Consider the following 492,457-nt stretch of genomic DNA (forward strand, 5'->3'; position numbering starts at 1 on the left):
TATTTTCCTCTTGAACCCATCTTCTTCATAGATTTCATTTTTCCTCTCCTTAAAAAAAATCACACAGTTTAGAATAGATAATCCCGGAATATTGAGGTTCCCCACAATGACTTTTGATTATTGTTAAAATACCTTTGCTGGTATAATGAGTTGAGAACTGGATAATGTACACAATCCTTAACTAACACTGGAAGAATTCATTGAGTATGGTTCTGTTGGACTATGATTTGGAACCAGAGAGACATGTGTTCTAATCCAAGAGCTACTATGCAGTATCACTGTACCACTGTCCTCCTGTTGTTCATCGATTTGTTCGAGCGGGCACCAATAACATCTTCACTGTGAGACTTGTTCTTACTGTTTTTGACATACATATCGAATATGCCTCGGGGAGCTTGCCAGGCTCTGCTGTGTGGGTGAGATACTCTCCGTAGCTTGCTGGGCTCTCCAAGAGGGATGGAGGAATCAAACCCGGGTCGGTCATGTGCAAGGCAAACACCCTACCCGCTGTGCTCCAGCCCAAGTATGCAGTATCTTGTTAATTTTAGACAACTTACTACAGTTCTCTAGGTTCAGACACATCGGCAAAATGGACTTACCTCACTGACCCATTTAATTTATTTTCCCAATAATGTAAAATAGAATTGATTGGACATAATTTAGAATTCTTTCTTCCAATCCCCAACCTGAGTTTCTGGATTTAAGGGATAGCAATTATCACAATGGGAAATTCCCTGAGAATTTAGCCAAGACAGCAAGTCAAAAACATTATAAAATTCAGGGAAATGCCAAGTTTTATTGACATTCTCCTTCCCTAAAAGATCTCCTAATGATCCCCATTGATGTCACTGATCTGATCTCTATCAAAGCCAAATAGACCCTAAAGAACAGCAGAGTGCCTTGGCTTCCCTCAGTCATAGCCTGAATCTAAGTGTAAACTGCTGTGTCTGCTTTGAGATTGTTTTGAGAGAAAATTAACATGGCCTCAGGCACAGGTATTTGACCATGATGCTTACAGATGTGTCTATATTCATCTTTTTTCAGAAAGAGGCTTGCTTGGAATAATTAAAAGTGAACATTTCTTCCCAGGGCTATGCTCTCTGCCGTCTGTTGTGTTATGTCACAAAGAGAACTGGAAAATGGGTATTTAAGACATCTTTCTAATTCATTATTTTGTGATGTAATTTGAATAAGGATATTAAAAGAAGACTTTTAAAATTGTTTGGTAGGAGAGGGAGGGACTCTACTAAGACCTTGACACTGAAGGAAATAGAGGTGCATTTTATGACCTAAATTTAGGATCCTATTGTATCAGGGGAAGTTTTCTACCAATGGTCTGGGCCCTACTCAGCTATGATTTCAGAGTGAAGGATCACTGTCACTGTCACTGTCCTCCCATTGTTTATCAATTTGCTCGAGCGGGCCCAGTAACATTGTGAGACTTGTTACTGTGTTTGCCTTATCAAATATGTCATGGGGGAGCTTGCCAGGCTTAGCAGTGAGGGCAAGATACTCTTGGTAGCTTGCCGGGCTCTCTGAGAGGGGCAGAGGAATCGAACTCGGGTCGGCCATGTTGGCTGCATGCAAGGCAAACGCCCCACCCACTGTGCTATCGCTCCAGCCCAGAGTGAAAGATAAAACTTTGCATTTGAACCACTTTACTAAAAGGAAGGAAACACAACAAATGCTAGATCTCCATTTTTAGAGGTAGCATATCTCTCACCTGGGAATAATTCTCAATCTATACCTCAAATGTAACAGAAAATTTATGAGCTCTGAGTAGACTATAGAGCTGGAAAAAGTTTCTCAAAGAATCAAAATTGTCTGCAAGTTACTCAGCCACTTTGATTTTTATGCCCCAGCAGATTCAATAGAACAGGAGATAAATGTTGTGAAAAAAGATATATGTACTGTCTGGAAGTCTGAGTCTCCTCTTTAAACAAAGTGACCTGCTTTGGAAGCTGAAACTTCCTATGCCCAAACTCTGGTGTTTGGGTATACAGGTCCTAGTTTCCTCTTGGGAATAAATGCTCCAGCAAACACAGAAGTCTTATTGAATATTAGGTTGCTGCCCGAGCACTTAGGGTCCTTATGCCAGGAAAACATAGCTGGGAATAAGTTCATTGTAGGAGCAGTTGACCATCAGGAAGGATTAGAATTCTGGTACACAGAAGGGATTTTATTGCCACAGATGATTCACCTGAATGTCTACAATGAATTCAGTTCAATTTATGTTGTTTATGGACATATATAGGATGTGGCCTGAAAGGTGCATGATGATTAAGGCATCAGATCCTTGAGGTGAAGGACAGTGCCAAAATCACCTAAAATCAAAATCTCCCAACAAGTGAAACCAGCAAGAATGGAAAAGTCACACTGCCACAGAGAAGAAGGGCCATGTGGAGGGCTGGCTCCACAGCTCCCGGAGAAGACACCAGGTTCCAAAAAGAGCCGAGACCAACGGGAAGTCCCAGATGGGGTAGGTGCTGCATCCCGCCTCCCCCAGATGGAACCCCGGTGACCAGAAGCCTCTACAAGCATAGCTCGAGTATGCGGGAACTAGGACTTTTCCTCCAAACCACGAGGCCGCGTGACATCTCCATATATACAAAGTGATCAATGGGAAGTAAATCACACAAAGTTTCTCCCTGAAAATCAGAGTTAAGCTTGGAGCTGAAAAGTGAACGGACTATGCGTTAATCCAGGCCATCATGTCTGCTCGGAGGGGAAAGGGTGTTGCTCCCTTCTGCCCTCCTCCCTCTGGAAAGAAAGATGGCGGCCGCATGGGAGCCTTGTGGACAGCAGGTATGAGCTGGGGATGTGGGGGCCTCTAAAACCTCATGGGAGGGGGGGCGTTCCGGTCCGTCCTTCACGCCCTACCAAGGTCACCAGTTGTCCCCAACAAGCGGCTCTCCGGCAAGGCCACGACTCCAGAGAACAGAAACCAATCTCTTAATTATCTGACTTTCAGTAGAAATACTTCCAGGGTTAATAAGTAAAATAGCGGAAATCTAAAACCAACATTTAATTCTTGAACCCAGCTGTAGAAAGCAAATCATTTCACAATGCTTTTTCAGCATGTCTCATTTGGGGGGGTAAACTCTAAATAATAGTGGTGCATTTTTTATTGAAACAATGAATCTAATCAAAGCAGATAGAGTGTTAACTAGAATTCATCTGCCTCGCAGGCATTGGGAGGGGTCGGGGGTGGGGTTTTATTGGGGTTCTTCGTGGTAAAAAATAAGTATTGGTAAAGGAAAATGTGTTTGATATTTGCATGACTGAGACCTAAACCTGAAAGCTTTGTAACTTTCCCCTCAGTGATTCAATAAATAAATAAATTATTAAAAAAAAATGGCAAAGCAAGAAGTGGATGGTTACGGCTGACAGACCAGTGTGGTAATTGAAGGATTGCAGCTTATATGTATGGGTTATTTACACTCTACCATTCAGATCAACCTTCTGTGAGGTAGGATAGAATCCTCTAGTTTCTTGGAATCCCTCTGAGAGATCCCAGCTGTCAGCTTCTGTAGGAACTGCACTTATCTGGAGGTGAATCTTGCTGAGGTCACATATCTCATACTCTCCTTCCAACAAGTGCTTAATGATATAAAGGCTAGTTGCTTCTCACACTGGAATAACACTGAAAGACAGCTTTAGAACTTTTTTTTTCAAGTTTAGGGTCACATACAGTGATGTTCAGGGTCTACTCCAGGGTCTACTCCTGTTCAGGAGTAGTCCTTGTGGGACCATATGGGATGCCGGGGATAGAACCAGGGCTGGACGTGTGCAAGACAAAAGCCCTACCCGCTATACTATTGATCCGGTCCCAGCTTTAGAGCTCTTTACAGGTTTTTGTTCTGGAGTTACTTCTGGTGGTGTTCAGACACTACTCTGGGCTCTGTCTTCAGGAGTTTCTCCTTGTGGCGTTCAGGGGACCATAGGTAGTGCAAGAGATTAAAGTCTGGGTGGAGGGAATTTGCCTCTTGCCTGCAAAGCCTGAGCTCAACTGATTGAGCTATCTCTCCAGTCCTCTCCACAGGGTTAATGAAAAATTTGGAGAAGAATGAAAGAAAACCGAATTTGTCCTTTTATTTGAAGCATGAGTGTAAAAGTCATTCACAAATCACAAGTGTTCACATATAATGCTCCTGAACTTATGGCTAAAAGGAAATTAGAAATTAGAACAAAAGCATAGAATATGGAATCTTTCTATAAAGAACATACTATATATTCATAAATGCACAGACAATAAGACAATACATAAAGTTATAGTAAATATTGAAAATGAGACTAATTCATTTAACATTTTCAGACGTTCTATGTGTGAGAGTCTCAACCATATCAGCAGCATTTATGTCCACGGGCATTAGAGAGGACCTTGGTAATACTAAGTTGAGAGTTTGATTATGCACAATTGGTAGCTAATTGCATACCAAAGTAGCAAGAGAAAAACTTATTATATGTTTTGCTGAAAAGATAAGAACAGACATGCAATCATCTTAATGGAGTCTGAAGTTGTACCTAGCTATTTATGATGGCATGGGTTAGTGTGACTATTTTATAGGAAAAATATTCAAAGCTCATCTGGACACTTATACTCTCACATGCTTAGAGAAAATAATCTCATTCAGACTACTTTATCAGTTAAAAAGAAAAGGTAAAACTGATATTTAATTTTGCATTTACTGGCTCCATAATTGGTTTAAACGCTTGATAATGAGGAGGTGGGAATGGTAACTATTGAATCCTCAATCCAGCCATTGGCTGTTGATAAAGTGGTCCAACTACTGCATTATAGGTGAAGAGGACACGTTCACCTTTCTATTACATGTGGGAGAACATTATTCTCCATGTAGGTTTTCTATTTCCAAAAGAGATTTAGTCTATAGAATATTTGTTTTCTTCAAATTTTAAGTTTAGTCCTAGGAAAATTACATTATTTTTGAAATAAATATTTAGATCCAGCAATAATCTTGAGGGTCTATTTTCTATTTTCTGTATTTTATTAGACGATTTCTATCTTTTTGTATTTTCACAAACCACACTCCAAACAGAACTTGGGCTAGTTTGTGTACATACAGAATGTTTATTTACACATTCATTAATTATAAACTTGTTTCTTTAGATGTTGCTGCATTTTTTAAAATATAAAGAAGACCTTACAGTGTTTTGAGAATTGTGATTCTATTAAAATACTAAGAAACAAGCCTTAATAAGAACTGCAAAAATATGCAACAGAAGCAAAACAACAAAAATTATCTCCTGCTCGGGTCAGTGTAAACTTGTCAACCTTGTAAACTTAGAAGTCCTTACTTAAAACAATGATCAATATAAATTAAACATGATTCATAATAATGATATGTATATTGTAATTTTCCTAAGCGGAGACCATTCCAAATTATATCTTTAGTTACTACAGTTTGGATTTAATTCAGAAAACAAATCCAATTATGTATGATATGAAAAAATATATTTTTAAGGGGCTAGACCCTACATGAATGTTGGAATTGCATGCAACTGTCTATGGAGAGCTATTTCTGAGACGCAGGGTATGATCATACAGCTGTTGTAGGTGATAAGGATCAGAAACCAGGAGAAAATGCTTGTGTGAAGTATAGGAACAACTGGACTCCACGAGGAAGAAGTGGAACTGTGTCTGATCATCTAAGTTCTTAGTGACACAGTGACCTGCAGAAGAAGCTAGAATCAGGCCCCTGAATATGCATCTATATCTAGTCCCCAAAGAAGTGACCCAGTGGTAATGGGAAGAGTCAAAGACCTGCTATGTTTGTGCCAAAGGGAACCCACAGGCTGATGACACCATGGGAATCCCTGGCCTCAAATATATCCCCCTTCAATGTGCAATGGCTGCTACCTAAGGTCAACTGTAGAAGATTTATAAAAACATAACTGATGTCTAATCCTGGTCTAGAGTCATAGAGAGATCGACATTCTCAAAACTATATTTACAGAACCAGAGCAATAATGTAGCAGTCAAGTGTTTGCCTTGCATGCAGCCAATTCGGGTTAGGTCCCTGACACCCCATATGTTCCTTCAAACTTGCTAGGAGTGATCCTGAAGGGCAGAACATAAAGGAAGCCCTAAGCACCACCAGTTGTGCTCCAAAACAAAGACACATATTATATATCTATATTTACCTATCTTTCTATCTACCATCTATCTGTCTGTATATTCTCCGAATATGGTTAAGTTATGAGTGAACATGAGTCCCCCACGCCTTACCAACTCGGTACCCCTACATGCCTCTTTTATGCATGTTTAAATCCTAAAGTTGATCTGGTAATGCAGCAATCATTTGTACAATAAGAAACACATGCTTTATTTATAATAGTTCCAGACATTACTTTACTAATCATTGGTTTATGTTCATTCTTCTTCCTATTGAACGAGACTATTCCTTTGTTATTCTGAAACCTATAAATTGAATTATGAGGTTAATCATTGTTAACATGACATATTAGATGGATGGAAAGTGGGGAGACAAAAAATTAATGGATATACAATACATAAATACATATGAATTTAGGAAGAAATATTCATGAGTACTACAGTCCTCATTTCTACTCTTGACATTATGTTCATAAATTATATTTATAACTTCTGTCCTCGAGCACTATTTTATCTTGTCTCAGTATGAATCTCACCTTGCAGTGTTTCCAGACACAGTGACTACAATATTCATTCCTGAAGTGACTGAGTAATCAGAACTTTCTTAATCGGGTTATTATAGCTCTTTATTCACCTTGACCAGAAGATAAGGAATCATTAAGTGGTGTCTTAGGCCATCTCCTCAGTTGCAAACATATATACTCCTTGTGCCTATTGTATGAAGGAATCTTTATTTCACCTCATAATTAGTATCAAGCACACCATCAGTTCAATAACTCCCATCCTTCCCCCTTTGCCCATCTATGGGTTGACTAGTATCAGTGTCAAAGGGGAAACCTTAATTTCTGGATGGAAAGGAATAAGGAGTGTGTCTTCTGCTTATATACCATTCTCTTCTTGGAAGGTGAGATGCCCACAGAAGCAAAGCCCAGTGTTTCAGGACCAATGTTTAGAAACAAAAACTCTTTAAGTGGAACCCAAAAGGTGCTGACTGTGGTTGAGTTAGAACTAATTCTAATATTGACAGCTTTGTAAACCAAAGTTCCTAAATATTTCTTAAATATCCAAATAGGAACCAGTCATCGTCCCATGGCTTGATTGTAATATGAGTGAAATAGAACCAAAATTTTGATGATATTACACCTTAGCACTGCACTGTAGCACACTGTCCTCCCATTGTTCATCAATTTGCTCGAGCGGGCACCAGTAACGTCTCACAACAAATTGTGAGACTTGCTGTTACTGGTTTTTGGCATATCGAATATGTCATGGGGAGCTTTCCAGGCTCTGCCGTGCAGGCAAGATACTCTCGGTAGCTTGCGGGGCTCTCTGAGAGGAGTGGAGGAATTGAACTTGGGTCGGTCATGTGGGCTGCTTGCAAGGCAAACGCCTTACCCACTGTGCTATCACTCCAGCAGATATTACACCTTATGGTGGGGAATGTAGCTCAGCATCAGAGTAGCTGCTTTACATCCCAGCAGGGATTACATTGAAGCCCTGAGCTTGATAATCTGCATTTCATTCCCCCTGTGCCCTACCGAGTGTGGCAGGTCACTTGCCTTGCACACAGCCAACCCAAGTTTAATCTCCAGCACCTTATATGAACTCCTGAGCCCCATCATGAATAAATCCTGAGCACAAAGTTAGGAGTAAACCCTGAGCACTGCAGACTGTGCCCCATCCAACAAAACTAAACAAAAGCAATAAAACAAAAGATATGGTCACTGTTCTGGGGTCAAAACAAAAATGTTCAGTTTCTTCCTTTCCCACAGTTTATTTGTTATTAAATAGAGCCTTGGTCAGCAATAATTATTGTCCTGTACTCTGGCCAGCTTTCTCACAAACCTTATCTCCTCTTTCTCCTGGCAGTATCCACTGCCTTATTCTGTTGTTGTTAGTTTTCTTTTTTGGCGATATCGAGCTGTGCTCAGGGATTACTCCTGGATCTGCACTCAAAGATCACTCCTGGTGGGGCTCGGGACACCATACTGTATGCAGGAATCAAACTTATATGCACTGCATGCAAAGCAAGCTCCTTACCTACTGTATTATCTCTCTGGCCCCAAGTGTCATTTTTCCTTTCATTTTGCCCTTTTATCAATGTTATATCCTTGCATAGCACATGAAGGAAAAATAACACAGTATCTGTCTGGCTTGTTTATACTTGTATAATTCTCTTGAGTGCTTTCCTTTTTGCTAAAAACGCAAGGTTCCATTCCATTTTTATAGTAAAATAGTATTTTATATATATATATATATATATTATTTCTCAATTTTTTTTCTTAAAAGGGCAATTGGTGTCTGCAGACTGTGGTATAGCTTTATTTCAAAAATTCTAGCAATCTGACCTGGACTTCACTCCATTGAAGAGACTCCAGGTTTATAAATTAACTTCATGCTGAGAAGTGCACAAGTGGCATGACCATTACAATAATTACCATTGGACTTTCATGCGCCAGAAGGGAACTTTACCATTTACACACATAAAGTAATACCTAAAAAATCTATCAACCTATTTCTGTTCTCGGGACAGGTTATTGGCCAACTGAAAGGTCTCTGTGGATCTCACTATCTTGTCTCTAGACACTATGTGGCACAACTCTATCTGTATAATTGATTTATGTTCATTCAATAATCTAAGTCAGTGATTATCGTTCTGTCCCAATATCCCTGTGGATCCAGAGATCCTAGTTTGACTGAGAAGCTTGAAGTAGTATTGCCAGACTTTTTAAAAGAGCTTCCTTAGAATTACTTCACAAGTATAAATTGCAAAGCTTCAGTGAAGAGGTTGTCCTCCACATACAGTGTATAAATGGTGAGAAAGTTCTGTTCATCTGTCTAACATTGGTTAGGTTCTGTTATCTCCAGGACACACTTAAGATAGACATCTAATTTAGATGACTGCTAGAACCACTCCCAATTATTCAATCTAACATGCTGGATCTAGAACTTTTATTTTAGTACAATAACATGAAAATTTTAGTCAAAATATATCTACTCTTTTTTTACACAATTTAGGATCTATTTTCATACACCTTCCAGGTATGTCAATATAACTTAGAAAAATAATTCATTTATTTTGTTTGTTTTGTGAGATGATGGGCTGCAGTGATAGCACAACGGTAGGGCGCTTGCCTTGCACGCAGCCAGCCAGTTGCGATTCCTACGTCCCTCTCAGAGAGCCCGACAAGCTACTGAGAGTATCTCGCCCACACGGCAAAGCCTGGCAAGCTACCTGTGACATATTCAAAATGCCAAACCCAGTAACAACAAGTCTCAAAATGGAGATGTTACTGGGCCCTCTCAAGCAAATCAATGAACAACAGGAGGACAGTGACAGACAGTGTGGGGTGATAATTTTGCCTACTTTTATAAATAGCTATGAAGTCTTCCAAGACTGGATTCTGCTTTGAAGTCTGGAGCCAAAGGGAGATAGTGGAGATAGATTCTTCAGAGTACCATGGCCCATATAATTAAATATAATGGAAAGTATAATAAGGTTTTTCATGAAGGGGTGTGGATTTCCTTAGAGAACTTTGATAGTGCAGGGACCTCCCTTGGCACAAACTATATATGGCACTTGTTCTAGAACTTGGAGAATATTACAAGAAAATCTAACAGGCGTTTCTTCTCCGTGCCAGTATGGTGAGTTGGGCTCTCAGTAAAAATATGAGTGATCAACAAGTGTTCTTGGGGAATTCACACAGCATTCAATACATAACATAAGATGGTTTCCTCCACCTTTCAAATATTATTCAAATATTTCTTGGGGTCAATCTAAATGAATTCACACGATCACGATCATCCTGTTGTTCATCGATTGCCCCAAGCATGCACCAGTAACGTCTCCTTCGTCCTAGTCCTGAGATTTGAAAAAGTGCCATATTCAAGGCTCTTTCAGGGTTAGGAGAATGAGCCTCATCATTGTTACTGGTATTTATCACTGTGGGTATGCCACAGTGAGTTTGCCAGACTCTGCCGTGTGGGCAGGTTACATTTGGTAGCCTGCTAGGTTGTCCAAAGCAAGAATGAGATAATAAAATGCGGCTGCACACTTCCAGGAGCTGTGGTTTTTTTTTTTTTTTTTTTTTTTTTTTTTTAGTGAGACATCATGAGGTACAGTTGTATACTTACAAATTTTTATGCTTGGGTTTCAATTATACAATGATCAAATACCCATCTCTCCACCAGTGCCCATTTCCCACCACCACGGATCCCAGTATCCCTGCCACCCCCCCTCCCCCTCATCCAATCCTGCCTCTGTGGCAGGGCATTCCCTTTTGTTCTTTCTCTCTTATTGGGTGTTGTGGTTTGCAAAAGAGGCAATGGATGAAAATCATGTTTGGTCTATAGTCTACTTTCAGCATGCTTCTCCCATCCTGGGAGGATCCTCACAACATCTTTATTTGGTGTTCCCTTCTCTATCTGAGCTCCCTTTTCTCCTAGCATGTGTGGTTGGCCTCCAAGCCATGGAGTAAAATTCTTGGTACTAATCTCGGCCATTCTTGGGTGTTAGTCTACTATTTTGTTACTTTATGTTCCCCAGATGAATGCAATCTTTCTATGTCTATCCCTTTCTTTCTGAGTCATTTTGCTTAACATGATACTTTCCATGTAGTACCACTTGTATGTAAATTTCATGACTTCTTCTTTTCGAACAGCTACATAGTACTCCATTGTGTAAATGTACCAAAGTTTCTTTAACCAGTCATCTGTTCTCAGGCGCTCAGGTTTTTTCCAGATTCTGGCTATTGTAAAGAGTGTTGTAATGAACAAACAATTGCAGATATCACTTCGACTATACTTTTTTGCCTCTCTGGGATATATTCCCAGGAGTGGTACTGCTGGGTCAAATGGGAGAGGAGCTGGGTTTTATAGTCTCTTACAGGAGCTGAGTTTCTCTCTCTACCCCGAGCAGAGCCCTGGCAGCCAAAGACCTCCAGATCCAGCCACAACCATGCTGAGACCACTCTCCACATGCATAAAGGTACCGGCAGAGGAACAAAGGCATGTGGGTCCCGGAGCTGAGATCTCCAAGCTGCTCGGATTGGGGCTGAGCATCCTTCACCCCGATCCTCCATTTTCCAGTAGGCAGAGGTCACACCTACCAACTGCCTTCCCCCTCCACCCCCCGCGCCCATGTAATGAATTCACAAAAGTAGAGAATTCAGGAAAACATGTTTCCTAAAACTAAATGTATACATGAAGGGATCATCATAGTATCATTCAGATTACTATGGATTCGGTGGCACTTAGAATGTTTTTTCGTTTGTTTGTTTTCTGTTTGATTTTGAACTTAATTCAAACGAAGAGTCAAATTCTGGCTTCTATTTTCTAAGTGTCATGCTAAATCACGACTGAATCCCTTCATTTTTTTGCATGGTTATTGGTCAAGGCTTTTGTATGGTTTCAGAATAAATAATTTGGTTTTGGGGCTTTATGTTGGCAAAAGAAGTCCTTAACTATGGCCGGAGTTTCCCAGATTAATATGTGTCTTCAGTCTTTAGAATTCTCATTAATCTGCATCGTGATCATTTTTGCATGTCGATTTTCAAAGCACACTTATGTGCTGACATAGCCTGCTGAGGAGAAAAAAAAATGTCTAAAATATACAATGCATATTTTAACACCCGTAACACAATCCCTTGCTGCATCCTTAAACATAGCTGATAAATTATTGAAAGTTTTATTTATTCAATTTAAACAAAACTTCAATTTGTGCCTAATAGTATTATCCAAAATCTCAGTAGATGAGAAAGTTCTAAATCTATTGTCAAGTCTAATATTTTTATGCAACAAAAAGCTGATTGGAAAGGGAAGCTGGAATTTCCTGAGATAGTGATTTACATAATATTGGGAGGGGAATGAAAGCCAAGAAAAAGGAAATTACAGAGGAAATATGTTCCTCGTTCTGCCATTAAGCCATACCCACTATACTGCTACTTGTTTCACTGTTGGCTTGCCACCATCCTTGAGGTGACTTTTAACTTTCCACATGTTAAGACACAATAAGTTGTTCCTGATGAAATTCCAATTACAAAAGAAAGAAAGAAAAGAAAATTCACACCTTTTATTTCCTCCCCTATTCCTGTGTTGTTGTTGTTTTTTTTTTTTTTCAGGAGGAAAGGGGAGATAACAGAAAAAAAAAGTTGGTCTGTAGTTGTGACTTCTTAATTCACCAGATGCCTGGCTTTCCAATAGTTTGGGTTATATTTTTCTAGAAAGTCTTTAACACAGTAAATAGTCAACAAAGTTTTGTTAAAGACATGGAGGTGATCTTCCTAAAGGAGGTATTTTATTTTTAGAATTTTATATTTTCTTTTGGTTTCATATTTGATTTTTGGGTTTTTTTTGTTTTGTTTTGTTTTGGGAACACAGCCAGCTATGCTCAGTGCTTACTCTAGCTCTCTGTACAGGACTCACTCTTGCTAGAGCTCAGGGAATTTTATGCAGTACTGGCGTCTGAACTCAAGTCAGCCACAGGTAAGACAAATGCTGTAAGCCCTGTATTGTCTTTCCAGTCCTGATATCAGATTTGAACTTTGATCACATTTGATAGAAAATATGAAAATGGCTACTAGATGCATATTTTTGCAAGTTAGATGCAAAAAAACTATAGATGAGGGAAAGAATGTTTTATATTGACATTTGAAACAAACTTTCTTCTGTCTTTTTTAGTCTATTTACATATGGAATTTTGTCTAGCTATACGATTGAGAAAAACAAGTCACTAATTCTTGACAATTATGTTTCATCAGAACACCAAATACAAAGTCTCCTCTATTTAAAGACGTTCTAAATTCAGATAAATGATAATTAATATATACCCTTAACTCTACACTTAGTCTAATTGGCTCCTTAAATGAAAGTTTTCATAAGTGATATAACCTCATCAGATTTTTCACATAAATAAAAATATATGTGATTAGAGGTTATGTTGTATAAGGGGTTGTATGAATTATTCAAATTAGTGAGTATTCAATATCAACTCTCACATATGTATGAATTTTGATGGTTCCGCAAAAGAGCAGATGGAAATCATTTGCAGAAATGTCTTATGAAGTCACTCCCTGATTCATTTCCTCATATATATTGCTCTTTACATTTTGAATTTCAGGATTTTTGACTCAAAGGATGGCTAAAGTTTATTTTAAATGAGGGATTGTTTGAAATATTTAGATGCTTCCACTGGAAGTCAAAATATCACTAAAATTCTGCATTGTAGTAAGAGAAAATCCATATCATTTCTTTGTATCAGCCATTTGGGTAAATGTATCTTTTTCTAAACAGAGGGTCCTTTGAAAAACATAATGACATCTGACTTATATCTAAGAGAGCACATCAACTATTGTGGCTATTAATTCATTGAGATGGTGAATTAATTAAGGTTAAAAAATTTGCTAAACTAATAGTCTCACTTAATGGACAAACGGCATTTCATTATATCTTACTTTGATATTATTTGAATTGCGCTGAGCACATATTTTGGGAAAAATAATTTGGTGGATAATAACATGAGTTCTGTGAAGAAGAGTCTTCCAGATAGCAAATGTCCCTTTCCAAAATAGATATATTTTTCCCTTGGTGATTGTGGGTTCTACAGTTTGACGTATTTGACAAAGACTGACACTCTAAATCTATGGGCAGAACCAAGTCCCGTGACATCCTTAAGCTGCTCACAGAGCTAGTGAGGGACAGCCTCACCCCTGCTGAATTCAGATACCCACACAACTGTCCTGTCTAAACCCACATGCAGAAAAGGAACTGCTGAATCAATTGGAGTTAAGTGACATCTAACAGGAACTGGGGGAATAAAGTGGATACTATAAACCATAATAATTTGTGCATCTGGATTAGTTCTTCAGAGAATATTCTTTTTTTTAAGTTCTGAAGGCGGATTCCTTCAAGGGTAACAAATGTTCACAAGATCTATTTTTTTTAATAATTTCTTTGCCCATAAGAGACCTAAGAGAATTGCCTGCCTGTCTCTGCTTGGCGTCACTGCCACCTCATGGATTAATGAATTCTGTGTCCTCCGATCCCCTCATTATGTACCTCTGTTTCAGATGAGTAGCCAAATGTATCAGAATTCACTTTAATGAATGTGAGTCATTCTTCATTTTTTATTACTTAGATTCATTGGTTTGTAAGTAAGCCATTTACAGGGCTAAAAATAATAGATAATACCTGCTGGAAAACCTGTGTAGCAAATGGACTCCTGGCCAAGAACATGGGAGGAAGAAGGGACATCACAAAGATTTCCAGAGGTTAAGAAGAAATATTGGCCACCAATATTTTTAAGGTCTTTTTTAAGGATGGAATGGGTGGGTGTTTTACCAAAAGCTTACTTTTTATAAGTGCTGTAGAGCTAACAAGCTTGTGACCATATTCAGAACTACAGTCTGGTTTGGAGTAAAGCATTCCAAATATCTTTTTGTTTTCTCATTCAAATAAAATAAGTCTGTTTTTCTGGTTGTGCAGCTTCTCCCAAAGTCTGTAGCAAAGCATCCTTGGGAGGACTCAACCAGATTCTGTGGTTCTGCTAAGTGATTGTTTTTAGTCTTTGACATTAAACCTCACATTCTTAAAATGAATTCCATTACAGGGAGTCTTTGTCTCTTGTTTATTATCTTTCATTTATCACATTTATTACTCACTCTACCCTTTTAGAATATACTCTCCATAAGAATAGGGTTTTCTTAAACCCCCAGAGCACATAACATGGAGAGGTAAGTACCTAATAATAACCAATAAATATTTTTTAAATAGTTGACTGTATTCATGGGTTGAACTGTAAAAATAATTTTATTTAAACTTAATCCAAGACACCGAAGATTTCCCTCACTCTCTCACTGGACTCCCAGAGATAATTATTAAATATAGTCTGCCAGTGAAAGACAATGAAATTAATTACATGATTTTCATTGAAAAGTATCATTTAAATGGGCTTCTGAAATCAGATAGACTTTAAGATAGGATGTCATGAGTTCCATCTCATTATATTGATTAGCTTTTTTTGCCTAACTTGTCTCTGAATTGGTATGAGTCAAATGAATTAGGAGTCTCATTCATTCAACAAATTAATACTAGAATCCTGTGAAGGGCTCTTGCTAACTATTAGGCATACAACGTTGAAAAAGATTTGCTCTTGTCCCCAGAGAAGCCTGGGGTCTAAAAGAGCTACCATAAATCAAGAGTACAGCAGCAGGTGATTACTATGATAAATACTCAGGGGGATGCTATATGAGCTGGGAAAGGTGCATGCCAAATATTGTGTAGCATCCAGAGAAAGCTTCTTTGAGGACAGGAAGCTAGACCTGTGTCTTTTAGGAAACAAAATTTGGTAAGATGAAGAAATGAAGAAAGACATTCGAGGGAGAATAGATTCTATATTTAAAGCAAGTAACCTGAAGCATCACACAGTTTGGGACCTCTATGAAATTTCCTATGACTGAAAAAAAAATCTTCAAATACATAGGGATATTATCACCATCTTCGCGGGTCTCCAGTAGTTATCATTCAGTGCCAGCTAGGGAGGTAGGAATTTTACAAAATACATAGCTGAAGCCTATTGTTATTGATATGACATTGCTTGTTTGATTTGACTTACTGTTTGTTTAAACAATAAGGAAGAGACATGTGGATTTCATTCTTTTTTTATTTTTGCGATGACTTTGTGTCTGAGGCATTTTATCTGTGTCATTTGTGAAAGAGTCATTTCTAGGTATTTACTTAGAGCAAATAAGTCTCATTATGATTGCATGGCGCCTAACAGGATTTCAGCACCAGTTATTATAAAATTTTGAAAAAGTGAAGATTTATTACTCAAAACTACTAGAAATTTTGCAGCATTTCTAGATAGGGTCATGCAATAAATGTGTAAGTAGGGGTTAGAGAGATAATACAGGTGGTAGGGCACTTGCTTTATATGCAGCGAACAGGAAGTCTGGTCCTCAGCATCCCTTATGGTCCCTGAGCATCACCAGGAGAAGTACTTGAGCATGGCTAGGCATGGCCCCAAACAAAACAACAAAAAACAGTGCACCTATCTTCCTGGGATCTGATTTTATTGGGGCTGAGGGTGGGAGTCTAGAGTTTGCTAAGTTGACTATTAGTGAATTTAAAATTGGCATTTTAAGCACAGAAAAAAGAAGGAAGAAAGTAAGGAAGGAAAGAAAGAAGGGAGGGAGGGAGAGGGGGACGGGTGAGGAAAGGAGGAAGGAGGGAAGGGAAGAGGGAAGGCAGGGATAAGGGAAAGGAGGAGGGAGGGAAGGAAGGAAGGAAAGAGGGATGGAGGGAGGGAGGGACAGAGGGAGGGAGGGAGTTGGAAGAGAGGAGTGAAGGAAGATGGAAGAGAGGAGTGAAGGAAGATCGAAGAGAGGGGAAGGAAAGGAAAATGAAGTGAGAGAGTAAGCAAGACAGACAGAAAAAAAGAGAAAGTAAATGAAAGAGCACAAAAGGATAAGAGAGAGTAAGGGGAAGGAATAGATAATGAGGGAAGAAGGAAGAAAAGAAAGAGAGGAGAAGTTTCAAATGACAATTATAAAATCAACCAGGATATGTGAAAGTGAAGAAACTTAAGTGGGGGTTGCTAACCTGTCTTTGTAATCTAGTCTAATAGCTAAGAATGTGTTTATTCTATCCTATAGCTGGTGATGTGTTTATTCCAGGTGGGTCTCTTTGAAGTAGGTGCCTCTGCATGGAAACTTAAGTCAGACACTTGCACTGCAAAAAGGAAAACCAACTGTCACCATTTACAAATCACTTACTGTACTTTCAGAATGGGCTTCATTAAAAAGACATCTAGCCAATCTTTCCACACAGGAATTCTTCTAATTCAATTTCACAGTATCCTAAACTGGGAACAAGCTCCAGCTTCTGGACCCTCCCATTAAATCCAACACCGTCATTTTAAAGTTTCAGTCATATTTGTAAGTATTCAGTTATAATTGCAATAAAAATCAGTTTTTAAAGAAGATAATTTTTAGCTATATGAAAGTTTCAAACGTTTAAGGTTACATTGAAGAAGTTTCTTAAGCAAAAAGAGTCTGACAAATAGAATTTGAATCAGACTTTAACACTGCCGCCAACACCCCCCCCCCGCATGAAAGAATGAAAAGAAAAGAAGAGAAAAGGAAAAGAAAAGAAAAGAAAAGAAAAGAAAGAAAAGAAAAAAGAAACGTAGAGGGCTGATGATAGAACACAATCTGTATCTTGGAGCCTGACACAAAGGACATGTATGTATATCATGGGAGTGTACTGGAGTGTGAAGCAGAAGAGACCATACAGAATTTTGAATCTAAAAATCATCCAAAACACCTTGGGTAAATAAAAATATCCTTATTTATTTATTTATGTTTGGGGACCACACCCGGTTGTGCACAGGGCTTACTCCTTCACATGACTTTAAATTATTTTAGAGTTATGTTTAACTTTTGGTTTCAGATTTAAATATTGAAATATTGATATGCAATCTTAGCAGCAAAGCATAAATATCTATACACAAAATCAATAATTTTTCATATTTCTTTCACTAATTCTTATAATTCTTAGATAACACTATTCGAAAATAGTTTTTTCTTTATATTCAATATTATTATTCTTGCTATAGTTTTATGCTCATATAATGAAATTAAACCTTTGTATAATATATTACTAGGTTACTATTTCTTTACTATTTCACAAAATTCCTAAATATCTAAGAGTATCCTGTTTTTCTATTGTCAGAAACAATAGAAAGCTTCCCGATGCACACATATATACATATATTACATATATATAATGTGGATAAATAAATACTCAGGCAGTTTCACCGATTGTTTATGTTTTCCTTAAATGCAGGAGGATTTGGAAGGAAACATGTTCCTTCTTTTAGCCATATAGATGCTTTTGTACTAAAGACATTTGCTGAAGCATCTGTAAAGTCTTATGTTTAATTAAGCACATTTTTGTTACAATGAATAAACCAGCAGAGGCACGGTTTCTCAACCTAAGAAAAAATAAGAAAATAATAAATAAAAACAGCAGCATAAAAGCTGGTCTTGTATCCACCCACCTAGGCAGAGAACTAAAACAAACAATGACGACTAATTAGTATTGGCCCTGGTACTGTTCTAAGGAGCCAAAAACTGAACACCCACCAAAAAAAGAGTTCCTTGTTCACTGCATCTAATTTGTTTTCACTTTGAATAATGAATAAATAAGATTCAAAAGATAATGCTGAAAATATGAAAGTGAAGCAAGATTATAAAACAAGATTGTTTAAACTTGTCCTTTGTCCACAACCACGGCTTTTAATTTAATTTAATTTAATTTTTATTTTTTACATCCAGTGATGCTTGGGGCTTACTCCTGGCTCTGGACTCAGAATCTATTCCTGGTGGTGCTTGAGGGACCATCTGGGATACCAGGGATCAAACCTGGGTCAGTCATGTGTGAGCCAAGCACCCTACCAACTGTACTATTGTTCCAATCCCCTAGTCTGTCCATTTTTAACTAAAACATTTTCAACTTTCTTCTAAGATTTCACAGTAAATTGTACACTTACTTTGTAAAGTGCTTTGGAAGAATTAGTGGATTTTTAAAGAGATGAAAAAACAAAATCATATCTAACTCTTATTCTGCATTTTGCACAAAACTGAGGAATATTGCCTTGAGGGCAGAGCTCAGCTACCAAAGACATGTCCCTGACTCTCCTCACAGAATACTTTATTTTCCTGATCCCTTCCCAACTGATATAGGATTGGTGGCACACAAGGGTTCTCTGAAAAGTACTCTGTTTGAAGTCTTGGGTAAATGTGTCACAATTGTTGCTTTCACTTCCATTTGAAGCTATGTTCATTGTCATCCGCTGATGCATTTTGTTCCCATTTGGTATGACATTTTTTCTTGTTCATAAGTCAACTGAGGCATCCACAAATGAAGGTGGAGGTGAGTTCTGAAACTATTAGGGAGCAGACAAAAGGATGTGAAAATTATTTAGTCCACAATCCTAGTCAATGTGTCAGTTATTTCAGGAGATTAAATCTAAGGTCACGTATTTAAGGTGGATGATTGGGAGTCGGTGTCAAAAATGTTTTAAGAAGATCTGACTACTTTCCTGACTCAAAGTGAGATGATAAAAAAATGTGCATACATTTGGTCTAATGACAACAGTAATAGCAGCCTTTCATTTTAAGAAAAATGAAATAAGTCATAAAAAAATCTTACAAATAAAATGGCTTTTCAAAATTCCAAGTACTGAGTCTGTGCTCAATAAATATTGATCATTGTTACTAATCATTAGAAAAACGTGCTTACAACAAATTACAGAGCACTTGGGGGAAATCATGCTACCTTGTGAGTCAGATGCAGACTTGGCCACTCTTTTATGCCATGGTAGTATAAAATAGTAATAGTGCTGGGAGAAGTGAACCTGAGAATTGGATTTCTATTGAAATCCAATCACAGTCATCCTTAAAACACAACTTCCAAACTGTCCAATATCTTTAAATGATGGTGGCTCAAAACCTATTCTCAATTCAGATCGAGAGTCTAACTAAAAAGGATCCTATTTGCGTTTATATTTATTCTGTCCCATCATTTCCCCCAAGTGGCCGATCAACTACTTCCTCCCCAGTATAAAATATTGGTTCTCCAGGATACCAACTAATTACCTGCTACAGGGACTTGATGTGAAAAACAAGAACTAACCAGTGTATCTCCTTCTCAACATTTCTCCTTATTTGGGCTCTTAAAATAAATGGCTCTTACTCTTGACACAAAGCAGTAACAAATGTGTTATTCTTAAAATCATCAGCAAGCTTTTGCCTATTTGAATAGCAGATTTAGGTTGCACTCAGCTGCAGGAAGCAAAAAGAAATGGAAGACTTGAATCTGAGCATAAGCTGCACCTCAAAACCACTTCCTATAGAAAGGGCCCACTCCTAAGAAATAAGTTGTGTTATGAATCTTACTGCCTTCTCAGGTAAGAAAAGGAGAAGTAAGAATCAGCCAGGGATCTAGCATGAACTATGACTCTAACTCAAAAAATGAATTCATCTAGACTATATCTTTGAAGAACCTATTTGTTTCTCATGTTATATTTCATAGCATAATCATTTCACCCTGAATTTTTTTAGTCCAAAATGGGTTTATAACCTTCACTGTGTAATCAGGCACAACGCATAATTCTGTTTGTCACGCCACTTCGAAGGTAAACAGAGAAGCCATGTATTTGCCAGTGGCATATGGATGTACATTTGTCTTGTACACTCAATGAGTGCAACATACTCAGCATATGCACATTGTCAGAACGTGTAAACAAGCCTGTAAAGACCACTTGGACGACTTCTACATTCAGTGGTTGAGGAGTGGATATCACCAATAGGTGGCCATGGAAATAGAGTCTTCAAAAACGTTATGCCTGTGCATTAATGATCACACCACACAAAATAGGAAATCAAAATATTTTAAAAGACTGAATTTCAAATGCACTAGATGGATCAAAACACAGTGCTCTGTGGCAGAGTAAACACACATCTGAGAGCACTGGGGACAGAGTATCAGATCACAAAGCCAATGGTAGCAGTGCAGAATCTTTGGGAAAAGAAGATTAAATTTTATAAGTTCATACTTCACAACATCACGTGTAATATATCAACTCTAATGTACATATCAGTAACAACAAATGTGTTAACTTTTCTTTCCAGACCAGAAATAATGTTCACTGGATTTTCATGAATAAATCATATGTATCTATTTGGACTGCAGGTAGGGTGTTTGCCATGCAAGTGGCCAACATGGCCGACCCGAGTTCGATTCCTCCGCCCCTCTTCGAGAGCCCGGCAAGCTACCTAGATTATCTTGCCCACATGGTAAAGCCTTGCAAGCTACCCGTGATGTATTCGATATGCCAAACACAGTAACAATCATCACAATGGAGACGTTACTGGGCCCGCTCAAGCAAATCGATGAACAATGGGAGGACAGTGACAGTGACATCTATTTGGACTATGCCATTTTAAGATAGATTGACTATTATTCCATGTGTCCTAATTTTGCATTGAAGACAGATTAGTAAAGTGATATTTAAGCAATACTAGCACATTTTTTTAAAGCTTCAGAGAGAGGCAGGACCACAATGGCTATGGTTCACACTGGGTGGAAAACAGAACGACGCATAAGTGATCAAAGGATTCTGTGGATGGTCAGAGGTAGAGCATAGCAGCAGTGTCCAGGAAACAGCTCTGAGTTTCCACATGAGTAGCAGCAGACAGAACAACAAGCCAAACAATGAAGTTATAGAGTTGAGGGAGGGAAGATTAGCACCAACAGATATGGCATGCATAGCGAAACTATAGGCTGTAAAGGCTATAAATTCATCCATAGCGTTTTTTGAGAGGACTCCCCATTGGTGTTCAGGGGTCCTGAGGCCACTCCCAACAGCGCTTGGCCAATTGGGATGGCAGTTCATTGCTTCATGGCATGGGTAGTGCCATGTATGCTGAATTCTTTGCTCTCTCCCTAGTCTTCGGAATCCCCAAGGCCTTGGCAGGAGGCTGGTCCAGGATCCAGTGTCTCAGATGGGTAAGGGCAGCAGAACATGCAGTTTTGCCAAGATGGGAAAGTCATCCACCTCTCTTCCATGCTGAGGTGGCCACTAAAAAAAGCCACTAGTGACCCAAGGCAATAGCAGATAGTGTGCTTCACTCCCTCACCGAAGCCTGTCTCAGTACAAGCACCAACTTAGTTTTAGAATGAGCTTATTTATTCAGAGGAAGAAGCATAGGAAGTTCTTTTTTTGACTGCTCAAATCTAAGACTGAAGCAACGGAGACAGCGGTGAGACACAGGGAATCGTGGAGGCAGGGAACCAGGACTGATTTGTATTGCAAAGTCTCAGCAGAGCCCAATGGATGCAACACAAATACAGCAGCATAGATTCTGGGTAGAAACAGACTCAACCCCAGCCTTCATTTTACTGTTGACAAAATGAATTAGCAGAGGTCCCCCGAAGATTAATGGGTGAAAGGTTAGAGCAATAGTACAGGAGGTAGGGTAGGACACTTACCGTGCAGGACGCCAGCCTGGGTTTGATCCCTGGAACCCCATATTGTCCTGTGAGCACCACCAAGAGTGATTTATGAATGCAGAGAATTTCTGGGCATGCCTGATCTTTCCCCAGAAGAAATTTAATACGTGAAGACATGAGTTCCTTAGTACAGTACCCAGGAGCCCTTTAACCTTTAACTTGATGCTTTAAGGCAACCAGAGTGACATTGTTTAATGAACTATGGGTAATTAATGGCCAAACACAGTAACAACAAAGTCTCCAATGGAGACGTTACTGGGCCCGCTCGAGCTCGAGCAACTAATGGCATGTACCAAATACTGCTAATATTTTTATGGGGAATTAAAACTACCCAGATAATCAAAGAATTCTAGGGGAAGATTGGAGTTTGGGGTCTTGCAATCTTAAATTATGCTATAAAGCTATAATGATGAAAGCTGTATAATAATGAAATAAATGTAGGTACTCAGAACAGAACAAATGGATGTAATTGAGACCCCAGCAACAGAACATGAGGTATATGGACAGAAAATCTTTGACAAAGGAATTAGGTGTATAGATTGGAGAAAGAAAGGTTTCTTCAACAGATGGTGCTTGAATAACTGATCAGGGACCTGCAAAAGAAAAAAGAGATCTAAATCTCTATCTCACACTGTATACAAAAGTTAATTCAAATTTTATTAAAGGCCTTGAGATTAGATCTCAACCTGTAAAACACATCTGGGGAAATGTAACCAGAACTCACCATTATATTGATTCGAGAAGCAACATCAATGACTAATATTTTAGCTGAGAAAAGAGGCTAAAATAAACAAATGAGACTATGTCAAACTAAGAACCTCACATACTGTGAAAGAAATTATGACTGGACTAAAAGTCTTGAAGAAATCATTTCCTCACCATTCACATTTCACAGAAAATCAATGTCCAAGACTTATAAGATTCCTACAAAATAACAACAAAACAACCAAAAATGGAGAGAAGAGCTGAATTGACATTTCCTCAAAAAAGAAGGTATAGAGATGGTCAATAGGTATATGGAAAAGCTCTCTTCATCACATATCACCAGGGAAATGAAAATCAAACCAACACATCACCTCACATCTGTGAGAATGACACTGAAAACAGTAGATACAACCTGTGCTGGTGGAATATAGGGCTCAAGAGATAGTAACAAAGATGAGTTGATTGCTTTACACACAGCCGAATCCATTCAATCCCCAAAACCACATACAGTCCTCTGAGCACCATCGGGATTAATCCATGAACACAGATCCAGGAGTAAGTCCTGGAACAGTTAGGTGTGACTCCACAACTTCTCTCTCCCCCTCAAACACACACACAAACACACACACTCACACAAACCAGCAAATAACTATTTGAATCTCTATACAATCCAGTTATTTCACTTCTTTGCATCACCCCAAGAGTTCCTGAAAATTAGAAATATTTGCATGCCTAAAAGTTCATTGCAGTATTATTCACAATAATAAACTCTGGAATAAACAACTTTGGAAACAACCCAAGTAATCAAGAGCAGAAGCAGATAAAAAAAATTGTGGTATACATACATAATGAAATACTATTCAGCTATAAGAAGAAATCTTGCAGTTTGTTGCTATGTGATAAAACTAGAGAGTATCATGCTGAGTGAAAAGGACCAGCAGTGAGTGACAAATGCAGAATAATCTCAATCATGTGTGGAGTATGAAGAAACATAGTAGCACTGCACTGTCATCAGGTTGCTCATGGATTTGCTAGAGTGGACCCTGTAACATTGTGAGACTTGTTGTTACTGTGTTTGGCATATTGAATACCTTTACCATGTGAACAAGATACTCTCGGTAGCTTGCTGGGCTCTCTGAGAGGGGTGAAGGAATTGAACTCAGGTAGACCAGGTCAGCCACATGCAAAGCAAACACCCTACCCACTGTGCTATTGCTCCAGCCATAGAAAGGACTGAAAATTAGCCACTGATACCAAAGCTGAGGATCAGCCTACAGTTTGCTATAAGTCAAGGGTAGAAAAGAACAGGAGATGTTGTGTTAAAGGTAAACTGATGTGGGGCTGGAGCGATAGCACAGCGGGTAGGGCGTTCGCCTTACAAGTGGCCAACATGGCCGACCCGAGTTCGATTCCTCTGCCCCTCTCAGAGAGCCCGGCAAGCTACCAAGAGTATTCGATATGCCAGACACAGTAACAACAAAGTCTCCAATGGAGACGTTACTGGGCCCGCTCGAGCAAATCGACGATCAACGGGAGGGCCTTGGGCCTTGATGTGTTAGACTTACATTATATGCCTGAAACATTGCAATCAACATTATTATAAATCAAAGTGCTTAAATAGATATTTAACTTTTTTTTTTAAAAAAATATGGGGTTGCACTCCATACTTTTTAAAAACAATGGCATCATGTCTGTGCCGATTACATGGTGAAATATGATATATCCAGTTTTCATTGAAGTTAGAATCACCATGTAGTCTGTGGTTGTATCATAGCTTAAGGTCAAGAATCCATAGTAGAATAAGCTTTAGAAAATGTTAACTTGTCTCACTGCAATTGAATAAAAAAAATAAATTTAATAAAAAGAGAAAATGTAGCATTTCTTACTAAATGATCAGTAGGTCAGTCGTGTAATCAACTACCTCATTTTCAAGTTCAATGTAGGGTTTTATTATTTAAATCTGTGTTGGAATGTTGACTTTGGTACAATATAGATTTGGAACAAATGATAAAGGATTTTCTTTATCATTTACAGATTTCTTTTTTAAATGCACATGTTGCTGGGAAGTGTTTTCAATTTTGAGAGACAATCAGGTGCCAAAAAAAAGGCAATGTGGCTTGAGGCTTACAAAAAAAAGTAAAATTAGAGTCTAAAAGCAAAAATGAAAACTGAAAATGACTGTAGAGATCCAGCAGGTAGGAAGGAAGGTATGACAGCTCTCTGTGAGTAGTGTGGTCCACTGTCCACTGAGAACCAGATTATCTACACACAGGCCACTGCAGTGGCTGCCTCTCTAACCAGTTACCATTATGTGAAATGTAGATGTAGAGATGATAGAAAAAAGAAAAACAAACCTTCTGGTATTTCACTATTATGTATTATCGTTCTGTGTAATAAATCACCACAAACTGTATATTCATTTCTTAGGGGTTCCATTACAAATTCTTAGACATTTGGAGGCTGATTTATTTTATTTTTGGTTTGGAAGATCTTTCTGGAGAGTGCTCAAGGGCTCCTCCTCCTTCAGTGCTTGGGGGCCAGACCTGAGGCTGCTCACTGGACCATATAGTGCCAGAAATTTAAACAGGGATGCTTGTATGCAAAGTATGAGTAATAGCCCTTTGGCTATTCCCTGGGGCCGTATTTGGATAATCAGCCACAGGTTCAAATTTGAAACAACAAAAACCTGTTCTCTAGCATTTCTGAAGGGCAGAAATCCAAAGTGAAACTTTCATCAGTAAGGGTGACTGTGAGGGTGAGATCAAGTCATTCCATGACTTTCTCTTGGCTTTAGGTGACTCCCAGCAACCTCCAGTGCTCCTAGAAATCGACCACTGGGTTCTAATCTCTGCCTGCATGCAGACTCCCTCTTCCTGTCTGTCTATGCCTTCACCTCTCCTGCCCAGCCTGATAACAAAGATGCCATTTGAAGAGCATGACCTCAGTTATATCTACAAGGTTTTATTTACAAATAATTAACACTCTGCAGTCTCCATGGACCTATCTTTTGGTTACAATAGGACACAGTAAATCTGCTTATAATTTTACTCTCTCATAGTTTCCGTGGATCAGGTATTCTCCATGGGCTAGTTGCATCTCCTTTGAAGTACACAAGTTGATATCAAGGTTTGTAAGGTAAGTCTTTGGCGCCATTTCTTGCTTCACTGATGACTAACAAAATTTGTTTCCTGAAGAGTACAGGACTGAAGTCTCTGCATTCTGCTGACTGTCACAAGGAGTTGGTCTCAGTCCCCAAGGCCGTGTGACATTCCCTGTCATTTGGTTCTTTCTGCTACGTAGAACTTTGTTAATTCCAGGTCAAGAGAACATTTGATATAACTTTGGGTATGGAAACCTATTCTGTCCCTTGTTTCTAGACTGTGATTTTGAAGACTTTTCTTGATTAGGTATGTCTTATGATGATCACCCTCTGGGTATATTCATTGTCAACTGAGAGGAGGCCTTAATAATTTCTTTGAAACTTAATATAATTTAATTCTAAGATTGATATCCGTCATAATCACAAGCATCTTCATAGTCAAGGTAAGAGGATACACAGGCTAATATAGAAGTCTGTCCCCTTATAATGAGCACCAACACAAAGATCATAGTAACTAATCTTAAAGTTGAACAAAAACAAAATCTGAACAACCATTTTTAAGTGGCAATATACTGGAAAGAATGTACCTAGATTTTCAAAGGGATTACTATAAAAGAAATAGTAATTATGGATTTTGACTAGCTTTTAACATATATATCAGTCTTCTCTAAATGCTTTTTCATATCATCTAATATGAAACTATTAGACTCACTGACATGCACTGTCTGTGAAAACTATTGGTGAGAAAAGCATGCTGGAGTCTCTGAAATCTATGATTCCATTTTTATAAAACACTAATTCCACCCCCAACAACATGCTCACTCATGTGTCACATGGCATGTATGCCATGTGCAAGCACAAGAGTGTTTATGGATGTCCACAGTAAAGAGTCTAGAAAGAGAAATTTTAGCCCAATAATAGACATCAGCTCTTGTCTGACCCAGAAGAGCAAAGTGTTCCACTGTGATGAAGATATGATATTTATCTTGCCATGACTTCAAATGTTTATAATGGAAAGATGTGGTTTTGCAAGTTGTAAATGTGCAAAATAGCTTCCTTAATTTCTGAAGTTCTTGGCTGCAAGGCAAGAAGGCTAAGATGGCCAAGAAGACCAATTACTGCAGGTAGTTGTTCCAGCCTCTATCTTTCCTTCGCTCTGCACAGGACATACTTCTTTTGGACTGAGACTGAACCGAATTTGAATACATCTACTTGTGTCTGTGCGAAATGGGGAGAAATAGATTTAAAAAATTCTAAATATTTGAGGAGATGCAAGCCAAATAGCTAACGTTCATGGATATACTCATCCCTCCCAGCTGAAAACTCTGGGGCACCCTTGGGAAGAGAAGCGGGTAAGATGAGTCCCTGCCCTGCTAAAGCCCCAGCAACTGCCACCACACAACAACCTACAGACTAAATTCATGGCTTTACTAAAGAACTCCACAGAGATTTACTAAGAAACTCCACAAATCTGCATAAACCCCAGCCCTGCAGAAGCTCTTCCCCTCAGAGGCTGAACCTACATTCCAAGGCTGCCATCACACCAATGGCCTACAACTTAACATCGTGGCCTCACTAAGAAACACTTCGAACTCCTCACTCCAGTTCTACAGATCCTGGAATTTCTGATCATGCACCTCCAAATTCCACAGTACTGAAATTACAGAATGAACACACCAAATTAGATGAGAAAATAATGTAGAAGCCAACTAAACTCAACAAACAAAAACAATGACAGAAGCCTCAACTGAAGGTAAACATCTTAGTAAATCCAGAGACAAAGACTGAATCACCCAATGGTGAGATACAACAATTTTCACAGATTTTATTTTACTAAAGTATTTTTGATAATTCTTTTGCTATTTAAGTTGTAACGAGTAATATTAAACAAATTATTGCCTGCCTGCTAAAAGGGCAGACTTGGGTGGTGGTTGGGAACACGGGGACCATGATGGAAGGAAAGTCACTCAGGTGGTGGGATTGAGGTTGGAATATTGAAAGCCCTTAACAACTGCATTATGAACAACTTTATAAATAATGGTGTTTAAATGAAGTAAAGAAATAAAGAAAATAAAATGGAAGGAAGGAAAGAAGGAAGGGAGGAAAGGAGGTAAGAAGAAATGGGAAAAGGATGGAGGGAGAAGGGAAGGATGGAAATAAGGGAAGGAAACTGTTATACACTCTAAGTGTGAGATTCCCAAAAGCCAATATATGTAAGAGTTCTTTAGTCCTCTAGAGAAACACCTCTCATTATTGAAAATAAAACCTGCTTGGCCATTTAGCTCAACCCCCACCTTTGGAGTATCTCATAATCCTCTGAACTCAAAGGATTATCTATATAGTAAAACTCTGAAGTCCTCAAGAAATCTGATGGGTCATTGAACATCTGAAAAATAAGGGCCTTTAAGTTACAACTCTATATTAAGACTTAATAACTAACTGCAACTTCACTAATCACGATGATTTTATCGAGCAAACTCTTAAGCAGAAAATCAATTTTCTTGTTCAAGGTGGAGAGTTTGTTTAATTAGAATCAGCATTTAATAAGGGATAAACATTAACATCTTATACAGGACCATCATTTTTTAAGAGCCAAGCCAAATGAGCTGATTGTATGAACTTTTTTCTTTCCAAAGGGAAAAACATCCAAAAGAGACCCATCTTTGTCATGAGGCCCGTCCAACAGGAGGACCTGGTCTTTTCCCCGGGAGAGTTTATGGGCAGCTCAGAATGACAGTCTGTGTGCCCTAGGCCCATTTTCTGCATCTTTTCTTGGCCAAGCTCACTCTACGGCCTCCACAGCTCAGCATTCCTCCACTGCCCCAACTTGCTCCATCCCGGGAACACAGAGGCAAATAATGTGGCAGAGGAGATGGCTCCAGAGTTCATATTTGCCCTTTGAATATAAATGAGACTGGCAAATATTTTAAGAGGAATAAATTCTTAACTTCGGTGCCAGAAAGAAAAGGCAAACCAGATCCTGTGAAGGTATTTACAAATGAGCACGCTGGCTTAAAGCACTGTGTCAAACCCCAAGAATGCAGTAGAAAGACCTTTCCCTTGTGTGCTGCAGAAAGTGAGGGAGCTCAGAAAGTCACAGATGCCATTTTGATGTTATTCTGGAGAATTCCCTGCAGAGGGACCCATTTGTCACTGCAGCAGTGGTACCTTGGCTATTGTATCCTGAACTCAAGAAAGTTCTCAGAAATTCTGAAATAAAGATACTCAAATAGCCACTTTATAAAGAAGCCTTTGCTACTATAAATTCAGGCAACCACATTGCAAAGAAAAGGCCAAGGTCATGTAGGCACGAGCTAGAATTAGCCATAAGCACAAAGAATGAAGGTCTTGTTTACAGAACACAAAGTGGAACAACAATTCTTCATTTTTGTGACTGATATAACGTACGTTAATGTATGCATGTCTCCAAGAACCAAATCAACCATACATTTTCCAGTTCCTTCTATTATTTTTCCCTGTGCAGCCCAAGTCTGAAAGACAGCACGCTAATTTATATATCCTTTGCTAGCCAAGTGTGATTAATTGATGCAATATGTCAATTCCCTTTATGCAAATGTTTAAAATGCATCTTCACTTATATCAATATATATTGCAGATAACTGCTTTTAGAAGAGATGAGCTCACTGGTCCAGTCGTGGGCAGTAGTTTCCTTGTAGTTCAATTTAGGAAATATTTATTGCCCTTATTACTCAAAAGGCCTTGTGCTTTAGTACAATGGAAGAAAGAGGTCAAACTCTACTCTGCTCCAATCTCAAAGAGCTTAAAATCTGTGAGAAAATTTGTTTTGTCCCTATCATCTAAAATGCCGTCTCAAACCTCATGTGTTTTCAATGTTCAGAAATGGAGTTTTCCTTTCACTCTAACAAAGCCAACTACTTAGACATCATCTTTCTTCGTTGCTCCCTACATCCACTTTATGAGCAAATTTTAGTTTCTATTTTCAAAATGTAAACCTTCCTATTTCTCACCCATTGGTATGACCACCCATTTCTTTTCCCTATTGCTATAAACAAATCACTCCAAAATTTAACTTTCCGAAAACAAGTATATTTTGAATGCCCACAATCTGTGAATCAGAAGTTGGCTGAGGCACAGGAGATCAGGCCGGAAGCTAGAACTTTCTGAAGAACGTTCACTCACTCACTCACTCACTCACTCACTCACTCACTCACATATTGGGAGCTTGATTCTGCTGAAGGGGGCAGTTCCTCTTAATATGGCTCTATCCATGTGTTTTCTCCACACAAGGACCTTTGGGTTTCCTTCCAGCAGGGTGGCTGGCTTTCCCAGAGTGACCGATAGAGCAAGAGCAAGGAGGAAGTTGTATCCTTTCTGTTTCAAATTTCTGAACTCATAGTCTCACACATTCATAAGCTTTCTTTAGTCAATTCAAGTTGAGAGAAAATTGATCCAAGTGCTCTACAGGAAGAGGATCAAAACATGTGAGATATGAGCGATGTCCTATACAATTTGCCACACCGGATAACTGCAACATACTTCTAACTCATCTTCCCACTATCCGTTATCTCCCTCAATGCATTTTCCTCACCAAATACAAAGTGATCATCTCTTTACATTGCAACATTTAAAACAGGGACTCAATCCTCCTATGGCGTCTCCATGTAGTTTTTTTGATTGCGAATAAAATCCAAGCCTCTTTCCTTGTTCCACAAAGTCCTGAATGTTCCCTACTTATCTTGTGAATAAAAAGTCTTTTATTTCCTTGGACTCTGCCATGCTCTTTCCCCTCCTCAAAGCTTTTTGCTTGTCTTTGGATTTTTTTTGTTGTTCTCTTTTACCAGAAGCCATACCTAGGAGTGCTCTCTTACTTTTTGGGCAGGGATCATTCCTGACAGGACTCAGTACTAGAAACTGAATTCTGGGTCATCTTTGTTCAAGGCAAAGCATATTGCCCTCCTACAAGTGAGTTAGACCTCATCAAATTTGTTGAGAGCCCAGATAGAATGAACAACAGAAGGAGAGTTGATCATGTATCTGACAGACTGAGTTGGGGCAAAGCTCTTTCTACACTAACATTTAGATTTCTATCAGTTATCCAACAAGGTCATAGCACTATATCTTTCCTGCCTAATATATCTCAGACCCTGTCACAGTTTTAGTATTAGGTCTTTGGTTCCATAACATTTATTACACATACAATTTCTTTATTTGTGTTTGTTTTCTTCATTTTATCTCACTTTCTCTTTTCTGTCTCTCATGTCCTATTTTTTTTACTCTAAGTTTCTTAATAGAATATAAAGGCCATGAAATTGTTCTCTGTTGTATCTTAATAACTGTTCCTGACATTTAGTAGAAACTCAAGAAATATCTTTGAAATGAGAAAATATAAATATGTTTTCTAAAAATGATAAAGGAATTACTAATTTAGATAATATGATAAAAAGTTCTAAAGAAAAGCATTAAGTTCTAAGTGTTATATACTCTATCTAGGCAGATTAATCAAATCAAAATTGACGATGGAAATTTTAAGATAGGTTTTGAACAAGTGTGTGAGAAAAGAAAAAAATTTATGGTGGGGAAAGAGAATTCCCTGATGGGAAAGCAATTGAGGAAAATACCAAGAGGAAAGTGTAGACAGAAAATGGGATGCTTAAGAAGTTATCACACAAAAGGCATAGAGAGAAAATACAGAGTCAAATACGTGATCTTTTATGCCATTTTTTAAAGAATTTTTAGATTATTCTACCATAAGTAAGGCTCTGTTTCAAGGTTTTCAGCAGGAGTTGAAGCACAAATCATCTTATAACAAAAGGCTATCCTGGTACAAAAAAATTCCTGCAGACAGATGAAAATGATTGAATGTTGAGGTTTTTTTTTTTTTATCCTAGCTCTAGCTACCAAAGACCTAAATTATCCTAGAGTACTAAAAACTAAAGTCCAATCCAGAAACCTGATACAATCATTCCACTGTATTGATTTGAAATATAATACCCTTTCTACTTCTTGCAATCAGAGAGACCAGAGATAATCCTGAGTAGAACCTATTCATCATCTACTTACACTACAAAAAGTGGATAGGATTGTGTTCTTGAGGTTGATAATATTATTTTTCAGCTTTCTTCTTTAAAATCATAGCATTATTTAACTAAACAAAACATGGGTTCTACACAATGGAAAACTACACTGCTGTAAGGAATGATGGAATCATGCAATATGCTGCAACGTGGATGGAAGACATCATGTTAAATGAAGTAAGGCAGAAGAAGTATAAACACAGGATGGTATCACTTCTGTGTGCTATTTAAAGTCACTAGATGACTCTAAAGTCAATGGTTTTAAGGGGAGTTGTCTAGAGTTGTCCTTGTTCCCCAAGCATAGGGATGAGAAGGGAAGTGAGCTAATAGAGGAGGTTTGAGAGAGAGACAGATGAGAAATGAAAAGGCACCAGGGTCAGTATACATCAGTGATGTTAAGGAATGATTGAGCTATTTTTTTAAACCATAGTCAACAACACTAAAACCATGAGATTGCCTTTGAAAACCGGAATTTGAAAGCTGTCTGTCCAGATGTCAGGCTGGCAGGAGGGAGCTGGGTAGGACAGAGAATTTGGGAATGCTGGTGGAAGGAAGTTAACCCTGATGGTGGGGTTGGTGATCAAGCATGGTACTTCTGATACCCAACTATGAATAACTTAGTAAGCAATATTACTTTGGTAACTTTGGGGGGGGGGGTGAATTCTAGAAAATTATTTAACTTAAATGTTTTAGAACCTCAGAAGAAAACATGGTGGATCAAAGAAGAGGGGAGTTGATCACAATACTAAAGGTAAAGGTAAAGGCCCTCCCGTTGATCGTCGATTTGCTCGAGCGGGCCCAGTAACGTCTCCATTGGAGACTTTGTTGTTACTGTGTCTGGCATATCGAATACTCTCGGTAGCTTGCCGGGCTCTCTGAGAGGGGCGGAGGAATCGAACTCGGGTCGGCCATGTTGGCCGCTTGTAAGGCGAATGCCCTACCTGCTGTGCTATCGCTCCAGCCCTTATTTATTAATTTAGAGGAACAAATCTCTGACTAAAGAAACCATTCATTGACCAGTCTCCAAGTTTATGGAATAGTTTTGTTACTCCCTTTTTGATTAGGCTAAACTAAAACATACAAATGCCATTCTTTCCCTTTTTATTTTTATTTTTGTCATTTTCCAAACTAAAAACCATCTCACCTTGGTCATTTGTTTATCTGACTGGCAAGAAACTGGAAAGCTCAGAGTGAAAATGGCTCTAGGAAAGTTACAGACTATCTCAACCCAGAGGATGTTGCCCCATAATGTTTTACTTTTTTTTTCTAAAGATAGTTATAGATCCGAGAAGAATTAGCTACTCAAATAGAGAGTATTGCATTTGTGAATAGCAGTGCATGAACAAAATTCTGTTATTGAGTTTTTAACATTCAGGCCATTTCTGCTTCTTACGACTTTATGGATGGGTATTTTTAGATTTCTCCTCCTATTGACCCTCATTAGAACTGTTGCTGCTATGACTTTTACTCACAACTAGACTCATAGCATCATAATAAGAAGCTGGCTAATATCTAAAAAATTGGTTTTTGGTTGAGAGAATCAGTTTAGTTCTTCCCCAGGGGAGAGGTTTTCCTCCATATCTCTCATGGCTAGATTATTTCTAGGGTAAAATGGCTTCTGAATATCCCATATTCTGATCAACAAGGTCCTCACTTGCAGTCTGTTGGTTTGATAAGGATCTTTTATAAGCAGAGGGGAAAACCTGATTAAGTTAGCCACATGGCACTTAAACTGGAGTATAAAATCTTCCTAAGAACGTGTTGAGTTTAACAAATGCCTTATTATTTAAAAAAAAAATCACAAAACCTGGAGTATAATAAATTCTAGTGGGAGGCCTTGGATTTGGCAGTTAGGACTAATAATTATGGTAGATTTTGGAACCTAGTTGCTGACAGCATGGCTCTGGGAAAAGTTTCTCTGTGAGCACAGATCTCTATTGACATATGGGAAGCTCATTCTCACAGCTCTCTGCCCCCAAGGCACCCCACGCGTCGCTATTATGGCACTATTATAGCACATTGTTTTATAACTGTTTATTTGTCCATCTTCCCCACTAGACTGTGAACTCTTTGAAGCCAGATTTCGCACCCCCCCCACCCCGTCTTCATTTTATTCATCTCTGTAGGCCTAGTAAGTGGAATAAATCTAACCCATAGGGAGGAAAAAATCATCAGTATTTGTTTTATAGCTAGATGTTTGCGCGTGTGTGTGGTGTGTGTGTTTTAAAAATATCAGGGATAACTATCTGTAAATCCATAATGCAAAACTGTATTTTAAAGGTAAAATCAATAACATTTATAGTTCTTACACATTGTACTAGCCTTCAGATAAAATAAGAATTCAGTCAAAACACTTCTGGTGTCAAAGTTATCTAAATTTGGGTTGGTTTTAATCTTTGCCAATCATGGCTGAACGATTTTTATTTGATTTTGGTTTTTGGAGTGGAGGTGGGCACACCTGGAGATACTCCCTGACTTTGAACTCTGGAATTGTTTCTGGCAGTGCTTTGGGGGAACAGATGGGATGCCAGGGATCAAACATGGGTTGGTCACGTGGAAAGAAAGTGCCCTACTCACTGTACTATTGCCCATCATCATATTTTTGGATATAATAAACTTTATATTGACTTACAAACTTTATATTCTCCGCACAATCACGGAGGTGCTGAACCAGTGGATCATATTTCTCGTCAATGGTGTCAACGCGGCATCTTCGCATGTTGCTGCAATAATGGCAAAGAGCTCCTAGTTGGTGGTCATTCTGGGAGTTCTCTTCTTAAAATTTGCAGCCATTTCTCCCCACTCCATAAAGTAGAATTTTGCATGAAGGAGACGGTGGTCCCATCCCATTTGGAATTTTGGAATAATAGTGACATCGGTCAGAAAAGACCATCGATTGAATATGATGTGGTTAATTTCATTGAAGAACCGTCCACTGGTGAAATTCCCAAGTCCAATATTTATATTCAGCCTTCTAGAACTGTGAGTTACAATGGATGGTCTTGGTTGACATGATGAACTCAGACAGTCTCTCACCCTATTCGTCCTCTAGGCCATGGGTCCCGATGTGGAGTTCTTCTGCTGATCTTCTCGGTCCTATCTTGGCATTAAAATCACCAACAATGATCTTGTAGAAGGTGTGGTCTTCTTTATAGAACTTCTCCAGCTCCATATAGAACTTCTCAATATCTCCTTCATCATATTTGGATGTTGGTGCATAGACAATGAAGATAGAAATTGCCGGCAGTGAGCCACATCTATTCAAGTGTAATCGTCTGATTTGGGTTATTAGACATTTGAATGAATCAGTGCTTATGGCCAAGTTTGTGTTGACAAGGACACCGACACCACGGACGCCACTTTTGTCGCATGTTCCAAGGAACAGTTCTTCTCCTGTGTCGAAAACGGCATGATGTGATTGATGCCTTCTGATCTCGGTCAGACCAATTACATTGTACTTGATCTTTCATGCTTGTACCACCAGGTCCTCGATGGATGCTTCCGATGCCAGTGTACATGCACTGAAAGTACAGACAGTCAGTTTTGTCTTTCTTCTTTTTGGCAGCCTAGATCGGCCTTGAGATTTTATCAGCCTCTCCTTTCTCATCCTTCTTAATGCTGTTGTATTTGTAGCTCTTTAAGGGTCAGAGGAATGAGACCCACTGTAATTACTGGTTTTGGCATATTGAATACGCCATGGGTAGCTTGCCAGGCTCTGCTGTGCATGCAGGATACTCTCCGTAGCTTGCCATGCTCTCCGAGAAGGATAGAGGCAGTCATCGAAGCCCTAGCCAAACAGGGTGTTTCAAAGTCAATACATCAGGATCCTCCATGATCTGTATTACAAATTCACTACCAGATCTCACCATTCTACAGGGAAGTGATCATTGACGTCAAGAGAGAGGTTCGGCAAGGCGATACCATTTCAACAAAACTCTTCAGTGCCACCCTTGAGAAAGTCATGGGACAACTAGAATGGGAAGGAATGGGAGTGAAGATAGACAGTTGGCAACTACACCACCTCTTCTTTGCTGATGACATTGTTCTAATAACACCAAACAGTAGCCAAGCAGCACAAATGCGGCCAACTTCGACCATGAGTGTGGAAAGGTCGGACTACAGCTGAATCTCACAAAGACAAAGTTTATGAGAAACCATCTTGTTCCTGACGTTCCATTTGCTCTCAATGAAAAGAACATCTCCGAATGCAACAGTTATGTTTATCTAGGTCGAGAAGTCAACATGACGAATGACCTGGCACCTGAGTTGCGCAGGAGGAAGAGAGTGGCTTGGAACGTCTTCATGATCATCGAAGAAATAGCTAAAAGGACGAAGAACTTCTGGTTCTGGGCACATCTCTTTGATTCCACTGTTCTTCCTGCATTAACATATGCCTTAGAGATCTAGGTCCTATGAAAACAGGATGAGAATGCTATCCGGGTGTCCCAAAGAGGAATTCTAAGAGCTATGCTTCGAGTAACCCACTTCACTCAAATGAGAGAAAGAATCCTGAGCTCTCCCCTTCGTCGACAATCAAGAATTAGGCACGCTGTCTTGTTTGCCAAGTTGTCAAAAATCAGATGGGCCGGACACATAATGAGATTTGGAGATGACCGCTGAACTAGAGCTGTTAGTAACTGGATTCCACAGGATGTCAAAAAATGGTGTGGCTGCCCACCTATGAGATGGTCAGACTTCTTCGTCAAGACCCTGAATAATCAGTTTGAGACTCTTCTTGTTCCTAGAATGAGCAGACTCCACTGGGCTACATTAGCATGCGACATGGACGAATGGAGACATTACTGGTGCCTGCTCGAGCAAATCCATGAGTAACAGGATGTCTAGTGATCAAGTGATAAAGTGATCAAACTTTAGATTGACTTTAGTCAATAGATTCTTCTTAGGTATATATTTGATGCATATTCAAGGCGTTTGCCTTGCGCGCAGCCAGCCCAGCTGAGCTGGGTTCGATTCCTCCGCCCCTCTTGGAGAGCCCAGCAAGCTACTGAGAGTATCTCGCCCATATGCCAAAGCCTGGCAAGCTCCCTGTGACATATTCAATATGCCAAACACAGTAACAAGTCTCAAAATGGAGACATTACTGGGCCCACTCGAGCAAAATAGATGAACAACAGGAGGACAGTGTTTGTTCTTTGTTATTCTTTTAGAGATCAATCTATTCCTCTTCCTAAAAAAAATAAAATATTTTAAATGCATCAGGCGAAGTCAAAATGAGTAAAACACCAGTGTATCCAGGATCCAGTTTTATCGAATCTTATCATTATTATACTTATTCCTCATATCTTTTTCTCAAACATCATATTTATACTGGAGCATCTTCATGTAGCCTTTCCATGAGACATGCCAATAGCTATATATGTTATATTTTTCTATTATTTTGATTCATAAACATTATATATTCCATCTTTCTCAGAATTACATCTTTACATAAATGTATGTTAATAAAGAGCTGGAGTGATAGCACAGAGGTAGGGCGTTTGCCTTGCAGGCAGCCAACATGGCCGACCCGAGTTCGATTCCTCCGCCCCTCTCAGAGAGCCTGGCAAGCTACTGAGAGTATCTCGCCCGCACGGCAGAGCCTGGCAAGCTCCTCATGACATATTCGATATGCCAAACACAGTAACAACAAAGTCTCCAATGGAGACGTTACTGGGCCCGCTCGAGCATATATGTGTTATTAATCATTTATTTAACATTTTTATCAAGCTAACATTTTTATCGAATCTTATCATTATTTGGTAGGCTACCAAATGTAACATGCCCACACGGCAGAGTCTGGCAAACTCCCCGTGGTATAGCCAATATGCCAAATACCAGTAACAATGATGGGTCTCATTCTCCTAACCCTGAAAAAGCCTTGAATATGGCACTTTAAAAAAAAAAAATCTCAGGGCTAGGATGAAGAAGACGTTACTGGCACCTGCTCGAGGCAATCGACGAACAACAGGGTGGTCGTGATCGTCGTGATCAAGCTAACATCTGTTGATTTTCTAGGTAAGGTGCTAAAATAGAGAAGAAAACACCAATAAAGTTCAGCTCTGGGGCATAAGAATGATGAGAATGACAGAAAATGAATGACTAAAATATCTAATAGTAGTACATAAAGTAGAGAAAAATAAAGCTGGGAAAAAGATGTACAGCATGTGGACTGTGAGTTCATCCAATTGTTATTTTTTGTGAGTTTTCAAGAAAAACCTTAATGACAAAAGACCATGTAATTTAATAACAAATTTTAATTGATAAATGCAATATGTTATTAATAAAACTACCTGTGGTACTTTCAAGAATGAGCAAAACATACAGTATATGATGGGGAAGCATTTATACCTCTTGGGAGAAGTTTTAGTTGGCAGAGTGGCTGAAAAACTTTGATAACACCTATCAGAATGAAATAAATTTTTGCTTTAACATAGGGATTTAAGTTCTAGAAAACCATCCACATTGCCTATATTGATGAAATACAGCAAAACATCCCAGGCCCTTTTATTATGGTCTGTAAATGCAAAAATGTGGAAACTAAATGTCCATTAAGTGGGAGGTGGCAAGATGACTTATGTGGCACCTTCACTCAATCAAATAGCAAACATAAAAATAAGTGAAAACTGCTATGCGTTAGTATAAAAAGGACTCTAAGATATAATGTTAGGTAAAAATATTAGCCGCAAAGTCAGTAAAACATTCTACTTTTATATCAAAAGAGAAAATACATATGCATTATTCTGCATTTTGTGCACAATTATGCTGAATAATGCACAAGAAATTACAGTTCAAAAAAGATAATATAAATGGGCTAGGAAAAGAAGGCAGTAGAGTTTTCACTGTAAGTACACATACATTATTTCTGAAATATGATAATATCTACTGAAAATATAAAATTGACTAAAAAAGCAAAACAAAAGTTTGCGGATAATATTTGAGGCATCTACTGTTGAATTAAGAAAATTTAGAAAAAATTTAAAAATTTTTCTGTAAGGGAGCTTTAAACAGTATGACAGTAGATGTAAAATAAAATGGAATAAAGCATAGCAAGCTGTGTGTTTGTTACATTAATACAGCAGAAATAAAAATTTTTCTCATGAAAGAAAAAAATTCTTGAGTATTTGAGCATAAGAAGTGATAGCCTAGTTATTATTTGACATTACTTTAATATTCATCATTGTTGATGAATTTAACTCTTGTTTATTCATTGCGACTTAGTGGCATTTTGTATGAACATAACAAAATATTATTTATTTGTCCTTAAATGGAAAGACACATATTTAATTTAATTGTTAAAAATAGTCTTGCACTTGTCTTTTGGAGCATTAAATTTTCCTTGTTTATATTTTACAAGAGCAGTTGTTGGACTAAGTAGCATGAGCATTACTTATGTTCCTTGATGATGCCCAGACTACTCTTCAGCTTGGATGTAGGAATTTCCAGTTTTATCAGCAGTTTTGGGAGATTCTATTGCTCTAGAGTCCTATACTTAAAATTTTGCCAATATAATCACTATGGAAAATAATTCATAATAATTTTCTGTGTTTTCCTGATTACTAATGAGACTGGTCTTTTCTAATAATGTCGTCCATTCACTTATCCATGTTGAAATATTTGTATTTACTCATTTTTCTGTTAGATTGTATTTTTCATACAACTTTTAGCTTCTCTATATATATTTCAATACTAATATTTTAAAATAGCCCTGCACAATCCTGTAGCACTGTCCTCAAGTTGTTCATCGATTTTCTCAAGGGGGCACCAGTAACATCTTCATTGTGAGACTTGTTACTGTTTTTGGCTATTGGATACCTCACAGGAAGCTTGCCAGACTTTGCTGGGCAGGCAGAATGGTCTCGGTAGCTGGCTGGGCTCTCCAAGAAGGGTAGAAGAATCGAACCCAGGTCGGCTGCGTGCAAGGAAATCGTCCCACCCGCTATGCTATTGCTCCAGCCCAATATTTTAAAATAGTTTCTAGAATTTATTGAATTAATATTGATTTGCTTTGAACCGCATAGAACATTTTACTTATATTTGGTGGGTATAGGGCTTGGTCTATAAATAGCCAGTGGTGCTCAGGTAATATTTCTGGACCTTGAATCAGGAGTGACTTCAGCACTGATTGGGGAGATATATGTGAGTTGGGGATTGAGTTGGGGTTAACTGTAAGCAAGACAAATACCTTACCTCCTGTGCTATCTCTCTGGTCTAGAGCATACTATATTTTTAATTCATTTGTTTTTCTTTGAATATTTCAATTAGAATGTTCCCCTAAGAAAAACCTGTTCCCCTTGAATATGCTCTGATCTAAGTTTTTCTCATCATTGTCATCATTATGATTATTATGATCACTATTATATAACATGTGAGTTTTTCCTCCATCACCATTTATTTGCTAGCCCACTAATTAATTTTGTCATCGCAGCAATACATTGGGTTTCCATATACTCTGATTCTTTCTAGCTGTCAGTCCTGTTCTTTCATGCCATTTAGTTTTCTGATTCTCATATAAGCTCTCTTCATTCCCATAGCATCCATCTTACAGAACCTTTCCTTTACTATTTTTTTAGAGTGTAGAAGTACTGGTATTTATTCAGCCATTGATCAAGTTGATTGAATTGAGCATGAAATCCACATTACTTTTTAAAAAACTTTTAATTGACTATCCATGACATAGACCATTACAAAGCTGTTCATAGCTGGGTGTCAGTCATACAATGATCCAGCACCCATCCCTCCACCAGTGCACATTTCCCACCACCTATGTTCTTCGTTTCTCCACCACTATTCTCCAACTCCTCACCCCCTAACCCCAGCCTCCCTCTATGGGAGGTACTTTCCTTCTTGCTCTCTCTCTCCTTTTATGCATTATGGTTTGCAATATAGGTGCGAAGTGGTCATGGTGTTTGTTTATTGCATTCGATATTTTTATTGGAACCATAAGGCTGGAGTAGCTTTTCAACTGGGTGGAAGCTTTGGAGTGTGGATGTAACTGCCGATGCTTCCAGAAGTACAGGGAGGTGGGGGAAGGTAGTCCAACCCATCCATGAAAAAGCCTGGAGATTTCAATCACAAAACCTACATACCAAAATTTTCAGCAGACCTTGGTGATGTCCATCCTGAGACGGTGAGGTTAGGCCAGGGTATGGCAGTGATTTTGGACTGTGGAAGCAAGTGACTGCTGGGGCTCTGCTTGGGTGGGACACCAGGCTAACCTGTCCCCCTCCAAATTACCCCAGTCTGTTCAACCAATGTGGGTCAGAGATTAACTATGGCTTTTGATCTCTTTTGAGATTTATCAATAGGTCTCTGAAATAAGGTCAATAAAAGAGCTTGCATAGCTGAGCCTGAGGTGGTTTGTAGGTTTGTCTCTCAAATACCTAATTTTTGGCCTTTTAATTTCTTGGTAAACTTGGTCCCAAGTTGTTGGGATCTGGCCAAAGGCACAGCAGAATTTGGGGATGTCAGGAAGCCTGAAGTGATGCACTCACCCGCAGGTACAGGTTGATCTTTTGGTGGCACCATACCCCTCCTTTAGTATTTAATTTTCAAATATTCTTAACATTCTTTTGCCCTTTTACTATTCTAAAATGTTACTTAGATGAAGCTTCTCTAGTTCCATGAAATATTATACTTAAATGTTGTTGAAATATATTGACTACTCTGGATAAAATTTATTTGTTTATGTTTTATCTTGGGGCCACACACAGCTATGCTTAGGGCTTACTCCTGGCTCTGCACTCAAAAATTACTCCTTGCAGTGCTCAGGGGGCCTTTTGGAAAAGTGGGGATCAGACCCAGACCAGCCTGGTGAAATACAAGCACCCTACCCGCTGTACTATCACTCCAGCCCTCTGCGTGAAATTCGCATGTTGCAATAAAAAGTCTATATTTAAATTAATACTTCATATTGTGACACTGCTTACTTTCTTCTTCCATTCTTTATAGTTTCTGCATAAATTTGTGGCAGCTTTGTTACATTTATTTTTATCTACATTTTGTATTTTGAAGCTAAAATGGGATTTAAGTTATAATTTATACACATGCTTGATAGGGAGAGGTTGGGGTCACAAACAGGTGTGCTCAGGGCTTAATCCTGGCTCGTGGTCAAGGATCACACCTAGAAGTGCTCATGGGATGCTGGGGATAAAACTGGGGTTGACTATACAAGAGAAGCATCTTAATACCTGTAGTCTCTGCAGTTCACACACGTATTTTATAGATGTATATGTTTAGAATATTATGCCTCATATCTAAATGATTACCATTGCATGAGTTAATCATTAATTTAGATATACTGGTATAAAATATATGTTATATGTGTGAATCTATATTATAATTTCAAAAGATTCAGAAAAAGCATATTGTTAAATTTAAAATATTAGTATAATTGAAGTGTTCAATAATGAATTCAAAGAAATTTATAAAATTTCTTAAATTTATTTTCTGACAAAAAGCATTCACAAATAAAATATGTATTTCATAAAATTTCAAGAAATGTCATACTTAATGTTAAAATTCTTGAAGCATTCCCTAATAGTAAAGGGCAAATGATAATTCCTGCATTCAGCATTTCTTTTTCAGTATTTTCCAGAGTCCCTATATATATAATATATAATATATATATAATATATATAATATATATAACATATATAATATATATATTCGAGCTATTGCTCTAATAGTTTTTATATTACGTATTAAATTATAATTATATTATCTCATAAAATAAATATTCTATCTTTTTCTTTCCAGTTCTTATTTCTTTGACTTTTGTTCTGTTATAATAACTAGGTACTCTGGAACATACTGAAAAAGAAATGCTGAATGCAGGAATTATCATTTTCCCTTTACTATTAGGGAATGCTTCTAGAATTTTAACATTAAGTATGACATTTTTTTGAAATTTTATGAAATATATATTTTATTTGTGAATGCTTTTTGTCAGAAAATAAATTTAAGAAATTTTATAAAGTTTCTTTGAATTCATTATTGAACACTTCAATTATACTAATATTTTAAATTTAACAATATGCTTTTTCTGAATCTGTTGAAATTATAATATAGATTCACACATATAACATATATTTTATACATAAAGTATAATGCATACATATCTGTGATATTAAGAATATTCTGATTATCTGCATTTCATTTTTGAAATAGATTTTTTATTATTTTGGTATTTGCGTTGGACCCAGTGATGCTCAGGACTTACTCGTGGCTTTACACTAATGAATTACTTCTGGGAATGCCAGGGACCAAACACAGGTCAGTCACATGCAAGGCAACCCATTGTATTATTTCTCCAGACCCCCAAAATATTGTTTTAATTCTTAATTTATTCACTATAACTTGCAAAGCTCTTGATAACAAACAGAGTTTGAGGCATTCAATGTTCAACCTCCAAACTCACCATCAGTGCCAGCATCTCTCCACCTGAGGTTCCGTTCAAATCTCTATTTTTCCTCATTAGTTAACTATTTTAATATTTATTTCACTGGATAGAATTTAGATTGCATGCTTACCCTGATGTTGATTCTTACAATTTTGATATTCATAGGTGCCTTACCTCTATATCTTTGAAATATCTAAGACTTTTGATCTATGCCCTTATGTTATCATAATGTACTTCAATATAATGCTGAATTCAATTTACCAAGTGAATTATCTCTGCAATAATTTTGCAATTATTACAGAAGACCTACTTACACTTATTATTCTATTTTGTTTGGGTTCCCTTTTTAGTTTGTGGACCATACCTGGTGAAACTTGACATATAGTCAGGAAATACTCCTGGCAACCTATGTGGTGTGAGGATTGAACCCTGATTGGTCATGTGAAAAGTAAGCACCTTAGCAGCTGCAATTATCTCTCTGGTCTCTCCGTTATTGTTTCTTGCCTTTACTTTTTTGGGGGGTTTATTCTGATGTTCTCATTTTAGCTTCTTAAAATTTAAGCTTATTTTAAAAAATGGGCTGGAGCGATAGCACAGCAGTAGGGCGTTTGCCTTGCACGCAGCCAACATGGCCTACCCGAGTTCGATTCCTCCGCCCCTCTTGGAGAACCTGGCAAGCTACCGAGAGTATCTCGCCCTCATGGCAGAGCCTGGCAAGCTACCCATGTTGTATTCAATACGCCTAACACAGTAACAACAAAATCTCCAATGGAGACATTACTGGGCCCACTCGAGCAAATCGACGAACAATGGGAGGGCCTTTACTTTACTTTACTTTTTAAAAAATAAATTCATTTAATGGTCATCAATAAATTCACTTAATGCAAGCCAAACCTATTATTATCACTTAAACAGCATTTCTGCAGTTTTAATATAGAGTAGTTTTAGTTATAGCTTATAAATAATTTCTGGTTTCATTATATTTACTTTTTTAACCCATGAGTGAATGTTTCAGCTACCAAATAGATGTGAGTTGAGGGAGACTTTTTTTTTCTACTATTTGGTAGTTTTCAGAGAATGTTATCTATATATTCTTATGATTGTGATAGGAATAGTAATTTTATCTAGTAATGGTCAATTTTGTTAAATTCTCCTTTTATACTTTAAAAATCAGATAATCAGATGTTCCCCTTTACAAAACATACAGCTCCATCAAAAAATGGGGAGAAGAGATGTCTCAAAGAAGAAGTACAAATGACAAAAAAATCCCCACATGAAATAGGGCTTTACATCACTAATCTTCAGGGAGATGCAAATCAAAACAACAGTGAGATATCATCTCTCACTAAAGAGACTGTCAAAAAGACCAATTAGTGCTGGCAAGGATGTGGAGAGAAAGGGATTTTCATTATCTGCTGGTGGAAATGCTGAGTGGTCCAGCCTTTCTGGAAAACAATTTGGACATTCCTAAAAAACAACTAGTTTTTAAGTTACCCAGGAATACCACTCCTGGAAATCCTGGAGGCCCAAAATTATAATGCAGAATAGACATCTGTACATCTACGTTCATTGCAGCTCTATTCACAATGTCTAGAATATTGAAATAATACAAGTGCTTAAGAACAGATTAGTGGATAAAGAAGCTATGGAATGTCTACACAATGGAATACTACACAGCCATTAGGAAAAATTAAGTAATGAAAGACTGATATACACAGAATCAGAATCAGGCTGAGTCAAAGGGAGAGGGACAAATATAGAATGACTGCACTCATTTGAGAGATATAAAAAACATAGTATGAGAATAATACCCAAGGACAATAGAATCAAGGCCCAAGAAGATACATCCATAGTAGGAAGCTTGCCACAAAGAAGGAGGAGAGTACAGTTAAGACAGAGAAGGTACCACTGTGACAATGTAATTGGAAATGAGAACTCTGTACAAAAACTGAGTGTTGAAGGGAGGTAAAAGGATATGATTGAAACCCAGTTATAAACAACTTTGAAAATGTTTATCTAAAGGTAATTCATTTTTTTTTAAAAAAAAAGCATTGCAAAGACATATATTCCCTGTTCTTATAAATCTTTTAAAATATACATGTTATATTTTAATTAATTATATATTCTTATACAAGTCTTTTTGTGTTAAAGTGTTTCTATATCCCTTGGCTATATACCCCAGTAGAACTGCTGTGTCATACATTGAATATAGGTACACTTAACTTTGTAAGAAACCTCCTCATTTTTCCCCCCAATGTGACTAACATTTTGTATAAAATTTCCCACTGTTCCATAGCCTCACCAACATTTCATATCTCATTTAAAAATTTTTAATCACTTGTACTTCATCTAGATTTTCATTTTATGTTCCTTGACCGTTTTCTCAGATCCTCAATAAGTATTTGAATTTATTTTTCAAAACATGTTTAAGTTGCTTGTCTTTTTAAATTGAATTTTCTGCACTAGAGTTAAGAGTTCTTTATAAATTCAGATTTTAAATGGTACTTTTTTCCTTGTTTGTGTCACATCTTGATTTTCTAAACAAAGTAAAGCTTTTTATTTTTTTAACGTTTAATTTGTAACTTATTGATAAATATACCCCTGGGTCAGAGGGAGTCTCTACCTTGCTTTATATATGATTTATAGAATTTTAATTTCAATTTCGCATGTATGTAAATGACCTATTTGGATTGATTTTGAGATGGGACAGTTACAAGGGAATATCTACCCCTACCAGGTAGAGCATAAAGATTTTAAATTTTGAACTGTCTTGCACACAAAACAAATTTAGAAAATTACTTACTTGCTATGCAGATTTACAAATATTTAAGAAAATCAAAATGGATTGTGAGCTAATGCAGTGGCCACCATTGTCACATTTTTTTCATGACATATCATACCCAGATCTTGATACCTCTTGAGCCCAGTACAAATGCTTTCTCTGCCATAACTTTTCCTTTGATCTGCAGATTCGACAAGGAATGCCACCTTCCTTGAAACTCTAAAGCACAATTAACCTCTCTGCTTCTTTGAACACTGAACTTTTTCTATTTTAAATGGGGTTATTTGATATTTGTCCTCTTTCCTGTTCAAAAGTAAATGTCCTTGAGGATTGGACCTTAGGTTGTTTACTTTGTATTTATTTATATTTTGATGGATTCCTGTATACAGCATACTCTAAAAGTGGCAAAAGGTGATATTCTTCTTGGGGTAAGCAAATCCGCATTTCATTCTAGATTTCACCATTACACCAATATTTTACAAAAGTACATCACTGTATCATCCATAGAGATGATATTTCAATATTTGGAGCAAGTTGCTCATAGGAAATATTTACAAATGAAAGGAAAATTGCTTTATAGCAATGTAAACAAAGAGTTTCATACCACATATAGCTTTTACCCTTACACCCTTGGAAATCATAGGAGTCCATCTCTACAGGTGAATGAATATTTACTATGTTCTAAGTATTCTGTGCATATTGGACTTCATAACCCCCAGTTCACTCCTGAGAAAACTGATCTTAAAGGGCTTAGAGAAGTATTACAGCAGGTAGGACAATTGTCTTGCATGTGTCTGACCCAGGTTTGATCCCTAGAACTCTGGATGTCCCCCTGAACCTGCCATGAGTGATCCTTGAGTACAGAGCCAGGGGTACACCTCGAGCACTGCTGCTTGTGCCTCGCCCATCCCCACCCCACCACCCCCTATTACCCCAAATGCAAAAAAAAACCTCTGGTCTTAGATTATTAAAAATGTATATATATACATATATAGAGCCCGGCAAGCTACCAAGAGTATCTCGCTCACACAGCAGAGCCTGGCAAGCTACCCGTGATATATTCGATATGCCAAACACAGTAACAACAAAAGTCTCCAATGGAGACGTTACTGGGCCCGCTCGAGCAAATCGATGAACAATGGGAAGACAGACAGACAGATATATATATATATATATATATATATATATATATATATATATATGTCATTCAACTTGGTGGTAGAACCTGAATTTGAAATCATCCCATTTAACTCCAGTCTTATTCTTAAATATTAACCCAGAGGACATCCTGCCATAGCCATGAGCCCATTTGTCCACACACTAAAATGAATCCTGTCGAGAAATCCTTCTATTATTTTTAATTTGGTCCTATGGGATTTTAAATATTTGGTATATCTATTTGGTCTCGCAGGCATGGTTTCTTTCTCCTCCTCATCTTGTTCTTTTAATTTTAGCATTAGAAACTGTTTAAGCAACCTGACATTGTCATGAAATCTGAGTACATAATTTCATATTTTACAAAGATATCAGTTACAGCTTCTTCTTAATGGAAATTAAGTGTAATTATTAAGTTCTACTTAAGGTGTGTTATTTTGTCAAAAATTGTATCATTTTTATTTAATGAAACGAATCCTATTATAGGACATTTGGGGATGTCCAGTTGTAATCTTTACTTCTCCCTGAACAATTCTGTCACTTTCATTATATAAATTTCTCTTCAAGTTTGCCTTATCATGTCCTACTCAGAGTTAAAGACATTTTTTTTCTTGTGACTGTCAGACATAAGGTATAACTCAGAGTTCAGAAGATGAGGTTGCTCCAAAAGTGAACCATCAAATGTGTGTTTATTAGAAAAACTCATCACTGTCTTAATCCTCAGATCTGAAGATTTAAGGCATTGTCATAGGAGAAGCAGAGTTTCAAGTAAGAAATGTTGAGCTTGATACCGCATTTGTTTCTTAATAAAAACAGGGGCGGGGGAGAGCTCATTCTTTTGATTCTAAAGGAATTTGAATAATTTGATAAATAATGTACATCTATCAGCCAATAAAAATCTACTTGTATCTGCCACATAGAAAGGGCCCCTGGAGGAAACTGTCGGCTGTGTGTTCCTAAGGAGTTCCTTGCTGTAGGCTGTTCCGCTGCAATGCTCACTCCCTGCGAAAGCATGGGCTGGCTGCTGAGCATTGATTCTGATAGCATTTGTCTCGCTCAGAGCATTCCCAGATGCAATAACTGATCTCAAGATGAAAAATGTTGAGCCATGCTAATATTACGTTTGCAGCTGATTCTAAGGGGTGCTATGAGAACAGTTAAAAAACCAAATGTATTTCAAAAGACTTAATAGACGCTACAAGACACAACCACTTTGTCCTTAAATCTCGGTAGGACTTTTCACCGTGAGGCTGATGGAGCATATGGCATATGACTGCACAGCAGCCTAAGGGGGTAGATGAAGAAAATTGTTCCTGAAGTTTATTAAGTTAAATTTAATCAGAGTAGATGGTGTTATCATGGAAAAATCAGGGGTCTTCTTTTATATCTGAGTATGCTATGGAAAAGTTGAATGTTTGCTTTTACTGCCATGAGAATGACTAGACTGAAGTTACTGTAATTGGTGTCTAACTTGGGCCCAGTTAAACAAATAAAAATTATACATAGATAATTTTTGTAATTAAATGACAGATATTCTATCTGAAGATTTAAGAATATCACTGACAGTGGAGAACATATTACTTATACTCTTTGCAGGAGGAACAGGTGGGGAGCTGTTTGTTCACATTCTATAGTGCTGAAGGCTTACTCCTGACTCTGTGCTCAAGAATCACTCTTGGCAGGGCTTGGGGGATTATGTGTTTCTGGGGATCAAATGCAAATTGGCCATGTGCCCAGCAAGCACCTTACCTGCTACACTATTTCACCAACCACTTCTTACCAATTTTTCCTTATCAAGTAGTTAGTTTGAGTTCTTTTATAATTAATCCTTCATTCAGCCCAGCTCATTAATTGTGTTTGGGTTCATGCTGACCACACTAACAAAACCACTGTGAGTAAATCATGAAAAACAAACAAACAAAAAAATTAGACTCAAAGACCAGAATTCCTAACCCTTTAAAATAAATTTAATTTTAAGTTGTAATTGTAATTGGGACTCCGTACCAGGCTGTTTTCACTTAGGGCGCCCCAGAGGGGGCGGGTGAGAGCCCTCCCCACCCCAAGGGACCCAGCCCCAGCAGCTGACCTCCTCTACCCAACTGACGTTACACTCCAGGCCACTTTCCAAATGTTCAGACCGAACCTCACACATGAATGAAATCACACAGAACCCAGGTAATGCAGAACTTTGTAACTTTAGACTCTGGGCTCAACGGGATCCAGGAGCAGAGATCCTCTGCCTGCTTCCCCCAGCCTCCAGCGACCCACGGGTCACAACCATAAGCCACTCCCTGCCGGTGCCAGATAATCTCCTCATTCATCAGCCACCCTCCAGAATTCATTGGCTTCTTCTCCTGGAAGGGAGCATAAAAATGAGGCTTCCATAACTATGACTCTGGACTCCACACCAGGCCATGTGACACATCATAAGACACTTCCCACCCATTTTCCATGATTACCACACCATATTTGATGGGGTTCAGACATTATTAGGCAACAAATCATAGAAAAAAAATATATATCAGAGAGCCCGACAAGCTACCAAGAGTCAAGAGTATCCCGCCCACACGAGCATAGCCTGGCAAGCTCCCCGTGGCATATTCAATATGCTAAAAACAGTAACAATAACAGGTCTCATTTCCCTTGACCCTGAAAGAGCCTCCAATCATTGGGAAAGATGGGTAAGGTGAGTCTGCTAAAATCTCAGGGCTGGGAGAAATAGAAATGTTATTTGTGCTTGCTTGAGGCAATCAATGAACAATGGGATGACAGTGATACAGTTAATTGTAACATATAGCTGTTATATACAAACTTAACACATAAAATGTTTAAAATAAAATAAATAAAATAAAATAAAAATAACAAAACAGCCACTCACATAGATGATTTTTATATATTATAATATTCCCTTCTATTAATTTTAACGTTTTTACAGTAAAATAATATTATTTATTCAGTGCTATGCCATTAAAAGTAGTGAAATATAAATTTAAAAAATTATGCATACAATTTAAATTTATCAGCTATTGTTACAGCAGTAGAGCGCTTGCCTTACAAGCGACCAACATGGCCAACCAGAGTTTGATTCCTCCACCCCTCTCAAAGAGCCCTGCAAGCTACCGAGAGAATCTCCCCTGCACGGCAGAGCCTGGCAAGCTACCTGTGACGTATTCGATATGCCAAACACAGTAACAACAAGTCTCATGATGGAGGCGTTACTGGGCCCGCTCGAGCAAATCCATGAACAACGGGAGGCCCATTACCGTGATACTACAATTTGTTTAGTCATTTTCTTTTCATGGGACATTGATTTTTTTTTAATTTTTATTAGTGAGACATCATGAGGCACAGTTGTAGACTTACAAATTTTTTTGCTTGGGTTTCAATTATACAATGATCAAATACCCATCCCTCCACCAGTGCCCATTTCCCACCACCACGGATCCCAGTATCCCTCCCACCCCCCATCACCCCCATCCCACCCTGCCTCTGTGGCAGGGCATTCCCTTTTGTTCTCTCTCTCTTATTGGGTGTTGTGGTTTGCAAAAGAGGCAATGGGTGACTATCATATTTGGTCTATAGCATGCTTTTCCCATCCTTGGAGGATCCTCCTAGCACCCTTTATTTGGTGTTCCCTTCTCTATCTGAGCTCCCTTTTCCCCTAGCGTGTGTGGCTGGCCTCCAAGCCATGAAGTAAAATTCCTGGTACTAATCTCGGCCATTCTTGGGTGTTAGTCTCCTATTTTGTTACTTTATGTTCCCCAGATGAATGCAATCTTTCTATGTCTATCCCTTTCTTTCTGAGTCATTTTGCTTAACATGATGCTTTGATGGGACATTGATTTTTAAAAATTATTTCCAGTCTTACCAGTTTATAAGGACAAAGATAAAGGATGAGGGAAGAGAAAGAGGGGAAGGGAAAGGATAAAGAGAAAAAAGAGAAGACAAAGGTGATTTTTTTCCATGAATTTGCTTGAAGGAGTAAGAACAGAACCCGACTTCTACAAAAGATTCCTTTAGTGTTTGACTAAAGCATTTAATATTCCCTTAGATTTAAAAGTTAAGATATGTACTAAATAAAGATTAGGATGGGGTTGTCAAAATTAAGAAGTCCAAACTGATAGACAAAATTAAGAAAAAAATATTTCTGCTGATAGAAACCATTTTATATAAAGCTATAGAAATATAGGGAATATAGGGTATCGGAGTATAGGGATATAGATATAGGAAATATCACTTGGCTGTTCATCAAAAGGAGAGGAGGTTGAGGCTGGTGGGGAAAAGGAGGGCTGAGGTGGCTATGACCCATGAAAATCAAGAAATGAGAAAACTTTGAAAGTAGAATCTAGTACCCTTTGACAGAATGATACTGGAGCCCAACATCCTCTCAATGAGGGAGGGACACTGTGGAATATTCAACTAGCATAGCAACAAATGTGACTCTGATCCTCGAAATGATTTCCTTATATGTGTTAAAAATCCTTTCCACCATTCCTCAACATTTACTTATCTTAGTGGTGTTGGGGAAAGTGATCAAGGTGGCAGGAAACAGATCAACAAGACAGATAGGATATGAAAATACAAGGATAAGATGCCACAGGGATGCAGCTCTGAAGTTTGGAGCAAATCATAACTAACAATTAAGATGATATATTTTTTGTTTCATCTCAGCTTCTTATTCATGGACATTCTGAAAATTCATTGTATTTCCTTCCATTAATGTGAGAGATTTATTTTATAGATATCAAAACCAATATATCATACCATGTAGTGATATCTAGAGATCCTTTGGTTACACACAAAAAAAATCAATAAACTTCAGATTTTATATTTAAAAAATGAACAAATTAATCAGTGCACTCTACAATCAGTATTTTTCTGATTTTTTTCTAAGAGAAATGACCTTAAAGGTTAGCATTAAAAATTTTTTTGGGGGGTGTTTGAGACACACACAGTGGTGCTCATAGTTTACTTCTGGCTCTGTGCTCTGGTATCACTCCTGCTGGTGCTCAGGAGGCCACATATGTTATTGAGGGTCAAAAGAGAGTTAGTTACACTCAAGAGCAGGGCCTTAAAACCCATGTTATCTCTCTGGGCCCATGATTTAAAATTCTAGGTTCATATTGTAAAACTAGTTTTGAATGCTTGCAACAATTTATAATCCTAACATCACTGAACTGATCATAGTAAGTAAAATATGAAAGAATGGTGCTATCAGCAATGATAACAACATTGGCCTCGAGAGTTTCGAGGTCTTTATATTCATTATCTAAGTCTGATAAAATGCTAAATCAGGTATTAGTGAAACATAATCATTTCACAACCAAGGTCTCAGCCAATATCTCACAGAATAACTAAATTTAACACTGGGGAGAAAAAGAATTTTCTTTAACCACAATGTTTCATGTTTTAGTCTATCGCATTTCATACTTTCTGATTTCACCTTAGAAGCAAGTATGAGAATATAAATCATAATTTGTTCCTTTTCAATTCACTGCTGTCCTCTCTGAGACTATAATCTGAGAGCTAAACATGGCAAATAAATCACATGATTTAAAAAGGCAAAGACGATACTTTCCTATGAACCACAGATTTACCCAGAAGCAAATGTTTTGTAAAATAACGCATTGGCTTTCTAATTTATCCAGGAATTCAAGCATCCATGAGATTCTGTTAAACACTAAGAAAAGACATAAATGGCAAAAGTAAAGTAAAATTGGTCGAGGCTTGCAAGCAACACTAGTCTTTTCACCCAGACCGAATCCTTACAGTCTATATCAGTGCCTACGGTTTTCCACAGTATCTAAGAAGGTTTTGTAGTTGATTTGGTCAATCCAGTGACAGAAGGCAGGTTGCAGCTGACGGACAGTGATTTTACTAACACTGCATTAAGAAGGTTCTGTTCTCCCAGATGCTCTCACTGCGAAAAGCTTTTCAAAGAAAAGAACCCAGCAAGCCATTGAAACACTCAATGTCTAAATAGAAGGGAAATAAATAACAAGAAAACAATATTTTTTTTAGGAAACAAATATTTGGGGGGTGGGGTAAAAAAATCTGTATGGAAATACAAGATAATGGAGACAGTTTTGTTTTAGCAAGAACAATTGTCAAAAGTTTAGCAACTTTGAACGTTCATAAATCATTTCAATTCCCGAGGCTTTTATAAGTTTTGATTGTTCAAAGATAAGAAAGATCTGGCCCAACTCTAGAGACATTTGGTGTTTTGTATTTTGTTTTGTGTCTGAATGATAGATGTGTGAACATGATTGGTTACTACAAGTCCCTAATCATGCATTTGGACACATGAATGGGATTTAACAAATCGTCTCACACAGGATGGGCAAATTCTCATGAAGCAAATCCAGTAATGAAGTTTCCCAGGATGCCAGCTCACAGCTGCCTTCCACCCACATAATCAGAACTTTGACATAACCGATAGAAAACGGGATACCCTAGTCTATACCCTTCTAAGGCTCTTTTGCGTCAAGGATTTGGCAAGTGATCCAATACTTTCATGTGTGTGTATATATATATGAATATACATATATATATGAATTTTTAATTTTTAATTGACCTTCTCCTTTCACCTCTCACTTCCAGCCACTCTGCAACCTCAAATTTTCTTTGATATTTAGATCCCTCAAATGTCATTGAGATAGGCAAAATCTTCCTTTTTTTAATTTAAAAACAAATGTTCTTAACCTGTTTAAGGTCAGAGAAGAAAGAGAAAGTTCTCCAGGTTATGCTGCCTTACGAGCTAGCATTTTCTCTATGCTTTTGCAGTATTAATCAGGGAACATATGCCCCAAATTTGTCTGCACGGATCTTTTTTATGTTATAAATGTTCAGTGTCCTCTTGATATAAAATTCAATAAAAAGGGTGGTTGACACTCACACAGTTTTTCACCCAGCACACCAGAGTTCCTCTTACGACTTTCTTATACCACTGCATCCATATTTACATCACTGTCATGTAGGTCCAGCTTTATGTATAATTCTGAAGAAGATGAGGATGAATCTGCATCCTCAAAAATAGGAAAATAGTGCATAGGAGAGCAAGAGTTGGTAGAATTATAACCTTATGGTACATGTTTTGTTTTGTATTGTGTTGGGTTTTTTTTTTTAGAGTACCTCAAACAGAAAATGTCTCAAGCTATTTGCATATGGTCCGTTTTAAATAATTCAATGTTTTCTCTCTGGTGTGTCTGCTCTTGTTGAAAGCCTTCATTGAGATATTCCATCTGATAAAAATGAATATTAAGTTTGTTGCAGTCGTTCCTTAAGTTCCTCTGACATTCTTGCTTCGGATGGCCAGAACAGGAGGCAATTTGGGGTTAAAGTAATGTGCTATTAACTCAAAAGATAGTCTATTTAGATAAAGCCTGTCAACTTTATAAATGTGTGGTACATGTGCCAGGATAGCAAATAAACTTGGATCCAACTTCCTCACATCACCCATTATTTAGTCTCAATCTCATAATCTTCAACACAATAGTAGAGGTGCCAAGGAAATAATAAAAAAAATAGAGGGGAAAACCCCAACCCTTAGGAATAACATCACTGCCTACCAGTAAAGGAAGCCTGTTTGAGTAGTCTGTACTGAGTGCTTGTCCGGGCACCACATGTCCATCTGGAAGTCTTAGCACAGTCATTCACAAACACCACTGCTCTCTCTCCCTCTCATCCTCTGGATACAAATGGAAAGAATGGGAGAAATCACAGATGTAAATGCCAAATGCACAAAAGGAAAAAGTGGCAGTCTGTGCCACCTTCAGAAACTGCACCTAATCTCTATCCCAGGAGAGTTACTGAAATATCTATGGATCTCGTTGGCTGAAGATAGTGAAAGACATCTGAGAACAATTCATCTGGAGAAGAGAAAGGCCTTGTTGGACAGACCATACTGACTACCAAACCCACAAAGATGAACAGGACTCAAGCTGTACTTGATAGTTCTTCCTTTTCTTCTGGGGATGGAAGTTCTCACATAGTTAGAGGGCTTTCCAAGGTCAGTGTACTGATTAATACCGAGAGAACTTGAGTGAGATACCTCCTCCTTTCTCCTGTGTATGTGACTCGTTTGTATATGACTCCCTTTCCGTGTATATGTGACAGGACACATATAACACATATGTGTCAACAAGTATATTGTCTTCACTCTTATACTTTTCTATAAATATTGGTGAGAAAATTATTTTTATCAATTTTTAATATGCAGAAATGGCCAAAGTCATTGAAAGTTGAGGTGTTTGATGGTTGCTGTTTTATGCATATGTACATCAATAAGGGCTGGGGTGATAGTACAGTGGGTAGGGTGTTTGCCTTGCACGGGGCCAACCCAGTCGGCGCGGGTTCAATTCCTCCCCCATTCTCGGAGAGCCAGGCAAGCTACTGAGAGTATTTTGCCCACACGACAAAGCCTGGCAAGCTACCCATGAAGTATTCAATATGCCAAACACTGAATCAACAAGTCTCACAATGGAGACGTTACTGGGCTCGCTCAAGCAAATCAATGAACAACGGGAGGACAGGACAGGACATCAACAAGAGTCAAACCATTTCTTTGCGGTGAGAATTGTGATATGCACTAGCTCATGTTTAGAATCTCTCCTAGCATTTCTATTTTAATATTGCTTGGAATCATTAGGCCAGGGTCTTCTGAGAGCCAAGAGCTTACTTCTAGCCTGTAATTCATTTTCATTTCCTTTCATTTTAGTTAAATGTGTTTAAACCATTGAATAAAACAGACTAATAGTTGTAAAAAAATCTAAGGACCTTTGATGCAGAGTCTCTTAATTTATTTTTCCTTACCACTAGGAAGAAAATGGAAATACTAAAATCAAACAATATTGTTATACAAGCTCAAGCAAGCTTATTCTGGCTTTTATTTGTTTGTTTAAAGATGAGAGTCATGAACAGAAAATCTCAACGTGCTCCCTAAATTAGATCTAATATCTGCAACCATTCCAAAAACAGGTCTAACAGGCTAGAGAGATGGAATAATATGGCCTGGCACCAGAAAGTGGATTCAACCTTCATATTTGAGGGCGTGGGGAAACCCTAAGAAGTATAATCTTGTTATGTTTGAGCTTTCCAAAAAGTCATAAGCCAACAAGTTTAGTTTTCATGATAATGAAAAAAGTGGCATGCAGAAAAAAACCAAGTAACTATTTATAGAGGACTACATATCTTTCCATTACTGAAAGGAATTGAACTCACTCACTGACGTTCAGTGTTCTTGAAACCAGAATTGTGTTCATACAAAGATGAATGGGAAACATAAAATGCAAAGCTGAAATAAAACTCAGGGGCTAGTTTTATTTCACCAGCTAAAGAGTTCCTCTATAGCTGGTGAGCAGTGATTGCTTGCATTGGACTTCAAATCCACAGGTTCTTCAGCAATGTTCATCACTGTGGTGTCTTTCTATTGCTTACTTATGCTTGTTTGTATTATTTTGTTTCTGAATAGTTGTGTTCTTTCTTTGGATCCTGGACTTAACCTCCAAGTTTTAATATCTTGTATCTTTAGTTATATGGAATTAGCATGGTTATGCTTAAGTCTTTATATAAAACCAGAAAAACAACAAGTCTCTGATATCCTTAGGAAATAAGAGCATAGTTCTAGATTGGTTCATTCACAATAAATCTGGGTGCAAGCTTTGATTGATTGTGTCTTCACTCCCTGGGTATGGGTACAAGGAACATTTTGGTCAAATCAGTAAGATTCTAGGACAGGAAGTATAAATTCTGACCTCTGAGTTGATTGCCTTCTTTGAGTGATGCTTTGAGGTCTTAGTTTTCTTATCTCTCCTGAGAATATATAATATCTGCACCTAAATAACTCCCTCACCCAACCCTTGCCCACGCGGCACTCGGGACATAGAGGTTTAATCTTCATCAACTCCTGTTATTGACAAAGGTTCATTGGACATGATAATTCAGGATATACAAGACACTAGTAGAACTGTACAAGAAAAAAAAGCCCAACCCCATCGAAAAGTGGGGAGAAGAAGTGAAAAGACATTTTCTCAAAAAAGAAATACAAATGGCCAAAAGGCACATGAAAAACTGCTCCACATCGCTAGTCATCAGGGAGATGCAAATCAAAACAACAATGAGATGTCATCTCACAACATAGACACTGGCACACATTTAAAAGAACAAAAGCAACCAGTGCTGGCTTGGATATGGGGGAAAAGGGACACTCTTTCACTGTTGGTGGGAATGCCCACTACTCCAGCCTTTCTGGAAAACAATATGGACAGTCCTTCAAAAACTAGAAATTAAGCTTCCATATGATCCCACAATACCACTTCTGGTAATATATCCCAAGGATACAAAAAAGCACAGTAGAAATGATATCTGTACCTATATGTCCATTGCAGCGGTGTTCACAATAGCCAAAATCTGGAACCAACCCAAGTGCCTTAGAACAGATGACTGGTTAAAGAAACTTTGGTGCATCTACACAATGGAATACTATGCAGCTGTCAGGAGAGATGAAGTCATAAACTTTGCTTATAAATGAATAGACATGGAGAGTATCATGCTAAGTGAAATGAGTCAGAAAGAGAGGGACAGACATAGAAGGACTGCACTCATTGGTGGAGTATAAAACAACATAATATGAGGCTGATACCTAAGGACAATAGACACACGGTATAGATAGATTGCTCCATAGCTGGAAGCCTGCTTCATAGGCAAAGGGGAGAAGACAGCTGGCATAGAGAAGGGATGGCAAAGAAAAAGATGGTTGGAGGAATCATTCAGTATGGGAGATGTGTGCAGAAAGTAGATAAAGGACCAAACATGATAACCTCTCAGTGTCTGTATAGCAAACCATAATGCCTAAAAGTAGAGATAGATTATGGGGAATCATATCTGCCATAGAGGCAGAAAGGGGGTGGGAAAGGGGGTATTGGTGGTGGGGAATGTGCACTGGTGGATGGATGGGTGTTTGATCATTGTGTGATTGTAGCCCAAACATGGAAGCTTGTAACTATCTCATGGTGATTTAATAAAATCAATAAAAAAAGCAAAGTCCTGAAAACTGTCAATGACAAGCAAGTTACTATTAAAAGAATATTTTTTCAGCTAACCAAAATGCTTAGTTTCTAAAATTAAATTTTCAACATCTACTATCCAAGAGATGAAATTTAGCACAATAAAGAAAAAGGAGTACCAAAGAACCAGTATTAATTTATAGTGCATAAATTATATATTTGCTGTACGAAAAAGTTGCTTGTGGAAACTGTGCTATCTCTGATTCTCTCTTTGATATTCAAAACAGTTTCTCTATTGTGCTCTCTGAGTAAAATTGTTCAGGTCAGGATTCCTAGACCCACTCCAGACAAGCTGACACAATAGTTGAATCTTAAATATCTGCTTCCATGAGGGTGACATTGTGAACTCTTAGTAGGAACCAGGAAATCTTTCCATAGGCTCTTTTCATTTAACTCATTTTCTCCTGGTGTTGTTTTTGTGGACTGGTTGGAATTTTAGCTTTTGAAATCTGTGGCATGAAGGATCAAAAGGGGTCTTCACTCAGTTGCATATCCCATCCTTTTCCATCCCTATTTTATCTTTCCAATCCAAAGTCAGTTGCCATGAGAGAGAGTTCCTATTCCTGCCCCCAAAGAGAGAGATGCACATGTTTCTTTACAATCAAGTTTTCTTTAACTTTTCTGCAGGAGCACCTCTTACTCTAACCCATTACAGAACATTCTGGAAAGTGTTTTGCTCTCCCAAATATAAATGGAACATTTATGTAACCCTTTATCCTGGGCAGTCTAAGAATCTTAAACTCCCCCAACCCACATTTCTTTAGCTACTATCATTCAGTGCCCATGGTAGCCTGTTCTTTTTAAGGAAAAGCTATGAATAAAGAAAGGAGGAAGAATTTGGACTCTGCCCAGGAACGGAATGAAGACACTACTTAGAATTTCTTAATAAGGATAAATTAATGAAAGCAATTTACTGAGTGTTTTTTGTATGTCACCACTGATGAGGTTTTATGGGTGTGATATCATAATTTGGCTGTCTTTGACCTGCCCCTCCTGGCCATTCTAAATTCTGCAGACTTTATACAGTTATCTTGCCAGCTAAGAGAGTTGAATGCCAAAGGCCTGTTTTATTTGGGTAGAAATCAAAGGCCCTCTGGGTTGAAGTGAAGGCAGGCACAGTTACTTTCCTTAGCTCCACATTGCTAGGTTGTGGCTAAATTCTGTAAATATACCTGGAACTGAGCTAACCTTCCCCCAAAGACAAATTAATGTCTAAGTATTTTTGTATTTGAAATGCATACTGTTATACACTTCATGCTGTCATAATCCTTATTAATTTAATCTGAAATCATGTCAGGCCAACCTTCCATAGTCAAATGGATTAGACAAGCCAATTGATCAAATATGGGAAAAGACCAAGAGCTCTTCCTGCCGGGAAACCCTACGTATAAAGCATCATTTTCCCACCAATGTTTGTTATTTTCCATCGTTTTGGGTTTTAGCACATTAACAAATGCAACAGGCCCTTGGGAATGATGACTTAATAGCTAAGGCAGAGTCTGAAATGTATTTCTTAAATACATAGAAGAAAAATGAAAAAGACTACAGACTGCTTTACTGGGTTTTAAACTGCTGATATCTCATAAAAAAAAATTTAAAAAAAAAAGAAAAACATTCAACTTAAAACAATTTGGCACCTACCCCTTTATTTTCTTTCCTTCTTATTATGCAGGACAATGGAAATCTACAGAAATTTGGCAAGATTGGTGGTAAATGAATCCAAATAACGCAATATTTTTACAGTAGTTCCTTTACGTTTTGGGTTAGCCTTGAGTATTTTTCTATATGTTAATGCCAGCACTAAAAGGACATATCAGAATTGATTAATGAGTTTCAAAGACAAATAGTATTGCCAAAGCTGGAAGGCATGTTACAGAAATGGGGGCCTCACTGAATTTTAAGGCAAATATTTACTGGGCACTTGTTTATAAGACTATTTTACTCATCCCTGTCTCTTAGAAGCTCTCATCTCCTGTCACACTTTAATGACCCTGCAACCTCTAGGCTCTCTGTCATTCAGCCCATTCAATCTACTCAGCAAATATTGAAGTGTTTGAACACCATCCCCCCCCCCAGTCTACATATAAGAAATCTATTGTATTTTATGGTTTAATGAATTAAAATCAAATTTTGTGGATGACTGTATATATCCCATATTAAATAATTTTACCTGCTCCCTCCCTTTCTTAAATCAATCTTCCTACACCTATTCCAAAGGAGTTTCTGGTCATTTTTTTGTATTTTCTAGATTATAGATCTTTGTTATGAATGAATGATACCAAGATATATAGACATTCAAATTCATTTGTGAAGGGGAAAGCATTAATAGTCAACATTTTAGAGTAGCACTGTAGTACGGTCCTCCTGTTGTTCATTGATTTGCTTGAGCATGCACAAAAATTATTATTTTAAATATTGCAAAATTCACAGGTCCTATGCCTCTCCTTCCCCCCCCCCCCACACACACACACAAAAATGAATTCATGGAATGGTTAGAAGGTAAATCCCAAGGGAGACTAGTAGTGACTGAACTGTCTTGCTGCTAACAAAGAAGTCTTTGAAGAGGAGAGTCTCGGAGGTACCCGGAGGATAGTGGTATTCTACAGTGGTATTATTGGTGAAGGAAGCCAATGCTGAGGTGGCACTCAGCACAGAAGTTTTATTCTCTTTGCAAAAAAAAAAAGGCGAGAAGATATTTGAAATCACTCCCATTACATCTTTCTAAAGACCTAGAAGATATTCCCAGGCAGGCTTGCCAGACATATTTGGCAGGACAGATTCTGGAGGAAGACTGCCCTCTCCACTCTCAGCATTTGTGCATTTGTTCAGTAGTAGAAATAGCTCCAGCAGGAGAGCTTTTGCTGATGAAAACACTGTGCTTTAGAGCCTCCTCGTCGAGCCATTGTTGACAGATACTTAGACTTAAGCGATGGATCTCTCAAACTGGAAACCCAGAAAGTATGAGGGTAGACATGGTTGACACATATTTGTCCAAAGCTCCAGAGAAAATTGAGTGAATAGTAGGGCAGAAGCAAAACCAGTCTGTTCCAGAAACTAAGAGATACACCTTTCTTTGCCATTTGTATTACTTCATTCATAAAGCCTCGGTAAAGACAAATGAATACAATCATATATTCATTTTTTTTATTATTTGAACTTGTAATATCATTTGATTGGGGGCAACACTGATTTACAAGAGTCTAAATGATAATAGCACTGTAGCACTATTCTCCCATTGTTCATCAATTTGCTCAAGTGGGAACCAGTAACATCTCACAACAAATTGTGAGACTTGTTATGGTTTTTGGCATATTGAATATGTCAGGGGTAGTTTGTGAGGCTTTGCTGTGTGGGCGAGATACTCTCGGTAGCTTGCCAGACTCTCCAAGAGGGACAGAGTAATTAAATCCAGGTCAGCAGTGTGCAAGGCAAACACCCTACCCACTGTGCTATCACTCCAGTCCAAGTGATAATAAGTTTTAGTAATAATAAATTGCCAAACTTATTACTAAAGTGCAATATCTTTCCACAGCTGTCCAATGAACCATTCTGTTCCCTCCTCCATCTCCTTGGTAACTTCAGTTTTGTTGTCATAGTCTAAAGGGTTGTTTTAGAAATGAACTTTTGTTTTTATTTTTTATGTTGGGACACACCCAGCTATATTCAGGGGTTACTCCTGGCTCTGATCTCAGGAATTACTCCTGGTGGTGATTGGAAGACCATCTGGGATGTTGGGGATAGAACCCGGGTCTACCATGTACAAGCGAAGTGCTTCGCACATTGTACAAACTCTCCAGTCCCAGAAATAAACTTTTTAAAAGAGGTTATATATTTTTCATTTTTAAATGATTTTTAAATTCTGGTTCAGATTTTAACTCTCTGTTCTCATAATTCTTTTCACATAAAGTTTTAAATAATCTCCCTTACTGTATTCAAAGAGAAACACTAAACTGCCAGCTTCTATATGTGTAAATGAACTGAGTTAATATCAATAATTTAACCTTTGTATTAGCCAGATTCTATAAAACTTAGAGAATAATGAAACCTGCCTCAAATGATTGCTTGAAGATTAAATGAGATAAAAATTATGAAGTACCAAACATTACTGGAAAAGTCTAATGCTCATTTGTCAATCTTACAAATATTTGTTGAGTCTCGTCTACCTGGCAGGTCTTGGGTTAGAAGTTGATAATATCATGGTGAGAGAGACATGCTCTCTGATTTTATAAAGTACACTCAGAAAAGGAAATAGGTTTTATTTTAATCAAAATTATATTATGACATATATCACAAACTTCTGTAAATATATGCAGGTCAATGTACAATGTCATTCTATAATAGAGATAATTAGGCCCAGATAATTATTTATAGTGGAGTTTAGTGGTGTAACTGAGATTTAAAAAAATAAAAAAGGATAATATTTTAATATATACACTGGAGGGAAGAATAGTCCAAGGCAAGAAGAAAACATGCTTATAAATCTTGAACGTTGGGCTAGGGAACTGTGAATAATTAACAATATTTTAAATGTTGATTCGCAGAGATAGAATATTGTGTTGTGACAGGAAGTGGCATTAGAAGCGGAAACCCTGCAGGAGTAATTAGGTAAGAAAAATCACTACTAGAAGTTATCCCCAGCACAGAGCAAGGAGTAGCCCCTGAACGCTGCTGTGTGTGACCCCCCAAACCACATACAAACAGTAGGAAACTTAAAACATCCCACCAAAGAAGTAAGAGCAATAAACCTATACAATCAAAAACAAACAAACAAAACCAACTATACAGATTTGTGATGGGTTACAAAATCAATAAGCAAAATTCTACTGCATCTTTTGGTGAAAATAATGGTAAAGAAGAGAAAGAAAAAGATTTAATGCCATTTACAACTGTGTCTAGAAAATCAAGAAGAAATTTACTTAATAGATGATATGGATAACATTTATTAAAAACTACAAATCACCACTTAAAAAGAGAAGATATAAAAAATAGCAAGATATTTTGTTTGTGGATTGGAAAAAAATTAACAGTGCTAAAACGATTATCTTCCCCAAACAAGGCAATTTTTATCAAAATTCCTCTGACATCTTTAAGCACAGAGAAAAGATACAACAGAAATTTGTATAGAAACATAAAACTCTCTAGAGAGCAAAGTAATTCTGAGAAATACAAAAGATGGGAGGCATTGTACTCTCTGACATTATACCTATTATAAAGCTATTGTGGTCAAAGCAATATGGTACTGGAATAAACAGAATCTCAAACCTATGAAATTTACACAAAGAAGCCAAGAGCATAAATGGAGGGAAAAATTATTTTCAATCAATAGTTTTTGAAAAACTGGTTAGCCACATGCAAAAACCACAAACAAACAAACAAACAAACAAACAAAAATCTACATTACAAAAATCTACATTAAACTGGACCAGCACCTCACTCCAGGTAGCACTGTAGTACTGTCACACTCTCGTCCCATTGTTCATAGATTTACTCGAGCAGGCACCAGTAACGTCTCCACTGTGAGACATTACAGTTTTTGGGATATCAAGTATGCCAGAGGGAGCTTGCCAGGCTCTGCTGTAGGGGCGGGATACTCTTAATAGCTTTCAGGCTCTTCGAGAGGGATGGAGGAACGAAACCTGGGTTGGCCACGTGCAAGGCAAACACGCTACCCGCTGTGCCCCAGGTATAAAAGATATTTAAAAAACTTTATGTTGGCTTTGGATACATAAAATACAATGAAAGAAAAAGGCAGAACTCACTGCAATGTTGATTGAAGAGATAGTTTTTATGATTTGACTTTTTTGTCAAAGAGAGGAAAAGGAAAAATGAATAAAAATGAGATTACACAAAAACTAAAAGCCTCTGTACCGAGAAATAAACTATGACTGAATAGGAAAACACAATTGTACATCATGTATTTGAGAAACTGCTCTTATTGATACATAAATAGTCACAAAACTCAAAAGCAAAAACAAAGTGATCCTGCAAAACCCGGGAAGAAGATCTTTAAGAAACTGCTTCAGAGAAGACAATCAGAAGGCCAATGGTCATATGCAAACATGTTTATCATCACTCATTTTTAGGGAAATGAAAGCAAAAATTACAAGATATCATTTTGTATTATTGAGAAAGACCTATAAAAAGACTGAAAACAATCAGTACTGTCAGGATTGTGGTGAAAAAAGGAGCCATCTTTCTTAACTAAATGTAGGATGTAATCTTGTTCAGCCTCTTCGAAGAGTATCAAGACTTCAAACATTTGAAAATAGATCTACCAAAGGATCCAGTCATTCTGATCCTTGGCATCTAATATCCTAGTTAGTTATTCGGCTTCAAATAGTTTAACATTCTCAACCCAGTATACGATCCATCTATTTGAAATCTTTGCTATTTCTAGCAGAGTAAATTCCAAGGTAATGACCCTCTCTGACCTATGTCACCTCATCTCTGCTCCGTTGTTCACTCTAGTAAGTCATACCATCTTCAGGCGCCAAACATTGGCCTTGGTTACTCCTATGCTTCCTTCAGACTGTTGCTCAAGGATCATATATTCAGTAAGATCCACTCTTTCCCACTAACTCAAAGTTACAGCACTCTGTGCTCAGGTTACTCTCTGATTTTTCTCATTTGTGCTGATAATCTTATATATCTCATGTTTTTCTTGCTTCTTGCCTTGGCCCACTGGCCCACTAGAATTCATACTCCAGGAAATTAGAGCTTTGTGTCTGTTGAGTCATGGCTTTACCTCAGAATCTTGGGCAGTGTGGTTAGCAGTACATAAATTTTTAAAAGATAAAACAGTTAAAAATGTTTGGTGAATAAAAGAATGAATTCACCAATAGGTATTAATTGAAACACTGTATACTCTTTCTCCCCCATCAGATATCAGCATCTTGTCTCTATTTTATTTTATTTTATTTTATTTTATTTTATTTTATTTTATTGAAGGGGAGGCAGGATAGGTAGGCATTTGCCTTGCATGACTTGACCTGGGTTGGACCCTAGCATCCCATATGGTCTCCAGGAGTAATTCAAAGTGCAGAGCCAGGAGTTACCCCTGAGCACTGCTGTGTGTGGTTCAAAAATCAAAACAAAAATTAATCAAAACCAAACCAAAACTCCTGAGCTTGGGGTTGGACACATGCAAGGTAAGAGTCTTTACTTTTTGTACTATACCTATATCTCTCTCTCCAGATTTTCAGTATTTTGAGAAAAGGGTGGAAGCACTTCATCTCTTAATATTTCCTAGAATTGTAGTTTTCTATTGATGACAATTAGAATAGTGGTGATGCTAAAATATAGTAATAATGAACTAATTATTTTAAAAAATCAAGATTGTTGGTAGAAAGTTCATACTTAAATAATATGCACATGATAACATAAATAGGAATATTTCATAGAGTTGAGAAACTTTGCATTCAACCTTTTAAATTGGAAGTAAAGTAGATAATGTTTTCTCTCTCTCTCTCAAAGCCAAAGAAAATGTACTTGACTTCTAAGTATTAAGCAGAAACCACTAAAGAAAATACCTTGTATGAATCACTTGATTCCCAATTTACAGGAGTGTTTCAAAGAATATAGTCACTGGGGCTTATGTCTCAATAAATTTCTGGCTCTCTAGTATCTCATCAGTTCTTTTAGCTTGATGGCAAATACTAGTTCCCATCATTTCTTAATGAGTTGCTACAATGGATGATGGCATTAGAAATAACAACTTTTCTGAATAATATTTTTCCTGAAAAATTAGAGCGATAATAAGTACCTAAAATTTTTAACCTGAAAGGAAGATTACAATTTTGTTAAGTATAAAACAGTATATTTTGGTTATTTATCTTGATATACATAAAAATCATGGAAAGAAAACCCACACATTACAAATAATTTAATGTTATGATAATGTGGCAAGAAAATAATTAGAAAAGGGAGAATGATAATTTTTTTACTTCTCTATCCCAGATTTTGTGCCCAAACAAGAAAACAAACAAAAACATCTTTTCACATCTGCTTCTATATGTCCAAACTGTTTAATATTTTAATGAGGAGTGTGTGTTGCCTTTGTAATTGGATATAAAATAAAATTTTGAAATGTTATTTCAAATAGGCCAGTCATTCAAATAGCTGTAAAACTAAATATTTAGTTAGGGGGCCAGAAAAGTATCTCAGTGTTTCAATAAGCTAAGTGCAAGTTGTGTACCCCATGGTTCTTGGGTCACTGCCAGGAGACATGTCAAATACCAAAAACAAAAAAAAAAAAAGTCCAGAATGAGTAAGGAATGTGGCCCAGCAGGTTGGAGTACCTTGATGCCAGGTGGTCAAAGGAAGGTAAAGATGTCCCATTCTTAGAATTCAGTGTTTTGTAGTCATATGCCTTCAGTGGACCGTGATCCTGGCAAAGGAAATTAACAACAGCAAGGTTTTCTGAATCCAAAGTTGCCACAGCCAGGGATGGTAGGGGATGAAGACTCTTCCAGCAGTTCTCTGGGAAATACTGCCCTTTTCTCCTCTGTGTCTTAGCTGATGCCTCTGAATCTGAACCTTCACACAAGCTTGCTGAGGCACCATATGAGATCCATTGCCAGGAGCACCTTCTCCAGCAGTCTGGTGATATTGGAGGTTTCCCCACATCTAAGTATATGCCTGTACTCCAAATCCTAATGTCTGGAACTTGTGAAGATTACCTCCTTCTGACAAAATATGCTATTTTGGGTCTAAGAATGTTGGAGTGGAGGTGGAGGGTGGGGGGGAGGTACTTTCAAGTATCATTTGAGGCTATGGACAGTGCTAGGTGATGGGGATCAAATCCAGGTCTGGTGTATTCCAGGCACGCAGTTTAACCACTGTATTAGCTTCTGGCCCTTTGAGTAAGGTTCTCGAGAGATGGAATTCATCCACAATTATTTTGGTGAGTCATAAAGACAATCATATTTAACCTTATAAGAAATAAACTGGGATTTAGGAACCAGCACACAGAGCAGGTAAAAATACCGAGTGTATCTTGCCTGCACGGCAAAGCCTGGCGAGCTATCTGTGATGTATTCAATATGTCAAACACAGTAACAAGTCTCAAAATGTAGACGTTACTGGGCCCGCTTGAGCAAATCAATGAACAACGGGAGGACAGTGATAGTGAATAAGAAAATGGAAGCAGAAGGCAAGAGAGATAGTTCAGCAAGTAGGACACTCGCCTTGTACATGCCCATATATGGTCCCTGAGACCCTCCAGGAGAGATCCTTAAGCACAGAGCCAGGAGTAAGCCCTGACCACCACTGTATGTGGCCCAAAGTAAAAAAAAAAAAGAAAGAAAAATAAAGAAGTAAATTAAAAAGCAATCTCCTCCCCCCACCAAAAAAAAAAATAAATAAATAAAAGAAAGAAAAAAAAAAAGAAATGGAAACAAATTGTAAAACTGCCCCAACAAGCCAAGAAAGTCAAATCAAATTTATCACTCTTTTTCCTGAGATTCTGTGTCGGGAGTGAATAGGAGGCTCATTTCTACCTGGAATGATGCTTTGTTTCAAGTTGGGGCCTTCGCAATGCCTATAAAGTAAGAATTAAATAAGATCATAGTGGATTAAGGAAGACCCTGAATACAGCGACAATGTCTTCATAGAAAATAGGAATGGATGCCCAGAATCAGAGAAAGAGGGGGATGGGGTGAGCATCTCAGTCACCAGCATGGGGAAATCTGGCCCTTCAAGAAGCTGAAAGGGGCAAGGAGGTTTTTTCCAAGTGGTTCTCTGTTTGAACCTAGGTCTCATCCTTTCAACTTCCAGCACTGTGAGAGTCTGTTTCAAGTCAGCAAGTTGGTCATCATTTGTTACAGCCATCACAGGAAAGTGGTGCGCCCAGATGGGAGAATTAATCAAAAACGGTGTCCTCAGCCGCAGGTCAAGGAAATAAATGACAGAAATAAATATTCATTGAGCATTGTCAAAACCACAGACATTTGAGTAGCCAGCGTCTCAAATTCTTTTATATTCATACCAAATCTCTCATTAAATACTACCATCTCCCCACTTTCCGGATGAAAAAACTGACACATAGTTGAGGTCAGTAATTTGTTCAAAATCACACCAGTTACATCTGAGATTGGATTTAAATCACTGGCCATTGAACTTACCTTCTAGTCCCTTACCCCTTTTGAGAGATAAGGTTGGTGAGTCTGGAAGTTGCAATCCTTAAATCATAGGATTAGTTTCCCTGCCATCCAGCCCCCATCCTTAGCTGCTGCTCCTGAAGTCATTAACCTGACAAACCAACACAAAGAAAACCCCAATGCTTCTGCGTTGTGAGGAACTGTGGAAGAAGAGCAATATACATCAAAAATAATTTTTCTCATATGAATGGACAAATATATTCCATTATATCACAATCTCTGAAAGATAAAAACACAACTAAATGTTAATATCAAATGGGATTGTACTTTAGCAAATAGTACTGTGGCCATCATTACATAGAAACATCAAAAATCCAATATTCATAAATTCTCAATGGGAATCTATTGCATTTATAAATTCATTTGGAACAAACCAACATCTTTATGGTGGTAAGATTTTCTATCAAAAATAAACGTACATCTTTGCACTTAATCCACTTTTCTAGTATATTTTATATTTCTCACGCTTTCCATTAATTTTTTAAATAATTTCAATATATCTGAGGCTTTTAATTTTTAAATTGTTTTAATAAATTTTTCAGTTGCTTATTAGCAGTATTTTCATGTTTCAGAGTCTTTACCAGATTCTTCCAGTGTCCTATTTCTATGCTGGCATCAACTGATTGTCTTTTCTCATTCAGGGTGTGATTTCCTACTCTTTGGTCTGATGGGAGATTTTTCAATTGCCTGCTTGACATTTCCATAAAGATGTTTGGAATTTCTGAGCCTTTTAAAAATCTTTTTAAAGGTAGTCAGTCACCTTCTTTAGATTCAACATGCAGACTCAAGTTACTTTTGCAGGCTGTGGGGTTTAAATATCACTTTAGTTTTAACTCTCCACTATTTCATTGTAGCCTATTTTATTTGGGGGCCACTCCCAACAATACTCAGTGCTTACGCCTGGCCCTGTGCCTGGGGATAACTTGATTGAACTTGGGAGACTATATAGGTTGCTGGGGACTGAATCACGTTGATCACCTGTACAGCTAGCATGTTGCCCACTGCATTATGCATCCAGTCTCAATGCTGTTCTATTTTTTTTTAATAGATAGTACAAATTTATCTGGGTTAGAAAAATTAGTAGTTAGATCATTACTCTCGCTTTGGCGTTTGGAGATCCCTTTGGTAGCTCAAATGTCCATGTTCTGCCATTGACTTAACTTCGGTGACTTAACTTCGGGCTCCTATAGGCAGAGTAAATAATTCGACCCATTAGACGGTTTTAAGGTAAAGGTAAAGGCCCTCCCATTGATCGTCGATTTGCTTGAGTGGGCCCAGTAACGTCTCCATTGGAGACTTTGTTGTTACTGTGTTTGGCATATCGAATACTCTCGGTAGCTTGCCGGGCTCTCCGAGAGGGGCGGAGGAATCGAACTCGGGTTGGCCATGTTGGCCGCTTGTAAGGCAAACGCCCTACCGCTGTGCTATCGCTCCGCTTTATTTAGTCCTAATTTTTTTTAATTAAATCTATTTTTGTTAGTTGTAGGGAGTATAGTTTGTAGTACATAGGGTCCACCAAAGCTATCCTATGATATTTTGGGGTGCATATGTGATGTTAGTCATAGAAACTTCACAAATGTAATATATATGTTTCACTACCTAAGACACACCCTTAGTATGATTTTTAGTGAAATAAGACAGCATTATAGCATTGTGCAGGTTTCAGTTGTGTGACATTATAAATCAGTATTTGTATATGCTACATACAGTTTACTACTAAAAGTCCAGTACTATCTTTCACCATATAGTTCATGCACTTTACTCTGAACACTCTTCTCCTTCCTCTTTCCTTAGGTAAGAAGTAGTTACAGTTTAAAAGTTTATTTTGGGTTGCTGAAGAGATATAGAAGGTAAGGTGGAAACCAGTAATCTTATGGTGCAGCGTAGTAGCCTGGAAATCCATTTTGGGAAAGTGGGTGTCAGAGCAGTTAGTCCTTGTTGAGAACTCCTGGTCTGCTAATCTCTCTCAGCGGGAGGGTAATCATACATTTGGCAGAATAGCTTTTAAACTAGCTTCTAGATTTCCCCTATGATAATTCGTGATGTTCTATTTCAAAGGAGGTCCATGTTTGAAATTTATGTTTTCCAAGAAGAAACAAATGTATTCTCTGCTTCAGGAATTACCTTTTTCCTGTAATGGCTATGATGAAAAATGTTATGACTTCACGAACCATAAGGTCTGTGTCACAAATACTCTGCCATTTTAGCAAAGCAGTTATATACAGTCTTTAAAGAATGAGTTTGTTCCAATAAATTTTACTTACAGGAAAAGAGTAGCTATAATTTTACTTCTGAAAACAGTTGGCTGGGTTTGGCTCACAGCTGACAGTTAACAAAACTCTGTTCAAAGTTTTAAAATTTAAAGTAATGAAAAGGACTTTTTATAATTCTTATTTAAATTTTTTTCCTGCCATGTCCATGACTGTCTTGTCATTTTAGGTTTGTGTGTTTGTATTTCTTTTTCTTTGTTCAAAAGTTGAAAATGGTTTGCTTATTTTATTGAACTTTGCTTTCAAGACCTAACAGTTTCATTTTATAATTTCAAGTTATTTAATAATAATAGTTGCATTTCGTTACAATTAGTTCTTTTACTTCATTCATTTTGTCCTTAGATTCACTAATTTCCACTTCAGTTTTCATTTTTTTTCTTTTTGCTTTTCTAAGATTTTGAGGTAGGACTTAAAATATCTGTTTATATTGACAGTTAGATAAAAAAAAAGTCTATAGCATTTCTTTGGTGAATTCTTTATCTATTTCCCACAGATTCAGATGTTATTTTTTTATTATAATATTAAAAAATTGTAATTTTATTTTTATTTCCACTTAATTTCAATTAGCTAACTAATAGACTTTTTTTCCTCCAAGTCTGAATGGTGGGGTAGGACAGAAAGTCCCTTAAGTAGTAGAGCACATTTCTAACAGTTGGAAGGTCTTTATCTTGTTTTATGACACCATGTACCTAACATAATACTGCCAGCTGTGGTCTGGTAGCCCCCAAACCATGCAGGCACAGAATACTAAGGTTTTCACATTTGATGGAAAATTACCACAATTGCCAAAACTAACCTATCACCGATCAGTTTTTCTATAGAAAAAATAAAAGATACCCTTTAAAAATTCTAAATGGACGGAACCGGACCAATAGAACAGTGGCTAAGGCATTTGTCTTTCATAAGGTTGACCCAGGCTCAATCCCTGATATTCCACTGGTTCCTTGAGTGCTCTCAGGAGCAATTACTGAGTGCAGAGCCAGGGAGCAATCCTGTGTTTGGCCCCAAAACAACAATAACCAAAAATTCTAAATAGGAGCATCTTTTTGGTTTTTAATTATTTTTATGTTTTATTTACATTCTATACTGTCAATTGTATATTTTTAGTCTTTCAAACATAATGAGTTTTTCTCTGTACATAGAAAATACAGTCCACATTAAAAAATATTCCATGTGGAAGTGGGCACTGGTGGAGGGATGGTATTTGATCATTGTATTATTGAAACCCAAGCACAAAAATGTGTAAGTCTGCAGCTGTACCTCATGATGTCTCACTATTAAAAATTTTTTAATAAAAATAAATAAATAAATAAAATATTCCATGTGTACTTGATAAAAAGCACTTTCAACAGAAGTAGGACGAATTTTTATATATTCTTTGAGATCTACTTTATTGAATGTATCATAATTTTGCCTTATCAATGTTTTCTGTCCTTAGTTTGAATTGTGCTTAGAAAGAGGTACGAAAGTTTTCTCATTGTTCCTTTCTTTAAAAAAAAAAAAACACATTAGTATCTTATTGGGTGAACTATAGCTTTTAGTAGTATGAACTAATAATTTCATCTTTTAATACATTTAGTGTTGTCACCTTTTTTTAATTTATAGAGTTTTCGATAGTGCTTAGTCCTCTTTCTCTCTTTCCGTTACTATGAAAGCAAAAGATTAATGACAAACACTTCATTTAGGCCAGTCTATCTGGTCTAATTTTCCACCCCTCCCAAGCCCCCAATATGGCAGCCTTTTAGCCCAACTCATAGGTTGGATTGATTCATCAATCTGTTTCTTTATTCATGTTCTTATAATGTGCCTCCTATGTGTTGGGTTCACTCCAAGATGAAAAGATGACTGAAATTTAAACCCCATTGTCCAGTGTCTTGGGTATTGTAGAGAGAATAAAATGATTCTACAAAGAACTATAATAGAAATGCTACAGTAATATATCCTCAGAGAGAAGTCTAATTACTCAGAAAAGGCCCAGTAGACATAAAAAAATAAATGTTACAGTCTTCCTCATTTCCACTGAATCTTCTCAAAAGTTCCAGGACATACTTGAAACAGAGAAGCTATCTTGGGTTTCCCACTTCAGAGGAGGGGAGTGGATAGCCTTCCTGTCTTGTAGGGATGTTCCTAAGGAGATAGTGTCCCTCAAGCAGTGTCTGTTTAACAGCCATGACCATGTGATTAAGTTCCAATTCTGGCTAGAAATAAAAACCAAAAATGTGCATCATGAAGCTGCTCAGTTTTAGAAAAAAACTGTGATAAAATATGAGCTTTTCTTAGGGGGAAAAAACCTGAAAGAAATAGTTTTGAAAGTAAATAAGCATGAAGAAGCCTGGAGACTACTTAAGAACAGCTTATTGGAAATTTGGAAAAAATGTTTGACTCAGCCCAAAAAGAACAGGCATTTAAAAATAAATATTAGATGCCAAAAGGCAAAGAAAAGAAGACTGTTTTTTTATTTCTTCTCTTTTTTTTTTTAAAGGGGAGGCAAGTAAAAGAGAAAAAAAAAAACGGATGTAGGGGCAATGAATCTTTTAGAGAAGAAAAGAATTTTTCCAGGGAGACTGGGCATCATAAATTTTACTGGTCAAATTTAAACAAAATTAAACACATCACAACTACTTAATTGCCAGGGAATCTAACAAGGGAACCCCAAATCAAACACTATAAAATCTTTAAACAAAGAAAGGAAAGTAAGTCGAATATTAACAAAGCTACTTGAGATTCAAGATGAAGGGGCTGTACTCACATACTTCAAGCAGTCTTTCAAAAACAAAAAAGGAAATTATTATAGTACTTAATGAAAACAATAAATTCATGATCTCCTTTAAATTTATTATAAATTTAAAATTTAAATTTATTACAAATTTATTTGTCATAATCCATTTCAATTAGCTTCTACTGCCTAACAAACTCAAAACCTTAGCCACTTTTCAAAACAATGGCAACAAATCATAATGGGGTCATGGGCAATCCAACCCAGACTTACTTGGGAAGTTATAGGGTTATGTGGGGGGCTATAGTCAGTTGGTCATCTGTAAGAACCGGATGTTTGAGACACTCTCACTGCCAACTCTGTCAATTGTGGGCTGATTCTCTTCTACCACCTGTCCTCTCTAGTGGACTAGTTTAGGTCTGCCTCATCTTTTAAGAATGACATGCATACAGAAAGAGTAAAGCTTCCTGTTTTGAGGCACTAGGGGACCTTAATTTGTGTCGTAGTTCCTTATATCCTGCAGGCCAAAACAGCTGACTTGACTATGCTTATATCCAAAGAAGTGAGAATCAGGTTGCACCTCTCATTGGAGAAAAAGATAAAGTCATAAAACAAAGAGATATGCATATCAGATAGCAAGGGTTCTATGGCAGCTGCAAACAATCCATCAGTGTGCCCTCTGGCCACAAAATAAATCTTCCCACATGCAAAATACATTCTCTCTCTTTTCCAAGGGGCATATACCATAATGATGTTAGGCTTAAACTACAGGATCTTCATTTGAATCAGTCACAAATACAGAGGAAAAGCTTAAAAGAAAGAAGGAAGTCTTTTAGCATGGCTCCTCTTTTCCCCCACTTACCTATTTCCATCAATTACACACACACACACACACACACACACACACACAGCATATAATAATGAACATGGAAGAGTAATAAGAGATACTCTTACTCAAAATGAACGGAAGAAAAGTATAGAGCAGTCACACAGTTTATAGCCAATGTGAAATTTGGGCATGCAAATATTAATAAGGGTTTCTACTCTTAGAACAGAGCATGTTACTGAACTGGTCCTCAATTCTAACCACCAGGAATGATTCCTAGGTCCATTGTTCTGCACTACTCATCACTAGGTCCTCTTAATTCTGATGTCTGAGTTCTATACATAAAATGTGGGACCCAGAGGCATCCTTTCTTCTTGAACAGTCTTTCTTTTTAGAAAATTGTAGTGTTGGGGCTAGAGCGATAGCCCAGCGGGTAGGGCATTTGCCTAGCATGCCACTGACCCGGGCTCAATTCCCAGCATCCCATATGGTCCCCCAAGCACCGCCAGGAGTAATTCCTGAGTGCAGAGCCAGGAGTAAACCCCATGCATTGCCAGGTCACGGTCACAGTCCTCCCGTTGTTCATCGATTTGCTCTAGCGGGCCCAGTAACATCATGAGACTTGTTATTACTGTGTTTGGCATATTGAGTAAGTCACTGGCAGCTTGCCAGGCTCTGCCGTGCTGGCAAGATACTCTCAGTAGCTTGCTGGGCTCTCCGAGAGGGGCAGAGGAATCGAACTCAAGTTGGCCGTGTTGGCTGCATGCAAGGCAAACACCCTACCGCTGTGCTATCACTCCAGCATCGCCAGGTGTGACCCCCCCCAAAAAAAAATTGTAGTGTTTTTGCTATTGATATGAGTGCTTAGGGAAATCTGATCTGGGAAATTTTACTCCAGTTCCCACAAAGGCTGGACACAAAAGTCTCACCAGTCTGATGAAAGAAACCATCCAGATGCACATGACACTCACTTGATCACATGACTTAGGACTTGATCCCTGACTCCTAAATCTTCATGGAACCATGGGTTTCAAGCTAATGCAAAGATGCACTCTTTGCAGCAAAAGAAATGAAGTTCTAACTTCCACTTTGGGTCCATGTTCTTTGTCCTTCATTGCAGAAAAGAATTCAGAGAATCAAAGAGAAAAGTTTTCTTAAGGAAAAATGAGACACGTCTGACAACAAATGTAGATTTGCCAAAGAAAAGAATGCCTAAAGAATGGAGTTATTCACCCCCTTCCCCCACACCCCGCACCCCAAAAAGAACGCAGACAACTCCTGAATAAAATTCCCTTTGTTACATTGGGAACTTCCCAATAAAGGGATTTCTTCTAAATTGATTTACTTTGGGTTTTAGTTCTAGATAAGAGGCAAGCTCAATGCTAGGGCTTTATCAAGACTAAACCTATAAACTCTGGTGTTCTCTCTCTTTATTTTTATTCTCAGGGACATTCTGAATTATTTTGTGAATTATCTTGAGGAATGAGGTAAAGTCTTTTTTTTTAAACTATATTCTTGAATCTTGAGTTGGTTTCTTGAGACTGGTGACAAAATAATTAGTTTTAAGGGTATACCTTGTCTCTCCAAACATTGCCTGGTTTTATGTTTTTCTGAAACTCACAGCTAAGCACCCACGAACTACTTACTTCACTTCCACAAAGCTTCAAAAATTTCTCCCCTGAAACTAAATCACATCTATTCCATTCCCAAGAGCTACATGTGCAATTTCCTTAGAGATGAGATTTCTTTCATTTCAACAGCATGTCAGACTGCATGGGAAAGTACCCTTAAGATTTTTAAATCACCATTTGTCTGAAAGAAAATGTCTCCTAGGCACCATTTTAAACCTTTTAAAGAACTTTTAAGATGGTTTATAATAATATCTTCCATCTATCTTTATTATGAAACTATTTTTTGGAGATTATTTTTGTTTTAGTTTTTTTTTGGGGGGGCGGGGAGAGGTTCTGGAGAGATTGGAGATGGGAAACAACTTCATTTTACAAGCAGGAAGCTTGGAATCCTTGCATATCTCTGAATTTTGCTCACCGAATCTTTCTTTAGCTCATCATCCTCTTACAGTACCATCTCAGGTACAACTAGTGATAGCCAAGCACACTTTTCCACTTGGTCATGAAATTATCTTCCTAATACCTATTAGTTTATCTGATACATTAAAAAAAATAGTTCTAGAGTAGCTTTGTCATGTTCATTGCAACTGTTCAACATCCTTTGTCTAGTTAAAATTGTCTCCTTACCACTTTCCTAGCCCATTCTAGTGGCTGATTTGCATTTTTTTCCAGGCTTCTGCAGCAATTTTCTCCATGCTTTTATAGCCTCCCCTGTTGTCTGATCTCAAAGTCATTGCTACATGTTCTGAGCTTTGTTACAGCAGTCTGCCATTTCTGGTACCAATTTCTACATCAGTGAAATTTTACTGCATGATAAATGACTCCCATAAGAAACTGGATGGAAGAAAACAAGTATTTATTTGTTGACCATGATTCTGTGGGTTGACCGGGAAGTTATTCTGGTCTGAAATAGCCCACTGGGGAATGGATGATCTAAGATAGATTCCTATAGTTGATTGAGGCTTAGCTGGCTTGGGAGAGTTGTGTCTCTTTCCATGTTATCTCTCATTGTCAAAGAACTAATGCCAAAATATTCACAACAGCTTTCCCAATGTAGACCAGCTCCAGTACATAGACATTTTTAAAGCCCATGTTCACAAAATGTTGCTACTATCCTATTGGACAAAGCAAGTTTTTTGACAAATCTATAGTCATAGAAGATAAAAAAAATCTTTATGCCTTGATGACAGAAAAGGATTCTCTTTATGCTCCAAACACCCCCACCTCCTGAACAAAATCTTTAAGAGGATTAAGAGAACTGTGGCTTTATAAACAATTGATTGCATAAAATAACCGTTATAGTTCAAATGTTAGAAAGTACACATAAACATGTCAGACTAGTTAATAAATTAGACAGCGAGAATTTAAAAGAATTTAAAAGACTTAAAAAAAGAACTCTAGGAATATTATCTACTGTAGCCACTCTATATAACTTGCTAGAGACAGCCACAGACCTGAATTCTGTTGTATAACAAATGACATATTCTCCAATGTCACTAGAGACATTACTAGAAACATTTTATGGATTTTAAATAATGACTATGAATTGATTAATTCATAAAATAATAGAATCAAGATGATAATCAGGCATACAGTATCATTAAAAACTAGATTCTATGAATTTCTACTATCCAACTATTTCCTTAAATATATTCAACTAAATAGTATGGAAAGTAATATCAAGGATATCCTTTGGAGGGAAAAGACAGTATTTCCTAAAATCTGAAACTAAAGGACTGAGTTATTGGGGGAGTCAAAGTGTTACCTCCCTTAACAAACTTGACACATTCGAATGACGACTGGTTTATGTAATCAAAGAAATGACCCGAGTAATTTTAAGCTTCATTTGTGATTACATAACTTCTCTTCCAGTAATTCCCGACAAGTTTCAGAATGTGTTCTTTAATGAGTTACGGAACTTCCCTGAGAACAATGTCTGGACTGATCATATAAATTGCTGTAAACCAGAAACAGCTTCAATTGTAAGTCATGATAATAGTTTAGAAGTCTAAAACGAACCAAACAGAGGTAACAGACCATTTGCACCAATATTAAAAGTATTATAATAAATATATGTGGGATATGATATGTAATGATATGACTTTACACATACCTATTTCTTTTACCTAATAGGTGGGGCTGGAGCGATAGCACAGCGGGTAGGGCGTTTGCCTTCCAAGTGGCCAACATGGCCGACCCGAGTTCGATTCCTCCGCCCCTCTCGGAGAGCCCGGCAAGCTACCGAGAGTATTTCGCCCGCACAGCAGAGCCTGGCAAGCTCCCCATGACGTATTCGATATGCCAAACACAGTAACAACAAAGTCTCCAATGGAGACGTTACTGGGCCCGCTCGAGCAAATCGACGATCAACGGGAGGGCAAAGAGGTACATGAGAAAACTTAAAGCTCATTCAGATAACATTAGTATTCTTTGTAATTTCTCTCAAATTTCATTTTTTCTTCATTTTTGATGTCTTATATATACATTCTTTATATAATATAAGCAAAGTGCAGATAAGTAACTAAAATATGAACTGATTTACTATTTCCCAAATTAGTTTAATTCAGATACTTTGTAATGAAGTCAAAATATAAAATATAAACATATGTATGTTTATATGTTTATATATATACACACATATACGTAATCTTGAGGTTATTCTTACTCAGTTTAATATAAATGCTACCAATTTTATTGATAACATAAGAAATCCTTCACCTTGGAATTTGTCTACGAAAACAAATTTTGTTAAGTATTTTTTCAAAATGATTAGGAAATGTAGTCAGGCACTTCTCAAGTATATAGATAGTTTTGGACAGTTTACTAATAAAAACAAATAAAAAGCCAAAGTGATATGAAGAATTTACAAAAAAAAAAGCCCATGTAATAATATAACATGGGCTCAAAAGTAACCTGTTTTTCAGAATGGACCAAAGGAAAACATGAGAGTATATATATAGAGCTCGCATGGTTACTGCCTTTGAAAGATTATAATCAACATAAAATAAGGCATGCATGGGGCTCTAATTACATTGAGGAGATACATTTGATCTTGCTAAACAAACGCATTAACTTACTTGGCAAAGACATATTTATAATATACAGATCTAAATTTAAACTTACTTAGCATTTTCTAGAAAGGTTTAACTTCGACATTAAGCAAAATCTTTTCATAAATCCCCAAATAAAATACACTTTCTTTTAACTTCTTCAAATTTAACTCATGATTTCAAAAAGATAGATTAAATGAGAAAAAATGGATCAATTATACTGTATATTGTTAATCTAATACACTTATTATTCTCCCATTCACAATTGTATTAGCATCCATTATAAAGTAAGGCAACTATTATATATTTTAGGTGTTGATGTGTGATAAATAGTATTTAAAAATTTCTCCAGATCCCCTCTGCCGGGCAACCAGAGGCCACTTTGGGGAACATCTGCCCAAGCGCTGCAGGACTCCCCATCCACCTCTTCAGGCCCCTCCACTCCAGGTGTGTAAGGGGAGCCCAGAGCGCTCCTCTTTCCCATGCCCACACCTCTCTTCCCGCAGCCCGGGACCCATCCAGCAGACTCCCTCAGCTGGGCAACCAGAGGCCACTTTGGGGGAGCCCTGCAGGACTTCCCATCCACCTCTTCGGGCTCTTCGATTCCAGGTTCCTGGGTGGGAGTGTCCCAGGGACCTGCTGGGGGAGTGACCACTATGCAGGGGGCGTGGACTCCCCAAAGTGGGCGTGGCCTTCTCAGGGATGGGCCACCGCTCATGTAGCTGCAGTTATAATTCCCATTCCCAGCACTCTGAACTTTTATCCCACCCTTTATCACCTAATACCGACGAAAAGTTTCTGAACACCTCTACTACAATACAACAATATTCCACTCGACTACTCCAGTTCTAACAAAAGACCAGTACGAAATAAGCTGTACAAGCCCAATCTTAAAGAGCACCTCCTCCAAAGCTTCACTCAATGCCTGTTATTCCAAGAATAATGCCAGACTGAGAGGAAGGTCAGACTCTAGAAAGGGAGAAGGGTTACTACCATCGACCAACCTTATCCAGAATCCTTTCCCATGATAAGAGGGAACAGTACTACTGAATTCCAGGGTTCTACCTCTAGACAACCAAAACAACATGGAGAAACAGCGAAAATCTCTACTACAAGGAGAATACAAAGAAAATAATCCTGAATCCTCAACCGGGGTTATCCACAATTATGCTCTCTCCGATAAAGAATTCCAAGACAAAATGCAGAGGATGTTCATGGATCTACTCAAAGAATCAATGGAGGATATATCCAGAAAACTAAAGGAAGAAATGAAAGAAACAATAGAAGAGATAGTCAAGAAAATACAGGAAGAAATGAGAGCAGAAATATAAAAGCTACAAAAAGTGTCACAAATAAAGGATTCGGTAGACGAAATTAAAAACTCAGTAAGTGCCCATAGCAGTACAATGAATACAGTTGAAGACAGAATCAGTGAGCTTGAAGATGAGCAGCAGAAATCCCATAGGGAACAACAAGCAATGAGAAAAGAACTCAAAATGGCTCTAAGGATCAGAGACCTAGGGGATGACACCAAGAGAAACAACATTAGAATCATTGGAGTACCAGTAGGACAGGGAGGCAACCCCAATGAAAAAGCCACAGTCAAAGAAATCATTGCTGAAAAGTTCCCAGAGTTAATGAATGCAGACATCCAGATCCAAGGAGCCAGAAGGGTGCCAGATAAAAGAGACCCTAATAAAAACACTCCAAGGCATATCATAGTCAGAACGATGGATGCTGTGGACAGAGACACAATACTACAAGCAGATAGGTCAAAGAAGGAAATCACACACAAAGGAGCACCCCTTAGATTCATAGTAGACCTATCAGAGGAATCCCTCCAAGCCCGAAGGCAATGGTGGGATATAGTGAAAAAACTAAATGAAATGAACACCGCACCAAGAATACTTTATACAGCTAAACTCTCACTCAAACTCCATGGAACAATATACCATTTTGTAGATAAACAACAGCACAGGAACTTCATACACTCAATACCAAATCTAAAAGAAGGATTATAGGGGATCCTGTAAGATAAGAAGGGAAACACTCATAAACACAACCAACCCCTACAGAAAGATGGCACAAAACCCCATGACAGTAATCTCTCTCAATATCAATGGTTTAAATGCACCAATCAAGAGACAAAGAGTTCCCAAATGGATCCAGTAACTGAAACCAACATTCTTCTGTCTACAAGAAACTCATCTGAACAATCAGAGCAAACACAGACTCAAAGTTAAAGGATAGAAAACAATCCTGCAAGCAAACAGCTCCCTCAAAAAAGCTGAAGTGGCCATACTAGTATCCGACAACATAAGTTTCAGGTTGAAAAAGATTAGAAGGGACAGCCAAGGCCATTTTCTATTTATCAAGGGATATGTGACACTACCTCCACTACCCAGTCATTGTCACACTTCAGGATGCTTTCCGGACCTGCATGGCCGCTTTACAGCCACGCGACACATCATAAGACACTAAATACCCATCTACAGGAATTGTCGTACCATATTTGATAGGGTTCAAATATGGTAACACCAACAAGGGTGATTAGAGGTCGCCCCAAAAGCCTCTATCCCTCTCGGAAAGACTGGCAAGCTACCAAGAGTATTCCGCCCGCACAGAAGAGCCTGGCAAGCTATCAGTTGTGTATTCAATATGCCAAAACCAGTAACTACAACTGGTCTCATTCACCTGACCCTGAAGGCTTCACTGACATGGTGGCACTGAGAAGGATGAGAAAGGAGAGGCTGACAAAATCTCAAGGCCGAACTAGGCTGCCACAATGAAGGAAGACAAAAATGATCGCCTGTACTTTCAATGCACGTACGCTAGCATCAGATGCATCCATCGAGGACCTGATGGTACAAGCGCGAATGATCAAGTACGACATCATTGGTCTGACTGAAACAAGAAGGCACGAATCTCACCATGCCCTTTTCGACACTGGAGAAGAATTGTTCCTCAGAACATGCGACAAAAGAGGTGTCGGAGGCGTCGGTGTCCTTGTCAACACAAACTTGGCCAAGAGCATTGATTCATTCGAATGCCTAACCCGAATCGGACGTTTACATTTGAATAGATGTGGCTCACTGCCTGTAGTTTCTATCTTCGTTGTCTACGCACCAACATCTCATTATGATGAAAGAGAAATCGAGAAGTTCTACATGGAGCTGGAGAAGTTCTATAAAGAAGACCACACCTTCTACAAGATCATTGTGGGTGATTTTAATGCCAAGATAGGAACGAGAAGATCAGCTGAAGAACTTCATATTGGGACCCATGGCTTAGAATGGAACGAACAGGGTGAGAGACTGTCTGAGTTCATCAAGTCGACCAAGACCATCCATGGTAACTCGCAGTTCCAGAAAGCAGAATCTAAACGTTGGACATGGGAGTCGCCCGGTGAACGATTCCACAACGAAATAGACCACATCATATTCAATCGATGGTTTTGCCTGACCGATGTCGCTGTTGTCCCAAAATTTCGAACGGGATCGGACCACCGTCTCCTTCGTGCAAAATTCTACTTCACAGAGTGGGGAAAAAGGGCTGCAAAGTTCAAAAAGAGAACTCCCAGAACAACCACCAACTGGGAACTCTTTGGCACTATTGCAGCAACATGGGAAGATGCCATTGTTGACAACATTGACGAGGAATACGATCGACTGGTTCAGCACCTCCATGAATGTGCGAGGAACGCCAAGAGAGAGATAGCCACAAAAAAATGCCTGTCTTCGAAAACTCTTGAGCTAATTCGCCAGCGTGGTTTGACACATGCCTCAGGCAACTGCAAGCTAACGTCCGAGCACGCAAAGCAGTGCAGAGATGCAATCAAGGAAGACCTCAGAGAGAGAAGAACAGAAGTACTGGTAGATGCAGCAGAAGCTGGGAAAAGGATTCGTTATGCCCGCCTGTCCTTCGCCAACTACAAAACCAAGATGACTGCCCTCCGACGTCCTGATGGATCCATCACATCCTCCAGAACGGCAATGGAGAAGATTATCCATGACTTCTACTCAAATCTCTTCAATAGCCATGTCCACTTGCCGACATACCAAATTCCACAGGATGGATATATTGTTCCCAACATTCTCCCTTCCGAAATCCGACATGCCATTTCATCGGTAAAGAAACAAACAGCACCCGGCCCAGACAAGGTCAGACCTGAACACCTGAAGAACCTGCCGTCAGTACTCATCAGTACACTGGCTCGGCTCTTCACTTGCTACCTGTCTGAATGCAAGGTTCCATCCCAATGGAAAACCAGCAGGACCGTACTACTGTTCAAGAAGGGAGACATCCATGACATTGGCAACTATCGCCCAATCTGCCTATTGTCTGTCATCTACAAGTTGTTCACTTGAGTCATCCTAAATAGGATTGGCAGAACACTAGATGAAGGACAACCATGCGAGCAAGCAGGTTTCCGCAAAGGATTCAGCACCATCGACCATATCCACACGATAACCAAGCTCATTGAGGTTTCTCGGGAGTTCAAGATGCCGCTCTGTTTAACGTTCATTGATTTAAAGAAGGCCTTTGATTCCGTTGAGACAGAAGCGGTCATTGAAGCTCTAGCCAATAAGGGCATTCAAGCCCAGTACATCAACATCCTCCGTGAGCTGTATTGCGGATTCACTACCAGGATCTCACCATTCTACAAAGAAGTGATCGTTGATGTCAGGAGAGGGGTTCAGCAGGGTGATACCATTTCACCGAAACTCTTCAGTGCCACCCTCGAGAACATCATGCGACGACTGGAATGGGAAGGAATGGGAGTGAAGATAGATGGTCGGCAATTACACTACCTCCGCTTTGCTGATGACATTGTTTTAATAACACCAAACATCAGCCAAGCGACACAAATGCTGGCCGACTTTGACCGTGAGTGTGGAAAGGTAGGACTACAGCTGAATCTTATGAAGACAATGTTTATGAGAAACAGCCTCGTTCCTGATGCCCCATTCACTCTCAATGGAACAACCATCTCCGAATGCAACAGCTATGTGTACCTAGGTCGAGAAGTCAACATGAAAAATGACCTGGCACCCGAGCTGCGCAGGAGGAAGAGAGCGACTTGGAACGCCTTCAAGAATGTCGAAGAAATAGCTAAGAGGATGAAAAACCTCCGGCTCTGGGCACACCTCTTTGATTCCACTGTTCTTCCTGCATTAAGATATGCCTCAGAGTCCTGGGCCCTACGCAAACAGGATGAGAATGCTATTCAGGTCTCCCAAAGAAGAATAGAAAGAGCTATGCTTGGAATATCACGTTTCACTCAAATGAGAGAAAAAATCCGGAGTTCTGACATCCGTCGACGATCAAGAATCAGGGACGCTGTCTCATTTGCCAAGGTGTCAAAAATCAGATGGGCTGGTCACGTAATGAGATTTAAAGACGACCACTGGACTAGAGCTGTTACTGACTGAATTCCATGGGATGTCAAAAGACCACGTGGCCGCCCACCTACCAGATCTCAGACTTCTTCGTGAAGATCATGAACGATCGGTTTGAGGCTCTTCATGATCCCAGAGCGAACAGATGCCATTGGACTACACTAACACGCGACAGGGACAAATGGAGATGTTACTGGCGCCCGCTCGAGCAAATCGATGACTAACGGGAAGTTAAGTGATTAAGTGAAGGAATATGTACAAAAGGACATGCACCTAATGAGGGACCAGCTAAGTACTTAAGACAACTGCTAAAAGATTTTAAGGAGGACATTGTTAGCAACACAATAGTAGTTGGAGACTTCAGCATCTCCTTATCACCTCTGGATAGATCAAGAAGAATAAAACTTAACAAGGAAACATTGGCTTTGAAGGAAGAACTGGAAGAGAGAGGGCTAATAGACCTATACAGGACTTTACACCCCAAAAAGAAAGAATACACATTCTTTTCCAGTGCACATGAAACATTCTCCAAAATAGACCACGTGCTAGGCTACAAAACATACCTCAATAGAATCAGGAAGATAGAAGTAGTATCAAAAATATTTTCAGACCACGATGCACTCAAAGTAGAAGCAAATCACCCAAAGACATCGAAAAACAAATCAAACACCTGGAAATTAAACAACTCAAAGTTTAACAATGAGTGGATCAGGAAGGAAATCAAAGATGAAATCAAAAGATACCTGAAACAAATGAGAATGAAGACACAAGCTACCAGCACCTGTGGGATGCAGCTAAAGCCGTGCTAAGAGGAAAATTTATAGTGTTGCAAGCATTCCTAAGAAAAGAAAAAAAGGGCATACAGAGCTGTGCCCTAACCACACAGCTCAAGATTTTAGAAAAAGACTTATAAAAAAAAAAAGTGGCAAAGGAAAGAAATAATAAAACTTAGAGCAGAAATTAACAACATGGAAACCAAAGAAACAATCCAAAAGATCAATGAAACCAAGAGCTGGTTCTTTGAGAAAATAAGTAAGATTGATAAACCACTAGCAAGACTCACAAAGAAAGAGAGAGAAACCTAATAAACCGAATCAGAAATGAAAAAGGGGACATTAAAACAGAAACCAATCAAATCCAAAAGATCATCAGAGACTTCTTTGAGAATCTATATGCCACAAAACAAGAGAACCTAGAAGAAATAGATAAATTCCTGGATTCCTATAATCTCCCAGGACTTAACCTGGAAGACTTGGGATACCTGAATAGACCCATTCATATCAAGGAAATTGAAGTGGTAATCAAAAGTCTTCTCAAAAACAAAAGCCCAGGCCCAGATGGGTTCACTAATTCTTCCAAGCATTCAAAGAAGACCTTTTGCCAGTTCTCCTCAAGCTTTTCCAGGAAATTGAAAAAACAGGACCCCTCCCAAACAGCTTCAATGAGGCACATATGTCCTTAATACCTAAAGCAAACAAAGACACTGCCAACAAAGGAAACCAAAAGCCTATATCCCTGATGAACACAGACGCAAAGATCCTGTACAAAATATTAGCAAATAGAATCCAACAACTCATCTAAAAGATCAAACACCACGACCAAGTGGGATTCATTTCAGGGATGCAAGGATGGTTTAACATTCATAAATCAATCAACATAATCCATCACATCAACAAAAGTAAAGATAAAAACCATATGATCATATCAATAGATGCAGAGAAAGCTTTTGACAAGATACAGCACCCGTTTATGATGAAAACTCTCACCAAAATGGGTTTTGAAGGAACTTTCCTCAAGATAGTCAAAGCCATCTATGACAAACCCATGGCAAGCATTATCCTCAATGGGGAATAACTAAGGGCCTTTCCTTTAAGATCAGGGACAAGGATGCCCACTATCACCACTTCTGTTTAACATAGTACTGGAAGTACTTGCAATAGTGATTAGTCAGGAAAAAGACATTAAAAGTATTTAGATAGGAAAGGAAGAAATCAAGCTCTCACTATTCGCAGATGATATGATACTATATCTCTAGAATCCTAAAGACTCTACCAAGAAACTCCTAGAAACAATAGCCTTGTACAGTAAAGTCGCAGGCTATAAAATCAATGCCCAAAAATCCATGGCCTTACTATATGCAAATAATGAGAGAGAGGAAAGTGACATGAAAAAAACCCCGTTCACAATTGTGCCCCAGAAAATCAAATACATCGGAATCAGCCTAACTAAAGAGGTAAAGAATCTCTACGATGAAAGCTACAAAACGTTACTCCATGAAATAAAAGAGGACACGAGGAAATGGAAACATATCCCCTGCTCATGGATAGGAAGAATCAACATCGTCAAAATGGCAATACTTCCGAAAGCATTAAACAGATTCAACATGATTTCTAAAAGGATACCCATGAAATTCTTCAAAGAAATAGATCAAGCACTCCTGAAATTCGTATGGAACAACAAATGCCCACAAATAGCTAAAGAAATTCTTGGGAAAAATACAAGGGGAGGCATTAACCTCCCCAACTGCAAACTCTACTACAAAGCAGTAATAATTATGACAGCATGGTACTGGAACAAAGCCAGAGCCGCAGACCAATGAAACAGGTTGGAATATCCGTACACACAACCCCAAATGTATGAATGTCTTATCTTTGATAAGGGAGCAAGAAATGTGAAGTGGAACAAGGAAAGCCTCTTTAACAAATGGTGCTGGCATTATTGGACAACCACGTGCAAAAAAATGGGCTTAGACCTCGACCTAACACCATGCACAAAAGTCAGAACAAAATGGATTAAAGATTGTAACATCAGGCCAAAATCCATAGGATACATTGGAGACAAGGTTGGCAAAACCCTCCAGGAAATTGAGGCTAACAGTATCTTCAAAGATGACACTCCACTGACCAATCAAGTGGAAACAGAGATAAACAAATGGGACTATCTTAAATTAAGAAGCTTCTTCACCACAAAAGATACAATAACCAGAATACAAAGACAATCTACAGAATGGGAAAGGATATTTACCCAATACCCATCTGATAAAGGTTTGATATCAAGGACATACAAAGCACTGGTTGAACTCTACAAGAAGAAAACATCTAACCCCTTCGAAAAATGGGGTGATGAAATGAACGGAAACTTTCCCAAAGAAGAAATCCAAATGGTTAAAAGGCACATAAGAAAATGCTCTACATCATTAATCATCATGGAGATGCAGATCACAACAACAATGAGATATCATCTCACACCACAGAGACTGGCCCACATCCAAAATAACAAAAGCAACCCGTGTTGGCATGGATGTGACGAGAAAGGGACTCTCCTTCACTGCTAGTGGGAATGCCGACTGGTTCAGACCTTTTGGAAAACAATATGTATGACTCTCAAAAAATTAGAAATTGATCTCCCATTTGAACCAGCAATACCACTACTGGGAATATATCCCGGAGAGGCAAAAAAGTACAGTTGAAATGACATTTGCACTTCTATGTTCATTGCTGCAGTATTCACAATAGCCAAAATCTGGAAAAAACCCGAGTGCCCGAGAACAAATGACTGGTTAAAGAAACTCTGGTATATCTACACAATGGAGTACTATGTAGCTGTTAGAAAGGATGAAGTCATGAAATTTACATACAAGTGGTACTACATGGAAAGTATCATGTTAAACAAAATGAGCCAGAAAGAGAGAGACAGACATAGAAAAATTTCATTCGTCTGGGGAATATAAAGTAAGGGAGAAGGCAGCTCAGATAGAGAGGGGAGCACCAAGTAAAGGATGATGGGAGGACCCTCCCAGTATGAGAGATGATGCAAGCTGAAAATAGACTATAGACTGAACATGATAGCCACTCAAAGTTTCATTTGCAAACCACAGCACCCCAAAGGAGAGAGAAAACAAAAGGGAATACCCTGCCACAGAGGCAGGGTGGGACGGGGGTGTTGGGGGGTGGGAGGAATACTGGGGTCCGTGGTGGTGGAAAATGGGCACTGGTGGAGGAATGGGTACTTGATCATTGTATAATTAAAACCCAGCACAAAATTTGTAAGTCTACAACTGTAACTTATGGTGTTTCACTAATAAATATTTTTAAAAAATTTTTACACCATCAAAAACACTAAGAATCATTTGATCTACATATAAGGGAAAGGGGTAGAGAGAGTTATTTTGTCACAAAACTAATCTGAAATATTAATAAACAGCATCAAGTAGTGTATAAACATGTAGAAATATATGTTCCATTTAAGGTTGACACTTCTCTATTTTGTTTGGGATATTTCTATATTCAGAGCCCTGAAAAAAAGTGATGACATGTAAGTAGTCATTTAACCAACAATTGAAACTAAATTAGTGAGTAAATTAAAAATGTTATTTGTATGTGAGCAACCCCCTGAATTCAAAGAATTAATTAGCTCTAGATACCCATGGTACCAATTATTGATTTACTTAGTAGAAATATATTTTTTGTCCGTTTTGTTTGTTTGTCTGGTTTATGGTGGGCACATCCAGCAGTACTTATTTGACTCCTGGCTCCCCTCTCAGATATCACTCCTAGTAGGGCTCAGGGGACTGTCTGGGGTGCTGAAGACTGAACCTTTGTTAACTGTGAGCAAGGCAAGTGCCCTACTTGCTGTATTATTACTCCAACTTCCTTAATTGGAGTACCTTATCTTGATTTTTGCGTCATTCAAACTTCACCATTCTTCAGAGCTCATACTGTGTTCTGTATCTTCTATTTTTTTATTTTCAGCAACAACCGGCAATAAGAGGGGGTTACTCCATTCTGGGCATGGGGGTGACCATGTGTGATGCCAGGGATCAAAACAGGCCTGGCTGCATGCAAGTCAAACACCAGAATGCCTGTACTCTCTCTCTCTCTAGTCAATGAGTAGCCTATAATCATTTCAAGCTATACATTCTCCCAAATTTATAGATATGAAGGCTTATCAGACACGACCTTTTACCTTTAGGGTGAGGAACACACAGACTGGTAGGAACTTGTGAAATAAGTGAGTTCAGCATATTGAGCACTGTACATGACGCAGTCCTCCTTATCACATTTCCACCCTCCTGTGTGGAATGATCCTACCATTCAGTATGTGCTTAAAGCTATTTTAATCAGGACTCCCCAGATGCAATTGGGTGATAGTTTTAAGTGGGTGTGTCCTAGTGGTAAACATCTTCCTACTGCTATTGACAAGCAAAGTCAAGTACAGTTGTTTTCATACAGATGTGTTTGTGTAACTGAATTGTACCTCTCTGTCTAGTCCCCATTTATATGAACCCTGGATAAAGAGTGATAGAAATTGCTATTTCAACCTCTGTGTGGCACCTGTGGTGGTCTGAGCTACAAATTGAGAGCTAACTTCTTTTCATCCAACCCTCTAAGTGTCTGATTCCCTGAATTTCTATTCTCTATCTTTTACGTAAACTTGACAGGATTAGTCCACATGATGTAGCACAAATATAAAGAGAATAAAGTGGAAGGAGGAAAGTAAGACACAATTCCAAAGGCGAAGAGCAGTTAGAAAGTATTCATGGAAAATAATTTTTTCAGCAAAGCCAGGCAGTTGAGGGATGGAATCATTTAGAAATCCATGGTGTCCCGTATGCATACCTCAGGAAACAAAGAAGAGTTACCCAGTCCCTTTATCCTAAAATAAGGGAAAAAATAAAAACAGTCAAAGAAGGAAAGGGACTTTACCTGAAAAATACAAAACCAAAAGTGAATTTGAGGGGTCACAGTCCCAGGGAAGATACATTGACTATTCGCTGTAAATGATTCTGTCATGTAAATTAATCAAAATTATTCAGAAATATATAGACATTTAACTTACTATTGGAAATAAGCACTGCCTATGTGGCTATGGATAGGATGTTAGAAGATATTTTTATTGATAACTTTTAAATAATTAACACAAGAATTAAAACTGAGCTTAAAATACTTGAGATAGTATACTGAATTGAGTAGTCAACATATAAGAATCAAAATTTTCTCATTAAATTGGTATTTATCTCTCTTCCCTAGTACTTTTTTCTAATGAACTTGCATGAATTATTTCTGAGCTATCTACTTCTCTCTCTTAGAATATTGGACTGGATTAGCATTGCTCACAATCAGACAACACAAAGTCCATGAAGGATGCATTTATATTTCTGTTCATTCTATAAAGTTCTTTCAAAGATATTCACTTATGAATCAACCACACAACTTTAGGAAAACATAATGCAGCTTAATGTTCTCTGTGATACTCTGTAGTCCCTGAATAAATGAATTTACTTGAAAATTCTCCTCCTATATTGGGATTTCAGCTTTCTCCTTTGAAAAGTCAATGGTATCTTCCTTCACAAGCATTTAACTTACTGGTAAACACAGAAATGATGCTTATTTCTTATAAATGAGAGAGATTTTGAAAGGTTTCCTGATCAGATACTAATTTAAATGAGTTTCAATCTTATAGTACTTTTGAGATTAAATTTGTGTCAAAAGGGAGCTAAAGAGATAGTACAGTTGGTAGGGTGCTTGCCTTACATGTAGCCTGTAAAGATAAGTCCATTCCTATATTTTATATGCATTCCATATCTTTTAGATTAGTTGAAGTATTTTCTGAGCTTCAGTCTGAGTCTGTGGGTTGAGGAAAATGCTGAAACCCTGGAATCCCTATATTGGAATCTCATTATTCCAATATCCAGAGACTATAGAATGACCTGTGTCTCTAATTCTGATTGTGGAATTTTCCCCAACGACAACAACAACAACAACAACAAAGCCTATGTGTAATAGTGACATTGCTCCCAAGTCTGTCTTAGGTAAGAGGTATCCAAAGAGGATTATTGTAGAGCAAGATGATTTGTATAAAATGACTCATGAAGATTCAAATGACTATATAAGAAAATTTTTAATATTTCAAAATTAATACTATTGGGTATTCTTTACAAACACAGTACACTCTTAAAGTTGTTTACATGATAATTAAATACTGAAAATTATATTAGAAGTACAGACTAAAAATATGTGTATTCAAAGAAAATTTAAAGACTACATGTTACTATCATAAACAGCAGCATTCTAGTTCTCCTGAAAGGTTAGATTTGGATGTTTCTAGATTATGTGATCTTCACTGTATGTAAATAAACAGAAACCTCATATCCTAGCACAGTGTCTGGCACATATAGGCTTTAAAGAAATATTTATTGAATAATGAATCAACGAGGATGTCATATATTAAAAATAGTTTATATTTTTAGATAGTATGCTAAAGTGTAATGTGATTGTGAATCTATACAAAATTTATACCTAACAAATATCCTAGATTAAGACTCTCTAGAAATAGAGAATTATAAATATGCTGAAGGCATAAATTGAAATGAGATCATACTAGATTAGGGTATGAACATTAACCCACTAAGAATGTCTTCAAATAAGAAACAGAAAAGGACACACAGAAGTGAGAAAGGTCCTGTGAAAGATAGGCAGAGTTGGAGGGATGCTATTAAGACATGAGGCAGGATATATTCAGGGGTATCAGTGAGTGGGAAAGGCAAGGAAGGATTCTTCCCTAGGATTTTCAGTTGGAGAACATTCTGTCAGACATCCTGATCTGGATTTATAATCTCTAGAAGTATGACAATAAACTCCTGTTGCTTTATTGCTTTTGTAGTACTTAATTATGACAACCTGAGAAAACAAATACAAATACTATGTTTCTGATACCAGAGCTCCTGTCCCAGCAAGTTTAGTCCTGCTTGATCTGACTCACATGCCTTTCCCCATTGGTTTATTGTCATGGATCCAACCTCCCCTCCAGTGGAAATGGCCAGTTCTAGAATCTAGTTCCTCTGACTCAGGATGACATTCTTTCCATGGAAACTTGCTATTTATAGCCAGAGAACCTACCTGACAAGAAAAAGTTCTCAGCATTCTAAGGTGTGGACATGCGTTGTGGCTGTGTACCTAAGAATTTATGATGTAACCTGAGACTCTTTGCTCTTAAAATTGCTTAGGAGGACAAGCTTCTGACCTCTGCTGATAGTGGTTGGTTCTAGCCAGCTAGCAACAATCACAAGACATGTTATCGTTTTATTTCAGGTCCCAATCCAGTCACGGCAAAAACCAGGAAATGAAATCTTATTTTTTAAACTCCCCATTATAACCATTTCATAGTACTAACCGCTCATCATCTATATGCATTTATATTCATCAAGCTGAAAAATCAAACATTTGAAATATTTAAAAGGAGAATCGAATTTTATTTGACTGTGGAAAGAACTTTTCACCAATCGTTCACTGCCCTAATTATTCTGCACAAATAATTTTCTTTCATGGAGATAATGTACATGAACTATCTGTGACTGCTTGGCAGAGAAGAGACACTCCAGAAGTGCTAGATAGAGCTCTTTTTCATTACTAAAAGAAAGGAAATCAGCATTCAAAAAAGCCCTGTAGGATTTAACCATGCAATGGTTTGTTATTAGTTACTGTGGATGTGATTGAAACTATCCTCCTGCAGATACAAAGATTATTTGCAGTTGTACTTGATATTTAGCATCCAGGAAGAAAACTATTGGTGATATGGAAGGGTCATGTCCTATGGACCTGATGTGGTCACATTGGGTTTGGCAATAACAAAGAAAAAAGGTATCAAGGCAGAGGAAATGAACTCCAGAGGGTACAAATGGATTCAGAAAACTTAGGACAACAATAAGATCATATGACATAGAGCTGTCCTAGAGGAATGTCCTTGTGTTCTATGAATTTGTCTTGTACATGACCTAGTTTGACATTCTTTATCAATTACTTGACCAAAAGTAAGGAATGTAACAACTACGAAAGGTATTGACGTTTGGATGTCTTCAGTGGAGAATGGAAACAATGAAAATTGCTAATATTTGGCTTCTTCAGTATGTATAAACTTACACAAAGAGTGACAGTTTTCATGTTGTGCTCAAAAATCAGTTACATTAATCTAACATGGGTGAATTTGTAGCTAGAAATTCATGTTGCTCTTTATTGTTTACTTGATCCCCAGTTTATATGTTTTAGATGCATGTTTATCTGCGCACTACCATCAGAATCTACAGGAAAGAAATTATCTTATCTAACCTAAATACTTTTGTATTCTGCACTAAATTTCATCTGGCCTTTTGTGTCCTGTTCTCAATTCATTGCAAAAGTCCCTGGAAGTATAAAGAAATAAGGAAATGAAAAGGTTTTACTCACTCAAGAGAACTTGGTTAAGGGAGTCTGCAGTGACGCCAAACAGCTGAAGGTATCGCATGGAGGAATGATTTGATTAACTGTATCATTACAGAAGGTAGAAGAAAGATGATAGGCAAAGGTGTAGGTCATGCTTCAGAGGTATATTATGAATAATATCCTGTCATTAGACTCATTCAACAATGAGCTACAAACCTTAGGAATACATGAGTTCTGTCCCCTAGAAGTACTTTATAAAGGGCTAGATAATCACTGACATTGAGTGGACAGTGGATTATGGACTATGTCCTTCACTATTCAAAGATGAATTAAATAGTCTAGGAAATAGAAAAATGTAGAATAAGAGTGTGTGTACCCATATAAATATAGTATCTCCTGTTAAATGGCTTTTTTAAACACCCATGAAGTAGTTAAACCTGTTTCACTTTTTGGGAGAAATTTAGATTAAATAACCTGTGCAAAGCAGACCTGTCACAGACTGGATATTAAAAAAAAAAGTCATGGAAAATATGTAATTATTATGATTGTAATTATACAGTTTCCACAGAATAAAGATAATAGACAATATATTTCATCTACCACAGGATAGGGGAAAAGTAAACCCAAGAAATCAGGTAATATTCTTGGTGCTTTCTGACCCCATTCTGTAATGCAAAGCTACAGGTTACCTTCGACAAATTAAACAAGTTATACTCCATCTGCAGAAAACACTTATCTGAATTAAAATATTCATAATTCACAGATGAGTCAGCTTGCTGGTAGAAATAAAAAGAAAAACCAATAAATTAATTAAGATTCAAAATTCATACCAGTACTTTAATTACAAGGATGTAAAAAAACACTGTTGAGAGTAGGGATTTTTTCTTAAAATTTTCCTCTAAATATGTGAAGAAGGAATCCTTTACAGAAAGAGAAACTATCAGCAATGAAATCACTTTTTAATGGCTAACCTTTAAAAATTGATTTTTCATCAGTAAATTTGGAAATTTCTCTATCTTTTAGCTCTTATATTGAAAAAAAGATAGTCTTTAGATAGTTTAGCTTATAGAGTAATTCTTAAATTTATTGAAATAGCTTTAAGTGTCAATGAATTAAAATTTGCATTTTTATGTTCAAGTGACACTAAGATGCTCTCACCATGAACTTATCCATGAATTAAAAAATAAAATATTTATGTTATTCAAGAGAGAACTTGCTTGAACACAAATTTAGTTTTAAAAATGGAAGGCCAGGGACTGGAGTGATAACACAGTGGGTAGGGCTTCACGAGGCCGACCCGGGTTCGATTCCCAGCATCCCATATGGTCCTCTGAGCACTGCCAGGAGTAATTCCTGAGTGCAGAGCCAGGAGTAACCCCTGTGTGTTTCCGGGTGTGACCTAAAAAAGCAAAAATAAATAAATAAATTAATTAATTAAATTAAATTAAAATGGAAGGCCAAAATAATTGCCGTATTGTAGAGAATATGATGCATGTATCTATAGAGAACTTTGCAAAAAAAAGCCAATAATTATGTCTAAAAATTATTTTGGAGGAACTTTACATAAACTTTGTTCCCCCGATTTTGAGAGCAGATGAAAGACATTTGCAGTACTGAAAACAGTAGATGTCACTTGATCTGTGAACTTATCCAGTTTCACGGGTCCAGGGAAAACGCATGTCATGGGTGGATTCCTGGACCACAGGAGAAACGAAACTATTCAAAGCTATAAGAAAGTTCATCCAAACAATGATTCCCCGAGACAGACAAATAGAAAGAAAATAAAGATGGAAGGTGCAGGAGGGAGGGGGCATGGGGGAAGGGGAAGAACAGTGACATTTGGTGATGAACCATATGTGCGTGGTTTGAAAGACATGACTGAATTGTTTTTGGTGCAGTATTATTCTGACATTTAGAATGAGGCAATTTTCCATTTCCATTAATGTACTGCCAAATACAAGGGGAACTGTCGCGAATTAAAGACTAAAGAAAGCTGTTCCTCAAAGTTGCATTAAATCACTGCTGATGAACTCATTAAGAACAAATTAATGAGGTAAACTGCATACTAGGATTAACCAGGAAGGAAACCCAAGTCAAATGATATAACTTCACTAGTTTGTAAATGGCCAACATTAAGCATGACTAGCACAGCACGCGACCAGGACAGAGAGCTGGACCCTCTCCAAATCTCAGACTTCTCAGAAAGGACTTGGGTTTTCCTCAGAGATGAGAGCAAGTTTGACACAGTATTCAAGTAGGCAATCTCCCATTTGCTGGAAGACCTTCAGTTGATGGTCCTCCAGTTGATGGGAGGTTAATCCATGGTTTTCTTCCATCCAAACCCACCCACTGCATTTGTCAAATAGAAAAGAAACTCAAAGTCTCCTGTTCGTGTGAAATAAGGGACCAGGTGAGATTATGTTCCAGTTCACACACTCAAGTCCTTTCAAATAATCAGCAGAGAGAAGGTTCTTATAACAATACAGACTAGCCTTTTTATTTGACTTGAAATCAGCAAGGCATATTTTAGGGTTCCTCATATGAGGGTAGAGAAGTTTTCTGTGCTCTTCAACCCCTCTAATTCCATAACGCAGATGGAACACCTGAACGTTTATCTTTTAAAGAAGTCCCAATATCAAGATTCTAGAATTTCCAAGTCTATATTCTCAGACTCTTACATGTTCCATGACAGAGTAACTCAGACTTGTCAATGCAGTTTTGTTCTCAGGAACTTAAGCTCTAGACTTGGTGGACCAGTGAAAAACCAAAGTAATGAAAAATGCCCATAGTGATAAACTCCCAACTCACCCAGTGACTGCAGTCTACATTTTATGTTGAGTTCTTATTCCAAAACTTAACTGTGGGGTTGGATGTACTTAGAGGATGACCCCGGCCCTCTCATCTCATAATCTTCACCAGTGTTTTGGTAACTTCTCTTTCTGTCAAAAAAAATGAGGGTTCGTTCAAGCCAGACCTCTATGAGAGCTAGAATCTAGGGCCTCATGTCTAAACTATTTCTTGTTTTCTCACCATAGTAGCCATAGTAGCCCTAATCACAAAAGATGAGACCAGAGAAACAGTAAAACAGGTAAGGCCTTTGCGGATAGATGACCTGGGTTCCATCGTCCTGAGCCCTAGTAGGAGTAATCCCTGAGGGTTATCACTCAGCAGGTTGTGCCCTCCCCACAAATAATCAATTACAAAAGGCATATAACAAATAATTTCAATGTACAAAAATTTGACAGGGGAACTAATAATAATGGATGTATTTAAATCATAGCCCATATACAGAATTTATCTCATGTTTTAAAAATAGCCATTTAAAACTCTTGGGAGTATAGTTTAATGGTGAGATCAAGATGTAACAAAGGCCTGTTTTACGTTTGTTTTTTTTTTTTTTTGCAGGGTGGGCATTCTTTGGGTCACACCCAGGGATGCTCAGAGGTTATTCCTGGCTCTGCATTCAGGAATTACTCCTGGCAGTGTTCAGGGGACCATATGGATGCTGGGGATCAAACCTGGACTGGCCACGTGCAAGGCAAATGCCCTACCCACTGTAATATTGCTCCAGCTCCTAGGGTTGTTTTAAATGTAAAATAATTTGTCACCTTTTGCTAGAGTTTTCACAATGTACTTCAATTTTTCATCAAAGTAAACTCAGGTTCCCCAAAGCAATTCTGTCAAAGTACATTGCTAGACAATTAAAAACCTTTTAAATGATTTTATTTACGTATAAAACATTACATGAAAGTACATTTTCAATTAACTTCATCTGAAATTAATTTAAATAGTTTACATTCATATTACATGTTATATGTTGCCCTCAAAATCCATCAAAACACTTACATGCTATACATTTCTAACATTAGGGCAGATGAAACTGTTGTTCCCATAATCCAGACATTGAAATAAGCACCTGTGATATATTGGTATTTAAAAAATCAACCAAACATGGGGCATTTGAAACTCATAATCAAATCTATCATTCCTCAAAAACTCATCATTTTTCTTTTCTTTTTATTAAAAATTGTTTTATATGTAGATTAGAATCCCTTGTGAAGTTTAATAATGTCTGCTTACTAAACTTCAAATAAAACATTTATCAATTTTTCTGCCTACTCCAAGCCAATTTTTATGATCATTGGATATTTGGATAGCAAATTGTTAATTGCTGTTATTCCATTTGTAAAATAAATTCACCAGGAAATGGAGATGTGCATTTAAAGATAAGTGTTTTGTATAAATGTGTGTGTTTCTAACTCAAGAGGTTGTACCCTCTTTAAAATAATTGAAAGAACCCCTGAAAGTTATCAACTTTGTACTGAATGCAACAAGGAAAAGATTTATGCCTGGACATGTTGCCTCAGCTTTGTTTATTAACTCTAAATTCAACATTTTATAATCAAAACATATAAAACTGAGATGAGTCCCCTTTGCCTCTTAAATCAGAAATTTTCATTTGCTTTTGCATGACTGCGTCTCACTAATGTGATAATTATACTCACAGAAAAAGTGACTTTAGCAAAGGAGAATTTTCTAGAAAATGAATCTTGAAAACACCTTTTGGTTTTTGTTTGTTTTTATTTTGTGAAGATTTTGAAAACCAATAATCTAATAGATAAACCAAAATCTATTCACAAATCAAATATATATATGTATATATATATATATATATTCAACCTATTTGAATTGTTCTGGCATAAGTTTCAATTTTTCCAGTTTTACTCCTTGCATGTACAAGGTCAAGCCTCCTACTGAATGGGGTTTTTTGAGACCAGTATGCTCCATTTTTAACCTACATAGAATCACCAAGGACCATAAATAGTCTCCTGAACTCACTGGGGATGAGCTCCATGCTCTGTTAGTTGGGTAAGCAGAGCATAGTGAAGTCCCGTCTAGTCCTGGATACATACATTTCCAATAATTACTATCTAGATTCTCACCTATGGGGAGTCTCAAGATTATGAAGGAGATCTTCTATACAGTCCACTGACTTTAGATGCACCAACTTTGTGGCTGGAATCCTACAATTAAAACCTGTTCTCATGACTCCTCTACATGTTTCTCCCTAATTTACAGTTGTTTAATAGAACACTGCACCATTTTACAATTTTAATTAAGATAATTATTTTTTGTTACTGTGTCTGGCATATCGAATACTCTCGGTAACTTACCGGGCTCTCCAAGAGGGGCGGAGGAATCGAACTCGGGTCAGCCATGTTGGCCGCGTGTAAGGGGAACGCCCTACCCGCTGTGCTATCAAATACAGGTATTGTGTTGCCTCTGAATTTTAAAAGAGGAACAGTTTCCTTTACACATGATCCTTTCCCTTTCTCATATTACAAATGCAGAAAAACATTCTCTGTAATACTGGGTTAGAATTCTATAAATTTAAGGGGGAAATAGTGACAAATCTTTTTGGTCGTCTAACAATGACACTCATCATAATAGAATATTTTAGTAGCAAATATCCAAGGCAAAATTTATGTCATCTCAATTTGCCCCTGACCAACAGCTGGTCAGACCAATCCTCCCTATATATAATTAATATACATTCTGTATAGGCTTTTCTACTTTGACATAATAAATCACTTCTATGTCTTTAAAATACTTTCCAGTATTCCTGCTAGCTACAAGATTTCCCCAAATACCTTTATATTCTTTCTATACTTTTCTTTTTCGAGTAGTAGCTATTTCTATTATATCTGGTTATTGCGTTTGATGGGGCTTATACTTGAGCTTCCTTACAGAAATATTAAATATATATGATTTCATTTGGGGGGGCTCTTGCTTTATTTTCACATATGTTGGTGTAAGTGGAAGCCAACATCTACTCCACCCCCCCCCCCCCCGCAAGTATCCAAGAACAAATATTGCTATGGAGAGGTATTCACTCTGATCAACTGCATCTCCACACCTCAGCATCTGAAAGAAGGGAATCTCCTTCCAGATATTTTGTTTACGCCTTTTGGCAAGCACCAATAAGTTTTTTTCCTTGAGACATGGCTCATCTTACACCTTCAAGACATTTTCAAACCCACTTCTCGAGCTGCAAACTCAACATCTTTTAAGTAAATATATATTATCTATACTCAAATGAACCTTATTTCAGACTTAACGTTCCCCTATTCAGAAATTCACAATAGCTTTTAGGAACTCTTCCCAATTGGCAATATTTATACTAGAGAGGTGATGCTTTTGTGTTTTGTAGGTGCTTCCCTTTAGCTTTTGAATTATTTCCCCCAAATCATTTGAGCACATGCATACTTCTCTGACGGCCATACTTTTCCCCATAACCATGGAGAGATAAAGGTAGTATCCTAAAACTAAGAGAGAACTCACTGGACTCATTGTTTTTATGTATTTATTTATTTATTTATTTGCTTTTTGGGTCACACCTGGCCATGCACAGAGGTTACTCCTGGCTCTGCACTCGGGAATCACCCCTGGCGGTGCTCAGGGAACCATATGGGATGCTGGGAATCGAATCCAGGTTGGCCGCGTGCAAGGCAAACGCCCTACCCGCTGTGCTATTGCTCCAGCCCGTTTTTTCATTGTTAAGCACAATAATAGCAAATTACTGCCCCTTTCTCTCTCCAAGTCTCTGAAATCCAAGACTTGGTCTCTCCATACAACAGTTTTCTCCTTTGTCTTATTTTAGACCTCTGTAGATGAGTAAAATGTTGAGAACCCAAGCCTTAATCAGCTATTTAATTTCCTCAACACACACTAGGAATGGACTTGGAGAATTCATCATGTTTCATGAAGGCAGGAAGGCAGGAAGGAAAAGTGAAAGACATGGCTTGGAGTTAGGGAAACCTACTTTAGTAATTAGGTGATAATGTGCAAGTAACATAAACTTTGCGAACATTGATACTTTATTCTTAAGTGAAGATAACAATAAATCTTTTACCACATACCCTGGTGCTTTGCATATGGAGCCATGAAGTTAGTGCAAATATGATATAGCAACAAAATTTCACATACTGCATTTGATCGTGAATCTAAAGCTATAATTGAGTAATAGAAAACACAACTGATAAATATGCCCAAGGGAGTATTTCAAAATGTATTAATAATTTCAATATGAGTAATTTCATAGTTGGAAGAGGTTCAAACTGATGAATTCTTTGTTCGAGGTTTTATAGTTGCTTTGCTATAAAGTCCTGGACAAGACATCAGACTGCCTGACTCCTGCTCAAGTGCTCACTTGCTATATAGAACTGGAAGAGATCAACTCTTCTTTGAAAAATATTTCTAGTTTTCAATTCAGAAAAGAAGCTTCTTTTGGAAACAGAGGTAACTTCGTATGCCTAACCTGGAAGTTCACCGAGTGAGTCTGAGAAGAAAAATGGTCAAATTTTAAGGTAAAATGCCAACAACTGCCAAAACAGCTCCAGCTCCAACAAATGTCCGTAGTCTGGAAAAAGCTTCACAGTCCCTCTGCCACTCAGCATAGACCTCTATCTCATAATAGTCATTTCTTCTTGTTGAACTTTTCCTTTGTTGTTATTACTGAGCACTGTAATTAAACATTCTCCCTGAATCTACTTGGCAGCTGCCACTGGGTTCTAAAGAACCATTCACAGCCCTGTGTATTATTATCCTAATCCTTTATTATAAAGAAACTACTTTATGCCAAAAAATCAGATACAGATACTGAAAAAGTTTTCCATTTTATTTTATTAGCATGAGTACTAATTGACATGTTGGGGTGGGGGTGTCTCATTCTTTAAGACAGTAGGACCTCTGTTCAGTTAAAATAAGCATGCAATTTTGAGTTCTCCTTGAGTTATATTCAGCTTATGTGTTAACTTCAACATAGCTTGGGTAGCATTCACTGCACTGAATATTCATATGGCGTTCATGATACAGACACTGAACCCAATTTAGTAAATGAATGCTTGTAATTTCACCAAATCCCTGCCGAGAGATTATTATGCAGATTTATGAAGGAATATCACTGAAGCAGTTCTTGGCTATATCTTCAGTCACCAAGGACTCAAAGTATGTAAACTTCACATAATTTCCGATGTATTTATTGCTATGGGTTTCATCTTCTGAACTTTTCTGACATTACTTCTCCCTCTCATTTTTATCTCTAATTTTCCCTTCGATATTCTTGCCCTTGAGCAAAAAGCCAGCATCATAACACCTACGAGCATTGCCAAGTTCCTCCTGACAATATCCTGGCTGCCATAATGCCAGCAATCTGTTCCAATCCTGTCACTGCAAAATCTCATTAAAGGCAAAAGATGCTCGGTCACAAGCATATAGGTGCACAGCGCAGAGCAGACTCACGTTTCCAGGAGTGGCGACACCCTGAGCTGGAGCCTCCTGATGTCTTCTAAGAAACCACACCTCGGCTAGGAGCTGAGGTCAGACCGCAGAGATTAGAATCAGTTGGGCAAGCTGCAAAATGGAGACCTAATCTGCCCATTCTTGGAGGATGATTAATAAGTCGGAGCAACACAGCCTGACTGAGGAGAATTCGAAGTGAATGTCACATAACTTCTTTTCTAGGTCAAGCTCTACACTACCGTGAGACCCCTTGGGAAAAGTCACTTAGACTCTCTACACACTGGTCTGCGGCCCCTGGGACACCTGTCTAGGCAATTCAGTGACAATGTTCTCCAATTTATTTAGTGAAAATAACCACAGAACTGGGGCTGGCTGTGATGCAGGTGGTAGGGTGGTAGATTACCATACCTAGTATGCACAAAGTCCTGAGATCAATCCCCCGAACCTCATGGCCTCCACATACTGCGGGGTGTAGCCTTGGTGACCCCCAAGGTCAGGAGAAGTGCTAGTACGCTGGGCAGCACTAGGTGTGACCCTATAAAATTCACAATTTTTTTTTTTTGGAATGGGGAGTGTTTGGAACACACGCAACTGTGTCAGTAATTATTCCTGGGGGTTATATGCAATGCAAGGGACCAAACCTGAGTCATCCCATATAGAACACACATCTAAACACTGTATTCTCTCTTCCCTTCCATCACGGGTTTATAGCTGACATTTGTACTCCCATTACAAGTTAGCAAGAGGAGAAGACATGTGTACTTCCAGGAATACCATCTCATTAATGACACTTAGTCTATGCAACAGTTCCAGCCTGAACATTCTCATCATCTTTCATCAAAAGTGCATTACAACTTTATAGAAAATTATCAATACTTTGGGAGCAATTACAACTTGCAGAATCATCTTATGAACATGCATTGCTCTATCCTTACATCTTCTTGCCAACTGGAATTATCTCTATTTTTCTAGGGTTAAAATCCAAAAGATATTTTTATCGCTATACAAACTATAACATAGAATTACAGTTGACAGCTTGGGTTTTAGAGTGAAGCAAACTATATGTCTAATTTCAGCTTCTTTCTTACTTCTCTGAATTTAAATTATACCAGTACCTATATCTTTGGATAGAAGTGAAAATCAACAAGATAATTTCAGGTAGAAACCTTCAACACTGGACCTTGGAGTTTGTAACTTAATATTTTCAGTTTTTATTATGCTATCACAAAAAAGAAATTCCATGACAGTGTTTATGAAAATTGGTTTAGGGTATGAGATCTAGTTTTACTAATAAGAACCCAGGAGGAAAGAAATTAGAAATAGCTTTGACACACTGGATTTTTTTTCTTGACTTTGATATAGATGCGATTATTTAAATTAACTATTTAACTTATTAAAGTCTGTTTCCTTATTGATAAAACAGAAAATAATATTAATGTTTTTGAGAAAATTGGGAAAAAAATGAGAGATATTTTGTGTTGATCTGAAATTGACAGTGGATGTAGACTAAAGCATACATAGTCCCAGAAAAATAATCAGTAATTTGGCCTCAAGACCCTCCAGAGTCTCTGAGAGAAGAAACAGCCTGACAATAATCAGTGATAATTTCTGTATCCTTCTTAATCAATGTGTGAGTCACAGTAGCATCAACATCATCTGTGAACCTGTTAGACATGCAGAACCTCAGGTCCCACATCAGACTCGCAACATTAAAGCCTTCATTTTATTAAGTTCCCCAAGTTGTCTGATGGATGTAATTAAGGTTTGGGAAAAAATTTTCCAGACCAGCTCTTCTGGGATTTGTTTTGACTAAGTGGAGGATTGGTAGGGAGATGGGAACTGAGGGACCTTGGAAGTTGCCCATTCAGATTCAGTCTCAGATTCAGTCTCCTACTTTTTCATATCTGGGAGCCCCATGAGACATCATTCCCTCTATCATCCTGAGAACAACTCTTCTGAATTTAAGTTTTAGTTTTTCACTAGAAAAATGCTTCAAAGAGGTTAATAATGATAAAAGATTAGGACATTTATTTAGATATTATCCACATGCAGCAAAGATATTCTGCACAACAAAGATTAAAGATGCAAAGTACCAAGGCTATGGGAAATGATTATAGAAAAACAAATTTCTTTCCTATCAGCACTCAGTGAGTTGAACAAGCTCAACACTTATTGCTTAATAAAGTGAATGAAAACTATGAAACATTCGATACCAGGTAGGTGTTATTACGAAAATAAAATTTCAAAACTATAGACATAGTTCTCAACAATAAAGTATCGGTGCATCCATATAACCTACCAATAAATGAAAAGTAGATCATGAATAAAAGTATAATATAAAAAAATGAATAGAAACAAAAAGTCAGAGAGTGGTACACTGTATTACTAAAGAAATGGTTCGGTATTTATGTTGCTAGAAATAACATATGAAAAGAGGGAGTAAAACCTGGCTGTACAGTAATAACTATGATAACCTTTAGATAACTGTCCTTTAATCAACTTGTGTCATATTGACCTCCCTCGGAAACAGCATCTCCAAGAGTAAGGCCGGAGGAGGAGTGGCATGAATCAGATACAACCCACACATCTCACTCTGCATGATTCCCTTTGTAAGCATTTCCAAGTCTGTGGAGCCATAGGAAATATAAACTTTATTTTTAATTATTGCATTTCTACTACTGCTCCTACCCCTTCCTACAGCAAACCACAACTTTCATATCCTGACTCACTTTGGTCATGGTCTCAAATAATAATTCCATAACAAAAAAAAATAGAATAGGTATTTTTGTATCTAGTTTGCTCCCCCTCTCCAGACTCAATTTTCTCTTTTTTTTCTCCAGTAATTCCAGAATATGTTCCTGATGATACTCATTCCTTCTCTGCATTTACTATGCTCTATGTGAAGATGCTTAATGAGGAAGGGGACTTGAAAAGTTCGTAGGAAAATGCTCCCAGTTCCTCTCAAAGCCACCTTCAACTAAGCATTAAAAAGAAATAGAAGTGCTCCACTTCCAAATGAGCACAGCCTACTTGTTTCACATTGCTCTTTCGGTCCCTACCACCCCTCTACGGCCAATTACAGAGGCCCCGCTAATGACTCTCCAACTTACAGAGCTCGTTTCCAAGAGCTCTCATAAGGCTTACACACTTCACTAAAAACCACATAGATGCATGTCCTTAGTGTCACTTCACTAACCAAATGCGAAGCAATCCTCCTCAATAGAACAGCATGTTAAGTCTCGTACAAAAGGGACATATAGAACAAGTTCAGAGGGAAGAGAGTATTTGACATAACTAGGGAAACTGGACACTCATACAATTTCTTAGAAATGTGCAAGATACTAACAAGGAGACAAAGGAAAACAATGGCACATTTTGTAAAGGGAGAGTTGTGAGATTTTTTTTTATTGTAACATGAGCATTTATATAAAATATTTTGAACTAAAAATATCTATATTGGGGAGAATAAAAAACAGGGAAAAGAAACAAGTGCCAATTTAAGACATTTGCCTGTGATTTTATTACTGACACTTTTTCACTTTTGAAATTCAAGCAGAATGAATTATCAGACAAGCCCAAATGAGCAGCCTACAAAAAAAAAGTCATGATCTTCAGAGGTGTCAAGATCACCAAAGTCAAAGCATAACTAAGAAACTTCCAGATTAGACTGACAAAATTACAAACTGACTTGGGAATGCACGGTATGATGATGTGAGTGGTTGTTTCTTTTTCTAGAAATGATCATATTGAAGCCATTGGAAATTGTCTAAATTGCCCAAATCTATTCAGATCTCTAGACCAGGTAATATTAAGATGCTCAATGTGTGAGTTTTCTATGGTTATAAAAGAAAATGTCCTGAATTTTCAGAAACCAGTTAAATACTTGAGAATAAAAGACACACTATCAGTCACATCATCTTGCAAATTTCAGAAACAAGACATATGCATGTTGGAGTGCATACATACACACATTTATGTGTATACATGTGCATCCTTGGAAAGTAAATCGTAGTAAAATGCTTACATGTGGTAAAACATATACTGGAGTTATATATGCTATTTGGGTGATTTTATTATATGTGAAATTAAATAAAAAGCTGAAAGTAAAAGTATAAGAGGACGTGAACATTTTGCATCCTCCTTTGCAATTTTTCAGAAATTGCTCTTGGAAGCTTCACTAATGACAGAGAAATTCATAGTTCTGTCTTGATTCTTCCTGAGCACCTGAACTATATAACCACTGCAGGGGATGAAATTTGATTGGCAGCGTGTGCAGAAACGTACAGAAATACAGTTTCCTTTAGTTGCTTCTGTTCTCCGCCACTGGGAAGAAGGACCAAAATTTCCACTCCTTTTTCACATTAGACTCCTCTGGACTGCTAGTTTAGTTTTTCCCAAGCTAATCTCTCCTTCCACAAAGAGGGGGAAATTAGCCTAATTTTGTACTAGGTGATTTCCATTTTAATTCCCCTGTTAAAAATCTACAAGTTTCACAGTGATGTATTCACTTAACATTTTCTCTGGATATGTGAGAAGGGATAAAGAATCCATGCTTTGTTTAAGAAATCTTAAAATTGCGTCTTTCTGTCTCATTTTTCCATTCATGTATAGTTTGGCTTTGGGCATGTGACTTGACTTTTTGAAAATGAATTGCATGTCTGAAAAATGGATGCATCTGTACTTTTGCAAAGAAAAAGTTAATGGATATGATGATGCATGTACAAGCCAATAAAAATGTACTTAGAGAACTTTATCAACTTTAATATGCTCTGAGTTATTATTTATTCATGTGAGCATACCAAAAAGAGAACCCGTCTTCTGATACATCTTCTTTCCTTATCGCTTTTTGCATATTGCTGAAGAAAATGACCATGTATACTCAACCACTGGCTTTGAATAATAATCCAAATTTTATTGATCTCTTTGTATCAGAAGAAAAAGAAACAAATTTCAGTTTAAAAAAAATAATTGAAAAGAAGTATGTTCCTTAGAGATCAGCTTTTTTTCTTTTCCTCTCCTAGGTCATTGCTGATTTACTCTTTAGGTAGACACTAGTGTGATGACTTACAACTCCCTGTCCCCACACTTTGGAGGGACTTCAACTGACCTCTACTATCTGAGATAAAGAAGTTTAAGTCCATTCATGACTGAAATTGACTAGGAAATCTGTCTTCAATGGAGAAGCCTATTGACCTGTGGGGATCCATTGTCATGCCACTGACATCATTGTCTGGTCTTCAGTTTGTCAACTTCTGTTTCCTCCAGACCCTTGGGAAAATGATTTCCTTGTCTTTGCCCGAGTTGTCATGCAAAAAAGTTGCAGTTTCCAGGCAAATAAATAAATAATAACCAATGCAGAGTGAACTGGAATTGGCACCATCCTGTGACCTCAAAGAGCCCAGACTTAGTAGCTTGGAGTGTCTCCTGCTTTTTTTCTGAGTGCATTTGCACTAGCCTAGTGGCTGTTGGTAAGACTTGGGGGTAGACCAAATCTTCCAGGTAGCGTTGCCTCTGGATCCCTGCCAGCCAGCCAGTCGGTCAGCAGACAATATCCAGGTCTTAAGACAAGGAGCTACGCTGGGATTTCAGTCCTGTGCAGAGTCACCTAAGGTGAAGCCAGATGATTCAGCTTCTGGCAAGGATTCTCAAAGCTATTTTCCGTAGACATGTGCCTCTGGCGGTGTTCTCCCTTCCAAGGGTTTAGGCAAGCAAACTGGAAGCCCACCCCTTCCTGACCTCTGGTATAGGCATACACATTTTTCCACCCTGTTCAGCTCTTTGATCCTGGAATTCTAACACAGTAGACTAAAGGAACTGTCTTTCTCCTCATAACACTCAGACTAGATATCTCTCTCTGCTTGACTAGAAATGCATGAATATTCCAAGCTTTAAGTATAGAAGAGAGTACAGTGGGTAGGGCACTTGCCCTATAAGCACTGGTTTCAGGTTCCATCCCTGGCACTCGATATGGTCCCCCAGCCCTGCCAGAAATGATCCATGATCACAAAACTAGGACTAAACCCTGAGCACTGCCAAGTGTTTAAAAAAAAGGACTCTCAAGCCTTAACACAATGACTTGTCAAGTGAGTCTAAGTTTCTATCTATTTAACTTTATATATTCTATTTGCATAGTCTCCCTTCTCCTCAGTGACCCCTCAAATGGAACACTGCTGAAGAGAGACCATCTGCCACCAATACCCATACCCAGCAATCAAAATATTTTTGTTTCTTTCCAAGCTTGGTGTCATGATGAAATATGTGAGGCTTGCAAACTGGCCTCACAGTATTTAAGCCTCTCTAAAGGCCAGGTGACACTGCCATGCAATTTGGCTCTGTCCACCACATCCAGAAGAGAGCACACTTTATGGCAAATCTGTCTTCATCAGACAAAAACTAAGTCTAAATATAAAAGGATTTGTGGAGAGGCACAGCTGTGGCCTTGTACTTTGCCATAATATCTCAGAAAGATGAAAACTAAACAAATGACAAATGATAGGGCTTGGGAACCCCCCCGAAGCCTGGAAACAGTTTGGATGCCATAGACAGCTCCAAACTTTAAGAGGACAACACCTGTTCTGGTGGCCACATGTGACACACAGACACATATCTGATTATGCTCAGAGACCCAAGAGCAAAGAAGTTGCACTCGTTGCTGACAAACTCAGGCATTAAAAAAAAAAAAAAGCTGTTTGGCTTTCTCAGTGGTTGATCAACTTTTGGACTCAACTTGATCTCTAGCTGACCTGCTCTTATCATTTCTGGTTTTGGGAAACCTTGGTCATTTTGAACTATGTGCCTCAGAACTAGTCATTCACAATAATGCAACAGGCTACACAGGGCCTGATAGAAGTGTACTGAATTCCACTTAGAAACATTAGTGGCTTCTTTAGAGCCTCCTCATTTAATCACAAGGACAGTACCACAGTTCACAGAGCTCAAAGCACATCACTTCTTGACTATGAAAAAACACACATGCAACAATGATTCAAAGTATTTTTACAAGGTGGCAACCGTACCAACCCCTACGAGGTACAGTGTCCAACACTCTCTGTTTGCTCTCCAGAGATGCTTCTGATGCATAAACCAGTGTTTATGCTGTCTTTGATCCTATTCCAATGGCCTTTCTTAGAGCACTAGCAGTACAACTCTCTCACTATTCAGTCTCCAGTAGCATTCGGGGACATGTCTCATAAGGTTGGTATTTCATATCAATCAATCACCTTATTATAAATCAAAGCAGTTTCAAATTGGAGTATGTGAGGGACAAAACAAAAATAATTTGAAAAGAAATACCTCAAGGACCAATTATCTCAAACTTTCTTATCTAAGTCTGGTAACTTTAACTTAATAGTTACATAGTATTAACAAGGATCTCAGACTCCCCAGGTCACTTATCATCTACCATGGGATAGAAATTGAGGAGTTACATGTCTAGCTATAGATATTGCTGAGATTAGAAAATAGAGTTCTCAAACGGGGTGCTGTCTGTATGGGCCAAAACTTACTATTTTGAGAAATGCGAGGTTTACCACACTTATAACAAACCCTTGGAGTTTGGGTTCAATAATAAATTACTACATTTCTCAACCTTCAACAATTCATGACATCCAACAGGTTACCATTTTCCCCAGGTTCACATTTGAGTCTATATTGCAAAGAAAGTAGCTCAATACCAAGTCACTTAACAGCAGCACCAATTTAGTATTTTCTATTCATCTTTGCTCCAGAGGCCTTAAGAAGGAAGGTAAAATGTCTTATGAGCTGGGGGAGAAGGTACCTGGAATATTAAAGGGATCATTAAGACAATGATGGTGGAGGAATAGTTCAGGATGGGAGATGTATGCTGAAAGTAGATAAAGGACCAAACATGATAACCTCTGAGTGTCTGTACTGCAAACCATAATTCTCCAAAAGTAGAGAGAGAGTATGGGGGAAATTTTCTGCCATGGAGGCAGGGGGATAGTTGAAAAGGGGGGATATACTGAGGACATTTGTGGTGGAAAATGTGCCCTGATGGTAGGTGTTTGATCATTATATGATTGAAACTCAAACATGAAAGCTTGTAACGATTCAATCATCATCATCATCATCATCATCATAAAGAAGGAAGGCAACTGAGAGCAATGGTTAAGAGGCTAGATTAAGAGCAAGACTGTGTTGAAAACCAGAGCTTCCACAAAATAACTTTAAGACATTGAAGACCTTGCATGGGTACAGGGTATTGTGTACTTCTTAGGATTTTTGTGAGAGTGAGTTAAGTTGATCTAGAGACCTAAGTTGTCTTCCTCTTAAAGAAGATTCAGAGGCAAATATTCTGCTGAGAGTTCATGTGGAAGCCACCAATCTAACTAGGTCAGCGAAAGGGAAATGAAATAAGAGAAAATGTGATGCAAGCTATGCTTACCACCTTGGTGACCTCTAAACAGCTAGAACTTGGCAGGTGTCCTTTCAGCACTGTGGAATCTACATGGAATTTTCACAAAGGATTGCAAAGAATATCTATACCTCTTAGCAAACTAGAAATGAGAAAAATCGACCTGTACGGCTGCTTTCTGTTACTTGAATTCTGCTGGTTCACACATTAGCGTTAACTCTCCTCTTCTACCGATACCATCATCTGGTGCATTGGATAGGCACTTTAGAAAACACATTCCACACCTAGTCCAATGAAATTGAACATGATCAAAACAAAGAGGTTGCCCGCTGCAAGACAAATGTTGAAATATACAATGGTTAAAGAATCTGAGAAAATACATGTGTTTTTATATCCCCACCAAGTAAAGTGTGGAAAACACATAAAACAGAACCTGGTACATAGGAAACTCAGTACGGGTGCTTTCTAAACTAGTTCCAGGATGCTTCTCCCATGAGCAAAGCCTTGGGAAATTAGAGTGAGGTGTCATTTAGAACACAAGTTCTGGAGAGAGAATCTGCAAATTGTGCTGGTAATAAAAGAGAGTACAAATTATGAACTTTTTAATTTTTTTTATTTTATTAAAAATTTTTTTGATAGTGAGACATCATGAAGTACAGTTGCAGACTTACACATTTTTGTGCTTGGGTTTCAATTATACAATGATCAAATACCCATCCCTCCACCGGTGCCCATTTCCCACCACCACGGATCCCAGTATCCCTCCCACCCCCCATCCCCCCATACCACCCTGCCTCTGTGACAGGGCAGTCTTGAAAACACCTGGGAGAGAAAAAGTAAAGAAAATCTGGATAAATGAAAGCTCCAAATTTAGAAGCTACTCAACAGTCTGACCAGAGTAGGTCCATCACATGCTTTATGTGGCAGTAAGAGGAAGCTATTCAAGAAATCTTATTAGTACGATGTCTGCATTTCAGGGATATGCTGCAGTAGACTTTCAGAGAACTCTGGCTCCAGGAAAAAGGTTAGGATGAACAAATTCAAGAAGACCAGAAGGAAGTAAGTAAGAGGTAGTACATGAAGAAGGAAGAACTCTGTATTCTTTGAAACAGTCACATGAGAAAAGATTTGAAAATCAAAAAGTTCAGAGAGAAAAACCTCCCAAGATTCCCAGTGTAGTATGAATTTATGGAAAATATTTTAGGTTGAATGGGATGAATCTTGTTTGAGGGATGAAGAAGGTGAATAAAATATTCACCCTTGGATCAATACAAGATTTTAGAACAATGCCTGGCATACACTGTTGCAGGAATACTAGCTACTGGCATAATTATCAATTTATCTTTCTTTATATAATTAAAAAAGAGATCTAAACAAAATACTACAAAGACATATGTTTTTAGATTCACACTATATTCAGAAATCGAACAGGTTCTGTATGGTGATCAGTTTTATTAGTTATTATTATTAGTTAACTAATAAGGTGGTCAGAATATTAGTTAACTAATATTTCTATGCATAGAAATTTAGAAAAATCTCTTAAAATTAATGCATTTTGTGCTTTGATCAGGCAGTTCAACTTTGAGAAACTTACTCAACTGAAATGCATTTTTCAGATGAGTAGAATAACCAACAGAGTATCTCTTTACAATAATTCATTTTTATTTTTGTAAAACAATTATTTAAATGCATAATTAAGTGCCCATTAATAAGATAATGGTTGAAAAATCATGGTATATCTACAAAATGAAATCCTCTAGAGATATCAAAGATTTTAAAATGATTTTACATACATGTAGGAATTCCAAGATATACTATAAAGTAGAAATGTGAGAAATGAAATTGTAAATAAAATGTGAAAAAATATGTGTAGGTGAGTTTGTGTTTATGTGTATATATAGAGATGCATACGGATATTTGCACATGTATTAAATAATTCTGAAGAATGCATAACAAATTACACCTGCCTGCAGAGAGGATTGTCTGACAAAAATAGAGAGGAGAGGTTTTCTCCTCTATATCCTCTCATTAACTTTAAAATGTTTTGAACCATGCAAATGTAGTACTTATTCATGGTAAATAAATTAAAACTAACTGAAACAAAAAGGAAGTTACTTAAATTATTATGTGTAAAGAATTAAAACAATGTGCTAACAGCTGTCTGTCCTCACACAAACATCAAAAATTCCAGGGAGCTTTGAGTGTGATCAAGAAAGCCCATGATGACTTTCTTTATGAAAACTGAACAGTGGACAAACATCCGAGACTTAGTGGGAGTAGGGCCAGCAAATGAGGAAGCACATACATCTTATGAGATGGGTAAAACGTTACTGCTCCAGAAACAGAACTTTGTGCAAGTTCTCCTGGGCCACCACTAAGTTTCAAACTGTGTAAGATATTAAACAATTTCATCAGAAGTGAAAATGGTTGAGTCATGTCCATGACTGAGGTCAAAGTAATTAGTGGACTATGATAATGATAAGTATTGTAGCACTTTAGCACTGTCCTCCTGATGTTCATCGATTTGCTCAAGTGGGCCCAGTAATGTCTCCATTGTGAGACTTGTTACTGTGTTTGGCATATCCAATACATCACCGGGAGCTTGCCAGGCTTTGCCATAAGTATTAAGCACAATGAAAACAATGCCACAGATGCCAATGTCTTCTTTCCTCTTCATAAACAGTCAAAGAATCCTAAATGGATCTTAAAGTCTCGAGACTGTACCAAAATCACTGAGTTCATCCACTCTCCTCCGTGTTCATTTAGACTGCAGAGGACACTCAGGATACTCAGGATCAAACGCACTGGCTTGTTCTTCCCATGGAACAAACTAGAAAGCCAAGATGCTCTCTTTTTGTCTAAGCCTGACTTGGAGGGTTTGAAGGGTAAGTTTTGTGAATCTTGAAGAAGCAGAATAATGCCAACTACCAGCATTATTCTGGTAGTGATGCCTTCGTTCTGACACCACCCCAAACTCATGGGAAACTCGCAGCAAGAGCAAGTCATTGCCTTGCTTTGCTCCCCAGTTCACTGTCTGTGATGTGAGGGAATCAGACTGCCTCAAGCTGCTTCTTTCTGAAAGGATATGTTTTTTTGACATATGTATGTGGGTATTCCTTCAACCAGAATTTAGTGAGACTCTATGTGTACAATGCTGTGACTTTGTGGAATTCAAATGAATATGGATTAAAAGGATATGAACAGAGGACAGGGTGATCATACAGCAGATAGGGCACTTGCCTTGCATGGGGCTGACCCAGGTTTGATCCCTGATGCATATAGTCCCTGCAGGGCTGCCAGGAGTGATTCCTGATAGCAGAGTCAGAAGCACAGTGGGCAAACTAAACAAACTAATCAATGAAGGAATATAAATAATATAAAATAGGAAGAATAAATGGCTTATTAATCAGTTGAAAGATACTGAGCACAAAACATAGTCAAGTTGAAACTTAAAGAAAAATAAAAGATAATTTCTTAACATAATAGATTGGTGGGTTACTCTTGGTAGTTTGCGGGGCTCTCCGAGAGGCATATATAGGAAAGACGAGTAAGGAGAGGCTGCTAAAATCTCAGGGCTCGGATGAATAGAGAGGTTATTGGTGCCCACTCGAGTAAATTGTTGATCAACGGGATGACAGTGATACAGTGATACTATAGATTGGTAAGATAATTTATTTGCTTTCAGGTTTGGGGCACATCTGGATATGCTCAGGTCTTATTTCTGTCTCTGTGCTCAGGGTTAACTCCTGTAGGGTTCTGGAAGACCATTGGGGTGCTGGGATCGAAAACATATCAGCCATGTAGAAGAAAGAGTCTTACCAGCTATGTTATCTTTCTGGCCCCGAGCAAAATACATTTTAAAAGTAATTAAATTTAGTAGTGATAAATTTAGTAGTGAAGCGACTCAAAATAAACCATGGATATGTGCAGTATTAGACATTAGAAATACCAATATTCTGAACTACTGTGTTTTTTCTAACGCAACGTCTATTTAATATAAATGACCTATTTTCATATACATTTCACATATTTAATGTATTTTATTAGTTATGGCTTGAGTACATTTAAGAGGTGCATAATATAATTTCAATACAACAAATACATATGCATATGCATGCTAATTACAGCACGATTTTTTTTCCAATGGTAAAAACTACAAATAGGCTTGGAAACAATCAGTAAACAATCTGTAGAACAAATCATTCTTGTCATGAGATAATATGAAGCTATTAATCATTAGAATACATCCTTTAAAAAAAAAAAACTTAGGCATTGTGATTTAGAATCCTGTTAATGATAGCCTTTCCGGATGCAACATTCCAATACCACACCTTCCTCCAGGTCCTACTCCTCAGTCTTTACCTCTATTCTCCTCCCTCCCGGCAATTCACACAGTTCTGTAGACCAGTTCTCAGAGCTGTTGCCTTTGTAGTAGGGAGACTGCCCATGATGATGTTTTAAGTGAAAACAAACAAAGAAACAAAAAACCCCACAGTGAATTGCTGAGTGATGTGGTTACTAATGCAAGGTCAATAAAAGCAAAACCCCTGCCAAATGTGCATATACATTGCCTGCTCGGACAGAAGTTGGGATGAGAAGTGTGCAAAACTGTATGGCTGCTGTGGACATCACTCCTGTCTAGAATGTGAGGGGTCGGAGCCCTCTGGCAGAGGGGTGCAGAAAGAAAGGGTAAGGGGAGTGAGGGTGATTTTTCTGCATATTTATATGGTTTCATGGATTGCAGGAAGTCATAGCTGTTCTTACAAAAATTAATTTTTTCAGGAAAGCTAGGAGAAAAACGGATTGTGTCAGAAGTCAGTAGAAAGGGCAGAGGAGTCAGATGCAGTGTGCTGAAGGTGGAGTTATGAAAGACTGAAGACAGAAGAAGCACAACTGACTATCTTGTGCATTGATTTCCTTCATACACGAAACGCTGACACTCGGGTCCTGAATATACTGGGTTACCGAGCAGAGATCCTTGTCTACTATATTTGTACATAGCATGGGCTTAATATGTTCAGATAAGCTCCAGAGAGACTGCATCTGATCTAATAAAGGACAGAATTCCTTTATCCTGCTGACAATTTCATATAAGTCCAGATCTCCAGCGATCTCTTATCATTGCTCCTTGCTTCATCTACGTTTCCAAGAGTATTAGTAAAAGCTTCGCAGCCACAAGTCACTTTCATCATAGCCCTGCCCCATCTAGGATGGGCCCTCTACTTCCCACTGTACAGAGGAAATCCAAGCTCTTTCTTTAACACACAACAATTGCTAATTGAGTAACAATAAACCTTGCTTCCACTCCACACCCTGCCCCCAACCCCTTCTTTCTCCCTAAGGCTGAAAACCAAATTTGGCATTTGAAGTCCCTCAGTATATTGCTTTTCTGGGCAACTTTCGGTGCAGAAGGAAAAACCTCACTGACGGAGAAGGGAACGAGGCATGAGTTCGAGACGGAAACAAATGGTTAGGCTTCTCTTCTCTTTTGACGTTTGAAAAACAGGAGAGGACCTTCTTTAAAACTCAAGGTACACTTACATTTAACTGGGTGACTTTGGGGTTTCATAACCTTGCAATAAACCTTGCTTCCACTCCACACCCTGCCCCCAACCCCTTCTTTCTCCCTAAGGCTGAAAACCAAATTTGGCATTTGAAGTCCCTCAGTATATTGCTTTTCTGACTACCCAAAATACATAGCAGGACCAACTAAAGGATGAAGGGGGAAGAAGAAAGGGTGAAACCTATCAGAAATCATCACTGCCTGAGCAAATTCAGATGAAAATTGGTCACAGATTCTTTATTACCAGGTAGCTATAATTTTTTTTACTTCCAATATTACCCACACAATTGCTTAATTCTCCACTTCATTTTGGGCTTGCAGACATGGCCTCAAAAACTCTGTAACAAAGATGGGAAGCGATCGTTTCAAGTTAATATATTATTTCTGAGCAATTTCCACCATGAACAGAGCATATTAATGCATTCATTCACCATCTGTGTCTGTTCATACCATGGCCAGTTACCCCAGAGAACTAAGACACCCTATTTTGTAACAGGCATTTGGACAATAACAGGGACTCCCAAATGAACAATGTGAAGTCTATATTATGTGCAGATGGAAGATTGATAAATTGGCAGACACTGCCAGTTCAGCACTTTGCTCAGAATCCTTGGTCCTGGAGGAATAAGATAGGCACAGAAATATGTGAAAGCAAGTCTCCATTCTCCTGATACACTGAACTGAAGCTTAGAGGATGTTTTTATGTTAGCACTTCATTTGTAACAACAAAGAAAATAGTCCATTTAAGATGTATCCTTTTCCGAGGAAAGCCTGCTGGCATATCCATTCACCATGTCCTTCAAACATTCTGTTTTCTCTACGGGCAACTTTCGGTGCAGAAGGAAAAACCTCACTGACGGAGAAGGGAACGAGGCATGAGTTCGAGACGGAAACAAATGGTTAGGCTTCTCTTCTCTTTTGACGTTTGAAAAACAGGAGAGGACCTTCTTTAAAACTCAAGGTACACTTACATTTAACTGGGTGACTTTGGGGTTTCATCTATCAGAAGAAACAAGAGGGAAATCATCGCCTCTGTATATTTTTTGGTTTCAAATGGTTAACTTCTCTAGAAACTAAATGTCAGTCTACATCGGTCTCACTGGCCTCATAATTGTGCATAGATAAGTGAAATCAAGGATCCCTCAGCATTTTGCTGTGGGCTAAACTATTCTTTAGTCAGTATACTCTGTATATATGTTGCACTATTTTATGAATTGTTCCAAGATTTTTTTGCTATTTAGTTGCAAATCTATGAATTTTATATAATGTGAACTCTTTTAGTAAAACTTAAGTATGCATTTGACATTAATACAAAGGAACTCCTTGATTCTTTTTTCAACATTAAATCTTTTTCAGGATTAAATGTTATGAAGTACATATTATTCCTCAATAAGGAATAATAATAATCCTTTCCTCCCTAAACATATATATATTTTAAATGACTTAGTTATTTATTTATATCTTATGTATTTATTGAGTACCTGTTATGTATAAGCATTATAAATATTGATGTGTTATGAGCATTATATTTATTATTTATTATAAATATTATTTATTAAATTATTTATTATTATAAATATATAAAATATAAAACCTGATATATTTTATAATATCAGGGAAAAGTTGATGAATGACTCAAGCCTTGCTTTGAAGTGCCTCATAGTTCAGAAGAAGACAAAGGAAACATACAAGATAAATTGCAAGGTAAGGTGATAAGACCCAAAATAGAGTATTTATCAAGTACTCTGAATGCGTGGATAAACATAATTTGCAACCATTCAAGAAGTCTGAAATTTTAAAGCTATGGTGGAACTTCACTGCAAATTCAAATATATAATGAAGTTGATATGCAATGGATTAATGAATTAATGAGACAATTATCAGTATCTGATTTTTTATAACAACATTTGGAAGGTTGGATGCAGGGAAAAAGCATTTGCAAATGCAAAATGCTCTAAAGAAATCTTCATAAACTTAAGGAACATTAAGATAGGTCAGTTGATAGGAAGTTTGCACAGAGACAAATGGGGAAAAAATGAGGTGCAAATTTAGCTGTTACCAAAATTTGAAAATCAGAATTCAAAGTGTCTTAGTGCTTGCTTTGGCAGCACACTGTCACTGTCCAAACACTGTCCTCCCATTGTTCATTGATTTGCTCGAGCGGGCCCAGTAACGTCTCCATTTTGAGACTTGCTGTTACTGTGTTTGGCATATTGAATATGTCACGGGTAGCTTGCGAGGCTTGCCCTGTGGGCGAGATACTATCTGTAGCTTGCCGGGCTCTCCAAGAGGGGAGGAGGAATAGAACCCGGGTCAGCCGGGCTGGCTGTGCGCAAGGCAAATGCCCTACCGCTGTGCTATTGCTCCAGCCTGTATACTAACTAAAATATCAAAGTGTGTTAAATAGAATGTCAAGAAATTTGTACTTTATCCTTGGATAAACAAAGTAGATAGATAGTTCAGCAGAGAATATCAAATATTCCAATGTGTTTATTTAGTGCCTAATATATGCCAGTCCTATATTAGACTCTATAATAAGAAAATAGAAAAGAATCCCTGGGCCAGAGAGACAGTTCAAATGGCTGATCCTCAGCATTGGACCGTACCCCAAGTACTGTGTGGCCCCCAAATCCGATCCTTCTCACAGACACTTACTTCAAGCAACTTACAATCAAATGGGAATGACAAACAATAAGGAAAGTAAGTTTATATATTGACTTATTTTTTTCTCTATATGAACTCAATTTGATTATTGCTTACCATTCTCTATTTGACTGTCAGTGCCATAAATGGTACATTTTACATATATATGTACATATACACACACACATATGTATGCACTATGCACTGTATGATAGCAAAATTATCATATAAATAAAACATAAAGAGAAATAAACAGTAGAGAATGAAAGTGGTTATGTTTGTGTTTCAAAACAAATCTTTGGGATCACTAAAACTTTGAGAGACTGAGACTAAGGTACAAGCTTAGATTTTATTTAAGCACTTGTGAAAGATGTTATGAGGCAGGAACTGAAATCATACACTGTGGATAAAAGCAATATATATTAAAAGGAATCAACAGTAGTGTAATTATAATATGTTATATATAAAATTGAAAAATAAAATTAATTATAATTAAAATTAATTATAAATTAATATAAATAATGAATTATTAGAATTCAAATTAATTATAAAGATTATATTTATTTTCATCTTAGAGCTTAAATCTAGGAATAAAAGTAGCCAAAATTATATTGTATTTTATTGTAGTCATATGTTGCTTAACTTCTCTTAGACCCTGTAGAGGATACTGTCTCTCCACGTTTATTGAAATTAGAAGGAAATGCTAAACTAGATTCAGTTGTGTGATATAATTCAAAATAGCCACCAAGACCATAGTGCATGGAATAGAGTTTATTGGGATGCATACAAATCATCCTCTATTAATGTTTGAGTGGTTCCCAAAGAAAACAGAATGCAATTCCAGTGATTAGTAACTTATAAGGCCCAGAAAACATTTGTCACCACCTCAAAAAACATAACGGATACATTTGGAAGCATTCATTTGGCCCAGAATTCCTTCTACCATTATGAGGCCTTTTAAGGCACCCCATAGTGCTGGTCCTCTACGAGTCTCCTTGGTTACTCTCAGTGCTCCCGACCACCTGTGTCGTCTAGCATCTGACGCCTGTTGCCACAGTCCTGGCTGCCGCATCAGCAGCAAGTTCATTCTCATGTGGGTGAGCCATGGGGACAGATGGCTTCTCAGTACAGGGTAGGAACTGTCAGTCACGGAGGGGAAGACTGACTAGGCCACTGCAGTATAGAGTGTGGATCAAAAGCGATGTTTGTGTGGGTCCACATCAAAAATTCAAATGAAACAACTCTCTCTTCAGTTTCAGAAAGTTCCTTAATCTAAAGACACTGTTGAATCTTTTATGTTTTTCCAATTTAAAAAAAAATTTCCAGGAGAAATAGACAACTAGATAGGAACTTTATTGTGCCCATTTCTGGTCATTATCCAGTTTGAATAGGCCTTTGAAGCCTGAAGAAATGTAATTTCTTTTTATTTTTGTTTTGTTTTGGGGCCACACTGGATGTTGCTCAGGACTTGATCCTGGATTGGTAATGTGCAAGGCAAGAAACCTACCTCCTGTACTATCTATCCAAACTCATAATGTTATTTCTGAGGTAAAAGTCCTCTCTAGATGCCAACCAAGGGTCTAGAGAGAGTGTACAGCAGATAAGATGCTTGCTTGACATGCGGCTGACCCAGATCTGATTCCAGTCACCATAGATGGTCCTTTGAGCACCACTAAGAGTGAATCCTGAGCACAGAGTCAGGGATGAGTCCTGGGAACAGGTGTGTTCCTCCCCAAAATATGTTGCATTTCTTCCAAGGCAGAAGAGACAAAACCACTCCTTGGAGGATAAACAGTCTAATACGGCCAGGGAGGCAGAGCAGAGGGTTGCCTCTGAGGTTGATCACAGCAGCTCTTGGAGAGAAATCTGGAAGTTATTTCTGATTCCAAACAGTAGTAATTCATCGTTTATTTATTCATTTGTTTTCACTTAAGAACAGAACTTTCTCCAAATTTTCTTTCATTGGTGTTACATATTTTTCACTTATTTTGCTCTACCATATTCATTCTTGGAATAAGAGAAAGAGAAGGACAAAGATTCAGAGCAATCTAAGGACACTTTCTTAAGTGGCAACACATCATTGCATTTTGAAAATACCATTCTTGGTGCTAAGTGTTCCTCTTGCAGCAGAATGAATGAATGACTGAAATTCATCCCTGTCTTATGGAGATAAATGGCAGTTTCTTCAGGATACTCTCTTTGTTCAAGGAGGATGCTTCATGCCAACTACTGGGTGTGGAGTTGGTGACGAAAATGATGTTTTTCCCAAAAGAATGTAGTTTTCCAGAGTGGGAGAGGGGATTAGGGGAGCAAACAATTATAAAAGCATCACGGTTTTGTCCTGAGCCCTCGGTTTTATTCTTTTAAACGTTTTATCAGCTGTCCATGTGTTTATGTACACAAAATTACCTGTGTACACATGAAAATGGGTTATAAAAGGAGAGCGTAAAAGTTGCACAGGACATGCACACAGCCTGTGGACTAATCCAGACTCAAGACTCTGTGCTAAGGCTAACCAAACTGGTTTAGGTGATGCCTAAAGCTCATACCTTTATGTCATTTTTTAATTAAAAGGAAATTACAAATGGTGAGCTTAGAGGCAATCGCATGAATTGGAGGCTTATGTTATCCAGCTTAAAAAGTATTGCTGATAAAACACTAAATTATAATCATTTGGTATTTAGGATTATTTTCTCCCAGAGACGGAGAGGAATGAAGGGAGAGCAAAAGAGAAAGAGAGAGACAGACAGACAGACAGCGAGAGATACAGAGGCAGAGACAGAGACTGAGAGACAGAGAGAAAGATAGAGACAGAGACTGAGAGACAGAAAGAGAGAGAGAGTGGGGGGGCTGGAGCAATACCACAGTGGGTAGGACGTTTGCCTTGCACGTGGTCAGCCCAGGTTCCATTCCCAGCATCCCATATGGTCCCCCAAGCACCACCAAGAATGATTCCTGAGTGCAGAGCCAGGAGTAACCCCTGAGCATCGGCTAGGTGTGACCCACCAAAAAGAAAAAAAAATAACAAGAGAGAAAGAGAGAGAGAGAGAGAGAGCCATAAAATGCTTATGCCCCTGACTCCAAAAACCAAGGCAACAAAAGGGAAAAAGCAAATTTGGGGCAGACAAAACTAGCAAGAGGTCGAAGGAAGGAAGCCAATGCTTTATTGATCTTGGGACTCCCCACAGTACTCTCCAAATCAAAAAAGCAATCTGAAGCTTCAGCAATTTACATTGCAAAAATCTTGCCAGGGCAAGCTTTTTGAATGTTATCAGTCTACATTAAATAGAAAATATAAAATAAAATATAAGACACCTGAACGTAGCTGAAAAGAACAGCCGAAAGACTCCTGGGAGTTTGGGGAGAGTCTCATCCTGGCGTTTCTTCCTGGCCGCTATGCCCTATTCCCCGCCCACCTTGGAAATTATCAAGCAACATAGAGCTTTAAGGACTCTGGGAAATTTCCAGGGATTCCTCAGTTCTAACCTTGGAAACTAGTGAGACTTCATTTATTTCAAGGTGACAGAAAGCTGTGCTGATGAGTGCTGATTTGGTTTGGGCATCCCTCTGCTTCAGAAGAATTTCTGTACCAACTAGATTAAAATATTACGTTACTAATTTCAGAAAATTACAGCCACACATCGGTTTTTCTGTGCCTCTGTGACTCTCTAGTTTCCCGGCATTTTGAGACCTTTAAAAGGCAGAGAGCTGCCTATCATCTGATCCTGAGATAACCTTTGCGAATCTATCTCACACACAAGCCTCGTCCTCACTAGTAGACAGATGCAACATGGAGAATTTGGCAAGGTTCAATCAATAACTGAAGTAATGCAAGTAATGACACCAGTGTGAATGCTGCTGGCTTTGATATTTCCTGTTTTTCAGAAGGAACAAGTACCCACTATTCCTGTCATTTTAAAGGAAAGAAACAAGGACCATTATTTCCTTGGCTTAATATTAATATTAAATGGATACCCACAGAATGTTGTCAATGAAAATCTGTGTTGAAATGATAATGTATTCTAGAATGCTTGGCCCAGCATTTTCTTAAGAAACAACTCTTAAAATAATGAAGTTTATGACAACATTTCTGAATATACTCAAGTCTTAGGATTTGGGGGAGGAGGAAGCCAACAGGTTACCCAGTGTGCATTGAATGTAGCTACTGATGAATGAATAAATCCATGAGATCAATTTCACATCTGCATTGTGCTCCTGGATAGACAAGAGCTTACAGACAGCTCACTGTTGAGTGGAAGTTGGGAAGAAAGAGAGTGTGTTATTACAAAATGCTTGTCCTGAGTGGGGCTGGTCTCAGGCAAATGCCAATGCTACTTTAATAGTTTCCAAAGACACACAGTGGTTTTTTTCCATGAGAGACTTTTTTTTTTTTGCTTTCTTTGTGGTTAGAAAATCAACCTGCATCATGGTTTAAAAAAAATAGCAAAGAAGGCAGTCATATAAAACTAGGTCATCGTTTTAAATTGACATGAAGTTGTGAGTTTGTTTTCATTTACTTATTTCTTTTAGAAGATAACTTTTCTGAGATAAATAGCTAAAAATTTCCAAGTTGGCAAGAGAGTTCTCTTGGGTCTGTTTGTGTTTCAGATCTGGCCGGTGTGGAATAAATAAATAGGCAAGAATAAACAAAGCCCTAAATTTACTTATTTTAACTGGATAGGCAAATGCGATGGTGGAGGAGCAATGTGGATGACTGACAAAATGCTCAAATGACAAAATGACCTAGAGTCTCGTTACCCAGACTTTAGCCTACAGGTAATCTACAAGGCCATGATCCTTGCTAAGAACTCAGAATCTGAGGCCCTCTACCAGATCTTCTGAATCCAAATTTGCATGTTACCCAGGTTGTCACGTATATCATCTGCACACTCTATCTGTAAGAATTTAATTCCAGAGTTAACATCTAAACATAAGAGCAAAATTTTCATGTTGTATATACAGAACCACTACTACCTGGAAAAAATATTTATTTCAAATTGAGTAAAAGTTAATTTCTAAGACCATTTATGTTTCAGAAGTGGAGGTTTCTAGTTCTAAAAAGGCATGTAATCACATCACACCCCTCACCAAAATAGCAGCATCTCTCTATTACCATACATTGCTCTCACTATGCTCTTTTGATCTCCTTCTGGTTGCCTCTGTTCTACAACCAGAATCCAAAGATATTTTTCTTTTGAATTTTTCATTCTCTCACTTTGATTCTTTAGATCCTACATGACTAAAAGTAATTCACCCTAATTTTGTCCTTCTTCCTCTGAGTTCTCTCTCTCTTAGTATGACTCCTCTAATTCCATACATGTATATGTAACATATGTTATACATATACTTATTATATATATTTTTTCTGAAAATGTTCTGATTATGGAGGAGGTAGTGAGAGAGAGTATGGGGAGAGTTAGAGATGAAAAGGGCAGTCCAATGAGGTAGAAGAAGGTGTTAAGGTGGGTGAGGCACACTGTACATTTTAGCACCAAAACTCAGAAAAAGATTAAGGAATGACTGTGGCGGAAATTCAATTTATAAGAAAGAGCCATTAAATCATAGAAAAATATGACAAAACAATGTGCCTTGGGCCGATTTTAGTTAACATGCCAAAAGTGTATAAATGCAGGGCATATAGACCAGCTATTAGAAATCACCCAAAATAAAAAGAATACAGGTTACCACCAGAACATGTGAGCTGGAATTTTGATGGTCCTATTGTGTGATGCCTTTTATGGAATGATAAGAAAGATTATAATAGTAAATATTTTCTGATGATTAATTATTGGTAAAATTGTGTAATTGAAAGAAAGCATGACTATTATATTTGCTTAAAATGACAAGGGACTAGAGCAATAGCACAGCATTAGGGCATTTGCCTTGCATGCAGCTGGCTTGGCCAAGCCGGGTTTGATTCCTTCGCCTCTCTTGGAGAGCCCAGCAAGCTACTGAGAGTATCACACCCTCACGGCAAAGCCTGACAAGCTACCTATGACGTATTCGATATGCCAAACACAATAACAAGTGTCACAATGGAGATGTTACTGGGCCCGCTCAAGCAAATCAATGAACAATGGGAGGACAGTGACAGTGACAGTGATTGACAAAGCTTCTGCAGAAGAGATATCTCAAACTGTTCTCTTGAGCCTGGAAAGATAGTATAAGGGTTAAACACTTGCTTTTTTATGAGGCTGACCTGGGCACCGCATTTAGTCCTTTCAACACCACCAGTAGTGATCCTTGAGCACAAAGTCAGAAGTAATCCCAAAGAATCTCCAAGTGTTGCCACACATGAACAATACCAACAAAAACTGAATTGTTCTTCAGCCATTACAGAGTGATTCAAAAGCTTTCCTAATAAGAATTATTTGTTGGATTGGCATAGCCTACTCTTAGTGTCAGCTAGCTCTGTCTCCTGTTGTGTCCTAACAAATGCAAACAGATAACTGTGATCTGTATCAGTATTGCATGGCCTCGGCAGCTCACTACATCTTTTGTGGAAGAAGTCTTCAGTGACCAACAAAGCTTACAGGAAAATGAAAAAACTTAAATGATGAATAACTGAAAGTTTGTTTCAAAGCTTGAGATGCCCTTTGTGGATAACACAAGCCCTTAAGTTATCTTGAAGGAGTTGGAAATGTTCTATAATATATTTTACATATGAAATAACAAGGTTTGTAAAATGAATAATTGAATATTCTTTCTCCAACATGAGTATCCCTCCTTCCCTCCCTCCCATCTTTCCTTACCTCCCTCCCATCTCCCTCTCTCCCTCCTTCCTTCCTTTATTCCCCCTCTTCCTCCTTCTCCTCCTCCTCATTTTTCTTCGTCTTTGTCATCATTGTCTTCTTCTTCTTCTTCTTCTTCTTCTTCTTCTTCTTCTTCTTCTTCTTCTTCTTCTGCTTCTGCTTCTGCTTCTGCTTCTGCTTCTGCTTCTGCTTCTGCTTCTGCTTCTGCTTCTGCTTCTGCTTCTGCTTCTGCTTCTGCTTCTTCTTCTTCTTCTTCTTCTTCTTCTTCTTCTTCTTCTTCTTCTTCTTCTTCTTCTTCTCCTTCTTCTCCTTCTCCTTCTCCTTCTTCTTCTCCTTCTCCTTCTTCTTCATCTCCCTCCCTTCCTTCCTCCTATCATGCTCAGGGCTTATTCCAGTCTCTGCACTCAGGAATCATTCTTGGCAGTGTTCAGGGGATCATATGTGGTGCATAGGATTGGGCTAGGTCAACTGTGTGCAAGGCAAGCACCATACCTGCTGTAATATCTCTCTGATTCACTGCAGCATGATTTTTAATCATAAAAAATAAAAAATATTTAGAAATACCTTAAATATAAGGAAGAAGAAGACAAACCATCTGCAGATTCTATGATTTATCTAATATATAGATCTATATTTGTTTAGGACATCAGCAATAATTTGCTTCCAATGGTCTTAAAAACGATGGGCTTCTTGCAGTATTACATATTTGCCTTTTTGAAAAGACAGAAGAATTTGTAAAAGTTACAAATAAGACACAGAAGAGGAATAGATCATTTGAGGAATGGTTTATTAAGAATAGAATGGAGCAAACTAGCATAATACTAAATTTAAATAAAAAATTTTCTTACTGAACATCAAGGCAAAGTCAAAGTAAAGTTTTTGAGTCAGTATGCAGTACATCCAAATTACTTCCATTGGGATGCTACTGAGATAGAAGTGTTTAGTTGCCCCTTAATTGGTTATGAACAAGTTAGATTCACAAGGCAAATATACATAATTTCAGTGTTTACTGGACACAAGAAATCACTCAGGTGTTCAAGCTTCTGTTACTCAAAATATCAAAACCAAGCTTATATGTCACGAAGGGGTTATATAACCTTAGATTTTTTTTTCCCTTACAAACATAGTCGTCTATTTCCTGGAGAGTATTGAAACAGGTCCCTTGAAAATGCTGGTAGAATAATAGCTTCATTAAGTATATTGAAGAGTTTGGATATCAAAGATAATAAAAATGACAAAATCAGACTTGATTATAACAGAAACCAAGAAGACTGAAAATAATTTCTTTAAGCTACCGTATACAAATTTATTTATTATTATTTTTTTATTGAATCACTCTGAGATATACCCTTACAAAGTTGTTCATGATTGGATTTCAGTCATACACTGTTCCAACACTCATCCCTCCACCAGTGTACATTTCCAAGCACCAGTGTCCCTAGGTTCCCTCCCATCACCACCCACCCCCTGCCGGTCTCTCTCTCTCTCTTTATTTCTCTCTCTCTCTCTCTCTCTCTCTCTCTCTCTCTCTCTCTCTCAATTTGGGTATTGTGGTTTGCAATATCTATATTGAAAGGTTATCAAGAATATCCCTTTACCTACTTTTAACCCTCAGCTCCTATCCAGCATGATACTGATTTAATACGTAAAAAATGATAAGTAGGGAAATAGCTGAGAAATACAGACGTTTAAAGATTTGTTCTCTAATGTTAAGTTCATAGGAGATTTCCTTATAAGCCTGCAGAAACACATCTTAAGAGCATTTACTCATCTCTTTTCCCATTTGATTTGAGAGTAGTGTAGCTTTATTAAGGCAAAAGTGGATTTATTTCTGAGCTCCTGAGTTCTTGAGAATTGTATGAAAGACTTGCATACAAAACTCAGATCCTTAAGAAGCTAGAGTTTATTATACAGTTTAAGTAGATGGATTTGGGTTCCAGCTTCTCCTTTTATCCATGTACAACATCTCTTGTCTAACCCTCAATGATCCATCCAGATCACAAAATCCTGGTTCTGTCCCTTGCCATCTGCCTACCTCTGATATATGATGGCCTGGTCTAGACTCTGTCCAATGTATGCTTTCCTAGTTTGAAAGTTGAAAATCTGTACTCTGTTTTCCTTTGCTACAGCTAGTTGCTCTCTAATCTGTCAGTGGCTTCGCTTGAAGTGTTCAATGGTGACTCTCTTTCCCTGTGCCTTCTCTTGATCTCTGGCCATGCCCTCTGTACATGGATAAGAACCTCTGATGTACTACCATTCTGTCTGACATAGATGAGGGTAAGAGAAGCGTGCCTTGCTGTGGGTTCTTTTTATCTTCTACTGTCTCCCTCTCATCCATCCCCTTACCTTTTTTGACTAGGTAGTTTTGAGATAGGAAGGTAGACAGGGAAAGGCCCTTGGCAATGAAACTTGGATTAACAGTTTCATGGAAGAAGAATTCCAGGACTGATCCACCTTGTGGATACAGAAAACAGATCTGGTAAGACCTTCAGCAGTCCCTGAGGAACTTGGACCTCTCCCCAAGAAGTTCCTCAAACCCTAGGACCTCTCCCTTAATCTGATTAACTTTAGTGATTCAGCCCAAAGAAGACCATCACCACTCCCAACCTCCCTGGTAACCTCCTTAGCAACGGGACTTTTACCTTGGAAGAAGCTTTACATGGGGGCAGGCTGGAGAAAACCTTTAAAGGCCACCTTGAACAAAGGAAGGGCATGCATATACTGCCTGAGCTCATGTGCTGGTTGCGCCCATGTGGCCGAGCACATGTGTGCTGAGCACATGTGTCACCCACATCTCCCCTCTTGAGATGTGTACTTTTTCATGCTTTTCTGTTTAATGCTAGGATGTATGTAAGGGCTCTCTCTGCCCTTGGAGAAGCCAGTGTTCTTTCTTGAGTACATTACTCTCTCTCTCTCTCTCTCTCTCTCTCTCTCTCTCTCTCTCTCTCTCTCTCTCTCTCACCCTCCACACCTAAAAATCCTCCAAATAAAATCTATTTGTTTCACTGCTTGTCTACTCCTGAAATTCCTTTCTGCAAGTCCCAGGTAGCAGAAGCGGTTGAGGAGAAAGTCACCATCTTTCTCATCCCCTCTTCCCATAAGTTGCCCATGGGGCCCAACGACATCAGTTTTTCATCAGGTGAGATTAAAAATGACCAAGCAAATTTACTAGTTTAACTAGTGCCCCATCATTCTACAACCACCAGAACAATTTGAGTAAAACTAACTGAAATTTTACAAAGTCTACTGCTGAAAACAGTATTGATACAAAATAAAAACTCCACTTCTCTAATAAAAACTAGCAAAATAGAATAATGAAAAGAGGGGTGTCAGAGGCTACATGAGCCAGAGTGTGCATTTCTTGGTGAATTTACCAGAATAGCAAAGTCTGTAAAGCACATGTTGAAAAGGCATCTACTTCCTCTTGCTTAAGTTTATGCAGAAGCTATTAGTTGCTGATAAAACTATAGGCATATAGTTAATGCAGACATTTACTTCTTTGTCTTGTATAATCATTTAGCCACTGATAATGGAAAATCTGATAAGCTCCATAAATTAGCATAAAGATTAGCAATCAGTTGGGATGATCAGTAATTGGAGGTAGAAAAAGAAAAGATAAGGAACGAAGCTCTGTCTATGTAATTTTAGTAAAACCTGGTCTCAAGTTTCTACAGTTATCTTGTTGAGGACTTTTGAAAGCGAACATTAATACTACATCACATTTCAATTTAATTAATAACCATTGGACACCCTACCATATAATGAGCCCAATGCTTGGTTCCAGGACAGATTTTGCTTTTCCTCTTAAATCTTAGAGTAGCCCGATTGAGGAATGAATTTTTACTTTTATTACATTAATGAGGAAAATGTGGCTTTGCCAGGGTGAAATAATTGTTACGATAATGAAACTAATAAGTGGAAAAACAGGAGTTTGAATTAATTTAGTCTGTTTGTCTCTCATCCATTCTCGTCTACTACCTATAGTCATCACATAAGTAAGCCAAATATTATCTTAGGAAGTAAAAGTATACATAATTATTATGCTGATGCTCTGATTTATAGTCACTTGATCACTTGACTTCCTGTTAATCATCGATTTGCATGAGTGGGCGCCAGTAACGTCTCCATTCATCCCTGTCACGTGCTAGTGTAGCCCAATGGCGGCTGTTCGTTCTAGGTACACGAAGAGCCTCAAATCAATCGTTCAGGGTCTTGACTGATTTACAGTAAACCTACTATCTGGTCTCATAATTATCTTGATAATAATTCTCTTGAATTGTGAACCTTCATGTAAGGCTAAAAATAGAAATCTGGGGATATAAGAAGATACTTATTTAAATGGTTTGGGGACCACACCAGGCAACATTCAGTGCTTATTACTAACTGTTACTCAGGGATCACTTCTGGAGGTGCTTGGGCAAGCATATGTCATACGGGGGATCTAATCAGGATCCCTAGAATGTCAGGCAACTTCTTTAATCACTGCACTATCTCTTTAGCTCCAGAAGATAATTAAATGGTTTCAAGCACTTTCCCAGCAAGCAGAAGGTTTTGAGTTCCAACCCCAGTGTTGCCATACGCACTGAGGTGATCCTGACAACTCTGCTAATAGGGATCCCTAGAAAAAAAAGGGCCCAGAGATGTTTTGGTGATTCAGAAAGTGCAGTCCTGAACTTAGTGCCTGAATCCAAGCTTATTATGGAGTCATTCTCCTCACCAATATGGTCTGGGTCCCTAAAGATGAAAGATAATTAAAAAAAATAGATATCTAATTTGGCTTACTCTCAAGTGATTTAGGTAAGAACTAGCACCCACATCAACAGAATAAGTAGATGATGTTAGTTTTGCATTTTGAATGAGTTAAATTGGTCTAAAGTTGAGTGTATCAACCTTTATTTTCCAAAGTGTGGTTTCTATCACAATTTCAAATGCTCCTAAATTGTCAAGAAAATTATCATGAGGAACTAAGAGATATAAGTCTAGAGGTTAATACCATGTGTATCCCATAGTGTTCACCCCACCTACCAAATAGCTAATGTTCAAAAGTTACTAAAAAAAAAAAAGGAAGAAAACCTTTAGCAATAGTGTATGTATTACTGCACAAGTATGCACAAATCCATGTACATGTGCTGAGTGAACAAACATAAAATAAAAAAAATAAAAAATAAAGAAAAAACAAAAATAAAGAAAAAATGATACATGAAAGGAGCTCTGGTGTTTCTATTTTGCCTACTCGCCTCATCTACAGAAAATGAATCACAGTATTAAGTAAACGAATTTCAAATGTGGTCCTAAACTTGATCCATGAACTTAATGCAATGACAAAGCTTATCTATACTGTACTTTCCCATCATTTTTCTCCATTCAGATCACAATAGGATCAAGAAGATGAGATATTAAAGGAGAAAGTATGAAATTTGACCACTACATTAGGTAACAAATTCTGAGTCACATGTTCATGTGAAATGTAATGACTCAATATGAATAGCGATTATTTTTATTATAATCTAACACATTAATGCCATATTTTTCTTCCTGCATTTCTGTCTTTTGGTCTTAAGAATGGAGAGAGATAAGTATAAAGAGAACTATTAGAGTTAGATAGTTGATAAAATATGGATTTGCTTCTTACAATTTATTTTCCTCTACGTTTATGATGATCAAACACTTTTGATTACCCTAAAATTGTTTTGGTGACTGGTTTAATTCTAATTGATCAATTTCCCTACATTTATCAGGATTACGTGTTTGGTCCATACGTTCGACAGTGGACAAAGAAAGAAAACAGAATGAAGAGAAGGATAATTGCAATCAATGGATGAGATTTAGAGAAGTGAGTGAAGACGAATTCTTCCTTTCATTAAAGATAACTTATGCTCAGTAACTAAGTCTCTGAGTTGGCTCTTTATGAAAAAGTATTCAAGGACAGTAGGCAGGGTTATTTCTCTCTCTCTTCTTCATCTTCATTGTATTAAATTGAATAACCATAAGATACAGAGTTACAAAGTTGTTCATGGTCATACAGTGTTCCAACACCCCAACATCCTTCTCTCCACCAGTGTACATTTCCCCACCACCAATGTCCCTAGTTGTTCTCTCCTACCCCACTCCCCCAAGCCTCTTGTCTGTGCTCTTTGACAGGCACTCTCTCTCTTTCTTTCTCTCTCTCTATCTCTCTCTCTCTCACACACACACACACACACACAAGCACTCTCCTCTTTGGTGCATTATGCTTTGCAATGCATATAATGAGAGGATATCATGTTTGTTCTTTTGCTTATTTTCAGCACACAGTTCTTATCCAGAGTGATCATTTCCAACTATCTTTGTCAAAGTGGTCCTTCTCTATCCCAACTGCTTTCTTCCCCAGTACTTGAGGCAGTTTCCAGCCATGGGCCAATCTTCCTGGCCCATGTATCTACCGTCCTTTGGTATTAGTCTCATATTATGTTCTTTATATCCCACAAGTGAGTCCAATTATTCTGTCTATCCCTCTCCTTCTGACAAGTTTCACACAGCATGATACTATCCGTGTCCATCCAAATTTCATAATTTCATTTTTCCTAATAGTTGCATAGTATTCCATTGTGTAGATGTACCATAGTTTCTTTAACCAGTCATCTGTTCTCAGGAACTAGGATTGCTTCCCAATTCTGGCGATTGTGACTAGTGTTGCAATGAACACAGAAGTTCAGATAACATTTCTGCTATGTGTTTATGAGCCTTCAGGATATTTCCCTATAGATGGTATTGCTGGGTCATATAGAAACTCAATTTCTAGCTTTTTGAGGACTGCCCATATTATTTTCCAAAAAGGCTGGAACTGGTCAGCATTCCCAACAACACTGAAGAAGGATTCTATTCTCCTTGTATCCACACCAGCTCTTTTTCTTTTTGATGTGTGCCAGTCACTGTGGTATGAGATGATATCTCATTGTTGTCTTGATTCCTATCTCCCTGATAATTAGCTATGTAGAGCATTTTTTCATGTGTCTTTTAGCCATTTGTATTTCTTCTTTGAGGAAGTTTCTGTTCCTTTCTTCTTCCCATTTTTAATGGGACTGGATGTTTTTTTCTCGTAAAGTTCTACCAGTGCCTTATATATCTTGTATATTAACCCTTTATCGGATGTTGCTTAAATAATTTTTCCCAATCTGTGAGCTATCTTTTTATCTAGGTCACCATTTCTTTTGAGGTGTAGAAGCTTCTTAATGTTACCCCATTTGTTTATCTTTGCTTGCTTGGCTAGTGGTGTTTCATCCTTGAAGATCCCTTTATCTTCAATATCATGGAAAGTTCTAAACAGCGCTATTTCAAAGAAGAAAATAGAGTATTAATGAAAATGTTGTCATTATTTTTTTTTTATCTTTCTCACATTGTCAATAGGAGGAAAGCTGTAAAAACTGTGAGATGCACAGGTAGGGGGAGGGTGTGGAATAGGGGTATACTGGGGTTTTTGGTGGTGGAAAATGGGCACTGGTGAAGGTATGGGTGTTTCATTGTATGACTGAAACTTAGACCCGAAAGCTTTGTAACTGCTCTCATGGTGATACAATAAATAAAATTATAAAAAATTTAAAAAAATGTGGGATGATGTAGAGATTTGGAATTCAATGTATTAGATACCAAAGCACTAATACACTAAGTTATTTGGAATTATATACATCTGACATCTGTCAGCAGCTCCATTGACCTATGTATTTTCTGTTAAAAATGTTTTTTCAAGAAGTTTCCTTTACTCTTTAGTAAACTAAAAAACCCTGTAATGCTTCAGGAAGGAATAACCTTTAACATCATCTAATCCTACTTCCTTATTATCACAGATAAGATAACTGAAACTCAGATAAATAAACCTGCCTGAAGTCATAACATATCAGTCTTTCAGTCTTCCAACTCCTCCAGTTCTTTTTCTACTTTCTATCTCTAAATTATAAAATGCTGGAAGAAATATTAGGTAATCTATTTTTAACCATTTTCTCCTCCCATTGAGTAGCTTTACAGGATTTCCTGAAACAACTCTATTAACAATAAGTTCACTATCAAAAGATGCCAAGACAGTTTTTACTAAAGCATTAATCTATAACTTTTCTTAAATGTAACTGTAACGACATTTAAAATTGATCTATTACCAATTTCCTTTAATCCTTTAACTAAGGTAAGAACAGAAGTGTTAAACATTACAAATAATTGCATAATTTTAAGAATCCAGTTCAACAGACCAGGTTTAAAAATCCATTAAAAATCTTTTATCAACTTTAAAAGAGTTCATTTACTTTTCTGAAGAATGATTTAGGTACTAAGGGAAAAAGGGCTATGGTAATAGGATTATTTAATTTCTCCAATTTTTCTTACTCTTATTTGATATTACCAGCCCTGTTTCTCTCCTAATTGAACTATGGAAGGAGCAACTGCCTTGGCAATAGATCAATATCTAATTTTTGAAACTTAATGTTTCTAAAGAAACTTGGGTTCTTTTAGGAAAAAAGGAATAATGATACATAATGAAAAGTACTGTAAGTATCCTGGCAAATTTACTATGTGAAATTTCAACAGAATCATCAATTATAGTAAATGACCAATAAAAATGTTCAATCAAAAACTCATTTTAAGATACACTGTTAATGAACTGTATATAATGATGCTTAATCAAAACTCCACATGATCACATGCAAGGAAAGTTCCATAGGACCTCAGGAGTACTATTGTTCTGAACCATGATAACAATAAAACTGTATAATTAATAGCTAGCGGTCATATGGTACTCTCTGGGGAGACTAGATTTTGTAATAAACTCTATTGTTTTTCAAAACGTGGGAATTGAGTTCCATAATAGCACTAATGCTATAAATAAAAAAGCATCATTTTTTTCTGGCTGTTTTTATTTGACATGGAGTATTTTATGGTTGTTCTTCCCCAAATCTAGAAATGCAAAATCAGTGAATAAAGCTGCTAGTGATACAGAGAAAAAAATTAGTCAGCTTCTATTTTACATCTTCACAGTCTAGAAATGGCACATTATTTGTGAAAAATTATCCTATAATGTATCTATAGCAAATAAATCTGCATGGGACATTTATCTTTTCCTGGGGTGATAGGGAAACAATGATAAATAACATAGATTAATTTAAAATCTTCAAACACAAGCATTAAGGTATAAGTCAAAAAAGTCATGAAAAAATCTAGAAAAAGAAGCAGAAGAGTCTGTGAACACTGCTTTGTTAAGACATTTATCTGATCTATTATGTTGAAATTAGAATTTGCCTTTGGATGACTGTCAAGCCTCAGATTTCTGAGTGCCTATTCCTAGCAACAATGTTTTTATTTAATACATTGCAGCTCATATAGAGATGTAGGCATATGGATCCTAAAAATGTAATTGAATGTCAATTTCATTGACTGGAGAGTAAATTAAGTAAAAAATCAGTGTTGCAATAAGTTGTGGCTCTAAATCTGAGTTAAAGTCATTGGTCCAAATGTTGATAGAGTTCATATTACATAATAGCAGACTAAGTAAGTCTGCAAACTAAAATGTGCCAGTGTTCCAATATTGTCACTGCATCAATACACAAAGTTAAGGATATGAAACATAAAGAAATTTGTTCTTGGGAAGAACTAAGAAAGGACTCTCAAAGATGCATCAGAGCAGAAGGAGATGTACATTCTCTGGGCAGTACTTTCGGAAACTTGAGTGAGAGTATCTGCACTCTAGGTAACTTGTTTACAGAATTCTTAACCCAACACTTTTAGGTTTATAATGGCTCCAATATAGACCTTTTCACACAGTTATGGACATTTATGTATTTGGGGTTTTCCTGGTTGCCTTAATTGCTAAAACAGAGAAATAAATCATCTCTGGATTTAGCAAAAGAGACAAAGAGACTGTCACAGTATGTGGTTAACACATTTGCCTTGTATGCAACCCTGGAAACCAGGTTTAATCCCTAGTATCACATATGGTCACATCTTCTGAATACAGAGCTAGGAGTAAGCCCTGGTACCACCAATTGTGCCCTCTCCACCCCCCAACCTCTAACTCCAGTTAATTAATGAAAGAATGAAAAAGCTAAGCTCTAGTCCTGAATTTAGAAACCCTTAAAATAGACAATGAGTCACATTAAAAGAAAACTGGACACTAGAAGTCAAAATAAGGCAGGTATTTTAGCAGTACAAAACAGTATTCAAGTATGTCAGTAAACTCATTGAAAAGATATGATAAGCATTGTTATTTGGACTCTAATTCTTAAAGAATTCTGGAGATGAGGAAAGTCATTAGTAAAAACTAACTTAATTAGAGCCAGTTCTGAATCTCAAAAGTTCCTAAGTGGAGAAGCACTTGATAAAGGATGTTTTCTTTGATTATAGAATTATTCTAGACTCAATTTCAAATTCAAGCAAGGAAACATCAAAAAGGACAGACACGGAGTGTCTGTTGAGCAACTCTTACAGACTTTAAGATCTAAAATAATCCTTCCATACCTGGAGAAAGAGGACAAGGTTTAAGGCACTTGCCTTGAACATTGCTGACCCCGGTTTGATCCTGAGCACTGTACATTCCCCAAGCACCACCAGGAGTGATCCCTCAGCAAAGAACCAGAAGTCAGCTAGGGGTTTCCCAATCTTCCCCCCAAAATAAATTCAGAATTCTCCCTCCCCTTGCCAGTTCTTTAAAAAAAATTATTCCGGTTCTTTAGGAGCATAATTGGAGTCCAATAAACTCAAACTTGAGGGAAAGAATAGTTGAAGGGGGCTGGGGGTGGTCATCTTTTTTTCTTGCCCTTCCGGTCAGATCATCTGTCTCTTGATTCATTTCCTTGGATTCCACCACATTTGAAGCTCTAATTTCTTCCAGGTGATTCAGTTATAGCAGCATCTTGTCACAGGATTGAGAAGAAGCATGTTCTAAAGCTGCACAGTTTTATAGGAACTTGAATAAAAACTGAGCCCAAACTGCCCTTATTCCTTTCCTATCGCAAACTACAGACATCTCTCTTACACTCATTTGTTTCACAATATTTTCAGGGATAAAAGGGAAAACAACATATATACAATATATATCAAATTAATATTAAGATCCTGCCCCCGAATCTCTGCAACTGACAATCTGTTTAAAATGTCTTCTGTCTGGCTTTGATTCCCCCAGAGTAGTATTTCAAACTGGTTTCCAGGACTAAATGTGCATTTGTAGGTAAGGAACTAACCTTCCTAAGCCTCATATCTAAACTAAGACTCACAATCTCTTTATTATAGAATTGCAAGATGTTAACAATAAAAGTGGGCTTAAAATGTTCAGCCTGGTTTAGGTAACTTAGGAAGCAATACAGAAAAGAATAAAGGAGAGAATGCCAAGTAAATTGGCTTTTGCTTAACAGTGTTTTACAGTCATTAATTATATTATCAATACAAATGTGGGCTACCTCCATGTCAAGCACTGTTCTATATTCTTTTATCCTCACAAACCCAAGAAGTGTTATTAGAATCATTTTAAAAGAAGAAAATGGAGGTATGGAAAAGTTAGTGAGTTGTTCAATATCAAAGTAAATGGAGCTAACTAAATTTAATTATTTATCATATATAATGTGCAATACTCCATGCAAGTAATTGTGATGTTGTCATTCTCTTAGATCTCACTATCCACCTATTGGAGCACACAGATTTGCTATTGTCTTCTTTTCCCCTTTAATTTGTCAACAATGAATCACAGCTGATTTAATATATGAAAAAATGGAAGGAAGGTATGAAGTTAATTAGAATGGAATTGAATGGAAAACCTTGAGCACACTACACATATCTAGGTCAATTCTCATTATAGAAGAAATTTGCTTCACACATCTCCATTTAAAATGCATTTAGCATTGGTCACAAGAAATAAATGTGAAAGATCTATCCTTAATAAACTGCACACTATGTTATCTTCCTGGCAATAGTCATGGCAATACTCTTTCCACAATTGGTATGTCCTCAACTTGTCTACTAGTCTTTAGTGCCTCAAACACACATTAAAAATGGCAAAAACAATGACAACTTCTTCCTTTCCGTGTTTATAAGTAGGTTTTTCCAGTTTCAAAATTTGAATAGTCATCAAAGCTATAGATTACTGACCAGATCAAAACCAAACAAAACACCTAGAAGCTTACCCTCTAAAACAGATTTTCATGCAGAATTTTAGCGGATGTTATCAGATTGCTCTAGTAGAGACACAGTGGGCCCTCTTTGCTGGTCTCTGTTCCTGTCCCGAGCTTGCTGGATATGGCTTGATTAATTGTGTGCATGAGTATTCATATGTCTTCCGTAGATTATGTGTTCCACAGTAAGAGCTGCAGGGAGCGGAAGCTCATTCCTGTAGCTTTAACAAGAGGCACATTGGTCACAGACATGGGTGTCATCCGTAGCTCATCATGAAGCCAGAATGTTTTTGTCACCACTGCTACTTTCGTCACATTCTACAGCCAGTTCTCCCCAGTGGTACTTGCTCTTATCCTGCCCTCAGTGCTTAGGAAGAGAAGGTACATGAGAGGTGCCTTTGTCCTGTCTATTTCTATCCATGACAGGCTACTGTTTTTCAGTCCCTTCCCTCCCCACCCCTGCCAGCCAGAGTTTTTACTGTGTATTATTTACCCACAGTAACTGAGGGGGATGATTATATTCAATTCCAGGATTCACCACTCCTGCTCCTCCATTTTTTTAAACCATTACTTTTTATTCTTTCTGTACCCTGCAGCATCTTATGAAATATAAAATATAATGAAACATTCAAACATTTGACATTCTCCTGATGGGTTTTCAGAGAAGCAACAGTGGTGCACACGCTTTGGCTTTCATTTCATTAGTTACCTCGGAGCTCAGGCAACGTTCTCAGAATAGCAAAGCAGATCCACCTGTACCGGCTGGTTGGCAGGAGCAACCTATTCTCATCATTGTCCTCCTTGTCATCATCATCATTCTGCTTCTTCTTCCCCAGGGGATTCTACAAAAGCCAGATTAGCTGTACTAACAACCATTCATTCTGAACCCAGCTTTGTTCCTGCACGAAATGTTCCAAGTGACCGGTCATCTTTACAGGGAGGAGGAGAGAGACAGGGTTTGGAGAGTCAGCTGTGGTTAGAGGCATAGTGGAGGTACCCAGCTTCCAGAAGCAGTTCAATAAGTGCTGGCAATTCACACTCCCAGTTCTCAGCACGCTTTGTAGGCAGGAGGCTAGAATTCTATTCCTGATCCTGTCTGCTTTCTCAAGCACCCCCAAGATCACCCTGAAGCACACAGCCCTGAATTATCACTGAGCACCACAGGGCCTGGCGCCCAAACCAAATACAGCAAAACTAATGAATATTAAAAAAATGAAAATGGAAGCTTCCTTGGGTGCCCTCACAGTGTGAATGAGCACCATGTGACATTTGTCCTCCTGAGAAGCAGGCCAGGATCCTTCCCTGATCACAAATGCCTCAGGAGTTATTCTGCTTCTCCTGAGAGGTAAGATAGTGTCTCAGGGGTCAGATGGTATATTGGAAGAAGAAATAGCCAAAGCTAGGAAACTCATGTTAGGAATCCTTTGTCGCTGGATTGCTATTTCACCTGGAAAATACTCAGTTCTCCATTATGTAGAGAAATGTAGCACTTGTTGTTGTTGTTGTTGCTGTTGTTGTTGTTGTTGAAGCAAAAGGATTTAATCTAGTCCTGTGAGTCTCAGGCAGCACCCTTTGGCTTCAGTCATCATGCAAATGTTTCCTCAGACAGAGTTGGTGTGTACCATTGCTCTTGTTTCTTGCCTTTCCGGTGTCTTCTTGGGAAAGAAAAGTCATTCTGGAATGAATTCCTGACCAATCTGTGGAAAGCAGAAAATTCTCTGTACCCCCCAATTGAGCCAAAACATTTTATTGACTGTTTCCAGATGACCTTCAAGCATTCACTTCAGGGTGACGAGGTGAACACGAAAAGTGCAGAGATTTTCCTTCAGAGATGACTCTTCCTATCCTTGAGGTAGACCTATGCTTGCTGATCTTCTTTATAATATTGAAATTACTTTAACCCGAGATCCCTTATTATCTCTAAAAACTCACTCATTAATGGCTCATGAAAATTTTGTTTCTCATATGGTTTTCTGGTCAGATTTGACTAGTAAAAAAGTCTTTCCCTAGGATTTTTCAACCAGCCCTCATAAAATTCAGAAGTAGTAAAAAATCTTTTTTTTTTAACCATCCTATAGTTTCATCAAGGAGAGGACCCCAAACAAGACAGTGAATGAAGCAAGAGGGAAAAGAGAAAGCCAGAAGAAAAAATGAAGAGAGAGAAAAAGAGAGGGGACAGCACTCTAGTTGAGTTTCATTGTTCAACCTTGACACTGTCATATGCAACAGTTCAGACATCCTTTCAATAAATTCCTCTTTTCCTAAGACAGTACTATTTGAGTCTATTACTTGCAACCAAAAGAATGCTAAACAAAACATGGAAAAACTCTAAAGTCATCTGGTCTAAAAGGCCATTCAATACTTAGATTTCCTTTGCCAAGTATTACAGTGAATGCCACTTATGACAAGGAATGAGCTACTCCCTAAGGCAACTTTTCAACTCGACCCATGATTAAATTATTATACCAAACTGGATCCTTTCCCATGGCACTTTCCTCTTATTAGCCATGCACTAGCCCTTAAATAAAAATAATGTACCTTCCAAATGGTGGTATTTTAAATATCCCAAGGTAGTTAAAATGACATATTTTACTCAAAATGTTAGCTTTTGTTTTGCTTATAGCAAAAACACATGATTACTTAAGTACCTGGTTATAATCTCCCTTTCTCAGTTAAATTCCCTTCCTCTTCTTGATAAAAGTATTCTCACTAGTCAATGGTGTGGATCCCATAACTGGGCACAATATTCCAACCAGGGCTTTATACAAATAGGAGGACACTCTCCTCCCTGGCTCCAATACAGCAATTCTAGTTAAGTTTGTATTTCCCATACTGTCTCGGAAAGGAAAATTCATTCTTGACTGAATAGTTATTCACAATGATGTATTTCATTGGAGGGGAAGTGAGGGTTTGGTAAAACCCAGTGATTCTCAGAGGCTATTCCTTGCTCTGTGCTCAGGAGGGAGCCTTGGAAGTGTTCAGGAAACAGTAAGCCACATAGCAGTACCTGGAATAAAACCAGGGTCTGTTGCATGTAATGCTAGTGCCTTGATTTCTGTACTATCTCTCCAGCCTTCAAGTTGAAGTATTGTATAGAATCCCTAGCTATTTTATCACTCACTCTCTCTCTCTCTCTCTCTCTCTCTATATATATATATATATATATATATATATATATATATTTCCATCTCTCAATCTCATGCTTATAAAATTTATTTCAGGTCCAAGTATAAGATTATACACATTGTGTCTATACATGTTCATCTCAAACTCAGGGACTCTACATTTGAAGATGACAAAAAAAGGTTCTAGATGATGGTAATTGCTACCCCAGAAGGCAAATGCTATGTCTGGCAGGAAGACTTCTTGGCCAATGGAAGTTACATGAGAGTCTAAAAATCTGAGAGCATTAGAAATTACAGCAGGAATGAGAGGTATGAACAGCCTCCAAGGAAACCTGCCTTCATTTCATAACCAACTCAAAAACTAACCAGCAACAGTCTTTGCATAAACATAGTTGAAAAGAGACAAAGTCTGCTACTATTTCCATCTAAACTCTTTTAGAGAATCTCCCTCCCCCTCCTCACCTCCTATTCACCAAATTGTATTTAGGATATGACCTTGTGTCCAGCCTAGAAAGTTCATCGGGGTCTTCTGTTCATTGACCTTTCAGACCCTCCCCATCTTCAGTCTTACCTCTCAGTTGATGGGGATGACCATGCAACAGCATGAACTTCTTGACGTGACTTTTGCACCTGCCTTTCCTGGGAAGCTGATTCCCTCAGTGGTCCCCTATAGAATAAATTCCACTGGTTCAAATCTTCCTCAATGTTAGTTTGTCTTGCTTGCATCATCAGAAATGCATGATAGTTTCTTTGAATGTTTGATTAAAGAAAGAAGCCAGAAAGCAGAGAAATCTCTCTCAAATCATGGAATATCAGATTATAGAAGTATTTTCTGTACTGCTGAAATTGTAATGGGTCACTTTTTGCTTCAAACTCCTCTAGTGACTCCTTTTGGAAAGGAGTTTCATTGTGTTTTCTGTGTTTTTATATGTGTTTACAAGTGTTTTCTGGATTTTACATTCGATGTGATTTACAAGGGCAGGGCAGGGAAGGAGAGAGGTCTAGAGAGGGGCAGACTAGTCCAAAGCTGTCAGTAATGGAGTAAGGCAGGGCTGAGGGAGTTGACACCATCCAAATTCTATAATCACATAGCATTTGAATCCCACCTGTCTACATTAATAACCAACATTGCCAATACTTGTTTTGATTAATCATGAAGCTCATGTTTTATTCCAATGCCAAAAATCTTACAATTTTATCAGTGATCAAGTTGATGTTTGGGTCACACTTTCCAATATCACTTCTATCAGTGATAGAGCAGATATTTTGGTCTTTTTCTCTTCATCAAATGCTTTTCTATTACTCTAAAAATAAAATCGAATTCTGGGTCATACCATGACCTACATGATCAAGCCAAGTCTTTCTTACTCTTTCTCGTTCCACTCTTCCCCCTCTTTTCACATTTTAATTCCTCTCCTTTCTAGTCGAGCGACTTCACTGAGTTCATTTCTGCTGTAGACCTTTGCATTGATTCCTTCTGCAGCCCCCTCCCTCAAAGCCCCAACTAACAAATTATCTTTCAGCATCAACTCAAATGTCACAGTTCAAGGAGTCTGTCATGCTTCCTGGAACCTCACTCCAGCTCCTGACTCTTGATCATGTTCTACTATTTTCACTCTTTGGATTGAGAGAAATTACTCTAGAGCAACCTAAGATTTAGCTTGTTTGCTTGTTTGTTTTTGCATACTCAGTCATCTTAGTTTCTACCCCTTGTTTGCCATCAAAGAAATGTCAATTTCTTGAGAACAGAAATTTTTTTATTCCCTTCTACTATCAAGCCAACACATAAAACTCTACCTTGGTCACACCTCCATCTCCTCTTCTTTTTTTTAAAGTCTTGCTGAAGTAATATCACAACAGGCAGGGAGTTTGCCTTGCATGCAGCCGACCTGGGTTCAATTCCTCTAACCCTCTCAGAGAGCCTGGCAAGCTACTGTCGCTCCGCAGAGCCTGGCAAGCTCCCCATGGTGTATTCGATATGCCAAAAACAGAAACAAGTCTTACACTGGAGACATTACTGGTGCCCTCTTGAGCAAATTGATGAACAAAGGGAGGACAGTGCATACATATGAACAAGAAAAATGCCCTCAGTTTCCATTTCTAATACACTTCTCTCTGAGTTTGGCATGCGTATGTGTTTTCTTTTGCTTATTAAAATGTCCCTCATTTGAGCTAGGCATCACGCTCTTTTGGCCAAGATTAGGATTCATCAATGCCATCACTGCTTTTTTATCCTTCCTTCCCCTCTGATGCCACATTACTCTGCTACATTATTAATATGAGCACAAACAGCCTTCTTCCTAGATGCTTTCTACTTCCATCCACTGTCAAACTTCTTTGCCCTCTACTTTCAACATCTTTCCTGCTTAAAGTCAGTTACTTCAATCCTTCCTCTTACCTAAAGAGTACTTAAGAATCTCTTTTTAATACAGCTTTTCTAGAACAATCAATATTATGCAATCAGTATTTTTTTCTTCACTGGCTTTCAAAAAAAAAGAATTCATGCCTTATATGGTCATCTGAGAAAACCGTTTTGTTACATACCACACGCATTCTATCATATTACCTCCTATACTCATCACTCTGACCTAAGCAATTTAAATTGTTCACTTAATTATATTCTTAATATAGATTTACTTTCTACTATTACCACTATATTCTCATACTAAATATTTTAGAAGACACTAAGGAAAGGAAAAATGCCTCATATAATTAATATTTACAATGTGTTAAGCATTTTATAAATTATTTAATTTGCACAATAGCCTTTCAAATGAAAAAAAACAATTAAAATGTTTTATAATATATAAATATATATATTTATAATATATTTATAATATATAATATATATATCAAACCTAAATAGAGAGAGAGAGGGAAAGAGAGAGAGAATAGAAGAAATAAAACGTTGTTCTTGTTGAAGTACAAATTGACAGTAGTCTTTATATTCTACTCCTGAGGAACATGCATGAATTCTTTGGCTATATTCACTATTATGTTTAGTATCTAGCATAGTTTTGTGAATATAATAAACATTTATTTCATTTCTGGTATATTCATGAATGTTTATATAATTGAAGAAAGGTGTCTGAAGTGGCATAAAAGTAAATTCCTAAATTCCAAAGTAATGCAACCCTTTCAAATATCAAAGTCAAAGTTTGGTATTATTTTTTTTTCTCTAGAAGTATACAAAGTTCTGGTTGTTTACAAGTTCACAGCCATTTCTGCCTTTGCCCTTCTACCCTACACCACCCTGACAAATCAATCCTCAGTGCCCAAGGAACACAGTTCATCGAAGGCGTGAGTGGACACTCAGCATGGGTGAACATCGAGGCTGAGTCCCATTCTGAATAAGGTTCAAATTGAGGAAATGAGCTTCTTTGGAGTTCAAGAGTCAGTACAGGTATAGAATAGGAAAAAGAAAAATCAGCTTCTACAAAGACCCAGAAGTGAGATGATGTCTCATATAAGAAGCCGGAAATAGTTAAGAATATCTGGATGGACCTAAGATATCCTCCAAACCTCCTATCCACAGCCCTTACTGCCTCTTCCAACAGAACTCTCTTTCTGCTGCCATAGCAATGTTTTATTTTATACAAAAGTGTGGCACTAGATTAATAAGAGCAAATCTTTCTCCTCACTAACACCATCCCAGTTATGGGTTGGGACGAAAAATAAGCGGGATCAGAGACTTTCGTTTCTTAAAATTTGAAACCAGAACACTAAGAACATAAGCAAGACATGAATGAGAATTAAAACAAAGATGTGTATGAAGCGACATAAGCGAGATAAAAAGTTATCAAAGAACAGGAGTTACTTAAATCCATCAGAGTGAAAAGGACTGTAACAGAGAAGCAGAGAGCAACAAAACATGATCCCAGAGCTTAATCACTTAATCACTTAACTTCCCATTAAGTCGTCGATTTGCTCGAGCGGCCGCCAGTAACGTCTCCATTTGTCCCTGTCGTGTGCTAGTGTAGCCCAATGGCATCTGTTCTCTCCGGGAACATGAAGGGCCTCAAACCGATTGTTCATGATCTTGACGAAGAAGTCTGACCATCTGGTAAGTGGGCGGCCACGGGGTCTTTTGACATCCCGTGGAATCCAGTCAGTAACAGCGCTAGTCCAGCGGTCATCTTTAAATCTCATTACGTGACCAGCCCATCTGATTTTCGACACCTTGGCAAATGAGACAGCGTCCCTGATTCTTGATCGTCGACGGATGTCAGAACTCCGGATTCTTTCTCTAATATGAGTGAAACGTGATATTCCAAGCATAGCTCTTTCTATTCTTCTTTGGGAGACCTGAATAGCATTCTCATCTTGTTTGCATAGGGCCCAGGTCTCTGAGGCATATGTTAATGCAGGAAGAACAGTGGAATCAAAGAGATGTGCCTGGAGCCGGAGGTTTTTCGTCCTCTTAGCTATTTCTTCGACGTACTTGAAGGCATTCCAAGCCGCTCTCTTCCTCCTGCGCAGCTTGGGTGCCAGGTCATTTGTCATGTTGACCTCTCGACCTAGGTGCACATAGCTGTTGCATTTGGAGATGGTTGTTCCGTTGAGAGTGAATGGGGCGTCAGGAACGAGGCTGTTTCTCATAAACATTGTCTTCGTAAGATTCAGCTGTAGTCCTACCTTTCCACACTCACGGTCAAAGTCGGCCAGCATTTGTGCCGCTTGGCTGATGTTTGGTGTTATTAAAACAATGTCATCAGCAAAGCAGAGGTGGTGTAGTTGCCAACCATCTATCTTCACTCCCATTCCTTCCCATTCCAGTCGTCGCATGATGTTCTCGAGGGTGGCACTGAAGAGTTTCGGTGAAATGGTATCACCCTGCCGCACCCCTCTCCTGACATCAACGATCACTTCTTCGTAGAATGGTGAGATCCTGGTAGTGAATCCGCAATACAGCTCACGGAGGATCCTGATGTATTGGGCTTGAATGCCCTGATTGGCTAGGGCTTCAATGACCGCTTCCATCTCAACGGAATCAAAGGCCTTCTTTAAATCAATGAACATTAAACAGAGCGGCATCTTGAACTCCCGAGAAACTTCAATGAGCTTGGTTATCGTGTGGATATGGTTGATGGTGCTGAATCCTTTGCAGAACCCTGCTTGCTCACATGGTTGTCCTTCATCTAGTGTTCTGCCAATCCTATTTAGGATGACTCGAGTGAACAACTTGTAGATGACAGACAATAGGCAGATCGGGCGATAGTTGCCAATGTCATGGATGTCTTCCTTCTTGAACGGTCCTGCTGGTTTTCCACTGGGATGGAACCTTGCATTCAGACAGGTAGCGAGTGAAGAGCCGAGCCAGTGTATTGATGAGTACTGACGGCAGGTTCTTCAGGTGTTCAGGTCTGACCTTGTCTGAGCCGGGTGCTGTTTGTTTCTTTACCAACGAAATGGCGTGTCGGATTTCGGAAGGGAGAATGTTGGGAACGACGTACCCATCCTGTGGAATTTGGTATGTCGGCAAGTGGACATGGCTATCGAAGAGATTTGAGTAGAAGTCATGGATAATCTTCTCCATTGCCGTTCTGGAGGATGTGATGGATCTATCAGGACGTCGGAGGGCAGTCATCTTAGTCTTGTAGTTGGCGAAGGACAGGCGGGTGTTATGAATACTTTTCCTGGCTTCTGCCGCATCTACCAGTACTTCTGCTCTTCTCTCTTTGAGGTCTTCCTTGATCGCATCTCTGCACTGCTTTGCGTGCTCGGACATTAGCTTGTGGTTGCCTGAGGCATGCGCCAAACCACGCTGGCGAATTAGCTCAAGAGTTTTCAAAGACAGGCGATTTTTTGTGGCTATCTCTCTCTTGGCGTTCCTCGCACATTCATGGAGGTGCTGAACCAGTCGATCGTATTCCTCGTCAATGTTGTCAACAATGGCATCTTCCCATGTTGCTGCAATAGTACCAAAGAGTTCCAAGTTGGTGGTCATTCTGGGAGTTCTCTTTTTGAACTTTGCAGCCCTTTCTCCCCGCTCTGTGAAGTAGAATTTTGCACGAAGGAGACGGTGGTCCGATCCCGTTCGAAATTTTGGGACAACAGCGACATCAGTCAGGCAAAACCGTCGATTGAATATGATGTGGTCTATTTCATTGTGGAATCGTCCACCGGGAGACTCCCATGTCCATCGTTTAGATTCTGCCTTCTGGAACTGTGAGTTACCATGAATGGTCTTGGTCGATATGATGAACTCAGACAGTCTCTCACCCTGTTCGTTCCATTCTAGGCCATGGGTCCTGATGTGAAGTTCTTCAGCTCATCTTCTCGGTCCTATCTTGGCATTAAAATCACCCACAATGATCTTGTAGAAGGTGTGGTCTTCTTTATAGAACTTCTCCAGCTCCATGTAGAACTTCTCGATTTCTCTTTCATCATAATGAGATGTTGGTGCGTAGACAACGAAGATAGAAACTGCAGGCATTGAGCCACATCTATTCAAATGTAAACGTCCGATTAGGGTTGTTAGGCATTCGAATGAATCAATGCTCTTGGCCAAGTTTGTGTTGACAAGGACGCTGACGCCTCCAACACCTCTTTTATCACATGTTCCGAGGAACAATTCTTCTCCAGTGTCGAAAACAGCATGGTGAGATTCGTGCCTTCTTGTCTCGGTCAGACCAATGATGTCGTACTTGATCATTCGCGCTTGTACCATCAGGTCCTCGATGGATGCATCTGATGCTAGCGTACGTGCATTGAAAGTACAGGCGATCATTTTTGTCTTCCTTCATTGTGGCAGCCTAGTTCGGCCTTGAGATTTTGTCGACCTCTCCTTTCTCATCCTTCTCAGTGCTGCCATGTCGGTGAAGCCTTCAGGGGCAGGTGAATGAGACCAGTTGTAGTTACTGGTTTTGGCATATGGAATACACAACGGATAGCTTGCCAGGCTCTTCCGTGAGGGCGGAATACTCTTGGTAGCTTGCCAGTCTTTCCGAGAGGGATAGAGGCTTTTGGGGCGACCTCTAATCACCCTTGTAGGTGTTACCATATTTGAACCCTATCAAATACGGTACGACAGTTCCGGAAGATGGGTTTTTAGTGTCTTATGATGTGTCGCGCGGCCACGAAAAGCGTCCTGGAGTGTGGCGACGGCTGGGTAGTGGAAGCAGTGAGATTAGATCTAATCATAAGATTAGATCTCAGAGCACTCTTTTAAAAATAAGATTTCCTTTTATAAACTCATTTCACAACATTCCCCCTTAAGTATGCATTGAGTTCTGGCATTAACTTTTGTTTTTCCAAATATTATTGGAGCAAATGAAAACAGCTTCTCTTTATATCTCTTTGCTTTTCTCCAAATAAGCCCATTTTACAGCTTGTATACTTGAGGCATTGAGAAGTGACTGAATCGAATGACTTCTTGGTGACCTTTCATTTAAAGCCTACGTATTTACCCACTTAACATTATTCATTTCAATGAATGACTCTCAGAACTGTGTATGAAGAGCTGTTAGATCTCACACATGTCTCGACAGAGATTCTTTTAGTCATACCTTGCTTCTCATCCAGTGTGTCACTTTCATACTATAATTTATTAATATGCCTAAAATAATCAAACAATATTTCTAATATTTGCTTAATGACTTTCTAGTGCATGCCATTATTCTGAGGTTGCCATTCCATCAAACTAGTGTAAATAACATTATAAGATTGTGCTGGCAACATAAAATTACATTCTTCAAATCATGTGATTCAAAATAGTTTATTGTAATCAAGTATGTTGTCACTGTCACTGTCCTCCCATTGTTCATTGATTTGCTCGAGTGGGCCCAATAACATCTCCATTTTTTTGAGACTTGTTGTTAACTGTGTTTGGTATATTGAATACATCGCGGGTAGCTTGCCAGGCTTTGCCGTGCGGGCAAGATACTCTCCATAGCTTGCCGGGCTCTCCGAGGGAGGCAGTGGAATCGAACCCGGCTCGGCTGGGCTGGCTGCACTCATGGCAAACACCCTACCATCTACTACTCATTTACCTTCCTCAGAAAACAAAAATATGTGTTTTAGGCTTTCAAATGAGTGCCAATTAAAAATCTAATCATAGTTGCTTCTAGCCACAACAGAAGCCACTTTGGGCTATTTTTTTTTTTATTTAATTCACTATCCTTTACTTATAAGCAAATGTCCTAAAAGTATGGTAGACAAGGAAGAATCTAAACATATGCATGTATTGGCAGATTTTGTAATGGCAAAGGGGTGGTTAAGATGAGTTGTTAATTTTTTAAAATTGTTCCATTTCCTCTCCAGCTGTTGCCATGGAAGTTCTTACATGAAGCATACGCATGTATGTACTCACATGCACAGTAACTCACACAGTACTTTTGTACTTTGATAGTTATCTGTAGGGTAACATTGGTTTGTCCTTTCTGCCTTGCCGCAGGGAGCTTAGGTTTATTGGATTACTCACATCACAGTGCTCCCATTCCTCTGTGTTTACTTGTAACTTCTTTCTTTGTGCTCTATTAACTTGTAAATATTGTTTTTCTCTTCTCCTTAAAGTTCTTTGTATAGTTCATTCAGAGCAATGTCCTTTTTGTATGAACACAAGAAGACAGTAAATACCATATTTTTGTAACATGGGAGTCAATCAACTCTGAATGATATTTACCTCCTGGACATGTTCTCTCAAACTAATCCTCAGGTGCCCTTACTTCCTAGCACCCCCAGAGCAGGGTCCCAACGAGGGACTGGATAGACCCAGGGCAAGAGGTGAGCTATGTGTTACCCTGGCATCGAAATGTACCTGGCCAAAGTGTCATAATGTTTAACTATAAGTTAAGAGCTTGGTCACGGACAAATGTTGTCATTTTCCAAAAAGTAATAACTAGCTTCAGTCCCTGCTAGGGTTAGGAATGGTTAATCTGGCCTGAGCACTGTAGTCTGAGTCTGTGGCAAGATGTTCCCAGGAGAGCTGCCCTACAAGCCTCAATGTATCTCTTACTGTGTCCATACAAAAATAACTAATATTAAGAAATAGAATTAAGATGTTAATTAAGATGTTAATTAAGTTGCTGGACTAAGGAGAAGAGGAACACCCCTAGGTAGTGTTTCTGCCCTTGAGCCTGAAGGGCAGTCAGGAAAGGCTTTCTTATGTTAATTTTGCTGCCTGACTGGGTGTAGCATCTACCCCCAGTGCAAGTGGGTGGAGAGTTGGAGGGAGAGGAGAGAGAGAACAGGGCAGCAAGATGGAGTGTGGAGAGACTAGCAAGGGGGATAGAGGGAGAAGAATGGAGGAGCAGGCAAATGGAGAGACAGAGTCCAGGCTGCGAGATGGAGCACAGAGAGATGAATGGGAGATACCACAGGAGATGGGAATGAGGGGCAGTGTGAGACTAGAATGGGGGCTCAGAGAGACTGGGGCAGGCACGCGGGGAGAATGGAATAAATGACAACTGATCAACCACCAGCTTGGCCCTCCTTTCCTCCTCCGTCTGCCCCATGGCACGGGCCATCCCAGCTGGGCAAGTGGCCGAAGACCACCCCCAACCGGGGCGAGTGGGAGAGCCGTTAGGGTCCCCCCCCTAGCCTCCCAGAGATTATACAGTTATCCACTTTTTATTATAGTTGATACCAAAGAAACCTTTCATTATACTCTTACTGCTTTTCCTGCGCATCAGTAAAAGTAAATAAAATAGCAGCCAGTGAGCCACAGTGTGACTCTGAAAAAAAAAAAGTAGCATATTCAATCAATCTCAGATTCCTTAAATAAGCACAACAGATTCCTTAAATAAGCACAACAACTTAAATAAGTACAACATAAATAAGTACAACCGGAGGTAATGGATAGTGTTGGATTCAGGACACCCAATCAGAGAGAATTCGTTCTAAGCTGGAAGGATTTAGGCCAGAGTCTCTTGGTGTTCCAGCAACATTCTTCCTGAACCTGAAGGTGAATAGGTTCCTATAGCATTATGGGTTTCTATGGCCAGTAGAAGATGCATTTAGCGTGACATGGAGGTTGCAGAATGTCAAGGATGATGTCCCTTACCTCCCAGATGTCACTGCATCTAATTCTCTGGCTGATGCTATGAAGGCAGACAACAGAAGGATAGCAGCACTTATTTTGTTGTTGTTGTTGTTGTTGTTTTGGGGTGTCACACCCAGCCTGATTCTGCACTCAGGCATCACTCGTGGTAGTGGTCCTTTTCGGTTGCTGGGAATCAAACTAGGGTTGAGCACATGCAACACAAGAGTCTTAGCCACTGTACTATCTCTCGGCCACTTAATATCGTGTGTTGTTTTAGATTTGCAAAAGCTCCTCACTCAGGAAGAATCCCAAAGGCAGGGAGCATGTATTGGAGAGTGACATCCATCCCTTTCGGATGTCCCTCTGGACTTTGAAAGAAGCATCTGGCAAAAGGGCTTCTGGGAGCCACATGTTCCACTCCTAGGAACCTGGGCCACGGAGCTATTGGGTTAGGACTATTCCAGGAAAACATACTCTGCAGGCCCACAACCCAAGACAGAGATTGGTTTCCCGATAGACTTGAAAACCTCAGTAATACTTTAACCACTAATTGTAGATAGCTGTATACACGTCCTTTAATTGGAAGGATCAGTAATGATTTTCAAGGGGAGATTTAATTTTTTAAACACTAATGTCTCTTAGCCCTGGGAGTATTGGGGAGGGAGGGCTGGAGCAAGTTTCGTCTGGTAAAGACCCTTAGCCATGCACACTATCTCTCTCTCTCTCTTCCTTCCTCTTTCCTTCCTTCTTGCATCAAATTTTCTTGAATCTAAGACATATTAAAATTTAATTTTCTTTTCTCAGACTTTACTCTATATTAAATATGCATGCTACCAAAATTGTCCCCCAGAAAGATTGCGTCAAGTGACACCCCCCACTCCCATTCATACCACCAGAGGGATCTGACGTAACACACCTCCAGCTTTGTAACCAGCTTTTCTTCATCTTCACTGGAATCACAAAGGATTCTATTCCTCTTGTTTGATTTGCACTCTTTTAGTCATTGCTTTAAATTATCACACTTTAAATCTAACCTTTCAAAGTGTTTATATTAGTGTGTTTCAGAATCATAAATCAACCTTGCATTCTTCGGGCAAAATCTCCAAGTAGAGGATGATGAATGCTTCTCCTATGCCAGCATTGGTTGGGTCTCCCTCATTTAAGATTTTCACATCGATATTAATTATGGAGACAGATCTTTGACACTGTCCAGTAGCTGTGAGCACTAGAACATAAACATGACTGCGATAGTCGGGGCGAAACATTGTGATCGCTATAGGTGTGGAAATAAAGGGAAGGGGTTTCATATGGCCAAATAAGTGAGGCAGTTATATGCATTTTTTTTGTTAGTAAATAGTATTAAAAAATTATAAATGCAAATGTATCTCAGATCAAAGTATTCAGTTAACAGTTGTTTTCCCCATAGTTTATTCAATTATTTAGCAGACATATAGAATGTTTTCTATATAAAATATTAATTGAGGATATTTAAGTAATTCATTTAACATTTTGAAACAGAAGTAGTTTTCTTTTTGTTCTATATATGGCAGAAATCTTACAAAATTAAATGAAGTTTTATTATTATCTAAAATGATTTAAATGAAAGCATATAAGGATTAAAATAAAAAGTTATAAATTTCCCCTTCAATGTTTGAAAGAATATTCATAAAATCCCCCAGTTCCACTGATTATTCCTTATGATTGTTTTATTTTTCTCTCCTTTTTATTGTTGTGGATAATTTGAGTTTTGTAATCTGCTTTGGCACTTTTAGAAATTATTGTTATCTAATAATAGCTTCACCATTAAAATTGAAAAATTAAAAATAAAATTTTAGGGGCCATAGCTATAATCCAGAGTGTAGGGCACTTGCCTTGCCCGTGACTAACCGTGGTTCGATCACTGGCACCTCATATGGTCCCCAAGCACTGGCTGGAATGAGCCCTGAACACAGACCCTGAAGAAACACTGGGAACTAGTGGGTGTGACCCTAAAACATGAAAATAAAATATTTTTTAATTAAAAATAAAATTTTATAAATATACTGATGCTTTTAAAAAATATTTTTGTCCATAAAAATATTTTTTAGTTCTTGCTATATTCATCTTGTTTACAATATTTTTTACAATATTCATCTTTAATTCAATATTTTGAATTTTCTCACCTTTAGTCCTTAGTTTCCAAAAGGACTATTTTATAAAATATATTTTATAAAAATACTTATAAAATATATATAAAAATTTATAAAATATTTTCTTGTATGTGATTTTATTATTTAATTGCTGTTATTTTATTTAAATTACACATTGTTCTTTGTAAAGGGCTGGAGCGATAGCACAGCGGTAGGGCGTTCGCCTTACAAGCGGCCAACATGGCCGACCCAAGTTCGATTCCTCTGCCCCTCTCAGAGAGCCCGGCAAGCTACCGAGAGTATTCGATATGCCAAACACAGTAACAACAAAGTCTCCAATGGAGACGTTACTGGGCCTGCTCGAGCAAATTGTTCTTTGTGAAAAGTGTAAGATTTATGTGTTCCCTCTATTGGTTAATTAATATAAAACTTCGAACCATGAGAGTTTGCTTTTGAGTAAGTCTAACAACATCTTATAAATTTTACTATATACTATTTTCCTATAATGTTATAAATTATTAACATATTAGGCTATTTATATGATTCAAGAATTGTACAGGAAAATGATCTATGATCTATAAATCTTCTATGTTTATTCAGTGTATATCAACAGCTAAACTTATTACATTTAGTCAAAGAATTCACCTGTACAATTTCTACTCTGAGATCTAACACGCTAATATTTCTAAAAGCACAATAAATGTGAAAAGAGCAGCAATGTTTACATATGTGTTCAGAATTCATATAGTCTAAGTAGTACCTTCTTTTTAAGAAAGCAAAAAGCCATTATTAATCTCTATCTGCTACTGAAATAAAAATTTATGATAATTTTTTCAAATACAATTGTAATGACCTTAATGTATCCCTATATTTACAGACTTAAAATACATTGAAAACTTGTTTGATATAATAAATATGTAGCTAAAAAGTGTTTTGCTAAAATATATAGCAAAAAGTTGTTTGCCATTATGAAAATACCCTTTTGACTCATTTAATCTATTTGATTTGATTTGAAATTTAATATTGTCACATGATTTTTGTTTGTATTTGCATTTTAGGTTAATGACCAGCAAATGTATTCTTGGGAGATCCTGAGACCCATTTAGATTGCCTATGAGGTTAATGGCTAGAGTGATAGCACAGAAGGTAGGACATTTGCCTTGAACTCAGCTGACCGGGGTTCGATTCCTTCATCCCTCTCTGAGAGCCCGGCAAGCTACCGAGAGTATCCCGCTTGCAAGGCAGAGCCTGGCAAGCTCCCTGTGTTGTATTTGATATGCCAAAAACAGTAACAACAAGGCTCACAATGGAAACGTTATTGGTGTCCACTTGAGCAAATCAATGAACAACGGGAAGACAGTGATACAGTACTACATGAGGTTAATATTTTCGAAACAATTATGGAAGGCCATTTGCCATCTCGGTTATTCGTGTACATCAAACCAGTCCACAAACCAGTAAAGTTGTTAGGCATTACTCTGCAGTATAATAGAATGTGTGCTTGTGTGGGTTTGTATTTTTAAAGTTTCCAATTTTATATAAAACTTCTAGTGTAAAGTAGGGGGAACGTTCTGATGATGGGTTAGGCAAAATTTTCTTAAGGTAGTATATAAAAGTAAGAAGCATAAAATAAAAAATTGATATCTTGGGCTTTATTAAAATTTAAATCAACTCTTTCAAAGACTGATAAAAAGTAAAGGAAGTCTTAGCGTGGAGGTAAAAATTGCAAAATAGCAAAATACAGCTGATAAAGGGACAGTATTAAGAAGCTACAAAATACTCAAGATTTACTTATAAGAAAACAAACAACCTAAATGAACAAAGGATTTGAGCTCATTCCAGTGAAAAGATGAGAAGACCAAAGAGATCATTTAAAGGGCCAGAGCTCGTGCTTTGCACTTGCAAGTCCCTGGGTTTGATCCACAGCATCACAGGCTCACCCCACCTCGTGCCCCAGAACCAGAATATAATCCCACGGCCACTGAGTACATCTTGGGACCATCTACCTCCTCCATGAAAGTGGAAAATATATCAGATATAAGTCTAGCAGATAAGCACCTGCAAATCTGCTCAACCTCATTAGTGTTTGAGGGAAAGTCAATTAAAACCACAAAGATAGCTCTGTACATGAGAACAAAATTAGTTTCTTTTTTTTAAAAAAAATCAAGTCTTAGTGAAAGTTGAGTGAATTGAACTCTAATGTATTATTAGTGGAAACATAAAATTGTTCAACTTCTTTGGTATATTTTACTATTTCTTTATTATAATTATAGGCATGTGGGACAGAAAGCTAACATCTGGTTCTTTAGCCAGAGAAATGAGATATATGTCTACACAAAATCCTGTATACAAATTTTTCTAAATAAATTTATTTGTAATAAACCCAAACCAAAAGTTCCCCAAATATTCGCTGACCAGTGAATGCTAAGAGCAATCATGGTGCAGTGACACAAAGGAACAACCCCCAACAATAAAAAGTGCCCAACTATTGATGCATGCGCAACACAGATGAATCTCAAAAATATTAGGTTCAAAGAACCCAGACTCCATAGGATCAATTTTATTTCTTGGTATTTGCAAACAGTAAGTATAATATAAGGCCATAAAACAGATAGTCCATGACAAAGGAGAGAGGCATTTAACCTCAAAGGGTCATGGAAATATCCTAGTTTATTATCATGGTGACAGCTATACAAGTGCATAGGTTTACTGATATTTACAGAATTACACATTAAATTGTGAATCCTATTACATATAGGCCAATCAGCCTAACAATTCAATTTTAATTTATACTACAATGCATACTCACAGTCACGGTCCTCCTGTTGTTCATCGATTTGCTCGAGTGGGCCCAGTAACATCTCCATCGTGGGATTTGTTGTTACTGTGTTTCACATATCAAATATGTCATGGGTAGCTTGCCAGGCTTTGACATGTGGGCAAGATACTCTCGGTAGCTTGCGTGGCTCTCCAAGAGGGGAGGAGGAATCAAAACCGGGTCGACCATGGGAGCCTTGTGCAAGGCAAATGCCTTACCCACTGTGAGATCACTCCAGACCATCACATCATCACTTATTGGTTGTTTCCAGGTTTTTTTTTGAGGGTGAAGTATTGGACTGTGCTCAGCAATGCTCAGGGGTCACTCCTTGACGTGCTGAAGGATCATTATGTGGTGATACTGGGGACTGAACTCAAGTAAGCCACGCAGAGACAAGTACCTTATCCATGATACTATTTTTATGGCCCTGGTTGTTATATTTTTAATCTTTAAATTTTCTATTTTATAAATTTTAACTACTTTAATGGATGACAAAATCATTAGATATAGGGCATCTTTACAGCATACAGCCGAAGAGAAGGGCCACATGGAGGGCGGGATCCACAGCTCCCGGAGGAAAAAAAAAAACAGGTTCCAAAAAAAGCCGAGATCATCGGGAAGTCCCAGATGGGGTAGGTACCGCATCCCGCCTCCCCCAGATGGAACCCCGGTGACCAGAAGCCTCTACAAGCACAGCTCGAGTATGCGGGCACTAGGACTTTTCCTCAAATCTGCCGGGACTACAGCTCCCAGGTAACCTCAGATTCCGGAAGTCACGCCCACAGCCCGCCCCCCAGCGCCATCTTTACAGCATACAGCCTAAGAGAAGGGCCACATGGAGGGCGGGATCCACAGCTCCCTGAGGAAAAAACAAAAAACAGGTTCCACAAAGAGCCGAGATCATCAGGAAGTCCCAGATGGGGTAGGTACCGCATCCCGCCTCCCCCAGATGGAACCCCGGTGACCAGAAGCCTCTACAAGCACAGCTCGAGTATGCGGGAACTAGGACTTTTCCTCAAAACCTTCTCTCTATATACAAAGTGATCAATGGGAAGTAAACCACCCAATGTTTCTCCCTGAAAATCAGCGTTAAGATTGGAGCACGGCCACAGCCCCAGAAACACAAGGACTTAATGCAGAACCCAGCAGCTTGGAGCAGAAAAGTGAATGGACTATGCGTTAATCCAGGCCATCATGTCTGCCCAGAGGGGAAAGGGTGTTGCTCCCTTCCGCCCTCCTTCCTCTGGAAAGAAAGATGGCGGCCACATGGGAGCCTTGTGGACAGCAGGTATGAGCCGGGGGTGTGGGGTCCTCTAAAACCTCATGGGAAGGGGGGCATTTCGGTCCGCCCTTCACGCCCTACCGAGGTCACCAGTTGCCCCCTGCGAGCGGCTTTCCAGCACAGCCATGGCCCCAGAAGCACAAGGACTTAATGCAGAACCTGGCAGCTTGGAGCAGAAAAGTGAACGGACTATGCGTTAATCCAGGCCACCATGTCTGTCTGGAGGGGAAAGGGTGTTGCCCCATTCGCCCTCTCTTCTCTGGAAAGAAGGATGGTGGCCGAATGGGAGCCTTGTGGACAGCAGGTATGAGCCGGGGGTGTGGGGGCGACTAAAACCTCATGGGATGGGGGCGTTCCAGTCCGTCCTTCACGCCCTACCGAGGTCACCATTTGCCCCCCGCGAGCGGCTCTCCAGCACAGCCACGGCCCCAGAAGCACAAGGACTTAATGCAGAACCCGGCAGCTTGGAGCAGAAAAGTGAACGGACTATGCGTTAATCCAGGCCACCATGTCTGTCCGGAGGGGAAAGGGTGTTGCCCCATTCGCCCTTTCCTCTCTGGAAAGAAAGATGGTGTCTGCATGGGAGCCTTGTGGACAACAGGTATGAGCCGGGAGTGTGGGGGCGACTAAAACCTCATGGGAAGGGGGGCGTTTCGGTCCGCCCTTCACGCCCTACCGAGGCCACCAGTTTCCCCCCACAAACGGCTGTCCAGCATGGCCACGACTCCAGAGCACAGAAACCAATTTCTTAACTATCTGACTTTCAGTAGAAATACTTCCAGGGTCAATAAGTAAAATAGCAGAAATCCAAAACCAACATTTATTTCTGGAACCCAGCTGTAGAAAGCAAATCACTTCACAATGCTTCTTCAGCATGTCTGATTTGGGGGGGGGGGGGGGGTAAACTCTAAATAATAGTGGTGAATCTTTTATTGAAACAATGAATCTAATCAAAGCAGATAGAGTGTTAACTAGAATTCATCTGCCTAACAGGAACTGGGAGGGGTGGGGGATGGGGTTTTATTGGGGTTCTTCATGGTAAAAAATAAGTATTGGTAAAGGCAAATGTGTTTGATATTTGCATGACTGAGACCTAAACCTGAAAGCTTTGTAACCTTTCCCACAGTGATTCAATAAATAAATAAATAAATGAATAAATAATTAGATATAAAATATTTACTTATTTAAAATAAGAATTTACCATGACAAAAGTTTAAATAATCTAAAAATGAAAATCATGGGGCTGGAACGATAGCACAGCGGATAGGGCGTTTGCCTTGCACGTAGCCGACCCAGGTTCAATTTCCAGCAACCCATATGGTCCCCCGAGCACCACCAGGAGTGATTCCTGAGTGCAGAGCCAGAAGTAACCCCTGAGCATCTTTGGGTGTGACCAAAAAAGCAATAAATAAATAAATAAAAATGAAAATCATGAGATATAAAAATTTAGACAAAACAGTATTTTTTAAGTAAATTACTTAGTTAAATAATTTTTATTATACTATTTTTGGCTTCATTCTTTCTCTTCACTATTTTATTAGATAGTGGTTTTAAAATGAAATTTTTTTGAAGGCTTTGCCGTGCAGGTCAGATTAAGAATTCGGTATTCCCTCCTACCATGTTCATTGTGAGTTTTCTCAACAACACGAGAAAGAAAATAAAGGGTGAAAGGTTGGATGATTCAACAGTTGATCAACAACTTTTATATTGAATGACAGTTTTGATCATTTCCACTGTGCACATTTTTGCACTCTTATGGATAGAATCCTGTATCAAGTTTCTTTTTTATATTCACTACAGCCAAAATGAAAACATTTCTCGGATGTTCAGTACCCTGAGTGAGTTTATTTCAAGCTTGGCTTCTCTGCTGCACTTCTGGAAAGGACGCACCGCCAGAGGACACGTTGAAATCCTGACCAGCTATTCCTCTGGGCCACGCAGCTGGGGAGTCAGCAGAGAAGACAGTCACTGACTCTGAAAGGCACTTCTATACCAGACAGCGAACAGATCATAAATATTCATGGCCGTTACAGTGAATTACATAAATAAATACCATCCACTAAACCCAAACTAAATGTATCCATTTTGTTGATGAACGTATCTTCCCAGATTTCAGATTTTTACAGGTAGAAATGTCTCCTTATGCCAAGAAGCTAGGAGCCTGGCTGAGTGAGATTATTTAATAGCTCAGGCTTTCTGAAAGTATTTGAAAAAATGTTTCTTTCTTTCTTTTAGAGTGGAAGGGTTTCTTCTCATTGTAACTTCACATCTTTATCTGAGCATCCAGTCTTTGATGATGCTTTTGCTAAGTCATATGGATCAACTGAATTCTGTGACAGTCTTTTATGATAGTCTTTGTAAACTACTTGTGGCCTGGCTAATTACTTCACATAAGTAGCATACAATATTGTGGCTGTTTCTCATAGCTACTTCTCTAGTTTTTATATAGTATCTCTGTTTTCCTTGTTAGAGTAGCCTATGACAATTTTTGGCAATGGAAGGACATTGTAAACTTCCCATGGAAGGAAAGCTCACTCCCATGTAGAATCTATAGCACTGATCTACAATTCACTTCCTGATGCCACCAGTGAGCCTCATTCTAGAGATAGCAATTGTTGTCTTACATTTATGCTAAATAAACACCTTGTTCTATGTCATATGTGGCTATCTGGGCACAAAACTGAAAGAAAACTGTTTATTTGTGAAGTTTAACAAGCATGACAAAATAGTATAAAGATCAACAGAGAGATGGATAAGGATGGAAATCTATGAGGGCTACCATAAATTTTCAGTATTCAGAATCTCCTAGTAATTCTTTGTGTATCTCAGAGAAGGGAAATTCTCCTATTAGCTCAACACTGAACATAGAAAGCTCCTAGATGCAGATGTAATTAGCTATTGTCTTTAAGAAATGTCCAATTATGTTAATCAAACTGAATTCAGATTTCTCCAAATCAAAGTCTTTTCATTTTCTTGTCATTTCTGATCCAACATTAGATAAAAGATTTCATCTTATGTCGATACTATTTGATTTCAGCATTTTCTGTTCCTCAGGTTAAAATCTTGAGGGGAGAGAGAGGTAGAACAGAAACTTGATAGCTTACCAGACCTAGGTTTAGAATAGATCTAGATTCAGATTTCAAGTCTGACATTTTCTAGCAGTGCATTAGAAAATCACCTATACTCCATGGTTTTCATATATAAATTAGGGATAGTAATAAGTCTTTCTCAGAAATTTGTAAAAATGAAATACAATGTTGTCATGGAACAGTACAGGTACATAACTCTTTTCTCCTTCTATAAGTCTTTCATCCAATGTTGCTCAAATCTTTGTATCATATGAACTTGCTAGCAACTAATAAAGTCTGCCATCTTAATAGCAAAATAAAACAAATGAACAAATATCTCAACCCCTGCCTAATTCTAAAATTGTTTCACTGCAGCTTTTCTAGCAAAAAAAAAAAATGGTACAGAAATGCAGGGATTAAGAATCACAAAATGAAGAGATGCGGTACTTGCAATGATTAACGGTCCCTTGAGATCAGGGGGGCCCAGCTCAGATTCCCCTAAAGTATTTTTTGAAAATTGAACACAGTTTACTCATGATAAAATTACCCATTATCCTAGGAAGCCAGTCAACTTTTCTATGTTTCTTTCCGTTGTTATTCAAAATACCAGCTATCAGGTTTATAATAATGCTTCCATATCTCTAATTCCATAGTATACACACAATGTATTTTGTTTCGAAACATGCCTTCACATCACCTCTTTTTTTTAGATTAAAATACTCTATGGATTTCTAATTGAATCTTATATCTGCCATGAAACCTCAGGGACTGCTATTAAGTGAAATGAGCAGGAGAGACACAAAACTGTCTCCTATGAATTAGGGCAAGGTGATTTTCAATTTTCTGTTGGGTTTCTATAAAAGATGTCAAGACTTTTCTCTAGTTAGAAAAATAAAAGTTGGAAATCAACTTTTAAATGTTAGTCAGATTCTTCCCACTTGTGTGTATATGTTTTTAATCTTAGCCACAATGCTGACTTCTAAAAGATAAATTCTTAGTGGCAATAATTATTCAACATGTAGATCCCTAACCTACTGAACAGAACACCCAGAACCATGTGCTATATAATTTGCACATGCAACAAAGCTTTATCAAGGTATACATAAGAATTTGTGCTTATTATGGAATAACTATGTCACTAAGAATATCAATGTAGGAATATTAAGCTAGGAGACACTTGCTATCAAAAACAAAATATCAATGTGGAGAAACTCTCAGCTTCAGTACCTTAGGAAGTCAGCTTAGTTGAGAAACATTATTAGAAATATAATCAGTGAAGAGGTCAGATGAATGCCATGAACCCACACCAATATGCCTGGAATATTTATTAAAAAGGAGGAATTTGGACACAGTCAAGCTCACAGTAAGTCCAGTGGATGAAAATGAAGGCAGGGATTGGAGTGATGTAGCACAAACCGAGGACACCACAGAGGACCAGCAAAACACAGAAACAAGCAGAGGGGTCCTCAAGTGGACGCTCTCTCACATCCCCCAGAAGGACCAGCTCCTGCTGATACCTTGATCTCAAACTTTAATCCCTAGAATTGTGCCACAATAAATTTCAATCACTTAAACAAGTGGCTTTCAACTTCTGGTCTCTGATGAGGGTCTACAAGTACAGAAACAATGGAAACTAACAAGTTTAAAGCATTCTAATGTAGTTCCTTGTTATTTTGGCAACCCTGACAAATGAAGAAGATTTGCCATGACAGAAACTGATGACAAGTACAAAAAACATCGTCCTCTCCTTCCTGAGAGACTCTGGATTTGATCAAGGAGTCTGTGATCCCTGGTAGGTCAGCGTGACTAAGCAGAGTTTACCATTAGAGCAAGGATTAGGTTTGTGGAAACTCTAGGAAAATGAAACTAATGAGAATGGGGTTAGGATTCAACGTCTAGGTTTTTTAGAAATGCTGTTCAAACAGCAAGAAGAGGGCTAGCTGCTGCTGGTGTCACCAAGGAAACCATGGCAATGGCCAAGGTAGAGAGACGGAGACTCTAGGCTCCTTCTCTAAAGCACACATAAAGTTCAAACGTGAACTGGCTGCAGAAAAAGTTGAGCAAGGTTGAGTGGTGGGAAACTCGGACTGGACACATTACATACAACTCATACCTATGTAATTATGCTTCTGAAATTATTCTTTCCCTTGGACTTCTCTTTAGAACATTTCCAGTGTCTCAAAATACAGGTTTCAGAGAGTATACTGATTACTCTGGGCCTTGAAAAAGAAGCAATAAGCAACCCCACAGAGGAAATATGTGAAGGCTTATTTGTCATGAAATCATAGACTGGAGTAAAGTCTAGCAGAGCCTAAGATCCATTCCCCTGACGCAAAGCCTTTTCTTAAAGATAAGAAACTATCTTATAAAGAAAGGTAAGAAGGCAATTTTCTATCTTTTTTTTTTCTAGCTATCTGCTACTTGGAATTGCAAGGGAAAGAGGAAAGACGCAGGACTGAGAAAACACTTTGATAACACCAAAAACCCACAGTCATATTTGCCTTACGTATTATGAAGAGATTTTTGTGCATGTTATTTTTATTCTATGCTCTCAACCACCCCACAAGGAAGATATTATCTTCCTTTTACAAATTAGGGGGGAAATTTTCAGTTTTCTTTAGCTAAAAATGAAACTCAGGAACTCAGAACTGGTCCAAGTTCAGACATCTGGTAATTACCTGCTGAAACTTCATACTGAGAACTTCTAGCTCAAAATCTTGTATTTTCTTCCCCACCAAAGACATTTGGAGAGATTAAGTACCATGATGGAGAGAGAAAAAGAAATAAAGGGGAAAGGTGGAATAACAGGCATGGGAGGAGGCAATTTCTCATTTCAGGAGAGTCGAATTAAAGAGATCCCCACTCCCCAAAGCAGGCTAGTGTGGTGGTTGTTCTCTGTTGTGCCTTAGTCTGGTCTAATCCTCTCTGATCTTCAAATGAGCCCATTATTCTAAAGGACTCAGTTTCAAATCCTTTCATGACTTGAGCATCATTACCGTCCATCCTTCCTTCAAATGAAATCGCAACCCCATTAGCATTTCTTCCTAAGATAAACTGTAGCCTGATGGTATTTTTGAGCTTGTTCTCTAAAACATCCTCATATTGCTTATATTCCCACTCGGTTCTGAAAATCAGGATTGGATAAAATCTTGCATTTCATTTTTTATCTCTTGTCTACTATTCTCTTCACAATTAAGGCTTTTGGTCCATGAGAACATGATCACTTAATATACAAACCATTTTTCCCCCAATAAACTGTAGTTTAAGCAGTGAGATATGTGCTTAGGGCCATGTTTGATTTTGCTGACTATGATTTTAGCTGGATTTTCCTTTTATTAACACCACCTGATAATTAGATAACCAAAGAGGAAAATAAGTGATAACTGATTTTAAGCTTTACAATAGATCCCCATTTTCTGAGTTACTGCTCACTAGAGGTATTATTTTCTGTTCAAGGCAGTGAGCACTAGTAAAAAAAAAATGATTATCTACTTCTGTTGTTTGCATCCGTTACCACTCAGATGGGCTGGAGTGATAGCACAGCCTGTAGGGCGTTTGCCTTGCATGGGGCCAACTCGACCGACCAGAGTTCGAATCCGCTCTCCCTCTCAGAGAGCCAGGCAAGCAACCGAGAGTATCTCGCAGGCACAGCAAAGCCTTTCAAGCTACCCGTGACATACTCGATATGCCAAACATAGTAACAACAAAGTCTCACAATGGGGACGTTACTGAACCCGCTGGAGCAAATCGATGAACAATGGGAGGACAGTGCTACAGTGCTACCACTCAGATATAAGCTGTAATATTAATTCATAACCTGCTATGTATCACTCTCCAGGTGTTACCTGTTTTCTTATCTTTTTTAATTCCATAACATTAGAAAATGGTAGCTCTATCTCCCAGAGTAGCATCAATCTCAGTCGGTTTAATTTGAAGGCTGTGTGATATCACGCCATACCACCAGCACACTCAGGCAACGGAAAACAGAGAGAGAGAGAGAGAGAGAGAGAGAGAGAGAGAATGTTATAAGGGAAGGGTAAAAGTACATTTTACCTATTTTCAGAGTATATAATGTTATCTTTATAAATGATAGTAGAAAAAATTAGAATGAAAAACTTCTCTTCAGACCACTGATAACAGTTAAACTAGATACTTGGGAATTTGATAATCTTACAGATAAGTATCTTCATCTTAGTTTTGCCATCCTTCTTAAGCCAAGTCGATGAGGTTCATCTAATTTCTCAGTTTACCAGAACATTTTACAGTTATATTTGCATTGTTAATTAACTACAGTTGCTAAACGGTGGGTCAGTTCAGTCACTAAACATCCAATTAATAGATATTAGTATGCAGCAGACCAAATGCTCCATGGATAATTTCATTTCTAACTGTTGATTTTTAAGTAATTGATCTGATCTACCATGCAACTAAGCCACTTGATTATTAAGATGCTTGAAATACTATGTGTGGTGTGCCAGCCATTTCAGAAATGCAATCATTCCTTTCAATGTCCTGTTCCTCAAAAGAAGCACTGGCCCTGGAATTAAAGCAAATAAAAATAGGTCTGTCTATCTTATATTTTTAATGAATCCATTTCCTAATGATGTGTTCTCTACCTAAAATAAATATATTATCTTTTATCTCTAAATATTAAGAATGTCTAACAATGAACTAAATTGCCTTTAAAATGAAATACAGTAGAGTTCTTTAAATTGTCATGCCAAAAATGAGTTATTGGTACTGATTATTAACAATGATTAATTTTCAGGGTTTTATCAGTGATTTTTAGATAAAACATTTTAGTTCACAATTTGATAAATTTTAAAAGAATATCAAGTCACCATGGCATTAAAGATATTTAACTTTCTGTACAAAATAAACAATTTAACTAACAAACAATTCCACTAATGCAAAAGATTGCATATACTTACCTGGCAGGAGAGATGCCATGATCACAAAGGTGGTTTTCCCAGGGTGAGGCTTATCGATTACACTCCAGATATGTGGACCCCTGCAATTTCCCCAAATGTGGAAAACTCAATTGCATAATTTGTGGTAGTGAGGGACTGTGTTAGTGCTCTCCCCTGAAAAAAAGGGGAAAAAAAGAGAGAAAGATTGCATAATTATGTGACCAACCCAACTCATGAATGTAATTTTAATGGAAAGATTAATGGTTTTTAATTGTCTGCATTTGGGAAATTTAGAGTATAATTTAGAGTATAATGTATGGACTGACCTCCCAGGATCCAGAACCCAAAGGTAGACTATTGCCACCTATTTTATTTTTATTGAGATTACTGGTATATCCTCTTTGTCCCAATTAACTCTTGCATTTATACCTTCCAGCTTCTCCTTTGGAACCACTAATTGCTCTCACAATCTAAAGTTAGAATTTATTGTTTGTTGTTTGCTGTTTAATTACTAGTTTTCTCTATATATCACAAATGGATGAAGTCATACAATGTTTATTTCTTAAGTTTGGCTTAATTCACTAAGTATCCTCTATATCTCTCCATATAGATGCAAATCATGGGATTTTTAACGTTTTTGTAACTAGATAGTATTCCACTGTGTATATGTACCATTCCTTTGTCCAATCATCAGTCAGAGGCATTTAAATGGTCAGAACTGAAAGTATTTTAGGGGCAAATTAATCCAGAACCTCAAAAAAACTTGAAGTCGGTGTTAAATGCCATATTACAATTTCTTTACCTGTATAAACTCCAGCTACAAGTCTGAGTCTTATGATGAAAACTTTTAAAATAGAAAGTATTTTAAACTAATTATATTATGGAAATGCATTCGACATTACAAATTATTCATCAAAATATAAAATATTTAAAATAATATGGCAAGGGCAGTCTTTAATTTTGAAGCAAAATGTAAGCCTATATTTTATATTTTAAAGAATACTTCAGTGAGACCAATTATAATAATCATAACATTTTGACCCAACCAACTTTGTTATAAGTTCCAGTGACTTTTCTGGTCATAATATTACTTATTAATCATTCATAACCTAATAATATTAATTGAAGGAATAGAGTAAGAATGGGTCAAGTATGGAATAAGTGAATTCATAAACTCAAATCATTTGATCAATGCATTCAACACACCCTCACTCTGGGACACATCAATAGAGAAAACCATAATTCCCTCCAGATCTCCCTATCTAGAAGTTACAGAATGTGTCATGATGTGTTTAAGCCAGATAAAAACCATGGATGGCAAGGATTCAGAATGATCAGAAATGTAAAGTTTTTCCAGAAATGTCTGAACTTAGTGGTTTACAGGCTTAGTAGTAGCCACAGTAGTAATATTACTAGCAGTAATTGTAATTGTTATAATGTATTATAATGAGTCGTACAAAATGCCAGGTTCAAGTCTAAAATCTGCATTTATTTATCAATTCTTCATATCTACCCTTTATGGGACCTTTTATGACTATCCCCATTTTATACATGAAACCACCAAGATTCAATCTCTCTGAATTACAAACAGACAAAAGTGAATCAGAATTGCAACAGATTCAGGGTTGTAGAAAGAAAAGGTACTGAGGGTAAAAACAAAAAAAAAAAGAGTATGAGATAAAGCCATAAGTATCAGCAACAGCAACTCATATATGAACTTTGTGTGACATATGAACTATTGTAACTTTACCCTAAATCTATTATTAGGTAATGTCTTTGGTAGAGAAAAGTAAAACTTAAGCACGCATATTCTCACTTCTATCTATTGGCTCACAATGCCACAGAAGCATTCTCCTGATACTCCTGTTCTTTAATTTCCTCTCTTCCTTTAAAACATAAAGTCTCTATGAAATCTCTAGTCTACAAACCCCACTATTAAAGTATTCCAACTCTGGGTTAGAGAGAGATAGTACAGCAGTTAGGGTAATTGCTTTGCACTTTGCCAACCTGGTTGATTCCCGGCACCAGGTATGGTCCCTTAAAACAAAACAAATAAATATTCCATCCCCCAAATGTTTATTACATTAGTCAATAATTCTATCTGATATATAGCACTAATTATTCACTTGTATTTTTCTAATATCCACATAGAGTTTACTCATTCTTAAGACCAGAAAGCATGTCCAATTTGCTTCCATAATTGTTCCACAGTGTCCAGAACAGTTAGTGCATAACTAGAAGTTACTCATAGATTAAAACTTACTACATGATATTTTGATTTGTTTATGGACCCCACACAGCATTAGTGATAGTCTACACTTGGGTCTCTGCTCAGGGATCACTTCTGGCAAAACTTAGGAAACCATTCTATGGTGTTCTGGGGATTGAATCTGGGTCAACATTGTCCAAGACAAGCAACATAACCTCTGTACTATCTCTCAGACTCAAAAGCTTACTTTAGAATAGAAACTGACAAATTGATAAATATTAAGAACAGTGGAGTCAGTTGTTAATAATGTTCCTTTAAGGAGATATTTCCTAACCTCTCTATCTAGTCTTTCTGGGTATTTGTTACATAATTAAGAGATTTAAATCTCAACACTGGAGAATTATAATGTGCTTGGCAAATGTCCAAAATGCTGCCCAGATTAATGGAGGAAGAAAAATAAAATCATAATAACTCACAACACACATATAAGTTGTCACTGATTTTCCAGTATCCTACTTCACGACTAGTATTACTTTCAAGATAAGCATTATAAGATTAGGTTTCTTCAGTATTTTTGTTGTTTCTCTATACCTTTCAGTTCACCAATACCTGGCCCTACTTTTTAAACAAGATTTAATTTTTAAATTAACCTTAACACTTGAGAGGTGCTTTTCTAGAAAAGATCTCCCAAGTAGGAAATTCCATCTCTTTCCATAGTTATCTATTCCACTCAGCCTATTCTTCCCTATTTTTAATCTAAATCCTATACATTGCAGTAGGGTCCATTTCCGTGTGTTTTGACCCCTGCAGTGTAATGAGAAAAGAAGTTGATTATCATGAATTGACGAAACCATTCTCTAAAGAAGTACTAGGAAATGACCCAGGCCTCTCATAATTAGTATATAATCACAGTCATTTTAATTTCTACTCATAAATCTTGTTTCCTAGTTATTTTCAACCTCATTACTGAACCTGAGTCCTCTACATTCTTTCCTGCAGAAGCAATTGCTTAACAATAGAACCCAGAAATTATCTGGCTTTTGGTAGGCAAAACTGGATGATGACCTCATAATTCTGATTTCAGCACTTCTATTCCTGCTTCTCATCATGGTGCCTCAACCCTTGATGGGTCCACTTGGTGTTTCATTGCTTGATAATCACACCCAAAATATCCACAAACCAAACTAAGCTAGATTACAGAATGAAGGTTCCCTTTTGAAAACAGTTGCTTAACCCTACATATTTGATACATCCAATCAAAATTTTCTGTGACTATCTTGCCATTTGTCCAGATAAGTAAGGAATCTAATTAATAACACAAATCCTATCTTGTAAGAACTATACTATAGCAGCCAAAAATTTGATGACTGAGTCTCTTTCTTGTCTAGACTACTAAACATGTTCCCCTAATAATCCCTGCCCAAGTTGATGAGGATTTTTCTAACTACAAAGTTTAATCCTTTCTCCAGTGAACCTCCATCAGATGCTGATAACCTGATTTACCAATAGAATCATAAATCCTCCCTATAGAATATTAAATGTGTTAAAGTCAAAGAGGAATGCATCTACTCCTCCAAACACACTTCTTGGAATCACAATGAATGAGTCTGCAAACTGTTTTGTTCAGAGGGTACTCAGCAATCTGTCCACAATTTATAAGTATACACATATTTTCATTCAGGTTACTGTTTTTCTTGCTATTAAAATTTGTATCAGTCAACTCAGGGTCTCCTTACAAGGTATGTAAAAATTAACTGACTGGAAACCTTAAATAAAAATCCATTTTCTCATATATCCAGAGGCTGGAAGTTCAAGAGCAGGCTTTGGTAGGGTAAGTCTCTTCTGAGACAACCTTCCCTGGCTTGGAGATGGGTTTTCTTCTGAGTTTGTACCTGTGTATTTCTCTGTCGAATCTCTTCTGACAGGGACACTAGTCGTACTAGATTAGAACCCATACTAGTGGCCATGTAATCTTAACTCTTTAAAGATATTACTTTCAAATAAAAACAATAGTGAGGTACAGGGGGGTTAGGGCTTCACTATGTGAATTTTGGGATGACGTAATTCATCCAGAAAGAAAATAGATCGTATCTGTTACTTCTGTCCTCTACAAATATAACATCGTTCATTGCCAAAAATCCTTTTCTGCTTCTTTATTTCCCCCCCCCCTTATTACTTTCTAAACCTTTGTCTAGAAAGTTTCTTTTTTTAAAAAGCTTTATGAATTTTCTATATATCTTTTAAAATCTCTTTTATTTTGCTTTCACACTGACAGCAACGCAGCCTATCCATTCAGTCAAAGTGAGCAACTGACTGGAAAAAAAATTAAACTGCATTTTAGCAAAGTTAATTGATCAATATTGTCCAGATTACTTAAGCCAATAGCCTTAAACACGGCCTTGGTAGTATTCTGGAATTCTTTATATTTCAAATGAACTTCAGAAGCTTCCCTCTCCCATCCCTCTCTTTATTTTTAATGTTATTTTCTAAATGTATGTTTCATTCTTATGGACTGTTTTTATTACTTAAGCACTCTTAATAGAGAGATTTTTTTAAGGAACTCCCTAAGACTATTGAAGCCTGATTTCTGAAACATATTAACTGATAGAGAAGAACATGTGGAGTTTTTATAATCAACAAGATAATGGAATTAACTGACAAAATGCCACTTTTCCAACCTCAGATACAACTGAAAGTGCTAGGAGGAAATGGTAGAAATTACTCCCTACATAGTTCTCAGATCTTCTTCTCTTAACTTGATTCCTGCTTGAAACTTAATTACCCTCCTCCCATTGTAGGAGGATTATTTCCAACCCTATCACGCATACCCACATTCTCAGTTTATCTCATCCCTCGATAAATTATACCCTCATGTCATCTATGATGCCCTCAAATCTACTTCTCCAGGGGTCTCCATTTATTTTTATCCTCCATCTCCCATTACCCAAGCTGGAAAATTTATGAACCAAGACACAGTTTTTCTCTTCCTTCAGCTAAATGATCTTCTATCACCTTAGTTATCACTATCACCTTCCTTTATTATGTCAAAGCTAAACCTTTCTTCTCTTTTTTATCTTTCTTTCCTTTTTTTTGTAGTGGGAGAAGGGGCTCGCTCTCTTGCCAAACTATAATCTCTTGGAGATTATTATTATTATTATTATTATTATTATTATTATTATTATTATGTGAATCCTATCTTATTTACAGCTAATTGAATGCTTCACTTAATACTTTTATGGTGCTCATGAAAACATCCAGTTCCCTCTGGGTTTTTCAGTGACCAGACAATAATCAAACAACTAATAGGCAAATTTATATCAAGAAACATAAGAAGAAATGTTATCATCATGTGTGACCCTCCTCCTCTCCATAGAAAGCCTGGGTAATTTCAAACACAGATGGAGGCAGAGAGGATAATGTCATTAGCTGCTTACCAAGGAAAGCAGAGGAAAGCAAAGACACAGGACTGAAGTTTCCAGGCTACCTGGATAAGAGATAAAAGGGTTAGTCTTCTCCTGAGAACCCATTAGGGTTGGGGCTAAAAGAACCAATTTAGAGCACCAGATTTTCCTGATAGAATGTTGGTTCAGGTAGTGGAAAGACGTGATAGTCCAAATTAGTAATGGCAATAGTTTCTCCCTTTGAGGAGAACCAGGGCTCCTGGCACAGTCTTGTTATCCCAAAAAAAGTGCCTGGCTGCCCTCACCATCAACACAACTTTGTTCCTGACATATAATCTCGGTACCTGCCATCTCTAGTTCTGTCTCTATAACTCAGAGCCTCCCTGGTTTGTTACCTAAAATGAACTGACTCATCATGACTGCTCTTTTTAGACAAGTCTCACAACTCTATTTACATGACAAATGTTCTTCACAGCAGACATATTTTTAAAAGGAAGCAGCAGCAGCATGCAGAGCCATCATCAGTGATACAACACTTCAATGACAATAATCTTCAGTGTTCCAATGCCCAAAGGTTTCCTGTCTCCAGCATTGAAGGGGATACAGCCAGGCGTAACAGGCACTAAAGTACCTGTAAAACTAATAAGGGAGGGTAGGAAGAATCCAAGGGACCTGAAGTGATGAGGCAGAAAAAAAAATGTCTGATTCTAGTAAGAAAACAGCACAGAAAGCGACTGAAAAAAAAAAGGGCATAAGGTGATGGTCTAAGCTATGAAGAAATACAATTCAACAACTTTGCCTGCAGAAGAAACAGCTAGAGAAAGAGCAGAGAAAGCACACTTCGGAGTTGTGTAAGCACTTGTAACTATTTTGGGGTAGAGATGCTTGACTGTATTTCAGATGCTGCTGAGCTTCAAACATCTTAGTCATTTTGTTTCTGACAATTCCTAGCTAAGCACAGAGTTCCTGAAGGCAGGACATCACAAAGACTAGAGCCAGGTTCAGGAAAAGCTACAAGGACTTGCAGCCTTCAGTTACTCTGCCAAAGGACCATGAGAAAAAAGGAGCCAAATTAACCAAGAGACAGGCCCTTCAGCTTCAGAGCTTCCAGAATTTGTGGATGATAACTTCCTTCACTTTAAGTCAGAGAGGCTCCTGCATGAAGAGTCATACATCCCCTTGCATGTGTCATATTAGCTACTGTTGAAATAAAGCACCCCAATGTGTTTAGGATTGATCTAGGTAGAGCAGGATTTGGGGTATACCAAGAACTCTTCCACTGAGAATCTGTTGATGCTCTGCTAGAAGCCTAACTGCTCACCCCTTCCTGGATTTCAGAGCTCAATGAATGGCTAAAAATCATTCAATACTAGAACTTTTCCTGTGGAGGATAATTGTCCAAGGAGGAGCCACAAAGCTCTACTAGTTACTGAAGTTCTTAAAATGAAATAATGAAAATAGCCAGACTTAAGATATAGTACTCTGAAAAAGTTGATCAGTTTCTTTTTGTTTCTATACATACCTACCAGCAATAATGCTTTTGTCTATCTAAGAAAAATGAAAACTTAAGTCCACACTAACATTTGTATTAAAATGGTAAACCGCTATATTCCCAACAGGGAAAAAAAAACACCGGAAGCTTCCTCATCCATCAATAGGAAAATGAATAAGCAAATTGTGGAGTATATATATATTGTGATACTTCTCAGCAAAAATTAATACATAAGCTACTGACTGATACAGAGGAAACGTGAATTTTATAGAATTGTGCTGAGAAGTCCAACACAAAAAATAGTGTAATATATTATTCTATTATACAAAGCTGGAAAATAGACAAAGCTAATAGAATGGCGGAAAAGAACTGCAGTTGTTTGGGAAGAAAGAGCAAGAATTGATTGGAAAGAGCAGCTTTCTGAGATGGTAGCTGAGTAACTGTACAGGTCTGGGAATCATGCTAAGCATGTCATGATAGCAACTCATTGAACTGTATACTTAATGTTTTTTTATTTTACTGTATAAAAATTTAACCTAACAATAGCAAACAGATGTTTTTTTTTAGTTAGTAGGCTTCACTCTCCCAAGAGTATGATGGCTTAGAAATTCTTTAAGCAATGTCCAAGAGATAGTACAGCAGGTAAGGCACATGCCTTGAACACTGATCTCAACAACTTATATGGTTCCCCAAGCACTAACACGAATGATCCCCAAACACAGAACTAGGAGTAAGCCCTGACATCCAGGTAAAACCCCCAAACAAGACAAAACAACAACAAAAGAAATTGTTTTTTTTTTTAATTTTTTATTAGTGAAACACCATGAGGTACAGTTGTAGACTTACAAATTTTTGTGCTTGGGTTTCAGTTATACAATGATCCAGTACCCATCCCTCCACCAGTACCCATTCTCCACTACCACCAGTCCCAGTATCCCTCCCATCCCCCATCCCCCCATCCCCCCCTACCTCTGTGGCAGGGCATTCCCTTTTGTTATCTCTCTCCCAAAAGAAATTCTTAAAGTAACTTTTATGTATTATGATCTCCAGCAAGCAAGTTAAGATGTTAAAAATAATGACATTCAAGATTCACATAGTTGTAGAAAAAATTGTAAATATGAAGGGGATAAAACCTGGGGACTAGATTGAAATTAGAAACATCCAATGGAGCACCATAAAATTTATAAACTCAAGAGGATTGAATAAGTAGGAATTAGAAAGATATAGAGATAGAGGTGTACATATATCAGTATCACTTGTTATCTCATTGTTCATTAATTTGCTCGAGTGAGCAACAGTAATGTCTCCATTTGTCCCTGTTGCGTGCCAGCGTAACCCAGTGGCATATTGGAGGCTCCCTCAGGGTCAGGGAAATGAGGACCATTAATGTTACTGTTTTTGGCATATAGAATATGCCACAGGTAACTTGCCAGGCACTGCTGTGTGGGCAGGATACTCTCAGTAGCTTGCTGGGCTCTCCAAAAGGGACGAACACTTTTGGGGCAGCCTCTAATCACTTTTACATGTGTCCCAGTCTACCAAATGCAAGCTTTTGGTTGACTGGCATGTTGTTACAATCTTCACAGTGACAAACATGCACCTGTTTGCGTCTCTGGGCAGCACCTGAAACATTTGTGGTCTCAGATTTATCTCCCTGAGGTAGATGGAGTGTGCCTAGAGGTTGTTGAGCAGCTGGCAGAGAAGGACCCCTCATGGAGGGCCTGTTCCAGGTGGAACATCTGTGCTGAGACCCAGGTCACCTGGTGGTGTGTATATATGTATATATGTATGTATACATACATAGTATATACATATATAAATATACATCGCACTTTAGCACTGTCCTCCCGTTGTTCATCCATTTGCTCAAGCGGGTACCAGTAATGTTTCCATTGTGAGACTTGTTGTTACTGTTTTTGGCATATCAAATACGCCACGGGGAGCTTGCCAGGCTCTGCCGTGCAAGCGGGATACTCTTGGTACTTTGTCAGGCTTTTTGAGAGGGATGGTGGAATTGAACCTGGGTCGGCTGCATGCATGGCAAATGCCCTGCCTGCTGTGCTATCGCTCCATACATATATACATATATAAATACTTCTCCACCTCTAAGAAAGAAGACATAGGTGCAATGACTGTAGTAGCAAAGAGTACATTAGTTTCCATATTTTGCTTCTAAATCATATTGACTTCTTCACTAAAGGAAACCAGAAATCCAAAGGGAAAGGCTTATTGCAGAACCAGAGCAGTAAAAATTAATTTGGGTAATCCAGATAATCTAGGACTATCTTGATTTTTATGCAAAAATTATTAAAGAAGTCAAAGAAAGATGATAATAGAGAAAAAGAGTATCATGCCCTAGTTTCTGCTTCCATGTCCACCCTAATACTCTAATACAAAAAAATAAAAACTTAAACTATTAAAAATAAAAAATGTCACATTTAATATGTGAGGGTTTGGTTTTGATCTCTACATGACTTCCAATTCCTCCAGATGTGATCACATTTTTCAAGCATCCTTGGTACTATCAATTGTAACATACTTTTCAATAAATTTCCTATGGTATGTGGTGTCATGGGACAAATATATTACATAAGAGAACAGATGGGTACTTTTGGCACAGATATATAAACTACTAAATGATAAGAGCCAAATAAAATGTATGGTGTCTTAGATAATGAACTCATACAATCAACATTTTAGAGACAAAAATATTCAGTGAAAAGAATAGGTAAGCTTGACAATTGGTCAATAGAAATAACCCTGTTAAGTAAAAAATATGGAGTAATAATATCACTCGAAAGTATATATAGAACCCTATAATGTGATTTAAAACTATCAATTGTAAAAGGAATTGTCATAAACTTATAGTAAAGAAATGAAGCCAAGGGGGCTGGAATGATAGTAAAGTGGGTAGGGTGTTTGCCTTGCACGCAGCCAACCTGGGTTCGATTCCCAGTATCCCATATAGTCCCCTGAGCACTGCCAGGAGTAATTCCTGAGTGAAAAGTCAGAAGTAACCCCTGTGCATCACTGGGGGTGACGCAAAAAAAAAAATTAAGTAAAATAAAGAAAAAAATGAAGCCAATATTACTTTAATCAAGTGAGTAGAGTTCACATCCTCAATTTGGAATATGCCACCCAGGGACACAATACAAATTTAATAGCAGCCTCCCTTTCACCTCCACCCAAAATGCATCAGCTGAATCTCTAAGGAACGATTAGATAGTTAAAGTTGAAGGACAATATTCTACACAACTGACCTGTATTCAAAAAGATGTTAAGACCAAGAAGGACAAAGGGGACAGAGGAATCAGTCCATGTTGAAAAAGACATCACAATCAAATGCAATTAGTCATTCTGTATTGGCTCCAGGACAAGAGAAAATATTTATAAAGGATAACAAGAGCATAATTAACTAAAAATACGGTGGATTATATATAAGATTATGGTATATAGCAATGCTAAATTTTCTGGTTTTAATTATTGGTCTGTAATTTAAAAAAATCAAATGCCTCTAATAGTAAATTGCTTAAGAATAAAGAATTACAAATTTTCAAACTTATATTCTAAAGCTAGCACTCTTTATATAAATAAATTTAACATGTGTGTATATATACCAAACACAGTAACAACAAGTCTCATGATGGAGACATTACTGGGCCCAGTCAAGCAAATCAAATCAATGAACAATGGGAAGACAGTGACAGTGACAATATATATATATATATATATATATATATCACTTAAATCACTTAATATATATGTAGACATTTTTATACACATCAAGGAGTAAATGAATGTGGCAAAAAGTAAATGATTGGTGAACTTGGAAAATTGTTGTTAGAATCCTTATGCAATTTGTGCAGCTCTTTTCTTAATTTATAAATTATATCAGACTACAGAGTCAACCCCACTTGTCTGCAAGAGCATCCTTATAAAGAAGGAAGAATGCCAGAAAATACTGTACTGCTGAGATATAAGTATACAACCCACCAGGAGATGATGCAGTAAGTCAAATAGCTTAGAATTTCACTGGTATTTGGGAATATGAGCCAATTTTTGTACCACTTCTGATATGGCACTAGTTAGATTCTGAGCACTTAATTAGTCAATTACTTTTTAAAGTATTATAGAAGTTTATTAGGGAAATATATATATTTTAAATATTTTAATGCACTTAATCATGCAGAATATCCTTCCCCCGCGCCAGTCTGTCTTCAATGGGGCTCCTCGGTGGAGGGTGGGTTGAGTCTCCCTCTCTGCTCCATGCAGAACCTCAGCAGCCGAAAACCTCCAGAACCCAGTCACTGCCATGCTCAAGGCCACTCTCCACATGCTCCAAAGAGCTTCACACATGAAGGAACAGGCAGAGGAACCCAGGTATACGAGACCTGCGGCTAAGATCTCCAAGCCTGCTTAGATCGGGGTTGGGCCTCCTCCTCCACCCAGAACCCCCGTTTTCTAGTAGCTTGGCAGTCACACCCACAAACTGGCCCCAGTGCCATGTAATCTCATCAATGGCCAAGATCCAGAACTATGAAACAAACAAAAAAAGCTTCTGTCCCTCTTGGGAAGCCCAGCAAGCCACCAAGAATATCCTACCTGCATGGCAGAGCTTGGCAAGCTACCCGTGGCATATTCGATACACCCAAAACAGTAACAATAATGGGTCTCATTTACCTGATTCTGAAAGAGCCCCCAGTACGCCATTGGGCTACACTATCATGTGGCAGGGACGAATGGAGATGTTACTGGCACCAGCTTGAGAAAATTGATGAACAACGGGATGACAAGTGATACAAGTAATAATCATATATCTACTAGAGAAACAGAGACTTTAAAGCCAAAGGGATTCTTCCCTATCATGTCCTCCTTCTTTACAGATAAGGAGACTGAAGTCAAGAGTGGACACAAATTCTTGGAGGAAGCTTTGAGGCCTCTGATTCTCCAGCTGCAAGTCCCATGCTTTCCCATGTCTTTCTTCCTTCATATTATTTTCTCAACAATCATAAGTCCTAGCAATCAGGCCAGAGCCTCCTTCTCTGTGCTGATCTTCCCTTTGGAAACTCACCACAATTTGTCAATTCTGTTTCATGGAGGGTGTTTTTCAGAGACAAAAGTACCTGAGTTTTGAATGCCCTGCCACAGAGGCAGGGTGGGATGGGGGAGATGGGGGTGGGAGGAATACTGGGATCAGTGGTAGTGGAGAATGGGCACTGGTAGAGGGATGGGTACTTGATCATTGTATAAGTGAAACCAAAGCACAAAACTTTGTAAATCTACAACTGTACCACATGGTGTTTCACTAATAAAAATTTTTTTAAAAAGTACCTGAGTTTCAAGGAATACAAGGTTTTGCTGACTCGTGGGGGCAGCATAGTTCTTCACCACCTTTTCCTCTCCTCAGTTCAGCTGGAGATTCATCTTAATGATTGACCATCCTATTTTTATTGACCGGCTGTTGAGATTTATTGAACACTCCTTGTGGACTTATCATTTCCTGATCACAGTGATAACAGGACTTATGACTCTCAATTTAGGTCTTCCCCTGATTAAGCACTCTTGAACTAAACAAGGGTGTGGTACATGTACAGGGAAAGTTAGAAATAAGTTGTCACTCCTTTCCCAAGGCAGCTATCCGGGAATCCATAGCTGTGTCATTTGTGGATGCACAAAGCTAACAAGGAGAAACTTTAGATTTCAATTTAGCATTGATCTAGAACAAGCTAGATTATTTTCCTGGGGCACAGGAACAGCCAAATCTCTGAACCAGATCATAATGATAATCCAGAGGAAGTCCTTTTTTCCTGGGGCTAGGAATTTTTTCTAGCCACACCCAGTGCTGTTCAGGTTCTCCTTCTGGTGGAGTTTGGTGCCTGTGGCTCACTCCCAGCTAGACTCAAGGAACCACGAAGTCCTGGGGATCGAATCCAAGTCTCTTGCATGAATGGCATGGACCCAGCACACTGAGCCGCCTCTCCAACCACTGGAAGAATATTTATAGTAATGGTTCAACTGGACGCCCAAGACTCTCTTATTTCTATATAAATACCAATTTGACCAGTGCTGTAATCATTATTTTGACCATTGGTTCTAAGTAACCCAACTGTTTTCTTATGGCATCATATGATATAATGTATTTTAATATCTGCCTTCTAAATGTGATTCATTGATGGAAATAACTTTGCAGACAGCCAGACACAATAGGGCTAAAAATACGGGTACTTTCTCTGTCACACCATTCCCATAAACTCCTCTCCACTCTTTCCATCTCAATATCCTTAGTAACCAAGATTTTGTTTGCTGCCTTTTGACGTTCCTCCCTCTCTTCTACCATTGACTTTATTCAGAGTGCTCGATGGAGGACTTACTTTTAGTTGAACTTGAAAGAAAACAGTCTCTTTGATAGAATTAAATCAACTGTGATATGTATGTATATGTGTGTGTATGATATATATTTAGAACACAGCATTGTACCATAAATAAATAAGTAAAAACTGTGTTAGGTATTTCCAACCACCACCAAGGCATGAAGTGGATATCATTGGCACTGTATACCCTATACATTTTAAACCAATATTTTCACATTATCTCATGAACATATTTTCTCAAAAATATTAGTTGGCAGAATGACTTCGTAGGAAAGTCACACCACTCAGCTTTTATAAGGGGTAGTCCTTTCATTCTCTTCTATTTTATTTATTCTTCCCACCTGTTAAAGACACACACACACACACACAGAGCGTTGCATAAAAATTAATAACAAACTTTTTCATATCGGACAAACTAACTTCAAACCCTGATTTGTTCTTATTTTGTGACCTTGGGAAAGTCCAGCTTTCTTATTGATAAAGCATAAAGCAGATTAGATAAGATACAGTTTCATTTACAAAACTTAAAAACTATCCTACTTCTCCTAGAGTTTTGAGGGAATAAGTCACAATAAATCAATCACTCATCAATCATTCATATTTATGCATATTCATATACATTCCATTATCTTCTAAAAATGTTCTGATGTTTCTATCACCCAAATAAAACTTTATAGCGACTAGTAGCATCTTCATCACATGACCACATAGAAGTACACCCAACAAGTCAGACTATAATACTATTTTCACATGATCACTCCCCAATATTTACACATGGGGAAATTTTTTGTTCAAAGTTTTCTATAACTACCTACTCATTTTCCTAGACCCTGTGACCTATATCTCACTGAGGAACAAATTCACTCCTGTGGATAATACCCTACATTCATTTTATTGGTTCCAACATCCACTTTTATCTTTAGTATATCCTCAGAGTTCATAGTCACTTTAGAAGGCCTCCTATTGCAAAGAACTATAAGGATATGGTGAGAAGAAGCAAGTTTCTAGAATCATCCTATCTTTGACAGTAGGTAAGAGCAAATTTTATGGAGCCAGACTGGCTGATATTGAATCCTGACTCTGCCATTTTCTTTATAACCGTGTGCCACTGTCTTCACATCTGAAAAATGGGAAAATTATAGAACCTGTCTTGAGGTATATTGCAAGTATTAAAGGAAAGGATAATCTAAAGCACATATTCTGCATCTTACACACTGAAAACTCTCATCAGAAGATATGATGAACTTGGGAAAGCCACATTCTACCTAAAAAAACTTAAAATCCTAGCCCAACTGGGCAGGTAATTTCAAAGTTTAAGAAATCTGTTGATGCATTTTTATATGCTTATAAGCTCCCCAGAAAGCATTTGTTAGACTGACCTAATCACTTTATTTGTTACTAATATATTTCTAAGGTAATAGCACCAGCTGGTTTGGCACTAAGAATCCACACAAGCTAATTCACCCTTACAAAGAACAGAGGAATCAAAATCTTAAATAATAGCAGGGATCATTTGCACTCAACTAATTTTTCTCTTTGGTAGAAGTTCTGTACTAGGTTTGGAATAGAATAGAGATTTGTGGCCTGGAAGAAGGTCATAACCAAGAACATTAGGAGTTGGGGTTCAGTGGTTGGCAGGAAAACTTTCACCACCATCATTCTCTTCCTGGTAAATGGGGCAGAAAAAACTCAAAGAACAGCAAGAAGCAAAGTCTGGGAGCTTAGATTCTTTCAAAGTATGTTTGAAGAATAGGTTAGAGTAAAAGCTGGTTTTAGATAGTAAATGTCTGCCACCCAAGAAAAACCTTTCTTTCCTCTCCAAGTGATTGCTAACATTTTAGTTTCTTTTGAGAAAGTATAGGAATAATGAATAAGTTACAGGGAATGAGATGACAAACATGCAACATAGTATCTTCCATACTTTATAGTGCATAGGTATTCATACATGAAGACATTAATATTATTCATACACGTCTATATATTTAAGAGTGTGGGAACTATACAGTTATTTGGAATAGTTGTTCCTTGGCCTACAAAGCCTTACTGTTATATAATTTTTTCTCACAGAGACCTGACCTTAACCCAAAAGGAAATAAAAGTGTCTTGAGAGATAGTATAGTATTTAGGCACTTGCCTTGCATGTGACTACTTAGGATCAATTTCTGACTCCACAACTGGTCCCTACACACTGCCAGGAGTGATCCCTAAGCAGAGTGACGTACAAGTCCTGAGCACTATCAGGTATGGCCCTAAACCTCACTGTCTTGCCCCACCTCCAACATACAAAAAAAGATGCATGAGATCAAAACATAAGTAGGTAATTTAAAAGCCAAGAGAAGATAGTGATGGAGTCCATTTTCAGACTGACTCTATGACCTGTCAAATGTAAAATTAAGGTTATGTTCATCCTTCTACGCCATTCTGATAGTATTTCATTTATCATTGTCTATTTGTGAAATGGAATAAAGATCAAAAACTTAGGACAGTTATAGCTGGAAGTGAAATTGCCTAGAGCATCATTTAATAATTAAAAAATGGACTCCTTAGCAGAAAAATATAAAAAGAAAATTCAAATGACTCAGGAACTAACCACAGTCAATGAACTCTAGCCAAAGTGGTTAATTATGGACAATAAGGGATAAGAGCTAAAGCAAAACCTACAAACATGCTGAAGAGAAAATGCCATTCCTTGTTAAGGGAGAAGGGACTGAGTAAAGTAATGGAACTGAATATCCAGAAAGTTCACTTGTGTCTTTTTGCTTTTTATATCCAGGTCAAAATAATTTCTTGCTAACGTAGCTTAATTAAAAATATATAAAAACATACATAAAACATACATAAAAAAAGAAACCAAGAAGCTCTGGACTTTGAAGAAAACAAGAGTAAAATGCCTAGGTTGTTAAGGAAGACCTACGGGGAAGAGAACTGATTAGATCCTTCTTTCAAAGTGGCCTCTGCTTTTACTTTTATTTCGTTGGTAATACTGGAAAAGAATGCTATAAAAACTTTAATGAGGCAATAAAATTTATTTTGAAACATTTTGCATATGCTTTATCCTTCTCAGAAGAGCAGCTCACAGTTACATCCGTGTAGAAAGGAAACAGCACCTGTAACTGACCTGTGATTGCTTATCAAACATTTACCTTACAACTCTGTATAAAAGAGTCAGATAGAAAAAGAAGCTTTCAATTTCACAATTTGTCAAGTTTGCAAATGGCAGCCCCAAACTGTTAAACAGGGATGGGACCAGAGGAGAAGTGTTCCTTGACTCTAAAATCCAACGTTCCCTTGTCTTAAAACTCTTGAAGAATCCAGATTGTGATGATTGTGACTCATGCATCCCCTGAGTGCCTTGTTTCCTGACTGTGTCCATCTGTTCTATGCAGAACACCTTTGGGTGTGGCTCACACTCCCAGGTTCCTCTTTCCCAAAAGCCATGCTCTGCTGGGACACCAGACTTCTTGCCGAGTTTCCTTTCCTTCCTTGAGTGCCATTTCAGTTCCCTCTCTTCCACAATCACTCCCAACATTTAATTGAATAGAATGGCATATTTAATTCTAACAAGTCAACATTAGAAAAAACTTTTTCCTGGCATCACCAATAAGCCCACCCACAGAAGAAATTGCTATTATATATGAGTTTATCAACAATGAGAACAAAGGCTACGACTTTCTTATAGCTCTGCAAAAAGATGTTAGACTACCAATGAGCAAGAGCATTCAACATCAGACAGTGATTTTAAATTTCATTGGGCAATCGTTAATACAGGAGGAAAATAAATGGAAGTTTGGGAAGTTGTATACTTAATTCAAAAAAAGAGATAATAAAATATATAATTACTATATATAATATGATATATACTGCATTTATATACATATATATATCTGGCTTCTCCATCAATTTAGGCCAGAAATGGTTGTAAGGCACTTAATTTTAATACCACAAGGCATGAATCATATTCTAAGTAGAATTTGATATGTAAGTTTATAGAAAAAAATCTTACTTTACCAAACACTATCTTGATTATTGTTAATGCTGCTTTCAAGTACTATAGTTCCTGAAGTGGACATTAATGAAGTCTTCGTGGTTCTGTCAGTTTACTTCTGTTGGTTTAAAGTTATAAAATGTTTCTTGAGTCATTATAAAATGTTATAAATGTTTTCTTTCAGGCTCATTCACAACTCTAAACTTACCTTTATTTATTTATTTATTTGTAATTATGACAGTAAGTCTCTCCTTTCCTGGCCACTGGATATTCCAGCTGAGAAACAGAAGGTGGACAGGGAAAACTTGATTTATATGCTGGGACTCAGGAATATTCCCAATTTATATTTAAGTTCTTTGGACAAAAATCCAAAATAACTTAATTTCCCACATTTCTTAAGGCTTTTCCTCACCCCAAGTTCCCGATTTATATTCTAAGTCTATATTTTTTAAAACTCAATAGCTATAGCTCCTTTTGTAGAGGCCTAGGATAGAGTTGACTAATATTTCCACCAGGTACTTAAAATGTTTGGTGACTGTCATGGCATTTCAAGCATCTCATGTTAGCAATTGATTTAGGAGAATTTTCTGGCACTTTTTTTTCCTTAGTGGTTCATTACCAAGTCAAATTTACAAACTAATTCCATTGAATTTACCACATTTCTATCTTGGGAATTAATAACATTCCCTTCTACTTGAGAAACCATTTCTTCCAGCTACTTGGCAATTGTGGTTGCTGCTGTGTCCAGTGAGACGCCGCTCAACTGAGAAAGAACGTTTCTATCTCTAAACAAAAATCCTTAAATAAGAATGCAATTTCAATCTCAAAAGAAATAAAGATAATAAAATGTGAAACACGAAGAATTCTTTTGCTCACTGTGTTTTGTTCTGCTAGAGTTTCTCATCATTCATTATTGTCTCTAGAAGAGGGTTTTCCAAAGTGGGGGACATATTCCCCCACTCTCTCCAAGAGGCCACTGGAACTAATCAACTAGGAGATGTTTTTTGTTTGCCCCATTTTAGGGGTTTGATGTGACAGGCAGGAGGATATAAGTAAGGTTACCGCCGCACCACAGGAAAGGTGGTAGAATGTCATCCAAGTCTGGACAGCAATGCTTCAGCAGTGCTAAGTCATTTGTTTTTAACCTCCTTGGACTTGAATTTAGAAAGTGAACAGAGAAAGCCACAAGCATTGTCCTCAAAATGTTTCTGTTAGGGAGATGGCCACACTTAATATAAGATAAATAGTGAAAATGACAGCTATTTCTCCATTATGTAACCATTAACAAGAGTGTCATTATGTTGGTGAAGAATAGTGCAAGAGGAATTCTTCAGGCCAATCCCTCTCAATCCCTTTAGCAATACTTGGCACATGGATTCCATTTTGGCCTTGTAAACTTGACCCCAAATAGCCTCAATCAATTTGATGTTCCAATTTATCTGATCATCTTTCCTGCCCCATAGTTCTTGACTGTTTGACAACAACAACAACAAAAACAATAAACCTATTCCCTAGGTGTTAAGGATCTTGTCTTGACCAATAGTATTGCAAAGTAAGATTTCACATTTTCTATAGCATTAGTAATCTCTGGAAAGAAAATTGAACACTAAGAAAATATACTAGGCAAAACATAAGTGACAGTGTCATATTTCTAAAAATAAAGGTAATCTTTTAGTTATAAGAACTGGACCACTTTGGAGTGATACTGTTGGAAAACAGAGGAAAACTTATAAATCCTGTATGAAAGAACCCATAGAGTAAGTTGATGATAAAAATCAAGAACTAATTTAAATAGAAGGAAGCAGAACAAACAGAATCATTTATAGAAGAGGACCCTAATTAATGCAATTTGAAACATGGTATCCCATGTTTGTGTGAACTCACAGAATCATTGAATAGGGGGCTGTTTGAGTTCCCTTTGGACAGTTGATTTCTTTAAGACCCAAATTAAAGAAGCACAAGTAGTTAAATGCTTCTTTCTCAGTAGTGTTTGGCAAATCTCAAATCAACTTTGATTATCTCTGTGATTTGCTACCCCAAGCTTACATAAACTTTGGCTATTATAACTAATTTATACTAGCTCTTTCTGAAGGGAATCATAAAGATAAGACCCACTATGGTTTAAATTCATACCTTTTTCTAAAATAAAAAATAGATATTCCTAATATTTCTCCTTAAATAAATGTTGTGATTTAATATATTAAAAGGGGGTATTATTGTGCTCATATACATATACAGCTAAGTTGTAGAAAAGGCCCTCCCATTGTTCATCGATTTGCTCGAGCGGGCCCAGTAACGTCTCCATTGGAGACTTTGTTGTTACTGTGTCTGTCATATCGAATACTCTCGGTAGCTTGCCAGGCTCTCCGAGAGGGGCGGAGGAATCGAACTTGGGTCGGCCATGTTGGCCGCTTGTAAGGCGAACGCCCTACCCGCTGTGCTATCGCTCCAGCCCTAAAAGGTGGCTGTTTTTCTGTACTCATGATTATTTTTTTCAGATTTATTCCAGGATTTTCTTGAGCAGGCCCAGTAACGTCTCCATTGGAGACTTTGTTGTTACTGTGTCTGGCATATTGAATACATCACGGGGAACTTGCCAGGTAGAAAAGTAATATAAAAATCATGACTCCTTTACTCTTAGCAAATCAACATTCTTATATATACTGACATTGTCTTCAGTTTGTTATATGTTTTTAAACTATGCTAAACCTTTACAACTTCACTAATCTTTCTTAGGGTCTTTGGATCTGTTTTGGTGAGCTATATTATATTATACATACAGGCATATAAACAATCTTGTGGGATTTGGATTTGTGTGTTTCTATTGACAAGTTTCATTGGTATTCTCACTTTGAGAATTATAAATCTGCATAATGACTGACAAGGGTTAGACATGTAGTCTGTGGTCAGGAAGCAGAACAAAGCTCACTGGCCCGTACTGAAAGCAACTGGGAAAACTTAGTTGAATAAATGTCCTTATTTATAAAGTTAGCCAATTGTCCCAAGACAGAAAGCCAATAAAAGGTAGGTTTGATGATTCTAATATTTAACTAGCAGCTCATAACTTTGCCAACTGGTACAATAAAATATATATTCAGATTTACCATTTAAAATTATGATAATTTATAAGAAATTAATTTCAAGATCTCAATCCTTAAACAAAATTAATGTACACAAATATGCTAATAACAATTCTACTCACTGGCTCATTTCAAACTGGATTTCTCTGGTTTGAGAAATTTCATTTCAATGACATGGAAACAGAGTCCTTTGCAAAGCAAAAGTCCTGAGTCAAAGTCATACTTTAATAAAATACTAAGCTATAATTTGAATCCAGTTCAGTTTGATTTAATTTAATGTTGTTTATTTTAGCTGGTAACATAATTTAGTTTGCAAGAAATTAGCAAATGCTAATGCATAATGATAATGCAGTAAGTACAGACTAAGCGCTAACTAATTTCATTCTCTTACTTGAACTTCACAACAACCCCACGGAGAAGTTCCAAGAGATTTCCTCTATATTATAGGTAAAAAACTTGAGTTAAGACACAAGTTAGTTCATATTTAGACCCAAGATGTGCCATGTGCATAAATAAGTAATTGGTCACCTACAGAGTTTAAGAACACTTTTGACATGAAAGTTTAAGGCATATAACCTCTCACTTTTGAGGCCATGCTCTTCTGACATTTGAGTACTTTGAACTAGCACCATGATTTCAGCAACCATAGCGAAAATATAAATATCAGCTCTCACTAGACAGGCCAGAGGAAGAAGCTGACAAGCGCATATGTGGTAGGAAAGTAGACACTGTTAGGGAAGATAACTGAGACACAGAAGGAGGAACAATAAAGAAATGCAGAAGAAATTTAGCAAACTTCAGCCTGATGCCACAGAACCTCGAAGGGTAAGCTTGACCTAAGTGTGTCTCTCATGCAAGCTACAAGACTGTGCTTTTTCAATCCTACCCTCCCCAGCTGTCCATGAGGGTCTACGCACAGAGAAAGTCAATTCTTTGACTCCTGTGGGGGAAAAGGACCCTGAAATCAAGACTCTGATTACTAAAAGCAAAAGCACACAATGGGATTAGGAGAATGAATCCAGTCAGCATTGTCTGTACATCCAGGGAGCTATTCATGTGTCAATGCCTCCACAGGAAAGCATTTGAGTCGCCATTGAAGGTAAAAAAGATTTAGGAAATCAAAAAAGGTCCCCAGTTTGAAAAGGGGGTAGGGATATTAAGATACTGTACCTTGTGGGAGGAACAAGGCTGAAAATAGTAGATATTGCATAGGAGGTAAAATGACACCAGAATTTCACTACAAAATTGCCTTCCTTGTTGAACAAGTTTTCTAAGATATTCTATCCAGCAATCTTCCAAAGAGTCACAGTTCACATACTTGTTTTTTTACATATAGAAAAATTAACATTGCACTCTGTGTTTTAATCAGCACACTTTTTAAATTATGTAAGCCCCTAAATTTTCCCAGTAAAAGAAAGTGACAGAGTAGGAAAACCAGAAATAGACCCACATAATTATAGTCAACTTGTCTTTAATGAAGGAGCAATGGTTAGTTTTTCAACAAATGATGCTGGAAGAACTGGATATCTACCAATGTGCTAAAACATGGAGGCGGAGTCATAGCATAGTGGGTCGGGTGTTTGCCTTGCACGTGGCCAAAGCGGCATTCGATTGCTCTGCCCCTCTCGGAGAGGCCCACAAGCTACCGAGAGTATCCCGCCCACATGGCAAAGCCTGGTAAGCTCCCTGTGGCATATTCAATATGCCAAAAACAGTAACAACAAGTCTCACAGTGGAGACGCTACTGGTGCCTGCTCACAAAATTCAATGAATAACGGGACCACAGTGCAAAAACATCATGATTCTATACACAGATCTTATAACTTTGCAAACAATTATCAAGAAATGGCCCCAGATGCTAAAATTTGCCCGGAATGCCACCTAAAAAATTATTTCAAAATTGATCATGAAACTGATCATGTCTCATTGATATGAGACAAAAGTATAAGACAAAAATATAAGACTTTTAGAAGATACATAATGGAGAAAGTCTGACAGATAATGTTGACATAGTGGTGGCATTTTTGATCATCAAAAAGCATGATCCCTGAAAGAAGAAATTGATAACTTGGACTTAACACAAAAACCATTCCATTTTTTTAATGTCATGTTCATGACAAGAAAAGACTTGGTGCAAACATATGTATAAGACTATCCTGAAAAAAGAAGCTTTTAATCCAAATATACAGAAATACTTAAAATTCCTCAAAAAATATAATGGTCAAAGACCTTAACAAACTCTTCACCATGAAATATGTAATACTTAAAAATAAGAAGCACAAAGATGTCCTTCATCATACATCATATGTCACCAAGGAAAAACAAATTAAAATCAGAGTAAAATGACACTACATATCTATTAAAATACCCCTAATCCAAAATACTACCTAAAATACTGGCAAGGATATAGACTCACTGCCACTCCCAGTGCTGGTGTGAATACAAGATGGTTTAGCTGCTTTGGGAGAGAGTTTGGCAGTTCCTCAAAATCACTAAACATAATCTACCACATGATGCGACAAACTTACTCCCTGGTATTTGCTCAAAGGATTTGGAAATCCTTTAAATATTTACATAAAAACCTGCATACAGATGTTTAGGCAACTGTATTTATAATTACCCAAATTTACAATGAACCAAGAGATCCATCACTAAATGAATGAAAAAATAATCAGTGGTGTTAGCCAGACAATGGGAAATTACCACACACACAAAAACTGAATGATCAAGGTATAGAAAGACATGGAGAAATTTTAGATGCCTATTAATAAGTGAAAGATGCCAATCTACAAGGCCTGTGAACATACACTAGTATTCTAAGTATATAATATTCTGAATAAAGAAAAAATTGAAAACAGTAAAAAGATCAATTACTACCAGGGTTTGGGGGTGCGTAAGAATGGATCAGTGGGGCACACAGGATTTTTAGGGCAATGAAATTACTCTGTAAGAGAAGTTCCCTTTAATGGAAAACAATGTCATGATCTTTTTGTTCAATCAACATCAAGTGTATTTGAATGTGATCTGAGGACTTTGGGTGACTGTGATGTGTCACTGTAAGTCCATCAATGGATACAGATGACCAACGCTAAGAAGGGATGTTGATAATAAGAGAGGTGATATATATGCTAAGTGAAGTAATATCTGTACCTTTCCCTTGATTTTGGTCTAATCTCAAATGGCTTTTCAAAAAATGTCTCAAATTTTTTAAATAGAGGAACATCCAAAAAAATATCTCTTCTTAAAAAATATAATTTCACTGAGTCATTCAAAAAATTTTTCCTGGTCAAGTACCACATGATCTCTACATGTCAGAGAAATAAACATTTAGAGCTTAATTTTTTCTTAAGTTAAAATCTCAAATGATGAAAATGTTTTAAAGTTTATGTGATGGTGGAAAAAATTTACTTTATACCTGCCTTGAGAAACTCTGTTACATGTACACATTAATCATGTTTGGGATGACTTATTTCTGCATTCATGCCGGCCAATTTTATTAGTGTTTGGTTTGGCTGAATGGAAGAAAATCTGCTTTCTATTTCTCCTTTCCACCAAAGAGTTAGATTCATGCGAATATATAACAATTCTACCTTTATTTTGTTGCTAATCTCAGATAAATCCAAATTAATCTTCTATATTCTCACTCTATTGACCCTTTATGAAAATTTCTTTATTTTGAAATTATCTTACACTGTTCAAATTATACTTTAAGTTTATTTTCAAATTCCTTCAAAATTATCAACCAACACCCAAAATAGGGACATTTTGTGTCCACTATTTGCCACTTTATTAGTCATCCATACTAACATAAATTTATCTTATAATTAATACTGCCCTATTATTTTCACCTCTAGCTACAACTATTACCCTACCTACCGCCTAGCTCCCAAAGTTGTCTTCTTATGGCCATTGACATGTCAACCATGCCTTATCACTGCCAACTGTGGCCATGGTCCTTCAGTTCACAGTCAAATGGCCTTTCATCTCTCAATTTTTCAAAATTTCATAATAAGAAAACTTTTACAACTCCTCCCAAAATATTCCGTCAAACATTTTAATATTGTAAGGACATATTTGACTTTTTTCCTTTATTTTCAACATTGTCCTGGCCTTCCTGGTTAGGGACTCTTATGCAATAATTCCACCATTCCTAATACCAAATAAGAATATATCAATCTGTGTATTAAGTAGCTCTTCTAAAATTTACTATAATATTTTGGTCATATTATTTTGATTTTCTTTTCCATGTGGGGGGATTTTTGAGACAGTAGTTCAGAGTTGTTTCCCTCTGAACCACTTTCCCACCTTTCCAATGTTCAAATTTCCAACATTTCATACCACTTCTATATAATACAAACAATATTATGGCAATTCCATCTCTCTGCTATATATTGAAGTACTTGAGTTCAACTATGCCTAGCTTCAATTTATTGAATGTGTTCTAAATTATAAAAATTGCCTGACACATTACTGGTGTTAAAGATTCTGGCCACTTTAAAACACATGTTTCAACAGGAAGATAATAGTCTTATGGACTAATAGTCAAGACCAAACCCAAGTTTGATCTTAAGTTAATTTTTAATACTTTCTAGAGCTATTCTTGCAACATCCCACTATATATTGAGATTAGAAGTCCCAACAGTATGTAATTCTTTCTGTTTCTTACACTCTTTTACATATCATTTCACCTGGAGATTTATCAGGAATAAGAATTTTTGCTCAGTAGCTGTATAATCAGTCAATTCTTATAGAACAGGTTTAAGCAAAGGGCCATGGATTTTAGAATATGGAGTTTATCTTTAAAGTCTTAGGCTAAATTCTTTTTTTTTCTGGCTTTTTTGGGTCACACTTGGCGATGCGTAGAAGTTACTCCTGGCTCTGCACTCAGGAATTAGCCCTGGCGGTGCTCAGGGGACCATATGGAATGCTGCGAATTGAACCCAGGTAAGCTGCGTGCAAGGCAAACGCCCTGCCCGCTGTGCTATTCCTCCAGCCCCGTAGGCTGAATTCTTGACTGCCCATTCACCTGAGCTCAAAGCAAATAAAGTAGCATCTCTACACTTCTTTATCTATATATGCACATATCCATATCTTAGTAAAAAATATAAGTAACGAATAATAGGAGACAGAGAAATTAATAAGCTGAGGAAAAACTGTTCCAATCAAATAAGAAGCTTGTTTCCCAAAAAAATAGAGATAAACTTGTTATTATCAGGTATGATGACTATAGAACTTATCTAAATTGGGTCCCTTTAGAAATTGAAGAGGGTTTTCAAAACAAATACTCTAGGACAGAAGCAAAATCAGCTCCAGTATGGCCCAGGACCTAAGATCACCTTTTTCTTAGTATACTCTGATTTCTAAAATGAAACAGATGAAGAAAACAGACAACCCTGCAGCTCTGGAATTTTCATGTGATACAATCCTTGAAATCCCTAGCGATTTTGGAGAAAATAGTTGAAGTCCCATATAACCAAGATATAACTAAACATCTAGCAGCACAGAATAAAATTCAAAGTAATAAGCAATAGAGAGGATGAAAAAGTTTCATATCAAAACCCTGGGTCATAATCTATCTCCACTTTTAAATGTTTATGTAAATATGATCAAGTGAGATCATGTTATAAACTCACTTGCCTGCAAGTAGAAATGAGCACAATAAAAGCAATATTTACTCAACTGTCATGATACATAACAAGCTGCATTATGTATTAAAAAGCAATAAATAACAATGGGTTCTTTGAACTGGTTATTTTTGGAATTTTCTTGAAGATCCTATTGTGATTCTCTTCCTTTAAGAATGAAGATAGGAAAACAAGACACTCTGGGAAATGCAAAAACTCGAGTAAAAATAGCAATACAAAAGTTTCTGACTTGCATTGATCCTTGTTAAACTAATCCTAGTATCTGAGCAATAGCATAGAGGGTAGGGCATTTGCCTTGCATGCGACTGACCCGGACTAACTAAAAGTGTCTCCTATCTTGTAATTCTTCTAATTCCTTGATTTTCCATTTGATTAAGAATTTAAATTACCTGAGAGATTTTCAAACACTGACAACAAATATAACTTCAAGATAAAAAAAGAAGAGTGAGGTGAGCCAGTGCATAAGGAAGGAATTTCTCAGCATTGCTGGACCTTCCCAGTGTTCCAGAAAGGACGTCAAGGATGTTGCATTCCATTTGCTCTGCCTATGCCTGTAAAGTTGATGCAGGTATCAAATTTAGGTTAAATAATTAGTAAACTAAATATGATATTTGATCCATACTCATATTCATCAGACACTATTAGGTGTTTTCACATATTTTCTTAAATCCCATAGCCTTAAAGGAAAGTTAAACGTCATCATGACCTTTTTGCATATGAGAAAACGGTGCTCATGGAGGTAAGGTTACTTCTAAGGACAAAGATAAGAGATGTCCTATTCAGCTTGACTTCAGACCCCAACACTTTCTATTTTTCTCTCTTTCTATTGTTCCAAAGCTGATCAATGCTTTGAAAAGCGGTTAAAGTCACAATGACATGAGTTCACAACAAAAGGGAAAAATCTTGTTAAGAAGACTGTTAACTCTATAGGAATTTTGGTTTCCCTCTAGAGCTTTATCTTACTTGTTTTCTGAATTTTAAAGCTAACTCTTCTGGGGAAACAAGTTTATACAAAAGTGTTTTTTAGCTGTTCAACCTCTACTCTTGCTGCTGCCACTTTACTAAGTCCCCATAAGCTGCCCTTGGCAGGGAAAGTCTTGTGCTGACTCAGTAAGCACCAGATTCAATACAATCTTGTAAGGGCAGAAGCAAGGATCAGCATCTCCCAGGAAGATAGGGAAATGAGTGGTTAGGATATTTTATATCGAAGCCAAAAGGTAAAATATGTCCAGGCTATAGCTGATAAAATGCTCATTTGTTATTTTAGAAAAATGATCACCCATAAACACAAGTAATATTTTAAACCATCAAGTTCAATTAGAGTGCTTGTCTATTGATCATTTTAGGGTTAACTGAGTAAATGAAAACAAGTGGAAATAATATGAAAGATTGCAAACTGTGTTCTGATTTTTATTAAGGCTTTAGTTTCGTGATTTTTCCTTTGAAAGATTTCCAGTTGTACATTAGATACTGATTCTGAAGTTTTCAATATTTGTGACTAAAAGCTTAGGTCTTAAAATTACATAGCATATAAGCTAAACTATATTATGGTCGCAGATTAAAACAAAATCATGTAAGATGAATGTGCACATGTAGAGTCAAAATACTACCAGACAAAATGATTTTAAAGAAAGAAGGATGGAAAAACAGACATGAAAAAGAAAGAAGAAAGAAAGAAGAAAGGATTGTCAGCTGGACAAAGAATAAGAAGTTTCTCATATCATATATCTCTTCGTCCTAAAGAGATCAGTTAAGATTTAGAAGGAAGAAATCACTTTGCCTTGTTCCAGTAGTGAAAAGGAGGCCAGATTATCTAGATGAAAAGCAAGAGACAATGTAAACTTTACCCAAAGTAGGAAAGAGGGAAGAGGTGATGCAGAAAACATCAGCTTGAAATATTAATCAATAAAAATAGAAATAGAGGGTGTGTAAATCCTCAGAGTTTTGAGAGAAGCCGAGAGAACAATTTTAAATTGTAGAAAGACACACACAAAAAGAGCAAAGTTGATGTCATGCTGATTTGTCATAATATCATGTCACTGCGTTTTGAGTTTTAGCTGAAGCTAGAATAGGAAACTAGAAAGTAAGTGATGACAGAAATCTCAGTGATCTATCACTAAGAGAATGGCCCTAGGATAGACCAGATGAGAGAACCAGGCATCAGGGAGAATAATGGGACAAATAAATGGTAGGAGGCCAGCCATACACATGTAGTGTGTTGGTGGCAGTTGAATCTTTGATGGCCACACACAATCTTTATACAGAAGCAAAACGTAAACTTGATGCTCTTAGAAGTCCATTAAATGCTTCATCCGCAAGAAAAAATTAAGGGTAACCCAGTAGATAAACAACGCTGAACACTCACTTCCTCTAACTCTATAGTTAAGCTACTCACTTAGGATAACATCATCCTATGGCCAGGAGTTAGCAGCAGGAAGTTGTTTATTTTCTCTGAAACAGAAGGTGGGGGGAATTAGAGAGAAAAATAGCTGCAACTTGATCAATTCAGGAAGAATCAGGTACAAATAAAGAGCGCATGTTCCCGAGAAACCCAGCTCAGATTTTCTGATATCCATTCTGGAAGTTCTATTTTGTCCCGCAATAAAAAAAAAAAAAAAAAAAAAAAAAAAAAAAAAAAAAAAACGAAAATCCCTGTATCATTCTTTCCCATTGGGTAAGACAGTCAAATACTGAATTGAGAACTGAGAGATCTGTGTTGGGGAGGGAGCAATGAACTCTAGGAATCCATGGGCTTGTGAGTCCACTTGAAAACCCCAAGGAAAATAGATTGAATCACTGGATCTTGCCACATGGAGTAGGTGAGTAAGGAGCGTGGAGAGAGGCCAGAATGAGCCAGGGCAGAAGGAGAAGTGGTGAAAGGGAGTGGTTTTGAAATGGAAGGACCAGGGAGGCCAGAGGGGAGGAATCAAAGGAGAAAAAAATAATCGTTGCTTATTTCAAAGTGAAGAGGATGTCATCTTTCCCCAGGGATATTCCCAGGAAGTCACAGGGCAGATCTCTGACATCCCTAACATCTGTTAGTCTAAGGCAGCTTTGGATTCCAAGCAAAGCCTGGGTCTCTGATCTCCCCCTTCTCTCTTGTTTCCGAATCAGAAGGGTTCATTTCCTGCCCACCCTGCATTCCTTTCCTTCCCTCCCCTCCTTCCCTTAAGTGCTCTCCCCACTTCTTCAGTGTCGAGAGAAAGGAGAACACGTCACCTGTTTCTCTTCCCAGCAGCTGAAGTATTCTTCCACATTTTTATTTTGATAGCAAAGTGGTTTGAGGTATATTTGAGGGTGGTGGAAACCCTCTCAGGGGCTATGATGTAAGAAAGTTTGGAGAACCATGTGCAAAATAAAGAATTGAAGGTGAAAATCTTTCATAATGAAAGAATTAAACCAAACTACCTTAAAATAAAGCAAAGGAGCACCCAATGTTGGGGTGAACAAGGAGAGAAATCCATATATGGGCACAAGTGATGAGACAATTTCATTCCAATGTCTCAGTCTCTCTCTACTTGACCTGGGCAAGGAAATGATAATTTTATAATAGTAGTATGATAAAACATAAAAGTAAAGTAAAGTAAAGGCCCTCCTGTTGATCTTCGATTTGCTCGAGCAGGCCCAGTAACGTCTCCATTGGAGACTTTGTTGTTACTGTGTCTGGCATATTGAATACATCACGGGGAGCTTGCCAGGCTCTACCATGCGGGCGAGATACTCTCAGTAGCTTGCCGGGCTCTCCGAGAGGGGCGGAGGAATCGAACTCGGGTCAGCCATGTTGGCCGCGTGCAAGGCAAATGCCCTGCCGCTACACATAAAAAGCAGGGATAAAAGTCTGTGAGCATAAGTTTATTTCTAAATTTAACATTTATTTGTCAATAACTTCTACCAAGTCTAAATAAACTAATGTGAATGAGTAAAAGAGATTGCTTATTATACTAGATAATAAAACCACTGTTTTAGCATTGTAAAGTATATGAATTTTGTCTTTTCAAATAATAAAAGTGGTAACCTAGTGTAAAATCCTGGCTAAACCACCATCGCATACTGATTATATGATCTTATTAATCACTTTCTCAAAAGTTTAGTTCATTTGTTAAATTTCAAAAATTCTTGCATGAAGCGATATAGTGAGAATTAACCTCTTTTTTTGAAAATTGTAATTTTTTTAGTGCTTTTTTGTGCACTTAGAGTTATCTGTACTTAACATGCATTATCACATTTATCTGATTCACACCCTCTAAACCTGGTTAAGTAAGATGATGGATTAATGAGGAGCTAGTTGGCACATTAGTTGGAGAGATGGAGTTAGACTTGGGAAATTGAAAAGGTTAAATAATTTACGCTAAGTCAGAAAATTTTGGAGAGAGAAGTTTTCTCTCTGTATCAGTGGCCTTCAACCATCAGTGCTCATGCACAGGGATAGGAAGTTAGAAAACCAATATTGCCTTGACTATAATTCCTCGATCATGGAGAAGTATGCAGACAGGTTTAAAAAAGATGAAGAACACTGCTCTGTATTATATTGTTATGTTTATCTTACACTTCAAATATATCTTTGTTCTCAAAACATCCTACCAGCTGACTCTTATCCGTAAGCTAACCACTCAGATTCTTTTCCCATATCTTTTATGATAAAAGGAACTGTAAAACCTCTCTTACTCAACTCAGCAATAATAATGGGACAAAAGCAATGTTCTTGGTGAACTGGCAGGGAGAAAGAATAAAATACAGGCTACTTTCAAATAACTCTGAAATAATAGCTCACACCTATGCTTTGAGTTCTATCTCAGCTCTCCAATTCTCCAACTCATCAGTCCTCAAACTCCAACCTAAACTTTCACCAGTTTCTCTCCACTTTCTTACAATTCCTTGCAAATAAAATTTTCATATTTTATCATAAGTTTGAAAATGTAGTGATAATGATTCCATTTTGGTGGACAATTCTATGAGTATGAATATTTGGACATAAGGATGGTTTTGGTTCTTCTAAAATAACACCTATGAGCTCTTGTTCAGTCTTATCAGAAAATAACTGATTTTGAAGGAAAGTGGTCTGTGTGCTGTTAAGCATCTTTGAATCAGAGCACCTTGATTACTGCCTCACCAAAGAATGTTGAAAAGTCATGAAGAAGTGTCCCCAAAGTATTTAGAAGCGTAGAGTTTTCTGAATGAGGAGTAAATGTATGCAAAAAAGTTTGAACTTTTCTTAGAAGCTGTTATCATTGTTGTTTTCTATAAACAAATTAATCAGACTTCTAAAAATATTTAAGGTAAACTCTTTTCTTCCAAAATCTTAGGCACATATCTAATTTCTGCATTTGTTTTTTGTTTTTGTTTTTGTTTTTTTAAATCAGGGAACCCTCCCCAATGTACTGTCTTTCTGGTCCAAGAGTTTGGATTTTTTTTTAATAATTTTTCTTTTTATTGAATAACAGTGAGATACACAGTTACATAACTGTTCATAGTCGGGTTTCAATCATACAATGTTCCAACACCCATCCCTCCATTACTGTACATCTTCCATCATCAATGTCCCTAGTTTCGCTCCACCCCCACCACTCACCCAGCCTGTCTCTATAACTGGCATTTTCCCTCCTTCCCTCTCTCTCTCTCTCTTTCTCTCTCTGTCTCTCTCTCCCTCTCTCTTGCTCTCTTTCTGTCTCTTGCTCTTTCTGTCTCTGCCTCTTTCCCTCCTTTTGGTTATACATGCTGAGAGGTTATCATGTTTGTTCCTTTACCTATTTTCAGCACAGTTCTTATCCAGAGTGATCATTTCCAACTATCTTTGTCATAGCTGTCCCTTCTCTTTCCCAGCTGCCTTCTTTCTCCCTCAGCACTTGAAGCAGACTTTCAAACATGGACCAATCCTCCTGGCCCTTGTTTCTACTGTCCTCGGGTATTATTCCCCCCACGCCTGGCTGTCCTCGCCGGGGCCCCTTGGAGGGGAACGGGTTGAGCTTTCCTCCCCGCTCCAACCAGGGCTTCGGCAGCCGAAGACCTCCAGGACCAGCCACCACCATGCTGAGACCACTCTCCGCACACATGAAGGTACTGGCAGAGGGACAAAGCCACGCGGGTGGGTTCCGGGGCCAAGATATCCAAGCCTACTCTGATTGGGGCCGAGCATCCTCCACCCAGATCCTCCAAATTCTAGTAGGCAGGGGTCACACCCAGCAACTGGCCCCCTGGCGCCGTGTAATCCCATCAACGGCCAAGACTCAGAGACTATAAAAACCAGCTCCTGGAAACCACGTGGCCGCATTCGTGGCCGTGCGACATCTTTTTATGACATCTTATTATCTCATTCCTACTTTGGACAAACTGGCAGGCTACCGAATGTAGCCTGCCCACACAGCAGAGTCTGGCAAACTCCCTGTGGCATACCCAATATACCAAATACCAGTAACAATGATGGGTCTCATTCTCCTAAAGAGCCTTGAATATAATCTCAGGGCTAGGATGAAGGAGACGTTACTGGGGCCTGCTCGAGGCAATCGATGAATGTTTTTATTTTTATATCCCACAAATTGATCCAATCATTTTTATGTCACACTATTGTTTAAGCTCGTGATGGACAACTAACCTTGAATTTTGATGCTGCCAGAATGCTTTTCAGTTTAGTGAACTGTAGTTATTACTCAACTGTATTAGAATTCCATGGAATAACTTATGATAGCCCCACATGCCAAAAATGAGTCACCATGATTAAGTCTATTAGAATGGCTACCAAAGAAACTAAGCTTGAGTTTCCATCCTGTAAAGTTTTTAGTCACATGAACCCAACGTCCAATGAGCAATGTAATATGGGTAACATCTCAGAAACTTTGTGACATCATAGGCAATGAGTAAGGACCTTTACACATCAAAAAGGAACTTCAGTGGCAATATTGATTTTAGTCCTATAGTGTGTACTTTCTTTTGTCAGCCACTGACAAACTAAAGAAGTAATATTTTTATGTATTTTTCATCATTCATACATATTGGTTTTAGGAAGACAATAGAATAAAATAATAACTAAAATTTCATTGTTATAATATATTCTATGTAGTGTTTTATAGCTAGCCCAAAGGGTTTTTTTTGTTAAAAATATGATTTAGTCTTATAATCTACACACACAAAATGTAACTGAATAATAGAATAGCATTTTATCTTTCTAAAATTGAAGTATTTTCTTAGAAAATACTTATTAAAGTACTTAAAAATGAATCATTCTATTTTAAGGTTAACTGACAAATTGGTTGCTCAGATTCTGGGATTCAGAAACAAAACTAAAACTACTTTTATGCTACGTATTTCTTGACTCCATTAATATACAAAGTGTCTTCACATTTCATTAGTAATTGTGACTGGGTTTACATTGGTAGGGCATCAGACTCTAAGTTTGTTAGATTTTCTGGATTTTGGCGCCTACTTGCCCCCACTGCCAATGACAGATACTTTCTAAGTCAATGGAGGGCCACAGATAAGCATGAGAGGCAGAGTAAGAGCCACTGGAAGGGACTGAAAGTAAAATTCATGACGGACCTTTGCAAGAAATTAGTATCTGTGGTCAATGCAGGAACCAATGTACAATTAAATTCCATCTTATAAATCCCATACCTTCAATGTGCTATATGTAGAATGACTGGTTTATGTACTAACTCAAGATCAGGCAAATCCCCGTATGTTTCAGTTTTGCTTTCTAACTTTCCAGGAGTAAAGTCCTCCCAATTGATAGGACAGCCCAGATGTAGATTAAAGCCACTCAGACTTTTATGACTTCAGTTGTCACTACACACTATTTATTTATTTATTTTAATTTTACACAGAGGTGTTTATAAGCATGTCTAAAGTCAAGAAGCTTATTCTATGCAATCAGGAAATAATTCTTTCTGGAAATGTCATTAATATAATTTTTCTCATATCACACCTTATTTATGTTACTTATGAACGTGAAGGATATTATTTCCATTTGTTTTAAAGATGACAAAAACTGAAGTTAAGGGCTCACAGCTGTCAACTTAACCAAAAGCAACTCAAAGGCCAGAAATATTTCCTCTCTCCCTCCTACCTTTTCATTAACACGGGAGAACTTCTGTGATTTGTCATCTCCCTTTTCTTTTCTTTTCCCCAACTTGTGAATTGGGTGAGGTGCTATTTTTATCTTTGTTGCACTTTTTCCATCCTTATCAAATGTCAAGGTGGGACACTGGAGGAAAACGTGTTAATTATTTTGGGGGCAGAAATTATACTCAGTGGAGGGTGAATAGCATGGGTATAAGGACTTCTCTCTATTCTTCGATTCATTTCCTTTTCCTCTACCTCAGTAAGTCTCTTGGAGGGAAACTCAAGGCATTAGGGGAAAAATATTATGTCATTACTTTGAAGACTCCTATCCTCCTATCTTAGTGTCTCAGAGACATCCCCTTGCATTCTTGCCTCATTTTGCAAACGAAATGATATGCTTACCCCATGGCACTCTTGCTCACACTTAAGTACTCTTCATATTCTAACATGTGAGGTAGGAAAACAAAACCCTGGTCCTTGATGTGGTTAGGATCTATCGCACTGGTGATAAAGAACAAAGAGCAACACATTAAATGGTCCCTGAATTATTCATTTCACCTCCACTTCCCTACACTATCCTGACCCTCTGACCCCCCTCATAGAATTCCACTCCCCTTACAATAGCCAGGTCTTTCTTGTTCTATTTCCACAATACTTGTGGATGCAGAATTTCAGAAAAATGCTACTCTGTAGGAACTTCTCTCTAAGGTCCAGAGTCCACACCCTGCTCTGCCAGGCCTCTGGACTGGTGTTAAATCGAACTGAAATATGTCACTTCAATTTCATGAGACTGATTTGCATTGATTTGACAGTATCTTGTTTTAGCACTATTTTCTTTTCATTTTTCTATAAATCAGGCAATATAGATAGGAGAATAGATTTTTCAAAACACTAAGAGTGAACTATAAAACGGCTAATGTACAGATGTCACACTTGTCTTAACTTTGTAAGGCTCTCCCTGTCTCTGTAGAAATAAATAAGTGGCTGGTGAATGATTAATTTTATGTGAAACATTCCAATTTACTCCCAATATAGGACTTTGAAGGAATGGGCCCTGTCTAAAACTGGAGAATGGTTTTACTCTTATTTTTCAATTCTTTAAGAGGAAGAGGGGAAAAGGGGAGTATTGGTTTGCCTTTTTAATCTATTCCAAATATGTGGTCAAAAGTGGAATTTTAACACTTAATATAAAGATAATTTTGTTAAATAAAGGTATTTTCTGAACTCTAAACTGAATTCCTGGGGTGAAATTTAAATTCTATTATTTGTAGGTCTTTGTAATTCCTTTCTGATTCCAAGTGCTCTAGTTTGCATTTGAATCCAACCCTCCATGCAGTCCACATACACTGGCTGACTTTTGTAAACTGAAGTTCCTTAGAGAGATAAAGTTGCCCTATGGGGCATAAAACAACATTATAGAAAACCTCCTAAACTGCAACTGGGATCTTCTGAGCAAAATAAATGAACTACAAAAGGCCCAGGTGGCTTTTTCTATCTTCCAAGAATGAACATTTCATTGTTGTTGAATAAACTTGTGGGATTTTTTTTTAATGACAGAATAAATGTTACATATACACTATATAACTCATTCCATCCAAGCAGGAAATGACCTTCGTTTTCTCTGGGGAACTGTGAAACATCTGTATAATCTTAAAATCTTTTAATATATAAAAAAGTGGTAATTATTCCCAAACTTACTACTTCCCACATTTGTTTCCTCTTTCTCAATGATTAGGAATGTATTCTTTCTCAATGAGGATTTAAAGCTTGCTTATTAAGGAATAAATTTTGTAATATGTTCATAAATGTCACCATTCTCAGCCTGGTTCCACAGAAATTCAGAGAAAGTTGATTTTTACCATTTTTTTCAAGGTAGCTGAATTTCCTGATTTACAGATGTGCTTTTTTTTTTTAAATTTTAATTTGTCAACATAGTTTCCTTTGGTTTTGAATGTTGAGCTGAAACGCCTTTTTAATGTAATGAGCAGCATTACATGGCTATTTATATTTAGCTCGACATTCTCATTCATCACAACCTTATGGAAGAATTTTGACAAGCAATGTACAAGTGTGACATGGATACAAAAGCATATCTCAGAGGTCTGGAATCTTTGGGTGTATGCCATTCTCAGTATAGTGTTGTGTGATTCTTAAAGAGAATTCCCAATGAGTTGCATGGGATTTGAATCTAGCGTTGACATTTTATTCTGTAACTCCTTATTGTTTCTCAGAAAGCAATATGATTCCTTTCCTCTCTTAATTTTTTCCTATATCCCTATTCTCCTTTATTGTTCTGAACTCTTTTTTTAAATGTAGATTAGTTGGAGAAATTTTAATTAACCTCAGGTGAATTGCTTTCTTCTCTTGCTCCTTTGCTGTGTCTGAGCAATTTTCCTTTGTTTTGTTTGGTCTCTTTATCATTAGTACACCTAGGGCTGTTTTATTTCCCTGGGTGGCCTATGTAGGAATTACTTTATTTTAGTGTGTGTGTGTGTGTGTGTGTGTGTGTCTGTGTGTGTGTGTGTGTGTCTGTGTGTGTGTCTGTGTGTCTGTGTGTGTCTGTGTGTCTATATGCTGATTTTAATGTTCCGTGTTGAATTGCAAAACCATGAAGAAAGAAGAAATGCTGAGAAGTCCAGCTGGTTGCTGAGTCACCAGCTTCATTTTGTTAGGAATTTGGAGGAATGTTGGCAAGTCAGTAATCTTGTTAGACCCCTAGGTTCATGGTCTAAAATAATCATTCAAATGATCATTGCGTTTAGCACCAAGCAAAGTTTTTAAAGGTATAACTTGTATTTAATACTTAGGAGCTTAGAATGATAAACAAGCAAAGATTCCCACTCTAGACCTGGTACCATGCTAAGTGTGAGGATACAAACATGAACTGAGATCCCTTTTCTTAAAGACTATGGAGAACTGTTTCATTAAGAAGGAGACTTTCAATAGATTATGGCTAAGGCTTTCTGCTACAAGCTTCCAGCTCTTGTGTTAGACTTGTTTCAGACTACTAGGTTATTCTTCAATGGTCTATGTTGAAATAATGCTAAATTAGAGAAACGAGTGCATTTTTTAATATATAAAATCGCTTTTCTGGGTCTATTCAAAATGAGTCAAAATTTTTTGATTAATATTTATTCAGTAAAATTACCAATTATTGCATCTATCTATTTATCTCTCTTTTGGTTTGGGAGCCACACCCAGCACTGCTCAAGGGATCACTCCTGCCTGTGTTCAGGAGTCCATATGGGGTGGCCAGGATCAAACCCAGGTCATCTGCATGCAAAGTATTCTCCTGCTGTATTTCTGATCTGGCCCCATATATCTCTATATTTTTAATGTCTCCCATGTCCAATAAGTGTTTTCTTTTCTTTTGTCTCATTTTAATACTCACACTTTCTTTAAAAAGAAAATGTTTCAGAAAGAAACATACAAGTGGTACTACATGGAAAGTATCATGTTAAGCGAAATGAGTCAGAAAGAGCAGGGTTGACACAGAGAGATTGCATTCCTCTGGGGAACATAAAGTAACATAATGGGAGACTAACACCCAGGAGTGACCTAGATTAGCACCAGGAATTTTGCTCCATGACTTGGAGGCCAGCCACAAGTGCTAGGGGAAAAGGAAGCTCAGATAGAGAAGGGGAGCACCAAATATAGGGTGTTGGGAGGATCCTCCCAGGATGGGAAAAGCATGCTGAAAGTAGACTATAGACCAAACATGATTGCCACTCAATGCCTCTCTTGCAAACCACAGAACCCAAAAGGAGAGAGAGAGAACAAAAGGGAATGACCTGCCACAGAGGCAAGGTGGAATGGGGGGGATGAGGGGTGGGAGGGATCCTGGGACCCGTGGTGGTGGAGGATGGGTGCTGGTGAAGGGATGGATACTTGATCATTGTATAACTGAAACCCAAGCACAAAAATTTGTAAGTCTATAACTGTTCCTCGTGGTATTTCACTAATAAAAATAAACAAAATAAAATAAATAATAAAAAAAGAAAGAAAATGTTCACAGTTGGTGGGGTTTGGGAGTCATGAGTGAAGATAGGAATATCTTCATAGTAGAATGCCTTTGCTCTACACTGAGACTGAGCCACATCAGATGTCAATGTTTATGGTTTTAAATAGAGAGATAGAAAATTAAAAAAAACACTAATATTAAACATTTCTTGGATACCAAGTGCTTTATCTGCATTCTTTTTTAAAAAATGCCCATAACAATTTTTTTTAAGGGCAGATAGAGTCTTAGTTCATCTTATCCCTAATTTAAGGATATGAAGTTAGAGTTCCCCTTTCCTTAAATCTGCCCACGGTTACCCAGCCAGGATTTATTAGTCAATATTTACACCACAGTTCACTCACTTCAAAACTCAGGCTTAACTCCACATCTTTTTCCCAAACAAAAACCACAGAACAGGAATTCAAATAGCCCTTTGAAGATATGCAGAACTTTGGTGGCCTCTGAGTCCAACAGCCTCACCCTACAGTTAAAGCAAATGAGGCCAACCATTTAAGTGACTTTCCAGAGTTCATTTTTCTAACTGATGTCAGAGATTGGAGAGACACTCTTTTTTTTTTTTTTTTTTTTCGCTAGGACAAGTCTGTCCTCTGGTACATTGTGTCTGAAAATAAAAGACTGAGCTTCTGGCTGCAAGAAATGCTTAAACAGAAATGTGATGATTAAAAATATTACACAAATACTTTTGTGTTGCTGGTTGGCTCATTTGTTTGTTTATGGAAAATAATTGGCAGATCTCAGGGGCTACTCTAAGCTCAGTGCTCAGGGGATTATGTGGTGCTAGGGATCAGACCCAGGTCATTTGCATGTGACACATGCATTCAGTTCTTAGGGCTATCTTTCCAGCCTCACCAGTATATTTCAATGGATGGAAATTTGGAAATAGATAACTGTAAGCATTTATTGTACTGCTCTGAGTGAGACTCTACAGCTGAAGATGGTTTGCCATTATCTTCTCTTAAATTAAAAGTAACTGACCAAATAATTTTCTGCTTTCTTCAAAGTTATACCTTTTCTTGATGGAGTAGTTTTTGATTCACAGTGAAGTTGAACAGAACTTCAGAAATGTCTCATATATGTTCTTCTCCATATACAAACATAGCCTTCTCATTATCAGTGTCCTTCACCAAAATGCTATGATTGTTACATTTGATAGACCTACACTAACACATCATTATCTCCCAAAGTTTATCCTTACATTAGCATTATCTCCTGGTGCACTTTCTATAGAATTTTCGTAAATGTATAATACCATGAATCTGAGATTATAATCTCATACAGAGTACGTTAAATGCACGAAATTCCTCTGTGCTCCACGTATTCATTCTTTTACCAACTATCAATCTCTGGCACCACTAATTATTTTACTGTTTCCACACATAATTTTTCTTCCAGGATATCATATAAGCAGAATCCTAAACAATATTGCCTATTGATATTGGCATTTCTCACTTAATATGTATGTTTTCAAGCCTTTGTCAGTGGTTAGTAATACCCCATTTATTTGGATGTACTGTGGCATATCCAGTTATCTACTGACGGTCATCTTGGGTGCTTCCCAGTTTTGACAATTATGAATAAAGCAATCAAAAAGTCTCTGGGAAGGCTTTTGTGTGAATATGGAAAATATTTTTTTCAATTTAAATTCTTTAAGCAAACCAAGGTACAGGTTTATAGCATGATATGGTGAGGGCTTGTATAATTGATAAGAAACCATCAAACTATCAAACAAAACAGATTTTTTTTTGGCATTTTATGTTCCCATTAGCAATTAATGAGCATTCTTGTAGCTCCATATCCTTTCCAGCATTTGATGATGTAAGAATTCTGGACTTTGGTATACACAATGGCATCTTATAGTCACAAATTTGCATATCCATTTTATGACATAAAATGTCCAAAATTCATTTTATGTACTAATTTTCCATCTCTATCTTCCTTTCAGAAGTCATAGACCATTTTCAGGCCATTCAGCTATTTTTAAATCAGGTAATTTTTTCTTAATACTGAGTTTTTTTAATAGAAGTCCTTATTTATATATCTCTTTTGCAAATATTCTCTCTCTGTGTTGGTGTTTCTCTCCTTAAATTTGACTATATTAAAGTTGACTCTAGGGGGTTTATAATGGACAAAAAAAGAATTTTATTAAAATAAAATGGTAGCATTCTGATTATAGAGTATTTTTTCCAGATTTGTTTTATTTTTTACCAAGTGGAGGAAGTTCCCTCCTATTTCTAGTTTATTGGAAGGTTTACCTTGAATGGATGTTGGGTTTATTCAAAAGCTTTTATGAATCTTTATACAGTCATGTGATTGCTTTTCTTTGGCCTAGTGATACACTGGAACTAGAACACATTGATTGATTTTCAAATGTTGAAAAAGCTTTGTATATTCATATTGAATCCTATTTTGTTATGGTTTGTAATTATTTTTATATAGTATTGATTTAAATTTGCTAATATTTTACTGAGGTTTCTTATATGTATGATCATGAGGGACACCATTTTTTCTCTAATAGACTTATTTACATTGATTTGAACTTCTGATCTAACCCATATCATTTTTCTTCTTTCTAGAGTCTCTTTTGACATTTTATTTCCAGTTAAGTTTATAGGAAACAAATTATTTCTACTTGAGTTTGTACAGAAAGTCTTTATTTACTTTTTCTTTTAATGAGTTATTCTGGTTTGGTAGGTCTTTGCTCTCAACACTAAACATTTTATACTCTTTTTTTTCCCTTCATGTATGAGGACAGGAACAATGTAATTTTTATCTTTTTTCTCCGTGGTAAAATGATTTTTCTTATGATTCCCTTAGTGACTTGTTTAGTAGCTTATTTTTCCACAGTTTAAAAATGATATGCCTCGGTATCATTTCATTTCCACCTATCCTGCAAAATACACCCTCTCAGCATCCTCAATATGTGAGTTGTTTGGTCTCTGAAAATAATTTGGAGTAATTTTCCTAATATTATTAGTTCAAATATCCTGTTTCTATTTTTGTCTTCTAGTATATCCATTTAGACACGTTGCATTTTTATAATCATTTCACAATCTTTGAACATTATATTATTTTTCTCAGTCTTTATTTCTTTTCATTTCTAAAGATTTCTTTCAAGATATACCCAAAATCTGAGGTTTTTTTTCCTTCAGCTCTTTCTTGTGTACTAATAAGCTTTTAATAAACATTCATCATCATGGACATTGTGTGTAGGGGGCAGAGGCAAGGGTACAGAGGAGGTGTGTTAGGTCACACAAGATGATTCTTGGGGCTAACTCCTGGCTCTGAAATCAGAAATTATTCCTGGCAGGGCTCAGGGAAACATAAGGGATGCTGGAGATTGAACCCAGATCGGCCACGTGCAAAGCAAGTGCCCCACTCACTCAACTATCACACCAGCCCCTGCTATAGTGGTTTTGAACTGCAAAATTTGCTTTCTATTTTCCTTTAAGATCCCACCCTTCTCTGTTCACATTGAGATCTTTTGTTCTTGGGTGAGATATGTTCTTGGCTGCCTTCTACCTGATGCCTTACAGCTTTTAACCCATCTATTAACCAACATCTAAGTTTATGGTGTGACCATTTCAGTCTCCCTGTCATATCTGAATTTGTCTGGTTGTTCACTCTTTCTCTTCCAACTGTGATTTTTTTATTATCTTTTAGCCTAACCTGTAATATTGTTCTTGATAATTACTTGTGAAAGGAACCACTCGATAGAGCTCTTTAGTAATGTGTGAGTAAGGTGTAGGGCCAGGAAAAGTGTTCCTATTCCTATGACAGCTTCAGTCCAAACTGAACTCTTGGCTTTGGACGGTGAAGTCACAGGTGCTTCTCCATCAGTCTCTGCACTCTCATAAGGTAGGAAAGGATGAGTAGGTTGGGGTGGAGGTGGATGATTTACCTTCTCCTGCAGGGAAAATTGGAACCCTTGAAGATGGACGAGTATTTCCCATCTCCAAGGTCAGTTAGACTTGGAGATTGAACTATAAACTCCCAGGTAAGCCCTTGTTAACTAGCATCCCTGTGAGCGACCTTTTTCATAAGATCAGAATTCTCTGGAGAGTGTCAGAACAGGATTTCCCCTTCCTCTTGCTAGAAGTATGAACGAATTTTCTCTGGGAGAGACCCGGAAGCTAAAAGTAAGAAAGGTGTTGGGGCCAGGATTGGGTTCTCCTAGAGAGTTTGCTGTCAGAATTGTCCGTCCTGAGCATGTAGTAATTTGTCGGTGATAGAGCAACATTTGCTTCCCCAGCACTGCTTTACGGAGGCGCTTTGACTCCATCAGCTTCTGCTGCAGTAAGTTGTGATTCCGTGACTCTGCCTCGTTTCTCACATGGGTCGTGGGAGGGGAGGCGGGTAGCAATTTCCCTGATGAGCAATCAATTTCCCTGACTTACATCTGATGAAGCTAAGAGGGTTGTTGTTTTACTGTCTTTGTTTCCGTGTTTCTTACATACAGAATCAGAATCTGAAAGTTGCAGGATTTAACTTCTCATTTTCTATGTTCTAGGTTTTCTTTCGTTTTCTTTCATGAACTTCAAGCATTATATTGGACTCTGGGAGCAAAGGCCAGTTCCTTCAGAGATATATGTTCTGCCTCTCCTCCCCTCCTCTAGTCTCCTCCTCTAGTCTCCCCTCTTTTCCCTCTTCTCTCTCCTCCCCTTCCTTTGCCCTCTCCTCATCTCCTCTCCTCTCCCCTCCCCATCTGTCTTTTCCCTGTAAGTCTTTCTCTATCATAAACACAGTTGAAATATCTGGTGTCTCTGTCTTTAGGCAAGCCATGGATCAGTTTATTAAAAGAGCAATAAAAATTTTATAAACCTGGCACAGAATTTTCTCATATTGTACCCCACTCTTCAATCTACTTTTAACACATACAATTCTTCTATCTATACAATAGGTTTCTGAGCGATTTTTCCACAAAACAATAACCCTTTAAAGCATCGATATTAAAATGATGCGAGGAAAGATTTCTCCTTGTTTTTCTTTTAAAATGTTTCAAAAGATCCAGGAGATAGTCCAAAGGTCTAACTTTGTAGTCTGGGGACCCATGTATGATCTGTAGCGCATGGTCTCCCAAGCACTACTGGGGGCCAACCCTGAGCACTTTCCTGGGAGTAGTCCCCAACACTTCAATGAAGTAGTCCCTGAGCATCACTGTATGTAGCACCAAAACCCCAAAAATGAAAATCTTTAATGCAATGGATTAGCATAATAATAAAATTAAGTCAATATTGTCAATATTCACTGTATCACTATCAGTGTCATCTCGTTGATCCTCGAATTACTCTAGTGGGTGCTAACAATGTCTCTATTCCTCCCAGTCCTGAGACTTTAGCAGCTTCTTCTTACTCATCTTTTCCCAATGACTGGAGGCTCTTTCCAGGTCAGGGGAATGAGACCTGTTGTGATTACTGTATTTGGCATATCGAATATGCCACGGTGAGCTTGCCAGGCTCTGCCCGTGTGTGCAGGACACTCTAGGTAGCTTGTTAGGCTCTCCAAGAGGCATATATTTATATATTTCTCTCTGTGATTTTTAATATTATGTCTTCATATTGGAATAATTGACCCTAAGAATCCAAGGCCACTACAATAATGTTTATCATCAGATTCCATGATTATTAATAGGAGCTGGGGACAAATGTGAAATACTTTTTCATTTTCATAAACTTATCAATAAATAACTGGTGAGAATGCAGATAAAATACAAATCAGCTTTTACTTGACATATTTAGTTTTTAATGATTAAAGCTTCGTGCTCAGTGTGACTCATTCAAGCATGAGACTGTATTAAATTGAAGCAAAAAATTTACTTCTCAGATTTCTACTCCCTGCCACTCAAGAGTAACTTCTCTTATTTATTTATAATGAATTTTTTAAATTAGTGAATCACCGTATGGTACAGTTACATACTTACATCCATGTTTGCATTTTAGTCATACAATTATTGGCTACCCAACCCTCCACCAGTGCCCATTCTCCACCACCAATGATCTCAGGATCCCTCCCTTCCCCCCTCCCCCCTCCCCACCCCACCTTTGTGGCAGAGCATTCCCTTTTGTTCTCTCTCTCCTTTTGGGTATTGTGGTTTGCAATAAAGGTATTGAGTGACCATTGTGTTCAGTGGTCTATAGTCTATTTTCAGCAACTCCCAACCCGTGGGTCCTCCCAGCACCCTTTGCTTGGAGTTCCCTTCTCTTTCTGAGCTGCCTTTTCCTCCAGCATGTGAGGCTGGCTTCCAAGCCATAGGGCAAAGCTTCCTGGTTCTTATCTCTACTATTCTTGGATGTTAGTCTCCTATTCTGTAAAAGTATCTCCTCTTAACAGTTTGATGATTAGATTTATCGACCGTTTGGAGTTTGCACATATAAGTTTATATACAAAATAATCAGACTATGCTATATGTCTATATAAAATATTCATCAAAATGTTTTTTCACCCAACTAAATATTATAGAAATTTTTTTATAATTACATCTATATCATTAATTTTTATGTCTATCTAGTATTTCATCCTAGATGAGCCATAGCATAGTGGGTAGGGAGTTTGCCTTGCACACTGCTGACTTGGGTTCGATTCCTCCGCCCCTCTCGGAGAGCCTGGCAAACTACTGAGAGTATTTCGCCCACATGGCAAAGCCTGGAAAGCTACTTGTGATGTATTCATTATGCCCAAAACAGTAACATGTCTCACAATGGAGACGTTACTAGTGCCCACTCGAGCAAATCGATGAACAACGGGAGGACAGTGCTACAATGCTACAGTATTTCATCCTACAGGCATGATAATTTATTAGTCATCCTTTGGTTGACAAACAGACCTGTTTGCAGGTTTTCTCCATTAAAAATAATGTCACAATAAACATATTTGTATATAAATTCTTATGACACATTTATTTTTGCCATTGCCCTAGGAAGTCTAACAGACCCACAATCTAAGACTGGAAAAAAGGCTTCCCTAATTCCAAGATTAAGCTTCAGAGTTCATAGTTAGACTAGGTCCTATAGCAGAGCAAAACACACAGCATGGAACTTAGTGCAGTGGGTTACAGATGTCTGGAAGGACCACAAGAGCAATGGGTCTTATTCTCAGCAAGGAGGGAGCCCATTTAGAAAGAGGCTGGGGTCCACAGTTCATGTTTAGAAAGGGTGGGGATAAATGGAAGCAGTAAAATGAGTGTTTCAAAGGGTAGTGCCTGAAATATCAGACACACCAAGGGTATCTGAGGTAAGACTCAAAGAGGGAGGGGGCGGACTTCTGACACTTCCCAAGCACTAACAGGAAGCAGTGGTCAAAGCTCAGCAAAGTTTACGGGCCCTTTAGAGGGTACACAGCCTCTGAATTGCTATAGTCATCCTTTGTAATGAATGTTGAACTGCTGCAGTAGAATCTAATAACTAGTGTCAATACGAAAGTAGCCAACCTGCGAAATGCTTCAAAGGGGTAAAAAAAAGATTACTGGCAGGATACTCAATCTTTTGTCTGCACTGCATTTCTATTGAAAGCTTCTCTCTAAACCTTATTTCTCCTCAACCAAATACAATGTTTTGGGGGCCTGGGTATGAATATCATGTCTTGAGACACAGCCTGATGTGTTCAGGGCTTACTTCTGGCTCTGTGCTCAAGGATCACTCCCAACATTACTCAAGGGACCAGAGGAGCTGCTGAGTTTTGAATAGGGGTTTGTTGCATGCATTTGGCCACATTACTCCATCTCTCTAGCCTCGATACTACCTCTTTTTGTAACTAGTTAATTGAGCTACAATTTTTCATCTTTGTAGCTCAATCTAAATACCTTTTTGACATTATCATATGTAATCACAACAGTAGAAGGAATTCAAAACTGTTATTTCTCCCCTTATGCAGACTCAAAGGGATCATAGTGCTAATAAGAGACTCAAGTAAGAACCAGGACTCAGAAATAGGCAGGCATGCTCTAAATCTCTTATGTCAAATTATGACAGGATATGATCTATTTTATTCCAAATGTTCAAGGAAGAAAGTTGCAGATCAGAGCGATAGGACCCTATTAATACATAGTAATGAGAGTGGATCTATTCCATTTCTTTTGGCTTCTATCTCAATTGCCACGAAATAAAAATTCTCAGATTGTTAGGAGGAGAATATTGGTGAAAAATCCTTAAAGCCTAAAGCAAAGAAGAAGAATTAGTCCTTCAAAATGTATCTGAGATCTTTTCAAAAGTTCTGAATGAACACCTAGAGGACTTGTGGTATAAAACTGGAAACCTTTGAGAAACCAGGGAGAATGAGTGAAAATCTGAGAAGAGGAAAAAGGCAAATATAGTTTTTTTCTGATCAAATAGAGAAAAGATTTTGAAAAATTTGCATCTAGGAGTTTTTAGCAAATATGACCACATCTCTGTAACTGATCACTAAAAGGATCTCTTACCTGGAAGAAAAACAAGTATCTCTAGACAGAACTATGATTTCCAAAGTGAGAAAATAGAAAATCTATCTCTTTTATTCTTCTCTTCCCCCCTCCCCCGCCCGCCCCCACACACCTAACAGTGCTCAGGGCTTACTCCTGTCTCTGTGTACTCTGAGATCACTCCCGACGGGGACTGGGGACCTTATGTGGTACCAGGAATCAAAGGCAACTCAGCTAGGTGCAAGGCAAGTGCCCTGTCTGCTATACTATTTTTCTGGCCCTAGTTCTTTCCTTTGTAAAATGGATCAACCTATCTATGCATTGCTGAAATTTCTGAATATCACTTTAAATAAAAATAGCAGATGTTTCCATAGTGGAGGTTTGCAAACTGGAAGAAAATTAACCATATCCATGACAGGCAATTTGGTGAAGGCATAAACATTTTAACTATCAAATCTAAGACATGGATAATTGTCAAATATGCACAAAATAAGAGTCTCTAGTAGCAAGTTAAGCAAGTTATAGCAAAAAGAGTGGATAACAGAACCAGGGTTTAAACAGTATCCCACAGGAACATGATGTTTTAAAACTAGAAAGATAAAATAAATGGGGATTAAAAAAAGTAAAATAGCTGACTGCTAATATTCCCCCAGTAACTCTGTATAATATTTTCTAATGACTTATTTACCAGCATCTGATAATATCTGGGGAAAACTGAGACAAGTAAAACAAAATCCTAGCAATTAGCTTAGTTAAATAGATACTACTACCTTGAGCATGTACGAAGCCTCGAATAATTGGGAATCATAAGGACACAAAGAACTTGAGCTATTTCAAGCTGCAAAACCCGTCCACTTTATTATGTGCAATATTGTTTCATCCTTTTTCTAGGCTAGTGAAGGTATTGATTGCTTTTTAACTCATGTTTGCTTCTTCCCCATTAACCTCACTTTACAGAATGCCTGCTGAAAAAGCTGACTTCTGTCCCCATGCAAAATTGCTACCCATGGCTTTTATTTACACCTTTTTCAGACTGCCAGGGGTCCAATTTGTTCTGGCTCCTAACCTTTCCCATTTAACTCACATAATATCTGAAGGGTTATGGTCAATTATAAGGGTTATAGTCTCTTTGCAGGTAATCCATTTATAGTCAGTAATATATCAATACATCCATCCATTTGTCTAACATATTTATTTAATATTTTTCACAGCAGGAACTGAAAAACAGTACTAGGGTGGGGGCATATATTTGCCCACTCGTAGCTGAGATTCTAATTAGAAAAAATTCAATTATGTGACTGGAGCTATAGTACAGTGGTGAGGGTGTTTGCCTTGACCCATGTTCAATCCCCACCACACTATGTGGTCCCAGGAGTAATCCCTGAGTGCAGAGCCAGGAGTAAGCCCTAGGCACAGGGTTGTGTCCCTCACCAAAAAAAATTAAACCTGATATAAAATATAAAGTGTTAGGAAATTTGGGGCAAATCTTCACTTTCAATATATTTTTAAAATCCAAAAGGAGACTTTTTTGTCTAATGCTGAGGAAAAGGATATAATATTCGAATTTTCAACCACATAAAGAGGAGTTAGCCAAACTGCCTAGGAAAGTTGTGCAAGAAGAAGAAAAGAAAGAAGCAAAACTTAGTGGGTTATGGAGAGAACCATAACAGGTGGTTATTGGAACAATCATAATTTAGCTACTAAATTTACCCACCTATTCACCATGATTCTTAAAACATAGATCTCTAATTCATTTATTCCATTAAATATATATTTATACATATATTAATATATCACTTTTGTAAAATATATTTTATTAAATACATATTAATGTTTTATTTAATATATAAATAATATATAAATATATCTCATTTTTGCTTTGGACAACCTGGTAGGCTACCGAATGTAACCTGCCCACACGGCAGAGTCTGGCAAACTCTCTGTGGCGTACCCAATATGCCAAATACCAGTAACAATGATGGGTCTCATTCTCCTAACCCTGAAAGAGCCTTGAATGTGGCACTTTTTAGAATCTCAGGGCTAGGATGAAGGAGACATTACTGGTGCCTGCTCAAGGCAATCGACCAACAACAGGATGATCATGATTGATTGATTGATAAATATACACACATATATGTGTGTATGTGTATATATATGTATATGTATATGTATATGTATATGTATATGTATATGTATATGGACTGGAGTGATAGCACAGTGGTAGGGCATTTGCCTTGCATGCGGCTGACCCGAGGGACCTGGATTCAATTCCTCCTCCCCTCTGGGAGAGTCTGGCAAACAACTGAGAGTATCTCACTCACACGGCAAAGCCTGGCAAGCTACCTGTGATGTATTCGATATGCCAAACACAGTAACAACAAGTCTCACAATGGAGACATTACTGGGCCCGCTCGAGCAAATCGATGAACAACAGGAGGACAGTGACAGTGATATATATATATATATAAATATATATATTTATATATAAATTACATGGTATACAATTTTAGGATAAGCTAATTCAGAACAATTTACCCACTCTGTAGGGCCAGGGGACAGTTATTCTCTAGAGAGTTGAATGCTCCTAGTTGACCTGAAGATATGGTGATGCTCAGGTATTGTGGGGTCTGGGACTACCAGAGTTTACCATAGCTGTGTTCAGGGGTCTCCATGCAAAACACACCAATACTTGAGGAGCACTGTGGTGTCAAGGATCAGCCTTGGGTCTTATAACTACAGGGCATGCACCTTAAGACCCTGTACTATTTTTCTCTACCCTAAACAATAGATTTAATGTATAAAGGTAAAAGGATGAGATAGATAGATAGATAGATAGATAGATAGATAGATAGACAGACATACAACAGAGCAAGTTTTCTCAAAAAGTCAATAATAAATGTTTTTAAAATATTAGGTTGATGATATTAAGAGCAGGGGTGTGCCTTCCATGATTATAGACAGCAAAAGTCCCTCATGGATACACAAAGAATTAACTTTGGGGCTGAAGAGATAGCTCAGTCAGCTAGTACACGTGCTTTGCATGCAGGAGGCTTGGGTGTCACCTCTAGCATCATCAGGTCCTATAAACACCTTTGAGGGGGATCTGCAAGCACAGAGCTACAAGTAGGGTCATTTTGCCAGATCTTAGTATTAACTATGTGACCTGACTAAGACCCTGTTTCACTAGTATGGCCCCAATTCCCCTAAGCACTGCTTAAGAGACACCACCACTTATTTTAGATAAAGGAATCCATTTTTAATTTTTAATTAATTAATTAATTAATTAATTTTTGCTTTTTGAGTCACACCTGGCAATGCACAGGGGTTACTCCTGGCTCTGCACTCAGTAATTACTCCTGTGGTGCTCAGGGGACCATATGGGATGCTGGGAATCGAACCAGGGTTGACCGCTTGCAAGGCAAACGCCCTACCCGCTGTGCTATCACTCCAGCCCCAATAAAGGAATGCATTTTTAAAGGAATTTTTGAGTTGGAATTTTTAAAGCCACTGGAATTTGTTAATGAAAAGTGCATAGGGGTAAAATCTGTATCACAGACATCTTGAATGACATACTTCCTTAAAAGCACATGTTTCCTGAGGAAGTCCTGAGAATGAAATTGGAAGGTCATGTGACAATTTTTTCTTGGTCTAAAACTCTATAAGCTATAGGTTGGCTAAGCAAACCCAGGTTAACAAGAATTGTCCACCTGTGATGAAAGCCAGCATTTCCCAAAGTGGGAGTATTTCCCCCAGGGTGCTGGGAAAATTCGAAGGTGCTGGAGTAGCCTAAGTTGCAGGGTGGGGAGAGGGCATACTTTCTATTTTTCCAACTGAAATAAGGTAAAATTCCAGGGATCAATGAATAAAGTCTTTCTTCTGTAAAGGGATAGTAAGTAGGTCAGTAAGTGTGGGGACCTGCTTTTCATTGAAGGCCATAGAAACCAACACTCATTTCACTTACTAGACAAGATTTCTGTAGAAGCATAAGCAGTTGTGGGTCAGAATACCTGTAATATTTTGATTTATAACAAATATTTATTTTCTCTTTATCCTGGTTCTTGGCACATAACTTTTAAGACCCTTGGGATTTCCTATGTTGAGTTCAGATGAATATCTTTTCTGATGTTAATGAGGTGACTTTTGGAAAGCACCTCAGAATAGGGGCTGTTGCCAATGGAAACAAGCCTAAGACTGCAGGTGGGAATTTCCAGACCCATCCTCCAATTCCTCCACATTCCCCCCTTGGGAGGAAGGGAGATCAGTTACTAATCATTTACTCAATGAAGCTCATGGTAGTAGTGGCTCCAAGCCCCTAAAGCAGGATTTGGGATTATTCCAGATTGGTCAACAAGTGAAGATATGGAGGGGAGAGAAGCAAGTTCAGAGAAGTCAGGAAACTTTTCTATTCCCCCTCTCTCTTTTCCATCTGGCTGCTAACTCACATCATTTTTTTTCATAGTAAACCAACAATCTAGCTAGTTCAATGTTTCTCTGAGGTTTGTGAGATGCTCAAGAAATCAGTTCAACACAAGGAAGTAGACTGTTGGTACCAATGGAAGAAGCACAGAATCATAAAAATTATTTAGGACCTTGCAAATTGGGGGACACAATTTCATTAACAGCACAAAATTTGTCCCGTTGGAATCTACATTTGTTTTTTGCTCTTAGGGCAAAAGAGAGGAGGGAGGGAGGATAGTATTACAAAAGGTTTAATTAAGAATTATGACTGGTTATAGATTGCATTCCTTAGAGTTCTTTGGCTTTAAGTCAATTGGTTTCAATTGCTATGGAGGAAAAAAGAGTAAGAAAAAGAAAACAATAATCTCTGCAAAATTCATGGAGTGTCTGTGTCTCACTAGAAATCGTTTCTTGCAGACCAGTACATAGCTTTTTAAGTAAAAAGCTCAATAGAATGGAATTTTATTATAAAATAATGTTAGTTTAGTCCTCCTTCAACATTCTTTTTGAACTAGAACCTCTGGTCTATAGTTGGTGACTAAGAGGCACAGGTGACACCTTAGAATTAGGACCCATGTTTGAGATATAGGGAGGTACCTTTTATAAAAACTAATCCCATAAATCCTGGGCTCTAACACTATTTCTTTGAAGATAGTGTCAGATTCGAGTTAATTATTTGGTGATGTTTGAAAATCCACACATCAAAAACCGAAAGGATACGGTGAATATACAAACACTGGGAGGATACAGTGAATATTTAGTTTACTGAGTCTAAGCCCTAATGGTGGTGGCTAACAATTCACATTTTTTAACAGTTAAAATCTGATTATTTTATAAACAAGAGTTGGAAATAATTTAAGCAATGAGAATTATAACCGCTATCATAGTTTTTAAAATGTGATTTTACATTTCAAAACTGCATTAAAATGGTAGTTTAAAAATGCATGCTCATTCAACTCATATATCACATTCACTTGTTCCAAAATATATTTTCCATGCTAGTTTTGATAACAGAAACTCTTAATAAATCAAGCAGTCCCATAGAAAACCATTGATTAAACCAATCCCATTCTATAACCATTAGACAAAGGTCTACGGGGTGGGGTGGGAAAAAGCAGGGGAAAAGATCTACAAGCTAGTAAGAGAAGGAATCCTTAATGAGGTGAAAGATCTCAAACAGTGCTACTCAGAGTCTCAATGGAGAAATGCTAACTAAATATTATCAAAGGTCTCTTCAAAGCCAAAGCCCTAGGGCATACCACACTCCTCCAAGAATTGTGTTCTAAATCACCTAGTGTTCTCCTAGATCATTTATTAGAACTTCACAAACAGATCTTGAAATGTAAAACCATCTATACTGCACACTGTCAATATTGTATGCATTATATTAACACGAAAGAACTGCTACAGTTTCAGTTTCTCATTGGCTCTCTGCCTCTAAAAACACTAGTTTGGAAGATGTGTATGAGTCAAATTCTCACCTGGCAGGTATAATACAAAATGTTCTCTTTTCATTCTTGTAGACGAGCCTGGACTTGTGCCAGTAAGAATCTCTCTAACTCACGCATGGAGTTTCATAGGTATTTTAAACATAAAACATTGTATCGTGATGACTGATTTTCTTAAAAGATATTTAGTGAAAATGAGTGTGTGTATGTGTGTGTGTGTGTGTGTGTGTGTGTGTGTGTGTGTGTGAAGCTTCCTTAACTTCCTTCAACTTGAAAGCTGATGTTAAAGTTTTTCAACTACCAATGATTGCTTCCCAAAGGAAAGCGAAGGAGCAAAAGTGATGACACGCTAAATTTTCCAAAGGCAAAAGAGTGTCTCTGTTATAGAGGGAAGGAAATGAACTCACAAAGGATATATTTATATTCTGCCCTTCTCTCCCCCAAAGTGTTTAATTATGATGCCCACATAAATTAAAAGAATGATGATGCTCTCCTTTTTCACACTCTGCCGTGTTTCCTCTCCAATGTGCTTACTCCCAGGTCAAGTGAAGTACTACTGGACTAGAATTAACAATAAAGGAAACTTCTGTAGCATGTGAGCTTGGGCCTACAAAATAACCTATTGTAAAAAGAGAGGATGAGAGAACAGTTAATGACTCTCTCTCCTGGTCTGGACAGTCACCAGTCACAAACTGCTGGCGGAGTTTCTTCTCTATTTCCTGTTTCCTCCAGTCTGAGTGGGTTTATATGAGCCCATGATTGCATTCTGGTAAGTGACTTCAAACTCATTCATCAATGTTAGCCTGCCATGTGTCAGTTTCAGGCATCAATGAAAACTCTAATGTAGCAACTCAAGGCTAGGTGCAGAGCATATTATATTACAAAATGACACTACAATTTTGCCCACACTTTACCAAATAGATTTTGTAAATTTTTCAATTACTCCTGACTTTTCAAAAAGCATCATTATGTCATCATCCTCTTGTAGTTTGCTTTTCAATTAAGCTTTAAAACTACGAGCTGATAGTAGTCAGTTTTCAAATAGTTTTTAGCAAACGAAAGTTGCTTAGAAAGATGTGAGAGGAGAGAGAAAAGTACATGTTCAGGAAAGAACACGGGCATCTCGAGTGGGGAAGCAGGCAGAGACAAGAGAGTTACGATTTCAAGGGTGAATGCAGGCTTGAAAAGCAAACCTTAAATATTTTTAGTTTTTTCTTAGGGGGCTCAAGGAACACACCCATCTGTGGTCAGAGATACACCCATCTATGCTCGGGGCTTACTCCTGGTTCTGAGCTTAGGGATCCCTCCCGACAGGCTCAGGGGGACTATTTGTGGTACCAGGAATCGAACCTAGGTCTGCTGTATACAGTGCAAGCACTCTGCCCATTTTACTATCCCTCTGGCCCCCTTATTTTTTTTTTAGATACTATGAAATAAAGGGTAAGTTTCCAAAGGAAAAAAAATTTAGATAGAATTTCATACCATAGAAGGGAATTTTAAAATAGAGAAATGCTGTCACTCTCAGTCACTGTCCTCCCATTGTTCATCTATTTGCTCGAGCGGGCCCAGTAATGTCTCCATTGTGACACTTGTTGTTACTGTGTTTGGCTTATCTAATACATCACGGGTGGCTTGCCAGGCTCTGTCATGCAGGCGGGATACTCTCGGTAGCTTGCCGGGCTGTCCGAGAGGGGTAGAGAAATTGAACCTGGGTCAGCCGGGTCAGCCGTGTGCAAGGCAAATAGCTTATCTGCTCTGCTATCACTCCCAGAGAAATGCAAGCTAAATACTTTTTCTAGATGTTTTCTAATCTCTCTACCACCATAAGAAATGTTCTGTGAGCTCAGACACGTACAGATCTCAAACATCTGAACCAAAACACCATTCAACTATATGCTGAATGTTCTAGAAAAGGAACTAGGACACCTCAAATGCTAATCTAGGTATTTACATGTTGTACTCCTGTGGGCTACTACTGCGTTTATATTCGGGGACATAAGGACATAAGAAATCATTAATAATTAATGATTATTAATAACAGTGGTACAGTTATTAAATAGAATGAGAACAAAGAATATGCAAAGTTCCAGAACAAAAATACAAAAAAGAAAATTGGAAATAAATATCTGACCAATAAAAAATGTGTAGAACCTCTCAAAAAATCAACACAAGTCAAGGAGTGGGAAGATTCAGGAGATAAAACAAGAAGATGAGCTGGACATGCAGATCCCAGAATTTGACTAATCTAAAGATGATCTTTATGTTCATGTAGCAGCCAGAGATCTGAAATTGTGTAATTTGAAAATGTTCAGTGTAAATAAAAGCTCTCATTAACCTGCAAAAAAACCAACCAACCAACCAAACAAACAAACAAACAAAAAACACATTGCCTGTATTTATGTAAACCCCATCAGAGGAAATATATATTTGTATGTGGATATATGGAATACTATTGCAATAAAACTATTCTGCTTTTTACACTCTTTAGGCATTATCATTATTCTTCATGCATGTATCTTTGGCACGTAAAGAAAAATCTTTAATATCCTCATTTTTAATAGATTTACTTCACTGCTCTTGCTCCCAAAGATGCTATCATTTTTATGCATCGATCATTAAATGAACATTTTCCCCCCAATTCCTTTTTAATTTTTAGAAGATTTATTAATATTTAAATCTATTTTCCTAAAGAAACAGATATCAAGAATCTATAAAACTTTTCCCTGTGATATTAAAAGTTACTAGGTGGTCTAAATTTCCTGCTTTTATATGCTTCTTTCATGTCAGAAACTTGAGACTTATTTTGAATTGGCTTTTACCCAAAGAGAACTTAAGTTGGCTCAAACTTGAACAGGCAAACTGTGGTTGTTATGGGTTTTATTTTTTTTCCATCTTTTGGGGTAGACTTTCATCTGGAAACTCAAAACAAAAACTAGTATTTCTCCAATGACACAAAAGAAGTCAAAGTTGTATGTTGCTTTCTCAACCTTATTCTTTTTTTTTTCTTTTTGGGTCACAACTGGCGATGCACAGGGGTTACTCCTGGTCTGCACTCAGAAATCACTCCTGGCTGCGCTCAGGGGACCATATGGGATGCTGGGAATCGAACCTGGGTAGGTCGCGTGCAAGGCAAACGCCCTACTCGCTGTGCTATCGCTCCAGCCCTTCAACTTTATTCTTGAAAGAAAGATGAGACTGAAAGATGCATTTGGCTGAAAACTCGGGGCCTTCCCAGAGTCAGGATGGGTGACCTCAGCCCACCGCCCTATACATTCCCAAGCCTGTCTGCCTCCCCCACATCCCCCACAGGTGCCATTTGAGTTCGTCTACCAGCCCTGTTCCAGAGACTCAACATTAAATTTAAAAGAGATCAACTAGCTGCAGAAACTTCTCAGATACTTAGTCCCAGCTGAGACCTCCTGGAGAAAGCAGGCTAAGTCCCGACTTTATCAAAGTCCTAGAAGCTACACTCACACCCCAAGAGCTGCTGCCATGCCTCTAGCCTGCCCAGATAAATATTCTGGATTTTCTGAGGCATGCATAGCCGCTTCAGAAGCCAGTTAATCTTGACTAACAAAGCCATTAACACAGAAAGCTTAATTTGCAATAATAACTCAGTAAATTCTCAGACAAGGACTTAATGTCCCCACAGTGAGATACAACAATTTTCACAAATTTTCTTATGCTGAAGTATTTTTTATCATTCCATTAGCCATTTAGTGGTAACAAGCAATGTAAAGTAAATTACTATGGGCCTATTATGCGGGCAGACTTGAGGGGGGTTAGGAAAATAGAGACAATGGTGATCAGAAGGTTAACAGTGGTGGTGGGATTGGAATATGAAGCTATTGGAATATTAAATGCTGGTAGCAAATCATGAACAACTTTGTTAACCACAGTGTTTAAATAATGTGGGGAATAATAAAAATAATAAGGTGGGTGGGGGTGGGGAAGTTGTATTCTGAACCATATAAATAATCAAGGTGAATAAACCAAATTGGAAAATAGTGTGGCTTGAAGAGATCAGTCAGTTAGAAAAATGGTGACAAAAATGAGAAAGTAGGGATCATTTTATATGACAGACCAGTTGGTTTCATCCAGTTTGTCACAGATAACTTGATGTCAGCCAGCTGTCATACAAATGGGTAGTCCATGACACCAGGAGCCTCTGAGTGAAAATGATGATGGTTTTAAAAAACCTTTACTGTCACTTGGAAAACACGTAGCACATATCTTTCTAGATCATTAACTTCAAGTCTACTCGAAGGTTTCTTTCCAATATCTTGTACATAAGATTCAAGACAGGTCCAATTATCTCTTTGCTCCAACACCTTATTTTGCATAGAAACCTTGCCTATTCTTAGATACGTACTTTATTAAACTTATTATAGGACTTTACAAGCTATTTGTGTGTGTGTGTGTATGTGTGCGTATATTTATGTGTTTGTGAAGCATGATGTTTGTTGGTCAAAACTTGCCTAGAAAAATGTGAGAGGAAAAAGAGAGGGGAAATGGGGATTCAAGAAAGACACAGGGAGAAACAAGAGAGAACACAGCCTTGAGCTACAAGCTAATTTTATTAATTTGTATATGTCAAGTCCACAAAGCAAATTATGTAATGTCAGATATAAAAGTAAACTCATGACAACTTAATGATTCATTTCACTGTGATTTCAGTTTATTTTAATGTACTGAAGTTTTTATTTTTCTAGTTATATATATAAAAAAATGGTCAGATAAGAAAAAAAAATTGTGCAGTGGGGCACACCCAGTTGTACTCAGAGCTTACTCCTGGCTCTGTGTTCAGGGACCATTCCTGGATGGGGCTCAGGGGACCATTTGTGGTGCCAGCATCAGCAATGTGCAAAACAAGTGTCCTATATGCTGTACTGTCTGTCCTGTCCCAGAAAATAGCATATATTTTAGACTTACTAATTTGCCATGGGGAGAGTATTGCACATAACAGTGCTCAGGGCTTATTCTGGCCTCTGTGTTAGAGATCACGGTGTCAGTGTTCAAAGAATCATATGTAATTTTTTAAAAAAAGGCTCGAGCGGGCCCAGTAAAGTCTCCATTGGAGATTTTGTTGTTACTGTGTTTGGCATATCAAATAGGTAGGGTGTTTGCCTTGCATGCAGCCAACATGGCCGACCCGAGTTCGATTCCTCTGCCCCTCTCAGAGAGCCCGGCAAGCTACCGAGAGTATCTCGCCCGCACGGCAGAGCCTGGCAAGCTCCCCGTGACGTATTCGAGATGCCAAACACAGTAACAACAAAGTCTCCAGTGGAGACGTTACTGGGCCTGCTCGAGCAAATCGATGATCAACGGGAGGGCCTTTACTTTACTTAAAAAAGGAAGAAAAGACTTTTCCTATGATGAGAACTCTCAGGATTTACTCTTAACCACTTACATACCAACCTACAACAGTACACAATGACAATAGGCATCATGTTGTTTGTCATAACTCTTGTCTCCAAACTCTTTCATCTCCCATAATCACAAATATGATTTTTCTATAAATTTGCTTTGTGTATTAAAATTCCACTTAAAAGTGAGCACTGTAGCACTGTCCTCCCATTGTTCATGGATTTGCTCGAGCGGGCACCAGTAACGTCTCCATTGTGAGACTTGTTATTGCTTTTGGCATATCGAATACGTCACGAGTAGCTTTCCAGACTTTGCTGTGCGGGCAGGATACCCTCGGTAGCAAATGAGATAATACAAAATTTTCTGTCTTATGTCACTTAATATTCTCAGCCCCTGTCCATGTTGTTTGTGGTAAATGACTCCATTTTATTTTTCCCTACATAAGAATAATAGTTCATTATATGTATATTTAAAAATTCTTTATCAATTTATCTGACATGGGCTACTTTCCATGTCTTGATATTTTAGACAGTGCAGTTTAAACATAGGAGGTGTTCTGAGAAAGTGTTTTTATTTCCTCTAGAAGGAGTTACAGAAGTGCAAGTTCTGTATTATACTGTATTTCTTTTTTCAATGTCCTGAGTATCCTCCATATTGCTTTCCATAGACCTTGTATACCAGTTTTCAGTGTCCCTAACTGTACACAAGGGTTCCCAATCTCGATACTCCTACCTCTTTTCCACATATTTTCTTGTCTTTCAATGGTCATCACATTAGGCTTAAGGTGATTCTCATTGGGATAGCACAGCGGTAGGGCGTTTGCCCTACAAACGGCCAACATGGCCGACCCGAGTTCGATTCCTCCGTCCCTCTTGGAGAGTCTGGCAAGCTACCGAGAGTATCTCGCCCGCGCGGCAGAGCCTGGCAAGCTACCTGTGACGTATTTGATATGCCGAACACAGTAACAAGTCTCATGATGGAGACGTTACTGGGCCCGCTAGAGCAAATCGATGAACAATGGGAGGACCATGATCGATTTCCCTAATAACTAGTGATTTTGACATGTAGCTTTTGGACTTTTGATATCTTCTATGGAAAATGTTTTTTTTTAATTTCTTGCTCATTTTTAATGATATACAAACAGATTGTTATTAAGTGACATTATTGATTTATGATTATCACTTGTATTATGTTTGTCATGATTTTTGTCTGTTAATTATAGGTCCTGTTATTTTACTGAATTCATTAGCTCTAGCATATTTGATGGAGTCTTTATCATTATCTCTGTATAATATTATATGATAAATGTATTATATTACTTCTTCCCTTATAATCCTGATGCTTATTGCTCCATTTCCTTATTCGATTGCCCTTTCAAGAATATTCTGGTGTTATTTTGAAAAAAAGTGTAAAGAATGAGCACCCTCATATTATTTGTGGTCTTAAGAGGAAAAATCTTTCAATAAATATGATTTAGATGTGGAAGTATCAAACATTTTCATTATTATGTTGACCTAAATTTCTCCCCTACTTAATTTTTAGGAATTTTTTTTATCATGACCAGATGTCGAATTTTTTCATGTATCTTTTCTGGACCTTTCTTTTTTCTTTCATTATATTAACATGATCTACTATGGTGATTAATTTGCCTATGATAATCTTTATATCCCAGGTATAGATTTCTCTTTTTTTCTCATTTTTTTAATTTAATTTTTATTGAATCAATCATTGAGATACAGTTTCAAATTGAGTTTCAGTCATACAATGTTCCAACACTTATCCCTCCGTCAGTATACATTTATACATTTCCCACCACCAATAGCCCCCATATCTTTCCTGCCACTACCCCAACAGCCTGCCTCTATAGCAGCCACTTTTCTTCCTTCCCTTCCCTTCCCTTCCCTTCCCTTCCCTTCCCTTCCCCTTCCCTTCCCTTCCCTTCCCTTCCCTTCCCTTCCCTTCCCTTCCCTCCCCTCCCCTTCCCTCCCCTCCCCTCCCCTCCCCTCCCCTCCCCTCCCCTCCCCTCCCCTCCCCTCCCCTCCCCTCCCCTCCCCTTCCCTTCCCTTCCCTTCCCTTCCCTTCCCTTCCCTTCCCTTCCCTTCCCCTCTCTCACTCTCTCTCACTCTCTCAGCACTGTGGTTTGAAATACAGATATGAGAGGCCATCATGTTTGGGCCTTTACCCACTTTCAGCACATATCTCCCATCCACAGCAATCCTTTCCAACATTGTTATAATGGTCCTTTCTTTATCCCAACTTCCCTCTCTTTCAGTCCTTGAGGCAGGCATCCACTCACCTTACAGAACAGAAACTGGCACACATCAAAAATAATATGAACAACCGGTGCTGTCACAGGTGTGGGGAAAAAAGGACTCTCATTCATTTTTGGTGGAAATGCTGACTGGTCTAGCCCTTTTGGGAAACAATACAGGTATTCCTCAAAAAAAAAAAAACAACAACAACAAACTAGCAATTGAGTTTCCATATAACTCAGCAATATGACTTCTGGGAATATATCCCTGTGCTGCAGAAATGGCATCTGCACTTGTATGTTCATTGCAGCATTGTCCACAATAGCCAGAATCTGGGAATATCCCGAGTGCCTGAGAATAGATGACTGGTTAAAGAAACTATGATACATGTACACAATGTAATTCTATATAACTATTAGAAAAAAAATGGAATCATGAAATTTGCTTGTAAATGGATGGACACGGAGAATCACATACTGAGTGAAATAACTCAGAAGAAGGACAGACATAGAAAAAAAACCCAGTATGATATGAACATCCAACAACAGTAAAAATAAGGGCCAGTATGATTATGATTATGTTGAATTCTTGATTATGGTGATTCTTGATTATGGTGAATAATACTTTCAATGTGCTGCTGATTTCAGTTTATAAGTACTTTACTGATAATTTTTACTTTTATTTATTAGGTATATTTGGGCTATTGATTTCCATTTTTGTAGTATTCTTTTCTAGCTTTGGAGTCATTGTGACTTTTAACTCATGAGTTTGAAAGTATTCTCACCTCTTTGATAATTTTGTATGAAGTGTTTCTATTACTATTATTAAGTATAATAAATTAATGTTTTATCTAGTCTTCTAATTGAAATTCAATTCAAATTTATAAATGAATTCAGGAAAGATTTTACTTATGCGCTGTCATTTGCTTGATTTAAATAAAATTAAAAAGCATTCCTGTCTCTTTCAATATTATAATGCTACATACTCACTTGCATGACCAATCATCCACATGAATAACCAGACCATTACTTATTTGTACAAGATGGACATGTATAGTAAGATATGATTGTTATAAAGGTAAAGGTAGAGATAAGAACCTGGGTATTTTATTAGCTCAGAAAAGTTTTCTTTAGTATGTCTTTAATAAATGTTTTATTCCACTGATTCTGTTCTCTCATTAAAGGAAAATTTACTAGCTGGTTTGGTTGTCTGCTTTATTATCTCAACTTCTGCATAAGAATATATATTAGTGAAACTGTAGAATTTTTCTCATCACCGATTTGATTATTCTCAGCATTAAATTTTCTATTCTCATGTATTAGTTTTCTTCAAAAGTTATCAAGAAGCAAATATGCCTTTTGTTCTTTAGAATTTATGTACTCATGTTTTAATTAAAGAGAAAAATTTATGTGTTTTTAAATGTAAAACTTGTATCAATTTACCAAGAAAATTTTAATGCCTTCTATATGACAGGCAGTGGGTATTTAAGGACAAAACATGTTCCTAATTCAAAGATCTTAGTCTTTGGATAATAATTATTATTTAAAAAGTAGCATGTTTAAACCACATATCTATAGAGTAGGCATGTCAACACACATTTAGTCTTACTATTGAATATAATCTTCATGAAAATATCAGTGAGATATTGATATTCACATAAAATAAGCAAACTAAAAGTAAAGTATATTAAATCATGTCTAAGAAATTTTAAATCCATGACTACAAAATATGTTGGTTTTTTATTATCTCTTCCTTTGTTTCCATAAACAACCCATAAATAAAGTGATTATTAACTTCCCTTAATTATAATTAAAACACAACCCTATAAGGGGCCAGACAGTAACTCTTTGGGGTTTTACTTGCCATATGGTCACCACTGCAACCACTCAAGCCTGTACCAGTAATACAAAAGCAGTCACAGAAAGTACAGGGGGCAAGTGAACACGACTGCATTCCAGCATAGATAGAATAATGGATCCTGAGTCTACATAATTTTTCACATTTCACAAGATAAGATTTATTTTTAATTTTGCCTGGCCATTTAAATATTTAAATACCTTCCCCCAGTTATCTTTGTTGCACTTATATTTTGTATGAGAGCGTTTCTTATAATAACTTGAGTAACATATATTCTCCCCCTTTTGACAATAAGTTGCCTGAAAAATAGGGGTAATTTTTGTTGCTTACCATATGTCTGTATAGTTTAATACTTGGAAGTACATAATTGATTTATGTAATAATCAGTTAACCAACATTAAAGGTGTTTAGGTTTTTGTGTGATTTAAATAGTAGTTCAAGCTGGTTTAGATTCATTATTTATATCTGCCTTTTTGTGCTTTTTTAGACAATATTATCAATTCTGTTCTTTCATCATTTTCCCCATTTTTTTCTCAATTTTTGGAGGAAAATAATTACTTTCATATTTTTAAAAAATTACTATGTTACATTTGTTTAGTTTTATCATGCTTACTTGTATTCTCTTTTATATGGACTTAAATGGCTCCAGAATGAAATACAACAACCTTCATGCATTTCCCTCTTATTGTGGTGGGAAGGTACTCAGTGGTGGGATTGGTGTTTGAATACTATCTGCAATTAGCTATTGTGAACTACTTTTTGAAAATAAAATTTTAAAAAAGTTATTGTGTTAATATAGATATATCATCTATCCCTCTCTATTTTTCATCTTGTGCTTTATTGCTCCACATCATAAAAAAAATCCTAAGTATAAAACTGATATGATGATACACCTAGACGAGAGGGGTATCTTTGGAAAAGTCAGACCATCAGCTATCTAATTACATATTTAAATATATATGAGCTTTAAATGTTACTGGAAGTGGAGGAAACCAAGGCATGAAAAGGGAGCTTATTTAATTATAAATCTTTATTCTGATACTCCTCAAAAACATTTTGTGAAGCATTGTTAAAATTTCACTATATTAGAAAACATAACTGTATTTTAGCCAACAGTCAATGGTTATATAAGTCAAAAAGCAAAACAAAAAAATGATTATAATTTTCTTCAACTTCAAAATGGAAAGAACATTACAAGGGGAAGAAAGTATATTCCATAGTGGATTTGTGACACCACCCCCGCCCTCCAAAAAAGAACAATTGAGGCACCAACTGAAGTGCATATAAAAAGACTCAGAGACATTTATGAATACTAACAAAATGGACAATTCTGCCAAATTCAACTTAATGTCCGGAATACCCTTTCTCTCTCTATTAGCTCTAATTCTGTAACCCTTCAGAAGAAAATGGAACTGTAAGAGAAAAATCCCTATACATATGCTGAACCTAAGACATATTCAAGCTCGAGTGAACCAACTGGAATGGTTTTATAATTCAAAGTAATCTGGTGATGTCAATCAGGGCTTTCTCATTATCCTGCATTTTTCTTCCATCAAAGAAAGGAAAGAAAAATGCCTGAATGTGATGCAGCTCTAACAAAGAAACATCTAGCAGGGAGGAAATGCTATTTCCCCTTGACGCAGTCATTAACCAACAAAGGGCCAACTGGAGTAGCAGGTGTTTCCTGGGGAGTGCCATGGATCATGAGGGCAGTTCCCGGTATGAAACCAACCAACCTCACCTAGTGGCCTGTGTCTGTTTAGGTTTTGTTTTGTTCTTTCTTTTATTCTCTTGAAGAGAGCCTCAAGTTGTGGTTTTCCTTCAAATCTGTCTTGCCAGGTTTCAAGGAGATTGGGTCATTCTTCAATCCACTGGGATAGAGAAAGGGGTGGGTGTGGGAGAAACGTTTATGACGAAGATACTCCATGAGGCGTTAGACAGGTTCTGAGAACATAGACGTTGGGGATACGTTTATTGTTATTCGTCTGTCTCCTCTCATTCCAGATTGCAGGGCTCAGAACAGAACTGCTCTTCAGTGGCTAAAGTTACTGGCCATCACTGTCATCCCTGGCAGAACAATCAGCTGCAGGTCAAGTGCACTGATGAAGATGCGTTTGTTTCCGCTAAGTTCAGCTTCATTCCACATCTGCTTTCTAAATTGTAACTTAGACTTTTGCACGCATCTTTTGCGCTATCTTTCTCTGTAGAATGAAGAGTCCTCCGCTCTCTCTGGACCCTCAGCAGCTATATGGCATGTTCCGGTTTCAGCATCAGGCTTTCCTGACTGGGGATTCCAGCATTCAGGAAGATGCTGAATAACACATACAAGGCCCCACCTTTCTTGGTAACCCCTTCCTCCAAGACTCATTTCCTTCAGCACCCAGAAAGGCCACAAGCCGCTACTGCTTTGAAAACATTTCACTGATCAAATAGGTTTATAAATGATCAAAAGATATGACAAGATTCTTAAATCAGTCTGGGATCCAATCTTCTGACAATTAAAAAAATTAGAATGGTAATCATGGCACGAAATTATTTTTTTCTAAGTGTTAAAAGATCTTAACAATTATAAACATTATTAACTTTTTGATATAAATTACTAGTCTTAACATTAAGACTACTTTGCTCTTTTGAACACAAAAGGTGGTCAGTCATATTTTTAGAATAACTTTGCTACTTTCTCAGATATAGATTTAATATTTCACAACCCTTAAAACCTAAGATAAGTTGCTGCCTTAGAGTGTAACTATGATTTAGTATATTCCCATAATGTCATAAAGATAAATCCAAGTTGATAAGAATTTCATTAATTTAGTAATTGCTGATACATGAGTTGATGTTTACCTTTGTACTATCTCTAAAAAGAGGGGCTAATTAAGCAAATTACTATGGCATGTACAAACTTATAAGAGGAATGCTTACCTAAGTGAATCTATTTATACACAAATTATGTAATTGCATATTAACAGACTATATTATAAGCTACTTCCAAATCATTTGTCTATTTTTTTATAATGCTTCCCTTCTTTAGCTAGCTGACTTTAGTAATTGTGAGAAGTTGAAAACTTAATTTCTTGGGGAGAAAAGAATTTATATAATATTTTTTCCTTGATACTTGAGCAAAGAAACTCAATTGGGGAAGCACATTTTTACTCATGCTCATTTTCATTTTTTTCATAAAAAATAATTATGCTTCTTAAAAAACCCACCAATATCGCTGTAAGAATTAAACTGGATGAAAAATTAAAGCATCTGCTAGCATAACTAGAACACGGTAGGCTCCAAATCAATGCTTTTTGAACTTTTAACTGAATTAGATTTTCTTTTTTCAAATAATGTAATCAGTCAAGGAATTTTACTCTAGAAAATGTAGAAAATTTCTTTTACTATCATCCTCTCAAAGTTCTTTGTAATATTGTTTAATATCACCTATATGTAAACATTTTATTCCATAATTCTTTATGAAATATTAGTTATTAATAGAAAGTGAGCACGTTTTAATTTGAATACCAGGAGAATATTAGTGCATATTCTAATTCATTACCTAAGTATTTCAAACCAAGAAATATTAAGTTTAGAGCTTGCTGGTTTGTATTTTTGTGGAGGGAAGATGAGCAATGGAAAAATGGGAGAGGATTTATTCCAGATGTCAACAAATTCCAAATACTTCCCACCATAACCTTTTTAGAAATGTGTTCCTTTGGGTTGGGAGTGAACATCCTTTTCAATTTCAGTTGTTAAATGTGGAATTGTGAAAAGGTTTGGTTTAATGGAATTAAGAATATTCCTTTTAGAGCAGCATGCTTATAAACTTCTTAATAGGATTTTCTTTAAGGAAAGAAAGCTTAATAGAGCTTTCTTTAAGGCTAGAAATTTTTGTCATCATATTCAATATTTGGATTATAGATTTTAAAGCATAGAATATTAAGGCTATGAAAGAGAAAAACATATGTCATCACATTCTCATTTGTCAGAATGAGAAAATTGAACCCTAAAAAGTTATTCACCATATCGTTACTAACAAGAGTTTTAATTTTATAAAATTAAAATTAAATTATAAAATTAATTTTTAATTTATAAAATTATTTTTTAATTTATATCTAATAGCGCCTAAATATTATTTTAACAATACCATGTACTTGAATATAGATACTTGAGGACTCATCTCTCTCAGTCCCTAGACTCTTCCCTTTAAAAAAACTACATAAGGATCCAGAGTAATGGTACGGGGGTAGGGGGCTTGCCTTATATATAGCTGACCTGGGTTCAATCCCTGGCACCCCATATGATACTCTGAGCCCACCAGAAATAATTCCTAAGCACAGAGCCAGGAGTAAGCTCTGAACACAGTCAGGTCTGCTACCCCTAACACCCTCTCGAAAAAAATGTAACAACATAAAAGCAATGTTCTGCTTTTCTGTTATAACACCATTAATAATTGATTGGATTTCCATTTAATAAATAAAACCAAAGATTAAAGAGAGTGTAAATACATAAAACTAGGATGAATTATTTTTTGAAAAAACTACACATTTTTCAAGCTTTAGGGCAAAAGTTAATCTTTTATATAACGTCTTTTATTAAGTTTTATTTTAAAGATCATAAAGAAAAACTATTCTACATCATTTTTCTGAGATTGCCCCGCCAATAAACGGAGTTGAGAAATGTGTGGTGCAAAATATCAAACAATTTCCTTTCCAACCAACCAATGAAATGATTCAGACTTCTTTTCATATTTGCCTGTTGGGGAGTATTTTAGCTACCTACTCTGAATCCTGAAATAATTAGCCAATGTCCACATTACAAATTGCTAGTTAGAAATAAAATCTCTGAAGAAAAACTAAATATTCAAAAGAACCTGTAGAGAATGCAGCTAGCCAAGCAATTTACACACTAAACCCACAATCTCTCTCCATTTGTTTGTCAATGTTGGAAAGAATTTGATATTTCAGGGGAAGCAGCTAAGTCCTCCTGGTTAAAGCAATGAAGTCATGGGGAAGAGACACACTATTTGTTTTCAATTTAAAATATAGTTGGGCCACAGTTTGTGTTAGTTCGTGATCCCATTTTGGGAAACCAAAATATATAACTCAGTGCTTCTTTTTCCCTTACTTTGGTTTTTTGGCCCATAGATGAGGGTGCTTAAGTATCAGGGCTCAATTCTAGGTAGGCACATGCAAGGCAAGTGCCCTACCTGCTACATTATCTCTCTGACCCCTAACTCCACACTCAAATGAATATTACTCTTGTTGTATAGCATTTGTTCTGAGAAGTCTTTCTTACTATTCATTGTTTTAATTGTCTCCTCATGGCTGCTTTAATAATTATCAAAATCAAGTCGTCGTGCCCAATCTTTCATTGTTTCCACTAACGTCCCTGAAATATTTTTCCTAAAAGGTCAGGCATTGCTATAAAATGTCCTTAGAAGTAAATTTCCTGTTCATGTGGCCTGTCAAGAGTAAATTTCATATTGGGCTGACTTTTAAGAGATTTGGTATTGCTTTGTCTCTCTGTCTCTCTGTCCCTATGCCCCTCTGTCTCTCTGTATCTCTCTGTCTCTGTCTCTGTCTCTGTCTCTCTCTCTCTCTCTCTCTCTCTCTCTCTCTCTCTCTCCCTTCTTCCTCCCTCTCTCCGTTTAACTGGGAGCTAGAAGAATCTCTAAAGCACAATTAAGAGCTGCATAGTTTTGAAAGACCAACTAGGCTGGTAAATAGCCCCCCTTGCCAAAATGAATCAACAACTCACATCTTTCATAGTCATCATACTCAATAACCAAGAAGAAAAACACTGACTTGTAAAGTTTCAAAATTTATAAACCAAAGTATTGTTTGCAAAAACTGTACTTTTAAAGAACTAGGGATATAGCTAAGTGGTAAATGCATGCCTTGCATGTGAGACACCTAGGGTTCAATCTCCAGCTATGTGCCCTTCCCCAAAAAATAATAATTGCATTTCTAATAATTCAGCAAAAAACTCCGACTATTCCTAGGTTTTCTTCATCTGTGGATGGGTGCATCTTTTCCACACTCTGCCCGAGTCTAATTCTAAGCCAGTGGGTGTGTCACTGGCAGCAAACACAGAGGCTGCAGAGCTGTGACCTCAAAGAGCCAAAAGGCAGCCCAATCTTCCACTGTAATTTCCCTTTTTCACATCCTTAAGTAAAACAACCTAAGAAATTTGGGATAAATTTGAGGCAGAAGAACCTCTTGGAACAACCAAAATACTGAACACTGTTATTTTTCAGAAAAATAAAACCCTGCCCCATTTTGGCAAAATAGGTGGCATGAATGTTGAATGTACTGGAACTCTTCTACTAGTATTAAAATTCTCTCAGAAAGTTTAAGCTTCCTAACTCCGGAAATGGAAGTTAAATGGTTGGAAAGTCTGTCTGGTTGTCAATGGTTTCTTTTCCTTCATTCATAGGGCAGCAAGATTTGCCCACAATCTCATCTAAAGATTGATGTCTTGCCAAAGAATAGATCAGGACACTTTGAACCAAAAACCAAAAGAGAATGAATAAATACATCTCTATCAAGATCTGGTACTGACTGGTTCATCTATAACACTGAGCTTGGAGTCCTTCCTGAACAAAAACAAAAGCAGACTTAAAATGAGCATTGTACAAAATAGCAACCCTTGCCCCAATGTTGGATCTGTAACCAAAAAATAAAGCCTCTGTCTTCCAGGGGGATAAACCAGTTAGCTATGTTCATACACTTAATATCTTTCTTACACAAAGAAGTGTATGAACTCATTAGTAATGAATTATAATATTTACTTCCCCATTTCAGTTCCAGTTTCAACAGAGCTACAATTACTGAGGGAATTATCTAAAATAAGGGAAAGACAAAGAGAAAGGGGAGGGGGCTAAATCATTTATAAACAGAAGCAGAACCAAAAAAAAATGGGAAAAACAAATTCAAATAGAAAAAAAAGGAACTATTAAATTTGTTCTAAAATAAATAAAAAAAACAGCAGAGTAAGCAGTAAGATTCTAGCCCAAATCATTGAAACAGATGAATCAATAATGGTATCACATTCTAATATTTCTCTTAACAATAAAAAGAATAAGCTTCTCTCAGCCAGTTTCTTAAACCTAAAAGTCTGAAGAAAACTTTATTGTTCACTCTTTCATCATTGGAATGATACAGATTGTCTGACTCAATTCCCCCCAAGAGAGAAGACACTATCCATCTGTATTTCCCAAACCTCACAGAGTCACTTTCCCCCCAGTCTGCTCTGCATTCATGCTTGGGAGATGAACTAAACTTAGCACAGAAGACAATGAAAGTAGACCAGTCTTTCATTCACCGTACTTCTAGGCCCAACACCTTGTCAGTACTGGGGGGAAAAACTGAGGTCCTGAAAAAGGCCTGGCACCACTGGAACTGATGCTCTGGGTGCTGGCTATTCTACTTGAAAAGTATTAGGTCTCATCCTGCTCCATGCCAAGGACAATACTAAGTGTTGACCAAAAATTTCACAATAATATATAAAACTTTACAGGTATCACAGATTTCTTTGTGTCTGCAGCCCTAAACCCACTCCCAGTGCCCAATTCTGGAAACTGAGTTAGCTGGTTAAGAGCAGGAGGCAGTTACAGTGTGTGTTTGGGAGTAGGCAGGTGATAAGCTCACACCTAGACCTCACTGCATTCCTGTGCTGGAAATGGGAACTCAGTGAAAAATGGCAGAGATTAACATTGTTCTCCATGAAAGAAGGACAATGTTAACACGAAAGTACCCTTTTTATTCACTTCCAGGAGACATATCACAGATTGTCTGTAACCATAGCAATCAGTTCAGCTTTGCACATTTTCATTTATTCAAAGAACAGAGGCAATATAAGAGAGAAAATTACAAATAGGAACAATAGGGTTTAATTTCAGAGGCCAAAACATGATTGAGTGGGTACTGGGTTCCCTGCCATAGCAAGTATATACCAAACTGCTCTCTCCTGACCCTCAAGAGCAGCATTAATTTTTACTTCTTCAGAAATTATTATCGGTTTACTGGGGTCAGAGCAATAGCACAGAAGGTTGGGTGTGTGCCTTACATGGAGCCAGCCCAGATTCAATCCCTGGCATCACATATAGGTCCCTGGGTACTACCAGGAGTAATCCCTGAGCACAGAATCAGGAATAAGCCCTGAGCACCACTTGTTGAGGTCAAAACATCACCCCATAAAAAAATTATTAACTTGTTTCCAGGACTATCAAGAGTAAAATTAAAAAATAAAAAGGAAAATTTTCTGGAAAATCCACTGTGTCAAGATACAATTAATCACTTGTCTCCATTTTGAAACTTGTTGTTACTGTGTTTGGCATATTGAATACATCATGGGTAGTTTGCCATGCTTTGCTATGCAGTTGAGCTGGGGTGATAGCACATCAATAGGGTGTTCGCCTTGCACGCAGCCAGCCCGGCCGAGCCGGGTTCGATTCCTCTGCCCCTACTTGGAGAGCCCAGTAAGCTACCAAGAGTATCTTGCCCGCACCGGTTGACTTGTATGCAAGAAAAAATGCATTATCCTTTGCCCTACATCTCTGGTCCGGTGCAGTCTTATTTTTCTGAAGGGTTGTATCCAACCCTTCAGAAGTAAGTAATAATGGATGTTTTCTATAGTTGCTGCTGCTTCTCTCTAAATTTAACCATTTTACATCCTTGGGAAAAATGCATGATATGATGTTTTACCTTATAAGTAGGTTGACAGCAAAATAACCTGATGTTCAAGCTATTTATTTCTGATTTGCTAATTAAGTCTCTAAGCTCAAGAATTTCAAAATTTAGTCATATACTGTTACTTCCATTGATAAAACTTAATATATTTCAAGTAAATAAAAATATCAAATTTAGGGAGTATAGTAGAAGAAAATAAAATAACCACATCAGAGAATTTTGTCTTCTGAAATATTGTTGCTTGTCATTCCAATAATTATGACTTTTAATAAAACGTCAATAGAGTGAGGCATAAAACTGTGTGAAGACAACGCCAAGCTCTTATGATATGCAAAGAAACAGGAACTATTAAAAACACTTAAGCCTAAAAGAGAAAAAGGCAATGGAGAAACATGAAGGAAATATTTGATCAAAACAAAGACTTGGTTATAATCCAATTAGTCTGAAAGGGGTTACTTTGAGCTTCATAGTAATTAAAACAATTTAATTAAAATTGTCTACAACTTTTATTGCAGAACTTAAAATTTTATCATGCTCTAACTGTTGAGTACTTGTTCCCTAAGTTCCGCCCATCCATCACACTTCCAATTCAATGAGGATTTTTAAATAATGAGAAATAATTTTTAAGTTTAATGGATGTGTGTTGATTTTTATATTTCCTGTTGGCCCTGTGCCTCTCACCAAAAATTCCTTTCACAACTCTGATCCACACTGTAAAAGATTATCAACCAATCCCTGAGGTCTATTTGGTAAGGTCTTAAAAGGAAGTGAACTCAAGATAGCTTTGCTCTGTAATCACCTAAAGATATTGATACATTTCAGGGTAATAATTAGAGTCATCTAAAGATTGACTAACTGTGAGAAGCATTGTTAACTTTGTTTTTGATTTTTTCTTAATTCTTCAAATATTTTGTTTATAAAACAACATTGCATTTTATTATTATAAGTTTTTTAGGTTTATGCCATTAAAAATCAATAGTTTGTTCCCTTTTTCCTGATTTATCACTGTATCCCCTTCCTTAAGATTATATAAATTAGTCTTCTTAAGATCAAATAAATTAGCCACTATTTTATCTTAAGAGTTCAAAAGTCTATTTTTTCTTTTTCAGTTTATTTAAAATATCATTATTTTTAAATGAGGATTGGTAATTATTCCCTTAAAAATAAAATATTTTTATTTGCTCACTATACATCGATAAAGAGCTAATACCCAGGACATATAAAGCACTCACAAATTCAACAATAACAATAAAAAAGAACAACAATCCCATCCAAAATGGAGAGAGGAGATGAATTGACAATTCCCTAAAAAGGACATATGGATGGTTCATGGGGATACAAAAAGGTTTTCATTGTCACTTACTACCAGGAAAATACAAATCAAAATGGTAATGAGATATTATCTCACATTAGTGAAAATGGCATATATCAAAAAGACTGGGAACAACCAGTGTTGGCATGAATGTGGTGAAAAAGAAACTTTCATTCATTGTTGGTGGTTTAACTTCTCTGGAAACAAAGCCGGAGATTTCAGACAGACACACAGACACACAGACACACACACACACACACACACACACAAATAGAGCTTTTATATGATCCTGTAATCCCAGTTTTTGGTATTTACCTCAATTCCAAAACATTAATTCAAAATGACATATGTGCAGCTATGTTCCCTGCAGCAATTATAACAGCCAGGACATTGAAGCAATCCAAATGTCCATTGATAGATGAATGCATAAAGAAGTTGTATATATATATACACAAAATGAAATGCTATGCACTTGTAAATGTTTTCAGTTCACTGCAATTTGAATGTAATTGGAAGGTATCATGGTAAGCAAAATATGTCAGAGAGAGGACAAATACCAGATGATCTTACAAAATTGACTTTAGGTTGACCTTGCCACCACTCACTACTTTCGGACGTTACTGGGCCTGCTCGAGCAAATCGATGATCAACGGGAGGGCCTTACAAAATTGTGGCATTGAGGAAGACAAAACAAATGAAGAGACAGTACCAAGCAAAGACAAATCCTTGGCTTTGGATTACAAAGGTCAGATTACCAAGCATTGAGGCATAGGTAAGGGAGAATGAAGAGATGCCATAGAATGATATTGAAACAATAGTAGGTCTTAAGCACATTTGTGATGGAGTTGCAGGAACTTTGTACATCAATAGAATGAATATAGTACTGTTTTACCTGTGTCAATCTAAACTATAATTTTTAAGTATTAATTTCAAAACTGTCACTGTAACTGTCCTCCCATTGTTCATCGATTTGTTCGAGCGGACCCAGTAATGTCTCCATTGGAGACTTTGTTGTTACTGTGTTTGGCATATCGAACACGTCACAGGTAGCTTGCCAGGCTCTGCCGTGCGGGCGAGATACTCTTGGTAGCTTGCCAGGCTCTCCAAGAGGGGCGGAGGAATCGAACTCGGGTCAGCCATGTTGGCTGCATGCAAGGTAAATGCCCTACCGCTATGCTATCTCTCCAGCCCAATTTCAAAACTAAAAATCAATTTTTAAAAACTGAAAATTTTCTATTGAAAATCTTCTTACACATTGTGGTTATCAAATACTGACTTAAAAAAAATTGGGGGGCTGGAGCGATAGCACAGCAGGTAGGGTGTTTACCTTGCATGCGGCTGACCTGGGTTCAATTCCCAGCATCCCATATGGTTCCCCCAAACACCGCCAGGAATAATTCCTGAATGAATATCCAGGCGTAACCCCTGTGCATCGCTGGGTGTGACCCAAAGATAAAAAAAAATTAAAAATTAAAAAAATAAAATTTTGTCAGGACATTCCTAAGAATTCCTTTTTTCCATGAACCAAAACTCTTGCCAGTCTATAGTCCAGCTTTCTCCTCACCTAGAAGCCTGTTTTGGTTTTTTTCCCCCTACTTCAGCTTTTCCTGGTCGTAATGATTTTAATGTCAAAGTTTGTATCTACTAAGCACTTTTTGGTCAGTGTCCCTGTAATATCAATAATCCATGCCTCTTTTCTTTGAGTGAATTCCTTGAACATCACTATCTGATCTACAGAACTTCTTTGTCCCCACCTGACCCTCAGTTCTGCCTTAACCAATCTTTCAGTTATTTCTAGGCCTCTCATGAAAGTTTCTCCTGAGTGGCCAGATATATTTCTGTTCATGTTCCTGTGTTCCTGCCCCCTTGGATGCTGCCTGCTCCGGATTCCCTCTATGGAAACAGTCAGATCCATGCCAAGAGCATGCACTGTTTACATAGCCACAGTCCTTGGAGAATCTGAACCATGGGCAAGACTGAAGAGTCCTTAGTGAACCTGATCCCCCTCTTAATTCTGTCCATGGGGGCCACAAACAACTGTACTCTTAGTCGCTCTGAAAAACTGAGTCACCTGATCCTAGTTCATGTCCTTTCTCAAAGTGGCTCCAGTCCCATTTCCCAGATCAAGAAGTTAGACCTTTGTCAGCTGTCTGTTGTCTTTATTTATTTTATTTATTTTTTATTGAATTACTGTGAGATACAGTTAAAGATTTACAAACTTTTGTGATGACGTTTCAGTTATACAAGGATCGAGTACTCATCCCTCCACCTGCCTATTGTCTTTATATGCATAAATTTCATCCTCGGTGCTTTAAGTTCAAGAAGCCAAAATCAACTCAAACTAAAAATCTCCTAGAAGGATCCCATCAAAGAGGGCCAGAAAAATCAAATACTGATGGTCATTTTAGGCAAACACATACTTATAGATATGAATGCTGAGTTTCATTAATAGTGAAGCAAACTGTTTTGGTTAAATATTTTTCACATGAGTTTTTCTCTGGTAAAAATATACTTAAAAAGGTAAAATCATTTATTCCATTCATTACTGCTTTTAACCCAGAATTTCTGATCATGAGTAAATTTGTAGCAAATATTGTAGCTACAAATATTTGTGATTCTAGGTTGGTTGACAAAGGCTAGGAAACTATGCACTAAGTGATGAGTATGAATATTCATGCAAAGAAGGACATCACTTGAGATACTCTATGTAGAATGCTGATTATTGTCAGGCACTAAAGACACAAGGAATTAAAGCAACAGGCTAGTCCTAAAAGCACATGAGCTTTGTACTAAGACCTTCATTGGACCCATGGTTCTACCATCATAGTTTGTGAGCTTGTGAGTTCTAAGACACACTGTTTGACCATGGCTTGGAGATCTTTGTCTTGAAGATGGTACCTTTGTCATAAATTCTTCTCTGGCAGGTTAGCAAATGCCTATTATATGCCAGACATGTTCCCATGTATTTGGATTACAACTGTAGACAGGAACAGTATAAGCTCTCTGATTTCATTATATTTATATTTCAGAGGAATCAATCAGATTGAAGAAAATATCTTACCCTCTGCTACTCTAAAAGATATTATCCACATATACATTTATATGTTTTAGATTAAAAATTAAAGTATGGCCAAATCCTTACCTAAATTCCGTATCTAAATACTTTTCATTATTCCTTCATTGCAGGAGAGATGAACCAGTGTATTAGCAAGCTATTTCATCTTCCTTATGCTCATGCTTCTCTCTTTCCCCTCCCTCAACTAGTTATTGTTATCTTTGTAAATCAATGATGTTCTCACCTTCTACAGCTTGCACAAATGTGAACACTCAATTGTTGAGGGGTGGGTGTGGTTATGTGTATGTTTGAGAGGCAAGGAGGGAGTCTCTGAGTATGATGGTAAAAATCCATCTTCCTTGGATGAACATGACCTATTAATCACCTACAAATTTTACATTCAGTCTTCAATATTGAACTTGCTCTGATCATGTGCCCCAATCACTCACGTAATTCTTCAATCTCCTCTTTAATTCTTATTGCAGTAAGAGCTCTGAATATCATATTTCCCCACATAACATGTTTTAGAGTAGTTTTCTATTTACAGAAAAGTTGTGAAGATGGTAAAAAGTGTCCCAATTTTAATCTCCAGTGTACCAATTTTAGACATTTTTCATTCATGCATCTTTAAAATCATGAATAAATATGAATAACTTTGATTATCCATATTACTGTGACTTTCTAAGTTTTCCCCCAAATGTCCTATTCCTGTTTCTAACATTATTATTATTATCGTTGTGATGATGATGTCAATGCATTTCTTGTGTGAGATAGTTTCTTGATTTTGAAACTTGGGGGGATTTTGTTTGTTAGTTTTGGGGCCACTACCAGAGATGTTCAAGGCTTATTCCTGGCTCTGTGTTCAAGGATCACTCCTAGTTGGTCTTAGGGGTGTGGTGCTGGGGACTGAATCACCATCTGACACATGCAAGGCAAGTACCTTAACCCCGTTATTGTCTCTCAGGCCTGATTTCCACATTTTAAAGGAACAACAGTTAGGCATTTTGTAAAATTCTCTTCTCTCTCTCTTTCTCTCTCTCTTTCTCTCTCCTCTCTCTCTCTTTCTCTATCCCCCCTCTCTTTTCCCCTCCCTCCTTCAGTCTACACACACACACACACACACACACACACACACACACACACACACACTATTGCTCAGTCCTTAAGAGCTGTCTTCCTAACTCAACACAACTTTTTATTTGACCAATGTGGCCTTTTTCTATAAGGTTGAGCAGGGTCCAGGGAGACACTAGCTTGTGCTCAGCAGTGCTGCCCCCCACCCTTTTGCTGTTATCACAAGCATTCCTGTGCTGCTGTTCCACCTTATTGACGCCCCTTGAGAAGGGAGACTCAACTCCAATGCAGAGACACAAGAATCTCCATTCAGTCCCTGCACCATGAGCCCAGCCTGTAGGGCGGCTTCAGCTTCAGAATCTACCTGCAGTTGCTTCCTACTCAGAGACTTAATCCCTCGCTATTATCTATGAAAATTTCCCAATGAAACCAGCAGGACGTTTTTCTAAATTTCTCTAGTGTTTTCTGTTTTGTTATGTTTTTTGGTTTTGGAGTCACACTTGGTGGTGTTCAGGGCTTACTCTTGACTCTGCACCCAAGGATCTACTGGAGGGTTATGGGGACCACATAGATTCCTAGGGATCAAAACCAGCAGGACGTTTTTCTAAATTTCTCTAGTGTTTTCTGTTTTGTTATGTTTTTTGGTTTTGGAGTCACACTTGGTGGTGTTCAGGGCTTACTCTTGACTCTGCACCCAAGGATCACTACTGGAGGGTTATGGGGACCATATAGATTCCTAGGGATCAAACCCAGGTCTGTGAAATGCAAGGCAGGTGTGCTACCTGTTGTACGATAGCTCGAACCCCAAGAACTCATTAGCCTAGAGGATTAATGGCCTTCTTTCAACTCTTCTCCATCTGGGCATATTTCTTTGTTTCACAAACTCTTAAACTTCTAGAAGAGTGTCTCCCAACGAGGGTCCATATGGTCCACTGTAGGGTCCCAGGGTATTTATTTCAAGGGGACCACAGGTAAAAATTACATAAAAGTAGAGAATAGCAAGAAAGTAGGAGGGCAACAGGTGACACAGTGGGGTCACAGAAAGGAAAGAAGACCAGAAGGAACCTATGGTCAGATAAAAATTAAGAAAAACTACTAGAATCTAATACAAATGCATAAACTACAGGAATGAGTTGTCTCTATTCCCTCAATAACATTGTATTATAAGAATTAAGTACAAATTCAGCAGTTTGTTCTCATAGGCTCTTTCTGATAAGGATTCTCCCCACTTCATATCTAATCTCTCACTGAGTTGCTTTATCTTTTCCACCCTGCAGAGAAAATATTCAGTCAGCTCCACCACTGTGCCTTTGAATGTGCTGGTCTCCCTACTTGGTTTCTTTTCTCAGAATTTTTTAAATCTACCTTGGTCTGTATTAGCTCCCTGTTGCGTATTCGATATGCCAAAAACCGTAACAACAAGTCTCACAATAGAGACGTCACTGGTGCCCGCTCAATCAAATCAATGAACAACTGGAGGACAATGCTACAGCGCAGTGCTACTTTGGTCTGGAGAAGCCCTGACCTGACCGCTCCATCTTTAGAGAAGTTTAGCCTGGCTATTCATACATGTACTATCTTGGCCCATAGGTTCTGTCTGTATGACTATGTTAATACATTATCATAGGTACAGTGTGAGCCTCATTCCCAGGGATCAATTCTCAGTGGAGCAGGTATGGTTCCATGCTGAGCCACTGCGGTACAGCTCTCTTCCTCGGCCATCTTCATTGTGTAGTTCTTCCTCCATACTCTTTAACCTATGATTTCAAAGTAATTACTATACTTAAGAAATCACATCCTCATTTCAGTGTCTCAAGCAGGGAGGAAAAGGGCAGCAGGTAGAAGAGGGTAACTATTTTTTCATTAGAGAGGAGGGTAGAAGCTCCTCCCTCCTCCTAATTCCCTCTTTTACTTCATTGGTTTCGACTGAGTCAAAAGGAAGGCTAGGAAGGAAAGTATCTGATAGAGCAGAAGTCACTGACCCAATTGGTCTCATTTTGACAGATTTCCTGAAACTGGTTCAGAACCAACCTAAATATGCTAGGAATTTTGGTTTCCAGAAACTTGCTTTTGAAGAGGAAAATAATCATGCCCACCATACATTTAGATTTTTTAAAATTAAACTATTAAACACACTTTTGAATATTTCATTTGAAGTAAAATGAAAGAAAAATGCATATAGATGATCAAATACTTATATTTATTTATCAAGTAGATATTTTATCCAAGAATTATCTCAAATCATCCAAAGATCACTAAAATTCTTTTACCCATATTAACCCTTTTTTCTGATGAGGACAATAAATGCACATCTAATCTTAATGTGTTTAAAAGATGGGTAGGCTTCATTGGACTACATACATATAAACTCCTGCTTATAACACATAGATTGGAAACTGTATTTATGGGTTAATAAGTTTTATATGTGTATGTGTTTAGAAGTTTGGCAGAGTCTTGTTGACAAGGTTTGGGAGGAGGAATTGGAACTACCATAATTATCATGTACATTAGTCATAGATTTAGAAGATATTTGTGAGTGCCTCTCTTTTAAAGATAACCCATTCTCAAATTGCACATTAAGTCATTTCCACTACTAAAGATGTGCTCAGGTATGCTTCTCGTGCATTTATTTTATCCTTATCTGTATGGAATGATTTCACCCAACCTTAAAGTAGAACTAGGCTAGTTAATTCAGAAGATTAAGAGAGCTTCACAACTTAAATACCCATTAAATATTCACACATCACTGTCCTTGCTCCATCAGTATTGCATGTATTGAGAGACAAGAGCATCTTGGGCTTTCTGGTTAAAACTTTTCATAAGATGGAAGATTACAGTTAAAATTCAAGTGTGCCATTAGATGAGGATTGAGGGTAAAAACTCTTGAACTTGCTCCTTTTCAGAAGAACGGCTGTTTCCGAATTTGCTTTTTCCCTCATGATAAAGTGGAAAATCCCATTGACTATAGAGAGGAAAGAGATAGGTGGGAATCAGAGATAAAGAGATAAACTGCTTGAGCAGAGTCTGGCTTAGGGGAGAGTTTGACGGTTCTTCTCAGTGTCAAGCTTAGATCCCCATGGAAATGACCAAGTCTGTGGTGGTGAAAGAAATGGTTACTAACTGAGTGATCTATTTTCCAGAAAATCCTTTCTACGTATTTAAATCCCTCCGAGTTCTTTCAAAAAGGCATAGCTCCTCATGGCTATGATTTAGGAGTTCCAGATCACCCTGCTAATCACTATTTTTTTTCATCCATTTTTTCCTCATTTGTACCAAACAACTTGCAATGAATGGCCTTGATGATAACAAGGAAATGCCACATAGCATTGTGCTATAAAGAAGCAGGTTCAAGTAAAGAAAACAGCTTAGAAACCCACATATCAGGATTTGAATCTCAGGCCTGGTGCGTTCTCAACCAGCCCATTTAGGTCATTTATTCAGAAGAATCACTCAGGCTTTGTGTTCTGAGTAGTCACCCCTCAGGAATCTACTATGTCTATTCACCGTATCAGTGAAGCAATAGTGGTTTTCAAAATGTACAAGACAACTCTTGTGTATTCAACAAGTGTTGAGCTCTGAAGTGAACTTTACTCCCTGAAAACTAACTTAAAACTCTACAGACAATAGGTCAATAGTGAGCTCTTCTTATAAAAACAGACGTTGATTTTATTACAGAAGCAATAGGAAAGGATGCAGACAGTGGAGCTTGGGCTTCGGGGCTAATGATCCCCACAACATATAAATTAATGGAAAAAGACAGACCAGATGAACAAAGTCATTATTATCTTTGTTTGAGGACTTTAAAAAGCAGCAGGTTGAAACGTTGACCATATTTGAAAAACTCTAGAATAAAGCAGGATTGACTAAAGGTCTGTCACCACAGACGGTTGTGTTGATTTAGTTTTCCCCCAAGGTATCCACATAGCAACTTGGCAGTACACAAATATTCTAAAAATTCTAACATGTTTCACAGAAAATAATAATTGCACCCTTACCTAAAATGTTAGGTCTCATTTCCATTTTAAAGATTAATAGTGTTTTTCATGAGCTCATAGAGTTTGGGTGACCAAACCCCTCATAGTGAGTTGAAAAGGACAGCAAATAGACAAATAACTAAAGTAGGAGCTTGCTCTGCTAGTAGTTTTATAAATCCAAACCTATTGACTGAAGGAATATAATGCAGACTTGGAGGCTCAAGGAAATGACATTTAAGTCTACTCTGATCACTGTTCACTACTTTTAAAATCTATAATAGGGAACTTAAAATCAAGACCCACTTCTTTAACCCTTCCCAAACCTGTGCCACCCTTGCCAGGTGCCTCACACATAGTCAGTGCCCAAGGAATGTTTGCTGCAGAATTCGGCATCAATCCATCCATCTTTTTCACTAGATTTGGCTTTGAATAACTTACGCTTTTTCTCCCATCCAAAAATTAAGTCCACCCACGAAGGAAAAAAGGCAGAAGGATATTGTGGTAAAATGCTATCCTGCAAAACAGATCTTGATTTTAATGCCAGCTCTCTGTGACTTTGGACAAATCACTTGATCTTTTCAGATCAAGTTTCTCCATAAAATGAGGATACTAGACAAGATCTATGTGCCAGACGGTAAAACCCAGGCAGGCTAAGACACTCATGTTGGGAAATTGCAGAAACTTGCAGAGAGACAAAATAAAACTAGGGTTAAACAAGTTTGTAATTATTGTGTTCAGTGGTAGCATTCCACAGTATGACAGTACTAAAGAAATTAACTTATTTACTTTTGGAGGTATGTTGTGAGAGTTTTATTGATGCTGCTGTTGATGGTTTTTGTTTGTTTGGGGGCAACACCCAGCGGTGCTCTGGGCTTACTCCTGGCTCTGAACTCAGAGATCGCTCCTGATGGGACTCAGAAAACCATATGCGATCCCCAAGACTGAAATTGTCTTCTGCCTGCCTGCCAGTACTCTCTCTGTCTCTTCCTTCCTTCCTTTCTTCCTTCCTTCCTTCCTTCCTTCCTTCCTTCCTTCCTTCCTTCCTTCCTTCCTCCCTCCCTCCCTCCCTCCTTCCCTCCCTCCCTCCCTTCCTTCTTTCCTTCCTTTCTTTCTCTCTCTCTCTCTCTCTCTCTCTCTCCCCCCCCCACCACCCCTTTCTCTCTCCAGGCCCAGTTGCTGTTCTTGTTTTTTTTTTTTAATTATTTTATTTTGTGATGTGGAAGAGTGGTATAGCTCTAATTCCAGAACAGACTCAACAACACTGAGATCTAAGCTGTAACTATGGAGTTTTGTAAAGTGCTTGTTAAGATGGTAGTGCGGTACAGGGGTTAGGGTCGAGGGTGGAAAGAGAGTTGGGTAGGGATGGAGCATGGGAACGTTGGTGGAAGGAAGTTGACACTCTCAGTGGGATTTATTTTGAAATAGTATATACCTAAAACTCACAATCAATAACTTTGTAACTCATGGTTTTTGATTAAATAAAAAAATTCAAAAAAGGGAATTACCTTATTTTAGAGTTGCATATTCTATTGTCATTAGGACACAATTCAAGAGAACAAATGTCAACAAAGGTCTAAAGTTGCTTGGCTTTTTCTCAATCATTATTTTGAGCTTCCTCTTTTAGATCTTTTTTCCTAATGAATTTGGCAGAGCACACAGACTTTTTTATGATGTAATGAGAAACAACTAAAGAAAGTTTAATCTACCCAAGTCTCAACCTTACCCACTCAATACTCTCCTCGTGACAGACCCTAACACTACTAGAGAATCCCCAAGGTTACTAAAGGACTTGCAAGATTTTTGATTTCTACAAGGCAATTGCAGATGCTCAATCTTTGCCAAATCAAATGCAAATTGATAAAGGATAGGTTTATTTTTCTCTGCTTTCCAAGTCCCACTTGTTCCATTTCTATGAATATTTCTTGAATAGTGTTACAAAGTCTTCAATTGGTAACATCCCCCAACCGCAAAGGGTGCTTATATAAATGGCCATGCTGCAATTTATATGCCATCGCAGATCCATATCAAAGTCAAGTCCCAAGTTTTTATAATTTCCTCTTCAGCAATTGGTATACACTGCTTTAAAGTTTGAGCCTTTACATTGCCAAGGGTTTCATTTTGGTGAGTTTGTTAACATTGCACATAAGTCTACACTTCCTTTCTCCCCTGATAACATATGAGCTCCGCGGAATTCTTAACTCCCAGAGAGGCTCAGCATATCCAATGAACGGCAATGATCCGTCACCGCACCCACTCACTTCCCTCAGATCCTTCCTCAACAAAGACCAGGAGTTGGCCATGGCTCACTGGAGTATATACTGCTGCTGGATTTCCATGGATTTGGGTTGCATCCCATAGTATGTTAAGAGAAATATGTGTGCGTATTGCAAGATGAAAGAACAAAGAGGTTCATTCATCTTGCCCCCAGGTGAGGGGGGAGTCCAAGCGGGTTCCCAGGGGCAAGGGGCTGCCACGCTCCTGTCCTGACTCCAGAGCTGAGCCCGCCGGCAGCAGAGCCCCAGTTTGCTCCAGATCACCGTGGAGCAGAACCAATTTTTAAATGTCTTCATCTGGTCCCTCCCACTTTCATGGTTGCTCTGGGGGTGGTGACAATCAGGACGCACAGAAAGCTGCTGGGACATCTGACTCTTTATTTTCTTGGCTCCACATAGCTTAACTCTGCACCAGTCCTCCCGACTGTGCAGAATTTCACTTTTGAGCGTAGAGGCAAAAGGAGAAGCGCAGAGCTGGGCAGGGGCTTGGGTGCTGCTTCGGGCACATGGGGAAGAGATCCCCCGCATTTCCCGCCAGACTCCTGGGCATCCTGCTACTCAGTGCCCAAAAACCTACTGTCTGAAGCCCCCTCCACATGGGATCCTAGGGGCAGGTGCTCTTGAAAGAAAATTAATTCCAAGTAAACTTGCATTGCAAACAGTCCTGCCAAATTCATATATTCTCTCTCTCTCTCTCTCTCTCTCTCTCTCTCTCTTTCTCTCTCTCTCTCTCTCTCTCTCTCTCTCTTCGTTCTTGTCCTCTTCTCTTCCTCTCTCTCCTATCCCCTCCTCCTCTCTCCTCTTTTGTGCTTTTACGTTTCATAAGTAGATGTGGTGATGGGGTGAAAGCATGTGTGGAGAGAAATACTGCCCAACATATTTGGCGATATGTTATATGTTTAGACTTTTCTTGGCTGCTCCTGAGCACTCTATCAAGGTGCATAATGCAAGTGATGCAACAGGCTGGGTTTTGTACAAGGATTTCCTACCCGAATCTCAATGCACTGCTGGGAATGTTGTCCAGCTTGAGAGGGTCTTCAAGCCAGTTCTGCTTGGTGGAAGAAATATATAAAGCAGTCCAGCATCAGAAGGAAGTGTGGGATTGGAGACACAGAACATTTCTCACCGACTCCTCTCTCTCACAGACTCATTCTCATCCCTACTCACAGCAGAGGAAAGGCTGCCCACTATGGGCACAATACTTTGCATCTAACTGGATAAAAACTGGCACCCAGGAAGCATATTTGAATAGACAGTGGTAGAGTGTTGTATCTTGAGAAGATATGGACATGTCCTGCTACCTTCTTTCACTTTTAATATCCTGTCAAAACAAGTCATTACTACTTTGCGTTCAAACTGTGCCTCACCTATCGTAGGGCCAGGGCTTCTCATGACAGGCCGGAAGTTAAGCCTGGTAGTGATATGTAGTCTAGGTCAGCCGGAAATGAACTATTGGTGCAAAGCAGACTCACCTTACTGCCTCTGCACACTTCCTCCGATATAGGTGGGTGTGGCAAATGGGCCTTTTTCATATTGCAGGGGAAGGATCTTTGGGCTCAGACACTCCCTTTCAAGGAAGCTAGAGGCCTCATCGAGGCTTTCGGAATTCAACTCGAATCTACTTTTTAACAAAGTCCAACAACGGACATGTTTCTATTTAACCAGTCATTAAGCAAGGCCGTTCTTTCTTTCCCACTAGACTGTTAACTACGTTTGTTTTTGTATATAGTCATATTTCACTCACCTGAGAGGTCTAAAAAGATCCTGGTTTTGTTATGACTATTATTCAAGCATAAGCAAAAATTTATTACTGCAAGTTGTCAAGAAAGAAGCCAGGCTTTTTAATTGCATATGGAAAACTAGAATATGTGAAACTCTGAGAGTCATCATATATCACATTATGTTATTGGACCCCAATAGCTAAGATTTAGTAAAATTTAGTGTTTTCAAATAGTCTAACACTTTCTCAGTCAATCATCTGTTGCAGTTAAAAATATAACGCACATATCTACAGGTTCACATTGCTTTTCTAGACTGATTTTTTTTTCTTGATACCCTTTACCTATTTAAGCCATCAATAGCATTCTTCAGAACCATCTGTAGAAAGTATAAACTCCAAATAATCCCCAGAAGCAAGTAATCTGCATTCCAGGGAGACTGGCTTTGGTAACTACCTCTTCCTAACAGTTGCCATGTCTGGCAAATAAACAACAAACAGATACTCTTTGTGCCTTTTTACAGAAAGGTCTTCCTTACCTGGGAAAAATATTCCGATGCCATTCCGTCCCCTTGAGTACTTGCCATGAGCTCTTTCTGACACCAGCACAATCAGGAAGTAATGGAAATGTTCCCCGAAAAGCCAGTTCTCCCTGAGCTCTGCAGGCCAGCGAGAATGTAGATTAACTCAAATAAACTTTGGAATGTCAGCCAAACCCCTGAAGCTTGTCAGCAGTTCACCCACTAAGTTGGTTATGCTTTTTCAGTAGTACCTTAACCTGAAATGACCTGATGGAAAAAGCAGGGTCAGATGACATATGACATCAAGTTTTCAATGAGAATTCTGCTGGCATAATATCCCATTTGAGTCCACGTGCTCTTTCTCCTTCCAGAATACTCAATGAGAACTGAGTACCTTTTCAGTCTCCTACAAGTCTTAAAATAAATTTCTTGAGGAAGTAACTTCCATCGACATTCATAGATTTGATTTTGGACTGGAAAATAGTACACCCTTAATTGAAGTTTCTTTTCTTTACATAAAGTGTTTTTCTATCAATTCTATTGATGCATTATGATAGTCATTTTATGTTTTATTGTGTTACTGAAGATAGCCTAAAGGTCTATGTTTCATCCAAAACTAAAAAAGAAAATGTTTAACCAGTTGAATTTTTTTTATTCCCGGCAAACATTAACTCACTCGGTATTTTACCTAGCCTGACTTTTCAAATATGGAGTTTTATAGCACTTTGATTTATAGTTGAGTACAAGTAAAGGTTATGTCAGCATTTACATTATAAGGGCTTGTTTTTTGTGGGTTTATAACTAAGTCATAAAAATAATTCTTATGAAACTGGAATGCCAAATTTCCACCCTGAAATTCAAATTGTTCCTAGATATAACATGCATACACACACACATACACATAACACCAGAATTCAATGACATACTTTTGTAAAAGACATTTATTCAATATATTTCCTTGATGAAAGTTAATAGAAAGAACGTTAAAGCTGAGAAAGAAAATCAAACATAACTGGCATCTAATGGTAGTCCTATATCCTAAGACAAATTTTAGTGAATGTTAGTTAATCGAGTGACAAAAGAATTGATTGTTTGATTTTTCAAATGGTTAAGAATTTGATCACTTGATCACTTGATATCCTGTTAGTCATGGATTTGCTCGAGTGGGTGCCAGTAAGGTCTCCATTTGTCCCAGTAGCGTGCTAGTGTAGTTCAATGGCATCTGCTCGCTACAGGAACACAAAAAGCCTCAAACTGTTTGTTCAGGGTCTTGATGAAGAAGTCTGACCTTAGAAAATGGGCTGGAGTGATAGCACAATGGGTAGGGCGTTTGCCTTGCACACGGTCAACCTGGGTTTGATTCCTCAGTCCCTCTCAGAGAACCCAGCAAGCTACCAAGAGTATCCCGCCTGCATGGCATAGCCTGGCAAGCTCTCTGTGGCATATTTGATATGCCAAAAACAGTAACAACAAGTCTCATGACGGAGATGTTACTGGTTCCCACTCAAGTAAATTGAGTAAATTGATGAACAACGAGAGGACAGTGGTCCAACCTTACAAAATAAAAAAAAAAAGAAAGGTTGTACTTAATGGACTCTAAGTGAGTCAATGAATGGAAAGTTCTTTTAGTGTCTGATATATCATAAGTACTACATATTAACCATCAATGTTATAGTTATGATAATGGATGGCAATACTCCAAAGAAAAATCATAGCATAAAGTAGTAAACGTTTATAGAGACTTAAAAATCACCTATCATTCCCAACTCTGTTCCTTTTCACTTAAAACATTTTGATAGGGCTTAAGAGATAGTACAGTGGGTAAGGCACTTTGCATGCACACAGGTGACTTGGGTTCAATTACTGGTATCCCATGTGGTTCCAAGAGTTTTCTATCAGGAGTGAAACCTGAGGTAAGGGCCAGGAGTACCTGAGCTAAGGGCCAGGATTACACCCTAAATACCTCCAGGTGTGGTACAAAAAACAAACATGACAAAAGAGAAAAGAAACTTGAAAGAGAACAGGTACTCAGGTAGAAAATGATAAGGAAGAAACACAATATTGGTTGATTTACTATACCACTGATTATACATAATCAGTCTGCTTGAAAAAATAAACCAAAATATGCCGCATTTAATACTGGTCACAGTAATGAGTTATACTATGAAGATAAGAAGATCTAATTGATGTTGCTTAAAGTAGAGACTAATGCTGAGCTCTGATATCCTATGGACCAGGTTTTATGACTGGGGAGAGAAGTGAGAAAGAATAAGATTCTCTTTTCTTTTCAGGTGTTGAATGTCATCCCATTTATATTCAGAAATAAAAATCATTACCATCTCCTTTCTGGAGATAAGGGAGGAATCTGAGCGCACACAGAGCTGTGAATTCTGGACTTTGGTGCCACTCAATCTCAAAACTGGTAGGAAGATTATATTCCACTTCTCTTTTCACCATGATTAACTCAAAAGCATGTACCTAAAGTCAAGAAGAAGACAAGAACCAAGTCAGTCATTCAAGTGTTCATACTGAATAAAGAAAAATTCTTCCCAAGTTTTTCCGAGTAGCACAGAGATATATTTGAATTAATTATCCCCTTCAGAATGACAGACATGGAGCTTCCTGTACACAGACAAATCTTAGCCTGCTGTCCTGCCATTTTCCTGCCAACCAGAGTTAAATTGAGATTAGCATTCTGAGTGTTATCAGTCACCACTACCAGAGATGTTTGGGAATTCGTTTCAAACAAACAGAACTCCTTCCGGGGAGGAAGTACAATTTCTAAGGGTATTATGCCAAATTATAAATCTATAATTGCTCCTCCCATCCCTCCTTATTCAGTTCCACACTGTAAATGAGTGTTCAGGTATTGTTCCCTCTCTGCTGTTTTATTAGAAAATAAGAGAGGGACTGTTGTAAAATACCTGATTGTAAAACCTTGTTGCATGAGGAAATGACCATGGGATAAATCCTACTCGTGGATTGTCAGGATGCTTCCTAACCATTCTTTAGACAGCAGCAGCATCAGTGCCAGCAGAAACATCCTCTCCCACTTGTTTTTTCAGCCGATGGGATATGTGATGGGGTGTCTGTCACTGTGGACTTCTCCATGATATCCCAGCGATGATTGACACCAGTTGTCAATGTATCAATAAGCACCTTCTAGAGAAAAATGTCTCTCCTAATTTGAGCTCATTGACCTGAGAACCCATACCCTCTCACCTTCATGAGACTACAGTACAGAGAACCCCAGATCCTAGGCCAGCCCTCTGAATCAGAATCTGCACTTTTAAGAAGACTGGAGATTTTCAAAAAATATTAATATCTTATAGAAATTCGGGTCTGCCTGGTAGGCTGCATGCAAGGCAAATGCCCTACCCACTGTGCTATCACTCCAGCCAAAGCGATAGCACAGCGGTAGGGCGTCTGCCTTACAAGTGGCGAACATGGCCTACCCGAGTTCGATTCCTCCGCCCCTCTCAGAGAGCCCGGCAAGCTACCGAGAGTATCTCGCCTGCACGGCAGAGCCTGGCAAGCTACCCGTGACGTATTCGATATGCCAAACACAGTAACAACAAGTCTCATGATGGAGACGTTACTGGGCCCACTCGAGCAAATCGATGAAATTAAAATGCTCGGATTGAACCACAGAAATAGCTCAATGGCCTAGAAAGCATAATGAGTATTAAAGAATTGCAACTCTGAACACTGGTAGCTCATAGTCCTGTGTGCACCAGTGGGAATAACTTGGAGCACTAAATTTGGAGTCATCCATAAGCACTACTATGTGCTGCCCCTATGCCAAATGAATAAATGAATGAAATTTTCAGAGGTTCTGCTAGAAATCATAGCAAGACAGTTTCCCAAAGACTGTTTAAGTCACATATAAGATTAAAATTAAATTTAAAGTTTAAATTTAAGTTAAAGTAAAATTTAAATTTAATTAAAATTAATTATAATCAAAATTTAAAATTTTTAGGGCATTTTTATTTTTCATAATATGAAGTTTACTTATTATGTATGCTAATTTGTTCCAAGACATTTTAATAATTAGAATGTCCATGATGTCTAATGAATATGTAAACTCAGAATTTTGATCATTTACTTACAAATAAATTATAATTCCATTTTAAGCACTATTGATAGAAAAACTAAAATTGGCGAGTAACCATATCTTTGTGTCCTTCTAAAATTCCTTTTCCTACTTATATTTTAAATTTTTATCATAGTTATAGGGATGAAGCAATAGCACAGCTGGTAGGGCATTTGCCTTTCACGCGACTGACTTGGGTTCAATTCCTCCATCCCTCTTAGAGAAACTGGCAAGCTACTGAAAGTATCCCGCCTGAGTGACAAAGCCTGGCAAGCTACCCGTGGCATATCAATACGCCAAAAACAGTAAAAACTAGTCTCACAATGGAGATGCTACTGGTGCCTGCTGGAGCAAATCGATGAACAACGGGAGGACACTGCTACAGTGACAGTTATCTTAAAATAGTTTTATTATAGCTAATGTGTTTGCAATGGGGTTGAAATTTATGGTCTTGGCTTATACTGTTACATGAGTTTGTCACTTGAACGAGCCTATAACCCCCGATTCATGCTCCCATGCCCCTCATGTTCATGTACTTCTTACCTCCAAATCTTGTGTTTCAGTTTGTACTCCATAGCCAGAGTTTGTTATCAATTCATACTATTTATACCATTTGTTTTATTTCCCAATACACTACAGATGAGTGAGGTCACCGTATGCTGTGCTTTTCCCTCTGTAAAATCACTTCTTATTCAACACTCGATGCTTAGATATACTTTAAAGAAAGGTACTTGAGACCAATATTGCACTTAAATAGAAATCTAATGAATATGAACACTTAGACCCTTTCATAAGCTATATATATGTGTGTGTATGTATGTATGTACACATATATATCACATTATGATTTTATTCTTTTACATATATTTTTTGGGGGGAGGCCATACTTGCCTTGCTTGGGGCTTACTCCTGGCTCTGACCTCAGAAATCTGTCCTGGCAAGTGCTCAGGGGATCATGTGGGGTGCCAGGATTGAATTCTGGTTGGCCATATGCAAAGTAAATGTCTACCCACTGTACTATCACTTTGACCTCTGTTCTGTCTTTTAATACTTAGGATCTCCTATTTACAACTGTTCAAGGATTATTCAAGCCATGGGGCTGGAATGGTGACATTCTGACCCAAAACCTTTCCTCACTCTCAAAGCAGGGAGACAGACAATCAATAAAAATAAAAAAAGTCAATGATGTTGTGTATTAAATAGTGATATGTCCTGTGCAGACAAAGAACTAGATAGTAATATAGGAACTACTGAAAAGGAGAAGTGTGTCATTGTAAATAAGTGACTCCGCAGGCCAGCTGCCTTTTTCATTAAAACAACTAAGGATATGAGGGACCGAGTCTGGGAGTTTTTAGACAAAGGAATCAAAAAGTAGAATAGTCCATGCCAGAGTACACCAGATGTGTACCAGGACCAGCCAGCAGGCCAACAAAGTAGAGAGTTGTGAGCAAAGATATTAGAGTATGAAGTGAGGTCAGAGGGATGATTGAGTGGCAGGAAGAGCAGGTGGAATCTGACAGGGCATTGGAAAATGTTTCCCATGAAGTGAAATGGAAAGTCCTGAAGAGATGTGATCCACACTGTATTAAAAAAAATCAACCCATAAGCTGACTGAAGCCATGTGCACACCTAGTTTCAAGGCCAAGAATGAGAGGGGAAGTGATTTGTGCATAATTTTTTTTCTCCAACAATATCTGACCCTCACCTGTTTCCATCTCTGGACACCCTTCAAGTTATCACATTTACTTCTAGTCAGCATACAAAACTGTACTGCTAGAGTAAAATTAGTCAGTTAGTATCGTCACCTTGTCTTAGGGATGAGCAGGCTGAAACTTGAGATGCATAGAATTTGTTCAAGGTCACAAACTGAGTTTACAATCCAGGTAGAACTGGATATTTGTGACTTCTATGTTCATGCAGATGCTTAGCGTAGAACTGTGGAAGGCAAGAATCTGGACATCAGACAACCACGGTCTCAAATGGGTCATCAAAGAGCTCTACAGCCTAGGGGAAGTGACATAAATTCTCCAAGCATGAGTAAGCCTGTTGATAACAAGATAGCCAACTAGTAGATCTGGGAGGCAGCTGGTGCTGAAAATAGGGAGGGTTTCAGTTTCCTTGCCCACCATCACAACATCAGGGCATGAAAGCTAGGAGAGGTCAGAGCCTGTGTTGCTTCCATCTGCCTCTTATCCCCCTGCTCAGCCCAGAGCTTGTGACAGAAGAGATGATATCAGAGAACTCTAATAAAGATTGCAAGTGAGAAATAATAAGTTTATAGATTTTTGCCATTTTGTTCACATTCAATTATATTTTTCAGGCAGAAAGTGATTACTAGAGTTACACAGATAATACACAATCATTGTTTAGATTATATTTCTATATAGGATGAGCTGTTTATGTTACAATCATGGTAATAATGCAACTCCCATTAAGTTAATGCCTACTATGTCACAAACCCTACATATGATATTCTGCACACACATTATACAGATGCACAGGTTCTTTGTATATCTATCTATATATACGTGTGTATATATATATGTATATCACTTGATCATTTTATATCCCGTTACTTATTGGTTGGCTCTAGCGGGCACCAGTAATGTCTCCATTCAGCTCTGTCGCATGCTAGTATAGCCCAAAGGTGTCTGCTCGTTTTAGGAACACGAAAGGCCTCAAACGGATCATTCAGGGTCTTGACAAAGAAGTCTGACCATTTCATAGGTGGGCAGTCACACGATCTTTTGACGTCCCGTGGAATCCAGTCAGTAATGGCTCTAGTACAGCAGTCGTCTCCAAATCTCGTTACGTGTCCAGCCCACCTGATTTTTGACACCTTGGCAAACAAGACAGCATCCCTGATGCTTGACCATCGACAGAAGTCAGAACACCGGATTTCTTCTCTCATTTGAGTGAAACGTGATACTCCAAGCATAGCTCTTTCAATTCCTCTTTGGGAGACCTGAATAGAGTTCTCATCCTGTTTTTGTAGGACCCAGATCTCTGAGGCATATGTTAATGCAGGAGGAACAGTGGAATCGAAGATATGTGCCCAGAGCCGGAAGTACTTTGTCCTCTTAGCTATTTCTTTGATGCTCTTGAAGGTGTTCCAAGCTGCTCTCTTCCTCCTGCGCAACTCAGGCGCAAGGTCATTCATCATGTTGACTTCTCGACCGAGGTACACATAACTGTTGCATTTGGAGATGTTCATTTCGTTGAGAGTGAATGGAACGTCAGGAACGAGACTGTTTCTCATAAACATTGTTTTCATGAGATTCAGCTGTAGTCCAATCTTTCAACACTCATGGTTGAAGTTGGCCAGCATTTGTGCTGCTTGGCTAATGTTTGGTGTATTAGAATGATATCATCAGCAAAGCAGAGGTGGTGTACTTGCCGACCATCTTTCTTCACTCCCATTCCTTCCCATTCCAGTCGTCGCATGATGGTCTCGAGGGTGGCACTGAAGAGTTTCGGTGAAATGGTATCACCCTGCCGAACACTTCTCTTGACATGGATGATCACTTCCTTGTAGAATGGTGAGATCCTGGTAGTGAATCTGTAATACAGCTCACAGAGGATCCTGATGTATTGAGTTTGAATGCCCTGATTGGCTAGGGCTTCGATGACCGCTTCTGTCTCAACAGAATCAAAGGCATTCTTTAAATCAATGAATGTTAGATAGAGAGGCATTGTAAACTCCTGAGAAACCTCAATGAGCTTGGTTATCATGTGGATATAGTCAATCGTGCTCAATCCTTTGTGGAACCTGGCTTGCTCTCATGGTCGTCCTTCATCTAGTGTTCTGCCAATCTTATTCAGGATGACTCGAGTGAACAGCTTGTAGACGACAGACAACAGGCAGATCGGGTGATAGTTGCCAATGTCGTGGATGTCTCCCTTCTTGTACAGTAGTACAGTCCTGCTGGTTTTCCAATGTGATGGAACCTTGCATTCCAAGTATATATATATATATATATATATATATATATATATATGTGTGTGTGTGTGTATATGTGTATATATATACATATCATTGTATATATGAATCATGTATATATATATATGAATCATTTGTGCACATAAAAATGGAATTGACAGGGGCTAGCAAGATAGTACAGGAGTTAAGGCACCTGCCTTGCATGTGGCCAGCTCCAGTTTGACTCTCCAGTGTCACAGAAAGTTCCCTAAGCATCATCAGGGATCATTCTTGTGTATAGAGCCAGAAACTCTGTGTGTGTGTGTGTGTGTGTGTGTGTGTATAACCCAATTGACTGATAATATAAAAAATATAAAATGTTTATTTGACAGATGGAAAAGCAGAGGTTCACAGGGACAAAGACAGTCATGATCCATGCCTATAACAATAGCACATGGTAAAGTGGGGAAGAGAAGGAACCATGGGACACGACCTCTCAGAGGTTCCTACTGCACCTGATCATAGCTTTATTAAGCATCCTCCCAATGCCCGTGGGTGTCAAGTGTCAGTTTACTTCTCATCCTATTTGATCCTCATAGCAGTAGGTGTTATTTTCCTAGCTTACAACAAATAAGGAAAAAAGTTCAGAGAGACATTGTATAACTTGCCCAGACTCATTGCCAGAGGAGGAGTTCAAACACCCATGACCAGGACTAGTTAGAGGACACAGAGGGACACATCTCCCACAGCCATCTTACCAGTGTACCAACTAGCTACTCTGTGAATTAGAACCATTCCTGTAAGCACCTGGGAGTACAGGTGTGTCTTCGTGCATCTTTCCCACAAATGTTGGTTCTATTCCAATGTTCTTAATAACAATTGAAGGCTCAGACACTAATAATGAATGGAGGGGAGGGGGATGGAAATCTTCAGGAACATTCCAAGGAATGGTCACAATAGTTTTTTAGAGAAGGCAATGGAACAAACTTAAAAATGAATCAGAGACCAGCTGTGCTTCAAGCAGCCTCTCTCTAGTCTCCTTTGAGGGAGAGTTTTGAGTCTACATAAAAATAAAACACATTCCCATCCCCTGTTTAGGAAACTCTGCAGGTTGCCTCAGCCCCACCAGAGTCAGAGTTCCAGCTCATGCTGGCTCCAGAGAACAACCCCGACTACCCCCAATTCCCTCCCCTTAGTATTGGCACCTCCACTGCAGTGCAAATGAAAGTGGTTCTTAGAATCAGTTCCAAGCTGAATGGACCCATAAAGCTGGAACTTTTGACATCTCTAAGCTCAAATGATGTATCACAGTTTCGTATAAAATCTGTTTTGTTGGATTACCTGGAAAGGCAGGTGAAAAGAAGCAGAAGTATTTATGCGCTGTGAGGTGAACTTGACCAATGAGAAGAGGAAGGTGGAGAGAAAGGGCAGTTCATTCTTTCCCCTGCTCTCTAAAACAAGGATTGTCGACCTAGCCAAAGGGCCAAACTGGCCTGCCACCTATTTTTGTAAACAGAGTTTGATTGGAACAGAGCTGTGCCCACTCATTTACTCACTGTCAATGACAACCTTCATATTTCAACAACAGAGCTGAGTAATTGAGACAGAAACCATATACCCTCCAAAGTCTAAATATATACTATTTGGTTCTTTACAGGAAAAAAAAAAAGTTCTGTGGACTCCTGCCCTAAAAGGTTTGCTTTGAGGTAGCTTCTGTTTGGAAAACACTGTAAAGAACCAAGCAATCAGTTCTGTTTCTTATAAAGCTCTGGCCAGCTTGGTTATAAATCTTTTTGTTTGCATTCCCTCCTTCCTGCCTTGCTTTCCTTTTTGCCTCAAACCTGCTGCTCTGAGATTGCATCTATCAATAAAGCCTGAGAACATAAGCTTTGTCACAGGCTCCATTTTCCACAGAATCGGGGATAAAGAGAGCTAGTGGTCTAACACACAGATTCATGAATTTCCTTCTTCCTCGATGTGTTTTCTTTTTTATAAGCCATAGGAATCAATAAAAAGGGAAAAAAGAACCATTCTCTAGTTTGCCTGTGTTCATTTGAATTAGTTTTAAAAGCCACCATACTTACAAACGCTCTGGGGAGGATGTTTTGAAATTTCAGACCAATGTTACTCATACGGGCTGGAGCGATAGCACAACGGGTAGGGCGTTTGTCTTGCACACAGCTGACTCTGCCAACCTGAGTTCAATTCCTCGGCCCCTCTCGGAGAGCCCAGCAAGCTACGAGAGTATCTCTCCCGCACGGCAAAGACTGGCAAGCTCCCCATGACGTATTTGATATGCCAAACACAGTAATAAGTCTCACAATGTTACTGGGCCCGCTCGAACAAATCGATGAACAATGGGAGGACAGTGACAGTAACAGTGCGTTACTCATACTGTTTATATTGGAGTTGGGGAGGGGGTGCTGTTTGTAACCAGGCTTCCTCTTAACTAAGCATCATTTCGGTTGGTAGCTTATTGCCAGTCATTAATGTTTTCCAAGGCCACACTTAATGAACAACCTGCCATTTCTCAAGAGTTTAATGTCATCTCCCCTCTTGTGTATTTTGATTGCCCAATAACTAAATCTAACCACCCCTCCCAAGTTCTCTGTTCTTATCTGCCACGTTTTTGCCTATCAATGCTAAAGGCTTACTTTACAAAATATCTTAAGCTTTTCAACAAAGCCCTCATTTTCAGTCAAAAGAAAAGCCTTAGATCCTGAGGTGGATAAGAAATGGGGGACATACTCTTAAAAGCTGGTCTGTAGCCAAGAAGGTTTCAACAGTGCATGTTGTGACTTACTTAATCTTTCCTCACACCCTGCTTACTAAGGAAGCGAAATAAAAGGTACCGCCAATATGAATTCCTCCAAAGATATTCTACTTAATGATAAAGACAGAAGGAATCACTCTTATCAAAGAACTAGAGATTTAGTCTAGGTCTTCTCCTGTCTCCTCTTCTGAACTCAGAGAAAAATCATTAGAAGTAGAATTTCTTAAACTTCTTAAACTCATAATACACCTCTCTGGCCTGAGAAATTTTTATCCAACCCAGGATATATAAAACAAGTCTTAAAAAAATCAATAGTCTGGGGCTGCAGTGATAGTACAGCAGATAGGGCATTTGCCTTGCACGCGGCCGACCCAGGTTCAATTCCCAGCATCCCATACAGCACCACCAGGAGTAATTCTTGAGTGCAGACCAGGAATAATGCCAGTTCATCACCGAGTGTAACCCAGAAAAGCAAGATAGAAAAAAAAAATCAAACTTCCAGATCTGGAGTTTTACAACAAGTAGGACATTAGCCTTGCACGTGGCTAAGCTGGGTTTGATCCCTATCAACAAATACAGTTCTCCAAGAACTGCCAGGAATGATTCCTAAGCACAGAGCCAGGAGCAATCCCTGAGAATTGCCAGGCATGGCCCAAAATCTAGAAAAAAAAAAAAAAAGACTTCTACTGATAATAATGATAATTTTATAATTTTATTTTAAAGCCGTTCCTGACCTCACATTCAGTATTGACCCACAGATTAGGAGCTAGATTTTAGATCAGATCTGATTAGATAATGCATTATTGACCCTGTGATGAACCATTGACCAAATTTACTTTGCAAAGTGTCAGGGTTGTCTGGGACTTCTTAATCCCTTTTTCATCTTAAGACATCTTCTTGGAAAACCATTGTGGAAAAGGAACTGCCTTCTTCCCTGTCTCAAGTTCTCTTCTAGTCTCATAAGCCAAAAGGAATGATTTGAAGGAATCTAGCTAGAGAACAACTTCATGGTTCCTTGGTATTGACTCATTTGTAGTCATCAGAGGCCCTGAAAAGCATTTATGATCGGCTCTCAGAAGGCTGAAGTGGAATTGTGACATTTCTTTAGAAGATAGGACTGAGCATCACTGCAGAAGTTCGCTCTTTCCAGCCCTTCCTGTCATGCTTGGGAAAATTCATTTGCAAGTCTGGAAAGTAAAATGAAACCCAAACTTCACTAAAATGCTAAAATGCTTTGATTTGGCCAAAGAACTACTTTCTCTTTCAGTTATATCCTGTTTAAATATCCCTAGTAACTTTACCTTTACCTTGGAAAATAGAAACTAATTCACAGATCCCTGCCTTAGCTTGCACGAAGGGACCAACTTGAAGAAGTCATAAACATTCTAATTAATAAATTAAAGCATTCCTATGGTATTACTACCAATTGCAAGCATCTACTTCAGTACAAAAACAAACCAGCAATAATTAGTTAAAACATTAGGCGAAGTATGGATATGTGGAAAGTGTGTGGAGCCAAACTGGTTGGAAACTTCAAGTCAGTTAATGTTGTTCTGACGATGTTATTAAAATCCAGTAAAGAGCAAATAACATTTGATTTAAAAAATTCTAAAATTGACATTCCTCTTGCTTATGTGCAGTGTAAAGTAGTAGCAATGGGCTACAACACACTGTTTGCATGAAGAGGCCCAGATTCGATTACAGGCAGGACATGGTACCCTGAGCAATCAGGAGTCTCTCTCTTTCTCCCCACCTCCTAAACCAAAATAATAATAATAATAATAATAATAACAACTATCACTGTCACTGTCACTGTCCTCCTATTGTTCATTAATTTTCTTGAGTGGGCACCAGTAACGGCTTCATTGTAAGACTTGTTGTTACTGCTTTTGGCAAATTGAATACATCACGGGTAGCTTGCCAGGCTTTGCCATGCGGGAGGAATACTCTCAGTAACATGCCAGGCTCTCCAAGAAGGGTGGAGCAATCGAACCCGGGTCGGCCGTGTGCAAGACAAACCCCCTACCCACTATGTTATTGCTCCGGCCCAATAACAACAATAAATTAATTAATTAAAAAGTAATAGAAACCCACACACATCAAGTGCCTGTTTTTAGCTTTTTATAGTTCTTCGAACTCAGAATCCATATTTTATTGGTTTGTTTGTTTTATCTTTGGACCACACATAGCTGTTTTCAGGACTTGTTTCTGGTTCTGCGCTCAGGGATCACACCTGGTGGGCTTCAGGAGACCATAAGAGTTGCTGGAGATAAAACTCAGGCAGGCAATGAGCAAAATAGGCATCTTACCTGTCATACTATCTCTCCAGCCCCTATAATCATGTTTTAAATGATAATTATGGAGAAACTATTCTAATAATTTTCAAATAGTTCAATCTATATCCAGGTTGTTGAATAAAATGAGAATAACCATAGATTATCACCCTCAAGCTAAATAAAGCAAATAAATAAAAACTCTTACTATAATTCCTCATAGACTTTATTTTAAACCCTCTTGGTTACATACCATTGAACTCTTTCCAATTTGCCCAAATGTGTTTTAAGTTTTAGAAACTAGTACATGCATTAAAATCAGTATTTATTGTAGCACAAGAAGTTCTATATTTCCAGATAGGAACTTACTACTAATTATAAATTTTCTCAAGCAAACAAGTTGTAATGACTACTTATACTTGTGGAATTAATAACAACACTTTTAAAAAGATGTTAAGATATATGGAAAACATAATACTTTATTCATCATACTGATTAATTTTATTTGAAAGAAAGTGTAATGGTGGGTGATAGTAATTTTTAATATTTTAAAGGACTTAATTACAAACTTTGGTAAGATCCTTTAAGGAAATCATATTTCTATAATATCAGAGATCTGGTCCCATTCTCTTATTTTTCACTATATTTCTCTCAGATGAACCCCAGAACATCACTAGGACTCACACTTTACTCATTTGACCCTAAATCAGTCCATCAAGGATGCAGAAGCATTATTGCCACGGTATAAAATTATATTTTCTGACCAAATGATGATGAGACATATTTGTTCTTCTGTAACACCGTGGTACTGTTTTCCTACTTTAAAAATTTTATTTATCTTTAATTATATTTTTATGGTAATAACATTGGCTTATGACTATATGTTTTAGGGTGCAATTTCATGCCTCTTAAAAATATATGCTACCAAGCAACATACATCACCAAAGTGCCATCTACAAAGAAACTTCACAACTTTGAAATCTATTGAAATGAAATGTATCTTCCACCACCAACCTCAGATATACTGACTCTCCATATCTTCTGTGACTTACTGGCTTGTGAACAGTATAGATTTACTGTATATGAATGCTGCCTTTCTCAGAATTTTTCACTAGAAAAATCAAAGTACTATCCACCATCAACTCTGGGCCTCATGAACACTTGAAATGTGAAGGAATATCCCATGGGCTGTTTTAGCTGAGTTATTCAAAGTTTCTATGAAATGACACTGTTTTGAAATAGCTGGAGAAACTTAGTAATAACAAAGCCCCCAAAGATGGAAATAGATTTATACTTTCACTTTCCTACAATAGCTTCTTTTCTCTCCTAAGCCATATTAAATACCCATCTCTCTCCAAAACCTTAAAAATGGTATTATACATAGATATTTTGGGTGTGATCACATGATCAGCTCTTAGTATTCACTCATTTCTGCATCCATAGTTTCACCAACAATGAGTAACCTTGGAAAATCTGAGTTGAGCATAATGCAGTCTTGAAGCTGACTGGCCGCATCCTCCACGCTAGCTAAGATCTCTACACGTCACCATATACACAGTAAAAACCACGAGGTGTTGCAGATTTTGTTGCCTGTGAAAACAATAGTCCTCACATAAATGAATTGCTATTGCTAGAGGCATAAATGAAAGAGAATTTAAAACAAGCTAAGAAAATTATGGGTCATGGAATTCAAAGCTTTATGGGGTAAATAATTTGTTATTGCAATATTCATAAATTTGAATATTTTCAGTCTTGAGATGGCTCTCTTGACTTTAAAGAAGCTGTTGTAAATCTATGATTTGTAAGTAATCATAATATTGTGCCACAAGCAAACTACGAGACTGAAGGTTTAGGAAACCAAGCATAACCAATTCAGTCACCAGGTCAGCAAAGAGAGAAAGTCACAAAAATAAATGGTGTGCGAGGAAACCAGAGAGATGAAATATTCACCTAGGCTTCCATCAGTATCACCTTGCTTTTCACTCACCACAATATTTTGAAATTTTGTGTATTAGTGCAGGTGAAGAGAACAGATTTAGACTTTATACATTTTGACATATTTAGAGCCTTTTTTTAAAGGAAATAAAAAAAATAGCATGAAACCATCTTAAAGCTGACTGGCTTCTTTGACTCAAGTGCTTCCTCGGTGCTTATCTTGTTTGTATACTAAAAAAAAAAGTTCAAGTGCCTCTAGATATAGGGTGTATCTCTGATTATATCAATAGTTAGTCTGATTATATCAATGAAAGGAAGAGAGTGGAGAAATTCACTGGAGAATTGAGAGCATTTCATTACACTCCTGGAGTGAAGCCATTGTTGGCCAATATAAACCTTTTTGTGAAGCGGCACCCATCTGGCCTTTATAGACAGGCACTAAACTCGCTATAAGCAGTGTCATCCATCTGGCTTTTATGAATGTATTTTGTACTGGTTTCTATTCAGATGATAACATCTGCTTCAATAGATAAACCAAAGCTAATCTATAAAGACGGATCTACATATCTCGGTGAACTATATAATCAGGTGGCATGGCAGAAAATGGCAATTGGTGGCACTATTTATTTATCTCCCTCCCCGCAACACACACACACACACACACACACACACACATCATCTATACTTATTTCAGTCTCTTCCCTTGCTTTCCCAAGTGCTTCAGAAATGACAGAATATTTAGTTACTCTGTGTGTGTTATGTATAATGTCTATAAATTAAATATTTATGATTTTTCACCAGTCAACAGTTGAATTGACTCAATGGTTTCTAGCTTTTTTTTTTACCAGTTCCTTTCGATTTTATTGTGGCTTGATATTTCAACATTTGCTGAACCTTCCTTATTCCTTTTTTAAAAAAAAATATAATTTTATTGAATCACCTTAAGATAGTTACAAGCTTTCATGTTTGGGTTACAATCGCACAGTGATCAAACACCAATCCCTCCACCAGTGCACATTCCCTACCACCAATATCCCTGAAATACCCCCCCCCCCTTTCCCACCCTCCCCCTGCCTCCATGGCAGACATGATTCCCCATAATCTCTCTCTACTTTTGGGCATTACAGACACTGAGAGGTTATCATGTTTGGTCCTTTATCCACTTTCTGCACACATCTCCCATCCCAACCGATTCCTCCAGCCATCTTTTTCTAGCAATCCCTTCTCTATTCAAGCTGCCTTCTCCCCTTTGCTCATGAGGCAGGCTTCCAGCTATGGAGCAATCTATCTGCCCCATGTATCTACTATCCTTAGGTGTCAGCCTCATGTTATGTTGTTTTATACTACACAAATGAGTGCAGTCCTTCTATGTATGTCCCTCTCTTTCTGATTCATTTCACTTAGCATGATACTCTCCATGTCTATCCATTCATTTATAAGCAAAGTTCATGACTTCATCTCTCCTGACGGCTGCATAGTATTCCATTGTGTAGATGTACCAAGTTTCTTTAACCAGTCATCTGTTCTAGGGCACTTGGGTTGTTTCCAGATTTTGGCTATTGTGAACAGTGTTGCAATGAACATATAGATGCAGAGAAAGCATTTGATAAGATCCAGCACCCGTTTATGATGAAAACTCTCAGCAAAATAGGATTGCAGGAACTTTCCTCAATATCGTCAAAGCCATCTACCACAATCCCACAGCAAGTATCTTTCTTAATGGGGAAAAAATAAAAGCCTTCCCTCTAAGATTGGGCACAAGACAAGGGTGCCCACTTTCATCACTCCTATTCAATATAGTACTGGAAGTCCTGGCCCTTGCAGTTCAGGAAGAGAAAGGTATCAAGAGAATACAGATAGGAAAGGAAGAGGTAAAACTATCACTATTTGCAGACGATATGATACTATACTTAGAAAACCCTGAAGATTCTACAGAAAAGCTCCTAAAAACAATAGGTTTCTAGCTTTTTGTTTAAAAAAAAAAGTATTCTAGAAATGTATAGAGGTTAAGTTTCCAAATTCTATGCTAATTTCAGCAATTTTCACCAAAGCTTCTAGAAATGCATCACATTGAAGAACCTATTGATATGTGATAGTGAGGCTCCCTTCATTTAACTTATATGCTGCACACCATGTCAAAAATGTAAATCTTTCCAATTCATATGCCCGGACTCTTGAACAATTTATCAAAGAACGTGCTCATTTCCAGAACAAGAAGTGATTAGTCATATTAAACATTCAAGACAGTGAACAAAACAGAACTCTTTGGAAATTATTATAAAGTAAACACACAGAATGAATTCTTATCACTTCAATAGTTTAGCTGCAAGAAACCAGGGCTTTTATTGGAAATAATGTGTAGTGTTTGCTTTAGTTACTAAAGCAAAGGCTTTTCACTGAAATTGTAATGTTACATAAGATTGTTAGAGCAATGAATAGGACTCATATGTAACCCTCTGGTATCCTTATTGTCTAAGAGATTCATATCCATTTCCAAAAAACATTACCCATCACTGTGGTATCCCTTTGAAACATTGGTGAGGTGGGAGAATAATCATTTAATAAATACATGAAATTTTTCCAAAATACTCTAATGCTCTGTCAATTCAGTTTCAGAAAGTAATAAAATATCTTATAAATGAATCACTCAAAAGGACAAACTCAGTCACATACATGAACATAGATATATAAACTACCATTAACTGCATTTAAATATAAAACTTTTGCTGTATATACGAGGAAATACTTTCCAAGTATAAAGGCCCTCCCGTTGATCGTCGATTTGCTCGAGCGGGCCCAGTAATGTCTCTATTGGAGACTTTTGTTGTTACTGTGTTTGGCATATCGAATACTCTCGGTAGCTTGCTAGGCTCTCCAAGAGGGGCGGAGGAATCGAACTCGGGTCGGCCATGTTGGCCGCTTGTAAGGCAAACGCCCTACCCGCTGTGCTATCGCTCCAGCCCAAGTATATACCAACAAATTTCAAAGGGTCAATTATTTATTTACAGCCTTTTTCAGATGCAGATGGGGGGGATATATTCATATGTGTGTATATATTGATACCTTGAGTCCCCAGAGAGAGGTTTCCAGGGGCTATTCCTGGCTCTGTTCTCAGGAGTTACCCTTGAGAGTGCTCAGGGACTCCACACTGGGGATTGAACTAGGATTGGCTGCATGCAAGGCAAGTACCTCATCTCCTGTACTATCTCTCCAACCCCAAAGGTGGAAATTTCTTCTCTCAATCATCCCAAATATTCTACCTGGATTGTAAAAAGTGAAATAAAACCAATGAGATCCTAATTCTCATTGATTGCAAAATCAAAATGCCGCAGATAATCATGACACAATATTTAAGACATTAAAATACCAGCCAGGCTGTTTTCACTTGGGGTGCCCCAGAAGGGAGTGGGTGAGAACCCTCTCCATCCCAAGGGACCCAGTGCTCTGGCAGCCAACCTCCACCACCCAACTGCCAACACGCTCCAGGCCACTTTCCACATACTTGGGCCGAACCTCACATATGAGTGAACATATTTCTGGATAGCACGACCTCAGGTAGAGAGTGTCTTATGATTATGACACATCATAAGACACTCCCTACTCATTTTCCAAAATTACCAGACCATATTTGATGGGGTTCAGACAGTAGGCAACAAATCATAGAGGGAAATGTATATATATATATGTACATATATATATATGTGGGCTGGAGCGATAGCACAGCGGTAGGGCGTTTGCCTTACAAGCGGCCAACATGGCCAACCTGACTTCGATTCCTCCGCCCCTCTCGGAGAGCCTGGCAAGCTACTGAGAGTATTGAGCCCCCTCGGCAAAGCCTGGCAAGTTCCCCGTGATGTATTCAATACGCCAAACACAGTAACATCAAGTCTCATGATGGAGACATTACTGGGCCCGCTCGAGCAAATATCGATGAACAATGGGGGGACTGTGTTATATATATATACATATATATACATATATATATATATTAGAGACCCCCAAGCTACAGAGAGTATCACACCCGCATGACAGAGCCTGGAAAGCTCCCTGTGGTGTATTGGATATGCCAACAACAGTAACAATAACAGGTCTCATTCCCCGGACCCTGAAAGAGATTCCAATAAGGCAGCATTAGGAAAGATGAGTAAGGAGAGGCTGCTAACATCTCAGGCCTGAGACGAATGGAGACATTACTGACACCTGCTTGAGTAAATCGATGAACAATGGGATGACAGTGATTGAATGAAAATATCACCACAAAGAAGTCTGATTAGTCATAAGCACCTAGAGCCAAACAGTAAATTAAGCTGTGGGAAAAGTTTTCAACTTGAATATAGAATATGCATTTTAACTTTGATTATTCAGCTCATGAGCAATCTCATTTTAGTCAATGTATCATTCAACTTTTACATAATGGAATTAATAATTATATGGTGGTTACAGTGATTAAATATAGTAATGCACATGGATAAACCAAGCATAATGAGAGCACATAGTAGATTAGACAATATAAAAATTTTCCCCATTTATCTGAGGTTTTACATCCTAAATATAGTTGTTTTAATATCCTATAAGGAAATAGGTAAGTCAGTCTTGACCAGATGACCAAAATAGAAATAATAATAATAATAATAATAATAATTTGCTTGTTTGCTCGTTTTTTGTCGCTCACCTAGCAATGCTCAATGGTTATTCTTGCTTTTGCACTCCAAATTGCTTCTGGCAGTGCTCAGGAGACCATAAGAGAAGACTGGGATCAAACCCGGGTTAGCCATGTGCAAGACAAACACACACCCTACCCACTGTTTTATTGATCTTACCCCAAAATTTATTTTGACCATTTTACTGAAGGGTAAGGTATATTTCACGATCATTTATTGGTGGGGCTGGAGCGACAGCACAGCAGTAGGGCATTTGCCTTACAAGCAGCCAACATGGCCGACCTGAATTCGATTCCTCCACCCCTCTCGGAGAGCCCGGCAAGCTACCGAGAGTATCTTGCCCGCATGGCAGAGCCTGGCAAGCTACCCGTGACGTATTCGATATGCCAAACACAGTAACAAGTCTCATGATGGAGACGTTACTGGGCTCGCTCAAGCAAATCGATGAACAACGGGAGGACCGAGACTGTGACCCCAAAATAGATGTTAATTTTTAAATATAAAAATGAGATTTACTATTATAAGACTAATAATTTTTTAATTACTTTACAGAAGAGAGAAACTATTTATTTCAGATTTAACAACAGTTCTCAACATTTTGTATGTAACAACCTAAGAGCATAAGAAAGCTCATTTCAAAGGTTTGGATCTGAATTCTCCAATAGCAGAAGGCTGGTGGGTCTCTTTGCCCCAAGGAAAAACCACCTGAGCACCTTGCATCTTTTGATGTTAAAATCTAAACATCAAAAGAATGTGAGGCTGTGCTCAAACAACAAAAATTATCGCATGCATTTATTTTCATATTCTCATTCATAAAATTCAAAGAATTTTTATCTGAAGTAGGTCACCAATAAACTGTCACTGTCCTCCCATTGTTCATTGATTTGCTCAAGCAGGCCAGGTAACATTGTGAGACATGTTACTGTGTTTGGCATATGCCAGGCTTTGCCGCGGGCAAGATACTCTCGTTAGTTTGCCCAGCTCTCCGAGAGGGTCGGAGGAATCGAACTCAGGTCGGCCATGTTATCCGCGTGCAAGGAAAATGCCCTACCCGCTGTGCTATCGCTCCAGCCACACCAATAAATGATCGTGAAATATACCTAACCCTTCAGTAAAATGGTCAAAATAAATTGATGAATCTATTTTGTAATTCAAGTCCCACAGTTCTTCAGTTTGAAAAGGGAATGAATGCTGTTGCTGGTGATATTCTTGGGACCTAATTCTGAGACGATTGAAACTGCATGATAAATTTTCCCGGGGAGTTCCATTGGCGTTCTCACCTCTTTGGTGGTAAAATACGCGGGAATGGACAGAGAGGAGATGGACTTCTTTGGATCTCAATCTTGTGGGGTGCATTGGAGACATTACTGTTGACAGCAGATCTGTCAAAATTGGGCAAAGTGGGGACCAAAGTGATTGTACCTCAGGTAGGGCACAGGCCTTGCACGCAGCCGACCCAGGTTCTATTCCCAGATCCCATATGATGGATGGGAGCCCTTCGAGGAGTTCAGAGACTGAAGTAAGTCCTGTGCACTGCTGGATATGGCTCAAAACCAAAAGAAAATTTAGGGAAGAAACTAGACTTTTCATCTTGCACATTAAACACTAGGTTCAGACTCCCCTGAGAAGGAAAAACAATATCCTCATTCAAGAGTCAGAAACTTAGCTTTGCAGTGTTAAATATTCAATACTCACAGAAGCTTGGAGAATAAGAATTCAGTCCCAAAAAAAAAAAAAGATGAGTACAAGAAGCTCTTTCTGATACTCTCTCAGGTCATGAGAGTATTTATTCATAGGTGTAGGTACCAATATGGTTGTATGCTTACAACTACACTGACTCATATTTGGGGCTCTATGGAAATAATCAGTGGGTGTGGATTAATGGCATATGCAGAAATAAACTGCACCTCTTGTGAAAATTTTAGGCCTGGTCTTTATTATATTCTGTAAATCCTGTGTCTCAAAATATTTAGATATTTCCCTTTAATGAATGTATAATTTTTAAGTTAAGTCCTACAGGCTTCTTTGCAGATGTATTAATGGTTTTGCTATTCTCTAGTTTTGTCTTGGTCTTGCTGTGTCCCTGCTCCTACGCATCTGCTTTCTTGTAGTTAGAGAGATAAGAATAAGCAAACTGAGCTCCCCAAATAGTATAAGGAATCTTGGCATTGTATTGGGGAAGTTTCCTCGCCCATTGATGAGCTATTCAGGATTTATTTCATTGCAAGGACGAAGCAATCCTTTTGTTCTTTTGCTGTCTATCCTGCCCCCAGAGATGTCATGATCCATTAGCAATCTCCAGAGTTAGCATCTCGTCTTCAGCTTCCACTCTAGATTTGCTGCTCATTATAGTGTGTCCAACTGACCCTTGACATTTAATCATTGGTCTTTATTATTTGGGGATCCTCTTAGTGTCCCCTGTTGTCAGGGAGCTCAGATGTGTTAAGGCAATTCCTGCTATTAACTCTGGTCTATTGAGTGAAGTACCTATGGAGCTTTATGAAGTTGATGCCTAGCATCAAAGTATTCCTTAATACCTTGGACAGAGGAGTATGCTCAGAGATTTCCTTCACTCTCTAGTTATCCTGTGACTGGACTCTTTCACTGTACATCTGCCTCCATGAATCCTTCCATCCTTTCTTCACTGCCTGTCTTGTGTACAGAAATCCCACATTCTCAATGGGAGGGGGAATGATAATTCTCAAATCATCATTAATACAAGTTTCTAAGTAGTCATTTTCAAATGCAAGTGAATGTGTATGCTCAGGAGCTTTTATCATAAGTTATTTCATAAATAACTGATAAATTCTCTTATTTTCCTCTTTCTTTGGAAAACACAACATAATTACATTGGGATGAAAACAAGATCCTGGACTATCAGAAGATACCTCCAAAGCCAATGATCCTTTACAAAATAGATTAGAATTTGAAAGGTTTAAGTATTTGAGAAAGGCATTCTGAATTCAAATCATAGTCATATTTATAAATTTAATGCCATCTCAATAAGATGGTGGGAAAAATAGAATTAGTTCATTCTTTTAATTTCAGTGATTTTCTTCTTGGATTTTCACTTGGACAAGAAAGTGAACCTAATCCAACAATAGTTAAAAATGGAATAGAAATATGTATTAGACCAATAGTAGTATGTGGATGCTTTTAGGGAACAGTTTCAGTGGACTTAACAGAATATGATCTTAACAGAATAGTCTTAACAGAATACAAAGAGGAAGTGTGCAAGACATGGTTATCTCAGGTGGAAAGTAAACATCTTCCTGAATTTTCCATGCATAAAAATAAGGGGTCATTTTCAGAGAGTAAAATCTGCATTAACACTGTCTGAGACAGCCATTTGTGATGGCAATTACTTTGTAAATGCTGTCCTGAGTATTTCAGAATTTTCTTCTTGGGATGCCAGCTGCCCTAACTGCCCCAGAGCCCAGGCCACCAGCACTGCCAATCTTTCCCATATGCTAGAATTAGAATGTGAACAAGAAGGCAGAAAGTAAAATGAAATGAAAAAAGTAATAAATAAAACCCTTTCTAATCACCATCATTATAAAAAAGGAATCCTTGTGAACTTGCCAAGTGAACTCCAGATTTCTATGAGCAAAGCAACTATGCTTAACACATTTAACAGTCTAAATTACTAGAACAGAATTATTACTAGGATAAAATTGACCTTTTTGATACTTATATTTGTATATATATATGTATCAAAAAGGATTTTATTTTCCTATTAGATTTTTGAGACATTCTTCTTTTTTTATTTAATCTTGAGATACAAAATCACATCTGATATTGAACTTCCTGTATATTGCCATCAAAATAGTTGACAAGAACAATACGTTTATACTCATTACTTATTTTTCTTTTTTTAATTCCTGGGTATTTTGGGATACTCTATCTACATGCTTTTGAATCTTTTAAAATGAGATTATTTAAATGTTTTCTAAGATCTAGTTGCTAGCCAAGAACTTCCCTTGAAGTTCTTTATTAAAGCACGAAGAAAAATATGATTTGCTGATTATAAACACAGACGACAAATGTCTCAAGTAGATGGAAATATAACACTGAATTTAGCGTTAAATTTTATTCTTAGTTCATGTTGGAAAAGTGGCCACATCCACTCCTGTCTGATCTTTCCAAAGCTTTCTGTAACATAAATACTTCAATTTTTTTTTAAATGAAGCTATTTTATCATGAGTCCGTTCCTGTTCCCAAGGCTCCTGCTTAGATGACCACAACTTGACTCTTTGGGTTGCCACATTCTTCTACCAAAAAATAAATGGCAGCTCAGCTGTCTGTCTGGAGAAAGTGAGCTGTGTATACGTGGGAGCCTCTATCCTTGAGAAACACCAACTGATAATGTCTGTACCTCTTTCACATGCACTGGTGTGTCTTCGTTCTGAATATCACAGTTTCTGTTCATAGATTCCTCCCTCCTTCCATCTTCTTACTTCCTTCAGTTTTACCCTTTATCTTTTTAAAACAAAAACCAAACAAAAAAAAATACGTACACTGTTGGGCCAGAGAAGCAGTGAAGGCCCTTGTCTTGTGTGTGGCCAATGTCTATTCTGGTCCGCCCTCCCTCCACCAACACACGCACACACCCGTAGTGCTGGTACTGACCCCCTAAGCATTGTCACGTGTGGCCCCAGAACCTCCCTGGTGGTTTTAATGCTCGGTCTTAGGAGAGCTACTCAGGATCACTGGGTTTGGGATCTTAGATCTACAAATGGTTGTGGTGTGAGTGAAAGGGAACATCACAAAATTGAGGAGAATAGGAGATCAGTTTGATTCTCAGTGGTAAGACAAAGCCCTGAATGATCTCGATTCAGCTCCAAAGATAGGCGAAGAGGCCATCCCTCAAGAGAAAACATTTAGACGATCTTTTAGAGCCCTTTAGCAATGTTCAGAAGATGGTTCACTTGATCATACAAACAAATGAGTTCAAACCTCCTCTTCAACATCTCTGTCCAAGTCTGACGAGGAATCCTTTGGAAACCTGAGAATACCTTGGCCAGCAAGACGAGGTGTGCCCACCTCCATCCTCGCCCCCTCCATTCCTCGAGGGAGACAGCAGCTAGCGGGTGTTTTCCAGAAGGCAAGTTTGGCCACGTAGCTTAGTTTCCCCTCATAAAATTATCGAGACTTCTGAACAAAGACCAAAGTTCAGCCTTCTCTGGCACCATCTTCCTTTCTCTTATGAGCCTCCTAACTTCTCATCTTCTCATTCCTTTGCTTTCACGCTCCCTTCCCACTGTGGCATCTTCCCGTTGTGTGTGGCATCACATACGCACACATGCGTATAGACACACACAAACACATATGCTTCTCAAGTGCATTCCATGCCCCCTCTCCCACTTCACTGCCTGATTGCCTGTCCCTACAGAGTACTCCCCACTCTTTTTCAACTCTCAACTAAGGATTTCCTGATAGGAATTCCAGTTTCACTGTTCTAAGTTCTCATTGTACAGAATTCTGTGACTTTAAACTTCTTACCTCAGTCGTATTTTTAGAGAGGGTTCCTATCCTCGGACAGTTCAACTCATGATTTTTTAATTTTATGATAGATGAAAAAGATATATGACCAATAGGAGGCTACGGTTGAGAGATTAGATGTATTTTCAACTTGCCATATATTTATCCCTGGATACATCCATCGGTATGTTCTTGTGATTAACACCTCCATCACCAGCAGAAGGCTGAACACTTCAGACTTGATAAATATTGAATAAACAGATGAGGGTTTTTTTTGAGAACAACATTACAACCTGTCCTCAAACACCTTCTATTTCACCTACTGTTATAACATACTAAACAACTGTGGAGCCATAGGTTTTGTAGACTCTTCAGTTTAGCTTGCATTTGAGATTGGATTTCGGTAATAGACACCAGTGGTTTCCCTCTAGCCAGTATTCCAATGTGCTACTGTTGAAATAATTTTCAGAAATTAAAATTTTTGTTTGTTTGTTTTGATGCCACACTTCAGATATGCTCAGGAATCACTCCTGACTCTTTGTTCAGTCATCACTCCTGGCCAGGACTCAGGTACCATATATGGTACCAAGGATTAAACCCAGGTTAACAACACGAGAAACTGAAAACTTTTGCTTTGTAAAGGCACAGGTGAAGGAGATGACAACCTAAATATTAGTAAAAATACATTTGCAAACAGTCTATCTGACCAGATATTAGATATAGAATAGAGAAGTCCTACATTTCAAAAGTAACTAAAAAAACAAACAAACAAATAAACAAAAAATATTCCAACTAGAAAATGGGAAAAATACATGAATAGAAGTCAAGTATCTGTTAATAGGGTACACATCACATAAAAAGATATGTTTCAAATTATTAGCCACTAAAGAAATAAAAATTAATGCCACTATTTTTTCACATGTGAAAAATAGCTAAAATAAAAACTAGTTGGCAAATCTAAATGCTGATAAGATTATTGAAAAGCTGGAGAAACAGAGTCATTCCTGACATCTATGAGGAATGCAGGTTGATGTAGTCAGTTCAGAAAACAGTTAGGTGGTTTGTTCAAATATTAACATGCATGTCCCATATAACCCAGTACCAGACTATAAGAATCCTATTATCATTAATTTAGTGGAAAATTTGTTTAGGATCCCATACCCATAAATAACCTACAAGATCATCTCAATAAGCAAAACACAATAATACAGAAGACACAACTAGCAACAAACAACTTAATAAACCGTCTGACAATGACCTATGTCCCCATATGAAATATAATAATTTTAATAAATTTTCTTTTATTTAACTACTTTCCAATAATTTCATCAGTCATTTAGTTGTAACAAATAATATAAATAAAATTATTTTGTGCCTGTTAAGGGTGCAAGCTTGGGGTGAGGAATGGAAAACTGAGGACAATGGCAGAGGGAAGGGACACCACTATAATGCTGGTGATACTGGTATAAAAATGTATTTAAATTTTATCCTCTATGCATTTGTAGGCATAGGAAACTCCCAGGATACGCACTAGCTCTTTATGGGTCATGTATTTCTTCTGTAATATTAGAGCAGGAATCAGTTTTCAAAAGTTGAATTCTGGCTTAATGGGTTGGAATTAGAGATAGGTAGGGCTACTGGTACCCCAGTGGTCTCTTTAGTGGGTCTAGCATCTTTGAGACTTTGAACAGTAGGTTAAAAAATTAAGGTGGAGACAGGACATAACATCCAGTATCAAATGAAATCATAACTGGAGGAACAAAAGCAGAGGTAAGAATACCCAGGGTGACTGGGAACTCCTGATTCTACCTAGATAGAGAGAGAGAAATAGAAGGGGTATAAGGGGTGTGGATTTGTTAAGCAAATAAAAAGTTCAACAACCGATGTCTTTGTGTTTAGGCAAAAATCTCATCTCACTCTGTGGACGCATGTGCCAATTTGTAATTTGCATAAGAGTAATCTATGTCTGTTTTGGCTTTGCTAACCATCTTAATATTTTCATAAAGTATTTGCAGCTATTGAAGTTATAGTTCAAAATTTTCTTCTCTCAATTAAAAGTACTGTGGGGCTAATTATACTACAGGGCGTTCCATCAAGGTAATACCAAAATTATCATGAGATCTCATTAAATTTGCCACAAATTTTTCAATAACGGTGATAGCATGTTTTTTCATGAACTAGATTCTAGAATACCGCTCAAGGAAATGCTGAGCTTTCACGAAATACTAAGTCCACAGTAAAATAGCCAAATGTAAGTTATGTGAAATAAAATTTAATTTTTAGGGGTGGTGGTATAGTTCATGGTACAGAAGAGCTGAGAATAAGACTGAAACCATCCAAAATGATGTAGAGAAAACTTGTGAATTAGCAACTTGCTAACTATATCTCACCAAAATGCTCTCTGAAAACGGCACCTTTTTTTTTCACAGATTATCTGTAGCCCCGTGGGTACAGGCTGTCAAAATGAGGTTATGGAAGTTGCCAATGGGCACATGATGATTATGATGTCACACCCACAAATATTAAAATAATAACAATAAAACACTAAGGCAGTAGAGTGATATACACAGAGCCAGGACAGGATTTGATTTCTCAAGAGCCACATAGGAGCCAGCTGGGAAAAGTGCCCAGCCCTAGAGGAAAAGACAGTAATGAAAAGAGTGTGCAGTTATTCTACTAAGAGAAGCTTTGCAAGTCGCACTATACATTCAGGACAGAAGAATCAGGTCACCTCGAAAGGAGGCCTATGATGAACCTTAGAGATCATAAGTAGGAAATGAATTTAATAACTGTTGACTGTAACCCTGGTGAATGCTTCCAGCTCCCTCAATAATGAACCTCACACATATCCAGTGGTACATCCTGTCCCAAGAAGCCATTACTTAACCTACTGCACATGTTGCATGAAAACCTGCTTTTGTTTCCACCATGGAACCGCTGCCAATTTCCTTTAATTGACCTGGATTATAGTGCTGATCATACAAGAAAAATCTAAGCAAGTAGAAAATTCATTTTCTTTCCAAAGACTATCCTCAATTCACGCAGAAAAACAGGGTCCTTCTAGACTTATCAGATTTTCAGTTCTCCACTAAGACTCAAGTTTTTCTTATCTTGTACATTTTCTGTGCTCTGATTGCATTTCCTGTGGGGGGCTGGGAGAGAAAAATTGGGGGATATTTTTATCCTGTCCTGTCTTTTACACCATTAACTTCATTTGACTGTTTTGTGTTTCTTACGTGAATCTAATCTTCTGAGAATTTATCCACACAAAGGCTAAAGCTTAAAATGCTTCTTTAAGAAAGTTTTTATTTAGGTACCAGGATGTACAAAGCTGACAATAGTAGAGTTTTGGGCACACAATGTTCCAAGTCCAGCTCTGCTACCACTGTCATCATCCCTCCAATGTCCTTGGGTTATCCCCAGCCATCCTCCTTAATAGGCACATTTTTAGATTCAGTGATTATATATTTTGGGTCCCATTCTTACAATAGTGTTGACTCTAGTGGTTTTGACCTATAGCGATACCTTGTCAATATACAACTGATGTGTTCAAGGTCCATGAACATTGCCCCTATGTAAACAATGTACAACTTATTTCCCCCTTTTATTTCTCTTCTCCCTTAGAATTTTCATTTCTGTAATATGGGGCCAAATACTTTCTCATTTTTGATCTTCCATTGCCATGTCTTATTATTCTATAAAACACAGATATGTGAGAATCATCCAATTATTTATTCTCTCATTCTGACTTACATTACTAAAGGTGGCATCCTTTCGTTCCATTCAACTTGCAGCAAATTGCATGGTTTCATTATTGCTTATGGTTGCTTTTTAATACTAGGTATTGAATTAATTGCCTAGATGAGCATAGAGGTGCATCTATCTTTTGAATGAATGATTTTGTTTTTTAGAGTGTAAATACCAAGAAGTGGAATCACTGGGTTCTATGAAAGCTTTATTTTTAATTTACTTTCTTTTGTTAACTATCTATACAGTTTTCAATAGAGGTTGGTAAAGGTAAAGGTAAAGGTAAAGGTAAAGGCCTCCCATTGTTCGTCGAATTGCTCGAGCTGGCCCAGTAACGTCTCCATTGGAGACTTTGTTGTTACTGTGTTTGGCATATCGAATACGTCACGAGGAGCTTGCCAGGCTCTGCCGTGCGAACGAGATACTCTCGGTAGCTTGCCGGGCTCCAGATAAAATTTTCAGCCAGAAGTGAGGGACAATTTTTGTTTAATTTTGTTTCAGGGCCACACCCAGTGATGCTCAGGGGTTACTTTTTCTCTGCACTCAGGAATCATCTTTGGTATTACTCATAGGACCATATGAGATGCCAGGGATCAAATCCCTGGCTGGCTGCATAAAAGGCAAGCATTTTGCCCTCTGAAACTATTTCAGGCCACACCCCAAGATTTTTTTAAAAATACACACCTGCACAGCAAAAGCCATTCTGAGAAGTAAGATATCAGGATATGTCATACTACCTGACTTGAATCTGTACTATAATAATGAAAGTAGCAACATATTGGACTAAGGATCACTTGTAATCACTTGTCATCTCGTTGTTCGTCGAGTTGCTCGAGCGGGCGCCAGCAATGTCTCCATTTGACCCTGTCACATGCTAGTGTAGCCCAGTGGCGTCTGCTCACTCCAGGAACATGAAAAGCATCAAACTGTTTGTTCAGGGTCTTGACAAAGAAGTCCGACCATCTCGTAGGTGGGCAGCCGGGTGTTCTTTTGACGTCCCGCAGAATCCAGTCAGTAATGGCTCTAGTCCAGCAGTCTAGTCAGTTGGTTTAACCTTCGGTTTATCAATTCTAACTCATTAGTTAGTCTATCCATACTCCCCAAACAGTAAAAACAATGGGGAGTAAGGATAGACTAACTAATGAGTTAGAATCGATAAACCGAAAGATAAACCCTCATGTCTATGGACAGCTAATTTACAACAAAGAAGCTGGATATATGAAATGGAACAAAGCTATAGCATCATCAACAAATGAATCAAAGACTTCAAGATTAAACCAGAATCCACTGAGGAAAATATATCAGAACACTCCAAGATTTGGACCACAAATATGTTTTCAATAATATGATTTCATTGGCAAAGATATCAGAAAGGAAAACAAATAAATGGCACTACATCAAATTAAAAAGTATAAGCATAGAAAAAGAAACATGGGCTAAAATTAAAAGGCACTGTACTGGATGGGAGGAAATATTTACACACAATACACCAGACAAAGAGTTAATAACCAAGACATATAAAGCACTCAGTAAGATCAGCAACAAAAATAACCACCAACTCCATCAAAAAATGGGAATTTCAAAATCACATGGCCCTACTGCAGCCACGAGACATCATATGTTATTCATAACCAGCAATAGAACACAAATTGTCTACTGTAGTCTTTTCAGCACATCTGAGTGTTGGGGTAAAATCTCAAATAATAATGGTGGTTCTGATGTTGAAATATTGAATGTGATCAAAGTAGAGAGTAATGTGGAAATCATCTGCCCCACAGGTAGGAGGAGGGTGCTGGATGGGGGTATACTGGGGGTTTTGGTGGTGGACAATGGGCACTAGGGAAGGTATGGGTGTTTCATTGTATGACCGAGACTTAGGCCCGAAAGCTTTGTAACTGCTCTCACGGTGATTCAATAAATAAAATTACAAAAAAAAAGAAAAAAAATGGGAGAGCAAAAAAAAAAGGTGGGAGGGAGTAGAGGAACAAACACATCTCTGAAGAAGACAGATGACCAGTAGATATATGAAAATTCTTCACTATCTCTTAGTATCAAGGAAATCCAAATCAAGATGACAGTGAGGTATCATTTTATACCAGTGATAATGACATATATAAAAAGGCAATAATATTTCTGATTTTGTATAGATAGGGACGTTATCATTGTTATCACTCAGTGACAGTTCTGGTCTTTTTCATGTGTGTGTGTGTTGTTATTTTTTTTTTTTTTTGAAAAATCATGCAATGTGTAGGGCGTTTGCCTTGTCGATTCCTCCGCCCCTCTCAGAAAGTTCGACAAACTACAGAGAGTATTTTGCCTGCACAGCAAAGCCTGGCAAGCTACCCGTGACATATTTGATGTGCCAAACACAGTAGCAATAAGTCTCACAATGGAGACGTTACTGCGCCTGCTCGAGCAAATCGATGAACAATGGGAGGACAGTGCTACAGTGCTACATGCAATGTGTGGTGACATGGATGTAAAATCGCAGACGTGGGCATATAAACCTGGATTGCATGCACACACATAGACACACAGACACACATTTAATATTTCATCAAGAAATAATACAGGAGCTGGAGCAATAGCACAGTGGGGATGGCGTTTGCCTTGCACGTGGCCTATCCAGGTTTGATCCTTGGCATCCCATAGAGTCCCCTGAGCACCACCAGGCAGGAGTGATTCTTGAGTGCAGAGCCAGAAGTAACCCCTGTGCATCACCAGGTATAAACCAAAAAGAATAAAAAAAGAAAGAATGCAATGAATTGGTACTTTATTTACTTTTTGATTTGCTGTTGATATAGACAGACATTCACTTTTATAATTAGGGTCCTGGGGCCGTAAGTAGCACTGCACTGTAGCACTGTCCTCCCATTGTTCATCAATTTGTTCGAGTGGGTAACAAATTATGAGACTTGTTTTACTGTTTTTTCATACAGAACACGTCAGGGGTAGCTTGCAAGGTTTTGCCACTAGGACAAGATACTCTTGGTAGGTAGCTTGCTGGGCTCTCCAGGAGGGCCGGAGGAATCGTTAAGTACCACTGCAAAACATTTTTGGATTTGTGACGCAAAATTCTCACCATGAAACTGCTTGATTTTTGCAGCTCCAGTTGTCACCTCCAGGTTTTCAAGCACCTATGATTCTCAGTATCCAAGAGGATTCCACAGATTCTTGTTTATTAGGGAGCATCCAAGGTATATGCAAAAATAAGCTATTGCTCTTTTTTTATACATCAGTATGAAAATTTCTTGAAATTTTGACGTTGATGTTGCTTAAATATTCATAAGATGCAAATGAAAATATTATGGACTTTCTTTAAAGCAGGTAGTCATGGGGCAGGGATTTAGGAAAGGATGCAGAAAATGGGAGCCTGGAAAGACCAAAGATAAACAGCTACAACTTTGCCAAGAACCAACACTATGCTTCATGAGCGTGGAGACACATTTACATTTGGCTTTTAATTTCCCCATCAATTTGGACTGTGTTTTTATGAAAATGAGATAATATATGTGAAAGTACCTAGCCGAATTCTTGGAAGATGGCAGACACCCAATAAATATAAGTTTTTACTACTATATTAAGCATCTTTTTGTCATAAGCAGAATTTACCAGTTGGTAAAGAAAAGTTACAACTTAGGCAAGCCAATTAGAATAAAACATTTCAAGCTAAGAACACACACTTAATGTTACCATAAAAATTCTAAGCCTTACCTTCATCCAAGAATATAAAAATAATGTAGTTCAATTTGGAAAAGCCTAAAGATTCCTGTTCCCAATCTCTAACTCACCCTGAGCTATCGTTCCAGAAGAAGCCAAGTATATTTCCAGACCATCAGGGAATTTTTGTTCCACTTAATCTTCCAGTTGATACTGATAATTGTTAAGCTAGTCTCAGATATGATAATCTTTTCATAAAGTACATATATATTTATAGAAAATCTTAGCAAAGAAAAGTAGCAATTATGCATGCCTGAAAGTAAAATTACATTTTGGAAGAGATGTGTAATGTGTGTTTATACACCACTCATTGGCCATTGACTGGTGTGATAATCCTGAATTCTCAATGTCACTGTGGTAGAATGACAATAATCCATCTTTCTGGAATTCTCCAAGGCAACTGGAGGCTTTTATGCCTCAAGTGACAGACAAATCAAATAAAAAGTGGAATCCAATACTTCTATTCCAAAAATATGCTGATTCACATTTGCTCAATGTATGTTTACTACTTAAAATATTTAGTTATATTATAATAATATCATTTGGCAATGTGATTGGGATGTTTCTAATATTTTACTATATTTTTATCTATCTTACAATCTTAAAGCTTATAGTCCTTACGCTACATTAGCATTTGATTCTGTTAAATAAAATCTCTATTCAGTTGAATTCCGACATGTTTTGAAGTCATTTTTTAAGAGTCCTGTCTCTAGTTATATGTATAAACCCAGTTATGTTTATATAAAATAACACAAACCTGTTAAAATATATGAAGAACCAATTATATTTCTTTATCTTTCCAAATGCTCAGATGGATCACTTTTTGTTTTCTACTTACTTATTTTGGTTTCAGCCAGGCCAATCTTCAGTAACCCAGGCTCTAGAAACTAACTAACCGTCCAAATAACATGAAAAAGAAAACAAAAGTGAGTTTCCTAAAATGTAGCAGAGGTGCAAACTGAACTTGTAGAAAGTATGCTGTATACTTCTTATATAACTTATTGTTTGGTGTGTTACTAATTTTATATACATAGTATATTACATAAGGTAAGACTATCATCTGTAGTTGAGTAAGATGAAATTCATATCATATATTACATGCTCAAAGAAATGATTTCTGTGACTTAGAAAAATAGTCTTACTTCCTAAACCATACACCTAGCTCCACTCTAGGAAATTACATAACTTCCAAGTATCCCCTACAACAGTTAGGTTAGAGGATCAGTCTCTGACTTGTTCATAGTGATTTAAAGTCATTAGCAGCTAATGCTTATTTGTGTTGAACAAGAGTCCAGTTGTACCACAAGCTATCATAGTTGGCACTAATTAACAGCCTTGGTAGCAATAGCAAGTTCAGAAATGGGATAATCCTACCATGTGCTGTATGTTGGTAGGAAGCAGTCTTTCCTGTCTACCCTGTTCTAGGAAGAAAATGTTGATAAGTTGAAGACGGCTCACCATAAAGTTTCAACATATTTATAGTCATTTCTATAGGACAAAAACAAATGTGAAAGTATATGAGAGGAAGAAGAGTTAGGTTATTGCTCCTAATATTCAAAAGAATGATTCAAGGAAATGTTATCCAAGAATAATTGAAGACTTGGTTTAATCAAAAGCAGATTAAATGTCACTGAAAACACAGCTCCAATGTGCAATTATTAATAGGCAATGCCAGCAATAATAATAATGTACCTTGATGTTTACAGTAGGGGCATGCCCTGTAGGTGAATTAATCAATAAAGATGAAAGCCCCTGTATAAATTAGAGGTGCTAACATTTCCATGAATAATAAATAATTGATTCCTATGACTCCATAGAGAAAACAATTTACCTGAAGAATTTTATCTTATATTCTAATTTATAACTCTTCTTGACATTTTGTTCTGATATTCAAAACCATGTCAGAGCAAATGAACTATTATAGGAAAAGTTGTATTAATTTTACTCGTTGATATAAGCAAAACATATTGCTTTTGATTTTTATGAATAGGTAATTTTGTTTTTCATAAATACATAATGAACTCTGTATTTTTCCCATGAATGGAAAGGAGTTTTTGAATACATAAGCTCTAGCTACAAGAATGCCAATCTCTCTTTGTTTATATCTGTTCACCAAATACATTTGAAATGTTCCAAAGTGGATTTTTCTTTTCACATGTAACAGTCTGTCAGCAGTACAATGCTGACATGATTCATTACCAACCCACTTTTTATATGACAAGTTTTCAACCTCAACCTGGGTGTCAATAAAAAGTTTGTAGTTAATATCAGGTCTGAGACATTCGTGTGGATGCACTTTGCATTAGACGGTGGGGAAGTCTCCTTTCTCGTCCTCACCAATTCACAGATCTGAATTACTTAGGATCTGAAAGGAAAAATGCGAAGAATTGCATCACTATAGAGCATTCTTGACTCAGGCATCTGAAAATTAAAACGTTGTTTTAATTGTATTCTCTTGAGTTGGAAGTATCAATAAATCTAAGATATTTGTTTCTTGGGTTGATGGGGTAGAATTATACTTTTAATAAATATATTTGGGGGTCAAGAGACAGTACAAGTAGTAAGGTGCCTGCCTTGAATGTGGCTGACCCCAGTTCAATATTCGAACTCTTTCAGGAGTCTCCCATGAGCACTGATCTGTGGGAAGCTCCTGAGAACTTCCAGACATAGCCTTACAGCACCCCCCCCACACACACACACATACACAGACTCACACACATAAAGAGAAAAATACCTTTTTGACTGGTCACTATAATATGTCTATATTTTTTATCAGGGCATGGACGATAAAGGCTACTTTCTGCTCTCTAGTGCTATCAGAGCAAATGTTATCATTGTATTCTCTCAAAGCAAACACCAGTGAGATGAATAGCTCATCACTCTTATAAAGACTGACTTAGGTGCCAAAGCTGAATGCTGTTCTTACCACACTCAGTCAAACCAAGAAAAGTTCTTTGCTGTGGCAAATTAGTTCAAGGCGAAATAAGATAGGCTACTCAGATTTGGTCATTTGGTATGAATTTCAAAAACAAGAAAAGTGGTATAATTATATGTTGTGTAATTATATAATTGAAATTTAAAATTATAATCGTATTATATAATTGGAATTTTCTAAGAAAGTGATCTTATATGTTCTCATATAAAAGAAAAGGCAGGGAACAATAACTTGGTGATGAAATATGCATTTAGTATTGATTTATTTTGTTTATAGTAGAGTATGCTTTATAAATTTTTGTAAAAAGTTAGCTTGGTGGAAAATAAAGGGTGTTGTGAAGACCCTCCCAGGGTGGGAGAGACATGCTAAAAGTAGTCTATAGACCATACATGATTGCCACTCAATGTCTCTCTTGCAAAACACAGTACCCAAAAGAAGAGAGAGAGAACAAGGGGAAATGCCCTGCCACAGTGGCAGGGTGGGACGGGGGGAGGAGGGGTGGGAGGGATACTAGGACCCGTGGTGGGGGAGGATGGGCACTGGTGGAGGGATGGGTACTTGATCATTGTATAACTGAAACCCAAGCACAAAAATTTATGTCTATAACTGTACCTCATGGTGTTTCACTAATAAAAAAATGATTTAAAAAAGTAGCTTGGTGGAACTATGATTTTTCTGAATTCAATATCATATAAATACTACCAAAGAAAGCAGCCAACTCATTTCTTCACTGAACTTCAGTTAGAGGAAGACTTTTGTTTTTTGGTCTATGTCCAGAAAAGTCATCTTTTTAAATATCAATCACAATCAATCACAATCATCCTGTTATTCGTCGATTGCCTCGAGCAGGCTCCAGTAACGTCTCCTTCGTCCTAGTCCTGAGATTTTTTTTAAAATGTGCCATATTCAAGGCTCTTTCAGAGTTAGGAGAATGAGACCCTTCATTGTTACTGGTATTTGGCATATTGGGTACTCCACGGGGAGTTTGCCAGACTCTGCCGTGTGGGCAGGTTACTTTCGGTAGCCTGCCAGTTGGTCCAAAGTAGGAATGAGATGATAAGATGTCATAATAAGATGACTTCCAGGAGCTGGATTTTATAGTTTCTGAGTCTTGGCCGTTGATGGGATTACATGGCCCCAGGTGGCCAGTTGGTGGGAGTGACCCCCGTCTACTGGAATTTGGAGGATCTGGGTGGAGGATGCTCAGCCCCGATCCGAGTAGGCTTGGAGATCTCAGCCCCGGAACCCGCGTGCCTTTGTTCCTCTGCCGGTACCTTCATGTGTGCGGAGAGTGGTCTCAGCATGGTGGTGACTGGTTCTGGAGGTCTTGGGCTGCCGCTTTTTAAATCGTAATTTCTAAATTAATTCTGGCCATGGGTAGAAAAATAATCTTGGAAATTTAGATGAAATGCTTACATTGAATGTTCACTAAAACAATGACTGTGCTTCTAGCTGTTTTGGTAAAATTAGAAACACCAATGTTCTAAAGAGCTCAGTAGAGAAAGAGATGGGCAAATGAACAATTACCTAGCAGTGGACCTCTTGCTGTAATAAGAGTTTAAGCCATCAAAACAGATAATATTTCTACAATGGAGTTTATATTAAAGTTCCTAGAACATGTATTTCATTGTAATTTGGGCACAGAGAAAATCATGTTAGTTTTTTAATTATTTTAAACTAATTGTAGTTACTTTTAATTTCTCATATCAATACTTGTGTCATAATCATCTACTTCACAGAGTAGTTAGTTAATCTGTAATACTGCAGTACTGTCCTCCTGTTGTTCATCAATTTGCTCGAGCGGGCACCAATAACATCTCCATTGTGAGACTTGTTAATGTTTTTGGCAAAAATTGACCATGCCAAGGGAAGCTTGCCAGGCTCTGTTGTGCAGGCGGTATACTCTCAGTAGCTTGCCGGGCTCTCCTAGAGGGATGGAGGAATCTAACCCAGGTCAGCCATGTGCAAGGCAAATGCCCTGCTGTGCTATTGCTATTGCTATTGCTCCAGTATGTCTACTAAATATAATGAAACACTATGTGTTTCGTGAAAACTAGGTGTTGGAAAGTATTTAAGTACGCAGGTAAGGTGCAACTTTTTTTAAGGCCCTTGTTCTCCCTGTCACCATAAGTCTAAAGCCCTAAGAAGAATTGAAGAAACACAAATATCAACCTCAATACAAAACAATGTCTAAGACTCACTCAACGATATCAACCTGGGAAATGAAGACACCATCCAATACATAGAACGTTCATAAATATTAAAAGACAACCTTTATGTTGCACATAGAGTTTGTATATTATAACTATTAATGAGCAAATGAACGAATGAGCAATTTGGAATTCGCTGTAAATACCACAAAGCTTTAAAGCACTACCTACAAAATCTATTACTTCCTGGGATAGACACTTTTAAGCCTGGATTTCCAATCCTTTTATTCATTTTCCATTTTAAAATTGTCTAATTACAGCACTACGGAAAAGACAGTATTTATTCTCTATAGAGAGATGAGAAATGAATTTTTTCATGTAACAAAAAATATACTATAATCTTTATCAATCTATCATCAAAGTTCATTAATCTAAAGAAAAAGGTCTCCCCAGAAATTCCATTATAGTAAAATATGAAATAGAGAAGCACTTCTAAAGACACCAGGTTTGGGAAGAAAAATGAACAAATTCCTTAAGCTTCCAATTTCAAGTCATATGTTTTGAAAGATCAAGTTGTGGTGTGGAGAGTATATATATTACATATAGATTCTATTTTATTCCTCTATCTAAATCAGGCTTTATCAAGGATATTTTGATTTTGAGATACCCAGTCCATAAATGAGTTTGCCACCGATTTTTTCTCTAGATCCATACATCCCAATGTGAATTCAAATGAAGATGATAAGCATCAAAGCTTTCTAGAGGTGCCAAAATCAGACTAGAATCAACCCAAAAGGCAGCAAGATCAAGATTAAAAGAAGGAACCACCTTGAAATTTTGTAGCCAGATCCAGTCAACGAATAAGACAAGTTATCAGAGACTTTTTAAGTTTTCTCTGATTTCTTTTTAATATTGTGATAGAGCCACCACCATGCCGAGACCACTCTCTGCACACATGAAGGTACTGGCAGAGGGACAAAGCCACGTGGGTTCCGGGGCCGAGATCTCCAAGCCTACTCGGATTGGAGTTGAGCATCCTCCACCCAGATCCTCCAAATTCCAGTAGGCAGGGGTCACACCCACCACCTGGCCCTTTGGCGCCGTGTAATCCCATCAGCGGCCAAGACTCAGAGACTATAAAATTCAGCTCCTGGAACTGCGCGGCCGCATTTGCGGCCGCGCGACATCTTATCAGGACATCTTTTTATGACATCTTATTATCTCATTCCTACTTTGGACAAACTTGCAGGCTATCGAATGTAGCCTGCCCACAGGGCAGAATCTGGCAAACTCCCCGTGGTGTACCAAATATGCCAAATACCAGTAACAATGATGGATCTCATTCTCCTAAAGAGCCTTGAATATAATCTCAGGGCTAGGATGAAAGAGACGTTACTGGGGCCTGCTGGAGGCAATCGACAAATAACAGGATGATGAATGAAAGAATGAAATTGTGATAGAAATGGTGTGGTAATTTTGTGGATTGCCATGCAAATGTGGCAGATTGAACTCACCATATTATCTAAATGTAATATAACGATGCTATACTTGAAAACACCTTATCAATGAATATTCTCATGTTAGGGCGCAGATCGTGATCTCCCTTTAACGACAAAGAGACTCCAGAGACTGCAAACAGCAAGCAAGGTTTATTGTAAGACTGGCTAGCCAGGGTCAAGCGGCCTACACAGACACGCAGGTCAGTTAGGTGAGGCAAGACCCCGAACCTCTTCAACGGGGATCTTATATAGGCCTTCACTGGCCGTTACAGCAAAGCCCGCGCATTTCATAGCCGATAGATTTGTAACAACATATGCTTTCCTAACCAATCCAATTAAGGGTACATCACTTCTTAGCCTATAGTTTAAAGATCAGCATTTTGCGTCGGTGCTTAGGAACTGACAGGTTTTTAAGGCAGTCCTGGGTCTTGCAACATGGGTCTCATGAGAGACATCCGGTTATCTGGTCTGACCCCCACCCTTCGAGTACCTGTATCTGAATTCCTTGCTCAGGGGTAGAAAAACCAGTTATTTTGCAGTGCAGGCTCCTATAAAGCAGATCTGAAAAAGCTTATCTAGACCTGTTCCTTGAAAAACAAGTTATTTTGCAATGCAGGTTCCTATTAAGCTAAGCTAAATTAATTCTGGTGGTAGTCCATTTTGGGCCTGTCCCTTACCTTCACATACTTTTTTTTTTTTTGGTTGCTATTGAGTTTTTTTTTTATTAGTGAAACACCATGAGGTACAGTTGTAGATTTACAATTTTTTGTGCTTGGGTTTGATTATACAATGATCAGATACCCATCCCTCCACCAGTGCCCATTTTCCACCACCATGGATAATATCCCCCCCCATCCCCCCATCCCCCCCTGCCTCTGTGGCAGGGCAATCCCCTGTGTTCTCTCTCTCCTTTTGGGTGTTGTGGTCTGCAAAAGAGGCATTGAGTGGCAAACATGTTCAGTCCATAGTCTACTTTCGACATGCATCTCCCCTCCTGGGAGGATCCTCCAAACATCCTTTATTTGGTGCTCCCTTCTCTATCTGAACTGCCCTTTCCTCTAGGATACCCGGCTGGCCTCTAAGTTATGGAGTAATCCTCCTGGTGCTGATCTCAGCTATTCTTGGGTATTAATCTCATATTTTGTTACTTTATATCCCCCAGATGAATGCAATCTTTCTATGTCTATCCCTCTCTTTCTGACTCATTTCGCTTAGCATGATACTTTCCATGTTGTACCACTTGTATGTAAATTTCATGACTTCATCTTTTCTAAGAGCTACATAGTACTCCATTGTGTAGATGTACCAAAGTTTCTTTAACCAGTCATCTGTTCTTGGGCATTCAGGTTTCTTCCAGTTTCTGGCTATTGTAAAGAGTGCTGCAATGAACAAACAAGTGCAGATGTCACTTCGACTATACATTTTTGCCTCTCTGGGATATATTCCCAGGAGTGGTATTGCTGGGTCAAATGGGAGCTCGATTTCTAATTTTTTGAGAATCGTCCATACTGTTTTCCAGAAGGGCTGAACCAGTCGACATTCCCACCAACAGTGAAGGAGTGTCCCTTTCTGGCCACATCCACGCCAGCATCGGTTGCTTTTGCTCTTTTGAATGTGGGCCAGTCTCTGAGGTTCTCACATACGTTTTTAAAGAGAACAGTTACCTGTTTTCCTGTATGTAGTTGCCAAGTATTTTGAGAGGTCTTAAAATCCTGTCTTTTTTCAGAAATATAACCCTTTCACTTTGTTATATTCCCTTCAGATCTCTGGAGTATTAAAAAAAAAGTACTTACTCAGAAAGTTATAAATTCTTCCACCTCCATGGGGAAGCTGAATCACTTAATAGTTGATCCAAGTTACTGATACCAACAGAATTTCACTTCAGAACTCTTAGGATTCCAGCTAGAGAACTTGAAACAATGGAATCACCAGTGTGACCAGGGACTAATATGACTCCAGGGAGGATGGTTCACAGGGTTGCTCAGAAAATTAGGGAGCCAGGTCAAGCTCAAAGTACCTCAGTCACATTCGTTTCAGTCTAATTGGTAATAAATAAAGCATCTAGAGCTCCTTCAAGCATGAGGTGACCATAGATGGCTGGTTTACTCAGTCCTCTATGTTGGCATTCTCTTTTGAGAGGTCCCTGGAAATTAGTATAAGGAGACTTCTGTTGATATTTTGTTAACAATTGTGTCATTCACTTTCTTACTCACTTGCCAGCCTTGGGTGGTATTATCTGCTAAATTCAGTATTTGACCTGGAGATGTTTTAACAACCCAGGTCCACCTGTCTTCTTCTTAACCTTGATAGACTAGGGATTTGGCCCTGAGGCCGAGCCACTTTTCATTCAAATGCAGATGCAACCTTTACAAATTCCCAAGTTCTTGAATCAAAATGAAAGACATTTTAGGCATGTGAAGGAACACACATATCACACTAAGTAAACCAAACAAAACAGGGAAATCATTTCAAATTCATAGTAGGTTTTCTGAATTATTGGGATAGAGTAGTTATGAACACTTCCTCAATTTTATCATTTGCTTCTACTTCTTACTTCTCATTTTGTAAATTTGGTCCTTATTTCCATTTCCCTGCTTGTTTTCACAACATATTTTATCAACCTGCTTAAAAACTGTTTCGCTTTTATACTTTTGATGGTTTTTCTTTTTCTGTCTTCATTTCATGGATTTCTTTCCTTATCTCTAGGTTATGCTTTCCTTGTTTCTCTGGTACTATCATGAATATTATTTGCAAACTACGTGAATTGAAAACTTGGCTCCTTTGTTTTGTTTTTTTTAGTTTTTTTATAAAGTCAGAAAAAATATTTTAAAGAGTGATTTAGATCCTTCACACACACTTTGATATATACCATTTTCATATTTATGTATGTAATAATTTTCCATGTGCTTTTCTTCTTGAGACAAGTGTTATATAACAGCAGATTTATAGTTTCAGATACACATACTAATTTAGCTGCTCTTTGCTATAAATTTTCAAGTTTATTATTCGCAAAGCATTTAATGCATATAATATTAATTCTTCAAAATTCATTTTTGGATTACTAGTACTTAGAAATTTTTTGTGAAAATGTCATTTGGGCTCAACTTGAATCAAAATGAAATACCCCTTAGGCTTGCGAAACAACATAAATATCACACTAAGTAAACCAAACAAAACAGGAAAATCACATCAAGCTCATATTAGGTTTTCTAATTATTGGGATAGAGAAATTACAAATAATTTTTCAATTTAATCATATGCTTTTACGGGTTACTATATTAAATACATCATTTTTTTTGACTGGCTGTAGAAGTTCAATCTTCCCTTTCTTTTAAGATATTTCTCCATTATTTTCCTATTGCCAGTATTCCTGTTAAGTCTGATAGAATATGGTCATTACTTTGAAGTCAACATACTTCTCTAGACACTTTTAGAAGTTTTTCTTCATGTTTTATCAATAGAAAAGTTTATTGCAACTTGAATGATATTGGGGGGCCAGGCCACATCCGGTGGTGCTCCTGCGGTTAGGGGGACAAAATGGAGGCAAACCCAGGTCTGATGCAGGCAAGACCAACACCTTACCCAATGGCCTCTCTCTCCATCCTAGAAGTATATTTTTTTAACTATTCTGCTTAGCTCTCTAATTCCCTGCTACCTGCAGTTTAATAATATGCTTCTTTCTATAGAAACAGTGTAGTTATTTTTCATTTTATCCTCCTTATTCTTTCTGATGTGTGCTGATCATTTTTCTTTCATATTTGTTAACTTTCATTGTGCTTTCTTTGTTCTTCCTTAATGTTTTAGTTATAGTATCTTATTTCATTTTTGCCTTAATTCATTCTATTACTCAAACTATCTTTTATGTTACCCTGATAAGTATTTAATACCAATTTTTGTTACCTTTCACATAACCCTTCTTCTTAAACCTGTTGTTCTTCCCATTTCTTTTCAATATATTATTAAACTTAATTTTTATGTTCTATTTTCTATGTTCAATTATTTTTTTCTTCTCCGTTATAGGTTTGTCTGTGTATTGCCTTAAAAAAAAAAAAAGAACTTGCTCTTCATAGAAACCTCACTATTTTTTTTCTATAAATTCATCTCTTATTCCCTTGGGACAATCTGATAACATGGCCGAATCAAAAGGCAATATCTGAACAGAGGAACCGTTTAAAATGGTCTCTTTATATTTCTTCTGAAAATTTAATATGTGCCACAGCACACTGAGTAATTAAAGCCAGTGGGCTACTCACATGCCAGTGAGTTATTACTCCCACCAAATCAGTGAAACTAGCAACAGTAGTTTAGTTATTCCCAAACTGAGTGATATCTGTTGTTTCTGATGATAACTGAGCCAAATATTATATAAGCTAATGAAATAAAAGTGAGAAAAATTTCTATGAAAATGATATTAAAGAGAAAACAATAAGTCAAGTTTTTTCAAAAACAATTCATCCAAAGAAATCTAAGCAAGGTAACTATTGTTAACAATGATAAATTATCACAAGACTCTCAGAAGAGTTTCAGATTGCTTCTATAATGTTATTATTCCTGTATTTTTTTATCGAGTCACTGTTAGATACACAATTAAAAAGTTGGATTTCAATCATACAATGTCCTAACACCCATCCTTTCACCAGTGTATATTTCCCACCACCAATGTGTCCAGTTTCCCCCCACACCAACCCCACCACCTCACCAAATGGCAGGTACTTCTGTCTCTCTCTGTCTCTCTCTCTCTGTCTCTCTCTCTGTCTCTCTGTCTGTGTCTCTGTCTGTGTCTCTGTTTCTGTCTCTGTCTCTCTGTCTCTGTCTCTCTGTCTCTCTGTCTCTCTGTCTCTCTGTCTCTCTCTCTCTCTCTCTCTCTCTCTCTCTCTCTCTCTCTCTCTCTCTCTCCTGGACATTACGGTTTGCAATACAGATGCTGAAAGGTTATCATGTATATTTCTTACTTACTTTCAACACCCAGTTTTTGTCCAGAATGATCATTTCCAGCTATCATTGATTGTCATAGTGGGTCTTTTCTCCCCTCCCCTATCTTGTGGCAAACTTCCAACTGTGGACCAATCCTCCTGTTCCTTGCTTCTACTGTTCTTGAGTATTAGTTCCACACTCTGTTTTTTTAATGTCTTACAATATTAATTTAAAATAGTGTTCACAGTAGTATGTTTTTGGCCTAAAAACTGCTAGAAGTACAATTTGAAGTTCTTTTGTCAAAGTCCTAATCCTGGTATTAGTGTATCTATAAATACAACTGTGCATAATTTTAGTTAATAAGATATTTGACATGCACAAGAAATGTTTATGTTTCTTTCCTTTAATTAACTTTTTAACCTAACTTGTGAGTTTGTAGAGAGACTACAGGAGTGAAGGCATTTACCTCACATGTGGCCAGCCCCTGGCATCACACTTAGTCCTTTGAGCACCACCAGGAGTCATCCCTGAGCACAGAGCTGTGGGTAAGTCCTGAATGCATCTAGAGGAAAAAAAAAGAAAAAAACTAACAAAAACAAGAATAAAACAAACTTTTGCCATGCCCATGGGGTAAGAAAGCTGGTGGGGAAAGGAAGAAGAACTATCAACAGCAGAACCTGCATTGTTTTCCCCCACCCCTGCCCTTGGCATTGCCAAAGGAGTACCCATAATGATCTTCCTCTGCCTGGTTTGTGGAGTGGTTATCTGCCTTAAAGCTAAAAGAAAACAGGACAATGATAAATAGGGAAGAAAACAACCAGATCATCTTTCTCAGCCACCTGCCCAAAAACCTTACTCATCCTCTCCCACCCAGGCCTGCATTTACCACTACGTCTGTCCCTACAAAGGATCCAACAATGTTCTGCCTCCTCACAGATTTCCTAATGCTTTTGTTTTAACGTCTGGGAACAGTCCTGAGATCTGAAAGTCTTATTGTATCTTCTCTGGAATTTGGGAGTTGATCCATGGGAAAGATCCAATAGCCTGCGCTGCTTCCCCATCTTGACAAACCATATGATACTTGTCTACCAAAAATATACAAATCTTGGAAGAAAAAAATGTTAGCAATATCCATACCTATGAATTTTTCTTGTCCACAGCTGCATTAAAAGTTTATCACAGAATAGAAATCTTCAGCACTGGATTTGTTTGGCCCCTGCAGTTGAAAAATCACTGCATTTACTAGGAAGGATATTTTGTCTTTTTGAAAGAGACCCTTTGTGTTCCTGTAAGCACTCATCAACCTGTCCCTTTACATGGTTCAGGGCACTCTGATTCTTTAGCCCCCACTGTGTATAGTTCAGGAGAGCGGATGTATTAAACCTTAAGGAACTGTCAATGTGTCTCTATGACTTCCAGCCAATTTTTAAAACTTGCAAAATGAGTCCAACTACTAGAAGGTCAGAGACAGTGACCCAGGAAAAGACACTGCCACAGACAGTTAGTATAAAAACAGGGCTGGAATGCTGTTAAATTAGGAAGACAAGAAGAGAAATCACTGATTGTAGACCAAGTACTTGCACCTAATAAGGTGTTACCGAACTTGATACCTCTCTGCTTTGAAAACTCTTCTACCTTGATGGGCACTTCCTTCTAGTGAGATCAGATGTTTCAACAAATCCTCCTTCTTAAGTGCTTACAGTCCACTTACAGTCCACTTACAGTTCACTTACAGTCCATGGTCTAAATTATCAATATGCCCTTCTGTATTCATATGGGATACAAATTCTTTCATTATTGCCACAACTAACATATCTGAGCTATGAAGTTTCTTTGTGACAATGAGACTCGCTCTTCCTTAATCCTGTAGATTGTCTGCTTGATAAATATGATCATGAATTTAGTCAATGAACTGTAGAAAACTGCTCAACATCATCAAAGAGGAAGTACCAAAAAGTCCGATTTTCTTGTCACTTTGTAAACAAATCTCCAGCTTAAAATAAATTTTAATAGTGATTCTTATTTGGACTATTTCAGATGGAATATCTGGAGTCTTCCAACTTGATGAAATCCAACTACTTCAAAAATAGCAGGGTATCAATAAATGCTTGTTGAGAAAAACAGAATCTATTAATCTAGCAGATGATTTATTAGAAATTGGAGATTTAGTGACCCTTAACAATTGCACACTCTTTCCTATTCCTTAAATATATCAAGACAACACTCTCGGGCCACGAACAGAAGATTGTCCTTATTTGATGACTTTTTGGGTAAGTTTGCTTTTTTGTCCAAGCTAGATGAAAATAAATATTAGGAACAAGAGACTTCTAGGAACTTTGGGTGACATGATCCAGAATACGAGGAGAGGTTGTCCATCCCAAATACACTAATACCCAACATTAAAAGCTGCCATTTGGATCTATCTCTCTCTCTCTCTCTGTTTAAATTAGATTTAATTTCATAATCTTTTTACATTGATTTGTAAAACATTGACGGGTCTGCCATGTGGTGTTACATCTCTATAGTATCCTGATATCAAGACATGAATATTATACAATCAAATGTGAATATTCAAAATTAGTTAGCAAAGAATATTTACCAGCCAAGCAATCTATAGATTCAGGGAAGATAGAGTCTCATTGTCAACCATGTCACTGTCACTGTCCTCCCATTGTTCATCAGGCCCAGTAATGTCTCCATTGTGACAATTGTTACTTTGTTTGGCACATGGAATACGTCACAAGGTAGCTTGCCAGGCTTTGACGTGCTGGTGAGACACTCTCGGTAGCTTGCCAGGCTCTCCGAGAGGGGCAGAGGAATTGAACTTGGGTCAACCATGTTGGCCGCTTGCAAGGCAAATGCCCTACCTTCTGTGCTATTGCTCCTGCCCATTGTCAACCATAAGGAAAGTCAAGTCCTAAGACAAGTCTCCAAGACCACAGCATTATTCATGCTGCTGCAATTCTGCAGGTACCCAAGGATATGAGGACCATTTTAATAGATTGTTTCTGCACCTCAAAAATTCTAAAGCTATAAGAAAGATTGTAAAAAGAAATTTTCCCAACTCCCTGTCGAGGTTGTCTGACAGAACACCAGAGTTTTAGTCATAAATGATAAAATGCTTGATTCCCAAAATTTTCTTCAAAGTCTTCCAGGTTTGCTTTTCAGTTGTCATGCCTAATCCGAAAGGAGTTGTCCTGGTACAAAAAAAATCTAGAAATCAATGTTTTCCTGACTCCCAGGAATTTTTTAGAGTGACCCAATGTGTTCACACGAATTGAAAACAGCAATGTGGAGAGTTCTTATGCCTCTACTTTAAGCTCAAAGGAGTTTGTTATTATTTCCAGAAAAGTTCATTTCATTACTTTCCTATTTCACTGAGTCTACAGAGGTAACATCTCTGAATGTCAGATACAATTGTCTCAAATGCTACTCAAACCACACATTTGCCCCTTACCAATGCCCACCTAACCCAGTAACTAGTAAAAGGAGAACTCTTAATGACTGAAAACAAATACCTAGATCCTTGGTCTGTTTTCCAATTATGCTTTCTCATAAAGTCCATTATTGAAATGGGCACGTGGAGGGACTTAGTGACTTAGTGACGAGTCCAGTTAAGCCAGGCACTGGTTCTCTTGTGCCAGGTACTTACTCTCCTTTGGCCTCAGTTTCCTCATATGTAAATCAAGGATAGGAATATGATCACTAGTTCCTTTTCAGCTCTAAAATTCTATGATCTGATATCTCTCTTATGAATTTCCCTGGTTATTAACACACCCACTTACTAAATGACATTTTAATTTTGATCCCAAGTGTCTGAGATTTTTACAAGTTCAACAAATGATACAATTTACTAGCTAAATGCTTTAGATTTGATCATAAATTTCCAGAAGTCAGTTAGAGCCCTGGGTCTGTGATGAGAAGACTAGGGATTTATAATTGAAACAGACAGCAAGGCTTCTGGAGAACCACTGGGGGAAAGGACTCTATTCCAAAATGAAAAGGCATTACTGGGTTTCTCAGAAAAATATCCCAAGTTATAGTGGCCAGCCTATTAGGAACTCTACTCACTACTGCCAATTTTTCCAGTGACTGCTTTGTGTTATCATGGTCTAAAAAATAGGGCTGTATTTTCTTCCTTTCTTGTTTTTTTTTAACCAAACCGAAAGAAAACAAGATGCATTTGGTCATCAAAAGCAACCCTTTCAGAGAAGGCAATTTAGAATGTGGTGGAAAGCAAATGCATGCCTGTTAAAGCCACAGATATTCCCTCACTTGCCAGTCTCCGTTATTCCAGAAACAGCTGCTCTGAAGGTTGGCTGAGGTCTTGTTTAGAGAATCAATTAGCCAAAGAAGTTTGGGCCAGCGAAAATGTCACTCAAGTATAGAAAGATTTGGAAAACACTTTGACTTTTGTGTTTCCTGCAAGAATACTTAAATATGTTCTGCACCACTAAAATACTGTCACTTAATCACTTAACTTCCCGTTAGTCGTCGATTTGCTCGAGCGGGCGCCAGTAACTAAAATACTGTATAGATTAACAAATAAATGAAATAGGTCTAAAATGGATCTCATGGAAGATTTAATTAGCAAGTATGCTAACCAGACCAAAACTGGATCCCAATGACAAGGAACAGCTCAAAGAGTTGTGGGAATACATCCTGATTCTCAAGCTGGGTTTCAGTTGTATTTCTCTGTGTTTTGTAAGAATGAAAAGTTTAAAAGTTCTACTGGCAAGATAGGGCTTTTGATTCAACTAAGATATTTCTTTTAAGCAAAAGAAATAAAATGTGCACATAAAATTTAGTTATTATTTAGCCTATGGTTACTATGGTTAACTCACATAAAGAATATGCATTTGATTTTGTGTGAAAGGACAAGGCTTATTTCTAGTTTTAAAATATTTGATTCTATATATTTATCCCTTTTTATCACCATTATCATTTTATCACCATTACCCTCTATAATGGAGTAATTACATTGACAATTATATGAAATAAAGCTTTAGAGATATTCACACATAAACTGAGCTCACAACTATAAGTTTAATCTAATAATTCAAGCAAGAATAAATAAGAAAATTTGAATGAAAAGTTGATGATAGTAGGAATATATTCCATCTGGTAATTATCAATTATTTATAACAACATTTTACTCCTATATTACTTATTTTCTTTTCTCAATATCAACAGATAGCACTAAATATATTTTATATCACAATAATTAGTAAACAAGTCTGGGATTAAACTATTGTGGTAACTAAAAGGATGTAACTGGGAAATTAACAAAAGAATAAATCTAGGAAGAGATGAGAAGAAGAAGGAAAAGGAGAAATGGACAAAAAAAGGAGAGCTAGGTGGATAATGATGAGAAGGGGTATTTAACAATGATTTTCACTTCTAAAATTTCAAAATATGGGGATTTACCAGAGGACCAATAAACAAACAAAAAGAACTTTTCTTGTCTTCTTGAGATTTCCAATATTATTTTTATTGTTCATCATTATTATTATCATCATTGTTTGGAGGCCACACCTAACCAGTGCACAGAACTTGATCTTGGCTCTGTACACAGGATTTACACAGGGGTTCAAGAGACCTCATGAGGTGCTGGGGATCAAACCAAGGTTGACCACATGCAAGGCAAGTACCCTACTGTCTGTGCTCTCTCTCTAGTTCCAGAACTTTCATTCTGTGAGTAGATAAAATATTCATTTAGCATATTTGCACAACTATTTTGGGAAAAATTCAACCAGGAAAGTGAGATTTTTTTAAAGGCAGCGGTTGTGATTTCAAACATGTCATAAGAAAGATCTCTCAGAGAAACTCACTGAGTGTAAGAGAGAGAGTCACTGAGTAAATAGGGGAAGAATGTTCAGAGCAAGGGAGGGGTGAGTGCTGAGGCCTCTTAACTTATCAGATGCCATTTATTCCATTCTCCTCACGAGCTTTCCTCAGTCTCCTCTGAGCTCCCCCATTCTAGTTTCACACTGCCCCTCATTCCCATTCCCATTCCCGTCTCCTCCTGTCTCTCCTGCTCATCTCTCTGTGCTCCATCTCGCAGCCTGGGCTCTCTCTTTCCATGCACCTGCTCCTGTATTCTTCTACATCCTTCTCTCTCTGTCTCCCTTGCTAGTCTTTCCGTGATCCATATTGCCGCCCTGCTCTCTGTTTCATCTCTCTCCAGCTCTCTCCTGTTGTCTTGTCACTCCAACTCCCCAAAACTCTGAGCTGACACTGCATCCAGTCTGGTAGCAAAATCAACATAAGAAAGCCCTTCCTGACTGCCAGGATCAAGAGCTGAAAGACCACCAGGGGTATTCCAAAGCCCTTCCTGACTGCCCAAGGGCAAAATACCTCTCAAGGTGTTTTTCTCCTTTCCTCAGTCCAATAATTCTATCAACATCTTAATACTAGTTATTTTTGTATGGACACAGTAAGAGATACATTGAGGCTTGTAGGGCAGCTCTCCTGAACATCTTACCACAGATTCAGACTACAGCACTCAGGCCAGATTAATCTTTCCTAACTCTGGCAGGGTCTGAGTCTAGTTATTGCTTTTTGGATCAGGACAGCATTTGTCCATGACGAAGCTCTTAACTTATATTTAAGCATTATGGCACTTTGACCAGGACCATCTCGATGCCAGGGTAGCACATAGCTTACTGCTTGCCCTGGTTCCATCCAGTCCCTCCTTGGGACCCGCTTTTGGGGGTGCTAGGAAGTAAGGACAGCTGAGGATTAGGTCGAGACAACAGAAGCCCAGGAGGAAAATATCAACAAACTTCCACGTTACAAAAGCATAGCGTTTACTGTCTTCTTGTGTCCATACAAAAAGGACATTGCTCTGAACTAACTATGCAAAGGACCGAAGGAGAAGAGAAAAACAAAATTTACAGGTCAACAGAGCACAAAGAAAGAAGTTACAAATATACAGAGGACTGGGAGCACAGTGATGGGAGCAACCAAATAAACTTAAACTATCTGAGGCTATGCAGGAAGGACAAAACAATGATATCCTACATTATAGAAAGTTCATTTCTCTGCAAATTTTTAGGATTAATCCTAAAATTAATTATTAAGTAATGTGAATATAGAAATATGCCTACTAAGTCCTCTATTTTATAGAACCACCCCACTTTAACTACCCTGCCAATTAGAGTTGAATTTATGATATACACTGATCAAAATCTGTCTAATGATTAAAGGAAAAAGGTCATCCTTTGTTCTAAATTTTAGTGAGTCTAAGACGTAGTAATTTCTGAGTATTGGGATTATTTATTTGTTTCAAAAACTTATCTCTAGATAGTGACATAATGACATAGATTCCTTTAAATCACATTTATTTACTCTATGGCCATACCACCCTGAACGTGCCTGATTCTTAAAATACTATATTGATTACTAACCTGTACAGTTAGCAGTCAGGACCCTGATTATGCTTAACCCAGTGAGGCATTAAAAAGAACTCCCATGAGACTTTTGATACTCATCCTAAATTTCTCATTCCAAGTGTTGATTTCACAGGTATGTTCAATTTTATGTGTGCTAGTCCTGCATATTTTTAAGACTATAATATTTCTGTTTAAAAAAAGCTATGTCTGATGTTGAAATTCTTCTGAAAATAAAAAGTTCTCTTGCTTGTTAAGTATAAAGTCTCAGGCCTAAGAATTTTCTGCCTTGCATTTCATTGCACGTTGCAATAAAGAGCCAAGATCTACCAGAAAAAAATAGAACTAGTTGAGTGTGCGTGTGTGTGTGCGCATGTGTGTGTGAATGCATGCTTTATTCAAGGAATTATCTTACACGATGGTAGAGTCTAGTAGGGCAAGGTTGTAAATTCATAGGACAGACCTACTGGCTGGAAATTCTAAGGTACTGTTGGCAATCTGAACACTACCTGAAAATTCTTTTTTAGCAACACCTTCATTCTGCTCTTATGTCCTTCAAGAAGTTGGATGGGACCTGCCCACATTATCCAGGACCATCTTCTTCACTTCAAGCCCACTGCAACCACTCTCACAGAAAGCTTTGTAGCACCACCTACGTTAGTGTGAAATTGGGAAAAAAAGATACTATAATCTCCCCAACTTGGTGCAAGAAGCTATCCATTATCATGAAGTGATAGTTGAAGCTCATTCTTCATTTTGCCCAGGCTATGTCATCTCCATTAAATTTTTAAATGAGAAATATATAAAATAACTCATTATGGATGAGAGGAAAACACCCATTTTGCCATGTGCATAGACTCAGTACTTCATAAGCCTTCCCCAGAATGACCCTTGAGGAAGAATTTCTTCATTCTTATTGTCTTCTTAGTAATGAATTACATTTAGAAAGGGTGAAGAAATCTGTTCAATCGTTTGGAGCGATAATAGCATTCCAACAAGCAAAAAAAAGTGTTTTTTTCACCAGCTTTAAAATTTGCCAGAATTTATGTGTATGCAAAAAAAAAAATTAAAGACATTTGAATTTTAAAATTTCAGACTTGGCACATGCATTTTTCCAGTGGGGTTTGCAAGTCTGCGGGGGCAGGGATAAGGAGAGGAGAGAATCATTTGGGAATGAATGTTACCAACAAGGAAAGAACTGAAGTTTCCAGTTAGGTGGCCAGTATTTGGAGATAAAGTGATACACTCCTGTTCCTGGTTTCCCAAGAGAGATTCAAAGCCATAGGACGAAGAGTTCTGTCCTTTGGTAGAAGTTTTATCAGTGCTGGTGCATGCCATCCCCAAATCCCTCAATATCCAGTGTTTTCCTTAATAATGTTAATTACCTTCCATGACAACAATTTTCTCTGTGCTGATATTATTAAGAATAGTAGCTACTGAATACTTTCTATGTATTAGAACTGTTCTAAACACTTTTTACTTCCTTCTACCATGCTCTCGTTTACTAAGAGATCTGGACTATTTCCCCCATTTTATAATTAAAGAACTAGAGCTCAAAGAAGGAAAGAGGGGCTGGAGCGATAGTACAGGGGGTAGGGCGTTTGCCTTGCATGCGGCTGACCCAGGTTCGAATCCCAGCATCCCATATGGTCCCCTGAGACTGAGCACCACCAGTAGTAATTCCTGAGCACAGAGCCAGGAGTAACCCCTGTGCATCACCAGGTATCACCCGAAAAGGAAAAAAAAAGAAGGAAAGAAATGTGCTTTATTCTTATTTATTTATTTATTTGCTTATTTATGTATTTGCACAGTTACCCAGAGATCAAGCTAGGATTCAAACCCAAGCAGCCTGACTACAGAGAACAGGGAACTGATTAATCACAAGTCTAATGCCCTTGATGCTCAGGAATGCACTTCATGCTCAGACTACAGCTGAAAAGCTGTTATTATCAAAACTATTCAAAGGTGGAAAGAAATTTTATTTTTTACAAAAGAACAAAATTTGGATGACCTCTGTAAGGTGAGAGTATAGGTTAGAAATAGAGTCCAGATCTTACTTGTTTGGGGCTGTGAGTTCCGTGCTCAAGAACAAAAATAAAAAAATTAAAAAGAAAAGAAAAAGTATCAATATAAGATATTATCACACTGGCCTTCCCAATTGAAACGTTATAATGAAGCTCACCCAAGTTATGGTGCTAATGGACACAAATTAATAATATCTGTCTGACTGGAGTCATCTAGCTTTGTGTTTTGAATGTGCAAAACTTCCTGTGACAAGACAGTTGACAGTTAAAGTCTTTCGTTTGGAATTGTGCCCAATGACAGCTTACTGAGGATTGCCACTGGGTAAATAATTTCAGTTTCTTTATTCCAAAATACTTTGAGGCAAATAGGCTGGGTTTTTTCTAATCCATTAATTTTTATTGGCTTATAAAAAAATACTGTAGGATAAAATTCAGTGTAAGAGAAGTCATAACTTGCTTTTGGTAAAATTCCATTTCCTCCAATATTTTGTCTCTAGACCAACAAAAAGAGCAATGATAATATCTTTTCAGAGGCAAAATTGGTGTGGATTTTTTTTCTCTTAGCAAAACTTTAGACTCTAAAGAAGTATTTTGGTATGCTTATTTAAGGAACATCTAGATTTACTGCCAACTAGCTCTTCATGAAAGACATATGTAAATACAGCAGAGTAAATGAGATAATTCCATTTCATTTGAAAAACACTTTCTTAATTATGTGAACTTGTTTGAAAGAATATGAAATGTTCTGTATTTTGTTCTGTAAGTTTGACTATGATGTTTATGATGTAACCCTAGCCTAGAGTTAAAAATTACATTAATACTGAATACAGACTATCTTTTTTCTCTTCTCATATTTTTAATAAAGAAAATTCTAATTAAAAATTGTTTGCAAAATAAGTCTTCTCTGGCACTAATCACTAAGTCATTTAGCTTTATTTTATTTGTTATGTATCAGAATTTTAATTTGCAATGTTCTAATTTCCAAATCACTGTCACTGTCACTGTCCTCCCATTGTTCATCGGTTTGCTTGAACAGGCCCAGTAACGTCTCCATTGTGAGATTTATTGTTACTGTGTTTGGCATATCAAATAGGTCACAGGTAGCTATTTTTTAAAAATTGAATTAGAGGATCAGAGAGAGATATTACAGTGGGTAAAGAGCTTGCCTGGCATGTAGCTGACTGAGATCAGTCCCCAGCACTCTAGATGGTCTTCCATGTACTGCTAAGAGTGATCCCTGAGTGCAAAGCCAGGAGTAAGCCTTGAGTATTTCTAAGTGTAACTTCAAAACAAAAAACAAATATTTTTCATTACATTAGATGTAGTCTTTAGTTAAAGGTGGCACTAATGTGCAAAAGGCTAGACTTTTTAACTATATAGGAAAATCCAGTAGAAAATCTTATTCCAATGCAGTTTCCACAAATACTCAATATCTTGTTTTTTTTTAAATCATTTCAGATACGAAACCAGCATTTGGAAGCATTTTTATTAGCTCTCTAATTTAATTATTAGAGTCTGAAATAATTTGAAAGATATCTATCTTGTACAAATAGGGAAATGTGGAGCCAAATGACTAAGAGCTTTGCCCCAAATCCTACTGTTAATAAGAAAAATCCTTTCGATGAGATTAATTTCCTGTCTTTCAAAGCTAAGCCCCTTCTCACAGCCCATACCGCCAACTCAGTTCTGATTTCAATACCAATCTTGTTCATTTCTCCCCCTTTCTTGGGGAGTCCTTCCCACAACATACTACCACTGAATAGTTTAATTAGACAGTGCATACATACTAAAAATTTAGCTTATATTTTTCCTCTGGGACATTTTTTGTTGCTGCTATAGCACAAAAGGTAAAATAATTAGTATCTGTGTATTAATGTCTACATTAAATCAATCATAAAATCCCTGCATTGAACTATCACCACTACAGCCAAAGTAAGTCATTTTATTTCCATGAATAGCAAATCATTGATGCTGTAATATCAAAGGCAAAACTTCATCTTGAATTCCTTCCTTTCTTTTACCTTCTATTGCAATAACAATATTTTTCATTGTTTTCTTTAGAACGTTCACTATTACTTGCCTGGATCAGTCTATTGGCTTTCTTTGTGCCTTTTGTTCAGAAGTCTCTCCTCCTGTAATCAAATTATTGCCAAAGATATCTTTCCATCACATCCCACCTGACTTTCACCATTAACATATTCTCCCTCTATTTATTTATTTATTTATTTATTTATTTATTTTGGGGATTTTGGCCACACCCAGAGTGCTCAAGGGTTACTCCTGGCTCTGCTCTGAGAAATTCCTCCTGGCAGAACCAGGGAACATGTGGGATGCAGGTCATCAAACCCCGTCAGCTGCATGTAAGCAAACTCCTTGCCCTCTATATTTGCTTTGACCCACTATCAACATCGTCTTCAGGATAAAGTTAAACTCCATATCTAAGTGGATATCCTGATGAAACACTGAGCCCTTTCTCAGTCTCATCTCCCTCTGTCCTTTCATAGAAGTAGCCTTGATGACAGCATATATGAAATGTAAAACAAGATGGAGGGACTCATGCTAACACATGACAAACATCCACTTGAGAAAGGGAGCTGTCCCTAGAGTGTAACCAACAAGAAGCAAGAACAAGTGATAGGTTAATACGCCTGAAAGCCAGCCAAAAAGAAACTATGTCACCTTCCATGAGGACCTTGGAAGAATGTCTGGGTACTCTGATAAATGTCAAGACTAAGGTCTCCAAAACTGTACAATAACACAAAGATTCAGTGATCTCTGCATATCGTTCCAGCATATCAACATTCATGTTTGAGCATCAAGTGGCCATTCCAACATGCATCCTAATCTCACCAATCCAGCAAGTGACTGATGTAGAAAAAATCAACTGGGCTAATGTAGTCTATCTACCAGAACCTTCTTGTAGCATATGTCTGCAATCTGGGGTTTGGGTGACTTGAACTCTGGCACTCAGTGAGTATTGTGATCTGATTCTGAATTAGAGTTCAGGTAGCTTAGAGCCTGTGTTATATACCTTATGTGAACTGCTAACTATATAAATTGGGTGATATGATCAGTATGGAGTCTGCATAATAACTATGCAATATACAGCATTTGAAAAGGTGTGTACTTAGTTGATTTGAAGCCTGCATCTAGCGGATTGTCCCATACACGTTTTTCTGGTAATCTACTTACAGACCGTGAACTGTTTTCCCTCTTCTGACCTATTGAACTGTGTGCCCTTTTCTGAGAACCCTATCTCTTTCCTCACAATCAATACAGAATGCAAAGTCATAACGGTAATTGTCTGGAAATAGAATTATGTTAACATAAAATTTCTTGCGCAGATGTGAACCCTTGTCTGCTAGCCTTCCAACACGCCAGTCCTGCCTGTGCTTCAGGTAACAGCCATTTCAGAAACGTGTTACAATGGTCAAAATTCAAGTGAAGGAGCCTCATTTAAATCGTCTTCACAGTACTAATATCCATAATATAAGGCTTCAAGTTATCCAGGAAAAAATTATCTTTCATAAACTTGACACAAGTTATAAAAGATTCCCCTGTAGTTCATTAGCGTTGCTACTACACGAATTAACCTGGTCATCCCAAATCAGACTAAGGGTTGAGCACATCATCCATATATAAGCTTGGAACACAGCAAGAACCAGTGGAACAGCTCAAGATAAGTGGCTTAATGACTAGTACTGAGCTTGAATTAATCTCTCTTATTCAAGGTTGGGTAACAGTAATAAATTAGTAATAACTGGAAACTTGAAGAGATTTTACAGAGAACAGAGGATAGCATATACTCAAGAAAAAAAGAATATAGAGTTATAAGAAAGTATCAGTTCATGTTAGTAGAAGTTTACTGAGAGCATGGAATCTGTTAAGGAAACATATTTCAATCTTTGGCATCAAACTGAAATCTGTTTGAGGATAAAGTAAATCATCAGACAGGCCTTGAGGTTCTTCAGTGCCTAGACAAATAATCATCAAGTAAGTTAGAGAAAAACTCATGAGAAATTTATTAGCAGGTATAGAGTTCTCTTGAACATTTGTGGTAGGCCCAGAAAAATAAAGGAACAAACTCTTCATGATATTCAGCTATTGTTTTTAAAGTCCTTTAGTTAAGACAAATGATGGGAATTTAAAAGGATGGGGGAGAAAGGAGGAAGGAGACCCATTTGGGGAAGTGACCCAAAAAGGCACATCAGTATCAAGGTCTGCAAGCTTAGTTTCGTCTCCATTGTGTTGAAATAAATAAGAATTGTAGATCTTCTCCAATACATGGAAGACAATGCTCTTAAGGAAAAGGGTTGATCAGATATTCCTTTCAGGTCTCTTCCCATGAAATGATCCACGAGCAAGAGACATATATTGAGATGGCAATTTCCGCCCCACCCTTTACAGGTTATATTCCACGGATAAGTCAAGTTGGAAGATATTTAAAAAATAATAATGTGTGAAGATGGGTATTTCCATCAAAGCATAAAGTCCATATTGAAATTAGTATAAATCTAGGATAGAATGACTCATATAGACAAACAAAATTAGTGATGAGGGCACAAAAATGAAAAGATAACCCTAAATTCAGTGATTTCAAACCAAAATTTTCAAGAAAAATCAAACAATAAGATGAGACAAAAATTAGCAATATGATTCCAGAAAATATTTTAAATAATAGGAAAAGACATTGAAGTGTGGGAATGCTATTGCTCTACTAATTGTAAGAAACTGGACTGCAAAGCTGCCAGTTGCCTGAATTCAACTGAAAAAAATTGAGTGAAAATGACCAAGAACAGATACACAAGCCCAAAAAAAAAAATAGAGAGAGACTGCTCAATGCAAGAAACTGGACTGCAATGATGCCAATTGCTTGAATTCTCCTGAAGAAAATATTGAGTGACAATGACCAAAAACAGATATACAGTCAGAAAGTAAAATAGACTTTTAAAAAAATTATGAAAGTTTTAGGGAATACTCCAGACATAAATATTAATACTTATTTGTATAAATATTCTCATTTATATATATTATATGTATATATTTATATATATGAATAACAAAATTATAATATATGTATGCAATGTTAAAATATCAAAATACCATCATCTGGGAGAAAATAAACAATATGCAAGAGACATGTGAACAGTGAATGAAAATTAACAGTTGCACTAAAAAGTTATATCACAGATATTTTTAAGGAGAAAATTTTAAATCTCCCCAAAAATCTATAGTTGGTAATATAGTAGCAGCAAAAAGAGAAACAAGTATAAAGATTTATATGTGTTTAAATTCACAAGTATGTTAGCATGCATATTATGAGTTAAATGTTATTGGTGGGTTATTAAAAATAAGAATATTATGGAGTAATTAGATTAAAGAATTATAGAATAATAAGGCAAGATACCCATGAAAACAGTTAAATATTAAAATTAAATAATTTTTACTTCTATAATTGTAGAAATGAACACACTTGTCACAATTATTTAAAATAGAAATATAATGCCAATTCAAAGCAACTTTATAACATTATTCTAGGAATGAAACTGAAGATTAGTTTTGACAAATTAAGTCATTTATAAAATAACATTGTTCCAAAGCAGTATTTGTCACCAACCAAAGTCAAATTAAGAAGCTAATATAATGCCTAAAATGTAAAATAATGTGCAACAATCAAAACAGAGTAGAAGCACAGAATCAAACCAGACAATGGGCGGGGAAGAATGTCCACAAATAGTACAAGCATATTAACGACAGTTCAATGTGGGCGAAAATGAAACTTTAAATAATAATCTATTTGTGGTCAGAGGGATATTACAGGAGGTAAGGCATTTGCCTTGCATTTTGCTGACCTGGATTCTATCCTATGTAACCCACATAATCCACTGAGTTTGCCAAGAGTGATCCCTGAGTACAGAGCCAGTAGTAAGTTGTGAGCATAGCTCAGTATGGCTCAAAAGTGAAAAAATAAATACATAAATAAATAAATAGATAAATATCACTAGAATAAAAACTTTGGTTATTAACCCCCAAGATATACCCTAGATCACATCATAGACTGGAGCGATAGCACAGTGGGTAGGGCGTTTGCCTTGCACACCGCCAACCCCGCTGACCCAAGTTCGATTCCTCTGCCCCTCTTGGAGAGCGCCGCAAGCCACTGAGAGTATCTTGCCCCCACGACAAAGCCTGGCAAGCTACCCGTGATGTATTCGATATGCCAAACACAGTAACAACAAAGAGACATTAACAACAATAAATAAATAAATAAAGTAACAACAATGGAGACGTTACTGGGCCTGCTCAAGCAAATGAATGAACAACGGGAGGACGGTGCAGTGCAGTGCAGAAATAAATGTTGAATAAAAATTATAGAAAAATGGGAGCACAAATTTTGCAGAATTTCTAGACTTAATATCTAAGCATCTGGGCTATCCAAATGAAGAAATATATGAATATATTTATCACATATGTATTTATTTAATAGCTAACATAAGCTTTTGGTAATATAGAATAATAAAAGGGCTTTTGGGGTAATAGTGTGAGGTATTTAAAATATATTGCTGGGGCTGGAGCGACAGTCAGCTGGGAGGGTATTTGTCTTGCACATGGCCTACTGGATTTTATCCTCGGCATCCCATATGGTTCTCCCAAGCACCACCAGGAGTGATTCCTGAGGGCAGAGCCAAGAGTAACCCCTGTGCATTGCCAGGTGTGACCCAAAAAGCAAAAAATAAAATAAAATATATCAGGGACTGTATTAAAAATGGAAAAATACTACATTATTTCTTTTAGTTCCCCTCTAAACCTTTCTGTTATTGCAATAACGACAGAGGAAAACACGCCCTGAACACAAGTGTCCAGACACATTCTAGATGTCACTTGCTGAGAATTCACCTGGTTGTGGTCCTCACAGAAGTGCTCACTGGAGACTGTACACTTGAGTCATAGGAGGTATTCACACATTCAGGCCGAGGTGTGCTAGAAATTGGATACGTTTTTGTAGCACCAGAGTGAACTTAGCACATGTTATTGATCCCAGGAATTGAACTTGCAGCCTCACACTAGCAAGACACATTCTTTTTGCCACTAAGTTATTCACGGGACCTTGGAGATAATATTTTGAACCTAAGTGATAAGTAAATGTTTACCATTCTTTTTTGTTTGGATTTGTTTTTTTTGTTTGGGGGACATACCTAGCAATGCTCAGGGGGTTACTTCTGGCTCTACACTCAGAAATTACTCCTGGCAGTGGCAACTGGAGGGTCCCAGGTTGGCCAAGTGCAAGGCAAGCAATCCACTCACTGTACTATCAATCTTGCCCCATGAATGCTTACTGTTCTTAATATATAAAAAGTCATTAGAAATCAATAAGAAAAATTTCAATTAAAAGTGGCAAAAATTTATTCTGATACCTATAAAAATACTCAATTTATTCACTTAAAAATAAGGTTCAACTTTTTTGGAAAACAATATCGACAGCTCTTGAAAAACAGTTCTTGTGTGTTTTCTTGCACACAACCAACCCAGGTTTAATCTCTAGCATCCCACAAGCTCCCCTGAGCACTGCCAGCAGGATTTGTGAGTGCAGAGCTGGGAGTAACCCTGGACACACACACATACAAAGAAACATAAATAGGAAATAAATGCTCAAAGGCAACAGAAATTGAGAACTTTTTTTTAATAGGAAACTTATCACTGTAGAGGTGAGAATGAGAGGGAGAATAAGATGAGGGTGGAGGGATACTGGGACAGTAGAGGGACATATACACTATTACACTATGATGGAGTGTGGGTGCTTGAATGTTTTATGCATGAAACCTTGCCATTAATAGCATTGCAAATCACAATGCCTAAAATATTATAAAATTTTAAAATAAAAATATGATCTAGCTCAATCTGCAGAACAAGTAGTTAACATACACAGCGCCCTGAGACTGACTCCTGGCATAGCATAAACCTCCACTGAACACCTCTGGGTGTGGCCCTGGTGTAACTGGAGCACCACTGAACCCAAGCAGCATTGCATCAAATAGTCAGGCCTACATCACTGTGCAAGAGTCACCAGCAGTGGGCCCAGGACCCAACTGTACATTGTGTGACCCTTTATACAAATACACTAAAAATGGGGCATAGTGTCTGGTGAGAGAGCACAGGAATTAGGAGTGCATGTGAGATCCCAGTTTAATCCCTGGTACCATGTGATACCCTGACCATCACTCAGTATAGCTCACATGATCCTGGTACCACAGGCCTGAGAGCCCTGCATCCTCGCACCCTAGCATTGAAATGTACAGCTCTATCAGGGTAATCAGCGGGAGTGATTATCTAAGTCACTGAGCACGGCTTTAGAGGCCTCAAATAAAGAAGTAAATGTAAATCCTTGACCTAACATACTGTCAAAAATTGTATTTATTTCTAACAATTAAGATAATCAAAAATGAAAGCAAATTGTATTCTTGATGCCACAAATTTTTCTTGAAACCATATTTGCTCCAGTCCTGGTGATTATTTATATCCTTTGCCCAGAAATTTCACTTGCAAGAACTAATCCTGATATAATCATCGACGTTCGCAGACATATATTTATAAGCGTAGCATAAGGTGAGCTAATACGCATCAGCTATTCCTCAGAACTTGAAATGTCAGTATCCGGTATAATAATTGTACTTAATTGGAATTAAAATGTTTTTACTATGGCATTACCTGAGGATTATTTGTGAACTGTTAAAAGCTATGCTTATATAATTACTCTTGGAATGTCTTCAGCCAAGAAACCGTGTCTGAAGAAAGACAATGAAACTCCAAAGACTGGGTTGGGCAGACATTAAAAGGGATGGAGGATTTGCTGAACAAATAGGGAAAAGTCGGCAGGCAACTTTAATAGAGCCGAGAAAGACTGACTAGCCTGGTAAGTATGGCTTCACCGCTGCCCAGGCAAGAAAATGGTCACTTTGGAACTGTCCTCCTTTCTGTCATGGAGTAGAGAGTCAAATGTATGTAGGTCAATTGTGAAGGAGACTTCTTATCTACACACCTTTTCCCAGTTTCCTCCCAGAATATATTACTGTGTGAGCCTAGAATTGTTCAGAAAATTATCTATGTGAAGAAAAGTGTCTGTTTTCCACATCAAAGCAATGCCAAGTACACATTTTGAGGTGTATATATAATATATGATATATAATCCATTATATAATCCAATAATATAATATATAAATAAATATATAAATTATATATATTATATATACATATAAAATCCATCCAGTCCAGCCTGATCAAAGCAATAGTAGGAAGTACACTAGGGTTTGTATTTGAATGATGTTCTTAATTAGTGTTTTTTTCCGAAGAGTCTCTTTTTCAAGTGCACCAATATTACTCAGTTTTATTCAAAACAGTAAGTGCTTTAGAGCTTTTTGTCCACATTGATTACAGATTCACACCTAGCATGAATCATCATTATTGTAAGAGACATTTGTCACTGTATCAAAGATCTACACAGGTTACATTCCATATTGTAGAGTATTTTTATTACTTTTATTGAGGTATAACTGACACGTGTCAAGATTATTTTCATGTGTACAACATAATAATTTATTATTTTCTTAAGAAGAAATACTCTGGATTTCCTTTAGAGAAATGGCTTGACATACAATCCTATAGATATTATTCTGGGTAAAAGAAAATAGTAAGAACCTTAGGTAAAATATACTTGGATAGCGTACACATTTTTCAGAAAATAAAATGACAAAAATACAGATTAACCTAGCATTAACCTCACCAAAAAGATGTTCCTAGGGCAATGTGGGAATTCCCAAAGTGAATGATAAGGTGCAACAATTTGTTTCCAGTGCAAAAAGGCATAACGCTTGCATCCTGTTTGCTTCAGGAAAGAAAATATAAATGGTTTTTAAGTGTCATCTGAGCATTTATGATGTTTATTATAGGGTGTCAATTTTAAGTTAGGTCCCAGAGGAACAGAAACTCTCTACTCACCAGACTCTACTGAGTAGACTCATTAATATGTTCTGAGAGCATGGAAATACAGTGCTCAGGCGGATGGGCAGTCTCACAGGAGAATCACAGCAGAAAAGGAGAGTCACAGCAGAAATTCTAAAGTCAGGAGTGAAGTCATTACCTTTTGCTCAAATGTCCGTACTTATTTTGAATTTTAGGTCACGGCTTATCTCTGGTACCTACATATACCTCCATTATGGGACCTGCCAATGTACATGATGAATCTGACCTATTTATGCACTACCTATCAATAATCAGATATAGAGCACCAAAGTGTTTTATTATCAAATGGAAATGTTTATGGAAGGTTCTGAGAGCAGCAAATTGGAGCTATCCTTGTATTCCTGCCTTCAGTTTTGCCTAAAGTATTGTGGGGAACTGATGATGATCAGTTGATTGAAAATAAGGGGAAATCTGGATTTCAGAAGACCCTTCCTAAATGACAGGCACTCCAAACATTTAAGTTCCCATTCATGAACATCTGGGAGTTGTTGGTTTGGTTGTCCTAGCAACCAAAGGAGGAATGCTTAGGTCAGAAGATTTAACAATGGGATCATTAATTAGTAAGCTGACAATACAAGGCTAATTCAGGTTCTTCATGCCATTTTGTGGATAGGTAATAAATGGGATTATGGTGTTGACTTTTAAAACTGATCCTGACTGTCAAGAGGGATTAGAATAGCTGCCCCACAATTAGGAAAGTAAGATATATTGATGAAACTCAAAAAAAATGTCCTGAGGTGCTTCCTGGTCTAACTTGTTCTCTGATAAAAATTAATTGGAAAGCCACAGAATCTATGTAGGAAGCACAGCCAGAAACTAGATTCCTGAAGGATGAAGAGCTGCCGTCTCTGAATCTTGACTGGGACAGTATGATCCATTTCCTAGGTCAGGAGGATTAGGAGAGCTCTATTTCTTCACGATGTGGACATTTTTGCAGGACCTGTTGCTTCCCAAAAGGAGAAAGAGACAAAACAGAAAGAGAAAGTAGAGAGTAGCTATTAGATAGCTATATGTCTATATAGAAAGATAGTAAACGGATAGAGAACTTAAGCTGCATGCATAGACTTTAATATTCTAATATCAGCAGTGACATCCTCTCACTAGAAACAATTCCATGAGTTCAGCCCAAACTTGGAGGAAGTGAATTCCTACTTTTTGAATGAAGGAGTGTCAAAGAATCTGTAGGCCCATTTTTAAAACCATCATTAATACATGCAATAATAATGTCTAAAGAGTGTTTAATTACAAATACACCAGAAAATATTTAAAAATATGTAGTATATTATCAATATATTAAGTTCTATTCATAATTATTCACATGTGTTACTATATATACATATATATACATATATATACACTACCAGTGTCAGCTCAGCTGTAATAAATTCAAATGAAATGTGCTTACAATTGAATCACTCACATCTATAAACATATCTCTCAGATTATGGGAAAAACTAAGGGAATCCTAAAAAATATTTCTTTTTTTTTTTTGACTTTTTGGGTCAAACTTAGCAATGCACAGGGGTTACTCCTAGCTCATGCACTCAGGAATTACTCCTAGTGGTGCTCAAGGAACCATATGGAATGCTGGGAATCAAACCCAGGTCGGCCGTGTGGAAGGCAAACGCCCTACCTGCTGGGTTCTCGCTCCAGTCCCAGCCTCAAAATATTTCTAGGGAGAAAAAAACCTTAGTAAAACAAGTCCACCTCAATTGAGTTCCAAGATGGGCAAAATATCCTGCTCTAACTAGTGTAAGAGAGTTGATGCTTCACCCACCAGCCAGGTTCTCTAACAGGACAATGCCTCCCAGCTCATCTCAATACAGATGGTACCAACAGGTGAGGAACGAGAAATTAATTGAAGCTTTCTCAAATGAGGAGTTCCTGTAAAGAAGGCAAAGATCAAAGAGAAAGTTTTGAGAAAGATTGAAATGTTGCAGAATTATTGATATTTTGGTATTAATATTATTATGGGCCTTGTGTCTATCTAATGGCTTGAAATATGGTTATTACAGATTTAAAAATTCATATTAGTGTGATTCTGTGTTTGGCATATCGAATACTCTCGGTAGCTTGCTGGGCTCTCCGAGAGGGGCGGAGGAATCGAACTCGGGTCGGCCATGTTGGCTGCGTGCAAGGCAGATGCCCTACCCGCTCTGCCTTGCACGCAGCCGACATGGCCGACCCGAGTTCGATTCCTCCGCCCCTCTCAGAGAGCCCGGCAAGCTACCGAGAGTATCTCGCCCGCAGGGCAGAGCCTGGCAAGCTCCCCGTGACATATTCGATATGCCAAACACAGTAACAACAAAGTCTCCAATGGAGACGTTACTGGGCCCGCTCGTGCAAATCGACAAACAACGGGAGGGCCTTTAGTGTGATTCATTTTTCTGAGTCAACATCTACTAGTCTATAACTGCTACAGGTCACTTTATAATTGTAAAATTGTTAAATACTTCTTCAAGTATAAAGATCAAAATATAAGAGAAAGTGAAAATCATATATAAAATTGTACACAGTAGAAACCCCATTCGTTTGAAATGCAACAATATGGCAATACAAACTATTATTAATAAGATTTAATGTGTTAGATCAGGGCTGGGAGATTACTCACATGACAAGTGTATGACTCTCCTTTGCTGGGTGTTCAGTCCCAGGCATCACACAGTCCTTAATCACTGTGCCGTGTGGCCCTGGTGGCCCTTGAGAACCGAGACCCACACAGCTGGGTGCTAAACATCACCAGAAGTGACTCTTGGGACCTGGGAACATCTGGGAATGCCCTCCCCAAATGAAATGTAAATATAGATATAAATATCTAATACGCAAGCATAAATGTGATTTTTCACTGTGTCTGTCTAGCTATTTATATTTATTTAGGAGATAAAACCTAGAAAGAAACACAACCAAATGCAGGCAGTTCTTTGTCATGCGATTAAATGCAATGCTTCCTTCTTTATACTCATCTATTTTTTTCCAGAACACTATAATGAGTACCTATTGCTGTTCTAATCAAATAGAAAAAAAAAACATTTTAAACAATTAAAAAGGAAAATAGATTGTGATGATTTCATGAGATGAAATAATTTGGAACGGTTAATATTCATTTCCAAAGAAATACAATGATTAAATGCTCATAATATAATTTTAAGTGAAAAAATAAAAAAGTTAAAATAACTGCATAGACAATGTGAAATCAAATTTACACACACACACACATATATATATACATACACACACACACACACACACACACACACACACATATATATATATAAGAAATTTCAATAGGGCTCTTCCTGTTGTCTTAGAATTTTGGCTGAAACCCCAAACTGAGAACAATGAGTTATAAATAACTTCACATTCTAAAGAGAAATGTAAGACCCATCCATGAAGGAATTAGTAAAGGGAACAGAACTGATTTAGTAACTACCACCCCCCACCATCACCTATAACCTACTTAAGTGAAGTCTAAAGTTCAAAAGTTGATTAAAGAGGAGAGTAGTCAAGCTCAGAGGAAATACTCAGAGGAAATACCTCTTCCCTTTCCCTTCCTGCTAAGCCCCTTCTAATACCCTAAAAAGAAATAACAACAGGAGTATGAGACAACCAAATGCTAGAGAGACCGTATCCCATGTGACTTTAAACTCTGCAGAATGGTAGGCATTATTGGTGCATTTCTCAGGCAAGTGGAACTAGCCAACAGAATTTGATATGTGTCTTGGAATTTGGAGAGAATCCATCCTGTTTCTCAATCTGAAGAAGGAAAATGGGCTAGAATCACCTGAAACTTCAAAGTAAAGAAAAGGGACAGTCATTGGAACAATGTGTACTTCAACCATTTAGTCAACTAAGGCTGCGTAAGACTCCTTCCTGAAGGTTAATTGGCATAAATGATGTGACCCACTGGTGAGTGACAATAGGTGACAGGAGATTTGTATGTAGTAAGGAAGGACATGCTAAAAAATCAGCCATGGGGGTGCCAGCAAGTTAGTACAGGAGGCAAGGAACTCACCTGGCACATAGCAGCAGTGGCGATGGCCTTGGCTCAAATCCCCAGAACCACATATGGCTCCCTGAACCACTGGCCTGACCACTGTCACATGTCAACTCCCACCCTGCCAAAAATGAAGAATTGGTGGGATGTCTGTATGGAGAAATGACACAGCAAGTTAAAGTGTGTGTATGCATAGGATGTTAAATTCATTTCCATTGGTACTTTCTGGAATATAGAACCAATTAAAACCACTATTATCCAAAAGGAACTAATTTAATAGCATGTAAGACTTTGTTTCTTTTCCTCTAATCTCACCTCCCTGGATTGAATTCTGTGGGTCCAAGAGCAGCAGCAGGAATAGAGCTTCCTTATTATAAATCCTTGAACCTTTTGGGTCAGAAATAGACTAAAGGCATGGGGAAGAGAAGCTTTATATTCTCATAGACACTGCAGATTTGACTTATATAGCAATGGACTTTTAGTGTCTAAAAATGTATTTTATTTTTTATAAAAGGAAAATATTATTTCAGTCAATATCTTAAAGACACTCATGCTATTCTTTCCATTTATGAAACTAACAAAATGGTGTGTGTATGTGTGCATGCATATATGTGTTAAGGAATATATAGATAAATAGGTTGATCAACCAATGGAAAGACAGATAAAGACATGGAGGTAATTTTTGAGGACATGGGGATTATGTAACTATAGTTACAAACCTCAAAATAAAATTGAAAGCAGCATATCAAAACATCAATACTGTGATTATCTCCGAGATAAAATTAAGAAATGCATTTTCATTTATTATCCTGAATCTTTCTTGTTCTCTATTTTGCATTAATACCATATAGTAATTTTATATACACTATTGAAAATTATTTTTTAAATTCTAATAAAAAGGCTTTGCACTGCTCTACTACAGTCCACTAGATTAAAAATGCTATTATTATCTTATTCTGTTCTATTACCATCACAGTATTTGGCACAGAGCAGGTACTCAACAAATGCATAATATTCCATTAATGGTCAATCTAAACAATTAGGCTTAAAACACTGAACATTAAAATTAAACTAGAGGAAAAAGGGGAGGTTTTTTGAAAGCAGTGCTACTCAGTAACCACATCTCTATGCCCATTAATAAAAAGCAAAGACCATCAAAAAGGGAAGGTAAATATAATTTGAATCTAAGCAGTATACTTAACATAACCAAGGGATATTTTTAATGCTTTGTAACGAACAAATTACTGCTATAGAAGACAAATAATTAAAGTTATTTTCTATAAGGAAATTCATATTTTGACAAGCACGGAATCTACATCATAAAGATTTGCATGTCATTTTCATTTCTTTTCTGATTTTATCCTGCTGTTGACTGGCTTGACTTTTTAAATTATGTTTCAATGCCACATAGCTAGCTCAGTAGGCTGAGCACATGAAGATCTCCATCCAAAAGGCTCAAATTTAAGCCCCAGCACCGCACGGGTCCCTGGAGAACAGAGCATGACCAGATGTGGCACAAAAAAAAAAAAAGAATTTAAGTTGCGTTCCACCCAATCCAAGGAAAGCTCCCGAGTTGCAGTCTACTGCAAGATGAACACTTTAGCTAGTTAACATATTTAATCACTATGTTCCCTCCCCCTCCCACCGTGTTTCTGAACATAGCAATAGTGCTACTTCTGAGTAGTGACATGAAAAATCACCACGTTGCTTAGAATAACTGGATGAGGAAATGCAATGTTTGGGGAGAAGAGGCAGAAGGGAAGCAAGGGGGCCAGAGTCTCATTACAGACTCTCTCTGTAATGACAGTCAGGTACAAAGGAGGTATTAAGGAATGATAGAGCCGAATATCCAATCCCCAGAGGCAACAACACTGAAATCCAGAGACCCAAAACTTTAACAACTGTACTCAGAAAGGTGACTGTCAAGAGAGTAGGCAGGAGGCAAGGGATATAGGAGGGAACCTGGGAACATTGGTGAAGGCAACGCGATATGGTGGGGGATCAGTGCTGCCTTATTGTATGTCTAAACGCAATTATGAAGAACTTTTTAAATCACAGTGCTTCCATGAATATAAATAAAATTTAAAAAAATAACTTCACCTTATATGATTGAAACAAAAATCTTTTTTTTTTAATTTTTATTAGTGAGACATCATGAGGTACAGTTGTAGACTTACAAATTTTTGTGCTTGGGTTTCAATTATACAATGATCAAATACCCATCCCTCCACCAGTGCCCATTTCTCACCACCACGAATTCCAGTATCCCTCCCACCCCCACACCCCTCATCCCACCCCGCCTCTGTGTAGGAAAAGAAAGAACATTATTTTTGAACACTAATGCTCAGTGCTGCCTGGAAGAAGCAGAACCAAGCAGAAAGCTCTGGGTTTTGCTCCCTGCATCCCACCTGACACCAACCCAGGAGTGGGTTTCACTTGGAATAAAGTAGGCTTGCCTTAAAAGAGAAAGATTTGTAAATTATCATTGTAACTTAAAATAGCAAGGCATTTATATCTCTGAAGGGCAGTTGATAATTCCTAACATCCTGGCTGCACAGGGAAGTTATATATTTTGAATTGGGAAAATCAATAGCTCTGAGGCAGAAACCATTCTGGGTGAGAGGTAATGCAAATTAAGGTCAGAAGACTTTTGTTAGGAAGGGTGGGGTTGGCATTTAAATGGATGAGATCACAGAGCTTTTCCTAGCCAAAAGGAAAGGCTTCATTTCATACTACTTCCATGGGTGACTTTGCATCAGTGCAAATTCACCTTCAATGGGTTCAAAATTGTCAACCTTCTTTCATGAGTAAAAAGAACGGACTAGAGTAGAAAGAATTTGTAGATTGAACCTGATGTTTCAGAAAGGAAGCAAAATCTAAATACAGGTCAGCTGTGCATGCAAGACAAGTTGTTTTACCCACTGTACTATCTCTCCAGCACCTAGAATTCCTTTTTTAATAGTTACCCAGACAAACACTTCTGTTTGCTGAATTTTCCCATTTAATTTATTTCTTTCCATTTTAAGTTCTTCCCTAGTAATGTTAATCTAAAACTAGGGAAATAATTTAAAAATCAAAAAAATATTACTGATTAAAATAGAAAATTGCAACAGGGGTTTCAGGGATTAAATAGAAAACCTAAAATGTGCCCACATACATAGAGTCGGGGAGTATGGGAATAAAACAGCTGATTATTGTTATTAAACTTAAACTTTCATTGGCCATACAAAACTGGTTACTGACTAACTAGAAATGATAACAGGGAGCTAATTCTATTCTCCATCTGAAAGTCCATTCATTCTCAAATAATTCTTAGCTTGATGGCTTCCTACAATAACTGCTTTTGATTCCATCTGAAGGCCGTGCCTTGTTTAAGGAGTCTGCTAAGCAATTTCTCTGTAATGGCGCCCATCTTTATTTAAAAAATGGCTTCACCTGCCTCAAGTTCTGGGGGAGAAGACAGCTGGGATTGAGAAGGGACCACTATGACAATGATAGTTGGAAATGATCACTTTGAATGAAGAACTGCATGCTGAGAGTAGGTAAAGGAACAAACACAATGACAACTTAGCACCTGTACTGCAAAACATAATGCCCAAAAAGAGAGAGAAGTGCCTCTCATAGAGGCAGGCAGGGGCATTGGGGGTGGTGTCAGGGAGTCTAGGGTCATTGGTGCTGCAAAATGTGGAGGGATGGGTGTTGGAATATTGTATGACTGAAACCCAACCATGAACAGCTTTGTAACTGTGTATCTTGCAGTGATTCAATAAAACTAAAATATTTAATAATAAGTAAATAAATAAAAATGACTTCAACAATTTTAACTTTTTCACACTTCTACTTCATGAGTTTATCGTCAAAACCAACCCTGCCTCTATAGCTACAATTTCCATACATGCTAACATTTCAAAACCAGATGGAAAATTCAGGTCCTTCTTAGCCCATAGCCACTTCACATTAATATCAGTAAGCATCCCACCTACTCCTCTCTCTCTCCAAGCCTTGTTGAAATCACTGCACAATGGCAGGGCTCTTAATTTACAAAGAGTCAAGCAATTGAGGTTTTGTAAAAGGAATCAATACGAAGTTAAATACTCTAGCAGCAAATAGGGAAGATGTAATTGGTGCACATGTTTTATCAGTTTGTTTTCTCTAAGTACAAAAGAAGAAATGTTTTGTCTTCCTCTTACATCAAATGACCTAGAACATTTTCCCCCAGGAGATACCACATTATCTTTTGAAAAGTCTTTTACCTCTTTTCCTATGTAAATTGGAAATCCTCAACAGTTTCCTTGGGTGTTATTGTTACCCAATTTACATTTACATTTCATTTTGGCTTTCTAGGGCATTAATGGTGTTCAAAAAATATCAATTCTATTCAAGGGGAAAACATCTGCTTCCAACATGCAGAAAAACATGATAGGAATCTGATACGATACCACAGATCAGTAATAGGAGTCTGTTAGCAGTGCTGATTGAATCAGATTCCTAATTCAAGAAAATGGAACAGATAATAAGTAAAAGCATTTGATGCTTCAGGATGAGTTTTAGATCTAGAAATATATATATATACATATATATATGTGTGTGTGTGTGTGGTATATACAAACTGATATCTACATGTATACATAAACTATCCTAGAAACATCCCCTAAATCAGTTTTCTTCATTTTAATTTTTCTCCTCTAGTTTTCAAACTTTTAAAGATCATCACAAAATCAAGGCATTCTTTAACAGGTCTCCACCATTCAAAGAAATTCACGCTATACTTGCTACCTTAAAAAATTCATCTTTTCTGGGGCTGGAGCAATAGCACAGCAGGTAGGGCATTTGCCTTGCATGCGGCCAACCCAGGTTCGATTCCCAGCATCCCATATGGTCCCCTGAGCACCGCCAGGGGTGATTCCTGAGTGCAGAGCCAGGAGTAACCCCTGTGCATCGCAGGGTGTGACCCAAAAAGCAAAAAAAAATTCATCTTTTCTTACCAAAAAATGTTCTTTGATTATTTACAAATTCTTTTTAACTGTGAAACAGTATTCAGTTTATAAACTTACAATAAACCATTTCATTATTGATTTACTGTAAGGCTACTCTGACTTATTCTTGCTTGAACATTACTTCAATTTTATTAATTCCCATTTTTATTTCCTTGGGCTGGAGCGATGGCACAGCAGGTGCCTTGCACGCAGCAGACCTGGGTCAATTTCTCCATCCCTCTCAGAGAGCCCGACAAGCTACCGAGAGTATCCCGCCCGCACTGCAAAGCCTGGCAAGCTACACGTGACGTATTCCACATGCCAAAAGAGTAACAAGAAGTCTCACAATGGAGATGTTACTGGTGACAGCTCGAGCAAATGGATGAACAACGGGAGGACAGTGTAACAGGACAGTGGACGGTGCTTTATTTACTTATTTATTTGGTTTGGGGGTCACATTTGGTGGTGCTCAGGGTACCACAGGGGGCGCCGAAGATCGAACTGAGTCAACAATGTGCAGAGCAAAATCTCTGTACTAGATCTACAGACCCAAATGACTTCAATTTTAATATACAAGCCTTCTGTACTCGCATAGAACATCACATTTACTCCAGTGTCAAACTTATTTGAAAACTTTTAATAAAGTCATACAAAGGTTCTGTGAACCTTTGTACCAAAGGTGCACAGGTGACCATACCCAAACAAGAATAGCATCTTTTTTTTTTAGTAGTAAATTTTTTATTGTACTTTTTCTTTTTAAATTACTTATAGGATTTTTTTTATTTTTGCAAAATACCTCATTTATTTTATTTATTTTTTTATCATTTTTTTAATTAGTGAAACACCATGTGGTACATTTATAGACTTATAATTTTTTGTGCTTGGGTTTCAGTTATACAATGATCAAGTACCCATCCCTCCACCAGTGCCCATCCTCCCCCACCACGGGTCCTAGCATCCCTCCCACCCCCATCCCCCCTGTCCCACCCTGTCGCTGTGGCAGGGCATTCCCCCTTGTTCTCTCTCTCTTCTTTTGGGTACTGTGTTTTGCAAGAGAGGCATTGAGTGGCAATCATGTTTGGTCTATAGACTACTTTTAGCATGTCTCTCCCACCCTTGGAGGGTCTTCACAGCACACTTTATTTGGTGCTCTCTTCCCTATCTGAGCTTCCTTTTCACCTAGCACATGTGGCTGGCCTTCAAGTCATGGAGCAAAATTCCTGGTACTAATCTCAGCCAAGAGAATAGCATCTTTTGCTGCAGTTATTGTGGTTACATTTTCCTACATTTTAGAGAAAATATATACATTTTAAATTTTGTTTGTTTTGTTTTGGAGCCAACACCCAGCAGGGCTCAGGAAGGCCTCCAGGGAGTGGTGCTGGGTATCAAAAACTGTGTCAGCACGTACAAGGCAATGCCCTACTAGTTGTATTATCTCTCTGCCCCCATTTATTTTTTATATTTTAATCAAACTTCAAATAAATAAGTTCATTTTGCTGCTCTAATTTTTATAGCAGAACTAGAACTTCAGAAGCACATGCATTTATTTGTATTTCCTGTATTTTACCCTTCTCTTTATTTAATTTCTTAATCACCATAGCACTGTAGCACTGTAGCACTGTCCTCCATTGTTCATGGACTTGCTCAAGAGGGCACCAGTAACGTCTCCATTGTGAGACTTGTTGATACTCTTTTTGGCATATCGAATACATCACGTGTAGCTTGCCAAGCTTTGCTGTGCAGGCGGGATACTATCAGTAGTTTGCCGGGCTCTCTGAGAGGGGAGAAGGAATCGAACCCAGGTTGTCCATGCACAAGGCAAACGCCCTACCCCCTGTGCTATCGCTCCAGCCCATGTTTTTTTAAATTCTCACTGCGTAATCATAGAGGGAAATATATATTTAAAGAATAATTTTTATCATTCATGTCTTTATATTTTGACATACATATTTCTGGTTTTATTGGCTTGTAAGAGTCAAATCTCATCTTTTTCTTTTAAGATTTTAAATATTTATTACTTATAAAGACATTGCAAGTAAACAATAAGTCTGACACCAGATTTATTATCTATTACATTCTTGACATACTGTAGCACTGTAGGACTGTCGTCCCATTGCTCATTGATTTGCTCCAGAGGACACCAGTAATGTCTCCATTGTGAGACTTGTTAATGTTTTGGGCATATTGAATACGCCTTGGGAAGCTTGCCAGGAGTGCAGGCAGGATACTCTCGGCATATATTAAATTATATATATGTACCTATTTTGAGTTTATTAGAGTTCCATTAGTCTATCATGCTTTATTTTTTTGTTTTTTGTTTTTTGGTTTTTGGGATTTTTTTTGCTTTTTTGAGTCACACCCGGCGATGCTCAGGGTTACTCCTGGCTCATGCACTCAGGAATCACACCTGGCTCGGGGAACCATATGGGATGCTGGGAATCGAACCTGTATCGGTCATGTTGGCTGCGTGCAAGGCAAACGCCCTACAAGCTGTGCTATCGCTCCAGCCCAAGTCTATCATGTTTTGGTATCAAAAATACTTATATCTTTTTGTTACCATTATTAATTTAATATTAATATTAATTTTTATTAATATAATGTAAATAATATAATACCATTAATTAAAATAGGTAATGGACAGAAGAAAAAATAATATGTATATATATATATAATGTGTGCATTATTCATAATATGTAACTTGTAATGAGAGAGAAACAGGCATATGCTTATATTTATCTTATAGTCTATATAGGATATAAATATATAAGTTATTACAAGTATGTTTTTATCTACATAAAGTAGATGTAATAATGTAGAATATAACATTCTATAATTAGTGTTTAATTTGTTGAACAGAATTTTTTATCCAATATAGATTATCACCAGTTGTAGTGACATTTTTCTCTTATAACTTGACTAAAACATAAACATGTATTTTTTATTTTTCCATTGATTCATGGAATTTCTGGAGTTTTGCTTTTTCTATCTCTTATGAAGAGATTGTTACCAAAGTTCTGGTGTCTTTCCATAACAAATATCCCTCTTCTCATTCCACACACTATTTCTCTCAGACAACAACAATAATTTTTAATGAGGCTAAAAGTTAGTTTATGGGATGTAACTTGTGGAATAATTTATGGAAGACAATTGAATTCCTACACAGTTCTAAGAAGAGATGAAATCATGTAATTATCATGTAATTTGCTGATATCTGTTTGGAACTAGGGGGTATCATACTGAATAAAGTCAATTGAAGTGAGAAAAACAGATGAGGAATGACCTCTCATTGGGAATAAAAAACTTAGTATATGGTTACAAATAACAAATAATCATTGGTCACAGACCTCAAATTCAATCTACAGAGTTGAATTAGCAAAAAGGGGTGATAGGAAGATACAAGAGAAGCTTAAAATATTAGTGAAGGCACAATGAAACTCTGGTGGCAGAGATGACATTGGAACGCTGTATACTATTATTAATAGTATTGTAAATCATGGTGCCTACGGGTATCCTAGAGGAAAGGGCAGTTCAGATAGAGAAGGGAGCACCAAATAAAGGGTGTTTGGAGGATCCTCCCAGGAGGGGAGATGCATGTCGAAAGTAGACTATGGACTGAACATGTTTGCCACTCAATGCCTCTTTTGCAGACCACAACACCCAAAAGGAGAGAGAGAACACAGGGGATTGCCCTGCCACAGAGACAGGGGGGATGGGGGCATGGGGGTGGGGGGATATTATCCATGGTGGTGGAAAATGGGCACTGGTGGAGGGATGGGTATCTGATCATTGTATAATCGAAACCCAAGCACAAAAAATTGTAAATCTACAACTGTAAAAAAAAATAAAGAAAGAAACAAAAAAAAAAATTAAAAAAAAAAACCTGAAAAAAAAATCATGGTGCCTAAATAAAAATTGAAAAACCATTAGGAGCCAGAGAGATAGTAGCAACATTAAGATAATTCCCTTGCATGTTGCCAACCCTAGTTTGATCCTCAGCACCACAAATGGTACCCAGAGCACTATCAGAAGTGGTTTCTGAAGACAGAAGTAGGAGTAAGCCATGAGCAAACACCACTGTGTGGCTCAAACTCTCCCTTCCCCAATCCCCCAAAGGAAAGAAAATAAATCTATAAATACACACAGTAAACAATTACACAGATACTTTATCTAATCTTAAGCCATACTTTCAAATCTGGGATGTACACTTGGTCCTGATGTCTTAGTGATTTGGTTCTATTTCAATTTGTTACAATTTTATTTACCTTTCATAACTATCTACCAGTTAAATTGCCTTTTGTTATCATTTTTATATTATCTTTTCCTTAAATATAGAGCAAAAGTTTTCCATCTTTTAAAATAAATTGGGAAACTAGCAAATTCTAAACTTAGAGTAGACAGAATATGTAGTAATTTTCTGTTCCTAAAAGACTTGTATAAGCCTTGATAATTTTTTTTATTTTTATAAAATTAATCAATGTTGTAGAAGTGAAAATCATACTCATTCTTCAAGGTTATGACCAAAATCATAAACATTATCGCTCTCATCCATTTATCTTGTCTTCCATTTGTAAGATGGCTATATCTTCAACATGGCTATAAGCCACAAACACCTAGTCATATTTTGTTTACAAAACCATCTCAAGATTCCAGGGCCACTCAATGCTATGACATGAGATTAAACCATGCATAACAACACTTACTTTGGGTCCATACAATTACTAATAATATACAGGGAAGGCATTTATCCTGAAGACTTTTATTTTTTTAATTTTTTAATTGAATCACAGTGAGATACATAGTTAAAAAGCTGTTCATGATTGGGTTTCAGTTATATAATATTCTAACATCTGTCTCTTTGCCAGTGTACATTTCCCACCATCCATATTCCCACTTTCCCTCTTGACTTCCAACCCACCTCTAAGGCAGGTACTTTTCCTCTCTCTCTCTCTCTCTCTCTCTCTCTCTCTCTCTCTCTCTCTCCTTCTCCCCTTCCTTTTGGACATTATGGTTTGCAATACAGATAGTGAAAAGTTGCCATGCATAACCCTTTCACCTACTTTCAATGCTCAGTTCTAGTCCAGAGTGATCATTTCCAACTATCATTGTATTTCCTTAAAAGATAAGGAAAGAAATGACAATATAGTGGAAAACAAAATATACACTGAAAACTATACAGGCTCACTGCACATTTCTTTTAAACACAACAAAACATTTATTTACTACTATATAGTTAATATATGCTATTTACCATCCCACCTCTCTAAGGATTGACAAAAGCTGTTAATCAGGTGAGACTAAATGTTATATCATGGATCCCAGATATTTATAAACAACCCCCCTGGCTGCATATAATTCCTGGAACTCAGTGTTTACTTGTAGATTGGTTAGGAAAACATTCAGATGTGAATAGTATGAACCTAAAAATAGCACTGCTTTAAAGAAGCTGGAAGTTGATTCGTCTCTTGGGTATAAGTTTGGAGGTAAACAATTCAGGGAGGCAATAAGACAGCCTTGCTTTCCACAGTTCACAGAGAGCCAGGCTCCTTCTGTCTTTTGACTCTTCCATAGTTTAAGATGGAATTGCAATATATATATATATATATATATATACACACATATATATATATATGGACTGGAACAATAGCACAGTGGGTAGGGTGTTTGCCTTGCATGCATCCAACCCGGGTTCAATTCCTCTGTCCCTCTGGGAGAGTCTGGAAAGCTATAAGAGTATTTTGCCCACATGGCAGACCCTGGCAAGCTCCCCGTGGTATATTTGATATGCCAAAAACAGTAACAACAAGTTTCACAATGGAGATGTTACTGGTGCCCGCCCGAACAAATGAACAACAGGAGGACAGTGCTAGGAGAGTGCTATATGGGGAAAGGGGTAAGAAGACATAGTAAGAAGACATATTGCCAGTAATCCCATATAGAGGGCACTAGACATTGTCACAGAGTAAACTCATTTACAAACCATTGACCAGAATAAATTTCTTTCTCCTATTCACTTTAAGGGAAGCCAGCCAGTCTACTTTACTATTCTAGGAAGTCATGTAATTACTAAAAATCATTTTTGCAATGGGAGAAAGGTAGAGCAGATAATGGGAGAAAATAAAGCATCTCTCTCACTACTGTACCACCTATTTCAAAGTGTCTACACTAGCTCATCCCAATCACTTGCTCTTGAATACAGGAGGCATTTGGTGCCTTGTGTTATTACTCAGAGAGTAGGAATAGATGTATACAAATTTATCAATACCTATGGAAAAACAAAGAGCCTGAATGATTGCCAGTGGATCATGACGCATACAGATAAATTAAAACAGATATACTTTGAATGAAGAAATTAGTTTTTTGAGCAAGCAAAATATTCTGGGCACCTGTATTATGAACCTCACAGTTTAGGCATCAGGGGGTCAGGAAAAGATCATTAAGAGGCAGTATAAAAAACAATTGGGAACATGGTGCACACAAGTAAAATTTTATACAATACAATCATCATGAACCATAAAGATAGAATAACTTCATATGATTTAGTGCTATACTAATAGAATAGACAAGTATGGGGATTTCCACTTCAAATATTATAGTGGCTAGGAATTTGGAAGAACCGATTATCCTTCTGAAATCCTGGATTAAATGTTAAAAAGTCATGTTACAAAACAGGATGATACAACAAAATAATAAGCCACTGCCAATCAAAAACTAAGTGAAAACGAGAATCCAGAGTAAACAGAAGATTAAGCTACTTTTGCTGTGGAGGCATTTTCTAAACCTAGAAGCTCGAATTTTATTTCCAAGACTCATGGAATCACAGAGATAGGAAACAGAACACAGGTTTATTCAAGTTAAGAGCTCTGTGAAACTCTTTCCAATCAAAAATCTAAAGTACAAGTATCTACATGCTCAATGAACATGAACAAAGCATAAGCAACCCCCACTCCCCTTTTCTCCCTCTCTACCCTTCCCACTCCCCCCCAGGAGACTATGGGGAAAATACTATTGATGTTTAGGAGAGGACAAAAAAAAAAAGAATGACTCTCTCTTGAGATGTTTAGAAGTTGTAATAATAAACCAACCATCGGATAATTTGCAGCTAAAATTTGTGTTTACCAAAATTCAGTAAATTTAAAACTGATCCCAGATATAGAGAGCTACCATAGATTTGTGGCAGAAACAAATAAAATACTATCTGAATTTTTAGAGTAATATTCATCCTAGCCTCAAAATTGCAATAAGTAATTTCTCAAGGTAGTAAGCAAAAAAAATAAATAAAACAAAGCAAAATGTATTGATATGTAAGTTGTTTTGATACTTCTTTCTAAGTTGTAAAACACTTATTAGCAAAAAGGACAACATACCAGCAGCACCATAAAAATGACTTAGAACTCCTGAATAAAAAAAAAGTTTATAGAAATTAAAATATATTTAAATTTAAGAACTCGGCGTAGTTGTGAGCAGATTAAGCAAAAATGAGAAAATCAGGATAAGATTAGGATGGTAATACACTATGAAAACATAAAGAAATTGTGGAAAATGGTAGAAAAGTCAAGAGATTGTGACAGAAACATAATCATGAAAATTTATGTCTGTAACTGTATCTCATGATGATTCAGTAAAATAAAATTTAAAAATAAAGAGAAATTGTGAAAGAATATGTTTAATCCATTTTATAACAATGCTCCTAAAAGAAAAAAGAGAGACAATACTTGGTAGGAGAAAAGATTAAAATACTGTAAAAATGATAAGGCATATCAATCGACACTTAAAAGTAATACATTCCTATCAGAAGAATTATCACATTAAAGCAAAGATCAACAAAGTCAAAGAGAAAATAGTAGAGAAGCACAAAGGAAGATTTCCTTCTATAACTTTCAAGATTTCAACAATTATATAAGCATCTAATTTTTTCAATCACTTCTGTGAAGCAGAAATTAGAATATTTCTCATGGTCTGAAAAGAAAAAACAATCTAAAAGACATTAAAGGACATTTAGAGTAACTTTCTAAAAATTGGTGTTTTTTTTTTAGGACACAGTGATGATATTTCTCATGTAAAAAATGTTGAGAAGAGATTTTCACTAGAAAACCTTTGCTAATAAAATTCCATAGAATATTTTAGCATGATTTCAAGAACATTTCATGTATAAGGAAAGAGAATCCAAATGAAAAGTGTTAGACGTTTAAAAGGAATAGCCAAAAGAAATGCATTTGGAGCAAATATAGATGACTTCTAACAATAAGAAACCAATATAGTAATAATATATTATAAATTATTAAAAAGATGGATTATGGATTATGAAGAGTGAAAATACAAAGAAAAAATAATATATAGAGACAAGTAAACAGATTAAAGTTTTTTTTTTAAAGATTTGTATTATCGGGACTGGAAAGATAGCACAGCTTTTACCTTTGCATGCGGCCGACCCGGGTTCGATTCCCAGCATCCCATATGGTCCCCTGAGCACCACCAGGAGTAACTCCTGAGTGCAGAGGCAGGAGTAACCCCTGTGCATCGCTGGGTGTGACCCCCCCCAAAAAAAGCAAAAAAAAAAAAAAAGATTTGTATTATCTAGAGGCCAGAGAGATCGTACAGCAAGTAATGCACACTAGCTTGCACACAACTGACCAGGGTTCAATCTCTGGCACCCGTCTGATCCCCAAACACCATAGGAATAAGCTCTGAGCATTACTGAGTGTGGCCCCGAAACAGACAAATAAAAGATTTGTAGTCTAAGTTAGAAGTAAAAGAATTATTTGACATTAGACTTTGATGTGCTAATTATTCATAAGTTTTACAATTTCTAAGGGAAACCAATGAAAGTAAGGAAATATAACTCATATTTTTATAGTATGAGAAAAGACTACTTGAATTCTTTTAAAAAATGAATCATAAAATGGCAAGAAAAAAAACCAAGGATGAAATAATTTGAAATGTTAGAAATTATATAAAATCTAAATAAACCATATGTTCTAGTTAAAGGTCAAAAACAAAAAAGTTTAGACTACATTTTAGACATAATATATATTGTAATATAGATAACATAGTAAAAACAGAAAGATTTAAATTGGAAGCATTAGCAAAAAGGCAAAGTTGCTATATTTGGGGGATTGGGATTTGGTTGGGCCACACTGGGAGGTCCTTGGGGTTTACTCCTGCCTCGCCTTAAGAGATCTCTCCCGGTGGGGCTTGGGGGAACCACACCCAGTGCCTGAGGTCTGAAGGGTCAGCTGAGAGAGCCAAGTCCCTAAACCCTAATGCTGGTTCCCTGGCCCTGAATTGGGAGAGACACAGGATTTTGTGCTTAGGAGTCATTGCTAGCAGTGCTGGGGGCTGGTGACAGGGACCATTCGCAATGCTGGGGAGCTGTGGAAAGCTGCTGTTTTTATTCTTTACTTCCCATATAATGACTCTGCCTCATTCTTGCCATTCTTCCTTCTAAGAGCTCTAATTATACATACATATGTACATATATATGTATATATATGTAGATATATATATGTAGATGCATGAGAGAGAAACAAGTGGAAAAGTCTAAGTAAGATACGTATATCATAAATATATACATATCCTTTCAAATCTTAAAATGAGCATATTTCATCTTTATTTTAATTCAGTTCAAAAAACCATTCTTGATTACTCTAGTAGCAGTTTGCTCCAGCAAGCTCTGAGCCCATCCCTCTAGCCCAGTCGGGAAAGGCGGGTACACCCTTCCAGACCTCCAATGCAGCCACGCAGAAGTGGAGCTCAACCCAAGGTCTGAGGAGTTTGATCTTACTGCGTAAAACCTTCCATTGGGCAAATCTCCTGAGTATCTGCTAATATACCTAGATTGCTGCAAGCCTTGAGAGAAAGGGATTCAAAGAAAGGCTCTGCCTGATCAAATTCATAGGCATCAGGATCCATCAAGATTTAACTCATTTGGTTTTAATGAAGTAATCTTTGTGTACATCAGCTGACAGTGTCCCCACCAACATTACCAGAAGTATCTGGAGAAATCCCAGATGATAAAAACCTAAAACCATGGAATGAAACAGCAGCCAATTTGGTTTGAGCAATTTATGAGAAACGTGTGAGAATTCATTTTGTAATTGGGATAAAATGTCTACGATGGCAAATTAAACCACTTCTGATCGTTTTTCTCTTAAAGCATAGTCCCTGTAAGCCTTGCCCTCGCTTCAGCAACCGGCCTTGATGTCTGAAGAGCAAAAGTACAGTTTAGGATATGTCTGGGAGCGGCGGAGAGGAGGGGATAGAAAAACGCTGGGAAGGGCTGCAAATGCCTTAGGACCTTTAGAATAATTTGTGATGTTAAGCACTTACAACACAGGGCAAAGCCAGATCAAAAGAGACAGAGCTATAAATATTGAAAATAGTATGTTCATATACCCCGCCACAGTAGGTTGTGGGCGAGATATTCTTTTGTTTGTTTGTTTGATTGATTGATTGATTGATTGATTTTTGCAGTTTTGAGGTCAAAGCATCAAGCATGTCAGCATATGCTTTACTGCTGAGCTATATCCCTGATCCCCTGTAGTGTTTATGTCCCAAGCTGTGCTCAGGAGTGGAAGGAACCTCACCTGACCTGTGTTTCTACATAAGAGACTAATGGCGTTGTGTTGACTTCACAGTACCTGAATTTCTTGGGTCCCCACCAACATTACCAGAAGTATCTGGAGAAATCCCAGATGATAAAAAGCAGACCACGTTGTGCTAGGGATTGAACCCAGGCCCATTCACATAAACCCTAACCTGAGTACTAACCCCTGTCTTAGTATAGCTATTTTTCAACTGGACTTAGCTAGGGCAGAAGATTTCTCTCATAAGAGTTTAGACTGTCTCTCTGGCCCTGCAATGGTCTACACTCCATACATGGGATGCCTCCTGGATCCAGTGGTGCTGGGGTTATGGGGTGCTGGGGAATTTTCTGTGCCAGAAAAGAAGTTGGGATCAGTGCCCCACTCCTCTGAGCTAACTCCCATATTCCTCCTCAATTCATTTTATAGCTAATGAAACAGGCTTAAAATGTTTTGAAAATTACCTATAGTGGAAAAATAGCAATTGCCAGAGTGAGAAATAGATTTCTCCTTCCAAAGTTTAAGACAGGCACGGGACTTAATAACCCACAAGTAGTCAGTTGTTCACATAGACAGCCTCCAAGTTCCAAAAGAACTCTCTTCTTGGGGGCTAAAGCAATAGCACAGTGGGTAGGGTGTTTGCCTTGCAAGCAGCCAACCCAGGAATAATTCCTATGTGCAGAGCCAGGAGTAACCCTTGTGCAATGCCGCGTGTGACCCCCCAAAAAAGAAAAAAGAATTCTCTTCTTTACAAGATGATTTTTACATTTTTACCATATCATGAACATAAATCTCACTGACAGAGCATAGCAATATTCTGAAGTGAAAGAATAAAGTCAAAATCTTCACTAAAAGAGTCTCCATGGCTCACTAGGGTCCCATACTTCTGTGTGCATTTTAAATTACTGTCACTGGAAATGGGACTATTTTTCCCTCAAGTTAAGGTTTTCTCCTTGTACTTTCCAAACGACTCGAAGAACACTGGGAGAAGGGAGTCAAAAGATAGAATAAAGAAGCCCAAGAGAATACCAAATGAAAACCAGCAAGAAACTTAAACACTGTATTTTATTGTCTTCCAAAGAGAAAGGGAGGGTCTTCCAAAATGCTGATATTGGCGCAGCTTTCTGACTCATCCCTTTATCCCCCACAGCACCTAGCATATTGCTTTGCATATGTACATAATCAATATTTAAATGAATGGAAGGATGCATAAGAAGCTCAGAGTTCCAAAATGCTGTATTTGGATTCTCCCCCTTAAAACCGACATCATAGGCTTATTATATTTTTGAAATCTGATTTGACTAGAGCAAACAAACAAAAAAAAAACAATCCCCACAAGATAAGAGTCTATTAAGGGTTCAGAGTGCTAAGTATTCTGAGGTTTAATCTAACAGATAAGACAAGTTGGGTGAACTTGTTTGTCTGAGTCACCATGTAATTTACTTATAATGCTATTCTGGTTATCTATTGTTATGTGGCAGACTAACCCAAACCTTGGTGTTTTAATACAGCAATTTGTTGTTTCCTCTGAACACTCCTTTGCAGAGTGGTACCAAACTGGGCTTTTGTATTTTCTTTTTTATACAGTTGCAGTGCAAAGGCCACTAGGACTAAAGTTACATGAAGCCAAGTCTGAGCTGAACATTCTGGAAGACTCTTTCTCTTGCTGGTGCTCAAAATAGCTACTACTTGGGCCTCCCCTAAGGATAAAGCTTGTGTGGACATGACTGCCCCCTGCTCCCTGGGCTTCTCGCAACAGGACAGGCAGATACTGAATGTAAAACTCCCCAATGACAGAAAGAAGATCTGAAGCTTCTTATAACTCAGGCTCAGAGGCAAGAACATATTCCTCTTGGCCCTTAATGATGACCAGTCTGATCATTAAAGCCAGTGCAGATTCAAGGAGAAGAAAATTAGGCTCTGCTTCTTGATGTGAAGCACACAGAAGGAAGAAACTGATGGAGGTCACCATTCATTTGGGGACTTTCCATCACAAATGCTTTATCACTCAGAGAAATTTTTTAAAAGATTAGATGTGAAAGACTGTGGCTGGGAGTTGTGTTCTACTGAAATTCATCAGGAAATCTTTCTGGGCATAACTGTGAACTGAATATTGGCATGGTAAAATCCCTAATATGGCTTGTACACAAGCTTCTCCAAAAACCACAACGATTCAAGCCAATTCTGTTTGTTGATATAACTTGTCAAACTGTACAAGTTTCTGTAGTAAAAGCTCAAATGAGTCTTCTTTAGTCACTTTTAAGAAAATGCTTAAAGCAACACGTATGATACTGTGATTTATCAAAAAATTATATATTTGGCAATTCAGTTGACTAAAGTATTTCTCATACATATATTTGGTCTTTATCCATAGTTTCTGACCCAAAAAGGCTTGGAATGGCCTAAGTATTAAAAGTGATAAAGTATCTCTTGCTAGGTTAATAAAGGCAACTTCTGGAAAACACTTGGAGAGGAAACTAAGAAAACAGCAGAAACAGACGGTGGGATTTTCAACCCTGGCCACCAATTTCCTGGAAAGGGAGAGCACTAAAATTGAATTTAGTGGCCAGAGCCATAGTACACTGGGTAAGGCATCACATACTGTTTCCAGAACAACCTATGTGCAAGTCCTCAGTAACCCGTAAGCATCATCAGATGTGGGGGAAAAAAAACAAACAAACCAGAAAACCAAATAATAAAAGGATTGAATTCGGGTGCCAGTGGCTGGTAATTTAAACATGCCTAAGAACTAATAGCACCATAAAAATATTTGAGATGGGGCTTTGGTAGGATGTTCTCCTAGAAACCTCTAATCTATAGACAGTTTCTCAGAAGCATAGGTATTAATTTAGGTTTGAATATGTCACTTGGAATATAAGGAGGGGGGTCACAGGAATATCCAATTTATAGTTTGCTGGGCAGGATCACAGGTAACATTGTGGGCTTGTGACAAGTATCAGAAGTGGAGGGCTATCTTGGAAGACTAAATCTTTTACCTGTGGACTCGGATGTGATTTCCCGACAGTGCCAGAATTGACTTGAATTCTTTGCTTGTCCGCTGGTATCTCAGAATTGCTTGTTGGTGTGAGAAAGCATCCACATTCACATTGTAATTGGACTCAGGAACTCTAAACACCATGATTATCTTCTAGTACTAAATCTTCCTCCTTTTGATTGACAAGTAAAATATAGTCTTACCATTTCTCTGGGCTCTTAGTGAAAAAAGTAAAGAAGAACTTGCTTTGCTCTGCTAATGTATTCAACAATTAACAACAAAGAGAACAAGACTGACACTCTTTATTGCACACAATTTGTTAGGATTTATTTGTTTTGCATATTAATTTAATATCCATAAGCCCCTCCCCCCCCAGAGGTGAATAGAAATGACTCAGTTTTGCAAATACACCAATCAAAGTCTGTAGAGATTTTAGAACCTTCCCAAAATTAATGGAGGAAAGAGTGCCAGGCCCATTTCATTTCTAGTAATACGATATTTTATGAGGCAAAGGAAGTACATATATGTATGCTTCTGTGTATAAAATTTATGTTTGCATATATGTATGTATTACAAACTCTCCATAAGGAAGTAGTGCAGCAATAATACATACCAATATAAAAAAGGGAAAAATTCAAAAAGGAAAATGTATTCTAGTCACACTTGACAGATTCATGTGATATATAAAAAGTGAAAGAAGGATAGCTATAATCATATAGAAATCCTAGGACTGCTTGACCATCAGTGATTTGGAGAATGGGAGTAATTCAAATCGGTGAGAAACATCGTAAAACAAATTTCTTTATAGGCACATACTTGATGCTACGGTCATTCTATACCTCTATCAAATATACTAAAAGAACATTACAGGTAACGTTGCTCTATATGATTGCCTTTATGACTAAACCTTGATCTAATCTGGTAAAATAGCTCAGTGGATGACTGTGAAGTAGGATTGGCACCAGTCATTTTTTTCCCTTTTGGTTGAATAAAGTTTAAAGAGATACTCTCACATTTGGGCTAAGGGGAAAAGAATGAAATAAATTTATAGCTTTCAACAAAAGCTTAAAATCTAAGAAGGCCAGATCATTATATTTGAATCAAAAAGATAGATGTTTTCTGTTACTTAAATATTAGCACAGATGCACCCTTGAAAGTGGAGCATTAAAATTTAAGTTGTTTATCTCTCAGACAGATTTAATTTAATATCATGCAAAACAAATAGACCTTTACTTATACTGGTAAAATAGCGCTAAATCAATTGTAGTCATTGTCTGTAAAAGGAGAGAGAGAAAAAGAAGAAAGCTATAATCATTTTTATTTAGCTAAGGAACAAAGAAAATTTTCAAAGTTTATGTCGCATTTTTAAAAAATTTTTTGTGATTACAAAACTATGCAGGTCTCCTAGGTTAGGTCTTTGCTACAATGGACCAGTATCTTCTTGAATAGCCAACAACGGCAGAGCAGGCAATCACAAGCAAATTTGCCTGTGCACAATCTGCCTTGCAGACTGACAGCTGAGAAGGTTTCTGAGAAGAATATAGGCAGAACATATCAGAGGAGATAGAAGCAGAATGAGCGCTGAGAAGGCAACCAAGATCAAATTCGGTTTTGCACAATCTGCTTTGCACAATCCATTTGGCTTTGCACAATCTGCTTCAAAAATCATGTTTTGTTCAATAACTATTCCTTTTTCAAGTTAAAAACAGATTGTTTTTCCCATATCTAATCTCTAGTAAAACAGAGAATAAGAACTCAGTAAATATCTTGGGGTTTGATTGAATGAATACTTTTTAGCGCTCTAGGGAGGCCCATGTTAAACCATGTTCAAGACTTCTTATTAATTCTTGGGTGCTTTGCAAACTGTCCTTGCCCATTTAATCCCTAGACTCTATCAATCATAGATCATCTGTACAAGTGCTCCGACTATTTTGAGTAATAAGATCAATTCAATCCTTAGAAATAGTCACACACCCTTATTTAGGAACAATACAATCTCATAGATGTTTTGAATATCACTGTGTCCTTTAAAAATGTGCATCGAGGAAGTATCTTACTATAACTGTTTATAAGGCTTTGTGAAAAGATGGTTTATAGATAAAGTCACGAAGTGTGTGGAAGATTATCTCTTCTCTCTTGCTCTGTTTAAATACATGTAGTTCTATTTGATTGTTGTTTTATGAGCACCCAGCATCTTGAGGAACAAGTCTTGTCTTTCATATAAATCTCTTATCTCAGACAGCGTTCAAGGCTCAAGTCTGCTAGAAAGGCTAGAAAGTCTAGTGCCACCTGCCACAATCTCTAAAACTGGATTCATTGAAAGGTTTTCCCATGCCCCCGGTGAGATAAGAGATTGGCAGTGTTAAATTTGTAGATAACCAGTCAGAAATCCCCAAACACTATGTTTCTAAGCAAACTCTATTAAAGTCGGGTGGCATTTGCTGTTCTTGACTTGGTTCACCTAATCGAATGCCCTGCCCCATGTAATAACCGCCAGAAAGATATTTCATAGCAAAAAGATATTTCTTTCCTTTTAAAACATCTTTTCAAAAAATAGAAAAAAGCACACAGAAAAGACTCTGAATTGTAATTCCCACTGACAGTAAGTCCATATTCAGAAGCATTAAATAACTTTTCTCTTCCATCTCCACTGACCAGGCTACAAGTGCCGAGTTGTGATCATAAAAATTTCCAGCACTTTTGAAAACCCAGACACAATAATTGCCTCCATAAATCTCACTCAGGTCAGACAGTTTGCTCTCTAAGAACATTTCTTTCTCCTTTTAAATCCACTTTTGCTTTCTGAAAGATATTCTGTGGTACAAGATCTGGCTTCTCGCACTAATAGGGTGCCTATCTTCTCTTCATTTTAGTTCATGCCTTCTTCATGTGTGATCTAGAACATTCACAACCACTTATTTGAGGAGATTATTGGTTCTCACCTCTCTTGTTCACATTCCATGCTGAGATATTAGAGACATGAAAAATTCCAGAATCTCAGAAGAACCTACAGGTACTCTGGTTTCACTAGGGAATCTGAGCACACTAGAGACTTAAAGTATTTAAATTTAAAGAGCAACATATTGTTGACCAGACTGTTTATCTTTTTATCTCAAATATTGGAGGGACAGTTAAGTTTTCTACTCAAGAATGCTTCCTGGTTTCAATCTGGTAATAGCCACAATGTTTAATCAAGGAAACGCTATAAAGGCATTCTTACCCACCCTAAAACAATATTGTATATAAGGAATCGACTCTACAAGCTCTGTTTTAACTGTTTGATGATGTGGGTTTTAATAATATCCTAAAAGAAACCCTATAATAAAGCACTGATAAAACTATCTAGTAGCTTAAGTCCTGTTTATGTCCCCAAACTAAAGTAATTTTCTGAAAAGTATTTCATTATACTTTATTGTTTCTGGACTTATCAAAAATAAGATTTACATTATGGGTCATTTAAAAAGAAAAAAAACAGAAAAAAATTTACTGATGATGGGCCTTATATAAAACATACTTTTATGAATCTATTCTATTCTTTATTAACTATGAATTTCAAGAGACGTTCTCACACACAAAGAGCTTAAGTACACTGAACAAGATTCAAATTCTGCCTTTCTCATTGTCCAGAGTATTTCCTTGTGTTCATTCAAATGGCATTCCTGGATCTGTCTTGAGGATAGTACAGAGTGTAGGACACTTTCCTTCTGTGGCAAACCTGGGTTTCTTTCTAGCACACCATACAGTCTCCTGAGCTTGCAAGGAATGATCTCTGTCTGAGTGCAGAGCTGAGAGTAAGCCCCAAGTACACAAGATAAAACCCCAAATCAGAAAAATTTTAAATAAAACAATAAAGTGACAAACTTTGTCATCAGGTTCTTAGGAGTCAGTGAGAAAATATATCTTTAAAAATCCCTAGCAAATTGCCTAGCATAAAGAATTTTTCAGTATGTTTCTAGTCATATATCTAACCAAAGGAGAAGATGAAAAAAATATTAGACCAAGATTCCTCTTTCTACTCAGATGATAAGACCAAGAATCAGCTCTCCAAGTTTTATGAACCCTAAATTTTACACCACATAGATTTTTACCAAAGTCATTTTTACCATATAGATGAGTGTAAACCCCATTCGTTCAACCTCAAGAATTATCCTTAGATTTATTTCACTCGGAGGGAACATATTAAAATTTCATATTTCCTTCTGAAGTCTTATTCCAACCAAGTTAGTGAACTTGTCATGTGTATATAAAGAAGACTCACTTTCAAGGAGAATGAAAAATGGTTCCCTTCTATAATCAGAGACTCACCTCTGCATCCTCCCTAGTAACAACAGCCATCGTGACTCTGGCTCCCTAGCAACCACATCATTCTATGTCAGACAGCTTTATTTGAAACAATCCTCACTGGAGAAAAGACAGTTGAAAAGGTCCACATTAAAATAAAACAAAACAGGAAATATCCATGAAAAGAAGTACACCCAATACATTCTTAGTGCGCTATACCATTTGGGGGTTGAATTTCAATTAAAACAATTAAAAGGCAAAGAGCATAGATTTTGGAGAGAGGTGATTACATATATGTGCCAGCAGGAAGTTCTTTGTTCCAAATGGGATGCTAAAAGACAATAATAGATAAAGGAGCTCTTCGTTTGCACTAGAAAGTTCTAAAAAGTAGCATATCAAACACATCAGGAGGTTTTTTTGTATTACTAAATGCAATTTTGAGGTGACAACTTGTGCTTTGAGACCTTCTACCCTGCAGCTTCTGGGTGAGCTAATTTCTATATTGAATTGGTTCTCAGCACCAAAGGTCTGATGGCACAGAGGAAAGTTTAAGCAAACAGTTCACTTTATTTGAAACGGATTTACTACTGTCATCAAGAACACTGTGTCCCTCATGACCTTATTTTATGGCCCATGCACCTGATGAGCTAGTTCCTGACAAACTCATTCCTCGTCAGCTCTCTCCCTGCAAGAGCCTCCCCACAGGCCCTCTATGCAACCTCTGGCCCTTGACTTCAAATACGGCGTTTTCTCAGATGAAAGCAGTGACCACAGCAAAATAAACTTCATTTTCTGGTCACCAACAGATTATCATATCCATATTCAAAATAAGAGCATATTTAAAAAAAAACATTGTTAAAATTATGTTTGAAATCAGAAAATATTTTATAAGGTACTGTATTCGATATGCCAAAAAGAGTAACAGCAAGCCTCACAATTTGTTTGAGACATTTGTTACTGGTGCCCACTTGAGCAAATAGATGAACAATGGGAGGACAGTGCTACAGTGCCACTAAGCAAATGATTTTCGCTAGGTAGCACCAGGCTGGAGAACACAATACAGAAGGTGAGACATTTTTCTTGCATGCTGCAGTCCAAGGTTAGATCTCTGGTACTGCATAAGGTTCCCTGAGCACCACCAGGGGCCACTCTTGAGCAAAGAGCCAGTAATATCCATGAGGAGTGCCTGATGTGGTCCCAATGAACTGCCCATATCTCCTCCCCCACCCCCCAAAAGCACCTTTTCATATCCTTCCTCGTTTGGGTTTGTTTTTTTTTTTTGCTTTCCTCCAAAAGGTTTCTATTTCTCAGAATAATCTATAAATTTGCTTCAACTTCCAAATCTCTCCCAAATGATCAACATTGTTAAATGCTCTACTAATGGTTTTGAAAACATGTTAGTTCTTAAATATAAAGTGCTTCCTGGTAGAAATCTCTTCCTCATGATCAAGAATGTTCTCGTAAGCCAAGTTAAGTTATAATGCCAGATTCCAAAGAAGCTATCTAATTTAGCTTCTGGAAATTTAAAATGGAAATAACCAGAGCACCAACATGTAGCTTAAATGCAATTGTATATACATCACGAAAGTCAAAAGGGTGTAGAAGTAATACAATACTTGCCTCGCATGCAGTCTATCACATATGATTTCTCACACAATGTATGGTCTGTTGAGTACCCCAAGGAGTGAACCCTGAGTGTAGAATCAGGACTGAGCACTGAGTAATGCTAGGTGTGATCCCAGAACCAAAAAAAGGAGAAGGGGGGAAAAAAAGCTTGTCTGAGTAAAGTGGAACTACTATAGAAGGAAAAGGAAATTGCAAGAGGGAAGGAAAAAGAAAAATAGCTTCTATTCTTGTTCAATCAGACCATGCTTCAGCGCAAGAGCCTAAGAATGAGAGGTCGGTGAGGTGCTGTGGTACCAAGCATCACCTGTGCTGTCCTGGCAGAGTGCACTTGGAAACGCTTGGGGACCATTTGGTGCTGGCAACTGAACCAGATGCAACCACATGTCGGCCATGTGCCATAACCACTGTACTAGTCCCCCGCAAGAGTAATTTAACTAGGGAAGGGAATTGGGGGGGGGGGGGAAATCTCACGCATAGAAAAAGATAAAAATGAATACATATATCTTATTTTTCAAAGATTTGATTCTGAATATATGGTAAACAAGCAAATATCTTTATGTCAGCATTCTTTTTTACAAAACAAATAAGAAAAAGAATGTTCATGCAGAGTATTTTAGTGTGCTTAAAAAAAACTCAAGTAACAACATGGAAAATACTACAGAATTTATGTTAAAGAAAACTTTTATTATATTAATCGCATATATTAGATTTATTTGATCTCATATATCAGGACGACTACTTTTAATAATGTTTGCAAAATAGCTTTTAATGTTATATATTACATTATAAGAAATTTGGAAGAGACAACTTCATGTTAAGATATTGCATATATAAAATTATTGCTTGACTGCCAAAAATTCACATCTATAACCCAGAGCAGTATTTGTGACATTCTTCATTTGCTTCACTTCTTGGTCATCTTTGGGTCTTAAATATAAACATTTATATTCCAATAATAATAATAGCAACAATGAAATGGAACTAATATTAAAGTTACATGGAAAGAAACATTATAAGGTAAACTACATGGTAACTGGGACAAAGTTCTCTTCTGAGACCCAGAAAACTCCCACATCTAGACCATAATTAATTCTCTGGTGGGAGACCTTTGGATAGGTGAGGTTTCTCAGTCAGAATTCCACACAAGTAGAAAATAATTCCTTCAGAGATATACAAATTCCCTCCAGTTCCAAAGCTGAATGAATTTCCAGATGGCTTGCATCAGATTAAAGAATTATAGATTATAAATTGTTGAATTATTTTACTCATGTCCCTTGGTTTCTAAAACTGTAATAATTTTTCTTATGCAAATTGGAAGCAGATATAAGTTGAAACCCTAGTCCTACAAAGGATCAATTCATTAATATTACTAAAAATGGTATATCTGAGGTTTAGGTACTTTAATCAAGCATGGTAAATAAAAACCAGTGCTTATGGTAAAAAATAAAATAGTAATAGTTCTATTAGCTATAAAAATACAACTCAGCTATTGTACAGAGTGCTACATTGAATACTGGTGTGCATACAGCCTTTTGAATGTTTTTCTGTGCTGGCCATAAATATCCAAACGTGGAATTGCTTGGTCGTAGGGTAGTTGAAATTAAGTTTACTGAGAACTCTCCATGCTGCTTTCCACAGGGGTTGAACCAGACTATTCTCCTCCCCAGATACGTTGGTGGTGGTAAGGAATGATAGAGTTAAACATCCAAACACAGAGTGGACAACACAGGTGCTTGTCAACGTGGCAGGCTGGAACTGGGATGCCGTGGCAGGGCAGTAGGGGAGGGGATCTGGGAACACCGATGAAGGGAAGTTGACACTGGTGGTGGGATTGATTATGGAACATTGTTTGTCTAAAACACAACTATGAATAACTTCATAATTCATGGTGCTATAATAAAATAAATTTGGGGGAAAAAATCTCTTATTCACAAATTACCTATACAATTTATCTGACAAAAATCTTCTTACATAGCTGATAACAAAATAACTTATGAATTGCTTATTCTTAATTTCCCCTATGTTCTAAATCATTTTTAGAGAAAACTAAATAAATATTCTTGTTTGGAGTAAGATAAGGACTGCACTGTTCTCCCACTGTTCATCGATTTGCTCGAGCGGGCCTAGTAACGTCTCTGTTGTGAGACTTGTTGTTACTGTGTTTGGCATATTGAATACATCACGGGTAGTTTACCAGGCTTTGCCATGCAGACGAGATACTCTCAGTAGCTTTCTGGGCTCTCTAAGAGGGGTGGAAGAATCGAAACTGGCTTGGCCGGCCGGCTGCGTGCAAGGCAAATGCCCTACCGCTGTGCTATCGCTCCACCCCAAGAGAAGGACAAAATGAGTTAATCTTAGCTTAGAGCTATCCTGAATAAATTTAATCAGAAAGAATTCAATAATTAAAATTTAACGAAAGTATTATTAGGGTGAAGCTGAGCTCTTTGCAATGTGACCATAGTCACAAGAGTAACAAAAAATAAACTGGATTTTTCTCAACACTGTAGTAATTTTCCTTCTCCAGTTCTCCGAACATTACAGAGTAAAGATCTGCACTAGGTTAGCTATAAAAAATAAATATAATTATTATATTCTTTATCTTCTCCATTGCCGTTCTGGAGGATGTGATGGATCCATCAGGACGTCAGAGGGCAGTCATCTTGGTCTTATAGTTGGCGAAGGACAGGCGGGCGTAACGAATACTTTTCCCGGCTTCTGCCGCATCTACCAGTACTTCTGCTCTTCTCTCTTTGAGGTCTTCCTTGATCGCATCTCTGCACTGCTTTGCAAGCTCGGACGTTAGCTTGCGGTTGCCTGAGGCATGCGCCAAACCACGCTGGCGAATTAGCTCAAGAGTTTTCGAAGATAGGCGACTTTTTGTGGCTATCTCTCTCTTGGCGTTCCTCGCACATTCATGGAGGTGCTGAACCAGTCGATCGTATTCCTCGTCAATGTTGTCAACAATGGCATCTTCCCATGTTGCCGCAATAGTACCAAAGAGTTCCCAGTTGGTGGTCGTTCTAGGAGTTCTCTTTTTGAACTTTGCAGCCCTTTCTCCCCGCTCTGTGAAGTAGAATTTTGCACGAAGGAGACGGTGGTCCGATCCTGTTCGAAATTTTGGGACAACAGCGACATCAGTCAGGCAAAACCGTCGATTGAATATGATGTGGTCTATTTCGTTGTGGAATCGTCCACCGGGAGACTCCCATGTCCATCATTTAGATTCTGCCTTCTGGAACTGTGAGTTACCATGAATGGTCTTGGTCGACATGATGAACTCAGACAGTCTCTCACCCTGTTCGTTCCATTCTAGGCCAGGGGTTCCGATGTGAAGTTCTTCAGCTGATCTTCTCGGTCCTATCTTGGCATTAAAATCACCCACAATGATCTTGTAGAAGGTGTGGTCTTCTTTATAGAACTTCTCTAGCTCCATGTAGAACTTCTCGATTTCTCTTTCATCATAATGAGATGTTGGTGCGTAGACAACGAAGATAGAAACTGCAGGCAGTGAGCCACATCTATTCAAATGTAAACGTCCGATTCGGGTTGTTAGGCATTCGAATGAATCAATGCTCTTGGCCAAGTTTGTGTTGACAAGGACACCGACGCCTCCAACACCTCTTTTATCGCATGTTCCGAGGAACAATTCTTCTCCGGTGTCGAAAACGGCATGGTAAGATTCGTGTCTTCTTGTCTCGGTCAGACCAATGATGTCGTACTTGATCATTCGCGCTTGTACCATCAGGTCCTCGATGGATGCATCTGATGCTAGCGTACGTGCATTGAAAGTACAGACGATCATTTTTGTCTTCCTTCGTTGTGGCAGCCTAGGTCGGCCTTGAGATTTTGTCGGCCTCTCCTTTCTCATCCTTCTCAGTGCTGCCATGTCGGTGAAGCCTTCAGGGTCAGGTGAATGAGACCAGTTGTAGTTACTGGTTTTGGCATATCGAATACACAGCGGATAGCTTGCCAGGCTCTTCCGTGCGGGCGGAATACTCTCGGTAGCTTGCCAGTCTTTCCGAGAGGTATAGAGGCTTTTGGGGTGACCTCTAATCACCCTTGTAGGTGTTACCATATTTGAACCCTATCAAATATGGTATGACAATTCCAGAAGATGGGTATTTAGTGTCTTATGATGTCTTATGACTTCTACTCAAATCTCTTCGATAGCCATGTCCACTTGCCGACATACCAAATTCCACAGGATGGGTATGTCGTTCCCAACGTTCTCCCTTCCGAAATCCGACACGCCATTTCGTCAGTAAAGAAGCAAACAGCACCCGGCCCAGACAAGGTCAGACCTGAACACCTGAAGAACCTGCTGTCAGTACTCATCAATACACTGGCTCGGCTCTTCACTCGCTACCTGTCTGAATGCAAGGTTCCATCTCAATGGAAAACCAGCAGGACCGTACTACTGTTCAAGAAGGGAGACATCCATGACATTGGCAACTATCGCCCGATCTGCCTATTGTCTGTCATCTACAAGTTGTTCACTCGAGTCATCCTGAATAGGATTGGCAGAACACTAGATGAAGGACAACCATGTGAGCAAGCAGGGTTCCGCAAAGGATTCAGCACCATCGACCATATCCACACGATAACCAAACTCATTGAGGTTTCTCGGGAGTTCAAGATGCCGCTCTGCTTAACGTTCATTGATTTAAAGAAGGCCTTTGATTCTGTTGAGACGGAAGCGGTCATTGAAGCCCTAGCCAATCAGGGCATTCAAGCCCAATACATCAGGATCCTCCGTGAGCTGTATTGCGGATTCACTACCAGGATCTCACCATTCTACAAAGAAGTGATCGTTGATGTCAAGAGAGGGGTGCGGCAGGGTGATACCATTTCACCAAAACTCTTCAGTGCCACCCTCGAGAACATCATGCGACGACTGGAATGGGAAGGAATGGGAGTGAAGATAGATGGTCGGCAACTACACCACCTCCGCTTTGCTGATGACATTGTTTTAATAACACCAAACATCAGCCAAGCGGCACAAATGCTGGCCGACTTTGACCGTGAGTGTGGAAAGGTAGGACTACAGCTGAATCTTACGAAGACAATGTTTATGAGAAACAGCCTTGTTCCTGACGCCCCATTCGCTCTCAATGGAACGACCATCTCCGAATGCAACAGCTATGTGTACCTAGGTCGAGAGGTCAACATGAGAAATGACCTGGCACCCGAGCTGCGCAGGAGGAAGAGAGCGGCTTGGAACGCCTTCAAGAACGTCGAAGAAATAGCTAAGAGGACGAAGAACCTCCGGCTCCGGGCACATCTCTTTGATTCCACTGTTCTTCCTGCATTAACATATGCCTCAGAGACCTGGGCCCTAAGCAAACAAGATGAGAACGCCATTCAGGTCTCCCAAAGAAGAATAGAAAGAGCTATGCTTGGAATATCACGTTTCACTCAAATGAGAGAACGAATCCGGAGTTCTGACATCCGTCGACGATCAAGGATCAGGGACGCTGTCTCATTTGCCAAGGTGTCGAAAATCAGATGGGCTGGTCACGTAATGAGATTTAAAGACGACCGTTGGACTAGAGCTGTTACTGATTGGATTCCACGGGATGTCAAGAGACCGCGTGGCCGCCCACCTACCAGATGGTCAGACTTCTTTGTCAAGGTCATGAACGATCGGTTTGAGGCCCTCCATGTTCCCGGAGCGAAGAGATGCCATTGGGCTACACTAGCACGCGACAGGGACAAATGGAGACGTTACTGGCGCCCGCTCGAGCAAATCGACGACTAACGGGAAGTTAAGTGATTATAAGTGATATTCTTTATCATTTATTCCACTCTAGAAATTAACAAGATTCAGCTTATTCTGATTTTGAAACTAAATCATAGCAATTTAGGGACACTTTTAAATTGATAGTTAGCAAAGAAATCCCTGTTCTTGAGTACTGAAAACTCATTAGCTAACCGAAAGTTTTTTACGAAATTTGTCCACAACTTATTTCATCATTTATTTACAAATGTGTATTGATTTTGTGACTCCTTGGGAGACGTTATGTTAGGCCCGTGGGTCAAAAATTTTAGCTTTTAAGTCTTTGAGGAACGTGTATTTCAATATGAACTGGCAGGCAATAAGAGATTCACATTATAAATGAGTATTCGTGACAAATTCTAGTGCATATGAATATGACCAGTGTTGTGCAAAAGATAAAATTAGATCAGTTCAGAGGGACAGGGTTAAGCAAAATGCGTGGTTTAGGGTGGGGAGTTTGCGCCAAGTTTTTCTCTCTGAAATAGGTAGAAGGACAAACATCCACTAACGTCAGGAAGGTGGAGAGAAGAGCAGGTCTTAAGAGGGGAGGTCCTGGAACATGTGAGTTGGAGATTTAGGAGTTCTTTCAAATATGCCAAGGCTGAAGTGCCTATTAGAAATGAGCATTCCTTTTGTTCTCTCTCTCCTTTTGGGTGTTGTGGTCTGCAAAAGAGGCATTGAGTGGCAATCGTGTTTGGTCCATCGTCTACTTTCAACATGCATCTCCCATCCTGGGAGGATCCTCCAAACACCCTTTATTTGGTGCTCCCTTCTCTATCTGAGCTGCCCTTTCCCCTAGAATGCCCAGCTAACCTCTAAGCCATGGATTAATTCTCCTGGTAATGCCCTGCCACAGAGGCGGGGGGGATGGGGGATGGGGGTGGGGGGGATACTGGTATCCATGGTGGTGGAAAATGGGTACTGGTGGAGGGATCGGTATTTGATCATTGTATAATTGAAACCCAAGCACAAAAATTTGTAAGTCTACAACTGTACCTCATGGTGTCTCACTAATAAAAATTAATAAAAAAATAAATGAGCATCTAGAGATAATGTTGTTTTTATGATATCATTCAGAGGACATGAGTTCCTCACTCATGAAAATACTTGAACTGAAACTGAAACCTAGGGACAGAAAACAGATGAAGACAATTCTTGCAAGTGTAAGTTCTAGAGCAGCATCTGTCAACCTTAGAACTATTGCCTTTTTTACTCTTTTGTTGTTGAAGCTATTCTGTACAATAATTCTCCCCATCATCTGTTATGACAACCAAAACTATCTCCAGACAAAGAAAACTACTTCCTAAGAGGGAGGCAATTGTTCCTTCGGTTTAGAAGTTCTGTAATAAAGAAAACCAAAACTGAGTTTGAATTCTTGTCCTGACATCTAGATTGCAATCTTGGAATGAGTCACATAAACCCATAAAGGCTCAGTTGTCTCATCAATAAAATTAAATACCATAGCACAGCGGTAGGGCGTTTGCCTTCCACACAGCTGGCCTGGCCAAGCCGGGTTCGATTCCTCCACCCCTCTCAGAGAGCCCGGCAAGCTACCGAGAGTACCTTGCCTGCAAGGCAAAGCCTGGCAAGCTCCCTGTGATGTATTCAATATGCCAAACACAGTAACAAAAAGTCTCACGATGGAGACGTTACTGGGCTCACTCAAGCAAATTGATGAACAACAGGAGGACAGTGACATTGATCAAAAAATAAAAATAAATGAGCATGGTATGATACTTTTCATTCTACATTGTATTATGATGAAGCTGGAGAATGTTGTTTTTATGATATCATTCAGAAGTTGAGGGGAATATTTAAAACCTCTCGAGAACAATAGTACAAGAGGTAGGGCATTTATCTTGCACAAGGCTGACTTGGGTTTAATTCCTGGTATTCCATATGGTTCCCCAAGTCCATCAGGAATGATCTCTAAGCATAGAGCCAGAAGTAAGCCCATAGCACTGCCAGATATGACCCCCACAAAAGGTCAAATATACAGATATCCTAATAAAGCATCAGCATAAATACCTTACATGTTGATATTAGTAAAATTCAAATCATTTCATCTAGTCTTGGCATCTAGTCCATTTAAGAATAAATATTCCAGATTTTATTTTCAGAAATGTAATAAATATCAAAGGAAGTACGCCCTTGGATCCCAAAGGAAAGAAAATTAAACTATAAAACACACAGAGCAGTTTCACAATGAGAAAGCATGAACTTTCTTGGGGATATTTTCACATCTAATACAAGTTAACTTTCCCTCTTTGCTTGCAAAAATTCCCATTGCTGTAAGTCCATAATAGGAAGTAAGAATCTATCACTAAGGAACATCAGCAATGGGAATTACTTCCTGCTGAAGGAGGTAAAATGGCACAAGAAAATTGATGAAAATACATATTAAGAATCTCTTATTCTATGAAGACCAAGTAAATAGCTAGTGAAAATCGCTACATAATATTTATAATTTTAAAACCAATAGTTGTTCATTTGTATGATAAAATGAGCTAGATAGAGATATTCAAAACAAATCTTCTCATACTGATTTGAAGACTTTTAAGAAGGGAAGGAGTACCCAGTTGCTATGAACACACTAAACAGAGCAAAAGAACCACTTTCTTTGTGTCATTTCAAGGACTTACAAACCCAGGTCTCCATCATTTCCATCTGTCTTTTCCCAAACCATGCATGTATCTGAAAGTCGCAGAACACAAAAGTCTTCTTGAATCAACATGATTTGTGTGTTGGGTTTCTAAAGTACTAGACCCATATAAATAGCACAAAAACTCAAAATGGGATGGAAAGCCAAACATATTTTTAATTTATTTTATATTTTACTGAATCACCATAAGATAAATTTACAAAGAGTTCATGTTTGAGTTTCAATCATACAATGATCAAAGTCACATCCCTCTTAAGCAGTGCACATTCTCCACCACCATATGTCCCCAGTATACCCTTCCCCTTTCCAATCCTTCTCCTGCCTCCATGACATTCAATTTCCCCCATACTCTCTACTTTTGAGCATTATTATTTGCAGTATAGATACTGAGAGGTTATCATATTTGGTCCTTTATCTACTTTCAGCACACGTCTCCTATCCCAAAAAATTTCTCCAGCCATCTTTGTCTTAGTGATCCCTTCTCTATTCCAGCTGCCTTTTCCACCAGTTCCTGAGACAAGCTTCCAACTATGGGGCAATATCCCTGACCCTTGTGTCTACTGTCCTTGGGTGTCAGTCTCATATTATATTATTTTATCTTCCACAAGTTAGCACAGACCTTTTATGTCTGTCCCTCTCTTTCTGACTCATTTCACTTAGCATGATAATCTCCATGTCCATCCACTTATAAGCAAATTTTATGAATTCATCTCTCCTAACAGCTGCATAGTATTCCATTGTGTAGATGTACCAAAGTTTCTTTAACCAGTCATCTGTTCTTGGGCACTCAGTTGTTTCCAGATTCTGCCTATTGTGAACAGTGCTGCAATGAACACACAGGTGCAGATGTCATTTCTACTGTGTTTTTTTTTTTTGCATCCTTGGGATATATTCCCAGAAGTGGTATTGCAGGGTCATATGCAAGCTCAATTTTCAGTTTTTTAAGGATGCCCATATTGTTTTCCAAAAGACTGGACCAGTCGGCATTCCCACCAACAATGAAAGAGTATTCCCTTTTCCCCACATCTATGCAAACACTGGTTGCTTTAGTTCATTTGAATGTGTGCCAGTCTCTGTGGTGTGAGGTGATATCTTATTGTTGTTTTGATTTGTATCTCCCTAACAGTTAGCAATGTGAAGCATTTTTTCATGTGTCTTTTGGACACTTGTATTTCTTTTTTGAGGAAGCTTCTGTTCATTTCTTCTCCCCATTTTTTGATGGGGTTGGAGGTTTTTTTCTTGTACAATTCTACTAGTGTCTTGTATATTCTGGATATTAATCACTTATCAGATGGTTATTGGGTAAATATTCTGTGGGCTTTTTCTGTATTTTGTTGCTGTTTCTTTTGAGGCGCAGACGCTTCTTAGTTTAATGTAGTCCCATTTGTTTATGTTTGTTTCCACTTGCTTGGTCAGTGGTATTTCATCCTTAAAGATGCTTTTAGCTTCAATGTCATGGAGGGTTCTGCCTACATTTTCCTCCATGCACTTTAGGGATACAGGTCTGATACTGAGGTCTATTATCCACTTTGATCTGACTTTTGTGCCTGACGTTGGACAAAGGTCAGAATTCACTTTTTTGCAGGTAGCTGTCCAGTTTTCCCAGCGCCACTTGTTGAAGAGGCTTTCCTTATTCCACTTCACATTTCTTGCTTCTTTGTCAAAGATTAAGTGATCATATATTTGAGAGCCTGTGACAGAATATTCAACTCCGCTTCATTGGTCTATAGGTCTGTTTCTAGTGCAATACCATGCTTTTTTAATTACTACTGCTTTGTAGTGCAGTTTGAAGTTGGGGAAGGTGATGCTACCCATCTTCTTTTTCACAAGGATTGTTTTAACTATTCATGGGGTTTATTGTTCTATATGAATTTCAGAAGTGTTTTGTCTATTTCTTTGAAAAATATCATGAGTATCCTGATAGGCACCGCATTAAATCTGTATAGTGCTTTGGGAGTATTGATATTTTGATAATGTCAATCCTCCCTACCCATGAACAGGGGGTGTGTCTCCATTTCTTAGTGTCCTCTTTTATTTCTTGAAGTAGTGTTTTGTAATTTTCCTTGTATAAGTCCTTCACCTCTTTAGTAAAGCTGATTCCGAGGTACTTGATTTTCTGAGGTATTGTTGTGAACGGGATTTTTTTTAAATGTCTCTTTCTTCTCTTTCATTATTTATATATAGTAAAGCCATGGACTTTTGGGTGTTGATTTTATAGCCTGTCACTTTACAATAAAAACAAACATATTTATACATTGCATATAGGCATATACATAGATACATGCATAGAAACATATATAGGTACAGATGCAATACACAAATATATATTGTTGTCTACTATATATACAAATTTACATAGAGACATGCAGCTACATAGGCAATGTATGATATTTTCTACTATATACACACTATAGGATATAGTCTATTATATGTATGTACAAACAATATATATTTTCTACTATAAATACATACATAGTTTATGTGTTTGATATATATTTATATATTAGAAGTGCTCCTTAGTATTGTTTAATTAGCAAAAAGAACAAAATACATATTCCCTAGTATTTTTTCAGTTCCTTAGCATCCTTAATTAGATAGACCAGAAATTTGGCAAATCTATTTGCTAATCTATTCATTGTTCTTATGTGTGTGTAGAAATTCAACTTAATTTGGAATAACTTATCCTCATTTAATTTTGTTATACAAGAAAATAACCAAAATGTTAGAGGTGATAAAAGTATTTAATTTTTCCTGTCTTTTCTTCAATAACTAAACGGATTTTTAAAATCTAAATATGTAATTAGAACAAATTCAATTTTTCTCTGTGGCAGAATTAAATTACATTCCTTGGACTCTGTCAAAATGTCTGCTTTATTAACATTTTATGATCCATTTAAAACATCATGTAAATTGTAGAGCATCATTAAATCAAACCAGTCTGATGTTAACATTTATTATATCTGACAAACTGCAATTTGGTTTGTTTCCATTTTTGTAGTGTTTAATATAAAAAACAAATCACATGTATACTATGATTAAAAACTTGTTATCACAAGAGTTATTGTGTTACTTTAAGCCTGCTTATTGGAGTATAATCCCTTTCTCTAGCTTTTAAGGAAAAGAGACAACTACCTCAGTTAATTACTGTTTCATTCCTAGCATCCCAGAGCAAGCACAGTTAAGTGTTCAATGTTCCAAAGTAATTGGCAAGGGCTTAGAAGAACCAGGACATATAAATTTGCACTAACAACTAAAGGTAATTGTCAAAAATGGAAATAAATACAGGAATTTAGTGATCATCCCACATTGAAATATAAAAGATCATTGACAGTGAGCAGAATCCAAGAACAGATTTTCAACTAAACCTGTGATAGTTACCCCACTCTGTAATAGGGATTTTCAGTGAAATATGTACTCAAAGAATCTCTGTTTTATCACTGGCTCCATGTACCTAAGAGAAAAATAACTATAGTAACTAAGGGTCACAAGTAACTACTTTGCTTTCTCTAAGAAAGACAAGAATCTTAGTGAACACAGGAAACTGCTGGAAAACATCACTTGTCATACAAATTGTAAAAATTCTCTTCTGCATTAAAAAATTCTTACCTGTGACATATTTCTTGAGTGAAATGCATTCTTGGGAGATGCTGCCACCTACATTATAACCGAACTGACCATGTTAACCACAGAGAGAGAGAGAGAGAGAGAGAGAGAGAGAGAGAGAGAGAGAGAGAACACCATAGATGGTCAGTCCTGCTCTGAATGTTTTCTCCAGTGACTAGTTTGAAGTCATTAACTATCAAGCTTATCTTCTCCAGAAACACTTGAGGGAGAGGTTCTTCCCTCTGTCTTTTGCAAAATTCAGCTACAGGAAATCATTTTGAAGAGACTGATGGTTGAAACCTTGTAATAGAACCCTCTAATAGACTGAAAATGCTGTTCTTCAGGAGGGAAGGATATTGTGGTTGAGTGTCTGCACAGTAAATACTGCATCAGGATAGTGATACAACTGCTCATTGAATAGTAGCTCCTGGTCCTAAAACCCTGAAGCCGACAAGAGCAGAGAATTTGTCCTTAATGTCAATATGGTAACTTTATACTCCTCTTATTTTTGTAATGTCAACTGTACACTGATGCTTACGAAATCACATGATGCTTACAAAATCCCATCCTAACTCAAAAGTATACTTAAACCTTCCCTAATCCCATCCCAACCCATTTACTTCTCTCCCATCCCAGTCCTATGCCTGAGCTGGCCTGTGTCAGAGAAGATGGTAATTGTGAGGTCTTCAGAAAATACCCATCCAGCCAGCTTCCCCTTCCTCCCCAAGAGGGCTTGTCCTTTTGTCTCTACCAAAGCAAGCCGCTCCACTTTCTTTGATACTCCCATGTTCTTATGACCTCTCTTCCACTAAAGTATCCCTTGACTATTGTCTGCTCATCCTAAACCCAGTTTAGTCCTCTCATCCTCTCTGATACGCCCCCAGCCCCATTTCTTCCCTCTAAGGATTAGTTTAGAGTCAGGGAAATCAGTAGTTCTTCCATTACAAGAGGTATAAACTTCTATTAGGCTGGAGCAATAGCACAGCAGGTAGGGTGTTTGCCTTGCACGCGGCCAACCCGGGTTTGATTCCTCTGTCACACTTCAAGAGCCTGGCAAGCTACCAAGAGTATCCCGTCCACATGCAGAGCTTCACAAGCTCCCCATGGCGTATTCGATATGCCAAAAACAGGAACAACAAGTTTCACAATGGAGACCTTCCTGGTGCCTGCTCGAGCAAATCGATGAACAACACAACAGTGTTACAGTGCTATGACTTCTACTGATGAACTCTTGCTTTCTCATTTCTGAGAATACATGAAAATATTAACATATGTAGATTATCACACGATACTTCTCAAGGTTATGAGTAAAATTTGATTATTTGTATTGCTCTTTGTAATTTCATCACTTTAGCTTTAACTTTTTATCATTGGTTTCATTGTTTATCTTTTTTGTTTGTTTCCTTTAGGCATAAAATTAGATTGTTTATCCGAGGTTTCCTTCTTTCCTGGCTGATACCTGTATTACCATAAAATTCTCTCTTTATACTGCTATTATTGCATCTCATAACTTTTAATGACTTTTGGCTTCATTGTTCTCAAGATATTATTTTAATTTTTACTTTAGTTTCATCATTGAGCCAACAGTAGTATTTTATTTAGTCTTCATATATTTGAGAGTGCTACAGGTTTCTTTCTGTGGTTAATTTCTAGTTTTATACCATTGGTCATCTTTTATGTTTGATTTATTTGGGGTTGTGGGTCTGATTAGCCATACCCAGCAATGATCAGAGACTGTTTCTGACCTTCTGTTCAGGAATGATCCCTGATGATGCTGGGACAAACATATTCAATGCCAGAAACTTAACCAAGCTTGGCCACAAGCATGGTTTCTCTAGCCTAGTTTTGTACCATTGTAATACATGCAAAAAGTTATTTTGTTATGGTTCTCTCCTTTAATTTATTAAAATTTGTTTTTTGCCCTATATATAGTCTTGAGACTATTCCATGTTCACCTGAGAATATTTAATCATCTCTGTATAATTTATATGTTCCTACTAAGCCCATCTTTCCGATTTAATATATCAAATATCATTTCTTTATTGATTACTATCTATTTTACATCAATTGATATAAGTGGGGTGTTGAAGCCTACTATAGTGTCTCTATCAATCTCTCACACTCTCTCGCATTTTGGACATTATAGTTAGCAATATAGATACTAAAAGACTATCCTGTGTATCCCTTTACCTACTTTCAACACTCAGTTTTTGTCCATAATGATAATTTCCAATTGTTACTGTCATATTGGTCCCTTCTCTATCTTAACTGCCTCTGTCCCCCCCTACACTTATGGCAAACTTCCAACTGTTGGCCATTCATCCTGGTCCCTGTTTTCCCTGGCCTTAGTCTCATACTATTTCTCATACATTTATGAAAATCATGACTATGTATATATTGTCATTTAAGTTTTGCATCCTGCATGTTTTTACAGTTTGTCTCTGTTAATTTATTCTTTGCTTGTATTTTGACATCTACCGTTTGTGTTATGTTTGCGTTTCATATTCATTTTCTTATTTGTTTCTTCTAAGTTCTCATGTGTTGTGGTAGTTATGAGGTTTACAAATAACTTCTCAAATAAGATTAATATATAACCCATATTAAATTGAAAGCAAATAACTCGTGACCTCATTCTAACAACACAAATGTTTAACTTACTTTGTTCTCAATTAAAGTTTTATGATTTTGTTGTCTTGATGCTAGAAGCGTTTTTCATTTGATAGTGTTTTTGTAGTATATCATATTGTAACACTGACTTGGTTAATTTAGTTAATTGATGAATTCCTTTGATTTTTTTCTGCAAGGCTCTTCACTGTCTCTTCAATTTTGAGTGATAATCTAGGTAGCAAGAACACTTTTGGTTGTACGTATTCATAGGAGGTCATCCTACTTCCTGTATCTGAATGTGTCAATTTTTATTGCCCACTTAGAAAAATTCTTAGCTATTATTTCTTCAAATAATATTTCTGCCATTTTATCTCTCATTCTTCTATATCCTGTTATATTAATGTTGTTCTCATGCAGTTTCTCATATAATTTTTAAATCTTTCTGTTTATCTTTTCTTATATCCTTTGATGTTTTCCACTATATTTTCTTTTGTTTTTTATTTTTTATTTTTTTTTACAGTAGTAAATTTACAATTTTTTGTGCTTTGGTTTCAATTATACAATGATCAGATACCCATCCCTCCACCAGTGCCCATTTTCCACCACCATGGATTATATCCCTCCCACCCCCATCCCCCCATCCCCCCTGTCTCTGTGGCAGGGCAATCCCCTGTGTTCTCTCTCTCCTTTTGGGTGTTGTGGTCTGCAAAAGAGGCATTGAGTGGCAAACATGTTCAGTCCATAGTCTACTTTCGACATGCATCTCCCCTCCTGGGAGGATCCTCCAAACATCCTTTATTTGGTGCTCTCTTCTCTATCTGAACTGCCCTTTCCTCTAGGATACCCGGCTGGCCTCTAAGTTATGGAATAATCCTCCCGGTGCTGATCTCAGCTATTTTTGGGTATTAATCTCATACTTTGTTACTTTATATCCCCCAGATGAATGCAATCTTTCTATGTCTATCCCTCTCTTTCTGACTCATTTCGCTTAGCATGATACTTTCCATATTGTACCACTTGTATGTAAATTTCATGACTTCATCTTTTCTAACAGCTACATAGTACTCCATTGTGTAGATGTACCAAAGTTTCTTTAACCAGTCATCTGTTCTTGGGCATTCAGGTTTCTTCCAGTTTCTGGCTATTGTAGAGTGCTGCAATGAACAAACAAGTGCAGATGTCACTTTGACTATACATTTTTGCCTCTCTGGGATATATTCCCAGGAGTGGTATTGCTGGGTCAAATGGGAGCTCAATTTCTAATTTTTTGAGAATCGTCCATACTGTTTTCCAGAAGGGCTGAACCAGTGGACATTCCCACCAACAGTGAAGGAGTGTCCCTTTCTCGCCACATCCACGCCAGCATCGGTTGCTTTTGTTCTTTTGAATGTGGGCCAGTCTCTGAGGTGTGAGATGGTATCTCATTGTGGTTTTGATCTGCATCTCCCTGATGATTAATGATGTAGAGCATTTTCTCATGTGCTTTTTTGCCATTCGGATTTCTTCTTTGAGAAAGTTTCTGTTCATTTCATTGCCCCATTTTTGGATGGGGTTGGATGTTTTCTTCTTGTGGAGTTTAACCAGTATTTTGTATATCCTGGATATCAACCCCTTGTCAGATGTGTATTCGGTGAATATCCTTTCCCATTCTGTAGACTGTCTTTGTATTTTGGTCACTGTTTCTTTGGAGGTGCAGAAGCTTCTTAGTTTAAGATAGTCCCATTTATCTATCTCTGTTTTCACTTGCTTGGCCAGTGGCGTGGCATCTTTGAAGATACCATTAACTTCAATGTCATGGAGGGTTTTGCCAACTTTATCTTCAATGTACCTTATGGTTTCTGGTCTGATGTTGAGGTCTTTAATCCATTTTGATCTTACTTTTGTACATGGTGTTAGGCAGAGTTCTGAGCCTATTTTTTTGCATGTAGCCGTCCAGTGATGCCAACACAATTTATTAAAGAGGCTTTCCTTACTCCACTTCACATTACTTGCACCTTTATCAAAGATTAGATGAGCATATGATTGAGGGGAGATGTCAGTGTATTCAACCCTGTTCCATTGGTCTGCAGTTCTGCCTTTGTTCCAGTACCATGCTGTTTTAATTATTACTGCTTTGTAGTACAGTTTGAAGTTCGGGAGGTTGATTCCTCCCATTTTCTTTTTCCCAAGAATTGCTTTAGCTATTCGTGGGGGCTTATTGTTCCATATAAATTTCAGGAGTGTTTGCTCCATTTCTTTGAAGAATGTTATGGGTATCCTTATAGGGATTGCATTGAATTTATACAATGCTTTCGGTAGTATTGCCATTTTGACAATGTTAAGTCTCCCGACCCATGAGCAGGGGATATCTTTCCATTTCCTCATGTCCTCTTTTATTTCCTGAAGTAGCGTTTTGTAGTTTTCTTTGTACAGGTCCTTTACTTCCTTAGTTAAGCTGATTCCTAGGTACTTGATTTTCTGGGGCACAATTGTGAACGGGATTTTTTTTTCATGTTGCTTTCTTCTCTCTCACTGTTTGCGTATAGGAAAGCCATGGACTTTTGGGTATTGATTTTATAACCTGCAACTTTACTATACGAGTCTATTGTTTCTAGGAGTTTTTTGGTGGAAGTTATTGGGTTCTCTAAGTAGAGTATCATATCATCTGCGAATAGTGAGAGCTTGATTTCTTCCTTTCCTACCTGAATGCCCTTAATATCTTTTTCCTGCCTAATCGCTATTGCAAGTACTTCCAGTACTATATTGAACAGCAGTGGAGAGAGTGGGCATCCCTGTCTCGTCTCTGATCTTAGAGGGAAGGCTCTCAGTTTTTCCCCATTGAGGATGATGCTTGCTGTAGGCTTGTGGTAGATGGCTTTAATTATGTTAAGGAAGGTCCCCTCTATACCCATTTTGGCTGGGGTTTTCATCATAAAGGGGTGCTGGATCTTATCAAATGTTTTCTCTGCATCTATTGATATGATCATATGCTTTTTATCTTTTCTTTTGTTGATATGGTGGATTATGTTGATTGATTTCCGAATGTTAAACCATCCTTGCATCCCTGGGATGAATCCTACTTGGTCATGGTGTATGATCTTTTTGATGAGTAGTTGGATTCTATTTGCTAGTAGTTTGTTGAGGATCTTTGCATCTATGTTCATCAGGGATATCAGCCTGTAATTCTCTTTCTTTGTGGTATCTCTGTCTGCTTTTAGTATCAGTGTGATATTTGCTTCGTAGAAACTGTTCGGAAGTGTTTTTGATATTTCAATTTCGTGGAAAAGCTTAAAGAGCATCGGGAGTAAGTCCTCTTTAAAGATTTGGAAGAATTCACTAGTGAATCCATCCGGGCCAGGACTTTTGTGCTTGGGGAGACTTTTTATTACCATTTCAATTTCCATGATGGTGATAGGTCTGTTCAGGTATTCCAGGTCTTCTTGGTTCTGCCTTGGGAGTCTGTACGAGTCTAGGAATTTATCCATTTCCTCGAGGTTTTGATGTTCCGTGGCATAAAGCTTCTCAAAGTACTCTCTGAGGATCCTCTGAATTTCTGTGGTTTCTGTTGTAATGACCCCCTTTTCATTTCTGATTCGGTTTATTAGGGTTTTCTCTCTCCCTTTCTTTGTGAGTTTTGCTAGAGGCTTATCGATCTTGTTAATTTTCTCAAAGAACCAGCTTTTGGTTTCATTGATCTTTCGGATTGTTTTTTGGGTTTCCATCTCGTTAATCTCTGCTCTGAGTTTTATTATTTCCTTTCTCCTGTTCGGGTTGTGCTCCTTTTTTTGGTCCTTCTCCAAGCTCTTAAGCTGTGAGGTTAGGTTACTTATGTGTGCTCGCTCCTCCTTCCTGAGGAATGCTTGTAGAGCTATAAACTTTCCTCTTAACACAGCCTTTGCTGTGTCCCATAAGTTTTGGTAACTCGTGTTCTCATTTTCATTCGTTTCTAGGAATCTTTTGATTTCCTCTTTGATTTCCTGTCTAATCCACTCATTGTTCAATAGTGCACTGTTTAATTTCCAGGTGTTTGATTTAGTTTTCTGTTTTTGTGTGTGATTTACTTCTAATTTCAGCGCATTATGGTCTGAGAAGATTGTTGATACAATCTCTACCTTCTTAATTTTATGGAGGCATGTTTTGTGGCTCAGCATGTGGTCTATCTTGGAGAATGTTCCATGTACGCTTGAGAAGAATGTGTATTCAGCTTTTTGTGGATGAAGTGTCCTGTATATATCTACTAAGTCCCTTTCTTCCATTGTTTCCCTCAAATAAAGTATGTCCTTGCTAAGCTTGAGTCTGGTTGATCTATCAAGAGGTGACAAAGCAGTGTTGAAGTCTCCCACTAGTATTGTGTTGCTATTGATGTCTTTTTCCAAATCTATGGTAAAGGTAAAGGTAAAGGCCCTCCCGTTGATCGTCGATTTGCTCGAGCGGGCCCAGTAACATCTCCATTGGAGACTTTGTTGTTACTGTGTCTGGCATATCAAATACTCTCGGTAGCTTGCCGGGCTCTCCGAGAGGGGCGGAGGAATCGAACTCGGGTCAGCCATGTTGGCCGCTTATAAGGTGAACGCCCTACCCGCTGTGCTATTGCTCCAAATCTATGAGTAGTTGTTTTAAGTACTTTGCTGGTCTCTCATTAGGTGCATATACATTTATTATTGTAAGTTCTTCCTGTTGTACAGATCCTTTGATCAATAAGAAATGGCCTTCACTGTCTCTTATGACCTTCCTCACTCTGAAATCGATGTGGTCTGATATAAGGATGGCTACCCCAGCTTTTTTATGGGAGCTGTTTGCCTGTAGGATTGTCTTCCAGCCTTTGACTCTGAGTCTGTGTTTGCTTTGACTATTGAGATGCGTTTCTTGCAGGCAGCAGAATGTTGGGTTCAATTTTCTAATCCATCCTGCCACTCTATGTCTTTTAATTGGTGCGTTTAGCCCATTGACATTGAGAGAGATTATTGTTATGGGATTTTGTCCCATTGTTCTGTTAAAATTTGGTGTATTTGAGGGGCCTTTCTTGCCTTAAAGTAGCCCATTTAGTTGTTCTTGTAACCATGGTTTTGAGTCTATGAAGTTCCTGAGCTGTTGTTTGTCTGTGAAACTATGTGTTGTTCCTTCTATTATGAATGAGAGTCTTGCTGGGAAAAGTATTTTTGGAGAGGCATTTATTTCATTGAGTTTTTTTTACTATGTCCCACCACTGTTTTCGGGCCATGAGGGTTTCATCAGAAAAATCAGCTGTGAATTTTAAGGATGCTCCTTTGTAAGAGATTTCTTTCTTCAATCTTGCTGCTTTCAGAATTTTGTCTCTGTCTAAGGTTTTGGTCATTTTGATCAGAATGTGTCTTGGGGTATTTTTATTCGGATTTCTTCTAGCTGGTACCCTTCGGGCCTCCTGAATGTGGTCACAAGTTTTCTTCAGCTCTGGAAATGTTGTAGCAATTATGTCTTTGACAGTTTCTTCTTCATCGAGGTTTTCTTCCTGTCCCTCTGGGACTCCAATAACTCTTATGTTACCCCTCTTGGCTTCATCACCATCTTCTCTTGCCATTTGTTCCCGAATTGTGAGTCTCTTTTCCATTTTCTGCTCTTTTCTGGAGCGTCTCTGAACTTCATCTTCGAGCTCACCGATTCTGTTCTCAGCTGCTCTTACACTGCTGCTGAGGCCTTCCACTGAGCTTTTCAATTCGCCTACGAGATTTTTCAGGTCTGACATTTCTGATTGCATTTTCCTCATTTCTGCCTTCAGATCCTCTTGTCTTCTATTGGCATTGCTTTCCATTGTTTCTTTTAATTCCCTAAGCATCCTAAGTAGCTCCCTTCTGAATTCCTTGTCAGAGAGGTTGTCTAACACTACAGTACTGTTGGTGTCATCTGGGCTAGACTCTTCAATATGAAAGTTTGGTGGGCTTTTGCGTTGCTTTACCATTTTGAGAGGTGTGGTTTAGTCCTTCACGTTCACTGTTACTATTCTGCTTGATATGCAGTGTGAGTTAAGATAGGCTTATGAGTTATTGGCTACTGTGTTTCTAGTGGCTGAGCTAAAATAGAGAAGTTTCCATCTAGGAAGGTAGCTTGTGGTTCCTATGGCATACGTAGTGGGAAAATATTTCGCGGCCGCTAATGCGGCCGCGGCTCCGGAAAGGGTCCCTGGCACTGGGCGAGAAGTTGGGAACGTCTCCTGTTTGAAATTGGAGCCTTTCAGCTTTGTTGCCCAGAGCTGGGCCTCTGTGCCCGTCCCACGCAGATCAGGGGTTGAAAACCGGCTTTCTAGGGGCTGGTTCTAGCTGCACATGCCCAGAGAGGGACCCAGGCCCTTGGGGGCGGGCTGTACCTGTTGGAATTGGAGCCGTTCAGCTTTGTTGCCCAGAGCTGGGCCTCTGTGCCCGTCCCACCTTTTCCACTATATTTTCTTCCAACTAATTGATCATCGAACTCGGGTCGGCCATGTTGGCTGCCTACAAGGCAAACGCCCTACTGCTGTGCTATCACAGGCAGTAGCACAGCGGGTAGGGCGTGCACCTTATATGCGGCCAACATGGCCGACCTGAGTTCTATTCTTCCGCCCCTCTCGGAGAGCCCGGCAAGCTACCGAGAGTATTCGATATGCCAGACACAGTAACAACAAAGTCTCCAATGGAGACGTTACTGGGCCCGCTCGAGCAAATCGATGATCAACGGGAGGGCCTTTACTTTACTTACTTTAATTGATCATGTCCTTTATCATGTAAACTATTGAGTACTTCATTTGTGCTTTTAGTTCAACTATAGTATTCATTATCTGCATCCTTTCTTCTAGAGGCTTTCTCATATCATCTCTCTCCCTGTAGTTCATAATTGTGTTCATACAACGTCACTCTAATTTCAGGGAACATGACTAAAATTGTTGCTTTAAATTCTTCTTTGGGAGGGGGCTGGAGCAATAGCACAGTGGAAGGGCATTTGCCTTGCATACAGGCAACCCGGGTTCGATTCCCAGCATCCCATATAGTCCGCTGAGCACCGCCAGGGGTAATTCCTGAGCACAGAGCCATGAGTAACCCTTGTGCATAGCCGGGTGTGATGAAAAAAGCAAAAAAAAAAATTCTTCTTTGGGAAATTTACAAGTCCGTTGCATTAGAATTTTTCCTCAAAGTTTTGTCTTGACCCATCACCTGTAATGAATCCTCATGTTTCTTCATTAGTTTGTTGCTCTATATTTATTGTTCAATGGCTTTGTTCATTCCTGGATATGTTGTAGAATGCAAATTATAGGGCATGTGACATATTAATCTTACGTTAAAATCAAAGGTTGTGAGCAATAAGCCTAGATCTCTATCTGAGATGTTAAGATTTCTTGTATTATATTGGTTGTTGTCTCATCACAAATCAGGATAATTGAAGTTTAAGAACAAATGGAGTGGGAAGAGAACAGTGTCCCAAGAACGTGTTCAAGCAGTAGAGATCAGGAAAGTAAGGAGTGAAGAGGATAAATACTTAGGAACTGTTGAAATTACCAAATATTCTAATGGTCATATTTAATGCTCTCTATAATAATGTTTTCAAATATTCTCCATGGAAGGTTTCATGATATAGCCTCAGCTATCTGGTTGAAAGAGAAATAAGAGAGTGAAGTTCCATAGAGTGCACAGATCTGTTGGCACCAGGAATTTCTGGAAGGAGAAGTCAGATCTAAAAGATAGAAAGGTGTCAATAAAACTGTAAAAGACAGGAGTGGAGCATTAGTACAGTGGGTAGAGCGTTTGCCTTGCACTTGGCCAACCCGGTTCAATCCCTGGCATTCCATATGTTCCGACAAGCACCATCAGGAGTAATTCCTGAGTGCAGAGCCAGGAGTTACCCCTGATCATCGCTAGGTGTGACTCAAAAAGATGAAAAAAAAATAGAAAAAGAATGTAAAAGGCAAGAACAAGAAGGAATTTGGTGGAAACTAAGCCTGTTCCCCCACACATACACCTAAAAGTACTGAATCAACTGGAGAATGAGGCAGAGTTTTTTTAGAGTATATATATATATATATATATGTATACATATATATATGTTTTCAAATATTATATATATATGGAAGGAAGTAAGCATTGCTGAAAGAATCTGCTGACCCAGCATAATTCCCAAACTAGGACTCCAGGTAGAAAGCAATCAAAACTATTTTAAATATTCAAAGAAATTATATACTCGTAAAGCAAAACAATATACACTGTCCTCCCGTTGTTCATCGATTTGTTCGAGCAGGCCCAGTAACGTCTCCATTGTGAGACTTTTTGTTACTGTGTTTGGCATATTCAATACTCTTGGTAGCTTGCCAGGCTCTGAGAGAGGGGCGGAGGAATTGAACCCGGCTCAGCCGGGCTGGCTGCGTGCAAGGCAAACACCCTACCGCTGGGCTATCACTCCAGCCCTAAAACAATATACAGAGTTTTTTAATATAGATACTAGAAGTTAAAAGTGCAAAGAAAAAGTCTTAATGGATATATTAAAGCACCATCTCTCAGAGCAAGAGAACAGGGTTGCCTTTCTATAGGGTTATGGGTGCTGGAATATTCCAGGAGGGCAACCAGTGAAAATGCATAAATAGGCACCACAGCACAAGACTAAGGGGTCAGCTAAGAGGACAAAGGTGCCATTGGAACAAGGATCAGAAGGAGGCCACAATCAGAAAAATCAGAAAAGGTTTGAGAAATATTGGATTCAAGAGTGGTTTGGGTATTCATAAGGAAAAAATTAGTACATTGGAAAGATGTTAAAAAGAAAATTGCCTAAAATACCGTTGGAATATCTGGGCTAAATTAAAAAGGTTACAATTAGAAACTCTTTTTTTTATTATCGATTAATTGCATAAATTCACTATTTAAGAAGGCACTTAGAAGTACAAGAGATATTGAAAGTAAATTGAATATATATGTATATTTATATATATAAAGTCTTCAGTCAAACTTATCTTTTTCTAACACCATGTAATACTATGTATTTAACAACTACCAAGACATTTTCTGTGTTCTGAAAAAAAAACTGTCTGAATTGATTCTAGTTGCTGTTACTCTTATGAAACAGCTATTCATATGTTGCCTAAATATTAAAATAATACACTTTCATTGTACTATAAAGCTATTACAAGATTACTTTAGAATACATGGAGAATAATTGACTCAACTGATTCAATACTATACACTGATCATAACCCAAAGCTTTAAGTAACTATGCAGATAATCTCTAACTTTGGTAGTCATAGTTTAAATTGTGAATAAAAGATGATGACATATATAAACTTTTCCTTTCAAACACACATGAAAGAAGGCATTTCATTTACCTTATAAGACATATTCTAATAAACTGAGAGATAATCTCATAATGACATCTTTTGATTCCCGGTGGTGAGTGGGAGAAAGACAATGTTAATGACCGTTTGATTTTTTAATCCAGGACATCAAAATTACTGAGTAAGTACCTGGCCCTAAACAAGACTGCATATAGATCCCTTAGAACAGGATGGTGGTCATTTCTATGACAAAAACTTGCCGAAAACAACTTCAGAAGCACCAAATGCTTTTGGAGCAATTTGTTGGTAACACATAGGATAAATAGAAATGCCGATATACCAACAATACTGGAACAACTCATGTCAAAAGTGAAGATGAAGAAGGAGCTGATTTCAGAAGTTTCCCTGTTGATACCCAAAATGCCCTTATCTAAACTAAAAGTCAATGAAAACATAGACACTTTATATGTAACATCAGATGCAAAGTGAACCATCAGGAAGTACTCTCCAAGAGAAAATTATAACAAAATAGTAACAGGAATACTAAAGCCTTGCATTTAGGTGGCAGGCTTACAATTAGAAGTCCTTTTTATCATCTTATTTCCCTGTGAGTGTGGAGCTTGGGAATTTTCAAGTTGCTCAATGAATGAACTTAATAGCGTCTCTTCATTTCACCATGAATGCAGCTGTTTTGAAATAGCCCTTACAGTTGGCAAGGACTGGAGGTGGAGCAGGAAATCACACCTTTCACCATTACTGTTGTTTGTTTATTGATTGTTGGATGCTGCTTTTATTTCCACTTCTATTTTGAAAATGCACTGCACAGCAAATTTACAGGACTATGAGGGTTTGTTAAAGATGGATCACATCTGGGCTTACAGCACGCTTCCCCATTGAGTCAGCTTCCTCTGGAATTGTGAATTCTGACCTCTCCTTGAAAATGTGCAGGAGGCTGACCAGATAATAAAGCAGGTAGAGCCCTTTTACCTTGCATGTGATTAACCCTGCTTTGAACCCTGTTGCTCCATATGGCCTCTGGGCCACACCAAGAGAAATCTCTAATGAAGTCGTGAAATTTGCTTATATGTGGATGGTCTTGGAGAATAACATGTTAAGTAAAATAAGTCAAGAAGAGAGGGATAGACATAGAGTGACTGCACTCATTTGTGGAATATAAAATATCATAACATGAGACTAAAACCCAAGGACAGTAGAGACAAGGGCCAGGAAGATTGCACCATGGTTGGAAGCCTGCTTTATGAGCTTGGGGAGAAGACAGCTGGGATAGAGAAGGGAACATTAAGTCAGTGATGGTTGAAGGTTTCTCTTGGCATGAAAGTAGATAAAGAACCAAACATGATGGCCTCTCATTATCTGTATTGCAAACCATAATTCCCATAAGTAGAGAGAGAGAGAGAGAGAGTAAGAGAGAAATTGTCTGCCATAGAGGCAGGGGGAGGGGTGGCATGGGATGGGGGGATACTAGGAACATTGGTGGTGGAGAATGTGCACTGGTGAAGATGGATGTTTGATCATTGTAGGACTGAAACTCAATCATGAAAGTTTTGTAATTGTACCTCACAGTGATTCAATAAACAAGTAAATAAATAATTTTTAAAGAGAGAGTAATCTGTAATCACAGAGCTTTGAGTAAGCTCTCAGCACAACTGGATGTCATTCAAACCCCACCAGCACCACCCTCAAAAAGAAAAATATGCAGCAGCAACACTTCCTATCACCTACAAGGAGGCTCTTAGTCACCTTGGAGAGCTTGTATACATTGGGATCAATCATGCAGCTACTACTCTGTCTTTGAGGTAGGGGGTAATGATCTTTCTTATCCATATTGTCTCTACGGTTGACCACTTTACTTAAGTCATTAGTCTATCGCTGAGGATTATGAGCCTATACAAGTCATTCATCTGAAGGAATTCCACAGTGGAGCACTTCTCTTTTTTGTAAGAGGAGTTCTCAACTGACGTTAAGAGGGCATCATTCCCTGTGCCCAGAACTAAGCTCATCTTCCTGTTAGGGTTCACCATCTCTTTGATCATTTACCTTTGACCCCTCTTCTCCCTCACTTACAGTTTAGAACAAAATTCTGGCAAGTCACTTCTAAATGCTTCTAAATACTTGTCTCTGTTGCCGCCACAATGACTAAACCTCCATGATCTCTAGCCTGAATTCCAGGCATCGCACTCTATAGAGTCTGTCCTTTGCACTACAACCTGATGTTTCCCCGTTCAGTTGTTTTCTAGTGGCCTGAACATAACATGTGGTCCAACTTTCTAAATAGCTTACAAAGTTCTTTTATATTTGCCCCCGACATATCTGTCCAGTTCCATCTTTTACCACAGATTCCCATACTCACAGTATTATGGCCCCATACTCTCAATATTCCACTGATGGCAAAGCCTGTCAGTCCCTTCATCTCGCCATGCTCTTTTGTCCTTCGCTCTGATTACTGGAACACCCTACAGCCATGAATATATCCCCTCCATTCACTTCTATTTATAGTTCCATCACTTATACTTATGTGTACTTATATTTATACTTCCATCACTTCAATTAAAATTCTCTTAAATATTAATTTCTCCAGAAAAGTTGTGCTATGTATTTCCTAACTTGCTTATATTTCCTACCAGATGCTAATACAATTGAGGTGGGGTACCTATCTGACATATTTCCAACTGCAATTCAAGGGCCTTTACAGTACCCCCCAATTTTTCTCCTTACATAGTTTTAAAATCATTAATGAGATACAAAATAGTTCTAAAATTATATAAAATAGTTCTTAAAATAGCCTCAGTCTTAAGTGAAAAGCTTATTTTTCTGCATGTGCATACACTTCTTATGCAACACTTAGAATATTGCTTGTAACCCCACAAATCCCCGATTAACTTGCCAGTCAATACATTGCCCATCGGTGATTATAATCCTTGTTGATGACAGCATAGATTAATTTTGTATTTGCTTTTATTTACATAAACCATACAGTACATTTGCTTTTCTGTTTGTTTTTTTTTGTTCAATATAACATTAGTAAGATTCATCCATATTGTTGCATGCAGTTACAGATCATTCATTCTTTTGCAGTACTACCAGATAAATATTTATGAAATGAAGATAATGAATGAAACAATGATCACTGAGATACAAAAGAAAATAATAATGAATTCCCAAGAGTTATGAAACAAAGGAAATAAACAAGCTCTAATCTTTAACTGGAGTACTCCAAAGTTATAGGGGATACAACATAGGGATCAATAACATATGTCCTTTGAGCGTGCCTATATTACCAACATAAATTGTAACATCAGTATAAGTAGGATTCATCACTTTTCCTCTAATGTTTTATTTTCAAGGTGTGTCCCATCCATAATCAGAATCACAGAGCGAGGAACAAAGGGCATCATTTGAACTCTAGGATAGGGGCTGGAATTCAACCTCCCTGGCTGTTACAATCAAGAAATACAGGCATTAAATACCAAATGACTTCCTGCTTTTTTGTGGTTTGTAGCATCCTTTTCACACGCCAAACGGTCTGTGAATCCCATCTGTCAGAAATTAGGGGATGTACACGGCAAGTAAAGGAATCAGCAAACAGGAAAGTGATGGGAAAGAGGCAGAAGACAGCGGTGAGGGAGGAGGGAAGAGCATCAAGTGAGGATCTGAGAAGGCTACCGGTTACTCCACCCCAGCCTCTCTCAGCTGTCCCGTGGAGAACTGACCATAGACATTCATCGCAGACCAATTATTTGGCTACAGAGAGGTTGGACTACGCCTGGCAGAGCTCAGTGGTTATCCCTGGCTCTGTGCTCAGGGGATCCTGGGTGGAGCCTGATTGGCCCAGGGTCTCAGTTAACTCCATTGTATTTAAGGCAAGTAAATACAATGCCTTGCCTCCTGTATTACCTCCCAGGAGCCTGAGTTTTCAGAGTTCCCCAGGTGGTTCTTAAAGGCGACTAGGTTTGAGAAACACAGTTTGAAACAACAGTTAGAGTAATACAATTAACTGACACACCTGAAGTTTTCCCTGAGCCTCTGAAGGGGAAAGGCACCTGAAAAGCTTCTTTAAATTGTGGTCTCTTCAAACCCACCCCTAAAGATCAGGTTCATTTGGTCTAGATTTGGTCATTTACAGCAAGATCTGATGATCTTCTGAGAAACCATCAAGAGCCGTGGCTGGTGAGGATGAAGATGAACTAGGAAGAGCAAACATATCTCCAAGGAGAATCCTTCTGGCTCTTTTCCAGAACAAGCCAGTCCTGACAGAGGTAACGAAATTCCTTTTCTCTCTTAAATGTAGTTTGGTTGAGGATGAGAGAAGGTCTGCCTGCTTCCATAAACTTTGTCCTTGAATTTCAGTCTTCCAGAAACATTTGGCTGGTGAGCACCCGTTATCCCTTCATCTTTCTTTATGCAGAAAACCCACCATACACGTCTGACAAGGCAGGCTCTTTGACCAGGATTCTTAATGCACGAATCTGTAAAAGGAAAATCCCTGCCACCAAGAGTGTCTTTTGCTGTAATGCTGGGCTGACGCTGAATAATCATTCCTTAGAGTTAACACCAGGCCTTTCTTTAAAAAAAAAAGTACAAATATATTGTTGGAATAACCAAGGTGGGAGGGTGGATCTAACAGTTCCTGAAGTCCTTTGTGCTTTGAGACTAAGAATTCAATTTGAGAATATCAATTGTTGTTTTTCCCCCTCTAACACCTGCTCAGTCATCCTTGGTATTCCATCATCTGTTTCCACATTCCAAGAGTTGTGCAATGTAAAAGTCACCACAGAAAGTAATATTTTCACAAGATATTCAATAAAATGAAGAATACACAATTCACAACGTGCTTAGAGAGACCCAATGCTCTCACCTGCATGTGAGTCAAATTGTCAACAGCTGTGTGACCTTCTGCTGGTTGTTCAGCCTTTCTGGTCCATCCTTTCCTTGCCTATAAAACACAGCTGCTGATTATAATTACCATTTAATGAGCTCCTATGTACTAAGATTTGTTTGCAAAACTGTATATGATATATTATTACCCCCTTATGTAGATGAGGAAGTAGACTCTAATATATCAACAAACTATTCCATGGTGAAGTTCCTAAGTGTAAAGTAAGAAAACATTTTGCCCATGAAATATCTAGACTTCAGGGTTCATGTCTCACTCACACTTGTATCCAGTGCCTGGTACATAGCAAGAGTTCAATAAATATTTTAGTCAGTCGATCAACCTTGTTATGCTGCAACATTCTTTATCCCTCCAGTGATTCTATTATGTATGCATCAGGAAGTTGGCACTGATGTTAATATCCTCAAATTTCATAACCCAAGACTAGACCCCTGAGGTAGTCAGTGTTTCAGGGAAGGTGGGAGGAAGGACTGCAGAATTGTTGCATAGCCATATGCTACATACACCAGAGAGTAGGATAGGACAAGCATCTAAGTGACTTGCCCACTTTTTAACTTTTGTGATTTTTTTTAGGCAATTTACTTAATAACGATGTCCTTATCTAGAGAAATGAGAACCCAATGATCCCTGGGAGTGATTAAAATGCAAACTTCAGTTGTGCTTAAGTACTCCTTTTTTATTCTAACAAAAAAGTCATCACTTTTTTTTTAAGTACATAAATAAAAATAAAAAATAATGGAGCGATAGCACAGCGGTAGGGCGTTTGCCTTGCCTGGAGCCAGCCCGGCTGAGCCGAGTATGATTCCTCCACCCCTCTCGGAGAGCCCGGCAAGCTACCAAGAGTATCTCGCCCGCATGGCAAAGCCTGGCAAGCTACCCATGATGTATTTGATATGCCAAACACAGTAACAAGAAGTCTCAAAATGGAGACGTTACTGGACTTGCTCAAGCAAAATTGATAAACAACGGGAGGAGAGTCTTGGGAACTTTGAGAAAATCCTGGGCCAATTTGCATTTTTTTTAAAAAAAAAGGTCATCACCACTTCCATTTTAAATACCATTACTCACTTGCCATGGGGGGAAATCCAACTCTAGTCTCACAGAGCTGTCAGTCAAGGGAGTTACTATCCTGACCTCTGTGTTATACTCACTTGAGACTCTGCAGTCCACTCTCTTCGGTGTAAGAATGAAGCAAATCAAATACTCTGAGTGAGAAAAATGCTTCCATTTCACTCAGTACTCCTCGAATTATCTTTTATCAAGATCAGCCCACAAATACTTAGAAAACTACAGAAAACTCTATGCAAAGAAAACTATTAGAATTTTCAGAAAATGGGAAGGACTGTGAGTGAAACATTATTATGGGTCTAGTATGTTACATTTAAGGATTCCAGTCATGGGGACAGATATGCAATTTTAGGAAAGGCAGGTCATTCAAAAAGGGCTCAGGTGTTATCTTCACCCATGGAAAGTGGGACTAGTAAATCAGATTAGAAAGTGAAGCTCATTTGCAGTGACTTCAGGAGGCAGAGAGTACTCCTCTATGACCCATTCCAAGGGCTGGCTCTTTTTCATTCCATTTCTTGAATTCTTGCTGGTTACTCGGCTTTATAATCCTATTATGAATAGAGGATGAAAGAGGCAGTACAAAAAATAACCAAGTTTTTTTGTTGTTGTTCATTTGTTTGTTGAGGGGTGATGGTGGGGAGAAAAACTCTTAATACTCATGAAACAAATGGTATGTTAAAAATTCGTACTTTGAAAATGAACAGACTGTGTTTTAATCCCAGTTCAACCAACTATGTCAAATTGGACAAGTTACTCAATGTATTTGAGTTTTGTTTCCTCTTCTGCATTTAATAAATAATGAGGTTGATTGTGTTGAGCTCACAAACTGTCTGTAATAATTTGATGATATGTTTAAAGAAGATCATGGTGCCAATTAAATATTTGAACTTCCGAAAAATGGTAAATGGAGAGGGAATAATCCATTTTAACCAGATTTATGGTCTGGGGATCCTAGATTCTAAACAGTTTCTACTCCCCTTATACTAAAGACCACATCTTTTTAAAACTCCTTTAGTTTTGCTGTTCCATCCCCATTCACTGCTTATCTCTTGAATTTGTAATAAAGTCTTCTGATTCTTTACTAACTCCTTTCTGTTGATCTTCAAGATCCTCCCAAGTTCAAGTGTTAGCTCTGAATCCTTTTCTTGGTTTCTTTTGGGTTTAGGGTCATACCACAAAAGTGTTCATGGATTACTCCTGGCTCTGCTCAGGGATAACTCCTGGCAGTGTTCAGGGGATCATATGCAATGCCTGTGATCAAAGCCAGGTCTTCAGCATGCTCTAACCACTCTATATTTCTCCAGCCCCACCCCAATATCTTGACCAGATTCCCTCTCTCAGATCCACAGTCACCTCTAGGCTTCCCGCCCTTTTCTTTCTGTCTTCAAGTGCTATATATATGTCCAAAATAGTAGGGTAGCACTCACAGTCCAGGGCGTAACCTGCTGTAGAGCAGCATCCTTCAACCACCAATCTGTGGTTCATTGCCCATCCACAAGTCTAATGGCATCCACAAATGCCAGTCTGTGGACCAGGATGAAGGATAAATGCCAGTGTGCAGAGGTCAAAGGTTGAAGGATGCTGCTCTAGAGAGTCTACTGGGATCAAAGTAGCTCATCTTTTGCTTGCTTTTGCCTCCCTTGCCACCTATCCTGAACTGGGGAAAATCTTGCCATGGAAATCTTCTAAAAGCTTTGCTTTGACTATTTTCTTTTCTACTCTAAGGTCTCCCCATTATCTTGTGCCTCAAATGGAAGCTCGTCGTGGAGCACTTTCTATGTCACTCAGACATATTAACCACCTTTATTCAGGACTACCTCCATCCATCTATCTCCTGGCTGAGAACTTCAGTACCTGTTTATTTCAAAGGCATAACACATGTAAACTTGACTTTCCCATATCCAGGTACATAAAGAGCATTCAGGGGCCAGGAATATGGCTCTAGTGGCAGAACACTTGTCTAGTATGTGCAGATGTGGGTATAATGCCTTGCATACTAAGCCCTCACCCAACACATTGAATATGGCCTTAAACATCACTAAGTGTATCCCCCACAAGGAACAACAAAACTATTTCATCACACTCTTAAGTCAACTCCAGCTTGGGTTTTAAAAATATATTATTTTGCAGGGACCGGGGAAAGGAATGCAGTCATACCATGCATTTCTCAGTGATTACTCTGGGCTCTGTTCCCAGGGATCACTCCTGCACTTGTGGCAGTGCTTGAAGAACCATATGTAGTGCCAGGGATCCAGGGATGTTCAAGTACATGCAGGGCAAGTGCCTTAACCCCTGAACTATCTCTCCATATCCATCGTGGATTTAGGGAATGGTGGGAAAATTGGGGTCATGAACCTGTGTCTGTGTCTGCATTGACCATTTCCACCTGGGGACAGCGCATAATCTCCCTTCCCACAGAACCACCCCTCCCCTCTACCGCAGATAGAACCAACCCGTTGCTTTGTCTTCTACTGCACAAATTCTGACTTGGTTTTCCACAATCCCAAGAATCTCAGACATAGTTTAAAACCCTCAGAGCCAGAGGGGAAAACAGTTGTGGCTAAGTGGCTGGTCAGGATGGAGGATATTTATAGAGTGTTAGATACTTGCTTGAGGGAAACCTGCGAGAACAGTTTTCTAAAGAGCAGCTAAGTCTGTGGAAAGTGTATTCTCCCCTGTGCCCTGAAACCTGGGTCTTTGTGTTGGAAGAACCATGACATTTGTGCTTCCCTAAAACATAAACCTTCCCACTTGGCAAATATTAAGACCTCTTTGGCTTTCAGAGGAAGAAAACTCATTCTTTTACTCATCCAATAAAGAACTATGGTTATCATGGTAGAGGGAATAAATCCTTTATGAGGAAAAAAACCCTCTGAAAACTTTTGATCCATTAAAGACTAGAAAAGCACGTAAACTGTGTAAATAATCAATTTTGAGTCAAATGCAGAGATGAACTTGTCACCCAAAAGGGACAGCAGGAGTTGCATGCATTTAGAGATCATTCAGTAGCACCTTCATCAATAGATTGCTCTTCAAACTGGAAAGCTAACCATTCTGAAAGTTTAGTCATGTAAGAGAAATATGTGAGTAGAGAAGAACCTGGAGACTATGTGAAAAGAGTGAAAAGCCTAGTCCTCTACCATGATTAATATGTGAAGGAATAGTAGCCAAAAAGTTAAGGAGCATTCCCCTTGCTTGCCGCCAAACTGGGTTCAGTCCCAGGCACCCCATATAGTCCCCTGAGGATCACTAGGTATGATCCCTGAGCATGGCCAGTGTAGCCCAAAACATGAAGTAAATACAGCATGGCTATATATTTTATTAGACAGGAAGACAATGTGAATGATCTTCATCTCCAAGCTAAAGGCATCAGTAGATTTGAGGACTGGGGATCAAACTCTGGGCCTCACGGATGTGACAGTTGGGTTCTACTACTGACCTGCCTTGCCAGCTCTGGCATTCAGTTCTATTTTAATTTAAAAAAAGATGCAGAACCATGGAAAGATTTTGAACAGCCATTATCTGTACTGTGCTTTGTAAAGCTAAACTCCTAGATGACTTTAAAGCCATTAAAGTCTAGCATTAAGCTTCCACCATTTTTTTGTTGTTGTTGGACTGACTGACATAGCAACTAGACTCTCATCCAAAGCTAATTACCTGTGGATATTGAGAAATACATTTGAGATTATTGTATGGCATCTCTATTGTTAACACTATCAGATTTTGTACAATTATTCTGTTAAATTTTCCCTCCTATTGTAATATTAAAACTGCTCATGGAAGAGACTAAACCTTATTAGCAGTCTGTATTTCACTGTCAACTAGCACAATGTTGACACATAATGTAGATTTTTCATGATATTTTGGTCAGGAAGTGATTGAGGGCATGTAGGCAGTACCACCACCCCAGGTGGTACTAAAGTGAACCAGGTGAGCCAGAAGGGTTTGAATTGGAATTGCAGCAAAGGGAATTGACATGAAAGACATTGCAAAAACAGGTCAAGGCCTCAAACATTTTATGTAATCATTCTGAAAAGACAATCTCATTCCTCTTTAGTTTATTATAGGTCACCATAGCAAATACTGATATAAGCTTATAGATCCATATTTTACAATGCCAAATCAGCAAGATATGAATAGGCATAGTGCTGACAGTAAATATTAAAAATATCTTTCATTCACCTGTCTTCTTGTTATACTTGTACTTACACACACACACACACACACAATCCTTGATTGATTTTGGATTCACTACCAATTAATAAGAAAAAATTTTCCCACCACATTACTAAAAAATATCCAAAACAAGGAGAAATAAAAAAAAATTTCAAATGTGTCAAGTCCTACGGTCAAATTGCTTTAGAAGTTCTTTAAATAGTTATGATATAGCCACTGATTTTATCTTTTCACCACCAAGAGAAAAATAAAAAGAGTTGGGTATTATGAATAGTGGTGGAAATACTATTAAAATGACTAAATATAGAACACTGAGAAGAAATGCTGGCAAGGATGTGGAACAATTGAGACTCTCATTTATTGCTGATGGGAATACAAAATGGCACAGCAAAGTTGGCAGATATTCTAAGTCTTACAAAACTAAGCACACTCTGACTTTATCATCCAGCAACTGCACTCCATGATATTTATCCAAGAAGTCTGAAAATAATATCCTATGCACACAAAGGCCTGCCTACAAATGTTTATAGTGTCTTCAAACATAAATGCAAAAGCTTGAAAGCAACCAAAGTCCTTCAATTCATGAATGAATAAACTGTGGTACATCCCAATAATAGAATATTATTCATCAATAAAAAAAATTTACCACCAAGTCACAAAAATATATGGAAGTATCTAAAATACCTACTTCCAAAAAAAAGGAATCAATCTGTAAAGACTGTATGGTTTTAAATTTATCCCATTCTGAAAAGGCAAAAGTAAAGAAGCTGGTAAAAGATTAGGAGTCACTGCGAGAAGAGCTGGCAATTGAATAACGGAGAGTGCAAAGGTTTTTTTAAACAGTGAAATTGTTTTTTTCTGTGACACTATAATAGTGGATCAATGGCATTATTTGTCAAAACACATACAACATCACACCAAGAGTGAACTCTAATGTAATGTGGACGTTGACTCATAATAATGCATCACTATATGTTCATCATTCTCATTAAATGCACCACATTAATGCAAAATGTTAATAGAGCAGGCTGGGGAGCGGAGGGGTTATACAGGCACTCTGTTCAGAAACTCCATTTTTCTGTGAACTTAAAACTACTCTGAAAAATAAAGTCCATTATGGTTTTTGAAATACAAGAGCCAAGTAGAATTAGGCTTAGACTATCATATCTCACTTTGTCCAAATACCACTGTAAACTGAGAAAATGCTATCTTGGTCCAAACAGGAAAACAGAAACTGTTTGTCTGCCATATTGAAACCAGAGCAAACTGAATACCAAGAATTGGAAACAAAGGTCATAGGTGTGAAATAAACGTGAGTGCAGACACACAGGGAGCCTGGCTGGTCATTTCTACTAGCAGGAAACATCTTCTACTACTGGGCCCTAGAGAATGCTAGAACCATAGGGACCTGCAAGTTACTGGAGCCACAGAGAAGATGCTAAAACCAAAGAAGGAGGAAGCCCTCCACTTCTCCCCTTTTCTCGTCCTCTGGTCCCTTGTGCATGCCTTTGGCTAAATCAGTCAGCATGCAGGAGCAGGGCAACACTCTGAAGGCATCAGCATCCTGGAGTATAAGCATATCAGAGCAAGAAAAGGGATGGCAAAGTTAGGAAAATCTGAGTCAAGCCTAGTAGGGCAACCAGGGGAAGAAATATCGTGATATTAACAATGAAACTAGATGCCAGTTGTGGGAATCTAAGTTTAACCCATTGCTTTCATCTTAGAAATACAATAGAAGAGTACAGTAGATACTGAGATAAAAATTTAAGTAGCATCAATAGTCATGTATTAAAATACTGTCATTTTGGCCCAATTCCCTCATCATTTTTGGTACTATCCCCTCCCTCCCCCAAAGGGTAACCTGAGGGTGTAACACCTGAAGAGGAGAGAAACCCAGGACCTTAGACTTAGTGGCTTGTACGAAGTGAATGGGGAGAAGAAAAATCTGTCTTTTCAGTTCCTTGTGAATGATCAGGAGATACACACCCTTTCCTCGAGCTCAAGTGTTGTTTTGCTCACGTCTCTAAGACAGTTATGAAAAGGATTTCAGAATCTCAGATTGATGCTTTTCCCATCTGACTTTGGGATACGAGATCCGTGAAAGGGTCTTTTTATTATGATTTAACATTGATTGGACCCAAAGAAATCCTCCGTGTCCCTGGTATATATTTTTACTGGATTCAGAAAACAAAGCTTAGACATTGGTTGCAATAAAAACAATGAGCTCAGAAGAAGAATATAATGAGGTAAAAGCTAAGGTTCCCAGCTGTCTCACAACCAACAAAAACATTTTCTAAGCCAGTTGTAGAAGACATTAAAAAACACAGGTGCAAGGAAGATGTCCAGGCTGCAGGAGGAAATGTAAAAAATATTCAGCAGCATTTTTGGGAAACATCTACCAAAAACACTACATTAGTCTTTTCCAACATGCCAGGACTTCTAAAGGCTAGTGATTTATAATAATTGCTTTTGCCATCAGCCTTTTATTCATATTTTTTCTATTTCACTTTCCTTAAAAATAAATGTCCCCTTTATATGCAAAGAAACGCTACAGTTTAAATGGAATAACTCTATTCTTAGTACTACAAAACAATGTGACGGGGGTATGGTGCTTCCAGCAGGTCAACCTGTACCTGTGGGGCGAGTGCATCAGCAGCCTGATGGTGCCTTCAGGCTTCCTGATACCCCAAATTGCGGCTTTGCCTTTGGCCCTACCTAACTACCTGGGGCCAAGTTTACCAAAAAATTAAATGGCCAAAAATAGGTATGTGGGACCCATGCCCACAAACCACCTCCGGCTCAGCTATACAAGGTCTTTTATTGGTCTTATTTCAATGACCCATAACTCTCGAAAAAAAAGTCAAAAGTCACAGCTAATCTTGGACCTGCACATGGCTGAACAGACCAGGGTAAATCAGAAGGTAGTAGATTGGCCAGGGGCCCACCCAAGCAGAGGCCCTCACAGATGCTTGCTCCCACAATCCAAAATCACTACCATACCCCTGGCCTGACTCCATCATCTCAGGACGGACCTCACCAAGACATAATCTGCTGAAAATTTGGGTATGCGGGTTTTGTGATTGAAATCTCCAGGCTTCCTCAGAGTTGAAATGGGCTACCTCCCTTTTGCTGAAATGCTAGTTATTGAATTGAAAGGCTACTCCAACCTTACTATCACAGTAAAAACACTGAATGTCCTGAACAAACACCATGACCTCTAAGCAACTGTACTGCAAACCATAAGGCACAAAAGGAAAAGGAGAGAGAGAGAGAGCAAGAAGGAAAGTGTCTACCATAAAAGGAGACTGGGGGTGGGGAGGTGGTGTGTTGGGGGATGGTGGTAGAGAAATAGGGGACATTGGTGATAGGAGGTGTGCATTCGTGCATTCGTGGAGGGGTGGGTGCTAGATCATTGTATGACTGAAAACCAATTATGAACAGCCTTGTAATGGTTTATCTCAGATATTTTAAAAAAATTTTAAATAATTTAAAAAATGTAATGTGACATTCGTGCCCTATTCAATCAGCTTAATCAATAGCTGAATAAATAGCAGTACTCCTACATTATTAAAAAAAAGCAATGTGAGATATCTACAGAGGTGTGCAGAAATATACTCTTGCACATGCGTAAAGCAATCTAGGCTCTGGAATTTTGGAGACAGTGATAAAATTTCTGAAGTTGTTTTGTGGGGCACACACACCTACTGGTGCTCAAAGCTTACTCTTGACTCTGCACTCATGGGTCACTCATAGTATGGCCCAGGGAACCATATGTGGTACCAGAAATTGAGCCCAAGTTGACTGTGTGCAAGGCAAGCACTTTATTTGCCATACTATTCCTCTATCCCAGGGAGAAATTTTTGAGTCTGTTTAGAAATGGATATGACCCCTATTAATTCATGTACTTCTAGTTAATGCTCATTTATCCACCCTATAAAATAGTAAGAAAGTCTACCATTTATAAAGATTAAATAAGAAAATCATCATTAGAAAAAGAACTTGGGCATTATTACGTGATCAATTTTTATATTTTTGTATAGAAACTGCAGTAGACACATGTATAGTGTATATGGTAGCAAGTGGTAGATAAATATATTGCAGCAAGATATATTTTGCATTTCAATTCCCACATGTGAAAAGTTGTTAGAACTGCTAGGAACTGTGGATGTACCACTGACAAAAACAAAACAAAACAAAAAACCCACAGTGAATACTACTTACTTAGAAAATAGTTACTGCCGTAGATTTGTTTGAAAATGAAAGATTGACTGCAATTAATGGAGTCACATCAAGTGAAGTTATGTTTCAGTGAATGGTTCTCTTGTACAATGCCTTTCAATCTGGTTAATCATTATCAGAATTCTACTCTTCAGTAGGTCTGAAGAACTTATCTTGGAATGAAAGTTTTAACATATCTTCCTTTTGTAGGTAAACTAGTAGTAACTGCTAAATCAAGAAATTCCACAGAATAGTCATAAAAATATTGTCTTCTGCAAAAATTAAATTTGACATCACTCTGAGTCATACAGGAGCCTCACCCTAGTCTGACGCCATGAATATTTTGAGGTCACATATCCCCTCTAGAGTGCAGTGTGGAAACCACAAACGCTCCTGCTTAGTGTGAGAGACATAAGATCATCAGCTGGTTTTATAGATGAGGGAATAAAGTTTCAGAGACCTTTGAAATGAACAAGCATTCTGAGTACCAAACTAAATATAACATACCCTAGAATTGGACTGCTTCAAATTAGCATTAGTCTGTTTCCATCCCAAAGAAAGGATCTTTGTAGTTACAAACACTCACAGTAGACACTAGTCTTCTCATCAAGTTGTAAATCTTCAGTGGAATCAGCCCATATTTTAATAGAGAAGATCTTTGAATCTCCCTCTTCTATTTGGCTACACAGAAAATCTCTAAAGGAACACTGGAGAATATGAGTAGTATTTTTTTAAGAACTCTCTTAGCTGAATCAGTGAGGGGTATCCTTTTTGTGTAGAGAAGAAAAACACCTAGCTAGTTGTTCTTCCTAGAAGATCATTTGAGTATTAAGATGATTCCTAACTTTCCATAATCTGGACTGCATTTCTACATGAGGATACTTTGGAAACAATGTAGTATCCCATAGTTTGCCAGTTATTTAAATTCTCATCCAATGACTGTCAATTGAAAAATCAATTTTGTATTGTTTATCTCATCCACTCATCATTGAAACTATCTTTGAAATAGGATGCTTCAATCTATATATTTGCAGATGATTAAGTTAAATTTCACAGACCTCATGTAACATAGACTGAGAGACTCAGAAATGACTAATTCAGAGAGTAGTGTATCATAAGTGTTTGCTAGACATGACCTTTTAAATTCAGATGCCGGTAACTTCCAAATCAAAATTACAGGTAAATGAGTTCAGGGGTCTTAAGGGAAAAAAATGCTAATAATTTTGAAATGTTTTATGAGTTGTAGAGTTCTGTAAAGGCAGGCTCTAGTAGAAGTGAAAAGGAAGCCTCATGATTATCCCAGCTCAACTTTCAATCTTGTGCATATTAGGTTTCTGTTTACAGTTGCATTGGAAGGAAAAGTGGAGTTGCACCTGCAATTTTCAGATGTAGAACTCAGTTCCACTAAGGTCAAAGGTCAGGCAATTCATATGGACAAATCCAGGTTCTAATGCTTTGAGTTCCATTCCAGGTGGCTTTTTGTTTTTTGTTTTATTTTCCATTGCTCCATGGTAAATCTTCCCTCTGTAGAAATGGGCATCAGGCAGACTCTCTGCTAGCTCAAAAGATTTACAAATACCAGATGCCTTCATGTCAGTACAAAATTAGCACTTCCCGAGATATTTTTCAAACTAACATGTTATGGTTTTTACATCAACCACCTGGTCAACCAGGCAGACAGTAAGACCCCAAAGTCAGGTTTCCTAGGACTTGGGTTCTTAGATCCCTGATTCCCATCGCTCTATCTGTAGAACACCTCTATTCTGGAAGGAAGCTGGCCTGTTTCATCTCTTCACTTGTCCTACTTTGCCACAGATAGTTCTGTGTATTTAAAAGCCTAGAGTGGTTGGGCCAGACTTTTAAAAAAAAGCTCTTACATTCATTTTCTACAGCCTATTTGAAATAACACTATCCATGAGTTCCAGTGAAAAGTCACAACTGCACCAAGGATCAGTTGAATGTCTAGGCTGCCTCTTCCTAAGAATTTGTATCTGAATAACCGAAACAGTTGGCTAGGCAGAGAAGTCCCAAGGGAGGAAAAATTACCAAGAATAAAAAGTAAGTAGAGTTAACCCTACTTTCAAAAATATCTGGTAAGGCTCACCTTTGTCTCTCCATTTGCATAAATCAAATAGAGTAGCATCTAACAGTTGATTTTCTTGTTCCTCTTCGGAAAAAAACAGCTGTTTTTTTCTCTACCACTACCTTCCCACAATGAAGTCGGCAGATAGAAATTCCTTGGAAAAGGCGATAGGTAACAGCTGTATATGTTGGGATCTGTACAATGTATATCTGGCTAAGACATCCCTAATAAGAAAATACCTATGATATTTGCATTCTATATCAATTTTCACACCTTAGAGTTATCCAGTGAAGTCCTCAATAGCTGTAATTTTTATTGACAAGATGAATAATATATATATATATGTCATTCCTGCTAAATCATGTACATAATTAAACATTTATGTAAGAGGCATAGGGACCATAGACCCTCAATCCTCCTTGAAGACAAGGAAGCCATAACTTGGAATAAATTGCTTCACTACCTAGAATCTGGTTGACCAAAGTGAGATTCATTTTGACTTGACAACAGGGGTGATTTTGTTTTACAAGGAAAGGTGAAAATTAGTTGCCATCATGTAAATAGAACGGCCAGAGAGACTGATCTGTTCACACATTGACATCAGGAAGGAAGAGAAGCTTTAAATAAACCTAAGAATTTGCTAGAGCCAATACAAACAAGGACACCCCCAGAGAAGCTATGGCTCTAGGAGTAAGATCAGAAAAGAGCATCACAGAGCTCTTTCTTCTTAATAGATTTTCAATCTCCAATAGGGTTTCTCTTCTAATTCTAGACCACATGTATTCTTCAAATAAGCCTCCATTGCTTGGATTGTTGGAACATTTCTTCATCCATTTCAATCAAAACCAAGATGCCCAAGCACATACTGAGTAAAAATTAAAGTAATACCAAGACATATTTACTGTGTATTTTATTTCAGGGCAGAAGCGATAGCACAGCCGTAGGGTGTTTGCCTTGCACGCGGCCGACCTGACCGACCCGGCTTCAATTCCTCTACCCTTCTCGGAGAGCCTGGCAAGCTACCAAGAATATATAGCCCACACGGCAAAGCCTGGCAAGCTCCCCATGATGTATTTTATATGCCAAATCACAGTAACAACAAATTTTACAATGGAGACATTACTGGGCCTGCTCAATCAAATCGATGAACAACGGGAGGACAGTGCAGTGCTACAGTGCTTATTTCAAAAATAGCCCTAAATTGGAACTAACTTTAAAGTGCTCAAGTGATCGACAAAGATAAGTTTGGGGCAGGAGAGATGGCTGAAAGGGCTGGAAGGCAAGCTGTGCATACTGCAGCCCTGTGCAATCCAGGTCTACATAGTCCTGTGAATGGCCCCTGTAGCAACCCCTGAACATTTTGTCAAGTGTGGCAAAAGAAACAAGAAAAAAGCTAAACAAAAAATGATTATTGTATGGTTTTGTGAAGCTTTTACAGTTTCCTCTTCTTAAGTTAATAAGATTTGTTTTGTGGCCTACCATATGATCTGAGTTGGAGAATGGTCCATGTGTGTTTCAGAAGAATATTCTGCTTTTATTTATTTATTTCTTTATTTATTTGCTTTTTGGGCCACCAGGCAATGTACAGGAGTTATTCCTGGCTCTGCACTCAGGAATTACTCCTGGCAGTGCTCAGGGGACCATATGGGATGCTGGGAATCGAATCCCGGTCAGTTGCGTGCAAGGCAAACACTCTACCCACTGTGCTATCGCTCCAGCACCCAGAATCCCAGAATATTCTGCTTTTAGATGCAATGGTTTGTGTATACATATATATATATATATACATATATATATATTCTAAGGTATCTTGCCAAATGTGTTAAAGTGGTATATCCTTTATTGATTTTCTGTCTGAATGATTTATCCATTGATATAAGTATAATCTAAGAGTCTCCTACAATATTTTTCCTATTTTTTCCTTCAGGTCTTTTAATATTTGTTTTATATATTTATGTGATAAGCAAGCAAATATCCACAAATGTTATAGCTTTATGTTGTATTGACTCCTTAATCATGATATTAATGTTTTCTTTGTCTCTTTTTGCTCTTGGTTTTTGAGCTGATCCCTGCTCCATGCTCAGGGGAAACTCCCAGCTTGATTCTTGTAGGGAGAAGCGTCACTTCTGTTGGAACTGAGGAACAGTGTGATGCTGGAGGTTAAACCCAGACCTCCCACATGCAAAGCACTCAATCCATTAAGCTATCTCCCTGCCCTCTTGGTCTCATATTCTAGTCTTTGTTTTGAGGTCTATTTTATTAACTATAAGTACCATGAACACAGCTTCCTTTTTATTCTGCTTTGTTTTATGGTGCTGGGGGGAGGAAGAGCAATTGGTTCTCAGGAGACTGGGGATGCAGCCAGCAATTCTCTGCCAACTGAGCTGGTGATTCAATGCAGGGTCCAGAGGATACAGTGGTTCCTACAGCCTCCTTCGCTGGGTAACCACACTAAAGTGCTCAGGAGCCTCAAGGGCAATACATGATAAAACTGGGAGGACAAAATAGAGCTAAGTATTGAGCAGAGGTTGGCCATATACAAGACGTGCCTTACCCAGGAACTGCTTCTGGTCCCATCTAAGCTCATTAACAGCCATGATCCAGAGACGCACAAATAAAGCTCTCGGAAGAGACCAACACAAAGTGATATACCACAGAGAAGCCTCCAGACCCACGGTAGGCTGTCTGATCAAGGACAACCCAGAGAGGGGGCAGGTGAGCATCTCCCCAGCTGAGCCCTAGCTGCTGAAAACCTCTAAAACACAAGTGTGACCATGCTCACAGCTGCTCTCCACAGGCTCAGGCACCCTCATCTATGAGGGGAATCTTCTGAAAAACCCAAGTCTGATGCAGGACTTGTGACTGAAATCTCCAGGATAATATGGAGTCAGGAATGAGCAAACTCCCCTTTTCTCCTGTGCTTCCCGTAGTCTGGCAGTCACATCCAGGCACTGCCACTGGCGCCATATAATCTCATTAATGGACACAATCCAGAGACTCGCAAATAAATCATTCGGAAGAGCGCAATAGAGAACAATATTCCACAAAGATAGCTCCAGACCCCAAAGTCACCAATTTAAAAAAAAATTAAATTAACCTCAGCTGTATAATCGTATATAAAATTTTAGGATCCTAAATCCTAGATAATCTCTTATACAAAGTCTTACTGGTTCCAGGGTGATATACAACAATCTTCACACTCTTTCCTCTAAGGAAACTTCTTTGGATCATTTTTATCAGATTATTCATGACAAGAAATACAAAATAAATTATTTAAGTCTGGCTTTGGGGGCAGGGTTTGGAGTAGAACCCTTCAAAATGTGGTGGGTAGGGGTAATGGTGGTGGGATTGGTGTTGTAACATTGAATGTAACAAATTATTGTGAACAACTTTTAAATATAAAAATATTTTCAAATAAAGACATGTGCCTTATGCTTGTACTATCTTTGGCCACCAGATTCTATTAGTACTGAACAGTTTTCTACCCTTCACTTTCAATCTGTATATGCTAACACTTACATTTTGCTTTTTATTGTAATTTGTGCTTTGTTCTTTCATCACAAGGCATGGAACTCAGGTCTCCTTTTTGCAAGGTATGTGCTTGACCAATAAATCCTATTTGTCAGTGTCCTTTCACCTGAACAGAATCTTTTGTAGGAAGCATATAACTGAGTCTTGATATTTTTAAGTCCATCAAGTCCTTCTCTATTGCTTGATTAAATAATTTAATCCATTTATATTTAAACTAACAGAGGAATGTTTTTATTACCATTTTGTTAAATGTTTTCTGTTTTATAGTTTCTTGCGATTGTTTATCTTGCCTCTTCCTTCATGGTCTTCTTCCTTTGTGGGTTTGATGACTTTCTTTAGTGATATGCTTGTATTTCTTTCTATTTCTCATTTCTGTATTTTACATCATTGTATCTTGTATGTCAACCAACAATTATAGTTAAAGTTTTATTAAGGTTTACAGCCAACCATTAAATGTTTGCTTAGACACTACTCAAGTTGAAGCTATGACTTTGAATTAACAGGCATCTTTTAAAGAAAGATTGAGGTTCTAGGTCCATTGCCTTTTAATGTGTCTTGGGAATGGGAGCCACTTAAGAACCCTTTCTCAATTGGTTATAGTCCTACAGACTTGAAAGCATAAGTCTCAAAGACCACCAGAGCCAGCCATTTAGAGTACCCCTTGGCAGTAGCCTCAAAAACTGAGTGCCAGAAGTGCACCAGACATGGGTACACATCTTTACATGGAGAAGTCAAGCTGGCACATGGTATAAGAGAATGGTGCCATGTTTTAGACAAAAATCTCATGATAGCACATCCAAGCAGGCCCCAAGATATGTGTTCAATTGGATGCCTATCCCTAAGTCATTGCTATAGTATAAACAAATGAGCCTATTTCATATAAAATTCATGTAAATTCCTTAGCACTATCCTTGAGATGAGTAAATATAGTGTAAGGATCCTTTGAGAACTATTTCTCAGTCAGTTCATGGACAATAGACTCAGTGGTTTCAGAGCCTTGAGAGCCTCATTTCTCAGGTGTAGGTCTTAAAAGAAAGGTCCCCTGTGGTCAAAGCATCATTATTTACAGTAGCCAAAATATGTAATCAAATTCAATGCCCAGCAAAAGGCAACTGGTTAAAGGAGTCATATTAGCTATAACCCATGGGATATGACTACATCCTTAAAAATTGAAATCATGCCTTTGAGGCTAAAATAGATCTAAATATGGTTATTCCAAGTGAAAGAAATTAGGATGTGGAAGAAAAATTACCAGATGGTCTTATGCATATGCAGATTACCAATAACCAAAGCAATGCACTGTCAATAAGCAAAATTAACTCATAGATTTGGTGAAAACTATAATGACTACTGGAAGAAAGGAACATGGATGAGAGAAATGGTAAAAAGGATCATTTTATTTATTTATTCATTTTTATTTGTGAGACACCATGAGGTACAGTTATAGACTTACAAATTTTTGTGCTTGGGTTTCAATTATACAATGATCAAATACTCATCCCCCCACCAGTGCCCATTTCCCACCACCATGGATCCCAGTATCCCTCCCACCCCCCATTCCCCCTAACCCACCCTGCCTCTGTGGCAGGGCATTCCCTTTTGTTCTCTTTATCTTATTGGGTATTGTGGTTTGTAAAAGAGGCAATGGGTGACAATCATGTTTGGTCTATAGTCTACTTTCAGCATGCTTCTCCCATCCTGGGAGGATCCTCCCAACACCCTTTATTTGGTGCTCCCTTCTCTATCTGAGCTCCCTTTTCCCCTAACATATGTGGTTGGCCTCCAAGCCATGGAGTAAAATTCCTGGTACTAATCTCGGCCATTCTTGGGTGTTAGTCTCCTATTTTGTTACTTTATGTTCCCCAGATGAATGCAATCTTTCTATGCCAATCCCTAAAAAGGATCATTTTAATAGTAAAATGAGACCAGAACTTCAGTGGTTGATCTGGTAAGTCCTCTATATAGGGAGAATAGATCTAGGTCCCTAAAATTTCATAGACTAATAAGCCATTGATAAATCAAGAAGATGGGGTGTTCACATGGGGCAAGATCTTTGCTTTTCAGGGAGAAGCTTAAAATTTTGTATTTCTTTCCAAACTGAGGATGTCTGCCTGGATATCAGTTTTGTGGCAATATAGAGTCTCAAACTCTCCTATCCATATTTAACTTTTTTTCTCTTGTTTTTCTTTTTTTTATTATAGGCGTGACAAAATAAGTTCTCAGATTTTTTTTCTAATATCTCCATCTGCAAACATGGATTTAGTTTCCTCATGAAGAAAGGGAGCTCATGGTCGGGAGCTGAAACTCTTCTGTGCTTGTGATAGTTTTAAAGACCAAAATAAAATGCTCCTAGATGAAACAAAGTGTGTGCTTTAGGGGTGGGGGTGGGGAGTTGTGCTTGTTAGTACTTTCAACAGATAAATTAAATTTTGAGTGGCTTACAGTTTTTAAGTTAGTCAACTCTTTTTTTTTCCTTCCAGTGAAATGAAGAGTTTAATTTAGAGAAAGTTAGATCTCAATTCAGCCAGTTAAGAGTTAAACACAACCTAAGAAGCCTCTGAGTTTTCCATCCATTTTTTTCTTCTTTCACTTTCCACTAATCTGATGTATCCGAAAAGAGACTGCCCAGATTTTTCAAAATAAAATTACTTCTGGGCTTCTACCATGCATTTTTTTTCAAGTATGGATAATTTAAATCTAAAAGAGATTATTTCAAAAGGCTTTGAACAACTAAAAGGGATAGCTTATAATGAAAATTGCTTTTTCCCCTTCTAACTCAGCATTGTATTGTAATACGGAATTCTCACTTACTCAAATGTAGTTATCTCCTCATATGCTCCTATACAAAATAGAACCCGAATTGGAGCCATTAGAGTTTCAGGGACTGAACTCTATGACAGGAATAGTGGTCCAGAATCCAGCAGAGACTCTATTTAAAACATGCTATATGGCCTGGACCTGAAAATTTTTAATTGGACTAAACTAGATGCATTTCAAGTGAGGCTAATTTTTTTAAATTTGGGTAGTTTGGGGGACACACTTGATGGTGTGCAGGGTTTATTATTGCTCTGTGCTCAGGGTCATCCCTGCGGTTCTCAGGGAACCATACGTGGAGCTCGAGAGCAAACCCAGGGAAGATCTCTCCAGCCAAATACTCATTTTTCATCCGAAACTTTCTAGAGGAACATTCACTTAAAGATGGAAGCAACACTAAACATGCTATGTAGAATAGCTAATCTTTGTAATTATCATGATTACTTTTCTATTACATGGACATAGTGGGAGAAAATTTCTTGGGGAGTCATGAGAGAATGATTCTTTACTGCCAGGGATTATTATAATGAATAACTGCTAAGATCACTTTCTGCACAAAAATTAAATGATTCTGATTCTAAGTGTACATCATTGCTTCTCCTATCAAAAGCTTATGTTGTAGAAACTGGAGTTTCAGTTCCTTAGGATTTTAGAGCAGATTTTTCAGTACCTGATAAAATAGCAATTAGCATAGTGACTCTCACTCAAACTTTATCCTGCAGAATTACAAACATGCACTGTGAAGAAAGGGAGTGAGGACAGGAAGTGATTTCTATAAATCATAATAAATTATTTAAATGCAAAAGTATTAGTTTAGGGTGGAAATGAGGTATAGAATCCTAAAGATGAATAAGGGAAAAAAACTTAAGTGTGAATTCCAGAGCAATCAAACAGGGATTAAAGATACTGTGTCTCATGCAGCAGACGCCAATTCAATTCCCAGCATACATGGTCGCTCAAGTTTGCTGTGTGTGGCTCAAAAATCTCCCCAAACTAAAATTTAACTTAGATGTGTTTCCTAATAGGTTATGAGTCACCTTGCAAACAACGTAAAGTATGATCTTAAAATCAGAAACCATGAGACTGGCAAAAGGCAGAAAAGAAAACAAAAGCAAAATTAACTCATCAGAAAATATAAAATAGCATGAAAGAATTTAACTTATTTTAACAGCCACAATAATATAAAAAACGTTCTTTAAATCCACATATCAAAAGGCAGACTTAGACTGGATTAGGAAGGATAAAATCCATCAAGACATTTCAATACAGGAGAGAGTAGAAACAAGTGGATATAGAGAAACTGGAAACAATAGAGTTAGGGAGAAAATGGGTATCAAATAAGGGTATAAGATGTAAGGCTAAACTTTGTCTCATATTCCTCATAAGTAGCAGAACAAATGATAAAAATCAACAGTTATTCTTGAACAAATCAGAGAATTTGCAAACTCAAATGAAGAAAATCAATGACTATCCTTTAACAAATCAGAAAATTGAATTTTCAGAGCTAGATCAAATCTAGATTTATGGGCAAGCTCACAAAGACAAGCCAAGACCCAGCCTGCAGCAGAAGTTACCAGAGTCACGAATAGGTAGAGACAAATAAATGGTAAATGTAATAAATTTCTAGTGGTTTAATATGGTTCTATTTTGAGAACAGAAAGTTTCTGGAGCCATATAAGCATTGACTCTAATTTCTCAAGATGAAGATCTTGGGAAGGGAGAAAGACTCCTTTGGATCTGGTGAAACAGAACTAATAATCCCTGAGAAACATACAGAGAGAGTCCCTCTTTTAAAAACATGACCTACTCCTCAAGACTAAATAAATAAATTACTCTAGAGCAACTGCTACATTTTGGAAAGTAAAATAAATACATAGGAGATAAAATGGAATCATATAAAATAAATGGTCAGTTAATGCAAGAGGAAAAAGAAGGCTCCAGCAATAAATGAAATAGAGCTCACACAAAAGTCATAAATATCAATAGTCCCCATAAAACATGATCTAGTCTTCAAGAGACAATTAATTATTTAGATTCTTTACAAAGCCTGTGAAATAGCTATGGGAAAGGATGTTTCTTGCGCGCATGCCCACTTCTAGACTTCCTGTCTTTACTAAGGTAAGGGGCACAAGAATTTCTACAAGAAAAAGTGCACATAACGGTCACAAATCAAGATAGTGACTCACGAAAGTCTGAGACTAAACTGAAACATTATAATATGCTCCCATTTCTATATCACCATACTCTTCCAAGGAGACTGCACTATAATAGTAGTATATTTGTAATATGAATGATTAATATAAGAAGCAGCTTATGGAAAAGGTAGATCACACACAGGAATAGATGGCTAATAGATCTGAGATGGAGCACAAATATTTTGAGATGGAAACTCAGAAAAGCATCAGAAATAAGACTAGAAATCTAAAACACTGCAAGAATACCTTTGATGAACAAGTGATAGACTAGACACAGACATGAACTCAGCTACGATCTGTATTAATAAAAATGTCATACACTGATGCACAAAAAAATAGATATTTAAAAAATAATAGGCATAAGGGAATTAGATTGGACAATTTTGATACACTTAGATCACCAGAAAAAATTAAGAGAAAATAGAGTAAAATATCTGAATCAATAAAGACTAAAAATGTTCCAAAACTAGTCAGATACCAAATCACAGGTCAAAAAATACATAGTAGAATAAATATCAAAATATTCTGTACCTGTTATTTTCAACTATAACCAAGATCACAATCTTGAAAGATTCCAGATTTTTTTAAAGTTAATAATAAAGTTAATATTTATAGTTAAATACTTGTGAGAAACAAGAAAGATAGGATTTCAGATCTCCACTACCTAGAATTGTTTGTCAAAATTGTACTTCACAAATAAAAGAGGAAAATTTTTGAATATTAAGGAAATTCATTGCTGTCACATATATCCTATATGAAATGTTAAAATATTTCTTAACACAAAAGAAAATATGAATCTTTAAGGAGTATCAAAGTAGGAAAATCATTTTATAAGGTAACATGATTTTTAACTGTTCTTAAAGATAATTTTTTAAATAATGCTAACATTATGTTGAATATATTGGGTCTTACATATGTAATAAATAAGAGTAATGTCACAAAGGACAATGAAAAGTTATAAAGTAACTGTAGCACCTGTGAAGTGTAAGAGTGTTATTTGAAAATGGAATTAGGACTTGCAACGTGCATTTTAATTACTGTAGAGCAACTACTACATTTTGGAAAGTATATACTTAGAAGATAAAATGAAATAATATAAAATGCTCAATTAAAGCAAGAGGCAAAAAGATTGGTAGTAAATAAAACAGAGCTAATACTAAGCCACAAATATCAATAGTCTCTTTAAATATTCATTGTCTAAGTACACCATTAAGTGACAAGTTGTAAGAGTGAATAAAAAGCAGGATACAGCTATATTTTGTCTATAGGAAATCTACTATAAATATAAGAGAAGCAGATTATAAGCAAAATATGAAGAAATCAAAGAATCAAAGAGGAAAATGAATCAAAGTAAGCTGGGATGGTTTTATTGATTTTAGACAAAGCAGACTTCAAAACAAATTTACCAGAGGTAAAAAGAACATGTACTATAGAAATATTAATACCCAGAAAAACTTACCATCCTGAATAAATGTGTACGTAAATACAAAATACAAGAAGATAAAAACTCAAGTGAAAGAAGAAATAGAATACTGTACAATCATATAGCTCCATGTCTCAATTGGAGCACAACACCTTCTCAATAGGTAATGAATGAGAGCAATGTTTAAGTGAAAAAGGTAAGAAATCAATATATAGTTGACTTGAACTTCCAGACAACTTAATCTATTTAAATCAATTGATGTAACTAATATTAACAGATTACTGCATCCAATTATTATACATTCTTACTGCATCCAACTTATTATACATTCTTCTGAAAATCACATAAAACAGCAAGATAATCTACATTATGGTAAAGAAAATTTGAACAAATTTGAAAAAGTAAAATTTGTAAAATATATCATAAAATATATTTTCACAAACCAAAATGAAATTTAAATCAAAGATAATTAGAATATCTGTATTTGAAAATTAAGTATATTGAGTTTTTTTGAGTTGTGAGAAGTTATAAAGTATTTTTAGCTAAATTTACATGCAAATAGAATGCTCAATAAAAATTTGGGGGTGCAATAAAAGTGGTACTTACAAGAAAATTAATAACATTAAATGCATATTTTTTAATAAAGAAATATCTAAAGTCCTCCTTACAGCAGTAAAACAAGATGTGTATCTATTGGAAAGAAAGAAATGGAAGTATTCACATGTCAAATCGTGTTTATAGAAAATTTCAGTCCTATTCATCACAATAAAACAGGAATCAGAAACCAATTGTATGTCCATTGGAAGGAAAGAAAAGAAAACTATATTCACAGATCAAATGATTGTCTATAGAAAAAAATTCTAAACTACCGAAAAATCTCAAAATAAGCATATTGTAAAAACCACAAGATACATGAGTATAATAAAAGGTAAATAAATATATAATATATACAAAAAGACTAAAGTTTTAGTAAAGTATAAACAGGACCTGGAGATGGGGCTAGAGTGATAGCACAGCGGGTAGGGCGTTTGCCTTACATGTGTCCAAGCTGGGTTCGATTCCCAGCATCCCATACGGTCCCCTGAGCACCACCAGGGGTGATTCCTGAGTGCAGAGCCAGGAGTAACCCCTGTGCATTCGCCCAGTGTGACCCAAAAAGCCAAAAAAAAAAAAAACCAGGACCTGGGGAGATAAGTGATAGAGCATATATTTAGTATGTGTCAGATTTTAAGTGGGAAGCCCAGTATGGCGATTTGAAGGAGCATCCCTGCTGACAGAGAGCACCCAAAATTCCCATTCCTAAGTTACAGGCAGACATTCCTGTCTTTCTTAGAGACTGTTTTAGCTCAGACTGTTAGCTCAATTTCATACATTGCTTGAGCTGGCTGGCTACTCCCCCTACTCTCAATATTTTTGTTGATTAAATTAGCCTGTGTTGTTTTCTATTAGCCTGTCTACAAGTAATACATATGCTTATTACAATAAACTCAAAACATTCAGCAAACAGACATTTTTCATGGTGCCTTTGGATGTAAATGGATGTTGAAAAGGTTCAAGAATGACCTGTCTCTTAAAAGAGCATCCCAGGAAAATATGAGCTTTTTTTTTTAGCTTTTTATTTCACAAGAAAAAGAGAAATTAAAATCCATCTCTTCGATCCATCATTCTAAAAGAGATATTTCAGTATATTAATATTTGGAGGCACAGCATGCTACAAGTTACCCACTTGCATATAAACCAAAACTCACTTCATCTAAACTTCGCTGACTTTGTTCTTTCTCTGTTCTCACTCTTTGAGACATCTTCTTCACCTTCCTCTTCACTGGAGGAGAGAATCCATCACAATGGTACCACATTGGCGTGTGCACTGGGCTAGTGGGTATAATATCCATGGAATGACTATTTCTGCGGGAATACGTTTAAATGTATTTTGCCCACTCCTAAACGTTTGCCCGTATGGTTTCAGCTGTAGGATTAATGAATATGTACATAAACATGTTTAAGTCAAATGTTGCTCTGGCCACACAGAGCATAAATAGTAACAGTTTAAATGCAGAGGCTATATGATTTATATTGCACATGTAAGCAGAAACTTCACGTAGCTCAAGTTATTTCCTATGTCATCTCTTATTTTTGCAACATCCACATGAGGAGATAGTTGGTAGCATTTGATAAGTAACATCTAGAATATTCTATATGCTTTCTCCTTCATTCTATTTCATAAGCTCAAGCAGACAAGGAATCCACCTTCTTTATGATGATAGGAATGAAATATGATTTGTTTGGCTATCAAACTACAATTTGATAGAAACAGATATTGTGGTACCCAGCTTATGCTCCAGAAAAATCACCACAAGGAAAAGAGAAGCAGGATGCTTGAATCAAAGGTAATGATAAGTGAGAGAAGGAGAGGAAAGGAATGGACACATTGTTGAGCCTCAGAATTTGCCCACCATAATTCCGGTGTATCTGGTAGCTGCTGCTGTTCCTAAAATTTTTACTCCTTGACTAACGTGCAGTATTGATAAATAAGGCAGTTCCAGGCCCAAGTCCATTTCTGTTATTCCCCACAGAATCACTTCTAGATCTGAGTTTCCTGAATTCAGATCACATATATTGCACATGTAAGTCTTCCTCTGAAACTTGTAATTTCTGATTGGAATTTCAGAAGAAAAGGACAAATTGGTGAGAACAAACTGGGTCAAGTTCCTGCTTCCAATTTGTGGCTCATTCCTCTAGACAGAAGTGAACTGATATTGAGGGCAAAAGAGGAAGGAACCCAAAATACACTTTTTCACCTTTTCCCCCTTTTCCAACTTTCTTTCAAACAAGAAGATTGAAGTTCAATTAATTGCCAAGGTAAAGGAATACTCTCACCTCAGGGCCACATTTTTCTTTCTCTGCTTCACCTGATTCTCTACAAGAGTCTTCAATTCTACCTTATTCCTTAAAATTCTACCTTGCAAAGACATTTTTGCCAATAAGGGTATGAGTTTTGGTGTATCTTCAAGTCATCTTGCTAATGTCTGAGGGTGAGAAAAATAAGAAGCAAGGCAAATGAACAAAACCTTCTTGTGAGTGAGTAAACTACCTTCAGAAAATGAACTAGGACTATGTCATGAATGCTAAGACAAGTTCATGAATTCAGAGCTGAGTTTAAATGACCTCCTGCATGCTTTTCTCCCTACGCAGGATAAAAGTTAGAAAGGGTGGGGGCTTAGGGAAGGGAAAACAAACAACTGTTCAAGGACCCAAAAAGGTAAACCACAACTGAATTTAGGTTTGTGTGATGAAAAGGGAAGTAGCTGTGCCTTTCTATAATGACAATTACAGCCAGTCTCTACTAGGATATGGTTTTTGTCATGACAGTAGAACTGTGAGAGTTTGAGACCATTAGGATCTCACAAAAATTATACAGTTTGCTGCAATGTGCATAAAACAAGAGGGTGACATGCTGAATGAAATAAGTCAGAGGTTCAGAACCAGATGCTCTCACTCATCTGCCTGAATATAGTGAAACAAAATAAGGGAAAAGACAACATCAAACAATGATAAATCTGTGACCTTTAATTACAATATTTATCACTGAACCCTGGGGAGATGAAGAAGTGAATAATAACTGCGTAAGAGATGGCATTGGGACGTCACAGAAGCAACATTGCAGTGGTGAGAAGCAGAAATGGTATACATCAATATTATATACCTTGGCATTAATGTAACCATCATAACCAAAATGTAATAAAACTTTAAAAACAAAATACTAAAACCCACTGATGGAGCAAGAAGCCTACCTTTATTACATTAAGAGCTCTCTCATGATATTTTCTAAGCATTCAAATTTGACTTGTTCCCCTATAGGTCACTGACGCTCAGAATATCACTCTTTTTGGCAGAGCTCAGAGGAACTAGGAACCACTCCCAGTGACACACAGGAGTAGTATTCTTGCCACAAAAGCAAAACTAACACATAGTTTTGACAACTTTACTTAGTTTGTCCCAACAATTTCTCCAAATCATGAAGTGTTTTTGAGAAAAACATCACCACATGCATTTATATGGCTTCTTTATCTTTGCACCAGCAGACATTTTAGCAAGGCAAAGAAAAGAAAAATGGTCACGCATATGAAAAGCAAAACAGACTGTGTGAATCTGGAAATTCTCTTTATCTCAATGGGGGAAAATGTGATCATTTATCAAATGGGATGTAGAAGCTTGGTGAATCATATACCTGCTTCTACTATGGAAACATGTCACGTGGAATAGTTAGTGCAAGCACAGGAAGGATGCTTCTGTCAATAAAAAATATAATAAAGAACATTTCCTTCTAGCCAGCTAGTAGATCTCTAAATATGTCTCTATCTGGTTTTGTTTCTAAAGAAAAGAGAATACGGTTAACTTTTTTCAACCTAGCATCAAATGTACTACAAGTCATAAAACCTTGTTTATGTGGGGCTCTGAATCCGTCAGAGACTGAACTGAAATGAGAGAAATTGGTAAATTGTACTATTCTCAGAGACATGAGGTTGTTTGACATAAAGTATATTGTTGGTCTGCTCCAGTGACCTCAGATTCCTACTTTTATATGTTGCCCCCTTCCCCCTCCATAGCCATTCCTTCTGTTTCCTAAGAAATTCCCTAGCACTAGACTCCCTTTTGGGGACTGCCTTTGGCCCACTGGAGCATAGTGTAACCCATATACAGAAGAATTTCTAGTAAATATTCAGCCCCCTGTCATCCTACTTCCCTCACCCTCAACAAGGCCCTCGACAAATGACTGAAAAGAATAAACTAGGTAGTCTAGTTTTTGCCAGTATAAGGCACTCAGAGGGGTCACCCATATGAAATTATCTGAGATATGGTATGTCTATCAAAACAAAACACTGTACTCTCGTTGTTTATCGATTTGTTCGAGCGGGCCCACTAATGTCTCCATTTTGAGACTTGTTGTTACTATTTTTGGCATATCGTGTATTGGGTAGCTTGCCAGGCTTTGCCGGACAGGTGAGATACTCTTGGTAGCTTGCCGGGCTCTTCAAGAGGGGTGGAGGAATCAAACCCGGCTCAGCCGGGCTGGCTGCATGCAAGGCAAATGCCCTACCACTGTGCTATCACTCCAGCCCAACATAATATGATATAATATGATCTAATATATGCTCAGTACTACCGAGGTCCCCTTTGGATTCAAATTGAGGTCAAGAAAGACACTACCTACAACCTCACATTTTGTTCATTCCAGCCCTCTTCTTTTCACTTTCCACTTCTGCTTCCTTACCAATGTCACCTAAGAGTAAGTAAATCCTTGGTAAATCACTTGGCCAAAAACCCTCCTCTATAATGTAAGCCTGAAGAACCCAATGACAGAAACCGAACCCACTATTTTAAAAAAACCTATATTTGCTACTGAAATTAGTAGTATTTATGTATGTATGATGTTCAAAATCTGAATTCTTTTTATAATAACCAATAAAAAATTCCACATAGTCTAATAATTACCTTCAAAAAGCTCTCATTCAATGAGGTTCGGACTATACCTCACCTCACTGAGCATTAATACAGATCAAAAATTAGTTGGTTATACATTAGTATTATTTTAAAAATCCTATTTAAATGTGTAATTAAATGTACTCTTTAATGTAATTTAATTTAAATGTAATTGTTTAAAAGATACTACAATTTGTAAAGAAAGAAAAATTAAGTCCTTTAAAGTGATGGATTTTAAAAGGATCTATAAGTTGTTTCTTTAAGGATGCTCAAAAGAGAGTTGGTTCTTTCAAATTATTAAAGCAATTGGTCAGCTAATAGGATTTAATTTGGATAGTGGACAGAGTATGAAAATGTTAGGGAAAAAGTCATGATAAATTAGGTGCATTTTGAAAAATGAGTAACTAATGTCTTCTGACCCACTTCCAACTCATAAAATCTTTCTGAACCCAGCCTCAATCCTTGCCTCAGAACTTTAATACCCTTAGTGGGGAAAATTGAATTTAACTTGTAAAGGTCAAAAGGAACATACTTCGGATGACACAGGATATTAAGGATGGATGTGCTATTTCATCTTTTGCTGTTTAGTGCATAATATATCACTTATTGGCAAATGATGAAGGGAGGAAAAGCTTTTTGCACAACAGAATGCTCATTTCTTAACTAGAAAAGGATGTTCTCATTCCTACTAGATTAATTTTCTCTCCATTCTTTGAAAGCCAGCAAAATATCCATATGTATATGGGTTACATTTCAGATGATAAGTAACCATGCATGCAAGGAAGCATAAACTGAAGGACACAGATAGTTTGTGTTAGTTGAGGGAAATACAGTAAGAGGCTCTATTCATTTTTCATTCCCGAAATCACTACTCAGCACATAATGTGTGTCAAGCACATAAGTGGTCCCTGCTTTCATTGGAATTAGTGTAAAAGTGTTTCTTCTCTTCTCTTGCTATATTTGACACTACTGAGTGATCAAAATGGCAACACCAAAGTCTAGAATATAAGCCTCAGAAATGTTTTTCCCACCTGATTTTCTTTAGTTTTGTTCTAGTCTCTCTCTCTCTCTCTCTCTCTCTCTCTCTCTCTCTCTCTCTCTCTCTCTCTCTCTCTCTCTCTCTCTCTCCTTTCCCTTCCCTTCCCTTCCCTTCCCTTCCCTTCCCTTCCCTTCCCTTCCCTTCCCTTCCCTTCCCTTCCCTTCCCTTCCCTTCCCTTCCCTTCCCTTCTCTTCCCTTCCCCTCCTTCCCTTCCTTTTCTCTTCTCCTCTCCTATCTTCCTCTCCTCTCCTCTCCTCTCCTCTCCTCTCCTCTCCTCTCCTCTCCTCTCCTCTCCTCTCCTCTCCTCTCCTCTCCTATCTTCCTCTCCTCTCCTCTCCTCTCCTCTCCTCTCCTCTCCTCTCCTCTCCTCTCCTCTCTCTTCTCTTCCTCCTCATTCTCCTTTATTTTATTGTGTTCATCTCCAGATGTTGATTTCCCCCTGCCCCCAGGAGTTTGTCCATGCTTGGCTGTTACTTGGCTTGATCTCCTATGCTGCACACACTAGGCAGACATTCGTGCACCAGGTTAGTCTGTGTAACAGATACATATTCAACATATTCAACCTGTGCAACAAGTGCATATCAACTGCCCATTGCTCCTCCTGCATAGCCCAGAAAATATTCCCAGGTTCAGGTTCCTCCCTTTCTCCTACCCAAAACCAAGCAAAGGAAAAAATGTCCTTCATTTTACTCCAAGTCCAATAAACTACAATACTCATTTCTCACACATCCTTACCACTCTAGACCAGAAGCTGTCTTATAAGGACACTTCATTAGCTCTTACCTGCCCCTTTTGTCTCCAACCTCTCTTCTCACTTTCTTTTCAAATCAAAATTCACCTATTACAGCAACATGATCCATGATGAATCAGATATCAGCCATGCAAATCCTCACTTTAAAATCCACATAGTTTCTTGTTAGTGATAGCCTAACATCTAAACCTTGAAATACATTATACAACCTCTGCCTATATCCACTTAACTTGCTTTTGACACTCATTCCATCCACCACTGTCCCATATTGAGGAGTGATGTATTATCATTGTTCCCTGAAATCACAGCTCTGTGCTTCTGTCCATGCAATTCTTTCTGCCAGCAAAGCTTCTCTAAGGCACTTCATAGCTGACTCATCCACATAACGAGTTGGAGAATAAGGACTTATTTTATCCACTTTTATCCACTTTTGTGCCTTTGGAATATAGCCCTGTGCTTGAATTCTCCTGGATGTTCAATTTGTGTTGGATTAAAAATCCTTTGCAATGTGCGCTACCTTTTTTGTCTCATCTCTAGCTTTTTACCTACCTCAACCATTTTTTCTAGTCCTAAGAGCTATTCATCATGATTAAATGCACCACATTTTTTTCATGTTTCAGGCCCTTTGTTAAAATTCTATTCATCCTCCAAGAATCAACTCAATCTGGACTAATCTCCTTCATTCTAGACGCATATTTTCATTCATTTTATGAAGCTCACCCTATTTTTCCCAATAAATCCAGCCAGAATTAATCACCATCTTTCTCATGAGCTAATTATCCATAATGTGATACTTATCAGATTAAAGCATATATGTCCCCTTCTCTCCAACTTAATAATAATGTTATTTATTATGTTTCTAGCACCAAGCGTAATGCCAAGTATCAGGTAAATACATAAAATTTGAAATGACATTGAATAGAAAAATAGAGCAGATTACTAGAGGATAGAATTCTCAGAAAAATATGAACCTGAATACTAGGTAGGTAGGTAGATAGGAAGGGACGAAGGAATTGGAAACACCGGTACCCTGGACTCATTTCCAGATAATTTAATCTAATTGGTTTTAAGAGTCAGCATGAGGGTTATCTGCACTGCTCCATATGATGCAGACAGGGAATGATGGCCTCCAGCACCGAATTGAGAAAGACAAAGATTATGGGGCTTCAGGAAGACCAGCCCGAAGCAGTTGAGAACCAACTTAGACTGGAGCAGCATCCCTCAGCACGAAGTCTCTGTTTCACTGAGGATTTTTAGAGAGTTCACTGAGTGGGGGTTTCCCATCACTAAATTCTACAGTATCCTGAGAGTTGTTTATTATTCCCTGGGTCAAGAAGCATAATACTAAAGGGCTCTCTCTCTCTCTCTCTCTCTCTCTCTCTCTCTCTCTGTCTCTCTCTCTTCCCCCCTCTTCCTCCTCTTCCTCCTCCCTGTCCTCCTCCTTCTCTTTCCCCCTCTCTCTTTCTTTCTCTTTCCCCTCCCCTATCTCCCACGCTCCTTCCCTCAGTTATTTCTAATTAAAACAAGATCCCTTGCCCATCTCAGAGAACATTAGCTCGAGTCACTAAGAATATTCTGAACACCGACCTGCTGTTTTTTCCTTTTCCCCATAATGGCTCCACTATTGCCACAGGAGTCACTGGTGACCCTCTCAACCTACATTCTCACTTAAGTCGCTTTCACAGGGACAGTAAGCACTGTGGCAGCTTAAACCCAACATTTAGGTTCAGGCAGCCAGAATAATAAATTCCAGACATGGGTCCCCCATACCTCTTCTCACTCCATCACCACCTACCACTCAGGCTTCTCCCAGACATAGTTTTGCTCCCTCTCCTACTGGTATTACCACCTTTTTTCCCTAAGAAGGATGAAAAGATCTCAATGGAAATGAAGACTAGTCATCCCACAAAACCATCCACCATGCCCAGACCCTATTTGGGCCATCAATAAAGCAGCAAGCCTGTTCTTCTCTTCTCTGTGATGCTAACACTAGGATCTGCCGAGTGTGTTTGGGATTTGCTGGATGGTGCTGGAATGGCGCTGCTAGAGAGAAACTGAGGATTGATGGAGGAGAAAGGGATGCCTCTTGCTTCTCTCTCCTCCTGGGCTTTCTGTTCTTGATGGCATCTAGTAGCAACAGTAGCAACATCTCTTCTTCACCCTAGCCATGGCAGGTAGTCCCAGTTCCAGCCCGAACCCAGCCTGCAGCACTTTCCACCCTCACCCCATCAGCCGGTGTCCTCTAAGTGTCTGGGCTGTGGCTAGCATGGACCCCTCTTCTCTCCATCTAAACAGCAACAGCGGCCAAGAAGCAGCCCTTGGCCTTGTTGGAGGTCGACAATTCGACCCTAATGCTCCCCTCCTCCAAGCTTTAGGTTTTAGTAGTGCCTCCTGCTGCTCTGCATTTTCAATGACTCCCAGCTTGGGGGGGTGATATTGGCTCCACATAGTTATATGTCCAAGACACCTTCACGTTTACTTTTTGCCTTTTGATCCTTCAACAATTCCTTATGCTAACTTCTTTTTTTGTTTCCCATTTTTAAAAAATTGGGGAAGGGGTGAGGGGACCACACCCAGTGACACTTAGGTAATTCTCTAGGCTCTATCCTCACGGGTTGCTTCAGGGACTAAACTTGGGTCTCCTAAATGCAAAGTCTGCATTCGGATCCACTGGTGTGCAAATAAGGTTTCTGCCATTTTTTGTGCGGATTTTTCTTGGGGTGGGGAGGTTACCACTTTCAGTGATGCTCAGGGCTTACTTCTAGCTCCACACTCAGGGATGACTCCTGGCAGAGCTCAGGGGATTGGATGGGAGACAAGGGATTAAATCTGGCTTGACTGTGTGCAATCAAGTGCCCTAGCCAGTGTCCAATTTCTCCGGCCCCTAAGGTTGAGGTTTCTTCTGTGGATTGTGGTCTGTTACTTCAAGTCTGATTCAAACTCCAGTGTTTGGCTGAATTCTCTCCATCATCTCCGTGCCTTGAAGTTATCAGCTGTCTTTGTAAACTGCCTCTGAAACTGCAGTCTAAAATGTTGACTTGTACTTCTTGATCCATCATTGATGTAATATAGCCAAAAATCCTGAGTTATTGAACTTGCATCTTATTTACAGCATAAGAATTAATGGTGGCAGATTACTCTGTGTGGAGTAAAAGATGCAACCAGTAGGATGTTAGCTCTCCTAAGGAATGTCCAGGAACCTTCAGATTCAGTGATAGAGCTATTGCCTCCATCAAGCTCTGGCTTCAATTTCTAGGCCATGGTGGGTACCTGTATTAGACAGAGAACAGACTGCAGCAATATGTGACTGCTAGCATGCACATGCTCTCACATTAGCACCACAATTCACTCTCAGGCCATACATTTCCAGGTACCTGATGTAAAATTCAGTCTCGTGATACTGAACAAGAGATTCTTGCAAAAACAATTGAAATTTTAGGTAGATACACCTCTGAAGGTCTTAGTATGTATAAGATGATTTGAACTCCTATTTTTTTAACAGAATAAAATAGTCACTGTTCCTACATTTTGCACACACTATTCCATTAAATTCTTAAAATAATTCTACAAGGCAGGTCTCTTATGATATATGAGAAAACTGGGACACCAAACGGTAATTATATAACCTTCTAAGATGATAAAAGTTGTCAGTGGCAGAATTGGGATTCTGAGTAGAGAGGTGCCACATGCTTCCCATCCTACCTAATGTTGTTTCTACACACAGACTTTGAGAATATAACTCTTAGGGGAAAGTTGAATGGGTAACAATTGGTTTTATAATTGCTTAAAGAATTATAATCTCTTTTTCAAATCGTTGAATTCTTGATGTCAGGAAATACTTATAAATAAACAGAATTTGAAATGTCATCCAGAGAGCCACACTATTACATATCTTTGAAGAGAAAACATGGAATTACAGACTAGTCAATAAATTGTTTTTCTAGGGAATGTCAGGCAAATATTACTTGTATTATTTTTATTTCCCTTATAAATTTTGGCTCATGCATGTCTAAACCACTTAAAGCTATTGTTTGAAATATCAAGAAAAAAAGAGAAAGTGGAGATGAGAAACATAAACCATTTTCTACAATAAGCAATATTTTACCTGGCCACTTCACATGCCCATTCCAATTTGAACCCCCAACTAAAATTTGTCCTCAAATGTGTTCTACGATATTTAAGATATGTCTGCTACATCAGGTAGGTTTCAAATATTGTCAGATTTCCCCAAGTCTATTGTGAGCCCTTTAGTCAGGAAATATAAACATGAAATACAAGTTTCTATGGAGGGCTAAATTAAATTATCCAACAAAGGAAATATTATAATAACCCCCCAAAACAAATACTAAACTATCAAAACTTCCCTTAAACAAAACCTTATATAAAAACCATTATGCTTTATAGATATTGATTGTTGGTATAGATTCAGTATTTTTTTAACATATTTTGTTGAGGTGCCAAGGTTTACTATACTCTTAATTATAATTTATGCACATTGTTTCAATACCATATCCATCACCAGAGTGCCCACTTTCCTCCAGGGGCCCCTCCCAGCCAATACCCCCACCTCGCCCCGGTAAAATCAACTGTGTAGACAGAATATCTAGTTCCAGTGTCTCTGGTCATTCCTTGTTTCCCTACTATGTTTAATTATATCTCATATATGAGAGGTTTTTTTTTAATGGAGGAGGTGACACGCATACACATGAAGAAAGCTCATGAAATTCAACAAAATTTTAAATCAGTGATAAGTTGGTAAAAACTAGTTCCACAGACTATTTTTTACAGATTATAATTTTAAAATGACAATTTAAATAATTCTATCCTAATGAATTTTTAATTTTGCATGAAATAGATAAAAAACTACAACTATACAATTTGGTAATATAAAAGAGAATCTTAAAAAATTATAAAGAAAATTTCAATAAGGGGCCAGAGCGATAGTACAGCGGTTAAGGCATTTGCCTTGCACACAATCAACCGGGGTTTAATTCCCAGCACCCATAGTACCTGAGTACTACCAGGTGTAATTCCTGAGTACACAGGCAGGAACATTCCCTGAGCATCGTTGGGTGTCACCCAAGCAGTTAAAAAAACAAAAAGGAAATCTGAATAAGTCTATAAAAATATAAAAGTGTGTTTTATCCTTAAAAGAGAATATTGGGTTCATGTTAGAAAATATTGTGCTATAAATAATGCTTAAGTAGCTACATTAATAAGTAAAATATTGTTATAACAAACTCTGTAGGCATAAATATTCACCTGACTAGACATAGAACATTCAATATAAATAAAACATTGAATATTGAAAAAATATGGAAATCCAAAGGTATTTTGTTGCTTGGTTTTGGACCACACCCAGCAGTGCTCAGGGCTTACTTCTGGCTCTATACTCAGGGATCGCTTTTGGAGGAGATCACTAGACAATACAGTGCTAAAGATTCAACTAGATTTTCTTCCTGTCCCTCTGGGACTCCAATAATTTTTATGTTACCCCTCTTGGCTTCATCACGATCTTCTCTTGCCATCTGTTCCCGAATTGTGAGTCTCTTTTCCAATTTCTGCTCTTTTCTGGAGAGTCTCTGAACTTCATCTTCGAGCTCACTGATTCTGTTCTCAGCCGCTGTTACTCTGCTGCTGAGGCCTTCCACTGAGCTTTTCAATACGCCTACGAGATTTTTCACGTCTGACATTTCTGATTGCATTTTCCTCATTTCTGCCTTCAGATCCTCTTGTCTTCTATTGGCATTGGTTTCCATTGTTTCTTTTAATTCCCTAAGCATCCTAAGTAGCTCCCTTCTGAATTCCTTGTCAGAGAGGTTGTCTAACACTACAGTACTGTTGGTGTCATCTGGGCTAGACTCTTCAATGTGAATGTTTGGTGGGCTTTTGCGTTGCTTTACCATTGTGAGAGGTGTGGTTTAGTCCTTCACGTTCAGTGTTACTATTCTGCTTGATATGCAGTGTGAGTTAAGATAGGCTTATGAGTTATTGGCAATTGTGTTTCTAGTGGCTGAGCTAAAATAGAGAAGTTTCCATCTAAGAAGTTAGCTTATGGTTCCTATGGCATATGTAGTGGGAAAATATTCCGCGGCCGCGTTAGCGGCCGCGGCTCCGGAAAGAGTCCCTGGCACTGGGCGAGGAGTTGGGAATGTCTCCTGTTTGGAATTGGAGCCGTTCAGCTTTGTTGCCCAGAGCTGGGCCTCTGTGCCCGTCCCACGCGGATCAGGGGTTGAAAACCGGCTGTCTCGGGGCTGTTTCTAGCTGCGCGTGCCCAGAGAGGAACCCAGGCCCTTGGGGGCGGGCTGTACCTGTTGGAATTGGAGCCGTTCAGCTTTGTTGCCCAGAGCTGGGCCTCTGTGCCCGTCCCACGCAGATCAGGGGTTGAAAACCGGCTGTCTCGGGGCTGTTTCTAGCTGCGCGTGCCCAGAGAGGAACCCAGGCCCTTGGGGGCGGGCTGTACCTGTTGGAAGTACTTGCAATAGCGATTAGGCAGGAAAAAGATATTAAGGGCATTCAGGTAGGAAAGGAAGAAATCAAGCTCTCACTATTCGCAGATGATATGATACTCTACTTAGAGAACCCAATAACTTCCACCAAAAAACTCCTAGAAACAATAGACTCGTATAGTAAAGTTGCAGGTTATAAAATCAATACCCAAAAGTCCATGGCTTTCCTATACGCAAACAGTGAGAGAGAAGAAAGCAACATGAAAAAAACAATCCCATTCACAATTGTGCCCCAGAAAATCAAGTACCTAGGAATCAGCTTAACTAAGGAAGTAAAGGACCTGTACAAAGAAAACTACAAAACGCTACTTCAGGAAATAAAAGAGGACATGAGGAAATGGAAAGATATCCCCTGCTCATGGGTCGGAAGACTTAACATTATCAAAATGGCAATACTACCGAAAGCATTGTATAAATTCAATGCAATCCCTATAAGGATACCCATGACATTCTTCAAAGAAATGGAGCAAACACTCTTGAAATTTATATGGAACAATAAGCCCCCACGAATAGCTAAAGCAATTCTTGGGAAAAAGAAAATGGGAGGAATCAACCTCCCGAACTTCAAACTGTACTACAAAGCAGTAATAATTAAAACAGCATGGTACTGGAACAAAGGCAGAACTGCAGACCAATGGAACAGGGTTGAATACACTGACATCTCTCCTCAATCATATGCTCATCTAATCTTTGATAAAGGTGCAAGTAATGTGAAGTGGAGTAAGGAAAGCCTCTTTAATAAATTGTGTTGGCATCACTGGACGGCTACATGCAAAAAAATAGGCTCAGAACTCTGCCTAACACCATGTACAAAAGTAAGATCAAAATGGATTAAAGACCTCAACATCAGACCAGAAACCATAAGGTACATTGAAGATAAAGTTGGCAAAACCCTCCATGACATTGAAGCTAATGGTATCTTCAAAGATGCCACGCCACTGGCCGAGCAAGTGAAAACAGAGATAGATAAATGGGACTATCTTAAACTAAGAAGCTTCTGCACCTCCAAAGAAACAGTGACCAAAATACAAAGACAGTCTACAGAATGGGAAAGGATATTCACCGAATACACATCTGACAAGGGGTTGATATCCAGGATATACAAAATACTGGTTAAACTCCACAAGAAGAAAACATCCAACCCCATCCAAAAATGGGGCAATGAAATGAACAGAAACTTTCTCAAAGAAGAAATCCGAATGGCAAAAAAGCACATGAGAAAATGCTCTACATCATTAATCATCAGGGAGATGCAGATCAAAACCACAATGAGATACCATCTCACACCTCAGAGACTGGCCCACATTCAAAAGAACAAAAGCAACCGATGCTGGCGTGGATGTGGCAAGAAAGGGACACTCCTTCACTGTTGGTGGGAATGTCCACTGGTTCAGCCCTTCTGGAAAACAGTATGGACGATTCTCAAAAAATTAGAAATTGAGCTCCCATTTGACCCAGCAATACCACTCCTGGGAATATATCCCAGAGAGGCAAAAATGTATAGTCGAAGTGACATCTGCACTTGTTTGTTCATAGCAGCACTCTTTACAATAGCCAGAAACTGGAAGAAACCTGAATGCCCAAGAACAGATGACTGGTTAAAGAAACTTTGGTACATCTACACAATGGAGTACTATGTAGCTCTTAGAAAAGATGAAGTCATGAAATTTACATACAAGTGGTACAATATGGAAAGTATCATGCTAAGCGAAATGAGTCAGAAAGAGAGGGATAGACATAGAAAGATTGCATTCATCTGGGGGATATAAAGTAACAAAGTATGAGATTAATACCCAAGAATAGCTGAGATCAGCACCAGGAGGATTACTCCATAACTTAGAGGCCAGCCGGGTATCCTAGAGGAAAGGGCTGTTCAGATAGAGAAGGGAGCACCAAATAAAGGATGTTTGGAGGATCCTCCCAGGAGGGGAGATGCATGTCGAAAGTAGACTATGGACTGAACATGTTTGCCACTCAATGCCTCTTTTGCAGACCACAACACCCAAAAGGAGAGAGAGAACACAGGGGATTGCCCTGCCACAGAGACAGGGGGGATGGGGGGATGGGGGTGGGAGGGATATTATCTATGGTGGTGGAAAATGGGCACTGGTGGAGGGATGGGTATCTGATCATTGTATAATTGAAACCAAAGCACAAAAAATTGTAAATCTACAACTTAAAAAAAATAAAATAAAATAAAGGGAAAAAAAAATCAAAAAAAAAAAAAAGTTCAACTAGAGTTGGCTGTATACACAGCCAAGGCCGTATTCCTTGCCTGCTGTACTATCTCTCCAGCCTGGTTTCACTGTTTAATAGATTTATTTCTTGCTAAAATAGATAACACAGACTATTAAATAGAATAACAGTTAAATGTTGTAAGTAATATGAAAAGTGAAATTTAATCTATAATGCAGAAAGATATTTAATAAAACCTGATTAACTTTGAGTCCACTAATTCAGAATTTAGATCATTTGATGAAGAATAGATTAAAGTTTACCCTTTCAGTGATTTGAGGTTGAAGAATTTTTAGGTCTGTTTCTCTAACTTTATAGAAATCACTTGGGGGTGTAATAAATGTAGACTCTACAATGCACTGTAGCACTGCACTGTCCTCCCATTGTTCATCGATTTGTTCGAGCAGGCACCAGTAACGTCTCCATTGTGAGACTTCTTGTTACTGTTTTTGGCGTATATCGAATACGCCACAGTAGCTTGCCAGGCTCTGCCGTGTGGGCGGGATACTCTAGGTAGCTTGCTGGGCTCTCTGAGAGGAACAGAGAAATTGAACCCGGGTCGGCTGTGTGCAAGGCAAACGCCCTACCTGCTGTGCTATCACTCCAGCCCTGCTCTACAATAAGGACTTTAAATTCTGCATTCCAAGTTTCTTGTTACTATTTATTCTTTTTTTCTTTTTATTTATTTATTTTTTAATTTTTATTAGTGAGACACCATGAGGTACATGGGCACTGGTGGAGGGATGGGTATTTGATCATTGTATAAGTTACTATTTATTCTTCAAAAGAACAAACATACTTTGAGAGGCAGGAACTAAGTTCGTCGCTATAAACCCAGTTACAGGGGGAATGATAAACCAACCAGAAGCATGTTTTGATAGTATCCTTAAGGAGAAAAAAAAGTGCCTATTTGCAAATGCCTCTTTGTGGTTCATTAAATCACTTGTGGTAGGAGTTTTACTTGGCAACATATTGTAAACAGCTAATTGGAGTTAATTCACATTGTAAAAACAAAAACAAAGGTTTTCTTCAAAAAATACTTACATTGCCAACTTTTAATACTGATTTCATTCATTTACAGCACCTTCATTTTACTTAATGAATTTGTGGGGTTTGGACAACATGGTGCAGTAAGATTGATATCACATCCTACTTTCATTCTTCCTGAGTTCATTTTTCCAGCAACTTTGAATCTCCACCACCCCTCCCCCGACCCCTCATCATTTACTTCCTTTGTTCTTTATATACTTTAGGGGGAAAAAAACAATGCTGCTGAGAATATATCCAAAAGCAAATGATTAAGGACAGATTCTATGATATGTCTTCCTCTTCACCCTCCCTCCCCCACTTTGGTGAGATAAATAGATAAAATTGTTTAAGGTGGATGTTATAACACAACAAATAAACAGTATCACCTTAAAATCTCCAAAGTAACATTTTATTATGGTCACTCCCATGGCTGACAATTACCTGAAAAGCCTTTAATACATTGTGGTCCTTGACACAGTGCTGATTCTAGGGCTGTTAAGATGTAAGGGGGAGCTATACTTTCCTCTTTTCAGGAAATGCTTAGGGAAGAGGAGAGGCAGGATCGGGGTCTTTACTCACTAAGGTGAGCTAGTTTCCTTTGACAAATGAGCAGCTCTCCCCCACAGGGATGCAGAGGGGAGGAGAGGAGGACATGGACAGAGACCCAGCACCAGACAAAGAAAGTAAGGCAAGGAACAGACTGCAGGAGAGTAGCCAAGGGAGCCACAAGAGATGGGGGAGGAAGAGAGAAAAAGGACAGAAGGGAAGAAATGCTTCATCAACGCAGCAGAAAACGAAAGGCACAAAAATGAGACTGATAAAGCTTAAGAACATTCAAGGCCAAAAATAAATCTGATAAATTCCAAGGATTGTACTTAGAAAAGGACGGTCCCCAGGTCCATAGCACATGGCACAAGGTGCAATGACAGAGTCTGTCAGAGTTCCGAGCACATGTGTATGTCCCAAGTGCAAAGTATTTGTCTATTTTCAAGATTCATGGCTTTATCACAGAGTGTTTCTTCACCATGATCCCCTTCTGATCTGATTTCTTCCTGTGCCTGGTTAACTGCTTAATCCTAGTTTCTACTGGTTAACCCTAGTTTCAAGCCATGATGATTTTTGCACCTGTGGTTCCCTTCGAATATCTTGGGGGCAAAAACAAACCCATCTAACAAAATATACACTAAAATAAACTTGATGTTTGTATTTCTAATAATAAACTAATAAATAAATAAACTAATAAATGGGCACAGGTGATAAATTAAGGCAAGGGAAAAAGGAATAGGGAGTGCCCGGTGATAACCACAGCTTGCTCTCTCCCCCTTGGAATAAGAGAACATAAGAACCAGAATTTTTGTCAAACGGTTTTATCTGGGTAGACCCGACTTCATAGAAAGCTCAGTGGATCAGCAGATTAACATCAGAAGTCGAAAGAACCTGGCAGACAGAAGCGTCAGAGCAATTTGAGTAGGAACAAAAACGGGAATAAAAAATATAGAGATCAAAATGGAGAAGGCAAAGAGAATGGAAGCTTTAGAGAAGAAGGCATAACAGAAATTCAGTGGTAAATACGGGCAAACTTCAGAGCATTCTTTTTATGTGGGACCCAGTGATATTCCCAGGACTCAAATGCTCCTGAAGGGAAAGTCCCAGGCAGGCAGTCCAAAGCTTTAGAGGCTTTCATTCCCAGCCTCTGGACTATCAAGGAACTGTGGGATATCCAAGCCCACAGCCAGATCTCAGGCACAGCTGCCTTGCTGCCCATGTGGAAGTATGAAACGGTGAATCTGCAGCCCTCAGACCTTTCCCTCTCATGCAACTTCAATCCACAGGGATGATGTCAAAGCAGGACACACAGATGAGGCAAGAGCTCCTTAAGTAGCCCACACATGAGACCAGTGTTACATTGGCCATTGAGGGCTGGGGCCTCTGTGTCCAGGGAAAGAGGAAGCTTGGGGCTGCAGTGGCCTGACCTGGAGTCCTGCTTTTCTCTGAAGTGGCCCTACTAGGATGCTGATGATAAGGAAATTTATCAACTCAACTCTCTGTGCAACTTGTCAGCTTGCTAGTGACTACTTCCATTTTTACTAAAGGGATATTCAACGCTATTATTCCCTAAAAGGAAGACAATATAAAAATAGGCCCCACCCTTAGCAAGGGAGAGCTAGATGGTGCTCCTGTAAATTTCTCTGAGTTTTCTTCTCAGCACTTCTTACCAAACAGGCAGCTGCACCTAAAGCCATTCACATAGACTTACCCTCCATCCTTTCATGAATGCTGCAGTTCTGTGCCTCAACTCATCTTTGACCCTCCTATTAGTGATCCGTGATCTGTGGTAAACTGAAAATGGTCCTTTCCTACCCTTGTAAAGACATTCCCTGGAAATGCCCCAAAATAAAATGTTCAAGTAAACACTCTGGTCTTGTAAATCTTGACATGCATGTCTTTAATAATGTGCTATGTGGTACTAAAGCAACCCTTGATCTTCCTCTACCAGCATAAATGATGAAGTTGACAATAAAAACCCTAGAGAAGGCTCCAGAAATGGGGCTGGGGCATATGCTGGGGGAGGCCCGGGTACGGTTCCCAGCACTGTGTGGGACTCTGAGCACATCCCTAAGATCAACCGAGAATACAGAGCTGGAAAAAGGCTTTCAAGCACTACCAGGTGTCCCCCCTCTCTTGACAGAAAACAGTAAAATCAGAAGTTTCTGAAAGAAAGTTGGGAAAAATAAACGATAGTGCTAACCCCAGGACTTTTCCTAAGCAAGAGCATGAAAATAGAAGTGATTCCTCTGACCTCTGCCTATCTCACTTTTTCTAGGTTCTTCACTCATGAAGCCTACGTTTTGCCCATGCTCAATTCTCTAATCCTTTACCTGTATGTCCATTCCCCAAAGAACATGCCACTATGGGAAATATTCCTTTTGGCTCTATCAGATTCAACTAGGGCCCCATCTACATGCAGGACATGGGATGGCAGCAAGGCTGAAGTCAACCCAAATGTCTAGAGACAAATTCTAGCCAAGTGAATGATTGTGATCACGACAGAACTCTTCTCTGCTGTTGGAAGTCACAATCATGTTTCCCCTTTTCAGTGGCAGGTTGGAAGCAAGTCTGGCAGACTTCTGGGTATTGGTCATTACTTGCTAATTCTTCTAGTGCTGATTCCAGGACGTGTCCAGGCTGGGAAAACCCACTACAGTCTGATGACATGAGCATTTTCCTGTACACCTGAAATGTCAAGAAAATGTTAAACTTTAGTGACCTTAAGTACAACGTGATTTAAAGAATTGAAGAACTCAAAATGTAGTTGTTATGACCTGAATAGCTTTAGGAAACTTATACCAAAGGAAATGAGGAGTGGAATCCAGAAATGTTGTATAAAGCCCCTGTGATAGCTTTTATTCAATAGGTCCTTGCTGAGAGACTTTATGTTTGGTGTGGGTGGCCACACCTGGCAGTACTCAGGGTTTACTCCTGGATCTGTGACCAGGGATCATTTCTGACAGTGCTCAAGGTACCATAGGGGATGCTGGTGATCAAACCAGGGCTGGCCATCTGCAAGGCAAACGCACTATCTCGGGTCTGTGGAAAACATTTTAAAACAAGGTTTATTTTTTTTTTTATCATTTATTTTTTATTAGTGAAACACCATGAAGTATACTTATAGACTCACAAATTTTTGTGCTTGGGTTTCAGTTATACAATGATCAAGTACCCATCCCTCCACCAGTGCCCATCCTCCCCCACCACGGGTCCCATCATCCCTCCGACCCCCCATCCTCCCCCCCCCCCCCCGTCCCACCCTGCCGCTGTGGCAGGGCATTCCTCCCTGTTCTCTCTCTCTTCTTTTGGGTACTGTGTTTTGCCAGAGAGGCATTGAGTGGCAGTCATGTTTGGTCTATAGACCACTTTTAGCATGTCTCTCCCACCCTGGGAGGGTCTTCACAACACCCTTTATTTGGTGCTTTCTTCTCTATCTGAGCTTCCTTCTCACCTAGCACATGTGGCTGGCCTTCAAGTAATGGAGCAAAATTCCTGGTACTAATCTGAGCCCTTCCTGGGTGTCAGTCTCCCGTTTTGTTGCTTTATGTTCCCCAGATGAATGCAATCTTTCTGTGTCTATCCCGCTCTTTCTGACTCATTTCGCTTAACATGATACTTTCCATGTAGTACCACTTGTATGTAAATTTCATAACTTCATCTTTTCTAACAGCTACATAGTACTCCATTGTGTAAATGTACCAAAGCTTCTTTAACCAGTCATCTGTTCTCGGGCACTCAGGTTTTTTCCAGATTTTGGCTATTGTAAAGAGTGCTGCAATGAACAAACAATTGCAGATGTCACTTCGACTATACATTTTTGCCTCTCTGGGATATATTCCCAGGAGTGCTATAGCTGGGTCAAATGGGAGATCGAATTCTAATTTTTTGAGAATCGTCCATACTGTTTTCCAAAAGGGTTGGACCAGCCTGCATTCCCACCAGCAGTGAAGGAGGGTCCCTTTCTCGCCACATCCGCGCCAGCACCTAAAACAAGGTTTATATTCAGCCCAGATGGACTTTCAGTATATTACATCTGCCAGAAGTCTATGGAAAAGGAGAGAATAATGACTCTAATCCCATTCCAAGATAAAGGCAAGCATTGCTAACCCAGTCTCATGATTGGAGCTCACTAGTTGGATTGGATTATCCAACCATTTTCCTTTGCTCAGATTCCCATATTTCGCACATCATCCATAGCAAGAACAGAACTTAGCTTCTCATAAAACGTTCTTATAACTTGGGATAAATTGAGGTAGAGTCCCAACCTTTCACCTAATATGAGGACCCCTTCTATTTAACATTTTTGCCACCCCAACTGTTCCTCTGTTGTTGCTTCTTCTTATTGTTGTTCTTCTGGTGACCAAGGGCCTCCCCCACACATACACCTTTCTGTGGTATTTACATATTTCACTGTGGTGCTCACGGGGCTCACACTTGCTCATTTTGATGTCACAAACATGCTCACCTGGAAGGGAGTTCTCATTTCTGGGTCACGGTGCTTATGTGTACATCTTTTAGCTGCAGTGCTCTCTGAGGGTTGCATCTATCTGTGGTAATGTTCACACTCAATTGATAGTGGTACAGTTGAAAATCACTGTGTCATGAGGAGTCACCGTTGAGTCTCTGGGTACCAGTCACAGAGTTTCTGCATCTCCTGGGGCTCAAGCCACAGTTCTATGGATCCATATTGTAAACTTGCACTGTCTAGGCAGGTATATAAGTGAGAGAACCCACAGGCTCCTCTGAGAAGGTTTATCAAACTATCCACAGGCAACTGGGCTTTTGTTCATTTGCTAGCAATGATTACAGTAACTTTCCAAAAAGGCAATAGTGTGCAGAATGGAACACATATCCCCCACATAAGCTCCTCTTGTGAAGGATTGTCATAGACTGGTACATACTATCCCCTGGGATCCTGGGCTGATAGCTCCCTTGCTCTGGATCAATACAAACAGTCTCCCCAGGCATGTGCCTGCTTCATCCATGAATGAGAATAGCTTTGATTTCTTATATTTTTCAGCTGTCACCCACCACATCCTGCCAAAGTGATGGAAGAATGTTTTGATATTTTTTTTTCACTTTTGATTATTGGGCCATACCTCGTGGTGCTCAGGGCTTACTCCTGGCTCTGAACTCAGGTCACTCCTGGAAGTGCTCAGGGATCTTATGGGGAGCTGGGAATCAAACCCAGGTATGCCACATACAAGGCAAATGTCCTACCCACTGTATTATCCCTCTGGCATCCAGTTTTGGTATTTATTGTATATTCTGAGAAACACCTTCAAGAGATTTATTGTAACTTTATCTCTCTTAAATCATCACTCTTCTGGCCAGAATTTGAGAAGGTGTTTTAAAGGTCCTAAATCCATGGCACCCAACACACTTCACAAAATGCATTGAATTAGTTGGATTTGATCATTCGTGAAAGAGTCACAAGCCACTAGAATCAGGGAGTATCTAGCGACCATTGCATGTTTCAACATGTGTTGAAAACTAACTTTAAATATTTGTGAATATGTAAGGTTTCACATGAAATTACATAAATTTCTGTGATTTATGACTACAGAAAAGCTTATTTTTCTCCACTAAATCTTATTCTTACTTAACTCATTTTTCTCTTCCTTAATATTTCTCTGGTTTTGAAATGGGAATAGCATTGCCTGCATATTTTACTCAGGCATTAGAAGTACAAATTGACCATTCTGGGTGTGGAGCAGTAGTATATCAGGTAAGTAGAAGTAGTATACTTACATGTGCTAACCCATTCTCTAGCCCCTATATGGGACCCCAATCCCACCAGGAGTGATTCCTGAACACAGAGCCAAGAGGAAGTCCTGCACATCACTAGGTGTGGCTCCAAAATAAAAAAGAAACTGTAAAAAAAAAATTTACCATTCAGAGAAAATCTAGTCTCTTCCCATTGGCAGACTATCTCACATATGACATTATCATAAACATGTCTAAATAATTCCATATTAATCTACAGTTCCTCAACAACCATGAATAAAATTCATGTAAGCTTCATGCCCAGCATCGCAATATACCTAAGATTCTATTTTCTCGTACTTTATTCTTGTATGTTTCTATTCAATTACTCTCTCAGAGCAGTCTTGGAAAAATTCTTATGAAAACAACCTGAAATTTAGACCAACTCTAAACTGTAAACCATCTCTAACTTTAAAATGATGTCTGGACATATGTGAAATGCATCTACATCTGGAGGCAAGGACAAGAGCTAGAAGGAAAATGTCTTATTTCAGTTTTAAGGGTTTTATTTTTTTTCTTTTAACTTCAATTACAGCTAACCAGTTAAAAAAAAAACTCCACCCAGAATTCTCTCCCAACATATACTTGCTCAAGGCACATACTCCAGCAAAGTCAGGTCAGGGAAGGAAGGGAAAAATAAAATCTATAATCATACCTTTAAGCAAAAGAAGGAGAAGAAAAAAATACCCTGACAAATTTATGGAATGCTTGAGGAGAAAAAGAAATGTAGCATCCTTTTCACATGCAGTTCTTTAATGCTTAGTAATCTCCATCCTAAATAATTCTGTTTTTCTATTTTCATCATTCTTCCACACCATCTTTATGAATGAATCTGTCTTCATTTTGTCAAATGAGTTCTTACTCCTTTTTGCTGAGACATATCAAATAATTAAAATTGGGTACCTGTATCAGAGGTTTTCCTCTACATTCCAGTCACCTCTCGTAGGAGATTCACTTTCTAAGAGCACATATATCCAGAGGTCCTGGCTATGATTGATTATAGGTTCAGCAATGCTAGTAGGGTCTCCAGGGAACTAGAATCCCAGCCAAGAAATCAACTCGTTGTATCTGATTAGAGAGTGAGACCATGAACCCAAATGCCAGTAATGTGGATGCTTCTTGCAGAGATGCAACCCAATATGGTGAAGCACAGAATTTCACATGCAGTATCCCTCTGTGAGAACCACTGCAGCACTGTAGCACTGTCCTCCCATTGTTCATTGATTTGCTCAAGCAGGCACCAGTAACGTCTCCATTGTAAGACTTATTGTTACTGTTTTTGGTATATCAAATACGTCATGGGTAGTTTGCCAGTCTTTGCCGTGCAGGCGGAATACTCTCGGTAGCTTTCCGGGCTCTGCAAGAGGGGCAGAGGAATCCAACCAGGGTCGGCAGTGTGCAAAGCAAACGCCCTACCCACTACGCTATCGCTACAGCCCTGTGAGAACCACTGTCCTGTAACACTGACCTCCCATTGTTCATCAATTTGCTCGAGCGGGTCCAGTAACATCTCCATTGTGAGACTCGTTACTGTGTTTGGCATATTGAATACGTCATGGGGAGCTTGCCAGGCTTTGCTATGAAGGCAAGATACTCTTGGTAACTTGCTGAGCTCTCCAAGAAGGGCGGAGGAATCGAACCCAGCTCTGCTGGGCAGGCTGCGTGCAAGGCAAACTCCCTACCTCTGTGCTATCGCTCCAACCCACAAGTTTGAAAAAATTTATTGTCAGGATGGGTTACCCAAATAATTTAATGTTCTTTAAAATGGAATACGTTCATATCATTAAATATCATTTGCATATAATCCCACCCAAAGCACCACATTTTATGGGACATTATAAACAATATTCTTATGGAAACTCCTTTTCCAAACACTTTCTTATTTTCTGTCTTTGGTTTAGTAGATAGGCATTTCTTTGACAGATTAACCCAACTTTTACAGTGAAAAAGCAAACAAACAAAGCAGTTCTGTAAATTGTGTCTAATGAAGCCTTATAAAAACAAGATAAGCATCTACATTTGACTGTTAGACAGGAATTCCAAAATAAATGAGTCAGTAGAGTTGAGAAGAAATGCATGAAATGGCAGTATGAAGTGGTATTAAATATGCCAAGCAAAGGAAAGTGGAGACCTTTTATGTGCCCTCATGCCTTCTACCCATCTCCAAAAAAAAAATCTTATGAATAAGTGTCACCAGAGTTCAAATGTCCAAATGTCCTGAGCAGCTTCCAATTGCCGTAATAATTGTAACTCTCAGCCTAGCATTATGGGGCCTTAAGACCTATTGGTCTCAAGTCCCATTGGGAAGCAGGTCTTTGTTTATTGCAAATTCCCTGACCCATTTGATCACAGGCTCACAAATCACCTATATCCATGTCCAACAAGTGGAGGTCTGGGTAGGTGTCTAGAAAGAAAGGGAGAAGTAAAGAAACAAAGCATTATGCATACTCCTTGTTGCTGGGGACTGGGGAACAGGCAGCCATTGCAAAAAGTTCCTACAGATTATAAAGAACAAAGTCTCATCAACAGAATGAGATCACTATCGAGGAAAGTTTCTGAAAGAGAAAGCCCATCCAACATTCCTTCTCAGGAAGTTTGAAGTCTGTGGGTCTTCATCACATGAAATCAGGTCACTGTGATATGGAATTGGAGAGAGAAAGCTACAGATCCAGATATATCTTTGCAGATATTTGCTACCTGAAATCTTGCTAACTTTTCCATGGTTTCTAGGCATGCTTGGTATTCCTTGGCTAAATGACAAAACAAGCAGCAACTGGCCTCTCATTATGTATTTTTACTTTTCTATATTCTGTTCTTGGTGGTAAAAGTAGAAAAAGAATTTAGGAGATGCCATGTTAACATTTGCATTAATTCACACTTTCTTTGGAAGTTTAATCCTATCAGTCAGGAAATGCAAAGTTTTAGGTTCTTCCATTTATGTAAATATGCATGCCTTTAATTGGCTGCATTTTTAACTACCAAGGAGTAATTATTATTTTGTTGTCCCATTTTCACAAAATAGCAAGTTCTGTCTCTTTTGTAGCACCTAATTGTTATGTAGGTCATAGAATTTGAACTTGGATTAGCCACGTTTCCGTTGCTTAGTACAGAACGCTGTTTAAAAGAGTATACATTTTGCACATCCAAAATGACATGCATGCACAATGATTTCACAACTTCCAATGCTAAGTGAAGTTATAGAGCAATCGGAGAAAGAAGAGTGTAAGCCAGAAACCTAAAGTCTTTATAAACATATGAACATAGCCTCCAATTTACCCACATCCCTGACTTCTACATCTTCCACTGCCTCCCTATCCATGAGGGATCTCAAAGATCATTATCACCTCACCAGAGAATAAGTAGGAAGGAAAAAGTATTATATTAAATCAGTATGGTTTTTTTTTTTCAGTAAACCCTTTGAAAGATTTATTGGTGAAAGAGTCCAAACTGATAGTTGGAAGGAAGTTGCAGAAAGTTAGTTTCATTCATTCATCCTCCTCCTTACTTTCCCATCTCAGTCGCATAGATAATTGAAATTTTGCTTCATTTACCATAGCAAACTAATCCACTTTATCATTTTAAGTCCAATCCTGAAAGTTAAAATCTGACTTCAAACTTCTGCAAGAGGAACTCTTAGAGAATCAAAATACTTCACTTCATAGAAGACAAAGGAACTAATTACCTAAAGACATTATGGTCTCTTCTGTTTGATAAATCTTTAAAATCTTTAAGTGTCAAGTAAACAACTCCTTCAGCAAGGATCCAGAGAAATCAACCTAAAATTGTTCAGGTCTAGTGTTCTGCACGTTGTTACCAGCTAAATCACTTTCTTCTTTTGGAGTCTCACAATTGGTAGAGGCTTCCAAGTCTACACCACATTGTGTGCTGCCGGGATTACAACCCAAAGGCCTGTGGGTACCAGACATGACTCCAGTCCTTTGGGCTACCTCCAAACCTTTGAACTCATTTTCAGTGTGTGAAAACAATGGATAGTTTTACTAGCAAGGGCAATTTTTATATGGCTTAGTGGGTGATCTACTATGCCAAAATCTCTAATCCTGCCCAGATTGTGATTCTAAAATTTGGTTACATTTCATTAAAATCCAATATACAGTGAACTAACCACATCCCTGACTGGCTCCATTCCTATAAATATATACAATTGATGATGGATCCCCAGTCTTGCTTATTCTGGACACATTTTTTGCAGGCGACTTCCAAAACTGGTGACTTCCAAAGCGCCTGACCCACTGATTTTTGACTCCCTTGGGTTACCTTAACAATAATTACAAGAATCTGGTTACATGGCAGGAATGTCTCTATTTTCAGGCCACGTTAACTGTATACACAGTTTCTAAGGAATATTTTTGATGATTAACCTAGCGTTTCATTGCTCCTTGAGATGTAAGGAAGATAGTCCCTCCTCAAGAACAAATTGGAAAAGTAAACAAAATAACTATATGGTTAACAAGCATTAACTTCTTTTGAAGGTTCTCATTAAACTTTACTTTTTTAAGGTTTTAATAACCTCATTCTTCGAGGTCACATTTATTGTGATTCTAGACATTAGGTTTGTACTTCATAAAAACTGTACCTCAAGTCAAATTTCATACGAAAGTTTGTTCTCTGTGTACTGGGGCAGCCATATTTGGCCTTAGTGATCACCTACTTTCCTCCAAATTTCAATGTTATTTGTACACATGGTGAACCAATGCCAGAAACAACCGGCTTGCATTTTCCTGACTAAGGGAAATCATGATGGCTCAACACAATATTCCTAACAAAGCAAGTCTTCATTCAACAAATATTGCTAGCCTACTGGGTGTGAACATGGCAATGTACCTGCTGTATTTTGCCAGGAAAATTACATAACTTAAAGGAACACATGGGAGGGATTCCTGGCCCAATCTTCCATACTTAGGAAGATTATCTGGAGGAAATGACATCAAAATGGAGACCTAAAAGATATCAGGAATTTAACACGTAGAAAGGGGAATCAGGGCACATTTGAAGGAAAGAAAAAAATCTTTATAAATTAATGTGCAAAGACTGTACAACTGGAGTAACATGCTCAAGGAATATTCTACCATTCTGTATGGCTGCACCAGGAGAGCAGTGAGACATCGCTGGAGAGGTCATCGGGAGCCTACTCATAAAAGGTCTTGATCGCTAGGCTGAAAAGTTGGCTTATTCTAAGAAAACTGCAGAAATGCATCAGGCGGTTTTAAACATAAGAAAACTGCTAAGTTTATACCGAAGAAAGAACATTCTGAAGCTATAGAACAGTCAAACTGGGAGTACACAGTAGAGGCACAACTTGTGTTGGATTGTAAAACAAGATAGTTACCTGGAGGAAGAATTTGAGTCGGGTCCTGGAATTATCAAAATTGATGCAACAATGTGGGTAGATTAAGGAGACAAAAAAATCCCAGGACCAAATGTGAAAGAAGCATAAACTGCAAGTAGGGGCCAAAGAAGTAGTTTTAAAAGTCTAATAACACATTTGCGTCCAGGAATCCTGGGTTCAATTCCCTGTACCCCAGGCTCCTGAGCACCACCAGGAATTATCACCACACATAGATACAGGAGGTTACACAGAAAATCACCATTTAAAAGAAAACAAAGAAGAAACTGGACTATTAGACCAATATGTATAGCACGAGAAGGACTCTGGCATATAGTGAAGCTCTAAGAGTAACTAAATACAAATTAAGATAAAAGCCAAAAATCTCCCACTGATGAATTTTATTCTGATAGCATTTAAGACCTCTTGATAAGAGTCTTATCATGGTTCAGTTTTAGAGAACTAACTCGAGGAGTTAGTAAAACCTCACTAACAAATATATTTACCTGTAAGCTTTTCGACACTGAAACAACTTCTTCTTTGTATTGGAACGTACAGCTCCTTACACCGAACTGAATCCATCTGTCTGGTAACACAATGAATCCCTATTCATTTGGTTGGCATGAGGACGCATAGATGGATAGGTGACTGGAAGAATGAATGACTAGATGGAGCAATAAATGGATGAATCATTAGGCAACAGGATAAATGAGGTTTGGATGAAATAATTTATCAGAAAGAGGAAAAATCTGGGAATCCCGTAAAATAGGCAATGGGACCCTACCAGGCCCTGCAGGAACTAAGAGAGAAAATAAATCATCTTTGTCCACACTAATGAGCTCTACATCTTGGTCCTCAATAAGTCTTTTAAGTGTGTCTCCCAAAATTTTCCACAAAAAATACATACCATACTCAAGCCTATTTTTCCCTTTAAGTTTATTTCAAAAACTCAAACTTTCATACGCATAGGCACCTATTTACCCTGCAAATAGAATGAAAGATTTTCCATCCTTGGGATCATATGCTTAACCCTGGAGATATAAACAAAATCACAGCACAACCAAAGGGCAACCATAAATGTTACCCACGGGGCTTAGCACACCTTCTCACACCTAAAATAAATTTTTTGAACCAGCTCCTTAATGAGAAAGAATAACTCGTTTCCTTGATTAATTGCACATTGCAGAAAAAAAGACTATGTAGGAGGTAATAATTTATGGTAGCAATTTGAGGTGATTTCGTCTTAAACTTTCCATGGTTTCATATTGTAGATTTTGGAAAACATAGTACTTTGTCAAAAAAAAGGAGAATGGAAGAAGTAAAATAAATATTTAAGCCCAAAGAGATCATTCCAACAAATGTTCATTCTTAGATCATCTGTTCTTCATTTCGTGATATACATTATAAACAACAGCCTCACTCCAACTCTCACATTGCCACATACTTTAAAATTCAGCAAATATGTTAGTTCCCATATATAATGTATTGTTGTAGTTTGATTTCACAGATAACACTACTAATGGAGTTGTTTGCCATATATGCGGTTAAGGTTAAAAATCTCCGAGGGAGACTAACAGTCTTGCCACATGGGCAGATGCATGGGAGGACTGTCCTATTTTTGCAACTCTAGAGACCATTTTAGAACAAATCATTTCTCATGACTCTGTCTCTTTGCTCAATGGGTTACTGATATCTTTGCTCTAAAAGAGCTACATGGATTTACTCACTGCCAAGTGGGTCTTTTGGCTGCTGCTATGCCCAGAATATCTTAACTACATAGCAAGGCTTTAAATTGTATTTCAGGATGACAAGTTAACATTTCTGCTGGAACCTGCAGTCATCTCCTGCTTCAGTTTTGGGAACAGCTGCTAAAGTTTTCCTGTCTTTTAATACAGAAACAAAATAACATCAGGCAGGGTTAGCAAATGCTGGTCCTTAGTAATGGGGGTGTTTTTGTTTTTATTTTGTGTCTTGAAGAGTTCTTTTTAAAGTTGCTCCAAGTTCACAACAAAATTGACTAAGTATAGAATTCCCCTATACACTTGTCGACATACATGCTTCTCTCTCCCATTACCATTGTCATTAAAAATATATATCTTTGGTTATGGGTGATGAATCTACACATGATTATCAGTCACAGCCCATAGTTTACAATAGGGTTCACTCTTGGCGGTGCACGTTCAATGGGTTCGGACAAATCTGTATGACCTTCACATACTTATATCATACAAATAGGTTTGCTTTACAGTTAATAGAAAAGCAAATAAATGAATTATATATATACATAAACACACTATCTTTTAAGTTTTTCAAATGATACATTCTATCAATATAAGAGACCAAACATTATACAGTCATGTTTCCCCTAAATTTTTTCAGTTAAAATATGCTCTTTCTTGTAAAATAATAGTGGTCCATTAAAAATATTAGTACTTAGTGGGCTGTGTGAAGATTAAAAATGATCTATGAAGAGGTTGGCACAGTGCCTGGTTAATGGTTAATGATTAATACATTTTAAGTGTGATTATTATTGTTCTTATTCATTCCTTTTTGTTGATGTTGCCTTTTTGGGGGCTATTGCTATTTCTTTAGTAAAGATGTTGCCTTTTAGTTACCTTATTTGGAATAAGAACTTTGAAACAACATGTTAGCGCTTCCTTTAAAACAATTAAAATAAAATGAAAAGTTCCAGGAATAGCTAGTGGAGGAAAGTTGGCGTGAAGGAAATCTGGGACACAGGAAATCTGTGACAAAGCATCGGTCCTCCTGTTACACTAGCTATGTGGCTGTAATCACATAAGTTCTAAGAGGCTGATATCCCACAGGGTTCTTGTGACAATTAAATACATTTAAAAATAAATCATTTAGAACAATGTCTGTTATATAGGAAGTTTATGCAAGCATTGGTCATTGCTATTCAGCCTGTTAAAAGTCTTATATGTTAGAGTCAGTTTCCCTTCAATGATGATAGAATCAATGTGTTCTAGAAATTATCTCTTGGTAATCATATTCTATTCCTATTATTTTGTCAGGACCCAGAATCTCAGCTATGTAGCCAGAGTTTATATCAGGCTGTTAGTTATAAGAATATGGAAGTCCAATGAATCAGGGGCATAAAACACTCTATGAATTAATAAATTGCTTAAAATAATTTTCCCATAGAATCACATTGTAACTCCTGCTTACAAAACACTCATAAATTTTCACTGGTTATACATTGGCATGACAATTTTTATTACTCTTACAGCAAATTAGAGAAGCTTTTTCATGAACAACATATAATCATTTGTCTACAAGACTGTTTAATTTGACATTGCTTCCAAATTTTTAAGTTCCCAGAGAAACAATTCAAGGAACAATTTACCACTTCTTAGTTGACATCATAGTTACAATGATACTAAATATCAACAGTACTACATAAGACAATTGCTTCCTCTTTGAGAGGAAGATTGGAGAAGGTTTCAGTTTTTATAGTTCTTAAGGGGATACAAACAGGTAACCTAAATATTACAAGATGAAATATTAAAAAGCAAGTGACAGGATCATTCATAGGTATAGGTCAACAAGCAAGTGTGTCAAGACAGCTTTCTTGAGGGAGCAGCAGCTGAACTGAGATTTGCAGGATCAATAAGTCCCATTTAAGATTTAAATGATATACTGAACTATGGTCATCTGCAACCACAACTACTCAACAAGTGTGTATGTACTCTTTCACTCTTAGAGATTTTCTTTTCCATCTTTGATTGTCCAGTGACCTCATTATGTTCCTAAGTGTTTCTTTTAAAGAGAAGACATTAAAAAATTAGCTTTCATATGACCCAACAGTTCTTGGCCTCTCTCATTGTACTCCTGTATTTATTGCTCTGTTATTCAGAGTAACCAAGATATGAGTCAACCCAAGTGACCAAGAATGATGAGTGAATGAGGAAACTGGGATACATACACAGTGGCATTCTATTCAGCTATGAGAAAATATGAAATCTTGCAATTCACTGCCATGTGGATGAAACTAGAGTGTGCTATGCTGAGAGAAGTCTGTCAGAGGAATAGAAACTAATATAAAAAGATGTCTCTTGTCAGAGATTAACCCTAAGTGTTTTAGGCTTCATCAGTGAATTTCTCCCCACTCCTTTCCCCAGGGAAGCTTACAGTGCTCTTACAAGCACGCTGAATCCCCTGAATTTATCTTTAATCTTTCTTTCATGCTTTACAATTCCTCAAGTCAGGCTTGGTTACTTAGATGATTCTGGACTTGGTATTTGTAGTGAATTACTTGTTTTTCTATTTCCCATCTAGCCTTTCCATATTTTACTACAGGACAATGTTTTTTGCTTAAACACAGAAAGGTGGTTAATGCTGTGCTACTAATATTTGGGAGTTGATTGGTTCTGAAATATGTCTACTGCTGGGCATCTATCATAATTACTTGACTTGGGCTTTAGTTGCCATAGTTTCTACCATCCCAAGTTTCTACCATCCCATAAAGAGAGATCCCACCATGAGACTGGGATGGATTCAGAGCAAGCTGCCAAGCTACCCTGGTATCGAAATGGGACAATCTATTCGTCGATTGCCTCGAGCAGGCCCCAGTAACGTCTCTTTCATCCTAGCCCTGAGATTATATTCAAGGCTCTTTAGGAGAATGAGACCCATCATTGTTACTGGTATTTGGCATATTTGGTACGCCATGGGGAGTTTGCCAGACTCTGCCCTGTGGGCAGGCTACATCTAGAAAGCATAAAAATATGGTATTGATTTAAACTATTATGACTTAAGAGAGAGGACCCCTCACGGGGGAGGACAAGCTGAACCAGTGTGAGGACTTAGTCTGGGATTTATGGTAAAAGACTTGCTTGCCCTCAGAGCCCAGAGAAGTTTGGGAACCTATTTATTACTATGTTTATCAAAATAACCGCAAGTATTGATGAAAAGTAAACTTAAGCATTTCATATGTACAACTAAAGGAAAAGAGGAAAAGCAATATAGATGTCCCTGGAAGACAGAGTGTCTTCCTGAGTTGACTCCCTCAAGAGAATTGCCTCCACCAAAATGGTTTACATTTACAGAGGTAAATCAATCACACCTACATGCAAGCCTATACTTCAAACCCCCTCAGATATTCTATAAATATGCTAGCAGCTCTGCATTAAAGGATGATTTTGACCATCAGTCTGTAGTCCCTTGTCTTTTTGTTCCTCTTCTGGGGAAACCAGGGAGATGGTTGTCAGTCACCAAACTTATTTGAGGCAAACGCACATTTTGAATTCACAGCCTCTTGTGTGTGGAACATAAAGAAACATAGTAAAAGAAAACGAACTTAGTGATGATAATACACCCTGAGGATAGAACTACCTAACAGAATCTTCCAAACAATTGAAATGAGGGGACCTTATGATATGGTATAGGAAGGTTAACACTCTAGTAGAGGGTGTGGTGTTGGAATGTCATATGTCTGCAACCTTGTTATCAACACTATTCACTATTACTACTAAAACTCATGGTGCCAAAATAAAAATTGGGGGGGGGGCAGCATTTGCACAAATCAATTCAACTCCATTTATTGTTCACAAAATCCCTGCATGCTCTTAGAGGGTAAATACCTACAATGCACTTAAAAGATCAGTTTCTAAAGTGCAATTACAAAGCCCAAGGGAAAATGCAGTTACAATACATCAACAAAAATGAAAAGACAATATTATCTCAATATCAAAAAAAATTGAAATGAAAGATAAGTAGGCCTTTTACATCTGTTACATTAGCAAAATCAAAATTGGTGAAATTTGGAAAATCACTAACACATTTCTGGAATTAATATGTTTGTTTCCATCTTTGGGAGTACTGGCAATAAGTTCTAAGAGTCATAAAAGTGCCAAACCCTTTGACCCAATAATCACATTTTGAGGAACTTAAGCTAATGAAATTATTTTTTCAAAAGAAAGAATGATACATAGGCAAAAGTGGTTATGGTGAGAATGTTAATATAATCCTGATTATAAAGATAAATATGATTCTGCACATAAGCTTATGATATAATGTGTAGAAAAATATGCTGATTAACATTAAATGTAGGTACATCATATCTACAAATAAATCTGGGAAAAATATATATAATTGAATAATCTAAAATGAAAGCAATTATTTAATAAATATAATAATATTTATATCAGGTTAAAACAATTGCATGATCAATCTTTGGCAATTTATATAAGTATATATAATGTTTAATTTCATTTTAAATATGCACAGAAGCATAATTTTACATAAGTGCCTAAATGTAGTCTTATTATAAAGAAAGAAAATTTTTGTACAACCTTACATATTTTTTATTTACTTATTTGCCTAGTCAACATCTCCAAGCTTTGCCCCAACCCAACCATGTTTTCCATGTTTAAAAGTCTATTATTTTTTTTTCACATCCTTATAACACATAATAATGTATGCACAATTTTATACCATTATGTGCATGTATATAATTTTTCTCATTGGGAGAAGTATAATAAAGATATAATATTTCCAAGTCAACTTGCATATCTAATTTACCTAATATGTTACTCTAACTATGGCATGATGTTAATACATATTTTTATTGAAATCATTAACTGTGTTAAGTCTGTTTCCATTTTTATCCTCTACAAACCATGCTCCAAAACACTACTTCAATATATGTTATTAAGTGTCAGAGCTTTTTCTTCAGTAAGAGAGATTCTCATATGTGATATCTTTGGACAACAATACATGCTTTTAAATTTAATAGATGTTGGCAGATTTCATTTCAAGTTATGTAACAAGCCACATTTCTACCAGCAATATGTTACCTGCTTTTTAATTTTTGACAGTCTCATAATGTGTAAGGTGATGTTTTATTACTACTTTATCATCTTTTTCTTATTTGTAAATAGTAATGTACATTCTTTTCTTGGCCATTTGGATCAGGTTTGATAAGAATCCATTATTTGTTTTTTAACACAAAAAGAAGGTATAGCATAATATAGTATATATATATATATATACATAATGCTTTTGGATTTTCTAAATACATAATCATATCATATGAAAAAGGGAAAAAAATTACACTTTACATTTTAATCTCTCTCTCTTGCTGTTTTCCCCTAAATACCACCTTCAGAATAACAATGAGTGTAAACAGTTATCATTAACATCTTCCCAAATTCAGTGAAAGAGGATGTACTTAATATTTAATACTAAGTCTAAGGATAACTGTACAATTTTAATGTGTTCTCTTCATCAGGTTAAGCTTGTCCCTTTGTTCTTTCTGCTTTCTGAGAGTTCTTTTTTCTTTCTTTTTTTTTTTTTTTTTTTTTTTTTTTTTTTTTTTTTTTTTTTGCTTTTTGGGTCACACCCAGCGATGCACAGAGGTTACTCCTGGCTCTGCACTCAGGAATTACCCCTGGTGGTGCTCAGGGGACCATATGGGATGCTGGGAATCGAACACGGGTTGGCTGTGTGCAAGGCAAATGCCCTACCCGCTGTGCTATTGCTCCAGCCCCGAGAGTTCTTGAACCAGTATGTTGGATTTTACAAAAAGCTTTTTCTCTATCCGTTGTGTTTTTATTTATTCTATTAATGTGATGAATTAGATTGATTTTTATAGGTTGATTTTTAATACTAAGCTGACTTTGTATTTCTTGGATAAACACCAAATAGTTATGATTTATTATCTTTTCACATTTTATCATACTCAATTTGCTAATCTAATGCTTAAGACTTCACGTCTATTTTCATAAGAGGTATATGCCTCTCATTTTCTCTTCTTTTAATGCTATTTTTAAGGTTTAATGTTAACATTTATTGATCTCATAGAACAAAAAGTGTCCCTCTTACTAGAATGTCTTAGTTATATCATATTGATTTATTTTATTCTTCATATATTAGAAGAATTGGCCTAACATCTCTGCCTAAAATTTTCTTTTAGCTGTATTTTTCATGGAAATTTTCCTACTTCTTCTTGTTAGATTTTTTAATTATGAATTAGACAAATATTTTGTTTTACTTTAATCATGCATCCTAAATGGATGGCAGTAAGAACTCTTCATCCTTAACAGTACTGCTCTAATTTTTCCTTTTTATTTCTTGATCAATCTCACTATGTTTTGATAACATTTTACTGAAATATTCAAATAGGTAGCTTTTCTTAGTCACAAGTCTCCAGAAATTATAACCAAGAAGAAAATATATGAAGAAATTTATTGTTGCCAGTGAGTGTGTACAGGAGATAAGGCACTTGCTCTGCACATGACCCACCCCAGTTCAAATCCCCAGCACTACTTGTGATCCCCAAGCACCACCAGAAGTCCCTCCTGAGCACAGAGCCAGGAATAATCTGTGAGCAATATCATGTGTGACCCTCCACCCCATTTTTTTTTGGTTAGAAGAAGTTGGCTTATATTTTTATAAGGGCTGAGAAGTCCCATATCAGCAGTCAGCTATGTAGAGAGCAAGCAAATTGAATGCTATGACTCCTGAGACAGGCTTAGAGAAGGAGAGAGTTTGGTCCCTGTTTCCATCTGAGTCCTAGAGAAAAGGCAGAAGCCCTGGCACAGAAGTAACCAGAGGTTTATACTCTTATACTTGGTGTTTTTATTCTGGCATGCCTCTATTAAAAGGAAGGTAAGTCAATCTGCTTTGTTCTGTCCACTAATTCAATAGTACTCTCATCCAAAAGTACCTTTGCGACACACCCAAAATAGCATTTAACCAAGTACATAGGCACACCTCACCCTGTCCTAGTGAACATATTAATCGTCACACAGCTTTTGATTCATCAATATTCTCAACTGTATCCTTGAATTCTATTTTAATTACTTATATTTTACTATGTCTTTATCTTAGGGCAGAGCAATAGCACAGCAGGTAGGGCATTTGCCTTGCATGCGGCCAACCTGGATTCGATTCCTCTGTCCTGGGTTCAATTCCTTCATCCCTCTCGGAGAGCCCGACAAACTATCAAGAGTATCCCGCCTGCATGGTAGAGCCTGGCGAGCTACCCGTGGTGTATTCATATACCAAAAACAGTAATAAGAAGTCTCACAATGGAGACTTTACTGGTGCCCGCTTGGGCAAATCAATGAACAATGGGAGGACAGTGCAGTGCTATAGTGCTTTATCTTTATTCTCACTTTCTTTGACACAGAATGACAGTCTGGCAGCTGGTACACTTAACATTTATGCAGCTGACTTGGATTCAATTCCTGGAACCACAGGATCCCCTGAGCCCCACCAGGAGTGATCCCTGAGTACAGAGCCAGGAGTTAAGGTTTGAATACTGTGCCAGGTGTGGCCCCAAAACAAACAAGAACTTTATATTTAATTTTCAGTTCATTTTCTAGTTTCATGAGATAAAATCTTTGAAACCAGATTATCAAACTTCCTTCTTTACTTTATGCATTTAACACAAATATTTGGAGAAAGTACTTTATAAAATATTTTTTTACCTACTTAATTCCTATTATATTAGTATCTAAATGCTTGTGGATCTTGCTATTGGCACCTTGTATGATGTATAGTTTGTTTTTCTGATTCAGTAAGATATCTTATATTTGGCCTTCACCTCTTTGGTGGTGAAAAAAATTTAGTTTAATGTAGTACCATGTGCTTATTTACTTTTGGAAAAAGTTGGGTGCAGGGGATTAAGCCAAACCCAACAGTGCTCAGGGATTGCTTCTGGCAGTACACAGTATTGTGCCAAAGACTGAACTATACTCTTCAGCATGCAAAGCAAGCTTCCTACTTATTGAACAATCTTTCCAGTCCATCATAGGATTCACTTTGGGTTTCTTTGTCAGTGGAGCCCAATCTGACAACACCTCTGAAGTCAATAACATGGAGAGTTCTTCCTACATTTTCCTCAATATAGTTTATGGGTTTGGGTCTCACATCAAGATAGTTAGTTTGAGTTAAGTTTTGTGTCTACAAATTTTGCATCTACAGATTTATTATTTTTTTTTTTTGCATATGACTAGCCACTTTTCTTTGGACCGCTAATTAGAGAAATATTTCTTTCTCCACTTTATTATCTTGGTTTCTTTGTCATAAATTCACTATCCAGATATCCGAGGATTTTCTTCTGGATCTCAAGTCTAGGTTATTGGCCTTAGGGTCTTCTTTTATATCATGCCATACGTTTATCAAGAATTTTATTAGCAAATGTCCATGTGTGTGCTTTCCATCCTCATACTGCATTCAATTTTTTTATTCAAATTAGGGAAAATTTCTTACAATATTTGTTTGATCCAATAATATTTGTTGCTTCTTTTGAATTTTCTTTTATAAAAATGTCTACCATTTTTAGTGTTAGTTTTTTAATTCATTATATAATTAATTGCATAAGTCATTAATTCCTCTTGATACACAGCTGTAGGGCTTTTGCTTTGCATGGCTGGCTCGACCTAGTTGGGTTTGATTCCTCTGCCCCTCTCCGAGAGCCTGGCAAGCTACTGATATATTTCACCCCCACGGCAAAGCCTGGCAAGCTACCTGTGAAGTATTCAATACATCAAACACAGTAACAACAAAGTATCACAATGGAGACGTTACTGGGCCCGCTCAAGCAACTCAATGAACAACGGGAGGACAGTGTTGTGCAGTGCAGTGCAGTGCAGAAATAAATGTTGAATAAAAATTATAGAAAAATGGGAGCACAGATTTTGCAGAATTTCCAGACTTAACATCTAAGCATCTGGGCTATCCAAATGAAGAAATATATGATATGCCAAATACAGTAACGGCAAGTCTCACAAAAGAGACGTTACTGGGTCCGGTCGAGCAACTCGATGTACAAGGGGAGGACAGTGCTGCAGTGCGACCCATCTCTTCATATCTTTGCTCTGTCCTTCTAAATATTTCTTTGACTGGTCTTCAAAGTTACTAGTTTGCCTCTAAGCAGTGATCAACACCTCTTCAGTTAGCTCCTCATTTGTTGATACCCTTTATCAGTTGTTTGTGTTTGCTGAGCACTAAACCATACTTTTTTTCACAATTGATGTGATCTTATGGATTTTCTCTTTTACCATTTTAACATTGGAAAATCCAATGACCAATTTTTTTTCTAGGCAGTAATAGGAAATTTTTTTTAATTGATTCACCATGAGGTACAGTAACAAAACTTTCATGTTTGAGCTTTGATCATACAGTCATCAAACACCCATTCCTTCACCAGTGCACGTTTTCCACCACCAAAATCCCCAGTATCGCCCCTCCCCCCATTCCACACCTCCCGCTGCCTGTGTGGCAATTTGCACAATACTCTCTTTCTCTACTTTAGTTGCCTTCGATATTTCGAGACCAGATCCACTGACACTCATACCTGCCGAAAAGGCAATGCTAGACAATATGTTTTGTATTGTTTGTTATGGATACCATATAATGTCATGCAGCCGCTCTTGCAGCCTCATGCTCTAGGAATTCTAAAATTTTAATAATTAGGGTCTGAAGAGATCACTGCAGCAAGTTGCTCAGGTCCGATATTTGTTTGTGTGTCTCTGGATCATGGCCATGTGGGAACTTGAGTAAACAGTAGCCAGATGTGGCATCATCTCAGCGTCTCATCCAGGCGGGGAGGAGGAGAAGGACCCACTCCTCCTCTGTCCCAAAGGCCTGGCATTTGCCACTACCACTACTCGTACCTGGAGCTTGTCGCTGACTTCTAGAAAATGGCGGCCACCGGGGCTCCAACAGGACAGGCGGTGGGACAGCACCTGCCCCTGTCTGGAGCAACCCAGTGGAAAACACCAGGAAATTTTTTAATAAAAGATAAATTATCTTTGTTGAGGGTAACGATAGATGTGTCACTTTACAAAACTGGAATTATTCAGTTGATGTAAGTAATATCTGTTAAAATTACACTTAATCCTACTTATGAATTTTCCTGTTTGGTTATATTACAAAAGATGAAATATGGGTCTTGGAATACAGTTCAATGGTAAAACAGATGCCTTACAAATGTGAGGCCTTCTCTTTGATCTGTTACCTCTCACACAATACATTAACTGAATTATTATTATTATTATTACTATTGGTTTTGAGGCCAGACTCAGTTGTACTCAGGGCTGTTTCCTAGCTCTGTGATAAAGGATCACTCCTTGCAAGGTTCATGGGATCAGAAGGGATGTCAGGGATCAAACCAGGTTGCCATGTGCAAGGCAAGCACCCTACCTTGAATTACTTTTCCATAAAAATTGTATTATATTTCATGCAATGTGGTTGCAGTAGTATTTATTTTTATGGTTTTGATGTACAAAGTTACTACAACTTCCCACTACCATTTTGCTCAAGACCTTCCACGATTGTCCCTTTGTTACTTTTTTTTTTTTAGATTTACAAATTTTTGTGCTTGGGTTTCAATTATACAATGACCAAATACCCATCCCTCCACCAGTGCCCAGTTTCCACCACCATGGATAATATCCCTCCTACCCCCATCCCCCCATCCCACCCTGCCTCTATGGCAGGGCATTCCCTTTTGTTCTCTCTCTCCTTTTGGTGTTGTGGTCTGCAAAAGAGGCATTGAGTGGCAAACATATTCAGTCCATAGTCTACTTTAAAAATGCATCTCCCCTCCTGGGAGGATCCTCCAAACACCCTTTATTTGGTGTTCCCTTCTCTATCTGAGCTGCCCTTTCCCCTAGAATGCCCTCTAGAATGGCCTCTAAGCTATGGAGTAATCCTCCTGGTGCTGATCTCAGCTATTCTTGGGTATTAATCTCATATTTTGTTACTTTATATTCCCCAGATGAATGCAATCTTTCTATGTCTATCCCTCTCTTTCTGACTCATTTCGCTTAGCATGATACTTTCCATGTTGTACCATTTGTATGTAAATTTCATGACTTATCTTTTCTAACAGCTACATAGTACTCCATTGTGTAGATGTACCAAAGTTTCTTTAACCAGTCATCTGTTCTTGGGCACTCAGGTTTCTTCCAGTTTCTGGCTATTGTAAAGAGTGCTGCAATGAACAAACAAGTGCAGATGTCACTTCGACTATACATTTTTGCCTCTCTGAGATATATTCCCAGGAGTGGTATTGCTGGGTCAAATGGGAGCTCAATTTCTAATTTTTTGAGAATCATCCATACTGTTTTCCAGAAGGGCTGAACCAGTCGGCATTCTTACCAACAGTGAAGGAGGGTCCCTTTCTCTCCACATCCGTGCCAACACTGGTTGCTTTTGTTCTTTTGGATGTGGGTCAGTCTCTGAGGTGTGAGATGGTATCTCATTGTGGTTTTGATCTGCATCTCCCTGATGATTAATGAAGTAGAACATTTTCTCATGTGCTTTTTTGCCATTCGGATTTCTTCTTTGAGAAAGTTTCTGTTCATTTCCTCACCCCATTTTTTGATGGGGTTAGATGTTTTCTTCTTGTGGAGTTCAACCAGTACTTTATATATCCTTGATATCAACCCCTTGCCAGATGTGTATTCGGCGAATATCCTTTCCCATTCTGTAGATGGTCTTTGTATTTTGGTCACTGTTTCTTTTGAGGTGCAGAAGCTTCTTAGTTTAAGATAGTCCCATTTATCTATCTCTGTTTTCACTTGCTCGGCCAGTGGCGTGGCATCTTTGAAAATACTATTAGCTTCAATGTCATGGAGGGTTTTGCCAACTGTGAATTACCAATTTTTTTAATGTTAAAACAAATTTGTATTACTGAAATAACTATATTAAACAAAATATTGCTTCCTTTGCTAATATATTTACAAAAGTTTTATATTTGTATACTTATTTTTTTCTCATAATGTTTCTCTGCTTATCTTATCAGGATATTGTTTTACTCACAAAATAATTTAGAAGCAACCCTATTCTTTCTATTTTCTGAAAGAGTTTGTATAAGATAGGATTTATTTCTTCCAGCTTCACAAATTAACTAATCAGACCACTGTTGTCTTGTGAGATAAAGAGGGTAGCTCAATTATACAGTGAATTTCATTCTTTTGCTTTATATTTATTTAAGTTAACAACCTCAATATCATTTTAAAAGAGCATTTAATTTTCCCTTTATATTCCAGTTACTGGTAATTAGATCCTTTTCCCCTTTTTATTGGATATATCTAGCTACAATTTACCCATTTCTTGATTTTCTCAAAGACCTGGCCATTAGTTGAATTTATTTTCTTCATTGTTTGTACTTGTTTAATTAATTTCTATGTTTTCCAAATCTTTTAACTCTGTGCTCTAGTTTCATTTATTTCCATAGCCATATCTTCCAGTTCACTGCTATTTTTTTCCACAGAATTTATACCACTAGTCAGCACATGCAGTGAATTTTCCACTGCAGATCACACGTTTCGAGCTTATGTTTCTATTTTCTTTTTTTTGCCGGGCTTCACACTTGCGATGCAAAAGCTCTACTGCTGAGTTATATCCCCAACTCTCTGACATTTTTCTCATTCCTGTCATTTTCAAACTTCTCATCAATTGATTTTTCTCTTTGTTAATACATTTTTCCTACCTCTCTATACTTTGTAATTTTGTTGAATACTGAACATCATAAGATTTGCATCATTAAATATTGAAATTTGTTCTGAATTTGTGCTTGTATCATGATATTATTTAGAATATTTGATCCATCAAAGACTTTAAAATTATTCTTGAGTAATCTTTAGATTGGAGCTAGATCTGTCCTGTTATAAGATATGACTTCTGTAAATTCCACTTCTGTAAATTCCTTTAAAATTCAACTAAAACACTCCTGTCTTCCAGTCAGAATTCACATTGTAGGATCTATCTGAGCTCTGGGAGTTATCACAAAGCTTCACTCTGTTAAAGCAACAAAGTCAGAAGGAATCCTTAAAAAAAAAATTCTGACTGTATGTAGGTTTCTGTGTATGTGGCTCAGTATTAAGCATGTTTACTTTTTTTATGTCAATATTGTCATCTGTCCATTTCAGTCACTCTTCTTCCCTGGGAAACCATCTGTATGTTTTGTAACTTGTTTTCAGGATTCTGATCCCATTCAGATATTATTTCTACCTTTATTTTATGGTTTGAGGGGAGTTGTTTTTCACTTCAGGCTATTATCGGGTTCATGGTTATTAAATTATGTAAAGAGACACTTTCTCTCAGCTGTTGAGAGGAATCGTTGTCCTTTTCCAGAGCCCTAAGAGTTTGACACATCTGGAGGAGCCTATCTTTCTTCCTCTCCCAAACTCTCCAAAGTGACACAGTCATTTCTCCATTGGAGGCTCAGGAGAATGCTCAAATCATGATGTGTAGTTGACTGCTTAATTAAGTCCTGATCCACATGACTTATAGATGCTTTTTCCTATGGTCATTCATTTTATAATCCTTATCGCAGCGCACTATGGGAATATCCACATGCCTACTGAGCTCACCGCAGGGTTGAAACACCTCCGTTCTAGAGATCTCTGCTAATGTTCCCACAAAATCAGACTTCACTGAACCCATAAGACCACAGATCTCAGAAATTGTTTGAGAAGAAGCAGCTATGTCAAAACTAACAGAAGGAAGAAAAAATGGTGATATGTGTCCCACCATTTACTTGAATTCCTTTCGACAGTAAATTTTTTTAATATATTCTTTGTGTCCACTTATCTAGAAGATAAATGTTAAGTCTATTTTATAACCCATTTGCTAGTCAATTTATTTTCCTAATGAACTATATTTGCATTTTAACCACTACATTTTATAAAGAGCAGCTTAATCAAAAATCATGTATTTATTTGTTGGGCTTTAACTATCATGACAAATGAGAAATGAAGATATTTTCTGTATGATTCTAATTATAATTATTATAGAAATGGAATTACTATACCATAGAATATAAACACATTTCATTTTTTGAAGTTTTTTAGCAACAGCCATATATAAATCTGCTGTTATTCCACAAATTTCCTAACGTTCATTATTATTAGAGTTGTAGAAGTCTAATATAGAAGATAAATTCTTTCTGCTTTATTTTTATTAGTTTTGCCATTGGATAGCTTCTTTTACATGATTATTTATATTATTTATATTTTTGTATCATAATCTACATTTTACCTATAGAAAATGATCTTTAAATATTCTATGTATTCTGCTAAAATATCTTTTCAAATATGCCTGCTGTGTTTTAAATTACAGTGCTTGAGGCTCTGGAGAAATAGCATAGCGGTAGGGCGTTTGCCTTGCATGCAGCCAACATGGCCGACCCGAGTTCAATTCCTCCACCCCTCTTGGAGAGCCCAGCAAGCTACTGAGAATATCTTGCCCTCAGGACAGACCCTGGAGAGCTACCCGTAATGTATTCGATATGCCAAACACAGTAACAACAAGGTCTCCAATGGAGACGTTACTGGGCCCGCTCGAGCAAATCGATGAACAACAGGAGGACAGTGGTGTGGTGGATTTTAATTTTATCAAAATTTCCCATATAGTTGGTACCTCTTATTCTGTATTCTTCTTTTCTTGCTTAGGAAGTATTTTCCAACTCTAACATCATGAAGTAATTGTCATATGTTTAGTTATGAAACTTTCATCTGGAGTTTATTTTTATATGGTGTTAGACAGGAATATAATTCAGGGATATATTAATTTTTCCCTTAGGATAAGCTAGTCTATACAGCTCCATTTATCATACCCTTATCTCACTGACTCCTTAATAATGATTATTGCATCTATTTCTGTTCTACCACTAAATTACTTGATCTGTGTCTTTTATTTTTGGGGGGAGGATTGGGTGGGACTCTCCTATAGGTGCTCAGGTGCTTGATGCTTGGGTGTTCACTCCCTGTCATACTGAGTCTGAGCCCAGGGCTTCCATAAGCAAAACATTTGCACCAATTTTTTGAATGATGCAAATTGTTCTGTGCTTAATCTGTGATTACTTCTGAGCTCTCAATTATTTGTCCGTTCTTGAGTTAACCTCCAGAGACTGATTTTAAGAACTCTAAACTTTTTTAATACATAGTTTCTTTTAAATTTTAATCTTTTACAGGCTTCTATGATTATTTATTATGATTTTTTATAATATTATTGACTATGATTTCCCATGCACATAATCCCAGAACTATTCCGCTCACCAGTGTACCCACTTCCCTCCTGCAAGGACCCCAGCTGTCCTTCCTTTCACCACCAGTTCCCACCAACTCAATTGCAAGGATCAGTTCCCCCATTGGGCTTCCTTTGGCCTTTTGCTGTTTCCTATCAGTGTATCTTTTAGGTCCGACAGATGAAAGAGATCCTTTTGATTGTAATCCTTTCCTTCTGACTGACTTCAGCATGCTTTCATCAAGCTCCATCCATGTTGCCACATATTGCATGATTTTAGTTCTTTCTGAGAACACTGAAGTTTTTGAGAATCTCGGGAGTGACTGTCCTCAACCACAAAACTGATCTACATAATAGCAAAGACCTGTTGGCAAGTCCTTAGCTAAAGACAAGATGGATATAATTAACAACATAATATCAAGGCCAACAAGATATTAATGGAGCTGACATGCAGAGGTCTCAGTGACAGTGAACTGATCATAGAGTCTGTGGAGTTCAGACATAGGCTGTCATGTTGCTTTTTATGTATAAAAATCTATTGATATCTAGTTAGCAGAAGGCTGGTTTTCACACAATTTCCCAATTTATAATGATCAATATTAGATCTCTTTGATTATGACCCTGTAAAATCAAAACAGGAATAACTATTTCTTTGTTCAAAGAATCCTAAATATTCATCAGAATAAAGTGATACCTAGGAATGTAAAATACCATCTCAGTTCTGAATGAGAGTTTATAATAGTTAAGCAATGATTACAGTTGTAACCCAGGAATGATAATAACTTGATAATAAATCCAGGCAATCCTTGAACCTACTCTTTAGTAATTTACTCAGGTTTTAAATGTACAATTAATATTAATATAGGTAAAAGTTTATGTTGCTATATTATTGGAAGTCCTTGGAACTTGTACCTGAGTAAGGCAAATGATCAAAAGTAAGTCAATTAAAAGAAATAGCCATAGTACAGCGGGTAGTGCGTTCGCCTTACAAGCGGCCAACATGGCCGACCCGAGTTCGATTCCTCCGCCCCTCTCGGAGAGCCCGGCAAGCTACCGAGAGTATTCGATATGCCAAACACAGTAACAACAAAGTCTCCAATGGAGACGTTACTGGGCCCGCTCGAGCAAATCGACGATCAACGGGAAGGCCTTTACCTTTACCTTACCACATCTTCTAAAGGTTTGCAGAGCGACAGCTCCCAAGAACTAAAGGATTTAGTTGTGGTGCTGCTTATCATCAACTAATTCAGGTCTTCACACACTCCATGTGGGTCATGGATCATGACAAATAGAGGTGAAGCACAATCAACTTAAGTAGGTGGATATTTCTAATAAATGATTGTGCCCTCCCGTTGATCATCGATTTGCTCGAGCGGGCCCAGTAACGTCTCCATTGGAGACTTTGTTGTTACTGTGTCTGGCATATCGAATACTCTCGGTAGCTTGCCGGTTGTGCCCAACAGAATCTCCTTACTGGAGCGAATCAACACAGCTCCAGGAACTTCAGAAGCAGTTATTTAACACTTCCCTGATGTGTATTTACTAAAAGCAAAAAGTGAAAGCAGTTTACCTTGTTTGGGGTCAGGATAACAGTTTACCTTTACTGTTCCTGCTCTCTATCTTATTTTCATCAGTTAATTGCACGTGCATACATAGTTATGTGTACAAGCTAATTTATGTTTTAACTGACAGTCATAAAATGTACTTAATAACAACAACTTCCCATTTTGTTTCCTAGGTTTCTATGTTGCTGTACTTAAGTAGAGGGATGGTTCCTAGAGCTTTCGTTTTCTTTCTCTTTCAGCAGCTGTTAAACACATGGAGTTCAGATGTGAATTTTCCCTTGACATACAATAATCCTCAGGCATTATGATTGGAACAAAATTTTTCCATGTTTCCATTTCATCAAATAGGGATGCTGTAAAACACTCCAGCTCTTTGAAACACCTCCGCACAGCAAACATCAACCAGGGGTTTGGAGATTACTCGTTGATTTCACAGACCACTGAAGGTGTCATCTCTACCTTCTCCAGTTTCTAGTATTAGTTACTACAGCTTAGATTCTTTACAAATTTCAATGCTAAAGAATAATGAGGGGCTAGAGTGATAGCACAGCGGGTAGGGTGTTTGCCTTGCTGGAAGCCGACCGGGGTTCAATTCCCAGCATCCCATATGGTTCCCTGAGCACCACCAGGAATGGTTCCTGAGTGCATCCCAGGAGTAACCCCTGTGCATCGCTGGTTGTGACCCAAAAAGCAAATTAAAAAAAAAAAAGAATAATGAAACTTTTGGGGGCTGGAGCAATAGTACAGTAGGTAGGGTGTTTGTACATGGATGTCCAAGGTTTAATCCCTGGGATCCTATATGATGCCCCAAGTGATTCCTGAGTGCAGAGGTAGGAATAAACCCTGATAACTGCCAAGTATGGGCCCCAAAAAGGAAACATGTAAGAGTAATGAAACCTTTTAGCGAAGCATTCTTAAATTTTCTTATACCAAATTTCATAATAATAATAATGTGCTTATTGGGCCAAGTCTTCTGTTATATCCCAATGCATCATTTTTATTTCTTACCCCTATATTTTTTCTTGTCAGGGGTGACAAAACAAATAATACGGAAGAGCTGGGCTTTAACAATGCTTTTCACAGATTTGCTTCTCTTTACTTCATTAGCAGACTTAATCCCACACAACAGTCTATACATTGGCCTGAAAAATCTCACCTTAATAAATTAGATGCCATATTAACTGTGGCTTGGGGGGGGGGGGGGGGAAGGTGCATTTGTTCTCCAAAAGATACGCATCTTGCTATTTCCTATTTTACATTTCAAGAATTAATTTATCTGCCTCTCCAGGTGACACCTTTGGATCTGAGAAAAATCAGAGTGGTAGATAATGGGGGAAAAATCTTCAAACACCTGGAGCTAAGACATATGAGTCAAACTTGTAACTGGGTTTGTTTAAAATGATGCGTAGGAAGGAAGATACCCAAAGCATATTTTACCAAATACATAATTCTTCTTGTCCTGCAGCAGCTATTAATACCTATTAGTGTCACCATGAAAATGAATTTATTCCTAAGTATGTGGGTCCTTGAGGATTGAATGAAAGATGTGCATACAAATGCCAGATGCTTATGAAGTTACGGTTTATTGTGCAGTTTCATTGATTATAGGTCAAGGGCTCAAGGGCTCTCTCTCTCTCTCTTTTTCTCTCTCTCTCTCTCTGCTCTGTGACCTCTTGCTGGGCCTCTCAGTTGGCCCCTGTTCCCTCCATTTTTCTTGGTTCTCTGGCCACATTCTACTTGACTGAGAACTACTTCATCCCTGCCTTTGTTCCCCGCACAGATTAAGGGTCTAATACAAGGCTGCTGATCAAGACGGATATGAAGAGGAAGTTATTTGACCCATGATCCCTTTCATCTCTATTTACATCCCAACACAATGAAATTTAAAGGTTCCATTCAATGAACTAGATGACCTGGCACCCCTTCTCCACCCCACCCCCTTCTTCCTCTTTGCGTTGGTGTAGCAAGAGGATCTCCTGAGAGGATGGACATATACTGTCCAAGAGAATGGGCCAATTGATGAAGTGGGCATGGTGGTTTTGGTTAGCTCTGACTTCAGATTTCAAAGGACACAGGCAAGTTGTAGAGTCTGGATTCAAGTGTAGATATGATCCTACTGCAGACTGTAGTGAAAATGAAATAACAAAAGGCATCTAGCATAATACCTAGAACATGATTAGAGCTCACTGAAAGTTTAAAATATATTTATTTTTAAGTACATTTTAAAAATATATTTGAATATGAAAAGATTCTAGAGTCTCCGTTTGGTGAGCTAACTTCTCAAATTTCCTCTAGTTCTGTGCTTCTGCTTCTATAACTCCAAAGGTAGTCACAGAATTAGGAGAACCATCTACACTCTTCTCTTATGTCTATATTCAGTGCTATCAAGCATCCAATCTACAGCACGGTGCTCTCACATACTGTTAGTTTCAGCTTATTCAAAATAATTTGACCATGCAGAGCATTCACTAGACCAGTGGGACGAGAACAAGTATTCTAGTTAAGCAAACAGACTTTTCCTCCATTGGAATTACAGTCCCTAAATTCAAACTGAACTCCCAGGATATACCCCTTTCCAACATGCCTGAGAACACAGACTAATCAAATCCATATATCTCCTACCTTAAGGGAGACTCAGCTAACAACTTTGTAAATACTGCTTTCTGCAAATCTTAAAAGTCAAGTTTAACAATAAAATTAAATGTATACTCCTGGGAGTTGCTGATGGGGAAAATGATAATGAGATTGCTCTAGGCCACCTCCTGATGGAAAGTTTTTAATGGTTCTGTTTGGATTTACAATTGTTTTTCTTAAAGCCAATTCTGTTTTGCTTGTATTATTTTATGTAGGGGGGGTTGGATTTTTTTTATTGTTAGGGGGATGAAAAACATAAGGGCAGTATAAAAATTATGTACTTCATGAGATTACTAGATGCTTCCTTAGATGCCATCTTAGTAATAATACTAGGATGTATATTATTAAAGTCTTGCTTTAACTGCACAATGTATTAACCTATTTTAACATTCTCATCCCACTTACTATTAGTAATGTGACCTTTCACAAATATTTTAGCTTTCCTGACACTTTTTCCCACATTTTTATAAAGATGAAATCAAACAAAATTTATTCAGAAAGAATAAAATGAAACTAGAGAAATAGACTGCAAAGTATTAGTTCTTTGTGTGTGTGTGTGAAGCAAAATAGGTTTTTCTTAAAAAAGAAATTTGCTTATAGAAATGTGATGGGAAAGAAAGAAAAAGATATGTGGCTAAGAGAGAAGACAGACTTCTATGTTCTTGTAGTTTCTCTGTGCTGTCATAGTAAGAATATAGACTGTGTTTAATAAAAAAAAAATTCTCAGCCCCCTTTGTTGACATCTTTTCAATTTTTGGGAGAGGGATTTGGGCCACACTCAGTGGTGTGCTGGGCCTACTCCCAGCTCTGTACTCAAGGATTACTCCTGATGAGGCAAGGAGGACCATGTCGGATGCCTAGGATCAAACCCAGCGGCATGCAAGGCCAGCACCCTACCTGCTATACTATTGCTCCAGTAGTCCCTCTTTTATATTTTTCTTCTTGTTGCTTTATTTCCTGATACCATTAAAAATGCAGCATCTAAGCGAAATGAGTCAGAAAGAGAAGGAAGGACAAACATAGAAAGATTGCATTCATCTGGGTAACATAAAGTAACAAAATAAGAGACTAACACCCAAGAACAGCTGTGATAAATCCCACGTTGTTCGCTCCATGACTTAGAAGCCAGCTGCACACTCTAGGGGTAAGGGCAGCTCGGACAGAGAAGAGAGCACCAAATAAAGGGTGCTGGGAAGATCTTCCCAGGATGGGAAATACCTGCTGAAAGTAGTCTATGGACCGAACATGATTGCCACCCAATGTCTCTTCTGCAAACCACAGCACCCAAAACCAGAGATAAAACAAAAGGGAGTGCCCTGCCACAGAGGCAGGGTGGGATAGGGGGTGGGGGGTGGGAGGAATACTGGTAATGGTGGGGGTGGAGAATGGGCACTGGTGGTGGGATGGGTACTCGATCATTGTATAACTGAAACCCAAGCACAACAACTTGTAAGCCTACAACTGTACCTCATGGTGTTTCACCAATAAAATAAATAAATAAATAAATAAATATGATCATAAAAAAATGTAGCATCAATGAAAGTAAAGACTAAGGAACTGCTGCAGATAAAAAGCAACTAGAGACAGGACAACTAAAGAAAATGTGTGATTCTGACTTGTAGTTTGAAATACAATGAGCATTTCTGAAATAATTAGTGCAATGTGAATAAAATCTAAAGCTGCAATAGTAATTATCCTATCAAAGTTAACTTCTTGAATTAGAAGTTTCTGTTTTTAGTAAAGTAAAGTAAAAGCCCTCCCGTTGATCATCGATTTGCTCGAGCGGGCCCAGTAACATCTCCATTGGAGACTTTGTTGTTACTGTGTCTGGCATATCGAATACCTCACGGGGAGCTTGCCAGGTTCTGCCATGCGGGCGAGATACACTCGGTAGCTTGCTGGGCTCTCCGAGAGGGGCGGAGGAATCGAACTCGGGTCGGCCATGTTGGCTGCGTGTAAGGCAAACGCCCTACCGCTGTGCTATCGCTCCATTAAAATCTTAAAACTGAATGAATATTTATGTGCAACTTCCTTTGAAATGGTTCAGGATATGTGTGTATCTACATCATTTTGTATCTATTGTGTGTGTGTGTTTGTGTGTGTGTGTGTGTGTATGCACGTGCACATGCGCACATGCACCTAGGAATACAAGTCTCTTGATTCCTGAGGCATTGGTTCTAGGATACTACCCAGAAATCTAAATCATCAGATGTTCAATTTCCTTACATGAAATGGCATGATATTTGCATGCAACCTACACATAACTTCCCATATACTCTCAGTGACTCTATCTTATCTATAGTACCTAATGCAAAGCAAATACTATATGTATATATGCATTGGTATGTATAAATTATGTTTATACTTTATATATATGAATTATATATATCATTGTTTAATGTTCAGGGAGTAATAATGAGAAAAATATCTATACATGTTCAGTACAGAGGCAATAATTCCTGGGTCTAACTACACAGTATGGCTGAATTTTTAGATGGAAACCTATAGATACAGACAAACAGACAGACAGACATAAACAAATGCACATAAACAAACATGCCTATATAGAAGGTGTTCACTAATCATGGGCTTCATATTTTGGAATTAATTTACTTACTAAAACTGTCATCACAGTATCACAGTATCAGGACTTGCTGCATTTATGGAATTGTGCTATAAAACTGTCACTTTGCCTGCACCTCCCAATCAAATTCGAGCATTAAAACTCTGCCTTTTTTTCTTTATTTATCACACTGCAAAGAAATGCTCTTTCTAGGGTCAACTTAGCATCACTTTTATTATTTTTACTGGTGGTTTTGCTGCTCAAAATGCCCCCAGGCATATTACTGAAGGCCTGTGTTAGTTACGTGTCTAATATATAACCATTGCACTGCTGTTGGAGATTGTGATGTCAGTGTTAATCAACACAATATGCATGTTCAAATGTCTTTAAATAGAAAATTTATGTATTGACCAGTTGAGGGAGATGTGAGCAGACCTCAGCGCCTGGGAGCCTAACCCTGCGCATTTTCAAAGGGGTCAGTATTTGCCAATTCAGTACTTGCTAGTCCTGCTAGAACAAAGCTACCACAAATAATGGGAATATAAAAAGAAAGATGTTGAGGAAGAATGATCAAGCAGGGGCTGGAGCAATAGCACAGCAGGTAGAGCATTTGCCTTGCACACGGCCAACTCGAGTTTGATTCCCAGCATCCCATATAGTCCCCTGAGAACCATCAGGGGTAATTCCTGAGTGCAGATTCAGGAGTAACCCATGTGCATCGCTGGGTATGCTCCTAAAAGGAAAAAAAGAATGATCGAGCAAACCTGGTAAGGAAAAATAAATTGAAAAATCTGGAAAGATAATACACTGAATTCTTCCTAGGATTTTTGTCGCTTTTCTGTTAAAGACTTTACAGGAATTTTTCCATTATTTTTTCAGTTATTTTTTATGTGAGATTTAAAAAAGAATTTGTACCTTTGATTGAGAAGCTTTTTTCAAGACCAAGAGCAACCTAGAAATACTGGGGGAAAGGTAGAAGAAAGCTACTCTAAAGTAGAGGAAGCTGTGCTTGCTTCGGCAGCACATATACTAAAATTGGGACGATACAGAAAAGATTAGCATGGCCCCTGCGCAAGGATGACATGCAAATTCGTGAAGCATTCCATATTTTTTAAAGGTGAAGTCATGAAATTTACATACAAGTGGTACTACATGGAAAGTACCATGTTAAGCGAAATGAGTCAGAAAGAGTGGGATAGACACAGAAAGATTGCATTCATCTGGGGAACATAAAGTAACAAAATAGGAGACTAACACCCAAGAGTGACCGAGATTAGTACCAGGAATTTTGCTTCATGGCTTGGAGGCCAGCCACACGTGCTAGGGGAAAAGGGAGCTCAGATAGAGAAGGGAGCATCAAATGGTGTTGGGAGGATCCTCCCAGGATGGGAGAAGCATGCTGAAAGTAGACTATAGACCAAACATGATTGCCACTCAATGCCTCTCTTGCAAACCACAACACCCAAAAGGAGAGAGAGAGAGAGAGAGAGAGAGAGAGAGAGAGAGAGAGAGAAAACAAAAGGGAATGCCCTGCCACAGAGAAAGGGTGGGATGAGGGGATAGGGGGGTGGGAGGGATACTGGGACCCGTGGTGGTGGAAAATGGGCACTAGTGGAGGCATGGGTACTTGATCATTGTATAACTGAAACCCAAGCACAAAAACTTGTAAGTCTATAACTACCTGATGGTGTTTCACTAATAAAAAAAGAAAGAAAGAAAAATAAAGGGAGCTGAGAAGCAGGCATCTATTTACATGGATGGCCAGGGGAGGCATAAGGAGAAGGATATAAGCAGGATTAAAACAGAAGAAGCACGCATATGCACAGCACCCTGGAATGAGCAGATTTATCAGGTCCGAGTCTCTCAGACCCAGGGGACACTGGGAAGTCAGGATGGAGATGCATTCCAGCAATGCTTGGGTTTCAAACCTTACACAATGTGTGGTGATGGCCACCTTGCTGTTTACAAGAAACAGGGTCCAGTGGGCTGACTTGCAGAGAAATAACAGAACCAGTTACTACCTTCCTCTGCATTAATATTCATCTCCCTCTACACTGTAATTCTTCCTGAGCCATTTATCAAAGCTTCCATTGATAAAAAATGAGGTTAAAAAAAAGCAATTGATGAGCAACAAAACCCTCTCTTCCATCTGAAGGAAATTGTGTATTTGTGTGCTGAAATTGATATATGTGCTTATTCAGTCATGTGTTTGGGTAATGGTTTTCTGCTTGTTTGTTTAGGAGATGAACACAATTAACAAATCCTGGACACATTCTTGACTGTATTTGTTATTAGACGAGATATACATACAAGAGAGTTCATAAATCATAAGTGTAGAACTTTACAGAATTTTCACAAAGTGATCAAGAGAGGCATATGATTGAACTGCTATTTCCCCTACGGGGCCCATTATCATACCTTCTGAAAGTTAGTTGTGTCTATTAAGACTTTAGGTAAATACTTTTGGACATCACGTGCTCTTTCTTATCTGGTTTTATCTGTTTAATCATTATGAGGGTCATCTATGGTTTTCTGTTGTTCATGATTGGGTTTCAGTCATACAGTGTTCCAACACCCCGTTAGCACTGTCAGTATCCAACTTTAATGTGTCAAGAATATTTTATAAAATTAAGTCAAATTAGAGAACTGAGAGATTGTACACAGGTTAAGGCTTTCCTTGCCTACAGACAAGCCTAGTTTGATCCCCGGCACCATATATGGTCCCCTGAATACCACCAAGAGATATCTCTGAGCACAAAGCCAGGAGCAAGCACTCAATACTGTCTAAACAGTACCCCACAAAGAAGTAGATTTATATCATCATCATCAGTATATAGAGATTTCCTGGGAGGCTTTTTATTGTTGCTTTCTTTTTTCTTTGATCATACTCAGAAAATATGGTTTAATAACCCTTTACTATGGGGAAGGCATTTTTTGTATGTGTGACCAGTATATACACAGATATTTAACACTGTCTATAGACATAAATGAAAACATATTAAGTCTATTTCTTTATAAATGTGCACAATCACAAAACTGGAACCTGAATAACTATGGCTATGAGAGGGCAATGTTGGCAATGTATTCCTGCATACCATGCAAACTTCAGTTTTCAAAATTATATATACAAATTGAATGCATTCCAGATAAAATAATCAAATTTTATGTTAAAATTCTATTTTAAATATCATCTACAAAGGTAATCATGCAAAATTGAAAAGAGCCAATAAATTGAAAACAAAATGAAAAAGTATCGTTAACCTGCTAAGTAACACTGTCTGTAGCACTGTCCTCCCATTGTTCATCGATTTGCTCGAGCGAGCACAGTAACGTCTCCATTGTGAGACTTGTTGTTACTGTTTTTGGCATATCAAATACGCCACGGGGAGCTAGAAGGCTCTGCTGTGCGGACAGAATAAATTGCCAGGCTCTCCGAGAGGGATGGAGCAATTGAACCCGGGTCAGCTGCATACAAGGCAAACGCCCTACCCACTGTGCTATCACTATAACCTGCTAAGTAAGATGTATTAATATCAGGTTTGTATACATTTACTAGACTACATTGGCACAAAAATAGCCAAATAGAAGACTAGATGATCCCGAAAGTTATCCAACTATTTGTAAAATTAATTTTCAATTACTATTTATAAGCTACCCCTGACATAGTCAATATGCCAAACACAGTAACAAGTCTCACAATGTTACTAGGCCCACTCAAGCAAATTGATGAACAACGGGAGAACAGTGCTACAGACAGCACATTGTTTATAAAATATTGAATAAAATGTCCTTTATACAATAAATGTCTATCCAGAAAAGTAAAATTACACCTTATTTGACACTACACAAAAATATCACAAGTTAATTTAAAAACTAAATGTTAGTGATCACTTCACTAAGAAAAAGATGGCTGGAGGAATCGGTCGGGACAGGAGATGTGTGCAGAAAGTAGATAAAGGACCAAACATGATGACCTCTCAGTGCCTATATTGCAAACCATAATGCCCAAAACTAGAGAGAGATTATGGGGAATCATGTCTGCCATGGAGGCAGGGGGAGGGTTGGAATGGGGGTTATACCAGGGATATTGGTGGTGGGGAATGTGTACTGGTGGAGGGATGGGTGTTTGATCATTGTGTGATTGTAACCCAAACATGAAAGTTTATAACTATCTCACGGTGATTCAATAAAATTTTAAAAAATATAAATGTTAACATGTATAATAGTAGCACATTTAAAATACTTGTATTAAAATTGAGAAAGTTATGGGATTTAGGAACATGGCAAAGCGTAGGTGCTCTAAAGGAAATTATTAATGGATTTGATTATAAAAAAATAAAACTTTCTGTCAAAATTCAAAGATAACCTGAGAAAATAATTGTAATGACAAAGTTAAAGGTAAAATAAAATGGCTGGGAAAATATAGGTTTGCAGCTAAATGTTACTCAACTATTAATAAGAACACATTTGAGATAGACATTTTGACCTGAAAAATGGCGTGCCTTTTAAGAAGAAAAAGAAGTGTGTCCTGGGGAGATGGTGGGAGTTGAACATCATTTGGCTCTTTCTGAGTTGTCACATTAAACCAAAGTGCACTGGAGAGACAGTTCAATGGACTGGGACACAAGTCTGGCATGGAGGAGTCCAGACTCAATCTCCTGGCACTGTTGGGAGCAACCCCTGGAGTTAGTCTCAAAGCAGCCCCTGAGCATCACTGGGAGTGGCACAAAAACTAAGTCAAGGTAACTAGAGAGCCAAAAAAGAAATAGCTAAAACAAAGATAGTTTCACAAGCTCGCACCAGGAGCCCAACTAAAGGACAAGCCATCAGCAACCACAACGTCTAAATGCCATTGCTATTTGTATGATAGACAGCAAGTATGCATCTGACTGACCAATTTATTAAAAGGTTAATATAAGAACTCACCTTTGGCATGATCAGGCCCATTTATGAGGAAGAGTTCAATCTAGGGAGGACTCTTCACTGTGTGGTGGTGTGTAAAAACAAAAGCCACCGAACAGAATTAATAGTTTGGGGGTAGTCTTCCCCTGTAGATTGCAGATTTCTGAAACAGAAGGTGTGTGTGTGGGGGGGGGGGGTTGGGGAGGGGGCTTTGTAGGATAGTATTCACTCTAAGGATTAACTAATGGAGACAAAAATGTAAAATTAAGTAGAATTCTGTTAAGAGGGACAGAATAAAGCATGATGTAAAAAATAGGCAAAGTGAATGAAGCTGGAATCTTAGAAAATGTGCCATATTGTAACACCAAACAAAAACAGGCAAGAAAAGGAAATTTTGAAAAAGCAGAAAGCTTATTCAGTGGAACTAAAATCTCATTAAAATGTGTAACATGAAATTAAATTCCATATAAATTGCTACAGAAAAAATAAATAAATAAATAAATAAAACCTAGAGCCAGAAAATCTCTGTAGACGAAGAGAATATGCCAGTAAGACTTATTCAAAAGACAGGGGGAAAATGTGTATTTAAAAACAAGCTAAAAGATATTAAGTCAACAGATAAAAATATTTCAATAGTATGACTCAAAATTTAAATGACATATTTTAAGTATTAGAATAAAACATATCGTTTTAGAAATCAAGACTAACTTAGATAGTTATATATTCACAAGAGTGAATTAACACATCCAAAAACATTGTCTTTAAAATTGCAGAAAAGGGAGAAAAAAATTTTATCAAACAGAAATGAGAAATAAAAGGATTTTAGAGATATGTTTATAAATAAAGAAGATACAGTATATAGATAATAGTTCTAACAGGGGAAATCAATATAACAATAATAAAAGTTTATGAAAACTTCCCTAAATAATAATAAAATTTTTCCAGCTATATATTGGAAATTGCAATGTGAGCTTTATTTTCAAAATAACCAATATCAAAATATTCCTGTAAAATTATTGGGCTAGAAAAGAAAATAAAGAAATTTTAAAAGAATACATGAATTACATAAGCAAAAAGTTTATTATCATCACAACTTTGACTTTTCTTTATGGCAGAAAATTAACTAGGGAGGAAATGTGAAGCATGTATTTTCCACCTACTGAAATGATTCTTTAAAATTAAAGAGCACTAGCTTTATCAACATACAAGAACTAAGGGAATATTGTTCCTATGAGTCCTTGAAAAATCTTCTAGAAAAGAATTTTAAAGCAATCAAATTCACCATAGGGACATTAACATAAAACTATTGGTAAGAAAAAATACATTAAAATATATAGAACTAATTCTAAAATGGATTTAAAGAATCTCACATAGTGAAACATTTTAACTATGTAAAGCATAAATTCAGAAATTGCAATCAGTGATATATATTAACATTGCTATGAAATTTGTATATATGTAGAGACAAAATCATGGAATATTTTGATTGTGACATTTCCTATGACTTTTCAGGATTTTCAGAATGCAAGAAAAGGCACACCAAGTTAAATAAAATCGCCATTTTTAATTAATTAAGGTACTAAGATGTATTTTGAGACAGTCCTACCTACATCCCTTGAATTTATAAATGATGAACAATGTAATAAAGATTGTGATGTTGAATTACTATTTCTTAATAAAAATAGGGAGGAGAAGAGCATTCTGGAGACACAACTGAGTCTTGTCTGAAAAGGAAATGAACAAAACGAGAGCATCTAATACCTGAATAGACAGAGACAAGGGGACTATTAAAACCAGGATAGAGGAGAAAATTCAAGAGTCAAAGTCGCCCACCCAAAGAGTTTTAAAATATTTACTTTAAAGAGAATGATAAACAATGTATTAAAAATAAATGTTTAAATATGCAGATTTATGTTTTCCTTTTTTGTTTTAATAGCTAAGATTTCTAGTGCCATGTTGAAAAATGGCAGTGAGAGGGACAGACTTGTTTCTGATCCTCATGGGAAAGCTGCAAGTTCTCCTGTTCAACTGTAGGATTTTGGTATATATTCTGGACAAAATTGAGAATTTTCCTCTCTTTTTTTCTTTTCTGAGCATTTTTATTATGACTGTTTAAAGGATTCTTTTTAGGTGCAATATCTAATATGATCTGATGGTGTTACTTGTCTTCTTTATCCTATTAATGTGATATATTACATGAGTTGATTTTTAATCATGAAATAACTTTGCAATTCTAAGTATTAATCCCATTTGTTCATGTAAATATTTCTTCTATATTTGTTAGATCCCATTAGCTTATATTTTGCTAAGATTTATTTGCGTAGTTCTTTATTGGAGATTAGTCCATAGTCTTTTCTGATAATGTCTCTATCTCATTTTTGTCTGAGTATAATGCTGGCATCATAGAATTGAAAATGGGAGCAACCCCTACACGCCATGAGATGTTGTCCCTCCCACAGAGAAAAATGACAACAAACAAAAAATCCTAAACACAAAACTCTTCTAAAGTTTTAACTGAATGTTGAATATAAGCCTAAATGTAACACACAAAACTCTAAAAATCCTAGAAGATAATATAGGAAAGTCTAGATGACATTGGGTTTGGTGATTTTTTTTTTCATATTTAACCCAAATATGTGATCCTTGCCCAGGGATAGAGCTCAGTGGCAGAGCAAGCACCTCCCATGTGGAGATTGCTGGGTATGACTCTAGCATCAAAATAAAAAATCTATGAAAGAAAGTCTTGATTAGCTACCCTTCATTAAATGGACAACTGCTCTCAAACACCAGAGACTTAGAAGACAACCATAGATTGGAAGAAATCATTTTTATAAAGCTCATTAATAAGAATGTTATCCCAAAAAGATAGGAAGAGCTCTTAAAATGCAAAAATAAAAAATAAATGACATGATTAAAAGTAGGCAAACCACTTTAACAGTCACCATAATAAATAAGCTATGGGTGACAAGGAAGCATATCAAAAGACAGTTAACATCATAGATCATTAGGAAAATGAAAAGTAAAACAACAAACTATCTGACAGTACCAAAAACTAATGAGGAATGTAGGGCAACAGGAGACCTTATTAATTACTACCAGGATTGCAAAATGGTACTGCCACTTGGGAAGACAGATTGGCAATTTCTTAAGAGAAGCTACAGAGATGGTAGTAGAAATGAGGCATTTATCTGACATACAAGGAGCCCCCGTTTAATCTACATCCAGAGCCCCAGAATTGCATGCACTGCCCTGAGCACAACCAGGAGTAACGCCTAAGTGAGAAAGCTTGATCACAGCAGGAGATGGTCCAAACCTCTAATCCACTCCCCTTCCCATCCCCACCCCCTGCCAAAAAACACCCAAGAAAACGAAGCATGCTTTTTCCAAAGAAGCCTGCAATTTTATTTCTTGTAATATCCTCAAAGAATTTTAAAATGTATATATCCACATAAAACCTACACCTGGATATCCATAGAAACTTTATTCATAGTTGTCAAAGCTTAGAAGTAACCAAGATGAATTATAAGCTAAGCTGTGATATTTTCCAATAATGGAGTGTTATTCAAAAAAAGCTCAAAGAAGCTAGTTATCCAGTGCAGACAGCAAGAAATCTTAAATGCATAATACTAATTGAAAAAAAAGACAATCGAAAAAGTTCACATACCATACAATTCTAACCGTATGATAGTAGATAAGGCAAAACTGTGGAAACAGTAAAATTTTGCTGATTTCCAGAAATTAGGGGGAAATTGTTGGGATCTAATAGGCAAATTACAAATGTTTTTAGGGCACTAAAATTGTTCTGTCTGATAGTATAATGATAGATGTCACTACGCCTTTTTCCAAACCTGCAGCATTAAGAGGGAACCCTAATACGCACCACAGAATCTGTTGGAGCAAAGTTATCACTCTGGTGTGTGATGCGAACAGTAAGTGAGGTTGTGAGGCAGGAAAAGGATCAGGCAGAAGGTAGAAAGAGACTCGCTAATACCCTCACTCAATTTTGATATGAACCTAAAGCTCCTCCGAAAAGTAACGTTTATGAATTTTGATGAGAACTTAGATTAGTATTTGACTGACATGGAAATAGGCTATGTGTGGCGTGTACAAACAGTATATGCAGGTTAATCCTTATTTAATAAAATATAAGCTCAAAAGGAAGGCAAAGAAAACCCACCAAAGCAACACGATAAAGTGATTCTGTGAGGAGCGAGGACAGCGAGAGGTGGGCAATTGAGAGGAGTCTTGTTAGCATGGGCTACGCAGAGGATCTTTTCTTTTATTAAAAAAATATTAAATCACCATAAATTATGAAGTGATTTATGATTTTCAGGTGTACAATGTTCCAACACCAGTCCTTTCTCCAATGTCCACTCCCTCCACTAATGTCCCCATTGATGAATCAAATTAGGTTGACATTGTATAAGGCAACTGCCCTTTGCATCATACTAACTCCTTGACCTTAGCTACTGAACATCTTAATAGAACCACTTCTTAATATCTTGTGGATACCAGTGGGATACTAGCTCAGAAAACAACTTAAAAATACATGTTTTTTTGTTTGTTTGTTTTTGTTTTTTTATTAGTGAAACATCATGAGGTACAGTTATAGACTTACAAATTTTTATGCTTGGGTTTCAGTTATACAATGATCAAGTACCCATCCCTCCACCAGCGCCCATCCTCCACAACCACGGGTCCCAGCATCCCTCCCACCCCCCCATTCCCCCATCCAACCCTGCCTCTGTGGCAGGGCATACCATTTTGTTCTCTCTCTCCTTTTGGGTGTTGTGGTTTGCAAGAGAGGCATTGAGTGGCAATCATGTTTGGTCTATAGTCTACTTTCAGCATGCTTCTCCCACCCTGGGAGGATCCTCACAACACCCTTTAATTGGTGCTCTCTTCTCTATCTGAGCTTCCTTTTCCCCTGGCACGTGTGGCTGGCCTCCAAGTCCTGGAGCAAAATTCCTGGTACTAATCTCAGCCAATCCTGGGTGTTAGTCTCCCATTTTGTTGCTTTATGTTCTCCAGATGAATGCATTCTTTCTGTGTCTATTCCACTCTTTCTGATTCATTTCACTTAACATGATACTTTCCATGTAGTACCACTTATATGTAAATTTCATGACTTCATCTTTTCTAACAGCTTTAGCTTTTTTTTTTTTAATTGGTCCCCCTCCCTACCTCCAGGCTGACTCTTTTGGCAGGTATTTTTTTTCTTTTTCTTTTTTCCTTTTAGAAACTATAGTTTTTAAATGCTGTTCCTTTATAGAGTATCCACTGATCAAGCAAGTGAAAGCAAAGATAAACTAATGGAACTGCATTAAATTCAGAAGATTCGGCACTGCAAAGAAGTTTCTTCTCAAACCGGAGTAAAGTTCATTCACATGTTCTCCCAGTGTCATCCCAAATCATTCGCCTCAGCCAGAAATCTGATAGAACTGAATCTTTTCAGACTGCCACCTAGGACTCCTGAATCAGAAACTCTCAGGATGGAACCTGGCGATGCATATTTTGACCTCCCTCCTGGATTTTAGATGCAGTCCATAGTTTGAGAATTGTGCACTTCACTTAATCACTTAACTTCCCGTCAGTCGTCGATTTGCTCGAGCGGGCGCCAGTAACGTCTCCATTTGTCCCTGTCGCGTGCTAGTGTAGCCCAATGGCATCTGTTCGCTCCGGGAACATGAAGGGCCTCAAACCGATCGTTCATGATCTTGAGGAAGAAGTCTGACCATCTGGTAGGTGGGCGGCCACGCGGTCTCTTGACATCCCATGGAATCCAGTCGGTAATAGCTCTAGTCCAGCGGTCGTCTTTAAATCTCATTACGTGACCAGCTCATCTGGTCACGTAATGAGATTTAATTTAATGAGCAACTACAACTGGTTTCATTCACCTGTGCACTACACTTTACATTTATTCTATGTGACTTGTCAGTCTGTGTTTTATTTGGTAATATAAAGTTTAAAACACTTTTGAGATGCAGAATCATGTGTTTTAAAAGGGGGAATGAATAACTTTAATTATATATGCATATGGACATTTTATATATTATTATGATGATATATTATAAAATATATCAAACCCTTACCATCTACTAACCAGATAAGTAGGAAGCAGAAAGAGAATTCAATTTCTTAAAATTCTTTTATCTACTGATATTAATGAATTGAATATCACTTTTATAGTATAAAATAATAACAACGTTAAAAAGAGTACAGACATAAAAGCTAAAACTTTTTAAATTTTTAAATTTCTTCCTGAGCTAGTATTTCACTGGATATTATCCCACTCGGATGGAGGATAGCACAGAGGGTAGGGCATTTTCTTTGCACGCTGCTGACCTTAGTTTGATTCCTCTGTCCCTCTTGGAGAGCCCAGCAAGCTACCCAGAGTATCCTGCCCTCATGGCAGAGCATGGCAAGCTCCCTGTGGCATATTCACTATGCCAAACACAGTAACAAGAATTCTCACAATGGAGATGTTACTGGTGCCCGCACGAGCAAAATCGATGAACAAAGGGAGGACAGTGCCACAGGACAGTGCCACATTATCCCACAAGTATCCCACTAGATATTAATAAGTGGTTGTTATTAGATGTTTTATAGAATTTAATAACCACTAATATGTGATTCTATTAAAATGCTCAGTAGTTAAAGGCCAGAGAGTTAGGACAGTGGAAAGAGCACTTACTTTGCACAGTGTTGACCTGAATTTGATATCTAGCACTCCATATAGTACCCCTAGCACCTCCGGAAGTGATCCTTGAGCACAGAATCAGGAGAAACCCTGAGCACTATTGAGTGTAGCCCAAGTAATAAATAAAAGAAATATAGTGGTCAAAGAAGTATGTGTACAATCACCAAGTGACTAGGGAAGTCTGCAGCTCTCTCCTACCACCTGTGTTCCATGGTCTCAGGTTGCTTTCTGACCCTGGATGACTGATGCCATAGCCGAATGAAGGAGGAAACAAGGGCCAGGCTGGTTGGTGATCAGTTGCCGTTCATTCCATCTCCCCATGTGCCTGTTCCAGTCTCACTAAGCTCCCCATTCCAGTCTCAGCCCCTCATTTCCATCTCCTCCTGTCTCCCCCAATCATCTCTCTGCACTCTGACTCACCACCTTGGTCTCTTTCTAGTCTGTCTCCATCTCCCAGCACTGGGAGAAGCCACCACACCCTGTCTGGTAGCACAATTAACATATGAAAGCCCTTCCTGATCTCTATCAGGTTAAAGGCTGGAAATATCACCTAGGGTTTTTTCTCCTTCCCTTAGTCCAATAACTTTATTAACATCTTAATTGACATCTTAATTCTACTTCTTAATATCAGTTATTTTGTATGAACACAGTAAGAGGTATATTAAGCCTGTAGGGTGGCTCTCCTGGGGACATCTTTCTATAGATCTCAGGCTACAGTATTCAGGCCAGATTAATCTTTCCTAACCCTAGCAGGGTCCTAATCCAGCTGTTAATTTTTGAATCATGACAGAATTTTTCCATGGCCATTCTTTTAACTTATAGTTAAATATTATGGCACTTTGATCTGGCCCATTTCGCTGCTTAGGTAGCTCACAACTTGCCCTAGGTCCATCTAGTCCCTAATCAGGACCCTGCTTTTGGGGTGCTGGAAAATAAGGGAAACTGAGGCTTAAATTGAGAGAGCAGATGCCCAAGAGTGAGTCAAGTAACTCCCAAGTTACAAAAGCATAGCATTAACTGTCTTCCTTGTCTATACAAAAAGGACATTGCTCTGAATTAACTATGCAAAGGACATAAGGAGAAGAGAAAAGCAATATTTACAAGTTAATAGAGTCTGATTAAGAGATAAAGGTGATTGGGGAAGCAGAGCACAAAGAAAGAGGATACAAATACACACAGAGGAATGGGAGCACTGTGATGGGAATAACCCAACAAACCTATGTTCCCTGTGGCAAGGTAAAAAGAGCAAACCAAAGTTATCCTACAGTATGCAAGATACATCTTGAAATTTCAAAATACAGATTAGTATTTCACTTGTGCTTCGCCTTATGTTTCTGAATGTCTTCAAGTCTGATTGCTTTTTCACTCAAGTATCTCAGCATTTAGTCTTGCAGATGAGTTGAAACCAGCTAATACTGATATCCTACTGTTATAAAAAGAAAAGAAACCCTACTGTATAAATCTCTTTCACCTCTGTTTCGTGACATTGAACTTGAAACCAGTTATGCAGGAGCATTTACATCATGCAAACACTACAAAGCAATATTCTACCTCCTCCCTAGACCTGGTTGTTAAAGGACTTATGAGAGCACTACAGTTCAGCAGACTCAACATTTGACATGGACACAGGCGAATTCTATGCCTAGAATCTGGCCATCTTTCATCATTTTAAATATGTTATGTTCTTCATCTATAAACCATAAGCAAATCAAATATGCATTACTCCTGCCCACTAAAATGCATTCATAAAAGTTTTTTAAATGCTAAAAAAGAAGGTTGGGGAAGACAAGAAGTTGGAGTGGAAGGGCAGCCGAAGGTACCTTCTGCAGTGTCACTCCCACGTGGAAAAATTCAGGGTGGAACAAAACCTTATAGTATTTTCAGAGAAGCAGGAAGAGAGCAGTGTAACATTTCAGCTTATAAGATAATTCTTTTCTTAGCCTGTATAAAGTTCTAATTTTCCTTCCCCAACCACAGCTACTGCTAATCCCATCATGTGGAAATAGCTCTCATTCCCCTTGGGCAGCGAAGAAAAGTCGTTTGGATTTGTGTATTTTGGGCTGAGATGACCGGTGTCCTAGGAAGGTTGTGATACCCATGTCGAACCCGCGTACAACTTCCTCTGGCCCACCGCTTTGAAATACCAGTAAACACCTTCCTTGTTCGCACATGAGTCATTCCTTGATCCTCTTGGCTACTTTTACACACACTCCCCTGACATGAAAACTTAGAACACCAACAGAGCAGTGAAAACAGAGCCCCGTGGTTGGACAGTTTTCAGCAGGTGGTAGCACGCAAGCGAGCAAAAGTGTGTGGAAACAGCGTCGGGAAAGCGCCTGTTTATAATGGAAGGTTTCCATCATTCCTGAGCCTTCCAGCCCAAGACCCAGATGTTATATAACCCCAGTCCTTCTTCGCCTCGCCTGATTTGCTGGCAGGCTCTCTCCATACACAGAATTAGAACTCGCCACACAGAAAAACTATGTAACGAGCATCTATGCCAGCAGAAGTGGCAAAACGGACAATGGGCAAACAAACCTGGTTGCCCGGCAACTTTGTGCCCCCACTCCAGCGCGGTACAGTAACCCTTGAAGCACAGCCTGATTCCTTGTCCATGGAGTCATACATACCAGAATGACAGGCTTTCAATCCAGGGGGGGCTGAGTGAAAGAGGAGACTCTGCGTTGTAACCTCGGGCTTTCTTCTCCAACAGCGGTAGAAACCGTCTATGAGCTCAACTAGAAATCCCACTGCTGTGTGACTGTTCCGGGCATGAAGTAGGGACACTTACTAATACCTGGTAAGTCACCATGAAAAGAAAAGATACCATAGCTGCCACGCTCTTGATCACATTCACGTCACAGTTACACTGAGATCTTTTCCTTCTACTTAGATTATGCCTGTGGTAGTGGAGAACACGGAAACAAACAGGTGAGGTTTTATTTCTGTCATCCTTCATGCTCCCCATCCGAATCTGCATGCACATCCAAAACCATGCAGTGAGTGAGTGGTACTGCAAGTCCACCACTGCTTCCAGTCATTGCTGTCAAACGTCTCAGGCTTGTTAAACCTTCATTTGTTTTCAGTAATTATTCTGGATGTCTCCATGATGACAGGTGAGCTTCAAATATCTTTCTGGGCTGATGGGAGGAGAAGCAACCTGTTCTTATTTCATAATGAGACCCAAGGGAGTTGCAGATTCCCTGGAGGGTTCTGAGGAGTAGGTTTCTGTGCTCAATCACTGCCATTGACTTGCATGGTTTAACTCCTGATCTGCCTGTTCTGAATGTTTGTTACTGCATCCAATGTTAAATCAAAACGTTTATTCTGGTCTTAGTCCCCCTGGGCTCATATGAACTATGATTCACTGTGCACATTTTCAGGGATTATTTTACATCATTTTCTTTGGGCTTTCCCTTTCGGTCTCACAGGATCTCCCACTTAGGTTTCCCTTGCATGAAATCAAATGCTCACCGCCCCTTATAATTGGGGCTTCTGTAATTTCTTGAGCCAGCATGGTATCACCCCCGTGTTCAACCATTTTTATGAAAAGCAAGAATAGGAAAGCATCCTACTTTGTTCCTTGTAAGGCATTCCTCCTTGAAGGTCTGAATGGCCTCTCAGATTTCCCTCCGAGACTGTAGTTCTGCGGAAAACAGCCAGTGCAAACGTTGTCATTGAGACGGGCTGTCTTTTGTGCTGTTGCTCCAAGCTCTCCCTTGCACTCAGATTTCCTGGCCCTCGACTTGATGAATGTTGGCAATGCATGGTGGCAATTGCTTGCAGGACTCTTAATGAATGATTGCATTTGGATTGACTTCTTGCCCAGAGAAAATGCTGAATATACTCACTTTCAATACCCAGTGGGCCTTTCATTAACACCTGCCTGGTTTAGACCAAAGTCCCTAATAAATGTAATGTTCACGTCAGTAACAAAAGTGCAAAGCATCCAGTGTAAATCATGGCATGGAGACTGCCATCAAAATAATAGGGTAGAACCTTTCTCTAAATTTTGCTGTGGCTCTAGTGACTAATAGAAAATTTAAGACTTAAGAAAGATTTGGTATAGATTTGTAATCGTGGCTTAGTTCTTGATATCTCAAAACTGGTAGGCCAACAGAAAGTGTGATTGAATGAACATGAGTGGTAACCACAATTTTGTATTAATAATTTAATTTTTCTAACATTTCTCCTAGAAATAACTGATTCTTCTTCTTTCTTAGATATATTTACAAAATCACATTATGTATAGAAATGAGCGTGATCTGAATAAAACCAGACTACACATTCAATATCTGTGTAGGGAGAACCCTGGAGAGAGCAGAGGGTTTTATCTGGAAGGTTTTATCTGTATCTCCTTAGGAAAGCAACTAGTATCTTTCTATGACTCAGTTTCTTTTTATCTTCACTGGGGATAATGCTGTTTCTTTTTTAGAAAGTAAAAGAAACATAAGAGTTTCTAAAAGTAATGATTGTGAAATTTTTCTAAGTAGGTAGATAGAAAAGAGTCCTACATAAAAACTAATATATTCTAATATGATACAGATGCTTGATAAAGTAACTGAAGTTCCAATATTTCAGCCATACTCAGAGTTCAGTAAGTACTGGGGATAAAAGACAATAGAGAAATATTCTATGTGGTACTGGGGATCGTACCTAGGGCCTTGTACATCAAAGGAAAGTGCACAGGCACTGAGCTATATCCCTGGCCCCTAAAGCATTTCCATAGTAGCAAAATTTTTTACAAAGGAAAATGATAACATTTCAGCGAAGGTGTTTTCAGACTCTATGCATCCCACTTAGTTGTCAATTCTCTTTTTTTCACTTCCTTTTAAAGTGATATCGTTTTCATTATAAGCAACATCTTTTTTTTTTTTGCTTCTTTTTTGGGGGGTAGGGGCACAGTCATTCTTAAAGCTTACTCCTGCTTTTGCTCAAGAATTGCTCCAGGAGGAGAGAGTAACTTACTTGTCATACTTTCTCTCTATCCTTAACAAAAAGCTAAAAAAATACATAAAATAGCCACCTAGACATAAACACTAAGATTTAGTTGTGTTTATTTTTAGATAGTTTCTACTTTTTATTTGCATTTGATATATGCATTTATTTTTAAACGAAACCAGGACCATGATCTTTTTTGAATTATGCATAATTTTATAATAATAGTAATAAAGATGGTTATAATCCCTTATCCTATTTCAAAGAGAAAATATATTTCTAATATATTCAAAAATATTATTCTGTATGTTGTCTGGAATAGTACTTTAATGCATGACAAAAATAATTTAGCATTCTTCTGCTAGTGAATATTTAATCTACACTCTATATTCAAAGAGTTCTATAATTCGTGTACACAAATACAAATCTTTCTCTCCAGAAATTGAAAATACTGGTAAGTACTAAAAACTTCTTTGAGGAATCTTGAAAGATATACCCACATTGCTTTTCTCATAAGTTATATCCATTTACACATTCACCAAACACAAGTGGGTCTATCTGAGTAGAGAGTGTGAACAAGGAATATTACATTTCCACGGTACACATTCTCACCTGATAACTAGGAAAATGTGGCATGTTTCCTTTTTTTCTTCTACTGCTAATTATGTTGAAAGTGACTATTTACATGCTATTGACTTATTTGTCTAACACAGCTCCCATAGTAGTTATAATCTCTTGCAGCAAGTAACTTTGGCTAAAACTATTTTGAATTTCCCAAAGCTTTTGCTTTCTCTATCAGCGATACTCTATTCATAAATACAGTTGAGCATAACCATATCATTCCTTGTGCAGAAATGATTTAATAACTCTTATTAAATTAAAAGGCCATGAATTTTCAAAGGAGAGCACCTGATTTGAAATATGTGCTATGTGTGATAGATAGCAATAGACTTGTATTATATATATGTAATATATATATTACTACCGCTATACGGATATATATATACATATATATATTTATTTATTACTACCACTATACGGCTACATTGACATCTCTAGATGTAAATGCATGCCCATATCTATCAAAACCCATTTGAAACTTGACGGTTTATTGATGGGAGTCTGAGTATAAACATTTGCATGGGCAATCTAATCATTTAGAAACCCACGATCCTCAGTTGCCAATGTGGCAACGGCAAAGTCAAACCAGAAAGGAAGAGTGAGGATGGAGACAGAAAAGCTTCATGTGGCACCAGGATCTGAGATTCTTTCCTCAATTTGCTGATGGTCTATTTCTCAGGATTAATAGTAATCCGATACCATATGTTTAGTTCACCCCCTACAGTTTTCAGAGCAGTTCTCTTTGGGTCTCAGGCTGCTAGGTCAGCAGCTTTAACGGGTTTTTGGCAGCGTTCTTATTTTTCACAAAAAAATTATTACAGTAACTCCACATCGAAGTTTCTTAGATAAACTTTAAAGCTTGGTGCTTTTATCTCTTCGTTAGTGCATCTGCCTGCCAGGGAAACCAACAATGTTCTTGCATTTTGATATTTATTCAGATTAATAATTAGTTGATAGAGAAGTTTTAAAAGCTGTTCATCTACCATGATATTTGTATTTATGTGTCCATGTTCCAGTTTTTAGCATTTTTACTGATTATTTTAATGTTTAGATAGTATTTTTATAAGTTCTGAAAGATATGCTATTTTCTCATTTGTTTTATATATTTCATCATAAAAACTTTTTATAGAAATAGTGATACTTGCTTTGGGGGGTAATTAAGATAATATAGGCAAGTAAGCAATGGAAAAAATAAGTGAAAATGTGCCAAATTGATTTTTAATACATAGTCAATAAAGGAAATAAGAGGAGAGCCTATTTAGAGCTTTATAGAAGAAAGCAAACCATTTTTATAAGAAAAAGTTTCTTTAGTTTTTTTTAAAAAGTTTCTTTAATTTTTAAGAAAAAAATGTATAAACTTTTCTAGTCTGTTTGGCTTTTTCTAACCATTCCAGGTGAGGAAATTTCAATATCAGTAGCGTCTTCTAAAAGGTTTTGAACATTGTAATATGACTTTTACAAAAAGGGAAGGGGTGTGGGGGGGGTCTATTCTATACTATGGCTTCATGCTTTCAAGGAGCATTTCCCTCAATCTATGAGCATGAACTGACTTGACAAAATGGAGCTTCTCTGGGATCATTTATTCCAAGCCCAGGGGTTAAAAATATTTCTTGGAGACGTCCACTTCTTCTATTATCTCCAATAATTCATTTAGGGAAAATGACCTTGTTGTGCAGCCCTGGTTGGTCCAGTTGATTAAAATGAACGAGGAGCTTGCTGTTTCTGCACTGGCTGGTTTCTCCGATCAAGCTAGTTGAATCTGGACCGGACTGCCGCCCTGCCTGGACAGGCTTGACTGTCTGCCAAGAAGCCAGCAACAGGCCAGGGAAGGTTAAAACATGGAGCTGGCAAGTAGCACAGTCCTGAGAGTTGAATTTGGAACATGAACAACAGGACAGAGGTTTGTGCAGAAATCAAGGTAGAAAAAATACTAAGTTATCCATGTTGAAAAAGACAATATATCAGGGAAAAAAGTATGTGTTTTTCTTTACTATTTTTTTTTACTTTTTAAAAATTTTATTGAATCACTGTTAGATAGTTACAAGCTTTCATGTTTGGGTTACAATCACACAATGATCAAACACCCATCACTCCACCAGTACACATTTCCCACAACAAATATCCTCAGTATACTCCCCTTTCCCACCCTCCCCCTGCCTCCATGGCAGACATAATTCCCCATAATCTCTCTCTACTTTTGGGCATTATGGTTTGCAATACAGACCCTGAGAGGTTACCATGTTTTGTCCTTTATCCACTTTCTGCACACATCTCCCATCCCAACCAATTCCTCCAGCCATCTTTTTCTTAGCGATCCTTCTCTAGTCCAGCTGCATTCTCCCCTTTGCTCATGAGGCAGGCTTCCAGCTATGAAGCAATCTATCTGTCCCATGTATGTACTACCCTTAGGTGTCAGCCTCATGTTATATTGTTTTATACTCCACAAATGAGTGCAGTCCTTCTATGTATGCCCCTCTTTTTCTGACTCATTTCACTTAGCATAATACTCTCCATGTCTATCCATTTATAAGCAAAGTTCATGACTTCATCTCTACTGACATCTGCATAGTATTCCATTATGTAGATGTACCAAAATTTCTTTAACCAGTCATCTGTTCTAGGGCACTTGGGTTGTTTCTAGATTTTGGCTATTGTGAACAGTGCTGCAATGAACATATCGGTACAGGTATGTTTCTGCCATGTATCCTCGGGATATATTCCCAGAAGTGGTATTGCAAGATCATATGGAAGCTCAAATTCTTGTTTTTGAAGGACTGTCCATATTGTTTTCCAGAAAGGCTGAACTAGTGGGCATTCTCACCAACAGTGAAAGAGTGTCCCTTTTTCCCCAAATCCACACCAGCACTGGTTGCTTTGGTTTTTTGAATGTGTGCCAGTCTCTGTGGTGTGAGATGATATCTCATTGTTGTTTTGATTTGCATCTCCCTGATGGCTAGCAATGTGGAGCATTTTTTGGCCATTTGTACTTCTTTTTTGAGGAGACTTCTATTCATTTCTTCTCTACATTTTGATGGGGTTGGAGGTTTTTTCCTTGTACAATTCTACTAGTGTTTTGTATATCCTGGATATTAATCCCTTATCAGATGGATATTGGGTAAATATTCATTCCCATTCTATGGGCTATTTCTGTATTTTGGTCACTGTTTCTTTTGAAGTGCAGAGCTTCTTAGTTTGATGTAGTCCCATTTGTTTATGTTTGCTTCCACTTGCATGGAAAGTGCTGTTTCATCCTTAAAGATGTTTTTAGCTTCAGTGTCATGAAGAGTTCTGCCTACATTTTCCTCTGTGTACCTTATAGTTTAATGTCTTATATGGAGGTCTTTAATACACTTTGATCTGACTCTTAATCTGGCATTAGACAAAGGTCATAGTTCATTTTTTTGCAGGTAACTATCCAGTTTTCCCAGTACCACTTGTTGAAGAGGCTTTCCTTGTTCCTCTTCACATTTCTTGCTCCTTTGTCAAAGATTAATTGGTCAAACATTTGGGGTCTGTGACAGAATATTCGACTCTGTTCCATTGGTCTGCAGGTCTGCATCCCAGTACCATGCTGTCTTCATCACTACTGCTTTGTAGTACAGTTTGAAGTTGGGGAGGGTGATGTCACCCATCTTCCTTTTCCCAAAATACGTTTTAGCTATTCATGGGGGGTTTATTGTTCCATATGAATTTCAGGAGTGGTTAGTCTATTTCTTTGAAAAATGTCATGGGTATCCTGATAGGGACCTCATTGAGTTTGTATAGTGCTTTGGGCAGTATTGCCATTTTGATAATGTTAATCCTCCCTAACCATGAGCAGGGGATGTGTATCCATTTCCTAGTGTCCTCTTTTATTTCTTGAAGTAGTGTTTTATAATTTTCTTTGTATAGGTCCTTCACCTCTTTGGTTAAGCTGATTCCGAGGTATTTGATTTTCTGAGGTACTATTGTAAATGGGATTTTTTTTTAATGTCTATTTCTTCTCTTTCATTATTTGTATATAAGAAAGCCATGGACTTTTGGGTGTTGATTTTGTAGCCTGCCACTTTACTAAACCGACCTATTGTTTCTAGGAGCTTTTCTGTAGAATCTTTAGGGTTTTCTAAGCATAGTATCATATCGTCTTCAAATAGTGATAGTTTGACTTTGACCTCTTCCTTTCCTATCAGTATTCCCTTGAAACCTTTCTCTTGCCTAACTGCAATGGTCAGGACTTCCAGTACTATATTGAATAGGAGTGGTAAAAGTGGGAAACCTTGTCTTGTGCCCGATCTTAGAGGGAAGGCTTTTAGTTTTTTCCCCATTGAGAATGATACTTGCCATGGGATTGTGGTAGATGGCTTTGACTGTGTTGAGGAAAGTTCCTTCCATGCCTATTTTGCTGAGAGTTTTCATCATCAATGGGTGCTGGATCTTGTCAAATGCTTTCTCTGTGTCTATTGATATGATCATATGGTTATTATCTTTTCTTTTGTTGATATGATGTGTTTTGTTGATTGATTTCTGAATGTCAAACCATCCTTGCATCCCTGGGATGAATACTACTTGGTCACGGTGTATGATCTTTGTGATGAGTCGTTAGATTCTATTTGCTAATAGTTTGTTGAGGATCTTTGCGTCTGTGTTCATTAGGGATATCAGCCTATAATTTTCTTTCTTTGTGGTATCTCTGTCTGCTTTCGATATCAGGGTGATATTTTCTTCATAGAAACTATTTGGAAGTGTTTTTGATATTTCAATTTCATGGAAAAGCTTAAAGAGGATTGGAAGTAAGTCTTCTTTAAAGATTTGGAAGAATTCACTAGTGAATCCATCTGGGCCAGGACTTTTGTGCTTGAAGAGATTTTATATTACTGTTTCAATTTCCTTGGGGCTGGAGCGATAGCACAGCAGTAGGGTGTTTGCCTTGTGCGCAGCCAGCCCGGCCAAGCCAGGTTTGATTCCTCCACCCCTCTCAGAGAGCCCGGTAAGCTACAGAGAGTATCTCACCTGCATGGCAAAGCCTGGCAAGCTACCCGTGATGTATTCGATATGCACAGTAACAAGAAGTCTCAAAATGGAGATGTTACTGAGCAAAATCGATGAACAACAGGAAGACAGTGTTTATTTATTTTCAATTTCCTTGATAGTGATAGGTCTGTTCAGATATTCCAGGTCTTCTTGGTTCAGCCTTGGGAGGGTATAGAAATCTAGGAATTTATCCATTTCCTCGAGGTATTCGTGTTCCATGGCATAAAGCTTCTCACATTACTCCCTGAGGATCCTTTGAATTTCTGTAGTTTCTGTTGTAATGAGCCCCTTTTCATTTCTGATTCGGTTTATTAGAGTTTTCTCTCCCTTTCTTTGTGAGTTTTACTAGAGGCTTGGACTTATCGATCATGTTTATTTTCTCAAAGAACCAGCTCTTGATTTCATTGATCTTTTGGATAGTTTTTTGGGTTTCCGTCTCGTTAATCTCTGCTCTGAGTTTTATTATTTCCTTTCTCCTGCTCAGATTGGGCTCCTTTTGTTGGTCCTTCTCCAAGCTCTTAAGCTGTGAGGTTAGGTTGCTTATGCGAGCTCATTCCTCCTTTCTGAGGAATGCTTGTAGAGCTATAAACTTTCCTCTTAACACAGCTTTTGCTGTGTCCCATAAGTTTTGGTAACTCATGTCCTCATTTTTGTTTATTTCCAGGAATCTTTTTATTTCTTCTTTGATTTCCTTTCTAAGCCACTCATTGTCCAAAAGTGAACTATTTAATTTCCAGGTGTTTGATTTAGTTTTCTGTTTTTGTGTGTGATTTACTTCTGATTTTAGTTAATTGTGGTCTGAGAAGATTGTTGATACAATCTCTATATTCTTAATTTTATGGAGGTATGTTTTGTGGCTCATCATGTGGTCTATCTTGGAGAATGTTCCATGCATGCTTGAGAAGAATGTGTATTCAGTTTTTTGAGGAGCAAGTGTCCTGTATATATCTACTAAGTCCCTTTCTTCCATTTTTTCCCTCAGATGAAGTATGTCCTTGCTAAGCTTGAGTCTGGTTGATCTATCAAGATTTGATACCATGGTGTTGAAGTCTCCCACTAGTATTGTGTTGCTATCAATGTCTTTCTCCAAATCTATGAGTAGTTGTTTTAAGTACTTTTCTGGTCCCTCATTAGGTACATATACATTTAGTTTTGTAAGTTCTTCCTGTTATGCAGATCCCTTGATCAATAAGAAATGGCCTTGACCATATCTTGTGACCTTTTTCAGTCTAAAATCAACATGGTCTGACACTAGGATGGCTACCCCAGCTTTTTTATGGGAGTTCTTTGCTTGTAATATTGTTTTCCAGCCTTTGATTCTGAGCCTGTGTTTGCTTTGATTACTGAGATATATCTCTTGCAGGCAGCAGAATGTTGGGTTCAATTTTCTAATCTATCCTGCCACTCTGTGTCTTTTAATTGGTGCGTTTAGCCCATTGACGTTGAAAGAGATTATTGTTATGGGGTTTTGTCCCATTTTTCTGATGAAATTTGTTGTATTCAAGGGGCCTGTCTTGTCTTAAAGTAGCCCATTTAGTTGCTCTTGTAACCACGGTTTTGAGTCTATGAAGTTCCTGAGCTGTTGTTTGTCTGTGAAACTGTATGTTATTCCTTCTGTTATAAATGAGAGTCTCACTGGGTAAAGTATTTTTGGTGAAGAATTTATTTCATTGAGTTTTTTCACTATATCCTACCACTGTTTTCGGGTCATGAGGGTTTCATCAAATAAATCAGCTGTGAATCTTAAGGATGCTACTTTGTAAGAAACTTCTTTCTTTGATCTTGCTGCTTTCAGAATTTTGTCCTATCTAAGGTTTTGGATATTTTGATCAGGATGTGTCTTGGGGTATTTTTATTTGGATTTCTTCTAGCTGGTACCCTTTGGGCCTCCTGAATGTGGTCACATGTTTTCTTCAGCTCTGGGAATGTCGTAGCAATGATGTCTTTGACAGTTTCTTCTTCATCACGGTTTTCTTCCTGTCCCTCTGGGACTCCAATAATTCTTATGCTACTCCTCTTGGCTTCATCACGATCTTCTCTTGCCATCTGTTCCCAAATTGTGAGTCTCTTTTCCATTTTCTGCTCTTTTCTGAAGAGTCTCTGGACTTCATCTTTGAGCTCACTGATTCTGTCCTCAGCAGCTGTTACTCTGCTGCTGAGGCCTTCCACTGAGTTTTTCAATTCGCCTACCAGGTTTTTCAGGTCTGACATTTCCATTTGTAATTTTATTTGCATTTTCCTCATTTCTACCTTCAAATTCTCTTGTCTTTTATTGGCATTGCTTTCCATTGTTTCTCTTAGCTCCCTAAGCATCCTCAGTAGTTCACTTCTAAATTCTTTGTCAGAGAGGTTGTCTAGCACTTTATTATTGTTGGTGTCTTCTGGGCTAGCCTCTTCAATAAGTAAGCTTGGTGGGCTTCTGCGTTGCTTTACCATTGTAACCTATGTGGTTTTTAACTTCACACTCATTGTTACTATTCCACTTAAGATGCAGAATATTCATTAAGATGGACTTAATGAATTATTGGCTAATGTGTTTCTGGTGGTTAAGCTAACCTAGTGAAAGTTCCATCTAAGAGGGTAACTTATGGCTCCTATGGGATATGTAGGAGGAGAGTAACTCCTGGAAGGAGCCCTGCCGCCAGACAGGTACCTGGATGAATGAGCAGAGGGTGGCGGAACAGTTCAGCTTTGGGCTCACACGGTGTGCCTCAATTCCCATCCCCCGCAGACCAAGGATGAAACGCGGACATTCTCAGGGGATCTAGTTAGACACGAAACCCCAGGAAGAGGCCCTGCCGCCAGGTGGGTACCTGAATGTGTGTGTGTTTTTCTTTTCATGAGTGCTTGATGATCCAACATTGAAGTGGTCAATACCAGAAATCTGTATTAAAAATCCTTTCTTTGCTGACCTGTTCTACAGATAGTAATAATAGTTGTCATAATACTACTGGTAGTAATAGTAGTAGTCATAACAACAATAAGAAAATTATATCTGCTTTTTTAAAAAGCAACATTTCTTTAAAGCAACATTGATTTTTAGGAGGGGAGATTATTTCACCTTAAAATATATTTTAACAAGTGATCATTTATTTAGGTATTTTTAAAATTTTTTTAGAGTCTTATCATTGGCTATTTCATTATATTAGTATTATATATACTGTATGGAGTATTGGGTTGGAGCGATAGCACAGCGGCTATTTGCCTTGCACACGACCAATCTGGGTTTGATTCCTCCAACCCTCTCGAAGAGCCCAGCAAGCTACCAAGAGTGTCCTGCCCTTACAGCAGAGCCTGGCAAGCTCCCCATGGAATATTCAATATTCCAAAAACAGTAACAACAAGTCTCACAATGGAGACTGGTGTCCAGTCGAGCAAGTTGATGAACAATTGGAGGACATTGCTACAGTGCTATATGGAGTATTAAATTAACATTATAGAATTTTTTGTTGAGCACCCAGTGATGCTCAGGACTTAGTCTTGCTCAGGAGTCACTAGCAGAGTCAGGGGATTCTAAGGGCTCTGGGGATCAAACTCACTTTGACCCTATGCAAAGCAAGTTCCATATCCGCTGTACTATCTCTTCTGGTTCATAGAATTGTGAATTCTGCCTCATAGGATTAAGGGTGAGAGCTATGCTTGTGTATAATTGACATCATTCACATTGGTGCCATGTAACCAACCTAAGAGTTCTATCTCCTCTTTTCTTCCATTTCCTCTGAAAACCACCATCATTTTTATTAGGTCTAAGAGTTAATTTTGTTGTTTTTTTGCCACTCTTGTTGTTGTTTAGTATTCATATTCCAACAAATGGGTGAAACCACCTGGTAATTGTCTTTCATGTCTTTACTTATTTCATGTAGCACGATCACCTCAAGATCCAAAATCCATGAGTCCTTCTTTATAATGGCAGTTTAATATTTCTTTAAGTATATAAACCACTGCTTCTTTATCAAGTCTTCGGCTGAGATGATTAAAAAGAAGATGGACAGCTGCAAATAATATTGATGAGCAGCAGAGGGGTACAAATATTCTTTTGAAATAGTGTTTTCATAACCTTTGGACAAATTCATTAGAGCAGCATTGATAAATTACATGAATATTATAATTTTTCCCCAATCATAGGAATCTTCATACCTTGCTTCACCAATTTATATTCTTACCACACCAACAGTGTACCTAACCCCTTTATCTTCAAGTTCTCACCAACACTCATTTCTAATATTTTTATACAGGCCATTCTTACATTGTGCAGTATCACCCATGGTCATTTTGACTTCCCTAATAATAAGTCATGTTAAGTAACTTTTCCTGTATCTGGAGGATCGGTATATCTTTGGAGATGTGTGTATTTAGAACTTTTGCTCAATATTTGTATATGTTGCTTGGTTTTTATCTTGCTCTTGAGCATATATGGTATTTTGGATAGTAAACTCACATCAGATATATGGTGTGCAAATATCTTCTCCCTAGGATTCCTTACTGTTTTTTATGTGAATTCAATTTGCTTTGTAAATCTTCTTAATTTTATATAGTTCAATTTATTCTTGCTTTTATTTTCCCTGCCGTAAGAGTTGTCTTCAAAACATTCTTGATGCTGATGGTCTAGAATGTATCTCCTTTGTTTTCTTCTATGTATTTTATGGCTTGGAGCTAATATATAACTCTTTAATCCATTCTGAGTTAACTTTTATGTATTTGTGAAAGTGTGATATAGTGATCATTCAAGTATGTGATAGTACTCTTTTTCCTAACACAATTTATTAAAGAGACTTCCTTTTCTCCATTGTATGATTTTGGCTCCTTTATTGTAGTTTAAATAATTGCATATGCCTGGGTATGTTTCTGGGTTCTCAATTGCATTCTATTGGGACATATGTCTGTTTTTGTAAAGATAAAGCAATGTGGTGGGGGGGATTTTGCTGGTTGGGGGGGGGGGGGGCACGCCCAGTGATGCTTATTTGTTGCTTCTTGCTCTGTACTCAGGAATCACTTCTGGCAGTACTCAAGGGGTTATACGAGATTCCAGGTGGGCTTCATGCAAGGCAAGTACCCTCCACACTGTACTATCATTCCAGCCCAAAGATTTTACCCTGTTTTGGAAGGGAAGGTCACATCCAGAGATGCTCAGAGGTTATTTGTAGCTCTGAACTCAGAAATTACTCTTGGGACCATCTGGGAGCGATACCTAAGTATTTTAATTATTATTACCTTTTAGTATGTTTTAAATTCAGTGTACATGACACCTTCTTTTTTCTCCTTTTCTCAGAATTTTTTGGATATTCAGTGTTCTTTGAGTGATTCTATATAAATTTTAGAATTAGTCCATCTATTTCCTTGAAAAATGCCATTGGGACTTGATAGAAATTACACTGAAGCTTCTCATTGCTTTAGGTAGCCATTTTAATCATGTTTATGTTTCTCGTCTAGGAGCATGGGTTGTTTTTCCTAGTTTTGTATTATCTATTTCTTTCAACATCATAATAGTTTGTCACTGACCTCATTTGTCAGGCTTAACTCTAGATATGTTATCTCTTTTGATGTGATTTTAAATGGAATTTCTTTCTTAATTTCCTTTTCTTCCAACATAATGTTTATGTAAACAATGCCACAGTTTGATTAGAAAAGATGTTTTATTTCATAATTTCAGTGTTAAAATATCTACTAAGGCTTCTCTTTTGGCCTAATATATGATCTGCTTGTGAAAATAGCTCATGCGTACTAGATATGAATGTGTATTCAGTAGGGAGAGATAATGGAAGTTCAGGAATCTAATATATTCCATCTGTTCAATTTTAAAAGTGGTTTTAAATGGCATCTGAAATTCCTAAAAATTTACAAATGATATATTACTTAGATTTGGTTTATGTTATATATGCAGATATCCTTGAAATGTTAGAGAAGAATAGTCGTGCAATATTCAAGAGTCTTAAAGACTTGCTCTCACTGTTTCTCTATGTCTACACAACCTGTTCCCTTCACTTAATCAGCAATATGGAGGTGTATTGATACTTTATTATTGGTTTTATTGATACTTTATTAAGTGTAAACTTGGAAACAGTATTATTTTTCACAATATTCTATAGCACAGCGGGTAAGGCGTTCGCCTTACAAGTGGCCAACATGACCGACCCGAGTTCGATTCCTCCGCCCCTCTCGGAGAGCCCGGCAAGCTACCGAGAGTATTCGATATGCCAGACACAGTAACAACAAAGTCTCCAATGGAGACGGTACTGGGCCCGCTCGAGCAAATCGACGATCAACAGGAGGGCCTTTACCTTTACCTATCTTCCTTTTATTGTGTTGCTTATATTCAGTCTCTTTAGATGATAAATAATTAGCTGACTGTCCTCCTGTTGTTCATCGATTTGCTCAAGCAGGCTCAGTAACATCTCCATTTTGAGACTTGTTACTCTGTTTAGCATATTGAATCCAGGCTTTGCCGTGGAGGCAAGATACTCTCGGTAGCTGCCAGGCTCCCCGAGAGGGGCGGAGGAATTGAACCTGGCTTGGCCGGGCTGGCTGAGCACAAGGCAAACGCCCTACCGCTGTGCTATTGCTCCAGCCCAAATAATTAGCAATAAAGAAAAAAATAGTGTCTTCCTCCCAAATCATCTATAGGTACAATAATTCTAAATAAAAGTTAGCAAGATATTGTTCTTAGGAAATAACCACATTGAATCTGAAAGTTCTGTAAAAGATAAAATAGAACTCACGTATCAAATTAATATTTTAAAGGAATAAATTATATCATGGTTGAGCTTATTCGCCAACGTGACTTGGCACATGCCTTAGGCAACCGCAAGCAAATGTCTGAGCTCACAAAGCAGTGCAGAGATGTGATAAAGGAAGACCTCAAAGAGAGAAGAGCAGCAGTGCTGGTAGATGTGGCAGAAGCTGGGAAAAGTATTTGCAACGCCCACCTGTCCTTTGCCAACTACAAGACCAAGAAGACTGCCCTCCAATGTCCTGATGGATCTATCACATCTTCCAGAAGGGCAATGGAGAAGATTATCCATGACTTCTACTCAGATCTCTTTGATAGCGACATCCACCTGCCCACATACCAAATTCCGCAGGATGGATATGTCATTCCCAACATTCTCCCTTCCAAAATCTGACATGCCATTTCATCGGTAAAGAAACAAAGAACAACTGGTCCAGAAAAAGTCAGACCTGAACACCTGAAGAACCTGCAATCAGTACTCAACAATACACCAGCTCGGCTCTTCACACACTACCTGTCTGAATGCAAGGTTTTGTGCCAGTGGAAAACCAGCAGGACTGTACTACTGTACAAGAAGGGAGATATCCACGACATTGGCAACTATCGCCCGATCTGCCCATTGTCTGTCATCTACAAGTTGTTCACTCAAGTCATCCTAAAGAGAATTGGCAGAACACTAATTGAAGGACAACCATACAAGCAAGCCATGTTCCACAAAGGATTCAGCATAATTGACCATATCCACACAATAACCAAGATCAATGAGATTTCTCAGGAGTTCAAGATGCCACTTTGTCTAATGTTCGCTGATTTAAAGAATGCCTTTGATCTGTTGAAACAGAAGTGGTCATGGAAGTCGTAGCCAATCAGGGCATTCAAACTCAATACATCAGGATCCTCCATGAGCTGTATTATGGATTCACTACCACGTTCTTACCATTCTACAAAGAAGTGGTCATCGATGTCAAGAGAGAGGTTCGGCAGGGTGATACCATTTCACCAAAACTCTTCAGTCCCCCCTTGAGAACATCATGCAACGACTGGAATGGGAAGGAATGGGAGTGAAGATAGACGGTCGGCAACTGCACCACCTCCGCTTTGCTGATGACATCATTCTAATAACACCAAACATTAGCCAAGTGGCACAAATGCTGGCCAACTTTGACCGTGAGTGTGGAAAGGTCAGACTCCAGCTGAATCTCATGAAGACAATGTTTATGAGAAACAGTCTCGTTCCTGATGTTCCATTCATTCTCAACAAAACAACCATCTCCGAATGCAACAGTTATGTGTACCTAGGTTGAGAAGTCAACATCACGAATGATCTGGCACCTGAGTTGTGCAGGAGGAAGAGAGCAGCTTGGAATACCTTTGAACATCGAAGAAATAGCTAAGAGGATGAAGAACCTCCAGCTCTGGGCACATCTCTTCAATTCCACTGTTCTTCCTGCATTCACATACACCACAGAGACCTGGGCCCTACGCAAAGAGGATAAGAACACTATTCGGGTCTCCCAAAGAGGAATTTAAAGAGCTATGCTTGTAGTATCACATTTCACTCAAATGAAAGAATCCAGAGTTCTGACCTCTGTTGAAGGTCAAGAATCAGGGACGCTGTCTCATTTGCCAAGACGTCGAAAATCAGATGGACTGGACACGTAATGAGATTTGGAGACGACCACTGGACTAGAGCTGTTACCGACTGGATTCGACGGGACATCCAAAGATCACATGACCACCCACCTATGATATGGTCAGACTTCCTCATCAAGACCCTGAACGATCGGTTCGAGGCTCTTTGTGTTCGTAGAATGAGCAGACGCCATTGGACTACACTAGCATACAACAGAGATGAATGGAGATGTTACTGGTGCCCGCTTGAGCAAATAGAAAAGTAACAGGATGTCAAGTGATCAAATTATATCAATAATACTCCCTTGCTTCCAGATTTTACATAAAACTATAGTGGTCAAGTTATTGTTGAAATGATGGCAATATAATCAGTGGAATACAACAGAGTCCAAAAGTAAACTCACATCTACATTCAGTTTATTTTTACTCTAGGTGTAAAACAATTCAATAGTAAAATGATAATATTTTCCAGAAGAAGGGCTAATACAATTAGCTATTACTACTTAGAAAAATACATCTTGATCTATACTTTGAATTACATAAAAAACTAACTTCAATATAAATCACAAACTTATATTTAAAACCTAAAATTTTAACTTTTAGAAGAAATCAAAAGAAAATTCTCTGTTACTTGAAGTTGGCCAACATTTCATAAGTATGACACCAAAGACATTGTAAAAGAAAAAAATTGTTAAAGAAAATTTCAATTGTAAAAGAAAAAAATTAAACTGTATTCCATAAAAATTAAGAACTGCTTTTTGAAAGAAACTATTAAGCATGAAAATGCTATCTATATTCTAGAATAAAATGTTTGCTGTACACATACTTAAAAAAAACCTGTATACATATATTAAAATATCTCTTAAAATTAAATAATAATAAACAACCCAATCAAACAAAAGGCTAAAATGAGCAGATACATCACCAAGAAAATATTACTTTATTATTTATAATATTATACATTATAGCTTAGTGTATGAAAAGATGTTTATCATCATTAATAGGAAAATAACTGCAAACACAATATTATACCATTAAACACCTATTGGTAATGATAATAGTAATAATAATATCCCATTCTTGGAGGACACTGAAGCAATTCTGGTATGAATGCAAAATAGTAAATTCAGTTTCTAAAACAGTTTGACAACTTCTTCAAAAATTAAACTCACACTTAATAATAAGTCAGTAATCTGATTCCTAAGTATTTACCAAGTGAAATGAAAAACTATGTTCACGCAAATATCCCTGTGTTTATAACAGCTTTCCTTGTAATCATCCCAAACTGGAAACAACCCAAATGCCCCTCAGCAGAGAAATGGATACATACGTTAGGGTGCAGTCCAACAATGGCCTGAAAATTCAATTACTAGGGAATTGAAATGAAAAAAAAAATGAACTGTTGAACAACTTAGCTGATTCTCAGATGTGTTCTGTTATGCAAAAAAAAAAAAAAACCAAACTAAAGACTTTTTAAAAAAATTTTATTAGTGAAACATCGTGAGGTACAGTTGTAGACTTACAAATTTTTGTGCTTGAGTTTCATTTATACAATGATCAAATGCTCCAATTCCATGTGTAGGATATTCCTGCAAAGGTAACACTACAGTAAACACAGCAAAACAAACCATTGTTTGCAGAAAGCTGGAAATGGAGAAGGGAGGAGTTGCCTGCTGTCTGCTGAGGGTCCTAGGGGAGGTTTCAGGGGACAGAATACTTTCATCAGTCCAATGTGATGGTGACAGAGTTGCCACACCAAAGGCTGCACCAGAATGAGAAAACTGGGAGATGGGTGGCAGGTGGTGGTGGAGTGACTATGTTTGACCCAAAACAAGAGGCGAGAGGGCCCGAGTTAGAGCCCTAGAGGGAGAGTGATAGCTAGTCCTGGGCAAACAGGCTAGCGCCAGGGTCCTATGTCAGTCATTTGTGTGATATTAGTCATTTGATATATTGGGGTTCTTGAGCAAGCTGCTTAATCTCTCTGAGCCTCTATATCTTCTATGAAATGCAGGCGCAAACACATTTCATGAGACTGTGAGACTAAATGAGAATACGCACGTGTCCTGTCTTAGCACAGTGTTTGACACAATGATTATATTAAGTAAACAGTGACCATCACCCCTCCCCTGGGCTCCCCTGTTTCCCAGCCACAGAGGGGAAGGAAAATTCCAGTCTAGTGCTCCCTTGATTCACAGTGTACTGAAAACCCCATGCTATCAAGATAGTGCCTCTCTAACTTTTCTGCATTTGTTCCCAGATACAGGGCCTGGCCATGGGCTGGCTAAAATTACAGTTCAAGACTTCTCCAGCTAACTGTATCTCATGGTGATTCAATAAAATAATTTAAAATAAATAAATAATAATTTTTTAAAAATACAGGTCTTGGGACCGGAGGGATAGTACAGCAGTTATGATATTTGCCTTGCATGCGGCCGACCCGGGTTTGATTCCCAGCATCCCATATAGTCTCTTGAGCACCGTCAGGAGTGATTTCTGAGTGCAGATCCAGGAGTAACCCCTGACAATCGCTGGGTGCGACCCTCCAAAAACTTAAAAAATAAATAAAATAAAATAAAAATACAAGTCTGGCTAGTACATGTAAAAAATAAAAATAAGAAGACTTCTCCAGCATCCCCCAACAAACATTTCAGCACAATGGAGGTCCTTGTTCACAGCAATAGCATGACCTCATATGCTCTCTCTTTCCTCAGTATCACGATCCCCTCCATTAGCTTCTCTGACCAGCTTTCTAAGATTGCCCCTAAAATAAACTCCCCATCCCTATGTTCCAATTCAAATCGTGCTTCCCAGAAAACCCAGCAGAGCACAGCATCTATTTCCAGAAAGGTGACTTGGAAAATCTGATACTAACACTTAATGGAATGTCCTTGTACCCCCAATTGGAGACCTGTGTCCTTATCAAATGTTGTTTATGCTCTTATTCCTCCTTGGCTAAACCCCCGGATTTCCATACTCCTGTTTGGCAATTTTGGCACAAACAAGGAAGGCAGCGTTTACAAAGGCAGCCACACATTAGGCTTCTGTGCCCTTTGCCAGCCCAGGGGAAGGAAGGGTGCGCTTGAGGTGAGCGCCCTTCCTGGCCTCTACCCTACCGCACCCCACCCACTCATTCAGATGGAATCCTCACTTCCAGTCCTCGAGCTCATTCTCCCAGACTCCCCTTTTCCTAAGTGCCAACCCCAACGCCCCCTACCTTAAGGCTTTAGTTTGAATACTCCAGGAAAGGAGCATTCACTTTCTCTGTGGTGTGTGTGTGTGTGTGTGTGTGTGTGTGTGTGTGTGTGTGTGTGCATGCATACATGCGTGTATGTGTAAGAACATAAAGAGAACTATGAAACAAATGTCTCACACCAGCCCCTCTTCCAGCGCAAGAAACCAAGGTTTAAAGGTTGTTCAAATACTTCCCAAAGTCTCCTCTATCCAGTCCCACACCAAGCATATCCTGTTGGGGGAAATAGCTCTCAAGCTGTTGGTAAGAATTTCTAGGAAAGAAAATTTAACCCAAGACTGTGTAGCAAATCAGCCCCGTTGTAACAAGATTTAACCAACACAAAAGCAGTCTTGAAATATTGTTGTATTCTTTGAAATGAGATTAGCGGCTATATATGGCGCTCCACATCTGGTTATGATAGCAGACTGTGCTGAAACCGCCTGGTAGCTGAGACTAGAGCTGTCTAATAGAACCTGTGAGGTCTTGAAGTCAGGCTTCATCTCTGTGGCTCAGGAACACTGAACACGTGACTAGTGCCACTAAGGAAACGAACTTTTCACATTCATTTTAATTCTCTTCTATTTGAACAGCCAGGTTTACCGACTCTTCAAAACTAATGCAAGAACCTCTAATTCCATCACCAGTTATCACAGAAATTAAAACTGAAACTTCTAAAAGAATTCTTTTGTGCTGTTTTTTGTTATTATCAATGATAAGGTTTTGCTGGGAGGTGCTTGTATTTGAATTCTAATCATTTTGAATTAAATTAAGGGCTACAAACACTTCCATGCTTTGGACATATTTTTTACATTGAGAATAATAAGTAGCCATATACCATTCTCAAAATTTTTGTTACACAAACAAAAGCTAAATGTTTCTTTCATGGAAGATTTTCACCCAAAACTGCATACAGAATTCAGCACCGGTCCCCCACCCCCATACTGCTCATCCTCTTCAGCCCCCTTTCCCATCTCATCTACTCTCTAACTCCCTTAGGAAGAGTAGTTTTGAGGAGATTACTGTAAAAGTATAAGTCTCTCACATTATCTTGTTTCTCCAACTTGGTAATATAATGAATATCAAGTGTCTTTTATCTCTTGCTATCACGAATCACGAATCACGACCATCCTGTTATTCGTTGATTGCCTCAAGCAGGCCTCAGTAACGTCTCCTTCATCCTAGCCCTGAGATTATATTCAAGGCTCTTTAGGAGAATGAGACCCATCATTGTTACTGGTATTTGGCATATTGGGTACGCCACGGGGAGTTTGCCAGACTCTGCTGTGTGGGCAGGCTACATTTGGTAGCCTGCCAGTTTGTCCAAAGTAGGAATGAGATAATAAGATGTCATAATTAGATGTCGTGCAGCCGCGAATGCGGCCACGCGGTTCCGGGAGCTGGATATTGATATCTCTTGATATTGATATCTTGATATTGATATTGATATCTCTTGATATTGATATCTCTTGCTATAAGTGCTGGAAACCTAAATCATCAGTGATATTTTTGAGGCGACCTATTAGAATGCAGGTAACTGAAAATATCAAGTCATTTGTTTTAATTGATAAAAACAGAAAAAACAGATGCTCTAGAGGCAGGAGCGATAGCACTGCAGGTAGGGAGTTTGCCTTACACACAGCTAACCCGGGTTCAATTCCCAGCATCCCATATGGTCCCCCATGCACCACCAGCAGTAATTCCTGGGTACAGAGCCAGGAGTAACCCCTGTGCATTGCCGGGTGTTACACGCCCCCCCCCCCAAAAAAAGAACATATGCTCTAAAATAAGGTCTTAAACCCTGGTTCATCAAAACTGTCCTTTTAGGGTGTTTGGAGGATCCTCCCAGGAGGGGAGATGCATGTCGAAAGTAGACTATGGACTGAACATGTTTGCCACTCAATGCCTCTTTTGCAGACCACAACATCTAAAAGGAGAGAGAGAACACAGAGGATTGCCCTGCCACAGAGGCCGGGGGGGATGGGGGGGATGGGGGTGCGGGGGATATTATCCATGGTGGTGGAAAATGGGCACTGGTGGAGGGATGGGTATCTGATCATTGTATAATCAAACCCAAGCACAAAAAAATTGTAAATCTACAACTGTACCTCATGGTGTTTCACTAATAAAAAATAAATTAAAAAAAAACTGTCCTTTTAAAGTTAAGGGTCTTCATAATTATAATTCAGCCTCTCTCCTCACATTGGGTATTCCCTAAGACACCTTCTTCTTGTGCCCTTTTCCCTCCTCCCAACCTGTGCTTTATTATTTCAACCTTTCCACTCCCACCCTGCTATCGCTTACTGTGTCATTGTTCTTTTTTATTGGTTTGTTTCATTTTTTCCTCCAACATTACTCAGGGTTTCTCCTTCACTTCCACACATCTCACTGTGCATGAATTTTTCCATCTCTGTCATTTACTTCTTCACCCGTGAGAGTGACAACTCCCCCAGTCTACGCTCCAGTCCTCTCTCCATACACTTCTCACATCGTTACCCACGTGGAACATCTCCAGAGACTTTTGGTCACCTGCCTCTCATAAACTGGTCCGCATGCTGACAGTCACACAGGCCAAGGACCTCAGAACATCATTGTTTCCCTCTGACAGAAAACAAAGTGAACAGAAGCCTCCCATCCCTGTCTTCTTTCCTCTCATCATTGTATGTCATTTCCCAACTTCCTTTCAGCAACCTGCACAGTCACCATGGAAATTGTCCCAGATTATCACTTTCAAGCCACTCCTCTTTACCAAAACCTTCCATAGATCTCCAGGGTTGACTGGTACTGCCCCAAATCAAAGCCCCTTCATTTTGCCATATTCTCAGGAGCCACATGTTAACCTCTTAACCTTAAGCCCACGTTCTCTGTCCTTGCTTACGTGCAAATACAGAACCTGTTGCAAATTCCAGATTGCACTTGTCACAACTTCTAAATTTATTTATTCTAGTGCTTGTCTCCACACCCTGTCTCAAATATACCTTCTCTTCCCCATGTTCCTGACATATAAGAGTTCAGTCTGCCTTCTCTGTGTAAGCCTTCAGTGTTCAACCTCCCCTAATAAGTGTTGCCTACACTCACTCGTTAGTTATTGGCAATTGACTATGTGGCAGTACCAATGACATATGAGTCTGTGTGTGTTTATATGTGTGTTGGCATTTGAATGTCAAAATGCATGTAAAGCACATAGACCATTTTCTCGTACTTGAAAACTATTAGCAATTAGCACTATGTTTCTTCGTATTGTCACTAATGCTAATTTTGTTATCATGGAAATGATCTCCCCTTATAGTCTACAAAACCAGTATAGTGCCTTGAAATGAGTATGTGCTCAATAAACACAAATTCTATAAAGTAATTTTCCTGCATGGATGCCTTGCAAAGAAATTCACAGAAGCATAGAAAAAGTGACTGATGGAAAGAGCTTAACTAATTATTATGAGTGTGGAAAATAGATTCTGCATTGAAAATTCTTTTATAAAAATCTTTATTGAGTTTGTGTATACATCCAAATTATAATATATTTAGTTTCTTCTCGGGAATAACAGCCCTCCTCCTACCCATCTGTCATGTCAGGTTGCACTGAGCAAATGCTAATTTACCTTTTTGATATACCATTTGACAATTTCTGGTTTCAGATATCACACGCAAGGTTGCACATCAGTGAATCAAATTTGAATCCATATTGTCAAGTTCATATTTAGAATAAAATTATGTTGCCTCTCTCATACAAACTTAAAAGTAAAGTTGTGTATCAAATGAGAGTGTGCATGTAACTTGAATGCAGAGGATAAAAGAATGGCAAAGGAAAACATTATTATATCATTGACTATGAAATTACTGAACCAACTCGGTTGATTTATGGAAGAAGGCTGAAGCAGTTTTGGTTGAACTTTTGCTGTGCAATTTCTGAGGGCCCATTCCATTAATTCATTAAACAAAAAGAGCATTTGTTTCATTTTAATTATCTCAGATACATATGTTAAATACGCTAAAAGCTAAACACAAGCAATAATATTTCTGTCTTTTTTATCTGCAAACTTAGAAATAATTAACCTATAATAAATGAATTTTTCACTTCAAATGATTTCTCCAATGCAAAGAAAGAAGCATTACACTAAAAATTCACATAACCTAGTCATTCAGTACAAAAATAGAACTGAAAAAGCATTGAGAGCAATTTAGTCTAATACAAAGGAGAAAATCTTCTGTTTTATTTTATAGAATAAATAGTTATTTCATATTTTCCATAGTCTTACAGCTTTGTGAATCTTGAAAAATAATTTCATTATTAGGAGCATTTAAAGATTTTAGATTTCTTTCATCAAACATATCAATTTTGAACACTCGAATCTAGAAAAAAGAGTCAATTTATTTCTAATCTTAAAAGTCAACAATATAGATGAAGAGTCAGAGATATGAGGAGTTCCCCCTATATGGGAAACTGCAGTGGGACTTTCTTGGACACTACAGTGTTAGAGGGGCTTGCAGTGTTCTGGGCTCTGAGAAGGAAGGAGGAGAAAGGGAGGGAGAGTAGGAGGAAGGGAAAAGGCAGGGGAGAGGGAGGGACGGAGGGAGGGAGGGAGGGAGGAAGGGAAGGAAGGAAGGAAGGAAGGAAGGAAGGAAGGAAGGAAGGAAGGAAGGAAGGAGAAAAGTCACAATTAGTATGGTTCTTTATAATGTAATAGCTCATATATAAATGTCACCTTGGTTCATGCATGAATTTTCCCAGCCCCTAATGATTTGTGTCACCAAATAACAGCAGCTGAGCACAATATAATATGTGCTTGCTACAGAAGACTGTAAATGGATGGGATTATATACAATGAAACAAGCAGACTCTTAACAGTGTTTAGTGGAAGGTTTTCCTCCTTTACTCATTTTGAGCAAAACCTGAAACTGTTCTTATATCTGCAAATTACTGTTTTTTTTCCTTTCTTTCATAATTCCAAAATGCCCACTCTCATTTTTCCCTGCCAACATTCACCTTTTGTGTGGGAAATTCAAAATTTATTAAGCCTTCTTTTGGGTCATGATTATTTATGGTAGCAATAGAAGATCTGCGGTCCCAGGACCACATCCAGAGGTTCTAGGAGTGAGGAGAAAATGGATACACAATACCAGGGATCAAACTCAGGGCCTCAAACATGTGACACATGTACTCCATCAATTGAGCAACATCACTGATTTACTTAATATTTTTATTTATTTTGTGGGGCCATACCCAGGTATGCTGAGAGTTTACTCTTGACTCTGCACTCAGTGATCACTCCTGGCTGCGCTCAGGAAACCCTACCCAGTGCTGTAGATCTAACCTGGGTTAGCTGCATGCAGGACAAAAATCTTTACCTGCAGTACTATATCTCTAGTCCCAAATATTATTTTTTGAAATTACATATCTTTTTAACTGAACTAGATTTGGCAATTACCACTTTATTTTGCAACTGATTAAACACTGTTATGTATGTGGAATGATATGGGTATAGAATGGCCCTGCCCCTATTCAATTTGTTAAACTATGTTTTTTCTTTTGTTTGTTTTACTTCGCTTTTTAAAAAATTAAGATGCCGTGATTTGCAATGCGGATTTCATGAACACATATAGCATACATTTACCCCACTAATATGCTCCTGACCCCTGACCTGTAGAGCTGCCTTTAGACCAAGCAATTCTACTTTTTGGCATCTACCTCCAAGGTAGAAAACATTCACTCAAACAGATGTATTCACACCATTATTCATTATCACGATAGCTAGGATATGGAATTGACCCTGGTGTCCACCAACAGATGAATGGATAATTCATGGTATATCTACACAATGGAATATACTATACAGCTGTAAGGAATGATGAAATCATACAATTCACTGCAACTTGGATGGAACTAGAGGATATCATGTTAAGTGAAGTAAATTCGAAGAAGAAGGGCAAATACCAGATAATCTCACTGATATAGAATAACAGCACAAGATAATTCAAGATATCAAGAAAGGGATACCTAGTTTACCTTAGACCTTATATTATAGAAATAAAAAAGAGAGTGAAATAAATGAATCAAGGAGAGATATATGAAGATCTGTTATTTCTTAGAAAAGACTTACAGAACATGAGCTTATCAGAAAAGTATTTATCATAGCCAAAGAAATATCTATACTGTTTTAAAAACTCCTCAATAAAATATTTGGTTTTTAGCCTTGAAATCATATTGCCTATGTTCAAGTTTTAATTCACATGCTTGTTTCTGAAATTCTTTAGTGGCAGTTAAAAATGTTCTTTTATTTTACCCAGACCTGGGATGTGGAAAAAGCCTTCAGCATTTGCTGGAAAAAAAGTTATCAAGAAATCTACTTCGATCCTGTAGAATGTCCATCCCAAGAGCGATCATCAAAATCATTTTTTCTCAAATAATTTCATGTGAAGTGCTTAAGTCATTGACAGGTTTTTCCTACCAATAATCTATGATTTACAAAGTTCTCCCTCTCTAATTGCGGCACCGTGACTCATCTCTTCTGTTTCATTGCGCAAGATTTCTTTTACAGATAAAAGGGTTTTGTTCACCTGTCATCTTCCTTTTCATTGCCTTCTCCTCATTTCTCATCTTGGCCTCAGTCATGTGGACCTCGTGGTGCTAGTCACCTGCTTGCTATCTTTCTGACATATTTCTGCAAGTATTTTTGGCATATCGCTGTGTGCCACACTTGCCCTTTCTCTCGCATAGGCTACATACTTTCGCGCTTTCCCCCTCACTTGAACTCTTCCATCTGTCTAATAAGCAATTAATTCCCTTGACAAAAAAAAAAGCATTAGTGATAGCTTCTATTATGTCAATTATAAATGCGGCAAAAAAGAAAAATGCTTTGGTCCAAACCAAATGGTGTTCCTTAACTGGAATTATTTTTTTTATTATCATTTCGTTCTGCTTTTTTAAAAAAAATATTTAGGACCAATATTGTTTAATTTTGTTTTGTTTTTTTTTTTCGAATTGCAGAAGTAGATTTGGAGATGAAATGAATAGAAACTTTGACAAAGAAGAAATCCGAATGGCTAAAAGACACATGAGAAAATGTTCCACATCATTAATCATCAGGGAGATGCAGATCAAAACCACAATGAGGTATCACCTCACACCACAGAAACTGGCCCATATCCACAAGAACAAAAGCAAACGGTGCTGGCACGGATGTGGTGAGAAAGGGACACTCCTTCACTGTTGGTGGGAATGCCGACTAGTTCAGCCCTTCTGGAAAACAGTATGGATGATTCTCAAAAAACTAGAAATTGAGCTCCCATTTGACCCAGCAACACCACTCCTGGGAATATATCCCAGAGAGGCAAAAAAGTATAGCCGAAGTGACATCTGCAATTGTCTGTTTATTGCAGCACTCTTTACAATAGCCAGAATCTGGAAAAAACCTGAGTGCCCGAGAACAGATGACTGGTTGAAGAAACTCTGGCACATTTATACAATGGAGTACTATGTAGCTGTTAGAAAAGACAAAGTCATGAAGTTTACATACAAGTGGTACTACATGGAAAGTATCATGTTAAGCGAAATGACTCAGAAAGAAAGGGATAGACATGGAAAGATTGCATTCATCTGGGGAACATAAAGTAACAAAATAGGACACTAACACCCAAGTATGGCAGAGATTAGTACCAGGAATTTTACTCAATGACCCGGAGGACAACCACACATGTTAGGGGAAGGGGGAGCTCAGAAAGAGAAGGGAACACCAAATAAAGGGTGTTGGGAGGATCCGCCCACGATGGGAGAGCATGCTGAGTGTAGACTGTTGACCAAGCATGATTGCCACGCAATGCCTCTTTTCCAGACCATGGCACTCAAAAGGAGAGAGAGGAAAATGCCCTGCCACAGAGGCAGGGTGGGATGGGGGCTGGGGGGGAGGGGATGCTGGGATCCATGGTGGTGGGAAATGCGCACTGGTGGAGGGATGGGTGTTTGATCATTGTATAATCGAAACCCAAGCACAAAAATGTGTAAGTCTACAACTGTACCTCATGGTGCCTCACTATTAATAAATAAATAAATAAAAATAGATTTGGAACTCTACACTGAGCCTTGAATTTCACAGCCTCCTTCACTGCTTGCTCACCATGTCACCATGTTAGTTTTTGTGGGCTTCAGTTTCCTCCTAGAGTCAGGATATATTTCAATAAATAAGTATGTATATGAGGTGTTTATAACATTGCCTGATGCATAAAAATATTAAATAAGTAGGTAACCATCCATTTTTCCCTTACATCTTTGTTTTTCTCATGCTATATATTGGTAGGCATTAGGGTATGAAATATACCTTGGGATTTTACATGCCAAGATGTGGCAAATTAGAGTTATCATCGCCACAGGTGTGTGCACACACTTGCGCACATGCATGTGCGTACTAAAATACATATATATTTCATGCACACATGAACATGTGCATGGTGCATCTTTCACACTTGTGTGTGCACACAAGTGTATGTGTGCATACATGCTTGCATGCCTGTGTACACATTTGCACACACATCTGCATGGCACAAGTACGTGCACACACAGACCCACATGCTAATACACATATGCTTGCCTAATGTGTATTGTAGCACTGTAGCACTGTCCTCCCATTGTTCATCAATTTGCTCGAGCAGGCACCAGTAACGTCTCCATTGTGAGACTTGTTGTTACTGTTTTTGGCATATTGCATATGCTATGGGGAGCTTGCCAGGCTCTACCGTGTGGGGAGGATACTCTCGGTAGCTTGCTGGGCTCTCTGAGAGGGATGGAGGAATCAAACCTGGTCAGCTGTGTGCAAGGCAAGCGCCCTACCCACTGTGCTATTGCTCCAGCCCCTAATGTGTATTAGACAGAAATACATTTACCCTACTAAAATATGAGAAAGTCAATGCATTTCATTCCTACAAGACAGTGATCTCATATCCATAGTTGATGATTCCAAAGCAAACCATCTAAATAAATATTATATGGGGATATATGAATTTAAGTTATACTCTGAAAGAAACTGAGGAACAAGACATTTTATTCAATCATTTGTTCACTGAAATAATAGTCTCTGTCTGGTGCCAAAAGCAATCCAGTTACTGAGTGTACAAAGATGAACAGTAATAAAAATCATGTTTCTTATTGTCTCCATACTTATAGGATTAAAGTCTGTGTAGCACAAGAACTACTCCGAGCCAGGCTGTTTTCACTCCGGGCACCCCAGAGGGGGGTGGGTGAGAGCCCTCCTCACGCCAAGGGACAGCCCTGGCAGCCAACCTCCGCTACTGAAACTCCCTCACGCTCTAGGCCACTTTCCACTCAACTGCGCGACACAGTATATATGTATACTCTTGGAGAGCCCAGCAAGCTACCAAGAGTATCCCGCCTGCATGGCAGAGTCTGGCAAGCTAGCTGGGGCGTATTTGATATGCCAAAAACAGTAATAATAATAATGGGTCTCATTCCTCTAACCCCAAAAGAGCTTCCAATACATTGGGAAAGATGAGTAAGGAGAGTTTGCTAAAATCTCAGGGCTGGGACGAATAGGAGATGTTATTGGTTCCCACTCGATTAAATTGAAGAACAGGGAGATGACAGTGATACAGTGATACAGCACAAGAACTAAAAAGTGCACAGTACAAAGTTTCATAAAAATATATGGGAAGATAAGGTATGTTGAACTGGTGGTGTCAGAAAGCTTTTCCAAAGGGAAATTATTTAAATAGACACATAAAGATTGAGTAGAAATTGTTGGGTGGGATATTTTTAAAGCAAAGGGAATAGCATATTCAAAAACTCCTGTTTCTCTGAAAGATCATGAGAACTAACTGTCCTCACTACATTTTTCTCTCTCTCCACTGAAGTAAGGGCAGAAGATTTTTCTGGTTAGTGCACTGCTATAAATCCACCGGTTAGGAAAGTGCATGTACTGTGATATAGAGAAAGAACTGTCCAAATATTTGTGGAATTAATGGATGGATTTCAACATAGCTCTGTTATTTTCTGAATACATCTTCCAACCAGAAACACCAGTTTAATCTGATGATTAAACTTGAAGGTTTGCAACATATCAAGGATCTTCTGCACAAATAGTAGCACACATCCTTGTGTTAACAATTCTTCAGTGTTATTATCATATAGAGAGACAATGAATACAATGAGATGAGGATGACAAAGAAAAGTGATCATTTATCTTCTCTTTCCATGAGCTTTCTGCACTATCATTAAGATTCAGTTAGACATATATACAGGTGTGGGAATGGGTATGTTTAAATACATGTACACAGGTATTTGTTGTAGTTTCTCTTTCTTTCCTGATCCAGTCAGGAAAAGTAAAGGAAACTTCATAGTCTTCAGTTCCATTAATCAAACTTTGTAGTCAGTATTGAGCTAAAATAGAATAACTTCAGCTCTGCCATTCAGCAGGGTTCCTAATCAAGTACTAAAGTTTTTTCTGAGGAACAACAACAAAATATTGAATTGAAAGTAACCTGGGAAATACGTAAAGGGCACAGAAACTACATTCTAGTGTTATTCATTCTGACTACAGGCACAGAGGGGAAAGCAGCTAGTTATCTTCCGTTACCTTTCCACTTTACCTCTATGAACCTTTGCTTCCTCATCAATCAAGTCATCCCACCTTATTTCCATTTACAGTTGATCCTCTCAGGTATTACTTCCAGATCTCATCTTGTCACTTTGTTATCTTTCGAAAGCTCAGCTAGATTGGAGGCTTCATTTCTGTGTATTTAATAAGGTATTCGCAAAAAAGTAAATCTGACCCAGTAAATGAAACAAAGTTGAGAGACAAGAGAACTTGACTCTCGGTTATATGCTGTGAAATCCTAGAGAGTTTTCCTCATCAGTGATAGTTACATATTTTGAAGAATAATAAAAATACTACCCAGGTGTTATCCCATTAGGAAAGTGTAACCAACCTTTTCCTACTAAAATGTAAATGATTAAAACACAGTGCACCGAATATCTATGTTATCAAAGGACATAAACTAAAAAGAGAAACAGAAAACAGGTACTTTTCTGCTAGTCGGTAAAATAATAGTATGGGTAGAATTTACCACATACTTTAGTCCATATTTCATAGGTATCTACCTAATCCACCTTTCAATAAAGACAATGGCATATACAGAAAGGGAGAAACATATAGAAACTTGTAGATAATTAAATGGTTCCAGTACAGTTTTTGGACCAGGACTTAGCCCAGAGCTAAGCGTATTTTAAGTGTACAATTAGCTTCTAACTATGTTAAATTGTACTTCCTTTTCTATGTGGCCATTTATAACTTCTTTTCAGTATATACTTGCCTTTACTACTACTTTCATTGATTTTAATAATCTAGACCATCATTTAGCTCATCAAAAAAATCATTTTTCTTCTTTTACATCTCTGAAATCGTGACATGTCTTAAATTTTATTGCTGTTAATTGGTCTATTTTTGGTGTATGCAATCAAAGAATATTTAATGTTTTTAAATATAGCATAGAATTCTAAGCAATATTCAGGAAACCTTATTGAAAAATTAAGAAACAAACATTTTAGTGGACCAGAATAACTTACATTTTTGAATCTTGGATGTTTTGTTTCTGATAATCGAAAGACCATTAAAAAATACAGGTATGGGTCTGGAAAGATACTACAAGGGCTAAAGTGCTTGCCTGAAATGCAGTCAAACCCTGTTAGATCCCTGCCATCACATATGGTCCCTGAAGATCACCAAAAGTGATCTCTAAGCACAGAGTCAGGAGAGATCCATGCACACACACCACAGCGTGTGGTCCAGAAACAAAATAAACAGCAACAAAAAGTCTGAACAAGGTACACTTGTAAAAAATAAATAAATAATAAGTAAATAAATAAAAGTGCTTCAAATTGCTTAATGCACTTCCTTCAACACATTAAAACATCTATTAATTAAAATCTGACATCCTAGTGGGTTTTTTTCCACATCTTGATATTATCAAACATGTAGGCTTTATCTTTAAAATTCAAAGTGAAGAGCCAGAAGGATAATAGAGAGGTTGAGGCACTTGCTTTATATGCAGTCAACCCATTTCCATCCCTTGAATACCATATGGTTCCCCCAGCACTGCCAGAAGTGATCCCTGAGCACCTCCTTGTGTGGTTCACCCCCCAAAAATATAAAATTAAAGAGAATATATACTGCTCTTATTTTGAAATTTGCCTACAACCCTTGAAAAGCACTCAAAGTATTACAGTTTCTCTAAGTGAAACCCAAATAAGTTTTGAGAAATACATTTTAATAGACTTTAATGCATTGACAACATATACACAGCAAGTTTATTTTTGGTCTCACAAATCCAATATTGTTTGGGGTCAATATAAATACATCCATAAGAATCACAACATAAACTAAGTTTGTTTTGACATGAAGACCAATACTGACTTTGATGCACTCACCTACTCCAAGAAATTTTTGGTACTATGAATAATTATAGCACTGCACTCCCATTGTTCATCGATTGGGCCCCAGTAACGTTTTCATTGTGAGACTTGTTACTGTTTTTTGGCATATCGAATATGCCAGAGGGAGCTTGCTAGGCTCTGCCATGAAGGCGGGATACTCTTGGTAGCTTGCCAATCTCTCTGAGAGGGACAGAAGAATTGAACCTGGGTTGGCTGTGTGCAAGGCAAACACCCTACCCACTGTGCTATGGCTCCAGTCCATGGATAATTATATGTGAGGAAATTGGGCAAACCAAAATAAATAAATAACATCTCAGAAACATAAAATTTTCAAAGACTGAATCATGGAAAAACTGAAAAATATAACTAGAAGAATTATTATAGGTACCAGTGCATTATCTTGACACCAAAACTGTACAAGGACACCACAAAAAGTTTATAGGAAGGTACCGCTGATAAAAATGGATGCAAAATTTTAACAAAATTTTAGCAAGCTAAGATAAATGATCCTAAAAATTTTATGGAATCAGAGAAGACCCCAGATAGCCAAATCAATTTTAAAATGCACTGTAGCACTGTCCTCCCATTATTCATCGATTTGCTTGAGCGGGACCCAGTAACGTCTTCATTGTGAGACTTGTTGTTACTGTATTTGGCATATCGAATATGTCACGGGTTGCTTGCCAGGCTTTGCCATGAGGGTGAGATACTCTTGGTAGCTTGCCGGGCTCTCCAAGAGGGGCAGAGGAATCGAACCCAGGTCAGCCAGGTGCAAGGCAAACACCCTATCTGCTGTGCTTTCGCTGCACAAGGGCTGACACATGTGAGGCTGCTGCTCTGTTGTTTGAACCACATTTCCAGCCCTTTACGATGAATATTAAGGAACATTATAATTTATTCTAGAAGTTTTATGCTTCCTGGTGTTTCAGGTCCTTATCTGACTATTTTTTGGTTCATTTTAAAATTTATAAATTGATCATCGTTTCCGTATTTATCAATTTTAAAATGAACAAAAAAAAATTCAGATAAGGACTTGAAACACCAGGAACCATAACACTTCTAGAATAAATTATAGATAATGTTCCTTGACATTCATTGTAAAGGGCTGAAAATGTGGTTCAAACAACAGAGCACCTGCCTCACGTGTGTCAGCCCCTGTGTACAATTCTGGCACTGTTTGGTCACTAAATGCGTTTACAGGCTTTCCTGTTGCTGATAATAATGCTTGGAATGACAATGATGAGGGCCTCTTGGCAACAGTTTTTTTTAAATCTTCGTCCAATAGCAAAGTTAAATAAGCAAAATTAAATAGATGACATCAAACAAGAAAGCTGCTTCTGTACAGCACCAAAAAATACCATTACCCAAATAGAAAGGCAGTATACTAGATGAAAGAAAATATTTGCAAATCCTAAATCTGTTAAGATATCATATATTAAATAGCCCACTCAATCTAATAATGACAAAATAAACAACCCATTTTAAAAAGAGGCAGAAGATCTGAATATTTTTTCAAAGAACTTACCAGCATATAAAAGATGTTCATCATAATCAATCAATAGAGAAATGGAAATAAAATCCACAATGAGTTGTCACCTATCTCATACTTATTAGAATGGACGCTATCAAAAAAGACACAAACTGGAGTCAAAGAACTAACTCAAATGCTGGAGCATATGCCCCCTAAAAAAAGGTTCTAGGTTTAATTCGTATAATCCCTAGTCTCATATCATCCCGCATGTACCACTAGTGTGGGCCCCAGACACCGAAGCACCACTGGTTTGACCCCTATAGCCCCACAAAGACACAAGTAACAAGTATTGGTAAGATTTGGAGGAAAAAATGGTTTGTGAATTCTGTTGGTTGGAAAGTAAATTGACGTTTTCAAAATGGAAAATAAGATGGAGGTTTCTCAAACAATTTTAAAATAGAATTGCCATATTATCTAATAATTACACCTGTAGGCATTTAAGAAAATATTAAAATATTAATATAAATGAATATATGTCCATACCCCCATGTTTGTTTCAACATTATTATAATAGTCTAAGTAAGCAATGTATGTGTCCTCTAATGGATGAATGGAAAAGA

At 38.0% G+C, this 492,457-nt stretch overlaps 1 long non-coding RNA gene and 2 other non-coding genes across 5 annotated transcripts; 2 read left to right on the forward strand and 1 right to left on the reverse strand.

Moving 5' to 3' along the window:
* Positions 1 to 22,705: 22,705 nt before the first annotated feature.
* On the reverse strand, positions 22,706 to 249,504 carry LOC130028416 (uncharacterized). 3 transcript variants are annotated; one of them, XR_008793173.1, is made up of 3 exons: positions 249,425 to 249,504; positions 164,797 to 164,949; positions 22,706 to 22,797 (listed from the first exon to the last, which is right to left on the reverse strand). It is a non-coding gene; the product is annotated as an uncharacterized LOC130028416 (long non-coding RNA). The 3 variants fall into 3 exon arrangements; XR_008793172.1 differs by lacking the exon at positions 22,706 to 22,797 and adding an exon at positions 158,631 to 158,738; XR_008793174.1 differs by lacking the exon at positions 22,706 to 22,797 and adding an exon at positions 163,735 to 163,833.
* On the forward strand, positions 164,789 to 164,952 carry LOC130028463 (U1 spliceosomal RNA). The gene has a single exon (XR_008793194.1). It is a non-coding gene; the product is annotated as a U1 spliceosomal RNA (small nuclear RNA).
* A 195,672-nt stretch (positions 249,505 to 445,176) lies between the features above and the next one.
* Positions 445,177 to 445,283, forward strand: LOC130028486 (U6 spliceosomal RNA). The gene has a single exon (XR_008793211.1). It is a non-coding gene; the product is annotated as a U6 spliceosomal RNA (small nuclear RNA).
* The last annotated feature ends 47,174 nt before the right edge of the window (positions 445,284 to 492,457 follow it).

The sequence above is a fragment of the Sorex fumeus genome, unplaced genomic scaffold (genome assembly GCF_029834395.1).
Source record: "Sorex fumeus unplaced genomic scaffold, SorFum_2.1 ptg000039l, whole genome shotgun sequence".
NCBI classification, from domain to species: domain Eukaryota; kingdom Metazoa; phylum Chordata; class Mammalia; order Eulipotyphla; family Soricidae; genus Sorex; species Sorex fumeus.